General features: G+C 44.0%; 28 protein-coding genes and 3 long non-coding RNA genes across 93 annotated transcripts; 19 read left to right on the top strand and 12 right to left on the bottom strand.

Annotated features, from left to right (window-relative positions):
• The first annotated feature begins 16310 nt into the window (after positions 1 to 16310).
• On the top strand, positions 16311 to 17784 carry COX6A1 (cytochrome c oxidase subunit 6A1). The gene is made up of 3 exons (XM_074843891.1): positions 16311 to 16517; positions 16833 to 16972; positions 17514 to 17784. The coding sequence occupies exons 1-3, from the start codon at positions 16415 to 16417 to the stop codon at positions 17598 to 17600; spliced, it is 330 nt and encodes a 109-aa protein (XP_074699992.1). The 5' UTR covers positions 16311 to 16414; the 3' UTR covers positions 17601 to 17784.
• Positions 17785 to 19996: 2212 nt separating this feature from the next.
• Positions 19997 to 21346, bottom strand: TRIAP1 (TP53 regulated inhibitor of apoptosis 1). The gene is made up of 2 exons (XM_074844338.1): positions 21135 to 21346; positions 19997 to 20632 (listed from the first exon to the last, which is right to left on the bottom strand). The coding sequence occupies exons 1-2, from the start codon at positions 21279 to 21281 to the stop codon at positions 20549 to 20551; spliced, it is 231 nt and encodes a 76-aa protein (XP_074700439.1). The 5' UTR covers positions 21282 to 21346; the 3' UTR covers positions 19997 to 20548.
• A 33-nt stretch (positions 21347 to 21379) lies between these two features.
• On the top strand, positions 21380 to 23859 carry GATC (glutamyl-tRNA amidotransferase subunit C). The gene is made up of 4 exons (XM_074844389.1): positions 21380 to 21555; positions 21901 to 22067; positions 22464 to 22567; positions 22931 to 23859. The coding sequence occupies exons 1-4, from the start codon at positions 21403 to 21405 to the stop codon at positions 22984 to 22986; spliced, it is 480 nt and encodes a 159-aa protein (XP_074700490.1). The 5' UTR covers positions 21380 to 21402; the 3' UTR covers positions 22987 to 23859.
• Positions 23860 to 24991: 1132 nt separating this feature from the next.
• On the top strand, positions 24992 to 27656 carry LOC141931659 (uncharacterized). Its single transcript, XR_012625637.1, has 3 exons — positions 24992 to 25363; positions 26938 to 27039; positions 27234 to 27656. It is a non-coding gene; the product is annotated as an uncharacterized LOC141931659 (long non-coding RNA).
• Positions 27657 to 29387: 1731 nt separating this feature from the next.
• Positions 29388 to 31737, top strand: LOC141931689 (dynein light chain 1, cytoplasmic). Of its 2 annotated transcripts, none has more exons than XM_074844134.1 (3): positions 29388 to 29499; positions 30153 to 30290; positions 31350 to 31737. In XM_074844134.1, the coding sequence occupies exons 2-3, from the start codon at positions 30159 to 30161 to the stop codon at positions 31485 to 31487; spliced, it is 270 nt and encodes an 89-aa protein (XP_074700235.1). In that variant the 5' UTR covers positions 29388 to 29499; positions 30153 to 30158; the 3' UTR covers positions 31488 to 31737. The 2 variants fall into 2 exon arrangements, with proteins under 2 accessions (XP_074700235.1, XP_074700236.1); XM_074844135.1 differs by lacking the exon at positions 29388 to 29499 and adding an exon at positions 29500 to 29594.
• Positions 31738 to 32398: 661 nt separating this feature from the next.
• COQ5 (coenzyme Q5, methyltransferase) lies at positions 32399 to 39549 on the bottom strand. Its single transcript, XM_074844133.1, has 7 exons — positions 39355 to 39549; positions 38791 to 38940; positions 38100 to 38324; positions 35107 to 35213; positions 33416 to 33504; positions 33094 to 33205; positions 32399 to 32978 (listed from the first exon to the last, which is right to left on the bottom strand). Exons 1-7 carry the CDS (start codon positions 39506 to 39508, stop codon positions 32877 to 32879), a joined length of 939 nt encoding a protein of 312 aa, XP_074700234.1. The 5' UTR covers positions 39509 to 39549; the 3' UTR covers positions 32399 to 32876.
• Positions 39550 to 40846: 1297 nt separating this feature from the next.
• On the top strand, positions 40847 to 43730 carry LOC141931749 (dynein light chain 1, cytoplasmic-like). Its single transcript, XM_074844291.1, has 3 exons — positions 40847 to 40981; positions 41645 to 41782; positions 43119 to 43730. The coding sequence occupies exons 2-3, from the start codon at positions 41651 to 41653 to the stop codon at positions 43254 to 43256; spliced, it is 270 nt and encodes an 89-aa protein (XP_074700392.1). The 5' UTR covers positions 40847 to 40981; positions 41645 to 41650; the 3' UTR covers positions 43257 to 43730.
• Positions 43731 to 47215: 3485 nt separating this feature from the next.
• Positions 47216 to 49697, top strand: LOC141931705 (dynein light chain 1, cytoplasmic-like). The gene is made up of 2 exons (XM_074844198.1): positions 47216 to 47749; positions 49086 to 49697. Exons 1-2 carry the CDS (start codon positions 47618 to 47620, stop codon positions 49221 to 49223), a joined length of 270 nt encoding a protein of 89 aa, XP_074700299.1. The 5' UTR covers positions 47216 to 47617; the 3' UTR covers positions 49224 to 49697.
• Positions 49698 to 56432: 6735 nt separating this feature from the next.
• RNF10 (ring finger protein 10) lies at positions 56433 to 77756 on the top strand. Of its 2 annotated transcripts, none has more exons than XM_074844473.1 (17): positions 56433 to 56985; positions 63105 to 63307; positions 64289 to 64488; positions 65523 to 65613; positions 66652 to 66836; positions 66928 to 67064; positions 68634 to 68794; positions 69278 to 69406; positions 69564 to 69822; positions 70042 to 70175; positions 71230 to 71347; positions 71691 to 71792; positions 72299 to 72433; positions 73239 to 73336; positions 73562 to 73622; positions 73773 to 73931; positions 75366 to 77756. In XM_074844473.1, exons 1-17 carry the CDS (start codon positions 56823 to 56825, stop codon positions 75440 to 75442), a joined length of 2412 nt encoding a protein of 803 aa, XP_074700574.1. In that variant the 5' UTR covers positions 56433 to 56822; the 3' UTR covers positions 75443 to 77756. The 2 variants fall into 2 exon arrangements, with proteins under 2 accessions (XP_074700574.1, XP_074700575.1); XM_074844474.1 differs by lacking the exon at positions 56433 to 56985 and adding an exon at positions 59616 to 60172.
• Positions 77757 to 78094: 338 nt separating this feature from the next.
• Positions 78095 to 79633, bottom strand: POP5 (POP5 homolog, ribonuclease P/MRP subunit). Its single transcript, XM_074844475.1, has 5 exons — positions 79580 to 79633; positions 79372 to 79514; positions 79123 to 79272; positions 78531 to 78614; positions 78095 to 78355 (listed from the first exon to the last, which is right to left on the bottom strand). The coding sequence occupies exons 1-5, from the start codon at positions 79597 to 79599 to the stop codon at positions 78252 to 78254; spliced, it is 501 nt and encodes a 166-aa protein (XP_074700576.1). The 5' UTR covers positions 79600 to 79633; the 3' UTR covers positions 78095 to 78251.
• Positions 79634 to 99738: 20105 nt separating this feature from the next.
• LOC141931681 (uncharacterized) lies at positions 99739 to 102852 on the bottom strand. Its single transcript, XR_012625644.1, has 2 exons — positions 102083 to 102852; positions 99739 to 101630 (listed from the first exon to the last, which is right to left on the bottom strand). It is a non-coding gene; the product is annotated as an uncharacterized LOC141931681 (long non-coding RNA).
• A 5908-nt stretch (positions 102853 to 108760) lies between these two features.
• CABP1 (calcium binding protein 1) lies at positions 108761 to 136019 on the top strand. 5 transcript variants are annotated; one of them, XM_074844464.1, is made up of 8 exons: positions 109458 to 109635; positions 122088 to 122336; positions 127013 to 127189; positions 130834 to 130864; positions 131548 to 131691; positions 132960 to 133069; positions 133472 to 133619; positions 135399 to 136019. In XM_074844464.1, the coding sequence occupies exons 2-8, from the start codon at positions 122292 to 122294 to the stop codon at positions 135422 to 135424; spliced, it is 681 nt and encodes a 226-aa protein (XP_074700565.1). In that variant the 5' UTR covers positions 109458 to 109635; positions 122088 to 122291; the 3' UTR covers positions 135425 to 136019. The 5 variants fall into 5 exon arrangements, with proteins under 5 accessions (XP_074700564.1, XP_074700563.1, XP_074700565.1 ...); XM_074844465.1 differs by lacking the exon at positions 109458 to 109635 and adding an exon at positions 113995 to 114047; XM_074844462.1 differs by lacking the exon at positions 122088 to 122336 and having other exon boundaries at positions 108764 to 109635.
• Positions 136020 to 141635: 5616 nt separating this feature from the next.
• On the top strand, positions 141636 to 154598 carry MLEC (malectin). Its single transcript, XM_074844629.1, has 5 exons — positions 141636 to 141941; positions 145402 to 145580; positions 146960 to 147136; positions 147296 to 147353; positions 148545 to 154598. The coding sequence occupies exons 1-5, from the start codon at positions 141743 to 141745 to the stop codon at positions 148772 to 148774; spliced, it is 843 nt and encodes a 280-aa protein (XP_074700730.1). The 5' UTR covers positions 141636 to 141742; the 3' UTR covers positions 148775 to 154598.
• Positions 154599 to 155187: 589 nt separating this feature from the next.
• On the top strand, positions 155188 to 163432 carry UNC119B (unc-119 lipid binding chaperone B). 2 transcript variants are annotated; one of them, XM_074844631.1, is made up of 5 exons: positions 155188 to 155522; positions 157044 to 157157; positions 157669 to 157780; positions 158024 to 158196; positions 159109 to 163432. In XM_074844631.1, exons 1-5 carry the CDS (start codon positions 155357 to 155359, stop codon positions 159219 to 159221), a joined length of 678 nt encoding a protein of 225 aa, XP_074700732.1. In that variant the 5' UTR covers positions 155188 to 155356; the 3' UTR covers positions 159222 to 163432. The 2 variants fall into 2 exon arrangements, with proteins under 2 accessions (XP_074700732.1, XP_074700731.1); XM_074844630.1 differs by lacking the exon at positions 155188 to 155522 and adding an exon at positions 156198 to 156422.
• Positions 163433 to 163598: 166 nt separating this feature from the next.
• Positions 163599 to 171412, top strand: ACADS (acyl-CoA dehydrogenase short chain). Its single transcript, XM_074844481.1, has 10 exons — positions 163599 to 163689; positions 164019 to 164182; positions 165839 to 165988; positions 166178 to 166289; positions 166693 to 166844; positions 167108 to 167278; positions 168525 to 168662; positions 168913 to 169008; positions 169347 to 169403; positions 170032 to 171412. Exons 1-10 carry the CDS (start codon positions 163641 to 163643, stop codon positions 170182 to 170184), a joined length of 1242 nt encoding a protein of 413 aa, XP_074700582.1. The 5' UTR covers positions 163599 to 163640; the 3' UTR covers positions 170185 to 171412.
• A 5169-nt stretch (positions 171413 to 176581) lies between these two features.
• On the bottom strand, positions 176582 to 239057 carry SPPL3 (signal peptide peptidase like 3). Of its 4 annotated transcripts, none has more exons than XM_074844478.1 (11): positions 238739 to 239057; positions 201764 to 201841; positions 195230 to 195324; positions 192069 to 192188; positions 188643 to 188721; positions 187787 to 187899; positions 182475 to 182581; positions 181320 to 181483; positions 179852 to 180051; positions 178667 to 178776; positions 176582 to 177913 (listed from the first exon to the last, which is right to left on the bottom strand). In XM_074844478.1, exons 1-11 carry the CDS (start codon positions 238759 to 238761, stop codon positions 177842 to 177844), a joined length of 1161 nt encoding a protein of 386 aa, XP_074700579.1. In that variant the 5' UTR covers positions 238762 to 239057; the 3' UTR covers positions 176582 to 177841. The 4 variants fall into 4 exon arrangements, with proteins under 4 accessions (XP_074700579.1, XP_074700581.1, XP_074700577.1 ...); XM_074844480.1 differs by having other exon boundaries at positions 195236 to 195324; positions 238739 to 239056; XM_074844476.1 differs by lacking the exon at positions 238739 to 239057 and adding an exon at positions 238257 to 238366.
• Positions 239058 to 244478: 5421 nt separating this feature from the next.
• Positions 244479 to 269480, bottom strand: C18H12orf43 (chromosome 18 C12orf43 homolog). Of its 13 annotated transcripts, XR_012625700.1 has the most exons (11): positions 269315 to 269480; positions 268773 to 268818; positions 267849 to 267947; positions 267104 to 267177; positions 266692 to 266782; positions 265923 to 266291; positions 265156 to 265208; positions 258825 to 258906; positions 254222 to 254334; positions 252078 to 252267; positions 244479 to 246486 (listed from the first exon to the last, which is right to left on the bottom strand). XR_012625700.1 is itself a non-coding variant. In XM_074844707.1 (7 exons), the coding sequence occupies exons 1-6, from the start codon at positions 269442 to 269444 to the stop codon at positions 265946 to 265948; spliced, it is 786 nt and encodes a 261-aa protein (XP_074700808.1). In that variant the 5' UTR covers positions 269445 to 269480; the 3' UTR covers positions 244479 to 246486; positions 265923 to 265945. The 13 variants fall into 13 exon arrangements, 1 of the variants encoding a protein (XP_074700808.1); XR_012625694.1 differs by lacking the exon at positions 258825 to 258906 and having other exon boundaries at positions 244479 to 245734; positions 246354 to 246486; positions 265156 to 266291; XR_012625703.1 differs by lacking the exon at positions 258825 to 258906 and having other exon boundaries at positions 244479 to 245604; positions 246354 to 246486; positions 265156 to 266291.
• On the top strand, positions 247914 to 263824 carry HNF1A (HNF1 homeobox A). The gene is made up of 10 exons (XM_074844706.1): positions 247914 to 248514; positions 255410 to 255609; positions 256528 to 256714; positions 257010 to 257248; positions 258035 to 258192; positions 259832 to 260033; positions 261283 to 261474; positions 261754 to 261875; positions 262165 to 262306; positions 262874 to 263824. Exons 1-10 carry the CDS (start codon positions 248180 to 248182, stop codon positions 262999 to 263001), a joined length of 1905 nt encoding a protein of 634 aa, XP_074700807.1. The 5' UTR covers positions 247914 to 248179; the 3' UTR covers positions 263002 to 263824.
• A 4002-nt stretch (positions 269481 to 273482) lies between the features above and the next one.
• On the top strand, positions 273483 to 288525 carry RNF185 (ring finger protein 185). Of its 2 annotated transcripts, none has more exons than XM_074844658.1 (7): positions 273483 to 273567; positions 279092 to 279323; positions 280976 to 280994; positions 281650 to 281762; positions 282305 to 282359; positions 284332 to 284449; positions 285953 to 288525. In XM_074844658.1, the coding sequence occupies exons 2-7, from the start codon at positions 279142 to 279144 to the stop codon at positions 286048 to 286050; spliced, it is 585 nt and encodes a 194-aa protein (XP_074700759.1). In that variant the 5' UTR covers positions 273483 to 273567; positions 279092 to 279141; the 3' UTR covers positions 286051 to 288525. The 2 variants fall into 2 exon arrangements, with proteins under 2 accessions (XP_074700759.1, XP_074700760.1); XM_074844659.1 differs by lacking the exon at positions 273483 to 273567 and adding an exon at positions 273635 to 274041.
• Positions 275775 to 288751, bottom strand: LOC141931895 (uncharacterized). 2 transcript variants are annotated; one of them, XR_012625688.1, is made up of 3 exons: positions 288594 to 288751; positions 284299 to 284479; positions 275775 to 276181 (listed from the first exon to the last, which is right to left on the bottom strand). It is a non-coding gene; the product is annotated as an uncharacterized LOC141931895 (long non-coding RNA). The 2 variants fall into 2 exon arrangements; XR_012625687.1 differs by lacking the exon at positions 275775 to 276181 and adding an exon at positions 282391 to 282989.
• A 219-nt stretch (positions 288752 to 288970) lies between these two features.
• Positions 288971 to 321527, top strand: LIMK2 (LIM domain kinase 2). Its single transcript, XM_074844657.1, has 16 exons — positions 288971 to 289100; positions 291592 to 291691; positions 305537 to 305672; positions 306919 to 307028; positions 307271 to 307459; positions 307914 to 308019; positions 309384 to 309580; positions 310272 to 310458; positions 312905 to 312991; positions 313735 to 313866; positions 314126 to 314182; positions 314372 to 314437; positions 315244 to 315418; positions 316814 to 316869; positions 318757 to 318914; positions 319496 to 321527. Exons 1-16 carry the CDS (start codon positions 289085 to 289087, stop codon positions 319650 to 319652), a joined length of 1929 nt encoding a protein of 642 aa, XP_074700758.1. The 5' UTR covers positions 288971 to 289084; the 3' UTR covers positions 319653 to 321527.
• An 812-nt stretch (positions 321528 to 322339) lies between these two features.
• Positions 322340 to 329114, bottom strand: PIK3IP1 (phosphoinositide-3-kinase interacting protein 1). Its single transcript, XM_074844440.1, has 6 exons — positions 328927 to 329114; positions 328673 to 328753; positions 328438 to 328587; positions 326249 to 326434; positions 326034 to 326112; positions 322340 to 323971 (listed from the first exon to the last, which is right to left on the bottom strand). The coding sequence occupies exons 1-6, from the start codon at positions 329012 to 329014 to the stop codon at positions 323764 to 323766; spliced, it is 792 nt and encodes a 263-aa protein (XP_074700541.1). The 5' UTR covers positions 329015 to 329114; the 3' UTR covers positions 322340 to 323763.
• Positions 329115 to 335490: 6376 nt separating this feature from the next.
• PATZ1 (POZ/BTB and AT hook containing zinc finger 1) lies at positions 335491 to 359978 on the bottom strand. Of its 2 annotated transcripts, XM_074844326.1 has the most exons (6): positions 358696 to 359978; positions 356258 to 356321; positions 352863 to 352934; positions 350324 to 350495; positions 344468 to 344605; positions 335491 to 342569 (listed from the first exon to the last, which is right to left on the bottom strand). In XM_074844326.1, the coding sequence occupies exons 1-6, from the start codon at positions 359976 to 359978 to the stop codon at positions 342151 to 342153; spliced, it is 2148 nt and encodes a 715-aa protein (XP_074700427.1). In that variant the 3' UTR covers positions 335491 to 342150. The 2 variants fall into 2 exon arrangements, with proteins under 2 accessions (XP_074700427.1, XP_074700428.1); XM_074844327.1 differs by lacking the exon at positions 352863 to 352934.
• Positions 359979 to 369398: 9420 nt separating this feature from the next.
• On the top strand, positions 369399 to 374429 carry DRG1 (developmentally regulated GTP binding protein 1). Its single transcript, XM_074844312.1, has 9 exons — positions 369399 to 369536; positions 369741 to 369864; positions 370514 to 370689; positions 371096 to 371165; positions 371733 to 371902; positions 372660 to 372790; positions 372998 to 373165; positions 373688 to 373810; positions 374286 to 374429. Exons 1-9 carry the CDS (start codon positions 369495 to 369497, stop codon positions 374383 to 374385), a joined length of 1104 nt encoding a protein of 367 aa, XP_074700413.1. The 5' UTR covers positions 369399 to 369494; the 3' UTR covers positions 374386 to 374429.
• A 1264-nt stretch (positions 374430 to 375693) lies between these two features.
• Positions 375694 to 398400, bottom strand: EIF4ENIF1 (eukaryotic translation initiation factor 4E nuclear import factor 1). Of its 5 annotated transcripts, none has more exons than XM_074843798.1 (19): positions 398301 to 398400; positions 397629 to 397752; positions 394271 to 394344; positions 393349 to 393476; positions 392493 to 392788; positions 391598 to 391799; positions 390211 to 390386; positions 387494 to 387629; positions 386976 to 387155; positions 384646 to 384875; positions 383085 to 383156; positions 382520 to 382703; positions 381958 to 382037; positions 381438 to 381577; positions 381175 to 381259; positions 379998 to 380130; positions 378499 to 378843; positions 378111 to 378275; positions 375694 to 377572 (listed from the first exon to the last, which is right to left on the bottom strand). In XM_074843798.1, exons 2-19 carry the CDS (start codon positions 397722 to 397724, stop codon positions 377346 to 377348), a joined length of 2949 nt encoding a protein of 982 aa, XP_074699899.1. In that variant the 5' UTR covers positions 397725 to 397752; positions 398301 to 398400; the 3' UTR covers positions 375694 to 377345. The 5 variants fall into 5 exon arrangements, with proteins under 5 accessions (XP_074699899.1, XP_074699902.1, XP_074699901.1 ...); XM_074843801.1 differs by having other exon boundaries at positions 378499 to 378780; XM_074843800.1 differs by having other exon boundaries at positions 383085 to 383153.
• A 309-nt stretch (positions 398401 to 398709) lies between these two features.
• Positions 398710 to 431194, top strand: SFI1 (SFI1 centrin binding protein). Of its 15 annotated transcripts, none has more exons than XM_074844115.1 (31): positions 398710 to 398783; positions 401534 to 401617; positions 403678 to 403857; positions 404933 to 405004; positions 407241 to 407348; positions 407649 to 407743; positions 409297 to 409414; positions 409680 to 409782; positions 411146 to 411302; positions 412061 to 412222; positions 412668 to 412738; positions 413861 to 413953; positions 414307 to 414404; positions 418137 to 418218; positions 419114 to 419292; positions 419535 to 419610; positions 420367 to 420462; positions 420887 to 420963; positions 421621 to 421723; positions 422230 to 422326; positions 422991 to 423151; positions 423551 to 423625; positions 423912 to 423986; positions 424348 to 424596; positions 425254 to 425495; positions 426415 to 426510; positions 427649 to 427880; positions 428578 to 428719; positions 429511 to 429631; positions 430326 to 430428; positions 430958 to 431194. In XM_074844115.1, the coding sequence occupies exons 2-31, from the start codon at positions 401598 to 401600 to the stop codon at positions 431063 to 431065; spliced, it is 3591 nt and encodes a 1196-aa protein (XP_074700216.1). In that variant the 5' UTR covers positions 398710 to 398783; positions 401534 to 401597; the 3' UTR covers positions 431066 to 431194. The 15 variants fall into 15 exon arrangements, 13 of the variants coding, with proteins under 13 accessions (XP_074700216.1, XP_074700217.1, XP_074700223.1 ...); XM_074844116.1 differs by lacking the exon at positions 398710 to 398783 and adding an exon at positions 398870 to 398885; XM_074844117.1 differs by lacking the exon at positions 398710 to 398783 and adding an exon at positions 400388 to 400879.
• A 123-nt stretch (positions 431195 to 431317) lies between these two features.
• Positions 431318 to 460889, bottom strand: PISD (phosphatidylserine decarboxylase). 4 transcript variants are annotated; one of them, XM_074844127.1, is made up of 8 exons: positions 460823 to 460889; positions 457174 to 457268; positions 451916 to 452091; positions 437639 to 437875; positions 437393 to 437531; positions 436347 to 436493; positions 434422 to 434582; positions 431318 to 434104 (listed from the first exon to the last, which is right to left on the bottom strand). In XM_074844127.1, exons 1-8 carry the CDS (start codon positions 460870 to 460872, stop codon positions 433880 to 433882), a joined length of 1230 nt encoding a protein of 409 aa, XP_074700228.1. In that variant the 5' UTR covers positions 460873 to 460889; the 3' UTR covers positions 431318 to 433879. The 4 variants fall into 4 exon arrangements, with proteins under 4 accessions (XP_074700228.1, XP_074700227.1, XP_074700226.1 ...); XM_074844126.1 differs by lacking the exons at positions 451916 to 452091; positions 457174 to 457268; positions 460823 to 460889 and adding exons at positions 439951 to 440116; positions 442387 to 442803; positions 447155 to 447278; XM_074844125.1 differs by lacking the exons at positions 451916 to 452091; positions 457174 to 457268; positions 460823 to 460889 and adding exons at positions 439951 to 440116; positions 442387 to 445126.
• Positions 460890 to 463696: 2807 nt separating this feature from the next.
• Positions 463697 to 478165, top strand: LOC141931710 (serotransferrin-2-like). The gene is made up of 17 exons (XM_074844207.1): positions 463697 to 463752; positions 466203 to 466366; positions 467500 to 467599; positions 468662 to 468838; positions 469321 to 469483; positions 469589 to 469653; positions 470332 to 470489; positions 471580 to 471766; positions 471936 to 472084; positions 472308 to 472398; positions 472710 to 472778; positions 473073 to 473255; positions 473537 to 473693; positions 474442 to 474524; positions 475772 to 475956; positions 476346 to 476532; positions 477546 to 478165. Exons 1-17 carry the CDS (start codon positions 463701 to 463703, stop codon positions 477671 to 477673), a joined length of 2298 nt encoding a protein of 765 aa, XP_074700308.1. The 5' UTR covers positions 463697 to 463700; the 3' UTR covers positions 477674 to 478165.
• A 1402-nt stretch (positions 478166 to 479567) lies between these two features.
• Positions 479568 to 500262, bottom strand: PRR14L (proline rich 14 like). Of its 6 annotated transcripts, none has more exons than XM_074844711.1 (11): positions 500243 to 500259; positions 498879 to 499042; positions 498267 to 498770; positions 496683 to 496764; positions 495406 to 495471; positions 489720 to 494541; positions 486383 to 486451; positions 485458 to 485626; positions 485085 to 485191; positions 483998 to 484069; positions 479568 to 483302 (listed from the first exon to the last, which is right to left on the bottom strand). In XM_074844711.1, exons 2-11 carry the CDS (start codon positions 498909 to 498911, stop codon positions 483026 to 483028), a joined length of 6201 nt encoding a protein of 2066 aa, XP_074700812.1. In that variant the 5' UTR covers positions 498912 to 499042; positions 500243 to 500259; the 3' UTR covers positions 479568 to 483025. The 6 variants fall into 6 exon arrangements, with proteins under 6 accessions (XP_074700812.1, XP_074700810.1, XP_074700815.1 ...); XM_074844709.1 differs by lacking the exon at positions 500243 to 500259 and adding an exon at positions 500155 to 500223; XM_074844714.1 differs by lacking the exon at positions 500243 to 500259 and adding an exon at positions 500155 to 500223 and having other exon boundaries at positions 489720 to 493164.
• Positions 500263 to 500394: 132 nt separating this feature from the next.
• Positions 500395 to 548230, top strand: DEPDC5 (DEP domain containing 5, GATOR1 subcomplex subunit). Of its 10 annotated transcripts, none has more exons than XM_074844590.1 (43): positions 500395 to 500514; positions 501909 to 502026; positions 502747 to 502834; positions 503526 to 503572; positions 504056 to 504141; positions 504930 to 505013; positions 505540 to 505589; positions 506129 to 506198; positions 506545 to 506623; positions 507515 to 507576; positions 509007 to 509076; positions 509462 to 509534; positions 510277 to 510380; positions 510721 to 510795; positions 511664 to 511798; positions 512283 to 512344; positions 512451 to 512524; positions 513698 to 513767; positions 514267 to 514303; positions 515032 to 515152; positions 516215 to 516435; positions 517965 to 518168; positions 518672 to 518807; positions 520528 to 520625; positions 523972 to 524037; positions 525396 to 525552; positions 526707 to 526867; positions 527939 to 528056; positions 528231 to 528398; positions 529275 to 529494; positions 530359 to 530492; positions 531347 to 531455; positions 534319 to 534381; positions 535973 to 536124; positions 536904 to 536981; positions 537418 to 537550; positions 538409 to 538517; positions 538814 to 539038; positions 542929 to 543098; positions 544080 to 544251; positions 545338 to 545398; positions 546484 to 546566; positions 547426 to 548230. In XM_074844590.1, exons 2-43 carry the CDS (start codon positions 501969 to 501971, stop codon positions 547719 to 547721), a joined length of 4779 nt encoding a protein of 1592 aa, XP_074700691.1. In that variant the 5' UTR covers positions 500395 to 500514; positions 501909 to 501968; the 3' UTR covers positions 547722 to 548230. The 10 variants fall into 10 exon arrangements, with proteins under 10 accessions (XP_074700691.1, XP_074700689.1, XP_074700690.1 ...); XM_074844588.1 differs by having other exon boundaries at positions 525369 to 525552; XM_074844589.1 differs by having other exon boundaries at positions 516212 to 516435.
• Positions 548231 to 548373: 143 nt separating this feature from the next.
• On the top strand, positions 548374 to 561898 carry ANHX (anomalous homeobox). Of its 3 annotated transcripts, none has more exons than XM_074844597.1 (10): positions 548374 to 548578; positions 550154 to 550427; positions 551072 to 551196; positions 551394 to 551517; positions 552769 to 552955; positions 553437 to 553572; positions 553845 to 554146; positions 554852 to 554999; positions 558409 to 558496; positions 560383 to 561898. In XM_074844597.1, exons 1-10 carry the CDS (start codon positions 548541 to 548543, stop codon positions 560473 to 560475), a joined length of 1515 nt encoding a protein of 504 aa, XP_074700698.1. In that variant the 5' UTR covers positions 548374 to 548540; the 3' UTR covers positions 560476 to 561898. The 3 variants fall into 3 exon arrangements, with proteins under 3 accessions (XP_074700698.1, XP_074700697.1, XP_074700699.1); XM_074844596.1 differs by having other exon boundaries at positions 554849 to 554999; XM_074844598.1 differs by lacking the exon at positions 554852 to 554999.
• The last annotated feature ends 561 nt before the right edge of the window (positions 561899 to 562459 follow it).

Here is a 562459-nt window from a genome sequence, read left to right as displayed (position 1 = left end):
TCTGAAAGGCAGTTTGCAGAGAGAAAAGGAGAAAGAGAGAAGGAACCAGCTCTCAGACCCAACAATTTTGTTCTTAGTAAATTATTCAGAGTTTTTGAAAGTTGAGCTGGATTTCCATCTGCTAGCATTAAAGACCCAAAGAGAAGAAGAATTGAAGGATTCTCACAGCAGAACACAACAGTGCAGAGCATAGGGCTGGAAACGAGAAGCCAGCTGAGTAGTTCACTGTCCTCTGCCTGTCCCTGCCCTGTTTAGCTCCTGCCTTTGCATGTCTGGACTTCCAACAGGTCTTAGAGCTATGCAGAGTGACCCTCCACCAGAGTCCCACTGAGCTAGAGTCATGTGTTTGGGATATAACATTAGAAGAAAACCCCCAAATTCCATGAATGCTTTACAAATGCCAGCAGAATCAGACAATGAACAAGCAAAATAGTGATGGTCATGAGTACAGAAACAATATAGAGACCAGGTTCCATGGTCCCACACAAGTCATATATAACCTTTTCAAGACAAGTAATTTAAAGATGAATTCATTAATGATTAAACTGGTCTTTTGCTCCAGGGGCAGTTAGACAGTACAGACCATTGTACTATTAATGATGGCAGTCACTGGTAGTTGCAACCCCAAGGGTACACCTGATGCTATAGGGTAAACTTCTCACTTGCAAGTGTGGAGATAGTAAGTATCTTTTTCTGGAATCCTAGTAAGAAAAACTACTGTTCCTTCAGCCAAATACAGATTCATTTTAACAAAAAAAAAAAAAACCAACCAAATAAAACATTCCAACTTCTACAATGGATATCAGTAATCTTTCCTCTTTCCATAAATTGGAGATAGAACAAGCTTTAGAGCACTGGATAACATGACAACTGGCCCCAGGATGAGAGGTCTCTGGCCTTGGGTATTTGGCAGCTGTTTCCAGAGTTCTGCTTGATTTCAGATCAGAGAGATTTTGTGATGAATTCCTCCTCTGGTTACACCTATAATCTTTGTGTTGAGGGTGTGACTGACATCATAGTTTCAGTCTTTTATGTTTTCAGGCTCAAGTTTGCAAGGCCTCACACCAGGGGAATCGAGAGTCTGAATTTTCTGTGTAACTGTCTTTTTCTAGGAACTTCACAAGGTTGATCCAGGGTTTCAGGGAAGCCTTAGAAGTGGAGACACCAGGTTTAAAGGGACTTATGTGAGAGAGGAGAAGCCTAACATTTACATCTCACAGACCTTTTGGTCAATACATCAGGCCTCACTGAATTCTCCAACGCTTTATATCTTCTACTGTGTTTTTTGACATGCACAATTTTAATAGAAAGAACAGATTAAATCTACCAAAATATTAAATTGGCACTGGTAGAAATGTCTTAATTCCAGACTGCCTGAGTTTGCAAATGTATAAGGTGCAGAGCCATTGGAGACCACAGCCCTGGTACGAGGGTGTGGACTCCATGAAACAAAAGAGTCCTTCAAATTCAATAACAACAACTTTAAGTAATCTTTTGTGTTTGTAATGTGGTAGAGTCCAAGTTTATCACAGAGCTGCCAGAACATAAATCTGATACAAACTACTTTGGATTAGATAGCGCAGCAGAAAGAGCTTTTCTGGGGTATTGTGACAAGTTTTATGAACTTCTTAAAGAAACAGAACTTGGAAATACTAGCAGTGTTGTTAAGTTGTTGCCTCGTGGGCTTGAACACTCAGCACTAAGAAAAAGAAAAAAAAGCTAACAAATTCAGAAAATAGAGCAGTTCATGAAATTTGTATTATGACATGTTTGGTTTTTGATCAGAATTTTAAGTCAGTTGGACTTAAAGCTGTCTTGTGAATCCAGCATGCTCTACCTTCCTCAACCATGGGCTCTCTTCCCCCCGTTTTTACAAATCCCCAGAGTCCAGGATCACTTTACTACTCTTTCCTCTGAGGGTTTCTCTCATCTTTTAACACCGGTGTACAAGTACACAAGCAAAAAAGAGGTAAAAAGAACAAGAAATTTGCCATACATCAACTTCCAGAGACTACCTGCCTCTGCATGGTCCTTTCACACACAGGGACTGCCCAGTAGCCCCTGAGATGCACCACCACCACACCAGCACAGAGAGGAGCAGCCAGGCAGGCAGTTTCAGCTGCTCTGCAGGGACCAAGTTCACAGTCAGCAGCTTGTGTGGCTCTGCTCGGAGCTCTGTCCAGCCCTGGGCTCCACTCTAGCCTGCCTGAGTTAGTAACCAGTTTCTCTGGTTTTCAGCAAGTCATACATCGGCCAGAACCAGCCCACACGGTTTGAAACAACCTTTCCCATTCGCTGCCTTGGCCCCCCTTGCTCTCAGCAGCTCTGCCAGCATAGCTGCTCCGTGCAAGATGGCTGGCCTGCCCTCTCTTTCTCATTTCTTGAGGGCAGTTCGCTATCTACAGCTGTCCTTTTGAAGATTTTGCTCTCACACAGGGATTTACTCCATAAAGCACACTCCCCCCCTGCACACATGCCACCTTCCCAAACCTCTCCACTCCCCCTTCAATGCCTGAGGCATGTGCATGCCCCCAAGCAGGCTGTGTATGGGCTGCTGTGATCCCCAGATTTTTCTCTTCAGGAATATCTCATTCTACCCTATAATAGCATTTTAATGCCCCACCTACCTGCTTTCCCTGAGTAAATGGGTCCTCTAAATGTCACTATCAGGGTTTCTGTGCACACCTACAGTACTGCTGTAGTGGGGGACCCTCAACTCCCTCGTATCAGGGTTGCTGTGTGTCCCCATCTGTTTTCCTTCTAACTTCAGATCTTCATTCTCCTCCCGTTCTGCAGAGGTTGCATACAAGCCCTGTATTTATCTGGTGACAGATCTTTCAGTGTGCTCACATGATAACTTTTCTAGAGTGATAGACAGAGATGAGATAAAGGTATTGGTATGCGAGTGCTATCACCCAGTTGTTTCATCTACAGATGCAGTGGTATCCAAATTACTGCTGCTACTCTATTCTTCCCTTTTTGATTTCCTAGTATTTTCACAAATTAGTGGTGTTCTCTCTCCCAGTAATAAAAAGAAGTCTCTGAAATTTTTGCAATGGATCAGATGGAGAATTTAAAAGTTGACCTGTTCCATGAAGTCAGAGAGAAATGACATCCAGATGAGCATGCAACCTCACACGTTTAGCCTTAAACACTACAAAAATCAAATGGAACATTTCATCATTCCAGCCTTGAATTGAATGAACCACGGTGGGATAACCTTTAGCTGGTCTTGGGAAAAAGAAGGTTCATGTGAGGTTTTCTTGGTGACATCCCAAGTGACTTCCAAATCTTGGAATAAAAGGAAAGATGAATCCAATGGTTTGCGTTATTCCCAACCTCCAGACTGAAAGATGGTACTACACTGAAAAGTGACACTCAAAGAAAAAAAAAAGGTATTGTTCTGCATCTATTAAACTTCAGTGACTCTGAAAAACATCTTTCCTCTCATCAGCACAAATATTTTTCTAGCTTTCAGAATGCAGAGAAGGTTCTAAAAATCTAGCTGGGTTTCCGTGCATCAGCTGAGTCAGAAGGTGCCATTTCTACATGGCAGCTTTGCAAATATGATTAAAGCCTGAAGCACAATGCTGTGCTCCATGGGACATATCTGACCCACACACTGCCTTTTCAACTCTCTGCTTTTTCTAAATCATGTACATTATGAGTGAATAGGAAGAAAACGTGTAAACAAGAACAGAAAAGGTTGTTGCAAGTTCATTAATTCTGATCACTTAATAAGCTGTAAATTGAAGTGCATGAATTCCATTCTCTTGAACACCAGGATAAATTTGAAGAATCTCTATTGACTTAATTTACACTGATATGCATTAGAATAGTTTCTGGCACATTCAGAATCAAAATAATTATTACAGCAACATTCAAGACCAGAAAGCACCTAGTTCCCATTTAGATAATTAAATGAGGGCCAGACTTACAAAAGTAAAGAATTCACTGATTAAAAAAAGAATCTTAATTCTTTTTTAAAGGCAGTGCAGACAAACGGCCACGGGGCCCACGCAATTTAGGAGTGCAGGTCTGGCCCTAAGAAGCAGAGTGATACTGTACACCTAATAATGAAAACACAGTGCTGTGCAAAGGAGTGACTATTGTCCTTCTTACAGAAGAAAAAGATGAACTGTATACAAGGAGTCAGAACTATTTGATTAACTTTGTCAGGCCAGTATTCAGAGTGGCACTGATACATTTCAGAGATTTTTGCATACATGTCCCCTCGGAGGTCATGGGGAATCCAGGATATCTTTCTATGCAAAGACAAGCACTGCTTTGGAATTCTTTACTCTGTGACTAGGATGCTATCCATAAAATCTTAACTGGCTCTCTTTGAAGATAAAACACTTGGCCACTTCCAGAGACCAAAAAATCCCCAACATCTTCGTGAACACGTTAAATTTCTGAATGACAGAGAAATTTCAATGACAGAAAAGCATCACGGTGGGAGAAGGAACCTGAGAAGTCTCAAAAAAAAAAAAAAAAATCACTGGAGCTGCTCAGTTGCAATACCACGAAGTTGCCTCTGTCTTTGCTGCTGCTGGTTTGTCTGCAAGGAAGTCCCGAGAAAGCAGATCTAAAGTGATGCCCTTGAAACATGCAGCTATGACTGTCTGAAAATGATCCAGCGAAATGTCTAGAGAGCTCCTCCTGCCGGCTGCTTTCTTGGCAGTTCGAGCTCTTGCCAGTAGACCCGATTTTCGGTTTGTCTTTTCAGGAACTTGGAAATGAAGAGAGACAAAGCTAATGCCACATCTTTCCTATTTGTCATAGCAATAAATCAGCATGATGCCACAACGTCTCTCGTATCACTGCCCATTCCCTCTCCGAGTTCTCAGACAGACGGAGGTGCCAATTGCCAGGAGCGGGGCAGCGCAGCAGCCGCAGAGGAGCTCGGGGAGCACAGAGCAAAGGCTAGCCCGGCCGGCAGGGACAGGACCTGTGTAAAGGGGCACAGTGCCACAGTGACCACACAAGGAGAGTGGAGCAGGTCTGGTCAGAGTAACCACATTTAGGCAGGAGCCCAATGACCGTCAGACAAGCCCATAGAGATAAGTCAGGTCTGAGGCCAAGCTAGAAAGTCAAGTCAGAAAGTCAGGGTCAGGATCAGCAAGGTCCACAGCCAGGCACAGACACCCACCCCAGATGAGGACCAAGGACAAGGGCAGCTCTGTGCCGTGGCTCCCAAGGGAAGCAGGGAGGCCTCAGCAGGCTTCTCAGCTCTTCAGCACACGGCTCTTTTCACAGCACTCTGATCCCAGGTTACACTCCACCATATCAGGGCAGACCTTGAACACAGGCAGCCAAACCTGTAGGACAGGGGGAAGAGGTTGCAGAGTCAGCTGGTACACCCAGGGCCCTGACAACACGCTGCCCAGCACACTCAGTGAAGAACATAAAAATTATTTGAAGTGCTGACAAAAGAACCTGGCTACAAATATGCCATGGGGTTGGCAGTGCGAAAGATTGACAATCTGCACTTCAGCTGTTTCAGGGCCTGGTCAGGAATGACCTTTGTAGGGTGCTGTATGTGTGCTTTTGTTTTGCCAGTCTGTTGGGAAACACTTCTTTCTAAGCCAGAGTAAATTTAAGACTGCCACTGGTATGTAATGACAAAGCCCCTCCAAGTTTTTCACCTATAACTTAAAACAGAAAAACACAAATGTAAACTAATCCTGGCTTCCCATTAAAAAAAAAAAAATCCATCCACACTACGTACTCCTCTGTGACATTTCAACTGCTCTGTTCTTTGGTCAAGCTATGTTCCAAAAGAAGAAATCAGACAAAACATACTGAAATCTCATTTCCTACCTCCTCACTGGTGACATTTGCCATAGTCCTGCATTGGCTAGACCTCGCAGGTATGTGTGCCAGTCCAAACTCCCAACCCTGCCTGCATGAGGAGGTAAAACATTCTGAGGTTACAAAGCTCAAGCAGCAGGTAAGAACTATCTTCAAAAAAGGAGCTTGTCAAATCAACAGGGGGGAAGACTAACCCTTTGGAAAAGGGTGACCATGATTATCTTATTGAGCTACAACAGGAAAAATCAGACAGACACAGAAGAGAAGGGAAAATGTGAGGTGAGCATCCCAGTTCCCAGATGGGCTGACACTGATACACTGCTTAGATAAAGCTAGTTTGCCCTACAAAGGCTGCGTGGCTACAGCAGAGAGCAATGGTCTACTGGAAAAATAACATCTTTTATTGATAGTGATAAAAAAAAATCCAGCTTATATAAACTATTTTGGAAAAAAGTCACATTTACAATACGGACCTGTAATTTTGCTGAGATGCCAGGGATATATTATGTCTCCTTCTGTATAGAGTACTGAATATATACAGGACTGTTACTAAACGTGGTTCCTCTGCCAAGCAATTGTATTCCCATACTTTATATTTCCAGTGTGAAAACTCTAATGAAACACTTTAAACCAAAGCTGTTTCCTTGGAGCTGCCTCTGACCTTCTTTTCCTCCCCTCTCAGCCGAATCTCCCTGCCAGGATGAATTCAGACCTAATGTCTGCTCCTCCCACCAGGCTTTTGGATATGTGACAATCTCCTAGTCACTGGGAGCTGTGCCTGCTGGTGTCTATTGTCTTGTGTCCAGTTTGGGAGAGGGCTTTTAAGAAAAAGCCCAGAATGAAATTTATGAAGAGTCCAAGAATTTACAGGAATGGCCAACCATGTAGCAAGTTTCTGCACACATCTACCAGCAACTTGTGAGTTCCTGGCAATTAATTCACAAGGCTCCAGCACAGGAACGGTTCAAGGTCCAAGAAGAGGCTTTTGAAAGTTAAAAAAACAAATTGAAATGAGGGACCAATCTCAAAATACTGCAATGCTGTGCATCAGCTAGAGCTGTGGTAGGATACTGCCTACCAACCTGCCATGCAGAGCCTGTTACAGTCCCCAAGAGAGTCCTGACAGGCACAAAAAGGGGATGTATACTGACCAGCGATTTGCTGCTGGCTGTGCTCTGTGGAACACATCTGCTCCACCAGTTTGGTGGCGGGCACAGCATGGACATGCAGTCTGATCACAGCCAAGCAACTACATCATGACACTGAGGTCCCAGAGCAGTGAAAGGAGATAACGCAGGGCCCAAGAAAGGCACTGCTCATAGAGATGCTGAGTAGGGTGCATTGCCCAGGTAAAACAGGAGTGGGTGTGTGGGACAGGGGATATAGACTATCAGCCAGGTGCAGCAAAGTGCAGCTGATGCAAGGCCCTGGATAATCCAACAGTGATGCTCACGGTATGGTGGGGTACTACCAGAAGGAAAGCAAGTTATATGCCTTATTTACAATCAGTTGTAACACATGGGGACATAATATGCTCTTACCCCATGGTAATCTGTGTCTCACTTTGTATGATGTCATCTATACTGCCTGCCCTACATAGTTTAGGTACATGAAAAAATACACACCTTGGTAGAAAGTAAAACTGCTTTCTCTGTTAACATCTCCTGTAATCACACTGCAAACAGGGTGTAAAAACCTTTGCAGATATCTATCCATTTCCCACATTAAATCAGTACATTACTTGACAAATGCTTTCATTTAAAGACCAATTACCTGCTAGGAATTCACAACTAGGCTTGAGCCCTTTGTCTACAAACTCTTAACTTCTCTTCTCTAGCCCCCTGCCCCCGCTTCCATCAGTGTTCTGCAATTTGCCAGCCTCCTTTATGTCTCAGTTATGTCTGCACAATGTGAGGCAGGCAGACCCATGTGCCCACAAACAGAAAAGCTCCTCCAGCTCACAATAACTCAGCAGGCTTCTGTGATTTTCAGAGACTGCATTACTGTGTGCCCATGTCTGCTGTCAAATTACTGTCTGGACACAGGCTCCATGGCTAACCTCAGCCTTACCCCAAACATGAAACTGTCCCCAAGCCCTCAGAAACATTCATCTTCTCTTGCAGCTCTTCTTACACAAAGTGGTGTAAACCTGGCTGATGCTTCTAGGAAATAAAGAGCATGCTTACCCCTCCAAAAGCATATTATGATTTTATGTCCTCTTTCTGCAACCTACTGAGAGTGGCTGTGCTCCATATCATGCATTTAAGACACATCAAAACAGATTTGAAGGGTGGACAGTCCTTCTGAGGTTTCTAAAGGAAAATGGAGATAAAAGCCATAAAAACAATCCTTCACACATAGCAGAAGTTGAAAAATAAAATCTAAACCTAAGTTTCTCTTTAGTGCAAGTTCTGACAGTCCCAGGACTGTTCCAACTTCTAGCTGCTTGTCACAGCTATAACATAACAGCCATGAGTAAAAACCCTGAGCAGTTACTCCAACCTTAGCTGCCTTCCCCTTAAAACCCCTACCCTGCCCTACTCCATCTGAGGCTGTGAAAAGACAATAATAATAGGAAGCTGTTTGTAGAACTCCTACAAGGGAAACAGTTATTTCCACGTCCTGCCTTATTTTAAATGTGTCCATAGGAAAGATGGCATGCACAGATCACACACAAACCTGTAATTGAGGCAAGATTTTCTCAAGTCATAGATGTTATTGACTGTAATTGCTGTTGTCTGTTTCGACCTTCTCCTCGAGGTGTCTCCACCTCCCATTACAATGTCACAGCAAAAGAAGTTCCCTGGTGGTCTGCAAAGAAGCAAAAGAGCAAATGGCAAGACAGAACTGACATTTTTTATATAACATAAAATTAATTCTAAATAAACAATTCAGAGAAAGTAACATTGTTGCGTAAAAAGTAGACAAAGATATTTCATTGACAGTGCTACTAACAGTGTTTTGCTTATTTAAAGTACTCTGTACCCCAAATACTCAAAATATTTTAGAAAAAGGAATACACTACTGTTCTTCAGTGTTTTACAGAAAAAGTGAGGCATAAGGCATTCACAGGGCTTTGCCAAAGTAACTGACAATTTACCACCAGAATGAAGAATAGAATCCAGGCTTTTTAATCCCTGTTACTCGGTTATGTGCATTATTTTAAAGCAGTCCTTGGATTTACTCATTTTAGTGTAAGCTGGGTAAAAAGGAGCACTAAAGCAGAAACAAACATGTGTTCTACATCTTAAAACAAGATTTTCCTTGTGGAACAGCAATAAGGATACCCTGCAGCCTTAGGTTTTCTATGCAGCCATAAAGCCTTCATCCTCTTGACTGTGCTGGTAGCCAGGATAACCCCCAATCCATATTCTATGCCCAGTGCATGCTGCAGGAGGCAAAGATAACAAAGGCTGTGACAGAACTCCATCAGGGAAGTCCTTTTGGGCCCCATTTCCATCAGCTCATAAAAGAAACAGCCTGGACCCACATGCTGGGCTCTGCTAAGGCTACTCCAGGCTGCAGCTCTTCATTTGCAAAAGAAATGACCCATTCATTTCTCTGACCTCTGCAGACACTTCAGACTGCTGACCTCATCTGCCGATGGCCCCCACCACTACTGCGAGCTTCCTCAAACAGGTGCTCCAGGACTAAAACCTCTGCCTTCCCAGGCAAGCTGAGCTAACACAACTTCAAGAATCCTGTACCAGGGCTCCTGGGGGACTCTTTGTGCACAGGTTGGGAATGTTCAGCCCTAAAAGCATTTATTTCCTATCCAGAAAAGCAGAGGCCATATGAAAAGGAGGTACAGATGAGAGGATGTAAATTTAACTGAGTCAACTGAAGTTAAAAATTAGACTTGCTTGTGTGTGCGCGTGCACTTGATGGCACAGATCTCTTCCCTGCAACTACTGACAGCTGCACTTTGCAGCTGCACTTTGTTTTAGTGTGTGGTTGTACAAGCAGGTCCTGCAGTTCCTGTAGAGAACTGAGCGGCTTGTGAGAGGCTGCTCCGTCTCTGCAGTAATGTCCAGACAGGAAAGGTGACGGTGCTACCAGCAGCGGAATCCATGCACTTGCATTGCATTCCAGGAAAAAGACACATCTCCTCAGACAGGCTCATCACCCACATTTACCCTGGCATTCGCAGCCTCATTACCAACAGTATCACAATCCATATTGACTTTTGTTCTTAACAGCCCCATTCCAGAGAGAAGGTTACACTGTTTCACAGCTAAGGTCACAAAGGCATTCGGTGGCTGGACTGGGAATTCAGTGCTAGTTTTAACTCCAAGTTCAGAGTTCTGCCCACTGGATTAATCTCTAGACAGTAACATTTTTCTACTTGGCAGAGAGATGGGAGCCTTCAGGTCTCGAGGAATACTGAGGTCCTCAGATGGAGTCACAGATATACACAGCACAGATTAACATAATTTTTTCATTAGAAGTGGCATAAAAATAAAGCGAACTAGGTCAGTTCTTCCACTGGTCTCCAAAGAACACCCAATTATCAGAATGAACATAACCATCTTTGATAAGTAAGCCAGTTTGGAAGCTGAACTGTTTGTTCCAAGTGCCACATAGACACCAGCTCTTACTACTGGCAGAAGAGGCCTGTGAATCAGAGCCCGAAGTCTGATGCAAGAGAAACTTGGGCATCTCAAGCTGCTTTCCGCAGCAGAGAACAACCCTGTTAGTTTGAGAAAGTCCCCTGCCTGCTTTCTCTCTGAGTAATTAAGAGTGAAATCCTCCTCTCAGTGACCCCAATGCTCTCAGCCTAGGCTGATTTACACATGAAAGGAACCCTCTGAGGGGCTTTCTCCCTTTCACATTCACAACCAGGCAGGACCTATAAATAAAACCTTTCTGAAAACAGGAGCTTTCAAAATGGTCTGTGTATGTGCACAAATGTATATGAGAGAAAGGGAATGGATGTGTGCACTTGAGAATGCGTGTGTGTTTGCATGCATATGTGAAGAGTGGGTGAGAAGAATGTGCATTCATACACCAGCCCGCATGCAAACAAGTGTAGTCAGAAAAACATCTACATGGACTGTGCACAGGTAGTGGGAGCACTTACAGGAGCAACAGGACATGCCCAGGCTGGTTTCCAGCTAGCACGGTTTCAGGGGACGTTCACCCAAGTCAGCCGAGTCACTCTAGAGTTACACATGAAAAAAATGAGAGATTTAGATCCAATTGTGCATACGAGAGTACGCTTGTGATGCAATTTCCCTCTACAAAGCAGTAAAGTACCTGCAGAACAAAACACTAGGGGTTTATGTTGCTTTGGATATAACATGGGACGTAACAGAGAATCAGGTCTCGTGGCATGTGTTCCTATGGCTTTGACAGAACGTGAGATTTCTGAAAGACTGCATCTTCTCAGCTGCCCAGGAGAGAGAATAGTGGTGTATTTTTCAGAGCTGTCATTGTTCGAAAGTAATTTTTAGTTTGTTGGAACACAAAACCCCTCAAAGTTTGAAAAATAAACAATGGAACTGATACCATGAAAATGAAAGATCAGAAAGGTTATGACTGCCTTCACAGTAGCTTACAAACGCAACCATGCCTAGATATGAATCTGTACTTTCCCTCCCCCACTGTCGTGCTCACCCGTGTGTCTATGCAGTCAGGGTATTTCCCCTTCCATGAGGCCTAAGAAGGACCCTATGCAGCTTCCAGGAAACTGGCAGTTAGTGTGACCCTGCCCTAATATAAAACAGGTGACACAGAGCTGAGCCAAGCCAGGACAGACTGCAGGCTTTCATAAAGCAGGTACTGGTCTGTGAGTCTTTGCCCCTGTAAGAGGAGGCTTTTTAAGACCTAGCTACAACGTGATAATTTGAGAACTGCAAACTATTTTACTCCATTACTCCTGACCAGCTGAGCCATTTGCCTACTGAAACTGCGTCGGTGCTCTATGCTAATGCCAGCAGCCGGGCGATATGTGTGCGAGCACCACTGGAGCTGCACCACTGCTGGGTGCCAGGCAGGAGGGGTGCTGCACCCTGCACCGTTCTGACTTCATCACTGCTAATCGCAGCTCTTAGATCTCTCCCCTACCCAATTCTTATGCAAACATTTAGAAGAACCAGGCAGAGAAAGGCACAAAGCAGGAGACATAAGGAGTGCAAAGCCTCACAGAAGTGCACAAAGCGCAAAAATGTTTCTTCTGCCAGTTCAAAAAACTCTTCCCAGCCCCTTGCACTAGGCAGGAGTGCGTGAGCAGGGATGCAGAGCTCCCCTCCTACTGAGCTCGCAGCTAAAGCCCTCCCCCAGTTCCCAGGGTCTTCAAATGAAGATTTGCATAGTACTTCCAGATCATTCCCGAGAGAAGGGACAATGGCTCTCTCAACGCCCTCTTCCCCCCTCCCTCCTTCACTTACAAAGCTGATAAAGCCCTGGTGAAAAGGGGAACAAAGGATTTACAGATGGCAGAATATTGATTTCTGCAGTTCCAGGACTACAGGGAGAAGATGAAGAACCCCCCAGAAACTCTGTGAAGTTTGAGACACAGACGCTATCTCTGCAGCACGGACTTTGCGACAGTATCTGAGGGAGGAAACATTGCTCTTTGAGAGGGATAAGCAGGTCCCTGAAAACTTGAAAATGCACAGATGAGATTACAGTCTGAAATCCCAGCGAGCACATTTGTTGTTCCCAAACCTCCTAAACGGAGAGGCGATTCCAGTGAAAGCAGTTTGCCACCAGGCGGGCCAGTCCGGCATTGCTCTGAGAGCCCTCGGCCCCAGCTGACGGTATCGAAGGCTTTTATAAATTGCATCTCATCAGTGACTCACGCTGTTATCTGTGTCCTCTTCTCTCCGCTAGCCACCACTGCAGCTAGGAAAAAATAAGAAAAAGAAAGGTGAAAGATGAGTCTTTGGAAAGCGGCCTTTGATTCTGAATTACAATGGAATATCCCTGTCTCAAAAGTCACTCACTTTTAGGGCCATTATCTGAAGGCTAAAGCTTCCTGCCTCCACAAGCATTTCTGTGCTTAGCGCATATAAACCCAAGCTCTGTTTTGTGCTACAAACATTCTTTTCCAGCTTAGCAAGTCAACTCCACCTCTACTGAACACCAGTTTACTGCAATTGTTCAAATTTTGGTAAACTGAACAGCGATATGATCCAAAGTATTCAAATCAGGTGCTGCACGTCACTGCTGCAAACCCAACAGGAGACATTCACTGCGCAGCCAAGTCAGATTACAGAGTTCTGGCCTGACCTCCACCTGTCCCAGCACCACACTGAAAACAGCTTTCTCAAAGTAACTGGCTACCAAGCACTTTTTTTTTTTCTTTTTCAGAGCTAATTTTGTAGCATTTCTGCACTCAGAAGGCCCCCAGGATTGCTGGATCTTTTGGGAAAAAAAAAAAATGTATGTGTTGAAACTTCCTCAAAACATTGCCTTTAGGACCAGATTTTTTAAGGTGATAAGCTTTCTAAATCAAGCTATAGGCCCTCAAATAGGTCAGTTTTGGAAAAACTCATGTGAAGTCCTTTCTGCAAGGCAGTAGTGCATAGCAATGGGGGCAGGAAGGGGTTCCCACGGCACAGGTCAATAACCCAGACAGAGCTATTGAGCCAGTGGCAGAGCTGACAGTTCATTCACTGCTACTTTCCCCACACCTTTGTAAAAATCACATGCTGTTGAGATGACTGCAATCATCACAGTGCTAATAACCATTACACATTGCACAGTTAAACACATCTCGTACATCGTAACATTCTTCACAATACTCCTTTTAAAATATCTAGGTTTCTTCAAATACCTGCCTGTGTTCCCTCAGCTGGGATATTTTTTTCACATGCAATCTTCTATGTCTTCTAGCAGTCACTCTGAGCTTACACTACATTTACAGACATGAATCAGACCCATTACACTAAATACAGAGATTAATTGCAGCTGTTGGGAAGATAAAGCCTGAGAAAGTTCCATTTTAAATCAGCATAACTCAGACTGTAATGAAACTGCCACCATACTCAGGTTCACGACAGACCTGAGCCCCATTTTCAGTTTCTCTCCATGAGCCCCCTGGGGCTCAATGAATGGAAGAAGTGCTCACGAGGAACTTCTTTTAACCTGGGGCAGCTGTGCTAAGAGTCACCACTACTATGTGCTGCTGTCTGTGAGCATTTTCTTCTCTGAAGCGCATTTTCAAGACTGTCAGAGGAGCAAAGGTGTCAGGGAGAACTAGGGAGAAGCATACCTTGGCCACTCTCAACTCCTGCTGAACACTTGCATGTTGTCCTTTGAGGCTACTGCAGCAGCACAGTTCACAAATTCTTTTTATTTAGAGTACCTTTCTTCATCCTAGACAGAAGTTTGCTTCTTGTTTTGCAGATCCTTTCTTGTTTTCTCTCATTTGTGAACATCAGTGTCTGTTGCCTACTTCACGATTTTTGCTACAAACAAGAGTAGTTTTATGTAGTCCCTGCTATAAAAACACCACAATTTGCTTTAGAATACAGAATTTAATCTTGGCTTCATCACTTAAATATTATACAAAATAATTCTTGTATCTTCTGTTACCAAGAAAAGTCACATGTAAATTCCTTTTGAAAACTCAAATATTACACATTTCCTAAGCCTGAATCCAAAGGATGAAGGTGGAAAAAGGCAAAAATCTACCTCCAATGTGGACAAGAACTTCATGACATCAATGTTCCCAAGCTCATCCAGCAAAGCAGGTGTGTGTGCACACGGTGAGCTGCAGTGGTTTCAGGTCTGCACTGTACAAAATGCATCCCATCAATGAAGACAGAACACTTCTGTAGGTACACACAATGCCACCAGGGAATAATTTCTCCTTACAGTATGGAAGCAAGTTCTTAAAATGATTTATTAAATGAAATAATATGAAAACAAATTACTGGAAGAGGTAACTGTGATTTAAAAAATAAACAGAATAACAAAGAAATCAAAGTACTTATTAACAGTTTACACTGCAAAGATACAGTAAACAAACAACTGAGAAATATTTTTACGCCAAGGTATGTTTCACAACAGCTTTCCAAGATCCTAGCTATCTCAGCATTCCTATATGCTACACAGTAAGTTTGGACACAAGCCCTGCTCCCAATGAAAAAGGGGGAAGAAATCATACTCCCCAGCAGCAAACACATCTAATAACCATGCTGCAACAGCCACACCACATGCTCTGGTCTTGCCAACAGAAAAGCAACGAGTTTCGTGGGACCGAGGTGAAATGTGAGCCTGTACTACCCCTGGCCAGAGCAGCACCATGCAATAATATAATCCCAAACCAGGACAGAACTCTTGCACTTTCCTTTAGCTCCTCTTCATCTTTCATAGATGCCTGCTTCATATGACAGACAAACCTCCTTCCATGAACGAATATACCTCATTAGGAAGAGCATACAGTTGCTTCATCATCATCGGTCACAGACCACACCTTACCACTGTCCCTTCCTGAAAGCCCTGCTTCTCTGCTTTCCCACTCTCTTTCAGTCTCTACATCCACTACAGTCTTCTCATTTTACTGTGGGGTTTTAAGTGTTTGAAGATGTACTTTCCACCCACATTGTCTACTAAAGGTCAAACAGCCAACCACCAGGCTCTAGTAAACAATTATAACAAGCGAGGATCTAGATATTTGCAAATTAATTATGATGATTTTTTTTTTCTGGAGATCTTGTTTATTCAAGTGATGTTATTATTTCAGCAGAATCACCCCAGGAATCCACACCATTAAAAACAAAGCAGTGGTTACAAAACTGCATTTCATTAAAATCTTTTTACCATCATGACTGAAAGAGTTTTAATATCCCAGGGATGGGATTGGTCCCCAATGCGAAAAAGTCACATTAACAAACCTAACAGCCCTTCTCTGCTGGTGCATAAACTAAACTCAAATACAGCTGTGCAGGGACTTCACTGCCAGGAAATTCTACACAGGATACCAGGGCTGTCTCCTAGGCCACCTACACCAAACGTACCATCTCTGAAACTCACTGACGAACACCCACAGCAGGAGACATCCCTCCTAACTTTCTCTGTACACGATGCCATAGATCAGAGTGTTTCCTTCTGGAGATCTGTGTGGCCACAGGTCCCACCCAGCGTTGCCCTCCAACACCCCGCGGAAGCCAGCACACATCACTGCCAGCTGCCACAGCCACCCCACTGCCCCACACGCTGTGCCCCAGTCTGACAGCCCCTCCACAGCCCCCTCCAGGGCACCAGGCTCCTTCACCCCCCTTGGGGCTGCCCCAGCTCTAGCCCAGGCCCACCCGAGGAGCCCTTCGCTCCCCTCACGCCTGGGACGTCCCCACAACTCTAGAGCTGTCTGTCCGCCCACACACCTCCCTGACGGCCCCTCAGCACCAAAATGGCGCCATTCCCGCCCTTAAGGCCGCACCGCGGTGCCTACGGCCCCGCCCGTTCCCCGCCCCTCCCATGGCGCATGCGCAGCACGCGGCCCCGGCCCGCCACAGCTCAAGGTCAGGCTCGCGGGGGAGCGCTGTGCGCGTGCTCGGGGCTGGCGGGCGGCGGCGTGCGCAGCGGCTGTGTGTCCCCTGCCGGCTGCCGTCACTTCCGGTTCCGGCGGGCGCCCGCCGTAGCTGAGGGGATGGCGGTGCTCGGAAGGGTCTCCCGGCTGCTGCTCGGCGCCGCCACCCGGCGTTCCCTGCCGGGGCGGAGCATGTCGGCCGCGGCTCACGAAGGCGGCGGAGGTATCGGGGTTCTTGGGGGCGAGGGCGTAGCCGGGGCCCGCGGGTGGCGCACCGCTGCCCTTGACAGCCGCTGCCCTTTGCGGCGAGCGGGGCTGCGCCGCGGAACCGGCGGCAGCGCCCCCGGGAGAGCTGTGGCCTGACCGAGAGCCCAGGATCCCCACAAGAGAGGGGAGCTTTCTCACCTCGCGCTCTGGTGAGGGGTGTGGAGTGTTCATTAGTTCCTCGTTAATGCATTAATTGTATTTAACGTGCTCTCAGGTCACTAACACTAACAGAAATGGCGGTTGTTCTAATTCATATAATGCTTCCTACTAGCCCGCCTGTGGAAGACCTTGAGCTTTGTCGTGGCTCTGCCTGGCGTTGGCATTTGCATGCTGAACTGCTACTTGAAAGGACAGCATGAGCACGAGAGACCCGAGTTTATTCCTTACGCTCACCTCCGGATCAGGACCAAGGTACGTTCACCTGCTCTGCTTAAAGGCCCTTTTTTTTTTCAGTGACTGCAGAGCTTCATCTGAGATTACTACTGTGTCTCTTCCTTTCTTGTCCACTATGTGAGGTGCTGCATACATAGCCATAATCTTAACTCATGGCTCTGTTTCTGAGGCAGCAGAAGTTTCTCACAGCTCAGTTGAGGTACCCATGGGATTCTCAGGCCTTCCTACCCCCAAGTAATCTTGCTACTGTCTTGCTGAAAAACGTTTCAGTCCTAGAGCTGCTGTACTTACCTTAAACTAATACAGATTCTCAACACTGGGGTCCCATAGCGTAGCACTGTTGATGTTTAAGCAAGATCAAAGTTCTTGTTACCTAGAGATGGTGGCTCCCAGCTCAGGGAGACTGTTTTCTAACTCTTGCTTCCTACAGCCCAGGAACAGTTGCCAACTTCCTTAATTCATCAGCCCATCGTTTGAGTCCATATTGCTGTTGATTTCCTGTGCTGTATAGATTGTTCATTTAGCTGCCACTGGCTTATTTTCTTTCTTCTTTCAACAGCCTTTCCCCTGGGGTGACGGGAACAAAACTCTCTTCCACAACCCCCATGTTAATCCTCTCCCAACTGGTTATGAAGATGAAAACTAAGATTCTGACCACAGCCAGAACTTTGGCTCTTCCCATCTTGGACCAGAATGTTGTGTGGGAACCATCGTTTAGGGAACCATCATTTAAGAAACTCTACATTCCTTCAGTGATGAAGCTGAATGGCATTGTGACTGCTGTCTGTACTTGTGTAGAGGTCCTTTAAATAAACAACTCTGAACTTGAATTTAGGGTCTGACTCTTTTGTTAATCTGAGTCCTTAGAAGTTCTTTAGTTTAGAGTTTGCTTAAAACATCAAGGCTTCCCACAAGACACAGTGCCTGAATGTTAATACCTGCTTCCTGTTATCAGCTAGTGCTAACAACAGAAAAGCATTCAGCATAGGACATTACTCAATTTTGTATTCTTTATGTCTGGTTTAACTGATCATTATAAACCCACAGCTCACAGCCAGATGATCAGGCTAATAATGTAGATTAAAATTCAGGATATACTGAAGCAGATCCTCCGTAGTCAGCTATTGCAATATTTATTAACAGTCACGAGGGCAATTTTCTCTTAGACCCTTCTGGGCGAGGGAGTGGCAGCAAAGATGTTTAATTAAGCTTTTTGTGCCTTCACAATGTTAATCTTCAGCTCTCAAATTTTCTAGTAGATCAGCACGTATGTTGCTCACAACTCTGCTTTTCATAAAGCTGCAGTCTGGTTGTACAAAATCTCATACAGGTGTTACAAACAAAAACACAATCTTTGCTCCATTACATAGGTCTGTATAATGCATATTGTGTCAATCAGCAGCTGCTTAACCTAGAAGAGCTTAATTATCTTCCACAGTTAACAGCCAGTTCTAAAGCCCTGAGTCTGTTCCAGTACAATATTTTGAAGTTTTTCTTCTCTGCAAGTCAACTTACACATTCCTTCTGCAACTTCTCTATTTTTTTGCGTGGTATGAAAGAGAGCTATGTCTTAGCTGTCGTTAATACTGTTTTTCCCAAAAGGAAGAATGCAGCAGCTGACTTGGCATCTTGCTTCTGAAAGGAGTGATGGATGGCAAGTGAGAATCTCAAAGTGGGTGCTGCGGGACACCCTTACCCATGTTTCAATGCAATTTATTTCATCCACTTACTAGTAAAAAGACTGCTGAGATGAGCTTTTCTGTGTTAAAAGCACAGAACAAGGCACTGATGGGCACAGTTACTTTAAAGCTGACTGATAAAATCATACTACACTTACTCCTACATGTTGTACATGTCATTCCTTAAAAAAAAAAAAAGCAAGCTGCATACTTGACAGTCCCTAAAATGCTTTTTACAGTGCTCTTCAAAAGACCTTTCCCTTAGCTTACTATTTTTATATTTTGCTGAGCGACCCAGCACTTCAGGCATCAGCAGCTTTTTTTTTTAAGTGCTACATTGAATTGTGGTGGTGATGTTGCACTGTCTCATGCACCTGAGAACAGGAGTGTGGCTAACCCGGGCTACCTGACCGTGCTCCAGCTGATGTCTTCAGGCATCACTAAAGACATGGAGAACAATGGCCCCAGTCTGGGGCAGTTCCTGATCTTCTGCACAAGTCCCACACTACTCTCAGTGTCTGGGGTCATTACTCACAGGCTGTGGTGCAGACAAGCCAGCTATTACATTTGAGAACTGCACCTTTTTAAAAAAGTTTTTTAAAAAGTAAAACCTCTGAATGATCCTTCAGGTAGTGCTTAAAAGCAAAGAGAGTGAAGCTCACTTTTTTCCTCATGGTAATTGTCGGAGAATTAGCAAGTTGACTTATCTTTTGTCCCCAGGCCATAATATTTTTTACTCTTTCACCTCTGTTGGTGTAATGTGAGGCAACAGCTTTTCCCTCATCCCTGTATGAGGATCAACAGAAATCTCCTCACCTGCCACAGTGCTCACAGGGCCACTGGACGGGATGAATCCTGACCTCTTGCTTCTCTTCCAAACACCCTTTTTCTAGTTGCTGCAAGCATTTCTGCAGTTTACAAGCCAGCACAATTACTTTTCGTTTCCTTTCCTAGGTGTAAAGTACACACAGTGCAGGAGCAGCTTCCCGAGAAGGTGAGATCCCCAAGCGGCCGCTGGGGCTTTTAACATTATCAGCTGTCAAGCTCCAACCCAATGTTTCCCTCATTTAATACACGCTTTAACTACCACAAGCAAAAGCCTAACAGTGATCATGGCCAGCCTGGTGCTTTGTGGTAGGGTGGAAAAGGATGGCCAGGGCTGCGCTGCGGTTTTACTGCAGGAACACACAATCCTGCTCAAGGAGAGAGAATACAAGTTCAGGATTCTTTCAGTACCTCATAAAAGGCTGAAGAAGTAGCCTCTGCATTAGAAGTGACCTCTTTAGCTTCTGTTGCAGGCCACCGCCATCCCTCCTAGAGGTCACAGTCACATTCTACTGGAGTTATCTACTTGAACAAAATATAACTTGGTTGTATTTATTTTAGCTAAGTTATTGCAAGTCCAATAGAGTGCTTTTATACCATCTCTGTTGCTGATACAAAACAAAGCTTTAGCCCCTCAGCATTCAGGATCATATAAAACAAACTTCTTCCACCAAAGTTCAGCAGCATAGAAATGAAACAAAGTAAATCAACCTCCTTCATATTCTTTTTAAACACTTTCAAGTGTTATATAAATAAGCAAGAGAAATCTGTCACAAAGCAACTCCTATCTCAGCCCACCCTAATAAGCATTCTCCTGTTATAGAGTACATTCAACAGCAAGTTAGTTCAAATGGCTTTTCAAGCTGTTAGATGCTGAACCACCACCAAAATTCACTGAGAAGAAGGCAGTAGTTACCCCATGATCAAGTCTTTTTTTTTTTTTTTGTGGCTGTTTTTACAAGCAGAGAAAATTCCTCGCTTCCTAGAAATCAGCTTAACAAAGGTCTTATCCAGGTGGCATCTAGTCGTACACCTGGTGATGCTGCTTAGTCCAAAGGCTCATATTAGTGACTCCATCCAACAGCTGAGGTCAAGAGGAGTTTTCAGTTTTTCCTTTGCTTGGGCCCATGAACTCCAGGCCTTCAATGGGTATGTCCTTTTCCTTGATCGCTTTCTGAAAAGAAAAAGAAAAACTTAAACTTGACACATCTTTATAGTGCTAAGTGATGTAATCTTTGGTACAAAACGTGATCTAGAAAAAGTAGTCTTAAGAACGCTTTGGATAAAGCTTCAATATTAGAGATGCTTAAGTATGTACTGAGAACTCACACGGAACTACAATCCAGATTCTATCACATAAACGTGCTACAGCCTCTAAACCAGGAGGCTTAAGAGATTCTCACATTAACGAGAGAAATATAGTAAGAGACACCTGTAAAATATCATACGTCATGACCGAGAGAAACAGGAGACAAGAGACAATCCGGAGCAGCGCGGTGGGGTGCGCAGCTGCGGGCGGAGGCTCCCTCTGGGGCTACCAGGAGAGCGGCAAGAAGAGTTAAGTCCGGTGGGAGAACGCTTGGGGCGGAAAGCGAAGAGGCAGAACTAAGAGCGGCGTGAGGGTGCTCGTGTGCCACAGCAGCAGCCCCAGCAGCGCGGGTGGGCGCTGCACGCACCTGCACGCAGAGCTGGTAGCGCTTGAAGAGCTGCCCGCAGGGGTCCCCGGCGCTCTCGCCCTTGAGGAACTTCTCGGCGAACCAGCGGTTGAAGCACTGGTCGTACTCGCGCTTCAGCTCGGTGCAAGCCTCGCCCACGCTGTTCATCGCGGCGCCGGCGGCCGAGCGCCCGCCCGCGCCCTGTCCCCGCGCCGGGCCGCCCGCGCCGCCGCTCTGACGCGCTTCCGGCGCGGAGAAGTGACGTAGGCGGCGCCGCCGTTAGCGCGGAATGCGCGCGCTGGGCCTCGGCCGCTGGCTGCGGCCGGCGCCCGGTGTGGGGCGGCTGCCGCGGCGGGTCCCTCCTGACCGGACCGTGCTGAGGGCGCCCGCCGGGTCCCCTGCGCCGGTCCCAGCGGCGGGACGGCAGCGGCCGCCGGCCCAGGTAGGGCGGCTCGGCCGGAGCAGCGCCCGGAGCGGAGCGGGTGGGGCGAGCGCAGCCCCGCGACACGGCCCCGGGCCGTTCCTGCTGCCGGCCCCGGTCTGCCCGGGCCGAGCCACCGCAACGAGAGCCAGCTCCGGTTCGCCCTTCGCTGGGCGGGAGCGTACAAGGAGGAAAAGACATGATTTCGATTAATTTTCTGAGAAACTGCAAGAAATCAGCGTGTCCCAGCAGATGTAAATGCGGGGTTTTGCCGTGTAGCAAGTTTTTAGTTAAAAAAAAAAAAAAGTAGCACTGTATTAAACTTGCTCACCTTTGCCTTTTTTGTCCATATTTGTCTCTGTACAGCAAAAAGTGACAGTGGAAGTGCTGGATCACTTGGAACACCTGGCTTTGGTTGATTTCCGTGATTCAGAGGGCGTAGAGCGGCTGCAGAAAGCAATCCAGTTCGCTGATCAGCTTCATGAAGTAAACACCGATGGGGTAGAACCGATGGATTCAGTCCTGGAGGACAGGTATTAAATCACTGCAGCTCCCTTTTAACTGTTAATGTATCAAACTATTTGCTTTTGTAAGTTTTTTTTTTTTTTTTTTAACCCTGGGAATCACCCTGGCTATGCAAAGTCTTACCGTGGCTCTGTGTGGAAGGAAGATGTCACCAGCACCCATGATCTTTATGCATAAGCACAGCAAAGATGAACTCCAATTCCTTGTGTATCTTACTTGTCATGAAAGACATGCACACGCTGCTCCCCAGATACCTGACAGTGGCATTCTTAGTTGCTTCAAAATGTTCCAATACTTGTCTTACTGCTTACTTAAGACCAAAACCGGGTTTAGAGATAAGCCACACTTCCTACTTCATATTCATAGAACAGCTTAAAGACAGGTTAGTAATCTTTGTGCTTCAGGTGTCTGTATCTCAGAGAAGATGATGTTACAGAAGGCAACTGCACAGAAGAGCTGCTGAAAAATGCCAGAGAGAAAGTAGAGGAATACTTTGTAGCCCCACCAGGTATTGTCCTGCTTATAAAAACCTCTTAATCTTGCTTGAATCAACCTGAGGAATATAACCTGCCATAGCTGCATTTACTTTCGGAAATACTAGCTAGTAATAAGGAAGTACTGAAATAAATAACTGTAGCCATCTGTATAAAACAGTCTGCACTGTATTGGTCCAAAAGCAGCACAGAAGCTAATCTTACTCCAAAGTTACTACATATGTTGAGCAATTATTTACAGGAAGTCAGACAGGACTTACTTTCCTCACTTGCTCAGGAAATTTAAGCTGCCTGAACATACATAGGATAAACTGGAGAAGCACCCAGAAGGTAACTTACAGCTGGTCTCACACAACTTTCTTTTTGTTTTCTATCAGGTAACATCCCTTTACCAAAGCTAGAAGAACGAGAGACTTTTCTGAAGGGCTCTTAGCAGAAGTCCAGAAACCAAATGCCATTTCAGTATTTTACTTGGGGAAAACTTAGTTTTGTGGAGTCACAGCTGAAATAGCCTGGCATGTATTTTGATCAGAAGAGCACTTGCAAGATAATTTACAGAGGAAGGAAAGTGTAAAAAGTTTAGTAGTACTACTGAAATATTCAGTGTTTATGAAGCTGGAAGGCAGCATGACAGATGACCTTAGTGCTTTTATTTAGCAAAGTGAATTTGATGTTATTCTTTAAGATACTGAATGGCTTAAAGGCTTTAAAGACACCATTAAAAGGTAATGATTAAAACCCCCAGACCACTGTGTTTTTCCTCAACAAGTTTGTCAGGAAAACAAGAGGGGTTGGAAGGCTATATTTGCCTATTTCTCATCTTCAGATCGACTCTGGCTCTGACCTGCCAGAAGTAACAAAGTCTGATATGGAGGAGGAGTCTGTAACATTGCTGAGTATCTCTGTGACATATGAACAGAACTCAGATTTTCATTATGGAAGAAAAGGCACTTTGAGAAGATGATTCACTCAAATGTTTTTATTCTACTGAATATTTCCATTTGATCTCTGTGCTCCATGTCTGTATAGGTTACCTTCTGTTTCCCACTTCGTATTTTTATTCTCACAAATTACTGGAGTTGTACCTAATTTGAGAAAGTACTTTTCAAGCACAGAAATAGCTGCTCTAAAATAAAAAATATTTGCCATAAGTATTTCTGTCCACCAGATGTGTATCTATAGTGGCACCAGCAATATTTTCTGGATTAAATTGTTTTTCCACTTTGAAATACTGCAGTTGTTTGCATTATTTAAAACATCGTGTGTGGCTAAGCTTGTTGTAAATAAAGAAGGTAATTACTTGTGACCTTGGCATTCTTGTTTTGTTGGCCCAGTGAACTAAATGTATGCTGTCACCTTTATTTTTTGTTGGAACAGGCTTTAGAAATACAAGTACCCTGGTACTTTTCAGTGCCGCAGGCAGACGTTGCTAGCAGGAAGCTTGCAACAGCTTTACTAGAAGAAGCAGTGTGATTAGCAGATACCACTCTGGACACAGCTTGACCTTTAAGCTGTTTCTGGCTCTACAAACTCCTGCAAGTATCACCTCAGTATCACCGTTTTACTAGCTGTTACTTGTTTATAAGGATACTGAGCCTTTACTTTAGATCTCAGAGTTGTAGAAACCACTCCCCAGACTGTTATAATATCCTAGAAGTAAAATATCTTTGAGCACACAGCTCTAGACGCTTTTCTTGCTGCTCAGTTGTGGTTTTGGCTTCGAAAGTTTCCATCTTGAGGGAAACAATAGACAGAATTAGTGCAGGGATATTTCTGTTTCTTTGCAAGATGGTACGGAAAAGTACTAGAGTTAACTGTTGGGCTCAGCCTGTTACCCTCAAGTAACAGTCATGTACCGGTACCTCAAATTCCGCAAGGAAATGGCTGGGGTAAGCACCTCAGACATCAGCTCCCAGATGGGCTGTTTTGTCATAGAAAGCTCAGCCACAGTAAAGGAGTGGTTGCAAAGAAGTAGCAGAGCTCCAAGAACAACAGGAGCCCCCTGGACTCTGCCCTACTGGCTCAGAGGCCAGGAGACCATCAGAGGAAGAGGTGCTGTGCTGGGCAAATGGGGAAGACTGCTCTAGAGAACAATGTTCATTGTCCCTGTCTTGTCCTGGCAGAGAATGCTGAGGCTTCCTCACAGAACTGCCAACAGTCAGAGACAAGATAAGCCAAGGCTCATTGGGAGAAACTAGAGACCTGCTCAAAGAAGAATACTGCAGCAAACTAGAACAAAATAGTCCAGACCATTCACTTTCAGGGCATAAAGAATGCAGAAAAAGCTGAAAAACAAACTTTTCATCCTGCGTGGTGCCCTGTCCACATACAGATTTAAGAATCCATCATTATTTATTCCAATTGTACCTCTATGCACTAGAAGGGATCATGACATGCTGAGCCACAGTGGAATTTTCTTCGGAAGTGCTAGAAAAGACCCCTGATTTTATTGTAATAGGATATACTAATCACCAGTTCTGAGTCAGATCTGACGGCTCTTGAGAGCCTGACAGGAGAAAGGAAGTATGTTCCTCCATGGCTGCAGGCACATGCTTCCCTTGAGGACAGAAACTCACCTCATCAGATGGTAACTTGATGTCATCCAGCTTACACAGTGCATGTTCTGTATCTTTTTGCCAAGAAAAGCTATTACTCCCATTCCATCTTTCTGTACATCTGCATAATAAACACCAGCTTGGTGCATATGTCCCTTCAGGTCCTGGCAGCTGTCTGATAGAGGAAGTCCTGAGTATGGCCATAATAACTATTTCTCCTATGAACTGCATCTTCCACATCCCTGCAAACAACAGGTAATATAAATTAGAGATTAATGATACATGTGTTGTTTCTTAACATCTCAAAAGTCCACCAAGCATATTAGAAGTATCATAATTTGAAAAACACTGAAAAAATTACTAAAGAGTTTGAATAGTACTGGTCCTAGGTTCAGCTATTCGTGGTTTGCTCTTAATACCGCTGTGTACAAACTGCTTTGACAAGCTCCCTCTTGGGCCATTCATTCATTATGTGCCATGTATTTAATGGAAAACCTAGGCTGAGTGAAAAGGATTACAGCAGTCTCTGCTGGTATAGGAAATCACAGCTACTGGGTAGGACCCACTTTCACTCACTACCCTCAAAGGTTGCATGTTTGGTAAGCTTTGAACTGTTTTTTTTCTGGAACTGATTTTTTTTTCATATTTCTCTGGCAGGAAGTGAGACCAAACACTTGTTCCACTCTTACTTGTGCAGTTACTTCATTATTTGTTTAAGCTTCCATAATATACACACATACGTATACATATATATGTATATGCATAAAACATGTAATTATTACGATACTTGAATTCTTTCAAGGGTGTTGAATTAAAGCCTCTAACCCCACTAATCCAGTTTTCTGCAAAGCTGTAACAATGTATTAGTGCTTTAGTCTCAGGCTTTTCAAGATTCAGACCCTGCAAATGCTGAAGTTTTACAAATACACAGTCTCAGCCTAAAAGTCATTTATGATGCATATATAAATCATGACATGGAAAGACCTCAAGTCACACCATACAACAAGCATGTTAGCAGAGGATTCCCAGTTGGTGAAATCCCCACTTGTTCTATCCATTTTGGCCTCCTTTGACCATCAGAGAGAATAGGGACAATGTTATTTACATAGAAAAAGGAAGAGGAATTTGAGAGTGAACTGCATGGCTGTAGGAGCTTCCAACCCAATATATCGTCAAGTAACACTTTAAAAGCAACCACCAAACCAACAATTTGGACAAAGATGATCCCACATTCCCAATGCAGCACAGGCTAAGCTTAAAACTGCCAGTTCACTGCTGCTCCCTTACCCACACAGTCCAGTGGGAGAGCAGACTGCCTGATGCTTGTCCCATGCAGCCCAAACTGCATTTAAAGTGGAAAACACACATTTCCTTAATGAAGGGGTTTGTTGCAATTTCACCACAGCCTTGACTCAGACACCTGCAACCACCAAAACAGAAATCCTGGCAAAGGCCAGATGAGCTGCCTATGGGGCAAAATACATTAGTGCCTCTGCCTCCCTCGGCGTGTCTGATGTGGTGGGCGCTGCACCCCATGGGATGGCACAAAGCTCCACTGGGCCCTGGCTGCACCCTGAGGTGGGGACAAGACGCCCTTCATGGTGCCAGTTCACCTGCTTTCACCACAGGGCCTCGATGCGCAAGTGGGTCTGGATCTGGATCAGATCTTTAAGGCATTCTGGCCACAATGCAGTTTATAAACACTGGCAAGTGAATAAATATAGCTAAGGACTCATGTAATAAAATCACTACCTGTAAAATCCTTCTAACTGCAGTGAGACAAACATATATATTTGTGAAATAACTCATCTTTTCTCTGTGGTCAATAGATATGGCAAAAAGAGAAAAAAAAGTTGGTTAAACAAAACAACAAAAGAAGGCCGGATTCCGAGATGATGTAGATGTATCTAGTTTCCCTGGAGATCATGGAGGTAATTTGACTTACACCTGCTAAGGTTTTTCCACTACTATGTAGATCTGTAACATATAAAACTGAATTAGAAGACCTAGCATATAGATTCAGGTTTACAAAGAAAATTTCAAGGTGGAGATTTCTTCAGTTTTACAGACAAAAGAAAATGGAAGTTGTTTTATTGCTAATAATGATTATTTTATGTTTTGATAGTAACTAGGAGCTCCGGAAAAATCTCTATTTGATATAGTGATACAGTATGCAACGCAGCAAAAAAAGGCCTCAACTGAAAAGTGCTTACAGTCTAACCTCCATCTGCAAGAGGAATCTCGTGATATGCCTTATCCATTACCCAATTTTCCTCAGCACCTCCTCTACTCCAGCTGTCATCTCCTACATGTATTTGTTCTGCCTTCCCCTGCAGCTCTGTCCTGAGGGAAACTATACTTTTATATTCTTGATTAACAAGTAAGGCTCTAATGTTTCTCTTTAAAGCTGTATATCTCAGGCTTTAATGTTTCTCGTTAACGATGTGTATCTCACCCACACTGACATTTCCTGCAGTCGTCATCACATCTGTTCCTTCAGCTAACCATTACTTAATAAATGCATAGAAATTTGCCTGCAGCTACCAAACGCAGCCACCTCCTTAGAGATTCATGGGTGTTTCTGAAGTCCACTGTAAGCACTGGGAAGATTGTTAAATGTTCCCGTTCTGTCAGCACAAAACTGTGTAGTACTCAAAGAACCATTGCTAGTGCTGCAGATACTAAACCCAGTTCTGTAAATTAACTGCTGTGGCCCCCAGACTGTTCAGAGCTTCTTCAAATTGCTAGCACACAAGGTCTCTTATGCCCTTTAATCTGCTGCATTAAACCAGGTAAGTTCCCTTCATTTCATAACTTTCAGAGATGTCCCTCACACACGCTCCTGATGGCAAGACAGAAAGCAAAGCTGTGAATTGCATCTCTTCTAATTGGAATGCTAAAACCTAGAAGCTAAAGTCAGAAGTTATTTCTTAGATACTCTAGAGTGACAAAAGTACTACATTAACCAGTTTTAATATTTTGGGGACAGTATATTCTTCCGAGTTTGACTCAGAGCTTGCAAAAGCAAAAGGTTCCTTGTAGTTATGCTGCTTTTGCTATGAATGACACTGAGCAGGTAACTATAATGTACTAATATGAAAAATATATGCATTTCAAATGAGGCGGATGACTGCTCTTGAGTTTTTTTGTTTCTACAAGGAAATAGCAGTCCCACCTACCACTATTTGAAAATCTCTTTCAAGTCATCCTGTGCTGTTAGCTGTAGAAGTGGTTCAGACTACTGTTATTAACGGCTCACCAGCTATGGAAGACTCAACAGCAACTTTCTAGCTGCTGACAGAAGTATAAGCAGAAGTGTCCCAGGAGAGTGAAACTAACAAAACAGAGCATGGCCATCTCCCAAAACATCTTGCTTCTTTTAAAACAAAAAACCCCAAAATGACACCTCCCCCCAAAAAGTAATGAGTTGCAGAAATACTGAGGTCTGCAAAAGATGCTTTAAATGAGACTTAAGAAGTCTGATGAAATCAGTTCACTAAAAGAATAAAGTGTAGAGCTGACTTGATCACATTCAGTAAACATGGGTAAAAGATTTCTATCAGAGGTCACTTAGACTGAAAGACAAAGATAAATTGAAAACAGACACGTGACTAGGAAAGATGATCAAGTGCCATTTATAAGCTATGGAACTCCTTCCTGCAGCACGGGTGGGCTTTCCTCTCAGTAAAGACCATCTTACTGAAAGAGCTGTCCCAGTTCAAAGAGAAACAAGGGCCTGTTGCAGAGATTACTGGGTTAAATTCGGTGTCTCTGTGATCTGGGTTGGGGTAATAAAATGGCCTTTGAAGCCCACATATTAACTATGGAGAGGTGTTTTACCGAAACTGGTGGACACAGTCAAATGCACTGGAGACTGAGCGTACTTTAAGGAACCCGTTTTTTGCCCAAGGAACAGGTTTTTTGCCCGGGGTCACTAGACGATGCCAGAGACAAGCAGCACGGGAGCCAGGAGTGCAGGCTTTCCATACACAGCTGAAATCTACACTGACATCCCCAACAGCATGCGCTCTGTCGGACGTGCGGGCCGTGCTCTCCGGTACCTCGCCCGCAGCCTGCGGGGGGAAGCGGCGCTGCCCCAGAGGCCTCGCTCCGCCGAGCCCGGGGCGGCGCCCACGCGGCCGCCCGTCGCTGTGGGAACGGACGCGGGCGCAAGGCATGCCGGTCTGAAAGAAAACGCAAGAGTAAAACGCTACGCGAGCGCCTGACGGTGGCCAATGAACGCTCGGGGGGCGGGGACCAGTGACCAATGGCTGGCGGCCGACGCGCAGGGGGCGGGGTGGGCTTGGAAGCGGTCGCGGCGCGCACTGACCAGACGCAGCGCCGCTCCGCTCCGCTCCGCACAGGGCTGGTACCGCAGCGCCCGCCGAACGGTGAGGGGAGCGGCGGGGTGCGGGCAACTCCCGAGAGCGAGCGGGACTGGGGCCAGCCCAGGCACCGGCCGCCGTGCCTCAGCCATCCCGGTGCGGTGCGTGTCCCGGCGGCTCCCCCGTGCCGGGCCCTTCCGCGGCGGCCGTCTCCGCCTTTCCCACGCCCCCGGGAGCCGCAGGCCAGAGCCTTCCCCGCAGCCGCGCGGGGCTCCGGGCCCTTGGCGGGGGGCGCCGGGTCTCGTTCGCCTCCGCTCGGCAGGGAAAGGCCGTCGGGGCCGGGCGCTGGAGCGGCCGCGCCTCTCCCGCGGCTGCCGGCCTGCGGCGGGCGGCTGCCGAGCCGGAGCGGGGCTGGGCGGTGACGGGGTGTGCAGGCGCTCCGCCGCGGCGGTGCTTGTGTCGCTCCGGGCTGGAGGGGCTGGAGAGCGGGAGCGGGCCGGGGCCGGGCTTGTAAGGCCCCGCTGCTGTGGCTCTGAGCACGGGCTGTGCCTGCGCCTCCGGCCCCGCCGGCCCCGAGGCTGCCCAGCCGCGGGTGTGGGCACAGCGCGGGCCCTGGAGAGGGGCTGTGAGCGAGGATACCGGTGTGGCTGCTCGGCGGGGGACCCCGGCAGGCAGCTGCTCCTGCAGCTTTGAATGCTCTTGTTCTTTGCTCCATACAGGCAATCATGAGTGATCGAAAGGCAGTGATCAAGAATGCAGACATGTCTGAAGAGATGCAGCAAGACTCTGTGGAGTGTGCTACTCAGGCCCTGGAGAAGTACAACATCGAGAAGGACATTGCTGCTCACATAAAGAAGGTAAACGTTTGCTTGCAATGTTCTCTTGAAAGCTCTATGCACATGAAAAATGAAGCAGGCAGAATGCTGCTAGGCAAGTAGCTCTAGAGAAACAAGTTCTAGAGACACTAGATAATCGAGTTGGGCTTTCTCTGTAGGCTGGTGTCCTTATGTTCCTTTTCCCCACCCTTTATGTGGCCTTTTCTGGGTCCTTCTGCTTTTCTCTTGCAGCACCTTCTACTTAAGCCTTGGACAGCGAGTGGCAGCGGACTGTCCCTGGGGCTGATACAAAACGCAGGGGCTCTATGGAGTCTATTTGAGAAGTGGTGGTTTGCTGACCTTCTAATAAGTGGTTTTGGTTTCTTTTTCCCCACCACATATAAGACAAACTGTTCATGCTAACGCAGAACAGATGGTTCATAGCATAGTTTGTCAGATTTTCTGACTCAGCTTGATAGAGCTGCAAGTAGTTGAAGGGTTTGATTGAGCAGAACAGAAACTCCTGCATGGTCTCATAAAAAGTCTCTTCAGCTGACAGCTGTTACAAGCTGCAGTATATAACTATGGACTGCACGGTTTTACTCACGGTAGACTTGTACACACGACTTTATCTGAAAGCAGGCTCCTGACTACAGTGTGTAGGAAGAACATGGTCTCATGACTTGGTATCAAGGATGTGGCAAAGAATTTTCCATCGAGTCCTTTCAACATCCTTGTTGAAAACAGCTAATGGAAGTCGAAGTAATGGCTTAATCTGTAGAGATTCAGAACAAGCAGTGAAGTTACAGTTTGAGATCATGGTGTGACTTGTGGGGAGAAGTTCCTTCCTCAACATATGTGTTAAGCTTATTCCTGCTCAGCTTGGAAGCACTTTTTTTTTTTTTTTGGTCTGACTAAGCAGCAGATGAGTTATAAAGTGACAGATGATCCTTGCACTTAAGAGCATATGCTGTGCCTTAATTTGCCTTCTTCCAAAAGTGATACTTCTTAACAACTGACATATCATTGCAAAAAACCCCGTTAGGCAATATTAGTACAATTCTCATGAAAATGCTGAATTTCTAGTTCTCTCTTCTGTAGGAATTTGACAAGAAATACAATCCCACTTGGCACTGCATCGTGGGAAGGAACTTTGGCAGCTACGTGACTCATGAGACCAAGCACTTCATCTACTTCTACCTCGGCCAAGTCGCTATTCTTCTTTTCAAGTCTGGTTAGAACCATGGACTGTTACTGAAACTTGCACCTGGTTACAGGACTGCACACGAACTCCAAACAGCCTCCTACCTTCAGCCTTCCTGAGGAAACAGACCTTGATCTTCAGGTCTTTTGTTGTATTGTTAATGGTCAGGGATTTTGCTGTAGCAGCTGGTATTTTCATTGTGGCTATAAAAAATGCAGAAATGTCTTCCTTGTATTTATTTTCTTTCAAAAGATGGCTTCTTTGCTAATAAAACTGTTGGAACAAGTTTATCGTTTAAGAGTTTTCTCTACCCTTCTGCCCTCTATTGCTTGTATTATTGTCTTTATTCCATTGTGAATGAAGGAGGAACATCCTACCTCCATATCTCCCCCTAGATCCACAGCATCCAAAGCCTGAGCTAATCTAAATATGTCATCAGTCAGTAAGGAGAACAACAGGAGAGTTTCTCTGAGAGAAGAGAGACAGCTATTCAATTCTTGATAAGCATATTTTTAGTAACCTCCAGTGCAAGTTCTGGAGTTTGGCTACATGGTATTGCTTTTCTGATTTCAAGCGAAGGGGTGAGTTAAAAGCAAGAGTCTTCATCTCTCAGTTTCTAGAAGAGAGATATTTTCATACTAGTTCCTTACACAGCTGTCACTTTAGAATATAAATTCACCTTCTCTAGGTTTTTTTTGTACTCTATCCCTGTATCCTGCTACAGAAGCATCTGCTCCTCAACAGTTCAGTTCAAAGAACAGAAGGAAATGCACAGTATTTTTATGTGGATCATGCATTTGGCACTAACAAAAAGATTTCATATGGAGGTGAAAACATGTCATCTCATCTCACAATATAGTTATGTGGTCATTCTCCTTCAGGAAAAAATTCCTTTCTTAGAAAGGAAACCTTAAAAATGTTAAAATATTTATGTAAGTGAAAAAAGTTGATGCAGAGCTGTTTTATTTCACAAGCCTTCCATTTGCTCCTGAAAGCAGTAAAGGAATCATGGGAAAAATCTCTTAAAGTCCACAACAAAGATAATGACAGCTTAATAAAAATTAATAAATCCAAGTTACTTTGCACTGGTATGATATCCTCCTTGAAGCTTAGTGAAAAAAGGAGGCATCTTCTTTGAAGACTAGTCAGTCTGTTTCTGTATCCAGCACTGGTAACTGCAGTTGCTTCATCTGTTAGCACTGCTCAGTTTTGGCCATGTCCTTTATGTTGCACTTGAAGGGAAATGCAAGTGTAAGAAACGCTGCAAGAGCCCTCCCTCCGCAGGTTTCTCAGTGGAAAAAAGGTAGCTGATGCTCTTCTGGGTCTGATTGCTGAGCAAGTGTATGTTGCACAAGTTCTTAAAGTTCCACAGCTTTCATATTCCTCAGTAAAATTACACTTCCTGTGTTTGCTACATAGTAGACTCACAGTTTGAAACCTGAGTGAATGGCAACAATGCCTGAGTTTAAATTCTGATAATCCACTTTTAAAAAGCCTGCATCTTCTATCATTGCCTTCAATTCCTCCTGAAAAATAATAGTTCCATAGTTATAATAACCTGAAGGCCTATAACCCAGCTGCCTCTAAGATCAAGCTGGGACCATGTTTTGTGTGTTAGTGAATTCAGAGAAATTGTCTTACCTGAGGCGGGAAACGTCTGATGCTCTCCACGAGATACTGGTAAGACTTCCAGTCACCAGCAATAACCTCACCCAGAACAGGGATAACCTGGAAACTGTATAGATCGTAGAGCCTGCACAGACAGACAGCAAATACAGATTAATACAAACAAGTTTAAAACCAACCCCTCCAACACAGGTTGATCTCTGTACCACTACACTATGGAGTCTGTATATGATTTTAAAAGTGCACAATGAGGTGGCCTCAAAGTGTCTCCACCTCTTATTCTGGCTGAGTACAAATAAGAGCCGTGTGACATGGCATAGCATCACCATGTTCCTACCTGGAAAGAAGAGGGTTGCTGACATGACTAAATTCAAGGCAGAGAAATCTTCCTCCTGGTTTCAGCACACGATAGGCCTCCTCAAGTGCCTGAGATGAAGCAGATGTGATAAATTTGTTTCTGTAGAACAGCACCTGCCTATTACCATGCCATGTGATGGCAACTCAGTGATGAAGTGAGGGGAGTAAAGAGAATCCTGATTGGCAATCTCCAATATTTACTTGTGGAGAAGCATCCCACGACAAGTACAAAAAAAAACCTCAAATGAACAACAAAATCAAACCACAAACATGCTTGCTGTTATATAAATAGATTTATTCCAGGCTTTGTATTGAAACTATGATGTCAGGTTTGCAGTTTTTATTTTTCTTCCCTACTCTTAGCTGATGAATGTTTGCCAGCAGAGCTCTTGTAATTATAGACCAAACCCAAAGGGGAGAAGATGACTCAGCTACAAGAAGCTGAAAATGAAAAGAGGGCACAATAGATTTTTTTTTTTAGTCAAAAGAAAAGCTTTTACTCAACTGTGAGGCACACCCAAAGGATGAAAGAAGAAATGATACTGGGTTTTGGATGAGCAACGTGTGAGAACAGGGAGGAAGGACAGGGAAGAATAAAATCTTTGGCTACTTCGAAAATTCCATCCTATATCCAAAATAAAACACCTAAGCACCACCAAGAAAAAATTCTGCTTACAACTATGTTTTTTCATACAAAAGCACAGCAGAGCTGTATTCAAGAACCTCTGCAGGTTGTACATCTGCTTGGCTTCAACTGTCATGTTCCTAAGGGATAAAATATAAACAGTACACATATATGACAGGAGCTCTACAAAAGATTTGGAGGCTTGGATATGTTTTGCACCAGGTCTCCAGGGAGCTATGCTACCAGCCTGATGTATCCATGAAGGCAAAGAGCCTGTGCTTCGGAAGGGTGCAGGCAAAGGATCGTGAAAAGCCATCCACATTAAGACAAGTTCAAAGGCACACAGTTCAAGGTGGCTTGGATCCAAACACTACACCTTCCACAGAAGGAGCACTGCCAAGGTTATAACACACTCCTCCGAAACACAGACAACTAGTCCAGCTAGGCAGGTGATCTAACCTATCTTCACCCTCAAGACAACTAGTCCTTCTCGAAGCCAGATATTGTTTAGAACAAAGGGTACTACTTACCCTAATTAAAATCATACTCATTCTTCATGGGAAACTCTACTACCAGCCAGCTGCTTCCCACTCTGCCCTGGGAGCTCCGCTGGCTCAGGCAGGCAAACAGAATGGGGCAGGAAGCACTGGACCCACTGTGGCTGGGATACAGATCAGGCGCTTCAGGAAGATTTGAGACATGCAGCCTGCCTGCACCATGCATGTGTAGATCCAGTAGCGTCACAAGTCAGGAGAAGGTGGGGAATGACTGTAGCATTCAGCCCTTTTTGCCTTATTTGTGTGGCTTGCCAAGCTGGAAGGACTGCATGCAACTAGTAGAAATCTAACTTTTTATGACAAAGGTGGGGCATTGCATTCTTCATTCAGACAAGTTGCACACTACATGCCACTTATTTTAAATGCTTCAGGAGTAGACAAAGATGATCCTTTATCCAAAGGAATTCCTCCTTTGCTTCCTCCACTAGAATAAAAAAACCTCAGGTGAATCCTAAAGACCCCATGTCAGGATACACCACAGCAACTTACCAAATCAATACGAGTTACATTTCGGATTCCAAAGGCAATTGTGTAAACATCAAACTTATCATCATCAAAGGGCAACTCTTCAGCATTCCCAAGCACCCAGGACAAACCTGTAGTAAAAGACAAAGACACAGTATTGAACAGACCTTATAAAACTCAGACTGCCCCACAGAGACTAGAATTTATCTATTCCAGAAGGAATTATTATTAATAATAAAGTGATATTTAGAACTAATATTTCAATTTTGCATTTTTGTGTGAGGAAGGACACCTTGGTCTATACTCACAAACCTTTCAAGGCCTTGTACTATACAGCTGTCTTTCAAGCAAAGTAGTTAATGTTGCAGATCAGCCAAAACATTTTTCTGCATATATACATGTTGTGTTCACAGTGCCTTAGTCTGCCAAAAAGATTTCATTCAAATCTTGCATCGTAGTGGAAAGCAACTGGCTTTCCAGAAACTGGCTGCCATTTGTTTGTAGCAAAGTTGCAAAAAAAGAATCTCTGCTCAGAAAATAACTATAAACACTGATTAATGTCTTGCCATCCAACAATGGTCAAAACACTTAAAAACACTTTGCTAGAAAACTTCCATAGATTGAGGAACATGAAAAGCCACACTCCATCAGCACTATCAGTATGTGATTCTGTTGCAGCTGTGTTGCTTCCTAAAACCCCAGTGGATCAAAGCCATGTCTATCTGTGGAGCATGGGTGTCCAGGTTGTTTGTACCAAAAATAGGACTGCTCAATTTAGAATTAATAGTTCTTGAAGTCACTGTTTTTGGTGACTCAAATGTAAAACAAAAAAACTAATAGAAAAAAACAGGAGTCTTCTGCAACACAGATCAGCAGTTTCAAAGGGCAGTATGCTAGAAAGCAACATGGGAGGAGAGCAGAACAGCAGAAAACAACAGTTGTTGCCAGGAGACACTCAAATTTAATTTTTACAAAAAATATATATATATTTATAGTTATAGAATGTATTGTATGCAAAGCAGCACGCAACATTATTAAAGCAGCAATTTTTATTTAAATGTAGACAGTTTGAAAAAACACCCAAGAAGTGAGCATCAAAAAAATGTTTTGAGCAAAAAGGAAGACTGCCCCTTAGAATAACGCTGTGGTAAAATCACAGGCCACGAGTTTTTAAATGGATACCTAAAAGGGGCTGTTGGTGTCCAGCTAGAGGAACCGGGGCACATGCAGCACAGGCTTCCACTCCTGCTGGCCAAAATGTACAATCAGCAACTGTGCAACACGTGTTTCTTTTTGGCATGCACCACCCCCACTGTTGGTGAACGTACATAGGAATGCAGTGAAAGAAAACTCTGTCCCTTACAATTTTAAGAAAAAAAATAAAAATTGAGACCTCAAACAATCAACAGATAAGCAAGGTCAAAATTGAGATTACTACAATAGGGAGGAATCGCATGAAAAACAGACATATGAAATGGGTATGTGCTGAACAAGGGAGTGAAAAAGAGTAATAAGTCAGAATTGTGGCACGGTGGGGAATAAGGCAACCCAGGCAACAAGAAGACAGTTGGGCTTCTACAGCTACAATGTACAGGGGAAGAAAATTAAAACCTGTAAATATTCATTTTGAGAATTTGGTAAGTCACAAAAATACCTAAAATGTGCAGCCAATTAAAGAAAATGCTTTATTTATCGTAGCTGGAAGGCAGCATCTCCATTTCAGGTTCTAAACTACTGTCATAAAGCTTTTATACTTAAAATGTTGGTACAGTTCAGGTGTTCCCAAACTGATGCATAAAAATGGCTTTGGACCGGCTGGAAAGCTGCTCAGATAAGCACGATGCAAGCAACCTGCCAGAGCTGGAAGAACCAATGCTTTCACACTTCGTTTTTGTTTTACAGAAAAGGGAGAGGCAGGCAGGCAATGGCCTGGGGTAACCCACCAGCAGGGAGCAAGAGCAACTGAGAGAACTTAGGCCAGCAGCTTCTTTCAGCCCCTTTGTGCTACTGAGCTGTTCTGTATGTCCTTCAGCCTACACCATTTGCAGGCAGGAAATTCACTTGTACCTGCTTGGAGGCCTGTTCTTGCAAGGCCCCATCTTCACACCCACCCCCCCACCAGCAGTGCATGTTAGATGGTTCACTGGCTGCAGCTGTGACAGGAGTCCCAGTGGGGTGTGGGAGCAGCAGTGAAAGGACATGCAGGAGATCTCGTAACACACACACAGAGGCTGCCCAGGGCATTCCTAATGGTGGTACTCAGGCAAACAAAGTTTGGGAACCTCCTGGTATACTTTACATTGCTAAAATATTTGCCAAATATCCGTAAATTAAGAGAGGATAAACAACTATCATACAAACACTGAGCCACAAGCAGGACTTCTTTCTCTATGTCTTACTTCTTAAAATCAGGCTTTTCAATCAGGATTGGCGTAGTCCCCAACAAATTCTAGATATCAGTGAATTAATCCATTGACCTGCAAACTAACATTTAATATAATTCAGTTTCTCTGAGTATTATTAGTACATACGCTAACGGTGGAAAGTTTCATAGGTTCACAATATACTTTAGTTCTTGCGTTTTTTATTTGCTGTCTTGATTCTTAAAATACCTATTATAAGATCTTTAGTGTAATCATGCTAGGGCTGAGCTCTTTTGCATTATCTGCCTTAGTAAAATCAGATTCATTTGCACAGATATAAACAGCAGGTTTAGATTATCTGACCGATTTTGAAGGATAGCTGTGTATCAGACCTCATGGACACTTCCATAAATGTATTTCTGAATGTTCAAGTGTTATTCAAGAGGATCACTGTACATCTGAACAGCATACATACTACATACATGCTCACTGAAAAAGTAACTCAACGTTGGCAAATATGCACGCACAACAATAGTATACACCATGGCTATATAATATATATTGTAATCCTGAAGTGGTGATTACCTCGTGGCTATCACATGTCAAATTCTTGTTATCAGGCATATTACTGAAATGGTACAATGCATGACTCACCTTCAGAGTAGCCGAGATGCTGTGCTTTCTGCTTCCCAACTTTTAACATTTCTTTGTTAATGTCACAGACCACCACTTGGGAATCCCCTAGCAACTTAAATTTGTCTTCCTGATAACTCTCAGAAATTTCTTGCCACGATAAATTCTGATGGTTCTTAAGCTTCCGCTGGAGCTGGCGTTCTCGTGCAGAGCGAACATAATTAATAAATCGAAAAGCGATGTCACCTGCATTTGTTTTAAAAGAAAGATGCATGTTTTGGAACATTTCCTGACTCCAGGAAATTGGAACATAAGGCTTTGAACATCAAACGGAGTTAATTTTTATATATATATATTTATAAAAATAAACACCACACACACAGTAGAGAGTGTGTATGTGTATATATATATATATAAAATATAAAAAGGGAACACATTAAAAGCAAAGAGCCTAGGGCTTCCTACAAATGGAAAGTTTTCCAAAACATATCGTGGCAGTACTATTATAATTTCAGAGCCTTGGAGGAAAAGATTTCAAAACACAGGTTAGCTCTTAACCCTTCTCTGTGAAAATCAAGTAGATGCTTCAGTAGTTTTAAAGACAGGGAACTGAGAGGAAAAAAAACCCACTAGGCAACCTGAACCTGAGCAGACTCAAACAGTTTCAAAAACAGTGAGGCACTGTTATGAGGAACTCAGCAAAATTATTTACCTGTTCCTCCAGCAACATCAAGAAGAAGTGTTCCTGGGGAAGGGTTCATTTTATGCATGAGGATATCTTTCCACACTCGATGGATCCCTAGGGTCATTGAATCATTCATTACATCATACTTCTTGGCAACACTTTCGAAGACCTGATAAACTGCAAAGAAAGGACACGAGAATGAGATACAATCTACTTTAAAATGCTCCTGTGGAAGTAAAATGTGTCCTTTATTGCCTCGTGGAGGTCTGTCACCACGTGGAACTGAAAAGCACCACCTGAAAACTCCTTACAAAAAATATGATCGAATCCTACAGAGCCTGTTGCCTGACAAACGTCTCTTTGGAGAAATACAGCCACTTCCCGTAACCCTTCTGGAGCTGAGGGAAGAACTGAGTTGCCGTAACACCGATACTATTCACCGAGACTCCCGGTAACGGCCCAGCTCCAAACACATCTCCGGCACCCCTTCACCCCCAGGGCCGATGTGCCCCGGGAGGTTCCAGCCGGGCCCAGCCCGCGCTCCCCCGGGGCGCCGCTCGGCTCCACAGCAGACCCCGTCGCCGCCCTCACTTTTCTCCCTCCTCTCCGCCTCCGTCACGGTCTGGAAGCCGAAGTGCGTCTCCGGCCCCGCGGCGAGGCCCCGCACGGACCCGCAGAGCGCCCGCAGAGCCCCGCCACGGCCGGTGAGCAGCGCCCGGCACGGGCAGAGCCCCGCCGCCGCCATCTTGCAAGGGCACGACCTCCCCCCCGCCGCCGGGGCTCGGAGGCTCCGCCAACCGCAATACCGGCGTTGGGCGCGGCCGGGGCCGGCCCCGCGGGGGCGGGAGGCGGGACGGGACGTGGCGGACGGGCTCCGTGCTCGGCCCCGGCCCCGAGAAACGCGGGGTTCGAGGCCCGTGCCCCGTACGGGGCGTTCATCCCGGGGCTGTACAGCCCGGTACCACCGGCTGCTTCTGTGCACGGCTCAACCTGCCCCGGTAGAACATACAGGACGGCGGGGGAACTAACCCTAAAAACCCCAAACCCAACACACCCCACGCAGTGTATCTGAGTAATTTTGCAAATAATTTTCTCTAATCTCTTTAGATGTTAATTTTACAGTTTCCTGGCTAAAGTAAAGCCTCACGGGGAGTAGGAGGGAGGGTTGGTTGGTTTGTGGGTTCTGATGAACTGAGAGGAGTGAAAGGCTGCCTCTGATTCCTCTTAGGGACATTAGTACAAATTAGGGACCTTTTCTGCTATTTTTTTTGCAAAAGCTGCCCCGCTTATCACACTATTTGAATCATCCGGAAATTCTGTCAGCTTTGTAGATACAAAAAAGTTACTTAACGCCTTCTTGTGAGAGATTACATCCCACTGTTAATAAATCAGACCAGAGACGGCACTCCCTGAGTTGGTCTCCCTTGCCAAAATCTTGTGTTGAGACTTCTCAGCACCATCATCAGACCCTACCATGACTTTCTCATACCTTATCTGCAGAATTAAGCAAAACATAAAATTCTGATTTGTTGCCCTGTGTTCTCTGCAGCAGAATGCCTTGCAAAGCATCACATATGTTTTTTGGGTTTGTGGGTTTTTTTTGCCTGCCTCAGCTATAGGGAGAGACGATCTTTGCCTACCAGAGATGTGACCGAGAGCCTCTCACGCTGTAGTCACAGGCCGCTGTACAGACACCAGCAACCAGCCACGTTCAGGCTCAGCCGCGAGGAAAGAAAAGGGAAGGCCGAGCAGAGGCCGCGCACCGCCTGAGAGCAACCAGCCCAGGCATACCCGCGAGCAGCGTGCTGCGGCCGCGCCGTGCCCTGGGCTCGCCCCGGCGGAAGCTCTGGGAGATCCGGGGCTACCCCAAAGGTCTCGTTCCGAGCGAGCTCGGGGTGCGGCCTGCATCGCCACTGCCACCCGTCGCTATGGGAACGGGTGCAGGCGCGGGGCATGCCGGACTGAAATAAAACGCAAGAGTAAAACGCTACGAGAATGTCGGATCATGGCCAATGAGCGCTCGGGGGGGTGGTGGTAGTGACCAATGGCTGGCTGGCAGGGCGGAGGGGGTGGGGCTGGGCGAACTCGGAGGCGACGGCGGCGCGCGCGGGTCGGTTAAACAGACGCGGCAGCGGAGGAGCGAGTTGCGTGTGCGCGTTCCTCTGTGCCCCGCCCGCCCCGTTCCACGCAGCGCTGGTTCCGCGGCACCTGCCAAACGGTGAGGGGACCGGCGGGTGGGCCTCGAGCGCTGTGGTGGGGCAGCTCCCGAGGGGGGCCGGGCCTGACGTGGGCACCGGGAAGGTTGAGGCTGGGCAGCCGGTGCCTGGGAGCCCCAGCAGCTCCCCCGTGCCAGGCGCTTCCGTAGCAGCCGCCTCCGCCTTTCCCACGCCCCCGGGAGCCGCAGGCCAGAGCCTTCCCCGCAGCCGCGCGGGGCTCCGGGCCCCTGGCGGGGGGCGCCGGGTCTCGTTCGCCTCCGCTCGGCAGGGAAAGGCCGTCGGGGCCGGGCGCTGGAGCGGCCGCGCCTCTCCCGCGGCTGCCGGCCTGCGGCGGGCGGCTGCCGAGCCGGAGCGGGGCTGGGCGGTGACGGGGTGTGCAGGCGCTCCGCCGCGGCGGTGCTTGTGTCGCTCCGGGCTGGAGGGGCTGGAGAGCGGGAGCGGGCCGGGGCCGGGCTTGTAAGGCCCCGCTGCTGTGGCTCTGAGCACGGGCTGTGCCTGCGCCTCCGGCCCCGCCGGCCCCGAGGCTGCCCAGCCGCGGGTGTGGGCACAGCGCGGGCCCTGGAGAGGGGCTGTGAGCGAGGATACCGGTGTGGCTGCTCGGCGGGGGACCCCGGCAGGCAGCTGCTCCTGCAGCTTTGAATGCTCTTGTTCTTTGCTCCATACAGGCAATCATGAGTGATCGAAAGGCAGTGATCAAGAATGCAGACATGTCTGAAGAGATGCAGCAGGATGCTGTGGAGTGTGCTACTCAGGCCCTGGAGAAGTACAACATCGAGAAGGACATTGCTGCTCACATAAAGAAGGTAAACGTTTGCTTGCAATGTTCTCTTGAAAGCTCTATGCACATGAAAAATGAAGCAGGCAGAATGCTGCTAGGCAAGTAGCTCTAGAGAAACAAGTTCTAGAGACACTAGGTAATCGAGTTGGACTTTCTCTGTAGGCTGGTGTCCTTATGTTCCTTTTCCCCACCCTTTATGTGGCCTTTTCTGGGTCCTTCTGCTTTTCTCTTGCAGCACCTTCTACTTAAGCCTTTTCTGCTGCTGTCCCATTGTCCAGGTGAGCAGTGGCAGCAGACTGTCTCTGTGACTGATGAGCTGGTACAAAACACAGGGGCTCTATTGAGCTCTCGTACAGTCTTCCTCTGAGAGAAAGCCTGTTTTACATGGTCCTTAGTTTCAGTTTTATTGAACTTGATCTTAAGGATCTGTTTACAGTTCTGTCCAGCTGGGTCCAAAATTGCAGGGAAGAGTAGTTTTCTGCAAGTGTACTGTAGTCACACCTCTTCTTATGTAGTGACATAAGCAAAAAAGAAAAAAAAAGCACAAAAAAAATCCTGGTGGCACTGATTATCTGTTGTTTGCAATGTCTGTGTCCTCCTTTATGTAGGATTAACAATACTGAACATAGGAAAGATCTAGTTCTGATTATATTTCCTGCTTTGTCAGCTCAGGAGAATGGAGAAATCAAAGAGCGTCAATGGAAGTTAAACTGATCTGAGTGGAAGAGCTGTTTAAAAAGTAATTCAGCTAAGCAGAATGATGGCTTCCACTAGAGAAATATTGGTTTGCTATGCCCATAATACAGAAAGGCATTTTTTTCCCCAGATGTAGAAAGTATCCATGACAGTGTAAAAGAGAGTTTAGTCTAAAATTTTTCACATATTCTTTGTAGCAACTACTGGGAATTTGTAGAGGATATGTTTGAAATGTATAAAACATATTCTTTGTTGGTAGCACTACTGGTGTTACAGAGCATGTGGCAGAGAATTTTCCACTGAGTCCCTTTAACACCCATGTTGCAGATGAACAATGAAGTCTAAATTATGGCTTAATCTCTGTGGGTATAAAACTAGTGGTGAAGCTTTTACTTGAGGGCTGTAGTTTCAGATCATGGCATGAATTACGGGGTGAGAAAGACTACTTTCTCTGAACAAATGTTTTAAACTTACTACTGCTCGGATGGGAAGCACTGTGGCTTTTTTTGTGGATTTTTTTGACTGACTAAGCAGCAGGTGAACAATAAGATGTAAATAAGATAATGCTAGTACTTAACAGCATCTGCTCTTCCTCTAATTGCTTTGCTCAGAAGGTGAATACTCATTTAGAAGAGTTCTTAATTTCTGGTGATCTGCATTTGCAGGAGTTTGACAAGAAATACAATCCCACTTGGCACTGCATCGTGGGAAGGAACTTTGGCAGCTACGTGACTCATGAGACCAAGCACTTCATCTACTTCTACCTCGGCCAAGTCGCTATTCTTCTTTTCAAGTCTGGTTAGAACCATGGACTGTTACTGAAACTTGCATCTGGTTACAGGACTGTGTGCTGACTCCTCTGACTAGTTACTGCAGCCTTCCTGAGGACGCAGACCTTGATCTTCAAGGGCAATGGCAGGGATTATGCTATAGCAGATGATCTTACATTGTGGATATAAAAAGGAAAAATACCAAAAAAGTCTTCCTTGTATTTATTTTTTTTTTTCAGAAGGCTGCTTCTTTGCTAGTAGAGCTGTTGGAGCAGTTTTGCCTTTGAGAGTTTTATAGCCATCTCCAGTATTGCCCAATTACTGCTTGTGCTATGTAAGTACTGACAGTGTTTAGTTCTTTCTGTTCCAAACTTCTCTTATTTGTTTTTTGATTATTTTTCCCCCCTTGTTTTGCTGGATGTACTGCCCCAAAGCCCGAGCCGTTTCTTTTTCTGCCGATGCCTCGTGGAGAACCGCTTTGGAAAATAAAGGACGAGATCTCCCGCAGGCGCCAGGTCGTTCTTTCTGGCCGCTTTGTGCCGTCGGGGCGGGGGCGGTGGGTGGCTGGGCCCGGGCGAGGCCGCCGGTGCCGCTGCCCTGCGCGGGGCCGTCTGCCGAGGAGCGGGGCGGGGGGTCGGGCCCGGGGAGGCCGCGGGCGGCCCGAGCCCTTCCTGCTGCCCGGCCGGGGCTCGGTGCCGGGGTCGGGAGCGAGGAGAGGGCGCGCGGGGCCCGTGCGTGTGCCCGCGGCGGCCCGGGGGACTACAGCTCCCGGCGTGCTCGGCGGCGGCCGGGGACTACGCGTCCCGTCGTGCCCGCGGGTCCGCCCGGGACCGGCTCCATCCGGGTCCCGGACGCTGCTGTGGGCGACTCGTCGCCATTACGGGACGGCGCTTGCCCGCCAGCGTCGTCGTTGGTGCTGCAGCGCTCGCCGTACTGCCCTCCGCCGTGGTTAAGAGCAGCCACCCACCGTCCGGTCCCGCGGGGCGAAGGGTGTGCGGGACGGCTGCCGAGGGGGGCCGGGGTCGGCCCGGGGAAGCGGGAAGGCTGAGGCCGGGCAGCGGACGTCTCCTTTGGTAGGGAAAGGCCGTCGGGGCCGGGCGCTGGAGCGGCCGCGCCTCTCCCGCGGCTGCCGGCCTGCGGCGGGCGGCTGCCGAGCCGGAGCGGGGCTGGGTGGTGACGGGGTGTGCAGGCGCTCCGCCGCGGCGGTGCTTGTGTCGCTCCGGGCTGGAGGGGCTGGAGAGCGGGAGCGGGCCGGGGCCGGGCTTGTAAGGCCCCGCTGCTGTGGCTCTGAGCACGGGCTGTGCCTGCGCCTCCGGCCCCGCCGGCCCCGAGGCTGCCCAGCCGCGGGAGTGGGCACAGCGCGGGCCCTGGAGAGGGGCTGTGAGCGAGGATACCGGTGTGGCTGCTCGGCGGGGGACCCTGACAGGCAGCTGCTCCTGCAGCTTTGAATGCTCTTGTTCTTCGCTCCATACAAGCAATTATGAGTGATCAGATGGCTGTGATAAAGGATACAGACATGTCTGAAGAGATGCAGCAAGTCTCTGGAGTGTGCCATTTTGGCCACAGACAAATATAATGTTGAAAGAGAAATGACAGCCCTTACAAAGAGGGTAAATGTTTCATTGTAATACCCTTTTGTTGAACACTATCCACACTGGAAGTCAAGCAGGGTGGTGTTGCTACACTGTTTAGAAGAGCAAGTTCTGTGGACACAAAATAAATTGGAGTTTTCCCGTGGGCTGCTGTCCCTGTGTTCCTTTTCCCATGCTTTACATGTACCTTTTCTAGTTTTTGTTTTGCCATACATTCAATTTTTAATTGTTTTTTCACTATCATTGTCTAGCAGAATAGGAGAGGGTCTGCTGGCCTTTCCCAGTGTGACTGATTAGCTGGTAGCAAATGCAGCCCTTTGAAGTCTCCTGTGAATTTCCTCAGAAGGAATGCCTTTTTTTACCTAGTCCTTGACTTAGTTGTGTTCAAATTAGTCTTAAGGTTCTGTTTGTCAGATTTTCCTTGAGGCTCCTAGTTGGAACTGTGTTGAGGAGGTAATATATCCAGGGTTGTAATAGCTGATCAGAAATACTTGCGTGCTCTCGTGGGAAGCTTCCTCATTTGAGAGCTATTGGATATGACAGTATATAATGACTGACTGGAATGTTCTGCTTTTAGTAGAGCTGTGTATCTTGGTTTTTGAAATGTGTGGTAGGTTTCTGAGTATGATGGGAGAACATGATCACATGACCTGATACTTCAGCAGTATAGATTGAGAACAGGGTATGACTTCTGGGAGGGAATTGCAGTCCCTGGGCTTATTTGTGCTCAGCTAGGAAACGCTGTGGGCTTTTTTTCTTTGGGTGTGTGTAAGCAGCAGGTGAAGTATAAGAGGTAACACAGTCCTTATAGTTAAAAGCATATGCTGCTGCTTAATTGCCTTTTCAAAAAGTGATACTTGTTAAGAAGAGACACAATGTCAAAAAAATCTGTAGGAAGGAAATCTGGCAGCTGTGTGTCTCATGAGATCATGTACTTCATCTTCTTTCTCATGCATGGAGTAAATATTCTGTTTAAAGCTGGATAGAGCTGTGGATCGTTGTTCGGAGTTGCTTGTGCTTACAGGACTGCACACTAACGGGAGCAGCTTAGTGCCTTCAGCCTTCCTGAGGAAGCAGACCTTGGTCTTCAGGGGTAATAGGGATTTTTCTGGAGTGGTTAATGTGGTTTTTGTGTTTAGGGGAAAGAAAAAAAAAAAGCGCCTTGTATTTATTCTATTTCCAGGGTCAGCTTGCTATAAAAATGTTATGTGTGTTCTGTCTTTAAGAGTTTTACGGCTGTTTTCTCTTTTTCCCTAACATGGCTTGTGCTCCTCATTTCCCTGTGAACAACCACCTTTCAAAGGAATCTCTTCTCCCACTGAGAATATCCAAATGCTGAGCTAAACACACAAGTATGTCAGTAACGAGGAGCCCTGCGGTTAGAGAGGACTGTGCTCTGTCAGGGACATGGAGGAGTTAGAGCAAGCCCTTGGCCTGGCTCAAAGGCTTTGTTTGTCCAGTGGCTAACGCCCGGTGCCTGGATGTAGGTAAGGATGCACTGGTAGATGGGTGGAGCCTTGAAGACGAGCTCAGGGTCCTGCGTGTGTTTTCAGTAACCAAAGTCCCTGCGGTAGCAGCTTCCTTACTGAGAACCAGCTCAGAAGCTGCATCTCTGGGTTCAATCAAAGCTTGGCCAGAGAGCACCGGGGGGCGTTTAGCCAAGTCTCCTTCCTATTCGCTTGCAGCCTGCTCAGTACTACAACAGTTTTAGGAAGCGTTCAGGCTGTAGCCGGTCTCACTCGGTGTCCCCGCTTACCGGGGGCAGCCGCCGCGGCGGGGCCGTTGCGGGGGGGACGGCAGCAGGGGGCGCTGCGGGCGCGGCCCTGCCGCGGCGCGTTCCCGTCGCTATGGGAACGGGTGCAGGCGCGGGGCATGCTGGTCTGAAGAGGCACGCACCGCCGGGAGGAGCATGGTCCTGGCCAATGAGCGCTCGGGGGAGTGGTGGCGGTGACCAATGGCTGGCGGCCGGTGCGCAGGGGGCGGGGCTGGTGGCACTCGGAGGCGGCCGCGGCGCGCGCGGGTCGGTTAAACCGAGACGGCGGCGGAGCGGGCTGCGGTCCGCCCGGTCACGGCCCCTCCGCTCCGTTCCACACAGGCCTGGTCCTGCGGAACGGGGGGGGGACGTCGCCGGTGCGTGAGGGGAGGTTTGTGAAGGCCGGGCGAGGCCCCGTGAGGCCGCCTTGGGACAGTGCGGGTTCAGAGAGGGGCCGGCTCCCACCCAAGGACCGGGAATTCTAGTGCGTGTCCCGGCGGCTCCCCCGTGCCAGGGCCCTTCCGCGGCGGCCGCCTCCGCCTTTCCCGCGCCCCCGGGAGCCGCAGGCCGGAGCCGTCCCCGCATCCCCGCAGGGCTCCGGACCCTTGGCGGGGGGCGCCGGGTCTCGTTCGCCTCCGCTCGGCAGGGAAAGGCCGTCGGGGCCGGGCGCTGGAGCGGCCGCGCCTCTCCCGCGGCTGCCGGCCTGCGGCGGGCGGCTGCCGAGCCGGAGCGGGGCTGGGCGGTGACGGGGTGTGCAGGCGCTCCGCCGCGGCGGTGCTTGTGTCGCTCCGGGCTGGAGGGGCTGGAGAGCGGGAGCGGGCCGGGGCCGGGCTTGTAAGGCCCCGCTGCTGTGGCTCTGAGCACGGGCTGTGCCTGCGCCTCCGGCCCCGCCGGCCCCGAGGCTGCCCAGCCGCGGGTGTGGGCACAGCGCGGGCCCTGGAGAGGGGCTGTGAGCGAGGATACCGGTGTGGCTGCTCGGCGGGGGACCCCGGCAGGCAGCTGCTCCTGCAGCTTTGAATGCTCTTGTTCTTTGCTCCATACAGGCAATCATGAGTGATCGAAAGGCAGTGATCAAGAATGCAGACATGTCTGAAGAGATGCAGCAGGATGCTGTGGAGTGTGCTACTCAGGCCCTGGAGAAGTACAACATCGAGAAGGACATTGCTGCTCACATAAAGAAGGTAAACGTTTGCTTGCAATGTTCTCTTGAAAGCTCTATGCACATGAAAAATGAAGCAGGCAGAATGCTGCTAGGCAAGTAGCTCTAGAGAAACAAGTTCTAGAGACACTAGGTAATCGAGTTGGACTTTCTCTGTAGGCTGGTGTCCTTATGTTCCTTTTCCCCACCCTTTATGTGGCCTTTTCTGGGTCCTTCTGCTTTTCTCTTGCAGCACCTTCTACTTAAGCCTTTTCTGCTGCTGTCCCATTGTCCAGGTGAGCAGTGGCAGCAGACTGTCTCTGTGACTGATGAGCTGGTACAAAACACAGGGGCTCTATTGAGCTCTCGTACAGTCTTCCTCTGAGAGAAAGCCTGTTTTACATGGTCCTTAGTTTCAGTTTTATTGAACTTGATCTTAAGGATCTGTTTACAGTTCTGTCCAGCTGGGTCCAAAATTGCAGGGAAGAGTAGTTTTCTGCAAGTGTACTGTAGTCACACCTCTTCTTATGTAGTGACATAAGCAAAAAAGAAAAAAAAAGCACAAAAAAAATCCTGGTGGCACTGATTATCTGTTGTTTGCAATGTCTGTGTCCTCCTTTATGTAGGATTAACAATACTGAACATAGGAAAGATCTAGTTCTGATTATATTTCCTGCTTTGTCAGCTCAGGAGAATGGAGAAATCAAAGAGCGTCAATGGAAGTTAAACTGATCTGAGTGGAAGAGCTGTTTAAAAAGTAATTCAGCTAAGCAGAATGATGGCTTCCACTAGAGAAATATTGGTTTGCTATGCCCATAATACAGAAAGGCATTTTTTTCCCCAGATGTAGAAAGTATCCATGACAGTGTAAAAGAGAGTTTAGTCTAAAATTTTTCACATATTCTTTGTAGCAACTACTGGGAATTTGTAGAGGATATGTTTGAAATGTATAAAACATATTCTTTGTTGGTAGCACTACTGGTGTTACAGAGCATGTGGCAGAGAATTTTCCACTGAGTCCCTTTAACACCCATGTTGCAGATGAACAATGAAGTCTAAATTATGGCTTAATCTCTGTGGGTATAAAACTAGTGGTGAAGCTTTTACTTGAGGGCTGTAGTTTCAGATCATGGCATGAATTACGGGGTGAGAAAGACTACTTTCTCTGAACAAATGTTTTAAACTTACTACTGCTCGGATGGGAAGCACTGTGGCTTTTTTTGTGGATTTTTTTGACTGACTAAGCAGCAGGTGAACAATAAGATGTAAATAAGATAATGCTAGTACTTAACAGCATCTGCTCTTCCTCTAATTGCTTTGCTCAGAAGGTGAATACTCATTTAGAAGAGTTCTTAATTTCTGGTGATCTGCATTTGCAGGAGTTTGACAAGAAATACAATCCCACTTGGCACTGCATCGTGGGAAGGAACTTTGGCAGCTACGTGACTCATGAGACCAAGCACTTCATCTACTTCTACCTCGGCCAAGTCGCTATTCTTCTTTTCAAGTCTGGTTAGAACCATGGACTGTTACTGAAACTTGCATCTGGTTACAGGACTGTGTGCTGACTCCTCTGACTAGTTACTGCAGCCTTCCTGAGGACGCAGACCTTGATCTTCAAGGGCAATGGCAGGGATTATGCTATAGCAGATGATCTTACATTGTGGATATAAAAAGGAAAAATACCAAAAAAGTCTTCCTTGTATTTATTTTTTTTTTTCAGAAGGCTGCTTCTTTGCTAGTAGAGCTGTTGGAGCAGTTTTGCCTTTGAGAGTTTTATAGCCATCTCCAGTATTGCCCAATTACTGCTTGTGCTATGTAAGTACTGACAGTGTTTAGTTCTTTCTGTTCCAAACTTCTCTTATTTGTTTTTTGATTATTTTTCCCCCCTTGTTTTGCTGGATGTACTGCCCCAAAGCCCGAGCCGTTTCTTTTTCTGCCGATGCCTCGTGGAGAACCGCTTTGGAAAATAAAGGACGAGATCTCCCGCAGGCGCCAGGTCGTTCTTTCTGGCCGCTTTGTGCCGTCGGGGCGGGGGCGGTGGGTGGCTGGGCCCGGGCGAGGCCGCCGGTGCCGCTGCCCTGCGCGGGGCCGTCTGCCGAGGAGCGGGGCGGGGGGTCGGGCCCGGGGAGGCCGCGGGCGGCCCGAGCCCTTCCTGCTGCCCGGCCGGGGCTCGGTGCCGGGGTCGGGAGCGAGGAGAGGGCGCGCGGGGCCCGTGCGTGTGCCCGCGGCGGCCCGGGGGACTACAGCTCCCGGCGTGCTCGGCGGCGGCCGGGGACTACGCGTCCCGTCGTGCCCGCGGGTCCGCCCGGGACCGGCTCCATCCGGGTCCCGGACGCTGCTGTGGGCGACTCGTCGCCATTACGGGACGGCGCTTGCCCGCCAGCGTCGTCGTTGGTGCTGCAGCGCTCGCCGTACTGCCCTCCGCCGTGGTTAAGAGCAGCCACCCACCGTCCGGTCCCGCGGGGCGAAGGGTGTGCGGGACGGCTGCCGAGGGGGGCCGGGGTCGGCCCGGGGAAGCGGGAAGGCTGAGGCCGGGCAGCGGACGTCTCCTTTGGTAGGGAAAGGCCGTCGGGGCCGGGCGCTGGAGCGGCCGCGCCTCTCCCGCGGCTGCCGGCCTGCGGCGGGCGGCTGCCGAGCCGGAGCGGGGCTGGGTGGTGACGGGGTGTGCAGGCGCTCCGCCGCGGCGGTGCTTGTGTCGCTCCGGGCTGGAGGGGCTGGAGAGCGGGAGCGGGCCGGGGCCGGGCTTGTAAGGCCCCGCTGCTGTGGCTCTGAGCACGGGCTGTGCCTGCGCCTCCGGCCCCGCCGGCCCCGAGGCTGCCCAGCCGCGGGAGTGGGCACAGCGCGGGCCCTGGAGAGGGGCTGTGAGCGAGGATACCGGTGTGGCTGCTCGGCGGGGGACCCTGACAGGCAGCTGCTCCTGCAGCTTTGAATGCTCTTGTTCTTCGCTCCATACAAGCAATTATGAGTGATCAGATGGCTGTGATAAAGGATACAGACATGTCTGAAGAGATGCAGCAAGTCTCTGGAGTGTGCCATTTTGGCCACAGACAAATATAATGTTGAAAGAGAAATGACAGCCCTTACAAAGAGGGTAAATGTTTCATTGTAATACCCTTTTGTTGAACACTATCCACACTGGAAGTCAAGCAGGGTGGTGTTGCTACACTGTTTAGAAGAGCAAGTTCTGTGGACACAAAATAAATTGGAGTTTTCCCGTGGGCTGCTGTCCCTGTGTTCCTTTTCCCATGCTTTACATGTACCTTTTCTAGTTTTTGTTTTGCCATACATTCAATTTTTAATTGTTTTTTCACTATCATTGTCTAGCAGAATAGGAGAGGGTCTGCTGGCCTTTCCCAGTGTGACTGATTAGCTGGTAGCAAATGCAGCCCTTTGAAGTCTCCTGTGAATTTCCTCAGAAGGAATGCCTTTTTTTACCTAGTCCTTGACTTAGTTGTGTTCAAATTAGTCTTAAGGTTCTGTTTGTCAGATTTTCCTTGAGGCTCCTAGTTGGAACTGTGTTGAGGAGGTAATATATCCAGGGTTGTAATAGCTGATCAGAAATACTTGCGTGCTCTCGTGGGAAGCTTCCTCATTTGAGAGCTATTGGATATGACAGTATATAATGACTGACTGGAATGTTCTGCTTTTAGTAGAGCTGTGTATCTTGGTTTTTGAAATGTGTGGTAGGTTTCTGAGTATGATGGGAGAACATGATCACATGACCTGATACTTCAGCAGTATAGATTGAGAACAGGGTATGACTTCTGGGAGGGAATTGCAGTCCCTGGGCTTATTTGTGCTCAGCTAGGAAACGCTGTGGGCTTTTTTTCTTTGGGTGTGTGTAAGCAGCAGGTGAAGTATAAGAGGTAACACAGTCCTTATAGTTAAAAGCATATGCTGCTGCTTAATTGCCTTTTCAAAAAGTGATACTTGTTAAGAAGAGACACAATGTCAAAAAAATCTGTAGGAAGGAAATCTGGCAGCTGTGTGTCTCATGAGATCATGTACTTCATCTTCTTTCTCATGCATGGAGTAAATATTCTGTTTAAAGCTGGATAGAGCTGTGGATCGTTGTTCGGAGTTGCTTGTGCTTACAGGACTGCACACTAACGGGAGCAGCTTAGTGCCTTCAGCCTTCCTGAGGAAGCAGACCTTGGTCTTCAGGGGTAATAGGGATTTTTCTGGAGTGGTTAATGTGGTTTTTGTGTTTAGGGGAAAGAAAAAAAAAAAGCGCCTTGTATTTATTCTATTTCCAGGGTCAGCTTGCTATAAAAATGTTATGTGTGTTCTGTCTTTAAGAGTTTTACGGCTGTTTTCTCTTTTTCCCTAACATGGCTTGTGCTCCTCATTTCCCTGTGAACAACCACCTTTCAAAGGAATCTCTTCTCCCACTGAGAATATCCAAATGCTGAGCTAAACACACAAGTATGTCAGTAACGAGGAGCCCTGCGGTTAGAGAGGACTGTGCTCTGTCAGGGACATGGAGGAGTTAGAGCAAGCCCTTGGCCTGGCTCAAAGGCTTTGTTTGTCCAGTGGCTAACGCCCGGTGCCTGGATGTAGGTAAGGATGCACTGGTAGATGGGTGGAGCCTTGAAGACGAGCTCAGGGTCCTGCGTGTGTTTTCAGTAACCAAAGTCCCTGCGGTAGCAGCTTCCTTACTGAGAACCAGCTCAGAAGCTGCATCTCTGGGTTCAATCAAAGCTTGGCCAGAGAGCACCGGGGGGCGTTTAGCCAAGTCTCCTTCCTATTCGCTTGCAGCCTGCTCAGTACTACAACAGTTTTAGGAAGCGTTCAGGCTGTAGCCGGTCTCACTCGGTGTCCCCGCTTACCGGGGGCAGCCGCCGCGGCGGGGCCGTTGCGGGGGGGACGGCAGCAGGGGGCGCTGCGGGCGCGGCCCTGCCGCGGCGCGTTCCCGTCGCTATGGGAACGGGTGCAGGCGCGGGGCATGCTGGTCTGAAGAGGCACGCACCGCCGGGAGGAGCATGGTCCTGGCCAATGAGCGCTCGGGGGAGTGGTGGCGGTGACCAATGGCTGGCGGCCGGTGCGCAGGGGGCGGGGCTGGTGGCACTCGGAGGCGGCCGCGGCGCGCGCGGGTCGGTTAAACCGAGACGGCGGCGGAGCGGGCTGCGGTCCGCCCGGTCACGGCCCCTCCGCTCCGTTCCACACAGGCCTGGTCCTGCGGAACGGGGGGGGGACGTCGCCGGTGCGTGAGGGGAGGTTTGTGAAGGCCGGGCGAGGCCCCGTGAGGCCGCCTTGGGACAGTGCGGGTTCAGAGAGGGGCCGGCTCCCACCCAAGGACCGGGAATTCTAGTGCGTGTCCCGGCGGCTCCCCCGTGCCAGGGCCCTTCCGCGGCGGCCGCCTCCGCCTTTCCCGCGCCCCCGGGAGCCGCAGGCCGGAGCCGTCCCCGCATCCCCGCAGGGCTCCGGACCCTTGGCGGGGGGCGCCGGGTCTCGTTCGCCTCCGCTCGGCAGGGAAAGGCCGTCGGGGCCGGGCGCTGGAGCGGCCGCGCCTCTCCCGCGGCTGCCGGCCTGCGGCGGGCGGCTGCCGAGCCGGAGCGGGGCTGGGCGGTGACGGGGTGTGCAGGCGCTCCGCCGCGGCGGTGCTTGTGTCGCTCCGGGCTGGAGGGGCTGGAGAGCGGGAGCGGGCCGGGGCCGGGCTTGTAAGGCCCCGCTGCTGTGGCTCTGAGCACGGGCTGTGCCTGCGCCTCCGGCCCCGCCGGCCCCGAGGCTGCCCAGCCGCGGGAGTGGGCACAGCGCGGGCCCTGGAGACGGGCTGTGAGCGAGGATACCGGTGTGGCTGCTCGGCGGGGGACCCTGGCAGGCAGCTGCTCCTCCAGCTTTGAATGCTCTTCTTTTTTTATTACAGGTAATCACGGGTGATCAGATGGCTGTGACAAAGGATACAGACATGTCTGAAGAGATGCAGCAAGATGCTGTAGCGTGTGCCATTCAGTCTCCGGAGGAATGCAATGTTGAGCATAATATTGCAGCTCATACAAAGAGGATAAGTGTTCACTCATAATGTCTTCCTACTGAATGCTATATGGGCTTCAAAAGTCAAGCAAAAATATTGGTGGGTAAGTAGTTTTAGAGAATCAAGTTCTGTGGTCACTGCATAGTCCAGTCAGACTTTTTCTGCAGACCGGTGTCCTTATGTTCCTTTCTGTACCCCTTATATGCACTTTTTTGGTTCTTCCCCTTCTCTTTCACAATTCCTTCTGTTTTAAGTCCTTTCTTCCACTCTCCAAAGACAACACTTGAATAGTAATACCAAATTCCTAGTGGTCTGTTCTGCAGGAGTTTGACAGGAAATATAATCCTACCTGGCAGTGCACTGTAGGAAGGAATTTTGTGACTCATGAGACCAGTCAATTCATCTTCATCTGCCTGGGTCCTTTTACTGTTCTTCTCAAGGGTGCTTAGAGCCATGGACTGTTCTTCAAACTTTCATCTCATTGCTCAATTGTGTCATAATGCACAAAGCCTGGTGTCTTCAGCCGTCCTGAGGAAGCAGACCTTAGCCTTCAAGGGCACGGATTTTGCTAGCATGTTTTCATTGTAGTTAGGGGAAAATAGGAGAAAAAAAAAAAAAACACCCAAAAAAAACCCCTTGTATTTATTTTCTTTCTACAGCCAGCTTCTTTGCTAATAAAAGTGTTATGTTCTACCTTTAAAGGTTTTATGGCTATGTACCCTCTTTTTTTCTAGTATTGCTCATGCTGTTTCTTATTTCCCTGTGAACATGGATGACTAACTTTGTTAGAAACTTTCTTTTCTGAAATCCAAAACATTTCAACACTGGTAACCACCCTCATAATTTGGTCAGTCATTCTAAGAATAACAGACCTAAGCAGGGAGCAAACGGGAGTTAAAAGAATGGTTTGGGTTGGAGGGGACCTTAAAGATCTCATCTAGTTCCAACCCCCTGCCATGGGCAGGGACACCTTCCACTAGCCCAGGTTGTGCAAAGCCCCGTCCAACCTGGCCTTAAACACTGCCAGGGAGGGGGCAGCCACAGCTTCTCTGGGCAACCTGTGCCAGTGCCTCACCACCCTCACAGTAGAGCATTTATTTCTTATATCTAATCTAAATCTCCCCTCTTTCAGTTTAAAACCTTTACCCCTTGTTCTATCCCTACACCCCCTGATAAAGAGTCCCTTCCCATATTTCCTGTAGCACCCTTTAAGTACTGGAAGGCCACTATAAGGTCTCCCCAGAGCCTTTTCTCCTCTAGGCTGAACACCCCAACCCTCTCAACCTGTCCTCGTAAGGGAGGTGCTCCAGCCCCTCGATCATCTTTGTGGCCTCCTCTGGACCTGCTCAAGGGGGTCCCTGTCCTGTTGTGGGGTCCCCAGAGCTGGACACAGGACTCCAGGTGGGGTCTCACGAGAGTGGAGTAGAGGGGGAGAATCCCCTCCCTCGACCTGCTGGCCACACTTCTCTTGATGCAGCCCAGGACACGGTTGGCTTTCTGGGCTGTGAGCACACATTGCTGGCTCATAGGCAGTTTTTGACCCACCAATACCCCCAAGTCCTTCTCCGCAGGGCTGCTCTCCATCCACTCCTCGCCCAGCCTGTGTTTGTGCTTGGGATTGCCCCGACCCCTGTGCAGGACCCTGCACTTGGCCTTGTTGAACTCCATGAGGTTGGCACGGTCCCACCTCTCCAGCCTGTCCAGGTCCCTCTGGATGGCACATCCCTTCCCTCCAGCGTGTGACCGCACCACACAGCTCGGTGTCGTTGGCAAACTGGCTGAGGGTGCCTCGATCCCACTGTCCATGTCACCAACAAAAACAGCGCCAGTCCCAACACCAACCCCTGAGGAACGTCACTCGTCACTGCTCTCCACTTGGACATTGAGCCGCTGACCGCAACTCTTTGAGTGCGACCATCCAGCCAATTCCTGATCCACCGAGTGCTCCATCCGTCAAATCCATGTCTCCAATTTAGAGACAAGGATGTCATGTGGGACAGTGTCAAAAGCTTTGTACAAGTCCAGGTAGATGACGTCGGTTGCTCTTCCCTTACCCATCAGCGCTGTAACCCCGATGTAGAAGGCCACCAAATTTGTCAGGCATAATTTGCCTTTAGTGAAGCCACGTTGGCTTCACAACTTTCACAGTTGTTTGTGACAATTCAGTAGAAATACTTGGCTCTTTATATCCTTTCAGGCCTCTATGTTCACAAGCTTAACCCCTAGTTCTGTCAGCTCATACCTGCTTAAGAACTGACAGTGTTTAGTTCTTTCTGTTCCAAACTTCTCTTATTTGTTTTTTGATTATTTTTCCCCCCTTGTTTTGCTGGATGTACTGCCCCAAAGCCCGAGCCGTTTCTTTTTCTGCCGATGCCTCGTGGAGAACCGCTTTGGAAAATAAAGGACGAGATCTCCCGCAGGCGCCAGGTCGTTCTTTCTGGCCGCTTTGTGCCGTCGGGGCGGGGGCGGTGGGTGGCTGGGCCCGGGCGAGGCCGCCGGTGCCGCTGCCCTGCGCGGGGCCGTCTGCCGAGGAGCGGGGCGGGGGGTCGGGCCCGGGGAGGCCGCGGGCGGCCCGAGCCCTTCCTGCTGCCCGGCCGGGGCTCGGTGCCGGGGTCGGGAGCGAGGAGAGGGCGCGCGGGGCCCGTGCGTGTGCCCGCGGCGGCCCGGGGGACTACAGCTCCCGGCGTGCTCGGCGGCGGCCGGGGACTACGCGTCCCGTCGTGCCCGCGGGTCCGCCCGGGACCGGCTCCATCCGGGTCCCGGACGCTGCTGTGGGCGACTCGTCGCCATTACGGGGCAGCGGCGGCCGAGCCGGGGCCGGGTCGGCGCCGAGGAGCCGGTGGGTGCCTGGGTGGTGCCGACCACTCGGGCGGCAGGCAGCGCCGGGCCCCGCGGGGCTCCGTGAGCAGCTTCCTCCCCTCACCTCCCGGAGCCCCGCAGGCCCGGCCCGGCCTCCCGCGGCCCTCCCCGGTTCGAGCGGAGCAGCGAGAAGATGTCGCCATGAAGGAGGCCGAGTCCGCGCTGCGCCGCCCCCGCCGGTCGCCCCCGCGGGCCATGAGCCTGGGCCCCCGCCGGCTCCGCCAGCGCCCGTCGTGCCCCCCCGCTCAGGGCCGCCGCTCGCCCGCCGGGGCGCCCGTTGATGCTGCAGAGCCCGCCCGGCGCGGCCCCCGCCTCAGCCTCCGCCATGGACAAGAGCAGCCCCTGCGGCTCCGGTGCGCCCGGCTCCTCGGCCGGCAGCAAAGGGCAGCAGCCGCGATCCGCCTCGGCCGGGCCCGCCGCGGGGGAGTCTAAGCCCAAAGGCGGTAAGGGCCGGGGCCGGGGGGTGGGTGTCTGGCCGCGCACCGGCAGTGCCGGGGCTTTCCCGGGGGCGTTAGCCGTGGGCCCTCGGCGGCCTCCGGGTCTCGCTGGGGGGGTTTGAAGCGGTGGTGGCTCGGGAGGGAGGAACGGGGCGGCCGGGAGGCTGCGGGGCCGGCGGCCTTGTGCCGGGGGTGGGTTTGTGGTGAAGCCGAACCGCGCCTTGTCAGGTTGTTTGTCTCTCAGCCGGGTTTCCATACGCTCCGGTTTAGGTCACTGCTTGCTTTTGCTTTCTTTTTCCTTCCTCTTCCGGCTCTGTGCCCTGTTCGCTGAGCTGCTGTTCCTGCTCTTCTTCCTTGAAGGATTAATGCTTTATCTCCATTAGCATTGGAATAATCCGCTTGAGAGCCAAAGCTTTGCTTTTATAGTAAGAACATACATTTGCCAGTGTTTACTCTTAGCTTTATCCTGTACTCAGGTTGAGCGTGCTCTCACATCTTGCTTCCGTGGGTCTTGTATCGATACACAGCATTCCCCTGACCGGCTGTGTTTCAGTAACCTACTTTGGAGGAGCTCTGAGTTAGGTACATATTGTTTGTTCATCTGGCATTTAAACCAGTCTTAGACCTGTCGTTGCAAACGCCTAGTTTTGCTGACATGGCAGTTCATGAGGAGCCATTATGGTTCCTGTCATCTGTCTTTTCAAGGTAAGACCTAAGCCACCTCCAGTTCTCTAAACCTGTTTGGGAGCAGAGCGTTCCTGGCAACCTTGGATTTTTTTATAAAACCTATAAAAGGGGCAGTAGTGATTAAAATTAGTGCTTTTAGTCCTGGAAGTACTTGTGAGAGTATCTACAGGTTGCTGCAATGTTATCACTGTACTAATTTCCTTCCTCAGTGGTTTGTTTCAACTGTATTACTTCAGGTCTCTGCGAAAGCAGCAATATACTTCAGAGGATTAACAAAATGAGTAAGTTGAAGGAGTTGACTCCTTTTTGGACCTTCTAAATGCACTCAGATCCCAGGTAACCAAGTATTACCTGCTCTTCACCTGCATTTAACTGCTCTTCCATAGGGTAGACTGAAGTGAGTGACATGGGAGGTGGCTCACCCACAGCTCCCCAGGTTGTGGTGTAACTGTGTGATTATAGTTAAGTTTTAACTTTAAATTCAAATACATGAAAGTCTTTTTAGGAAGAACTTTTTAGGCAGTCATGTCCGAAGAACTCCCAACTGATTTGCAAAGTCTTTTGCATCAGCAACAGGATTTGATGTGAGAGTCTTATCCCAAGCCACTCTCGTTATTTTTCAGTCTCTTGTTTATTTTTTTCTCTCTCATGGGCGGACTGGTGGACCTGTGGGATATCACGTGCTAGGTAAGCAATGAGAGTTTTAGAACCAGGTCTTTGGCTTCTGATGGAATAACAAAGGATGTAACCTCTGCATGTATTGTGAGAGGCAGTGTGAAAGGCTAGCAGACGTGAGGTGTTCCTGTTGTGGAGAACTGGTGTCTGTCTTATCAAGAGATACCTCATCACTACAGCTTCTTTTTAGTGATGTGTGATGCCATATGGAGGATTGTTCACAGAATATAAACATCCTTCAGTAAGGATTTAAGATGGTCTGTCCTGTGGCTGGTATGGCCTCATGTAGAAGAAGCAATATCTGTAGTGAGGAAGGACGTACAAGGCCTTGGTCATTCCAGCCTAAAATAAAAGCGTTAAGTGATTTTTGTGGAATGCCACTTTCTACAGGCTTGAAACACTGTCACTAATGGCAGAGGAGCAGTGGGGAGAGAAGTCCTGATGTGCCATACTCTTCTACTCCAATACAGTAGACTAACTTTTAATTAAAAAAACCCCAAACTTTTCTGATTACCTCTTTTTTAATAGAACAGAAGAAAATTTTGGCTTGACGTGATTCCGCTTCTAAGATGCTTGTTTCCTAACCTCAGTGGAGGGCAAAGGGATATGGAATGAGTTGCTTCCTTTACAGTGCATCGAAGAGGCCTGGAAAAATTAGAATCTCTTCTAGTGGCAGTAGATGTATATTTGGGAATATCTTAACTGAAGGGTACTGAAAACTGAAAGAAGATTCCCTTGGTCAGTTTAAGGCAAACCACCACAGGATGCAGCTGTGTTAAATAGTGGCTGTGTTTTGGTAGCTGTTGCACACAAGACACTGGCATGTCACCACATGGGATAGTCATTCTAGGAATGGTATGGCCTCTGTGTAGCTGATGTGGTTCACCCTATTTTTCTCCTGTTTCAGGAAAGGTATAGGATGTGTTCCAAAAATCTTGCATCTCCTTTGAAATGGAAAGTATTTTTATGGACCATAGACCTTCCTCAGAATGTTGACCTTTAGTTACATACTTGACTTTTGCAGTGATGGGTCATTGGATTTAAGCTCTTGTCACTTAGATGCTTTCCAGAGTTACTTGCTGTGATCAAGTCCAGCTGAGGAAGTGGAGAAATGGGCATTTGTGAAACCTTGGGGTAGCTTCTCCTGTTTCTCTCGCAGCACGTCTTGAAATGAGCTAAATAGGATAGTGTAAGCTCTTGTGCTTGTGGAAGTTGGGATTCCAGCCATCTTCAACCTTGACCTTAGAAATTGAATTAAACTTGGAAGTTTCCAACAGAAAAGTTTCTTTGGGTTATATTAGTGTACCAACAAGAGTCACCTCTCATTAGGATGGAATGAAGTAGCTAAGGGGAAATAGGATTATTGGGTTTCTCTGCAGTCCTTGAGACCTGATGGACAACATTAGTTCTTGCAAATGTTCCTGGGCCGCCTTATTATGACAGTGTGAGCGTGCTTAGCTGGGGTGTGTGACTGCTCAGTCACCTCTTGCTCATTGGGATGTTTGCCTTAGCAGCAGCAGTAACTTCAGTGTGTTTTCATGAAATCACCCTGTGGCTTAAGTGTGATCCACCACTCAACCCCCTTATGCAATACAGTTGGCTTCAACACAGCTCAGCTGAAAACAAGAGGCAAACAAAGATGGAAGGAAACTGCAGTCCTCACCCCAGAAGCAAACCAGTACTGCAGCTCCAGGACCAAAGTGGTCACCTAGAGCTGCTTTTAGTCCTGTGAACTTGATCTCCTCTCTCTGGATCTTTGGAGACAGAGGTCCTCTAACAGAATGTGGCATCCAGCAGGAGAAACCACAGATGTCAGAGCTTGCTCCAAAAGGCAAGAACAGCTTTTTGCTAGTTTTATAAAATTATATGGACAGTATTTTTTATCAGTCTGTGTTCTCTTGAAGTGTGGATGGGTAGATATATTTATTATAAGCTAGATCTTGTGAGGATGGCAAAAGGACTAATTGAGGACCTGAATGAAGAGCAAGTACCTCACCAGCACTATCGCTCATTCCTAATTTGCCAAGAAAACAAGGAAAAAAGAAACTTCCAAATCCAAACCTATGCAACTTAAAACAGCTCTAACAAGAGAGGGTGGCAGCGAGAATCTTCCACTTTTCTCCCTGCATGAGTGTAGATAGCCCTGTCCTGCCCTGCTCTTCATGGGAACGCAAGGAGGGATGATACAAAGCAGAGAGCTTCCTGACGTGTGGCATGCTGGAAGGGTTGGAAGAAACAGCATTGCTTAGATTCAGGGTGAGGGAAAAGTGTTCCACTTCACAAATGCATACTCCAAACTCTTGGTTGTCTGTTGATGGATTTCATTTCTGATGGACCAGAATCCTCATGAGGGTAATTATTTGGAGTGAGGGTGGGGGGCAATGTGCATTAGTAAAATCAGGTGTGAAGCATTGTTAGACTGTCATGTAAGGTCCTTCATAAAAAAGGCACACGTGGAGAAGACTTTGCTAAAAAATGTGAGAGTCATTAATAGTGACTACCAAAGGCTTTAGGATTTGGTCTGAAAGGATGTTGTACTATGACAGGAATGTGTGTAAACTAGCAGTTTGACAGATTTGATGGTGACTAACTTAATTAAAACTATTAAGTAGTAGGAAGTTCTTGTCAGCTGCAGGAACAAGCTGTTCCTGGGCCTTGTAAAGACCCACTTTAGCCTGAACTTCTCCTCTTGAGTTGTTTCTTTTCCCCAGTTGGTGATTGCAGAGAAACTGCAAAGTTGCTATAGACACAATAGACATGTGCCTCTCTAGCAGGTTCTCTGAAATTGCAGATTTAAGAGGGTGGTTGAGCTCTAAAGTGACAAGCTCTGTTCCTGAACAACTCAAGTAGTTGTCCAAAACTCTTAAAAAAAAATTTTTGACCAGAAGCTCAGTGGTGTTGATTCCCTACAAACACTCTCAAAAAGGGTCTATCTAAATAATCATTCAGCCAGACTTGGTCACACCCTCAGTACTTGGCAGCTTCTGGTGTGTTTTTTTCCTGATAACGCTCAACCCATGTCTTTTTAGCCTGACATGCATTACAGCACTGCAAGCTATGCAAGTATGTGTTTGAGTTACACATCTGTGGTTCCAATTGAGTTTGTTTAATTCTGAATTAAAGGATCAGCCTTTTGAATAGCAGAGTAAATGACCAGTTCTGGTGACGAAGTTTGTCTGCAAAATAGCTCTGTTGCATCATGTGAAAGTGATGATAGTGTCCTTTTACTTCTATTGCTGTAGTAGCAGGCAAGAAACAGCAGACCACCACAAACCCCAGCCAAGCTGGTTTTATTACTTATTCTTAAGTAGTTGGATCCTCAGCGATGTACAACAACACACAGACCCCCTCTTTTGAGTCCACTGCCCCCCTCTTTTGAGGAGTGCAGGTGTGAGAGAAAACTAAAAATAGCACAAAAAGTGAGATTTTGTGTGAATGATCCCATTCCAGCTGCTTTAAATGCTCAGGTGGATTGAAAGTGGTGCTGGGGAAGGGGCGAACTGGAGGCACTGGTAATGACAACTACCCATATGAGTAACGAGATCCTGAATCACAGTGGCATGTTTGCCTGCCATGTAAGATTTATATTAAAGGGTGAGGAGGACTATGAAGTGGGAAATGGGAAATGAGTAGACTTTTAGAAAATGGATCTAGATACTTTGTGAGGTGTTACTGTTTGTGTAACGCTTGCTGAGTATCCAGAGTGACTTTGGAGCTGGCTGGTGTGGATAGACATCTCGCTGGGTTTGTGGAGTTTTGCTTCCAAGCTTATCAACATAACTCTTCTACAAATAAAACTTAGGGCGGTTGGTGGAAATGATAGGGTAAGTGACAAGGTAAGCAGTCTGTTGTGTCCTTGGGGCAACTCTGATCTTGTGTTAAGCCTATTAGAAATACCTTTATAGTGTTAATTTTCTCTTCTAGCAGTCTAATGAAGCAGCTGTTTAGACACAGGAAACCTCTTTCAAGAGCCTGAGTGATTTTTCTGCCCTTGTGAGCTTTATTTCGGCAGTATTTTGCTTTGTGTTTTCACCGCCGTGTTCTGTGTTAGGGTCAGTGGTGCGCTCGGTGCGCTTTCGGGCAAACAGTTCTTGTTGCATAGGTTGGTGGACTTAGTACTTAGATACTAGGTGTGTGCCCTGCAAGGCCAAAGCATTGGGTTTGTGCTTCAGGATCGATAAGCATTTGTTGGCTTTGTGAAAGAAAAGGGTATTTTAGAATAGAATTAGATCTGTTGGGGTCTTTTAAGTATCGGGGGGGTGGAACTGAGTGAAAACAGGGAATGGGGTCTTGCAAAGTGGGAAACCTCTAGACAAATGCAGCAGTATATTTATATAAGGGAACAATATATGATAAATAGTGTGTTTTCAGAAAATTGAAAGAAAAAACGGAACTAATTGCCAATTTTTGTAATGGGTCATGAAGATGTGGTGTTGGTGTTTATCACTTAATGTACCAGGCAACACGCTAACATCTGGTGATGGCAATTCCAAATCTGGATGAAGAAAACTCAGCCATTCTAATAAAAGATAAAACACAGCAAATACATTTCTTCTTTTATACTCTTTGACCAGTTCTTTGGGCAGTGATAGGAATGAAACAATTTGGGTTTCTGGGGGGTTTGCTGTCCTTTTAACCAGGGCCCAGGGCAGTGGCCGAGGTGAACATGGTGCTGTCTCTGAGGCAAAGCTGGCTGAGGTGCAGTACGTGTGGACAACTCTGAGGCTGCTGATCTGATTCTTGCTTGGTTTTTTTTCTTTCAGATGGAAAGAATGCGAGTGGATCCAAACAACGTTATAATCGTAAAAGAGAAACTTCATATTCAAAAAATGAGAACTTTTCCAGTCAGTCCCGTCGCTCCAATTCACAGAAAAGCAAAGCTTTTAACAAGATGCCCCCTCAAAGGGGAGGTAGCGGCGGAAGTGGCAAACTTTTTAGCTCTTGTAATGGTGGAAGACGAGATGAGGTGAGAATTGTAGTGCCATTCCTCCGAGGCCTTCTTTCTTGGGACCAGAGGATCACTCTGACCTGCCTAGATAGGTCTTCTGTGTTCAGCTCCAGGGCTGGGAAGGGAAAGAGCGGTAAGAGGTGCTAACATCGTTGAGATGCCACAGTGAGTGTGAGCAGAACAACTTGGCAACAACAGAAGAGGAGTGCTCTCTGCTCTGAGAGACTTGCAATAAAAAACACCATCTGAGGAATGGGTACCTAGGCAGGCCATGTACATACCTCATGAAACAGAGGTCCTTCGTGAAAATTTCAAGTGATACAATTTTTAGCTTTTAAGTGTGAGGTGATTGTGTCTAACCACTTCAGTGTACAAATTTGCATGTGATGGTGGTATTGGGAAAGTAATTGTATTAGCCTTGATGACATCAAGATGGAGTAAAACCAGACTCAGGCTTTTATGCTGATGTGGGTCTAAATACTGTAGACTATTCATGGGTTTTCATTGATACTCTGATTTTTCAGTTTTAGTGGATAAGCAGCACTGCTCACCTAAATTGCTGATTGTCAAAACTCACCTGCTGCCTCTGTTCTCATTCTGTGCTTCATTATATGAAAACTAACCAAAACAAGTATAACCTGTGCAGATAGTAATCAGGCTTGTGTTGCTGGCCATCTAAAAGAATATTGTCAGGATTCAAACAACTTTCTTCTGTTATTAACCTTGACTGCTAGGTTTTGCCAGCTTTTACTTATCCTTATGTGGGTTCTTTTTATGCTCTCATCATTTTGATCAGTGTGGGGTAAGACAACTCAGTTCTAACTTTCAGGTTCTCATGCACTTGTAACTGCACTACTTGATTTGCAGAACTGGAATGGGAGAAGGTGAGTGAGGGGATGCTGTGTATTCTGTATGTAATCACTGATGAGGCCTGGGTACCAACTTGTAGTGATGCTTTTGCAATTCTAGCAAGTTCTAACAAATGCTGTTGTCTCTTAGGTAGCAGAGGCTCAGCGGGCAGAGTTCAGCCCTGCCCAATTCTCTGGTCCCAAGAAGATTAATCTGAACCACTTACTGAACTTCACTTTTGAACCCCGTGGCCAAGCAGGCCATTTTGATGGGAATGGACATGGCAACTGGGGGAAAAGGAACAAGTGGGGCCATAAGCCTTTCAACAAGGAGCTCTTCCTACAGGCCAAGTGAGTGGAAGACCAGTAGGGCTCTTAGACTTCTGCAGAGACACTGAGCTGTAACGGATAATTAGCCGGGGAATGGTGTTTGACCTTGACTACTTGTGCTGACTTTTCCAGGGTGAAGTTACCTCTCTGTAGTGTTTTTAGTGATAATGACTATACTTGAAAGGGATAAAAATATATCAAGTTGTCGTCTTTACCTATTTACAAGGTATCTCATGGAGTGAGTCCTGTAACCACAAACCAGTTAGTCTTCTGCTCTAATTTTCTAGCATTGCTTGTGGAATATGACACTCCATTTGGGAAGACCTATGTAGTTCCCTTACAGAAGATGATAACTTTTTAAAAAAAATAATATGTTGAGATGGTAGGGGTAGCAGTTGCTGGATCAAAGCTAATCTGACTTTATAAGTCGCAGAAGCAATTACTCCTATGGGTCTTAGTTCTTAAACTGCTGATTATTTCACAGACCCCTAGGTATATAGTATAACCCAAATGATGATCGGTGTAGTAATCCAGCAGCAGAATTGCTTTTGACTGGAAATAATGGTTGCTTTCACCAGAATCTGAAGTGTGTTCAGGGCATAATGTATCTGATCCTGTTAAAGAGAATAAAAACTATTTTCAGCATTGATGCTTCTGATTCCCTGTTGTTTTGTGCCTTACTGTAGTGAATTCTATTTGCAGGAACCCCAATAGTTCTAGGTTTTGTGAATGTACTTTTTCCACTTGTGGATTCCCTGTTTTTTAATAGATCCCCGATGGAGCTGGCTGTTTCTTACATGTTTCTGGAAAACCACTCTGCCTGGCTCATTCTGTAGTTAGTATGTGATACTGTGTCTAACTGAAATCAGGCACACCTGTATTCTGGAAACCTGGCTGTGACTTGAACTCTTTTGGGTTTTGTTGGTAGAAGTTACTGACTGCGTCCAGCAGTTTTCTGCTGGACAAAGAAGAAGCTCAGAGAATCCTGTAGGATAGTTCTCAAAGAATTCTTAGAAACAACTGAGTGGATCATCTGTCTCTTTGCCTTTCCCCAGCTGCCAGTTTGTTGTCTCTGAAGAACAGGACTACACAGTCCACTTTGCTGATCCAGATACCTTGGTCAACTGGGACTTTGTGGAGCAAGTGGTCAGTTGTGATGGGCTAGATTTTTTTTTTTTTTTTTCCTTAAGAAGCTCAACCTGTCTTTATCTGCCTCTTATCTCTGTGATGTTACGTAAAACTCAGCTGTTTTTGAGTTGAGTCCTCTTCTGTCACTCCCACAATACTGGGAAAGATCTGTCATGGAATATATTATGAAATACTTTCATGACAGGAAAAGAGAAGTGCTAAAATCTATTAGGAAAATTAGCAGCTTCTTCTAGCTTTCGCAGATGGGAGCTCATCAAAAATAGTATCTGACATTCTGTAGACAGAGTCCTTGTGATCGAGATATTAACAGAAAACTTGGGCATGAGTCCATGGAAGAGGACTAGAGTGTAGAATTTTGAAAAATTATTCTGTGCATAGGTGGCCCATCTTGCCTAGCAACAAAATGGAAAATCTCTAGAGAACTGTGGTCAGAACTTCAGGTTGCCTCAAGTAGAAACTTACTATCTGCCAAGACTGGTTTTGGTGTGTGGTGTAGCTGGAGAGGAGGTAGGCTTACTTTTAACTGGTGCTACAAGAGAGCTGAAAAATCTAGGTGCTTGCTTAGTAGTTATGTCTCTGCAACATGCAGATGCTAACAAAGTGTCTGACAAAACTAGCATGTTCATGGAAATAGGTAAGTTTAACAGGGCTGCACAAGTCTGCTTGTGTAAGTGAGGCGACGGAGCTCATTTGTTGTCTTCTCAGTGTCTGAATTCAGATGATGAAGATGCTGCTAACTCTTAGGGATGATGAATACATGAGGGAAACCGTGAGAATAGTCACTTTTTTGATGTCATTAGAGTAGATAATATCATTAGAGTAGAAATACCAGGTGGGGGGCTTTGAAGGTTATTCCGTATGCAGTCTGAAGGTGTTACTTAGTTCACAGTGTGCTTAATTTCTTGGTAAATAAGCAGAGCCTAAAGAGCTGGAATATTAATATGCTAGAGTAGATCTTACAGGTGGCTTACTCTGTAGCACAGGAACTGATTTCCAAGTCTAAAACTTGTACTATTTTTTCGTATGCCATTTCAGCGAATTTGTAGCCATGAAGTGCCCTCTTGCCCAATATGTCTGTACCCACCAACCGCAGCAAAGATCACCCGCTGTGGGCATATCTTTTGTTGGGCATGTATCCTTCACTATCTCTCCTTGAGTGAAAAGACCTGGAGCAAATGTCCTATTTGTTATGGCTCTGTTCACAAGAAGGATCTCAAGAGGTGAGACTTGATTAAATGATGAGACTTTATTAAATGATGTATCTTTTTGAAACGTTATTTTTACCCTACTAACCTCCTTCTTACATTGCAGTGTTGTTGCTATGGAAACACGTCAATATGCAATTGGTGATACCATTACAATGCAACTTATGAGAAGAGAGAAAGGTGTTCTGATAGCACTGCCCAAATCTCAGTGGATGAATGTGGTGCAGCCTGTTTACATCGGAGGTGAGTGTATCTGAGTGGTTGGCATCCTGCTCCTGACTGTGACTAGGACTTGTGTAGAGAGGATTTACCATAGCAGTGCCATGCTGTCACCTTAAAATAAACCAGACTATAAAACATGGGTTTTAGCAGCTGAAAACCTTAATGACCACACACTAATAATAAGCTTTCTACCCACACTTTGGTTTTTCTAAGGCTTTAACTTGTGTGCTGTTTCCCTTCAAGTTAGTGCGTGGCAGACCCCTGCCTTCTCAGTCGTCAGTATTAGTTTGATGTGTGTTTTATATCATGCAGTCATTGGTGTGACTCTTGCTGCTCTTGTTGGCTCTTCAGTGTCCTTAACTTTTTTCCTCCTGGTTCCTCATTATACAGCTTAGCAAAAATAACTGTCTCTGTGTCTAAACTATTTCAAGGATGTAATCTTCCACAAGGTTTTCATCATCTTCACTTATCAACTAAAATCTGTGAATGATATGGGAAAATAATCAAAATTATTGCAAACCTATTCCAAACATCTGTTGCCTGACTTCTTCAGTTTTCTCCAGTCAAGTAATATGACTAACACATCATCATCTTATCTGTTAGTATCACAAAAATTTTGTGACTAAAGAAATAATTTTACTTAACATTGCTGTTTTGTGGGCTGTCTTGGCTCACTTCATTTTGCAGTCACATTTATGAAAGGCTGTGTGCATTTAAGCTGTCTGTAAAAAGTCAAGTCTTCTAACGCTTGATGGGTATCCAGCAGGCAGGGTGTGTGCTTACATGTTCCTTGGTATTTGAAAGTAAAGGACTTTAAATCCTGTTATAAAACAAACAAAAGAACAAATATGGGATTTGAGATCATCCTAAACCCAGGAAATTGAGCATTAACTTGGTGTTCTGTAGACAAGGTTGGACCCTTGGGAGCAGTGAATATATGGACTGTGCTAGTAATGTGATGCTGTGGTTGCTGTAAACTTTATAGTTAAGATAAGCTCTTTGGTAACAAAGAAGACTAGCTTCTGCTAAACTTGCAGTTCTTTAGTTTACTGTTTCTGCTGTGCTTCTTATAAAAAAAACCTCATAATAATGTTTTGTACGATCTTGAATACATGTAGATTTATGAATTAGTTTGAGCCAAAATAGAAGTTACTTTTGCAGAACTTTCCAGTTGCAGAATTTTTGAGTATATAGAGAAGAGGAAGAAGCCGCAGACAGCATTGTTTTGGGAAGTTTTGACCACCCAAGGCTTCTCAAAGGTGATGCTTCCACAGCAAAGAAGTTTGGACTTGATTTTTTTTTTTTTTTTTGATGTGTAGCAACTGAGTGGTGAAGTGTCAGGTTGAAAGTGGCAGATAAACTGCTGTGTGAGGGACATGTGTGTAGCGGAGCAGGTATGTGGCACCAGCTTGTGTCATCAATGGTGTAATGGTAATATGCAGAGTCTGTATCAAACTCTTGCTAAGTATTGTCCACTCTGGAGTGGATTAACTCACAAAACTGAGCAGTAACAAAACTTCAGAAGAAACAACAGTTCAAACTGGTGCCTCTACACACAGATATTAATGATTTGGTGCTCCTTCTGTTCAGATGACCAACACAGTCAGTATTCAAAGCTGCTTCTGGCATCCAGGGAGCAGGTCTTGCAGCTGGTGATTCTGGAGGAGAAAGCAGCATTACTAAAACAGTATGAGGAAGAAAAACACACCCCAGAGGCTTGCTTTATTGAGGCAGCTATCCAGGAACTGAAGGTGAGAACCTCTTTGGAGGCTTTTAGTAACTATTTTTGACAGTATACTGAGTGTTGAGCACCTACATTCTGCTGTGTAAGTGGTTGTGTGTGATTATTCTCCTGGTATCTGGCGTGATGTTCAAGACAACAGAACAGAATGCTTTTTACTGAATGGTATTTCTTCCATAAATGTAAGAGAGTTCTGCTTTCAAAGGAAGATGTTTCCCTTTCAGGCCCAACAATTTCTGGGATAACTTTTATTGGGCAGACATGAGCAAACCTGTAGAATGTCCCTTTTCAGAGCCTTTAGGCATCTTACAATGGGTGCACATTCCAATAACAAGAAGGAGAGGACCTCTCTTCGAGGGTCACTCTTTGTCACAGATGAATCGTAGATCTATGAAAACCTGAAGATACAGGACAAGGCTAAAAATAACTTTGGTGATAGTCTTTTTTGGCTTAAATAGGAAATTGAAACTTGTTCTCTTTGGATGACCTGTAGGAGCGAGAAACAGCACTCTCTGCTGACCAGGATAAAAACAATGGCATTGCTGGAATCAGTGCAGCTGTGGAAGAATTGGTCCTAGAAGACTCCAAGGCTGTGGAGCCTGCAGTTTCCCGAGAGAAGAAGGTGGGTGACAACTCCGCTCTGGCAGATCTTGTTAATACTTAATTCTGCCACTTTACACTGCAGTATATGGTGAACTGGTGCCAAAGATTTTTGCAGAGATGATAATCTTTTGAAGGTGGTGATGTGGGTACTAACTGTATGCTCTCTGCTGTGATAGTGTGGTGTGGAATATCTCTCTGCATTTGATGAGGAGCTTGTGGAGCCGTGCTCTGATCTGGCAAGTTCCTTTTCACCTCCTGTGGAAGCAGAAGAGGCAGTGCTGGATGAAGAGGAAGTACCAGAGGTGGACACTGTAGGGGAACCTGATATGAACACTACAGAAGAACCAAATCCAGCTGAAACAAGCTGCAGAGAATCTAAAGATACAATTAGCCGTGGACATCTTAGCAACTCTCCTTTTTACTATTTCTATCAAGGTCAGTGCAATGAAATCCTGGAACCATGGGGGCAGAGATTCCTTCTTTGGGATCCTTCTTGAGAAAGATGTTGGTCACTTCATTAGATGCAGCTAAACCCTGTGAAATAAGTCCCTCAGAAACTCAGAGGAGTTTTGTTACTGGAGAATGTACTGAGGTGGGGAGAAGGGTATTGAAAATTAACAGGCAAAGAACAAGTGATGATATCTTATCTTATAGCGGAGGATGGACAGTGTATGTATCTTCACCCTGTGAATGTTCGATGTCTTGTTCGGGAATATGGCAGCTTGGAGAAGAGTCCAGAGAAGATAACTGCAGCTGTAGTGGAAATAACTGGCTACTCAATGACAGAGGTAGTTACTTCATCTTTTTGTTAATTAAGAGCCCTTGTTTTAGCAGATTGATCATTGTAGCTGACAGATGAGATGTGTTCCTCTTCGGAAATAAGAAATAATAACTATGAATGGGTAGGCATGCTCATCAGTGAAGGGCATCTGTGTAAGGCGCAGTACCTTATGTTGCTTTAGATAAATAGGCTGCAGTCTAGTTTTTTTTCTTTCTAGAAGGTAGGAAAAGAATTGCAAGCTTAAGATTGGTTTGTTGTTCAAGCTGTCTTAAAACCAGTAAATTCTTATATAAGACAGTAGCTTGAACTAGACAGATTATCATCTTTCTCAAGTGGAACAAGTGTTCTGCCTCTGTGTGGAACTGAGCATCAAGGGTAGAGGTGGGATATTATGAAAATAAAGAGGATGGAAAGAAACTTCAGTGAGATAGAGTGAAAGTGCTTAAGGCACTGAAGTTATGGAAGAGAGGATGGGTCTTGAATTCCTCCTTTATCTCAGATAAAGACAACTGTAAGAATTGACATGTGCAGTAACGACTATACATAATTCTTAATTCATCTTTAAGAAGGGATATGCTCAAGAAAGAATGGATGCAGAGGTAGTAGGGAATTGTCTTCAAGTTTTTCAGGTCTGTGAGAAAAAATACAAACACCAGCTTGTTTCAGTCTAGCAAAGTGGTGGTCGTTGGTCCAGATAATTTAAGTGTAAAATGCAAATTGGGTCCAGTGCAAAAATAATTGCATCGGAAGACAGGTGTTGTAGAATTTTATTCCAGTGATGTGAGCGAGCAGAGAGGAGTAACAAGAAAATCAGTAAGCGAGCTGGAGTAACTGCATCCAAATCTGATTGTGATGCAATTGATGGAGATCTTGGAGCATTTGGTTCTGACCCAGGGTATCCTTCACATGTTTGTAGTTTATAAAGTGATTATTGTGTCACTGCTGGTATTTTTTTTCCCCATTTGATTTTTTTGAATGGTGGACATTCTGTCTCCATAAGTTCATCACCATGGCAGCCTCTAGACCTTGTTGTGATTATATATCTGCTCATTTTTTATCAGGATATAAGACAGCGTCATCGCTACCTCTGTCACTTGCCCCTCACCTGTGAGTTCAGCATTTGTGAACTGGCTCTGAAGCCACCCATCATCTCTAAGGAGACTTTAGAGTTGTTTTCAGGTTGGTACTACCTTTCTGGTAGGCTCTGTCATGTATCTGTGACGGTGAAGGGGAAGTTGTTCTTATCCCTTAACGGCAGAGAAAAGAACATACATAGCAGCTTTACTCCTCTTGCACCAACTGTCTGATGACTACTAGACAGAACAACCCCAATTCACTGTTTTATAGAGAACAATTATACAAAGAATAAAAAAGCTGACTGCTTGGAAGAGCATATGTTGTTTGTAAGCATATTGTGTTACTAACGTGTTATAACTGAATACGTCATTCTCAAAGCTGGAGAAAACATTGCCAAAGTATTGGTGTGGGTTTTTTGATATCCAATCCCGTGCATTGCTCCTAGATGACCTTGAAAAGAGGAAACGTCTACGGCAGAAGAAAGCTCGTGATGAACGACGACGTGAACGCAGAATTGAGATAGAAGAAAACAAGAAACAGGGCAAATGTAAGTTGTGATTGAGCATAACTGGTGGGTTTCCAGTCATCTTTAGTTGCTGAGCTGATTTCTTGAGCTATAGGATGAACTCTAAGCCCTTTAGTTTGTAGTGTGTACTTAGGAAAAGATTACGAGGTATTAGAAACAGTGCCTGTAGAGTGAAAAAACTATAAGCTGTTTTAGTCAGGATGTTAAATGATGTTACGCAATTGCTGCATACTTGCCCATTATGGGAGAGACAGAGGGCATTAGAGGGTGCAGCTGTCTCTATGGTGTGTACAGCTCTCAGGATTCTTAGTTTCTGTTTTTATAGTAATCACGATATAGAGTGAAGAATGAAGAAGGAAGAAAAATGCCTAGGAACTGCTTCCATCCAGCAGCAGGGCTTGTACTGGTCTCTAAAATAGAGGATGGAAAAAAAATTGAGTTGGCACCTCCTAGACTCCTGAAACAACTTGCATATTGACAGTCCTCCCCCACATTGTGTAGTGCTTTAATTTAAAACCTCTTTCTAGATCCAGAGGTCCATATTGCTTTAGAGAATCTGCAGCAGTTCCCTGCTTTTACTTCTTGCCACGGAGAAACTACCAGCATTGATCATCAGAGCTTCTGTCTGTCTCCTCTTGGCAGAAGCCCTGTGTTTCAGACAGGTGAGCATCTGGAAAAACACATCACATCTAGCTCTTGATCATTCTTTTGGAATCTACTGCTCAGGTCATCACTCTAAACTTTCTTAATACTGATCAAAGACTGCTTCTTTCCTAGATTGCCTATGAGATCATACACAAAAGGCTGACACAGCTAAGAAACATTCTGGTCCTTTCCTGCTTTTTACTACCTCTACTTCAGTGACAATATGAGATCTGCATTGTAGTTACCCCATCGTTTAAGTCTTTGTTGAGGCAGAAGAAAGGAAAAAAAAATTCCCCAAAAAGGGAAGAAAAGTGTGTATGCCCAGAAAATGCTACTGGCAATTTTTCTTTCTACCCTCTCCATTTTCACCACCACATTATACTGAAATAAAATGTGGTTGATGAGCTCTCAGTTAGGTTGTTGTCCAGTCATGCATTACCAAATATTTTATCTTGCAGTTCATAAAATATTAAGTAGAAACTATTCTTAAATATTTTTTCTCAAAAAAAAAATCAAACCAAACCAAAACACCCCACCAAAAAAAAAACCCAAACCAAAAACCCCATACAACACTCCAAAAAAAGTAAACAAAAACCCCAAAACAAACCAAAAAACCCCAATAAAAACCAAACTTAAATCTCCCTTAAATAAAAAGATTGAGGAATTTTGAGAGGTCCCACTGTGTGACTAATGGATGGAACTGATGAAGTAAAAATGGTTAATTACATAAGATAATAAGATTTTGTTTCATCGTGATGAGCAGCATAATGAGTGCCTTTGCCAAATGCAACTGGTTTTAATTATTTGCTGCTTTCTCTGTAGAGTCTATTCCAACTCCTCTGTCACCTGCTGCCAGCCAGGTCAGTCCATTGCTCTGTGGGAGTTTAGAAGAAGAGTCTCCCTTCCCTTCCTTTGCCCAGGTAAGCCATGTAGCAGAGTAAATCTTGTCAGAATTACTTGTGTCTTAGTTGGGGATTAGTCTGAGAACACAAATGCTTCCCCCACAAAAACAATGTGGGATAAATCTTGTGGAGACAACGCAGGGTTTGAGTCTTTCAGGGGATTCCAAGACTCTTGCTACTTAAGGGATATGCAGGATTGTTCTAGTACATGGAATTTAATCATGTCTTACAACTTTTTGATAGATGTTGAGAGTTGGAAAGGCAAAACCAGAAACATGGCCCAAACCTGCTCCAAAGACAAGAGGTAAGAAAATTTGGTATTACTACTTCAGATTCTTTAGTGTGCATCTAAATCTAAGATACAACTTCACGAGAAACATCTAGAGTGGGGGGCATTTGCACTGTGAAAGTTTTATACAGCCTTCTGCCTCTGAAGGCCCTTTTCTTCTTTCAGATGAGAACACTCTGGCACTCCCTGTGCCAGTGGATAGTGATGGAGAAAGTGACAGCTCTGACCGCATACCTGTGCCCAGCTTCCAGAATTCCTTCAGCCAAGCTATTGAGGCAGCCCTCCTGAAACTGGACAAACCGTCCACAGCTGATCATTTATCAGGTACAAGGTGGGGGGAAGGCATGAAAAATTTCTGAAGTGAAAAAATTGAGCATTTCCTCTTCTTCCTCTGGAAGAAGTGAGAGCAGCAATTTTGGGGACCAAAAATTGGCCACAGAACAGTTCTGAAAATTGTCAGGTTGTGGTTTCTGAACAGGTTGACTAGGGCTTCTGTTAGCTTAAAGCAGCTCTGTCGGTGGGAGCTGAGAAGACCTCCCAACTAGCAAAGAATCATGTTAGGACAAAGATGGCTTTTGACCATCTTGTTTGCCGTGTTTCTATTGGAACTTAATTTAAGCTTTATCTCAAGGAAGTTCAGGTTATGCACTTTTAAACTAAAAATACCTGAGCTGCTGAATTATCGCTTATGTGTGACCAAAATGTCGAGGTAACTGCTAGCTGAAATGTCAGATTAGGAGTCTGAAACAAATTGAGATGAACTTAAACCTCCAAGCCTGGTACTGGCAGATAAAACTCATTTATAATGCTCAGTTCTGATGTTTAGCTTTGGCTTCTATTTGGAGACTGCACTGAATGATGGATGGAGAGAGTTGGACAGGAGGGTCTGGGAGTTTCAGTGGAGTATCAGCTCCAGTTGTGTTTTTTGGACATGGATGAAAGCAGTACTTGTCTGAAAGGCAAACTGCTGCACACTTGCAGTCCTAGGATCTGCTGTTGCAACAGCAGCTTTAGAATATTAGGGATGTTTATAGGTGATTTATAGTAATTTTTTGGTTAAAATTAAATTACCTGGTGCTCAGTGAGTTGATAGGAAGTGTCACAGACCTTGTTGTGGTTTAACCCCAGCCAGCAATTAAGCACCACACAGCTGCTTGTTCACTTCCTGCCACCCCAGTGGCATGGAGAGAATTGGGGAAAAAAGTAAAAACTCGTGGGCCAAGATAAAGACAGTTTAGTAGGACAGGAAAGGAAGAGAAAAATAGTAAGGGAATATACAAAACAAGTGATGCACAATAGAATTGCTCACCACCTGCTGACTGATGCCCAGACGATCCCCGAGCTTTGGGGTCCCCTGGCCAATTTCCCCCAGTTTATATACTGGGCATGACATCACAGGGTATGGAATACCCCTTTGGCTCGTTCGGGTCAGCTCTCCTTGCTGTGTCCCCTCCTGGTTTCTTGTGCACTCCCAGCCTCTGCTGGCAGGGCAGTATGAGAAGCTTGAAACAGTCCTTGACTTAGTATAAACACTGCTTAGCAACAACTAAAACATCAGTGTGTTACCAACATTATTTTCATCCTAAATCCAAAACATAGCACTGTACCAGCTACTAGGAAGAAAATTAACTTTATTCCAGCTGAAACCAGGAGTCATTAAACCTGTAGAAGTCATTTAAGCTAGGGAAGACCATTTATCATTTGTGTGATGTTCCTGTTCCATGAGAAGAATGACAGTATCATTTTAATTCTTCACAGAGGAAAAGGGAGGCAAGAAAAGAAAGAAACAGAAGCAGAAGCTATTGTTCAGCACCTCTGTTGTTCACACAAAGTGATTCTGCTATTCAAGAGAAGTTTCCTCTCCTGGTTTTCTTTTCATTTTGCTTTGTTTTGCTGCTATAGTTTAAGTATTTAAATTTGAACAGACTAAACTTGTGTTTCCGGGGCTTCTAGGGGGTTCAGGAGGAAACCATGGTAGTATATGTTGAAGTAAGATCTTTTGATCCCAACTGCTTTATCAGTTTATACTGAAACAAAGTTTTGAAAGAAACAACCCAGAGACAAACCAGCCAAGGCTTCTAGTCTGTGCCGTGTTGGTTCTTTTGGCCTAATAAGGAGTATGAAAGGAGTATGTGTCACTGCCAGAATACTGCAATATTAACTAAGTGAAGAGGCAGCAAGCCTGTTTCCCTAGAAGTATTCATGGGCAGAAGTCCATCTCACTGTGGCAGTAGTGCTGTTTCAGTAAAGCTGTCAAACTGCTCTCTTGAGAAACTGGTTTCTGCTGCACTGAAATGGGCAAAAGAGCTTCCTGGCTTTAGGGTGTTAGCTGCTATATCCGTTCTTTTTCTAAAGAGCAAGAATTCCTCCTGTTCTCCTGGCTTGGAAAGATTTAAAGCTGAGGTGAGTGTAAAGCAGAACTTGGCTACTTGGTTTTGAAGTGACTGTTGATGATTTTGTGTATTTCAAAATGCGTACTGGCACTAGTGGTAGAAGGAACCTCCTAGCTTCTCTCAGTTGTTCAACTCTGTTTTAATGTGGGTGAGTGAGGCTGCTAACTTTTTGGGGTTTTTTTGCCAACCATGGGCTACACATTCTTTGTAACCTGATCATCTAGAATAAACACTCCACCCTAGGGCTCTTGGTAACTACCTGAATGTTTTGACAGTGGCTGCTCTTGAATTGGAAAAACAACTGATAGCTGGAGACTGTAGATAACTTTTATCCCCCAGCAAGAGACTGGGGTCCCTTGTACTGGGATAAAGGCCTGTATCCACTTGGTTCTGGGATGTAAGTTGATCTGCACTAAGCACCTCAGGCTATAAACATGCCTCTTCTTGGACCCCTCCCCGCTCTTTTTGGGTGGTCAGATTCTGCACTGCTTCTGGTTTGATTTGAGCTAATGAGTTAAGTGGTGTGGATTTTGTTGAATAAAATGAACTATAGGTGTAACGTATCAGACAAGGCCAACAGTTGCAATAAATCATATGCACACGCACTTACAGCACTGCACACTTCCTGAGCTGTAACTGAGCTGTCGTATCAGTGTGGAGCACAAGAACACCGAGTTGCACAGATTCAAATCTTACCGTCCTGCTGCCCCAGTTCATGCCAGGGAGCTGGTATAAAGTACCGCCTGACTTACAGGGCGAGGCTGACCGTGTCTTCTGTTATCTTTGGCCTCATTTGCACCGTGGTCAGCCTGCATTTGCACAGGCTTTATAAAAGTTGATGTGCTCTCTCCCTTCGACACAGTGATGACTGATCTGAGCAAGGAAGTGTGTGCGTGGAGACTTCCTGCAGTCAGGTACTCTCATACCACCGGTAAAGTCATCGGTCGTATCCCTGTTTAAAACGTTTGTCAATACATTGATGTTTGATTTCAAAGTGATAGGCTGCATATTATACCAGTGCTTCCTCAAGGCACTTAAGCATGTGTGCATGGGAAGCTAGTACCAAAGAGTATACTGCACAAAGCTCTGTATGTGGCTGTAAATTGGAGAGGAGAGGGAGAAGGGGGAGGTAAAGAATACTTCAACTGCTACAGGAGGATAGAGGAAACACCTGCAAAACATTCTTTGAAAGCAGCTTGACTTCACGCTTGGTCACAATTGACTACACTTGATGGAAAGACAGTACAGCTTGTCAAGAGAGTGCAAAGAAACTAAGACAAGATGCCTGAAAGTGGTAGCACATCTTGCTGTTTATGCTTTACGCGCACATTGGAAAAATACTGGTGAGGGCAGAGAAAGCAGCCAAGTAAGATTCAAGTATGCAGGTAACTGCCTTCACGGTACTATCATTTCCTATTTGTAATAGTCATTTAAAGCCATGGAACAGGAGTAACTATTTAGTGTCTAACCAGTATCTGTTGTGTTCTATTATCTCTACACATTTATAGCCAACTTTTCTTTGCATTGGGAAGAGAGACAGAATAGCTGGAGCTGGTGTAACTCACCTCCACCTCTCACAGGCACTAGAGCAAGGGAAGTGATGCGGGGAAGGCAGACCGTCCCTTCTGCAGGGGCAGTCTCCACAGGACAGCATCTTCAAGTTGTATCTTGTTTTCCTATGGATTCAAGAGATACCACCAGCAATGCTACTTTCCTGTAACTGATTGGTGTAAACTTAATAAATATCTAAGCAGTACTTGTACCTATGAGTTTTATAATGGGTCAGATGGAGTAGAGCCTTACAGCTCTACCTTGCATTCCCTGTTATCTCTGCTCCTGTGTACACAGCTGGTGCTTTTGTGACTCAAAACAATGGATAGCCCTATGGATAACAGGTGCATTTGAAGACAAGGTAAAAAACAGTAAGATGTTAATGCTTTTTCTGTACTGAAGGAGAATAACTACATTCCTTGGCCATGCCAACTGCCTAAAGCTCAGTTCTACCTCAGCATGAAGATCACATTGAGCTGCTACGCTCCTTAGGAGTGCAGGTGGCTGTGAAACAGGCAAGTAACCTACTTAAGTCAAACTGTATTATTTTTTTTTAAATTTATTTAAGAACACTCAGAATGGGGGAATGAAGTCTAAATACGAACAGATGCTTTTTCTGTCCCTTGCTTAACACTGAAGATAACTGGTAACATCTTGATTCCACAAGTACAGGACAGAGATGAACAGTAACAAGTAACATTCAGTCTGTCTCTGTGCCATCATCATCTTCCTCATCTCCGCTTTGAGACTGCTCTTCTGTAAGGGAACAGCTCAACAAGGACTTCTGTATACACTGTCTTTCCTCTGCAATAAAGAGCAACAGAGGGTCAGTACTTGATCTCTTCACATATGCTGGAATATCATCAGTTTCTAAGAAAGGAACATTTCTTAGTTCAAGAATTCAGAAGTAGCCCAGCATATCCTACAGAATCCCCAGGAAATGAGGCTGCATTTTAGGAGAGCGGCTGGAGGAACTCACCTTCATTTGTACAGTTTTGCAACAACATCAGCAGCTGTCTTCTATTATACTTAATTAGAAATTTCTGACATGTTCTTATGGTACCTGTAGGAGTCACAAAAATATGTAACAATCTACAAAACCAAGTGTTTCAGAGCTGCTAGTATATTTTCTGAACGTAAATGCCCCAGGCAACAACTTTATTAAGTGGCTGTAGACTTCATTCCTGCACTGTGGGGGTTAAGTGGTGGAATAATAATTTCTGACATGTAGTGCCCATTATTTGCCCTAAGTGGTTTAATTTTCAGGACATGGATGATACCATACTCTAAAATATATTTTAAAATAAGAAAATAATGTAACATAGTATTCACCGCTCTGGTTTTGTGTTAACTGTAATGAAGATTCAAGCAGAATTGATGAGGGTTTCAACAACGAACTGCTGGTGCCTGTTTCTTATTTAGATCTGCTGGAAGCTGCTAAATTAGTGACGCATAAGCTGTGTCTCTCGCACCCACAGCAGGGAGCTGCGGTTCTTCCATTTTAGCAGGCCTGGAAGGTACGATTAAGCTCTGCGGCCTCCCCCCTCCCTCCCTCCCCGGCACCGGCTGACCTCCGACGTGCAGGGTGTTGAGGAAGCAGGGGTACCGCAGGTTGCGGCTCTCCAGCTGCCTCACGAAGGGCAGCGCGGAGCAGAGCAGCCTGTACGAGTCCTTGCGGCACCGCAGCAGCACGGTCCCGGTGTAGGCGTTCAGGTACTTCACTGCGGGGACACACGCGCACCGGTGAGCCCACAGCCGCGGCCCTTCCCGGAGCAGCCTCCCCCCTCCCAGGACCCGGGGGCAGCGCGTCCCGCCGGCACCTGTGAAGGAGATGGAGCAGCAGGCCAGGCCGTAGTCCCCGTGCACCTTCCCGATGGCGTCCCTGACGGCGAGCCCCACCGCGCGGTCCTCGATGCACTGCCGGCACCGCGGGTCCTCCGAGACCACCTCGCACAGCACGTACCTGCGGGAGGGCGCGGCGTCAGCGGAGCGGGAGGGGGACGGGCCCGGACCCGGCTCCGGCCTCACCTGTTCTTGAAGCGAACCATGGCGGCGGTGGCGCCCGATTGGGACGGATGTTGCTCCTAGCCAATGGGCGAGGGTTCTCCGCGCACAGCAGCCAATCGTCGGCGTGCAGGGGCGGGGACAGAGCCGTGCCCATCCGCCGGCATGGCCCCACCTTCCTCCATCAGCCGGCTGCGCGCATGCGCGGTGCTGCTCCGCTCCGCGAGCCGCCGGCGGGGCTGTGGGGGCGGGGCTGTGGGGGCGGCCCGCGTGGCGACCCCGCCGCCTTCCCGTACCCTCCGCGCGGGGGCGCGCGCGGCTCGCGGCTGCGCGGGCCGGCCTGAGGGGGCGGCGGGCCCGCGTCTCCCTCGAGTTTGCTGAAGGTTGAGTCCTTTGGCTTTAGCCCGTTTCGCTGTGCTGCTTCTACCCACCTGGACTGAAGTGACCCCAGCCCGCTTTGTCTGGTGCCCAAAAGTCTTGAATGATGGAGACGGGACGTTCCGCGCTCACCCCCTTCTTCGTCCGGCTGGAGCCGCGGAAAGGTCCTGGGGAGGCGGGCGAGGACAGGCCCGGTGCTGCAGTCACCCTCCGGCTGTGGCAGGTGGTGGGGCCGCCATCTGCCTTCCGGGGCTGAGGGCTTTAGCAGAGAGTCCAGTGCCACCCCTGTACCCCTGGAAGGGCGCTCTGCCTTTGCTACCTCACGAAACTCTGCTCCAGTATTTACAGTTCCTCAGGCTCCAGGTATGGGGTGATCTGGGGTGTGTACTTTGAGGAGAATTGTGGAACAGAGCTACTTCTTACAATTATTTCTATAGTGATTTTCAAAGGTGTGATCTCTGACGTGACCTGAGGAAGCAGGGAGTGCTCTTTGAAAAGAAGAAACTGGGGAAAGGGGAGTGGGGGCATAAGGGAAAAGATGTGAGGTGGGAGAAAGAACCAGTTAGGGCAACGTATAATTCACAGGAGAAACACCAAGGTCCCTGGAGCCAAATCACACGGGAGCGCTGAGGCACTACAAATTAAGTGGGAACTCATTGCTAATTCAGAGTGGAAACATCTTCTTTAATGACCTTAATTCTAGACAACGAAAACAATGATAAACCCAGTGGAAATCCTGTCCTGGGTGATAAACTTCTGCCCTCTGAAATAGATGCCTATTCTGCTGCTCTGTCCCTTTCTCTATTAACTCCTCTGTCCTTCACCCATGATCACATTCTTGGGTCATGTTTTTTGGAGAACTCTAGAATATGAGTTGCCCAGGGATAAAAAAGCACAAAGTCTAGTCTGGACTTTCCAAGAGACCTTTTCTTTGGGGCTGTGATTAAAGGGACTGGGGAAGTTTGATGGTTTCTGAAGCTGATGCAGATAGAAGCATTTTCTCCGTGACAGAGACTGCATTGCATTGATCTTTGCCATATTGCTTTGTGTTTTAGTATCCAAACTGGGATCTAGCCGTCATCTGTTCCACTTGTCAATACAGTGAGCTCCTAGGTGATAAGCTAGTCTCACATTTTTGAACGATATCAAAGTCCATGAAGATTTCCATGTATTTTCTCTGTGGAGTGAGGTCCTGGCTTAGCCTTCCAGTGTGCCTGCCAAGGTGTATTTGCCTGCTGCCCCTGCCTTTCTGGTGGCAGCCCCCATCCTGCCGTCTGGGCTCAGGTTGTCCTGTGCTGCGGGTTGCTTTCATTCATGCCCTCCCTCATTTCCTTCTCTTTGCAGAGCCACGACTGGGTCTCTGACAAGCAGACCATGTGAGTTCACTCTGCCCTGTAATCCAATAGGACGTGTGCACTGTGCGTGCTACCGACTGGGCCCTATGTATAGCGAAGGCCTCTGGTTTTGGTCCAGAAGGCTGATTAGGAGAGACACAGTGCAAAGAGAGCGCAGTGTTGTGAGAGAGCCCTGTCCTGCTTCATTTCACGTAGGATATCGCCTTTAGTTCGCTGTTGTTGGTTTGGAGGATGCACAGAACAGCCCTGAGCCACCACAGCTCCCTGTGCAGTCACTGCCTGAGTTTGTACAAGCCATGTGAGTCCAGTCAGACATCACAGTATGCTGAGCTGACAGCACAAGGACTAGAAGGTTACAACATCTTCACATTTGTTTTCACACCTCCTCACTCCCATCCTCTGCCAGCTTTGCTGTATTGATTGCAGCATCAGTGATTCAAGAAACTGTCGCAAGTAATGGTGAGTTATACAGTCAAGGTGGGAAAGAACTGTCTCCTAAGAAAAGATCTGAGAGAGAAAAAATCAGAAAATGCTATTTAAATGGAAGAGTAGGTCAAGAGACCTGCCAAAAGAGAGAATGGATGTCTCTCCTGCAGACTTGAAGAGACAATGTGGCCTCAGGATAGCTTATCAAATAGAAATTATGGGGGACAGAGTACACAAGGACAGGGGGAAATAATGGGCACTGTCTATACACATTAGAGACGATTTGTAAAGCAGTTTGAGAACTTTGGATAGAAGACTCTTTACCAGCATAAGTGTTCATCAATGATTGTCCAATAAAGTAGTGATGCTAGGGAGTTGCAGGAGGAGTAAGGAGGTCTTGTTTTCCCAGCTCGTGTTTGTTACGTGTGGTACTGTGCATGTGGAGGGGTTATTCCCAATCAGACCAGGTTGGTTTTATTACCATTTTAGTTCACGATTTGACATTTTCTACAGGCTTGAAGATCTAGACCCTCATTTTGGATTTATATGGCATTTGTAATCTCCAGATTGCATGTTAGATTGCATTTGTATTGTATAGAATTAATTGCATTTAATAAGCTGCAGTAGACATTGTGATTAATATATATGTTTTATTGTATGTAGCCAGCTCTTAGAGTTTGTATGTATTTGCTATAATTAAAATTACCAGCAAATGTGTTCACTGAAAAAACATATATCCGTTAGTGAATCCTTGCACTCTTTTTAGGTAGGGTATTTCCATTTTATAGATAAGGAAACTGAGGTACAGGGGGATTAAACAGTTTGTTCATAGTAAAATGCTGTCAGTCTGGAGATACAGAGCAAGGACATAATGTGAGTAGAGGGAATCAGCGTATCAGTGAATACTGTGTTGGAGTATAGGTCTTGGATGTTGCTCATGCATAAGGTAGCCAACTAATTACGTTCTGGAGTAAAATTAGGATGCACTGGTGCTCCATCTTCATGATACCACAATTTGATCTTCCCTGCGTAGCCAAAACCATGATTTTTTGCTTCCCCCTGGAAGCACGGAACTGAATTTGCCATCAGGTGTGGTATCAGACTTGGGGGTGACAACTACATTTTGTTCCACTGTATGCACATTGCATCCCCGGATAACCCTGCAGTTGAAAATACAAAACAATCTGGGCAAAATTAAAACTGCATCTTAAATCCTCTGTCTGATGTTGCCTGAAGCTTTTTGTTCAGTTTATCTTCACAAGGTCACTGAGACAGAAGAGTGCATTCTCTGAGCATGTTGGCCTGGAGCCTTTCATGCAGATGCTTTCATTTAACATTTGGGGTGTTGTCCTCCTCCCTTCAGTCCCTTCCTTTTTGCTCCCCCATTTTCTACATCTCTCTACTCCCTCCTTTTGAGCTCAGGATCCCTCAGATCAATAACATAGGAATAGAAGCTGTCCTTTTTTATCACCTTTACATGTAATCACTAATCATAAGCTTTCTGGGCACCGAAGCTGTCATGGGCCAGAGACTGCTGGTCTGTCTGCCAGAGCTGCCACGCATGCTGCCTGCAGCACTGCCCTCATCTTTGCTGTCATCCTGCCACATGGAATATTTGTCTTGCAAAACCATGTGTTTGAAGCAAATTCTGTTTCTGCTTCTTTCAGTGGCTTGCAGTGTGATCTTGGACTACTCAAGATCAAAATAGTAAATTCACGTTTCTTTGATTATTATTTTTTTAATAGTCAAGAACAGGAAATTTCAGTTCAGATTAATAGTGACGGTGTGCTCTGAGAGACATCCCAAGTGTTGTAAGGTGAGCTTCCATTAAGATATCGGAAATTGGAAGCCACTTTGGAAGATTGAAGCCAAATTTTAAGATCTGATAAAGGGCGTAAGTGTCTATGAGTTTGGCATGTGCTGTCTAGAATGAACACAGAATTGGGAGCCTCTTCCTGTGCAGCAAAAAACAGTGTGTGAAGAGCAGTGCAAAAAGGTGGCGTGCCAAGTGAGAAGCTGGCCCTGAACTTCCCAGCTTCATTTTCTCCAGCTCTGCAATGGGAATAATTGCAAATGTTTTACTCATAGATACATGTTAAATATCAGTAAAATGTCCACGTGAATGTTGTTAATTATCAAGTATAGTAAAACTGCTTCTATCTATGAGATCTGTAGGCAGCACACTTTTCATTTGCAGCAAGCTGCTGCAAGAAGCAAACAGCTGTTTCCAAACTAGTTAATTAAAATAAGGCAAAACCTAGAATATTAGTTCAGATAGTTCGGGATTCTCTTTTCTCTTTCCTTTCAGCATTAGGAACACAGCGAACAGTAGGCCACGTAAATTACTATGTAATCTGCTGTGTAAAAAACCCATATTTAATACCTCCTTAACAGGGATGTTAAAATGGATTAATTATTCTTTGTTCTGGTCTCTGAAGATAAAGGGTAATTACTATTAATTATGTGTAATTGAAAAATTGCTCCTTCACAAAGAATCCCATAGCATCAGCGGGATTTTAACTTCTTGCTACCTATAGGGAGGCGTACAACATTCCATAATGTTATGGCAAAGACTGGCAGAAACTTAAGAATGGCCTCAGCGAGTCTTATTCACTTTCCAGCCCGTGCTTGAGATCAGTATTTTCAGAGATAACAGATCTCAGAGCACACCAGTGAGACAGGACTCAGTGTTTTGTTCTCTGCTGGATGACACTTAAACAGAAGACACAGTTCGTAAGGCTGGTTGTCATTGATGATGCTGTGAGACTTTTGCTCAGTAAATTTCCAGAAACCTGTGGAACAACCACAGGTAAACCAAAGGGAAAGTATTAGAAACAAACAAACAAACAATAGGGAGGACAACAACAAAACAAACCCTTGAGCTTGCCTATCTGGGAAGGAAGCTTTTGAAAAAAAACTAAAAAATAACCCATGACTCTTTAGTAACCAGTACATCACCCGTGGGTAAGCACAGACAGTAGAGGTGTCTGACAAAGAGTGGAGGCTATGTTGAGATATTTGAATTAAGGTGAAAAAGAAAAAAAAAATAGGATTTTTACAAGGGCAGAGCACTTTCAATTATATAAGATTAGTAGACTGGTTAGCCTGAGACCTGAAATTCCTAACTGCCCCACTGATTTCTGTTGTTAATTAAAAATCCTCAAAATATTTAGGTGCATAATTTCCTTTGATTTCAGTGGGAGTTGGGCACCTTTATATGCATGAAAGTCTAGCCCTTTCAGTTTCACATTGGCAAAATGAGGATAACCTTTTTCTACTTCAAGGGGTGCTACAAATCAATTATTGAGTTATAATGAACTTAAATAATATAATAATTGAGATAATAGAAGCTCTTAACAGCATAAACATAGCCTACCCTGACCACCTTCTTCACATCTGAGTTGTTGTAGAGGCTACTCTGAAACAGAAATGATGTTTCTAGTGTTGCTTGCCTTGCAGATCTTTGCTCTCTGCTTTTTCTTTCCCCTGAATTCCCATGTGCAGATTAAGCCAAGGTCCTCTTTTACAGTAAGATGTATCTGCTTATGTTGCCATATACTGAACAGTCCTTTCTCTACGTGGCTTTATGTTCAACTCCAGCAGCCTAGAGCAGCATAGGATCAGAGATTCCTCCCGCAGAGCACTTGTCTCCCTAATGAGGGAGGCAATGAAAAACATTTTCCAGTGCATCCATCACTCAACAGCTGTGGTGCTGAGGCGAGAGGACAGTCATCCTGGAACAACCTTATATAATCCATGCCTGCTGCCTGGCTCCGGCAGGGCAGCAGCAATGCGAGCAGGCGAGGAGGGGGGCTGTGGTGGAGCTGCTTGGTGGGGTACGGCCAGGGCTCCCCTTGGCTTGCAGGGTCTTGGCTTGTACCAGTGTCAGCTTGGTGCAAAGAGTATGTCAGTCACTGACTAGTTGGGGCACACGGGTCTCAACTCTTTGCCTGACTCACTCTGACAGAGACCTCCCCACCCATCTGTTTTTGCCTAGATCCAATTTTAGCTGTAGCATCCCACTGCCCACCAGCACAGTAGGTGAAAGCCCCTCAAAACCCAAGCAGGGTGCAGTGTATGAGTGCAGATTTGGGTGGGGAGAATCAACAGCAACTCTTTTTATTGTTGCTGTGCTGACTGGGGGTGCTCACAAAGACCAGTAAGTGCAAACAGATTTCCAGAGGCAGTGGCTGTTATAGATTGAAGAAGACAAAAAACACTGGGAGCATCTGACCTATTTTGGGAAGCTTGCTGGGACTTTTTGCTTTTATTCTGTCCAATTATTTTTTGTTTTCTAAAGATGTGCTTGCACCTGAGTCAAAGAGACTGTAAATATTTGTCACTTCTCCTAACTATGTGCACCATGAAGACAGAAGCAAACTAAAAAATATCTTGCTGCATTTGCTAGGCTGATTCCACCAGTCGTCCTGAGGGCATGGGGGTTTGAGCTGGCACTTAAGCTGACTTCTGCCTGCTGCTGCTTGGTCCCAAGCTAAAGCTCCTGGTGAAGCACATAGCAACCTTCTTGCAGTGCTTGATTGTATCTGCCACAGTGAGATGATTTGGGGGCAGTTGACCCAGGGCATGTCCCTCAGGCCACCTCAGTAAAATTCCATAGTGCTCATGCTGGAACTCAAGCAGTTGTTGCTATGTGACCTCCTCTGTCCCTGTTTCATACCTGTGATGCTTAAAAGATCATGTTTATCCTGCTGTAACATTAGTGACTTAATTAGAGCTGAATTTGGTCCTACTGTCTCTGAACATGAGCAGCTTCCATCCAGTCATCTAAAGGATCAGATCTAGTTTCTTCTCTCTCTCAGTACTGGTGGCATCTGGTTTCATTTTCCATCTTTCCTAAGGGAGCTCACTTTTCCCCACATTTCAGCATATGCCTGTTGTATGTCAGCACCCCAGGCTGCCTGGGTCTCTGTGTCAAGCCAGGTACCACTCTTCCAGCCAACAACGTACAAGATGGTGTAGAGACAGAACATGAGACGCATCAAGAATTGGTGTTGTGGACTGTGCATTGCTCAGAAGTAGTACCTGCTTATGGGTCAGGAAACTAAGCTGGAGCCAGTTAAGTGTGGGTTTTGGGTTTTTTCCCCTCTGTGTAGTATTTGTAGAGGTAGCAAGATTTTCACTGTGTAGTGTCACAGGAGCCAGTGTTTTGCACAACATGGCTCCTCTTTGTTGATACCGTAAGGGGCACCTAAGGGACTTCCTAGGGTAAATAGCAGGGTGGGGCACTGCTGATGAAATAGCAGGGCTATCGGAGGAGACAGTACTCCCAGCACTGGAACTTAGTGTCCAGCACTGTCTGCATGACATCCCCGTTTATTTCTAAATATGCTGACATGGGAAATTTTCTACATGTGATGGTTTGTCTCCAGGAGATGGATTGATTCTTTTAACTTGTTCAGACTCTTCTCCTTCATGACCCCACCCCAGCCACTTGGCTAAAACAAAACTCCCTCAGCTTTGTTTGTGCTCACAAAGGGACAGCTATTTAAGCAATAATTATGAAGTTCTTTTTTGTAAGATGTAGGATTTTAAAAAAGTGTAAGATGATGATTTTGAGTGTTTATTAGATTCCCCTAAAACATACATTCAACTTCAGCTCTCAACATTTTTATGTATATTGCTACATAGATAAACCTTGCTTGAAAAAGCATATACACTCTCTATTATTTCTCTGTTATTATAATGTTACCCAGTATTGTAAGATCAACATCTGTGAGTCATCACAGACATTAACAAAATAATTTTAAAATAATTTTATTTAATTAATCTACTTAAATTATACATACTGAGCTCTTTTATTTTTGGGACTTGCAGGGTGCAGGTGTTTCATGGGGGCAAGCAGCTTCATTAGTCTTTTAATTGTCTGTTAGTATCAGAGACTGATGGTGTCAGTTTATATTGAAGCTCATTTTTCAATAAAAATGCATCAGTTTATAACATAGATACAGACTCCTGCTCCCATTCATGTTCCCTCCTACTCTACCCCGTATTCTCCAACAGAAAGATACCACAGTGACAAACACAGAAAATTGAAGGACACACACTAAATTCTCAAGTTCAGTTCTTTAGTGTCTTTCACACATTATAGCTTTATAAAGGAGGTGATGTTTAGAGGACAGGGTGTAAGTAACTTTAGATTAAGTAATGGACTTAAGGACTTCATATCCAAACAGACCGTCTTTCTGGCTGTCAGTGCCGTGTAACCATGCCACCAATATCCAGTCTGATGTTTTCTTTATTATTATTCATAAGCTCCCATGCCGAACAGCAATCAAACTCTTCAGGCTGTGCTGTCTTGGGGATTATCACACTTGCAGGGCGGTTAAAGTCACTTCGCCTCAGAGTCTTCTGCCTCTGAAAAGTGCCCAAGGCTAATCACTGTGAAATGTGACGCCTGTCATGTCTTCTTGTTCAAGTATGTGCGGCAGGCCTGTCATTCACTAAAAGCCTTAACATCTGTTATTACATGGTAATCCTCACGCATCAGGCTTCCAAATAAGAAACTGGTGGAGCCCAGCAAGGTATGGCTCAGCCTTAGTTTGCATAATTCCCAGAATGCAAGGGAACTTGCTCTCCCTTCTGAAATCATTAATAAGCAATAAGAATATTATATAAGCTGGCATCTTTTTTTAAACCGTGATAATTTCAAATGCTATTATAATTAGGACGAAGATGAGAGTTTGAGCTGGGGGAGGGAACAGACAAAGGATTAAGCTGATCTCCACCATGACGTTAGAAGGTGGCTTTGTCTGTTATATCCTAGTTTGAGCAATAATGGATACGTTCTAGGCACATGAAGAGGCAAATAGACAATTAATTTAAAAGTATTAATCCTTTTTATCCTGAAATGTTATCTTTTGCCATAAATAGGATCACAGCTTTCCAGTCCACTTATGTTTTGACTGACTGTGTAGAAAAAGCCTGAGAAGTGATATGACTATCAACTCCATAGTGGGTCAGATAAAGTGGGCAAAAATGTTCTGTTGCTGAGAGTATCTTTGTTTAAGCCAGAGTGACTGCTAACTGGTTGTGACTACAGTGCTATCACATCGCAAGAGATGTGGCCTCTTGGGTAGCAGGTCCCAAGCCTTGACAGATCAGATGGGAAGAAAAGTTTAGTGTCTGATTAAGCAGGCAGGATTTGCTGGAGAAGGAAAACCAGGTTAAAATATGGTTTATAGATGTAACTAATAAGGCTGCTCTCTTTGGAATAGGGAAGATTTAAAAAGTCACTTGTCAAAATCATTTTCCCTGTAACGCTGCAGCAGCCCTCGGATATGAGCATGTTCCTGATGTTCCCCCTCGCTCACATGCACGAACACGGGGAGGCAGGCGGGAGGAGGCAGCTGCACTGACACACTATGGGGTTTGCAAGAACACGATGGCAATTTAGCAGAATGATTAAAAGATTGCAAACATTTATTAATAGCTTTGCTGCTGCAGCAGCTCTGCCGGAGAAGGCTTGCTTCCTCGGGGATGCTCTTCCTCCTTCCCGTTCCCTTCCAAAGCTCTAGAAATTGAAAAGTCAGGTTTGAACTCAGTTTCCATTTAAATCACAGCTACGCACAGTACTGCAGATCACTTTATCTCACTGTCCAGGGGAGAGGACAGGGGGCAAGTTGAGTGTGAGAAAGAAACAAGACAAGGTACGCAGAGCAAAAAGAAAGGATTTTTTTCTTTCCAGCTATTGCTTGGCCTTTCTTTTCTTCCCTGTGCTCCTCTCCCTTTCTCTCGTTGCTCTTTACCCACTCCTTCTCCTCTCCCTTGGGACAAAGCGACTTTCTGTTCAGTGCATTGACACTAGATTCAGATGTGGATCTACAGTGTCTTTTTGATACTGTATAACAAAATCAGCGAAAGACAGGTATAAAAGCAGTATTGGAGAGGATCTGCTGAAAGTTCCGTAGAGCAATCTAATTTCCTAACACAAGCACGATCAGTTCTTTTGTGATTCTCATGACTGTGTCATTGTCTCTTCAGACTTTTTAACATTTAACATTGGAGAAAGGGAGGAGGTGAAGGTTCAATACCAAAAAAAAAAAAGGGAAAAAAAGGAAAGGAAAGGGCAATTGGCTGACCAAGAAATCACCTTATAGTTCATGGCTGATCCTGCTCAACAGCAGTAAGCAGTGTAAATGAGATGGGCAATTCTGATGTTGAGTGCACAGTATCTGAGACATTTTTATCCCACAGACCAGATGATGGTGACTGACTGATATAAGTTTGCAACAGGAGGATATTTATCCTATGCATATGGTGACATCCTTCATATTCCTATCCACAGTGGAATAATCAGTTTCTTTCACTTTTTTTTTAAACTGGGTCCTAAGAGAAACTGAAATGTCTGGAGAGCCTAAAAGAAATAAAGTTTTTCTGCTAAGCAATAATGACAGCAGATTGTGTCCCTGTCGTTATCTAAAATCCTGCTTGTAACTGGATAGGACGACAGCACACCTCAGCATGGCTTTTCCCTTACAGCATGGCCAAGCAACTGGATGTGCCTTTGGGCATCAGCAGGTGACTACCTGTGCTTGACTTTTTAGTTCCATCAGGAGAATTTTTCTTTTACTCGTACACACAATTTAATCTTGCCACTTGGTAATTTAAGAAAAATCTCATTGTATAATGACTACATCTCTGCTTAATGCAGTAGAATAGGCAAAAGGAAAGCAAAGTGGATCCAGTGATCAGACAGGAGAAAAAATATGATGGTGGAAGGATGCAGGAAGGAAAATAGAGTTGAATTATAAGTCCTGCATTATTTTTACCTGAACCTGCTTTGGGTTGATTTGGCTTTTTTTGAACTGTTTCCCCTGTTCCTTGAAGTTTTCAGTTAAAGTATTTCCTTCATCAGCTTTCAAGTGTGGTGTCCAATTTGGAACTTGACTAGCATGAGTTTTTGTCTATTGCAACGGATGTTGCTTATGAAAAACATCTAACTATCTCTATTCACTTTGTATACCGTGCTCTTCATGGGATAACCTGGGAAACTACACAACCTGAGAGATAAGTGTAAGCCCCACAGAAAACTTCCTGCCTCAGGATGTTTAAGGAAAGTCTGTGTACATTTCTGGAGAGCTTGGCAGGCAGTCTCCAGGGCCTGCTTTTCTAGGGAATGAGTATAATACTTTGAATAATCCTAGTCTAAAAGGCTGAGAACCCACCTGATAGTTGATACCATGGATGCATTTGAGCTAATTGCTTCTTTACTTTTTGTCTTTAGGAGCTGGAATTCCCCGTGCTCGGAGTAGCCAAAGAATGCCATAGATGAGCATGAAACAGACCTGGATGTTGGAGAGGTACCTGGTCTCAGGTGAGAAAGGATATAGATAGGATCATGCAAACACCAGTTCAACAGAAGGAACTACTTTCAGAGATCCTTTCTCTCTCTCATTTCTTGTTTGACAATTGCAAATGTCAGGCCTTTCCAGGTAGCAGCAGTTACATTGCTTCAGCTGCCCTGTCAAAGTTCTCATCCTCTCCTAGCAGTAGCTACTTCATTTGCATTGGTTTCGGTATCTTTAATTTCTGAGTTCGTTGTGTGCGATAACAAGAGGATGTCTTACAGTCTTGGGACAATTAGGACACCTGTTGGAATTGGTTTGTTTGGTTTTCTTCATGTCCTGAAAGGCTGTTTTGGGATGCGTTGACCTTTACAAGTATTTAAAGCAAGAAATTGTATTTAATCAGTATTTCCCCTGCTCCCATCAGAACCTCAACCCTTACTAAGGCTCTTGCCTCCCATATACCTAATTTTCTTTTTACTATTTTCTTGCTCATTAATAAAAATATATATTGTAATTCTTAAGTATGGGAACCACCATCCTCTCTGCTGTGGAGTAGTCACTGTAGCCTTTGCCGTTGGCATTCCCTCCCGTTGTTAGGACAGATGCTCACTCTGGGTACACTGGCCATATCTCTTGAAGTAATTGGAATTGTATCTTTGCAAATGAGCAAAGAATTTGCTTTCTTATGTTTGAGATATCTCTCTATGTCCTGTATCTTGTACTGGCTACTACGTCTGCATCCAAGTGGCAAGTATCAGGACTACAGCTATGATTAAAATAACCTCAATTGAGATTCAGATACAACAAAGGACCAAAGTGTTAAGTTTCTGAATTGATAAATACAGTTATTACCAAGACTAAAAAATCCTAGAGTGCTAAGAAGTTCATGAAATTCCAGGAGTTCACCTGTTCTGTCCTTCTCCCATCATTATACGAAGATAAGGGTTTGACATTGTTACCAAGGGATTGACCTTTGCGATTTTCTTTCTTAGCCATTGTACAACACAGGAGCTGGGAACAGCACTCAGGTGCCACCCAGATACATCCTTGAGACACAATTAGTCTGCAGTTGTACAGCCTTTGTAAAGCTTGGATTCCACAGAGAGGCTGAGGAATATAGCGATCAATAGCAACGTGGCTAGATCTTTTCTAATGGCAAAATTTAGAGATGAGAGAAAAGATAGTGATGAGCCTGTCCCTTCTGCACAGTGAAAAGTAAGGAGGTGAAGATCTTTTCTTGTTACTCACTGATACAGGAACATTGCAAGAGAAAACAGATATTCTTTGTATCCTTGTTAGGAGACAGAGAAGAGGTAATAATGAAGAAAGGGAGGAGAGGTTGGAGGTGATAGCAGAAAGGAGAATTGTCCTTTTATGGGTGCTAGGTACTAGTAAATAACTTTCTAAGTGCTGAGAAGAAGGTAGAAAGCAGGACAGGTGTCTTTTAAAGGTTTAGGGTCTTATATGGAGTAAGTCCCTTCTGTTTAGAAAAAAAAAATCTTCAAAGATAAAATATTCCCAGACAACATGAATATAGAAATGATGAGGCTGCACATGATAAACTTATAAAATTCTGAAGTAGGTTGGCTTTAAGACTCTATCAGAACAATATCATTAACTTTTAACAGAATGTATTTTGTTGATCTGATGATGAATTAAAAACTGGAAGGAAAATGAAAAGGCAGCTCATGTAAAGCTGCATCACCCTCTGCCTCCATTGAGACAACACTGTATCACCTCTGCCGGTAGCAAAAAATCTGCCAGGCTTTGTCATCGCTTTGCATCACAGCATGACTCGAAAGCAAACATACCCTCTGCCGTCACACAGTACAGTGCCGGGGATCACTTGCAGAACTACAGTGGCCATGTAGATGGGGAATATTGCTCTTGTCAGAGCTACTGAATGCTGACAAACCGAGGGAACTGAAATATATTGCTGTTTATTCTGTTTGTGTGAATCTTCATCAACCTTACCAGTTTTCAGTTCCAATAACAGCTATGTGTGAATTTTATTTTTCAAGATTCTACTTGCAAAACCTGGCTTCAACTGAACTATAAGATATTCTTGATTGCCTATCCTGTTGTCCAGAGCTTGCCTTCTCACACAATGCTTGAGTGAGCCACAGGTCACAGCTATTAAAGTTAGCGTATGGAAAACATACCAGAATCACTTTGATCACTTTATCTTAAACTCTCCATTTGAAAGAAATGTAGCACTAGGAGATTTCCTCACTTCCTATCTCCAGATCTTGCTTTTTTAAATGACAGTAATACTGGCTTCCAGACCCTGCTTGTGTTCTTCTTTGGCATCAGCTCTGTATTCTCCTCCCTACCTGATAATTTTTCCTTCCTTTTAACCCAGTATTGGCTTAAATTATTTCCTCCACCATAAGTACTCACTACCAACCCCTCCAATCTCTGCTAATCACAGCAAATTGGTATGTTTATCTTGGCTAGGACTTGTCCTTTACTTGCTGACAAAGGTGTTTATCCTAAAGTTAATGAAACATCTATCTTTATTGTCTTAGGCTTAAGAAAGGACATGTTTCAGGAGAGCTCCATTTGCTTCTGAATAAAGCCCGTATGAACAAAGCAAATAATTGCTAGAATTCCTTTATTCTGGGCACCTGATGTCGTATGCAAGTTCAGAAAATCACACAGGGGAACACTGCTTTCCTGGAACAGGACTGGAGGAGATACAGCTGTCTATCCGCTCCGTGCATTGTCTTGTTTAGAAGAGGATGTGGGTCCTGGGTGAATTTCTCTCACAATGGAATAAGCAAATTTAAGTCTGCCTTCTCTCGTTAAAATTCTCATCTTCTTTTCTCATAGGAAATACAGAGGTGTGCCTAGTAGAGGTACCTAGAGGTGAGGCTTTGCCAGCTCACCTGCTTGTTCCTGTGTCTATTCACTGAACAATGTCACCAAATCTTGGTAAGAAGTTCTTTGTAAGTAGACTGAGAGGTTCACTTTCAGAGATCTGCTCAATCATTTCCATAACAAACTAATTAATAGGTTAGAAGCTCCAGCTGAAAACCAAGGTGGCATGGATAAGGGTGTGGACAGAGGGGGCTGAAGTGCCAGTGTCAGTTTCTAAGCACTCTTGATGGATTTTACATTATTCTTATTCACAAAGTGATGTGGCTTTCGGGTGCTTATGAGTAATGAGTGTAGAGCTAGTTTGTTTAGTGTCCCTGTCCCCCAAGGCCACTGCCCTTTGAGAGAGAACAGTGTGTACCACTGCTTTTGGCAGCCACGCTCCCAACCTGACGCAGTCGGTTTTGGGGGGGCCATGGAGCTGGCAGAGATGACTCATTCCGCCTCAGTGGCTCATTGAGGAGCTGCAGGGAGAAGCTATTTATAACCAGACCTTTCAGGTTCAGTGCAGCAGCATCTTCAGCAGGAGGAGGGGGACAGGAACAGGGATGGCACATAAGACTTCTCAGATACAGGTCAACCCCCACCCCAATATTGACCCTAAAGCCACATAGCCAGCAGCTGACTTCAGCCAGCCCTTTTTCCCAAGCCTTTTGCTCAGCTGTCTTGGGTGCTCTGGTCCTGGTGTAAGATTCTGCTGAAAACTCATCAGCTCCTCAAAGAGCAGGGACACAACTGTGAATATCATCAGTGTGAACAAAACACAAACTCTTTCTACTGTAGCTGCTAAGCTGACTCTTGCTGATTCTTTCTGACCCATGGCCATAGCATTATCACCTTATTTTTCCTTTGTCTCTGTCCATGTTTATCCCTGGCTTGCTCATTAAGGTGAGCTTTTTACATGGGTGTTTTCAAACAGTCTTTATGCTGCCAGCAAACCCCATTTAAACCTCCTGAGTTTTCTCTTACACGCAAGCTAACACTATAATTTATAAAACCGTAGTTGGTTTTCCAATCTTGCTGTGGACTCATATTGTCTTTAGGTGCTTCCATAACTCCGTATGTGAAAGAGAGATAATGACACCCCCCCGGCTTAAGCACAGTGTGATCTATAGCTATGAAACACCACCTAAGTGGTAGTATTATTACCAGAGAGAGTCACAGAACAATAGGAAAGCATATTACACAACAGTAGAGGACAGCATGTGTTAAAGAAAATATTTACTATGAACACATACATCTTTGTATCTGGGTAACTGTGGCCTTTATCTTGAAGCATGTTAGCATACATTAAAATTATTGAATTTTATGTTAAACTAAACTTCTTCAAGTTGTCTGTTCTCTTAAGTGGCTTTTGAATTCAAAGCCACACAGCACCAGGGATCCTGTTGCGTGAATGGTTACCTTGTTCTTGTTCTACTTCTGCCTTATTCTTAAACCAATTTGCGTGTCTGGAACTGGGCTGCGGTTAGATGGCTCCTTGGTTCCTGTCATTCTGTTGCTTCTTCCCATTGCTCAAATGTTGCATATTTGGCTCTTCATCTTCTCTTTTTCTTCTGTCTACTTTTTTCTTCCTACCCCTACTTCACTAAGTAGACAATTGGCTCCATAGTATACAACTCGTGTACAGTTTGATGAGTGTAAAGTCTCAGCACGTCGTTAAGGCCATTTGGTAGATCTGTGGGTTTCTTTGGTGTTCTCCCTTTTGGCTGGCCTGTGGCACTGTGCTATGGACCCGGAGGTGTACTGGCCTTTTTTACCGTGGGTTTTATTTATTATCTTCATACAGAAGTTGTACTATAAATAATTCTTGCCTTCAGTTTTGGCAACCAACTGAAGGGGAAGTCTACCCTGCATAAGCCAAACAGTTTTGTGATGATAATTTCTTTCTTAAAGCCCACTTATAAGACTGCAGAGATCTGTGAATGTGGGATGTACCTTATATGCTTCAGCTCATAAGATGGGCTGGAGGTGGCCTCTGCACAGTAGCCCCAACTCTCCCTGGCTGCCCCATTATTTTCCCGAATCTCAGTTTTGTTTTGGAAAAAGTAGACCTCTGGCTCTTATGGTTGCAAATAAGCCTCTGAACCATCAACAAAATGTAGCTGGTTCAGAGGTATTTGTGTCAGTATTGAGAGCAGGAGACCGTATTTCAGGGACATGGAGTGTCGTGTTTATTTTTTTTGAGTGGTAAGCTAAGATATGCAGTGAGTGTAACTATAATGTCAACTTTGCTCCTTATCGCTTTCTTCAGCAAATTTTACACAGTAGATAAAATGGTTCTCAGAGCTGTTGGTTTATCCTTTCAGCAGCTGCCTTGTCTTCCCTTTGGCACCTTAGGCACCCGTGAGTACCGTGTATGTAGTGCAGCTGGCTCCCCTGCATGTCTCACCACCTCCCCTTTGCCCAAGGCCTGCAACATTCTTGGCAGACCCCTGGGAGGGGATCCCGAGGATGGGCGCTATGGCCAGAGAGCACACAAGGAGATGTGTCCAGGTTTGGCTCCATGAACCAGAACTGAGAGGGCCAGGAGGGGAAACCAAGAGTGTGCATGCATGTCAGAGACTGAAAGGATTTACCTCCCTGCATTTCCAATTGCTTGTTTTCTATCTGGGGAAAATCCCTTTTGACAGCCCAGGCGGTGAGCTTCTAATTCCTGTCTCCGGCTCATTTTTCACTTCAATCCCTCAGCGAACGGATTTTAATGCTTGATGGATTCAAACGAAATTATTTCCGTTCCTGTGGCTTTGCAAAAGCCTCTAGGGTGTGTGTGTGTGCGCGCAGGGGAGGAGGGATGGGGCTTGTTTTCGTTACACTCCAGTAAGCCTCCTCTCCAAGGGAAACGTCTTTCGTTTCTTCATTTAGGGTTTTCTTGCTGATGATTCCTCTCATGCTGTCCTCCTGGCTTTTGGGTCACAGGAGGACCTGTAAAACATTTGCTGTTCCAAGGGGTACAGGATGCAATGTTCCAGATCAGTGTTTCTGCTGCAAGTGGGGATCCAATATGACTGGACTGTCCTTCCAGGAATAGCACCAGACTGGGGGGAAGAACTGTGGGAAAACTTTCATATTCCCCAGCTCTAGTGGGGGGTGAGACAACACCACAGGCTGAGAGATGGGGTTAGCAACTGAAGCGTTGTCTGGGTAATCAGCAGTCTTTAGCATTGACATCTTGTTTGAACGTGTGTACAATTCACCATGCTGCTATTGTAATGGACAAGCACTGCTTTTTATTACAATTTCAAGCCTCTCCTGCCAGCAGAAATCACTGTAGGGAACTGTGCAAGGGCTCTGCTTGCATAACATTCAGTAATCAGTCAGAATTTCAGCTACTCAGCCACCATGTGTTTCTGCTGGGCTTCTTCCACAGAGTTCCTGTGTCTGGGAAGCTAAACTATTTAAATGCTCAATATCTCACCCTTCTATCCAAGCCAAATCATCACCATAATAAAAATTAACAAAGCAGTTGTTCTATGATACGTGATTCTAATAAATACTTATAACCAGCATGCCTGAGATCCTCATTATTCTCTGAAGGATTTAAGAGTGTAGCATGAAGTTGACAATGTCTCTCAATGTATAAAACTACTGTTGTTAGGGTGTGCTAAGCCCACTTGGTGATACCATATCTAGATTAAGTTGTTTCAACTTATTATAACTGCTACCAAGCTGTCACTTGCTCAGGCAAGGAAAAAATCTTGTTCCTGGAGTTGGAAATGTATTGTGTGTTCCTCTTCAGCATATGCCTGTCTTCTAGGACAACCTGCTATGTCCACAGCCTCCTGTGAATACTTGTTTAGAGCTATTGATTTTCATCATAAATGTGTATTGTGTCATGCTTATAAAGCTGGTGGATCCAGGGACTACAGGGTGTAGCTTGCGAGTTTGTTCTATTATCTTACATTATTTCAAAACCACAGTTACTCTAACTTCAGCTTTTTTCAGTGTAAGTATTCTAATTCTCATTTTTTGTTTTGTTAAATACATTGTCTACAGATGAGAAGCCATGTTTTATTAGTGTGGTTTTCTAATATGTTGCATCAGAGACTATTAGCTTGCATTATAAATACTCAAAATTATACATAAAGCATATGTTGAAGTTTAAGTTGTAAATACAGTAATAACATTTCAGGAATTATTTACTTTATCTAGTTAATATATTCTTGCTTATAATTGTATATTTATTTCAACCTTGTCAATAATCCCCAAGCTTTTGAGCCAGGGACAGTAAATTGAAGTGTTAATGAACTTTGGAACTTCATTAATAAAATCATGCTAAGTCTGTTAGGTAGAAGAGGACACTAATATATGAACCAGTTGATACTGACTAGCCTGAAAGCTTCACTAATTGTTACAGTAATGGTATAGGCAAGTCTCCTTTTACATATCTTTAGATTTAAAAAAATAAATCTAATTGACATTTTCTGAAGGATCAATAAGAAATTGAATTAAATGTGAGTAAAAAGGGAGTTCTTAAATTTCTGTTTGGTCTTTCAGCTGGAAAATGTGGAGATTTTACTGCAGAAGTAACTGATTCATCAAACTTGTGCTTTGTAACCACAGAAAGGAAGTAGACAAATATTTGGAAAAAAATGTTTTTTAAATAGTTTCTTGTTTCAGCCAATGTTCTGGATTGCTTGTGTGGTATTAATAATGTTTATTAATATTTTGGCTGAACATTTTCCTAAGTCACCGGTGTTCGTTTTGCCAAAGGTGTGAGTTGTGAATGCAGCTGGATACCCATTGGATTTACTTCCTGCAGATCAAATTATCTAACGTTAAATACAGATTAGCATCTGACTGCATCAGTTTTATCAACAGCATTTGCCAGTAACAGATAACTTATTTTAATACTGGTTTCCACCACATTGTTGGAGTGAGGATAATGGAGACTGGAAGTTATCTGTAGTGACAATACAGTGTCAGTAGCACTGAGACAGCATCATGTTATTTTTTGTCTTTCAGTTGTCTCTTTTACTTAGTTGACAACTCTGAGACCAATAAGCCTTTCCTGCATTGGAAAGTCTTAGAGGTATGGCTGGCATCTTTCAGCTGAAAAATCAGTATCAAGCTTTTCTTTTTTTCTTTGCATTCCCACATGTGCTGCCACTTGCTCAAGTCTAGGGCTTGCTGTGCCTTTGGCACAGTAAACAATACTCTTAGCCACTACCCTTAAATGTTTTTCAGTCTCCTATTTACTCATATATCTAGTCTCTATAGTCCTTTAATGGTGACAGGCTTATCAGTGCAATCTCTTAATTTTACCTGGATATCCCTTGCTCTGTTGTTTTTTTTATTGCACATAAGACTGCTTCTAGCACCATACTCACTTTTGTGCCATTGTCCAATTTAATAAATGTTTCATTTCCTTTCAAGCTGATAGCATATTAATTTATCACTGCAACACTGAGCTTTTGTCCTATGTTTACCTGAGGTAGCAATGCAATGATCTTGTCTGTGTTGTGCAAGCTCTGCCGCTGCTTGCAAAGTTGATCCATGACATTTCTTGCGTCTTCTCCCATATGCCAAATATTTTGTTGGTCCATCCTGGTTGTCATAGTGTGTGTGTGATTCTACATTATTTCATCTTTGAGATTAATATGCTTTTCTCTCTCAGATGTCTTGCATGGTGTATTTTTTGTTCTCATTGTGCTTAGAACTGACTTGCACTTAATTCTGGACTGGATGATTCTTTGACCTTCTATCTGTCTTGAAAATTTTGAGGGAAAACCAATTCCCTAGTAAGAGGACAGACCATAATTTGAATTTTCAGCAAAAATCTCAGGAGACACACCCCTTAGTAATCTTTGAAAAGGTAAGAATCAGCCAGGCATGTGCATTTCTTTAGTTCCACTTTCCTTTTTTATATTTGCCAAAAAAACCCACATCTTTATGCTTCATTTTTATGTGAAGTACAGTATCCCATAATGTGTATGGATTTCTAAGGGGTTTTCACTGCAAGAATTGACTGGAACCTCTTAAACATTTCAAATGCATCAAAATTGAGTATTAAGAAAAATAAAGCTTCTGATTGTCTTCCTTTTTACTGGCATACACAGCTTTTAGATAAATATGGATTTCTAGAACATACACATGCAATTTAATATTTTCCCAATTGCCTTCTGTATTTCCAGACTTTCAGCTCTTCCGGGCATCTTGGTAGCTGCTTCTTTTCCATTCAAGTTACACTCTTTGGCATCTTTTTACTCCTGATACCATATGGCATTCCTTAATCCCTCTCCACCCAAACTGCTTTAAAAGTTACTGCTTATTAATGACACATTTCCAGCTGTCTCTACTTAACAGAATGAAGGCTTTTGCCATGTCCCTGTTTCTGAGCCTGGGCAACTGTACCACTTACAGTTACAGTTGCCAAGGCCATGGCTTGGGAGGGAACATGCTCAGGCACGGTACCTGCAGTAGAAGGCATGGTGTGGGAATGGTACATTGGCAGAGGGGATCAGTCCCCAGGTTCTTCGAAAAGCAGGCTGCCTCATAAGTAAGAAGTATATTCAAAATGCAGTCAATTCTATTTGCCTGATTACAGCATATTACAAAATGATCTTTCTGTAGAACAGAATTAAACTATCAGAGTAATTGTTCCCATAAGAATCACAAGGAAATGGCCTGGGCTCTTAAAGGAAATACCCTTTAGGGCACCTCCTGAAGAGATTGTTTTTTAAAAAAAGAACCAATCTCCAGAAAATAAATCTAATAAACCACAGTTTGTTTATGTAGCATTGAGCCCTGTGAGCTTTGGTGCTAATTCCTCTTGGCCAGCGCACAGGTGTAAGGAGCTGATGTCGCCGCTGAATGACAAATGCACTGAGTGCGAATTCTGTTCTCACATGCTCTTCCCAGGAAAGCCAGTCCAGCCACAGGGGTGTAAATGAGCAGATGCTTCTCCCCTCTTGTAGGGGCACCTGCTGTCACAGGGCACATTGCTGAGTGAGAGAAGCTCTAGGCTGCACCCCTAGTTTCTTGTCTTTTGTCACTGTGGATTACAGTCTCTGCACAAGTTGTTGCTGCTATTATTATCATTTGTTATTATTATTATGTGATACTGCAGATCTATTCCCCTCCCTCCAAGATGCTGTTTCTGCCAAAGCCTTTTCTGCCTTTGATCACAGCCAAAAAGATGGCTTTGACAGTCTATGTATTCCCCTAGCCCACTGCAAAGTCCTAATCCTTCTAATAGCTGGAGGTTTTCAGTTTAAGTCTTTTATTAATATTCCATCTTAATTGTAAAGCACTTCAGTGATATCCAAAAGCCTGTCTTACATAACAGCCTTATCCACACTTGAGTTCTTTAGAGCTGGAGTGTCAGGAAAAACCTCTGTTTGATCTGCCTAGTCTGTCATTAGTCCTCATGCCTTTAATGCACAAAGCCATTAGAAATTAACAATACATTTCAAATGTCTAAGCTCAGTCAATGTATATTTTTAAATATTTGATATTATTAGAAAGAGTATGGCTTGCTGTCATGTACAGATTTAAGCGATGTAGTTAGCAAAGTCTCTATAAAGTCTTCTAGAAGTCTTGTTTGCAGCTCTAAATCATCTGGAAAGTGAAAGAAGCTATAGGAAATGGAGATAATTAAGACGTTTCATAAAGTGCCAGCGTTGATAGAATCCTACTATTCATTAGGCTTTTCTCAGCTGGGTAACTAGATGAGAACACCCGGAAACTGGGAACTACTTGTTTCCTCACTGTGGATATCCCAGAAAGTCACTGAAAAGGAAGAAAGGAGAGATGTTTTTGCTTTTTGAAGTATGGTTCTTAAGATTTCAATTCATTGCAGATGATCGTTCCCTTTCCTCTTATACTGCTTCAGCTATTTCAGGTAATTGCCAGCTTTTCCCAATGTTTATATATTTTAGTAAAGACTAGGAGTGAGCCTTAAAACTAACAAACTGGCATGTTTTGAAAATGAACCTTCATGTTTACTTGTCTTGAGGACATTTTCTTCAGGAGACTGATTCAGCTCGGACACATATTGTTCAGACTGAACAAAGCTCAAAGAGTAAACAGAGACCCTTCCTAATAAACTAATGCAGGAAACAAACAGTTTTAATGGAGTTTGATGTTATTAATAAGCAGATAAAGGAGAGAAGTGAACTTGAGCTTCAGATAGCAAATATGAACCTCCCCTTAAATCCCACTTCAAAAGATAAAGAACATACCAGTATGTGTCTGTACGTTGCATTTAGAAGTCACATCCAAAAGCAGAAGATTTCCATTTTCTCCAGCTTCCATACATGCTGTGTTAAATAATTTGTAGAAGCCTGGAACACTTCCTACTTTGTATCTGAACAGAAATTCTTAAATCCAAAGACCTGAGGACACCTTTGGAAAGCAGGTGTTAGTCTGTGCTTCACATGCAAAGAAACTAAGGTATAGTGCAACAAAGCTCAAATCCCTGTAGGTACTCTTCACTGTGGGGGAAGATGTCAAAATTTAGTATTCAGCTATTCAAACAAAATCACAGGCAGTCAGAGTGGTCATTAGCACTCATTTTGACACCCAGCTCCCTGCTTATACACTAGTGTATGCTGCGTGCCTGAAAACCGCAGAGCTGATTTTTGCCACGGCGCGAGATAAAACTACTCATTCTGTATGAGTTAATTTGGTCCTTTAATAACTGTGAAATAGAAACACTTCTCTAGATGTTTAACAGGATTTGTTGGAAATTACTAAAAAACTACATTATTCAATAAAACTTGATAATTGTACTAATGAGATGTTGTTAGATCAACTACCAAAATGTAGCACCCCTCTGAAATGAAGCATAAAAAGCATTTTGCAGCTATCTTGTTTGTAGAATTGACAAATGGCTTTATCTGAAATTGAAGGGTAATTTAGGCAGAATGTAACTACCTAAGCTGTAATTTGTTCAGGACATCAGATCTGTTATTAAATTCTTGCCAAAAAAATATAATTTAGCTCTCCAAGATTAGGAATCCTTAGTGCCTTTGTTTAGTTTCTTGTGCCATGACACTGGTAGAAGCATCTTGCCCCCTCTCCCTCTGCAAGCCTGCCGACTCAGCAGGGAGGTGGGCATGCTTGCACAGTTTTGAGCAGCTCTGCTACTGAAACAAGGTGTCCTTCCTCCACTGGCCACATGTTCCTGACCTGCTTCTCTTGTGTCAATACTAGGGCTATAATTTTTCATCTGAAAGGGTCTACTGGCTGCTAATAGAAACCTGACCCATATTTTGTAACCAGAAAGGAAGCTGTACGAGTTGCAAGCCAGATGTGCCAAACCCCATCTCTCCCTGGAGCTATCTTCTACCAGAACTGTGCTGGTTATGTACCAGTACTAGTGTTCATTAAATAAAATATTTGAGAGAGAGCAGCTCTATGGAGAGAGAACAGCTGCCCTGGAGATAATGAGTGATTCACTCCAGCCGATCCCAAATGAATTTCAACTCACTGCAGTAATTTCACACTTTTGCCTGTTTGTGGTATAACTGAATTTGTGTTGTATAACTGAGTTGTTTCATGATGGTAGCTCACATTTTAGTTGGTGGTAGTGAAAGGGTCAAAAGATGAAAAGCAGCAGCTACTTTTATTCTGATTTCCCAGGTGCATCAATAGTGGCAGAATAAAATATGAGAACTGATGTATCATAATCTTGATACACCTTAATACCCTTCCCATTGGAAAGTAACTCTATCCCAAAATAAACACAAGAGGTTTCCTTTGCCAAGAGACTGGCCAGAGATCAGCCTGCCAGGCAATGAGCAAGCAATAGGAATCTATTCAGCCTTGTCCCCAAACTACTTCCAACCCAGACCGCAAGTATCTGGCCTTCAGTGCTGCTCTCTTTCCCTCCCATTCCCTGAACTAATTCTTTAGGCAGTTGATAAATGACATGTTTTGTTTGTTTGTTTGTTTTTAAACTGGCAAAGATTAAATGTTCCTAGTCAGAAAAATAATGCAGGCTTTCTACCTGATAATCAGGGATCCTTTTTAATGCAGCTGAAGAGTCCACCTGTCTCTCTGAAAAGCAGCGATAATCCTGTGTCCAGATCGTATTTCAGAAAGGGACCACTCCATCACATACGTAGTTTATTGTGCCTATAAAACATCTGCATGGGCTCATGAAAAGCTTTGCTCTTATCTAGGAGAGCTCAGGTCATCTGAAAGTGGAAAATTATGAAGTGATTTTATTTTTTCCTTCCTATATTAATTGCTGCTTTCAATGTAAGCCAAAGACAAGCCAAACAATTGAGCATTCCTTTGCTATTTACTATTTGGCACATTATCATTTTATGCCTTGAGACCGTGTCAAACAGAGAGGGACCACTGACACTGTTAAAACCACATCAATTTTGCTTCAGTGATTTTCAGAGGGTTTTTTTTTTTCCTAGAACCTGTACTCAGATCTCCACTTTAACATGTTTCCTGCCTGCCTTGTGGTTCACCTCCACTTGCACAGCTGTGTCTTCTACATAGATGTGACCGTGAAGTTGATTGTAGTTTGGCAACAGAGATGTCTGATACGAAAGAGGTGACATTTGCCAGCTGTGGGCACTAAAACTGCAAAGCTGAGCCAGCTATATCAGCTTAATTAATTGCATTCCTAGCTGTGTCAACTGGAGGACTGAGACTTAAAAAGGGTGTGTGGGAAGGAGGTAGGGTGAGGAGTAATTCCAGGAAAATTATTTACTTTTGTTACACGCCTGGAGTAGGGAAGGTTGGGTCTCTTCTCAGGAATCTGGCTGAAGTTAGACCACACATTCTAGCTCAGGGAGCCCAACCCTATCTGTCCCATTGAGCAGCAGAGTTTCCATTGCATCTTCTTTCATGTTATTATTTGGTTTAACAAGCTAAGAAAGGGTTGGGGCATCATCTCCATGTGAAGTGTCACCTCCTGCTCTGTCTGGCCTCTCACGTGCTAACAACATGGAGCTGTAGATTCAAGCTGAGGTCTGTGGCCTCACAGAGCATCGTAGTGAAAAGATTTTTTTCTTCCCTTTGGAAACACTTCCTCTCTTCCACACTGATGGTTGCTCTTACCTGTTTTTCTCACTACCAGCTCCGTAGGCACAGCCTGACCCTCTGGCAAGCCCTGTGTATTTACATTATAAAGTATAGGGAGCTTCACCTTTGTCCCTACACATTTCTTCTCCCCCTTATCTCTCTGTCACCTTGCTTTCCTCCACTGTGTTTTTCCTGTAGTTCATCCATACCTCTTGTGGACTGTTATATTTGTTCCATTGCCCTTCATCCTCCTTTCCCATTCCTGTAGGCTTGTTGCAGGATCACACTGTGGCCTTTCCCCCCCTCGATGCTATTTGACCATAGAAAACAGTGACTTCCAATCCACCTGCCAGTCTTGCCCTGACAAATACAAAGGGAAGTTGTCCGTTTGCAATCAGGATGCAAGTAACCAGGGTGGATTTGAGCACAAGGATTACAGCCAGAACAATAATGCCTTTGTAATGCTGTCGGGATTATTCCTCTCCCGTGGAGTAAAACTTGAAGAGAAATACCAAGTCTTCAAGCAAACAGAATCTCCAGCTGTCAGTGCTTTTGCTTCCTCTGGAGGCAGACACATGCCTGTCCAAATACAATATGCCGGAAGACCGATACTTGGCATCTTTACAACTATTGAAACATGACATGTTTCTGAAACCCTTTAAAAACGATAGATAGTAAATGGAAAGGAAAGGCCATAAATGAGGGCTAGACAGCTCCTCTCCTGTTACGGGACAGATTCCTGGTTAGTATCCTGATTCTCAACCCAATCCAGCTTAGATTTTGCTGTACGTTGGCAAATTAATTGTATGATATCAAGCTTACCCTAGATGATTATGTTCTTGCAAATGCAGGTGAGAGAAATAATACAGACTAAGAAACTAGTACCAAGAGAACTGCTGCAAAACATCACATTTTGTGCCTTCCTGTCAACAGCTCGCTGGAGACTTTTTTTTTCCCCACGGACAGTGCTCACTCATTTCACTCTCAAACTCCCTTTCTAGACTGCGGTCTTTAACTGAAATTGAAATACACTTTTCTGAGTTCAGGGCAAGCAATGCAGCCTCTGTTTGTTTAAACAGTATTCTCAATTTTTTCAGATATTCTCTCTACACAAGTGAAGCCAAAAAGAATTGACCGAACGCTTCCCCCCAAAACACTCATGCATTTGCTCACGTGCATGCTTTTTCATAGCACTTTTAGGGAAAGACAGGATTTTACAGATGCAGGCAGTGCCATATTTGTCATTGCCTGCTGGAATTGGATCCACCTTCCCCCACCAGCCCGAGGCTACTCACTTGCTCCAGAATCCCCCTGGTCTGGGGAGGGAGGTGCAGCTCCCCTCTGGCTTGGCCTCTGACTGAATCACTCGGACAGTTTTGACTTAGCTCCGTCTCCGGGAACAGCGAGCATGCACATTACATAATATAATCTTCATGTCTTCAGGATTCAGGCCTGTCCTCTTTTGTGCTGCCAGATGGAAGAGGAGCCACGCTCTCTCTGGAGAGATGTCCCTGCACATCTCGCCGCTCAGCCGTGCTGGAATTATGTGCTTCTCTCTGCAGCCCGGCACTGTTGTTCCCTGGCATTTGGCTCTGGAATAGCTAGCTCTTTAGTATGCAGTGGATGTTACGCAGCTACTGCGATCCCAAGATTAATTTGTCTAGAAAAGGAGATACATGAAGAACTTCCAAAACGAATTTGTGAGGAGGATGTACTCCAGATTCTCTCAATGGCCAGGGTTTTCTCCCAGCTGAAACCCAAACACAGGTGTTGTGAACAGCCAGGTTTCTGGTTTGTGCTCTCACTGTCCCATTTCATAGTTTTTTCAGCTGCTGCTGCTGTTTTGTTGCTTGGTTCTGTAACATGGCCCCTGCCTGCATTGTTATTGCTTCTGTTAGTCAAGCCGTTTCATGCCCTGATCCCTGAAGTGCTCTCCAAAGTGATGAATCACACCTGCACTAGTGAGTCCCTTCTCACTAATGAGGCATCCGCTCAGAATTCTGCAGTGCTCAGTTGATTGAGACAAGGAGCTACAACCCACCTGTAGACAGCAGTGCCACTACAGTCCTCAGGAATAGCTCAAAAGACCCCAAGGAGGGTGAGGGCAGCGTTAGTCAGGCTAGACAGGAATCTTATCTGCGTGAACTTCCTCACAGCAATGCATCGTCAGCACCAGCTGCAGCTCCAGAAATGGCAGCTTCTCTAGAAGCAGTGTTACATCCTGACAGAATTAACTTCCTTGGGACAGAGGGGTATTGAGAAACGTTCATTTCAGCCTCCTGCTACCTTTGAGCTTCCTGGCAGAAGGACCCCTGAAGTAGCCACGGCTCCAGCAGCGCAGCTGCAGTAGGGAAAGCCTGGGCTTGTGTTCATGCACTGATGGCATCAAAGAGGAGCAGCCTGTTCTGAAAAAAAACAAAAAAAAAACAAAACCAAAAAGGTCCTTGACTGTAATTAGGAGCTGAAACGACACTGCAGGTATGAATGGGAAATTGTTGCTCGACAAACGCCCCCACCACAAAGCCCTTCAAGAGCGCATTTAGCCACCAGGACAGCCAAGCGTCCAAAGCAGGAAAGGGACAGAGGGACCAGCCCCTTCTTTCTGCCATCCTGAGGATGGACGGAGGGCACCTCGTGCAGGAATTGCACGCAGCTGCTGCACAGCTGGTGCTGATAGCACAGCTAAGGGGACAGGGCACACGGAGCCAGGGCTGCAGTGGAATTCTTTTTCCGTGGCAGCTTTGCCGTGACCAGCGGCACGGGACAGCAGCACAGGCTGCAGCAGGACCCCGGGGGCTGCAGAGAGAAGTTGCACTTGGGTTGTTGCAGAGAAGACTGTGTCATCTCATAGTAACTGCTGTGCATGTGCCAGCAAGAGCAGAGCTAGCATGAGTAAGCTTATTATGCGATGATCACACCTTCATCTTTCTGGGTACATAAACTGCTGAGGTATCCAAGTCTAGCAGTGAGGCACAATCACTGTCTGAAGATGAGCAAGAAGGAACCGGGTCCTTTCCTCATTGGGAACATATGTCTGATTTGACACCATTATCTTTTACTGTTTTTAAACAGAACATCATTATTGAACCACCTGTTGCCACTTAATTACCTGTGGTTGATTACAAAGGCGTTAAGTAATCGGGTTTTTAGGTACAAAGTCCTTAATTTTTCTATCTTTTTATGATGTGCCTTACCAAAGCCTCCGCGTCCATTTCAAAGGCTGGATGAAAACTTCCCCCGGGGGCTATGTCGGACAGGCAGCGGCTGAGCGCCCAGCCTCCCTCCTCTCGTGAACTCTGGGGAATCGGGAATTCGGATCAAGACTTTGAATCCTCTCAGTTAGAAGGATAGGACCTATCGGTGCTCACCTAGAGGGCCGGTATCCACCGTGGTCCCGTTTGTGTAGGCTGAGCCCCCGGGCGGAGCGCTCAGATGGGCCCCGGCCCCCTCAGCGCGCTGCCTCCCAGTGCTGGAGCGGAGGCACCTTCCGGGAGGACGCGTGGCGGGGCACGGGGGTCCCCCGGCGGGGCAGGGGTGCTCGCCTTCCCGGCTCTGCCCCCAGAGGCACTACGCTCCTTCCCTGGGGGATGCGGGAGCCTCGGGGGTCAGGCCCCGGCCCCCGCCACCGCCCCCCCCACCTCAGGACGCCGCTCCCGCCCTCCCCGTCCGCGCTGCCGCCGCCGCCGGGGGCAATGCTCCCGCGGCTCCGGCCCGCCGCGCCGGGGGGCTGTGGCCCTGCGGCCGCCCCCCACTTCCCCGCCGGGCCTGGGGCCGCCGGGCCCTGCCCGCCCGCCGCGCTGCGGGAGCACCGCCCGCCGCCGCCGCCGCCGCCGCCCGCACCCCCTCGGCGGCGCCGCTTAGCCTGCCGGCGCGCCCCGGCCTGAGCCGGCCCCCGGCGGGGGGAGGCCCCGGCTCACCTGGAGAGGCGGCGGCGCGGGGAGGAGGGCGGGGGGGCAGCCCCGGCGGGGGGACGGTGCCCGCCAGCCCCCACCGGAGCGCCCCTTCCGCGGCCTTTGTCTGCGCTGTCACATGGGCCGCGGTGCGGGATTTAAGCGGGTCTCCGCAGGACATGCCGTGAGCGGCGCGCCGCAGCCCTGCCCGCAGCGGCAGCGCTCCGCCCGGCCGGGGATGCGGCTCTAGCGGCCCCGCGATGAGCGGCTCCTCCATGGCGAAGAGCGAGTCCCGCACTTCGCTGCTGAAGGCGGCGGGGAGCCGGAGGGCGGCGGACGCCCAGCCCCAGCCCCGCGGCAGCCGCGCCCGGGACGGCAGAGGACAGGGCGGGCAGGCGGGGAGGGAGCAGAGCCAGGAGCCGCTCCCCGGGGAGCCCAGTGCCCGCAGGCCGCTCTGCCACCCGGGCGCCCGGGAGGACGGAGCGAGGGGCGCGGGGAAGCTGTCACATGGACGGGGGGAGAGCCAGCCGGAGCCGGCGGAAGGAGGTCCAAGGAGAGGCAGCGGCAAGGAGCCGGTGCGGACAGCCAGGCACCACCACCTCCCGCCGCACACCAGCCACGGTCACCCCCAGGACCAGCATCAGCTTTCAGACAGGGATGGGGAGGAGGCAGAGGAGGACTTTTTCTTCAGTCACAGGCAGAGGTCCAGCAGAGAGTCCCTGAAGCTCTCGGAAGGCGCTTCACCTCTGTCCAAATCCAGCAGCAAGTACTCCACCAAGTCCAGCGGCAGCGATCGGTCGGTGGAAGCGGACCCCCTCTTCCACCAGCTGCACCCCATGCTCAGCTCGGTCTTTGGCCAGGTAAGGGGCAAGGCGCCTCTCGTCCCCCTCCCTCCCTGCCTGCCTGCCCTCCGCGCCCCCTCCTCCTGCCCGCTCACGGCCCTTCGGCTCCCCGTCCCGGAGCCCCCCGCGCCCCCGGGCACAGCCCGCAGCGGTAAATGCACTGCTTTCCTGGCCGCCCCTGCCGAACTTCTCCCGGCGCTGCGGCACCGCCGGGGCGCTGCGGGCCGGCACCGAGGAGGGCTCCGCGCCGGGGTGCGGGGGGGGGGGTGGGGTGGGGGCGCGGGTCGGAGCCGCCCGCAGCCCCCGGCCGCCCGCCCGCCCCGCCGGGCGCTGCGGAGGGCGCTCTCGGTGGTGCTGGCGGGGGAAGTGCCGGTGCTTTCCCTGTCGCCGGGGGAAGTTGTGGCTCTGCCTGCTGAGGGTGAGAGTCAGAGAAGCGGTTTTTTAAAATGTATTTACTTATTAGATTCCATCTCTCTGGCTCCCCGCCTTGCTTTGCTGTATTTGTTTACATCTCCTTATGGTGCATTTCTGTACAATCAGCATATGAATCATTTCTGATGGCAGAAGCTGTCAGGAGAAGGTAGTGGGGAGGACGACAAAAAAAAAATCCTGACCCAATTCCGAAGCCTTCCCAGTCACTATGTTAGGATGGAACAGATGCTTTTGGTGTTTGCAAGCTCTTTCGGTACAAAGCTGTCGCTTTTAGCTGCTTCTGGTAGTGAAATTACCCAACAGGGCTACCCTCTAAAAATGAAAAGGCAGAGGGAGACTGGCTCGAAAATTTCTTTTAGAGCCATTTAGGGATGTTTCTGGGAGATGTAATCTCCAGGAAGATTAATGTAACTGCAATCTCCCAGAAGCGCAATTATAGGTATAAGCCAGTAGCCTGGGCAGCTAAATTCCAACCTGGGAAGTGATTGATTAAACCAGAATTATGATTTGTGGGGTTTGTTGTCGTTGGGTCTTTTTTCTTTTTTTAAAGCGGGTTTGGGAGGCTTTGCAGGGTGCCCATTCAAATTAAGATTATGGAGAGAATGAGAAGAATTTTTGTAATTGGGTGGAAGGAGTTGATACACCCCTAACTGTTTAATCTGGTGTCACGAAGCGTTGTCTACTTCTGTTCATCTCGACTTCTCCAGAGAAAAATCAAAGCACATCTGTTCTCCTCAACAATTTTGCATCCTCACTGACAGTCTGCTCTTTATGAATGTTACGGTTGTGTTTAACTCAGAACGAGTATTATATCCCTGTGCCAATGGTGTCCCAGAAGTCCAGATTAAAATTTTATAGAGGCAATAAGGAAGGGCCTGGTGAACGGCTTGGTGCTCAAACCAGGTTACAAAAAGCAATATTCCAGCACCAGGCTTTGAAATCCGTGGGCTCAGCTCTGACTTGTGCTGTACCTGTAGTTCTGAGGAAAGTGAAGATGTATCTGAGAACAGATTTTAAGTCTCTGGAGCGCTATGTCCCCAAAGTGTCAGAAATACAAACAAATCCATGCCAGGGCTCCCACTCACAGAAACCTCTCTGGTTTTGAACTCAGTTCTTACCTGAACAGCATCTTTATTTTACCTGCTCTGCTGCTTGCATTCCAGTGTCATAAGACAATTCTGAAAGCTGTAAACTTAGCGAAATTTAATTGCAGTGTTGACCAATGCCCCGTACAGAAAAGAGACACATACAATTCAGGTTTTCATCTTTTCACTGGGTACATTGCACCAGTGCTTGTAAACAAACACCAACATCTTTCTTTTAGAGCATAATATTATTTATTCCCATTTCTCTCTGTGTTCGTCTCTTACTCACTTTGAAGTAACTATGAGACAACGACCATCTAGTGGAGATTTTAGGACTGGCTTTTAGGAGTGGGCTGTACAGGGGATTTGTGGATACAAGAAAGGGACTATGATGTAGGATACACAAAGAGCTGGTTACAGGAGGAGATATGTGAAGAGTTTTTGTAGTGATATCAAAATCCTGAGATGAATAAAGGCCCAAGGATAAGAACTGTGGAAATTCTGTCATGGAACTGAATGATGGAAATTTTGTTTCTGTGAGTGAAGAAACAAATGCTAAGCCTTGTGTAAAAATGTGAGTGATGTTTTGAGACAGGCAAGGACTTAAACCTTCAGGAGCCCAAGTTGCAGCCTGGGCTGAGTAGGGTCATAGGCACTGAAGTGTCCAGGATTGCAGTGAAAGGCTGCAGGTGCTGTAACACCAGTCTGCTCCACATTGTAATTAGAAGAGAGCAACAGCTCAGCAGGCAATTTATTTAATACAAGAACTTTTCTACAGCCCACACAGCCCACTGTGAAACAGTTAAAACAGTAATTTTGCAGTACATAGAAGGAGAGGAGCACAGTGATGCATATCTGCAGCAGCAGAGCACTGTGGTCCAGCAGCACCAGTATATCTTGTCCCAGCTCTACAGATGTGGAACATCATCACCCTGTTGTTCCACGGTGGTGCAGTGATGTGGTAGCAGATGCAGACGTGCAGTGGTACAATCAGATACGCAGAAAAGATTGCAGGGATGACTTCTCGGAGGATGTCATTATTGCAGTAACAGCAAAAAGGAGCAGCCCAGGACTACAGGGTTGTGTCTGAGGCAGACAGATTTGTGGCTGTGCAGAAAAAAAGACGGAGTGAAGGCAGAAGTGCTGTGTTTATATAACCAGCACAGCAATATAGTGCACTGTGGGTGTGTACTCCAGGAGAATGCTAAGATACTGCCAGGATACAGGATGCAGTGATATTTTATTAATTAGGTTTATGCTATATTAGTGCAGTAATGTTCTAATATAATAAAGCAATAATACTCTTTTAAGGCATTTTACCATTTTGTAATTGAGCGGTACATGAATTAACAAATGTAGGGTAGTGTAATGATGTATTAGTATAAGCCAGGATGTCATCTTGGTCTAATGACATGTTTGCACACCGGATCGGCGAGGCAGATGCAGAAAAACACTCTGCTGTGGAGTTACACCGGGTTAGCATGCAGCACTGCACAGCACCGGGTGCCTGGAGAACACAGCACTGACAATGCGGTGGTGCGGTAACGCAATCCTGTGGCAGCACAGAGATGTGATACTGGTGCCATGCGGTAGGAGTTTGGCAGTGCACGGGTGTGATAATTGTGTAGTGTTGTAGCCTGACAGAAGAGTTTAGCAGTCTAATGATGTAGTAATACAATATTCCAGATGGGAGCTATTCTGTACAGCAGTGATTACTTCTGGTGTGGTATTAGCAAAGGGCTGTGCTGATCTGACAGCACCATCCCATTGTACCAGAGGGCAGCGAGTGAGGTGTGACCACCATGCCGCAGTTTTGGAAGCATGACTGTGAGTTCGCACGAGGGCAACACCCCAGACTTACCTGTTGACAGAAGCACCGTGTGAGTATGGGCTGGTTATACGATGCATGTGGTAGTGGGACAGCAGTGGTTTAAGTGGCCCTGCAGCGGCGGTAGCTCAGTGCAGCGTGAGAGCAGTGCAGTGACTCAAGGGTGCAGCTGGCAAAGGATGTGTTTGTGATAATGCAGCAAAGTGGGAAAGTGGTGAGAAAAGGGAGCGTGGAGAGGATGTTTCATATAATTTTGGCCTGGTAGCAGGATAGTGTTGGAGTGGGCAAGTGGTAAAAGAGTGTCATGGAGCAAAAAGGGGCATGCTGTCACCCCTGCAGAGCAGGACAGCATGATGGCCCATGGCTAGAGGACACAGTTGAGCAACAGTGCAGTATTGAGCAGTTGCACGTCTGTAACAGCAGAGGAGCAGCGATGCCTCGGCAGCTGGGATGGTGGGGAGGTAGCAGCCTGGCAGCAGGACACAGTTTATTAATGTGACAACAGTAGCAACAGCAGCACAGAGACTGGGACAGCGCTGTGGTGGCAGCAGGGGCCGCGATGCAACAGTTCTGGGGCAGCAGTGATGCGGCAGTAGCACCTACGGTGGGTGCAGCGGCAGCTTGGCACCGGGCTCATGGCACAGCGCTGTGCGGGTACTGCGGCACAGAAACCCGCTGGTTCTCGTTGCTTCATTCCTCCCCTGCCACAGCGTTGGCCTACCTGGCACCTTTAAGAAGAGCTTTTTCCGGGCCTTTGGTATGCAATATTAATTTGCAAGCGATCCTGCCATGTGAGACCTGACTGTTTTCAGAGCCGTTTAGCTTTCACACCCTGCCTGCCTGTTAAATTTTTCAGTGAAGTGATTCCCCAACAGTTTTCTGTCAATTGCCTCTGGTAGCATGGGGATCAGAGGGGTCAAACAATGCCGTAGGGAATCATTAAATATTTACAGACTTCTGGTGTTGGCACTGTGGCCAAAGGGGCTTTTGTGTTTCTATTTGTACAGGGAGTTAAAAGCCTCTCCTATCTGCACCGTCTCCCATTCCTGCTTTAATGTCAGCGTCCACATTACCATTAAAATAGGGTAGGAATCTTTGTGCATTTCCTGTATCATTTTCCTTTTCTTGTCCTGCTCTGTCTTCCTTTACTCATGGGCTTTAGTTCTTCTTAACAGACCTTACAGCAAACCGGGATGGCAGAAGTGGCCCTGTTTTGGGGCAGGATGTGTGCCCGGGGTTGCTGGTGTGGGAAGCAGGACTCAAGTTTCTCCTCTAAACCAGCTGGGAGCGGGTAGGGAAGAAGTGCCTTGTCCAGCCTCTCACCCTTCTGGTCTCCTCATCTGCAGGGTGACCTTGTTCTCTCCAGTGCCTTCGGCTTCAGCTGATTCTAACAGGAGTTTTGCCCAAGAGCAGTTGCTGCATCAGGACCACGCTTGGAGCTCCGCCAGTGGAGAGCGGGGAGCCCCTGCCAGCCCAGCTAGGGGAGAGTGGTTGATGGCTCAGTAATGGAAGTTTTCGGTTGCCCCCATGTATTAGCAAGGGAGGCTGTGGTGCGTTGGGCTGTGCTGGAGCGGTGACGCCAGCGATGGAAACTTTGGGGTGTTGTGGTGTGGGATGGCAAAGGTGCAGGTGAAAGGCCTGGGCTGGCAGGTGCTCGCGTGCTGTGTCGTACTGTGCTGTAAGGTGGATGAAGCAGCGGCACGTCAGGGCTCAGGGCAAACCGAGAACAGTCTCTAACAGCTGCTCATTTACAGTGTTAAATCGGCACAGTAATTTGGGGGGAACAGACTTCTTCTGGCTCAAAACGACCAACCGCTGCAGTGATGCTGACCTCATTGCGCAGGCTTAGCTCACTGGCACGGGGCGTGGGTGCGCAGGTTAGGAGGCAACAAGAAAACCCAGAAGAAACACCGTATCCTCCCACGACTTCTCCTCTTCTTTTTACGGCACCTCTGAAGGCTTGTTCCGGCCCCGAAAGGGTCCCCAGAGGGCGCGGAGAGGAAAGGGTGTCCCGGGGCCGCTCCTGCGGCCGGCGGTAATACACCGAGCTGCTGCCGTGCCCGGCCGGGTGCTGGGGCGGCCGGGGCTCCCGGGGAGCGCCGCTGCGGGCGGCCGTTCACGCCCCTTCTCTCCGCCGCGGGGGACGGTCCCGTCCCGTCCCGTCCCGTCCCGTCCCGTCCCGTCCCGTCCCGTCCCGTCCCGTCCCGTCCCGTCCCGCGGCGCTCGGCGGCCCCAGGGCGCCCCCTGCTGCGGGCGGCGCTGCGCGGCCCGGCCGGCCCCTGCCCCGCCGGCGGGCCCGCCTCGGCACTGACCCGGGGCCTGCCCGTGCCGCCGGGCCTTGGCCTCTGCCCGGTCTCCGGGCCGCCCGGTGAGTGTGCCAGGCCCGGGGGGAGCCCCGTGGTCCCCGTCATGTCGGCGACAGCCGGCCCAGGCGTCCCGCTGATGCCAGGCGTGTATTGGCAGGGGTGCGGGCACCTGCCCTGCGTGTGTTGCCGCAGCCCATGTCCGCGCACGTAGCCTGACCTGAAGGGCCTTGTTATACATATCGTGTCTGTACACACGCAGCCTGTATGTGTGCAGCCACTGCTAAATCTTCAGTGTGGCCGTGCAACCACCTGTGTACATGCATACACATTCCTGTGCTTAAAACGATAGGCCTGAGTGCTGGCACACAGATATCCCTGACTGCTGGCACATGCCATACCTTCCAAGGTATGTCTCGGTTTTGATATGTGACAGACACAGAAAAGCATTGTTCCACTTAGAGCATATCCACTTAGCTCCCTGCACACACCCCCCCCCCCCCGCTTGAAGAAAAATTTATCACATTTATTGCTTGTAAAGAGCTTGAGGGATATGAGCCAGACATACAGAATCACCGAGGGGCAATGGATAAGCTTCCTGCCTGCAGTGGGTCTGCCAGCAAACATTAATCTTTGTCAGTGATTTACTTTTTAAACAAATCTGTTTTAAAAGGATATAGAAAGGCATCAAAATAAAACCAAGCTAAAAGAACATTCATTAAATATTCTGTTCATGAAATATACAGCAGCATGATCTAATGCACTGAAATACACAAACCTTCTGGTTAGATTTGCCTTATCTTTTGAGAAAAGAAAGTCTTTCCATAATAAATTAATCATCATTTAAATTAGTGCACTGTTCATTCCATCAGCCTATATCACCTTGATTTTTGTTTCATGCAATATCGGGTTTGAACAAAGTGTCAGGGAAGAGTTTAGCTTTAGATGTGTCTGGGCTGCAGGTTTGTCAGCTGAATTAGCTGTGGTTCTTTGTATCATCGCAGCTTCAGTAACTGTTTTTCCCTGATGAGTCCATGAGTGGTATTGATTTCCAATAACAAGCAGCTATATGGTGTGCATCCAGTAAAAGACGCCTGGCTAACTTTGGGCTCCCTTTCAATAATCTTCTGACATTCCTGTGACCTTAGAGAGCAACAGCAGTGCCCATGAACTTGAGTAATACTCCAATTTTAGTCAAATGCCCTGCTTAGAAATAGAGACAAACAGCTGTCCTAGCTTGTATGGTCATATTTAGTTTTTTAGTAGCTTTCTGCACCAGCATAAGACCATGAACTCAGTACTATCTATGAATGAAGTAATTAGCAATATTCTAATATTTCTTCCACCCATTCCTCCCCTGGAGTACTTTGCATCTTGCAACCATCTTTGGAAAGAATATACAGCATTGCTTCATCCCACACAGTTGAAATACATTCTCTGCTCTTGGAAGGAAACAGGCAACTGTGTAACGTTGTGAGGCATCATGTCACAACAGTTGAAGGCAGGAAGTAGAAAACCGCCAGCAACCCCCCTGCGTTCTGCTGAAATAACGCAAAAAGGGTTTAGGTAGTTTGTGACCAGCTGTGTTGAGATATAGCCGGAGATCTCATATTGGGATGTGCAGTTTCATCCTTCTGAAGGTGCTGTTCATCCTTCTGAAGGTGCTGTCAGATCCTTACTCAAAATAGAAGTGAGGCAGACCTCAGTTTTGTGGTGGCGTATCTCACGTAATACTGCCGGGTTGGTTTGGAGTATTTGGATAGTATTGGTTCCCAGACCTCTGCTCATCTGGTAATCAGCCACGCTTTCTGTAGCACCTCAGTGTGCCAGCCAAACACTGACCCCCTGTCCCTTTCCTTTTGAAAGAGGTGAGGGACCCAGGGCAGAATTAGCTGCTTTTGCAGTAGTCCCATTCAGACAGAGTGATTCACAAGTCTCATATTCCTGAGCAAAGAGAAGGAACCATGTAAGGTTTGTTTTAAACAATCTTTGTACTGCGTATACATGGCAAATTGTCGCAGCAGCTTCTGAGCTGTCAAGCTTGTACTTGTCTTTTTGTAGCCCATTGATGATCTTGAAAGCAGAAAATATCCACAACACATTGTGCTCTGGCCAACACATCTCCTGCTCAGGGACTTGGAAGTTGGGCTAGTACAAAATACATGGCCCAGATCTGCACGGAAGGTGTCAGGAGATGGCACGTTCCCATCTCTTTTCATCTAATGCAGAATAAAGCTAGCTAATTACAGGCAAAGCTGTTCTAAACAGAAGTTGACAGTCCAGGCTTTGTTACCTTGAGAGGGATGGAAAATATCCTTGGACTTTTTAATAACCTTTCTGTTGTCTGTGATTGAATATGGTCCAATTGCTCTAATGGAGGAGAATATTATGCACAGCATGAGTCAGCAACACTTTCTTCCTGGAACAGCTGACAGCAAAGAAAGTTCCTAAACTCTCTGCAGAAATATTCCTCCCCCTAGATGAGGATCTGGACTGCATCCACCAATACCTGCTGGTGCCTCCCCTCGAGATGGACCTGTACTTGTCTGACTGGAATATGGAACCATCCGAGGTTCATTCGAGGTTAGAAGACACAAGTCGATGTGCAGCAAAAGCACTCGGGAACCTGACGCAGAAGAAGAGAGGGAAGCCAGTCGCAGGAGTTGGAGTGCCAGTGCGTGTTCCAGCGGTCGGGACCTTTGAAATGAGGCCCTCGACAGCACTGGCAACGGGAGGATGTTAACAATTCCACATGCTTAGGCTCATCTGAGGTCATCCAGTAAACAAGACTGGGTTGTTTCTTCTAAAATACAGATCTATAGCCACCAGCTAAAGGGTGGTTGGGAGCAGATTTGAAAGCTACTAATCAATATATGCACTCTCCACTCTGTGATAGGAAAAGATAGATGAAAAATTCTTGCCCTGTGAGGATAAATTAAATAAGGTGGCATATTTTAAGATACTAAATCTTCAAAGCATGCAATGGGCTTTTAGGTGAAACTATGGACTTTAGTGAAAAGATGCTAGGAATGAATTTTCCATGCTTTACTATATACTTCCCTCAGAGATTAACCCCCCTACCTACTGACATTGCCCTGTTGCAGTGTTTGTGTTGTGTTGAGAACAACCATCTGATATAATGTTCCAGCAAGTGAAAGACCGTGCACTGAAAGAGGCCTGGCACCTGAACAGTTGCCCTGTACAAATCCATACGTCCACTGGAAATTTTTGCCAAGTGAAGCTACAGTTTGATAAGCAATCCCAAGTTTTGGATTGACTTTTGTTCTTTCTGTTGTGGCTGTTGGTATTTCCTGCCACTGGATAAAGTTTCTGGCAGCTACCAAGTGATTAGCTGTGGCGGAATCCAACATTTTCCTATGAAGTGAACATTTCTGCCAAAGGTGCCAGCCTGAAACACAGCACTGCTGCTTTTCAAAGAATCCAGACATATTAAACCACCTAAATCATTCCCTGTTCAATGCCAAGCCACCCAGTCTCCCCCCTGCTCTGTGCTCAGGTCGGTCAATGTGCCAAACACTCCTTTCCGGCGAGCTGAGACCTTGTCCTGTGCCAAACTGCATCCACTGAGGTCTCTGCTCTCCACCTTGGACCTCAGGGGAGAGAAAGGGATTCGGGCACACAGGCAAGACTCACATTTCACAAAGTTCCTGCTGATTTTTAGAAAGTTTACAACAGAGCCCCAGACCTTAAAAGAACAGTGTGATTGCCACAAAGAACAGTGTGGGAAAACCAGTATACATGCATGTGCAGCCCTCCCACACGCATACTGACTACCCCAGATATAGGCATACCCACAGATCAGCACCTACACACAAATGTTTTTGACACACTTATTCTCAGCATCCTGTTCTCTTACAGCAGCCTTAGTTGGAGGAAGGGAGAAAATATGTTCCTTCTAACCCAATCTTCTAATGACCTTTCTGCCAACTCCACTTTCCTGCCTATCTCTAAGCTGCCCGTGGTGGTGATGGGAACGAGATCCCAATGTAGAGAGTGATTTTCCTCCCCAGAGATCAGCAGGATCTGTCTGCTAGATTGTGATGTGCTGCCCAATTGCTCTTAAGAGGTTCAGGGTAATAAGGAGATAAGAAAATTGTTTACAATCGTGTCCCTTGGCCCCTTTCAGCTCTGCCAGAGTCTTGCAGAGTCGAAGGACTGTGACTGTGCCGCAAACCTGAGGGTCCCATCACCTCTTCCCTTCCTGGATTGTGAACTCCCTGCCATGCTTAGCAGCAGGTCTCAGCCCTCTCCCTCTGCCCTGCACATTTCCTACAGCTGCCTGCAACTGCAGTGAAGAAAAGCAGGAGGGCAGGCAAACGCGGCAGCATGCCGTTGTGGCTGGCTCTGGATGCTCTGGTACAAGCTAATATTTTGAGGGTGACCAGCTCAACTTTTGTTGAGAGGCATTTAGAGCTCTGTAAAACATGCTCAACAGCTGTCTTCCAAAGCTGTCCCATGGCAGTCTGGGTGCTGTGATGGATTGTCTTGGCAGGAGTTGCCTGACTCCCTTGCTTCGCTCCGTCTCTCCGGGAGGACGCAGGAGACGGACACTTCTCAATTGCAGGGCGTTCCTGGCCTCCACGCTGCCTGTCAGGCAGAGATTCATTAGCAGCAGGGAGGCGATTTTCTCTCTGCTCTGGAATTGGAGTCGTTTGTCTCGGAAAGGAGCCCAGGCGCCTCACTCGCTGTGTGGCAGCTTCTGCTCAAGGGAGACAAGCGCTTCGTCAATAAACAAGGAGCCTGGGGAATGGCTCCAGCTGACAGAGGACATTATTAACGACGGGTACTTTGGCCGAGTGTAGATCAGCCTCCCATTAGCTGCTTTAAGAGGAGAAAGGGAAATAGAGCTAAAGATGGCAGCCTTGAGAGGAGCTGGGACTTTGGGCATCCTCCTGCAAAGTCCCCTGCTGCGAGGCCCAGGGCTGGCAGAGCCCCCAAGGAGTGACTGTGTATTTCCCCAGCATCAGGGGTCTTCACTCTGTGACAGCTGGAGACAGGGCCAGCTCAGGAACAGTTTCACTTCCCAGCCCATCATGGGTGGGCTTTGCGATGAAGGTCTTCCAGACCAGAGCTTCCCATCCCCTCTGTCCCCCCCCTCAGTCTACCCTGGGTACAAGGGGTGTCTTCCAGTATCTGCTACAGCAGCTTCTTGCTTTGGAGGGCCTGTGAACGTTTGTGCAGCTCCTTCCCAGGCCATGCAGTGAAGAAGGCATCGAGGGGATCTGAGAGGAGGCTGTTCCACTGCCTTTGCACTTGGGAAGTGGTTAGTACAAGAAAGAGCAAGAAACACCATCCCGTGTGGCTGTGAACTTCTGACTGCAACTGGAACTGGAGAAGCTGTTGACTCTTGTCAAGGTTGGACTCCTAAACTCATCTCCGTGGGTGGAAGAAGCCTCTAAGCTCTAAAGCAACTGTTGATTCACCTTACAATCATACAATCTGCCACAGCACCATCAGGGTGGAAGCAGAGAAATCCCTGCTTTGTTGGGACACTGATAGTTCATCCTTCTCTGTCCCACAGCCCCAAAGTTGCCAGGAGAGTGATTCCTTGGCTCCTGCACAAAAAAGCGTGTGGTGCAAGTACTCAGCCCATGGGTTAGGTCTTTGTAGAGCCTTTTGTTTGGAACCACACTTGCAAATAAAGTTGTGAAATCTTTCAGCTGAACACCTGAGTGTCCAACCAGCCTGCTGCATAGACAGGGTATAGGATCAGTGTCTTCTTGGTCTTCACAGTTCTTGAAGGAGGTAGTTCTTCATGCCATGGCTTATCACTGTGGAGCTGCAGCTGTGGTGGCTTCATAGCTAAGGGTGCATTCACCATCCTGTTCAAATCCTGTTGCCTGGGTGTGATGGTGAGTTTTTTATGCAATTCAAATCTCTTTTCAGACCAAATGCTCTTATGCTCAGCCTGAGATCAGAGGAAAATGTATTGGGAGCTCACTCCTTTTCTTTCGGAGATTATTCCGTTACCACAACAGGCCTGAAGTCCAGAGTTCGTAGCTGGCTCTAGGTTTAGGAGCCTCTTATTTATTCCAGGACTTGGGTGCTTGGAAATGGAATGGATGGATCTGATGTCCAAATTCTTTGCTTCACATTTTCTAGCCTGGGGCTGTTCAGATTTAGAATCCAGGTGTCAGCCCATCTTTGGCAGACTTGTGCAGGTAAACCACCAGTTAATTTCTACTTGCAGAAAGCTGGAAAAACTTTACCACAAGACTGGCTCAAGGTCTCTCCCTTGTGGTTAAAAATTACTATCCTGGGGCTGAAAGCGTTGTAGGGTCCCTGAACCACTGCCTCCAGGCTTGCTTCCGCCGTGGCAGGAAAAGAATGAGGGACTTCTAGGTCTGCTGGTATTTATAAACTGAAACAGGTCCCACCCAGATAAATGGACCATTTCTGCTTCAAAACGAGCTCTGAACTCTGCTCCACGCCCCTAAGTGGATTGCCTTCTGGTCAGCCTAGCTCTCTGGTGATTGAAAAGCCCAGAGGAGTTAGAAGGGGGGTGGGTGGGGATGCGATATTCAGAGGCTGTGTGGACCCAAACTAGCTGGATTCACTGAACTCATCACTGAAATCACTTCTTGCAGTGCCTCTCTGTTTTAATTCTCCCTGAATCAGCCCTCTCCCATGAGTGAAACAATCTTGCCTGCAGATTGAGGGGGGTGGGAGGGATTTGAACATTAATCTGATGTAGATTATACATCCGCCTCCCTCTCTCTCCCCTTCTCACTCTCTCTCTCTCTCCCTCTCTTTCTGTCTGTTTCTCTCCCCTCCCTCTCCTTCCTGCTTCATCTCTTCAAGAAAGTGAACATAAAGTAAAAACACGGAGAGAGAGAGGCAGAGAGAGAAAAAGCTCCCTGAAGAGGGAAGCCCCGGCAGCCAGTAGCTGTTTGGATTTGCCTGGCGCTGCCTTTCTTGCTTTGCTCCCAAGGAATACCTTTAATGGGATCAATTGCTTCAGTTCCTTTATAACCAAGTCCACCGGAAAGGCAGACTCAACATATTATGGGCAACTGTGTGAAGTCTCCACTGAGAAACCTCTCAAAAAAGGTATGTTCCCTGAATCAAAGTGCATTGTGCATTTCCAGCCCTGCTTCCTGGGATGGGTGACGTCGTGGGCAGATGGGAATGGGAGGTGGGAGATACATAAAGATGTGTATGAAGGGTTCAGCTCTCTTCACCAGACTTTTTTTGTAAGAGCTGCTCATGGAAGTGCAGCCGTTAGAGCCCGGGATGCTGAGAGCCATAACGTGTGTAAATAAATGTGTGCATATGCATGCACATGAGTAGGCTTGTGTCCTGCTCCCTGTGTGTGTGTATAGCCGTCCTCTGGGTACGTGCAAGCTTGTGCTTGACAGTGTGCACAGTATGCTGGCACACATCTGTATGGGCATCTAAATGTATATGTTATGTGTGAGTTTGTGTGTGTGCATGTGCTTCTGTTGAGACATATCTGCATGAGTCTAGTCATGTGTGTTGTTTCTGTGGGGACATTTATTCGTGTACATGTGAATGGGCATGTGTCTACATATTTCTGTTGGTGTAAAAATATGCACAACTAATGAGCCCATCTGAAGTATGTGTGTGTCCTTAGCTCTTTATGTCTGTGTACACATCCTGAGGTACGTGAGCAGGCGTGCCATGTTTGTTGTGAGTGTATAGGGGGGAATTTGTGTGTGTTACACACGTATCCCTGCTTGTATGGCACTCTGTGTGTGTACACCTGTTCGTGGATGTCCTCACCGAAGTCTGTAGGTAGATATGCATGTGTTTTTATGCATATCCGTCCTTGCATATGTACACATCTAGTTGTGTTGGTATGTGTTTGGGTACAGAAGCATGTTTTTCTCTGTGATCTGTTTGTCCATGCCTCTGTCTGTGAGTGGATACACTGGGCCCTGGCTGTGTGTTCGTGCATCATGTTGCACGTCAGCACGGCCCATGCTTGGGCCCAGTTGGACTTCATCTGTGAGCTGCCATGTGTATCCCTTAGACTTCAACCTGCAGTCTGCTCTGTGCTGAGGCTTTACAGTGAACCCAGGACGAATTAGATTCAGGAACGATTCTGCTGTTAGGGACTAGATTGGAAGGGGAATGAAGTGCCCCAGAAATATTTCTCGTTTGACTGAGGAAGGTTTTGCAGCACTGTACCTGTTAGTCACGTGCTTCTCACTTAGCATTGCTGCAAATCTAATAACTCAGCAAAAAGCTATGCAATTCACTCCTTGTAAATGAAGAAGTCATGATAAACATCCCATATATTGCAATGAGGAGCTACCACAGTGGCGACCTTGCTGGCAGTGAAATGCCACTGTCATCAGGAAGCTCCACCCAGGAGACCTTGCCACCTGGGAAAACTCCTCTGGGAGGGAGCTGTTGGACAGAGGACCACCCTAGCAGGGAGTTTCTTCTGGCCAGAGATTTGCCTCTTCTGTGCAGAAGCACAGTTTGCTTGTTATCTCGACTGCTGTAAACAAAGCCAGTAATGGCACAGTGCTGCTGCGGGGGAGCTGGGATACACGAGGAGGGAATTCATCACCAAGCAGTTAGGCCATGTTGAGACCAGTCCCTAGGTCAGGGTGACCTTCAGGGAGAGGCAAAAGTAGTTGAGGTTCACCCAAATGTTGCACATATGAAAACACAACTTGGTTGCTTGTAGGTCGCCTCCAACTTGCAATAAAAGGAGTTGGCTGCAGCTGTGCTCAACATGATCAAGGCGATTGCAATTAAAGTCTGACGTGTGGCCAGGCTGCTTGAATCAAAATGGATTCAAGACCTTATAAGCTCTGTGTCGTCAGTCTTTTAGGTTATTTATGCTTTCATTCCTAAAAGCTGCTTCGAATAATTCACTTTGTGCCTAGTTAGAAGGCCTGGGATGGCAGGACTAAAGAGAGAGAGTTGCAAAGCTGAATTATAGAATTTCTCAGACGTTGCTCCAGCGTTAACTCCAGTGAGTTAAGGCCTCAGGCACTCATCCTGACAGGTCCTGGGGCTCTGCCATTCTTTTGATCACAACACACATGATTATAGTGGAGACTTTGCAGATCAGTCTTAACGTTGCACAACTTCACTTGGCTGTTTTATGATCCCAGTCTTTTTTCTCAGATTTTACCTTGGGCAAACTCATTTTGCTGAAATGGTAAAGAGGAGGGACTGTAGACAACATGTGTGAAAGCTGCTTTTGGGTGACAAGACTGACCTCTTGAATGCATGACATCAACCCTGGCACCGGCTGGCTTGGTCTGGGACTGGCTGACATGGGGGTACCTTGCCTGTTCAGGTGACAATGCTCAGGCTTTGTCTCCACGTCTGTTGTTGGCAGCTTCACTTTCCCGCTGTCCCAGTGTCCTCCCAGTGATCCCAGTAGCCAGCCTCTCAGAGGGGAAGGCACTGCAGTTGGGATGAAGAAGCCCCTCTGAGCTTGCCGCTCTGCAAAGTCCCTCTGACATGCAGGCAGGAAAATGAAGTGAATCCTGTTGTGTTTCTGTTGTGCAGAAAGAAAAAGCTTCGGCATCCAGGTCCCTCACTTTGCCACCCTCCACTATCCCTATGGCCATCTCTAAATCAGCCTGGTCTCTTCCATCTCCACAGTCTGCTGGTCTGACACATCCATGGGCTGGACTCTGCAGGAAGGGCAGTGGTCCTTTGCTCGGGGAAGGGACAGGGAAAGCCTGAGCTCCCCCGTCCTGTCCTTGCATTTTCCTTGTTGTGCACGCTGCTGTTTCCCCTGTAACGGGTGACTGACTTTGCTTTGCCCCATACCCATATCACAGTTCCCTTCCCAGCTCTGCTGGGATGTAGGAGGAATGTGGTGGAGGGAGCTTGTGGGGATACTTGTAGGAGAAACCTGGGGAGGCTGCTGGCAGTGGGAACATCAAATGCCATAAATCCTGCCTGCAGCGGCAGAGCAGGGCAGGGAGCCCCTGCTGGGGTCTCGCTAAGCCGTGCACCTTGTTGTCCTGTCACTGCGGCGGGTTGTCTGGTCAGGATCCTCGGTGGCTCTTGGCAACTGTTTCATCAAACTGGCAATCTCTATCCACACAGGAAAATAACAGGATGACCGTTCTGTGGTACTGCTCTGTGGCTTGGTAATAAACTCTATTGACTGGAAGGGTCAGCAAACAAGGATTAGGGGCTGTGGGGCCTTCAATCTTTCATGTGGCTTCACTGAAATTAAACACAGAACCGATGTGGGCTATTTTAAGCAATTCATATTATTTGGTATATTAAACTGAAAAATGTGTCAGGAAATAAAGCTGATAATTTTGAAAATACATTGCACTGATATCACGAAGCTGTGCAGTTCAACACAGATGCCTTGACATTTAGCTGAGCTAGTAGTATGTAATTTGTGGACGGATGCTCATCTTTCAGGTTTTTAAGGACAAGTGTCCTATGTGTCAGATTTAATCAGAGACAGATTCTTTCCTCATCCATTACTGCAATGAAAATGCTTTTCTGCTTCATTATTTTTTTTCTCCATGGCTTCCTTTTTGAGTTTTTGTTTTGATGCTTGATATTCACATGACAATATACATGAGCAGATTGGTGTAAGACTGTGTACAAAAAGGCGAACTACAAACCATGTGTGCAGTACAATAGCACATGGCAGACACAGCAAGTAGATACAATAGACTTGGACAAGTGTGAGTGGGTCGTGTGTGTGTATCTGGTCTTTTAGCCTGAAAAAGCACCTCCAGCTTTAAGGAAAGGGTTAATAGAGACAATGACAATTGACAGAGCTTCTCTGATCACCCCTGGGAACACCGGCTGTAAAAGTAGAATCATTCCTGAAGAGGAATCTGATGTATGATTAATGTTTATTCTATAAAACCAAGGGTCCTGTGGGTTGTGCTGGCTTTTTATAGCTGCATGGGAATATCAGGATAAGAGTTTTCTTGCAGAGCCAGGGAAATGCATTTCTATAAAAGGAAAGCAGTGCCTCCTTATAAAATCCAGTGCTGGATTCTGTTCTGGAGCCCTAGCTTAGCAGGACGTGTGCACTTAGGAAAATGTGCAAATGCAAACAGACAAAAATGTTGTGCCTGTGCCTGATCTCCACTTTGGGACTGTCAGTGATTACAAGAGGCCAGTGCAGTAACTGCCTGAGACCCTGAGGATGTAACTAATTAGATGTGGCATAGGGAGTATAAGCCTGCAGTTGGCAGAGCCACCTGATGCTGTAAATGGCCTTCTAATAATATTATAAAGCGTGTGATGCTGTGTTGCTGAAATGTAACGTGGAGCCTAGTGCAGTGTCTTTGTGCAGGCTCTGCCTGATCTCCTGGGGATGCCCTGGCCGACGCGGCTCTGCCAGCAGCTTCGCCCTGGGCACAGGCTGGCACACGTACTGTTAGGCTGGGGTGTGCTTCTCCTTTGCAGCTCATTCAAGGGATCGTCAACTCTGGGGCTGATAGTGGGAGTGTGGCCCTTTGGGCTGTGTCTGGGTAGATGTGAGCAGTGCTGAGAGTTTGATGCCGTTTCAAAGCGAAATTCTCCTGGTTGGTTGTACTTCTATCAGCTTTTGAAAGTGAACTCCTGGACTTACTGCTTCTGTACAAATCCTAATAGACCAGTGGGGGGGACGCAGTGTGGACCAGATGAAGGAAATCTAGCAATAATGTCCCTGCGATGCGGTTCAGTAAAACTTCAGAGGAACGGCTGGGCGAGATGGGGAGGTAACATCCTCTGTTGTGTTGTTTGCTTGCTGCTGGTTGGCTGGGAAGATCCGCCATGAGGAGAAGACGTGCTATAAGGCTGTCCAGACGAGTGAAGAGGGGCCGTCGGCTTGCGAGTACCAGGGTCCACTCATGGTGCTGGCCCAGAACTGCGCCGTCATGCACAACCTGCTGGGGCCAGCATGCATCTTCCTGAGGAAGGGCTTCGCAGAAAACAGGCAGCCTGTACGTAAGTTACACCCAGCCGGGCGAGACATGCACAAAGCCATGTGGACGTGAGCCGGGGATGCGGAGCTGCCCGCATGCTCTGTCTGCCTGGAGCTCTGTAACCCTCAGCCCTGGGTCTCGAGCATCCCGGCTCTGGCTCCAAGTGCAGATATAATCACGGGCAGATGTCTAACCTGAAGGATGTGCAGAGGTATCCCCTTGCCTAAGCACCAAGAAAGGAGGATTCTAAAAATGCAGCTATGGAAGATAGATCCAAGCCTACGCTCAAGTAGGCATAATCATATGGACTCAGGAGAAGGACTTAGGACTTCAGGACTTACATAATCATATGGACTCAGGAGGAGTCCAGTGTTCAAAGTTGTTATTCCAGCAAGACATCCACATCTCGTTCCCAGAGGCTCAGATTAGCATTTAAGGCCTAAATAGCCACTTAAATGCAAATCAGGGCATCCGTATTGGGAACAAGCTGTCCCACAGAGATGCCCGTGTTTGATACTGTTCGTGTCAGCTCACAGTGAGCACATTGGTACCAGCAGATACAAGGATGCATCTGCCTCCTCACAGATACCCAAACGCAATCTCTCACACACTATCATACCCAGCCTGACACTGCAGCAGTCCCAGCCAGATAAACCAGCCTGTCCTCATATTTGCAAATAGTGCCAGACCACCAAATGCTGGTGCCCATACACACGCAGAGACAAACAGCAAAGCCACATCTAGCCATTCAGGCACACCTATTTGTAACTATGTGTTCATATGCATCTCATGTATGCACTTATATACGAACAATAAAAATATGTGTTTGTGTGTAAATTCAGATGTATACACCTGGACATGCTAAATATACATAAATAGGCACCCCAGTATTGTATCTTTACAAGAAGTAAAACATATTGTTGCACATAAACATTTGATTCCTACAATAACATGAATTTAAAGGCATACACAAACATACGATTAAGACAGTTTTTATGGATATGTACGAGTGAATATGTGCATTGTCAGATATTCACCCAGTGTGTTCCATATTCTTGTGGTGTAACAAAGCTCACTGCAATTACCTGAGAGTCAGAGCTTTCTTGCCTCTGTAAGAAATCTGTCTTACTTGTGCGTTGATATGATTATCTACAGCTGTAGGAGACACCTAGATCTTTATTTCTGAAACCTCTTCTTCAACCAGCAACCCAAAAAAGAGCCATTATTTGTCGTTATTGATCAAAGGGCTTTTGTTCTTCCTAACCTTCAGCCACTAAGTGATCGCATATTCCTAGTGCCTGTTCTATAAAACACAAAACATAATATTCTCACAAAAGCACACTTGATGGCAAGCAGAGAGCTACCTGTCATAGCATATAGGTCCAGCTCCCTAGAGGAAGGGTCACAGCTGGACATCCTGCTTAGGCCATGGAGACTCACAGTACCCTAAGAAGTAACTACCCTGATGTAGAATAAGTGCATCTGATAAACAGCTTTACTTTTACTGGCTCTATAGACCAACAGGGTTTATTGTGCGTAGAAGAGAAATAAATGAGAGTAAGACCATTACATATAATGGACTCTCTGAGGGTCACCTCTGCTCATATCTAGGATCTAAACTCTCTGAACAGTCTTATTCCTCTTTCCGCATATTCTCAAAAAGCTACAGAGTGATTCAGCCCATTTCTTCCCAAGCAATTTTCCTCCTTTATCATTTTAGGGGATCTTCTTTCAAATTTAAAACAGAAAACCTCTTCATGATGTTAGTTATCGCTTGAGTCAGATTTTTGGAGGGACATAAACCCTCCCCCTCCTTTTGCATTCACAGTCTGTGGCTCTCTGATGGTAGAATCTGCATGTGCAAAGATATGCTCAGAGCCCTGCAAACGCAAATGCCTTGGTGTGCAAAATTAGAGCCGGTGCTGGAGCCCCCATGTCTGACATGCGTCAGTCATGTTGGTTGCAATGTAGTCTTCAGTGAGCAAGGAGGAGGATGGTCTTGTGTCGACTGTGCTGGAGGAAGGCCTGGGTCCTACCCCAGCCACTCTCACAAGACAGCAGTTACCGCGGGTGAGTCACGGCACCCTTGGCACCGTGGCGGTGGTAATCATACCCCTGCATCTGCTTCCGCGCCGAGCCGGCTGTCGGCACACAGCAGTATCTCCAGGGATTAATGTTTGTGAACTCTGGAATGAGGTGCACAAGGTGTTGGTACTGATCATGGGTGGGTTTCATCTGATATTTTATCTAAGGCAGGAGAGCAATAATGCCTCCTGCATCTGGTCTAAGGAGTTTGTATTGTTTTATTGCTTGGTGTTGATGAAAGCAGAACAAATGGGATGACATGTTTGAAAATACCAGGTCTGTGAAGGATGAAACGGCAGAGCCAGCATGCTCCAACAGTTCCATCCAGCACAGAGATGCCTCTGGGAAGGTTATGAGTGGCACGCTGGTCATTTCTCTGGCACAGCCCTCTTCTGCACAGACGTAAACCAGTGTGTGTCCTAGTTTGCTATGCTCTCTGAGCAGCTGCCATTAGAGCTTCCAGAGGAGCCTGTGGTTAAATAGCAAAGGGTCATCCTTCTCAAAATGATCAAGGGCACCATCTCCAGGGACATGTGGTGAGGCTGGAGGACACCTGGAAGGCAAGAGAAACTCCCCACAGTTGAGGGGGAAAGCCAAGAGTGAGACGACAAAAGAGATCGCATTTCTGTGTTTCCAAGTTCTCAGATGTTTTGGATTTTCCTGGGAGCCATGAGAGGAATTAGAAAAGGCATTTAAACCAGAAAGCAGTGCATTTCCATGCTCATCTCTTCTTCCTGGTGCAGTGTTGGAATTTTCCTATACTCTTTTATATCCTCCCCCTCTTCCAAGAAATTCAGATTGGATGTTTGAAGTTGCAGTGTTTCCTGAACATGGTGAATCCTCGTCCTGTTTTGTTTGTAGATGACCTTGATGATGTATATGTTGTGTGTCTGCCTTCATGCCTGGTTTCCAAATGTTTGTATATGGAGTTGAGGCTGGGGGGAAGGGGAGAGTTCCTACCTTTTTATGGGGACTGACTGTAGGAGATGGCACTGGGACGTTGGCTGTAAGAGAGCTTGTGGCTGTCGCTGTCCTGCTAGAAGGACGGGGATCAAGCAGTGATCCAAGGAGATGATGGTATAGACCTGCTGGTTACAGAGACTGCTTCCAGCTGTTTTGATCTGGCTGTGTCAGCAGGAGCTACCATAGGAGATACAATCAGAGCTACAGAGGAGATAATAACTGCTGCAGGGACAGTGTCTGCTCCAGGACTTGGTGCTGGGGAATGATGTAGGGGCTTCAGGAAGGTGCTCCTAGTACCATCAGGTGGGGAGGCCACACATATTGCTGTGCTGGCCCAGGTCTGTTCTGTTTTGGGGGACCACCTGTCATTCCCCTGTCCAGCAGATGAGAGGGAGAGGGGCTTCCGCAGAGAAGTGTGCAGGCTAACACCCCTCCCGTTGGGGAGGAGAGCTGGGAAGCTTTGCTAGGTAGATGGTATTAAACATGTCATCACCTTCTTGTTTCTTCTCTCACTTTCTGGCTTGTCCCAGAACTGTTTGCACCAACAAGTGCTATTCTGAGACTATGTTTGTGGCAAGCAAATAGCTTTAACATAGTATGTTCTCTTTTTGCAGGATAGAGAACTGCGTCCGGAAGAAATTGAAGGTAAAATTTGTCGCTCCTTCTGTGTCACCTTTCTCCCTGCCCAGTGAAAACCTACTGGCTGGCCCTTCCAGGTTGGCCCCCGTGGGTAAAATAAGTCGGGAAAAATCAAGGGAGATGATTACTGGAATAATTCCTGGAAACCCCAGCAAAAGAAATAATATGTAAAGCTGCAAGAGTGCTGACTGTGAAGGAATTTGCATCCATTTCAGCTTCTTCAGGGTGGGGGGATAAGTAAAGTAATGGGATATTGACTGCCAGGGAACTGCAGTCCACCCCAGCTCCCACAGAAAGTGTTGTAGAGCATGATAATGGTATGGCTTCAGGGAGCTGTTTTACCTGGTAATCCCTACTGTGAGGGCTATATATTAATATAGTGCAGGGGTAAAAGTCGGGAAAACTTGGTAGTTTCAGTTTCTTTAGGGAGTGCAGTTTAGCAATGATCAGTTTGTGACATTTGTAGTCCAACCAAGCTTTCCTGTAAGGAATGGGTCAGCAGTGCTGCTGATAGAAGAGCTTAATATTGCTCCAGTCATCACCTCTCTGCAGGGAGATCTGCTGGGAAAATACGGAGTATCTTAGGGAGCCTGGCCTCATAAAGTGCTGCTGATTCTGGGGAGGTTTCTTGGAAAAGGTATTTCAAGCTGTCACTGACAATATTATTCTTTTTGGATCCACTCCCACAGAATTAAGAGAAGCCTTTAAGGAGTTTGATAAAGACAAGGATGGGTTTATTAACTGCAGGGACCTGGGGAACTGCATGCGAACCATGGGCTACATGCCTACTGAGATGGAGCTAATAGAGCTCTCCCAGCAGATCAACATGAACCGTGAGTAATATCCACCTAGCTGTACCTCCCTGTTGCTGCTGTGCTCTGCATTGTTGCCTCAGGCTCCCTCAGTCTCCTGCTGTCTCTTTTCCTTTGGATTTTTCCCTCCTCTTTGGGTTTTCATTTTCATTCTCTGTCATCTCTCCTGTTTGTGGTCCCTAGAAGTTGATGCCTTTGTTTCTTGCTTATCAAAGGGACCATGTGGACTGTGCTGTGTGGGAACAGTGAGTGGAAGGGTTGTGCTTGGTGCTTACGCTGTCAGGTACAAAACTGCCCTTGATGTGGACAGTTTGACATCGGTGCACAGGTTGTGGGTGTTGTCATATTGAAGGTGTTGTCAGATGGCATCAGACTGAAGAAGGAGCCTGAGAAGATGGAGATGCTTTGGTCAGATGGGTGATGGATGGGCTGTTCACTCTGCGGTGGTTTGTGGATCTGCTGTGTGCCTGGGGATGGGCTGTGAGCGAGCTCTGCTGGCAGTGCCAGACAGGGGCATCTGCTGGAGTCATGGAAAAATGTGACAAATGCGTCCGATTCACTGTAGCTGTGTTTGTGCCCTTTGTCTTTGACCATCATTTTTTGTCACCTCTTGTCTGTGGCAGTGCAGGGTACTGCCTCAGCCAGGTGGGAAAAAGGACATTTAGTGCATGTTATTTCTGACACATGATGATGTAAAAAGGACAAATTACTTGGTCAAAGGAAGGAAAACAGTTGTGACATACACAACCAGTCACACACAAAAGCAGCTGATAACCCTGGCACACAAGTGCTTAGGAATTTGAGTGTTACTGCCAGCTTTCAGATAGGGGACAAACAAGAAAAAGAACTAATATGATGAATAAACAGTTGGAGATACATCAGCCACTGCTAATGGAGCAAGACTGCACCACTGCTGCAGGGCACTGCCTGGGCCATGCAGGAACATCATGCTGTGCCCTTGCCGTACCCTTTGGCACAGGCACAGCAGAGGGTTGCTGTAAGCACTAGAATGATCAAATCTCTAATACCTAGTACGTGATGCCATAAGGATATGACAGTCCATGGCAGCCTAGGCTGGAATAGCTTGGGCTCATTCCGCCTAGCCCACAATCCAGAAAACACAAAGACAGTGTAAAACTACCTCTGCTTTTCCTTCCACTGTCCTGCACCTTCTGTGCTTTGCTTCCTGGAGAACCAAGCCCTCTCTGGGACACACAGAAGTGCAAAGTGAGTGCTGGGCTTGGCTAACGTATGGAGTTCTTACACACAATCTTTCATCTTGTCCCAAGTGGGTGGCCATGTGGATTTTGAAGATTTTGTTGAGCTGATGGGACCAAAGCTGCTAGCAGAAACTGCAGACATGATTGGTGTAAAAGAGCTCCGCGATGCCTTCAGAGAGGTGAGTAATCCCCATCGTGTGCCCCCCAGAGAGGTGAGCAACAGGAGACAGGAAAGAGAGAAGACCCACTGGGGAAGAGAAGAGGAGGAGAGAGCAGCACAGTGGAAGACAGAGAAAGAGCCAAGCCAGGCATGAAACAAGGGAGGAGCAGAGAAAGTAAGATAAGGGAACCCTTGAGGCAAGGAAGAGGAAAGCTGATGCAGACACAGCAGTTACAAGGGATTTGTGAGGAGAAAAGACAGGCTGGATCCAAAAGTCACCCAAAAGAGGAAAAGGAGGGACACGAAAGGAATGCAGGAAGAATAGGGCACTCAGGAGCAGGACAATACAAAATCCAACCCAGAGCAAGATCCATTTCCATTAACTGTATTTCCTCTGCTGGTATTCTTCATGTACTTGCAGTTTGACACCAATGGTGATGGGGAGATCAGCACCAGTGAGCTGCGAGAAGCCATGAAGAAGCTTCTAGGGCAGCAGGTGGGCCATCGGGATATTGAAGAGATCATCCGGGACGTGGATCTGAATGGAGATGGGCGTGTTGATTTTGAAGGTGAGAAGGGATGAACTTTCTCTGTCCACCTGCTCTGGCGTGAGTCAGAGTTTCAGCTCAGAGGTGGAAATGGAAGGGAAGATTTGCATGCTCAGGGCCCAGGTATCTGAAGTATCGAGAAAAAATCAAACAAGACTTTTTTTTTCCTAGTCAGCTGAGGAAAATGGAGAACATTGGCCCACACAGGAAATCCCTCAGCTGAAATGTTCATTTGTGTATCATCTCTTGCTGCATCTCAGTTTCAATTGGGTCTGCATAACTCTAGCATGGTAAGAGATATGCCCTGAACAGAGCAGATTCTGGTGCACACATGCTGTGCCAGCCTTCTTTTTATGGGGCATTTTCCTTTGTATTAAATCTATTGCAAGAGCTGGGAGGAGGCTGGACTGGTTTGGAGAATGCGTTGCACCTTCCATTTCCTCTGGCTCACCTTGTTTATAGAGAATTTGTTTCTGTGCCTTTATGCCAGAAGATGGTCACGTGCCAGATGTGCTCACTAGGACTGCAGATATCTGATCTAGAGGTGTCATGTTAAATCCTAGAGATAATTAATTTCTTCTTCCACTTTTCATGCCAGAAGGACTTGGAAAAATAAGAGTGGTTAGGCTACTATCCTAACTGTTAGCTATGGCAGGAGCAATATTAATAGAGCTTAGGGTTTCTGGCAAGGGAAGCAGTTAATATCAGACAGCTAAGCGGATATAAGAGCTGGAAGGTGGGAGAGCATGGCAGGCTGCTTGTTTTCCTAGTGCAAATCCAGACGTCCCTTTGCAGGAAGGATGAAGCACAGGAACTACAGAATTAAAATAAAATTGATGTAATTTTTTTGTCTCAGAGGCATTCCTGGGTCTCCTACATGACAGGGAATCTCAGTCCTCAGGATTACTGAAGCTTCTGAGGACTTTGAAAATGCTAAAAAACTAGAAGTTCCTCCCCAGAAAGTATCTGGTAGCTGCAGTTGTTCTAATGCACTGGCTGATTACATGACACTAGCTCTCCTTGTTTCCCACAGCTAAATTATGTTAGACAGCTAAAATACATGAAATGCTATCCCAGTATCATTTTCTCTGTGAGTTACTGCTTTAGTTGTCGAAGGACAGCTCCATCAATGGAAAAGGAGAAGTCAAGGGGGCAATTTCCACTGCCCTCCTCTTTTCAGAGTTATTAGTTCCTCAGCAATTCAAGCGCAGAATAAAAACACATTTATATTTGGTGGCATTTACACTCAATTTAAACAACTGTAATTGACTTCACAAGGTACAGGGTGGTGAAGAAATAGATCCAGGGTATCCTTATAGTTAACCCGTATCTTTAAAAACAAGAAGTCCATCAAAGTAAACTTTCCTCTACAAAAATGCTGGTACCTACCAAAATACTAGTGCTTTCCCACACTGGTGTCTCTGTGAAGCTCCTTAAGAAATCATACTGTGTTCCCAAGACTATAAATCAAGGTTCCCTGAAGTTACAGTGAAGGGAGACAACACTTGCCATAGTGTCTCACAAGGAGTTGCTTGTGCAAATGAGACTGTACACTGGCTGAGGAGGAGTCCGAGGCAATGAACTGACCAAATGGTGGGATCATATCACCATATCTAACGCAAGGATTAAAGCCCATTTTGTGTGAGCTGTCCAGGGCCAGTCACGGAGCGGCACAGACCTGCTGGCAGTGTGTGGACTCTCGGTTTCACTCTGACTGCATGCGACCTCCGGGGAACAAGAGCTGCGTTGGGGGCCATGGGTGCCTGTTGCTTCAGGGCTGTCTTTTCTTGTTGGTTGCAGAGTTTGTTCGTATGATGTCCCGTTGAAGATTATTCTCAGCTAAAGAAGAATCAGCACCTTAGAGAGGGCAGAAGAGGACCTAGATGGAGCATCTAGCCCCGATGTTCCCACATGAAGGTTTATCGGCTGGCTGCAATTGGGACATTACAAGATGACCTGCTGCTCCTCCCTCATGGTGGTCCCCATGCCCCTCCACCCTTTCACACTGTGAAAGACTTGCAACTTCCTACAACTGGATCCATTCCTTGGAGATGATTGCAGGAAACTGCAGAGCCAGGACTTGCCATGATGCTTTCATGGGATATTTGCAACTTTAGACTCCTCCTCCCCAGCTTTATTCTCCCACCAGCTGCTGCAAAGCAAGAGCAGGAGAAATCCTCTTGGCTTGGTGGATGAGAGCAAAGCCATTGGGACTGGTGGCAGCCTCAGGGCGTGCTCTGCACTTCTTGGTTTCCCTTGGTGAACTGTGTCTGTGTTTGCTGTCTGTGTGTGTGTCTATCTGTGTGGAGTTATTTATGCTTCCCCAACACATATTTGCATCTCCTGTGGTTATGTTTACTGAGAGTAAATTCAAATACATGTCTTGCAGGGGGAAAGCGATAAATATGCACGCTGAAATGATGTGGAGCCTGGATGTCCCTGTGAGGGGTGGTGGCTGGGCTGAGGGAGAAGCACACCCTGGCATCTGCACCAGGGTCCAGAGGCAAGTCCTTGCCACAAGAGGGGGAGTCACTGCCAGCCACCAAGACTGCGGCAGGGCTCTGCCCTCCCTCCTGCTGTCCCCGTGGCCAAGGGTCCGGGAGGTGCCTCACAGTGAGGGCAATGTGGAGGGTCCCCACCCCTGCGTCCCCCCCACTTGCAAGGGGGCAAGTGAGAGCCCCTGTGGCATCATGGCAAGGAACAATGGGAGAAAGGGCACAGAGGGGAGCTGGGTGGGAGGGGGATAGGCAGCAATAGCCAACCCCCCCTTTTCAGACCATTTCAAACACAACTGTGAGTGTGTGCACAGTGGGGGCCATGCTGCAGGAGCTAAGCTGTAACACCGTCAGTGCCGGGGATTGCCTGGGAGCCTCCTTGTGTGGCAGTGCCCTGCTCTCCAGCTTGTTCACACTCAAAAATGTGTGTGTCTGCAGCAGTGACCACAACAGCAGCCTCCAGGCCCCACCAGCTGCTTCCAGACACATCAGGTGCTCATCCTCCTTCCTCTTTCCCCAAGACGCTCCCAACCTCACGCTCTCTTCGCCTACCCTGCCAGACCTACAGTTGTCCACTTTCTCTATGCAGAGGCCCAGTCACAAGTTGCCAGGACTAATTTCTAATTTCTGCTTGGCTTCAAAGGGCATCATCATTGCTGTGTGTTTCTCAGTATGACTGGGAGCTGTTTTCCTCTCAGTTGCCCCCTTACTCCAACTAGGCAGTTAAAGGACCAATATCCTCCTGCTCCCTCCACCTCAAATCTTTCACTTCCCAGGTTCCCTTTCAAATTCTCAGGGTCCACAAATCTGTGTCCCAAAGGAGGATTTTCTCTTCTGCTTCCCTGTTGCTGTGCCAACTAGCATAGCTGCAGCGATGGCTGATATCCCAGCAATGGAAAAACTATGTTTCTCCTTATATTTGTATGTGTGTGCACTCGTGTTTGCACAGGCATGTGCACTGGAAAAGGTTTGTGTGGGCACACTTAAAAGCAGGGAGTGCAGATAGGTACCTGGGAGTGCAGCAGTAGAAGAGTTTGTTTGCAAGTGGGCGTATGCAAACTATGTGTGTGTATCTATGGATCTGGAGCAGTCTTAGAGATGTGGGTGTGAGCCAAGAGATTAGAAAATGGATATTTAGAGATCTCCATATTTACTGGTACAGCAGCTGTATTGTGCTTAGGAGATGAGGGTGATAAACCGAACAGAGTCCACAGTCCTGGTAAGTTATATATGTACTTAGAATAATACTGTGAAGGGAGAGACCTGTGCAGGCTTGTGTCTGCCATAGGGATTGTCAATACACAAATGTGCTTCACTTACAGTGGAGCCCGTTGAGGAAGAAGCATGCTTGTGTACACAGAGCAAGAGGACAGCTGTGCTGCTTGACAGCAGAGTGACTGTGCCTGCCTGTGGGGACCGGTAACAGCTCAGGGCACATGCCTTGTGCCATAGTCAGCATGCACAAGCCTGATGGACAGTCAGTGGCAACAAGCGTGGTGACTGTCTCTGCTTGCTGCTTTCTGGGTCCTGCACTGAGCAGACATCTTTTGTCCGCAGCAGCAGATGGCAGGACAGGGTTTTAATTGTAAACCCGTTTCTAGAGGCAGCACTGATCAACAGCACAGCATCACGATGTCTGAGGATGTTCCCTATGAACTACTGCCATTTTCACTTAGGCGGGTCCCTGTGTTTGTACCATGGCAGAGCTGTGTTCGTCTTCCCAAGAAATGCAGGGACACTAGTGTTAGGGGAAGGGTGGCTGCGGGGCACCTTTGTGTCTCTGCAGAGTCAGTCCTGGAGCCACAGCTACTTCCGAGGAAAGCTGTGTCTCTGCTAAATTGTCCATAGCTCTTTTCTGCCAGGTCTCACCATGTTACAGTGAACAGGTCAGACAGGGCAGGTCTCCAAAGATTTGGGGTTTTTTCCTTCCAGCAGAAGCTCTTGCTGCAAGCCTGGTTTTACTTGCACAACAAACCCCAAATAATCCCACGGAGTTTTACTATTTTCTTGTGCAGACAGGGTCAGAGATTAAAGCTCCAATCTAGATAATCTCATTCCAGACATAAGCCTTTTGCTCTCATCTCCAGTCTGGTACCAGGGAGGCTTCCAAATAGCTCCACATGGCAGGGCAGACCAGTCCCCTCCAGGCACCTGAACCCCATAGCACCGTGTGGTTTGGGAGCTGGCCCAGGCAGTGGGGCTGGCTCACGTTGACTTCTTAGATGTCTCGTTAGCCGTGAGGTCTGCTTCTAGCCCACACATCTCCATTGCTCTTTTTGGACATCTGAAATTCAATCCCTTTTTCCTGCAGGAAATGGCTAATACCCAAAACACGTGCCCCACACCGCCTGTGAATGATCAGGGCTGTAGGTAGACCAGGCAGGACTGATTCAAGACCGAGAGTCATTTTGGCACAGCTGCCAGGGGACAGACAGAGATCAAGGGATTGAGAAGACAACCCTGAGCCTTTCACTTGTAGGTTACTGGTGTAAATCCAGCCTGCATCAAGGGACTGATGGCTCAGTGGATTAGTAACAGGATACAGAGCCTTTGACATCTGGGGCACAAGCTGGATCAAGTTGCTGGTGACCGCAAGGAATGATTCAGGGGCAGCAATGTAGGACATGGCGGACACAGGCCATCGCGGCACATCCGCCATCCTCTGCCAGCGGCTGTGGCCAGACTGTGAGCCAGGGTGAGTGCTCCTCCTGCACCCAGCCACTATCCCCCCTCACTTTGCTGCTGCTCAGTTAATCCCTCTTGTTTCATGATGGGCTGCTGATTCTTGGGAAATAATCATCCAGGCTAGTTATTAGGAAATGCTCTGACTGGGGAGGCAGAGGAGGTGTTGCAATGCTAAGTGCCTTGCCCTCTAAAAAGGCTGAGTCCTCAGGCAGAGGGGAGAAAGAGGGGTTTTCCCCTCTGTTGAGGAAGAAACTCTTCCTTTTCAAGGAAACTCTTCTCTTTTCAAGGAAGAGTTGCTGATATTTCACTGCGAGATGTGCAGGAGCCCCAGGAGCCCTTGGCAGGGACCCCAGGCCTGGCACAGCCATGGAAGCCCCTGGTGACACTCCCAGGGTGGGGGATGAGCTGGGTTAGCTCCCAGCTGCCCTTGGACACGTCTGGGACCAAAGAGGTCCCTTCAGTTGAGGGACCTGTCTTGGTCATACCTAAATGTTAGCTGGTAAATCCCTTCATGTCTGCATTCCTGCTCATGGGCATATTTGATCTGGGCTGAGCAGTTTGATGCTGGGTTTGTGATGAAGCCCCAGTCACTGGCTGCACGGCCCCTGTGCCCACCGAGGCAGCGAAGGTCCCATGGTGAGCCTCACGCTCCCCAGCTCACCAAGAGGCACAACAGGATTTCAGCCAGGCTCTGCCCAACCAACGCTTGGGCCGCCACTGCCATTTTGTGTGTGTGTGAGACCTGTGAAAGCCCTGCTGACCCGGGGGCCAATGGGGCCAGCTGCTTCAGCCCACCTGGGCCACACAAGGGGCTGTGTGTGGCCCTTGGTGGGACCTTTGCTGCTCTGGTGGGTCTCAGGACTGGAAATATGAGGCTTCACACCCACAGACATTGCTGTTTGTAACCTCAGCCCCGGCCGTCTCCTCAGCCTGCTGATGGTTCACAGGGTCCCTTTTCCCACTTCACTTTTGCAGCTCATGGCAGTAACGTGGTGACACAGAAAATGTTTAGGTGCTTTGAAGCTGTGCTTCTGATCCAAGTACATCACAGTTTAAGATGAGAAATCTTGAGAGATTAGGAAGGATCGTCTGTAATCAGTGCAAATGAGCTTTAACGAGGCCTCCCTTGGCCTCACCAACTGGACAGCATTGTTCTGGCCACGGCTGCTTGCACTCCTTTGCTAACCGAGCTTGAGGGACACCCAACAGGTCACAAACACAGCAGGGATACAGGAGATTAGTCTGGATTTGATCAGATGATGCCAGGGCTGGGGTCTGTAATGCTGAGACAATTTGCCAGCAACCAGCATGAGGTGGCTTAATCTGGAGAGGTGCTAAATGTGTGTGTTTTACACTACTTTTCTGGCTGCGGCTTCCTAAGCCACTTTGTCATTTCAGGAAGCCCTTCCTGGCAGCAGTGCTGGCGTGGGAGCTCAGCAGCACCATGTCTGCCCCAGCCCAATTATACCACGAGCCCGAGAGCCGCTGTGACAGCAGCAGGAACACGCTCTGGGGCCCACTCCAACCTGGGCAGAGCAGGTTAGGGAGCAGAGGGTGGGTGGTTGACCCCCTCCTCAACTGAGTTCACTTCTCCAAGGCTGTGTCCTGTTAAGAGGCCTCATAAGTGCATTACAAAAGCCACAAACCCATTTAATTCTCAGTCTGCAGCACCAAGTCTTTATTTCTAAAAGCAAATGCTTTGTGGAAGGCTCAAATTAATAAAATGTCATTGGGACTGAGGAGCAGCCGCCGCTAATGTGGTTGGCAACTGGAGCGCAGACATGAGGCCCAGCTGGTGTCTGAAGCTTTGAGGAACGCCAACATCATACAGAAAGGCAAACCCAGAGGCAAACATTATGTTATTTGCTCCCCCACCGTGTAGTGAGTGAGTTTCATCCCATCTCCATCTGTGATGTCTCACTCCAGCCCTCCCAAGTCCTCACCAAGGTCCTCCAGAAAAAAACTCCAGGATCATACTTTCTGGGGTAAAATGCAACACAGGCAGAAAAATCACTGGCAACGTAACGGTTAGATCCCCCACCTTCCTCTTTTATTGGCTGTTTTACTTTTCAAGCAGACTGTTGTGGTCCCAAGTGGTTGCATGCCACCCAGCTGTCTCACTCCTCGGGCGGGCCGGTACCTGCCTTTTCCCACAGTCTATGGCAGGGGCGAACGGGGGACCCAGCGCGTGTTGCTGAGGCAGAGAAGGGCTGTCGGGAGCGGCTGTTCCGAGTGCAGCGGACACCGAACGACCGGGAGGTAACGAGGAGCCGCCCCCGACGGCAGCTCCGCTCCCGGCCGCTTCCCCGCACGTGCCCGGGCCGTTCCGCAGCGCCCCCCTCCCGCGAGAGCCGGGCCGGTTCCGGGGCCGCTCCGGCCCGTCCTGTCGCAGCGCCGTCCGTTGCCCCGGCAACCCACCGGCCTCCCCGCTTCCCGCCGCCGTCCCACAATGCTTTGCGTTCCGGCCGCGCTGGAGCTCCCTGATTGGAGGGGCGGAGGGGGCGGGGCTCGTCCCTCAGGCGGCCGGCGCTGAGAGGAGCTCGCTGGGCTGCGTCCCCGCTCCGGAGGCGCCGCCGGGAGGCCTCGTCCCTCCCCGCCGCTCCTTCCCGGGGGAGCCGGTTCTACCGTCACTCCCCTCCCCGAGCGGGCGGTACCGGCTCTGGGCACTCCCGGCTCGCAGCGACTGACTCCCCGCTCCGCTCCCGCCGGACACGCCTCCCGCCGCAGCGCGCCGCCGTCCCCTCGCCTCTCAACCAAGCCTGCTCACCCGCTCCCGCCGCCCATTGGCCCGGCACCTTATGAATATGCAGATAAAGACCTGCGACGGTCTAATGGCAGGCGGGCAGGGAATTAATATTCGCGTTGCGGCTCGCGGATTGGCCGGCGTCCGCTCCACCCCGGCAGCGGGGTAGGCTGCCCCCTGGCGGCGGCAGGAAGGGGCGGGCGCGGCGCCGGGAGCCCGAGATGGTGGGCGCCGGAGCGCGCGGGGCGCCGCTGCTGCCGCCCTTGCTGCTGCTGCTGCTGCCGCCGCTGCTGCTGCGGGGCGCGGCGGGCGGCCTCGCCGACAGCGTCGTCTGGGCCGTTAACGCGGGCGGCGATGCCCATGTGGACGTGAACGGCATCCACTTCCGCAAGGACCCGCTCGAGGGCCGCGTGGGCCGAGGTGAGGGCGGGGGGACGCCGGTGCGGCGCGGGCGGCCCACCGGGGGTGTGAGGGGGGGAGGCGGTGAGGCTGCCCCCAGGGTCCCCGCAGGTCCGCTCCGCCCGGGGCGGCGAGGCCCGCCTCTGTCGGCGGGTGTCCGGGACTCGCGTCGCCCCGGCGCCGTCCCGCTTCCCCCGGCCCCGCCGTGGAGGGTCGGTGGGTCTCCCCGCAGGGCTGCGGTGGCCTGGGCAGGCCCGCGGGCCGGGGCTCCTCTTCGTCAGCCGCCCGGGCCCGGCGGTGCGGAGGGGGCGGCCGGCGGCCGGCGAGGGCCCGCGGGGAGCGCCGGCCCAGCCCCCGCACGGCACTTGTCACCCGTCGGGACCGCGGCCACCCCCGTCCCACCGCCGGGCCCGGCTGGGGGCTGCACACACCACCATCACCCCCCTCCCCCCATGTCCCCGCGGCGGAGCGGACCCTGGGCCCCGGTGGCGGCGGGATGAGCCCTGCGGGCTTCGGACTGGTTTTCCCGGCCTCGGGCTGCGGGGTTGTGTAATGCCGGAGGGGAGGTCGCTCCTCGCGGGCTGGAGTGCAATTTCGGCTGGAAAGGCGACGGGAGCGGTCAGGCTGCCAAACCGGCCGCATGCAGCCGCCTGGCTCCTTTTTTTCCATTTTCCACTGAAAGACCCCAGTTTCCACAGCACGATCTGCCAGTTTGAAGCCCAGCCTGCAGCGCTCTCTGCAAAGTGAGAACATGCTTTGCCTGCTCTGCGCAGCTGAATCGGTGGCGGTGCGGGGTGATGCCTCCACCAGCAGCCTGGTCCCGGTAGGGAGGAGAGTGCAGGCTGCTCGCTGGGGCCGGGCAGGAGGAAGGTGCAGCTGGCTGCTGTGCTCCACTGCTTCAGTCCTGGCAGGGTGTTCAAGAGCAGGGCAGGGTCAGAAGCAGAAGTAGAGGCAGATGGGATATGAGCAGCTGCTCTAGCTACTGAACCTGTAAAAGCTTCTATCTACCACTAAGGATAGGATGGAGAACTAATATTGCGCGTGGGTTACCTTTTCCTGCTTCCCCTGAAACCACTTGGATTGTGTGACTTCTGTGTGTTTCTGATAACTGGTGCACCAAAACTTAGTTGATTCACAAATTTATTGAAAAGTGAACTGTGCTGAGCTGCTCCTGCTGTCGGTTACAGGTGAGTGGTGGAGTGCAGAGAAGATGAGCTATTGGTTGACTTTTAAGTCTAACCTTCCCTGTTTCCATGTAGAATGGTGAGGATTATCCTGTGTTATACAGCTAGGCCTGCAATTGCTTACCCTGTGTGAGTGCCATCCCAAATGGAGAGCTGTTTGTGCACAATGGGTACAGGGGAGGTCACATTTAAATGTTAATAGGGTTTGTTAGGAGTTTTTCACCCCTGTGGAAGCTGGTACCCCAGTCACACAAAGTGCTCTGATTGCTGTAGGTCAGCTTCCCTTCACAGACCTCTCACATGTGACTTGAAGGAGAATGTCCTTGTGGACTTGAACAATTTATTTTTGAGTTCAAGAGAAAAAAGGGTCTTTTTCAAGCACACTATGGCATATTCTTCCTTTGGGGAAAGCCTGTGGTGTCTCCTCTGAACAGCAGGCAGTTCCAGTAATCCTGCTTCAGCCAGCGGTGCCAGGCACAGCAGAGGAGACTTTGAGCTTTCAGCTGCTTTTCCCTCAATGGCTTTTTATTGCACCATTGTTCGGTTTACTCTGGACTCCTCTCTGTGTTGATAGGCCTGTAATGGCTACAGCAGAAGTATGTGGCTGACTGGGAGGAAACAACCTAGGGATAGCGTTTCTGGGCTGTACTACCTCTGGGCAAATTAAAACCTTTTTTTTTTTTTTTTTTTTCCAAGCCTCAGTTCGGATTCTGTGCCCTAAGGGACAAAATGTGCTGATGGCAATTACAGAATAGCCAGGTGCCAAGCATAGTTGAGTCGCAGCTTAATGCCTACTGCTCATAGCTGAGCTACCTCTCAGCACACCCAGCGGGCTGTCAAATCAAGCTCGCTTCCACAGCTGTGTCAACAGACCTCTGATATGCAGGTGACAGGTCTTCCTCTCCAGTTACCTTCTTGGATATTAAAGGACTTTCTTCCTATGGAGGCTTTCCTCTAATAGGAGCTGATTTCTATGGAGTCCTTGGTTTGATATCACTGTAACCTGTAGCTGGCCAGAAATCTCTGTGTAGGAGGACAGGTTAAACTTTTCACCCTCTGTATTTCTGGTGATTAGAGCCTTCAGCCTTTGCGCTCAGGTTTGAGTGGTAAAGAGAAGCACAAGATTGCCTGAGCATAGCTCTGTGTGAAACGGGAGACTAAGAACTGGCATTAATTTCCTCTCGCTCGTTTGCATTGGCTCCATCTTTGGCAACGTGTGCAGGGTTAGTAGTTCTTGCTTTGTCTTGGCCAATGCAGTGTCTGTTCCCATGGAAATGGGGGTGGAAATGGCAAGTGTCAGCAGAGAACTTTGTCTGGATCAACTTCTGCCTGAAATGCCAGTGGGCAGGTGGTGTCCACAGTCTTCCCTCCTGCCCCCGCTTCACTGGGGGGTTGCTTGATGCTGAACTCTCAAGACACGCATCAGTTTGCATTTGTACAGTAACCCTGACACAATAAAATGCAAGTTGGGTTAAGGTCTTTTGAGGGCTGCTCTAGAGGCGGTGAAATAATGACTGAGAAGAGGCAAATTTTATGATTTCTGTTATTTTTCTCAGTTACTGTCCCATTTGGGAATGTTGTTTGGGCCCTTCTCAGGGGACTGTTGGGATGCCTGCAGACAGTGCCCAGTTCAGCTGGGTGGCTGTGAGAACAGCAGCTGATGGAGCTGCTGGTGCTCTTGAAACCCTTCTATTATCTTTCTTGCTTTCTTCCTGTCTTCAAGCTGGCAGGTATTGTGTGGCTGTGGTGAGAAGAAGGGTTTTTCTAAGATGTCTGATGCTTTTTACCCTTCTGCCATTCCCCAGATTTTCACCTGAGGAGTGATAGTGTCTCAAACCTGATGCCATCGACTGCTAACTTCAAATCTGTTGAATGAATGAGTTGAGTCAGTCCTACGCTGTTTTGTTTTTGTCCTCAGAGTTTGTAATTTGAAAGTGTTGTAAAAATGTTCTAGGTGTTTTTCCTCTTTGAAGCAGGAGTCAATGGCCAAGTTCTTTGGCCCTGTGCCCTGTTTGTGAAACAGACTCTTCTTTCTGAAATGGTGTGAGTGAGTTTACTGTGTCTTAGACTGCAGCAGGTCCAGACCTGTTTTTCTACAAAACCTGGGTTCTAGGGCTTTGGCTGCCTCTGCTTCTGCTCCAGTAGTGCCGCCTCCTGGTCAGAGCAAGGAGGAGGGACAGGTCTGACAAGTGCTAACCCCACTTAGGGGGGTAAGCACTTCAAGAGTATATAAAGTGTCTCTTCCACGTGCCTCAGAAACTAACCCTTCCTCTCACTGTTTTGGGCTTGAAACCCAGCTTCTGACTACGGTATGAAGCTGCCCATCTTGCGGTCCAATGCGGAAGATCAGATTCTGTACCAGACTGAGCGTTACAATGAGGAAACCTTTGGCTATGAAGTTCCCATCAAAGAGGAGGGTGACTACGTGCTGGTGTTGAAGTTTGCAGAGGTCTATTTTGCCCAGTCTCAACAGAAGGTAAGCAACAGCTCCTTGCATGTCATTTTGATTTGAGTTCCTGGCTAAGACTGTGCATGTCCAAGTTGCTTCTGCTGCTTTGCATGATGGAGAAAGGAGTAAAATAAGGCACTAATGGTTAATTTAGTTCCTAGAGCTCTCATGGGCTCTGAAACTTTGAGCTCTCATCCACATTTCAGATACACAGTTGGCCTGGAAAACTGCATTACAGAGTATTCAAACAAACGCGCGACTAAACATAACTAGCACTGGAGTTTTATGATCTGTTTAGGCTGTTCTGACTTTGAGAAGAAGTGTTTTTGCCAATTTTCCCTGAAGACTTGTTCCTGACCTGACATCATGCTTGTGCTGGAGGAAGTATTGCACAGATTGAATCAGGGAAGTGATCTGGGTTAAATAACCTACTTAAAACAATTTTTACAAATGAATAAGACTTGATACTGGTTCAAACTGATCCCAAAAGCACAGTGTTAAATTCAACCCTCTTTATTGCTCTTTAGAGAAGAACAGTCCTTGTCCACTTTTGAAATTCCTTATGTACAGACATGGAAGCAGAAGCACAAAGAACTCAAAGCCCTGTGATAAATTGGGAGAGAAGTGGTGTGTGTTTTAGTCTGGCTTTCCCCTGACTCCATCAGCTTCTTTAGAGCCCTGCTCCTTAAGCACTGTGCTGCCTTCCTGCCAGAGAAGTATTTCAGGGAACAGAACTGGTGGGGCTGGCTTACAGAATGGATGCAAAAAGCAGCCTCAGATTAAACTGAAGGACTGAGGCATCTTTGGTTCCTCTTCCTTCATGTGGTGCTGCTGGGATTCCCCAGATGCTGAGTGAAGTTTGAGTCATTACAGCCCCGAGGAGGACTTTCACTTTGAATTCACAGATGTGGTTAGCAGTTTAACATTTTATCTTCTTCAAACCCTGTATCCTTCACCAGCTTGGTTCCTCTTTGCTCTGCTGCAGGCTGTTAGTTAGAAATGGTTTAACTCCCTAGGGTGTGGTGTGTCGCAGCCACCCTGGGGTGCTGAGAGCAGGTCCTCAGCCAGTAGGTGGAAGGAAGGTTGTGAAAGAAAAGTATGAATAAACCAAAATAAAATTGTGCTGTCCTCAGTTCTGAACAGCAAATGCAGGGGTTATTTTAAAAGAAGGCGGCAGATTTCAGGGTATTTGAAAGCAATGTTAATGCTTCAGTGTCTTTACCTGGCTGCTTTTGGGCTCTGAATCCTTCCCAAGGGAGTGGAGCATGCGTGGTGGGACAGTGCATGCTGCAGTGCTTTCTGGTCCTGGGTGCGTAACGAGCAGAGACCTTTCCCGTTCTGTTCACCCTTCAACCATCACATGCCTGAATTTGTTCTGACACTCTGTCATCTCTTCCACTCTGAAGGTATTTGATGTTCGCTTGAATGGCCACGTGGTGGTGAAGGACTTGGACATTTTTGACAGAGTGGGACACAGCACAGCTCACGATGAGATCATTCCCATGAGTATCAAAAAGGGGAAACTGAGTGTCCAGGGAGAGGTTTCCACGTTCACAGGGAAGCTCCACATTGAGTTTGTAAAGGTAATAAGCTTTTCTGGGCAGAGCCCTGATCTTCCTTTTCCCCTTCTTCCCCAGCCATGTGGTGCAGCTGTGTGCTGGAAGAGGAGAGGTGGTGGTAGGTGGGGAGAGTATTTCTTGCCTCAAAGCTGCAGCACTGACTTTTTTCTTTTCTTTCTGTAGGGCTACTATGACAATCCAAAAATCTGTGCCCTATACATCCTGCAAGGAACAGTGGAAGGTAAGCACAGTTGTTGAGCCAGAAGGCTCTTCCTGCTTGGACAGCAGCCTGTTGCTTCTCAGACCATGAGATCATAGCTCTTGCTGACCCGCCTCTGGCAAAGCTGTTTCTCTCTCAGCAAGTTCCCACAGAGTGCAGTTGCAGGGTGAAATAGGTGTGTAGTGTCCTCCTGCTCCTCCAAGTGCACAAAGCTGTGTCATTTTTGGAATAAGAAAAATCTGTTTGATTTGGGACTTCCTGCATATGGGGTAGAGGAGAAGGGAACATGTCTGGTCAGTCTTAGCTTATAGCTGCAGATAAATTCCCTCTGGCCTTGGACGTTAGCAGCAGCCCTGCAGACAAGGAGTTTACAGAGATCTTTTAGCTAGTAGTTAAGTGTTTCTTACCTGGAGCTTAGTTTTGCCTTCTCATCTTGAGGACAAGGCAGTGTTTTTTCCCAGATATCAGTTCCTGTGGATAGCAGTGGGCAGTACTAGTCAAGTCCTTGCTCTTTCATCACTCTCTTTGTAAGTCTGTGCTGCAGTTGGAGCCCCTCTCGCTCCTGAACAGGGGAGGTTTAGGACCCCTCTCTGACCAAAGCATCAATTTGCTTTACTATTGATCAGGGATTGCCAAGTGCTGCTGAAGACTTGGTGCGTAACCTTGTGGCCAGGTGGCACCTTGCTGTGTGGGGGACAGTTCAGGCTCCAGGCTCAGAGGATTGGATCTGAGTGGGGTTGGGCCACGCTGCTCTGATAGGTCTGGGGTTGGGGGGTGCAGTGATTTGAGGTAAGACCATTTGTGGAAAGGGTTGTTCCTGTGTGCACCTCTTATCTGCTGGTCCCACAGGCAGCAGGTGCTTGTTCTTGACTAGATCTCACTGAGCAGCTGTGGTATCTGACTGTGTATGCTGTAAGTGTGCTTTTGTGCTGTAACTTCTCCTGTGTGACACGTAGATGGGGTAGGTGTTGGGGTTTTTTTTGTAGACTGGGTCTTTAGATGCTCTTGCATCACAGAGAAAAGAATAGTGGTGTAAGCCTCTCTGAGGGAGGATGCTCCTATTTCGTGGGGTGCTCTGGCTGTTGTGTTGGTGTGGTGTCAGGTGTCCTGTTGCCCGTGTTCATGCTGGATCGGGGAGAGGGGAAGGGAGTGATTCAGGTGATTTCCCAGGTTACATCCTGCCTCCTTGCATCCTTTTGTCTTGTCCAACAGATGTTCCAAAGCTGCAGCCGCACCCAGGTCTGGAGAAAAAAGAGGAAGATGATGATGAAGATGAATATGATGATGGCTCCAGTGTTAAAAAGCAGGCAAATAAGAACCGGGTTCAGTCAGGCCCACGCACACCAAACCCCTATGCCTCGGACAACAGCAGCCTCATGTTTCCTATATTGGTGGCCTTTGGTGTCTTCATTCCTACCCTCTTCTGCCTCTGCCGATTGTGAGAGCAAGCCCCACAGAGCATCAGCCAAGGGGCTGGGAGGGAAGGAGTTGGACCAAACACGGTTGCTTTCAATTTCTCCATATTGTTCATAATTTAAGGGAAAAAAAAAAAAAAAAGATTCATTTGGAATGAATAGCAGGTCCAGGTAAGAGGGAGCTTACCTTCCCCCTGCCAGCAAGCAGCGAGGCCCTCGCCTTCCCCTTCGCACCATGTGCAGCCTCTGATCCTCCCTGGGGCATCCAAGAGTAAACTGAGTCCTGGCTGTTGAAAGCTGATGCTACCAAGTTCTGGGCCACGTCCCACAGTGAGAGAAAGCCATGTGCTGCAAGATCTCTGCCTTTGCTGGGTGGAGTATGGTTCCTTAGCAGGGAAGCAGCTCTTAAAACCAGGCCTGGGTACATGTTTTGTCCGGGAGCGTGGAAGTGTTGTGGTGCCATTGGGTGAGTAACAACTGTGGAGGATGGAGCCTGGCTCAGCATCTCCCCGAATGTGTGCAACACGATGTATGGTACTCACCTGCACAAAGATACCGAGACTCCAGCTAGCCGCTCAGCCTCTGTGGAGACATTCCCCTCCTAAGACTGCAAGCTGCGCCAGGAGCAGAGGGATTTATCTGGCCTGATTTGCTGCACCAGTTGGGAGAGACTTTCCTAGTTTGGCAATTGTAACGTTAGATCCGTCGCAGAGGGATTCTGCTGTAGCCTGCAAGAGGCTGACGTTAGCGTCTGATCAGATGCACTAGTTTTCTGTATTGATTATGGCTTTTGTTTCCTTTAATATCCTTTTCTTTTCAAAGGTTTCATTTTAAGCCCAGTTCCTTGTTTTGCCCTTTCTAGCAAGTGACCTCTCCTTTGGAAGAAGCTGAGAATCAGGTGACCTAGAGAGGAGGTTCTGGACTTGTTCTTTGACCTTCCTAACGGTTAGCTCTCTGCCCGGTGACTGTGAACAGGCTGTGCTGTAGGACAGAGCAGAGCAACCTTGCGGGTGCTCCCTGTGGGGTCTCGTTCCCTTTTGCAGGGACCAGGCCTGCCTGCAGCGGTGGGAAGTGCAGTGCAGCTGGTCGGCGGCTTCGCTTAGCTCGGCCTTTTGCATATCAGGGCACTGTAGTGAAGGGGCAGGTGTCCAGCATTTCAGTACTGTAGAGCAAGGTGGCTTGTTGCCCTCCAGAGATCTGGAAGTGAGCAGAACACTGGAGACAAGGTCACCCGCTTCCCCCAGGGATATTTCTGCAAGAGGCTTCTGTTTCCACATACAGAGCCTGTGCCTGCCTGACAGAAGCTGAGCAGAGCAAAAGCCCTCGCTGTGCCTGCTGATCCAGAGCTGCAGGCTCCAGGGAGCTGCCTTCCCGTGGTCTTGGCCACTGACATGTTGAGCACTTCTGGCTAGTGGGAGATGTTCTGTGTGCTGGAGCAGGATCTGTCCCAGGCAGAGTTGAGTCCTTGCGGGTCAGCTTCAATGCTGGTGAGCTCTGGGCTCACAGACACTTTACCTCATGCTATTTTTGTTCTCAGAAGTGCACTCTCTTTACCCGGAGCAGTGGCACTGAGTGGTATCCTCCCTTGCTGCTGCTCCTCCTGGGCCTGAGTTTTCCTAGTGGTTGTTCTTGAGTTTGATCCCCTGCAGTGGCTCAGCCTTTCTTTGAGCTGAGGAGGGTCAGCAGAATTCCCTAGTTTCCAGAAAGGAAACTGGAGGAGCAGCCTTTCTGGTCTGCTGGGCCCAAGCAGCTGAATCCTTTGCTTCCTTCTAATCCTCAAGCTGTGATGTGAGCTGCCAGCTTGCTAGCTCCAGAACTGGAGCTGGGGGAGGTGTCAAAGCTCTGCTCTCTGCAGCAGTGGCACTGAACCTTGCCTTTCTGATCGCATACATCGCTGCTACAGGCCTGACCCTAGCTCTCTGTCTGTGAGCTAGAAAGCAAGTAGTAGGACCTTAATTACCTTCTCTCCAGTTGCACAAGTGGTAACAGCCAGTTTGGGAGAAGCAAGAGGGTCCCTGCCACATTGAAGAAGACAGGATTTAGAGAGAGCAGAGCTTAAGAACAAACGTTAGGATGAGAAGGAGGTAAGCTTGAAGTTGTCTGCTTCGTCTTCTAGCTGCTGTTAAAATCCTAGTACTTATAAAACTCTTATAAAATATGAGCTCTGTTTTGTTTGGTGACAGTGCCTGCAGAGATTCTCCAGTGTTTTGGGGATTGCTGTAACTGGAGCAAAGAGACATTTAGATCTTAATCAGTTTTGAGAAGCATGAACTGCGCTGATTTGTTAAGCAAAGAACCTGGGCTTGAAAGTAGCAAGCTTCTCTGTAAGGAGCTGTTCTCCTCCAGGCCTTTTAGGTTGCATTTTATTTGAGCATCCTTGAAGCAAGGAGTCGCTCGGCTTCTTGTGGCTCACCCAGTAATCTCTGCACCTTGCCTAGCATGAGAAAAGGGGCGTGCATTTAGGTGGGCAAAAGTCAGACACAAGTCTTCTAGGATAGTTTATCCCTGCCTCTCCTGGCAGCCAGGGCACCCATCTGGTGCCATCGGCTGCCCTAAAGCAAAGCTGTGCAGAGGGTGATCTGTTGTGTTCCAGTTGCTCAGTTCAAATTAATTTTTCTTACTTGAATAATAGTTCATCCTTCATGGCTTAGATTTAGTTGTTTTGGCTCTGGTTTTATGCATCTTTGTGACTACAAAGCTGGCATCTGGGTGGTTGGGGTGTTCCTGACCCTGTTATGGTGCTATGAGCGGTTTTCCTTGTTTGTCGGTCCATCCCCTCCTGACAGGTTTGCCTTGGAAGGAGCCTTCAAACAAAGCATGTGGGAACATGGGAGGATGGTGGGGGATAACCAGTCAGCACCTCACTGGGAATGGCATACTCAGGCTGGCTCCCCTTGCTAGCATCTGCAAGCCAGCCAGATGGGTGTAATGAGGTACCTCGTCCTGACCAGGGAAGGAAAAAGTTTGGGTTGGCTGTAGCTTTCCAGCACGGGTGTTTGAGGGAATATATAAGATGTTGTTTAACTGGACCAGTTAGAGGCAGGCCTGTTTGTGCTTTGTTGCCTCCCGCCAGCAGCAGGCAGATGAAGCACGGTCCCTGTGCAGCAGTGTGGCGAGCTGGGTCAGAACAGACCCTGGCTTGATTCGTGGAGCAGTTGTGTAGACGGAGGCAGATAAGGCAATTTTAATAAAGCTTTCACTTAATAAGGGGAAGATGACACCTTCAGTCATATTTTGGGCCTGGATCCAGCCTCGGGTAGTGGTTCCAAAGCCTATTTTAATTACACCCTCATCAGCCCCTCTCGTACCTTTAAGCCAGGACATTTTCCCCTTCTGTGTGTGTGACTAAAACAACAGCTCTGACCCTTTTGAGTATCCCAGGTGGCAGTAAGCAGAAAGCCAAATTAATTCCCTTCTCTTTTTGGTGCCTTTGTCTCGGACTTTGAATAAAAGTCTATTTGAAGAAGCTTCTTTTTTTTTTAAGGAGCTTCTGAGTTGTTTTTTCTTTTTCTCCAAGGGACAGGCATTCCCTGCCCTCGCGATCAGCTGGGGACTGTCTCACTGTCCCTGGATGCCAGCTCCAGAGGTCGCAGCTGAAGCAGAGAACTGTGAGCAAGTATCTTTGGCTCCAGCCCTTGAGGTCAATGAAAAAAAAAGCCTAGTATGGGATAGAAGAACTGGAAGAGCTCCTTCAGGTCTGGTCTTCCCCCCCAGAAATCTCCTGAAGGCAGGATGGAGAACTTCCAGACAGTCTGGTGCCTGCGTGTCTGTGCAGTTCGGAGCTGAGTGAGTCACGGCTGGGTCCTGGTAGTCATATGGTGCTCACAGCTTCTGGGTGCAGAGTGTGGCTTGGGGGGTCCTGCCCCCCAAACTCACTTGCTGAAAGCTTGCCCTGCACCATTTGGGTCTGAACAGGGAGCAGAGACCTGTGCTTTATCCCTTGGCCTTCCTTTAAGTTGAAATGGGATTGCAACAGCCAGGGAAATGTCTTGATATGGGAAGTCTGGTATGAACAGGCCTGTCTTTGATAGAAAACAGCAGGAGGAGGGAGAGGACCAGCAGAGCAGCTTCAGCCCTTGATGTGAGACAGGTTCCGAGCAGCTGCGAAGTACCAAGTGTTTCAGGCTCTGTTTGGTGCTCGAACGTGGGAGAGATCCGTCTGCTTCTTGCACTTATGTGGTGGGGAGGGAAATATCCTTGCTGAGAATCCAAGGGAAATGGGAGCTGGGCCAGCACTGAGCTAATTTACCTACTGACGCTTCTGCATCTCCACAACAAATGCCAAAGTCTAATACAATTCAAGGATGCTTTTTTTAACGTCAGCCTGGTTCCACCAGTCTGTCTTCACTGGCTAGTCCCAAATAGGCTCCGACAAGTATTCTCAACGGCACAAATACACCACCAGGCTGGAGCTGTGAAGGCTCAGAAACATGATTACACGAATAGGCCTCCTGTGCTGCACCCCTGCTTCATGCACTACCCAGCGGGGCTGGGGCACGTGCGTTTCACCTTGGATCCGAACGGATTTGTCCCAGGAGTATAGTAGCAACCGCATTGAAATGGTGCTGGGCTGGACGGGAGAGGTGAAGGCAGGTCCATGTCTTCCGGGACTCTGGCTTGCTCAGAGTTTATTGCTGTATATTAAATACTATTTTTGGAGATTGGGGGGAAGATGTGGGAGGGGGAGGGATGCGGTGGCACTGTCCCCAGTCTGATCAGTGGGATGCTACTGCAGGTTATTGATAGGTTTTGATTTTTTTTTTCCCAAAAAGTGCTTTATTTAAAAAAAAAAAAAAAAGAAAAAATAATCAACAAAACAGAAGTGCTTTCCTCCCTCCTAGAAACAGTGCTGGCTGATTAGAAAATGTGAATAATCTTTTGCAAACACCAAAAGTCTCTGCTAAAGAGTTTGTGTGATGGCATTTTCAAGGCAAGGGGTGAAGTACAGCTTGAACCAGTTTAACTGGGGAGAGTGTGAATGGAGGAAATGCAGGGTCTCTGCCCTGGGGTTGTTCCCAGTCACACTTAGTGGGGATGTGCTTGCCTGGGCTACCACGGCTGTTCTGTTACACTACAGCAGTTCCTCAGCTAGGGCGCTGGAGTGGAGCAGCATCTGGAAACTTGCTGACAAGTGGTGGCTTGAATTTCTTGTGGTTTCTATGAGGGCTTTGTGTATTTGGGGCTTTCCCACTCAAGAAGCAGCCAGGTTGGTAAAGCAGCCCTGGAGACTGAGAGCAGAGGCAGGATTTGTGCTCTGTGCCAGGAGGCAGTAGCCAGGCCTGCGAGATGCTGGGCAGGTGGCGGTGATGGCTGGTCCCGTTGTCGTAGCAGGTTTTAGCGCTGGCAGGTCATCCCACTGCTCCATAGTGCCCGGCTGCGTAGGCTGGGACGTGTGGAAGTGACCCGTGCCCTTGGCATTAAGGACGCGTCACAAACTGCTTGAAGCTGCAGGTCTAGGTTGTCTGTAAAGGCTAAAGCAGTGTGGGGAGAGATCTCCATCTGTACTTGTCACCAGTACAACGGGCTTTTAAGGAGGATTTTTTTATTTTACTGTCCATTGCTTTGTGTTATAACAACTTGCAGTGACATTTTTTTTTTTAGTTTATTTTGCAGCAAGCTTGAGCCCTGGGTGAAAAGCACAGATGTCTATTTCTGATTGCATTGGCTTTGCAGGGACTAGTTTGGGGGAAAAGATGGGTGTGGGGGTGGGTTATTTTATTTTTGGTACATGGTAGCGGTTTTATTTTTTAATTTCCCCATGATGTTTGGTTGAGGGAATGTTCTGAAATCTACTGTCTGGCAGTTTTAACCAGCAGTGTGTTAAAGGAAAATAAACAAAATTATATTGTCACTTGGATGAGGTGGTCCCTCTTTTCTAGTGGTGGGGGCAGAGGAGCCCCCTCCGCTTTAAGGCTCGCAGTGCGGGAGGCCAAGACTGCACTGCGGAGGGGACTGCAGGCTGCCGCCGAGATGCAGTTTAACATCCCACCACTGCTGCAGCCCAGAGCCTCCCCCTGCCGCTGCCTGCCTCGGGTATAGCTCCAGTATTCTCTTGCCAGTTGTTCTAGGTGATTAAGTGCAAGTTGAACCGTACAACATCCTCTTAAAAGTGCTGATGTGGACCTTGTTGCTTCCTGCTCAGATCAGGAACACCAGAGATGTAATCTACCTTTGGGGTTTTACAGGCTGCCCCAATTTCAGCTTGAAACTGCGTCAGAGGTGGTCAGAAGGGGCTGCAGCTGGAGCAGAGAGAAAGCGATACCTTCCTTCTCTGTGTGCCTGCTCTCAGGGGACAAGGGACCCTGGCCCATGCAGAGCAGCTGCCCTTCCAGACAGCCTGGGTCTTTGGTCATCTGTCCTTCCTGGGGCACAGGATGGAGGGACCAAACCCGATGCAGCGAGGAGGATTTGAGAGCACTGGCATGGGCAGGCTTGTTTGAAATAGCATTCAGTTGGCAGTAGCAGGCACGTGCTGCTTACAAGCAGCAGCAGACGTCACTAACCACTGTTCTAAATCTGTTTCCAGTCATCTTGAGCGTGTTGAGTGTTGGCTGGAGTCTGAAAGGAGGACGCAGATGTTTCTTGTTCTTGCCCCAGTTCCCTGAAGGGATGGAGGTGATTCTTAGCAGCTCTTCAGTGGCTCCAGCAGACTGGTGGGCAGCCCCTCTTTTGGGAAGAAATTCATCCTTTCCTCAGTGTGATGCTCCCGTGGCACCTCCCCACTCCCTCCTGCCAGGCTCAGGAGACTCGTCCGACATCTGCCACTGTCCCTCCGGTGTGTGCTCCTGGGGTCGCGGAGTGGGGGTGACAGGGGCAGGGCTGGCAGGCTGGCTGACCCGGGCAGAGCATGGCTGGGCACAGGCGCTCCTGGATGACCCTCCTCGGGGCACACGGTCCTGTCACTGTCCCTGCCCGGATCTGGGTCCCAGCTCCCCGGGGACAGCAGCTGGGGTGTCCCCAGGCCAGGGCAGCAGTGGGGTGTGCACTCCATGGCACCCCCGTGCTGAAGAGTGCTTGTCACCCTCCCTTAAAAGGACCAGGGCCCTCCGGGGGACACCCACTCTCTGTAATCAGACCGTGATTTAATTACCGGGAGACCCAGGTGCGCCCGCCGCGCAGAGGGGGGGTGACTCCCGGCTTCCTGGGTGCCGCAGCGGGGCGCGGGCTGGCGCCTCACGGTGCCGGGGGGCAGCGGGGAGGGGGAGCAGCTCGCGTGGGGCCGGTTTGGTGCGTTTCTTTACCTCGGGTAACTCCCACCTTCCCCCGCCCTTACCCGGCGCCGCCCCCGGGGCCGGGGACACCCTCGGGTGGGTGCTCGGGGCCGGGCACACGCGGAGGGCCCTGCTTAGCTTGGCGCCCCCCCCCCCCCCCCCGTTGCTAGGCAACGCCCGCGCCCTCTGACCCGCCGCGGCCCCGCCCCTCGCTCCCATAGCTACGGGGGGAGGCGGCGGCCATCTTGGCGGCGGCGGGGCGATGAGCGGCTCGAAGGCGAGGGCGGCGGCGGCGGGCCCGGAGAAGAAGCCGCCGCCAGGGACCGGGGGGCCGCTCAGCCGCCTGCGGGGACGGCGCGGCTCGGCCGACGCGGCGCCGAGGCCACCGTGGACCGAGTCCGAGTTGCTGGCGTTGGAGACCGTCCGGCCCGAGCACGTCCTGGGGCTGTGCCGGGTGACGGAGAGTGAGTGCGGGCCGGGGAGCGCGGGCGCCGGGCCCCGCGGCGGGGGCGCCTCGGGCCGGCAGCGCTCGGCCGGGGGCCGGCTGGTCCGCGGTTCCCGGGCGGGCGCCCCCTCGCCCCCCCGCCCCGCGCGGCTCCGTTCGCCGCGGCTCAGGGGGCTGCGCGGCCGGGGGCGCGGAGCCGGGCCGGGCCGTGCCCCTGCGGCGGCGGAGGGAGCGGCGGAGCCGGGGCGCCCTGGATTAGTGGTGCCAGCCGGGGCGCCGGCCTCGGAACCGGCTGAGGAGTGTGCGCCTTGGCCGGCGCCGGCGGCAGCAGCGCCGTGTGCTTTGTTACAACTTCCAGAAAGTTTGAGGTGTTCTTCGGGTTTTGTTGTTTGAGTTTTTTTCCTCTTGGGTTGCAGATCTCTGCTTTTCTGTCCCGATTCCTTCCCTTTCTTGCTCTGCTGTCTGGCACCTAGTGTGCCTTTGTTTCTCCTAGCTTCAATTTTGTCCTGCTTTCCTAAAGCTGCAAAACAACGTGCAGTATGTATCTTAACGGGCTGGGGCTAGCAAAAAAAAAGAAGTTCCTTTGGTAATTGCTCAGAGATCTTTTGAAATGGTACTATATGTTTTCTTTCTCTTCTAGATTATTTATGCAAACCCGAGGACAACATTTACAACATTGACTTCACCAGGTTTAAGATCCGAGACCTTGAAACTGGAACAGTGTTGTTTGAAATTGCAAAGCCATCTGCTTCAGGTATGTTATGCTAACATTGCGGGGAGGCGAGAGAGGCTCGCCAAGCTGAGAAGTTGCAGTGCAGGACCCATGCAAACCAAGGAGAAAGGTAACCTTTGATATGTCCTGGTGACTAAATTCTTCTGAAATTCCAGCAACTCTGAGTTTACCTCTGCTGAGAAACTTGTCATAAAAACATGAAGTGGTTATCAGGAGATGAGAGTACTATCAACTGCAAATCTTCCCTTGTTGGTTGGTTATGGTACCGAGTGTCTTTCATGTGCTTTGGCAATTGTGAGGGGGGATATCCTTTTAGATTGAGTGTGGTTTCAGCTCCGGAGCCACCAAGGCTGTGCCATCATAGCAGATCTTTCTTTATTATTTAGTGCCAGTATGAGTCTCAGACCAGTCATTAAACACCTTTATGTTCAGTGCCTGTGTAATAGGCAGCTTGTCCCAATACACCCGCTAGCCAGTATTACCTTATGTGTACGCTATTAGCAGGATAACTTTGAGCTGTTGTGTTTTCTAGAGCAAGATGACGAGGATGAAGATGACACCAGTGAACTGGACGCTAGTGCAGGCCGCTTTGTTCGTTACCAGTTCACCCCAGCATTCCTCCGTCTTCGGACTGTTGGTGCAACGTGAGTATGAGTTCACAGAAAGAAGGGAGAATCAGATGTTTATAAAGTGTCCCTTGACAATTTGTAACAAAACTGAGTCAAAGACTAGTGGGAACCCATCTTACACTACAGATGTCAAAGTCTCTCTCTCTCTCTGGAATGACCTGTTGGATTCTTGTGTAGCCTCGGGTCCAAGGCTCTGTCCTTCCAATGGGAAGAGAGGTATGTCGTCTTAGCTGGTTTTCTCCTACTTTTTGCATACAGAGTGGAATTCACAGTGGGAGAAAAGCCAGTGTCAAACTTTCGAATGATTGAGAGACATTACTTCCGAGATCGCTTGCTGAAGAACTTTGACTTTGATTTTGGCTTCTGCATCCCCAGTAGCAGAAACACATGTGAACACATTTATGAATTCCCTCAGCTCTCAGAAGACCTTAGTAAGTATCTCCTTTCGCACACTGAGTTGTGTTTTGTTTGTGTGTGTGCATATACTCCTTTTCTCCCTCTCTCTCCTTGTGAAAGAAGTTGTGACTGGGATGGAGTGGGACAGGAATAAATAGATACAGGTTCCTGGTTTAAGCTGTGTGTAATCTTGACTGAATTACAGATTTGTGCTGCAAATTCTCCTTCTTTGAAAACGAAAGCTGAAGGCAACCTGTGTTGTCAAGTCCCAGGCTGCAAGAACTGATCAGTCACAGGGCTGACATGCCTGATGCCTAACAGTGTAGCCCAGAAGATAACAAAACCCTGAAAAAGGGTTCTCTTGGTAGCCACGCATCTGTTTTCAGCACTTGCTTGTTAGGGCTTGAGCCTTCTGCTTTGGAACAGAGCTGGCTCTTCTCTGAGAGGTGTGGTTTTGAGCCTACTAAGATCTCTGCAAATATACATTGCACAGGATATGTTTGACCTCAGGGGGTGGACAGAGCAGGAGCACGTGGGCCCTTCTGTGGCTGCCTAGGTGCGGGAGGAGGCGCAGAGTTTGTACCCTGCCTGTGTACATGTGGGGAATGACGCCGCTTTTTCATTTGCAGGTTGCTACCTCCCTGCTTACAGACATGATTGCTGCTCTGCTGTAGTGGTGGCTCTGACAGTTTCTGAGGTCGTCTTGTGTGAGATTACTCAATCCCCTGTTGCTTTTGACAGCACTTGTCCTGTTATTAGGAAGAATAGGAGGGGGCAGGCCAGAGCTTTCGAAGCGTGCTCAGCAGAGCAGTTTGCTTCTCTTGCGTAGGGCAGAGCATCAGCCTGGTAAATCCGGCAGAGTGGCAGAGTTCTTTTTTCCTCTGAGTTTGTGCTGTCCAGTGGAGTGTGGCAGGCTTTTGAATGTAATTGAGCTTTCTCTTTCACAGTCCGTCTGATGGTTGAAAATCCATACGAGACCCGCTCAGACAGCTTTTACTTTGTGGACAACAAGTTGATTATGCACAACAAGGCCGACTATGCTTACAATGGAGGACAGTAATCATTCTGTTTCCACTGGATGCTGTGATGCTGTTCCAAATGTCCAGGAGTGGACTGGAGTTGCTGTCTCGTGCAACAAGGCTTCTTGCCAAACCTTTTCTCCTTGCATGAGGCTGAAAACATGAAGCAAAGACGACAGCTCATGAAAGTAAAGGAAATCTCCCTGCAAACACTTCTCTATCCAACACTCAACGTATCCTGCTTCTCATTCTCTGTTTCTGGATACCTTCTGGTACCTTGGTTAGGTCATGGATCAGAGGCACTATTAGAAAATTCTTGCTGTTACATTCTTTATAGTTGGGTTGCACCTTTAGTGCTTCTGATGTTTCACCTGTTGGGTGACCACCCTCTTTCAAGAGGTCAGGTTGTTTGGTCAAGCTATTTCTTAGCAGGAAAATTTTACCCTTTTAAGTAGCCAGTGATGCCTGAAGAGCAGATCTCTTCTTCAGTTGGTAGATCATCTCTTTAGTGCACAGTGGTTTAGTTTGTAGCATGGCTGACATTGCTTTTTAGGGTGCATCCCAGTGTTCTCCAGTGGGAAGGATAAAATAAGAGACCAATTCAGCTTCTAAGCAGTGCAGGAATCTTCCTTCTGCATCCAGGGGCCTGAGCTGCTCCTGAGAACAGTTTAATCTGTGTCTTGCCAGAGATTTCACTAGAGATACGAGGTAGGGGGGAAAAAGGGACTTTATCCAGGTTGGTCATCGAGTCAGTCTGATAGCATTTCTACTTGAGCTCTTGTGAGCAGATTGTTGCATTGTGGAGCTCAGGGGTCAACCTTAGAGCTGAAGTTAATACTATATTTACCATTTCTCCTGCTTCCCTTTGTGTAGGAATTTTGGCTCTTGCTACAGAATATATTGCTTTTTAGATCGACAGCACATTGTCAGTCTAGCTGGGGTGGAGGGGAGGTGTCAGTCTAGTGGGACTTAGAGGAAAAAGGAAGAATGTGGAAAATCACTTGAAAAATGTGTAGGAAGCCAAGCTTCCTAGGCTTCAATCTCTGTATACTTTTAAACCTGAACGATCTGTCAGAGGTGCTGGAGGGAGAGATGGTGGTGTTACCAGCTCATTTGAGGTATTAGTAGCTAAAAGCTTCCCGGGTCAGATCACTCAGTGTTACAGAGCGGGATTCTTACAAAGTGAGAATTTATGTGATTCTCTTTTTAATTGTTTGAGTTCCCATCACTGCTTTGCCTACTTAGCTGCTTATTTATGGTTTAGGAAGTTCTTCTGCCAAGGTAGTTACCGCCAGACCAGCGGATGTACTTCACAGTTTGGGATCTGGCGATAGGAAATAGCATCATGCAGTGGGAAGAGGAGACCTGTGTCTTCCCAGCAGCCATGCTGGGCCCCAACTCCTGACCGTGCAAAATCTCAGCTAGCAAAACCCTTTTCTGCCTATTTTGCTGTCTCTCAAGACTGGCGTTTTTTCTGTCCCCTCGCTGGGCTGGTCAGTTGTGTCTTTTGTACATGGAGACTAGGTTGTGTCTAGACTAGAGATGTTTGCTAGTATTAGTTAGTTCCATTTCTTCCTTGAAATCTAACTCCTTGGTGGATACAGTTGGTTACCTATTGTGTTAAGTAAGATTCAACATAGTTTATGTTTTAGCAGGATTAAGTGGGGTGGGCATCACAGCCTGGATCCTCTTAATGCATATAGCAATAGGAAACCACTGCCTTTACCTTGCAGATTAATGATGTTAACTTTGGCGTAGAAGATCAGCTGGCATCAGGGTAAGCAGTGAGAGTATGTGGGGTGGCAGCCATGAAAGAATCTCCAGCTCTTGGGAAGATATTTAATTATGATTAACCACAACAAATGACCTGTTCTGGGTGGAGCATTAATCATGAGCAACCACAACAAATGTCTTGGGAATGTGGAGGGGCAAGGTCTGCCTGATTGAAAGATGAAGAACAATTCTGCTACCATCAATCCCCTCCAGCATCTCCAAAGGCACTTAGGCAATCTTGTTTAGTTACTTCAGAATCAGTTAAAGCTGCTTGTAAGGTGGAGCTTGAGATGCCTCTCGCAGTGATTGTCTTCAGAAGGCCTCGTGCTGTGCCAGTGAGGTGGGAAACATTTGTTCTGCTGGAAGTTACTTGTGACAAGGCAGAACTGCCTGGAAGTGTGTTTTTCATCCTGAAGTGTTCTGAGATGCTCAGAATAGTATCTGAAGAGCCTGCTAGTTACTCCCTAGGAAATCTTAGCATATTGAGCTGAATTTGTATGTAGTATAAATCCAGGTGCCTTTAAATGTTACTTTTATCACATTTTCTGCATGAAGCAACCTCTTGCTTTTCTTATGAGTGTGATGATTCCCATCTGTTTTCTATGTCACTGCGTAAAGGTTCTTAAAAGGAAGGTGGACTGTTGCCAGAGCGAGCAGCAGAAATTACTGTGCAGGCAAATACCAACTTGTGTGAGCTGTTGGTAGGAGTCAGCGTGCAGCTCTGCGCGGTCGGGGTATTTGCAGGGGTGTGGGTGCCATCTAGCCGCTGCTTTTCAGAGTGCAACTGACGGCAGGAGAGCTCTGCCAAATGTAAATGAGGCATTTGATGCTGATAGGAAAGTGAATTCCTGTCTTTAGTCATTATCTCTGCCAGTTGTGATGACAAAAAAGCATTGAAGCAGTTGCTTTCCCATTGGAGAATGTATCAGCTATTCAGCAATAAGAAAAGGAAAACTGGAGGAAAACCAGAAGACTTGCAGGCAGCAGCAGCACCCCTCAGTTTCTTGCTGAATTTGCTTTGCCAAATTAGAAGGTCTTTGCCCAAAAAACATGCTGCAGAAAAAAGTCCCTACAAGCGGGCAATCCAGCACTGAAAAAGTTGATTGTAATCCAAAAAGTCAGGGATTTCCAAACTCCTGTCCCCACTTCAGCTGCTTCTCTAAGGTTCCTTTTCTCTTAGATGCTTTCTATAAAGGGTCTTATCTTTGTGGCAGGGACGATGTCTCTGGTAAACATGGTTTAACAGAGCATCTTCCTTCTGGATTGTGTGCTCTGATGCTTTAATGATGGGTCAAAGCTACTCATGCCAGTGAGCCTAGGAAGAAATTCCTGTGGGATCTCATTCTTGTCAGGTGGATGGTCTGTCCTAGCCAGGTGCTGAACGCAAGGGAGGTGTTTTCAGTATCGGTTGAAGTTTGAGGAAGGGAAAAGGTATCTGTGCAGACAGCTTCTCTCAGGTCATGTGCTGAGTTGGAAAGAGAAGAGTTGGGATCATACTGTGTTCTGTTCTCACAAAAAAAGGGACCAAACCCACAAACTCATGCTAAATCTTACCAGTATTTGTCCTCTTAGCACCAGGACCTCTTTTTCACGTTTTTGAGGCGAGTGCTTAGAATCCATGCAAGCAGGCTTCCTGCACAGACGTTTTCATGATTTACTGAGGAATACATTGCACCTTGTGAAGGAAGGTCGTCTCGTCTTGTACGGACTGGGTACTGCTGTCCTCCATTTTTGGTAGGAAGCATCTTTGTGTGTTTTCCTTAGGATTCTCAACGTCTCTTGCTGCAGAGAAGCAGCAGCCTCCCTTCTAGCGCTTGAGGATGTTTGTTCCACTTGTCCGAGGGTTCTGGAAGAATAAAACAAGCGTTTAGAAGTCAGAAACGCGTGAAGGATGTCACGGTGGTGAAGCAGTAAGGTCCAAACGTGGTAACTACTTCTCAGCTCTGTGTTTCATTACATCCTCCTCAACTGTTTCCCAATGTTTGTCCTCTGTCCTGCGCATCGAGGTACCGAGCCCTGTGCTGCCCCAGAGCGTGGCCGGTATCGGGTGTAGCCCTCGGACTCGACTGCTGCCCTCTCCCTGAAGCTCTGTGGTAAGGACAAGGCACAGGGACGGCTGCCTGGCAGGGTCACCACCTCTTCCTCAGCAGCAGAGGGAAAACCGAACACCAGCAAACACCATCTCCGTCTGCCTGGAGCTGCGTGCTGTTACAGGACATGTATTTGTATCTCTCACAGCGTGGCCTTTGGGCTGCTGGTGCGTCTCCTCCGCGCCATCCCCTTCGGGCACCCCAGCTGCGACCGCGGGGTTGGGGCCGTGGCAGCCGTGCTGGCCGTGCCCCTTCAGTCTCTGGGTCCCAGCACGATGCCGGCAGCCCCCCCGCCCGCCCTCCGCGGCGCCGTGCCCGCCTGACGATGTATTTGTATAAACGTTATTTTGTCACCAGCAATAGGAATAAAGAAACGTCCCGTTTTCGCAGCGGCGCTGCCCAGTCTGGGGGCCTGTGCTGGGCGGGGCCGTGCCGGGCGGGGCCAGGGGAGGGCCGTGCCGCGTGGGGCCGTGCCGGGCGGGGCCAGGGGAGGGTCGTGCCGGGCGGGGCCGTGCCGCCAGGGGGCGCTGTGCGCGCGGCCCGCGCCTGCGCTGTTTTCCCGCCCCCGGCGCTCCGCTGAGGCGACCGCTGCGGGACATGGCGGCGGCCTTGGCGGTCCTGGCCCGCGGCGGCCGGGCGCCCAGGGGTGAGGGCGCCCAGGGGTGAGGGCGCCGGGCTCGGCCTCACTCCGCCGCGGCTGCCGGGGCGGGGAGGCTGCGGGGCACGCGAGGGTGGGGGGCCGCGGCCTGCGCGGATGGCGGCGCCCCGGTGCCCTTCAGGGCCTGAGGCGGATTCCCTCAGCCGCGGCCGGGCGGAGCCGCCTTCCCGCTGAGCTCCCGGCCCGCTGTGCCCCGGCTGCGGTCCCGGATCCCGTTGCACCATTGTCGCGGGAAAAATGTACCTCCGGGGAGGGCCCCGGCGGTGTGGGCGAGTCCCGTCTGCGGCCGGGCCCTCAATTCCCTCCCTCCCTTTCAGCGCTGGCCTCCGGGTGCCTCCGCCGGCTGCACACGGTGTACCAGACGGTGGAACTGCCAGAAACCCACCAGATGCTGCGTCAGACGTGCCGGGACTTCGCAGAGAAGGAGCTGATGCCTCTCGCAGCTCAGCTGGATAAGGAGCACCGCTTCCCGGCCGAGCAGGTGCGTGCCGCGCCCGCCGGGGGTGGGCACCCCAGGGCCGGACTGGCTCCTTCAGAGCCTGACTTCCCTCTGCTGCTGCGGCAGGACCACCTGGGCCCGAAGCAAAATGTGCATTAATCTCGGGCTTAGTAGAAAATTGGAAGTTTAGACCAACTTCTGCAAAGTTCTTTGAGTGTGGAGGTTGTAATGCCTACAGGACGTTTTGAGCTCTACTTGCATTTCTGTGTATCTGGCTTTAGTACCGTTGAATTTTCAGTTCCCTTACTGCCTTTCCTGGGGGCTGTAATACAGCTGACTTACAAAATCAATGAAATACTTTTATAGACTGCACATAACCATAAAAATGGTTTATAGTGAGGAAGCGTAGATTACCTGAGTGCATTTTAGACAGTGAAAAGAAGTGATCAGGACATAGGAGATACATGTTGGTCATCCTCCGGGGCTGTGTAGAAATTGAGATTCCAGTCTATGATTTCTCCTGTGAAAAGCAGTACAGACACTGCAGTACGTTCTGTGCCATGTTGAGCAGACTAACTCACCTGGTTCATTGCAATGAAATATTGAGCTCCAGAAAAATATAGACTGTTATGTTAGCCAAAAGGCTCCAGGCAAGCATAGAGACACGCGAGTTTTGTCGTACACCCCTCTTTCTATTAAGGAACAAGGAAGATAGCCAGGAAAGTCATACTCATGCTAAGGAAGAAAATACTTTACTGTTCTTACCTGAGAATTTTACATTTGATTTTAAGTCTTTTCACTTGAATGGGTAGGGGAAAATTCAAAATGCAAACTTTATTAAGATAAAGCAACATACATAGAACTAGTTTCTGTCTTTTGTTCATCCTCTGGATCTGATGTGAAGGACTAGTGGTTTTGGTGCCCATACAGGAGGGAAAATATTTGTTTAAAGATTCCTCTTGATTTCTCTTCAGCAAGCAGAGGCTGGTAACATGCTTATTTCTGTAACACCAAAAGCTTGACATCTTAAATATAAAAACAGGGAAGTTTGGTTTTTCTCTTGTATGTTGCCAGATGTTAACAAGACCTTGAGTAAGACAGTCGGTGCTCTGAAGACTTATGGTGAAGAAGCCAGGGATCCAGCTAGGGAACTTGGGGTGGAATAATTCAGAATGTAACCAACAATTAAATTCTCTGGGAAGCAAGACATGGCTGTAATGGGAATGAAAAATCACTTTCTTGTAAACTGTTCTGTGAGTCATTCATTCTGTAAAATTCTTCCCTTGTGCAGTCCTAGGCTGAAGCTCAGCAGACTCAAAGGTAAAGGTCTAATGATTTTTATCAGCTTAGATTTCCCATTGAGAGCTTCCTACTGACAGGAGATATGCAAGGGGAAGAGCTTTGGTGGGAGGCTGGTGGGGTTGTATATCCCTATTTCACCTTCAGAAGGCTCCCTCCTTCCCGGTACTGAAGAGAGCTCTTTAAATAAGCCAGAGCCTCGTCTTAGGCATCAGTGACTGTGCAAGCTCTTGCTGAAGTCATCGGGACCTGGGGACACCTGTCAGCTTGTCCAGTCAGATTCCCATTTCACCAGGAGTTGTGTGTAGCCCTGCTATGTCTTTATCTCCATGTGTCCGCATGGATTTGCTGGGACACTGGTGGTGCAGAGGGTCTTACTTCCCTGTTCCCTGCATGCAGGTGAAGAAGATGGGTGGCTTAGGGCTGCTGGCTATGGACGTGCCGGAGGAGTACAAAGGAGCAGGCCTCGACTACCTGGCCTATTCCATTGCCTTGGAGGAGATCAGCAGGGGCTGCGCGTCCACGGGCGTCATCGTCAGCGTCAATAATGTAAGTATCTCGGGTTGTGTGGGAGGGACGGGCGTGGACCGAGGCTGGCGTTGGGGGTGATTGGTGTGGGGGAGAAATGGGATCTGTTCCTGTGGTGGGTTCTGGTGTGTTGGAGAGCACTTAGACATTAGGGAGTTCTGGATTGCTTGTACCTTCAAGAGGCATTAACTCAGCTCTCAATTCTTGAAGTCTCTGTATTTAGGACCAATACTCAAATTTGGCTCCGAAGAACAGAAGCACAAGTGGATTGCTCCCTTCACCAGTGGAGAGAAAATTGGGTGTTTTGCCCTTAGTGAACCAGGTGATGTGACTGTTACTGTTCCTGTTGCAAAGAACGTAGGGTAGCTTCTTTCTATACTCAGGTTTAGGATGGACTTTAGATCTGTGAGATGGTAACGGTTTGTAGAAAGGTGGTTTATAGTAATTCTGTGTAAATGTAGTCTCGGTGCCCAGGGTATTAACTGCCATCCCCATGGTCCATGCTGAAAGTTTTCATCCCCTCTGTGAGCAGAGCTCTGGAGATGGACATGTCTTAGACACACGGGCCTTTCCCCTTCCTGTTAGGGTCTGCTGGGAGGGACAGTGCTGACCCTACCGCAGCTCCAGTGGTGCTGTGAGCTGACAGGGGCTGTGGGCGGGGGGTGGGTTTGTGCCCCGGGCTGCCACTGATTTGCCTGAGTTCTGTTTGCTGGCGCCTTGCTCAGGAAACGGCAGCGATGCGGGTGCGGCATCCACGGTGGCACACCTGGATGGCGACGAGTGGGTTCTGAACGGCACCAAGGCCTGGATCACCAACGCCTGGGACGCCTCGGCCGCTGTGGTGTTTGCTACTACGGATAAATCCCTGAAGCACAAGGTGTGTTCATGTGGGTCAGTCAGGAAAAAGGGGTGGGAGTAAAGGAGCTGTGTAGGAGAAGCACTTTGAGAAGGCCCTGGGGACGCTGTATTTAGAGCAGTGCAGGCACTGAGCAGAGGAGGGGCTTTGTTCTGTCTCAGCTCTCCCCTCCCTTCTGCTTACCTAGACATGTGGCTTCTATGAAAAATGTTTGGAGGAAGCCTGCTGACAGCCAGGTAAGTGGGAAGTTGCCACTAATCCTAAGAGTTTGGGTCTTGTTGCAGGGTATTAGCGCATTCCTGGTTCCCATGCCAACTGCTGGGCTGTCACTGGGGAAGAAAGAAGACAAGCTGGGAATCCGAGCCTCTTCCACTGCCAATCTGATATTTGAGGACTGTCGGATACCCAAGGCCAACCTACTGGGGCAGGTGGGAATGGGCTTCAAAATCGCCATGGTAAGAGACGGATCGGGGTGCAGCTGTGGTGGTGTAAAGCTGTAGTTCCCAAGGTTACCATTTTCAAAACCATTTTCAGACTTAGAATCACTTTGGTGAGAACCACTAGCAGAAGCTGTTCTGTGTAACATTAACCAGTTGACCCCTCTTGCCAATGTGGGAGAAGTCATTCATAGAGCTTGATGAATCACTAATTTACTGTAGATCCTTGACAGCACTTTTATTGTAGAGTCAATGTGGCAGTTCTCGATGAAGGAACGCTGATGCCGCTGAGGTGGTGTGTCAGCAGGGGTGCTGTGTTTTAATTTTTCTCCTTTCCCAACCCTAGTCCTTCAGTTTGTACCTGTAGGTAAAGGGAAAACATGACATTTTCCCTAATACTGTGGGAGAGGAAAGCTGTCCTGGAGGCCCAGGACAACCTCTGGCTAGTGTCTAATGGTGGATGAAACCTGAGTTAGGGCAGGGGTGTGATGTGGAGCCAGGCAGCTGCGGAACAGCGTGTTCCCTGCAGTGAGGTGCTATCCCTTGGAAGCGTTCACTGCTCTCTGCAGGGGCAAAACACCACTTGTTGGCCTGACTTTCTGAAAAAGGCTGAGCGCCCTGCAGAACAGCCCATTCCATTATGTCCAAAACAAAAAGAACCCACCAGTCACCAGCCACTTTAAGATGCTCAGCCCAGCACTGAGAAGGTGAAGCCTTTTCTCATGGTGCTGTAAATTCTCCCTGTGTGTAGGGAGGCAGGGAAGCAGTGAAAAGCCCAATGGGCAGGTTTTGAGGTAAATCAGGTTATTGACTCAATTCAGTCATTTTGAAAAATGCTTCGGTGTGTGTACTAATGATGAGGGCAAAGAAGAAAACTGACCAGATTTCCTTTTGTTTTTTAGTTAAAGTAAAATGATCTGCGCAGTGAGCCAGGGGTCTAGCTGGAGGGTTCTTTTCAGCCCCTTCCAGAGCTCCTTATTGTGGTGTTTCCCTTATTTGGCACCCCCTCTTCTTTTTCCCCCGTTAATAAGCAGCAATCTCTCTCCTTTCTGCTTTCCTTCCTGTACCCCTGGCCTCTCTCTGCAGTGCCCAGGGCATATTACACCTCTCTCTTCCTGCTTAACCGGAATATTCTGCATCAAGGAGGTCTCTCCCCAGAGGATAGTCAGCCTACAGCAGCTTCCCAGCAAGATCAGAAATGCGAGTGTACGATTTTTGATCAAGTATGACTTGACTTAACACCTATATTTTGTGTCTTTCTCAGCAAGCTCTGGATGGAGGAAGGATTGGTATTGCCTCACAGGCGCTTGGAATAGCACAGGCAGCTCTGGACTGTGCGGTGGATTATGCTGAAAAGAGAACGGCCTTCGGGTCGCCCATCACAAAGCTCCAGGCGGTGCAGGTACGTGCTGGGTGGGCACAGCGGTGCTGGTGGAAGGTTGCTGCGGGCTCTCAGGCATGGCTTCAGGCACTTTGCCCTCTCTGGGATAAACAGGGTAATAATCAGTTTTCAGATACCTTTAGAATTGAGTGTTGGGTCAGAAGTGCTCTGTTTCTAGCAATAGTGGCCTCGGGGGTGGGAGGCTCCTGCTGCATGTTCTCGTTCAGGCAGAGGCCACCCCCCGGGACAAAGGCAGCGTTTGTCGTTGCAGTTCAAGCTAGCAGATATGGCTGTGGCCTTGGAGAGTGCACGCCTGCTGACCTGGAGAGCCGCTATGCTGAAGGACAACGGGAAGCCCTTCACAAAGGTACTGCCAGCCTTGCGTTCGTCTAGCAGCGACAGCACGGGGCACAGGCTCGAGGCAAGAAAAGCGCACGGTGATGTAGAGCGTCTGCGCTTGGCGCTCGCCCCGCCAGTGCTGCTGGTGTTTAACCCACCAGCAGACACCCGACTCTGCTCTCTCCTCAGGCGCCAGCTGAGCCCAGTCCTGGGTTTAGCCAAGGGGAGAGGGGTGGCTGCGCTCAGCTGGCACCAGTGGTCAGGCCTGTCTCTACACAGCTGGTCTGAGCGTTCCAGCTCCTCATGGAGGTGAGGTGGTCCTTCTTGTGACAGCTGCACCCTCAGTGATGTTTTCTTTCCCCAAAGGAGGCGGCGATGGCCAAACTGGCTGCGTCAGAAGCTGCAACGGCCATTGCTCATCAGGTAACTAGTTCAGTTGACATCTCTGGTGACACCACGCTGAAAGGGAGTTTGTGTTGCTGCACAAGTGCTTGGGGAAGGTGGGACAGAATTTACTAGATTTATTTAAAAAAAAAAAAACCAAACAAAAACAGATAAATGGACCCATATGGCTGAAGCTGTTTAGCACAGCTATCTTCCTTGGACAGGGAGGGCAGAGATTTTATGCTGCTCTGCAGCAGCTGTATTATTAAAGTCTTCTTGTGCCTCCTGCTGCCCAGGGCCCTGTCAAAGTTCTGGGAGAGAGCAGGGGTGCACCACTCAGGACTGGTACATTTGCAACATCGTGAGCAAATGGAGCAGGACCTCTGGTGTCTGCATTTATTTTCCCCTGTCCTTAATAAGTGTCTTAGCTGAACAGGGATCACTACCAGATCCCTCTGAAGCAATTCATTCTCTGCCTGGGACATCCCTATTGCTCTTGCCCAGCTCAAATCCTGTTTGTTCCTCTGACTGCAAAGGGGCTGCAGTCATCCCCATGTGTCCCCCGGTTACGCTTGCAGTGGGCTTAGCTCCTTTTAAGGTGGCTGTCTTCTGTAGAAAACAAATTCCTTGACCCTGCTTCCTTTCTAACGTGCTACCTTTGTTTCAGGCCATCCAGATCTTGGGCGGGATGGGCTACGTGACAGAGATGCCAGCAGAGCGCCATTACCGTGACGCTCGTATCACCGAAATCTATGAGGGGACCAGTGAGATCCAGAGACTGGTGATAGCAGGTCAATTGCTGAAGGCCTACCGTAGCTGAAACAGCCAACTAGAGCACGACACTGCCCCAGAGTGCCTTGTAACCGTGCACAACAGTGGTTGAGGCTCTCTCGAATGAGGCTAATGATTGAAGTGTTCCTCACCAATGAGTAACTGACCCTCTTGTTAAAATGTGCTGATTCTTCTCTGGACAAAGTACAGTGTGTGGAAGGCCCTGTCTACGTTTGTAAGTGATGGCTGGGAGTGCAGGAGGGAGGAGGCAGCTTGGCCCTGCAAGGGAGCATAGGTCTTCTCCTGAACTGGAGCCTTGGTTTGGTTTGGTTTGGTTTGGTTTGGTTTGGTTTGGTTTGGTAGCAGCAAAAGGACTTTGGTGTTCAGTAAGTCAGCAGCTCTCCTTGGGCGCTTCCCAGCCACTGCCTGTTCTGCAAAAACTTGTCACTACATAGTGGATGATCAGTGCCAACGCTGAAGGCACAGAGAGGTGATCTCTCTGCCTTGTTCCAGGCTGCCTCTTCTGCTCAGACCTTGATGAATTCCTGTGTGTGAGCTCCTGCTTGGACACAGCTGGTGCTGAGGTCCCAGGGGCAGCTCTGCGCTTTTCCCCACTTCCTTCCAGCAGGGCACAGGAGCTGCCCACACGCAGAGGGCTCTTCGTAGGGGTTGGCCGCTGTCTGTGTAGGTGTCCAAACAAAGGTCAGAAAGCAGCCCACGCTCTTGCCCAGCAGCACTCAGCAGCCTGCGCCCTCAGCCACTTACAGATGTAGGTGTAAAAGTAAAGGACAGAAAAGCTGCAATGCCCAAGACTGATTTTTTTTTTTTAAAAAAAAACCCACCAAAAACCAGTGCTCCCAAAGCTGCTTTAACTATACCAACGGCTACCCAACAGGAAAGTGCATGAAGTGGCAGTAACTGCCTTTAATCTCTACATGTTTTGGGCAACAAGGAGGAAATGAACATGGCACAGAAATCCTTACCAGGAAGCTTTAGCAGTAGCACATATCCTTACTCAGTTATCTTTGGCAAGAAAGTAACTTTTAGAAGAACCAACAGCCAACAGAAAAGCTCTAAACTCATGAGCTCTAAAGCTCTAAACATGGAGAGGATTAAGACTAGAGCCTGTGTGATCTGCCCCTTGGCTAAAAGACCAGTACACTAGAGATAAAGAGTTACTTACCTGTGGTGCCCTCTATTTGCGTGGAGAGAAACACAGCAGGATTCTATTACACATAAGAGAGCAGAGAAGACAAATAAAACCTGATTTTAAAGGACCAGCAGTCCCAACTTCCTTTTTTTTAATGCAAATGTGAATTTATTTAGAATATTGCAGTCACAAGACACAGGAGCATAAACCAGCAGCGCCTGCAGGCACCAGTTAGACACGGCTTTAAGGTGCAATACAAATAATCCCCTTGCAGGTCGCTAGAGGGCAACTGCGTCTTGGGGCAGTCTTCGATTTCTGTTTGCTGCTCCAAACCCAAGGATTAGCAGAAACAGCGCCAGACCTGGCCTTCAACGAGAGCATTTCTACTGGAAAACCGTGCTCGCTAAAGGTGGTGTAAATTATGGAGAGTTTCCAGGAGCGAGAGACACTTTTCTAGCGTGATTCCAGCCCCTGTCACCTCTGATGATTGCTGAAGGCTCATTTCTATGATTGTGTAGGAGGAAGTGACATTATTTCACACTTCTTGCCGCTGCCCAGATAGAACAGGAGCTGTAGGGCTGCTGGCTGCACGGGAGGACTTCAGGATGCACAGTTACTGTTCAGGGCTCGTCTTTGCTGACCTCGTGTGCTGAGCCCTGGCTGAACCCCCAGTGGCCCAGAGCAGTCAGTCAGTCACGCTTAGGCCATGTCTGTAGCAGTTTCTCCTCTCTCCATCTAGCTGCTTCTCCTAGATCTGCTCCTCCAGCATCACTCCTCCCTCACCTACCCACACCAAATGACAGCAGCTTCTCTTCCCTGGCACAGAGCACAGCTGCCCCTGTACAGCACCATGGCTGACCTAAGGGGCAGAACAGTGCTGAACAGCTCCGCACCAGGACCTACACCAGGACCTACACCAGTCCAGGTGTGCCAAATCCTGGGCACCTTCCGCAGAGAATACGGGGGGCAGCACCAAGGAACTGGCTGTTCTTGGGGGAGCACTGCTGCTGCGCCTCTGACCAGACAGAGCCTGCCGTGGGGAGAGCCTGGATCACACACCGCCTGCCTCATTAACAGGCTTCTTGCTAGTGCTGACTTGGTGTGAACTGCTGCCCCGAACTGCTGCCATAGTCTGGATCAAGTTACAGGGCACATCATCAAATGACAAAAAGGGTGGAGCCAGTCAAAATTCACTGGTCTAGGTACAGCGTGCCAGCCAGGTTCCTGAGCCTAGGAACAACTTAAAGATGCTCTATTAATAGAGTTTCCTTCTGTCATTACCTAAAAACATGCTTTAAGGGTGCAAAGGCTCTCAAACAAAAGTTTTCCACTACCTTCCCCGCTGCCACAGGTCCCGAGGGACTGGGTCACCTGTCACCCACCACTGCACAGCAGCGCTTTGGGGTAAACAGCACGGTTACGCACAAAGCCTGTCCCACAGCTCCGAGAGCAAAGAAAGAGCCGGCTTTTCTCAGAGCAAGATACTAAGAGCTTACTCCTTGCTGCTGCTGGCTGAGAGAATTTTGGCTGTACTGCGTGTGCGTTTGCTCCTCAGGGCTGTTACAGAATAGAACTGCTGAAAGTGCAAAACACAAACAAGTTCTGCAGCATTGAAGGGGGAGCTCTTCCTGAGAGCCGCCCCCAGACAGCGCTAACCTGGCCAGGCACGGGTAGGCCCAGGCTTCCCTTTGAGAAAAGGGTCTAGTTACAGGGGGTTTTATCAATTTACAAACCTTGCCAACACTGCAAAGTTGGGGCACTGAGATGGGGAAAATCAGGTCACGCATAAATTGGAGGCGGGGAAGGAGATAAACCACAGCCGCACTTCTCAAGAGCACTGTGGGGTTTGCCCCCGCGTGCTCCAAGCGTACGTGACACTGGTTAGGAGGCAGCAGGCACACTGCTGGGAAGGAAGCAGGGGGAGCCCGAGCCAGAATCCTTTGTTAGGAAACAGTTACGGTAACGAGGAGTTACTTCTCCCCTCCCCCCTACTTAGATTTGATATATTTTATATCCTAGATAAAGCCCACAGTCTCTTCGTGCCAGTTCCCAACAGACAAAAGGAAGAGACGAGGTGTTCTGGGCTGTCACAGTTCAATACAGGCAGGTGAGAAATACTTCACTCTTCCCGGGGAGCACAGACACCAGCCACATCCTTCTTGGCCCGACCCCCCCCAGGCGCGAGGAGCTGCCTGGAGCCTGGCTCCCCTCCTGAGCAGCTGCCTTCCTCGGAGCACAGCCGGCGGGGGCGCAGAGCCGGCGGGGGCTCGCCGCTCAACTTCACACAATTTCAAAAAAACCCAAAGTGCCATCTCAGCCTTCCAAGTTTAAGCAGTGTATAAAATGTTTTACAGCACTCAGCTGAAATTGCTGTAGTACTGCTTTCACATCAAAATAGTCTCCTCTACCAGTCTTTTCTGACAGTGTTATCTGTAAGAAAAATAGGACAGATTATTTTGATTTTAAATTAAAATTATCTTTTGCCTAAGTTGAGAGCCCTCATGACACACACAGACTTGGCAACAGCCACACACGCAGGTTAGGCTGGGGATATTGGAAAGCATGAAAAATACCAGATTTGAAAGACATCCTGAAGTAAAAAAGCAAAGTACTATAACAGTATAATAAAGAGTAACTGGAAGAAATGGAATAGAGGTAAGAAGCACGACAGTGTTGCAACTTGAAAAATGATTTACTACTGTTCAGCTAAAAATTAATTTCAAATTCTCCTCACTCACTACTTGTATAAAAAGAAAAATCGTTGGGAGCCCTCCCTCCACTTCTGCCAGGGAGGTCGATACGAAGCCGGGGAAGCCACCCGGCCGTCAGGGTGTATTTCCCAATTGCCTCAGTGACTTCCCCTTCTCACACAGAACAAACCCTACTCCCACGCTCAGGACAGGAAACATTCATCTCAGCAAAAGGTTTCTGAACTTCGCCCAATAGAAACTGCAGCGCTGGCCGCCCCGGTGTGCTCCCGAGCCTCACACGGAGCCCACGACTTCCCGCCTTGCTCCCAACAGGCCCATGCAGACACAGAGCGACCAGCTTCCATTTCTAACACGCTTCACCCATACTGGCTGGCCAGACGAGCCCAGGTCATTTCTGAACTCATAATGTTTGTAAGATTAAGTGTGATCTTAGGGAAATTTCAAAATGACAAACAGTAAAATTTCTAAGCTGACTATTCCCAAAGACGCAGCAGAAAATCGACTCCAGAACTCCTACCAGGTCTGCACATTACAATTCTGGTCCCTGTCCTGACACCTGTGCTATAAACATGCTCTGGTCTGTCACTTTTGCCAGTATCCTTTTACCTTCCTACAAGAAGGCTTATATTAGTCAAACAATTACTAAAATATTTTTTTCTGACAACTCTTCCAAAGGGCAGGTGGTTTGATGATCTCACTGCAGGACTTTGTGTCAAGCAGTTTATTAAGGATTTCAACAAAATGTTAAACCAAGAAGGCCTGAACAGCCATACCAGACCCCAGAGGGACAGGGAAGCCTGGGCCCTACACAGCCTCCAGAAATCCAAAGGACCCAAAGCAGCCTGTACAGTTCCATCCTCAAGCTGAAGACGCGTTGTCAGCCAGACTGAAGGAACAAGGACAAAAGGTGCGTCTGCGCAGAGAGGGCCCAGCAGCTGAGGAGCGAGGTAGGAATCTGCCTCTAATCCCCCAAATGTGAGGTTGCTCTGGATGGGAGAACTGTGGGACAAAGCTTTACAGCTTTAACTTACTCAGAAAACCCAGGAGAATGCTCTTCCCTCTGCAAACGTAATAGCTTTGTATTTAGAACAGTTGTGCCCCAGTTAACCTCTGCAACGCACCAAAACCCTTTTCCTGCCAGTGGCGGCTGCTGTTCCACAGCAGAGGGGCAGCAAACACTTTCCAGTCCAGTTTTTGTGCACCGGGCAGGAGCAGGCTTCTGCCGGGGAAGCTGGGCAGTCAGCTCAGTGCTGTGGGTTCAGAAACAAAGTGCTGCAGTTACAGCTCAGTCTCTTACCTTGGTGCAAGTCAGAAAGTCGCAGTGTGCAGGAGGGCAGTACAGCTTAAAAAGGAAGGCCAGGATTTTTCTGGAAAGCTAAATTAATTCTCTTCAAGCATTTGTCAATTAGCACTTCTAGAAATTTTTCCAGAATGATTTTTAAGTGTAGAAAATAACTCACAAGCATGCTTTCCTGGCACTGCAAAACAGTGAAAGACCTTTTATTTTAATTCCAAAAGGCAGGAGCGAACTCCTGAGAAGCCGAATGCACCCGAGATGTGCACTGCTATCGGGCGGGTGGAAGGGCTGGGAAGACAAAGCAGTAGCACACCGGATCTAAAGGTGTTATTCCACTGCTTGGAACCTCTGGGGGGAAAAAACCAAAAAAGTGTCTTTTTTCTCTCTCTGAATATCCTTATCAATATTTTATTCACCTTAAGTCTGAGGCGTGTAGCTGAAAACTGATGTCTTTCTTTTGTACCAAGCTGACTGCAAGTCTGGGACCTAACACCTGCTATGAACAGTACAAGCAGATTTTTAATTAAAAACTATTTACTTCATTAAAAAGTGACAGTTACCTGACGATGAGCATTGCAGGCACATGCTAGAGGAAATTTTTTCAACTAAGTGAAAGATGAACTGGGGAAAAAAAAAAATCAAGTCACAACATCCCCCCTGCTACACCCCACCTCCCACACTTGCTAAATCTTGGAGCCCCCCCGCCCCCCCAAAGGGCTCTGCTGCTTCTTACTGTTTCTTCAGACGTTTCGCCTCTCAGAGATGTGTAGGAGCCAGCTCCGAGGCTGCCGGCCCCGTCAGCCCCTCTGCCTGCGAGCACCCACAGACTTGCCTGCGAACAGAGGAAGATGTTAATTAATGACCATGCTCACACCTGGCTGGAGAAAATTTTCTACCATGCTAAATATGCTCTTCTGGTAACATCTGACAGAGCAGAAAGGACCAGACATTTCACCGAAGCTTCCTTACCTGCCGCAGCGAAACTGTACCCCAAACTAACGGTACTGTTCAGTCAGATTTGTCCTGAAACATTCCTGTTTTCCTTCCAGTCAACTAACAGTTACGAGCATCTATCAAACCAGCAAGAGCTACGAGCTTTCGGGAGAGTCCCCCAAACCCAATTTGGCAGAATATTTTAAAGGAAAAAAGTTCTAGTTACCTCAGGGAAGCCTTTCAGTCAATAAAATAACAGAACTGGAACTGCTGGTTTAAAATAAAATAAAATCCACAGTTTAACAGGCTACAGGTACAAAGCAGTCAACACACAAACTCCAACCAGTCACAACAGTAAAGGACAGTTTTCTTTTTCTTTTTTCCTTTTTTTTTTTTTTTTCTTTAAGGGGCAGGGGCATGGAAAAAATACAGCACACTAATAAAACAAAATGCAAAAAATACAAAAAAATAGAAAATAGAAAAAATGTATTTACAAGTGATACATTACTATGATCAGAAAGCACAAAGACAATTGCTGCTATAATACATGCACTGAGTCAAGAAGGAACTACTAAAAACCTGCAAGGGAGCTGTTTGTAAAAAAAGAAAATTAAAAAAAAAAAAGAAAAAAAGAAAAAAAGACACCCCCACCCCCTCCCCCCTCAAACGAACAGGGTTGGGTTGGAACTTTTTTCTTCCCTAGTTTGCTACATTGATCAAAATCAAATATCCCCTAAAGTCCGTGAGTACAATCGGTACAAATACTACACTTGTTTTTAAACTGCAGGTTCAGTTGTAGGAGGGGGGAAAAAAAAACAGCAGCTCATTGTAGATCCATATACAAGAAAGCCATAGTAAACTGCTCTACATGCTAAAAATTACAGCAAGCCCCTGTCTGCTACATAGCATGATCTTAGCAGGTTTTCCTTTTTATTTATTCATATATATATCTATATGTGTGTATATATATATGTATAAAAATCGTGCCCTTTTTCACTGCAACATGACATCTGGGTGGAAATGTAACTTGTTACAACAAATTTTTATATGTATACTGCAAGAAGTCACTCAATGTCTGTGGATTTAATAAGTAACCTCACACCACAGGAAATATTTAATAAATCAAAAAAACCCAATATTGTGACAGAAGACCTTCTGTCTCAGTTCATTTCAAAACCGAAGTCCAGCAGGAAACTGGTCCCAATGTCCACGAGGGGTTCTCTGAAGAAGCTTCAGTTTCTTAACCGTTTTTTTCTTTTAGTGTTCACAAGTTTTTGAACGACTTCAAGCCGTTTTCAGTTTCAAGTCTGTCTCTTCCTCTCTCACAAAGATAATAGTCTGGTACTAATTCATCCGAGTGAGGAAAAGAGGAAAGTGGCTGCAGTTGCACAAAGGGTCCCCAATTCCACAGCTGCAGGGAGATACGGAGTCACACGGAGCTCCAGGATCTTAGCTTTTTTTCCTTTTCCTCCTCTTAATACGAAGTCCTTTCATACAAGTCCTGTCATTGGTACCTTCCCAAGTACCAGCCAGTCCAGCTTTAGGAGACGACAAAGCCACAAGTTAAAGTGTAAAGGACCAAGGCAGAAGTTCAGGTCACTTTCTATCTGTTCCATCATACTTCCAGGAAACGGGAGCTGCTGGACTTGGAGTGGAAAGGCTCAGACCACATGCGACGTAGATCCCCCTAGGCAGGAAAACAGCAGAAGGACCATGCCCTCAGAAACTTTAAAGTCCACTTAGAATTCAGATTTTAAAATGCATATATAATTGCAAGCATGTCTTCAAGCAAATCTATTATTCACCTGTTCTGCAAATTACAATAAAGACAGTACAAAAAAAAAAAAAAAAAAAAATCATCATCTTTTCCCTGTCAGGCCAGAACATCTTATTTTGGTGGCAGATCTACCCAAAATGGGTTTCTGATGGGGAAGAAACATTTATGCAGGTGGAAAATTCTGCTCCTTCTTATGCTCCGCTCTGCAGAGTGCTAGATGTGTGTTTCAACAAAAGCCCCCGTAACAGGAAAGGCTACATTTTAAAATTTCTGTTCAGAACGGGTGACTGGAAAGAGGCAAACAAGGATCTGCCTCTCCAATCTCTGTTCGACCTTTGTGCACACATTCTTGCACGATCAGCTGGGTGAGGACAAATTCACTTATTTAATTCAAACAGCATTTAATACTTCAGAATTTAGTTAGTTTATAATTACTGGTACTTTATGTACATAAATTATCTTCTATTTCAGGAACTTCATCTCTCAGTTACTCCGCTCTCCAAAATGAAGATCAGCCCAAGAGCAGCAGTACCTTAGTTCTGGGCCAGGGCTGTTAAGGACACGCTCCCTCCTCGTGAGAGCCACTGCCCGGTGCGAGAACACTGAACCCGCTTCCAGCTGACCCCCAGAGCCTCCTGCTGCGAAACCATAATCCTGTCTTACCTTTAAATAGGCCATGGTGAGGAGTGGCAATAAAGTAAATGGTACCAAATAGAGTAGGGCAGGCTGGGCTGCCCGGTGAATACGAGAAGCTACTGTTGCAGTTAATAGACCTGTAAAAGAAAAAAGGGACTCAAATATCTTTAGGTTGCATATGGATGTTCTCATCATTTCATCCACACGCAGCTCCCTTCCCCACCATTTAAGAGACAGGCTGTGGAAAAGTTACTTATCTGTGCTTCACTTTCCCTGAACACAAGTGAAACAAACAAAACGGTGAAAAATTATTCTATTTTAATATTAGGCTGTGTTGAGCCACTTGCTCCAGTTTTGAATCTCAAAGACTAAGCTAAGAATAACTCAAACAAAACGCAACAAAAGGCGAAGGGAAGTTGAATGCACCACACTGAAGTGCTGCTCCAGAGCCGGGACCTCTTGAGACTGTCAGTCTGAGGCCCCTCACCCGAGAAACAGGGGGCTGAGAGGAAGGGTTGTACACACCAGGAATGATTTTCCTGGATATCTGCCGAAAGGGAATGCAGGGGGAAAGACAAGGAGGGGGAAGAGAAAGGCTGTTGGTAGGGAATGATCTTTTCATCCTCAGAAGGACTGCAGGAGGTCAGGATATGCACACACATGTCCTGACCTTACGGGAAAATCTATTTTATGTTAGGGAGGAGAGGGATGGCTACATCAAATTATAAACAGCATTCCAGTTGTGACTATTTACAATTTTCTGTATGTACTGAAGTGTCACAGGATCATAAGCGTTAACAGTAGAATACAAAACCACGGGAGTTATCTGGATGAATGACCTAGCTGTACTCTTGCGCAGCACAGTCCATCTAGAAACTCCTGTATTTTTCCCATAACCCAGGTATGAGCTACGACACCTTCTATGCTAGTAAAGCAAAGTACAAAAAGTTGCTAACAAAAATACAGTGATAATCTCTTTCATTCTCTAAATAAAATACAACCAAAAAAAAAAAACCTTAAAGGGAAGACTGTAGGAGGATTTTTCTCCCTAGACCACACCAACGAAACCCAAAGAGAGGAGGATTAAAAAAAGAACATAACCAAGCATTCTCTCAAAGCCTCTTTACACTTGCTTTCATCATCTTTTAAACCTACTACAATAATCCCACTTCTGCTCACTAAGCAGCTATCCATATTAAACTAATTACTCACCTACAAAATATCCAATAAGTGTGCAGTGAAAGTAAGAGACCTTCTGCATACGTCCAGAGATGTTCCCTGGTCCTGGGGTACCGCAGGAATCGCTGTTGGCTTGCTTTTTGTAGTTATCGTAACGCAGGACAAAGCAGAGCAGAAGACCTGGCATCACAATATCGCCGATCCCCAGCATAGAGAAGTGGCTGCCTGTGGAACTAGAGAGCAACTGAAATTGGGTTCATGCCCAGAACACAAGGGGACGAGCTCTAGACTCCTCCACTTTGGTTTTGAGCTTCATTTTGCACATTCCTTCTTTCTCAACAAACTTTTATGGAATAGAAGCTAAATGCTGGCGACTGAAGATTCTTCCCTCAGTGGTTTCACCACCACCTCAGCTCAGTTTTAAACATACCCATTTTGACAGTAATGACACGTTGCTCCAAAGCAGTTTATTTCTGCCAGTAGTGTTTAAGCTGCTTTTGCTCTTAACTCACTCAATGAAACAGATCCATTGACTCAGTATTTCAATCACCTCTTCCCTAGGCGTTGATGGGAGGTGCCAGCTGACCATTTTATCAAACTGTTTGATTAACATTGATAGGCAGGGCACCTTCATTCCCGTGTGAACAGATTGCCTCTAATACACGGCAGGAAGTCAATTCATGGACTTCTTGGATCTTTGGCCTCATTCAGACAAAACACACAGACAACTAGTCTCGCCAGATTCCCAGAAAGAGCCAATTGTTAAGTAGATTAAGAACTAAAATTGCCCATTATCTTAAATCCAAGATATTTTTCATGAAAACAAAGCCAAATTAAGTTATGACAAAATGAACAATTTTGGTTTTATCACTGCAGACAATCAACTCCAAACCTCTGCAATTTCAGTGTCCCAACATCTAAAGAAACAAGGATAGAGTAAATATGCCAACATAACCTACTGCGTAACGGCTGATGTACTGGAGCTTACTGCCTGATCAGGCCTATGCATCTTAAAAATCGGAGACATCAAGGAGCCCCAGCAGCAGAGAGATGTGGAATTATCTCCCTCCAACACAGCACTTACCTGGTAAGCCCTCCTTGCTTAGATCAGTTTCTAACTCTCTTCCCAATCACTTGCAATTATGCAGTAATCAAGACTATTCTGATGTTGTAATAAACCTCAGGTCTTTTGCTTTTAAGCAAAAGGTCAAAAATCCTATAATAGCAGTCATTAAACTCTAGAACTCGCACATATGTTGCAAGTGTATCCTGTGCTGAACAGGCCACCTTTTAACCTAATTAGGATCATTTCTGCATGCTATGAGTCAGCAAATGCAAAGCATCCAATCCTCACTACTTACTACATACCTTTCTTCTCACCAAGAGGGAGTGACTAAACAGGGAATTAAATTGGTATTTTCCAACTGAATTAGTGCTACTGCAGCGTACAGGGAGAGAAAATTTTTCTAATATAATACAGTAAAAGAAGTGCTGATTTTACCTTGGAAATACAAGTTTACCAGGCAGCGACAGACGGGGAACATCTCTACCCACATTTGGTCCGAGGTGAAGTTTCCGGGATAAAACATCAAGGGGATTATCAGCTGGTTGTGTGGCCACCTTCACCATAACATTGCTGTTAAAGATGTAGGCAGAAAAAAAGACCTACGGAGCAAGGAAATCATCAGAAATTACAAAGTGCAATTATATAACAACTCAAAGCTGCGTGTATTTTTGCTTTGCTTATTCAAGAAAGAATATTGTCCAAATTTTCCATATGTATATGTTGTATATATGATGATAAAAGGCAAAATGTATTTCAAAAATTCTGCTAAAGCTCTTTACGTTATTAATCCTCAAGAATAACTGGAATATACTCTCTAATATCAAGATAATGATCAATATCTTTGAGATCCTTTGGCAAAGGATCTGCCCAGACTACAAGTAGGTAGTCCAGGGCTACAAAGGCTGGTAACAGGATACTGAAACCATGAGAAAGCTTGAAAGCAGAGAAGAGGTAAGTGTGGTGCTCACTCATAAATGGAATGATGCCACACTTGTTTCAAACAGGCTCTTACGCTACAGCTCATCACACTGGGAAACTGACTGGCTGCCAGAGCTGTCAGCAAGAGCTTCCCAGGATCAGTGCTCGGTGTTATACAAAGGTAAAACAAAATCCTTTCAGTATTACAAAATATATTCTGTCAGGTTTCTTGGAAAAATGCAGTAAGATTTTATGCCAGCCTTACTGGCTATAAATCAGTTTGCATTCCTGTTTTGCACATTTCACTGCTAATAAGAAGTTGGCATGTGCGTACTGTGCAAGCGTGGAGAAGGCTTTGTGTTTACTTGGAAATGCTTGTTCTGATCTTCAGCCAGGCTTTCAAAATTTGAGGTCCAATTTATTTTTTTAAATAATATGGCAAAATTGAAATATTCTAATCATGTTTCTGCTTTTGTCAACTAATTAGTGAGGAAATCATTCTGTATCCTGCTGCAGACTTTAACATCTCAGAATGGAGCAATGAAGCTGATCTTCTGGCTTTGCCAGATTTCATCGAGTTCATACTAGTACAATTCATGTAAAAATGGCCCAAGGCCAATTACAAATCCAAAGGATAAAAACAGATTTAGCAGAACCAAACAAAACACTTACCCAAAAGACATCATAAATTAGTAACCCAGAGAGTAGCAAGCAGGAAACCTTCAGGCTCGGCAGCCGAACAAAGGCTATCATTGCAACACACAGGCCCATAGCCAGAGCTACAAAATGCAAGCACATAATTAGTTCATTAAAAATAGCAAAACAAACAAAAAAATAAAACCAAAACCAAGCCAATACCTCCCCCACAAAAAACACCCGAAAGCAGCCTCTGTTTGCACCTGTGCAGCACTGCATGCACTAGATGACTGTCTATTATTTTCAGATAGTGACATTCTCCTTACCAGAGTTAAGAAAAATCAAAATACATTCAGTAGCCAACTGTGAACATGCCCCCATGGAGGCAGAAATCCCTCTGCAGGCACAGCTGCCCATTCCACTCAACTTCCACTACCCGCCACAGAGAAATGTTTTCATGTCTTGTGTCCTAGAGACTCCATCTCCTCACAAAACACCGGCTACCCAGTTCAAAACAGAAGCAGCAACTCCGAATTCTTTGTGCCCCAAACATAAACTCTTCTTTTACACTTTTAGGAGGTTTTCTAGTAAATGCATAAAATAAATAAAATCCTTGACTCTTAATTCAGAAATAGCATGGTTACATGACATGTTAGAACATGATATGACAAAAACCCACTGAAACCAATCTTCTGCTTGGGCAAGGTTGTGTAAGACGTCCTAAACATGAACTATGAAATATTATTGTTTAGATATACAGGGATTTCCCAATAACAAAAATCTATGTGAAAGCCTACCTACCAACGGGGAAAAAAATATGGGCAAGTCTTTTCCTAGCCCTCCTCCCAAGGGTGAGTTTTCAGCGAGATCAACAAGCTGAATGACACACCGCAGCTCAGATATTAGTTCTGTTCCAAGGGGAATTTTGTCACGGTAGAAAACAAAGATGTTACGCTAAAAGAAAATCCCAGTCTTCACGTTCGTGTGATTTCCTGTTTCTTTAAGCCTAGCCTTAGCTATGAAAGATACTCCACCGACAATTGAATATATTTCAACTGGTTACAAGCAAATCCCTAAAGAGATCCTTAAAATAAAAAAAACTTTAAAAATAAATCAAGTTTCATCTATGGTATCAGTACATTTAGAAGGAATAATGGAGCCCTGTTGGGACCAGATTACGCTTAAGTATGCAGACATTTGTAAGCAAAATGTATTTGTCTAATGTGACACAGAATTTGTAAAAAGTTATAATCCTATTTTGACCAAGTGAAACTGCAGGGAAAATCGATTCATTACACAATATGGCCACCAGCACGACAACTTGACGAAGGCCAAAATTTACAATTTACCCTTTGGATTCTCATGCTGTAATTATGCAACTGTAAAACTACCTTATGCTTGCATTTCACCTCAAAGATGTGGAGTTCTTCCATCAACACACTAAGGAAACATTTCCATACAGATTCAAGGGAAAAAAGTGCCACCAAACACCTGCCAGCACGGTTGCCTGCAGTACCCAGGGGCTGCATCCCTGCAATGACTTTGCCAAACCCACCTTATCTTTTGAGAACTGACAAGCTTAGCGCAACACTAAGTGCGCTGGCTGCCAGTTTTAATGAAGTAATGGGATTACTCAGATAAAAATGTACCCTAAATCATGCTGCATAACTGTAACTAGCTATAAAATGTAAGCAAATTATTGAGGTTTAAAGAATTTGACACAGCAAAGCAGCAAGAAAAAGAACTGCATTCAGTAATTCAATATAGCCTTCAGTTACAGACTTCCTCTGGCAGAAGAGCAACTACAAGGGAACAGTCTGTCTTAAATCAAAGAGGTTTCTCTAAAGCCACTGTTAATAATAGCTCAAGCAAGCCTATATTTAGGAGAGGATTTCCAGGTTATAATTAACTAGAAGTGGAAATATTTTAACCAGCATAAAGTTTTATCTATTGTTCACACACTCTATTTCTCCATCGCCTAAACAAATGCAGGCACACCACAAGACACCTGCTTCAAACTAAGCAAATATGGGATAGAAAAAAAGTCCTTTAGATGACAGTGAAATACACATGCTAGTAATTATGCAGTTTTGCAACTGCTTTAAGAAATATTGGTAAATTTAAAAAACAGAAGCAAGAATGCCTGTGAGCAAGTCCGAGTAATGAAGGCCAAAGTGCAGTCAAACCACCTACAGGCTTCTCTAAATGGAAGCCAGCTTCCTTTCCAATGAAAAAAACCAGAAACCATATGAGAAACAAAGTCATCCATATCCAAGCTCATGAATGGTGTTGACAAACTATATATGCAGATCTCCACTGAAATATATTCCAAATTAGAGTGGGAGGGAGGGAGGGACGTGAAATAGCCACACGAAAGGTAGCTCTGGGATGGAAGTGCTGGGCAACGGGTTACCGAAGCTGAATAAAGAAGAACCAACTGAAAGAGTTAACCTTCAATTAACAGAACGAATTAACTTCAGAGTCCCTGCAAGCACACTCCTTATGGAATAAGGATATTCTGAGGATTAAGAATATTCTTGCATATGTGATTAGACTCTCTGGATACAGCGTTATTTTTCAGCTTTACTGCACCAGTGCACCCAGAGCAGACGAAACCACCGAGATGCAGGTGGTGTGGTGTGGTGTTTGATTTACAAAGCATTATGCAAGCTGGCAAGGCTTAAACGTCCTCACAGGCCACCAGTTGACCTTTGAAAGGAACAGGTACTGAAGTTCTAATCTGATCACGTTCCTATAAAACTCTGACAGTGTATTTTAAAGAGTGGGAATAAGAACATGTCATGAAGTCGCCTCTGCCCGATGGCCGCAGCAGTTAAGGTCTGCAGCAGTTCCCAGGGTATCCGTGACTGTTCAGTTCACTCTGTAGCTATAGATAGACACTGCATACATCTATAGCCTTCCCGTTGTACATCTCCAGCTATGTCCACTATTTAGGAAAGCTTTTAACCAGGCTTTACCAGGGGTCAGTGACCATCCTTGATGATTCTGCCATCAAACAACCCGCTCTGAGAAATAAGCACTTCAAGACCTATAAATGTACATCATCATGTGCCAGAACAACCCCCCGGAGACAGCATCTGCTCATTCTATCCTGCGAAATGTCCCTGGCTTTAGAAACCGTTCCACCAACTACTGCACAGACGGGGGAATTGTAGTATTTAAGCAATGAAGACTGTTCTGGCAGGAACTGCCATACCTCGATTTTGTAAGGACTGGAAATTACCATGAAGTATTTCCCCTCCTTTTCACTCAGCTCTGAAGCAGAAATACTCTCTCATAAAGACAGACTCACCTGCACAACAACAAACCATGCACACAAAAATCGAGGTGTACTGTTAAGAAACGCCTGCCTCACTTCTCCCTCCAGCCACCAGCCCAGGCGCTGCGAAGCACGTTCACAACATCTGTTTCATTTTCTGCCGACAGCGAAACAGAAGATCATCCCCGTGCAAGCGGGAGGAGGAGGTAGATCACAGCACATCCAGCAGCTGGCAGGCACTGGCTTAAAGACCAGCAAGTGCTCCACTTGCATATATTACCCAGCAGTACTTATTGGCCACGTTTCCCTCCAAACAAGATTAATTGGGGTCTGAAGTATTTGGTTACAGAGGAGCAAAGGGTAAAGGCAGAGATGATGTGATCCCACTTACAGCAGTATAGTATGAGGTGTAAAACTAGAGTCTGTTTCCCTGACGAAGGCCAGTAAGTGCTGTCCCCTGTTCAATGTCACTGACAAATACTGATTTAACTGGGTTTGAGCAAATGACAGAAGGCTTACCTATGTAAGTTCAAGCTCCCTTAATATAAACTACATAAAATACTCCAAAGCTAGACAGTATCAACACGATTCAGTAAATCATAAACAACCACCAAGAGAAATAAAACCCAGAAACCACTCTGCACCAGTAGTTCACTACTCTGCGGATTAATTACCTCAAAGCCCACTATTTCAGAGTGAAGTGCTCACAAAAATAGCTATTTTTAAGTAAATGCTTCTGTCAATATCTCAGTGTAGACATCTTTTCAGATTTTGTCAAAATCCACACTTGACACTCCATTTAGCTTTGCAGCTACTGCAGATCAAAAAATCACCCTTGATTTCATGGTGGGCTACTCTGCTTAACATAAAACAAACTTCATCTGCATTTTTTCCTTTAGTATCTGGGTACTTTAAAACGTATTCCCCAACATACAACAGGTGGAACTTTTAAATGCTGCAAAAAGCACGAATGAAACGTAACACATATATACAAAGGAAATAATCAAGGTGTCACGAGAGGTTTCAGGGCTAAGGACTTTCTGTTGCTGCTACCTCATTTAGGAGCTGGAAAGCTGATGCGATGTATGTTTTCTATTGCAACAAACCATTTCAAGGGCAGGTAATGTTGTCCCAGCTATTTTTCCTCAAGCAATCACAACCTCAGGGTGCCATTTCATGAGATGTCCTAAGCCAATTTAGCTGCCTGACACTGCTGAGAAGGGGAGGTCCTGCTCCTGGCTACCCCTTCATCCCTTTGCCATCATATCCACTCCGTCCTCTCAGATCCCATCATGCTGCCACTTACCTTTTGCCAAATTTAGCACATACCTGACTGCACAATAATCCAATTCATCTTACTGAAGCAGCAGAAAAATAGCCTGGCAAAAAAAAGAGTACGCTGCCATTCTAGTGAGCTGAATCAGTTTACCATGTGATTAAATGAGTGCCAGAGCTAGCACAAGAGATCTGGAAGGCAGGAGGGGAGGAGGAAAGCTCCTTTTTGGAACACTAAGCTGTGAATTCAGTTCAACCAGCATGGAGGAGAAAAAAAAAAAAAAAAAAAAAAAAAAAATCACACCTTCAAGCCAACTGGATGCCTGCCAGCTTCACCCATCTCACCATCCATGGCAAGCATCAAAGAGATCAAAGACAACCAGCTACTGTGAACTGTCTCACAACAAATTATTTGATCATCTGAACCAATGAACAACAAGACACACAGCCAAAAATAACCAGATTGTTAAGATCAAGTTATGATTCATAAACAACCACTGTCTCCACACATCTTTAACTAAAACTGGCAATTCACCCTACACCACACAGGTGCAGAATATCTTTCATGAGTGTACTGGCACTTCCTTGGAAGCTTTTACAAACCAGAAAAACAGGTGTCCCAAACACTACCCTGGCATGTTCCTGACAGCGGTTGTTTTCAGGGAGTCTACCACACAATATTACAACTCAGCAAGCCACTAATATTAGCAAATTTCACCAATCATCACCAGGTGACTGGATGTGTCAGAACAGGCACAAACCAGTAGTAAAATCCCTTAATTCACATACTCACCATCCATAAGGAGCCAGTGGCCAGTTAGGACCCAGATAAGGACAAGCATCACAGACAGAGAAAATGAGAGCAACTCAGCAGCAGTGAAACGCCCACAGCAGCCAAAGGAAATCCTAGGAACAACATATAAACATCAGCTAGAAGACTTTATGTTTCCATTTAAAGAACAGAAAATGGACGCTGTTGGAACAAGGCTCAACTGCTGATGAAAGATGCCAAGAACAACTGAAGGGAAGTTCCTTTGCCACAGTAGGTACCAAAACAGCAACAAAATAAAAGCTTCCCTCACATTCAAATAATGTGTGTAAAGCCTGAACTACAGAGACAGAAAAAACCCTGTAAATCTTGGCACCTCTCTTGAAATTGTTACCATGAATGCTCCTTCCTAGTTACCATCCAAGATAGTGCTTTTTGCAACATGAACTCCAGTCACAAGGTAAAAAACAAAATTAGTTTCAAAACATGACATTAACTTCTGTAATTTTCACTAGTGTAACTACAGTCTCTGAAAGAGCCAGCATTAAAATCCATAGTCCAATGTTAACAAACATTAAAATCCAATACCAAATCCCAAACTCTGAAATCTCAGCCAAAATTCTTAAAAACCACTGTTGGGAAATCTAGTCCCTGCAATGGTACCGCATTTCCCCAGCTGGCACGCACACATTGACTTGAAGAAATTGTGCTTCCTAGTTTCAAAGTGGAAACATGGTGTTGGCACAAAAAACATGCACAAACATCAGCCCTGAAGCCCTGAGGTTAATGCTTGTAACCAAAGACTCCGTTAAAGCAGTCTCATTAAAAGAAATAAATACAACATACAAGAAGAGGAGAAAAAGATTTCTCAAGTCCTTACTTGTTTTGAGGTGAACATGGCCGCGTTAAGTACTGGCACATCGGGAGCAGAAGGAAAGCAAAAGCTATTGTTGCAAGGACTGGAAAAAGAAGAAAAGGTAATATTAGTACATTCAGACCTAATTTCTACAGTACACAAACAAGCTTCTCCAATTTGAAAAAGCTCTTGCAACAATGTCCTATTATCATATGCTGCAGTATTATTACAGCAAGAGCAGCTACAGGCTCCAAGGTTTTCTGCAGAACTTCTGTTGTTAGTATGCTTTCAAACCTCAATCAAAATAAAAGCTCTCAAAGGAACGAAACACCCCATCCCCAAACCTTAAAAAAGAAGTCTGAAAGCTATTCATGATCATGTCAGAAAAAAAAAAAAAACAGTTTTCAAATAATCTACGAGTCAAAAAAAAAAAAGAACTTACTACAAACTGGTTGTGAGATTCTTTTAAAATTCTTCAACATATGACACAAAGGCAGAATAATAAAGGGTTTTTTTCCACTTTTTAACTCAGTCAGTTTTTTCCCCCTTCTCACTCAAAACCCTGTATTCATTACTGAAATACAGTACAACTTAAAGTAAGTTATATCCAATAGCTGGCAACTTAACTTTTTTAAAATATGAAGTGCTTTGCATTTTTGAAAATAGGACGATAAAAATAAATAAATATCCAAATAGACTATTTCCATAAACATTTTCTTTTTTAAGAAGCATACTTATCCCACCCATGCATTTGTGAAAACGTCTAGTAACTGCTGGTATTTATAATCATTTTTCCTTCCATTTTTTTTTAAAAATAATAGCAATGAATTTGTACTAAGGACTGTTTAAAATGCTGAAGAATGAGGGTGTGGAGACACAGACATGTCAGCAGCACGCATCCAAAACTGCTGTAGCAAGAACAGACTGAAATGAAAATGGAAGAGTTGCTCGACATTTTCTGCATGCTGCAAATCAAATCTCTGTGCTGTTTTCAGTCCTTTAAAAATTGGGGTGGTTTTTAAAAAGGGATTTTTTTTTTTATTCTCAAATTAAGATAATGAGAAAGAATCAAATATTCTCTTTAGTACACAGCTTAAACCAAATGGAGAAAAGAAATTGGTTTGGTTAAAACCACAACTTTCCTCTTCTCAATGCCCTCCTGGTGGGAGGAAGATTAAAAATTTAAAAAAAAAAAAAAAAAACACCACAAAACCAAACAACAGTCAATTCATTTATAAAAAAAAAAAAAATGTATGAAAACAGCACCATGGACACTCACAGTTCTATCAGTACTTCAGAGAGGAGAAAAAAAAAAGCAGAATAGGTAGGGAAAGCATGGAGAGCGTGGCAAGCTGCACACATTGAACCAGGAACCTTTTCAGAGGTGCATGGCAAAGAACGCTGCACAGCAAAACCCGTGCCCCTGTTGCCCCCAGTCCTGCAGGCCTTGCTCCTACCCCACCTCCACCACTGCCGGGACTGAGCCTTCCTCACCCCAAGCCACCCCTCACCACCCTCGGCATCTCCCCTTCCCCTTCGGCTCTTTGCAGCAGGGAGCCCTGCACCTCCTGTCCTGGTATCCCCAACCACTGCCACCCCAAAGCTGGGCTAGTTCAGAGAGTATAAAAATTAAAATGCAATCACAGTGATACACAGTGCCTTCTCAATCTCGTTCATGACTGTCCGGGCTTCCAGTCATAACTTTTCCCTCTAGTCTCAATACCTATTTATTCAATCGGCTTAACTCCTGTCTGCAGGCAACGCGCCAACTCTTCAGCTCTGGCCTCTGCTTAGCAGCTGGTCCTGGCCTTGGGCTGTTTGCTGCACCTACCCTGGCTCCCGACTCTTCCCTGATGGCAAATCTTTGCGGGAGGAAGATTTAAGAGGGGTTTAAGAAACCAGACATCCGTTACAGTTTAGAAATTCCCCCACATCAGCCTCTGAAGTCTACAAAAAGGGGATGTAAAATAGCACTACTTGAGCTTCAGGGGACAGAGGGACCAAGTCCCACAGTTCCAGCTGGAGGTTCCCAACTCCAGCAGGGTCCGCATCCTGCTCTATAGCCTCTAACAAAGCTTTGCATTTAGAAGTTCTGGGGCCAAAGTCCCCTGGGCTTAATGACGCTCCCCAATGCAAGACCAAGGAAAAGCACAAAAGTATCCTAAAACCAGGTTCAAGAATAAAGATACCCAAGTGCACTGATCCAAACAGACTCAATCCTCTTAAACCTGCAACAAGCCCCAGCTGACGCAATATCGTCTAATTACACACCACAAATGTTACAAATAAAGTTACAAATGTCAAGGTCATTCTGGAAATAAATGGACCAATAAGCTTGACAAATTAAATCTGTCTTTTGTCATAAGTCTTCCTTTACAATATCTTATTATATAGGTGTGTATATATATTCCCCTAATATCTAGCACATAGTAGAATTTATCTCATAATTTATTTTTAATAGGAAAGAACATACGTGTCATGGGTCAAAGTTATAAAAGCAGTATTCAGAAGACCTCTACAGAACTGTGCCTCCAGAATTAGAGATAGGAATCTCAGACTCATGTCAAGAGCAGAAATTTAGATTTCACTCATCAACATCAGTCCTTTTTAAAGGGCTGGAGAGGATGCATAGCTCAGGAGTTAAATCATGAGGGAAAAGCCTGCATTGCATATACGTGAAGTAGGAGAGGATGAGAGCTATTTAGGGGTTTAAAAGTCTTCACAGACCCTGTATGTGGACTGAGGAGTACAATTTTTAAAAGCTTATGCACATTTCAAGCAGTAGGAAGAATCTTGCTACCCTGAACAGCAGCTGGTCTCTTGAAAAACTGAAAAAAGATCAAAATGCCAAAATTTTCCAAAATTCGAAGCCCTGGTATTTACTTAAATGACAAAATGTAAATAATAATAAACAGGATCAGAGGACTTGCAATTTATTTGCAGACAACAGTTTCATTTTTGTTCTAAATTCAAGCGGTGCAAAAGAATAATACTCAAAATGCTAGTGAGACCAGAAATACCCTTGAAACAAAGAAAAACTGCGTAAAAGCAAAACGCAAAATTAAACTAGGAAAAGAAGTCTCTGGAGAGGAACTCCACAGTTATGCTATGATCCTATAAAGCACCTGAGTTATGAAATACCGTGTACAGTTCTGAGCACTGATTTATAAACAAGTGAACTTTATGTAAAATAATTCATCCAGCATCTTTCAAAACTCTGGCAATTTATAGTTCAGTAGGTTTAGCAAATCTCTAAGTGGAAAATACCTCTCAAATAATACTTGTCACTTTATTAATAGCTACAGAGACATGAAAATACAACTGTGAAACCTGATGAGGTTTTTTTTCAATGTACTATGACATGTATTATAATTCTTATCAACAATATTTAATTATATCAACACTTTCTGTTCTACTGCAATTCTTATAAAGAGAAGAAAACTTAGTCACCTGCTGTGCATATTGTAAAGACAACTTGAACTGAATCAAAGAAGAAGAACATAACTAGGAGAGACACAGACGCTCCGATGGGCAGGAACAGCGCCTGGGTAGAATCAATGGTTTGAATACCTGCAGAAGAAGGAAAGTGACATTTAACTTGGGCTATTTCTTACCACACATATATCGACAGCCTGTCCTCACCAACACAACTGAGGACTCTGACAATAAATTCCATTTCAATGCCAGTGAAACCGACATTTCCTCCGAGATCCTCATGCACTATCATAACCAAGCAGAGCAGTCTGTGCAAGAACACTCCAGCTAAACCGCACCATCGCAGTGGCTGGGTGTGTACAGCAACAGCCCTGCTTTGCAGAATCCAAGAACTGAAAGTTGAAAGAAAACGCATGAATTTTTTCTTGTGCCATAGATAGAATGAATAACAAGTTACAAAAATTAACATTATTTAGGGATTAGGAATCATACAGCAATTATAGATTTGCTTCATTTGACACTGAGCAACACAAACATGTTGAACAGAGCATATGAAAGTTTTATTTAACCTCTCAGCATGAGGTAAAAAGCCTGATCAACAGCAGAGCTGCAGACAGTGTTAGGCTGACCGAGCTTGTGAAAAGGGTGCCACAGCTTCAAATTCCACTTGGGTGAAGGCCACCATGCACTTAAATTGCATCACTGATTGCAATCACCAGATAACATCAAGCCTAACAATAAAGGGCAGTTTTCAAAAAACACTCAAGTCGTTTACCTGTTTATGAAACTACCAACTCTGTTCAGCATGCACTATATTTGCCTTTTATGCTAAAAATCCAACAAAAATTCATGCTCACATTTAATAGCTGCAAGCAATTTTAAACAATAGAGATGCTGAGGTATTTTACTCTGATTATTTCTCCCACCTCAACCATGCAGTGTGACTATTAGGGATATTAATAATGGGACAGGACTTTTTTTTACTATATTTTACCACGAGTTTTTAGAATTACTAACAAAATTGAGAAGATCAGGCTTGGAAAAGCCCACCTATCCCTGCAAATTCTAATACTAATACTTAACCAGCCTCTGGTAGCTGTATTTACATTTGATGATGAGTGGAGGGAGAAACAAGCTGTAAGTAGCAGCCCAATTAAAAATACAAGACATGCTTATACTTGTAGAGCATTGAAATAACAGGTAACATCTGAAGCAGTCACTTGATAACAGGTATCCAAAACATCTCTAATGAAAAACTAATACAAGACTCAGACCTAGATGAGATCTAAAACCAGCTTACCATCACTATGTTATCCCAAAATAATTAGACACTGCTGTATGAAGCAGGGTTTTACCAGTCCCAGGATTTTAAGAATAAGCTTTTAGGTTATCAAGCAGAACATCTGTACATATGTATGTATGCACGTATACATGCACATACAAGTAAATATACACACACATTGTTTGTGTGTGAGAGAACGTGCCTATTTTATTTTTTTCTGTTGAAGAGTGGCAAGTTGTCTAAATAACAGGTTCCCTACACAACTTGTAGATACCAATGTATCTGAGTACATCAAAAAACCTCAAACACACGTGAAATACACTCACTACAACTTAGTATCTGTCATAAGTATTTAACCATTTTCACAAAAGAAAAGCTGAACAATGAGCATGGAAGACATGACGCTTGCACTGTATGGTCATTCATTAGTTCAGGTCATGGATCTATTATTCCTAAAACATAAGTAGCACAATAAATTTTAAAATAAAAAGCAGAACAACTCAGTCATTTGGGATTTCTGTGTTACTGAGGTCTGGTACAAAGGGGTAAGCACAATACAGATAGTCCAGTGATGACAGTGCGAAGATACAGAAATTCCTGTGTTCTAATCTGTGATTTAGACCTAGTTCCTCCTGCTTTAAGAGTGAGCATTTATTCACATGCCCTTCAACTTCCCAAGGGAAAAAAACAAACAAAACAAAAACCCAGAAATGACATACTACAAACCACCTTGGCATACGGGAATTAGTGCCTGCAGTGTTAAATGTCCAAGTTCTTCATTTCATTTCTGATCATTTTGACAGCTAATCCCCTTAATGTGCTTATTCCCCAGCCCCAGTCTGTCTTCTCTTACTTCCCAGATGCCAAAAGCCTCAACTGTTCATTGCTGAATCACCAAGCACAGCAACCTCTTTGCTCAGTGTTGTCAACAGAAGCAGTGCTCTGACAACTATGTAAATTCCAAGAGTTTATATATTTTTTTAAAAAAAAGTCAAAAAAGCAGAAGACACATACAACATAACATATGTTATTTATTTCATAGTTTTTAAGCTATACTTGCTACTTTAAGCAAAGCAACCTTAGCATTCAGGGGTTTGTGCACAGGGCTGCTCACATATCTCACTCCTGTCTTCTAAACTTGCAGAATCTATTCATTCTAGAGCCTATTCTCAGAATATGGCCATATAACTTGCTGTAAGTTAAACTCAGGTGTGAATTTACAGCACATGGTGTACAACGCATTCCACTCTAACAGTTCATGTACATATTTTTACCTGAAAAACAGTGGATCTCAAATGGCCAAGCTGCCTGGAATCTATTTATAGATTACAGAGGGGACAATCACCATGTAGGAGCTGACATGTTAATCCCCACTCTGAATAGATTGTGTGTAGACACATATTTTGTTGTCCATTATAAATGAGTTGCCCAAAGCCATGTGAACTCTATACTTCAATTTCTCTATTGATAAAGCTGAATCATCCTTATGGACTTGTTAGCATACCATGAGATCTCTCACTGCTTACAGACTAGCTAATATGTCATAGTGATAAACTCCAGACAAAAAGAAATTACATTCCCTTCTCATAACTGTATGGTGGGTTTGTTTTTTTTAAAGTAAAGCTGTTTCCATTTCCAGTAAAACCTGACAAAAAATGCAGCATGCAATTTCTATGAATTATGGAAATATTACATTGATGTTTTAAACTTAGCTTCCATGGGCATGAACTAGATAACAGTATTAGTGCATAGCAAGATGGTAAATGCCTAGACAAAACAGCTCTGTTGTATCGGGTGAATCCACAACGCACACAGGTGAAACAGACGGACGGATGAAGCACAAGGAGATGCAGCACACTGAAGTGACAAAAGAAAGATAAGGAGTAAAGCTAACCCTTACTGTTATTGGTGCTGTTGCCATTAAAAGACCCAGCTGTGCTGCTATTGTCTTTCTCTTTGTCTTGATTCTCAAAGTCCATGTTAAGAGACCTGCAGAAAACAAAGCAAATTTAACAGACAAGTTTCAAACTCCTATTTAGGCTCATCAGCCTTGGGCTCGTTACCATTCTACCACAGCACTCACTCTCTGAAAAAGCCATTTAATGCTGGTTATTAGAAAAAACACCATACACACCAGAAAACTAAAAAAACCGACAGCTTACAGTTTCAGATGAGGCACCAAACCACACAGGTTCTAATAGTGAGACTAGTCCCCAATGTCTGAACCGGTAAGTGTTAACAACAAACCGCAACAAAGGTACATTTATCTGCATTACTGGGAATTATAGAACACGTGGAAATGCAACAAATGTTTCAATTCTCTGATGAATCTGAACTCTTTCCAAGTTCTCATTTTGACTCTTTTCATTCAAATTTAACTATCAGGTTTCATTTTTAAAACAGTATTATTTCCTTTCTCTAAATCTTGTTATGAATGATGACCAAAACTAGCTTGTAAGTAACTGTCTGTCCAACATAAGGTCTTACTTCATTGAAAAAGTTTCAGCAAAGACTAGAAAGTAACCAGATATATATTTTACATACACGCAGAACAGATGACTAGAGGAAGCTCTGAATAAACAGTACACATTGATACAATTTAATTAATCCATAAGAGCTGACAACGTTCCTCTATGTTCCCAGCTCAGCTGTAACCGATTCACCTTTTCATTTTGATACACACTTTAAAAGTTCTAAAGTAACACAGTATTCCACCCCTTCTGCCACAGTCCTTTACTTTGACGCAACTTCTAAATTATATTCTAATTTGACATAACTTTCTGAAACAGGGAAATTTCATTTAGAGTCTGTTTTGGCCAACAATTATTTTCTATTGTTAAATTCTACGTTGTTTTTAATAAAAATGCTAGCAATCAAGTTTACCATGATAGTTTCTCATTCCAATACATGCATGTTATCCATGATTTAGCTGCATATTTATTAAAATAAGCTACAGAGAACCACCAGAAGCACTGTACAGCTTCCACTGTGTAGCTCCTGACTTAAGTCTGCAGCAGCATCCACGTATTTCAAAAAAACTACCAGGTCAACGGGCATTAAACTCCTTTTCAAGTTTAGCTTAGCTGTCAGTAATTGTGCCATGCAAAGTAAACAAATTCTATTAATTTATCAGACAAGTTAAAAAATACATCACAATCTTCTATACAATTTTACAAGTTATTTCATTTTAGTGTATAGGTTACCTACTGCAATGCACAGGCAAGCAATTTTGTGCTGCTGTCATAAAACCTGAAATCAAGCACATATAGGTCTACAGTATCAAGACAGGTGTGGTGTATTAGAGGGGGTTGAGCCGTTTCACTGTATAAAACAAAAACAAGAAAAAGGCTCTTCCAGTATAAAACTGGTTTGCTGCTTCTGCTTCTATTATGTAAGTGCTCTCAAACAGTGGTACAAAATTAAAGCAGCTTTTGGGCTCAGGCAAACTATGAGGAAGCTTCAACCTCAGACATACAGTACTTCTACACAGATTATGGATCATCAACTAAAATGTTATCAAAAATACAAAGAGGCAACAGAGAACACTAAAATTCTAACAAATTAATCTTCTCTTCTTAGTTTGTTCTTCTCAAGATCTCTCTGCTCTGCATCTTGTTTCAGCTGCCTTTATCCTTCATTCACACTTCCTTTTTCCCCACTAATGCATTGTAGCCTCATAATTTTTCTCTCAAGCTATAAAAATTCAGGAGGAGGCTGACAACCTCTTGATCCAAGATTCAGCCAAACAAGATAACTCTTTTCTCAGTGCAGTGTTTCATTCCGCTCTGAATTAGCACAGTTTAGCAAGAACTTCACACCATCATTCTCCCAGTGGCATCGGGCAACTCTTAATTTAAGGGATTGCTATCAGCAAAGAAAACTGGAAATAAACTATTAGATCTACTACTCTCCTCTCATTGCAACAGTGTCAGCAATTATTATATTATTACCTATAAACATCCCTACTTCAAAAGTAAGCCTAAATTAGGAAATTACTTTCAATTAGCAATACAGCTGCTGATCCAAGACAACTTCTGAATAATCTCCAACTGTTTTATGATTCGTCTCTTCTCTCTGCTACAAATTATCACTAACATAATAAAGAAAAAGAGAAGTGATCACTAAACCATCCTCCAAGAAAACATAATCCAAGACATGTAAAAATTATATTTTATAACAAGATATACTCAAAACTACTGGACTGTAAAGAAATCACAAGCTGAGAAACCTTTGGTTTCTGCTGGGCTTCCAAAGGCAATACTCATCCAGGACCATGTTCATCAGGCAATAAACTACACAGTTGTTTCATCTGTGGGTCCTCACAGTTCAAGTTGGTAGGATTTCTAGCACAGTGTTTCAAAGCAAGCACAGCTCAGCCTCCCACAGGGAACCACTCAGTAGGGTTACACTAAGGCCAAAGAAATGAGTAAGCTGCTGGCACACTACTATCATAAAAGTTCAGATTCAACTATGGATCACTTCCACTGCAGTAATGCTTCAGGGAAACCCTGCAGGAGAATATTCTTATGAAACAATGGAGGAAATAGGAAAGCAAGTATGTATCTATAGAGTCACTTGCAGATGCAATATATTGGGAAGTTCCTTCTTCCTCTACTTAGTGAGGACAGGCACCCATCTTGACAGCTCTGGGGCGATGAGAATTGTGGATTGGAGCAATTTCAATTGCTCTAAATAAAAAATTACAATCAGAATCAGTCATTGACCTGAGACAGTTTAAATCAATCAAATCTCAATGCATATTATAGAGAGCGAGCCTAAAATATGTTGTGTGCTCTAACATTGCTACAGTTGCTTCTAAAACATTGCCGTGAGGTTAAACGACAAGCTCCAATGCAAGATCTGGAGCAGGAGTAAGAACAGGGGAAACAATAGCAGAAAGTGCACGTAAAAACGTTTTCATTGCCTATATGGAATAAGAATGCCTGAGTCCCACGTCTCTGATACGAACATCTCACCTTCAGCAGGTATTTCATGAGCACCCATTTGTGCACGCACACATGCAGACAACCTTTGCAGCACTCAGTGAGGTCTGTCCCAATCCCCGACTCCACCCTGCCAGCACTGCAGCTGTTGATGCTTATGAACTCCACAGACTTTTTCTTTAAGTTTTATTGTGAAATATGTATCCTGATTTCTGTAAATGTCAAGTCGTAAAGCCAACCATAAGGACACCGTTGGAACTACTTTCTATTTACACATGTACTTTAGGTACCCAAAGCCTAGAGAGAGAAGACAACAGTTTCATCCCATGCTTCTTCGTTTGGTTTAAAAGCAGATACTTGAACAGGTAGATTCTGGGTTAAATCTGGCTTTATATAAGATGAGAGACCATGTCTGGGTATGTGTCCTGGTTTAACCAGGATAGGGTTAAGTTTCCCCAGCAGTGGGGGGGAGCTCTAGCCGGGTTATTCAGATACCATGCGGACGTCACATCCTGGCAGGTCACATTTTCCTGGCACGGAACGCGGTGCACTCGTGGTTTTGTACATCGTGCTTCCCACTGCTGTATTTGGTAGCTATTTTGCTCTGTTAATTGCTATCACTATTACTGTTATTGTTATTGTTGTTGTTGGTTGTGTTGCTATTGCACTGTTGTATTAAACCTTTCCTTATTTCAGTCTTGGGGCTTTGTATTTCACTCCCTTTGTGGGGGAGGGGCAGCGGCCGCGTGGTCTCAGACCCCGGCAGGGGCTAAACCATCACAGTATGCGATAGAAGAAGATTTAGCTGCTTTCTGCCTGCAAAGTAACCCCAACATTTAAATCACAGAAAAACACTTGGACAAGAATACGTGGTTGTCTTGCAAGAACCCACAGAAAACAATCCATTTCAAGCTAAGCTCACCTCTAAAAAAACATAACTAATGCATATACTTGCATGCTCCAGTTTACAGCTTGTAACGGTTTAGAAGATTATACTTGCCCCTTCGGCAGTCAGTAATAAAGTATATCAAGTTCAAGGGCTGAGAGACAGTCAGAATGTGTATGGGAGAGATGTTCAGAAGGGCTTGAAGCCAAAACTCCTGAACCAACACTAATGTAGGAAGGAAACGCTTGTTCATCCACAGTAAGAGAAGCAGGAACTCAACTTGTAGTTCATTCTGGATGCGGACTTCACCCATGATCTATTAGACATGCTGAATATCTTGGGGGTTTGGAGTTCTTGTTTGTTTGTTTGTTTCAGTTTTGGACAAACACTGCTTGTATGAGTAAGGACAGTGGACCAAGGCTTTCCTTTGTTCCCCTGAAGCGTCTTGCATTAGATTTGATCCACCACGCACGTGGATTTTATCCTAATGACTCACCCACCCAATTCTTTCTGATCCTATTACTGCACTTCTGTTTAAGTCACTTGCCAGCAATACCACAATAACTCTATTTGCTTCTTTTCAGACTGAAAATCAGAAACAAAACCCACTTTCTGCAACATGAAGGTTAACTAAGGAGTGCTATTTGCTTTTTCTTATGACAGCTCCATTTGAGATGAAGCACTCAAATCTAGATGAAGACATCATTATTGTCATTTGAGAACAAGCACCCTAAGCTGAAACTTTCATTTTTCCAGTAAGTCACTTTTCTAAGAAAATCCACCCACTTTGCCAGAAGTTTTTATTTTACTACTTTAGGAATTTCCAGATGAACATAATTTTGCAACTTGCTACCACACTTGAATTTCTTAAATAACTTAACTGTATCTTAGACCCCTTTGTTAACACCTCTATACAATTTTCTGTAAAAAAAAATGCTTTTTTGCATCAGCTTACTTGCTGCCCAAACAGAATGGGAATTTGTCCAAGTTACCATCATAACTGTGGGTTTCAGCTCAGACATCTACTAAAGAAACTACATGTAGGAAATCAATTAGGAAATTAATTTTAAAACTGTGGGACCTTATCTTGGTCTGTAACACCTTGCATCTTGGGGTCTTCAGGATACATGCAAAGGAAGTGGACTAGAACAGGGCATTCCCTCAAATGATCTGTATCCACCACCACTGCACTACTTCATCCAGTCAGTTAGATTGTTCTGAAGTTTGCAGTCCTTGTTATGTGAGAAGTTTTAAATGTAAAACATAGGACAAGATGGTAAAACAGCATGTCTATATAGGAATAGAATGGCAAACAGCAGGGGAAAATTTTTAAGAGCAAGGAGCTCTGAGAAGGGCAGGCAATTTAAGTTCAAACACTCCTGCTGTTTTATATTGCATTATGTTTTCACAATTGAATTTTAATAAATGCTATGTCTTCTTGCAGCCAGATGCATAGTTCCTTCTTACACAACTGCATAAATTCAAATAGTTAAAAATTTAATTAGTCCCTCAACTATATGTTAGACTGACTCAAAACTTGAAGAAAAAATTAAACAAACTCAACCTTTTCTTTCTTTTTTATTTTCATCCTCTCTAGATTTTGTTTTCCTAAAGCCTTCTATTTTAATTCCATCAGCAGTGCTGTTACCTAATACGTGCTAGCAACAACAGACAGCTCTTACCAAAAACTGGCTCTTTCATTATATGATTTTATTAACTTATGATGGTGATTTAAAACCTCTTAAACTAACAGCTGCAACTTACATCATACGTATGACCATGGCTATCATCTCTTTCAGGAATACTCATAGCAGTTCAGAGACATAGTGAATGTGTGGCCTTTTATCATAGACTTTTAAATTGTTCTTCAAGAAACAGAATGAAAAATATGCTGTACTTAAGTTTGAAAAAAATAATACTTTCACGCTGTGATTAATTATTTTTTCTTAATATGTCAGTATGAACCTCATTCCTTCAGTGCCACTACAATAAAACAAACTGTAATACAAGATGCAAGTCTAACAGGGACAACTATGTTTTCTCTAAACTATATGCGTCTTTTAAAATGGGACAAATTTGATTTTTGAAGATTCAAAGTTATCCTGCAACAATTCTCACACACTTTGCTGGAATTCAACACTGATGGTGTTTCCTACTTTCCTATTACACTGTTCCTCACACTCAAGTAAATAGCACTAGGACTTGGAAATCTTTGTTTTACAAGGCTTGTTTGCAATCACAATAAGAACATGCTGAACCAACCAACACTGAAATGTTACATATAAAATTCTACTATTGATAACATTACATTCCTCTTGACAATCCTTTATACCTTTAATATACCTTTACAGTCTTCAAGGACTAACTTTTAAGTTACCTTGTATGTGCATGTAACTTGACATACAATTATGTCTTTCAGAAACCCCAACTAGCTACTTTTTTCTTCCTTTTCCATTTCCTTTTCAGAACCAAGAAATATTTCCTTTACATTAGCCATCAGTTGGACAAAGATACAATGAAACAAAAGGCATAAACTGTACTCAGTCACTTGCCATATTTTTATTTGAAAATTTCTGCAGAGTCTTAAGAAAAATCTTACCTGAAACTCCCGTAGACTATGAGAAGAATAGAAATCAGGAAGGTAGACACTTGACTGGAATCCACAAGGGAATATGCCCTGGAATTGGGAAAAAGAAGGCAGGTGTGTCATCACAAGTGTCCATTTCTCCAGTGCCATTTGCTAATTCTTTTTCTTATTATAATACAAATAGAGAATTGAATGACAAATCTTTACGGCAGCACTCTCCGAAGTTCTCATATCATCTAGGAATATAAAACCCGTAGCTTGTAAATTATCTTTTTATATTCAAGACTGCAGCAAGCAAAAGCTGTACAACAACCAAAGGACAATTCAAAAGCCTACGGTAACTTGTTCTGAACTCACCACATTCAGATTTTTTTTCCCCTCAAACACATTAAAATTGCTTCAATTGCAACTAATGCAACCTTCCATGTAAATAACACTATCCTAGTTTCTGTAAGACTTCTTACGTCTTAACTGGTAATAGTTAAGTTGCAATGTGGTAGTCAAGGTTCACTTAGTCCGGGGGAAAAAAAAAAAAAGAAAAAAAAAAGAAAAAAACCAGACAAACCTCACAACAAGCTGTAATATGCATTTATTAAACCACAAATTACTTCCCTATTACATCTTGCAGACCACTTCATACAGGATTCCCAATAGAAATTTCAGCAGGAGACTTAAAAACTTTAGTTCCTGATACAGCAGACCTTTGTGCTCTAAAGCACAGAAATATAAATATTAATATTTGCCGATTTTTTTTCCTATCCTTGACAGACCAAACCCTACTCTGTAGTTTACACTGAAACTTCTTCGAATCTGGACAATGGGACAGAGGCAGCCTCAGCAAGTTCCCAGACGACAGCTGGGGAGAGCAGGATTTATATACTAGAGGACAGTATACGTTTAAGGGAGACCTTGAGGAATGGACCAACAAGAACACAACAGCTCGCAAGGCAAGAGAAATGATCACTCCCTCTGCTTAGCCCTTGTGAAGCTGTATCTTTAGTATTGCGTACAGTTTTGGGGGCCCCAAAAAAGACAAACACTGGCACTCTAGAGTAAGCCAAGCAGAGGGCCACCATGCTGGCTGGGGTACAATGCATGAGGAGAGGCTCTAGGAGAGACACTACAGCTCCCAACGGTTTTTCAACAACTTGTGCTAAAGTAATGGAAGAGTATAATGCCCAATGTTAACTGCATTAGTCTTATGCCACAAAAAAAAAAAAAAACAAACCACCAACCACCCAAAAACTAAACATTTCTGAAAACCAACCAAAAAGCCTAATTTCAGCAAGACTATGGATATGGAACAAAGATAATTGAATTACATGATAGCTCCAAATTAAATATCACTAAGCAAATAAAAACTAAAGCTACAAGACAGTTAAAGAATCACTCATCCCGTTCCCAATTTAAAAGCAATTTAGAGAAAATTACCAAGCCACTAGACACACTTTAAAATACTTTTTAAAAAATATAAACACAAATGTGAACCATCTACTACCGAAATTCAATATTAAACATCACTGAAAAAGACTGCCTCTTTGAGATGAAATTATATACTTGTCGAATAAGCTTTTAAAGAATGATAAACTAATTTTATTAATTACTATAAATAACTTTAACATTACCCCGCACTGAAAGTGAAAAACAGATGTCTTATTTGCTCATAAAGCTGGCCCACACATAAAGACGATCCTAAGCTTTGTATTTTTTTTTTAATTTCAGTCACGTCTGACCTTTAGTTTCCAGGCTGTGGTACAGAGGTCTTAAAAGCATCGATGAAGATCAATATACTGAATTGCAAATACGTGCAATATGTAACTAAGCACTTCCAATCAGTGTATATATAAATGCTGTTCAGGTTATATACAGTATCATTCATAGCATGTTATTTTTAGCCAATGATTACAGCTAAGCAGACACCAAGAAGAAATGGCTTAAGGATGAGCACATTAGTTTTATGACCTGTTACTAGCTTCAATTTCAGAGAGAACCATTCCCTCACCAACCCTGAGTGAAGGGAAAGGGAAACCATATCCTGTTTGGATTTGAGGATAAATAGTGGAATTCATCTATTAAAAGAACCTTCAGGAACTCCAAATTTGTAAGAAAAGCAAAATGACTGAACGGAATTTCAACTGGGATTAAACACATCCAGGGTTATGCACTAAACTTTATTAACTGATGTTCATAAAATTACATCTTCATAAATTGGCAACTACTTTTGAGATGAACAATATTTTCTACATAATTCATCATTCGTTGGCAACTTTGGAAGCTATGATAATTAAAATACCATTTCATCATAATTACTAAACATTAGTCAAAACAAGGCTGTAAATGTTAGAAAGATTTATAAAACAGATAAAATAAGGATGATACACGCATCATGGATCAGCCCTGTGCACAATCCATTGAGTTTTGTATTAAAAACTAAGGGCGCTTTGGTACAATGAAAGAAATTGTATACATGCAAACTCATTCTAAACAATGATCTAATATACCATAACCCTACTGATAGGCTGCAGTGATGATTAGACAGCTATCCGCCGATTCTATGCAAGGGAGAAACAAGAATTAAAGTCCTTTCATCCTGCACAAGAAAAGTGCAATAATATAATTATAAACTCATCGCAGAGCAGTGATGATTCCTGACTTCTCCGCACAGAGATCTTCTAAGCAGGACATCCTAAAAACTCAGTGTTGCTATTGCAATTATGGTGTGGGAGAACTCGTGTTCACTGATACCCCAGCTAACAGGGCCAAGGAGACATATTCACACTTTCCTTCTTCCTGAGGCACTTGGAAAAGAGCAATGCAAAGCACACACAGTATGACAAGTCTAAGAGTAACCACACGGTGGGAATCAAGCGAGTGGCGCAGGCATGTCCACATTCCATCCAAAGTTTCCAACACAAGTAGCCCACAAGCAAACTTGAAGAATAATTTTATAATGCTAAAGTGAATCTCATCATAATAAAATCCAGCATTTTTTTAACATCTAATTTCCCTATATTATATAAAGTATTGCACAAAACCTGGAAACAGAACTGCTTCCTAAAATTCTAATCACAGACTAAAACCCTTGATCCCAAATAAACACTTTCTAATGCATTAATCTAGACTAAATAAGCAAATGACAGCATCACAAGAAAGAATCAAGAAGTAAGATTACTTCAAAGTTTTTAATATTATTCAAAATGCCAGACAGTGATCTGCAAATCCATTCGTATTTTTAACTGAAATTTAAATGATCTTCTATAGGTCCAGAGTCCATATACATATAATTGGATTCTCCTATAAGCATATTTCAAGCATGGAAGTTTGCATACTCCCACAGCCAGACGTGGCATCAGTGCTATGTTCTTCTCAAATAGGATCAGCCAAAACCAAAACAACCCCCCCCCCGTTTATGAAGTTTTTCAGAAATTGGAGTAGACTTTGTGCAATCAGATTTAACCAGCCTTCCACTGCACATATAAAAATGAAACCATCCTCCTTCTACAAGGTATTTTTGTAAAATTAAGTATTTAATCTCAGAACAAGTAGTGGAAACACATGCATGGAAAATGCCTGTAACAAGCACGTGCATAGTTGTCCCTTGACTTAAATACTGATTTCAGAAGCAGTTCTTCATACTTACTACACAACAATTCATGAAGAAAAGATTGCTTTCCTTCATTCTTATTCTGAAAATTAATACTGGATAAGGCCATGCTCATGGCTGCTGTCTTTTGAAGGATTTACTTTAGTGCAGTTCATCTACATGCCCCATTACAAGAACAACTACCAACCCATTTCTAAACTCTAGTATATATGCAGAACATTGCTCAAAACACAAAGACACCATTGGTTTTCCCAGGGAAGTACATTTTTTAGGATTCTTACATTACCACACCTGAAATTCAACATCCACGTAAGGACGTTGTTTTAGAAGTAAGTTATTTAATCAGGCTATCAGACAGATTCTTGCTAACTCAGTCAAGTAACAAATAACTATTTATAGTTATCAGACGATAACATTAGACCCATATATTAGACCCAAGCACTTTACAAAACCAAACACACTGATGGCTTACTTTTCTCTCTAAGCTCCTTTTCTCAGCCAGCTAGTGAGAGGTAACTTCCCAAATGCCTTCTCTACAACTTGAGAGCTCACTCTGAACCTGCATCTTTACATGGCTGAGATCAATTTTAGCAAATTCTCTGCCATTAGGCATCTATTTCTGGCAGCTTCATGGGCAAGTGCTTACAACACAGAGCCTGCTAAGGCATGCCAAGACAGAGACACAGCAAGCACTGTTCTATAACATATTCTGTGTGTCAGCCCTACAGCTATACAGTGAAAGTATTGTCCAGACAACAATCCAAGCAGCGAGCTCTCCAGCCTGGCACAGACTGCTCCATAGACCTTTACCTACAGAACAATTCCAGGGATGCCCAGCCATTGCGACACACCACCACGTCCACGCGTCCCAAACAGTAACCATGCAAAATACGCCACAGCAGTTACAGCTGGCGTTCCAAGCAGCACTCTCCCTTCTTCTGGGAAAAAATGAATAACTTCTGTATTCCCAAGGGAACAGAGACCCCCTTCATTCCCAGCTAGAGAAGATGGTAACCAGCTCATAAAGTTGCAGCAACAACAGTAATAGCGTTACATTAGACACACTTGCGAGCTCTCTTTTCTCTGTATCGGTAGCCGTGGGTCAAGCTCTCTTTTCCCCTGTTGCCCCAGGTCCAAGCTCACCCATCTTTGTGAACATTCACCCTACAGGGTCTCTGCCATCTGCCTGCTTAGGAATTTCTTATAAACCCCCCCCTCTTTAGCCCCACTGTTTTGTTTTCCTATTACGTACTTACTTTTTAAATTTCTCCGTTTCTGTTATTTCTTTTGCACTTCCACTCAAGAAAATCACCCAGCTAATGCAAGCACTGGTTCTCATGTTTCAGCTCTTCCTTATCACCAGAAGATAAGCAGTTTCTTGATTAGAGTCTCAACAGTCCTTGTAAACCAGCAGAAGGAGTCCTTTAAGCAAAGCCTGGTACTTCTTTTTGCCCTCTGTGTTGAGCGATAAGTATCTGCAACTCACTTTGTTCAATGAATACCCAGAGAAAGACAGAACTAGGAACCAACTGTGTCTCCTGATGTCAGCACAGAGTATTACCCTCTATATAACCTACTTGTCATGGGCCAGTCTGACGTGACCACAAGCCAACACTGCCATTACAAAAGCAACTTCTTCTCACGTTTTACCAGTCGCCTATTCTCTTTCTTCATCCTGTGCCAGCACAACCATTTGCAAAACCACATGGAAAACCAGATCAGGGGATTTGTCTGCTTGAATAATAATGGAGAATGAATGGGAAGGTTTCTCAAGTGATTCAGATTCCTGATCTGGCATGTTTCTGGACATAAAATCAAACACGAAAGACTTTTCGGTGGCAGCATTGGCTTAAGTACTCCAGAACTACCGCCCAAGCGATCAGAGAAGGTTTATGTAATTGAAATAAAAACCTCTTTCTGTTTGCACAAGATGCCTATTAAATATATGATCAAAGAAATTCAGCCCCTCGATGTTTCAGTAGCAAATATCACTCCCCTGACTTCCAGGTACAAGACAAATTATTGTGAAGAATTCTGCCGAGGGGGAATGAGAAGCCTGTGCACTGAAGTTTCCATAGCAATGCACGGCTGAAGGCCTTGGACATGAATCATTCTCATACAAAAGCTGTTACAACAGCAGCAAGATAAACTTTCCCTGCATTTACTGTACATATACGAGAATGCAAACAATAAAGCAACAAATAAATCACATCAGCTTGAAAAGTGCAGTAGGTGAGCTAACTTCACATGAAGAGAGAAGATTGCATTTCATCGGGTATTTTTCTTTATCAGTGATCATAATATCCAAGCACTTTCAAGATTAAGGAAAATAAAACTATAAAAGGAAGGTAAGCTAGTGTAAGGGCAGATTAAAATAGAAGAGCTTTTACTTTGTTTAGTGGAACCAAATCTGCAACTTGCAGACATTTACCACAGAGTCACAGAAATTCACACTGACAGGAATGTAAGGAGATCATTGAATTCACTGAGTTATAATTTGATCTTACTTTGGAGAATCAATCAGTCATGACACATGTCTACCTCATCTGCTGTTTAGAACACTCACTGGTGAAATTAGAAAACTTTTCCTGACACCTAATATAAGTCTTTCTGACTACAATTTTAGTCCATACTTTTTTTCCTATACAAGAAGTCCTTCAAAACTCATGGGGAGCTTCTCATACCAGACACAACTGGGGTAAAGTGGACCCATACATGAATTCACTTGCATATTTCAGTTGCTGAAAGATGTGGCTGCTTGAGAAGTGACCACACAAAACTTCAAATATTCTTCAGCCCACATTAAAAGCCGTGACTATTTATTCAATCAATATGGTACTCTTCACCTACACTTCAAATATCACTTTTATTATCAAATGTCCACTGTCTCCTCACAAGGTAAGTGACAATAATCCATGCCCACCAAAACATGTATCCAACTTTTCCAATTTCCATCCTCTTCAAAAGAAAACTCCTCACAGGTAGGTACCAGCATTGGAAGGGTGACAACAAAGCATCTCCCTCCCTGCCCTATTACTCACTGTTCATTTTCAGAACTTGCTGAATGCATGCATTCAGTTTGAGGGTCTCATTTCAGCAGTCAATTCTTTCAAAGGGAAACAGAAAAAGAAGAAAAAACCAAAACCCAAAACCCAACAATCAACTTCTGCTGGAGATCTGGTGTTAAATGTTAAAATCAAGGATGGAAAAAGTTCCCACCTCCCCCTCTTCCAAGGGTTTCATATATTTCAAAAGTTTTTTGTGTTTATTACATCAGTGATTGCTATAGCAATAGAAAAACAGAAAGTCAAGAAATACTAGTTGGTAAATTCAAGGCAAGTTGGAGAATATTTTGCAATTCACTTCCCCTGCCCCACCCCTGGTTTTTGGAGCTATTAGCTGTAGGCAGAAATCAACATTCACCTTCATACTGCTGCAATGACCCTATGCATCTATTTTCTTTTGATCATGGAAGACTACGCCACTCACGAGGAAAATGTTTTTCTGAATTTATGTGTCTCTTTATATTTCCCAAGCATTCTACTAACTATTTTATTCCTTAAAAGAAGTATGAGAGAATACAGTGATCAGGGCAATTTATTGCTAAAAGCAATTAATTTTTGATGCTACAGTGCAAGGCATTTGTGAGCTACCACTGTAGCATCATTTATGATATTAAGACGAGCAATCAAAAACAAGAACTCTAGAGCACAGCCCTAGGGTACATGAAAGAAGAGCACCACCATATACACAACGATCAATTACAGTTAATTGCACAAATATTCATTTTGATTGGGGGGAGGACTCACTCTGTAAGTAAAACCAATACTACTTTTTTCCTTTACTGGATTCCAGGTCAAGGGTATAACTAAAAAGCCTCTTTCAACTGCCTTACATGTGCAAGATATATACATATTTAAGAGCCTCCATTAGGCTTACTGCCAAACCAAAGTTAAATCTGAGTGTAACAGTTAAAGGTGTAATTTTAAGCGTGAAGTCATGGCACCCACAGCTGTAAACATATCTCAACACTATTCCATTCTTTAGTGTGATTCATAGGAAAAACAAGCAAATTGCTATGGCTTTACTTACGTTAAAGGAATAGCTTGTTTTCTAAAGTAAGTTTACAATTTCATCTCATTGTCACGTGCAGATAAGGTCTGCTAAGTCTGAGTAATTTATGGAAACATGGATCATATTGAAAAAAAAAAAAACCTAAAGCAAGTCTGAAGTGAAAAAAAAGAGAGTAATTTGAGATATCCCACTAAAACCAGATTTTCCTATGCAGAGTTGGTTAGGGCTCAGGCAGGCATTTCAAAGTTGTAACTGGAGAATAATTCTGCTGTTTATCAGACACAGGGCTCAGAACAACGTTTTCACACTATTAGACACCAATTTATTTTTTTTTTTTGGCACACCCAACTAAAAAAGCCAAATCTCTCTTCTACCCTTTCCAGAAAGCTGCTTTCCTAAAACTCTCACCCTAAAACCAAATGCCAAGCTCCTAACTAAATTGTTAAGACAAAACACTCCTCTGAGCTCACTTTGGGAGGAAACTGAAGTATACAGCCAATAAGACATCAGGAGAGTCATCCTTGCAAAGAAACATTTTCTGTTAAAAACATTAGCTGAGCTACCCTTTGGTTCACCCAACTGTTTGCCAACAGAACAAAGATTCACATGTTTCACAGTGTTTAAGAATTACAGTAGCTGGAAGATTTTCAGATTTCACATTCAGCTTGGAGCATTCACTTCCCTGTAGGAATGGGAGCACAACTTCCAGTCCCTGCACAGAAAAATAAGAATACCCTACTCATTCAAAGAAGCATTATTTCCAACCAACACAGAACAGCATCCCTGTACCTCAAAAGCATCCTCAGCTCCTGATCTCCCCAGCACTCTGGTGGAATCACACTAAACAGGATACTTGGGAGCAAAATTTGCAATCAGTATTAATAGAGAAAAATTACATCTTCAAATAAGTTGTACTGGACACACATATCTGTTTAAGTAGCCAGAACCAGAACAAATATCCAAAAACTTATTGAATGTCTTTGACATTGCTGCAAGAGAAAATACAGGCTTTTGTATTTCATACTACCCATTTGTAGGCTGAATGGGAGCCTGGATACATAATCTTACCTACACACAAAACTAAATTTACTTTTTTGAGGTTCACTGGTTTATTGAGGAGGGTTGGTTGGTTGATTTGGTTTGGGTTGGGATTTTTTCTCTAAAACAGACAAACAGAAATAAGACCTGGGAACCTCTCCTCCTTTCTTCCTTCCTCAAAGAAAGAACAAGATGTCATGAAAAACAGAGTAAGCTTTTACTGACAAATGTATGTCACCACCAGCCAAGGGATCGTCTCCAGCAGCAGATTTTGAAACTGTAGCACAAGTATATACACAACTGCAAACATTTTTTGAAAATTTGAACAAAACTTCCATACAATAATGTCTGCAATAAAGATCCACATGGAAGAAAAGTTAGTAGGTATCATTTCAATGAGTTAAACTGAACACTTTTGATATAAAAACACAGAGCCCATTAGTAGTGAATGTTTTACTCAATTTTGTATTTTGTGTCATGTTTATTTTGATTGAGTTATTTCAGACCAGCTAACTCATCCCAGAACACTAGCATCCTACTATAGCCCCAGAAAACTGCTGAGACAAGGTACAGCCCTGGTTTTACTTTTTAAAACAATTATTACTTTTGTCTCTTCTTGATAATTAAATCTAAAGGACTCCAGCTTAAGATGGGATTTACCTATGTTGTTTTCAAAATCAAAAGTCTGAGGCAAGAAAGACTTAACAAGCCAGCCCTACACTGTAAATTGTAGCCACCTTAAGTTAGCTCACCTCTGACTTCAGTGGCATTAACAGAGCTCTGCCAACAAAACCTCCTTTTTCAAACACTTGCCATTACAATTAGCTTGGGTTTTGCTAGTAAAACTTACTTTATTCATGGGCAGGAAAAGAAGAAAGAGGTGGAAAAACTACCCCAGCAAACCAGCAAGCTGACCTGGCAAATTATCGTTTCTGTGAAGTGAGTTTTCATTCAGGCCAGCAGTTGCACAATTACTAGGTATGACGCAAAGACGAAAGGAGTCAAACATGTGGCCGGGGACAAGGTGGGACTAAAAATCTTTCAGGAGCAGCTTACAGTCAGGTCTGATTAAGCACGCTGTAAAACACACATCTGTAATGCAAGCTTTACTGGAGCTAATGTAAATAAAACAAAACTAACCTTTCTATTTCCCTCTAACTAACCTTCTACACAGAACTTAGCACTGGTTTAATTAAGTTAGTTTTCAAAACAGACCACAGGTACAGTAGTTGCCACAATCTATATGATGACATTTTATAATATTTTGTGCTATTTCAGTCCTTCCAGATTTGTTTTCACTACTAAACTCTACGGTTGCAGCATGCAAGCATCATCCATCTCTTGAAAACTCTAATATAAAGTTATCTGTCCCCACAAGCCCTTTGAGCACCCAAACACTTCTATAACCCCCAGCTCTACAGATACCTTTGCTACAGCTCCCTGGTCCTACCACAGTATAACATCTTGAAGCACTGGCCATCCATTAATGAGACTGTCAAGTAAACCCCAGCACCAATACATGTAAGGGTATTCCATGAGGTACAAGTAGCAGCCACACTGTATTCGCAAGGACCAAACTATTAGTATGTTTCATGAGAATAAGAAAAAGAAATAAGACTCATTTGCTGAACTAAGTAAAGCAATTGTCTTGTCTGTAATTGTCTTCACAGTTCATCAATTTATAGACTTCAGTATACTGCAGAGGATAGATTCAAGTTTTGCTGTGGTACTATATAAACTGTCAAACAAAAATATGAATATAATGGTCTGTGGAAGAATTAAGATCAGCAAATATTTGAACAAGATGTAAATATATAACTATGAAAATATACGTAAATATATGTATGAGACATCTGACAAAGCAAGAAGGTTGCGGCCTAGCCCCAAGAACAACCTGACCACATAGGAAGACTTTCCTCAGCTGGAAAACTGTTTCCAGCTTCCACAAATAATCAAAAGGAGAATTGGAAGGAGGGAGAAGAGAGGAGGTCAAACCAAGATCTGTTACGCACAATCTTTTCTTGCCAGAGCCACAAGCATATTTCTTCATGTAAATTTTCAGATTCCAACAGACCAGTGAACTCTGCAAAGGTCAGCCCAATATTTAGCCTACCCCAAAGCTTTGATGAAACAGCTCTTCTATCTAAATTACCACTTTCAACTGTATGAATTTTCCAAAAATAGCCCTTTTTACATCAGAAAAAAAGGCAAATCAAGGGTGTGGTAACTGTAATTTAAGTCTACAACCACTGTGCAAGATGTCTACAGTTTTATGCTAGACAGTCTCATTATGATCCAAACAACATTGTGCTTTCAGGAAGGGCCATTTGGAAATGTCAGTGGTTATCCCTGGCACAGGAAAGTTTTCTGCAATTTTGACAGCTAAAACCTTTTTGGGTTATAAAGGTATCAATTTATATCCCAGTCATATACACAACTCAGAGTTATCAATCACTTGGTAGTACAGTTCTGCATTAGACAGAAGACTGCTTAGTGCTAGGTTTCATTTTATGGCACTTATTCTAGTTACAGGAAGACGATAACTTCCCCAAAGTCTTCATCTTAGGCTCCCATCTATTTTTTGATCTCTGTGAGCCTTTTTCCACTTAACAGAAAAGCTCATTAACAATGACTATAATCACCTAAAGCATGCGGAGCTCCCTACTTCCAGTTTACAATAAAATACATTTACTGCTTGAAGAACGAGCACAAGTCTCTTCTGCACAAGAATCCCCCATTCAATAACAAAGCCTGATCCAAGCTATATAGTGAGAAATCTACAACCTAACGGTTACTGCTGCCAGCCACAGTACAGTCAGAACAAGCTCAACGTGGGCTCAGTGTGGGTATTTTGCTCTTACAGGAGCAGGAAGACCTGTTCCGAGCAGGGTTAGAACCACTGCAGTGAAAATGCTGACAAGCAATTTATATCATGACTCAACATTGTTAACACAGCTACTACAGCACACGTTATTACCTTCAGCTAACAGCATCTCAGAGGAGCCTAAGCTGTAACTAAAAGTTGTCTAAACTGATAAAACGTGGGAGTTGTCATTATTTGGAATTAAATATTTGTCCCTGTCTTCACTGCTGTTCCATCCGGACAAGGAAGACAGTGGTGAGCAAGTACCTTATCTCTGCCTCACAAGTAGGAGATTCGTATTTACTTTGCAAGCTAGTGCCAAACAATTAATGTACACCTCTGACAATAGTATGTCCTGTAAAAGTCTCACACACACAAAAAATTGTCACTAAAAAAAAACCCCAACCCAAACACCAAACCCAACCTTCCCTTCCACAAACAAGCTCAAAAAATTGGTCATACAGGACTAGCCTTATTGTGAGTACTTGAAAACTGTGCCACTCAGACTTTAAGTTTTCCTAAATTAAGAAAAGTGGGGGATAATAAGACTTCAGCTCTACACTTGTTCATCTCAAGAACAACAAAAAGCTTCTCGGGTCTGTGGTAGACTGAAAGCTCTACAATAGATTCAGATTACTTTGGCAGACACACACACACAAAAGTCAAACACCTGAGATGAATCAATCTCTTCAAAATAGATAAAAAAAAGCCATACTGATATAAGCAGAAAGTATCATCGTTATTCCTGATAATACAAGAAAAAAGTGCTAGTGAGGAAAAGTGAGCTTCAAGTGGATCAAGGAACTACCAGCAGTTGAACCCAGAAAATTTAAGGTATGTTTAACTTCTTTATTGAAGCAAAAGCACTGATTGAAAACAACACCCCTTCTACTTTTCAATATGTATTAAAAGCAAGGAGCTTAAAACATTAAAAAACAAAAACAAACAAACCCAAACCTTACATGTAGTTAGAATGAGTATCTTGAAGTGAAATCTCACACCAGGTTTTCTGTAATATTGTAATGATAATATTTCACAGTTGCCGCACTTCATTTGCGGGGGAATAATGCACTGCTGTTCACAAAAGCAGCATTGTAAATCTAAAAAAAAATCAAACATCAACATATTTTGCTTTTTGAAAAGCAACTTCTTAAAAAGATTAAACTCCTATAGACAGGCAAAAAAATTCAAGCATCATTAGGATCTACATTACCAGTATGTCAAACAGCAGCTTTTTGCTGCTGAATGGATCCCACCCAGAGAGAATGCACAAAGCCGTATTTGAGCACACGATCACCATGATTAGTTCATTTACAACTGAGGCGGTGGAGGGAAGAAATTAAGCTTAAAACTGGGATTTTGTTCCTGTTCCGATGCAAGTCATTGACTCCCTATTAACTCAAGGTAAAATTCTCACACCCACAAGTACAGGACACACTCCACAAAGTCTCACAGAATCATCTAGGTTGGAAAAGACCTTGAAGATCATCCAGTCCAACCACTAACCTAACATTGACAGTTCCCAACTACACCAGATCCCTCAGCACTATGTCAACTCTACTCTTAAACACCTCCAGGGATGGGGACTCCACCACCTCCGTGGGCAGCCCACTCCAACGCCCAACAACCCCTTCTGGAAAGAAATGCTTCCTAATATCCAGTCTAAACCTTCCCTGGCGCAGCTTGAGGTCATTCCCTCTTCTCCTATCACTTGTTACTTGGTTCAAGAGACTCATCCCCAGCTCTCTGCAACCTCCTTTCAGGGAGATGTAGAGGGCCATGAGGTCTCCCCTCAGCCTCCTCTTCTCCAGACTAAACAACCCCAGTTCCCTCAGCCGCTCCTCGTAAGACCTGTGCTCCAGACCCTGCACCAGCTCTGTTGCCCTTCTCTGGGCACGCTCGAGTCATTCAATGGCCTTTTTGGAGTGAGGGGCCCAAAACTGAACACAGTCATCGAGGTTGGGCCTCACGAGTGCTGAGTACAGGGGTAAGATCCCTTCCCTGTCCCTGCTGGCCACACTATTTCTGATACAAGCCAGGACACCACTGGCCTTCTTGGCCACCTGGGCACACTGCTGGCTCATGTTCATCCGGCTGTCAATCCACACCCCCAGGTCCCTCTCTGACTGGCAGCTCTCCAGCCACTCCTCCCCAAGCCTGTAGCACTGCTGGGGGTCTCTTAATCAAAGGGAAAGAATGGCTATTTTACTTGGTACAGAAGACAGAAACAAGTGAATCGGAGAGCTACACACATTTATTACAGGAAGAAAATTTCTGAGCGTAAAGCACCAAAATGACACACTACAAAGAAATACATACAGTCAATGCAGCGTGTTTCCAAGGTACCTGTGCCAAAGGCTCGGTGACTCAGGGTAGCATGAAGCTAGCAAACAGAACTTCAGCTTAAATTGTTAGTATGGCACTAAAGGCGTATAAACAGACTCTAATGCAATTAACTTGTTAAAATGGCATATGATTTGGTACAGAAGTCAATTAAGGCTTTACCTTATGAGTATTATGATTTTCCCATACTACTGAGCCTAATACTAGTATTTTGGAGAGACACTTCTGTAGTCACATTTTTCCTGAGGTGCTCTCTCCATTTCTCTTCTTTTTAATCCTACTTTGTAAGGGCATATAATAAATACAACACAGGAAGGAGAGAGGACTATTAAAGGGGGAAGGCAGGAACTGGTATTTAAGTGTGAATTTAGCTTTAGTGTGAGTAGAATTATTAGCCTGTCACTGGAAGGTGTGCAGAAAAGAGTTTCTATGATGAGTAGGAGAGATAAGAACTGAGTTTATTTAGCCTAGAAAAATACACAGTAAGGGGAGAAGCCATCAGACAGGCAAAAGGAAACACCAAATGGGGGAACTATTGAGATTAAAATGACCTAAAACTGTGTTACTAGCAATAGGGGAATTCACATTCTTTCCCAACACCAAACGGTAAACTGATCCCGTCGAACAACTTTTTTCCCCTCAAATCCAAGTCCATTTTCAGATTAACATCTCCATAATCACATGAACATTAGCAACAACACAAGAGATGGCAGTTCTTCCACTTTCATGCATTGTGCTTTTGGGGGGGAAACCAAAACCCAAGCAACGCAAAAACCAAAAATGGACCCATTCCAAATGTATTACCCAGTATGCCTTTTCAGTCCTGAGAAACAAGAAAAAGAAGGAGAACGTGTCCTACTGCTCTTTTGTACTCACTTATTCTAAACAGTAGAGGCTTAATGAAACGATAATGTTCAGACAGATTATTAGAGGCATCCCACATGCTGAGCCTCTGAACATTGCCATGCTTATTAACAGCAAACTTTCGTAACAGCAGCTGTCATGTCTTCAATATTGCACCACGTAAACTTTTTGGACAAATTGAAGTATATGAGGCTTCATGTAAAGGACCAAGTGAAATTTATATTCGATCAGTATCAAGTTACGCCCACCTAAAAGTTTAACTAGTTTTATCAGAGATGCTATCATTTCATTATGTCCCATTCTTCTACAAACACAGAATTGAAACGTACACACCAAATCCGGTGTCAGACAATACAGAGGGTAAGTCTGTAATATTTCTGCAAGCCCAGGGGTAACTAGGTTCAAAAGCTACTAGAAATCCCAAACGAAACCAAAACCATTCTTTTTACCAGACAAAATGTTTGCCTTTTAAAAAGCAAACTTCTATGTAAAGGCACCAAGACAACATTACACAGGAAAGTAAGTTCTCTCCTATTCACAGGTCACCATTAATTTGCAACGGTCATCCTAATCCGTAGCAAAAGGACCCAAGATGGTAACTTCTGTTCACATCTCCTTCTTAGTGTAACATTGATTCTATTTCATTAATTCGAGTTGTACTCATTTAATGGGTGTTGTATGCTAGAAAAACTGGAACACATCAGAGCACTTCTAAAAACGTTTTTACTTAGGTATTCATTAAATGTTACAGCAGAGTCAGATTAAATCTTCAGCAACACAACTCTAACCTAGACAGAAGTCCAACCCAACACTGCCAGGAGCAGCCACATCAGATTTTACTAAAAATCATGATACTTCCAACCACATGGATAGAAAGGAAAACTCATAAATACAAGTTCTATTTTTTCCATCTTTAAAAGAATTGCTTTGAAAAATGCAAACTGACACTTCTGGATGAATCCTGAAACCCAATGAAACAACAGTCTCTAATTTTTACATTAACTTAAAATAATTTCCCTAAGGATTAGGGAATTAATAGCTCAATATTTTTAGGAAAAATACAGAATCGCTGGGCTTGATAGGGATGTCCATGTACCAGCAGGCTCAGAATGACTTAATATATGCCTGGCATCTAGGAGCTACTACAAAACAAACACCATGTGGTTTTGAAGATGTGCTGCTGATGCTATAGTAGAAGACTCAGCTTTCCAGGAAATTTTACATTCTGGAAGCCTAAATGCTGATCCTTCAGGATGTATTTTGATTCACATTTTCATGCAATATATGTAGTAAATAACAAAATAGAAATTAAAGTGAGTAACCAGATTTAAGCATTTCAAATAAACTTAAGTCTTTTCAACTCAGTCTCATGCTATTATCATGCATACAAGTAAAATCAAACAGTATTTGTGGCGAGGAACAACCTCTTATTAGACCAGCTAATATACAACTGGAGAGACATAACCTTTTCAATACATAAACACGACAGGTTTTGAAATCCTCAAGGGGTACATAAAACACCTACATATCAGTTAGTTTAAAAAATTGCCTCTTACCACAAATATATTTACTATCATATCAACAATATTAGAAAATTGGTATAGTAACTAACTAAAATTTGAAAATCTTTTTTCCTGCTTGAGGGGGAAAAAAAAGCATAGAGCTAAAAGATACTCAAAATCTATTAAGAAAATTAAAAGGGAATGTCACAGTTCTCTAAGCAGCACCTGGAAACTGGTAAGGGGGAAAAACACCCCTCAGCTGCAAAAGCAATTTTTTAACAATCAATATTGCTGAAATTTGGAATTTCAAAACACGTTAGCATATTTGCTAAGACTTTTGTTCTAGACATTCAAGTTTCAAGCTAGGCAGCCAGGATACATTTTTAAAGCAGTATTCTGTATAATCAAGGGTGTAAGACAGCTCATATAAAACAGAAGTCTAGCTCTCTACGAAGTTATTTCAGTTAAACATATTTAATTCATTTAACTTTCACAACCTTCTTGAGGTTTTTTCCCCATACACATACAACGTATATGGAAATGCCTTAAAACCATTTCGTACAATCTAAGTTTTCTTCCCCAGATCCTATATTGTACCTGTAACATTTTTGTATTTTCTGAATCCAGAAAACTGTTTAACACCAACAGAGAACAATTTTCTATTAATCAACCTATCTCAATCAAAAACCTACTTTTTTCCAGCCAGAATGCAAAAACCCAGAGTCTTAGAAACATTACAAATTTATTTCTTATATCCCCCATAACCATTCTTTCCTTTCTAATGCAGCAGCTCTGCTTCGTTTCATCCCTGTTCTGGATTCCCATGTCTCAAAGCCACCTACAAAAATACTACAGAGGTAAATCCTCCCAATATCCTTCTGTAATCCTCAGAGTTACTTTAAGCAACAGACCAGTCTGAAAATATCAGAGTCCCCTGGGAAGCCAGAGATTAAATGCTGTTGTGCTGTATTTATATTTCTGCTGATATTTCTTGCTCAGGAACAAAATGCTTTCCTGGAAAAGGTTTTGCAGTGAACATCCAGATGTTTAACCTTCCTAAAAATAACCGAATTCACCCTTGGAACGCTCTTTTAATCCCAGAGTACCCTACAGGCAACAGCACTCACATCAAAACTAGAAGATAAACTCAACTCCAACAAAAGTTAAACTCAGAAAAACATAGTAGCAAGATGACAAAGCTGACTCAAACATATTAACATTTCTTGTTGATTATTAGTTTAAGTATTATACATAAGCCACCTGCTAAATTTAGGCATAATTCACATTCAGTTTGTCACTTCGTTTTTATTCCTGTAACTCAAAACTATATGCTATTTTGAGTCCATAATAATATTAAAATCCTATTTCACTTTCACAGCATTATTCAGATTTGAATGTACAGAGTGATGAACAAAGTAAACCCGATAATTTTAAAATATCGCTTAATCATCCTTAATATTTTATTTGAAAACTACTTTTGCATAAGTAGCAAAGCACAGTGAGGATGTAGCTACCATAAATTTTAAACTGTTTTTAAAGTACTGTTTCATGACTGATTGGTGTTTGGGGGACTTTTTAAGATTTTATGCATGAGCAACCGCATCTTGTGGTTTTGAAATACAAAAAGAGAAAATTATCTTAATCAATGTGTAAGTGATTAACTTTCATCAGCCATGCCTAAAGTTGCAAATCAAATACTACAATTAGAGACAGAAAAGTAAATTACATACATTTCATTCACAGACATCAATTCCAAAAGTTTACAGAAACAAAACATAGAATGCAGAAGAAATATGCTGCTGCTTCTGGACATTCAAAAAGTAATTTTAATATTTGAAGTTTATAACTAACACCTAGCTGGAATAAACTCATGTTCTGTGTGTCAAATTATTACAAAAAAATAATAATAAAAATCAGCTCTGCTCAAATTCATCCCAAACTAGGAAAAAAAACCCCAAAACAAAACACACCACTCTGGAAAGTGTGATTTCAGTCTACATACAAGTACTGATACCTACCATACAGCCATTTAACTGTCACTTTTGCATAGCTACTAGTGTGTGAAAATACCAAAAGCCTCTGTATGAAAAAGAGGAAGGAGCGTTGGAATTTATCTCTATTAAATATTATTCTTCCCCAGATTTCAACAGTGAAGATCCAGGCATCTGCTTGAGGCTTACATCAGCGATCCCAGATCTTCCAGACCAGATTTCTGTGAAGCCCAGCAAATGAAGGCTAGAACGATGCTGTTCCAGGCATGGACTAAGGCGTGGCTAGAGGAGCTTCCCCAAGTGCAGGCACAAGCCACAGCTGAAGTCCCATGTCACTATATCTGGAAAGAAGCACACACACACGCAAAACTTCTCCTTTAGGCTTCTCTGCCTACCACGCTGGAAACGAGCAGAGGCTGAAGACAAGAACTCTTCTTTATTCAGGACTTCACACTGGTTTGTCCAAGTGTTTTCCTGTGATCTCTCCAGAAATTACCATAACAGTACAACTCTTGGAAAGCACATTTTCAACTCCAAACTAGTTCTAAAAATTAACTAAACACATACAGAGCCATGCTCAGGACACACATCTTATGGCAAGGCTCACATTTATTTGTGATACTGCAGGAGATGTTTAGGAGATTGCATTTGTGCAAATCAGAGGGGTTTGCAGACAGCAACTAGTACTTACTGACACCTCAGTGGATGAATGACACTTCCCTTTTTTTCAGTTGTCATGCTCTCTACAAATTTGTTTGAGATGTTCGGTTAAATGGCGCATAGCAAATGGATGCAGAGGTTATTTGAGTCCTCCTACCTCGGGCATCTGAAGCACTTCATTTACAAGACCATGCTCCCTACGCAGTCAGTAGAGACAAGCATGCTTCTACTGAGGATTTGCAATCATCCTCTGGCCTCTCCATTCAGTTCAGGTATTTATGCAGTCCTAAATTTGAAGTTTAAAATTAAGATTATGTGAATAATCACCCCATAATTTCTGAAGCATATGAGTCAGAATTCAATTAATCTATGTAAATTTTAATAGTCGGTATGTTATTTCTCTGATTAATAACTTACCATGAAGGTAAGAAACATATGGATCGACACTAGTATGATTTTGGAAAACTACATACAATCCAAAATAGTTTTCACCCAATTTAGCTCATAATGAAGCTAGTCTTCATTCTTTTCTCTTTCAACAGCTCTCACTTATTATGTTCACCTAAGCAACCCCGTGGGAAACCACAGACATTACTAAATATTAGGAACTCTGTGGAAGGCAAATGCTGGATTTGACCAGGAATGTGATGACAAAGAGTTTGCCCTAGGCTTCTTTCATGTTTTAGAAAGCCAATTTGCTTATCAATTCCTTTTAGGGGGGGAGAATGACATAGATTCCAGAGACGTAATCATCTATATGAAATCTTGTTTCACAAAACAGAAAGTACAAACCACAATGTCCGCTTTCCCGGGAATAAAGGAGGATAAATATCTAATCACATAGGTCCTTGACAAAGGAAAACAGTATCTTCTATTAAGAAAGACTAGAAAAGCTCTTCCTCTTTTAACACTAGGCATCTCATTTTCTCCTGCAGTGGGTGTGCAACGGCAGCACTACCCAGTTACAGACATGGCGCCGTATGAACTGCCACAATGGAGACATCTTTCACTCTCTAACATCACTGGCAATGTTGATGATTTTCATCTTTTTGCATTAAACAAGAATTACTAGTAACTTTTGCTGAAGATAGGAAAGAGTATACAAATTATCCACCATAATTCAGACAAGACAGAACTGAATCCATATTACTTACAACAGGAGGAAAAGAAAAGAAGCAGAAGTAGCATATCTGGCTTGCGATATGCAGTCACAACACAGAATTACCATTAGTTTTGGAGTCTCCACTATTACATGGGGACAACAAAGACACTACCATCACTTTTCTTCAGTTTTTATATATTTCCCAGGTGTTTAACACATACCTTAATTAGGTCTCCTAATTTCTTTGAACTCCAACCAATACTGAAAGAGTCTTCTGGATTTATTACCTATTTCCCAGACTCTGCAACGGATTCCAATTCATTTCACAATTACAAAGATGACTCCCTTTGGTTTCTGAGATCTGCGTAATAAACTCTGCTAAGCATGAAACTACCAGTCATCAGTTACTTTTAGAACTCACAGAATCACAGAATCATCTAGGTTGGAAAAGACCTTGAAGATCACCTAGTCCAACCATTAACCTCACACTGACCGTTCCCAACTACACCAGATCCCTCAGCGCTGGGTCAACCCTACTCTTAAACACCTCCAGGGATGGGGACTCCACCACCTCCCTGGGCAGCCCACTCCAACGCCCAACAACCCCTTCTGGAAAGAAATGCTTCCTAATATCCAGTCTAAACCTTCCCTGGCGCAGCTTGAGGTCATTCCCTCTTCTCCTATCACTTGTTACTTGGTTCAAGAGACTCATCCCCAGCTCTCTGCAACCTCCTTTCAGGGAGTTGTAGAGGGCCATGAGGTCTCCCCTCAGCCTCCTCTTCTCCAGACTAAACAACCCCAGTTCCCTCAGCCGCTCCTCGTAAGACCTGTGCTCCAGACCCTGCACCAGCTCTGTTGCCCTTCTCTGGACACACTCGAGTCATTCAATGGCCTTTTTGGAGTGAGGGGCCCAAAACTGAACCCACTCATCGAGGTGCAGCCTCACCAGTGCCGAGTACAGGGGTAAGATTCCTTCCCTGTCCCTGCTGGCCACGCTACTTCTGATACAAGCCAGGATACCACTGGCCTTCTTGGCCACCTGGGCACACTGCTGGCTCATGTTCATCCGGCTGTCAATCCACACCCCCAGGTCCCTCTCTGACTGGCAGCTCTCCAGCCACTCCTCCCCAAGCCTGTAGTGCCGCTGGGGGTTGTTGTGGCCAAAGTGCAGCACCCGGCATTTGGCCTTATTGAAACTCCTCCAGTTGGCCTCAGCCCATCGCTCCAACCTGTCCAGATCTCTCTGCAGAGCCTCCCTACCTTCGAGCCGATCAACACTCCCATCCAACTTGGTGTCATCTGCAAACTTACTGAGGGTGCACTCGATCTCCTTGTCTAGATCATCAATAAAGATGTTAAACAGGAGTGGTCCCAAAACTGAGCCCTGGGGGACACCACTCACGGCCTTCCCAGTTTCAGGCTCTCAGCACTAAACAGAGGGGTCTCTCTGAATGTGTTTCTCTCTAGTAAAACACAAATCTAGCTTGGGGCACAATGCTTCTCCTAACCACATCCCTCCATATGCACCAGACAAAACAAGGCTCTTCGAAATATGTGGCTCTTCCCTTCTACCTTCAGTAGATAGGTAACGTGAACCAGAAAGTTCTATTTTTTCATTTGTAAACTGTGAGCTAAGCAACAACTGTTCTATAAATTTATAAGACAAATAAACTGTGAGCATCAGTAGGCAATATTCTTTCCCTGCCCATCTTTCTGTGCAATTCTAAGTGTCTTAATTAGCAGCATGAATTATTTGCCATGGTAGTAGGGAAATAATCAAAGCACAGAATGATGATTTCCCTGAAAGTTCAAGTGGAAGACACTGGCTAGAGATACACCACCTGAGACATTATTAGCAAAAGACAAACACGTCCAAGCCCAGACTATTGCACAAGTGAAAAATTCCTTTATAAAACAATACAACTATATGAATGCTATGATGTTCCTCATGGTGAGCTATGAGAAATGTAAGCAATTGAGGTTGGAAACGTCCTAGCACATCTGTGACAGTTACCTAACTTAATGTTCAGGCAATTGTCACAGGCAAGTTGTAGCAAAACAGTAGTGTCTGTAGCATCTGATTACAGACTTCCGATGCCACACCATAAGCCATTCAATAGAAATTATTTTCTTTCAAGCAGTTAAACAATTATGAATTCCTAAAGGAAACAAAAAAACCCAGTCCAAGTGAATGCCCCTAAATACAGAAGCTCTTCCTAAAGTTTGTGTATACAGGCTATTTAATTTAAAATAGAGTTTAGCGCTTCTAGAGTCAATCATTCTTTCTCCAGAACAGTTTGGAATAGTTGAGTGACACTACAAAAGACAGTTCAAGTTTCTGGCACCTTAAAATATCTAGAACAGCAGAAATATTTCTCTTTATAATTAATAAATAAACCAAACAATGTGAAGTGTCAGAATAAACAAATAAGCCACAAAAAGCATCACAGAATTGCCCAGAGCTAACTGTCCATACAGACAAGTTTAATGACTAGTTACATGGAATTTCTTTTTAAGAAGAGTCCTTTAACTGTTAATATTGGGGGTTTTTTTTGCTAATACTAATTATCTGTACCACTGCTTGTATGTTGTAAGAGACAAGCACTTTACAGTAACGAGTCCAAGAAGTGATATAACAGAAATACTTTCATCTCCAGCATACACAATGCAAAGCTGCTATTTAGACAAAATGCTGGCCTAATGGCTACAGCCCAAATTGAACAGAAAACCTAAATTCAGGAGCACACTCTGGCTCATAACTCCCATTTTGACTATAGAGATGGAATATGTCTTAGTGTGAAAATTACACTTGGTACAGAACACAATGGCTTGTTAATAAGCAAAGCAGGTAACCGATTACCTTGCCATTAAACTCTGCTGAGATCACAGACTTCCAATTCTCTCTTAACATCATGAAAACAACAGCACAGATCTTAAACCCGACCAATGCAGTTACATAAAGGGTTTCTCAGCCGCTCTCTTCACATTTTCTACTTCAGAGAGAGATTTTGTAACTTTCCAGCGGGGAAAGCATAGCTTGGCTAGGCAGCAAGGAGGTTTTGTAGCTGATTTAAACAGAGCAACACCTCAAGAGGAATTAGGAACCACAGGGCAGCAGAAATACAGCATGCTCCTTGAACCTTACCCAGCACACCTTCACATTCATGTGAGCTTTCCTCCTGGGAAGAGAGGAACCCAACACAGGTTAGTCACTTCCCTAATTGCAAAATCAAAAGCAAGTTCTGGTACCTCTCTGGTACATTCATACCATAATAAAAAGATTTGAAATAATTACTTTTGTGATGAAAATTGCAAATGGTATTACAGAGTTTTGCAGGACTTTTATTACCATTTGGGCTTATGTTCCCCACTTGCCTTCTATCAGAAATGGGGGGTGGCATACCTTTAAGTTTAATAACACAAGATCTAAAAAAAAAAAAAAAAAAGTTCGGTTGCAAACATGCAAAAAATTTAACTGAGAAGCCCCCCCATCAAGAAAACATCCACTTAGCATGGATTTCTAAAAAATACCTCAACATATTATATACCCAAGACACTTTTAGTTACAAAACATCTACCACTCAAAGCAACCTTTGTTTCCAAAATAAGACTACTATGAATTTCTATTAGTTGGGCATTTTGCAGAGTCACTATCTTCAGGTGTCCACAACCTTAAGAAAACCTGAATACTTGCTTGATTTTAGTGTTGAATAGCTTGCATGGAAAAAATATGGGGCATCACTCCCCTGATAAGGCATCATACTTTCTAAGAATCATGAATTCACATCACTCCTACAACTATTTTAAAACTATTTCCTTTGTTCCTCTCTCTTGCACAAATGGCCAGCAAAAGAATTAATAAGCCAGAGAAATGGAGGATAAATTGGATCTCTTCAGATGACTGGGAGCATTATTCAGTGTCCAGAGGGGTCAGGAGATTCTGTTATCTCACTTCAACAAACAGGTCTGAATTCTGAAAGACTGGCACTGCAGCCTTTCCAAATTAGTCATATAGCTCCTATTAATAAATTGCCATGGAGTTCTGTAATCCTGCTCATCCAAAGCTATCCATTTCCTATGCGGTACCAAGATACAGGATATTCAACTGCAAGGTTCCTATTAGCATGGAAAAATTCCATTACAACAAACTTCCAATAGCTGAACTATAAACAGTAAATTCAAGGCTATTATTAGTAACAAGGGATAACAAATTTTCGCACTTTACAATAATGAAACTATACTAGTATTTTCCAGAACTGAAGCAAAAAGTTATTTGAACAAGATTCCAGACAATTGAATCTTTAACATAAGAAAACACAGCCTGTCTTCAGCCTCATCCCAGACACCGTCAGTCATCCAAGGCCAGAAATGGCATTTTTCTGAATAAGGTTGTTCAAGATAAATACTCTACATGACTAATAGCCCAACTTCACCTTCTGCCTCTTGTTCCTCTTATAGCCATATTACCCAAGTATCAGACATCCGCTGAAGCCTGATCCAGGGCTAAGCTACATCGAATTGCAACTGAGCCAAGGCACAACATCCCAGCCATATTTATTAACATTCAAGCATATGCAGAATATTATGGTTGTCACAGTGCCAGCAAGCAGTTAAAAAAGGGCAATGACAAAAGAAAACAGATTAATTATGTGGCCGAAAGAGAGGACTCTCACAATATGCAGAGAAATTCCTGTACATCTGTTAACCTGCAATATTCTGCAAGAGAAATCTCAGCGTGAAGGGCAGAGCCCCACAGCAACACTGCTGTGCTGAGACTGTCCTTCAGCCCATTCAGGCAAGTGCAGATTTTGCACGGCCACAGTGGTCAGACTCCTGCCAAGGTGTCTTAATTGTGTGAGCCAAAGTGACTGTTCAGTTTGCTACACCAAGAGCTAACCAGGTAGCCCTCAGCTGAAAAGCACGAATAATCCAGCACTAGAGACACGACAAGCTGTGTTGCCTTTGAGGACCTAATAAAAAAACTTTACCTTGAAAATCTTACTGTAAAGCACTGTAAGACAAAGAGGTGTTCATTTTGGCAGCTTTGCTTGGACAGGAAACAAATATTTAAGTATTTTTGCTCAGTGTGTTAAGACAGTAAATCTTAACAAATCTGTACTCTGACTTCTTACGGGATGCAGAGAGGCAGATAACAGACTAAACCAAAAAAGTTCAGACCAAAGTAAGTATCTCCACTTGAAGCAACACAGCAAAAGTACAGCAGGTTTCCTAACAAGCACACAAAGGAATACCACTACTCAATGTTATTATCTGATCTGATCCAGAAGCCAAGCTGATCCTCTTCTATGTATAGTTTCACTCAAGACACATATATTATACTGGACAGTCCATCTTGAGTGGCCTAACTCACTCTCAAAGTATTACCCCTAAAACATTCTGTGCATATTGCTGCTTAACTTCTTTGCCTTGTGGCCAGCTCCATCCTTTATCACCAGGCTCTCACTCTAGCCCTGCTCCTCGCCTTGCATGGGCATCCCAAGGTTCTAATCAAAGCTTCACTCCAGGAGAGCAAACTGCCCCAGACCACTATAAAGTCTGTGCCCAGTTCTGGACTTTGTAACTGTCAACACATCTAGATCCAGCAGTACAGATATTCTTCCACTAATCTTGTTCTAACCATCTGGAGTATAATACTTACTGGAGTCAAGGCCTAATAAAAGAGGTGTTTATTCACATTCATAAGGTTTCCTTCTGTAAGTGATAGGGCTGATCATGCAGAGCAGAACTTGGATAGCAGAATGTGCTGCGAATCCCACCTCTTTGGTAAGTCACTGCCTCCTCATAAAGGAAATGTAACAACTGAAGCTCCACAGTGGTTCAGAGACTGAGAAAGTGCAAGAATACTTGTACTAGAACCATACAACTTGTTTATCTGTGAGATATGGGCGTTTTAGCAATGAATGCTACAAAAAAGCTTAACATGTACATATGCAGGCACTACTGGGAAGAATTCATTCAATTAAATCCTAGAATAGGTCCCAGGAAGATACCCTAGCAGGGAGCCCAGGGTCTCTATCTTTTCCAACAACTAGGTATCATCACTTTGTAGTTTACATAGATTCAAACATGCAGCTGGCCAAACTGATGGAAGAACACTCACCTAAAATGTACAGACACTATGAAGGCCTCTCAGGTATGGAGGATATTGACCTGAATGCTGCATTGCTTCCTAGACAAAACGCATCTTTCCATCCCAGTATAAAAAATATTTTTTCTTATTTTGAAGTTTAACTTCTACAGCAATTCCCATAATTAAGTTACAAATATGCAGAATACCTTGATTCTCTCTTTTTAAAGATACCAAATGTAGTAGGCTCTCTAATCAGAAAAAAGGCTTTGTTTTTATCACTAAGTCAGAAAAGTGGATGTTATCTCATCTATATTGACTCTACTGTTGACTTAAAAAAACAGAACAAACCCACACCTCATACCTCTGACACTTAGGCCAGTATTTTATTGATTATGTGCTTGGAAATCCAAACTCTTTTTAGCAATGTATTCTGAAGTCAGATCAAAAAATAAAACTAACAACTAATGGTTTAATCAAAGCTTTTAACAATCAGGCCTTACAATCAACAAGCCAAAACCAAAGTCAAATTGATCAATATGACCTTGTCAATATGACCAGAAAGAGCAGCTCAGTGCTACTGATGAGTTGACTTACCCACACATACAGGATAACGATATATACTTCATCACAACATGCCTGAGTAGAATTAAATACTATTTTCATAAAAATTACATAAAAGAATGAGTTAACACCATCAGAACCAAACTATGAATCTTCAGTGACAATCTTGAAAGTACATTCCTCTATGAGTCAAAGCTATAGAGTAGCCAGTCTGTCTAGCCAGATTTAAGCAGCTTTCATCATGCCAGGTCTGTATCAAGACAAATTAATGTTGTCAGATGATAGCTGGTGAGATTCTGAGGCAAACGTGACTATTCACAACTGCACAAAGTGAAGAGAGGGGATTCAGCTGGCATGAAAATACAAAATAGAGCCCATCAAAACAGGCACACCTCCAATTAAGAGAGGCAAACTCGAAAAAAGGTCTTGACACTAACAAATGTGGCCACTTTACAGATAAACACCACTGCATACATGAGCAAAGTTATGTCCTGTGATAGACCGGACAGGGCCTGATCTCTGCCTTATAACCTGTGTACAAGAGAAGCACGGTACATTCATACACTTGAGTGTCAGGCTTAAGGTAGCAGTTTCAGTTCCAGGTGCAAAAAACAGGCACAGAAGAACAGACAGAGACTGTTTTCAACAAAATTCTAGCCCAAATATCTAAAAACCTTTGTTTGTGACAACAAAAAGTAGGAACGTTCTTTAGAGAGGGTGCTTTGGGAATCTTATGAAACTTCTTACAGTAAAGCACCCTGCAGAGAAGTATTTCTGTTTTATGGCAGACTTTTTTCATCTTTTGATTTAGCTTTAAGGTAGCTCTTTTTTATGTTCAATCTGCAAAAACATAAAAAAAATAAAGAGAAAGATAACTAGCTGGAAAAGTAACATTGGGGTTCTTGTAAGGCACTTTAGTATGATAAAGAGGTTCTTTCTGTTCTGTACCATCTGTAACGGCTTACAGCTGCATCTGCTTTAGAAGCAGTCAAGTTAGCAGAAAATTAAAAAAACCCCAAAACTCCAGCTCTTCACTATTTAGCTTTAAAGTTTCCTTTTTCGAGAGAAAAAAAAAAGCAGCTCTTTAAACTATTTTCAACATAAAGCTTAATTAGATTCTACTCTTCATCTTCAAAACCCTGCAGAGATCATAATATTCCCCATGAGAGCTTTTAGCCCTTTGTGATAACTTCTCAGAGCAGCTATTCAAGTGAAGGTATAGGATCAGCCACCTCAAGAAAGGAGTTCACAAAGCAGATAATCTTTCCTCCAGCAAACAGACCATCAATCTGAACTCGTAAAAAGGACTAGAATGACCTTGCGCCATCAAACCTGGAAAGCAACACGCAGACATAACTCACCTCATCAGTCTCCAATACAGGCTACAGAAATCCATACAATCCAGCTCCGTTTCCTCTGTTTGCCGCCTGCTATTTCACCAACCTCACCTTTAGCTAACAGTCACCTGGAAAATGGACTTCCCACTGACTAAATAAGTCAAAGTCATGCTACACCTATTTTATCTTGCCAAATGGGTCTGACACAGATGATGGTGAGATAAATCACAATTGTAGCCTTGAAAGTGGTAAATTTATATTAGTAAAAACAATCCTTTGTGTAACAACATACCACTGAGCTTTGGTCTCATACGTCCAACGTATCTATACCAACAGCTGGTTAATCCTAATTACAATGATTATTCAGAATTCATTGTTGAATTTCTACCCACTACAAAATTTTCCAAATAAATTTAAATCAAGTTTTAAATTGGAGCTAGCTATCCAACAGAAGGGATGGCAGATTGCTAACTGCCACAGACACCAGAACTAACACTGCAGCAGAGAGCACCATAACTCAGCTGCTGTGTTCACCTCTGTCCTGCTAATTGCACTACCACAGAGCTCAAACATTTTGCAATGCTAGTTCTTGCCCAAGCTATGCTATCTCAAGTGGAATAAGCTGAACGTATTAATCCACATAACTACTGAAATTTAAATAAATCCTGAGGATATACACTTGCTACTAGTTTAACCTGTGTGGAGAACCACCCTGCAAAACTACCTGTACATCACTGCTGTAGAGTCAGGTGCACCAAATTTGCATGCTGAGATCACTTGATTTTTTGTACCACCTGAAACTAGGCTGCACCACAAATCCATCTGTACAGTGCTTTTGCTATTCTAGCATGAAGTTGCTATTCACTGTACTACTGTCATGAAAAAATAGTGGAAGCAAGAAGTTCCCAAACTTCTGTGATTCAGTGGAACACTATCAGTTCTTAACATTTCTATTGATCTCTGTAAACTTCTGACAAACTTCTGACAAAAGTTATTTAAAATTATGTATCATTGCAAATTTATTAGAAGTAATCAGATGAACAAAAGGACTTTTTAAAGATACCACTGTCCCAAACCAGCAGAGTCCATATGAATGAAGAAATAAATATGGGCTTTCGAGACAGAAAATGGCAAGCAGAAAAACACTGACCAGGTAGGACTAATCAGTAACACCAGAGGACTGGAGGGTGCTTGGCTTTACAAGCCAGTAGTTCACACTGCACAGTCTATTTTTTTTCTTTTAGCAGACAGACTGAAGAATAATCTAGATTGACACTTATTCCTGCAGGTAAGGTTACCAAGTCATGCCTAAAGTTAAAGACTCTGTGTGTGAACAGAGGGTGGAAGCCCCTGGATCTCCTCCTGCTTCCCCTACACTACCTCTGTCACGGAGATCCCTGCAGAAATGAGGCTAAGGTGTAAATATGGAAGAGAATAATTTCACAGTCTTCAGCTACATGCCCGTGCTGCATGGGAAAATACTTTCTTGGGTCAAAAGCCTATGAACTTAGCTACAGGAAGTAAAGGAAGAACATCCAAAGCTGACAGACACAGAAAATACTGAAGGAAGGAGGAGATAAGAAATGAAAGTCAAACACCATAATTCTTTCAGATTCCACTAGTTAGGGGAAATGCTACCATATATAAACTGTAAGATATGATTACATCTCTCTAACTTCTACATGAGCAACTTCTGTACTAAGAGAGTCATCTTAAGCACAAGACTGTGCCATAGAGAATAATTTTCTTAGTGTGTTCTCCTCTACTTCAGGACATGGCTGTGATAATTTTAAAGAACCTCTGTCCTGACATCCTGAAAAAAAACTCTCTCTATCCTTAAACCCTGTCCCCACACAAGTGAAGTATAAGGATAGTCTCATTTAATATATTTATTATTTTGAATCCTTGTTGTCATAGGATATTAAAAATGTTCTGGTTTAACTGATTAGTTATCAGTTACAGAGCATCCTTCCAAAAAGTCAGCAGAACATTCTGACTTTCTGACACCCCTGTCTATATCATGCCACTTAATGTGACATACAGATACAGAGGTTATCCAAGGGAATTTGGGACCTCAGGCTTAGACCTGGCCCTAAAAAGAAATACTCAACAGAATCTAATAACAAAGATGACAGCACAACAACTACACAATTTATCAGTTCCAGTACAACGTCATCACAGTGGTTCTGCCGGACAGACACACTAAATGTGTCATGAGAGTGGAGTTTCTGTAGGGATGGCACGTGAGAGAAGAGCCCTGGTTTGGCAGATCGGAGTATTTCAAGCAGAGGCCCCACTTGTAAAAGATGTAGGAGAAAAGATCAACATTAGCATCCTTGGAAGAATTACAGAGGGAGAAAGGGGATCAGTAAGTGTTGCAATGACACATATGCCTCATTAATCTTATTAAATCACCACCGTTCAAAGTCAGTTTGATTGCCTGGATCCAGTTCAGCTAGCACACTAGCTTGTGTTTCACTCCACTCAACCCACATAATTGGCTGAATCGTTTCAAATTTTAATCTTAATCAGTTATGCTAAAGCAATGTAGCACCAAAAAGAAAATGTGCACAACGATTTTTTTCCTACCAATTTCAGCCTTGGTTCTTTCTGGAAACTTTACTCAGACTGTCACCAGAATAAAATCAGACTGTTTTACTAAATGGCTTGTGTCAATTATTTGCTTTCAGAGCATATTATAATGCTTAGAGCCATCATAAAATGTCAAAGGGCAATAAAGATGGTGGCACTTATGCCAGAGATTTTGATACATCACATTACCAAAATAATGAAATAAAATAGCTGAAATACTAAAAAAGACCAGAATCCGTTTTGCTCTTCTTCCAAATTTTAGGAAATCAAAATCACTGCATTTTAAAAAGCATGACATGTATTTCAAAGTTCTTCTTGTAGGAAGGTTTCAAAAGTACACATTTTTTGGCAATGTGTTTCAGTGACAAACGATTATTGACAGAGATTTAAGCAACTGAATCTAGTACTTAAAACTGTGGTATTCACCAAAACACAACTCATCTCAGAAGAAGTTAATATTCTCAGTTTGACCTGTCTGGTGGTCCCCACACAATTCCTCAAATTCCAACAGCATCAGGTTGCTTAACTCATACCAAAATCCCAAAGTGCACAAAACAGGGTATTACTTTATTGGATCACACCTTCAACAGAAGAAAGAAGAGGTTCATCGAACCTGACACAAACCACAAGAAAAGCCAGTGATAATGGTAGATCCACACACCTAACAGCTCATTTACCTATGACACAGGACATCATATTCAGATTTTCTTCTGTTTGTGGGAATTCAACCTTTCATCTCTAGAAAAGCAGCCTCAACTACCCCCACAGACTATAGCCCCTTCAGTCTTCCAAACTACATTTTTATCAAGGCAGGAAGTGGAACAGAGGTCCCCACCAATCCCAAATTAGTACTTTGATCACTAAGGCAGAAGGGCATGCCTGCTTCCTGGCCCAGCAAATATTTACAGTATTCTATATTAAGTGAAAGAGATTTAAATGGACATAGAAAGCTCAACCTCTGAATAACACATAGTTTGGCGATGAGAGCACTCCCCTGGAAGGTGAGAGATGCAAGGTCAGAAACCCTGCGGGATGGAACTGATCTCCTATATCCTGGCCAAGTTCTCTAATCACTGGGTAAAAGCAAGGAACCATTAACTTCTGCTGCCACAATATCCTGAAAAGGCTAAAGGCAGAACTGACAGAAATCTTAATTGAAATAGGTGCTGCACACCAGCACCAAGAAAACATTGATTTATGTTCTTCACTATAAATTTTTCTTAAAGAATTAATATATTAGTAAATACAGCCTTTACATTGAAGCAGGAACATTTTTTTCCCTTTGCTAATCAGAGACATTATATATATGTACATTCAAGTAACTGTAAACTTCAACTAATACCATGCTCTTTGCCTTATTTGTCTTTCAGTCCAGCGTTGTAGACAGAGTCCCTGCCTACATGACATACAGTCTGAGATAGCAAAAGCTAGAGGGAGAATAACAAACAAGTGAAGTGAGACTGGTACTGAAAGACAAACATATTAACTCTAAACCTGATATTATCAAATTTACTGAGGTTTAAGTCACTTTTCTGATGCCAGACACTCACACACATTCATACAACGACATTCTTGTCCTCAGGAGGCTTCTAACAACCGTTAAAATGGAGTGTGGTCAGTAATTTCAGTTCCTGACAAATGTAAGATTAAAGGCCAAACTCCAGGTTTGTATGCCAAGCTTTCACGACAGATTTTAGACAGTATGCACAACAGAATTTCATATATATGCTTTGCAACCTGTCACCTAGAAAGTGCAATACTTTAAAAATTCAGGTGAATTATTTGGTTTGTTTGTTGTAAACTGCCTCCCATCCTCAACACACCTGAATTAGTCAGTTAAGGTCTCCCAACCTAAACTGAGCAAAGCAAGTAAAAAATCTTGAATGCAAAAAATGATTTTACTAGTACTTGACAAGTTCTGTCAACAAGCTGTAGCTCCTCTTACTCCCTGCCCTCCCACATACACATCTAACCCAGCCAACTAAGACTTAAAAGCACTATCTCAGTCTTCTGGAAGACACTGTATTTTAATTCACGGCAGTAGCATGTTAAATGCTTAAATGTAATTAAAGCGAATTCTCAGACCTCTGAATCTAGAAAGACTTTTAACACCAACCAGTTTGAATTCTCCCAGAAGCAAAGATGGCATCATACATTTACACTTATTCCAAAATTCAGTAGCTTTATTGATTACTCTGACACATCGTTAGACTTAATTTCCACACCCTTTGCATTACGTAAAGAAGTTTCTAAATATATCACCATTTCACTCATCAAACATTTGATGGCTAATACAAGAATCATTCCACTGATTAAAACATTTAAGAGGGAGTTCAGTTGTTTTTAAGATTAGTGACTCAATACAGCCGCTTCTTTTTTTGTTCTTAGCTTACCCTCCCAGTCTGCCTCCTAATCATCACCCTGACAGGACACGCACACACTGCAATCCATATTACTCTTATACAACACTCTGGGAAAGGAAAAATTTATTTGGTTTTGGTGTAGAAATCTCCTTCTCCTTCTCTCTTCACATATGAAGGAAGCTGTGAAAATCTTTTGTGCATTCAAAGGGCAAAAAAAAAGAACAAAGCAATCACTATTGCCAGACTGGGCAACAGTAAAAAGGGAGGGGGTGTTACATCAGGCCTTGAAAAACACTAAACACCTACTAACTGAAGATAAAACAAGAGATGCATGCTGCTGTGGCTTCTAAATAGGATCCAGTGCAAAAAATCCTACCACATGGTGCTAGAAATTAAGGAAAGACCAAGTATTTCACAAAGTAATGATCTAGGTCCTGCTGCTTCCATACTCATCTGTTGTAATACTTCCAATAGCTTGATGCCTGTAGATAAAATCCTTGGCATTTACTAACCATGCGTACACTGATGATGGGCAAACGTCTCTTCACATATTTGTTCCCTCCTCTGTTGCGTAGCAGGAACTTTTGTCACTACTCAGTCCCATTTCCTCGCTGGAATACAGACAGGAAGCAAAGGTATTCTACAACCTCTGTCCTCTCCCAATCCATTCCACTTGCAGGAGATAAATTTCAGCTCTCATTTAATCTAGAAAATCACGTGCAACCCTGCGATGCAGCAGTTGCATTTCTCTGTGGCTTGCAGATTTGAGTAATGGCAGTATCATACATAGCTCTCATAACTTCCTTCTATTATTGGAGGTACTTGACAAAGAAAGTTTCTCTACTCACTACTGACAAGTATTTTATTCAAATACCCTTTCTCTTAAAAAAAGTGCATATCCTTTGAAAGAGCATTTCCATCTGGCACTTAACCCACATTTCACATTAAAATTAGTTTTTCCAGGATGACAGTATTCAGTTTCACCAGCAAAATTCTCAGTAGATCTTCCTTTCAGGGATAACACACCTATATGTGAAATACTGGGTCAGCAAGACTACTGAAGACATTAAAAAAAAAAGAGTTAAATAAAACTACAGATGGTTATAGGTGTGGACATCACTGAAGAAAAAAAAAAGGAGAAGAAGTTGTTGCAAGAAATAACTCACAAGAGTAGTGACAAAAGATAAGTTATGTATTTAAAATTATGAAAGGGATGAGGAAAAAGCGTAAGTACCTCCTGCTTATAATATCTTAATAAAAGAAAGTAATTGCAATCAATTTCATTTGGTAATTTAAAGAAAAATATAGTATTTTACAAAACAATAAATATAGCAAAATGAGAATTAGTTCTCATCCCTTCAAAACAACATGATTAATAGAGACGTCAATCACTCAAAAAAGCCCTATTTTGCGTAAGTACTTGACAGTGTTAATGTCCAGTAATCACAGCATGCAAGTACATTTTTTCAAGGTATTTCTAACACATCTTTTTTTTAAAATCAAACCCAAAATAAACCTTTATCATATCTTACGAAGCTACAGTGATTCTGTGATGCATGTTGATAGTTATGCACAAAAAGAGGCGTAATCAAGACTTAAGTCCTGGACAAATGGGAAGCACTACCGCAGCCAGGAACCAACTTACATCTATACAAAGATAGGTATGTGAAAGGATTTTTCTTATTGACAAATTATGTATTTTCAGATGTGAAATAAAGTATCTGCACAGCAGTTACACACTACACCGGAAAAACACAGAAAGCACTCATTCTGAGAAAGCAGCCTTTGCAACACAGAAAAAGGACCGAGTCCGGCAAATGGACAGGATGAGATCTGCCAACTTCAAAACTGTCCAACTGCACTAATTGCTGGGCACAATTCCGTGCAACTCTTCTGTACAGAAGTACCAGTTTCCTCAGTTGAAAACACGTGCATTTTTCCTAAAAGCACTAAAGCACTAGCCAATTTTATGCTGAGCTGCATTACCATAATTAAAAATAAACAAACAGAAGATTGTTGCTAGAAGTGTAAGTAATTAAACATGCATCTACAGAGTAGAGTGCACAAGTTCTAGAACAGGACTCCTTAGTCTGAAACTGGATTTTTGCTCTTTCCATAGCTCCCAAACAATGCTGATCACGGGTCAAAATGCAAAGTGACAGAAACCTCAAAAAAACGAGGACACATGAGTGAATACAGACACAAAAGTACAGTGTTTTGAGATGTAAGCCTCATATCCTTGTTCTGTTACAACCTCGATACTGTAAGAAAGAACCACCATTCTTGTGATCCACCTAGCACACAGTGAAGAACAACTTAAATCCCAACTTCATTCCCCTAAAATACGCAACCAAAAGAAGAGTTAATCCTCCTCCCAGCCACTGTTAAAAACCTTCCCTTTAGAATACTACTATGGCAAAGACAGTCATTCAAAAAAGCAAGGGAGTTAAAGATCAAAATAATGTAGAATTGATGTTTTGTTTCATTTAGTTTTCTAAAGAAAGCTGACAAATCCTGGAATAGTTTACAACTTGTAATTTCATTCTGCGATTAAAACACACTAAGACAATAGTTCACTAGACACATCTAATTAAACTACATTAAACTGCCTAAATCTGTACCGACATTCGTTTACTGTAACAAAACATAGTTAATCCTTTAAGTCAAAGAAGTTGTCTTTTTGCTGTTGTTTTAAAGCAGAGCAGACCACTGCCTGAACTGAGCTCATGAAACAAAATAAGAACATCTAAAAAGCAAAAGACCAATATGTATAATGGTTCTTGACAGAGAAGTGACAGAATATGGGAGAAGGGGCTGCCAAAGGCTCAACATGTGGCAGAACAGAAATCCACACTGGGTTCCAAGTTTTGAAAAAGTAAAGGGAAGGATTTACAGAACCATTCAGAATAGGAATATTCCTTGCATATTCAATCCCTTCTCCACATTCAGCACACACCAAGGTCAAAAGCTGAGATTTAGCTCCCTTTTTAATAAGGATATGGTAACTTTTTTCCAAGAAAACCAACTCTGGATGATATCACTGGAATGAATTTAAAATGCAGTAAGAGTATCACAATTAAATTACTGCAGTGGTCAGGGCAATAGAGCTGATGCACAGGTAAATTATTTGAGATATTCCGGTTGTGATCCGTGACAATACAAAAAAACAAAACTACATGATGAAACCAAACCCCGTCTCTTTCATCCACTGCCAGCTAGGCCCGAGACAGTGTCAGGACACAGAAAAAAATGCCCTCTCATTTGCTATACTTCATGTCTTCCCACAGGAACTGGTCTCTTCCTCCCCATTCTATTTCCTGTACCCAGAACAAGCCTATTGTCACTAGGTGAAAACACACACACATGCCACTGACTTACCAGCCAGCCTACACTGACATAAATCTCCCTTTGGGCAGAGAGATTACCTGCAGCCTCCCCGACGCGAGAGCAGGTACTGTCCCTGCTCCAGGCCCGGAGGATCGCTGTGCACCAGCTCTAGCCATGCAGAGATCCAGCTCACCTAAGGAGACCTCCGGGACAGAGGATGACAGCCACACTAATGCTCACAGCGATCCTCTCCCACTCCCCGGCTGTCAGCGGGGGGGAATCCTCACAGCCCAGCCACCCCATCCCCTCGCTCGCACGACGTCCCTCCTCCCTTCCCCCTAATCCCTCCTACTCAGCCGCGCTTAAACCTCAGGCCCCAGCCCCTCCACCGGCAGCTCCCTTTATGCCCCAGCCCCCCCTCCGCCGCAGCCCGCCACCGGCAGTCCCGCGGCGGACGGCGCGGCGCCGGCTCCCCGCACACCCCCCACAGCCGCGCCCCCCGCCCCGCTCGGGACCCCATCCCCGCGGCGGGGAGCCGCTCGTCCCCGGGCCGGCCGGAAGGAGGCCGGGTCGGAACACCCCCTGCGGTCGGCCCAGCCCGGCCCTCGCCGGGGCCGCTCCCCACCACCCCCGCGGCCCGCAGCGCCGGCGGCCGGCCTCAGCCCCGCGGCTCACCAGGAGTAGGTCTGCTCCGCCATGGCTGCGGCTGGGCGGCCGGCCGGCTGGGCTGTGCGGGGCGGCCAGGCCCCGGGCTCCTCCTCCGCCTCCTCCTCCGCCTCCTCCTCCGCCTCGCAGGCTCCGGGGCTCAGTGGCGGCCCCGCTGCGGCTCCCGGCCCAACATGGCGGCGGCTGTGAGGAGGGAGGGGAGCGAAGGGGGGGTCCCCGCCCGGGCGGGGAGGGGATGGCGGAGAGGGCGATGGTGGTGGCGGGGAGGGCGGAGGCTCAGCAACCGCGACGCAGGGCCGCGCTGGGGCGCCGGCTGGGCCTCATGGCCGGCGAGGCGGCGGCGGCGGCGAGGGGCGGGGCGGGGGCGGGGAGGCGGCGGGCACCGGGGCGGCCAGGCCAGGCCGCGCCGCGTCCCCGCGCTCGCGCACGGCGGGGGCGGGGCCGGGCGGCGCGCGGGGTCACGTGCCCACAACACCCTCACGTGCCGCCACCGGCCGCGCGCAGGCGCCGTGGGGGAGGGAGGAGAAGGAGGAGGCGGCGGCGGCGGCGGCGGCGGTAGTAGTGGGGGGCCGGTTGCTGGTTGTCGGGCCCGGCCGCGCCTCGCGCCGCTGCTCAGGCTCAGCCCCGCGGGCGGACTGCGGGAGCCCCGCCGCTCCCCGCGGTGTGTGTATGGGGCGGGGGTGTGCCTGGCGTCCGGAGGAGGGAGCGGGCGGGAGAGCCGGAGCTTCCTCCACCAGAAAAGCCGAGCTGCGGGTGGGTTTTGAGGCTGGGGGCTTCGCCGAGCTTCCGGCGGGGGAGCGGGACTCCCGACCCCGCATTTCCCGCAGCCGGAGGGGCAGCGCCCCGCAACCCACCGCGCCGGGCGGGCACGGCCGCGGCTTGGCCCGCTGCGGGGCCGGGGGTCAGCGGAGGCGCTTTTGTTTAAAATAACGTGCCCGTGCGGAGGGGCTGCTGCCGCGGGCAGGACCCCGCCTGGGGAAGCCGAGCGGGGGCCGAGCGGTGCGAGCACAGGCTCCCCTGGGCTGCTGGGGGCCGAGGAGGGCGAGCGGGGCTCGCTCGGCTCCGTCCTCAGTGACCGGGTTGGGGGTGGGCTGCGCCCCGGGGCACCCCTGCCAAGCCGGGACACCGGCTGCTCTGGCCGCTGCTGTGGCGCAGCCGTGTCGCCCTGCCAGCTCGCAGCAGGACGTGACTCCCCAGGAACGACTCTGAACTGCTGGTGTGGTGGGTGGGAGTTGGGTGGTAAATGCAAAGTTCAAGATAATTCACAAATTGTGTTTAAATCACAGTGTGTTTCTGGAGTTTGCTCTATCTTTGAATTTGTTATCTTTTAAACAAAGTAAAACAAATGCTCAAAATTAATTTTAAGGAAGGAAAATAACATTCAAGATACTTTGACCAACTAAGAATCAGACACTTCATGTTATCACCAGCCCTATATTAAAACTGCGAGTCCCAGGCAGAGGAACTTGGCAGCCGTTGATGCCGGTCTTGTCTCCCTCAACCCTGGTTTCTCTAGTGCTGCTGCCAAATCGTCAATCCTTGATTATGTTTCTGCCAAATGCAGAACTAGTGTCTTATCTTAGGTTTGCTCACTTGAGTAATCCTTATCTCCTGTTATTTCACTTGCAGCGATTTGTGCAAGTGGGGCTCTGCAGAGTTTAGAGCAATTGTTCCAGTCCAGCTGTGCAGCCTCATTCATTGTTCCTTTTTGTGTGGGAGGGAGAAGAGCCAGTTTTAACTTACAGTTGGAGGTGATGTAACTGCATTAAATATAAATAGAAGAACAATGCCCGGGTCTGGTAAAAATAGGTATTTGTTTAAAAAAAAAAAAAAAGCATAGAGAAATTCTATGCCTTAATACAGTTTTGCTAAAATCTTCAAAAATTAATGGGACATTGGAACATTCTCATTGCAGCTACAGAGATGACAGATGCCTCTAAAACAGCATTTGGAGCCCACTCTAGTTTATTTCTATTAGGATTGAATATTTCCATTTTGTCCATCTTGTTTATTCTCTTAAATGGAAAAAAATTTAGGCTGGTATGCAGTTGTGACTCAGGATCAAAATTAAGGAATGGCTCGTTTCTTCTCAGTTCTGTTCCTAGTTGTCGGTGTAATCTTGGGTGGCTCAATTCATCTCTGCTAGCTCCGTTCCTCCATCAATAAAGAGGAAACTGCAACATGTTCCAACCCCCTGATGTTTTGGGGCACTGCAGAAGGAAGATGCTCCATTTGCAGCGCAGACTGACTTGGTCTCGGTGGAGGGAATGCCTGGGATTCTTGTGCTTCAGTTAAACAGTGCTTTCAGTAAGATGGCACTGGACTTTGAAGGCCTCTCCCTGCTGTATGCCTGTATCTTTATGCATTGAAAACAAGTGATTAGGGTTGTTGTCACACCTCAGCATCCAAATCCTTTCTGCTTTTCACAGCCCTTTGGCCTTGTGGACAGGAATGACCTTAGAGCTCCTGACATAATCAGCACTCTACCCACTTATTAAAATCTCCTTGAGAATCAGATTTATCAGCTGTGAGGTGGAAACACTCAAAGTATGGTGAGTGACTAGCTTACTGGGATCCCTGCTGGGGTGAGTCATGGCAGCTGGGTATACTGGAAGGGTGAGACTGTGAGTAATTTCCTCTCATCCAGCTCAGGCTGGGCTACCTTGAAAAACTTTCTCCCCTGTTTGACCACAGAGCTCTTTGCCCTCCCAACTTACACCCCATGCACAGTACTTGTGCCTGTCTCAGGAGGTATAGAAAGCTTTGGTGGATATATGCAAGGAGAGAGGAGTGAATCATGCTCAAAATCTTCAGGTGTGGGGTACACAGCCTAGTCAGTTTTGGTGGAAATTCTGGTGTTCTCACATACACACATCCCATGTTAAAAAAGTGCTCAGGCTCTGGGTAGGACTTGCACAGTGGAGAAGTTCCCTGTCTTTATTCTTCCTCAGCACAGCAGAAAAATCTACAGTAACAATAAGAAAACAGACAAATAATTTTGAATCCTCACTCTGCTGTGGTGTAACCCCAGTGTCTCTGGGATGCCTGTTTATGCTCTCCTTTTCAGTGATTATGATAGAGTAAATGCAAGAGGAAAAGAGAACCTCTCCATCCTTTTGAATCAATGCAGGGAAAGATAAATCAGTGCTTCAGCCTTCTCTTGGCACTAAAGAGCCTCTTTTTTTTTTTTCCCTGAGCATAGGAGGTAAAACTGATATTGGTATCTATGAGACAATATCCCTGCTTTGTGTCCTTATTGAAATAGCTTCCAATTTCTCAGTCTTGCAAAATTTCCAGTGCATTAATTTGGCACAAATGATTTATAGTTGATGAGCAATTAAAGTATAATTTTTTTCAGCATCTCAGGCTTTGTGACTAGACTACTAAATGATTTCACAGGCTTGCTCTATCATTACAGGATAGCGGTGGGATGAATTCACAGGAGAAATTTATTCCTCCTTGCAGACCCAGCATCTGCTCTTACTGCAAATTGGAGCACTGCTTGCATTCCCCAGATAATTTTCTCAGCATATCTTTTCTACAGTCTTTATTTGGACCTACAAGAGAGCTTTACTCTGTATTTCAGTGACAGTTTACTCTGACATTACAAAGTCGTTCCAAAATACCTGTTCTGGCTGGAACCTTTGATGTAGACTGATGCATTACTTGGACCTGTCTAGGTATTTCAAAACTAGCAGCCAACAAAAGTAAGGTTTTTTTTTTTTCTTTTTATGTTTGGAAGGGTAGCTCCCAGAGGTAAGTGTGGTGGAGAAAAATCAGATTAAAGTACTGGCTACAAAGAGTCCTCACCTCCAAGTTGCTTAAATGTCATTAGATGACATTTAGCTAACCATGTCTTGATTCTGCTATAATGGAGGTGGAAACAGAACCAGAGTAGCTTCATGTAGACACGTCACCTTTCAGGAAAGGACATGACAGGTACAGTTGTCAACCTGCTTGGTTTTAGTAGGAACAAATAGCCTGGAAATGAGCAGAAAGGGAAGGCCAAAAAAAAAAAATATCAAGAGATCCAGTTTTGACAGTATAGGTAGGCTATTCTGTTTGTAAGATCCTTGTGGGATTCCCCTCGATAAAAATAAGGAAACCGTGCACTGACCAGTACGTGCGTCTCTATTCTCTTCACTACCACCTAGTGGGAAACTGCCTCATTAACTGAACTCCAGAGCTGCTCCTGCTCTCCAATCTCATCCTCACCTCGATGGTAGAAACAGTAAGTGATAGGGGAACAGATGGATGACTGGGAAGAAGGACGCGGTCCTGTTTCCCCATTCAGGAAGAGGAAGGGGGGCGGGAGCACGCCTATAATTTAACCCCATTACGCCCTATGGCATTCTCACACAATGCTCTGCATCCAGGTCAGTTCTTAATGGTTGTTACACCTTAGCCTCAGTTTAACTGAGACTCCCAAAGCTTAACAAATGTCTTTGGAGATAAAGAGTAAAACGTTTCTTCTTCTGAATGCAACTGAATCCTGCAAACATGGTAAGGAGAAACTTGGGAAGTTACCCCAGTGTCACAGTCAAAAGGTAGCCTTGTACCCTGCTTTCTCTGAAAGCTTAGGTTGTTCTGTTTCTGATTCTACTACTGAAAATATGGAAGGAGGCACCAATGAAGAAAAAAACAGCTTTCCTCTGTGAAATCACATTTTCGATTATAGTCACATATTTACAACAAAGACTACTAAATAAAACGTAAATGGGGTATATATTTGGAACATTAAACCCATGTATTCAAGTGAGTCCTTTCCCACTGAGATACTCAGGGTTTGCACAAATAGCTGAAATCCAACCCTGCTAAAACAACATATAAATGACAATTATCTCAGATTTTTCACACTCCTGTGTGCTATTTGGGACTAAGCTCCCAATGCACAAATAATAATCAGTTTTGGTACTTGTGTAGCTTTCTCTTCCCCAACCAGAGAAATAAGGGTGAACATTATAATAATAGTTCTCACATTTCAAGGAAGGGATGATGTTACTGTCATTCAGGCCAATAAAGCATTTAGCAGTCTCAGCAGGAAGAACAGTAAAATGGTAAAGAATTATTAAAAGAACCATTTCTCTGTGTTTCTTTTGCCAATGGCAATTTTATCACTATATTCAGGGAACTATACAGGCTCCCTCTGCTAGCACTTCTATCATAAATATATTAAGGGTTTTTTTCCTTCTCTGTGTGCTCCTCGAAGCCACATTACATTGGCTTTATCCCAGCAAATTATTGTATTTTTCATCATGTACACTTAACAATGGATATAATTCATGAAATGAAAACAAAGGTAAAAACAATGTTGATACAAGTCAGGCTTCGGGAGTCTATTCTGCCTTCCATTCTGTTCACAGGACTCTGCTGTTCATTACTTTGGTTTTGTCCTTGTGTAATAAGCAGAATACAGACCAGTAAGTCTAAAATAAGAATCATGTTCCTATTTATACTTTCATGCAGTCGTTCTCAGTGTTAAGTAATCCACTTAATTAGTAATTCAACTTCTTTGTTACATGTAGGGGAGAAGGGATTACATTGGAACTGTTAATCAAGACAGGCTATTATTTACCAATAAAATAGACATCCTTGCCTGGAAGGATATTGGAGAATGACAGGAATCCAGTTTTATGAGATAGCTTTCACACAGTGTTATCAGACTGTCTGCTACTTCAGGAGAGAAGAAAATAATTTTTAAAAATGCATAGAAGTTGTATTTAAGTGTAAGTAGGACAATGCAAAGTAGTTGAACATGTTTAAATAATATTTATTAAATTTGCCATTAAAATAAAATAGAAATCAGACTTCTTGTGATTACTAATTGATATATTCCTCCAATCTGCATCCAAACTGATTTGTTAATGTAACATTGTTCCTGTGCCTGCTATTAAGCTGACCAGTTTAATGTTGTAAAGCTGCTTACATCTTGTCAATGAACCACTGAATTTGAGGGGTCTCAACTACCATATTAGTTACACCTAAGGAAAAACAAGCAATTCTGCAGGAAAAAAAAAACAACACAAAAACAGATACCGCAAACATGAGAAAAACAAGGAGGTATCTCTCAGTGTCTTCAAACTTCAAAAGTTTCCTCTATCACAATTACCAAGATCCCATTAGCCAGGGTGACCTGAGAATCAAGTCATGGCCCAGGAAATTGTTGCAATTAAGGAAATCAACATATACTAAGCATTGATAATAGATGAAAATGGGGTATAGCAAAACCAATACCTTTTTTTTCAGGTATTTATCCTCAAGGCAAAATCCCTGAATACAATTCAGTTACAGGAGAATGTTGTCTGGATTATGGCACTCTCCAATTTAGCTCTTCCTTTACTACTAAAACTATAATCTAGCTAGTCTTCGCAACTTCCACCCTTGACCTCTGCTATTCTTATTATCTCACAACTGCATATTGCAGCACTTGTGATAATCTGAGAAATACGGTATTGCAATCCTTAGTGCCAGGGTATAAAATAGGGGTGCTGGCTAATCTGCAGCAGGAGTCTCCTTCCTGCTTCCCAAATGTTGTCTGACTGCTAGCAATTTATAACATTCAAGAAACACTGAAAAGCTTGCTGGCTTTCCTGCACTGAAGAATCTAAAATACTTAATGGAGTGCTGAACCATTCGTTAGCACAGTCTGGCAGGTTACAGTGAATGTAAAGTTGACAGTGCAGGAGTTTACTTCTTGTGTTATTAATTGTCCAGGCTCCTAGAGTTTAAAATGGACAGTTCTAATAGACCAAAGGAAAAAAGCCCTTCAGGATAAAGTGATAGAGAATATTTACCTCTTCCTCAGTGTCTGAAAGGTTTCCATAACCAGTTAAGGATTTTCCACATGGCATCCAGTTATAGCATTCAGTGAGGTCCTAACATACAAACAGATGTTCATTTCTGGTTTTATAGACTTCGAAGTTCACGGGTTTCAAGACAGGCTATTTTAAAAGCCCCTGCAGCTGAAGGTCTTCAAGGCAAGCAGAAGCAGCAGCAACAGGACTTCTAGGTGCATAAGGAATTTGTGAAACCACACAATACAGACAGATAATTTGTTGCTATGTTTTCTTCTCTTTACAGTTTCCCTTGACAAATACTGCTGTTCTTTGTCTAAACTTAATGGTTTGCGTCCCCATCCCCCCTCAAGCATTCAACAGGTGTGTATATATATATACACTTATAGAACATAGATAGGATGATCTTTTAAACAAGAACAGTGGTAATATCTGCCATCTTAGTTTAGGTAAAAGAAATTGCAATGCCAAAGACAGACAGAAATAAGTAACACAGTATGACAGAATCTTCTCTGTCACATATCGCAGGAGGCCCACAGTCTTTTGTCTCTCTTTGCAAAGTCCTTGAATTATAAAGACAAACTGTGTCATGGCTGGATACTGTAATTACAATTGACAATTACAGTTATCAGCCAGTATTGTTGTCATGTCTACCGGGGGGGGGGGGGAAATTAGGAAAACTGTAATAAAAAACATAGAAATTGTATTAAAACATTGACAGAACAATGCCAAAAAAGTTCACCATTCTTTAAATAATCTAAGAATATGAAAAAAATCTTTAGAAACTAAAGATGTCATTTTACATTCATGTTCACATGAAAATTTCTTACATTAAACATTTTTACATGGACTCCAAGTTGTTACTTCTTTTTAGCCATGCAAAGAGAGTCTTCTGTATCCATATGAGCTTCTTCAACTTGCTGCAGTGAGGACACCTGGTACTCTGGGTGCAGACGACATCCTCTGAAACAAAAGCTAACAGTTAACAACAGTCCTGGCTGAAAGAGTCAGCCCAGCAGCCCCACCACAGCTTGCTGTGCCTGGCAGGAGGAGGGCGTCCAGTCTGCAAAGGAGCTCCATCCTTCAGCTGCTGACTTAGCGTGTTCTCACAGGAGCCTGGAGAGCGCAGCTAATGGTGCCCACAAATGGAAAATGGGGCCCAAGGTCACTCTGCAGCATTGTCTTGGGACATTACCCAGTTTGGGGACAGTCCTACAAGGCTCCTCTTAGTTTAGGCTTGATGAGAGTGTATAGAGACAGGAAGCTGCCCGTAGGAAACCTCTGCTGAGACGACAGTTTTAAATCCTTCTCCTGTTGATCACACAAGGCATCATTTGCATGAGATGCTCGTGCATCAAGTCCACATGTGCACATAAAGTTATTTTCTACTTTAGCCAAAGTAGATAGATTGATTCATATATTTTCAGACCAGAAAAGACAATTTAGTCATAAGGACTCCCTGAGAACTGCACTAAGTGACTCCAGCTGAGCCAGCAAGTGTGTTTGAGGAAGTCACCCAACAGGTGGGAGCAGAACCTTAGAGCAGGGCTGGTATCAAGAAGGGATGGAGGAGATGATAGATGGGAACGACAAGCCTGCCCAGAGCACTTCTCAGAAGAAGCAGGGCAATTGATCATAGGGCAGGGACTTTCAGCATGAACCAACGCCCAGGGCTACTCCTTATCATATGCTTGAATCACAAGCTCAGTGGGGCAAGCCCTGTAATCCCCCGAATTATGTCAGTACACTGCTCCTGCTCATCAGTTAAGCAATAAATATAGCAAGTTATAATGGAGGCACTAGTATTTGCATATCAAGATACCCAGCAAGCCAAAGCCAGAATTGAAAAAGTAATGTAACACTTGATGCTCTACCACAGAAGTCAGCTAGAGCTCCAGAATGTCCTCTGAGTCTCAGGAACATTCATCTAGATCCAGTGGTCACACTTCTCTGCTGGGGGGTTGCACAAAGGCTGGTGAAGCTGCCAGTGTGGCTTTCTCTCAGCCCAAAGCCTTTGGCAGGGGTTGAGACTGGCTGAACCTCACCACTGCCAGATCTCCGAGCAGGCTCTGTGATCTTCTGACAGCAGCACCTTCTCCTGAACCACGCGCAGCCAAACGCACCTCTTCCTTTTGGGCACTCCACCTCCTTCCTACTCTAAAACTACTGGGGCCAGAAATAAGTCACACTTTTCCATCCTCATTTTCCTAGTTTTCTTTCCATAGCTTACTTTTCCATGCTACAGACCTTCTATCCCCTCATTCTACTCTCCTTCTCCCTTCTGCTTCCCTCCCTTTCCCCCTCCCCCTGCTTTCTCTCCCTCTGCACTTTGTGAACTGCTGCTGCAGTGCTGAAGTCCAAAGTTCAGTAACTTGCTAAGCACACAGATAAATATGAACCTTGGAGAATTTACATTGCTCCAATGTAAACAGATAGCCAAGGGTCCCTTTATCAGCACTGGCTCAGGACAGTCGTGGGGGGTCTGAAGTGGCTCAATTTTGTATTTTGTTTTTTTTTTTGGGGGGGCGTAAAGGCGGGAGGCTGTGCTGTGCCCACTCTCCTGACAGTCGAGCGTGTTACCTCAGGAACATGGTGTAGGGAAGCTGGAAGCAGGATAACCTGAAATTCAAATCCAAGAGACACCAGCCTGAAGACCATGGTCTCGAAGCTGAGTCATCTCCAAGCGGAGCTGCTGGGAGCACTGCTGGAGTCGGGGCTAACCAAGGAGACCCTGATCAAGGCGCTGAGCGAAGTGGAACCCTACGTGCTCCAGAGTGAAAGTCAACGCGCTATCAATGCCCTCCAGACAGAGAAAGGGGAACCCTGTCCCGACATCCCCAACCTCCCCAACGGAATGGGGGAGTCCAGGTTATCGGAAGATGAAACCTCTGATGACGGGGAGGAATTTACCCCTCCAATAATGAAGGAGCTGGAAAACTTGAGCCCTGAGGAGGCTGCTCACCAGAAGGCTGTGGTGGACAGACTATTACAGTAAGGACAGATTTGCTGCTCTTCTTTGCTGCTTTCTTGCACTCTCCCTCTAAATCTCTTTTCCTTTCCCCTTCTGCTCAGTGTCCCTGGAATTCACAGTTAATCTAGCTGCACAGAGACAGTCTTCATCCATGCCAGGACTTACAGCCCCCAAACACCCCCAAATTCTTTATAAATGCTCAAACTTTCCTTTCATCTCACTTAAAATGCGCGAGAGCCATGGAGCCTGAGTACATGTTTGTTGTGCTTATATCACGAGGCTTTAGAATAGTCTGAAGCCTGTATAACTTGCATCTCTCCAACTGAATGTTAGTTTTTAGGATTTAAATTTTTAATAGGATTCACATTTTCAGTCATTAGAAAAACAAAAAAAATAAAGAAAAAATCTGGTCACTCTTAACTGGTGCTATATTTGCTTGAGGATGTATGGTGAAGTTGTAATATTTCCCTGCTATATTTAAGGAAATTAATATTGTTAATTTCACTGGGTTTTTCTATAGATTATTGGCCAAAGACAAACCAAGAGAACGTGTTCTTGTCATTCTTGCGAGTGCAAAGTTCTCCTGACTTCAGTGGGGATTTTTCTTGTAGAAAGATCATACGCCAAATACATGTAGAAGTTAAAACCTGGGCAGAACACTCTGCTTCTACCATCCACTGCCTGTCACAACTGCAAGTACAATAAGCAATAAGCCTCATGACAGACTCAGAGAAACATTCACCAGGATTCTCATTTGGGATTCTTGCTGAGATATAACTCCCCTGGGCAATCTAAGAGGTCTGTCCAAGCAAGGACCAGGTTCATCCAACCAATCTATTAAAACAGAACCAGATTCTTGCCCGTCTGTTTTGGGGGTATTTTGAAATTACAAGCTGATACAAGACAAAAAGATGTAGCAACATCCTGCACATAAAATCTTCACTAAAACTAAAATCCATCTAGAGAATTCCTCAGACTTTCTGATCACTCCCTTTCATGTGCAAAGGAAATTAACTTAAAATGTAACAACAAGAAGCAAATATCAAATCCCACCACAAAAGGCCTGAGCTAGAAAAACAGCATGACAAGGGTTAGCATTCACTGTAAATACTTAGAAGAAAGCTCTCTGGCAGATTGAGAGTCAATGACTCTGCAGTACCCAACAGAGGAAAATTCACTGGATCAGCTCTTACCTGGGTGGGGAAAGCATTCCCAGTAATTCAGTCTTCTTTCTGGCCCAGGCTGTCGCTCATCTCTTCCCCACTTCCCACTCTGTCACATCTTTTAGTCTCCTCTGTTCCCTTCACCTCTCCCATTTCTTTTATGTATTTCCCTTCTCACTTTTGTCTCTGCTGCTATTCCTCCCATTTTGTTGTCTTCTTGGATAATTCTCTCTCTCCCTTCCACTCTTTTTCTTCCCCTCATCCTTGTCTCCTTCTCATCTTCCTGAGTCTGCGTACAGGTCTTGGGGTAGTTTGAGCCCAGTGGCACCGGGCGGGCCCTGGCTAGTTACTAATTATCCAATGGCTTTATTATTTCTTTTGTCTTATAAATTTATAGATGAAAAGACCCTGATAAGCTTTTTGATCATTAACTTCTGATGGTTTATCAGGTATCTCTCCACAAAGCAAGCCATGGAAGTTGGAGAAGAGCACCTAGCTTTGTCCCATTTTCCGTAATGAATGGGTGAAGCAGGACTGAAGTGCCATCCACTGTGATCTAAGAACAGACACACAGATGGAGGGAATTCCTTCCTGCCACCCTCACTTCAGCATGAATTCTGGTTTCCAATCCTCCCTGCCTTTCTAGGAGCTTGCTGCCAGTCTTTCTTGAGCTTACAACCAGCCTCAGCACAAATGTATAACCTCTCTTGTAAGCCTGCAATATTAATGTTTTCCGATGAACAGTCTCACATCTCTCTTGACAGTCAGCTGAGCAGCATTCCCATTCACAAATGGGAACTGAGGTACAGAGAGATTCTATCACCTAAAACCCTAAGACAGCACAGAAAGGACTGGACAAGAACAAGGATCTCCTAAACCTCATATCGAGTCTTAATTGCAAAGCTTTATTCTGCAACATCAGAGTTTTCTTTCATCAGTCCCCCATACCACAGGAGAGAGCAATTCACTTCTGTTGAGGACAGTATGAGGGGACCAGAAGCCCCAGTTTCAGTAAAAAAATTATGAGTAAACTTATGGAGAAATATAATAGATCAAAATTAGTCAAGGTAAAATAAAAATAGTAGGAAGTCTATATTGACATGTTTCAAATTTCTGGTCAAAGATTTTAAAAAGCAGCTGTATGTCTGAGAATCTATTCAAAGCATCTGAACCAGTATCAGGGTTTGATAATATATAAGCAGTTGTAACCTACTAATAAACTTTTTTGGTTTTAAGAACAAACCTTTCCATTAATAGATGCCTAAAGGCATCTTAAAATTGTATTATAAGTATTGTAAGACAGGGCAGAACAGTCTATTATAGAAATCACTCCCAGCAATAGATAAAAGGCAGGCAGGCAAGAATCTCCATGCCCAGGGATTCCCAGTAAAACTTCAATGCTTGCAAAGCTATTTCAGCATCTACACAATGATTTCAAATCCAGAAACTAGATGGAGGCACTTCTGCCTTTAGGCAAAAGCTTCTTTGGGCATTATTAACAACTCCTGGTCTAATGCTGTAGACCACATTTTAACAGAAAGATTGACTTGTGGGCAGCTACTAGCGATACAAGAAAGTCTTTGCAGGACCTGCAGCCATTGCTTATAAAGTGGAATCAGGAAAGTGTCTGTTGCTAGGCTTTCCAGGAGCTGAAAAGGTAAAAAATGACAGAACCAAGAGACCAAGTATGTCCTCACAGGACCACTAAAGTTGAAACCACAGTTTGGAAAGCACTAGTCAAAGCTGAGTAAACCAGGATGTAGAGAAAATATACCCACACAACTAGGTATACCTGTGGCATTGATCAGATTTTTGTCCCTACAGAAAAAAAAAGCTAAAAGGCAGTTCAGACAAAGGCTTCTCTAGTGAGGAATTAACACCGCTTCATTTTGTCCTTTAATCTGTTTCACTGATCTTCCATAGATTTACAGTTTGAATAACAACATTCTTTCCCGATCACTCCACACAGAAAACAAATTGCATCTATGATAAAGAATAAATAACTCAGTAGGGAGATGGAGCTGCGTGGAGTAGTTTCCAGATATTCCCCAGAGTAGAGAGGCTACCTTGGGGGAAGGGACAGATCATACTACCACATGTACAGCAAATGGAGATAGGTACAGCAACAATTCACCTGTAGGGCAAGGGGTGAAATTCCACTAGGAAAGAGAGAAATTGAGATAAGCAATAGATTTCCCCTGGAGGCAGGGATAAAAGCATGTTTTCCATGAGGAAAAAAGAAAACAAAGATAAAATGATAAAGGTTCAGTCTTTTCCCCATGTAAGCAGTGTCTTAGAATGGCTCTAGCTGGGGAATCTGGAGATGAAGCTGCCACACCCCTTTCATTTCCACATATAAACCAAGATGAGGCAAACCAGGCCAAGTTCAATAGAAAGGAACCCTGCCAGGATGGTCTTACCTTCCCTGCTCTCTGCCTAGCCCGGCTCCAGGCTGTGCACTGACATCAGTGAGGGTTGTCTAGCAGGCTCCAGAGAAAAGGGCCAGAGAATGGTCCTGAGTACTTCACAGCTCTGAACCTCTCTTTAAGCAAGGTCTGGTCCAAAGCAGCAATTCAGAACCCACCTCAGGGGAATGAAGGCTTCTCCTTCCTGAGAACAAGAAAGAAGAAAAGGAGAGACACAGAGAATGAGGAAGAGGAGAGGAAAGAAACAAGGGGAAAAGAAAAGTCAGGAAGAGTGAAGGAGGGAGAAGGTCCCCTGAATGTTACATCTCCAGCTCTCTGGAATGGGTTTTCTTTAATGCTAACAACTTGATATTTACTTTCCATTTAAATTTGAGATGTTGCTATAAATTATCAACCAGCCTCTTGTTCCCTTTGAGTTTATAACTAACTACCTGGGTTACTTATTGTTCAGGTAACAAAAGGGAGGTGAAAACGCCCTTAAAAAGTGACCTCAGAACTAAGAAAATGGGAAGCTGGCACGGGGAGAGGACCCAGGCCCCTGTGGTTGAGATGAGCCAGGAAGAGGGGCTATGCTCAGACAGCAATAGGCAACTGACAGCAGGAGAGCAAGACTTAGAAGTAAGAACTGTGTGAGAAGAATTTAGAGACAGAGATTAGACCTTGGAGAACAAGAAAGGAATGGGGAGACAGCTTCCATCTGGGAAGAAAGGGAAGCTAAAGAGCAGAAAACAGTCTTGGAGATAGAGAAGGAAAGCCTGAGCAAGGCAGACCCGTTTCCACAGTTCTGACTCACACTGAAGTAATTGAGACTTTAGTGCAGCTACAAACAGGAGAACTAGGTTTAGGGTGAAATCCTACCCTCTGACAGTCAATGACAGTCTTGCTGTCAGTGAAAGAGCAAAGGTTTCAACTTGTGATGTCTTAGTCAATGGTGAAGGCTCTGCAGGTGAAACTATGTATTTCGGCAATGGTTCATGCCAGGGTTCACCTGACCAACTGCCATCGCTTGTTCTGTGATGGAGCCTTGGGCCTAAAGGAATTGCTGCACCGATATTACCGCCGGTGCTTCGACAATGTACAGAGTAGCTAGGACTTCATATAACTGTCCTATGAAATCATACTGTACTAAGATCCCCCTGCACTGTTTTGCCTCACAAAGCTCCCTGCTTTGTCACAGAAGACAACAGAAAAACCACAGGGCTTTAACCACAGCGAGAAGAGACTCACAGATACTTCCTGCTTTATTCCTACCACAAAGAAGTGAGAATCTTGACAGGGGAGACAAAAGTGACTCATGATTGGGGTGCAGGAAGGAAATCAACATGTAACAGAGGTTTCCATCAGTGATAACACAGCCCTTCCTCTTCCCATCTGAGCCAGAACTCAAATCTAAGATGAGAGGTCAGAGCGTTTTCTCCTTTGTATAGGGACTTGTATAACAAATATAGGGTGCAGGTGCTGGCCAGACTATCACAGATACAAAGGGAGGAGACTGGTCCTTGGTTTGGACAGCAGGAGAAGAAAAAAGAAAAACACACCGAGGAAAGCAAAGCTTTCATAAGTTCAACCCAATTTGAGGCTTTTGAAAGACAAAGATGGTTAAGAAGCTAGAAAATAGAAGCCTCTATATAGCAAGCATCCCATCATAAAAGAGGAACAAATGTTCCTATTTTAAGAAAGCAGGTTCTTCAGAAAGCTATAACTGACACTGATTCTGTCACACTTTAACTGCAGCAGAGCTTGCTCCTTGGACTATCCAGCCACTGGGAGAGAGGCAGCAGGGGAACAGAGATAAGGGTGTTTGTACTGGGAGAACAGGTGTGGACTTTGTCCTCCTTATCACTTCGCAGCCTCTGGTAACCTCCCGAGTCAACAAAGCAATGAACAGTGCAGTTGTTACCTGTTGCTCAGACCCATGTGTTCTTGTGACACTTTCTGCACAACCCTAGGTACCTTTTTCCCCACCATTGCTCCTTTGGCTGGATGTGACACCAGTGTATTTCTACAGCATGCAAACCATTTCCACCAGACATTTCACACAGAAAGCACAGAAGGATGCTCTTTGTTAAAAGTGAACCAGAGGCTTTTCTGTAGAGAGGCTGCTGTGGTGCTTGGATCTAGACTGCCTGGTTTCATACCTTTATTTTTACTGTGATTTTCAGCTCTCATGAAATCAATACACACTATGAAGTCACAGTCACGTTTTCTCTATTTTCCTTAGGAACTTTCATGGATATTCTAATTGGAGATCCTAAAAACCAGAGATTCACATTCATTATGAAATCCCAAATCAGATTAACTTCTCAAGTTTTGTGAGTAGGTCTCAAATAGGTCTATTCCCTCAGCTGTTACCCCTAAGGAGGGTGGTGATAAGAGGAATTAGTGGTTTGCCTGTTGTTCTTTATTGCATTTAGAAGCTTTGAGTGGATCTAGATATGAATCAGTGTGTTTGAATAACATGTAGCAGATGTGCAAGAACATAATTCTGGATGGCTTGGTGTATACATATGCATACATAGCTGTCACATCACAGTATAATGACAGCCTGTTTTCATTTCCTGAATCATTGCAAGGCAACCCAGTCTGGACCAGAATCAGGACATCAGCTAGGTTCAGCCTAATATCACAACGAATCTTTTCTGGAAAATTAAGTAGACCTACCCAAAGCACCTATGCCTTAAAGAAAGGGGGAATAGAGAAGAAAACTTATGTACAGAAAAGGAAGAGAGAGGTCAACTCTGAAAACAAGAGAGATCTGTAGTCATAAAACATCCAAGTGAAAACTGAAATGCATCATCACTTCCCTCCTCATACCATTTCTCACTAGCAGCAAAAATGCTTTACAGTCACATTACTTTCCAGCAGAAAGGTCCATTCCTTGCTCACATCACTGGTCAGCACCTTGTCATTTACAGATGACAACTGCCTAGACAGAAGAGCCCAAAACCTTGTATACAAATGAGCACAGACAGCAAAGAGTATGGCCACGCACTGGGAAATTCCCTTGCTAACCAGAGTCCCCTTCTAAGGGGATCAAAGTGCCCACAGAGAACAATTTAAAGGAAGCTAGTGCTGTATCTTCTGCACTTCATTTCTAATACCGTGCAGTTTTTACCCGGAATGCAAAGTCAAAACTGAACAAGGTACCAGAGAGGAACAGCCTTCCCTTATGCAGCCAGCTAACACTGGCCTCCCCAAATGCAATGGTGATGACTGACATGCAAGGCGCACCTCAGGAGGTACTAGTGCACTTCCTTAGAACCCAGGTCTGCTGAGTGCAGCTGTTTGATCTCTCTCTCCTGAGAAGTGTTTTCTGCTCCTTCCAGAGAGGATCCCTGGCGAGTAGCAAAGATGGTGAAATCTTACCTCCAACAGCACAACATCCCTCAGCGGGAGGTGGTGGATACTACTGGTCTGAACCAATCTCACCTCTCACAACACCTCAACAAGGGCACTCCCATGAAGACCCAAAAAAGGGCAGCCCTCTACACCTGGTATGTCCGCAAGCAGCGAGAGGTGGCTCAGCGTAAGTATGGCAACAACTGTTCTCCTGTCTCAATTTCATAAAGGCCTCTGTTCTCCCTTGCTAATCCTCACTCCCTATTTTTATCAAGGAAAAATGGAAGGAAAAGCCACTTTCACTGGAAGCTTAGAGAAGTCTAGTTCAGTATTCAGTGGTGAGGTGAACCAAAGAGTACATGAAAAAACATTCCCTTGTGAAGCAGCCTGCAGTCACCCACCATTTGGCTAGAGAGAAGCAAATTAACACTCTCCATTTGCATTTAGAGTTCCGCACCCATCCTCAGACTAAAGTAGTGTAGTGGACAGATGACAGACAGAACTTCTGCCTGAGAATGACACTTTTGCAATTTCACCTAAAGCAACAGTTCCTCTAGCTGCAAAAAGCATTAGGTTACTGTACTCAGTGCAAAAAAAACCCCACTGTGGGCTATCACCTCATGTGAAAAACCACTGTGGACTAATTGCCTCACACCTTCTAAGCCCCTTCATCACAGATACCCACTGGGAACCCATCCCTGCAGCATGCACTTCTACATTCATGAGCCTGTCTGGAATCTGTCTTTACTTGATTTTGTATTGGTGGGTTACAACTCAAAAGAGACATTTGGCCTTTGGATGGTTTTGGAAAGTAGGACTCCAGTCATGCTTAAACTCAGCTGCATTTGCTTTCACTACTCCAAGGTGGGAGCCGAGACACAATGCATGCAAGAGAAAGGACAGGTAAATATGGCCCTGCTAGGAAGATCTTACCAGTTTTAGCAGATCATGGAACTTTATTTCCACCATATTTAGATTCAGCCCTCCATCTTGTATGAGATATTCTCTAAAGGTAATCTGCATTGGGCCCACTAGGCACCCAAACAGACCAAACTATTGGAAATGCTTCCAGAAAGCAAATTCCCTTGCCCCTTTGTGCCTGCAGAATTCACACATGCTGGCCAGGGTATCCTGGCAGAGGAGCCCATGGGAGATGACCTGCCCACCAAGAAGGGAAGAAGAAACCGCTTTAAGTGGGGTCCTGCCTCACAACAGATCCTGTTCCAAGCCTATGAGAGACAGAAAAACCCCAGCAAAGAAGAGAGAGAGGCACTGGTAGAAGAATGCAACAGGTAAAGATGGGTGTCTGGCTTTGAGGAAGAGGGGCACAGCAGGGCCTCCATGTTCTTGGTGTTTGCTAGCACCTACGAGAGGATGTCACTGCTGACACCAGCCATGTTTGAATGAAATGCCACAGCTGAGCATTCACTGTCCACAAAGGATCAGTAATGTCTCATGTCTTGCTATACCTGGCAGGATCCTTCCACACAGTGTGCCAGACCACAGCCACTTTGGGGCTGAGAACTTACTCTGTCTCTCTGACTAAGCCTGGCTCAGCTAAGCTCTCCTTGTGCTTTCCCTCAACAGAGCAGAGTGTATTCAGAGAGGTGTTTCCCCATCTCAGGCCCAAGGACTGGGCTCAAACCTGGTGACAGAGGTCAGAGTTTACAACTGGTTTGCCAATCGCAGGAAGGAGGAGGCTTTCCGGCACAAGCTGGCCATGGACACCTTCAGCGGACCACAGCCCACCTCTGCTCCCCCTCTAACTCCTCACAACTCCTCCTCCCTCCAGCCACCATCTGCTCTCTCACCCAGCAAAGTTCATGGTAAGGAGCAACCAGAGGGAGATCTGAAAGAGGCATGGGTGAGCCTACCCAAACTCAGTCACCAAAACTATCTCCCAAGTCCACCCCTTTAGGAGGTGAATCTACAGACAGAAAAAGCAGACTTGCTACAAGGGAAGAGCACCAGAGAGACCATATCTGAATGAGGAGAGTGGTTAGAGTAACAAGGGTGACAAAGTTCAGTAACAAAACTTTCAGCCAAATCTCCTCACTTACTCTTTGCCATCCTGCACTCCCTCACGGCTGGCAGGCAGCAATCCCCTTTCAAGGAGTCATCCACTGACTGCCATCACAAGTCAGTTCTGTATCCTTTCACTCATGTGTGTGCCAGCTACTCCTTTCAATACATATCAGCACCATCAGACATCTTGACTGAGTTTTAAGGCATCAGGAAAAGTCATTCTCCATCCAAAAGAGCAGACCTTTTTCAGCTCTGTAGGCCATCTGGGAAGAGATGACCTCACTGAGATTGTCTCCTCCCTATACCCATATCCAAAAGGGAGGTTTCTAGCGAACCCTGCTTGCTCCCTGCAGCACACAGAGCCATACCTTAAAGTCAGTATTTAAGGAAGCAGCTGCACCAAGTTACAGAGGAAAGCCAGGGCAGGGTGGCGAGAACGCCTGTTCTCCTGGTTCCCCTACTACCCACCTTGTCTCTGTCTCAAACATCTAAAGGCAAGTGCCTGCAAAGGAAACTGAATTTAGTGCTTACCAAAGTTACTCAGTTTCTCATTTCTGACAACCAGTTTCCCTCCTGTTGCGATGCAGGAGTGAGGTACAACCAGCAGCCAGCCAGCGAGGCAGAGTCCTCCAGCAGCAACCACCATGGGAACAGCTCCATGGTGACCACCCAAACCATCCTGCATCAGGTTTCTCCCCCTGGACTGGAGCCCAGCCAGAACCTACTGAGCACAGACACTAAGCTGGTAAGTGTTGTATACTTAAGTTCTGGTGACTGGAGGACATCAGGTCCTCTGCCTGTGGTGACAACATGGACTATTCAGAAGCAGTTTATTCTAGAATACTCTTAAAACCAGCTTCTTATAGAGAAGCCACTTTGCACTGACCATGTAACACAAGCAGTCTCAAGTGCCCTCTAGACTGCTGGTGATTGCAGGTATTAGATCAAAACAGTCTATTCTGAGAAAACAGAGCTCAAGGTATGACATGACTTCCTTCTTCCCAGGAAACCCCGTTCTCTCCTCCTTTCCCCAGCAAGATTCTCATCTCCAACTCTCATTTGAGCTTACACATCAAGATATTTGATCAGACACCAATGGGATTAACAGAACAGAGACCCATACTCAGATCTATATTACCTGTAAAAATTAAGCCCAACAGTCTGTACACGGCACATACCATTGAGACATGTACTGCATATCTAGATTGTGGCAATCTGCCTTCTCAAAGTAAATTTCCTTTTGAGATTTGACTACACCTTTTCCCACATAATTAACAATGAAGCATTAGAACTACATGACTGATCATTTTCAGTTTGCACATGTTCCCTTGCTTACAGGGAATGAGTTGGTAGAAGTTTGCATTAGTGCATACTGACCTGAGGCAAAGTTAAGTTCACTAGAAACGAATATGATTTAAATCTTGTCAGTCACTCACTTTGCTGGCTTTCTGGTCTCTTCCTGAAGAAAAAAAAAAGTCTTTCATGAGATGCTGAAAGTCTTCTATAGCTGTCTTATAAATTTATAAATCAAAGTGATTTGTCCCACGTTAAACCTGTTGGTGCTTACTCTTACTAAAGATTCCTTACAGCTTTTTGTCTGAAGGGAGGAAAAAAAAAGTATAATATAAAGCACTGAACTTTCTCCATCAGCCAGATGATTAGAATGCTTTTTTGCTGTTCCACAGTACTTCAGCCACAGGTCTCTAAAGGGCCTTGCAAACTCAAAATCCCATTAGAGCATAGACACAGGTTATATGGTTCATTTTAGAAGCTGAGAAAACAGTCAAGTTATTACATTTCTCTGACTCAAGGACAGACTGAATCAGCAAGACACACGAGCACAGAACAGTTCTGTTCTATCTAACAGGTACTTTTCCTCACTAACAGCAGGGAACTGCCATGTAACGCACCCTGGAGAACATGCTGTATGAGAAAAAAGTCTAAGGAAGCTTTTCAGCAACTCCTTTAAAATCTGAATCCAAAAACTCACTGGCCACCAAAAGACACTTGCTGGGAGAAAGGAAAGTTACAGGCATTTCTCAGAAGAAGAGACGAACAAGAAAAGAGGAACTCCTGGATTCTGTGCTGGTTTCCCTATAGAGAATGCAGTGGGACTAATCTCATTCTTGTTTGTAAAACCCTTACGATTTCTTAAATGTGAAAGAACTAAATCAGCAAGGATTTACTCTTAGTATTTCAACAGCTGACCTTTGCTAGTTAATTGATGAGCACAGGGAAACTGCAGACAAGCAAATGTGAAGTCCTTCTAGTTACCAAGGGGTCAGAGCAGGCAGGAAGAGGGAGAAGGACATTTGTCACAGGTTTGGGACTCGCCATGCTCCACCTGCTGCAGATGGCATTTTCATGGTCCTTCTTTCACACAGGTCTCAGCTCCTGGAGGAACTCTCCCTCCTGTCAGCACCCTGACTGCCTTGCACAGCCTAGAGCAAAATCCACATCCACTGAGCCAGCAAACTCAGAACCTTATCATGGCATCGCTGCCAGGCGTTATGGCAATTGGAGCTGGTGAGACCTCATCCCTGGCACCAGCATTCACCAACACAGGTGCCTCCACCCTGGTGATAGGTGAGTAGTGTTCTGTAATGGCTCTGCTTATCAGGATTCAGATGAGGAGCTACCTGTAATTTTTAGAATTACCTTCCTCATTTTCAGAGACAGAAGCACTAAGTTGGCAGCGATGCTCACCTGGGGAAATTGTCACAAACACTAAGGATCTTCAGCAGCACTACTTGAAAGTACTAATGGAATTAAGGGACACATGTTCCTTATTCATGTTCACACAAATCCACATCTTAAGCAAGGGACTTTTGCAATCTATTCCTATGCCAATATTTTGTTTTGCTGCTCTGCATCTTCCCAAATATCAATGTAATACTTCTTTAAAACCATGAAAATTGAAGCATGTTCACAGTGCTTAAAAGACAAAACATCCTGTTCTATTTCCTGCAAACAGCAGCATATGCCTTTGGAATCCACAGCAATAATTACTATTTTTTTAAAATATATTTTTCACTTTGACATCTTTTCTGGACTTGTAGAGATTTCTTTTCATTCCATGACTAGTCTACTGCCAAAGTGCATCTCATTAGGTAAAGGAAAATAAAATGTATACTCTCCTCTTACATTTTCTTCCCAGAAAGAAAGAGGCCTTATTTTGTTCCATGGTGACAGCTGTGAACTGATTTCCATTTCCTCATTTATACCCAAGATTATGATACAGATTCTAATTCTGTGCAAACCAAAATAAATTGCTGATTTATAGGAACAGGGTCTGGACAGTTGTGAGAAATCAGTAGTACCTTCTACCTCTTCCTCCCTGGTCCAAATTCCATAATTTGGCAGCCCAAGCAAAATGAGCTTGAAGTCCATTCCATGTGGCTGGACAGCTATAGCATAGTTCCCTCTGTTGCCAACAGCTTCGTAAGAAAAGAATAAAATGAACTGGACACTGAGATGATGCTCTGAGTTTACCTCTGAGCAAGGCCTTCCCAGTGGAACTCTGTATCAGGTTATCACTAAACTGGAAGGTGATCTATACCGGCACACAAGGATGTGTGCAGGAACACACTGGAAGTCAGAGGTGGTTTTATGGTACCTGTCTGCACTATACATTTTGCACACTTCCACTTTGTTTTCACAGGCATGAACTCTATTCTTAATCACAGATAACAAATAGAACACCTGAAAAGCAGGATCCAAAAATCACCCTGCAACAACAAGCCTGCCATGATGATTATTTCAGATGGCCTTATTGCAGAGTGTCACACTTCTCCCATAGTGTGTGACACTACTGTCATCAGTCCTTGTTTTTCAGGCCTGGCCTCAACCCAGCCCCAGAGCGTACCTGTAATAAACAGCATGGGGAGCAGCCTCACTACCCTGCAGCCCGTCCAGTTCTCCCAGCAACTGCACCCATCCTACCAGCAGCCCCTCATGCAGCAAGTCCAGAGCCACATCAACCAGAGCCCCTTCATGGCTACCATGGCCCAGATACAGAACCCTCATGGTAAGAACATGGACTCATTTGCTCAAGCAAACCAACCAACCAACCCACTCTGTTCTGGAGCATTTGCTGGGTCCTTGGGCTTGCAGCACTATTTTCCTCTTCTATTATTGTTGCTCTAATTATGAAATTATTTTTCTATTGCATTCATCTCCCTGTCCCTCCACTCCCACCATTTCAGAGACAGACAACAGGTCCACATGCATGAGGAGAACAGCTCAGCCAAACTAGTCTCAGGCAAAGCTCCAGCATCCACATGATCTTGTTTTCTTTCATGCACAGCTCTCTACGGCCCCAAGTCTGAAGTGGCCCAATACACACATACAGGCCTCTTACCACAAACCATGGTGATAACAGATACAGCCAATCTCAGCGCCCTGACTAACCTGACACCAACTAAACAGGTAACACCTTTAGCACATGCCTTTGTTCCCCCACCTTAGAACTGCACCAGTCTGCAGGGAGCTCCTTGCTTGTCAAAGAGTTTTTGGGGGTGTGATCTATGCCATCCCAGCAGGATGATCTTCCTTATCTCGTCACCTTGCTGGTACCAGCTGCAATACTGGAGGCATTAGAGCAAGCTCTTCACTACATCATTAAGGAGGATTTAATCTCCTTGGAAACAGCACCTGCTCACTCTTCTCTGTTAGAAGGGATGTAGAAACCAGGCACTGGTAACTTTCTTTTCTCTAGGCATTCACATCTGACTCAGAGACTCACACAGAGTCTGGGATGCACACGCCAGTGTCACAGGCACCAACGATACATTTACAGAACCAAGACACAACCATCCAGCACCTTCAGCCAGGCCCTCGCCTCACCTCAAGCCCTGCTGGTAAGAGCAGCAGCCACTATTATCTTAAACCACATATTGCCTAGTTTCTGTCGCCAACACTGTAAAATTCAGTTAGAAAGTGATAACTGGGACTCACTATTCTCTAAGGGGGCTCTACCAGTGTCTGGGGGGGGTTGAAAGACAAGGAAAAGATTCAGTGCACAGCCTGTATAAGGCCAGAATGTGGAAATGGGACCCTTCTTCAGAATCCAGAGAGTAAAATAACCTTAAAAATATTGACAAAATCAGTATCCACAAGTATCCAGTCCTCTGGGCAGTTTTCAGGGCAGAAAAGCCCAAGACTCCCTCACAAAGAGACTCCAGTTGGAACTTCCCAGTTCTAAGAGAAGAACTAGGACATTCACAATCAACTAGAATCCTCAGAACTGAAATCTCTGAAGGTTGCAGCCCTCAGTGTTTTCAGACTAGCTGTGAACCTAAGCTAGGTATATAATGGCACATGAAACAGAAGAAGGACTTATGCCCCTATGCCAGGAGAGGTCAGTCATGCTAGAAATGTGTGTGCAGTGAAAATTTGTACTTAACTTCTGCCTGTGCCTTTGACAGTGTCCTCCAGCAGCCTGGTGCTGTACCAAAGCTCTGACTCTGCCAACAGCCACAGTCAGCTGCTGCCATCCACTCACAATGTCATCGAGACCTTCATCTCCACGCAGATGGCATCCTCCACTCAGTAATCAAGACAACTAGCTCAAGGGTGACTGCCATGACCAACCTGTCAGGTGCAACTCCAACTGTGTTTGCCAGCACTGTCACCACTGCCTTCCCCAGGAAGGAAAGGCTGCTGTGCTCAGCCGGCCTCCAGCCCCTACTGCCTCAAACAAATCCCTTACTCAGCTGCCTCCGTGAGAAAAGATGTCTCAGGCTCAAGACAGAAGCCATGGAAAGGTGATACTGGCACTGCTAAAAATCTACTGTCCCACAAAAAACCAAACCAACCCAAACGCCAGGAGCCAGCCTAGAATGACCAGGCATCCTTTTATGGCTGTCCAAGAAGGAATCCCATCAAGATAGGGATCTGAATACAATATGGCAAAAATGCCAGGGCGTGGATGGGACTTTCATTCTGCTCAGCCTTCATCAAGCTGGGCCTGTACAAACCTGCCAACACCAGACTAAGCCATGCAGGAAAGAGTAAAGCTAAGCTGCCAAAGAAGGGACACCACCTTTAAAACACTCACCTCCTTTGCTGTAAAGAAGCACCAGATGGAACTATGAGAAATGATGTTATCTTGGAGGCAAGAGTGAGAGAACCTGGTTCCTGACTTTGCAACAAAAATCACCAAGAAATGGATTACAGAAACAGCTTGGCACAAACCTGTCAGTATGGGATCACTGACTACAAGCTACAAATCCTCTAATTAACTACAAAAATATGAAACATTCTCAGTTAAAAATGACCTGCTCTAAAATCATGCTATCCTAGTGGAAATGGCTTGGTTATTTTTGATATAGCTCTGCTTTGTTTTAAATGCAGAAATTAAAGTTTAACAGCAGCAAGGAGATTCCAGTTCTCTGCATTAACCATGTGGATTCTCATCTTGTGAGTCTTGCTGAATGAGCTGGGGCATGGCATGCTGCCTGACACCGCACAGCACCTGGGAGGCTCCCATGCTCCACACAAAGGAGCAGTTCCTTCAGGTGTTCTCTAGAAAGATGTCAGCTTGGACTTATTTTACAGAATGCAGTTCATTCTTAGCTTCCCTGTAGGCTGGCTTCTGTAGTTCTTGATATGCAAATAGTTACCCTGGGGTCTAAGAGTCTTACTTGCACTAAGTGAAGGTTTTTAGCCCTAAGGATCTACTTATATAATTCCTCTTCTAATTATTTCTCTATTTACCCTCAGTGTTCCCATCACTGATATGTCACTAGCCAGACATGAAAAAAGCCCCAATTAACAAGTTTTTGTCTTTGTGACCAAAACAGAGCTATTCTTTCAACTGTGAAATGGATGAAAGTCCTTGACACTAGAGTGTGTTCAAAACTTTTAAAAGATTAAGATACAAGGGAGAATTAATAAAGAAAAAGCCCAACAGTGAACTGTTCAGTGACCATATCTGGAAATTTCAAAGTTGCAGATGTCCATTACAGTTTTTATTGTTAAGAGCTTCCTCTAGATACCATCAACCATCAGAGACTAATTTCAGTAACCAGATTCTCCAAGGAATTTTATCCTAGAATTGTTTCCTAATCTCCCATGTGTATCAGCTGCAAAAACATATAACTTCCAGTTATCATAAAAATAATCATCATAAAGCAAAGTCAAAAGGTAATGTTTAGACCACTATGCATATGAAACCCCAGGTGCTAGCTTCACTATATTTAACTGCCCATAAGACAAGTAACTTCTGCTGGCACATTCAGTTAGATTATAAGACAATTTTCTACTTAGCTTTTCCATTTTTGGATGCCAACTGTGGTTTATTGATTAGAAAACAGCAAAGATCTTACAGTAGGAAAGAAAATATCTTGGGTTTTCCCACGCTCAAAAAGTAACAGTTCATTATTTTGGTTTCTCTAATCTGGCTTTCTGGTCTCCTGAATAGGGCAAATAAATTAGAGCTACTGAAACTCGATAATCTTAAAAACAGAAGAAGACTATTTATCCAATAAAAGGTCATTTCCTGAAATACTGGGACTGAAGTATAAACGGACTAAGAGCCATACAGAAAACTACCAAAACCCACTGTATTTCAAAGAGACTAAAGTCATAATCAACCTAAATCAGGAGTGAAGCACAGCAAATTTAAGTTAGGCTTAAATCCTTCCTGTAGCAATTTCATAGCATTGATCACCAAGCAACTAAAGAGCCACCTTCAGCCATCTATTACCTGTGCTGGGGGAGCCATGTGAATGCAGCAAGAGAGCCACTGTTGTACAAAACCTGCCAAATTAAATAAGTCTAATAGTGTAGTAGAATTTAATAACAACAAATGCCATGAGAAAACTATACATGAAAATAAATTTCAATGGACACAACCTAAACAGAACTACCTGTTTATAACATCCCTGAAATAAGCTCACCGCACACACTGTTTACATGCGGGGGCCCTGGAGAGGTGCAGATTACAGAGGGATTAGTAACATGGCAGGTTTCAACAACAGATTGTTATGATGATGACACGAAAAAAAAAAAATGAGGGCCCTGATATCTGACAGGATGCTTTTGATAAATGAGTCTCCCACAGCCTGGAGCTATTCTTAGTAGGCATCTAGGAGGAGGCAAAGAGAAAAAGGAGTTGATCACCTGTTGCCATGTAAACCAAATTCAATTCATCTTATACTTTCTCCAGGACACAAGATTTGGCTTCATGATGTGAAGGACGGACCAGGAGGGATGCAGTTATGATTACATTCCTCCGTCACGCAAGTCTGTGTGCAGTATTTAATCCTTTTACGCTAGGTCTGCATAAGCAGCAGCACAGTGTGCTAGGAGAACAATGTTCCCTTCCCCGAGGGATGCCAACAACATAGGAAGTCACTTAATTAGACTCTCAGACCACTGAGCTTTTAGAACAGCTTTGCCAATTAATTTTCCCTTATCTGCTGCCACTCTTGTTCTTTTTTTTTTCTAGCATCCTTCATCCATCATAATCACCTGCCATTTGCAGAGCAAAGTCTTCATTCTCTTTTTTTCTTCTTTTTCTTCTTCACAACTCCTGGTAACACTGAGTTCTGTGTACGATTGCTGTCCTGTCTCTCATGCTGTCCATTTACAGACACCAACTGTGGCAAATCTTTGCAGATCTGGTCACACTCTGCTGGGTCTATTATTTTCTCTTGAATATTGTTCTCTCCCCTAATTTTCTTTTTCTTCTTTTTTTTCTGGCTGTGCTCTACATAACCCTGACTCTGATCTCGGCTGGAATCCTGGGCCAGTACAGGAATAGCACTTTGCTTCAGAATGTCTGCAGCTGACACAGCAGCCTCCTGGTACCTTTGCCACTCTTGGTCACTGTCCATGTCACTGGAAAGGTAACAAAAGGAAAAGAAGTTATGTTACATTTTTGCCTTGAATTCACCCAAAGCACAAACAGGAGAGCAATCTAAGATGAGAACACCTGATAAACACCCAGTGGCTCTGGGACTCCAATACCTAGAGTTAGCATTTAACCAGCTTGAAGACCAAGGTGTTTTTTACACATTCTAGAAGGGGAAGGAACATCTCATCTCCCATAAACATTTCTAGTTCCCTGGCACTAAAAAAAAAAGAAACAAACAAAAAATCTGATCTAGTCAAATATAGGAGTCATAAATACACACTACTTAAGCTCCTCAGCTTCTTATTCCCTTGTGAGAGTCACAGCTGCCTCTGAAATGTGGGATTCAGTAATACTTCAGTAGCAAAGCAGCTGACAACACCTCACCTGGAGCTAGATGGCTGTCTCCTCCTTGCTGCAGGGCAAGGCTCTGATTTCCCACAGTCTCCTGGGACAGAAGAAGAGAAGAGGCGAAAACCTAAAATACATAAAGGAGAATTTTAGCCACAACATAAAACAGAAGTGAACAATCAACAGCAATTTCTCTGGGAAGCCTCACTGCTGTTATTGTATTGCTATAGAGCTTGACAGCAATTATTTGGGACTCTCTGGAAGGACTTAGGGCACAGAGATCACAGCTCCAAAGTAACAGCCTTCACAGATGCTAAAAGAAATTCTGTTACAAAGGCTTATTTAGTTAGTTGTGTGTACAACTGGCAACGGACAGGATCCATCCCACTTGTCATCATTTAACTAACAACGTTCCAAAACAGCCACAACGGCCATGACAAGAACTCACCATCATCCACAGAGTCAGACTGTTGCACAGAAGTTTGTGAAGGTCCTGATGAGTCCTTCAAGACAGTGATGAAACTAAACAGAAAACCCCCGTCAGATCTCAGGCAGGTTTGTGCAAACTGAGATAAAGTTGGGTATTTCTAGGAAACAAGACTATAGGGAGATGTTACATAGCTCCTTACTTTTTTCTTAGTGAAGCTGTCTCACCTCCCTGCTCTCAGAGCAGACCATGACTTCTCTCCTTAGCAATGCATGCCACAAGAATGACTTAAAAACAGCTAAAGCCAACTCAACACCAGGAATTCTAGTTCTCCAGGGCCATATTTACACAATAAAGACAAACAGAGGCAGCCCAGTCAGAGGCATACTGCCAGCACAACCCTGAATCAGTACTGGTTTGGGTTGTAAGAATAAATGAAAGCTTCTCATGCCAGCTTTTAAATTATGAAAGTGCTAAGGCACCCAGATACTACTTTTTCCTCCCCACAACACATTCACCACAGAGGCAAATGGAGACAGGCAGTGCTGCACAGGGAGTCTTCATCAGAGGGGCACGGCACATGGGCCAGGTTAGCTCACAGAATATTGGAACTTAGCAATAAATACAGGAATGAAGGAGACAAGTGAAACATCTTCTCCTCTGTTTCCAGGTTGCACTCAGATTTTGAATTTCCTGGGTTTAGCACACGAAAGCATCAGTGTAGTTGACCCACAGAACAAACATTTTTAGTATTGCATGCCAATACCTGTCTAACATTGCTCCTAGTTTCTTTGCAACATGTGCTCTGAACTCTGGTGTTGTCTGTAGCTCATTTCCATCCTCATCATGACTGTTCACCTCACGCCTGTTTAAAATAAGAATAATGATTATCTCTTTCCAGGCCAATAACATCTGGTGCTCTCACCCAAACAGCAGATAAGGGACTATAAAACCCCCTAGCCTCTAGTAATCAATTCATACTTGATAGGGAAGACTGCTAAGAAAGATGGAAGATAGCTCAGTAGTCACAGTTCCGTTCCCGACAGAGCTATACATTATTTAGACATCTCCATCATAGTGAGTAATTGGATGACTTTTCTCATTGAAGTAGCCTACAAAAGCAAATAAATGATGTCAGGACAGCCATTCCCTTGCATGTAGTTCCCATGTATGTTGCCACAATTCATGCAAAACCTGACCCAGAAGATGATTTTATTAATTTGTCTGGCTGCCAACCTTTGAAACTGAGCCTACAGAAGTGCTGTATCACCTCCATTGCTAGGCTCATAATTCAGGTGTTGCTTTCCATCTGATGAGCATTTTCATTTGCAATTACAACGTTTTTTGAAGAGAAATAATTTTTTTTTTATACATAACCGTACTAATTCCTTCATGAGACACTTGCAGAGTTGGGAGCTTTCTGACACTTGGAACTAGTGCTGTAACTGACAGCAGTAATAAGTTTTCAACTTCTATATTCCACTGCTACTTAGAGGGATAAGACATTTACTTGAAACACCTATGAGATTTTTCAGATTTAAGCATCATTTCAGATTATGGTTGGACTAACTCCTAAAACAGAATAGGCCCTTCCAGTCAGAAGTATCACAAGTGATTAAGTAAAACAAATACAACATACATTTGTTTTTTCTTCAGTGAAACATAAGTCTGAAATCAGAAGAAAAAATACCTTAGGCTAGGCTGAGTGAGCTGTAACCGTTCCTTTTTAAAGCCACCTACCAAAGGAAGAAGTAAAGGCAAGTTTAAAAGACCTGTGACCAATACTTCTTTAATCCCCCTTCCGGCACATGTGATTTTATAGTATAAAGAATCATGCCTGAAAAACAATCCACGCCCACCTTCGGGGGAAAACAGTTACGAGGGGAAAGGGAAACTTCCCGTCGGCCTGGCTGCAGCAGACAACGTGCCCGGGAAGGGGCTCTGGCCCCGGCGGGAGGCCGGGCATCGCCGTAGCACCGCCGGCAGCGCCGGGCCGAGCCCCCCTCCCATAGCCCCACCTCGGCTCCCCTGGGCGCCGGCGACTCCCGAAGCGGCCCGGCTCTGACACCGGCACCGCGGCAGAGAGGTTCTGCCGCCTGACCACCGCTCCCCCGGGACAGCCCGGGGCAGGAGGAGCTGCGGAAGGGCTCGGCCCAGACTGCGGGGAGGGAAGAGCAGGACACGCCGCCACTATGGCGGGAGAGAAGAGCCTAGCTGGCCGCCAACCCTCACCGCCATGCGTCTCCGCCCGCACCGCCGCCTGCGCGGCGCAGTCCCAGGCGGCCTCCCGGAACCGCGCTGCTGCCTCGCCGCTGCTGTCCGAGTCTGTGTCGAGGTCCGAGCTCCCTCTGGGCGCCGCCATCTTGAAGGCGCGGCAGCCGCGGGGGACGCTGGGCGCTGTAGTGGGGCCGGCCGCGGAGCATGCTGGGGGCTGCAGTCCAGCGGGGCAGCCTCCCACAAGATGTCCGCGGCGGGGCCGCCCCCGGGGGCCGCCATGGGCATTGACGAAGGCGGTGTCTTCACTTCTTCGTGAAAGAGGCCGGGTGAAGGCTGCGCTAACGGGAAAAGCAGGGGAGCGGGCGGGGCGGCAGCGGCGTGCTGTGGGCTGCAGGCCAGGTCTTCCCAAAACACAAGAAAGCCTGGGAACGAGCGTATAAATGGAAGGAACCACGAGGAACTGAGTGTCGTACACAGAATTGTGAGATACCGTGAAAAATAAATATTTATGCTGGATATTTGTACCAGCCTCCAGAGGAGAGCAGGGCAGACGGTGCTGCTAGGTGTTGGTGCCAGTGCTGCCCGTGCTGAGAAACCCCAGGAGGGCAGTGAGGGGACCGGGGCGGCCCAACTGCTGTTTCCCACTGCCTGTTCTTTGGGTTTGTGCTACCTGGAACAGCGGTGCCCACCGGTGGGAAATTGTTGAAAGTAAACATGGCTTGTTTGAGCATCCATCTGTTGGTGGACAGCCTCCTTTCACGTGTGCTGTACAGGAAAATATCTTGACATTTCTCAGATGTAACAACTCACACAAATTAAGAGTGAAAAATACCAGTGATACCAGAAAGCCCATACTGCTTTTGTGTTTGTAGAGAAAGAGAGAATACTTGGCATTAAAGGATAAGGATGTGAAAGGAGCAAGCGACTGTAATAAAATTCTCAGCATTTTATCACATTTTGTGAGATGGTAATTTCACTACTTCAGAAATACTGACAGCACTCAAATTAAGTTTTTGATAGAGAGTCAGACGTTCTTATGTTGTAGACAGCTCAAAAATCTTCTACCTCGAAAGCATGAGATAGGATGGGATCCATCTGCTGTAGGAAGTTATCTTTCAAAAGCAGGTAAGAAACTAGACACACAAGATTCATTAAGATATGTAAACTGTATCAGGCAAAAAGCATCTAATATCTCCACCTCTGGCAGGGGAAAGAAAACATGCATCTCCTCTGCCTGTGCCTTTTGCAGCTGCTTTGTCCATAAATATGGAATGACAAGTTCCAAGGATAACAAATTGACCTCTAAAAAGGCATTAAAACTTTAACTCAAAAAACCTGAAGATTGCATGGGAGATGTTCTATTAATGCTCTTAACCAACATGCCTTGGTGGATCTTTCATCTTGACTTAACAATACTCTTCTGGCCATTTCCTTCTAACTGGCTGTTAGACACATGGGGGTTTCTATAACAGATTGTGACCATGTTTCGGCTCGATTATTTGCCTTCACAGATGTCAAGCACCAGATGCTTCAAAGCATGTTTAACTCAAGCAGATCAGGCACATTGCAGTGTGCTTATGGGCCTACTCTTTGAAATATGGCAGTTTCCAGAGATACGATCCAGAAAAAAACCAGATGGATGCATGTCACATACCAGAAATAGCTGTATAGTCTCCCACCTTTCTGGTGTGGTATTGAAAACAGAAAAGTGAAATGAGCAGAAGCTCTTGGAAATGGCTGTTGCTGAACAAAGGCAAAAGGCCACAGACAGATAGGAACTCTTTTGCATGGAAATTTCAAGGAAGGAAGAGTATTCCCAGACATGATTTAATACTGAATTAAGATACCATTGGGTTTAAAATACAAGTAACCAGGGAGAATTGATGAGAAAAATACTGATAAAGAGGTTCAAGGACTTGGATTTGTGATACATGTAAGACACTCATAATTAAGAATTTTAGGAGGGGATTATGTGTACCATAAATATCAACATTATATTTGACAATCTTGTGACTTAGATCATGAAAAAGTGAATAAATCAAAGTGATTTATTGTCATGCACACCATGAGAATGAACTGGCAACCAGGGCACAAGGGTTTTCTAACTCTAAGCAATTACTGGCTACCAGCTACAATGAAGAATGATACACATATCACCATTAGAATATACATAAATATAAATGATATTTCTATTCTCATTGTGCACATGGTATATAGCTCTTTGAAAGCTGAATTCCTAGCTTTGATAAGGAAAGCGTTCCCTTGCATCACTTATTATCACCATTCAACGTAATTATTCTTCGCCAAGGGGAGTAAATCTGAATATCCCATGTATATTCTCCAGCTGACCTACTGTATTATACAAGGCTGTTCCCCTCCTGTTAACCTTAGCTGTAAACAAGATTAACATTTTCATTCTCTTCTTGTATACCACCCTTTCCATTCACCCAATCTTATTCATTGCCTGCCTCTGCATCTTTTCCGTTTTAAGAAGAAAACACTTGCTATAAGTGGAACAGGGGTACTGTAAACAAGTCATTATAGAAATGCATAATAATATTCCATTCTTCTGAGACTTAAAACATAAATAAAATGTCAAAATTATCACTGGGCAGTGAAAATATTCACTGGCTATGTTGTCTGTGGCAGTAACTGTGTTTCTTTTCAGGTTGCTTTAGTTCTCATATGACACCCAAACAACAAAGACTGTTCTGAGCGTTATTCCCATGATTATTACACCAAAATAAACCTCTTTTTACTTTTTATACTGAAATTCTTTTGACTCTAGACATACACGGTGACTAGTCCAAGCTGGTCCAAACTTCACAAGCTCATCCTTGTTTTAACCAGCCTCTGAAGAATACCATTTATACCTTTGGGGCCTTGTTAACTTCTTACTAATCAGATACTACTACACTGAGATGCCAAATTTTTGCTTGAATACTGAAGCTGTGCCAAACTGTGTTGCTTTACTGTCTTGTTGAAAATGAGATCACCTGCTTTGTCAGAGAAATTTTCACAGACAGCAAATACACTGCTAGTGTGGGTAGGACAGCTTTACAACCTGTGTTCTAATGCCATGAGTACTCTAATTTTCAGATATTATCTCCATCTTCCTCTCAACTACAAATTTTCCAGTATGATATGTTAACATGTATGGTAATTCCAGCTGGGCTGCTGGATGACCATTTTGACACGGGTCTTGCCAAGCCAACATGCTACTGAAAGCAACACGATACAGCTGTGGTTTTATATTGCTGAACACTAGAGTTGGGTAGTCTCAGGCCACCAGCCAGTAGACAGGCCTCTGACAACATCCTCAGTCTCCTTCTGATAGGCTCCCTTGGCACCAACCTCCCTCCACTTCTTACCTTAACTACTCCCTTGTAAGAGTTGCTTTTAGGGGGAGACCTTGGTTTAGGAATCACCCATTCTCCACTGTGTAAAACAGCAAGTAATTTTGTGCTGTTTTCTGCCTTGGTGTCCTGAGAACTGGTGGGGTGTTCTCAGAGCAGGGACAAAACCCTTCAGAGATGCCTTCTTGGTGACCTCTCTCAGCTCTGACCCTCTCCTTCACACACCAGGCCCCCTCTTCTCCCTCCCTTTGTCTCTGTGGTTCCTCACAGATGTGTAAATACCTTTATAAAGCTCTCTATTCCCATCCTGGAGATGCTCCTCTGCTCGGACCTTAGCACTCTGCACACACATTTGAACAATTTGTTTCCCTCAAAGCTGCCGCCTTCCTTCCTTCCCTGCTTGGCCCGAACATTCGCTGCTGTTGGCGATATGTAGTTTTTGCTCTTTTAGAGGCAGGCGTTTGGACACAGCCCCCGCAACACCTCACCATGAGCAGGCAGCAAAACTGCAAGAGAAACAGCGCGCAGGCAGGGGTTGTGGTGGTGGTGACTGAGCAGGGGCTGAACGCACCGGAGCGGTTCCCTCGCTGAGGTAACAACCGGCCCGGGGTCCGCTTCGGGGGCCCGGCGGAAGGGCGGGCAGCCCGGCAGCGCTAACCGCCCCCCGCGACACCCCGCACCCGGCCCGCGGCACCGCTGCTCCGTTTCCCAGCAGCCGCCCGGTGGGGCAACCCGGGGGCGCGGGGCAACCCGGGGCAGCCCCGGGCGGGCGGAACGCGGCCTCGCGGCCCGGCGCGGCAGCGGGGAGGCCGGTCCCTTCCGTCAGGGCCGGGCTTCCGGGCGGTCAGGTGACGGCGGCCGCTGGCAGGGGAGCGGCTCGGGGCTGCTGCGGGGGAGCAGCGAGACCCGCCGGTGAGCCGAGCGGATCCCGGCTTAGGGGCGGAGGGGCGGGGGGGAGCCGAGGCCGGGCGGCGGCTTTGAGGCGCGAAGGGAGCGGGAGCGGGGCCGAGCCGTGCCCGGGGGCCGCTGGAAGGCCGGAGCCGCCTGAGCCCGTTTGAGACGAGCGAGGCGGGGGCGGGCGGAGCGGGACGAGGGGCGCCGCGGGAGCCCCGGCCTTCGCCAGCCCGGCTCCGGCCCTGGTCCCGCAGCCCCGGTGCCCGCCCAGCGCCCCGGCGGGCCCGGCGTGTGCCGCCCTCGCTGCCGGAGCTCCGGCCCGGGGTTCGCCGCCGCCGCGGCGCGCAGGGCCCGGCGCCGCCTGCGAGGGTTTTCCTCCGAAATCCCCGGGTTCAGCGGCCTTGCCGGTGCCTGGCCCCGCGCTCTGAGGCAGAGCTGAAACCCTCTGCGAGGAGAAGCGCCCGTTCGCGGTAGATAAATGTCCGGCTCTAGGTATGGCCGCAAAGCGATAGCTTCTGCTACGTGTCTTTTCTTTTTTTTTTTTTTGTCCTGTTGGGAATGGCTTATTACTTCATAACCCACATCATAACTATTTTGTTTGATTTTTACATTTTGCTGCTAACCTGGTTAGCCCATTTAGAGGCCATTTAATATTTTACATAACACTCCAAACCAGGAAAATGCTCAGGCAGTATTACCCAACTGGTTATATCAATTTTCTTTCTTTTTTTTTCCTTTGGACTTAATGAGTAAGAAGATAAAATATTTGTTTAAAGAATTGTGCAATGTTTTCTTGGAGTCTATATTACACTTTTATGGAATGTTTTTTAAAAAAAGAATTACTTTCAGGACTTGCTTTCTTGGATAGTTTGTAACACTGTCTTGCATTTCTGAGGTATACTGAATCTGTAGAGTTGCCAAAACTGCCTCTCAGCAGGGCTCTTATCCTGGAAGCAGCAACTGTAACACAGACATACCTTGCAGAATCCCAATTAATGAAATGAGGCCAAGCAAGGGCACGTTGGTCTGTCAGGCAAATGGCTGATTTTGCAAGACCTAGTGGTCATGTAAACTTGTATGTTGGGACCACTGCATGGTAATCCTAAAAAGTGGGTACATGATGCTGTACATGTTACAGGAAGTGAAAAGATGAACTCAGAAAATGTTTCTGAGGTGTTAAAATGTAACATGTTTGGGGGACAGAATAGAGTAAAAAGGTAGTGAGAGATAAATGTGTATTTAATGATTGACAGTAGGACTTCAGTCATGTATTTGCTAAGAACATCTAAAAATGGCTGTCAAGAAGTAAATGGACTTCTAGGCACTGTCAACAATTATCAGCTAAAGTTACCTGTTAGTTTAACTTAAAGTCCAGGCAATTCTAATAGGTTAAGAATCAGATTTCTGTTAAACTTATGAGTGGGTATATTTATGTAAAGTCTGAGTAATATTTTTAAATTTAGATAGATTTTCTAATGTTACTATTCCTTTTATAAAATTTGTCATATGTGTCTGAAAATGACATTGTCACTGTAGTGATAAGAAAAATAACCTGACAAGTTTTCCTTTTGATTTAAACAGCAAGAAGTTCAGAAAGTAAATCAGAACTTGTTTCTGAAACAAACTAGATTTGGATTGTTTCAATTTTAGTAATCCTAGATAAAATAAGATTCGTTAGGAAAGATATATGGAAAAGTGTTTTTCTAGTGGAATTTTACATCCAACAATACTCTTTTTATTTCATTGTTATGTATTAGATATTGCAAAGAGGAATAAACTTTGGGTTTTACTAATAAACTGGGCAGAGTCCTATATCCTCACCAGAAATTTTTCTCATTGCTCATGAAAGAGGGTTAAAAAGTAAATACTTCAAACATCCTAATGTTGTAGTGCTGTGAACATGTGTTCTACAGTTGTTTCATACAGGTGACATGAGCTTCTAATCTGTACTCGCTCTCCGTCTTTCTCAAGTTGAATTATTGTTCACCTGCTGTTTTCCAGTGGATTTTTTTTTTTTTTGTATGGTTTAATTTACGGTGGAAACTCTCCCAGTCTGTTTTGAAGTGTCTCTTGTATTTTTAGAGTCAGGTCAGTGTACTTTGGCAAATGCAGTCATTTTTCATTTGCTGAGTTCAGAAACATGATCTTCTACAGTAGCCATTGGGCTCACATTTTCCTGGTGTGCAGTTTCTCCCACTAGATTTATAGATTTAGTTTTTAAAGTATTTAAGTAATTGAGTAAAATTTATTTCTTATTGCCTGTGAGATTTATACACAGTATTTATACACCGTACATAGACCTTAGCAGTTTCCTGCACTTACTTTTTTCATAGACCTCCTGTGCTCTCAGTTGTCACGAAACTTTCAGGTCCCAGTGTGCCATCTGCTTCTTGGAGGACCAGTTTCACCAGCTCTTTCAGCCATGCTTATTCTTTACGCAACTCAGTGGGATTTGTGCTGGATCCCTAAACATGTATATTCAATTCCATCTCTTCTTCACGCTCCACCAGACTTTTTTTTATTTAGGAAAACTACTTGAAAATGGGTTCTTTGTTTCTTAACCATTCATCTGTTGCCACTCTTGATTCTTGGATGTAGTAAATGTCAGTGATTCAGTCATTTTCAGAACATCCTGTTGGGATATCATAGGGGTCATGATTTAAAGGAAAAAAGCAGCTAATATAGATGGCTTTTAAGTAACAAAGATACTGTTTTCCTGTAAATATCTAAAGAGCAAAGAAGCAAGAAAGAAAAAAGAGGAAATCTTTGAATGCTTGCAGTTAACTGATTTTTATATCCTTTCTCTTGTTTTGTTTGCTACTCATCATGTGTCTGGGGTTGATTTGGAGACCTGATCTAAAGGACAAGGGTTTAACAAACTTGGACTGGCATCTCTGAATTCTGTTTAGTTAACCTCAAAGGTCATGTTATAGCCCAGTGTACTCACAGTCTTCCTTCTGAACTCTACATCAAAATGAAAATGGGGTTTGTTTGGCCTGTTGTGTTGATTGTTTCTTTTTTTAGTTTGTAGTTTGGGGATTTTTTTTCCCCCTAAAAGGTTTTGTCTTGGAGTTTAAGTAGTTCAAGTGACATTTCAACAATTTTGAGCTTGTTCTACACTCAGAATGAGTTGAATTTGCAGTTGAACTTCAGGATTCACTTGTGCGTTCACAGGTGATACAATACATGATTATCAAATGTAAGTTTAGTCATTGGATGCTGTTTCATGCTTGCTTCTTTGTATATGGGCAGTGTGATTTGCAGATCAACAGACTCCAACAGCGCTTGTTATAGACCTATTATGTTAAACAGTATTCCACGGACAAGAGCAAATGTTTGAGAAGGCTTTTCAGAATAAGATTGATTATTTTTATTGTTGTGTTTTGTTATGGTTTTTGATATTTTAAATTGGTTATATCCTAATAGTTCATCAGGCCCAATCAGCCTATGGAGAAATAATTAGGAGAGGGTCCCAGTACAGACTAAGGAATGACCTTCTTCTGGGAGAGTAGATTCAGTGCCTGTTGTGTTATATCATTTTGATCTTTCTTCTGTCTCAACCATCTTTATTCCATTACATTACTGATATTCCTATTGATTTCTCTATCATCCTTCTTCATAACCTAAAGATTGATTTATTTTTCATAGTTACTAAAAGCTAAGGGTTTTTTAATTAGGTGTTTGTGAAGATACAGATTTTATCTTTTTGATGAGTTTCCAGACTTCTGATGTTAAATATATGGAAAAAAAGCACCTTTTTCCCCCATTGGTTTTAGGGACACAAATTCATTTCTTTGCCTCTTCTACGTGTTTTCTTTGTGTTGTATGCCAAGACGTAAGAGCCAGACATTTCTTGTGCCCATTCCACACAATGATGCTAGCGTTTTTTACAGTGTGTTGAAGGTCTTAGTTTTAAGGAGATTTTCTTGATGTTAATTCCCAGCAAATATTTATAGGTCTAAGTTGGTAAGGTTTAAGCATTAAACTACTGAGCAAGATAGTCTGAAGAATCTGGTAGTAAGGATGTGTGAAAAATCCAGGCGTCTTTAACGTGTAGTTTGTGGGCTGGCAGCACTTCCATCTGTCTTGAACTAACATTAATTTTAATTTTGTACAATGAACTGGATTGCTGCTGAGAGTAAATGAAGTCATGGTGTGAAATGCTAAGAGTCAGCAGTGCTGAAAGCAATGTATGTTAAAGTACAGCATCTGTGAATACAAAGCTGCCCTTCTGGGACACTGTGCAAAATGATGTAACTGAGTGAAAAAGCTCTGCAAAAATATATTTTACTTGCTGTAATTGAGTGTCTTCACGGCAATACCTTCATGAGGCTTGAGTATGATGCTTTCATGACCATGCAGTGGGATTGTATTGTATGAAAAAAGCTGTTGACAATAACAGCTAGAGATACTGAGGTTTTATTTTGCTGCCCTGCACCTGTGCTTCAGCACTGCTACAAAGAGGGAACCACTAAGGAAAGTCTTTAATGCTTGTGGGGTAAGTTTGCAAATAAATTAGCTTCTGAAATATTCAGGTTGCCCTTTTAAAATGCTTAACTGTTTGCAAAAAGTTCAGACAATCACCTGTTTCTTTCTGACAATCTTATCTATGTATTCATATCCCTGCAGCAGCAACATGATGTCAGTGTTTCATGAAAAGCACAGTGGAATATTTTAAGCAGTTTTGTTTTGGTGAATTAATTTCTGTAACTTCTGAAACTTTTTTAGTTCTTGGATTAAAAATCTTGTACTGGTAAAAGTGTTTGTTTCTGAAAACGTAAATGCCTTATGCTGAGTTTTAGGTACTGTGGAATTTGCATATCAAGGAATTAGACTGTGGAGGTGGTTGTTACTGAAATAAAATAAATGGTGTTCTTTGATAAATATGATTATATTAATGAGAGGTGAAAGCATGTAAGTAAAATTAAAATTTTTAGTACTTCTGCATTACTACTAGATTATAAATGTCTCACTGAAAGTACTAGAGATGTTTGATAGTCATATCAACACACTGCTGTGATAGCAGCAATATACTGCTGATGAGACAAATCAAGTACTGTCACCTTTGCTTGCCATTATTTATCATTAATATTCCAAATTAATGAACATTGAACTTAAAACTATGCATTAAGTCAGTCTGTCCAAACTGTATGTTGCTTCATGATTAAAACCTATTTCAGACTGCACTCACAGTTATGACTTGCATTGAATTTCTGGAAGAGCATGTATGACTAGGTGAGCCCATTCTTCTCATAGCAAATGGTATTTATGAGAAAATACGATGGGTTTGTTTTGGCTGTGGATCTCAGTTGCTTATCAGTAACTTTAAAATACAGGTCACATATCAGCCAGGTCCTACTACAGGACTTTAAAGTAGCTTAGTTTCTAAAAAAAGATCCCTCTTGGCTATGTTAAACTAAAACCATCAACAACAGGATTGAAGTGCTTCTTAGGTAAATCACTACCAGTTTGGAACAGGACAAGAATGCGATGCCAAGAAGCTGTTTGATGGTTTGGGTTTTTTTCCCTTTCTCACTGCTAGGATTCCAGCAGGAGAATTTTCTTGACCTTGTGTCTGGGTAGTTCTTGAGGATGGCAAGCAAAGGACCCACGACTTCTGCATCAACAAAGAACTCCAGTACTGGAGGGACCAGTGGCAGCAGTAGCAGTAACGGTGCTGGGGACAATGCTAATCAGGACAATACTTTTGAATGTAACATCTGTTTAGACACTGCCAAGGATGCAGTTATCAGCTTGTGTGGACATCTCTTCTGGTAAGTACTCAGACCCCCACAGATAAACCAGAACACCGTCTATCTCTGGTCACATAAAAGCCTATGATTTTTATAGTTCTAGATGTCAAATAAAATGCCTTTTATATAAAATGAGTAGGGACTATGGTTTTGCTTTAGGCGCAGTTTGATTTTGCTCCTCCACTGTTCCTTTTGGCTCATGTGCCAGGGAGTGGGTTTTTTGTGTTTTAAACTTCCTATGCTTCTAGATTATTTTGTAAAAGCAAAAAAACGAGTGGCCCCCACATAGACAGTTCAGTGTTCATTGATTCTGCTTGGTTATGTGTGTTATTTTATGTGTGCTGTCTGGTCTAGCATAGATACCTTGTTCAGACCTAAATTCCTTTCTAACCTGTGTGTACCTAAACCTGCATCTGAAACTAGGTTCTGGAGGACAAATTGTAGTTTTCATACTTCCTACAAGCTTGCCCGTTTTTCCCTTTGAAACCATAAAAAAAATAAAATTAGATAACAAGCTTTTACATGTGGGCTATTTCTCTTTTCCCATGGTATTGCAGTTGTAATACTAACTTTTCAGTTCTTTGATCTGACTTGGGAATGTACTGCACAAATATAGTAAGCATGCAGCATTTCTTATTTAGGTAACTTGGTCTAGAATATACTCTTTCTTGAATGTTAAAAAGTTATTAAGGATTGACATGGCCAAATGGTTGGGGTTGTTTGGGTTTTTGGTTTGTTTTACATGGTAGGCTAAATTATGCTATTTTATAAAAAGAGGCCTAAAAGAACTTTTTTTTTCTGTGTATATGTATGTAACATCTGAAAGTCCAGGTTTTTATTCTAGGAGGAGATGGAAAATCGCTTGCTGATGGCATGTTAAAATTAAATTAGATTAAATTATTCCACAAAAGGATTTGGAAGAATGGAACCTTAAAAATTAGCATGTATCTTGTCTGAATAGTGTTGTCAAGAACACTGTGAAAGCAGATGGCTGTTTAGCAGTTTTATCTCATAGCTTGCTTGTTTGTCTTTGACCTTATTTAAGTTGCCATGTTAATTGAATCTTAAGAGTAGTTCTGTATAATGGGAATTTCTCTGCCCTGAGCAACCGGGTCTGATCTCAATAGCTGACCCTGCTGAGCATCAAGTTGGACTACAGGCCACCCAAGGTACCATCCAGCCCGAGTTATTCCATGATTGTGTGAATGTGGCCGATGTTTTATCTAAATGTTTCTTGCATGACTTCTTTTAAGATCCTGAAGTATCACTACTGACACCTTCCTCATTTGCATCTTAGCTCAGGGATATCTTTTCATGGTATCAGAAGAGAAAATCTGTACAGTAAACACTAAGATTAATTAAGCTTCTGTATAGGCCTTTGGTATGGATGAGGACCCAAGAATCAAAGGTGATATGCAGAGAATCACGTTAGCAACTTAGTTAGATTGCATAACCTGAAAAGATCAGTGGAGATTGGGCTTGGGCTGTGCTTTCAAAAGTTATTTTAATGGGAGGTTATGGAACTGGCCCGTCTGGATTCCAGGATTCTGTTGTCTCCAAGCTGCGCTATCTGGGTACACTTTATACATTTGTTGGATAGAGCTGTCAGTAACTAATTCTATTTTCCCCTCTTTTTCTGCTCTGTGAACAAATTGTCCTGGGAATGCTCACAGTTGGCCTTGTTTACACCAGGTAAGACAGGTTTTCTTTTACTTTGTCTTTCATCAGCTCCTGTTACTCAATAAAGCCCTTGGTTCTCTGGAGTATCCCCCTCTTTTCAAATGCACTTCTTTCTCTCCAGGGCAACCGCAATGTGCTAATGCAACTTCATGCGCAACACCTTGCAATCTGCTCTTTCGGCATAAAGGAAACTTAGCTTCTGTTCCACTTGCCTCCCACTTTTGAGTTTCTTAAACACCGAGCATTCCCAGTTTTGGTAGGAGAGTTACTGTAGGCAGTTACTGTAGGGGTTTAGTTTGCAGGCTTAAGTGTTGAGTGTATTTCTCTGCATATGTAGTGTTTTACATTGTGGTACAATTATAGAAAAGATAAATGAAAGGAGGGTATCTACACTAGCCTTTGGCCTACGCAGGACTGTTGGTACTGTTTTTCTTCATATTTTACTCCAGTGCAGTTCTGAATGTGTACACATCAGCAAGTGGATTATACCAGAAAAACAGCCAAAATGCCAACTCCACTCTGGAGAGTACTTGGCCCTTATTAAAATGTTTTGCTCCATGGCTTTCTGAGAAATTGCTAAAGTTTCTCTGCCTGGCTACAAATGAGGTTTGCATGTTGTTGTTTTCATGGTCTTGTACTAGTTTTCTTATAATTTCCTTTCTTTTAGTGGCTAGAGACCAGGCCAAACAGACAAGTGTGTCCTGTATGCAAAGCAGGAATCAGTCGAGATAAAGTTATTCCTCTGTATGGAAGAGGTAGCACTGGGCAACAGGACCCCAGGTAAGAAACCTAAACCCAACCATTTTTCTGTGAAAACTAAAGATGAAACTTTAGTTTAAGGTCTTAAGAGGAAAATACCACAGTGCTGAATTCACAGTTTGAAATACTTTGTCAAAGGACAGATAGAACTGACATTTCTGCCAAATATTTCTGGCTTTTTCAGGACGTGGGTTTACACATCTTATTTCTTGTTCAACTGGCAATTTATTTTAATTGGAATTGGGTGTTAATTATCAGTTATAAGTGGCAGGTTGCAATGAATGTTACCTGACTGGAGAAGCTTATGTAAAATGTTCGTGTCCTCAGTTTCTAGCCTTTGCAATGGGACTTTGTTATTCAGAAGTGCAGTACCTTAATTCAGCAATGTGATGCTGAAGGTTTATAAACTGGATGGTCTACTCACTCCCACACTACCTCCAGCTCTGCTGCAGCACAGCCCTCTGAGAGCGTGCTCTGTGTTTGTTCTGTCTTGTTAGCCAGGCTATTGCAGATACGATTGTCATGTATGCTTGCACTTGAGCTAATTTCACTACTTCCTGCAGAGAGAAAACTCCGCCACGACCCCAAGGACAGAGACCTGAACCAGAGAACAGAGGGGTAAGTGAAAAAACAAGCTCGAGCAGCTAGGTTGTTTTTATTGATGGTGGTATTTATTCATCCTGGAGGACATAATGTGTGCATGAGATCCTGTGTGAGGATCCTATAGCTTACATTTCTTGCTTATCCCCAGTAGGTGAATGAATAATTGATAGCTGCAGTGTGGCAGAAAACTCCATTCCTATAGTACTCTCCAGCATCCCAAAGAATGGGCTAACTTGAACGGTGAAACATGAAAACAGCCCTTTGTGGCATCACTGGAAATGCTCTTCATACTTGATTGTTCTCCATATATAAATACAAGGAACACTTTGGTTTGAAAATTCTTTGTGGAAGTATATTTCCATCAAACTATACTTGTCATGGAAATATAAAACCATGTGTGAACTTACTTTTTGGCATTGACGCCTGCTTCTAGCATTTCCATGAGATGTTACTGTACCATGGCATTACAAGTGAAAGAACGTAGATGTCTGTTGGATACATGTTCATTTGAAGAAGGATCTGTGGTTTTGTTGAGGAGATTACATAGAGTGAATGTAAACAGCAGCTGGCATAGGTTGAACAGACGTGGGAGTAGCCAGTAGGACAGACCACAGCATTCTTTAGCACAGTGGCAGTGAGCATGACCTGATGAAACAATTGCATATTTCCATGTAACTCAGCCTAGAGTCCTCAGAGAGCATTTGTATACCTAATGCTTCAAGAAAACAACTCTGCTGGGTGTCATTAAGGAACATTTCTGTATTGAATGTATCGCAGCTCAGTTGTTCTCTCTTGCTAGGGAGTTGCCTTGTTATTAAATCAGCTGCTATACCTTGTTTGAACCTTTTACCTGATGCTGTCATAAGTCAGAGGAATCTGGTATCAAGACATAGTAGTGATGCTGCCCTCCTGTTCCTTACTGGTGCAGGACCTGCCACACAGAGCACTTTGCTGTGCCTGATAGTTAATGGCAAAATGTTTGAGAAAACTCATAGTAAAAAGACTAACTCCTCAAATCAAGGATCAACCCAGAAACGTCTGGCTTTTATTATATGAGTGAAACCATCTTTGTCCTCCCACTGTTTGGAGGTGGTAGACCAGAGGGTTTTTCAGAATTGGTGTCACTGTTTTAATTCTGTGATCAGAGGACAGTTTGCTGGATTACAGAACATGGTGACTGTGAGCTCTCCACAGTTTTCAAACATGACTCAACTACTTAGATTCATATACAGTTGGTTCTCGAGTGGTGCACTGCTTTTATACAGTAGAATTCATCTTGATTCCGAAGACTTATCTTTTGACTTGATGTGGTATTTTGGTCTGGATCCCATAGGGGTCAATGTTGTTGCATTGTAACTCTTCCTTTTTTCCTCCTTATGTCTTGCATTCCTGTCCCAGATGACTTTATCTGCCACCTTAATTAGAGTCCCCCTGGTAATTTTGTTTTTTTGTTACTACTCTTCTCTGTAATGCTCTATGCATCTCACTGGCAATTTATCACTTTACTGAATGTTTAAATGATGCATATGTATCATGAAAATCAATGCAGATTATTTTTTTACAATGCCTTTCTTATATGGCTAATAGCTATTAACACAGAATTATTAATACATTTTTAAGACATTCTAAATAGAATTGGTAATTTTGATATATTGTCAGATCTGTACTATTTTAAGCTAAGAAACGTTACAGAAATGCTTTTGTTCATTTGTGGCCTTCAAGCAAGAACAGCAGTTCCTAGATTTCATTTTCTCAAACTTTTGGGTTGCTCTGGCAAGTTTGCTACTGTGTGAAACATTTTAAAATCAGGAGACCTAAGGAGGTATTTAACAATAGTGTGGCAGTCTGAAAGTTGCCAGACAGCATGATAGTCCTGCAGCCCTATGAAAGCCAGTGAGCGGGAATGTCTGCACGTTTACAAAATATTCTGAAATAGGCTTTAAATGATCGGTACCTTTTTTCTCTTCTGTTGCTTTGTTCTCTGCAGGGGTTCCAGGGCTTTGGATTTGGGGATGGTGGCTTCCAAATGTCATTTGGAATTGGGGCGTTTCCCTTTGGTATATTTGCAACAGCATTCAACATAAACGACGGGCGACCTCCTCCAGGTACCATGCATCCTATCTTCTCCAAGAGTCCTGTGACAAACAGATGTTTTACAAACTCCCTTGTAACTTTTAAACAAATAGCCTGCTAAATGACTAAACTTCCTGAACAGTAAAGTAAATCAGTGTTGTAAACAGAAACACAAAATGAGGGAAAACACCCAGTAGGGAAAATAGTCTATGGCTTGCAGGTTTTGTACGAGTGCTTACATAAGAAGCAAGTTTGTCACTTCCATATGATTTGCTGAAGGCCCTCCTGAGAGGACAGTAGAACTGGAGAGGGACAGTGGCACTGGGGACTTCTCCCCTTTAATTCAAATGTCTCCTCTGGTACTCCAGAGGACTCCCTTTGAAAAATGAGACAAATTGGATTAGAGTTTCTAGTAATAATAAAAAGGAGACAATAGGGGTGTATGAAGGAGGCCCATGTTTTGAAAACAGCAGAGAAGGAAAAATTTAAACTGGTGCTCTGTACCACAAAATAATGACAGCAAAGATTGTTCCTTTTTCAGAAATTTAAAAGTAACTTCCTGGTGAAATGATTTCACTGTTTTTAATTAAGAAAAAAACATTGGGTTACTCCCAAGGAGTGGTCTTAGTCTCTACAAATTAAGTAATCCCCAGAAAACCTCCTCCCCATCTGCACTGTAGACAAACTGAGTTGACCTGTTTTGAACAAGAAAACCTACTGCCCAGGATTTTCTGGACTTCCTCTGTGAAAGGTTGTGCCTGGCAAATCATCTACACCACGTCACATGAGAAACAGAAACACATTCTTCATGTCACACCTGTGTTGCCAGGGACCTGTGCTGTCCTTGGGTCAAATTAACTTGGCTATTTAACTATACTTCAGTGTCCACTGAAAATTTGTGTGGAGGTGTGACTGAGCTAAGGAGTATGTAAATATATGCTGTTGTAACAGCCATCATTTAAGTAACTCCTCTATCTGCTTTTCATCTGTGTATTCAATACAGCAGTTCCAGAAAGGCATGGCTTGAGCTTTAGAGCTCGTGGGCTTTTCATTAGTTCTCTTGGTCAAGGCTACGCATGCAGCTTTGACTGTTTTACCATTTCCTTAGTCAGAGATATTTCACCTTGATGGGGAGGAGCACTCAGGTAGAGGTGGTAAAGTTCCTTAGGATGGAAACAGTGAACTTAGCTCAGCAGTCAACAGTGAACTAAGCAGTGAACTTGGCTCAGCACTGCCCCCAGAAGTACTCCGAGCAGGCCTAGCACTAGTACTCTAGCACTTGGAGCTGCCTGCTGCTATTAGTCATGAGCAGGTTTACTGCGAGTCCTGCTTCAGGGAGCTGCTGCTTGTCTTCCTTCTGATCTTCCAGTATGAGTGGCCAGTCTGAGGGTGGGAAATAGCAACAGTTTCTCACGAAGTAGATTCTTTGCATGTCTTTCAATTTATGAATGTACTATGTTTAGAATATATGTGATTCTGGAGAAGAGGAAGGAGCTGAACTGTTTTGGTTTTTTTTTTTACTTCCTGTTTTCCAGCTGTTCCAGGGACTCCTCAATATGTGGATGAGCAGTTTCTATCCCGCCTCTTCCTGTTTGTGGCTCTGGTGATAATGTTCTGGCTGTTGATTGCATAAATCTTTTCCATTATTCTGTATATTCATGGCGAACAAGGCCACTGAAACAGTTACAAACTGCATCCCCATCTCATTTTAAACCTCTTGGTGTCTGGTTCCTTAGCTAACTATGGGCTTCAGGAATTGGTGGTACCACAGCACAATGAGGAATCTCACATCTTGCACCGGAGTTGGAAATTAAATATTGGTTTAAAAGCGTATTTCAGCTCAGCTTCATGTACAACAGGTTCCTGCCACAAACCATGGGTCTAGCTTTGAGCTCCACTCCTAAAAGGAGCGCTGCTTTGAAATCCTGCGCCCATCGGTGACACCAGGTTTATGGGAAACAGTTGCCCCAAGGTAGACTGGGCAGGTAAGGAAACTTCTGCAGTGTGATCAGTATCTCATGCTTGGCAACCACGATGGATCTGCCAGAGTTGTGGATGTTATTTAATGTCTTCACATCAACATCCAACCTTCTTCAGGAAATCATCTGCAGCACTGCTGAGACTCTTTGGGCACAGCATGTAATGCAAATGGAACCAGGTTTGGAGACTGGTTTCTTTTTCTTGCTGTTATTTCCTGGTGTGATGGAAAACCTCTCCTGAAGCGGTTCTAATGGCTGTTAGAAGAAGGGATACAAATTTATGCTGCAATTTTTTTAAAGCCTGTTTGCTGGAGCCAGACACTGGAAGATTCTCTCGCCGTGGACCTGGGTGGGGTTGCCGAACAGTACGACACACCTGTCTGCCTCACCCAGCCCAGTTCCTTACTGACAAAACAGTGTTGTCTTCCTTGGTTCTGCACAGCAGCCTGTGGCTGCACTCATGGATAATCCCCTCACAACCTTGTCACTGTAGCTGCGTTTATTCTCCCCAGGGCTTTGAGACTTTCTCTGCAAGGTCATGTACTCCAAATAAAATCCTATTACAGATCTGAGATCAGCTTGTTTGGGGAGAGGAACAAAAGGCATCTTTACATGAGTTTTGAGGTTAAACTTATACTGTAAAATTATACAGGAGGAAAAATGAGATCCTGCCTTTGCTAGCATATGCCACAGTAGGGAATATTTGGAAGAGCTTCTCTCTACAGGTGCATACAGCTACTCCATGCCACAGCAGAATGGCTATAGTGTAAGAGTCTCTGCAGTATCTACCAAAGAAATTAATTTGAAGTGCTGGAGGAGACCACAACCATTTTTGTGCTGAGGGAAAAATATTTCAGAAGGTGAGCACTCTGTAGCTGTTTTGGAATCCTGTTGGGTATACAGCTTTAAAGAGTATTCCTGATGTATTTGTGTAGATTTCTTCAGAACAGCAGATATGAGAGATTCCCTAGCAAGATGAAGAGTTTTCATATTTCTCTGACTTGGCAATTTCTTTTTTTTTCTCTTAATTGTTTTTAGATTATTTTGATTCAGGTCGCTGATAGTCACGATGATTTTCTGCAAGATGAATATTGTGACTTCCCTGGCAATAGACAGACAACTGACAAAACAAATCAACTCACAGAAACTTTGTTTCAGTAGCTAGGGTTTTCTAGTGTATGGATAAGGTTCCTGGGCAGGGCACCTTAATTAATTGTTGTAGAAGCTTATTTATGTAATTATAAACTGTTCACTTTGAGTGTCAAGACAGAAGGTGACTGAAGTTTAACTTGCCTACCTCCAAAATTCCGTCTGGCAAGTAGAATGTTGCAAAGCTTCTGCAGTGTTTTGCCACATCTAGTCAAATTTTATACCTGACGCAATGATAATCTGGCAGGATATATTGCTCAACTATAAATAGTTGAAGTGGTGCTTCAACTTTTGTTGCATGGCACTTTTGATTAGCTACTTCTGCATATGGTTCTTCTCAAGAGCGTACGTTGGTAACTAGGACCCTTTCTAGGAGAAAGGCTATTTATTGCATTCCTGTCAGCAACCGGCTGTAGTACCATGTCGCAGCTTTGACTTCCTTTCATGAGCAGGCAGCACCACCTGCTGTTGAAAAGGGAAAGTTCATGTGGTAGTAAAAGGGATAGTTTTCCTTCTCCTTTTCGTATTGAGAAACTCGATGTTAAGAGCGAAGGTTATCCAGGGAGGAGTAGGGTATCCCTTTAAAGCCTTTTTCCGATAAAGACGACAGAAAAGTGACTGTAATAGGTTCAAAAGAGGTATTGAAACTGATTTAACTAACATGTTTTAAAATACAGAATTTTCATGGCTTGGGGGTTTTTTCCATCTAATGGTGAGATGTAATGGATTTAGACAGGTGGCTGCAGAAACATGACTGAGAGCCCCCATTTTCTGGCAATCAAAGAATGAACTAGTCTAAAAGTGTTAACGCTTTTGTTTCTACCTTTTTCTTGGTGTGCTTTTTGTACCGTACCATTTCCCCCCCTTGTACTCAGACTGCACACAGCCCATAATGGCTTGTTTAGTGCATTACCATTACTGTTCACTAATTTTCACTGTTGTGAAAGTGATTTAGAATTAAAAAAATGGTTTTACATTGACCGGAGTGCGCCGCCATTCCTTTGTGCTTCGCGGACGGATGGAGGTGAGGCGTTTGCCCGAGCCCTACCTCCAGGATAAGGAGCCCGTTGCTGGTCCGTTCCTCAGAAAACGGGAGGGGCAGCGCTCACTTCTCCCGCCCCGGGAGCGCTCGGCGGGGGGCAGCGGCCGGGGCAGGCCCGGCGCAGGCCTAGGCCCCGCGGGGAGGGAGGCCCCGCGACGGGAGCTGCCGCGCCCGCCACGGCACGTGGGGGGCGGGACCGGAGGCGTGGCCGCACCATCATTGGTGTTCGCCGCGGAAGGGGCGGGAGGGTTGCCGCGGAGTAGCGCGGCGATTGGCTGGTGGCTGCGAGGGGGGCGGAGCGCCGATTGGCCTGCGGCGAGGAAAAGGGCGGGGCGATGAGCTGCTGGCGGGGCGGGGCGTTGTGATAGCGGTGAGGGGTGGGGGGGCGCGCGCGGGAGCGCGCTCCCGGACCAGGTGTGGAGTGACCTACCGCGCGCTCCGTAGAGGCTGACGTCAGGCGCGGGCGAGCCCCGGGGCGGCGGCGAGGCCGGCGCGGGATGGAGGGGCCGCCAGGTGAGGCTGCCGGGCCGGGCCGCGCCGGTGCCGCCCGCCCTCCGTGACAGTGGGGCGGGGGCGCGTACGCGAGGCCGTGGCTCTCCGCCGGCCGGGCGGCGTTATGCGGGCGTCGGTCTGTCCGTCCATCGGCGGGGTGGCAGGTGCGGGGCGTGGGGGGGGCCGTGCCCGGGCTCCGGCGCAGCGAGCTCCGCGGGGAGGTGCGGAGATGGAGGTGGCTTCCAGGGCTGCGCCGCGCCTTCCTGCCCCGAGGGCGGCTTGCTGCCGGGCACGGCATCCGTTAACGCCGCTGCCTGCTGGGGCCGGTCGCCCTCGCCCTGTCGCTGGTGGTGTCCCGCGGTGCGCAAGGTCCCGCCTTCCCCGCCGAGGCTGGGCCGCCTTCCCCCCGCGGGGGCTGCCCGGTGCCCGCCGGCGCTGCTGCTGGAGGAGCTGCTGCTTTTCCCCGCAGGCCGCCTCTGTAACATTCCTCCTGTCCTGGGGGACTGGACAGACCTGCTACACTGATCATGTCCGCTTGCTTTTCCTTCACACTATTTCCTGCACTGTTTTTTTCATTTCCGTCACTTCTCAGGGATACTTAAGCAATTTCGCTTGAATATAGGACTATTCATTTCCGTTTGTGAGCTAATCAGCCTTTCTGGGAACACTTAAACAGATGTAGCACCGCAGCTACATCTGAGGTGACTACTACCTGGAGTTCAGAAGCTAACGGGTAGAGCTCGAGTATGATTATTGTGGACGAGTATGTGTTGCTTTTAGTCAGCAGTGCTGTAGTCATGAGTCTTTAAATTCCTTTAAATAGGATCCACTGCCTGTATTCACCTTTGCACCTTGTGCTCTTGGCACTAAACAGGAGGAGATGGAGCTGCAGGGTGGCTGGTTTGCGGACTTTTTTGGTCTGTGCAGTGGCAGCAACTCCAGAAGTTCAGCTGCCTTCAAGGGCTTGCGCTGCTTGGAGAGGAGAGTGGCGGCTGCCTGTGCCTTGAGACAGGCAAACGTGGCTTTGCCTTTTATTGCCAAGCCTGCTTGGTGTGCTGAAAAGCAGGGTGCTTTATAGAAGAACATGGGTAGTGCAAGCTTTTCTCAGCGTTTCTCCTAACACTTCCTCTGTTGTGCAGCTCTGAGGTCAGGTGCAGTTCTTGGTGTTCCAGACAGCAGGAGGGTGCAGCCAGGCTCCCAGCTGTGGAGCTTATGCTTAGTTAGGAACTGAAGTAGCAACTTATTCCAAGTGTCCCATTTGAATGAATCCTATCTAGCACTATTCTCTGTGTGGAGACCTTTACGGGTACTGTCAGCCTGCTGGTGAGGGTGGTGCTTCCTTGTGGTTGAGCAACAAGTTTTTTCTCTGAATTAGTGTTTATGTGAAGCATGCAAGGAGATCTTCACCTTGGTTATTTTTAAACGTTGTCGTTGACCTACACAATGGGGCAAAAGTGCATAGAAGGCTGATGGCTTCTGTTTTGTGTAACTTCAAGGAACTTGACCTTGGTATCAACTTGCCTGAGCAACTACTGAGTTTTAACGTTCTTTGGAAAATGGAAGTCCGTGGTTAGTGGTTTTCCTTCTCTAAGTGCACTTCTTTCCTTATGCAACCTTACTGCGAGTAAACTTTTGGTAGCAGGAAGAAGCAGGTTTGACATCTGCCCAGCTATGTGACATGTTTCTTGTGCCATCCTGCACTCATCCAGATCCTTGACTCTTTCTTTAATATGCCCACACAGCTGTTTGGATTTTGGATACCATTTATCTGTGTGCCAAATGCTCTTTGTGCGCAAGTTTTCATACCATTTTTCCAGCTTGCCTGCATCTAAATAACTGGCTCTCTCTGAGGCTTTATGGTAGTTCTAGCAGAAGCTATTATAAGTGCTTTCTGAAAGGCCAACAGACTAGTAGCATCAACCCTTCTTCCAAAGTCTGACAGTAGTGTGGTGTTGGCTGTACAGTCTTTACAGGAATATTCATTCAAGTGTGTAATTCCTTCCTGGTAGTCAAGTTATTCTCTACTGAATAAAGTTTGCCTTTCCTTTCTTTCAGTTCTGGGAAATCCAGTTAATTATATAAATGAGTGCAAACGTTATGTGCCGAGGCAGTGGCATGGGGAAAATAGTAGTATGGCTTCCTGGCCTAGCTTGGTTCTCTGTGGGAATTATTACACTAGACTAATCTGCCTTCTGGAAATCTCTTCTCTGAAAACTAGAATAGTTGTAATGGAGCTGTTTTCTGTAAAAAATTATATTGCTTTCTTCTACAGAATGTGAAGGAGCAGATGGTGATGTTATATCTGGAGAAAACCAAAATATAGATGTCAGATTTCAGCTTGGGAACTCCACTCTCTGGGGTTACAGACTGCCTGGTATTGGCTTAACTTTCAGTGTGTGAAGGCTTTCCTGTCACTTATATAATTTAAGGTTGTTCTTTATTAGGGATGCAGCAATCCTTGTTTTCTCTGATGTAAAATGGTTGTTGTATGTCACTTCTTTCCTGCATGCAGGTGAAGAAGTCTGGAGATGTCTAGGATGCGGGGACAGCATTGCTGCTGGTCAGCGTCTCTACAAGACTGTTAATGAAGCTTGGCATATTTCCTGTTTCCGGTACGTAAAATTTTAGCCTGTTAAACTCTCCTTGTGTTGTTCAACTGACTTGGAAACTGGTGGATAAGTACTAATATTAACAGGGAGTTCTTGCTGTCATCTCTGTGCCTGTTCCGGGGTCTCTCGGCGAGAGATTGATCACATGCTCTTGTTTGCAGCCGTACTTTGGTGCTTGCAGTAGCACTCTGCAACTGACTTTTAGTCCCAACAGCAGTCTGACACTGCCTGGCAAAGTGTTGCCATGCTGACGCAAACGCATACAGGAATACAGATAAAGTACAAATGAAAGCTCTGATTTACTGGTGGTGGCAGAAGCCATGGGTTGCATATTTGTCTTCAGCTGCATTCCAAAATAGTGCCCAGGCAATTTGGATAGCCTGTTGCTTTTTCTGTATGTGGCAGGTACAAAGGAGATATCAGGGTGTTGGGGAAAACTGCTGATATCGGGGAGGGAGATCTTGCCTTTTGCTTTCTCTCCTTTTCAGAAAATTAAGACATACAAACTTATGAAATCTGTCAGATAATGTTGCTATCGGCAAGGGCAAAAAGATCTCTGATGTGCTGTTCTTCCTGTAATGCGTCTCATTGGTGTTTCATGAATACTCAGTCCAGTTTTCGTGCTCCAGAATCACATTTCTGAAGGGGCCTATATTTTTTAGAGGAGTTGAGTACCTGCAGCTTCTGCTGGCTTCTGTGTTGGCTTCAATCTGGAGAGGCTAATGTTTTGGATACTGTCAAAGCAAATGAGGGAAAAGGAAGCCAAAGCGTGGCTTTGGAGGAATGTTTGCTGTGCCAAGATAGGCATCTACTGTCCTGGTTTAAAAAACAAAAAACACTCAACAAAATACCCCAACTTTTTTGAAGTGAGGACTATGGTTATTGGTATATTTAAAAAAAAAAAAAAAGGCATATCATGCTGCCAAAGCAGTGCTAGCTTTGTTGATTTGGAAAATGCTGTTAGTTACAATGACATGTTGATAATCACAATTCAGCTTTATATCACTACAAAACCCAGTCTTTTGTATTTCTGTTGGTTTGAGTATTCATGTTTATCTATATTGAGTCAGCTTGTCTTAATCCTGGTTTTCTCTTCTCCCTAAAGAACTACTATCCCGTTGTTGATCTTCCCTAGATTCTGCCAGTAGCCAAAGCTGTGTGTGCTAGTAACTCCGTCTTCTTGCCTTTGAATGTATTTCTGTTGTGGGTCTTGATTTGCAGATGTCTTGGTGCTTCTTGCTACTGGGGCTGTTGAGGTAGATAACGGCTGAGCTGGAGGCAAGTCCTGCCCTTAGGACACTTTACAGAGAATTTGATATCATAGTTTATATTGTATAATGGAAGTTTGGTGGGGCTTGGTTTTTTTGGTTTTATACAATTGAAGATGCCAGCTTTTCTCCTGAGATGTGTAATTACTTTTTGCATTTGCTGTGCTTCTCTTACGTTCTGTGCTTTTGGCTAGCTCTAGCACCCAGCTAAACTGCTATGCTGAATGAACAATTGGAACCTGCAGTAAAGGAAGCTGCCCTTCCCTTTTTCCTAGTTCCAGGGTAGGACTGTACATGAAAACAAATTTCAAGTTTGCACTCTGTTCCCCCTTTTCTTCTGTTATCCCTAATCCATGCTGAGCAGCAGTCTTGTGCTTGATATCCCAAAGCCAAACTTTAAAAAGCCTCTAAGGGTAGGAGCCTTTGGCAGCTGGTAGCTGTGAGTTCCGGCAGCTCTTGTGGAGTGTTTTTTACAGTCTTCCTGTGGATTAGCTGACTCCCTGGCCTGGCACATAATTTCTCTAATGCTGATTGGCACTGCTCCAGGCTCGTTAGCTCTGTTTATTCTTGGTCAGGCTAGGCTGCTGATCATGCTTGGCACCGACTGTAGCTGACGTACATGCATGTCTCTGAGGATTTAAGTTTTTTGTCACTTCCCTCCTTCCTCAAACTGCCTGTACAGGAGCTTTGTCTCTGAAACCTGTATTTTCTCTGGTGTGGCTGGAGGGAAAACAAATCCCTATTCGTGTATCTTGGATATTTGAAACTGTTCTTTGGCCAGCTGGTCCTTAGGCTTGAATCCGATGGGTTGGATCTGGCTGAGGAAGTTTCTTAGATGTTTCTGTCACGATGTCTGTTGTGAATTAACTCTGAATGTACTTTTGTGCCTTTGAATTCTGTTGAGATAGCATACACTTTCAAAGGTCATTGCTTTTCACTGATACACAATTCCACTGGATTTGGAACTTAACACTGCACAGAACTTCAAACATTGCACCAAGAAAGGGAAAAGAGAGAAGTGGCAAGGTATCTTTTTCTTAGGTCTAGATTCATTTTTACCTAAGGGGATTACTGGAAGAACTTTTCTTACCTGTTCTTATTGCTTTCAGTCCAACTTTTTTCCCTATTACTACTTTGAATTAGACCTTTGAATAAAGTATTGATACCTGGTATTTTGATGTCCATTTTTGGTGTTTTGCGTTTTTTGTTTTTTTTTTTTCCCACAGATACTAAGACGAATTAAGTTAAAAGACACTTCCCTCTTTCTGTAGGGATAGTCCGTATTTGAATTGGAGTAGGATGGGATGAGAAGACCCAGATATAGCCGCATGGTTTAATCTTAAGGACACAGTATTTGTTAAAAATCCAGTTTTGATTATTTGAAGACCATGAATTTGGATCAAGCCTGTTGAATACATCCAGGTAGAAAATGGATCCATATGAAGAAAATTGTTGGAAATGGTGAGGAATTCCTTCTGTAGCAGGGTGCTTAAGAACTTTTTAGGAAGGAAGACAGCTGAGGTTCAGTTCCTTCCTAACCATGAAATAACAGAGGATGTATATTACTATGGTCTATAAAATAAATCTAATTTAAGTAGCCAAGCAACACAGGCTTGCTGCAGAAATCTCAAACAAAGCCAAACCCACCAAATCAAAGAAAAACTGTTCACAGTGTATCTTCAACAAAAGTTACTGAAGGTGATGGATTACTGCTGATTTTACAGTTACAGATTTTAAAATACACTGTTTAGTTTATACCAAAACCAGTTAATTAAAAGCTGAAAAATCATCAGGAGTTTGAAGAGCGGAAAAGCTCATCTTCCTTTTTCTGGAAGAGGAAAGGAAAGCGGAGAAATTTTATATGAATCTAAAATTTTTCATTAGTAGGTCTAAAGCACTGGAGGTGATGGTGACCATTATTCAGGTGACTATTAATTCAGTTTGGACAAATATTTCCTTTTTGCTTAATACCCCAGATTTTTATGCATATGTAATGCAGCTTGACCTCAGGAAAAATTCTCATGGCTTTCTATATATATATTTTTAAATCATATGGAATAGTTTGATGCTAACTTAACAATATAGACAACTGTAAGACTAAAAAGTTTTTGATATCTGGCTAGATATATATTACATCTTTTCATACTGATCGGGGATTACATTATTATATTTAAGTAATTGTAAGCAGTAAGTTGACTTTCCAGTAAAAGATACTGGCTAAAATTAAATAATCTTAAAATCATTAAGAAACTGTTTACACTTGTAAAAAAACCTAAAGTAATAAACCAAAATTTCTTTGTTTAAATCACAATAAAAATTGCCTTATTACCTAGAGTTAAATCAACTCACCTGGCAGATTGTTCAGGGTTCAGGTGCTTGCACTCTTTTTGATGCATTACTCCATTTCAAGTTCTGTTAACCTTTACTGGAGCTAGAAACTGAAACACAGGGAGTGTTGTAACCAGCAGAAGGCTGTTTTCTCTAAATGAATACTTTGAAAAAATGGAACAGTTTTGGCAGAGTGCAGAAGAACTCCTGGCTCTGTCTGCTACTGGTATTCTGAAGTGAATTTGAAACAAATTCTCCTTCTGACTGTTTCTCAGTAGCAGAACAAGGTTAGAAGTAGATTCCTCCCACAATCCGTCGTCACCCGCCTGTTGTGCACTCTCTGCAGTGTGACAGTTGTCCATGGTCAGAAAACAGAACTGGATTTAGCTATCCATGCATTGAGGGGATGCCCTAAGCTCCAGGCTGCTGAACAGAAAGAGAACCCACTATTAATTTGCTAACTCTAGTGATTTGATTGTCTTACAAAGATGTGATTTTTCTATACTGAATAGCATATTTTGTGTGCTATAGAAATATTTGTTGCTCAGCAAAACTTAGTGAATCACTGCGATTCGTTTTACATTTGGGGGCAAGGGAAGGCAAGCTGGGCAAACTTGTGTTAAGAGTGTATATAGTTAAACCTGTTTTGGGTGTTGCAGGATAAACTGGATGACTTCTGAGGGTATTTTCTAAATCTGTTTTCTGTGTTCTTGGGATATCTACTAAACTTCAAACTTACGTTTGAAGCAAGTAATTTCTAAGGCTTAAGAATGATCAAGAAACTGGTCACCTAACAATCTCCCATCACTGTAGGTTTTTTGGTCTCCCAGGCTATGTCTACTAGCACTTAATTATCCTTAGTGTTAGAAGCTTCTGTCTACTATCTTCAGAAATACCTCTTGTTGCAATTTAAATCAATTTTTTCTAGTCATGTTCACAATGGGTGTGGAAAACAAGCTTTTCCCCCTTCTGTTATTCGTGTACCTTTTCCTGTCTGAAGGCAGCAATCCTGTCTCACATCAGTCTCTCCTAGACTGAAGAAGCCCTGGATCTAGTGTTTTCTCATAGACTGTGTTTCCTAAACTTTGGATCACTTCTGTTGGTTCAAACTGTTTGGCACAGGCCTTCATTTTCCAAAAGCTGCTTCCTCCCCACAGACAACAGGACAAATAGATCGACAGGATATGAAGTTCAAATGTACAAATGTTGACAAATAAAGATGTAAGCAAAGGTGTGTATGAAGATGAATTTGAAAGGTGGGGATGTTTGATGCTTTGAATCTTCCTTTAGCTTTTCAGCTGTAAACAGAGTCAAGTTTATACACACAGGAGCTGAATTTGAGAGCAGGGAAGAGATCAGTAGTAACAAAAGACAGCTGAATTATGGTAAAAGCAGGAAGACAAGAATCTCCTGTTCTTCCCTGTCTTCTCCAGTTTCTGGCAGTTACAGAAAGCTAATGATAGGGCCTCAGAGGTGAGAGCCCTTCTGCACTAATCCTGCAGACTCCCGGGAATGTCTCTCTGTGGGTGCCTCTATCAGCATTGAAATGGCTCACTCTCAGATTGAGGGAGAAATAGTTGCTAAGCACCTGTTTGTACACAGATCAACCATGACTCTTCAAGAGTTTAAAAATCCAAAGGAAAGATGAAGCACTTTGCAGGTAGAAGCGGTCACATTCCTCAGGGGAATCTATCAGCTACCTGACATTGATGACAACCCTTTATATTTAAGGAGGAGTTGGGCATTCCAGTCCGAACTTTTTTTAGTTGACTTGTCCTTTAGGGCATTGTTATCGGAGCATTATTATATCAAGGTAATTAGAATTACTCACACAGCCCAGTATGTGGTAGGCTTTCCACATGAGTGAGACAGGATCCTTCCCTGAGGAGTTTAGCGGTCTGCACAGACAAAAGCAGCAAGTTAGGAAGTGAGTGAAGGTGCAGTGGTGTAAGTGCCAGTCTTACTGCTGTTACGTGCTGCATTTACAGGTCAGAACTCCTTCCAAAACCATATATAATCTATAAATTTCAGTTGGTTGAATTTCTTTGGTTTGCTTCTCAGCCTACACATATTCAGGAGGTCTACAGCCATTAGCCAAGTATGGTGGAGATAAAAATTCTGTCTCCATCCTAATGATGTGCTTAGTGATGTTGGATACCGAGAACGCATCACTGTGTTGGTCTGAAGTTCTGCTGCTGCTTAGAAGTAAGATGCAGTGATGGAGATGAGCTTTGCTTCACTGTTCGGTTTAGTTTACTCAAGAGCTGTGTGCAAGAGCTTTCACTCAGAGGTGCGTGCATATCAAGACAGTATTAGTTTCAGGAGCTGATGTCAGGAGCTGACTCTGTCTTTCAACAGCAGCAAAGCACGTGTTACATTTAAGTGCCTTGGAAATACGATGAGGTGTTGGGATTGTACTGAAGTATTTGGAATGCCTCCAAGCTGCACCCATGCTGAAACAAAGACTTGCTGCAGACTCTTCAGGCATCAGACAGATGCCTCTTCCCCAGCTTATACCAGTCCCACACATATCAAAGTGCCTGTCTGTACCAGAATAAATTTGTGTATCTTGGGGCTGGTAGATATGCCGAGCAATACATCTGTCTGTAGGCATGCTACTGGACAGCATGAACTCGGTGGCAAAGAGGGTGTCTAGATGTGCAGCCTAACCCCAGCTGTTTTGAGATATTAATCACTTGCATATCACAATAGCTATGTGATGTATTTCTGTGGGGATAAAACTGTAATGGCTGCAACTCAATTTGCAATAATGTTAAGTCATTGTTGAGATTTTTAATTTGTTCTTTTTTACTTGCTAGTTATATTTGTCAGGCTTCTTTCTGGTGAAAATTACAATTCTAAACCATAGTAAGGAAAGCAACACCCTGTGATGGCTACGTGTTTGTGGTGGAAATGCTGTCAGCATTTGCAAGAGGGTAGATGCTGATATCTGACTTCAGTTGGTGAAAAAGAAATTTGCTTCATGCATTTTGGCCCTCAGAGATGGTATCAGTAAAATTACATAGAAAAGGCCCCCCCCCACACACCTGTTTATCAGCATTTTTGAAGTACAGTCATTCTGGCAGGAATTCAGATCTAGAATGTATGAACACATTAACACCTTTTCCAGAGCCCTTTTATCAGAGCTATTGTGTTCTCAAATAGGTCGCAGAGACAATAAACAAGGCAAGAAGTAACAAGAGAATTCTGTGTAGGAAAAAGTAACTTACTGCTGGGGCTTGCTGCAGAAGTAAAATCATTTTGATAAGATGTTTCCTGTTTAAATAGACGTTTGACTATGTGTCCTTTGGCTTTAAGGAAGTCTCAAACAAAATCCCTTCCCAGTTTCTTAGCTGTCTGGGTGGTTTTTATTACTTTGAAGTTAGGCTTTATCTGCTGGCTTCATTCACAGACTAGCTGGCTGCTTATCACATCTGTGGATCAAATCTTCAAAGGTATTGTCTGAAGAGTTGGGATTTATGAGGTCACGTGGAATCCCCCTTGGAGGGAGTTCAGCCCCTGGCAGCAGAATTGTGGGGAAAAGCTTTTGTCTGTAGGTGTTACTGGGCAGGGGAGGGGCTCTGGGATGCACTGGAGGTATGTCTGCGTTGTGGGGTGGTGCTGATAGCCAGGGAAGCGTTGGATTGTGAGCGCTGGCCCATTTTCAGCACGCAACATATAGAGAATGTGGGAGACCAGAGCGCATTCCTAGACACAGACTCACCGTGTTACTGCTTCCAGTAGAGCTGTGTGAAATGTCAGAAGGAATTAGACCCGTGCTGGAACTGACAACCACATCGGGCTCTGCAGCACTAGGCTTCACTGCACTTCTACAGCCAGGCCTAGCAACTGCACTGAATGGGTGAAAATGATGATTTTTTTTTTTTTTTCCCCAGAAAGGTGACTGCTTATTAAAAGTAAAAAAATTTAAACCAAGAAAAACCAACCTAAAAGGCTGTCTGGCTTTCTGCTTGCTTCAACAGCAAGCAGCAGCTGTCAAATCTGCAGCCAGCACTGCCTCGTCCCAGCCCTAGGCGTCCCTTGAACAATATGCCAGCAGAGACGAGCATCTCCAGTAAAAGCACATTTGAGCACTCTTGCCTCTGGAACATAGCATGATTTTCAGGCTGTGTTCAGGCATGCCAGGCTTTGCTGACTGTACAGAAATGGGAGGGCTCAGTGCAGCAGCCTATGTTTGTTGCATTTCTGAGTGTCTTGCAAACAGCTTTAGCTGATTAGGTCACTAGAGATCATGCTTGGCTTCAGAGCAAGCAAAGTGATATAACTACACGTGCTGAAGCAGGAGAGAGTGCTGGTTTATGCCTCTCAGCTTCCATTCAGGAGATGAAGATTAGGTTAAAGGATTGAAAGGACCTCTGTTAAAACAGTGTTGGAAAGAAAGTTATTTTTCCTTGGGTGAAGCACACTGTGAGTTACCTCCTGCGAGAGGATGAACAGGTTGTAGGTACTCTGAAGGTAGTATAGCCCCACTCACTGTGAGGGATTTAGGCAAGTATGTAGTAAATGTTAATTGGATGTGTTTGCAGATGTGGCTAGTTGTCTTCATCGGACTCTGCCTTCTTTGACTTCTCTGTCAGAATGTGCCACTGCTGCAAAGAGTAGTTTCGCGTTTATGCACTTGGCTCTTACTTTGGCAAAAGCTGCTATCTTTCAGCACTTACTAAGGCAGCCCCTCTTTGGATCAAAGCCCCACCCCTTGTGAAGAAGTAGAGCTTATTCAGGCTCTGTAGCCACACGCTGTCCTCCTGCAATGGCTCCTCCTCCTCTCCCACCCTTGGGTGGAACCAGAGAAGGGAAAACTTGACAATAGTTAGCAGGCGGCAGAGCTCGCAAGAACTATTGCAGAAGCATGTCCAACTAGCCGGGCTAGCAGTTATTCTGTCCTTCCCAAGGGAGCCGCTGCTGCTGGGTGCAGGACAAGATGGTTATAGCCATGGGAGCCAGGAAAAATCTGAAAAGGAATGAGCAGCCGAGAGACCTGGCATTCCTTGGGCAGCTTCAAAGAGAGGTGAAGTATCTGAATCAGCGCAAGATTAAATGAGCACTGGCTGCTGCCATGTTGGCAGAACAGAGCTGTTCAGAGGCAGTTGGACAAGTTTGTGGCTGAGCCGGTTTATCCAGTGTTGAAGATGGGAAGTTACTTGTCTGCCCCAGCTTACTTCGCTCCCAAGGATCCCTTTCGGTAAGTCTTGAGCAGGATTAGCAGTGGACCTCCAAAGTGGCCTTTTCCCCCCTGCAATGCTATCCTAAGCAGTTAGTGTGTGAGGCGTGAAGAATAAAGTCCAGTGCTTGTGTACAGGGAACAGCTGGCCTGAAACTGGCATCCTGTCTTGCTTTGAGGAGGCGACGGGGAAGATTGTTACTACCAGTCTCTTTGCAGCTCTCTGGTACGAGGGGACGGCACCTGTGTCGTGAGGCAGTGCCTGTGTAGCCCAGGCAAGCAGCTGTCTTCAGAGCAACACTGCATAGGCCACTTTACCCCATACCCTGGGCTTTGTTCCTCTGCCAGAGGAATGAGATTACTATGGCTGCTGCTGCTTATGGCTCCTCCAGAGCTACTTGTGCTTGGGCATAGCACAGGGTGAGGTGAGGTGCTGCTCTTGGGAGTTCAAGAAGGAGATTTAATCTGCAGCGAGGCAGTGCATAATCTTGTTTGAGAAAAGAAATCAAGTACTTTGCAGGTAACTAGGGACAAGCAGCACACTTCTCTTAGGTGGAAAGGATTATTTTCCTGTGATATTTTGGTTTACATTAACAACCATTCTTGGTCCAGTTGAACAAATGAGGCTTGAGAAAGGCGATAGCTACTGAATAAGGCTTTGATTTGCATTACATCTCCGTAGTGAAAACTGTTAGTGGGGCTGAACACAGCCAGGATGGTGACTGACGCTGATGTGCTGATAAGGTGAATGCATGGGGAAAGGCACAGCTTGCAGTTTCATTGTCTCCCTCCTATCCCCTCCTCTCGGATTTGCTCATTATTGATCCTGTTCCTGCAAACACTTTTGTACTGATTTGGGAGTAAGGAGCCTTTTGTTAAAACAGTCTAGGATAGGAGTAAATACTGCTGCACAGTTGCTAAGCTGCTTTAGGCAACTTTCTGAAACAGCATCTGCTTTCAGAAGAAGGAAAGTGAGCAGGCATTCATTATTTGTAATATGTGTAGTGCATCATGGTAAGCCACGGATACACCTTCTCCTAAGTGTGTAGAAACGGTTTTGCATCTTCAGAGCTTAAACATTCTGTCTTCTAGTACTTAGTCTGTTTTCTAGCATCTGTTCTTCCGTGTCTAGTGTCTCTTATGTAGCCAGTGCACACACTTCTGCTAAATCTGGGTGGGAAGCCTTTGGGTTACCTGCGGACTGGGGTTATATTTTATTCTGCAGCTTTCTGTCTGTGTGACTGTCCTCTCCCCCACTCTGCCTGCAGAATTGGAACCACAGCTCTTTCGAGCTTGTCTAGCGTTAACTGATCTAGCCTGACAGTGTGTGTGAGGGGTGCATTTTATTAATGAGCCCTTCTCAAAGGGATCTGTCTCTTTAGTGCCAGGGAAGTCTTTGCTTCCATGAAGGTATTGGCTTTCATTTAGATGTAAAAGAGATGCCACATGAATTGAATCTCCCATCTCGCTGAAAACCAGGCTGGTTACCTGTTGTGACCTGATCCTCCTACCCACCCCCACCACCACCAAGTAGCCATCAAGCAGCGATTTGTGAACTCTTTCTGCACCTGCTCTGCTACAGAGCAGCTGAAGCTGAACATTGCACCCAGATGCTGCCTGGAGTTCCTGGAGGATGGCTATGGGTGGCAGATTAATTTATTCTTTATAGCTAAGGCTGGGAAGCAAAGAATCATAATGTATGGGACTGTATAATCAGAGCAGGGTTCTGCAGCTCTGAAAATGGTGTCTGGGCAGCATGAGGAAACGTGTCAAGTATGGCTGTTACCAGTCCTCCAAGAAACTTGATTACCAGGCTTTGTTACTCTGTAATAAGAATAGCAAATCATCTAGGAGAAGATTAGCGGTTTCTAATCTATAAAAGACAGAGGAGCACGAAATCTTCCTTTCTTTTGGTTGTGGTAACTGACAAAGATTAGCTTGCTTAATACCTCTAGAAGTAATTGTATTCCTGTCTCAGCTGATGTGAGCCCTGGCAAAGGCAATGCTGCAATGCCACGCACTCTAGTGAGGAGGGAAAGGAAGGAGTGGTAACTCTTGTATCTTCTGTGATAAAATTCTGACATATCTCTTCCATGAGAGTCACGTGGAACAATCATGTGATGCCTTTATCATTTGGGTGAAGGCAGTTGAAACAGGTCTTGAAACTATACCTGTGTGCTGTCAGCCAGTTCTCCACACCTGGCAACTCTAAAGGTTTTTCTATGTTACAAAATGCATGGTAAATACAGAAGGTGCTGCTTGGCAATATGGGCCTCTTGCTGGCACTGATTAACGAAGTAGCCAGTTGGAGGCATTACCAGCATCCAGCCTCTCTGGGGCTGGTTGCCCTGGGTGGGGCTCTGAGCCTTAAGCTGCAAACTTGTCCTGCCCAGATTTGTTTAATTGCATAGCAAAGAACTGACTGCTTGCTGGCTCCACCCCCTCACCTTCATTTTGCTATGGGTGTGTTGCAAATTAGATACCAGTGCTTGTTTCCGGATGGAAGCAAACTAATCAAAATGCTCTAAGGTTGGAATCGAACCATGAAGAAATAGAGAAAGGTAAAGGGAAGACAAGTGCGTGTTATCTTTTGGAGCCTATCTAAACAGAATTGCAGTTGTGTTGCTGTTGCAGAAATTTTAGATTTTCTTAGGGAGAAAAAGGAGTGGTTGAAGGTTAAATTGAAGAGGGGTGAGGAAGGGAAGGTGTTGTGCTTAAAAATAAAAAATAAATCAACCAACCACCTGCTTGGAGAGAACTTAGACAGAAAGCCACGTCTTGAAGTCCTGGTGGTGCAGTCTCTAGTATTGCTGTCTGCATCCCAAGTGCAGGTCTGGTCACAGCTCCCTGTTTGAAGATGTAATCACTCCTGGAGCATGCACTGGTACAGGCATGCACACAGAAGTCGGCGAAGTCTGAGAGATCCGATTTGCCCATGCTGAGCCAGATGTTCCTGCCACAAGGTGATAGAAATCTTTGCTGTTAGTCTCCACTTGCTCTTTCTCCCTCCCACTCACCTACTTGATCATTCAGCGTGGGTATTTACGGGAAATGAAAGCCAAAGGCTAGTGGTTGAAGGCAAAATGCATTGCAATGCCCTCTAGGTCTCTTGCATACCATGAGCAGGGTGTAACCATGACAGTGCCCCAAGGCTGAGGCTGTAACGATGCATGTACCATGTATAGCAGTGTTAAGTTACTGCTCCCCCTGCCTCAGACAAAATTGGCAGGGCCTGTTGCACGTGCTGGAGTTCTTTTCCATCGCTGAGGCAGGGGAGGAAGGATTTGGAGCTCCTCAGCTGGGAGAACAAACACTATAAAAGCCAAATACATCAGAAGGAGCAATTTTCCTGAGGGTAGGGTACGGCACTAAATACCTCATGAGGTGTGCTTTCCCCTAAAACCATAGGCTGCTTACAAGCAGCTTCACCTTGTTCCTTTGCAGTCTCTTGAGATGGAGCAAATAACTCTCTCCATGTTGGAGCACGACCAGCTTCGCATATCATCACGCTCATTACAAGCTGGTGGAGTTTACAAGGAATGTCTTTGGCACAAATAAGCTTTCAGGAAACTTGTGAAAGGTAAAGTCAACAGTAGTCCTCTTAGACCTGGGAGCACATAAAAAGTGTCCCTCCACTGCCACTAGCTGAATTCAATGCATTGGGTGCTATAGAGAGCCCTGTTGTCCAGGAGGGCATGTGCCCACCTAAGCCCCCACCCCAGTGCCATGGGTTCCCCTCCAGTGTAGTAACTGAGACAATTGTTGGGGTAAGGAGCAGAAGATGCTGTTCCTTCCACCTTTGGGAAAGCATTGTACTGACAACACTGGTCCTTGGGGTGTTTCTTTGAACCAGTTATTGGTGACTAACCCACCTTGGATTCTGCACTCAGAAATGGCCAATACCAGACTAATTTTCCTTTTAAAGTCTGAGAACATGCTGCCCAGGGCTAATGGAACAATCTTTAGTGATGCAACTGCTGTCTGTGCCTTATCTCTCCATTAAGTCACACCTCCACGTTGCAGAAGTTAAACTCCCTTGCCCAGTGCATCCTGCTGAGGCAGGATTATTTAGTGTTCAGGAAGTCTGAAGATTGGGGTTCTGCTTGTGATTTGCTAAAATGGTATCTGCAATAGAACTGCTGCATCTTTTTCCTTAGATTTTTTTGGGGGGGGGAGGGGAGTTGTTTGTTTGTTTATTCGTTTCTTGGGGGGGTGTGGATAGAGGATTAATAATGGTTCCTTGTTGAAATGGGAGCTGACACTGATGCTCCCTTCATTGATTTTGAGACTCCCTTCATTACATTAAATATTTTCATTTGGGGTTTTTTTGGTTGGTTGCTTGCGGGGTTTTTTTCTCATGCGCTGTCATCAGCAGGAGGAAAGGGAGAGCAATTGGTGGGGAGAGATGGGGGACTTACATCACAGTTAATTGGTGGATGCAGTAAGTATGTGGAGCTCAAAGGATGAGCTGCTTTGAAAGCTCTCCCTCAAATGGACTGCAGTTGACCTTTTGGGAGAGGTCTACTTACAGAAGAATAGAAAGACTTTCCACAAATGTCAGTGCAAAACTGGCTTTGTGTTGCATAGGGAAGTGGATCCTGCCCCTCTGTCCCCCTTCCTAAACTGGCTGAGGAGATGGCTGCTGTGAAGCAAGATGGTGTGATACTACAGAAACACTAAGTAGAAACATAGCAGAGCTGTCTGTGTGCTGGGCAGCTCTGCAGCTGGAAGCTTGCCTCCGGGCAGAGGGAGCAAGCAGAGGAGCAAAATTTCTAAGGCAGAATTTATAAACCTACTGTTGTGTTTTACTAAATAGATGGGATTTGTTTTAACCTTTGGAAGCTTGTCTTTTCCTTTGCATTGGTCGATACCACTTCTGCTTACAGACCTTGGCTTTGGTGCTAATTTTCAGTTGAAACAGCATTGGGAAACGGAGTTGTTCAGTACATCTGTAACTAGAAGAGCTGGTGGTAAACTGCTGCTGAATGTTTTCTCCATGCAGGAGAGGATCTTTTTAATTGATTTGTGACTTGATGCCAACTGGAACTTTGTTCCTTTGTTTCCTTCAAGGTGCTCTGAATGTCAGGATCCCCTCACTAACTGGTACTATGAGAAAGATGGGAAGCTGTACTGTCACAAAGACTACTGGGGGAAGTTTGGGGAATCTTGCCATGGCTGCTCTCTGCTGATGACTGGACCTGTGATGGTAAGGACTCTGAAGGACTCCTGCCTGGAGGCAGGACATGCCCACCTCCAACTCCTCAAACTTGGTTGGGAGTTGCCCTAGCTATTCAGATAACCAAATAAACTGAAGTCTCCTTACTACTCTAATCTCTAATCAGAGATTAGAAATGAGGCTTGTGTGTGCATCTTCTAGAACTGGGGTAGCTCTTAAAGGAGGGAGTTGTGAGGATCTGAAGCATATGAACAAAGAAGGTGCTGAACTGCACAGGCATGAGAAGTAGAACGGTAATTAAGGGGACATCTGTTCAGTTTCTGTAGCACAGTGCCTCAGTGTCTCCATGGGGTGATTTTCCACTGCACTGCAAAGTCAAACCTCTCAGCTCAGGGTAAGCAGCAGGTTCTGGCTTTGGGGAAGGTTGCCATCCAAGTCCCACCTGGACTGTGGCCAGAGTGGTTTTCTGGCTGACGGTGTCTTGAAGTGGTGTTAGCCCCAATTGCTTTGAAGCATTGAACTCTGCCTGCACAACATGGGGCTTACCTAAGTGTTCCCTTCCTTGCCACAACCTTGCAAATATTTAACCTTTAAAACTGTCAAGAATTAAACATAACCATTATTTTTCTAGGGCCTAAATAAAAGCAGCATCATACTCAGTAATATGATTGCTACCTCAAAGGGAAGTACTGAGAAAAGTGCAGACAATTTCTCATTGCCTGCAGAAGTCTTTGCAAAATACTGTCAATAAGGGAAGTTCTTGTAAGGAAAATAGAAAAACAGATTAGTGAATAAAAATATTCTTTAAAGGTATTTTGTTGTTTCAGTCTGAGCTCGTTTTTTTTTTTCTGTCAGCTGGCTGGTAAAGTATCTGAATTTGTGCATTGCTTGTCTGCCAAAAAAAAAAAAAACCACCCTTTCAGCTTTATTAATTCAGGCGTAACGTTAGTTATCTTGCCAAGAGCAACTGAACAGGAGGGTTTAATATCTTGTTTACAAGTCTGCAGCAGACTATCAACTATTTTTGATAGTTGAGCAGCTGCCAAATATAGCAGAGGTTCCTGGGACACAAGCTTTGCTTTGCATGTTGACATGTTTGTTTCGGAGAAGTTTTGCAAATGATGGGGTTCAGGAAAGGTAGAATGGGCTAATACAACTCTCCAGTAAAAAACTGCTACTTGACTTTGAGATCTGAACGAACATGATAATTAGAGAGGAAAGCTGCATGTGCTGGTGGATTTTGGCCCTACTAAGCTACTCCCTTTTCTGTCTGTAGGTGGCTGGCGAATACAAGTATCACCCTGAGTGCTTTGCTTGTATGAGCTGCAAAGTGATCATTGAGGATGGGGACACTTACGCACTGGTGCAACATTCCACTCTCTACTGGTAAGACTGAGCTGCCCGCCTTGCCAGAGTTGCTCCCTGCTGTATGTGTAAGCCATGTTTAGCTGGCTCAGCGTGGTTCAGCTGAATGCTAGGAATGCCAGGAAGCTGCTGAGGGAGGGAGGGAGGAAGGAATGGTGTAAGCACTAAAAACTATAGCTTATGGTCAATAAGAGAACTTAGAAGCGTGAGTTTGGCAGGCAGGCACAGGACACTGCCATAATGACTTTCTTCACTTCTTTTAGTGGAAAATGCCATAACCAGATTGTGCTGACACCGATGATAGAAAAACACTCCACTGAGTCTCTGCGTGAGCAGCTGCCTTACACGCTGACCCTCATCTCCATGCCAGCAGCTACTGATGGCAAGAGGGGGTTCTCTGTGTCTGTTGAAGGTGGCTGCTCCAGCTATGCCACTGGTGTCCAGGTGAAAGAGTGAGTATGACAAGGTTGTGTGCAAGGTACTTGTCTGTGCAGAGGGAGCTGGTAAAAATTCTGCAGCGCTCCTGTCCTGCCAGTTGCTTTAACTGCTAAGGGGTTCTGTCTTGGCACAACAGGGACGTGTTGGCTAATAGCCATTTGTGTTCGGTCTCCATTTCGCTCTTGTGACGACCTTAATTGATAACTTTATTTCTCAGTGCTATGTCCTTCACTGAACACAAATCATTTGGTGAATTGTAATGGACTAACAATTTTTACCATTGGGCAAATGAACAGCTCTCCCCAAACCAGCTCAGACCTAAGCACTTGGTCTAATGGTACCTCCCTGTGTTGGTAGATTAGCATTGTTTTATTTCAGAATACCAATATGAGGGAAGCATTAGAGATCAAATATTTTTTATAATTTTGGCTAAACTGACTTCCCACACACTATAATTCCCATGTTTAGAGTTAACAGGATGCACATCAGCCCAGATGTCCGAAACGCCATCCACCCTGCAGATCGTATCCTGGAGATTAATGGAGCTCCTATTCGTACATTACAGGTGGAGGAGGTGGGTAAAGTTCTGTTCTGAAGCCTCCTTCTCCTCTGCCTTCCTACAGCTTTTCTGCTTCTCAGCACTGTTCTCCTGCTCTACCTCCAGTGTGTGTACACCCATAGTACTCATGCTGACAGTAGGAATAAAAATGAAGACAAGCTTTGCTACCCCTTCTGGCTGAAAAGGAAAATGTAATGGATGGAAATGCAATTAGGGTGCAGTTCTGATTTTGTGGCATTCAAACATGAAGGGAGGTAATAAGAAAAGTGTAGGGCTGTGACATCTCAGAGGACAGAGAGACTGTGAAGACTGTTCATGTGTTGCTAGTGAAGTCCACTGTCCGGATCCTTTTAGAGGCAACTGCTAATAGACAAAGGTTCAGCTGATCCTAGGGATGAGTTTCCCATTGCAAAAAAAGTATTTCATGTCTGTATTTGCAATTAAATGCTTTATGCAGATATCAGGTGATGCTGCAAGAGTATAGCGAGACCACCATTACTTTCACTATGCAATGGTTTTATTTATGGTTGGTACTGAAGAGAACAGTAGGAGCACGGTAGACATGTCTCAGATAAATCTTTTGCAAAGCTGTTTTTTGCAGCACTGTTCAGGATGGAAGCTTGTGTGGTTTTTGAACACTTCTCAGAAATAGAAGAGAAAAAGTGTTTCATAGAATACCAGGTTGGAAGGGACCTCAAGGATCATCTGGTCCAACCTTTCTTGGCAAAAGCATGATCTAGACAAGCTGGCCCAGCCCCTGTCCAGCTGAATCTTAAAGGTGTCCATTGTTGGGGAATCCACCACTTCCCTGGGGAGATTATTCCAGTGGCTGATTGTTCTCATTGTGAACAATTTTCCTCTTGTGTCTAATTGGAATCTCCCCAGGAGTAACTTGTACCCATTACCCCTTGTTTTTTCTATGTAGCTCCATGTAAAAAGGGAGTCTCCATCATCTCTGTAGCCACCCTTTAAATACTGAAATGTGGTGATAAGGTTTCCCCTAAGCCTTCTCTTCTCAAGGTTGAACAAACCCAATTCTCTCAGCCTTTCCTCACGTGGCAGGCTTCCCGGTCCTTTGATCATCTTTGTTGTGTTATCCCCTTCTCTGGACCCTCTCCAGCCTGTCCACATCTTTTTTGATTAGGTCACTTGTAGCTGACCAGAAAGAAGAGGATTTGGCTAGCATAAGGAACTTCTGTGTTGCTAGCTTGATTTGTCTGGTAGACAGCTGTGGTGTGCGCAACTAAACCACAACTATGGAGTGATCTCACTGAACTCTCTACTCTGATTCCTGAGAGGCATTCTGCTGTGTCTCCTCTATCTCCTGTCATTTGTGTTCCTTCTTTCTACCGTCATCCTGTCCTTTGGTTTGTTTTCAGGTGGAGGAATTGATTCGCAAGACAAGCCAGACGCTTCAGCTGCTGATAGAGCACGACCCTGTCTCACAGCGCTTAGACAGGCTTCGTCTGGACTCCCGACTTCCCACCCATATAAAGCCGCCCATTTCCCCACGCTCCCTCTCTCCATTGGACATCAAGGAGAATCTGGAAGGAACGCTCCGACGGCGCTCCCTCAGGTACAGACTTGGAGGCGCTGCCTCTGACCTAGCTTGCCTTTGCCCTGTGCTGCCTGTGCCTAGGCCTTGCGATTGCAAAGGACTGCAGAGACATGACTCATCTCTGAGATGAGCCTTGGTATAAACCACTGGAGAGCTTTAGATTCTCTCTCCATTCCCTGTCAGGATGGCAAACTTTCCTTAATAAAAAAAAGGAGCTCAACTTTTAACATAGAAAAGCTATTAAGTTTTACAGTTAGAAAATGTAAAAGTCAGATTTTTACCAGCCTTAAATGGCTGGAGAAGAATGTGTCCTTAAGGGGGGGAATATGGCTGAGATCTGGGACTTGGGAAGAATCTTGTCATCCTAGACTGGGGCACTCAGTCGCTCATTTAGTCATTTATGAGTGTTTTAACCTTTGTTTAGAGATAGCAAGTGCTGTGTCTTCAGAGCTTCCTCCTCCTGTTCACAGAGCCCCACCTCTGACAGTGCAGGACTAGGAGATGTGTTGTTGTTATGCAGCTCTGGCTTGGAAGCTGCTCTAGGTTTGTAAACAGCTTCCACCAGTGCTGAGAGAGCATCTGGCTTTTGAGATATGAAGAGCACTAAAGCCCATCCAGAAACGGATCCCTTAGGAGCTAATGATGGGATATGCTGGACCAAAAGTTTCTTACCAGCTTCCCTGATTTTCCCGTCTCCTTTGTTTTCCAGGCGAAGTAACAGCATTTCTAAGTCTCCTGGCCCCAGTTCTCCAAAGGAACCACTCCTTCTGAGCCGTGACATCAGTCGTTCTGAATCCCTACGTTCCTCTTCTAGCTGCTCCCAGCAAATCTTCCGGCCCTGTGACCTGATCCATGGCGAAGTACTGGGAAAAGGATTTTTTGGACAAGCAATCAAGGTGAGGGAGGTCCCCAAACATTCATCATTTACGCTGATTACAGCAATGTTTGCTTATCTCAGGATCCTTCACCCTGCTGATAGCAATCAGTCTTGGAACTCACCTGGTTTGCTCAGTGAGATCCATTTCTCTGTTTCATTCCCTCACCGTGAGTGTCTCTGGCTGCAGGTGGTTTTGACTTTGTCCCCTTGGAATGTCAACCTTGGCCATACATACTCATCTCCTGAGTGAGGTTTAGAGCTCCAGGGTGCCGGTGTCACAGCAACCACCTGGGTGAGGTGGGGAGAGTGGGGAACAAGCAACACTATTTCTTATGAGCATCTTATGAAGAGGCGCATTCAACTCCCCAGTACAGCATTTCTCACCCACCTTTAGTGTAGCATGCTTGGGGGTTTGCCAGGCTGATGTGGTGACTGTCTCTGAAACCCCAGCAGAGCCTAAATGGCTTGTCAGTGTGGTGGTAGTGGTCAGGTCTTTCATGACTCTCACAATTAAAATCTTCATTAATAGCAGTTCTCTTGTATTTAAGTTCTCTGATCTTGACTGGGGGTGCTTCAGCAGCTCCTGTCCTGGCATCCCCGACAGCATCAGGGGGCAGCTTCCTCTGCCTTACTAAGGTGCTGTGAGCTCCTCGGTGCTCGGATTGCTGTTCACCATGTTATGGGACTTCTTTCCTTACACCTGAATAAACATCAGGCATCCAGTCACCATACTCATCTCATGCTTCCATGGGAGGTAGTGAGCCAGTACTACAAATCCAATACTTTTGATCCATACTAATGAGCATATTTCTCTTCTCCTCTGCTCATAGAGAAATAACAGGTCCAGGTAAGCAGAACCTTTCCTCTTTCGCATGCTTTTGTCATCTGCGTCCCCACAGTTAATGGCACAAAGGCATTTATTTTCTGCTCAAATTACATGATAGCCATCCTGTTCTGGTGCATGCTCTGGGAGTTAAAATTGCCCTCTTGGAGTTTCATGATGACACTTGTTTCAGTTTTTCTGGTATGTCAGCTTAAGAATTCCACTTAGCCTTGTCTTGTCTTCGTCTCTTCACTTCCCTTTATCTTTGGGTGTTAGATGTCCCTGGCTTTCATGTCCCTGGCTGAAATGTGTAGTGTTCCCTGGCTCGCTACTTGTATATGGATGCTTGATTTCAGATGGGAGCAGAAGAATATTGTACTTTTGCTTCTGTTGTGTTATTCCATGCGTTTGTATTCCACTTATCAGGCTTGCTATGTCCCATGGTTCTAAACAGAACTAGTATGCCACAGTGTTTGCAAGAGCTCATAAGCTTCCTAAATATTATAACTGGGTCTTGTCTTCTGGATTGCAGTTCTGGAGGTTTTCTGAAAGGGTTTTTATTTTAAAGGGTATGAGGCAAAAAAGTGACACCTTTCTTGAGCTTCAGATTGACTGGTTTTGATGCAACAAGTACTGTATCTGGTCTCAATAGTTCCATTCTGTTCCCAGAGAGGAGTTAGTAGTTTAGTGACCTGGAGATCTTAGGGAGAATGAACTGTCCAAGTTAAGCAACTGAAAGGAAGAGGATTTCCAGGAAAACAAGCTCATCAGAATTTGGACCCTTTCTACTTACTCATGTATCCCATGCAAGCAAGGCAGAGCTGGTTAAAAGAAACCTCTAGAACAAACAAAATGCCAGGAACTAGTTGGATACAAGCAAACAGCTCTTGAGGAACTGGAAATGCTTTCCATGTTGAGAGCCAGGAAATATATTACCTGATGTTTATGGTGGATTTCTGTGCATTTGTCACAATTCTGGGACATTCCTTGCAGGTGCAATACACTGCTCCCAAGGAGCATGGTGAAGTAACTGCTTCCTACCATAACTGAACAGCCTGTGCATCCTGGTGCTGCTTGCACATGAGTGGTAAGCTCATCAGAAAGCATCGGGCTTCAGAGTCCCCATAAAACCAAAGCACATAGTAATGTGGTTTTGGATTGTTTGGTTTGGTTTCTGTTGCAAGTGAACATTAATTCCTTCACTGATACAGAGTGTAGTTGTTAGGTGCTGTGTACAAAATGTGAGCATCACGCTGGGCAAGTACTTTCTGTAAGGGAACTTGAGGCACGCACAAGCACGGAACCGATGCATTCAGAGGCTTTGACAGCCTGTATGCGTGCTCAGCCCTGTGCTACCTAAAGTGGAGACTTCAGCTCTGGTTCTTGGGATGCTGTTGATCTCTTGGTACGATCCTATATCAGCTTTAGGTAGTTTCTGTTTCACGTACAGAATCTTTTGCTGAATTCTGAAATGAGACATTTTATGCAGCTGTCTGCAGATTCCTGGGCTCTGAATTTTCTCCGATCTATATTCCTGTCTGGTTGGAGGGGAATGTTACCCTCTCTTTCAGAAGAGTTGCCAGAGCATTGGAGCTGTGTATTCTTGAACCTTTCCTGTAGTTGCGGTTTCTGTTTCCACCAGGTGACCCACAAAGCAACAGGAAAGGTGATGGTGATGAAGGAGCTGATTCGCTGTGATGAGGAAACACAGAAGACTTTCTTGACAGAGGTAGGAGCAAGATTTCAAAAGTTTCTGAGCCAGTAGTGTGGTGGAATTCTCTTCCATCTTCTCCAGAGAGAGAGTGATCATGCCAGCAACCTGGCAGGAATCAAGGCGCTGAGGAGGGAAACATCACAGAGGAAAAAGCTGACATGAGCTGAATGTTTGCTGCAGTGAAGTGTGACTCACTCACTCTGAGCAATAGACATAGATTCGGCTCCCAGTTCATTAATTTTTCAATGATAAAAAGCAGCCTGAGTCTGAGGCAAATTGAGCTGTGCAATACATAAAGGATTTATCCCTTGAGCGTTGTGCATAAATACAAATTATGAGGGCCAGTGTCTGTAAGATATTTAAGACTCCTGCTGTATTTAAGCTAAACTCTTTTCTTGGTGGCTGCCTACCGTGTTTTTCGAAGTCAGATTTAGCTTAAAGGCAGCTCCCTGAACACCTGACACTGCTATTCCGGCCCTGACTCACGCAGCACAGACCCAGATAGCTGCCCTGGGCAGCTCCTGTCTCTTAAAAATAAGCCAGACTCAAGGGTGCTCTCCTTAAAGACTAAGATCAGGTTAATTGCACGGCATGAAAATGAAGAGGTAACAGTTAATTTGACTGCCTTAAGGTTGGGTTTTGAGTGTACTCTGTGATCCCTGGAGGGGACCTCCAGCATTGGAGTGCTTGTCACACCGAGCGGATCTGTGCAGACCTGTTCCATTCTCTCCTTTGGGGTGGGATGTCTCTGCTTCCAGGTGAAAGTGATGCGCAGCCTGGATCACCCCAATGTCCTGAAGTTCATTGGTGTACTGTACAAGGACAAGAAGCTGAATCTCCTCACTGAGTACATTGAGGGGGGCACCCTGAAGGACTTCCTCCGCAATGCGGTGAGTATGGAAGCCTGGTAGGCCTCTACTCAGTGAGGCTGACGGTGTGTTGTTGGTTGTACCAGCCTTATGGTGCTTGTTGTTAGTCTTCTCCTTCGGAGCTGACTTCTTAGCTGTGGGTGGCCTGAGGCAGGAAGCACCTTCTTCTGGGGGCTGTATCGTCTTTCACTGACTGCTGTAAGAGCCCCTGTTGCGGAGGAATTACTGTCACCAGCTGGCTGGTAAGACAGTCCCTGACCTTTGAGGACTTGTCTTTCAGGACCCGTTTCCCTGGCAGCAGAAGGTCAGCTTTGCCAAAGGAATTGCCTCTGGAATGGTGAGTCGGGCTGTGTCCCTTCGTCCCAGAGCAAACCCCCAGGGTCAGGGTTAGTGGCTTCAGCAGGGTGGTCTAGGAGGGGTGGTGGATGCTGCCTGACTACCAGCATCTGGTTGTCAAGGACTGTAAATGTGAAGGGACATACTCACCTGGGAACCCCTAACACCAAGTTTTCTCCCTCTGTTCCAGGCTTACTTGCACTCCATGTGCATCATTCACAGAGACCTGAATTCACACAATTGCCTAATCAAGTTGGTGAGCAACACCTCTGTTCCCCACAGCATGCTGCTCCTCCTTGTCATCTTCCTCCCTTGGTTTTCTCCACACGATATTCCCTCTTTTGTCAGAGTGGAACTGATTTCAGAGAGGCTTTTAGTGCCCTAAACAAGGGCGCTTCATCTTCAGTAGGATTTTTCCAGACTGATCTAGCTTTCACTGTTTCTTCATTCTGTTCTCTTACCACCTTTCCTGTGGTAGCATCTCCTATTATTCACAGTCACATTATGAGAATTAGTACAGCTCTGTTCCTTATCTCAACTATGAAATGTTCTCTACAGCTGCTTCTGTTCTTTTAACCACTTGATGGCTTTTTTTATTGGCACTCAGGATTCAGACAAGTGTGCGGGGGCGTGTATGTGTGTGCTCTCTCTTTTTGAAATGCTAGGTCACAAGATTTTTGTGTAGCTTCATTGCCCTTGTTCACTTGGCTGGAATATGAGATAAGCATGTGGGCTTCAAACGACCCAGGATGAATGTCTAAGTTAATTCTTGGCCAGGTAGAATAGGAGGGTCTGAAAGGGAAAGTCCAGGTTTGCCCTGGCAGGTGTAGACAAATTGATGGGATTCGTGTTAGCCACCACACAGAAAATAAGACGAGGAAATGATGAGTTGGGATCGTGAATTGGGTGTCTTACACCCATCTAGACAGCTTGCTACAGTCATCTGGCTGCAGGAAACCTTGATAGTTGCCCTTACAGTGCATAGCCAACAGGAGTTGCAGCCTCTTTGCTCCTGAAAGGAGCTGAGAGGAATCAGTAGCTTGTACTAAATCCCTTGTGTAGGATAAGACGGTGGTGGTGGCTGACTTCGGTCTGTCTCGGCTGATTGTGGAGGAAAGAAAAAAGCCCACTTTGGAGAAGCCATCTGCTAAGAAACGAACCCTACGCAAGAGTGACAGGAAGAAGCGCTACACGGTGGTTGGCAACCCGTACTGGATGGCCCCAGAGATGCTGAATGGTAAGATACTGATACCAGGGCGCAGGTGAGGAGACAGCCTGTGACAGGGTCTAGGGATGATAGGATTACTGAAAGCTTCTGGGCCCTAGTAACAACCAAACCTACTAGAGCCTGTGGTTTTAGCCCTGCTAATATGCAAGCTTATTTATACACACAGGTACCCTAGCTGCACTTCTCTTGCAGTACCTGACCTGATAAGCCTTTGTACCAGCCGAGGTAACGTCTCTGGCTTGACAGCAGGATTCTTCAGGAGGGCAGCTGACCTAAACTTGCTATGATCCAGATAACAGGGAAGACAAAAGAAGCCTGAAATAAGACTGAACCTGAGATCAATTTCTGTTATAGCCTCGTGCTTTGGAACTGCCCCTTGAGACAGAGAATCATTAAACTCCAGGATGAGGCTTATGTGTGCTGTTGGGTAGATCCAAGAAGCCATTTGCTGCCAGATTTGCTGAGGCCTCAGGACTGGGGTGGGAGTTGTCAAAGTGCAGGGAAATCTGGTTTTTGGCAGCAGCCCTCAGTTGCATTAAGGATGAACTATGTCCCCTGTAGGAGTTGAGGTAAGGGTGAAAATACAGTGGGTACAATTTTCTCCTAATGAGCAGGTTTGTCTGACCAGGTTGGGCAGTTTGGCCAGCTGTGATATCAGTGTTGTCCAACAAGCCCACCAGTGAAGGGAGGACTGGGCTCCTCTCTCCCAGCTCAAGTCTTCTCCATGTTGCTTTCTTGTGTGCTGTTCTGTTTTCCTTCTCTCAAGGCCTGCAGGCCCTACTGGAGTCAGGCTGCTTCTCAGAGCCTGTCTCCGACCTGGCATTTGTCAGAGAACAGCAAGAGCGTAGTCTGACATCACCTCTGAAAGCAAGGCTGTTTACCAGATACTGGCTTGGGAGGGGCGTGTCTGTAAGCAGAGAATGGCGTGCTGGAGCCAGTCTGCTTTCCCAGATTCAAAGTGCTGCCAGTGTGTAATTTATTATCTCTGCAGTCACTGCAGCAGGGACTGGGCACTCGCTGGCTGCTGGGGAGGCTGAATACTGACTCGGTGCACTGTAGAGATGCACTAGAACAGCAGTCGATGGGAATGGGCAGAAGTTTTCCGTAGTTATCCTTAGCATTTGCTCAGATCCCTGATACACAAGGCTTCCCTCTGTTGTCCTGTAATTCCCCTGTAGAAGAAAGAAGCAGCGTTAAAGTATGTGATGGCAATGTATAGGAAGATTGCAGTTGGTTTCCATATCTTGGAGCAACGGACCCTGCTTAGATTTAAGCCTTGCTTTGTCTCCTGTTTTGGGGCCTTCCAGGAAATAGGCTTAGTTAAGCTTTGGACTGGCAGCTCCTGGAATAGCTGGATGGGGAACTGCCTCTCATGGAGCTGAGCATGTCTTGTGTTTCCTGCAGGACAGAGCTATGATGAGACAGTGGACATCTTTTCATTTGGGATTGTTCTCTGTGAGGTAAGACCAGGACATTATATGGCATCTTTAATGGACTTCTTCCCCACTGCCATCTCCTTGCACATGCTGTATCAGCCAGTTCTCCGTGTCCGAGTGTGCAGTCTGTGACCTAACTGCACAGTGAATTAGGCTGGGAGTACAAGCTTACCCTGCCTCTATTCCCTCAAGGAAGGTAACTGTCTTTAACTTTTTGGTCTCAGAGAGTTTATTCCTGGACTGAAAGAAATACAGAGGTTCATCCTGGACTGAGAGAAGCTGTAAAAAATCTATCAAGTTCTGATTGAGCCCTGGTATCCATTCGAAAGTAGGCATATTCCCTAAAACTGTGATACTTTTTTCTACTGCCTCATTAAAAGAAAAGTCAGCTGTATAATCTCAGCAAATTCAGGGCCTCCACTGGGGATGGCACTTCACTTCAAAGAAGGGGAAGCTGAAACCTCTTTTCAGGTCGATTAATGAAGCTCGCACCCTGAAGTCTGTTGGCTTAGATTCTTTGAGCCAATGCAGAGTCTTACTGTTGTATCAGGCTTTTCTGTCTGGAGAGGACCACTGAAAAGCTGCAAGGTATTTTCAGTTTAAAAGGTGTGTAAGACAGTGGAAATACAGATAAAAGGTGGGGTGTTATGTGTACGGATAACACAGCAGTTACAGGAACACCAGGGGAGACCAGCACAGTTTCATCTTCAGTGTTTGGATGAAGGGGACAAAGAAAATATCTGTGCATAAATCTTTGTGGTCTCATCTGGAGCTCTGTTTACACTGGGCCCTCCTCTCAGAGAATGTTGTGGTTGTGAGTGATAGATTTAGGAACTTGAAAAATCTGTGTGCAGGATTAAAACAATTGTTTCATCTAGAAAAAAGACAAAGGGGTAGTAGCATATGAACATTTTCCTTGTCACCAAAATAAAGATGCTAAAAAAAGGAAGATACACACTCAAACAGATAAGGAAATAACCCTGCCAAAATACATAATGGGCGTTCCACTGTCTAGTTACAGGATGTGGTTGTCCTGCTGAGTTATTGGCATAGAAAAGCCTGGGTGGTTATAAATAACACCCTTTTTGTGATACCCGATGAGGCTTTAAACCTAATACTCTTCCCCATGTGAGAGTTTGTATTGACATTGACCTTGTCTGAGTCCAGGTCACCCCACAGCTCTCCGCTGTGGGTTCCTTCCCTCTTATGACACTTTGAGTGCCCTAGTGCTGGAGGTGGTGAGCGCTGGAACTGCCAAGTGCTGGGGCAGGGCTTCTCTCTGTTCACCCAGCCCTTTCCTCTCCCTGCAACCTCCTGGGCATGGGTGATGGTTGTTCTGCTCTGACCCTCCTGCTGTGGGTGGGGTTGAATCTGCCAGGAACAGAGCAACTCAGAATTTGTGGTGCTGTTGACTTCACAGCATCGTTTAGGACAGGCTCTATAGACAGGGGAGCTTTGCTGGTGGTGTGGTAAGATTGTGTGAGAGGGGAGAGATGAGATGGTGACGCAGGTTGTGTTGATTACCTGCGCTCAGGAGGGCCTGCATCATCCCCAGCAGCGTACAGCACAGTAGCTGACCCAGCAGAGAGACACTGTCAAGCTCTCTGGGAGGTGCACATGGTCCTGTATCTTCTAGCAGAGACCCTGGGGAGAAAGAGAAGGCATCTGGGCCTTCCCTCACAACAGCAGCCACGTTGCCAGGTCCTGAAAAAGCTTCATGTGAAGTTTGTGTGCTGTGCCTTGCCTCACTCTTTTGCGCAATTAGCCCAACTGGAAAGCAGGAACAGTGTTTCTGCTCTTTCCATTTCACCCTGATACTTTGAAGGAGCCCCTGCCTGATGCTGAAGTTCCCTATCTTTTAAAACTCTGGAACTGTTGCTGTACTTAAGTGCTCCTCCCATTTTTCCCTAGATCATAGGCCAGGTTTATGCTGACCCGGACTGTCTCCCACGCACATTGGATTTTGGCCTTAATGTCAAGCTGTTCTGGGAGAAGTTTGTTCCTGCTGACTGTCCTCCAGCCTTTTTCCCTCTGGCTGCTATTTGCTGCAGACTGGAACCAGAGAGCAGGTAGGTTTGGGGTCTGCAGGACTCCTCTTTGTAAGCCTGGAGGATGTGTCTGTATTCCCTTAGTGGAAGGATTGCTGCACAGAGGGTGGAAGAGGGCTGTATTCCAGCCTTCTGTGGGAATGCTCAACGGCTTCCACGTGAGGAGAGGCTAAAGACTCATCAGCTTGGGAGACAGACTGCTGTATATAGTGGAGGTCTCTGAAACAATTTCCGAGACGCAGAGGGTAAAGGAGGAGTGATTGTTCAGGGTTTCTCATGTACAAAAAGTAGGGGCAGACCTTGGCAGCAGCTCTGGAAGGCGAATACTTTGTTTGATTTCAGTTGTGAAACTTGTAGCTTCAAACCAGTGTTGATGCCAGGTGGGCTCCAAAAGAGCCGGACCTCCGTGGCTATCAGCTGTAAAAACAGGTAGCCCAGACAGATGGGATCTTTGCTGTTGCAGAAGCTGAATGGGGAGGGATCATGTCCCTGCTCACACCTCTGTGCATGAGACAGGGGCACGGATGGACAGCTGGTTCAGCCTTGCCAGATGCTGTTCTGCTTCCTCCTTCCCACTCACATTTCCTCACTGCTGCTTCTAGGCCCCCTTTTTCCAAGCTGGAAGACTCCTTTGAGGCTCTCTCTCTTTACCTGGGAGAACTTGCCATCCCCCTTCCATCTGAGCTGGAGGAGCTGGACCACAACGTGAGTGTGCAGTATGGACTGAACCGTGACAAGCTACCTGAAAACACAACCTAGTCAGCTCATCCTGCTGCCTGCACCACTTCTGTTGGAGCTGAGATGCGGGACAGGGAGGGAGATGCACTTCAGCCACTTCCAGGGCATTAATGGGGCACCACGCTGTGCGTTTGCTGCATTGCCTCTCTCTCCCCACCCAACACCCCTCCTCTTGGACATCCCGATTCACTGTGGATTTCTGGTGTGTTTCAGAAGCAAAAAGGGCTGTTTCCTGCCAACTGCACCTAGGAAAGCTGCTCAACACTATTTTTCTGGCTTGAGAAATGTTTCTCTGGCCTTTTCAGGCTTCTTTACTGTGGTGCCTTAGAACTTGGCTGCAAGCTGTGAAGCCACCCTGGCCTGACTGCCAGGGAGGGAATTGCTGTAGGAAACTCCTGGGCAAGGACCAGCAGCACTTCTGGACCTGCTTCTCCCACCGAACGCCCTGCTCAGAAAGCCGGGGAAATTGGACATCCAGCAAAAGGCCCCACCAGGACAGTGTGTGTGTGTATGTTTGTGCGTGTGTTTTCCAGATCAACCCACTGAGATTTTGGCCTCCAATGTGCATCAGGGGAGGGAGTGAAAAGCCCCAGGAACTGGGCAGATCTCCTGAAATACCTTGTCTGTGGGGAAGTGTGTATGAATTTTTGTTTTGGTTTGGTTTTGTGGGTTTTCTCCTCCTCTGTCTCTGAATACCTCCAAAAGCCTGCCTAGAAACACTAAGACTGAGCTCTGCTTGCCCCTCCTGATGGTGAACAAGGCAGGCAGCAGATGAGCCACTTGAGCATCTTCAGACCCTGAGCCAGCACAGTGAGTTTGCCTGCCCGAGAACCTTAACCCAGGTGAAAGTATTTGAACCTGAATGTGTAGAACTGCACTAGGCACTGGCTGTGGACATCCCTGGAGTGCTGAAGCTGCTCGAGCTCTCAGCCTGTGGACATGATGTGACAGAAGGGGTGGCAGAAGGTGCTCTTCAGAAAGCCAAAGGTCTGAAGTGGCTCAGACTTTGTACGTGGACAATGATGAAGGGGGATGTGCCCAAGGTTACTTAAAGGATGGACTTGTCATGAACAAAAAAGTGTTGGAGAAGGTCCCATCCTCCCAGGAGTGGCAGCTGGAGAACTAGTAATTCAGTTGCCATTACCTCATCCTTTCCTGCAGGCTGTGCAAGTTGCTCCCTTTGAAGGTCCTTCTTGCAGCTGCTGCTGCAGCACCTGAGCTGATTCTCCAAGCAGAAACTTTCCTCAGGGTCATTCCCTGCTTTTGGGGAGAAAAAAAGGGCTTGGAGTCACTGGGAGGTGGGTGGGGGTGTATTTTCTTCCAGCACTTCTCTTCTTCCTCCCTCGGTGGGAGAGGGAAGAAAGCTACTGCTGTAGTAGCTCACGTGGTTGGCAGAACTGAACAAAAAGCTGGCTCAAGTCCTGCTCATAAGTTTCACAAACATCTTGGTTTAACTGGATTTTTAGTGTGCTCCTTTCTCCCCCCCTCCCTTCGGTATTGAACGGTGGGGAATGGGTGTTAGTCTTTGCTGTTACTTTGATTTTCTCCCCCTACCCATGAGTTTAAAGTATTATGTAAAGTAACATGGGACCAGCCACCACCTGACAAAAGGTGTATGTGGAGGGGGCTGTTTTTAGTCTGTGTAGTGGTGTTTTAGAAACACTGGGGACTCCCTTTGCTGTGAGTCAGTGGAGGAGCCTCTCTAAACTGGGTCCAGTGGATTCAGGATTGTTAATAGGATTTGCCCTTTCTTTCCCCCTCCTAGGCTGGTTTGTGAGGGGACACCTGAAGGGGGGAGTCCTGGGTGATGTGTGGGTGGGGTTTATGAACTGTGATTTGCACAGCTCCACGTTCTAACTAAATTAAAAAGCAGTAAATGTATGCTATGAAAACCAAGATTCTGTTGTCTCTGTTACATAAAGCAGGAAGCTGTAACTTTCTCAGGTTTCTATTGTTGTCACAAAATGGCAACATCAAAACGGCACCTGAGGTATCATCTAGAACTCCCTTTCTTGAGCTAAAGGGCTCTGCCACATCTGCAGAACTACAACAAGGCCATGCAAGTGCTCTATCATACTATTTACCTGGAGTGGTGGAAATGGAAGTTGTCAAGTTTTGGTGGTTGGAGGGGTTTTTTTAAGGTGAACAGGCATCAGCAGAACATGGAGCCTCTCTCCATTTTCCTTTTCTGATCCAGGGATAAAAATACAGCTTGTTCCTGGAAACCTCTTACTGAAATATGTAGTTCAAGGGGGATTTGTCAAGGCAACAACTGAACGAAAACATGAACTATGTCAGTGCCTCCTGTAACCTGCTGTGCTCTGTCTCCATCGTGCTTTCCAGGGCAGGGCCCCGAGGGATGGAGCTGCTGCCGAGCGGCACCAAAGCAGAACTGACCTGCGTCAGCACGGGAAGGGGCTGTAACCCCCAGCGTCGTCCCAGGGGCCGCCCTGCTTAGTCAGCACCGCTCCCACGCCCACAGCTGCTTTTCAGGAACAGCCTCCCAGCCCCAGCCGAGGTGCTGGCAGCAGGGAGACAAGCTCCATGGCCCCTGTCAGGGCTGGTGAGTGGAGGCACTGCTTGTAGGGATTTACCTCTGGGCTTGGAGAACTGAAGTGGCATCTCCCCTTCTCAATTTGAAGTCTGCAACAAGCGGGATGCTGCTCTGGCAGGAGGAATGTACAGATGAGCCACAGTCCACACAGGTCTACAGAGCATTTTTCAGAGCTTTAATACAAGGTAGCACAATCTGCACCTTCTCATAATGAGGTATTTAAAACATTTTACAAAGAAATGGTATTCAAAGGCATTTAAAAATAAAACATTTCCCTTTTCTGAATCAAACATTAACACTAAAACCCCTGCTGCCAAGTGCTGCTCCCTGTTAGGCCCACAGCTATAAAGCAGATGGCTAGAAAACTTACTTGAATGGCTTGAATCCCCCAAGTCGGGGATGGATGTTTCCCTGAACTGGCCTTGTCTTGGTGCCATCTGGGAGACACTGCAGCAACCATCCCTTCCAAACCCCCTGAAATGCTAATAAAAGTTGTTACAAAACCTCTGTATTAGGGCCGGGCTCTGTAAGCAAGGAAAGTAGTCTTGCTGCACAAGCTGAGTGTGTGTGAAGGGGGCTGGGCCAGGAACCATACCGTAACTTGGGGATCTTGCAAGAGCAGCTGCCCTGTCCTGCCCTTAGAGTGAGAGCTGCTGCGTTGTGGTCAGGGTGACCTCCGCAGCTGGCTTGGCCACGCTGCCCACAGCTGGCTCTGTAGAAAGCCAAGGGAATTTGGAAGAGGATGTTATATATCCTCAGTGCTCACCCTGCTGTAGGTATCCGAAGGGCAGTTTGTTTTCTTCACAACTATCTTAACGCTGGCCTTTGGTCTCCTGATCTGTGTAAGTGAGCAGGAGGCACGGACCACCTGGACACCTACAACTGTGGCTGTGCATGTAGCACCACAGGGGAATGGAGATGTGGCCTCAGCCCTGGAAGACCTGGATTTATTAAGAGCTTGAGAAGAGCTTTTCCAAATTGACACTGGGGCTAAACATACTGCTCCTGGCCAAAGCCATCGCTCAAATAAAGTCATCCTTGGAAAAAAACCTGATCCAGTAGCAGGATTCTGGACAGTCTCTCCAGCTCTCAGCCACTAAAGCAAAAAGGCAGGAACTATAATCAGAGTGTAATTACCTAGCTAAGTCTGACGTGAAGCTCCCCTCAGTCCCTGCAGTACTGCTCCCTCCTGGGGTTCCAGGCTGAAACTTAAGTAACAGTGCACACCGTTAAATAGGAAAGGAACGGAAAAAGAGGAAGCCGAGACCACGCTCCGGGCTATGGGATCTGTGGCCAGTTGTGAGCCTGGCCCATCTTCCCCCCCAGCTCCTTGGCACACCATGGAGATAGGTGGGAGGAAGCAGCAGGGTCCACCACACCAGTCCCCAGCTGGTCATGCGCTGAATGGTGCCCCTCGAACAGATCATGATGAATAGCCCATTGTTCTGTCCCTCTGCATCATCTTCATCTGGCTTTCATCAAAAAGAAAACAAATTAGAAATGAACACACGCAACCCCTGCACTCACAGTAGGAAGCTGGAGGCTTTGCTCAGCCTGTATCGCTCCTGCCCGAGCTGCTCAGGCACCAGGAGTACCCGCCTGCCCCATGAGCGGGCCGCTGCCGTCGTGCGTGTCCTCCACAGGCGTCTGGTTGGTGTGCACCACAATTGTGTTCTCGTCCACAAGCTCACAGGCAGGATTGGTGAACGCTGAGAGTGGGAGTGTGATGCGCTGCATTTCACGCTCATAAACTTTCTGTTCATGCTTTTCCTTTAGGTCTTTCCCCCTAGATTAAGAAAAACCAAAACATATATGTGATGTGCATGGGGTGAGCGCCACTGCTTGGAGTTAATCTCAATAAAGGTGATACAGTAGAAAAGAAGGGACTCTGCTCTTAACAAACAGATGTTTCAGCTACATACAAAGGGCCAGAAACACTTACTGTAAGCAGAGGACCCCATCTGAGCATCTTTAAAAGACAAGCAGCCAACTGAAGCCTGTCCCTCCCTCATAAACTGGCTTATTCACTGGCATTGCTACTGCTAAATGATGCCTGTAAAGCCAGGCTTCTCCTGCAAACCATGGAGCTGACAAAGGTTTCCTTACACCTTACAGTCCCACAGCACTGCCTGGGGCAGGCCCAGAGGAGCAGTGAGACAGCGCAGAGCCCACTCCTGTGGAGAAGAGCTTCTGTCACCTGCTTCATCTGACAGGAACAAATACCAGAGGTGGTGACGGATTCTGCCTTTTGTTGCAGCAAACCAAGCTCTGTAGCAAATCAAGCCATTCCTGAAAGTATTAGAGCTTATTTCAGAGCTGGCCCTGCCTTCTGCTGCTGCAGCTAACAGCTTAATACCACAACCGGCTCCCCAAACCTACTTCAGTCTTCAGCCTGTTGCTAAGGGAGGCGACACCTCTGTAATTTGTACTGAGGAAGAACTGCCTTGCTTTAAAAATGGATGACATTAATAGCATGTTGTCTCCAGAAAAGCTATGTATACCAAAAGCTACTAAACCCATTAAAGGTTTCTCACCACACCTACCCAAACCTGCCAGCTTGCACATGCAATTTTGAGAGCAAGGCAGGAGAGAGCGACAGTAAACCTGCGCTGCAGCCCTGCTGTGAGCTCTCTGGGATTGCAGAAGCAAAGCTGCATTTGCACAAAGTGCAACATTGGTCTGTTGCTTCCTCCTGCTCAAGACAGGAGTGAGGTGGGACAGGCACCACTCACTCCTCCTGGGGCTCGTGATCCCAACCAGGCAGAGCTGCTGGGGTTTCCTGTCAGCACATAAGCATTTTGGCTGCTTTTCAAAGCTGCCTACAAGCGTGCAGCAGTGGCTGTCGTTCCTGGCAGCACACGAGACAGCATTCTCTGAAGTGACACCTCAAATCAGATTCCTCGACAAGCAGCGCTCTGTGTTTTGCCCCTTATGTAACACTCCTCCCTCTGTTTTTTTTCTGTCGGCATTTATTATAAACACTTACATAAGGACATGTCCCAGCTTGGGAAAGGGCTCCTTCTGCTTGCTTGTGTCAGACTGCTGTCAAACAGCCAAAATACAGAACAAACCCTCCCAGAGGAGGGAGCCTGGGCCTTCATTTGCTGCAGCGACATTCACTGCTGTTTGTTCATCCTGCCCTGTCTCTTACAACTAAGCTGCTTGCTATTACCACTAACCTCAAAAAATGCTGAGCGACAGAAACGTTTCTGTCCAACACCATGAAATGGCCGAACAAGTCATAACTTAAGGGTGAATCAAAACAGACCTTAAGAGTATACAGGAGCTTTGGTAAAATTAACTTTGTCTGATAAAAAAAAGTCCTACCTGATATTCAGTTTCATAGGATATAATGCATGAGTGGCAGAGAATTTGCCAATTGTTTTTCTTCTAAAGCTAGCTAGGCTAGAGAAACCAGGGGAACAGGTGGCCTGCTGGAAGGATTGTTCTTTTTCCGATCACAAAAGAAACTTTCTGTGAGGGCACCCGGGATTTCCTCTCTCCAGCTCTTACTTAAAATTCAGCTCCCCTGGATGCATCTGAGAAAGCCACACCAAGGTGCATGTGCACACACAAAACCAAAAAATATAGAAGGTCATTTGAAACTTTAAATGGGACAGAATACCACACTGATGGGTGAAATGGAGAAGCATGGGATTAACTCTTACACAGTTCTCTCCTCAGTGCAACAAGTGAAACTCTTGCACAATGTGCTGTATCAAAACACAGGCTTCTATCTGCCTTTTCATGGGGATCTGGTTGGGTCTGCAGGTGCTCAGACATTCCTGCTCTATGTACGTTGCTTCATGCCTACACCAGCTTTTAGACAAAGGAGAACAGCCACTGACCTCTTATAGATGTATCCCAGGACAATGCCGGCTCCGATGGCGATGATTATCACCATCATGATCAGCCCCAGCACATACCCTGTGAAGAGAGAAAGGAAAGGGGGTAAAATCAAGAGGCAGTAGATCCAGCTATAGCATTGCTTTCAGAGCCTCAAAACAAATCTGTCCTGCCAGAATTACAGGAATGGATCCCTCACATGATCCTGGGTTTGTACCTAGGGTCCCTAAGTCCTTCTTGTCTTTGGAGTTCATCTGCACTCTCTGACTGATCCCAATGACGGGCTGCACAGCGGCTGCCTCGCTCCGGGAGGGCAAGGTATCGGCTGGTTCAAACACCTGGTCGACCTCCTGAGAAGTACCAACTTCTGCTGTAGGGACTGGGGCTGTGGCAGCTGTGGCATCTGTTGAGAGGAGAAAAGAGACATTAAAAATACCAATTCAAAACAACGCGAGCCTTGTGAGTGGGACAGATTTAGACTGGTCTCACTGAACCGCCTTCGAAGTATGCTGACACACACTCGTCCTCTCTTAAGTTGCTGCCAGAAATCCTACCAAGGCAGACAAGAAGCGTACTCCTCCCCCCACTTTCCTTTGACATGAACCTATTGAAGTAAGAGTGCAAGGCACCACCACAGATGAGACAGAAGTCAGACAGCAAAACGAAACCCAGGTTTCAGGGCATGAGTCCAGGAGATGCACGATGACTTCATTTGGTGTACAGATCGATATACAGGCTGCAGCTTCAATCATGCTGAACAGACATGAACGAGATTATGAGACTCTCCATCCCAAAACTCCCAGGAGTCTACTTATCTCTCTTCTGCCTCAATCTTCCTGACACAGGAAGGTTTGACAGAAGGAGACTCCAGCAGGTGTGAAAACAACCTGGGGACATTCTTCTTACCCAGCCCCTCTTTGCAGCCGTGTTTCAAACTCCTTTTATGTGATGGACAGGCTAAGTCGGAGCAACACTTTGGGGAGCACAGCCACTGACTAGTGTAAGTACAGCAAGCTCCTCCTCAGCCAGAGCCCAAACAAAGGTGTGTAAGGATGGACACTCATAGCACAGACTCCTTCCCAACACTGTGGATTTTTTATCAACAGCATTGAAAGATTTTCAAGGTAGCTCCTTCTTCCATGACACAGGTAAAATGGAAGCTGTAGCACAGTAAAAGCTATGACAGTGGAAAGTAGGTATCTATTACCTGTCCTAAACAAAAACCCCCCACTTTTTGGAAATACTATGCACAGTATGCATCCACACCTGAAAACTCTCTCCACCTGGATCTCACCCCACAGCTGGGAGCAACTCCATGTGGATTTTCTGTCTGCAGCCATTTTGAGTCCTCAGTGGAATGTGAAATGGAAGTACAGAAGGGGAGTTAGAGATAGGAATTCAGGGTCTCCTGCACTGCACAGTGACTTTACATCAGGTCAGCCAGACAAGCTGAACTAAGGGGAGCTGCAGGACATGACTACAATAAAAAGGTGTTCACTCTGAAACACAAAAATAGCCAACCCCCTTAAACATGCAAACGGTGTACTGGCTGAAAGGCCGGGTAACTCTCCTGATCCCAAAGCTGCAGGACTGTTTTGAGTAAGGGTCTTGGCAGGAGAACATTTATTTTGCTTTATCTTTAGGGAAAAGCAGGCAAAAAAACAAAGTGAAGAAAACAAAGTGTATGTGTGGGGGGGCATGTTTACATGCAAGGATAACAACCCCGAGGGACAGTGGTGTGCATAACTCTTGAGGGGCTCAGAAATAAGCAAACAGTTCAAAAAACCCAAGTGGTTACTTTGGTGTCAGTCTATACCAACATCTCCTCTCCCTTAGACTGGCTTCAGCTACAGTTCTTCTCTTGGCAAACTGTTTCCCCCCCAACTACCCAGGATGAATGCAGTGTTTGGGGTTTTCTGTTCCTTACTCTCCTCCCTTCAATTCTCATTTTCTCCAAGTTCTTTCCCCCCACCTGTACCCAAATTCACCCTGGCGCTCGTTCAGCAGCAAGACACTTGTTCAGACAGAGTAACGTGCCCCAGCAATGGTCTGCCAACAGCTCTGCAGTGCCCAGATGCCCGGACCTCCGCCTTCTGCAGCACGGCTGAGAGCCCTACAGGGACTAGTGAAATGGGGGGGGCACACGCCGCAGGCTTTGCACAAGCCATTTCTGGCCCCCGTGGGAACGCTCCAGGGGCGGAGCAAGGCACAGCTGGGAGGCAGATGTGCTCGCACAGGGGAGGGCTGGGGGGGAGCCCCGGGTACACGCCGTTCCCGGGGGTGGGGGCGGCGGGTGCTGCCATAGGCCGGGGCTGTTTGTGCGCTGGGAGGGGGGGGACCCCACCCTGGTGACGAACGCAGCCCCCGGCGGCAGGAGGGGGGCCGGGGAGGGCAATGCCCCGGGACCGGAGGCGGGGGGGCGGCGGGGTCCGCTCCTCCCCGCGCCCGGGGCGATGTCGCAGGGTCTCCGCTCGGGGACCCCGGCGGCGCCTCGGCCATAGCACCAGGGCGCGGCGGCGCCGTCCGGGTTCCCGCAGCTGCTGCGGTCCTCGGCGGCTGCGGGGGGGTGGGGGGTGGGCAGCGGGCCGTCAGCGCCCCGCTCCCCCGGCGCCCCCCGCTCCCGCGCCGGCCCCGGGCCCACCTGCCGGCAGCGCGGCCCCGGGGCCGCCCCGCACCGCCCGCCGGCTTCCGCGGTAGGACGCGCCGTTGCCGCGGGGGCACGCTGCGGGGAGACGCGGCCGAGCCGGGAGGGCGGGCCGGGCAGCCCCCCACATTCCCCCCCCCTCCCCCGCCGGGCCGCCCCCCAGCGCGTCCCCCCCCCCCCACTCCCCCCACCCCCCCGAGACCGGCCTTTGTCCCCCACAACAAAGCCGGGCCGGGCCCCCCGGCACTCACCCTCTGCGCCCCGGGCGGCCGCCAGCAGCAGCGAGCCCAGCAGCACAGCGCCCAGCGCCGCCGCCCGCCGCGGGCCCCCGCGCAGCATCCTCGGCGCGGATGGCGAGGAGCCGCCGCCAGCCCGGCCGCGCAGCTCGGCTCCGCTCGGCGCCGCGGCGAGACCTGCCCCGGCTCTCCCCTCCCCGGTAAACAACCGCCGGGCTGCGCTTCACACCCCCCCCACACACACACACCACCACCCCCCCGCCCCGCAGCCGCCGCCGGGTCCTAACGCTGCCGCCGCCCGCCCCCGGGCGGGTCCCGGCCCCGCCGGGGAGCCCCGGGAGGGAAAGGGGCGGCCGCGGCGGGGCTGGGCTGGGCTCGGGGCAGCCGGGAACCTGCCCCGGCTCTGTGGGTCGGCAGAGGGGCCGGAGCGCCGGGAGCGGGCGCGGCGATGGGGGCTCGGCTCGGCGGGGGCCGTTTGGGTCGGGAGGAGCCGGGGGACGCGTCCCGGGCCCGTCCCCTCCCGCCGCAGGGCCAGGAGAGGAGAGTCCCGGCACGGAACGGGGCTTGAACCGCGGACTGCGGCAGGGAAAGCGTTTGTCTTCAGGGACCTAAAATCGCTGCCTCCCCTAGAGAGCCACCACGCAGGGCTCAATTCTCCTGCCCTGCTTCTCCCTGTGGGTTCCCTGAGCTCCCCAGAAGAGAGACGGGGCGTGGGGGTCCCCACTGCTACCCCAGGTTAAAGGTTTACACTCTCACCTCTGCTAATCGATGGCTTTCCTTTGACTCCACGTACGCTATAAGCTGCGCCTGCTTGTAGAAAAGCAAGATAAACAGCCTGAAAACGCTTTAGAGTAATTATATCGCAGGCATCCAGCCACCGTGATAAAGCCTCTCTGCAGGCATTTCAGATGGGTTAGAACAGACGCTTCTGTTTCCAAACAGGCAGAGGTATTCAGATGCTGCCGTGCCGGTGACTGTACACAAGCATCTGGAGTCATCGGCAAAGTTTCTGTTTTACACCAGTGAAAAACAAGCAGCTGACTACTTGGTGCTGTTCGACAGCGAGCTCTCGAAGGTGGCCTGGGCCAACTGATGGGTTTGTAGCCAAGGCTCAGGCCTGCAGCACAAGGTGCTATTTCTGGGTTTCCCACAGAGTTCTGTCTGACCTTGGCCAATCTGCCTGCTTCACTTCTTTGCGTTTTCCCTCCTGTTCTGTGACATGAGGTACAATCAAACCTTCCTTCTCAGAAGAGGACAGGGAAGTTCCCTTCTTTTAAAATGCTTTGAAATCACATGGAAACCATTGAATGCATGAAAAGTATTTCTATGCCAGGAAGCTGCGTGTTGTATTCTGTGTGTGATGAATATCTTTTTGGGGCAGCACTGGCTGGAGCAGCCGTCCTTCCCTTCCACTCCCAGATGTTTCCATCCTGGCAGCACTCTCAATCAGGCTGCTACAGGTACTTGTGTGACTAGCAGGCTTAAGGCACTGATCCAAGACAACTTTTGCCCTCTTCTGACCAGGTCACGCACACTTTAACCCTTTACAGCCAGGTCGCCTGCTGCATCCAGTCCACCCACACTGGAGTCACAAAAAAGCAGATGTACCAGCATGACAGAGGGGTAATGAGGAAAACAGGTCAATTAAGCAGCACTACCACCGAACACGAAACCATAAGCCTTAGTGTGTGATTCACACTTTAACAATATGATTTACCACTACACTAAACTTAGTTTAATAATGTCAGATAAAAAAACTGCAGCCAGGTTGTAAAAAAAACCAACCAGTCTGTGTCAGTCCTGACCAACATCACCAGCTATGATGTCTGCTTTATGGTGTTACGCTCATTGTCTGCACAGACACTCGGTTACTACATTCCTTATTCTCTCCAGTTACTCTCTGTGAAAGCAAGGCTAACTGGAGTAAGCAAGAATTTTTAATAAGGGCTATTGAATCAGGCCTTCTGCTTGTAATAGCTCTTCAAAAGAGATTTCATGGGACAAATTCCATTCAGTCAGAAGCTACAGGGCCACACATGCATCCAGAGGCACATCCTGTCTAAAAGAGTTTGCAGAGGGCTACCAACCTGTACAATTAATTTCTTTTAGCTCATTTCACAAGACTAACTAACACTTCCATGCCATCTTGCACAGAAAGCACCTCCTCCTGTATGTACTGATCCAAGAACTGCGGGTTGGGCAGTAATCTCTGTGGAAACAAACCTCAGACCTTCCCAGCTCTTTCTCCTGTTATGTAACAAGATAAATTTGCACTTCTCGTTACACCCAGCCAAGTTCCAGCAAACAATTTTGAGTTTCTAGTCCACAGAAGGACAATGGGAAATCTGGGAGAAATGCAAAAAAAGATAATTTTAATGGTAAAGATCAAAGTCTTTTCCACGACTGACTTCTAAGCATAATTTTTTCTCTTTCATCTCTAGCTTTCTCCAGGATGAGGGAAGATTTATGCCTGGCAGTTTAATAGGATGCCAGGTGGCAGCTGTCAAAGGCAGACTCAATTGCTCTTTCTGCTGTTTGGAAATGGGTTTGCTCTTCTTGCTATCCTTTTAGAGATTAACCTGACATTACTTACTAGGACTTGATTTTAAAGTTACTACCCAAACTGTAAGTAAGCTAATAGCTCTGCAACCACATCCTCACATAGTTTACATGTAGAAATCTGTAGGTATATACACATACATGTACCACAACACATCCACAAACACTTCACAGGAGAATATATACACTATTTTTAGGGATGAGGATGTTAAGCATCCTCCCTAAACTCAGTGTGAACCAGTTTCAGCTGTGAGCTGGTACCTTTCAGCTGTTTACTTGATACAGGTTCCAGAATGAACAATGTCTGCTTTTTCTCTCTTCTGTCTGTCAACTGCTCCGTCTTATTTGTTCTACTTTTTCACCTGTGGAAAAATTCAAAGTGTATGGACTTTTCTTAAAGAAGAAAAATAAAAGGATGCTAACACATAGCACAGCATGCTGTGCAAAGGGAGGCAACTACAGATGTATAGCTCTGGAAGGACTCTGCAAGAAACCATCAAACCCACCCTCCTTCTCTGGCCACAGCCAAGTATGTTCAGATCTTCCTGGGCAAAAGTTCATCTAACCTCCTATGAAAGAACAAACACGCTTTATTACTTAATCTCACTACATGAGATACTGGGGGGGAGTAAGCAAAATCAGTTTTCTAATCTAAGTATTCTTTCCTAGCCAAATTAACATGGATTGCTTAAAATGGGAGAAGTTCACATTTCCTGCCTTGTAACAAAGCATGTGTCATGTTCCCATAACTTCCCCTTTCTTCTTTCTAGGCAAACCAAGATAATTCTTACAATTTTTTCTCAAAACTGGTTTTTCTAAACCATTTTCTGCTTCCTTCATAAACTGCGATACCCGAGAATGACGATAGTACATTCTGAGGCCTCATCCACCATAAACAGGATATTAGAGCAATTTGTGCTAAAGGTTAAAAAACTGTAAGCACCAAATGTTGCTAAACACTATTAAGTATTTGCAACTCCAACAAAAGCAGGTCTTTTTACTCCTTTGTTGTCTCTGTCTGGATCATGAAAACAACTGTGGGTCTCACCTGTAAAAAGCCTTCTGTAAGCGATGATGTAGGAGTCAGAAACAAATACATTTTATTCCTAACCTAGAAACAATCTGAACAAAAAAAAAAAAAAAAAAAAATCAGGGCTGCAACAAAAGGATCAGATGTTGAGTTTATGAAACTGAGCCGAGTATAACCAAAAATCAAGACAGAGACAGTCACTACAAAGGAGTCAGTGTGGAGCGATAGAAATATCTGACTGCGCTGTTGCATCCCCCTGCTGACATGTTCAAGGAGAGGCTTTCCCCTCCCCCTTCAATCTGACAGCATGAGCTATTGCTAAGTAAATGCCAGTCCCAGCCTCCAAGGACTAACAAGGAAGTCTGCAGAAGCAAAACAACCATATGTGATATTTGAACTGGTTCAGACTGGTTCAGAGAGTTTGCTCTACGAACTCAACGTGCCTTCTCAGATGAGCTGTCTGTGTGGGCTGCAATAAAAGGATAGAGGCCTCAGGAGGGCAATCTGGGTCCTATTGTTTACTGGGGGAGAAGCACTGCAGCTACACTTTTCTAGCATTAAGAGATTAGCACTAAATACTCTTGGCAATCACTGACTTAAGAAATTTCACGCACTGAGTCCTCTCTAACAGCAACACTTCTTTGTCCTTTTTGTCACAAACTGCCCAGTCAGTGCCTTTCCACAGTTCCCTCGGTGGTTTTAATGGGCCCGACTGCCCACAGACATTTGTTCCCACTGGCCCATTGTGGCTGTTGCAAAGGTCTCAGCTTGGCCCATGGCCCTTAGCTGGAGCATTCTGAAATCAGTATCTGGGTCACAGACACTGCTTTTACCTGCGATCCAATGGGTGTGTCTTCAAGCAAAATACCATCAAACTGTAGCAATAGTTAGGAATAAGGTACAGCTGTCTAAAGTAATGTTTCAGCCCCCAGCTGCACTGTTTTGTTTTGTTTTGTTTTTCTACAGACACAGGCTGCTATTGACAAAAAACAGAGCATGAATTTTTAAGGGTGGAGGAAGGGAAGCTATTTTGGAAGATACTGTGATCCACTCAGAGAACACATAGGTCTTTGAGTCAAGAACAGGAGCTTTAAGTTCTTTTACTGATTTGTTGTTTGACCTTAGGCAAGTTTCTGCCTCAGTTTCCCATGTTAATACTACTTCTGTCACAGAGGCAGAAAGGATTATATGTCTGCAAAGTGCTTTGAAAGCTTCAGACATGCAATACACAGCTTATGAAATGGTATTCAAGGGGAAGGAATCATGAAGAGGGATATGCACGGAAAGTCTTAAGATGTTCTCAAGTTCTACATATGTAGTGTAGACTTAAAAGTACAAATAAGCATTAATGCAGGAAGAAAAATCGGGGAATGTGTTGTTTTTTTAAGGTATAAAACTACCTTTGTAGCTTTCTTGTTTCTTAATTCACTGTTGTGCACAGCAGTATCTAGCAAAGCGAAGCAGTCAGATAAGCCAATATTCATTCATTAGAAAATGCCAATCTAAAAATAATGGTTTACCTGCACATGAGAAACATGAAAAAGGCAGCACCATAACGTGGAGATTTGAGTCAAAGGGAATAAAGATGTATGTTCTGATATCTGTTCAAATTAACTTCCAGTGAATTGGACTGGAATAAATATCCTTCTACCAATCTTTCACTCACAGTAGAAGCTGATTTCAGTCAAACAGAAGTGATAGCGCAAAACTGCTGTTCAAACTGATAATCATGGAATATCATCAGAGTTGGATTCCACTGTGGAGAACATGAGGTTACAAAGTTGCACTTAAATATGCAAAACTTGCAGTTCCTGCGGAAAATAACGTCAAGTCTAAATAGCACAACCACTCATTATAAGCAAGTAACCCAAATCCCATGCCAACAGAAACTCAGTAAGGTTATAAACTTGTACACATAAAAAAACCCCCAAACATATTTTCTTATCTGTCTAGGGTTTTGGGGCTAGGATGGGAGTCATCAACATAAGAGCAGAGACCCATTTTGTAATGGGTCTCTTTGTAATTCAACATGTGAGCAGAGAAGCAGAGACCAAACCCTTCAGTAGAGCTACTAGTGTTTCCTAAAAGCCAGCATTCAGAGACATATACAATGCAGAGCTCTCACCTCTGGATTTTATTTTCTTAGCTGACCCAAAAGCAGATAAAACCATTGGCACACAGGTCTTGTGAAAGACCTCTCTCTCCACAGGTGTTTGCCTGAAGGCGCAGGGAGGGGTTGTTTATTTTGGGAAGTTGCCCTTTCTTTCCTGTGTAGAAAGGCAAACCTTTTTCTCTTTGGGTTGCACACATGCCATAGGCATGCAGAGATGGCCTTTTTCATGACTCTTACATATGCACGTGGACTTTTTTACATCTATTTACAAAAGTAAAGACTCTGTTCCTTATGCATGTTTACAGAATAGGGCAAACCTCTGTTGTTATTTTGGTCCTGAGTTTGCCATTCTTTAGAAAGTTAGGGCTCAAACCAGTAACACCACAAGGAGGCAAAAAGACCAGGAAGGAACAAAGGTTTGGTAAAGTTTCACCTCATACTTCACTTATTTCTTTAGAATATAATGGTGTTGATTTAGAAGACAGTGCATTTGACTAATGACCTAGCACCTGAGGTAGGCAGGCCAGAAGCAAAAATATATTTATATATCCTGTCTTATTTGTATTTTCATTGGCTTCCAGGTATTCAGTGAGGACAATACCGAATTTCACAGATACTTGTTACTCCATCCACTTATGCTAAAAGAATGTAAGAAATCTCATCGCACAGTGCCAGCGAAAGGATTTTCTACTCAAAATAAGGCCATCCTGATACACAATGTTGCAACCTGCCCACCACGCTATGGTTATTCATATAGAGCTGAGGAACTGTCTCTGAAAAGGAAGATTTTGAGATTCGAGAAATGCAGGCTGTTTCTCTGTGCACTCATGGTCTCTACTCTCCAACTCCAGGAAATGAATGCATGCAGCCTGCAGAGTTTAATTCTCTTTTGGTTTATTACTATTTAAAAATCAGTTTTTGTATCCCCTTCTACAGAGGCTTCACCTTCCAACAGAACATACAAAAAATACACACAATAGAAAAAAAAAGATAGGTAGGTAAGTTGCTTTATACAAACAGGTCCCTAAGAACCCAAAAAGGCTAAAACAGGCTCGGTTTCAATAGAAGCAGGCCCATAAATAGGCAAGAGACTTCATTCAAGTAGGGAAAGAGTCATCCATCCTTACCTAAGATCCTTTCATGCTCACACTGAAGAAAATGGGAGGATTCCCAGCAACTTCAGTAGAAGCAGGATTGGGATTCATCAGAGCCAATGGCAAACTTTTCTGCTCCTTCCCTTCCAAGGCACTGTCTCTTCCATACAGTGTGCAGCCAGGGAAAAATGCCAGTTTTCCTGGCCCATCCCACACTCATGTTTCAGTTGTTCACTCTACAGGACATCTGAGAACAGCCTTTTATTTTCTCTCTTACACTGTGTATTTGCACTAATTGCAGCAAACTTTCAGATTACAACAGTACTGAAGAGAAATTCTGAGCCCAAGAGCAAGGCTTGGTTGATTCTTTAAGAGCCAGCAGTCAGTCTGACAGCTTTGCAGAGGGCATGTAAAAATTGCCTGGAAAAGGCACCAGTTTGTAGACACAGCAGCCAAAAAGCTGTTAGCAAGCATGAGACTGATGTATTATAAAAGCATGTTCCCAAGCTCACTACATGACTGCAAGAAGCTCTAGAGCATCTATGGCTGCCAGTGGTTGGCTGAAGTGACCCCATGGTCCACATGGAACCCAGGAGCTGGGAGGGAGTCACTGGAACATCAGTGAGACACCAGTTACCTCCTTCCTTCAGCACATCTCAGCTCAGAGCCCTTCCAGGTCTCCAAAACTGCAGTACAAGTAGAGAGGCCACCCAGCTCAATCACATAAACCCTGAGAGCAGATCAAGAGTGCTAGGCAGGCTTTAAATTAATTTAAATATTTCACCTTTCAGGAAAAACGTGGCCAAATGTTTAACTTTCCATTACACCTGAAGTCAGTGAGGCCAAACGTCTGTAGTAGAGTTCAGCAGCAAAATTCTGCAGCACAATTTGGGATGTCAATCAAATCTTGAAACAGTCTTACCCAAGGTCATCATCATCTCATTTTATAGATGGGAACAAAACACAGGAAGAGGCTAGAAATGACACAAGGTGTTAATTCTTTACAAACAGCCATTCATTAGCTGCTACCACAGAGCAAACAGCTGTGGTTTTTCACTAACATGCTTTAACCATTCCAGCCATCACCACAACCCCTTACAGCCAGGGTTCCTGCTTCTGTTCTGCACCACTTTGCAGTTACATCACATCGCTATTTTCAAGTTTTGTGTTGTTTTTTTTTTCTTTTTAGCCAAATAATAGTTCTCTGGTTTGTTTTATAGCTAACGCAGTTATGTGCAGAGCTGTACACATCTGAGTTAAGTACCACACTGGCACAGGAATGTGTGGAGGGTGAAGGTGTCGAGGGAGCAGGCAAGAAGACATGATGCCAATGCTGCTGCTGCTGACTCTGCGACAGTGAACGTGGCCTCGGGCTGCAGCTGGGGAGCACAGCAGATGGGGCTGAAAGCCAAATCTGTTCCCAAAGGCTCATTCACAACAGCTGAAGGATCTTGGTTTGAAAGTGATGTTCAGGGTAGTGGGACTCTCTCAGGAGACATGGGAATCTTCCAGGATCTTTTTTCCCTTTTAAGTTTTCCTATTGATTTTCCCTCTTTGCTCATTTGTTTTGTCTCTTGGTGTGGAACTGAGAGCATAAGCTCAGAGATTCACTGTGAGTTTATGTTCTATTCAATTACAACTCAGGTACTGTGCCCAGGCAAAAGGTGAATGGTACACAGCTGGCTTAATTTACATTAAAATATTCATAATGCTGTTAAGGTATATTCATAATGCTAAAAAAGCCAACACATTCCATGGTTTTGTTTGGCACTTGCTCTCAGAGTTTCTGCCATGCTGAACAATTGAAAATATCTGATTATTTTTGTGGGTGATAAAGAAAAGCCTTTCCCATTTAATTACTTAAAATTTTGGTAACTGTTTTTTTACTTTGTCCATTTATCTCTCATGAAACCCAAAGAGAGCTCTTGCTCTCCTTTCATTCTTCCAACACTGAAGTCTGGAGTTCCTTTGAAGTTTACTTTGGCATCTACTTCCTCAAGCAAGCACCTTAAAAAAAAATTAAAGCTGAAAGTGGTACCCCACTCCAGACTCAAGACATAAGTTCAGATATTGATTTCTAGGAACAAAGATTTAGTGAAAAAACAAGACACTAAAGTTACAACAGAGCCTACAAAAAAATCTAGGTTAGCTTTCATACTATCAATTCAATTAGTTGAGTTAGATAGACATTCAGTTACACAGCTCTTCTATTCAAGTCATTCCTTACTGCTGACAGCAGTTGAGGGAGGAACAATAATTTCAGGGAATACGTGGGAAATAACAAATATTCCCTAAGTCACTGGCACTCAAACAGGTCTAAAATTGTGACTGGGCATTTGCAATTATTCAAAAGATTGGTAGGAAGACCAACTCCACACCATCTTATAGTTCTAGGCTTTAAAAAACAAACAAAACAATCATCCCCCCCAACATATAATACTTTGCCCTACTATAGTTAAGGCACTGGATTGAGAGAAGGAAAAATCTGTGTTCAATTTCTGGTTCTGCTATCAATTTCCCACGTCATCATGGGCAAATCACTTAAGATTGAAAGCTCACACGCACCACATTACCATGCATCAGGTGAGCCGCACTGTTAGGTCTGTTTGCACACATCTAACACATGACAAATGCAAGGTAATGTCATTTCATTTAACTCAGTATGGAATAAATTCACATTAAATTGCTTTACCTTGCATTTGTTGTGGATTAACAGTACATAAAGATAAATTCAGGCAACAAAAGAAGCCTGGTAAGTCTGTGCCCCTACATTCAACACAACATTTAAGCATGCATGCAAGTGGTTTTTTAGTCCTTCATCTTTATTTCATTCGTTCACCTCTAAGCATCTATTCCTTTCTTGTCTGTCTTTAGTGTTTAGATTATAAATGGTTGAAGATGTTTTCATCCTACCTAATACACAAGGGTCAGAGCCTCAGTTGAGGGGTTTAGGGACTCCTATAATACAAAGAAATACTACACCTCTGATTATCTAAATTTGCATGAACTGAAGTTCCCTTCTTGGCAGGAAATTGCATCGACTCAAACACTGGATTGCAGTCCCACCAAAGAAGATAAGGAAAGGAGGGCTGGCCCCAAATGAGAGCTATCACATATACACTGATATGCCAATTAAAAATGTAACAAACAAGCGAGGTTGCAGTTCAGGGCATGTAAAGTACTTGCCTTTGAACTCTGAACTTAGGAGGCTGAGTTTTCTGTTTGGATCTGCCTTCTGTTCTATGAGAAGCAGACACTTCCCAAAGCACAGAATATAAAGAATTTGCATGTAGATTAAATTACTATCCAGAACAATATGCCCCCAAAGAAGCAAAAAGCTCTGAAAACACACCACTGCTAAAGATCTGCCCAACCTACTGCTGGCACCAGTCTGCACCAGTCTCTTGTGTTGGTGCAAATCTCTCCCATTTACACTAGGATGATCTAGAACTGTAATTTCAGGATTGTTAGCTTCCTGCCCTAATTGTTTCCCTGTCCACTAGACTGAGAAGTAAGTAGCTTTCATTCAATGTATTCATGACAACTTAGTAAGCATTTTCTTTGACAAGCAAAATGCACAGTTAGTGTTTTAGAAGGCTTTCTTTTTAGTTCAAGGCTTTTCATTTATCAGGTCAAATTCTGTAGCATTCAAAAGTAAATTTGGATACACATGGCCAAAACTCAACCCACTAGTAACACTAAAGTCAGTGGAGCTAAATGTAGGATGAAAATATCCTCTATTCTGTCTTTTGGAGTTGAATTTTATGACTAGTGCACCCTCTTTGAGTGCATACAGGAACATTAAGGACACAGACTTCTAATATTTTTCAGAATACAGCCTCAATTCAACAAAAATTTTTCTGGTAGCTTAAATACAAGCTATTAGTAAATCAGAGTGACAGCAGTTGCATTTGCTAACCCCAATGAATTGTTATGCTGACTGGAAAGCCTGGTCTATCTTGACTTGCTTGGCAGCTTACAAGGTTGTCTCAACAAGGTCTAGATTTGTAAGGTATTTTAAAATGTTTTGTTACTTTTTTGAAATGTCCTGTTTCTACTTGTCAACTAAACTTATCAGTACAGCAATGCAATTCCATGAAACTTTAGTTTGAAGGTGGGTTCTTTTGGATTTTGGGGGGTTTTGTCCCCTTTTAAATGAGACTCATACCTATTCCAGGGATTCTGGGGGAAGATGAATGGAGAAGAACATGTCCTTCAGTCTCCCAACTCAGATTAATAGCAAAACATCAAGTCCACTGCAACATGCTCTCAATTTAGAAAGTGCTGGTGCTATAAAGAGAAAGCCATTGATTATTCATCCTTGGTTTATAATACTCAAGAGCAAGTACAAAAAAGTAGCTTCTTACAAGAGAGAAGCTAGGGCTTCTAAGTCTGTAGAATTTAGAATGTCATTCCAAAATCCATTTATTTACAAAGGCTCTATAATTCTAACACAAAAACAAACCAGGAATGTGTCTTATTTCAGTTATGTATTAGCTGCAGGGTTTGGATTAGGAGCACCTGGGCAACGCCAAGTTGCGGTGCAACAGCAGTTTGTGGCCAAGTTCACATTTAATACAGACATATCTCCTGCAGGGGATGTAGGTCCTGGTCTGAGGTGGTCTATCCTGCTCCAGCACTGTATTAATGATGGAGACAGCTACTGTTTCTTAGAATGCAAGTTTGGTGTGGGACTTAGGTTCTTCAGAGTGGCTTTTCTAGAAACATTCAGTACATATAGCACCTTAGTTTACCAAATCACTGCTTAAATCTTTGCTGATTAACCCTCACAACAATTGTGATGTAGAGAAAACTTTTCACAGATGGGAAATGAAGGAATAAATTCAGGGAGCTGTCCTATGTGACCTTGAGGATCAACAGCAGAACCATAATTATAACTCAGAGTATTCCTAACTCCTAACCCTGTGTTAAACAACATTTATACCTGGATTTGGTACAAAAGACCTTGACAAGTTACATGGGAGGAAAGGGAGGGTCAAGAAAGGACATTATTTCTGCACAAGTGATATTTTCAGATTAAATGGAACCTCCAACAGCCTAGAGCCCAGCTTCTTTGCATTTTATAATCAATTCTTTTTCAGAGATATGCTGTTTGCAATTCCCATCTCTTATAGCAGAAACCCTTCTTCTTTTGGAAAAGAAAGGAGTAAGACTGGCTTTTGCAAACCTGACTAGAGGCAGATCAGGAGAGCACGACCGTAGCCAAAAAGCCCAGCTCACTGAGAATACAGTACAGTGTAGAGTGGGATTAATGTCTTATTTACTGGTTCTCATTTGCACACCTTTTGGACAGGTGGCTAAATTGCTCAAAAACCAGACAAAACGAGGGGATGCAAAGTAACATACTAACTTCTTTAATAGAGTCCAATCCAATTAAATCAAAATCACTCTGTGAACCCCTGGGTTTATTCACACTAAACAAGTCAGTGGTACAAAGTGTTAACCCGATAGCTGATCGTGTTTATACCCTAGGTCCCCACATGAAAAATGAGCACCAGTCAACCAGACTGCAATGGTATTTTTCCTTCCTTTTTTTTTTTTCTTTTTTTTTTTTAATAAAACTATTTCTTTCATAGACTTAAAACAATCAACTAGCCAAGTTATTAATTATGGTACATCTAAAAAAAAATTAATACTAACCCTAATGTGACTGCTGTTTAAGAGTGCTCTGTGTATCGCCTTAGACTGGCTTTTCAGTAGCAATTCACTACAACAGGTCCTAAAATAATAATAATAATAGAGAATTAAAAACCTGACAGCAAGTTTAATGGTTAAAAGTAACAAAAACAACCTGTTCTGAATGGTGGTTTTTCCTCAGCAGTTTAGTCCTGCTGCAGCACTCACAGCCTCACAAATGGCAGAAGGGGTTCAAATTCTCACCTTCTTTAAATTTTTCTGTTTTTAAAAGGACAACTGCATTGTAACCTGCTAGGTACCACGGGGCATTTGACTTAATGTTATATTCAATAATGGGTCTGCTTTAAAAACTTACTGTTTTTCAGGGGTAGGTTAGGGAAGGTGGGGAATAGAGAGAAAACAAAAGCATAGCTCCCTGTAGCTGCAGCTCCCCAGGTGCCTTGGTCACTAGGACTGTCTAATTCTCAGATCAGTGCTGACAACTTTTGTCTATTCTAGAAGATCTTGTCAAAACACCAGCAGCAGCCTCTAAAGCTCCATTTGGTGTTTTAGGACATCTCCTATTCAAGGTCACCATCTTCTGTAATTTATCAGCTAAGAAGCATTTTCTCCCTCTCCCCAGTGAAGGTTTAAAGGTGGGGTAGGGCATGAGACAAAGAGGGAAGCTAAAATGAATAAAAAAAATTCTCAGCTATAGAACCAAATTTCATTATTTCCTCTTTCGTTCACAGCATCTTATCATTATAGCCAGACTGCTGCTTTGCTTTGTTAAGATCAAGCTGATCTCATTTCCCCTCTGGCCCCATTGGTTGCTGGTCGACCTCTGGATCCACGAGGGATGATGCAAATGCTGACTGGACGATCTGAAACCCAAATGACTCCAGGAGAGACATGTTCTGTTGGGGTGAAAAGGGGGATCCTAGAGCAGGACCGAGGTCCCCCAGTGGGCCACCAAGGGCCCTGACGTGAACTTTCTGTATGTGTTTGTTCAGATAAGACTTTGATCTGAAAAAGCTGCCACATTCAGGGCAAGGGTACTTCTTCTCTCCTTCCGTCTCCATTTTGTTTTTGCTGACTGCCATGTCACACGAGAAGGACCCATTGGTGCTCTGTTTCTCAGGAGTCTTGAGGTCACTGGTGTCAGAGAGGTCTCCGTATGAATCAGAACTCTCAATCGGGTCCGAATGTGAACATTTCTGGCCTTCTACGGGAAAAAGAAAAGAGAGAAGTTTTCAGACACTTATCCCCCAGAAGAAGTATTTAACATGCATTAAAATAGATTATATTGGTTACCACCTGATTTCATTAATGCCTGTCATGAGAGAATGATACACACTTAACATCGCAGTCCCTCATATTCTAAAGCCCTTGATCATAGGCCCTCTTTACAAACCACCAGGCTGCTACCAGAGCAACATCCAGGTTTTTATTATGGATTTGTCGTGATACTGAATGCAACCATAATGGGTCTCTGGTTTATATGATTCTTTTTTGAATCCCACAGATGTCTCACAACATTTATACCTCAGGCATTACAAAAGGATGGACCTAATGATGAGTTTTTAACTGTACAATCCATTCCCACACTTCTGAAATATTGTTGATACTTGGGGGAGAGCCTACAAACCTAATAAAGTACAACAGGCTGCAGCAAGATGTGAAGAAACCTGGAAATACTCAGCAAAACAGCAGTGAGCTACTGCAATTTCAGAAGCGCAATTCCATTTAGTCTTGAGGAACTCTTTTTTACAAGTTAAGTGCAAGGCTGTTAGAAGTGAACTTCACAATCTAAAATTGTTCCATCTTTAACTGCTGTAGTGCGAAACAGGAGAGAGGTTAGGGACACTATTTTAAGTCATTTGGATACATATCCTGGCAAAGCCATTGGTATGTTTGGAGTGTTCCCCATTCTCCTCTGGCAGTATGCCAAGAAAGTTTGTCCACACTCTTTGCTCAGCACATATGAATGAGCGTGGGAAACCCAGACGTACTCCCTAAACAAGTCTCTGAATACAAATAAGCTGTATCTACTATTAACTCTAAAAGACCAAAGAACCACTTGGCACAACCCAAAAGACAGATTTGCTCTGGACTCAGCATTACAAACCAAACAGGATATGCATGAAATCAATACACCACTGAGCTGGAGTAAATCTCTTGTTAAGTCAGCACACCACCTAAAACCAAAGGGCTTCTGTAGTAACTCTATCAGGACTCCAACAGAAAAAAATTACACAACTGTAGCTTTCCACTGGCACAGACTTTGTTTAACCCAGCCTGCTGTGCTCTCCTGGGCAAGAAAAAACATAACTTTCTGGGACAACCATGGTTTTGAAGAATTTTCTGATGTTTCAGCTTCACCAGGAATACTGACAGCTCAAACCAAGAAGTGAAAAGCAACCTGTTCTACACAGATTAACACACAACTTTACATATTCAGAAGTTAAATACTCTTTAGCTATTCTTAGAATAACATATTTTTTCCATTTTTTCCCCAGAAGTTAAATGCAGGTTAAAAACCAAAAAAAGTAACAGGACTATTATCACCCTCTACCTCTCCTCCCCAACAACAGCATTAAAAAGTGTAAGTTTAATTACAGATAGTTGCATGGCTCCTAATCAACCTGAGGATGAATACTGCTTTCACCGCTCAGGAAATCTTTATGAATTGCATTCTGCAGCTCCCCCATCCTTCCCCAGAAATCAGAAACATGGTTTGACTGACGCGAGATTCAAGTATAGAGGGACTAAGGAACCGTCAAGGATCTGCACCCCTCAGGCAAAATTCAAATACTGACTGCTGCTAGGAAGATGGTCAAGATGAACTAACGTGGCTTTTTCAACCTCTAAAATCAAAGAAGCTGCCAAAAATTCATGTACCCTCCTTGCATGTCCATCTCCTTCCCCCAGACTTGTTAAATAGGCTATCCAAGGACAGATATTACATACTATGTGATGCTACGTAATTTCTCTGCATCTCCCTAAGCTTCTCTCCAGCATTTTCCCTGTCCTTCCTCCCTCCCCTTTCTCATGCCCAGCCCAGCACCCCACAACACAAAGTTCTGCACAGAGCAGCAAGGTGCAGAGCAGCGAGTCTCTTGCCTTTGATGCCATAGGTCCTGACGCAGTGGAACGCTGCTCCCCCATTCGGGATGGACTCCTGGTGCCTGGAGACCTGGGGAAGGGGAACACCGTGGTGGGTTTTAACATGGACCTTTAAGTAGGAGGCAGAGGAGAAACCTAAACAAGATAAAAGGAGATGAGATCCTGCCACCAGCAAAGACACACATCTGCCTTCCCTGTTCTTTTAATCTTTCTCATGCTCCTACTCCCTATTACAAAGTTGCCATTACACTAGCTTGATTTCTGGTTACCTACAACATGCTTACGTAGGATTCCTAGACATCATAAGGCAATGAATGCAATGCATACATTTCATTAGACTTCATTTGTTTTTTGGAAGTCATGATGAAAGAACAGCCTCCTTGAGAAACAAATTTTATGTAAGCAAACCTAGCAGGTGACGTGAAACTTTCTGTAAAAGAAGGCAGAAAAGACATGATACAAAAAGGCACCCATGTCTCTTCACCATTTTTGTGCTGGTTTATGTATTTTAATTTAAAATGCCTTCATCATCTGATGATACTTTGGAAGATAGTTCAAATCAGTTTAGTTTATGCTGTTAAGATTTGAAGGGACGCCATTTCGTAACACCCTCCTTTGATATTTAGTATGCTTTCCTCTTGGGTTTCTAGCATTTATAGTGACTTGTAGAAGGCAGAAAGCTGAGTTTTTAAGGTACACAATTTTGTTCTATAGTAATTTTTGAAGAACATTTCCTCTGTTCAGCTCATCCTGAGTTTTAAAAAACATCCTAAAACTCCTCACATTTTTTCTGCAGTTAACAAAAACCCCTAAATTTCAATATTTCTCTTAGCTCTGATCTGTAAGCCCAAACCACTGAAATTAAAAACATATTTCATACAACTGATTTCTGAACAAAACAGTTATTTACATTTGTGCATGTGCTTTTTAAAATTGTTTTTGAAGTCTCACAAATATGGCATTTTCCTTTAATGCAATAAGTTATCTCACATATATTTTGGAATGTTTTTAAATTCAGATTTTAGTAAGATTTGCATTTAGTACTAGTACATTTGGATCATGTATTAGGCACAAGGAGGACAGAGTTTTAAAAACTTCCTATAAAGGTAAGGCTATCAACAACCACCCTGATTTTTTATTAAATTTTGAACAGAATATTATAGCACTTCCATGTTAGAAACATTTTTCTTTAACTGAGAACACAACACAAGTTTCACCATCACAGACACAGAGTTCCAGGTTCCCTTCCTGGACAGAGAAAACCCAAGACCTAGATTTTTTTAAATCAATACAGCGTTTACAGCACAAGTCCTTGCAAGAGAATTTCATACCAATGCTTCACTTTAAATATGAATATACTACTGTAAAGCCATTTTTATCATGATATAACTGCATTTACATTTGATGATATATAATAATATATTAGGAAGGATGCAAAACCAATACTGGCACACCTCTGTGGGGTGGATTTTCTGACAGTTGTTAGTTTCAGGTGCTGAATTTAATAATGAATGTGGCTTTACACTAGAATTTGCTGTGCCTACCCAACAGAATATCACTCTACCCAGACCCTTCTTAGAAGCCAGGATCAAAGAGTGTTCAGGGGTTATTAAGAATTATATATACAGGACCTGCAGAGCAAAGCAGAACTCCGCAGCAACCTGCTGAAGGGGAAAAAGGGCAGGTTGCTGAGAATGAAGAGATAGTTACTGTAGACCCCTGAGTTGAAGATGAAAGTACAGAAAAGTAGCTACATCACAATTGAAGAAACCAAGAATGTACAACTCTCAAAATACAATGGGGCAGAATCACCTAGACCAAGTCATCCAGGCAATTAATGTAAGGATATTATCCTCCGAAATAATGCAAGACACCCTCAGACACAAAATGCTGTACTGAATATCTCACTGGGTCACAAAAGAATATATTTTTCCAAATACCAAAAGTTCACTGTAGACATGGAAAGAACCAGTGCTTGACTGGTAAAGGACACAATGTACAGATATAATGGTGATACTTTCAACTACAAGGTAGTTCCCTTATTTCATACATGTGTCTAATAGCCACATGCCAGCTGAGATGAGTCTTCTTATGTAGCAGTGCATTAAAATCTCACTGCCAACCATTAAAAAAGGATTACATACAGGTATTCAGGGTTTTTCTATACCACAATTAACACAGGAAAATCTGAAGTTGTAATCTCTGCTATACAATATTTTTTCTGAACTCTGCAATTCTATTTGTAGAGTACATTGTTTTATATAATGAAAACTGCCTGCAAAGTGTATTAGCTCCCCTTTATGCACTTGGCAGATGAACATGTGAGTCATCAACTTCCATCAAAGCAGTAAGAATGCCAACCACTTCATAGGAAACTGTTTAAAGTGAGATCTTTTTTCTTTGTTGTTTTTATCCTAATTTTTTTACTGAAGCACTTAGCACTGGCCCTTTTTTTTTTTTTTCCCCCACCAGACCTTAATTATGAATGCCTGTCCTAGGAAGATGGGAGATTCATAGACAATAATCCTTTACTTTTAAAAATCTCTTTAAAAACAAAGTCAGGCTAATGCAGAGGATAAAGTGGCAGTATTTTTTAAAGGAGGAATGTATTTATTGCTTTACCCATACACATCTCTCAGCTTTGCAGAGCAGATTATTTCTTCATACCAGAAGAATGAACATTTAAAACATGCATAGAGAGGAAATGATCTGCTTTATGTAAACGGGACCTACCCCTTGATCTCTTAGACAACATCTATAAGGAGACAGACTATAGAAATAATTGCAGGATGCTCCTTTTTCAAAAATTCTAATTTGGATTTAGCTGAAACATGCAGAAAGTGTGTCTTGCTTTAATCAACTCTGTATCCACCATGAAATATACCAGAATTCTATCTTATTGTAAGAAAAATTCCATCTAACTTGGAATATTTACCTTTCTCCTAATTTGATTTCTGTGAAACAAACAATGTGTGTCTGAAACAGAAAATGAATCTTCTGAGTTGCATATGTTATTACAAAGTACCACTTCTAGACTTGACAAAGTCATTACTCTCTTAAATTCTTTGAAAAAGCCCACACAAGCAAATGAAGTTCATAAGGACAGTAATACAAAGATTATGTAACAACAAAGCAGGAACAGGTCTTTTTTACTTAAACTGATTAAAGAGAATTTGCTTAAAAAGTGAGGATTGAGGATTAGTTTTCATAAGCACATTTTAGATGAATTCTTTTAAAAAAACAAACAAACAGAAAATCCCAGAACACCACCACATTGCACAGCTTCCCTGATTTAACAAGATTTAATTGCTTCCCTAATTATTCTAAACATAAAGACCCTAAGTAAGAAAATAACCCAGAAAAAACATCAAGTCACAGATGGTAATTTTTGGACATTACACTGTCATTTTGTAAAATAAATAAAATCAGCAAATGGGTACACGCATGACATTGTGAACCAGTGGCTACTGCCTTCAGCCAGGTACTGAGTTCCCCATCTCCTAAATCCTTTAAACCTTTAAAAGAACATGAGACACTTGATTAAGTTCCACGGAAAAGCCTTCAGTCTGATGGGATAAATTGAGGGATTCTAAGCTCTGTCTTTAACACCAGGATATGTTCAGCTGTGTACGAGTCACCTTTTCATCCACTTTTTTTTTGGTGGGACAACATCCAAAACTCCCTCTACAAGCAGCTTGAGCATTCTTGTTTGACAATTACTACATGCAGAGCTTGACAATTACTATATCCAGAACTAGCTAAATTCCAATTTAAAAAATACACCAGCACATTAGCTGAGGGAAGACTAAAACAAAATCCCATTGCACAAGCACCACAGCCACAGCACAACTGCCATCAGGGGAATGGTGCATAGCTTCTGACTGCACCAATACCTATCAAATAGATGTTTCTAATCCAGAAATTTTCCACTATACTTTTATCTTGACAGGCTCTACAATTTAAATTATATTTATTTAAAACAATAAACATTATCATTTGATGCTAGAACACTTTGGATTAAAAATTCTGCTGTCATGGATCATAAATCTATAATCAAATTTCACAGTTTATAACAATAAATTAATAACTCAGTTGTTTGACAAATTCAATCTGTAACTTCCCTTTCCTATGAATTTTAACACTGGGTAGATATTTAACCATAATTCACCAGATTAATTATGTTTTCTAAGTGCTGATGTAAACTCAAATTCACAACAGACTCTGACATCACATGAAATAAACTGTAAGAATAATGTAGTTGCTTAAAGTTTTCTGTACAACAGGTTCCCTATCCTTCTACAGAGAAGTGTCTATTTTATTTTAAATTTCCACTGTACATTCAAACCTGTAAAATGTGAATAAACCATTTAGTCATTTCATTGTTTGAATGCCAGATCTATCTTTGTCACACAGGCTGAATTTCGACAGAGCTGCAGTGACATCCAGTGGTAGTTAAGTTGAAACTCAAGCTTATGAATCTGAAACAAGACAATTCCTCCCAACCTGTAAGAGTTTCAACTGAAGTTGAGCAGGATAGCACCTGGATCTTGGATAGCATCTTCCATGTTGTTACCACAGAAAGAATTGGGATAAACTTAAGCAGTTTTTCAGAAGACAGGCCTTCAGCTGAAACGGAGGCCAAGCTTAATTTCGTACCATCCACCTGGAGCTTCAGAATCTGAAGATTTTCAACCCAGATGCCTTTGCCACTCAAACTGTTAACATCACTTTCAGGACCTAACAGACTGTTCAACTACTGGAAATGCCTCCCTTGCAATTTAATGTCACTCATTACTCATCAACTTGTAGTCATCCAAAAGCTCCCTGTACAGTCCTCACATTAAATACAGAACAGCTTTATTCTCTCAAAAGATTTCACCTCTCTTAAATTAGAAAATGGAACACACATTATAAAAAAACAACTCATCAGAAAAAAAAACAAGATTCCAAAACACAGCAGCAACCTCTTCCTACACTTACTAGGTATGTATGCCTGTGTGAGCCAACAATATATTTTGAAGTTGTGTATCAATCATTCAAAATTATTTTTCCAGCTTGCCTTACATCCCACAAAGCCTAAATTTACAATTCTCTCCAATTGAAGAGTACCACAAACAGACGGAAAAGCTTCAAAAGCTCTTAACCATATGGTTTAGTTTCACATAGTCCTGCAAGAAGCAGGGAGTTGGACTTGATGATCTTTATGGGTCCCTTCCAACTCGAGATATCCTGTGATTCTATGAAAAGCGTATTTGTACAAATAAAGGTAAAACATTTCTAGCACTCTTTACAAAATTTGTTTTAGAAATGTACATTAATACAAAGCAATTTCTTGGGTTAAGAGGGAGAAGCAGCTTGACTTTACTGCTGCACCAGGAGGTTAAGCAAGACTGATAACATAATGTAGATTTTTTTTTTTTTTAATGTACAGTGTAAAATTTTCAACTTGGTGTGTACTTCAGAAATTCTTCTTGCAAACTGATCGCAAGGACTCAAGTCTAACCAGCTATAGAAAAAAAAAGGTGTATGGTGAGTAGTGGCAAGGCAACGTATCATGGTTATTTTATAGGGATCTGGCTACTTAGCAAATGAAATTCCTAAAACTGTCTACAGTTTGCTTCAATTTGCTTCAGATTTAAACTGAGTTTCTTCAGGAACTATCAGCCACGTAAAAAGGCCAGACCTATAGCTCCATCAGTTTCAAGGTTAAGCATTCAGTAATAAGAACAAAGAATATATACACATATATGGTATAACCTCCTCCTGTTGCAGACAGAGTTACGTAGCCTTACAGCTTCCCTCAAGCGTTGTCCCATTCCACTGAAATAAAAAAAAAAAAAGTTTCTTCATTACCTCGGTTACAGATAGTGCAGAAATTGCTTGGTCCTTCACTATGTTTCTTCAAATGATCTGCCATATATGCTGCTCGCAAGTACTTCCCACACACCTGACATGGAACTTTGTCTTCATGACATGCTAGGTGTGAGCGCAGCCGGTCACGAGTGGCAAAGGAAGCATTACAAGTCTGCAGGTATAATGAGAACCATGTGACTCATCAACTCTGCTAAAAGCACTGATATTGTTGAATATATTTAGTATTCTTTAGAGTAAGTACCTTAGATCCTGTGCAAACACACAAACGACGTGATGCACAAGCCATTTTCCCACAAATAAAAAATTCAGATTACCAACATACTGCACAAGATGTGATGTTACTACTTGAAAGAATTAAGAAAGCAAGGAAACAGCTCTAGCATACTATAGAGAGTAAAACTTAAGATAGAGTTGTAAGGCCTTAGCTCCTCTCAGAGGATGAAGATACAAAAAACTTAACAAAAGAAATAGCACAAACCACTCCATTTACAGTAATTTCTGCCATTTCACTGGGCCGTTACACTTCAGACCACCGAAAATGTCCTCTCTGTCATGTTCCTAAGTTTTACTCTTTGATCTGATCAATCTAACTTCAGTACACAGAATCCCTTTGGAGTATGAAGACATACAAACAAAGCATCAGAGAATTGGCTGGGATGAGAATATGACGGAAGACAGTAAAAGAGCCATCCTGGTATTCACAGTAGCAGTGCAGACAAATTGTAGAAGTGAAGCCTCAGAACTGAGCAGGTATCAAAATAACTGCATGACACTGTAATCTGTTTATAACTTACCCCTGATCAAGGTATCATATTACACTTACTACCATGAAACAAGCTTGATTTGGCATAAGATAATATTGATTCTACTTGCCCACTTCCCAGACATAATCCATCTAAGATGAGTAAAGGCTCCCTCCCATTTTTATTCCCATAGCAATTGGCAGGCATGCAGACTATGTATATAACCTGTTACAACAGCCTGCCAGTTCTGAAAGGCTTGCTCTCGCTCTAACATGCGAAGGAAAATAAATCACCAGCAATACACTGTACAAGTTACTAAAGATATAGTCTGAAACCACTGCTCACAAGTGCCAGAGGAAAAACAAAAGCAAACATACGTTAGAATGACCAGACCAAGCGGGCAACAGTGACATTCAAGAGTGTATAGTCTTTCATTTATACCACCTTTATATAAAACAATGCAGCGTTAAGATGTATAACCAGAACCCCCTAAGAGATAATATGAGGCTATTAAGTGACTTGGGAACTGGATATATTCTGTCTTTTCAAGTATCAGTGTGTAATTAAACAACTGTTTCAATAGAGACAGCCTTGTTAAAATAACAATCCTAACAAAATTCCAAAATTATAACTTTAAACAGGTGAAATTGATAATACAGAAGAGGATAACCCATATAATTTTATATAATTTAGTTAATCAAGAGCTTAATCAAAAAAACATTGAAGGCAGCTGAAAAGTACCTATCAATTTCAACAGGCTTTACACTCATTCGATCCTTTGAGATGCTTAAGTATGGTAAACTCCCATAGAGCCGAGGCTACTCTGCAGCAAGCAAAAGACTTAGCACCTCAGAGGATCAGGACTTAATGAACTTTAAAAGACAACAGTAAAATTATCTGGATTTCTGTGATATGCACAGTTTAACTAAACTCGCCAGACAAAGATTCATAAATTACAGGTAGCGAAGATTAAGAGGCAAGTTCCTGAACATGAAAGATTTCTCTTCATTTGAAATCTCAGTACACAGCGCTGAGCAAAACAGGTGCAGCTTTCACTTACTAAAATGTTCTTAGAGGTAAACACTCATTTAAGGCAGGATTCCAGCACTGATAGTAATCAATCTGTTGGATATCAACTAAAGATATATAACTAGACAATCAAGGATGACAGCCAAGAGATCCATCATCAATAAGTCTAAAATATTGAGCCACAGTAAGCGTCCATACAAAAGCATTGGGAGTGCATTAGTTGATGAAGCAGACCAGAGACAAATCACATAAATACAGGGATGCCAGAAGTAAAACCGTATCTGTCCCATATTGAACTTATCAAGTTGAAAGCTTAGGGAAAGGCAATTTGATCATTTCTGTGTTTGATTTCTCACTCTTGCTGCTGAGTTGTGCAAAGTTCACCTTTGGATAAGCTATATAGTAAATATATCTGCGAAGAAGCTTAAAAAAAAAAAAAAAATTAAGTCCAGTGGAGAAAGCAAGAACCAGTTTAGCTGAATCATAACAATGGGAGACAGGACTAGGTTTAAAGAAAACCCCAAAGTTAATATTCAAATAGTTAATATTTATAAAAGGTATAGAGCAAAAAAAAAAAAGTTTTATTTTACAAAAGATGTGAAGTACTAAATGAGTGCTAAGTATTTATCATTAATTGTTAATCATAGAAGAAAACTCTCCAGTGCTTTCCTATCAAACATTGCACAGGTATATAAATAGATCAAAAAGAATATATAAAGTTTAAAAAAACATTGTTTAAGAAATACCTCTTGAAGGTTCAACTTTTCTATGGATGTGGATGTCTCTGAGCTTATTCCATGGTGGCTGCCATTTTCCTGCTAATAGGCAGGAAGTAAGAGAAATTAGGACAGGAAGAAACTCATTCTGCATTGAAATCAATGGGAAAAGCACTGGACTGGGGATGCCAATTTTAGGTTTACTTAAATAAATAGATTTTTTTTTTTGTCAAAAGTTGTGCTTTAACTTAACCTGCATTTTTGTCTTTTTTTTTTTTTTAATTTAAATTTCCAGAAGAACAACCTGTCTCTTGTCTCTGAGAAGGAGCAAACTTCTGTATTCTCCCCTTGTTCTTTCACGTCCACAGATTTTCAGATCACCACTTCCTCCCAAACTTCAGCCTAACTTTCATACCATTCACACTCAAAAAGACAACAACCCAGCTTCACCTCTTCCCATGACAAGTTAGTAAACTGAACTATTCCATTATGGCCAGAAAACTGACTTACCCCTTCTCCTACATCCAGAACAACTGTTAGGTTAAAAAAAAATAAAGAAAAAAAATGACCACTGTAACAATCCAGGCAAAAAGATCCAGAGTGTCATTTGGTGTCTTGTCTGGACACCAGAGCAACTTCTTGGATCTGATTCCTCATCTGCCTTGGCTCTGTGGAGGCCTTCCCTATTCTGAGTCTATGTTAACAATAATGAAAAAGCTGGAATTAGGTCTTTGTCTGGCACCAGGTGCTACAGGTGCTGGAACTTAGGATAGTTTAAAAGATCTGTGAAGCACAATTGTTATTTTAGGGGAATGAGTGCAGGATTACATGGTGAGCTCTGAAAATTACAACTGCTGCAGTGATGCTCAGCTTACAATTGTCCTGCTTCCCATAGTTTCATTTTATTTATTCTGAAGTTGGGCTGACACCTTCACACTTTTGTTCTGGTAACCCAAAATGTACCATGATGTCACATCAACAAAATATTAGATATCCACTGGTTTGCAAAGATATGTGAGGGTTCAGGTAAACGCCCAGTGGATTTTGTTTAAATCGTAAAGAGCACCACTTCCAAGAATGCATCATGGTAGAGGATTCTGGAAAGCTTTTCTGTTTACTGACAGAATACTTCTCTTTTGCAATAAACATAAACAAAGCATGACAATAACAGGAATTTTCAACAGGAACTCAACAGATTCAAAAAGGATGCTCAATGCTGTTCAGGCTGCTCTCATGGGGAGCTAATTTGCCAAACAAAATCAATGGAAAAAGAGAATGGAAAATGATGAAACAACATGCCAATATTACACTATTTTCCTTCTTAGTGGCCAGATTCTGTGTTTAGATACATGTCATGGAACAGAAGTGTTACTGGTTATGAAATAATCACAAGGAGAACTTTATCAATTTATACATCAATTTTCAGATTTGAAACAAATTTTCAGTGTGATAGCATCCCTTCTGTGGTTTGTACCATGTGTATCAGATCTGTGCATATTTAAGAAGACTTTCTACATCTGACAGGATATTATGAAATATTTTTGCAAAGACACACAACAGTTATTTCAACAAGTTTTCTACACCTTAAGATCATGAAAAATTAACTTAACTATGATTTAAACAAAGCAGTCAAAAAAATCAAAAACAAACCAAGCCTGAATGACAACCTCAACTCTGGCCTGATGCTTGTAACCTATAGCCTATACCTTTTAACTGAAATGAACGGTGCATACAGTATTATGGCACTTTAAACAATACACAATGAGAAAGACTGCTCTTAGAAATTGTTATCACAAAATACATCTGTGGAAGGAGATGGAGTTGAGCTTGGCTGTACAACCTTAGCTTCCATCTTTCTTTACTTTCTAGCTCTTAGTGTATCCTCTGATTCATACTTACAGAGTTTATATTTAATATTCTTAAATCAACCAGAAAACTATAATAAAATTGGCAAAGGACAATTCATGTCTATCAACGTTATTCATAAACTGTGTTTGTTCAGTAACCCTGATATCAACTGGCAAAAGACTGATGAGTTTCTGTTTATGTTGGGACCTAAACATTGGTTTTCATACTTGCATACAAATACATGCTTATGGAAAAATTTTGTAGTTGTCCTCAGTTCATCCACCCAGACCCCTTGCTATCCCCAAATTCCGAGGTCTTTTTATGAGTGGAATTTTCCAATTTATATAAATCTATAACCCCTAAATCATCTTAAGAATCTTAAGCCAATCTAAGGATTTATACAGGGTATGCAGTTAAACCAATGTGAAGGCTCTATGGCTTGATTTTCAAAGGTGCTGGGCTCCCACAGATCATATGGAGGTCAACAGAAATCTTTAGCTGGCTCTATATGTCTGACAAACTGTTCACTGGATTATTAAAGTTGAAGAATGTTTCAAAACTGTCACAATTTGGTGGAAACATAGGAGAGGTGTATCAAGAGATGGGAAAAAAATGCAGATCAGGAGGCAGCAGTCATGAAGGATTGACTAGGTTCATAAAATGTGGTTAAAAATTTCAGAAGAAAAAAATCCTCTAAACTTCACTGTCTTCAAAGAAAATTAAAATTATCTTGCTCCAACTTTCTTTAAATAAATAATTAAATAAATCTTTCTTCAGAGACCAAGCATGGAGACTGTTAGCCCAACAACTGTTTTAGAAGTTTGCCCAACAGCTATGTGAAGACAGTATGTGATAGTGGAAGTTTTTTCTCAACTTTGAATTAATACTTCCGGGCACCTTTTAAATCTCTCTACAGATGAATTACAAAATATCTTTCTTGATTTGATCTTTCAAACTCTAATGAATAACTTATTAACTGTAAAAAAACTATATACAACATTATGACATTGTATTACAAAGACTACTGTGATGCTGTTATCTATATTCCCCCTGGGTTAAAAAAAAGCTTCCAATTTTGCTCAGTGCAATGTTCTGAAGGCTATGTGATAAAAAAATAGAAAGAGCATCTTTGCAAGTTATGATAATTTACCAATTTTATTTAAATTATTCTAAAAAAATGAAGTCAGCATTGGAGCCTCCTGCTGGCAACAACTGCAATAAAAAAAAAAAAAAAAAGGGGGGGGGAGGGGGCCAAAGGGAATCATTTGTGATGTTGACTGTGAGCCCAGGGAAAGGTGGCTGGGTAAGAGATCCAGGGTGAGACTGGGAAAGAGCAGTAGGGAAGAACATCTGGTAGAAGGCGAGGAAGGCAGGAGGACCAAAGCTGTAGATGACACAAGGGGCTGGGGGACAGGAGGGATGTAAAGCAGCTGTCACTGTTGAACACTGTTATTTACGAACGTTTATCCCAGTTCATACATACATGGCATTTTTACTGATACTTCATGATTGTCTGCACACATAAATGCAATGCCAAATATTACTCATACATCAGTCTAAACCCCTCCAGCTCCTACCTGACACTTGTGAGGTCTCTCTGAGGTATGCACCTGTTTGATGTGTCCATTCAAGTGGTCTGGCCTTAAAAGAAAATACACATAAGAACACTTAAAATAAATACTAAAAATAAACTTACAATATTAACCAAAAAAAAAAAAAAATATCCCAGTGGTGGATCTATTACAAATGTAGTGATATTTAACTTCCAAAGAACCAGATCACCAACTGGGACACTACCTTGGTAAGTACTCTCTCCAACTTGCTAAAAAGGCAGCTTTTCCTCAGGAAGAAATTATGACTGAACGATCAGAGAAAACAGAAAATACAAGCTACAATTTTCAAGCCTGCATGTCCCCTTCCAAAATCCTATTTAGATCTTGACAGTCAGGGCACTTTGATTTACAGTTGCTGAGTATTTGAAAGTCAGACCCTTTTGGTTCATGTCACAAACACAGACGTAAGAAGCCAACTTTAAGCACCTCTGTGCAAAAAGACTGACTCTAAACTCAGTTGCTGTGACACATTTTCCAGCAGCAAGATGAAAAAATACTGTCCTAACTCACAACTTGGTGGGGAGACTGCATTAATACAAATAAAGTGCTCTGAAGGTCCCAACTAGAAGGTGCAATGGAAGAGCAAATTATTACTGAAAAAAAGTTCGACCATTCTTCACAATCGGTAAAGCCTACTTTGAAGAAGAGAGAACTGAATAGCTGCAGATTTTCCTGGTGGGAGTTTCTCCTAGCGGGAAGAAAGCTTTTCATTGTATGAGGCCAAAACTGCTTGGAAACAAGTTCTCCACCCTCTCCTCCCCCAACTTCCCAGCTGCGCCAATGGGAGGGCACGGGATGGAATTCACGCACTGCAGACAGAAAATAGCCTGAACTTTGTAGTCAGGCTGTTAAACCTGATGCTCCAGCAAGTGGGCTGGGGCGGTGTAACCGGAAAGACTGGTTGGGGTCCCTCTGGGTCCCCCAAGCCTAGCAACCCCTCCTGCTGCGCTGCTGAATGAGGGGAAGGACACTCAAAAGAGACATCACGCTTCCAGCTTCCTTCGGCTGCTCCTACGACTGAATACTGCAACTTAAAGAAAGAGTCTCTACTTTTCATTCATACTTTGGTTTTACAAAGATATGCAGACAGTTTTGTTGTTTACTTCTATAACAATATTCCTGCCTGTTCACATTAACTTCGTGGGAAAAAAAAAAATCGAACTCAACATGTATCTTGCACTTTCCCTTGTTGACAACAACCTTTCATACAGCAACAGCAGAAATCTGTATGTGTGAATAAAAATAATAAAAATTGGCAGACGATCCCAGGTAGCGCTATAATAAGAAAAATACTTTCACTTCTAGCCACAGATGAAATTTTCATTTTATGACTTTCCATCACTAAATCTGCAGTCCCTAATTATTGCCGATTTAAAAAAAAAAAAAAAAAAAAGAGTCTACATTTTCTTAACCTATTTCAGTAACAAAGAGTCCCTCTATCAACAAGGGATCTAGCAGGGGCACAATTCCTACGTTTACATAGCCTGGTAGCCTTTTGATTAGTTTTCCTATCTCGATTCCTTCCCTCCTGTTAGAGCAAAGCAACTGCTGTAGAAAATCGACTGCTGCTACAAAAGTAACACAATGTACGCATCCCCCTCCCCCCACTACTTCTAGTCTCAAAGCGAGCATCAAACTTCCAAAAAAGTTTGAAATTCATTAACTCAGACTATAAGATACCACTAACACGACTACGTGTATCAAACTACTTATTAAATTAACTCCCACAAACAGCGACAACAAGAAATCAGCAACATTAAATGCACAGATCTTACGTATGTTGCAGGGCAGAAACAGGATCCCCTTCAGAAGGATGTAAACCCAAAGGACACAAAGATCATGTATTAAAAGATACTTGATGCTGCAGCCTTTGAAATCTCACCTCTTCCTTCACATTTGGGTGATAAAAAACATTACGAACTAAGAGAAATGAAGGGAAGTTAAGAAAAAGAAAATTTAAAATGGATACGAGAAAAATAATAATCTTGAGATGTATTAATATTTTGCACTTCAACAGCACCTTCAAACTACCTACAAATCAGTAGTCTCCAGACACTTATGTGAGGTAGGTAATTATTTCACTACCCATTTCACGGAAGAGTCATCTGAGGGAGAGACTGATTTGCCCAAGGACACGCATACACCAAGCCTGGGACAAAGCTGGGAATGTTACCCAGAAGCCAGCTGACTCCCAGTTCTAGGTCTTAATTACTTTTAAACCCTTTCAAGAGACTGTAGAGTACCGTCCCAGCGGAAACGATGGAAGTCTCATTTCTCCAGACATTTTAAAGTGGGACAGTCAAACTACCCTAAGTACAAATTGCTCCTGTTTCCCAAGGGATAGGAAAGACAACTTCCTAGGTCTCCGTTTGTGTCTAAGGTCCTTCTAAGCACTCTCTTACCTGGAAAAGCCTTTTCCACAGCTCTGGCAGATGTAGGGCTTTCCCACAGAGCCATCGTGAGATCGAACGTGATAGGACATCCTGTCTTTCCGCTTGAACCGTAAGCCACACACCGGACAAGAGTAAGGCTTCTCGCCAGAGTGTGACAGCTTGTGCCGATTCAGGTGGTACACGTCCCGAAAAATCTTGCCACAGATCTCACAGGCCACCTGTTTCCTCGTCCTGCTTCTTTTTCGGGGTGCATCGGGGTCATCCTGACCGGGGACACCGTTTTCACCCAGTCTTGGGGGTGGGATGTCTATGTAGCCCAGCTGCAAGCTTGTCACCCCGTGTTGAGCCTCATGCTGACGAAGACGATTAGCATCCGTAAACACTTTCCCACAGAGGCCGCAAGGCAGGATACCGGCCTCCCGCAGGCCTCCTGGGGTACCAAACATCATGGAGTCCAAGAGATTGGCTTTGCGGGGACGCCCTCGGCCCCGCTTGGTGCTTAAAGTGGGGGCACTAGCAGCAACGTTCTGGAAGGGCGAGGCGAGCAGCGGTGGGGACAGAGGTCCTGCCACCATGGGCAGGCGGTCCACGCCCTGCAGCACAGGTAGGGAGGACTGCGCGGCAGTGAGCGCAGCCCGCGTGGCCTCGTCTTCAGGCATGCCAGCGATGCCGTTGCCATTGGGTGCCAAAGCGGCACCGTTGGTCATGTCAAGAGGGAAGCCGAGGTCGGCAGCCCCCGGACGGAAGAGCATGATGTCGGGGCGTGCGGGGGGCACGAGGATCTGCACGTTGGACTGCTTGATGACCTCCTGGCAGATGTCGATCACGGAGCGCATCAGCAGGAACTTGGCGGCCGTCATGAGCTCCGGGAAGCTCTCCAGCCGCACCACGATGCGCGACGTGTAGGCGAAGTCCAGGATGTCTCCGAACACCTTGGAGCTGATGGTGTGCATCTCCAGCTCCCGCCCGCCCCCGGGGGCCCCGCCGGCCGCCGCGGGGGCCCCGCCGGCCGCCGCCGCCGCCTCCGCCGCGCCCCCCTCCGCGCCGCCACCTGCCCCGTCGCCCAGCTGCGCGCTGAACACCGACTCGAAGTACTCGCTGCAAGCGGCCAGCACCGCCCGGTGCGCCGGGAAGCTCTCGTCGCCCACGCGCAGGAGCACGTCGCAGAAGCGGCCGCCGTTCTTGCGCTGCTGGTTGAGGCTGTGCAGCATGTCGGCGCTGTGCCGGCTCACCTGGTACGTGTAGCAGCCCGACGAGGGGCCGCAGGCGGCGGCCTCGCTCACCCGCTCCATGGGGCTGCGCCGCCCCGCTGGCGCCCGCAGGGGGCGCGCGCTCTCAGGCCGCCCGGCGGCGCGCGCCGCCTCCTCCTCCTCCTCCTCCTCCTCCTCCTTCTCCTCCTCCTCCTCCTCCTCCCCGCCCCTGGCCGGGCCGGCGGCGGTGCGCGCTGCGCTCCCTGCACAGCGCGAGGGGATGGCAGGAGGGAGGAGGAGGAGGAGGAGGAGGAGGAGGAGAAGGAGGGGGGGGGCGAGACAAAAGGCTCGGGCGGCGGAGGGGCGCGCGCCGCGCGGGGCCGCCGCGGCCGCCGGGCGCGCGAGCTCCGCCCGGGCCCGGCCGCCACGAGGCGCTGCGGCCGCCGAGGCCGCCGCGGGAAGGGGCTGTGCGCGGCGCGGCTGCAGCGAGCCGGGAGGGAGGGGGGCTCCGGCGGCTGCGGCTCCGGGCTGCCGGCTCCGTCCGTCCCTGTGTGTTTGGAGCGGAGGAAAGATGGCAGCGGCTGCACTTCCTCTTGCACTTTCACCCCTGGGGGGAGGAGAAGGAGGGGGCGATACCACCCCCCCTACAAAAATCCAGCGGGGGCCCCCCGGCTGCTGCTCCCCGACCAAGCGCCGCCGCCGCCGGCTCCGGTCCGGGCCCCGCCCGCTTCGCTGCACCCGCACCGCCGGCGCCGCAAACTTTCCTCTCTTCTTCGGCCGAGAAGACCCCCACCCTATTCATAGAGACCCCCCCTCCAGCCACTCGGGCTCCCCCCCTGCCCCCCCGCTTCCTGCCCCCCTCCCTCCCCGCATCCGCCAATGCAAGAGCAGCCAGAGCCAGCAGGCCGGCCCCCACCCCGCCCGCCCGCGGGGGCTGGGGGCTGCAGTCTCCCCCTTCCCCAGCACCGATCCGCCAATGCCGAGCCGGCAACGAGGCCCCCGCCCGCGGCACACGGGGGCGGCGGGGCTGCGCTCGCCCCCTCCCCCAAATATCCGGGCTGCAGCTCGCCCCCCAGGCCCCCCTCCCGCCGGGGAGAGGAGGAGGGGCCGGCGGGGGGTGGGGGGGCTGCAGGCAACCTCCCCCCCCTCCCCTCCCCAGGCACGAATCGTCCAATGCAAACCCTCCCGGAGCTGCAGAGGCGCAGAGCGGCCCCCACCTCCTCGCCTCGCCTGAGGAGCGCCGAGCCCAGAGGGGCCAGGGGCTTGCAGAGCCGAGCGGCCTCCCCCCGGTCTTTCATTGCATTTCTCACACCCCCCCTCCTCCCCGGACTAGGATCAACTCTCAGCCTGACTGAAAGAGCGAGGCGCCGGCATTGTGGGGGAGGGAAGGGGTACAGCGGGAATTCTTCCAGTGCAAAAATGCCCTCCCCTCGGGAGCGGGCGGGAGAAACGGCCCCCGCGGGCCGGGGGCTGCGGGAGGCACGGGCGGTGCCACAACCCCCGGCGCCCGCCTCCATGTTGGGGGAAAACTCTGGTGCCCCGCTGAGCCTCGCGCTGCCCGGGGCTTCCCACGGCTGCCGGTACCCCGCGGGCTCCCGGGGCCTCGGCGACACCTCGAAAGGCGCTGCCGTCACGCACCGGCGGGGTTGCTTGGACTGTCCTAGTGCTGAATCTGCCCTGTGTGCTCGAGGTCTCCCTACGAAGAGCTTCTATTTCAACATGAGCATCATTACTCATTTTCTGCTGAAATCTCTTGTCTGTCTCAGGGCAGAAATTTTCTCTACTTTTGAAGAAATATCCCCCCCCTCGCTCCCCAATACACGCTCTCAAAACAGAGTTCTTTGTTTTGTTAAAGACAACACTTTTTAAAGTGTTCAAGGGTACTTTTTTGCATTTGTAACATCAAGCCCAGTTAAGAATCCTTGGATGACCTATTCACGGTCCAGTATCGTCACTGAAACTATTCTGTGGAAAATACTGAACTGAGCGCATGCGAGGGCATCACAAACTACAGAGCCTTCCAAGAGCTCGAACCCAGCACTTGAATTAAATAGTGGTGGAACTGAAAAAGCATTCTGGGTACTGATGTGCAAATGAGCACACCAAGCTTCCAACTTCCAAAATGCAATATTACATTAACACTTAAGGCCACGCAGTGCCCTCAGCCCGTATGCTGGATTTCTCCTGCTTTTGGTAGGAACTGTTTGTCTACACCGCAGGCAAAACATTACCAGTAGCTTTTTATTACCGCATCGTGTACACACACATCCTGATACGAACATATATTTTTAGAAATTTGAGGTTGTTTGAGCGGTAGCAATGCTGATGAACCCAGCTCAAATGCACAGTACTATACAGATAACAGAGTGCTCACATTCTGTAAGTCTGTCTGTGTGCCACAGACACGGGAGTTGTACTTGCTGCAGCGAGGAGAATGATTACATTTAAACACGCTAGCCCGGCTGCATGCACACACGCAGAGCAGTTAAAGAATCTGGGATTTGCTTATCTTTCCTAGTGGCTTTGGTCAGTTCTGCACTTTTCCCTCCAGTGGTTTATTAATTTGCTTTCTTTTCGTCCCCAGCCTCCTGACATGGTTCCTGCTTCCTATTTCAGTTCCCTCCTTGCCTGTTCTTTGTCTCTCCTCCAGGCAGGGGGAGGGGGGGTCCTGCCGCTCTCACTGCACTTTCCTCAGAACTTTCTCCAGTTGCCATGGAATGTTCTGGTTTCAGCTTCCAGCCCTCCTGTTTAAAAGGCACCATCCAACACACCCTGCCTGCTTCTTTAGGTAAAAGCTAAGTATTCACCCCAAAAGCATGGCTGTTTCTCGGCAAATGACCCATGCACGCTTGCCCTGAGGACGCCAGATCAGCATGCTTGGAGCTCATACTCCGAGGAGCTGCTGGATGCTCATTAAAGATGATCGCCAGCACCTTGCACTCCCAAGGAAATTGCAAGGAGACTGACCAACACAGCCATTCACCTCAGCTCCTCAGCACTCTGACGTGGTAACCGCTGCATCTCATGTTAGTACTTCCACTCGTGTTGTACTGGACTCCCCCACCTTATGGCTTCACCGCCACACTTAAGGGACCACTTCTCCTAACTTTTTCTGGTCTTAAATTCACCCTGTCTCAGAATATGAGACTATCAAAGTAGTCATTCAACTCACGTTTGTGGCAATGTAGCCAAATTTATTCTATTTGCAAATAAGCAGTTTGTGCCACACCAAGACAAAATTTGGCTCATCGGTGCAAACAGACTTGGAAGATGAAGTTCCCTAAATTTAATGTGATGATCAGATGTCATTTCCCAATACTCATCTATGTAAGTGTACAGGTATGATTACCTGGGAACTCATTTATCATCACTCACTGTCTTGAAGACAAAGCTCCAGATTATATGAAAGGATTTTAAATTTGCATTTAAAAATCTACGTTTTCAGTATACAGAATTTCCTCCCCTTTTCACGTATTTCCTAATCTATTTTCTCTGACATATTCTGCAGCAGGATCTGCTGAACTTCTGAATTCATCTCTCTTAAATAAAGGCATTTTCCTCAGCTACTTTATTCAGCTTCTCACTATTTCCTGTCTCACTTCTGCTCATGGGAATTCCTGAGCTGTCCCTAAATGTTTTGCAGCTGTCTGGTGTCTGCTGAAGCACTTTGATTGGTATTTCAATAGTATTAAAAATCCTCTTTTGCTCTGAACATGTGTGTACCATTTGGGACTGTACATGTACATTGCTCACTTCACTGCAGATCAATTGCTACTGGCCTTACTCAGAAGTGCAGACCTTAAACTGGTCTTAAATACAGGAGGTAACAAAAGACTGTTACAGTCAAATCTATTCCAACATATTTGGGTATATGTTAATTAGACTTGAGTCATACCTATTTGTTCAACATTCTCAACTCATGAATCTGTGTAGGTCTTGAGGCTACTGAAATTTTTCAGAATAGTCTGTTATTACACTCTTTAAGGAGGTTAGTCACTATTTCACATGGATTATAACATTAGCAGAGACACTTCTGCATAGAACTTGTGCCAGCTAATTCAGTCATATGAACCATTTCCTTTTTCTGTGTGTTCCACAGCAATACATAACATTGCGCATTTCATGGCACACTTGCCATTTCAGTGAGTAGCTGTCAGGTTTTCTGAGCTTTCACTGGAATTTTAATTAACTGCGACTGATCTAACAAGCAATTAATTCAGCATTCATTACTTGTTAGGTTGATTATTACTTAAATTTAGTTTTTAAAAGCTTGCTCGATTTTTTATTGGGAATCATCCCATGAGAATGCTAACCCTAGCAGCAGGGATTCTCAGACTTGGAGACAGCACAGTTTCCTCCATAATCCAGACGTGGGTTAGTGATTTGTCAGCTTTCTCCCCTACAAGCAGACGAAAAACTCTCTTTAAAAATACCTCGCATTCTCACAAAAACGACAGCAATTGCTCATGGGGAGGCATACGATGCTGTGAGAAGCATGCAGAGTTATTTTTAAGAGGGAAAACTGAACCGTTTGCTTTTCTTTTTCATACTCTCCTCACTGCACTCCTGTGCGGTGTAGCCCATGCGTTGCACGGCAGTCCATGACAAAGTCTGGGGAGCTGATGCTAAACTACAGAACTTTCTGTTGTTAAACTAATTTAACACAGTTTCTGAAGCCAACCTTTGATACTTAATCTCCCTTTTGTTCCCTTCATTTCTTCACTCTGACCAGTTTAACTTATTCTAGACTGCCTGGAACCAAAGCAACCTGAGCCATTCAAAACAAGATTGCTACATTAAGGATCTGGTCAAAATGGGAACACAACCTAGGATACCATCTAATCGACTCCCCATGAATTAGGCATCAATGCCTAGCTAAGCAAACTTGACAGACAACTTTCTGATGTAAAACATACATTACAATACAATCCTAAATACGCAAAGCAAGTAGCAAGTGTTTGGTATTTAGCTAAACTACCACGCTGTCCTGAGAAGCACAACTTTGCCATAAATACCAAGTAAACCAGCATAAAAAGAAGTTAATCCAGGAAGACAACTAAGAATGGATTCATCTGTATTTCTTACAACATTCAAAAGATACACAACTTTCTGCCTATTGCCTCAAGAATCAATTAAGATGTGAATTGCATCAACTTCCTGAGTCACTTCACCTCAGGCAATCAGTATTATGGTTTCACTGAAGACTCAGTACTACAGATGTCAAAAATCTTACCTTTTGATAGCAGGTTCTTGGAAATCTCTTTCCTCCAAACGGGTATGAGGCTGGCCCTTAGCTCATTATAACCACCTTAAAAGGGTTTGTCTCCTCTTCAGCATGAGCAGTTCTTCACTGAAGTACAGTAATAGGGTTAATTAGCAGCCCATTCTCCAATCAAAGTACAATTAATGAAGGGGGGGAATGTAAATTTGCAAAATTGTAAAAACTGCAAAAGAAAAAAAAGACAGAAAAATCACCTTAAAATTAACAGATTCTCTATATGCCTCAACTTGCAGTTACCCTTTTTTCATGAGGGAAAACCCCTGGTTACAGTCTCATACTCATAATTCTTAAAACCGTAAGTACTCAGGTCGAGGTTATGATTTGATACAGATTGTTTTTCACTGGGCTGGTGATAATTTCCGAGAGGATATGAAATTTCAAGAGCCTTGTTTCACCTGCAATCATGATTTAATTTCCTCCCTGTCACCTCCCTCCCAGTTTTTTAAATCCTGCAGAAATCCCCACCACTAAGCTAGAAATGTAGTCCCTAGTAAGTCCACAAACACACATGTAGCATTAGCGCAGCTGTTTGCCAGTATATTCGACAGCTTCTGTCATAAGGTGAATTACCAAAACCAAAAGTGCTGTACTACTACAGTGGCTCTTCAGCTAAAACAGCCTCCTCGGTGCACTGTGAATAGACTTGATATCCACAAGTATTGGAGTTACTCATTCGAACAAAAAGGAGGAAAAGAAAAAAAGGAATAAAAAAAGAACTAAGCGAGCATGTACTGCTTATTTTTAAGAAGGGTCTTTATGTGATTTCCATGAAGCATAGACTACACAATTTATCACAGTTTTTACCATGTATTTTACAACAGTAAATTTTACATGGTTATCCAAAAGACTTGCAAGCCTCTTCTCAACATACATAGTTTGCATCTCATGTAAGTAAAACTCTTCCTCAAGCTAAAAAAAAGCTGTTTTGGAAAGAATTTCAGAATTTGGCCCATAATTAAGCGGCTTATTTAAAATTGGTAGTTTGACAGAAAACACGCTAAATGCATTAACTGCTCAGCTCTCCTACTGAAGTGATCTACAGTTATTATAATCGCAGGGCAGTGCTATGGAAACGTGAAAGTTTCAATCATTCTGCGGCAACTGCACATTCCTGTTGTGCAAAAATAAAACTGAGGCACAAGTAAAGGAAATGACTTGCTCAAAATCAATGAGTCAGCAGGACTGGAGTGTGTAGAATATGGATTTCTGAAACTGATTTTTGCTACAGCCCTCCATCATTCAGATCTTGCTAATGAGGTATGTGCCATTTCAGTCACATTCCTGTCATTGTAGCTTGATGAAACAAACATTCCTGTTTTTTCCCAATCACTGATTCCATACTGTGTCATGCTTCTTAATTGTTTGATGAGACAGCCTTTATTTCAGATGCAGTCTTCCTGCATTTTCTAAACACCCTATAGTATATTGCTTTCCTTACCTTATTAAAAATATTATTCAAAAAGTACTTACGTTATATACTTTCATTTTATCAGTTAGTAATTCATATGACTACTTGATAATTTGGGGTTTTTTACTCCATATCTGAACCTTTACCCTGTGTTGTCTGACACAGTAGGCAGTTGGCCACCTGAGACTGACTCTGCCACTGTTGTGCAAATTACAACTTCTGGAAATACACCCCCTCTTGCACTTCATCTAGATTTCCTAAATTGAATTCTCTCAATTTAAAAACCATACAAATATATTTTAATAAAAAAATGGCAATTCACATGCTCCATCTTCCATCAGCGCCCACTATAAAGCTCAATTAACCTTTGAGTAGATCTCAGTCTCTTGAATCTCCTTTCATTTTCTCTCAGGTTCCATTGGGGGCTTTTTCCTCTTCTGACACTATATCCAATTTTCTGTGAATATTTTCCTTGATTTTTCCCTTCTCTGACTGACTTTTTTTTTTAAATAAACTTTTATGATTTGCACTCCATTTTCTAGTTTTGACTGCTGTCCTCAGAGGGCATCATTTATCCATTCCCAATTACCCACCTTTCAGTCATTTTCCCAGTTGTCACACCTAACTTCCCATGGTCATAACCACCCTGTTCTCCAAGTGCCACATCACATAAAACACCTTTATATTAAAAAATTCACAACAGTCATCACAGTAAATAAAAATAATTTCACTCTATTCACAACCTGGAACCAAACTCTATCGAACAAGCCTTTCTAAAGCCTAAAAGAGGGTGCTGTTATAAACCGCTATATGCTATGCGTATCTGTTATGAACTACTTTTAATATTCTAACCAATTAGAAAGTGTTCATTTGACTAGAAAAAAATCAGAGAAATTATCTTTGTTAATTAAACTCTTACCCAGTTCAGGTAATTAAGGACAATCCTCAACACTGAAAGTTTTTAGGTGCCTGAACTCCTTATGGGACCTTTGCTTGAGTAACTTTCTGGAAAAAAAAGGATTTAAGAGCATATACTGAGCAGTTGTGCGTTAAGAACACTATGAATACCTAAACCAGGAAAACAAAAACCACCCAGTAACTAAATTTTCACACCATGTATTTTACTGAATCTCTGTTCATTCAGCCCACACTTGGAAAAATAGTTTTTAGTTAGACACTATATATAGGATTTAGGGTGAGTTTGTAAGAACGACTGTTACTGTTGCTAGAGCCAGTTCTGATGTTAGCCACCATCGACTGCAAAAATAGAGGTGGTCTTAAACTCTTGACTGAGCATCCAGAAGTTGCATTTTTCTCAGCGTTTTTCCTTTTACTAAAAGGGACCACAATCGTGGACTGATTGTATGGCTGAATTCAGCTGAGGCATAACCAAGTCCAATTCCATCTGAAGTAAGTAGGAAAAAATTTGTACCAGGACCAAATCTGCTATGTCCAATGTTGAAAATGGAGATTGTTTGTAAGGAATAATTAGAAAACTGTCAACAAAAACACAGTGGTTAGCTGCATTTATATTTACTCTAGGTTTAGCTGAGCTAACACTACCAGGAATAATAATCCCATTTTATTTGAGATTCTATTTTAGTAAACTCTGTATAAGCTTATATTGACAGTTCCTACTGTAAGAGTTTATGACATTAAGGGCTGCTTTTTTGATTAAGGATATGCAGTGGCAGAAAGAGATAGCAAACAGCAGTGTGGTTTCCATTGCACCAGCGCTCTCCTTTTTTGTTTTCTTTTTACTGTAAGTCAAAGAAGACTTAATGATCCATAACAGTTGTATTACCAAAAGTTATAAGGTTAGTTACATTTTGACAATTGTACGATACTCCAAATCCTGTCTGAAGACTTGGCAGGTGGTTCTGCAAGTGTCACTTCTACAGTATGGGCCCGGGAGAGTCTGTTTTTGTTTAAAAAACATGTTCAGTTTTATGTCATAAACTTTGCAATAAGTTGAGACAGAAGAACCTTCCTGGAAACTGAGTATGGAGAAAAAGGTTTCTATAAATGATTCAAATTCAGACAAAATATGGCAGGGAAACAAACTTGGACTCTAAAAATCCTGAAAACTTATAAAAAATGTATTTCCTTTAAAAAGACTTTTCATTCCAAATCCAACTGTTTGGCTTCTTGGGATACTGTCAAAAGCTAGAGATACTAGGCTCTCTAAAGTTTGAAGGGGCCATTAAAAAAAAATATCCTTTATCTATTTAATTAGCTGGCATTCAATGGAGAGTTACAGATGTCCCTGGGGCAGAGCGGTATGGCCTGTGCTCAGCTGAGAGGAGCCCAAAGCTTCCACAGGGAAGTCCGAAGGTCCGGAAGGTTCTCCTGGGAGCCGTGTGGCAGCTCCCCCCGGTTCGGCGGGGCTGCGCGACACCTGCGCGCACGCGCACACCGGCGGCGAGCAGCGCTGCTGCGGGCAGGGCCGGGCAGCGGCTCATCCCCGCCCAGACGGGAGCGCCGGGCCCAGTTTAACCCCCTCAGGGGCCGCGCGTGCCGCCGGCTCCCCCAGGCCCTGCCCCGCCGCGCGCCCGTTTGCTCTCCCGCAGCCCTGGTTGCCGCTCGCACGGGCGTGTCCCCCCGCCCCCGCGCCTCCCACCGGCTCTCCCGCACCCCCGGCTCACGCCGGTCCCTGCACACCCCTCCCGGCGCCGCAGCCCGCCTCGCCCCGGGGCCCGCCGCTGTGAGGCGGCGCGAGGGCGGCGGCGGCCGCGCAGGGGGCGCTGCGGCGCCGCCGGCCGTTTCCCGCCTGTGGTTGAGGCGCGCGCCCGCGGCTTCTCGCGAGCGCTGGCGCCGTCTCCCGCGAGAGGCCGCTGTGCGCCTGCGCGCTGTCGGGGCCGGGCCGGGCCGGGGGTGAGGAGGGGCGATCCCCCGGTGCTGCCGGCAGGGTCCGAGACTCGCCGCCAAGATGAGCGGCACGCTGGCCAAGATCGCGGAGATCGAGGCTGAGGTAACGCGCCGGCCTTCCGCCGGCCGCGGATGGGCCAGGCACGAGGCGCTAGACGGGGCGGCCGCGGGGATCCGGGAGGGGGGGGGCGGGGGCGGCCGCGCTGCCCCTCCGTGAGGGGCTGACAGGGCCCTGCCGGCGCCGTTGGAGGTGCGGCCCGGCGGAGCCTCTCCCAGGGTGTGAGTCCTCGGTTCCGTGCTCTTGCAGATGGCCCGGACGCAGAAGAACAAGGCCACGGCTCACCACCTGGGGCTGCTGAAGGCCCGCTTGGCCAAGCTACGCCGGGAGCTCATCACCCCCAAGGGAGGCGGCGGGGGCGGCCCCGGGGAAGGTGCGTTGTGCTGCGGGAAGGCTCCGGCCGCTCCTCCCTGCCGAAGTGCGGCGTGTGTGACGGAAATCGACCTAACGGGGGAGGCTCTTGGCTGCTTAAATCGTGTCAGACCGTCTGCTGAATAAAGCGGAGCAACCTTCTCTTCCCTCTTGTCCTTCCCGGTACAGGACCTCAGCCGTGGTTTGTGGCTTTCTAAGGGCTTTAAGGTAGAGCCCTCGTTGAAACGTAAATGAAAGGGTTTCTGCATTTTGGCTAACGTGTATTTGCAGAAGTCTTAGGGGTTTTACATGAAGAAGCGTCTTGCATCAGCCACTTAATTTTATATACAAAGGTGCGAATTGTCTAAGCTGCAGTACTTAAAGGGAATGCTCCACCTACACTCAAGTCAGGTTGGGAAGCCACTGGGAAGCCTTGCAGCCCACGCTTTATTGACAGGTACATGCCATGGAGCGTTATACAGACAAAGTGGTGCAAGGCAATATAGAGTATGAACTCTGTGCTTCATACTCTCATCCTCCTTGTAGGGAAGCTTACCTGGCTTTCACTCTGGTAATATTAAAAGTAATAGCGGGACTGCTGTCCAGAACCTTAGAAGATAGAAAATGTCAATCTCAATCTTTAAATAAATATTTTTGCTCCTTATTTGCAGGTTTTGATGTTGCAAAGACAGGTGATGCCCGAATTGGGTTTGTGGGTTTTCCATCAGTGGGGAAATCTACACTTCTAAGCAATCTTGCTGGTGTATACTCTGAAGTGGCAGCATATGAATTCACTACACTAACTACTGTGCCGGGAGTCATTAGGTACAAAGGAGCAAAGATACAGGTGAGATCTTCTTGTGTCTGTGAGGATAAGATGGTATATGCAGTGGTGTTACGGCTGAGTGGTCTAGCCTCACATTAGCAGGCTAGAAGTGACATGCAGAAACGGGTGAGAATATATTGGAAATGTTTCCATGAGGTACCAATTTCACCCTGCTTTTCACTTTGGTCTGGGGAGAAGTTCCTGTGGTAGTTCTTATATTCTCTCTGAGATGGTCTGTTGCATTGTACCAGTAGGGCACGTGGGATAATACAGTATATAGGCATCAAAGGGGAAACAATTTTGCCATATTCTGTTCAGATTTGCAGTAGAGTCAGCTGGTGTAGGAGAAAGGTAAAAGTAGGATTTATTTTCTCCATGAAGAAAAATATTTTTCTCATGAGTGACTTTCCTTCCTCTGAACGAATAGCTGCTTGATCTCCCAGGAATTATCGAAGGTGCCAAGGATGGTAAAGGCAGAGGACGGCAAGTCATTGCCGGTGAGTATATTAGAGCTGGAGGCAGCATCCTATCACTGGTTCACTTAGTACAGCTGATGAGAGTGAAGGGTTGAATCACCGTTTCTGATGTCTTTAAAAAGCTGAATTGTGTGTTGGTATTGAGCTGCCTGCTGTGAAGCAGTAGCTGTTCTCATTTTGTTCTGTTTTCAGTTCTGGTTTTACGCATTTGCTGAGTTCGTGCTCTGTGTTGGCACTGCAGTGGAAGTACATTACCAATTTTGAAGGCAGATGCGATCCCATAATAAACAAGGCTGCTGTCTTCATTTCTTTACCTAGCTTATTGTCATCAATCTGGGGTCTGAATGTGGACAGGAAGGAGGATTCTTCCAGCCTCTGTGATTCTTACAGCGTGTAAGGATCTGTCTATCAGTGATGCTTGGCCAGCACTACAAACTGCAGTCTTATACTGGAATTTAAAGATAAGCAATGTGCTGGCCTTCAGGGGTTTAATATTGTCATCAGTCCTCTGAGCCATATTTTGTGGTGTTTTGTCTCAGATTGTGAGTGTACTTTTTTGACAGATGACTTCCTTTTTCTGATTCTTAGTTGCTCGAACCTGTAATCTCATTCTGATTGTTCTGGATGTGCTGAAACCCCTTGGTCACAAGAAAATCATTGAGAATGAACTGGAGGGATTTGGAATTCGTCTGAATAGTAAGCCCCCCAATATCGGCTTTAAAAAAAAGGATAAAGGAGGCATTAACCTTACAGCCACAGTAAGTTGGACGTTGTCTTTAACCAAATTTTTTTAAAAAAATTGCTTGAAGAAAGAGGCATTTGCAGTTAATGGTATGCCTGGGACCGTCCCTGTGCTGTGACTTCTTTAGAAGCTGATCTGCTGCACTGTGCTGTGGTCAGTTACTTTTCTTGGAGGCTATCCATGCCTGTCCCGGGAGCCTGAGCCCCTCCTCGCCCCCACGGCAGAGGCGTGGTTGCTTTCCAACAGTTACAAGTTCCGAGGCCCAAAGGAAACTCTGCAAAAACTGCATCTTGCTTGGTGGCTACAGCACTCATCTGGAGAAGATTGCTGAGTTCCAGGCGTTGCAACCTGGACTACTCCTCATTTCCCATTTCCCACTGAATCTTTAAAAGCGTAGAAACAGCCAGAGATACCAAAAACCAGAACTGTGCTCTGGGATCCGAGTACCTAACGTGTAGCTGCCTGGGCACTGAACTAGTAGATACATGGGTGTGCATTGCAACTGGGCCCAGACTGACAGGAAACTACTTTGGAAATGTCTGATTGCTGCTCTCACTGGGGCATTAATATAAATAAGGCTGGTATGACTTAAATCTTTTTTTTGCTCTCCTGAGATGAACTGTGATACAATCGTAGTCAAGTTCAATAACTGACAATGCAGCTATTACTTTTAGTAATCTATATGCAGTGATTGCTAGGTGATAGCATTATTAATTGTAATACTTGATTTGACTGTAAACTCTTGCATTCCTACATGTTATGTCTACATTCAGTGTCCTCAGAGTGAGTTGGATACTGAAACAGTGAAGAGCATCTTAGCAGAGTATAAAATTCACAATGCTGATGTGACACTGCGCAGCGACGCCACTGCTGATGACCTGATTGACGTTGTTGAAGGAAACAGGTACTGTTGGGACATACTGTTGGCATACCTGCAGTTTATATTAAAGAAAAGAATTGTCTCTCAGGTTCACTTCCCACAGAAGCTAAGCTAGCAATGTGGTATCAACATAGGGATATCCTTTTACAAAAATGCAGTTTTTTTCTTTCCAACGAAGGTAGCAGTGTACTGCTGCCAGGCTGCTGTAATGGTATTTCCTTCTTTTTGCAGGGTTTACATCCCATGCATTTACGTCCTAAATAAAATTGACCAAATTTCCATTGAGGAGTTAGATATTATTTACAAAGTACCCCACTGTGTACCAATATCTGCTCATCATCGCTGGAACTTTGATGATCTGCTGGAGAAAATTTGGGACTACTTGAAGCTAGTACGAATGTGAGTCCCACTTGCCGCCTTCTGTGGAGTTAAGTGTAATGCTGAGACTGAAGTATGTCTCACAAATGGATGAAGATCATTTTATAATGGTTTTCTATTAGTTTAGAACTCTAGCTTTCACATGATGATGGCTTTTGTCACTGAGGTATGTTTACTCTGTAAAGTTTTTTTTCCAAATATATGTTGAGTTTTTTACAGAAAAAAATCACAAGTCAGAACCATAATACTGTTCTTTTCCACCAACGATTCCTGTTTCATCTTCTTTTAAGCAACTGTAGAAATCTCAGTAGTGATAAACCTTTGCAATTACAAGGGAGAACCTGCTGCAGCCACTGGCTACCCAGGTGCATTTTCAGATTAAGAACACCAGACAATTTACAGAGTATCTGTTGTCACCACTGAAGTAGTGGAACTTGGCACAAGTGCCCAGGAGGACAGTGCAAATGACCTATGAAATTTCATGATGGGTTGAAAGAGAAGGGGAGGTTTTGGTATTGACTCACTGTTCCACCTGCGTTACAGCTACACCAAACCTAAAGGGCAGCTCCCAGACTACACCTCTCCTGTGGTACTACCTTACTGCAAGACCACAGTGGAGGATTTTTGCATGAAGATCCACAAAAATCTCATTAAAGACTTTAAATAGTAAGTATTATTGTAAAAGGATAATTTATAGAGAGTAGAAAATATTCTGCCTCCTGGTACATTCTTTCATTCTCTTGTCAACCAGAAGGGGAAACAGATTTGATTTTTTTTTGATGTTGAATGGAATAGATCTGCCTATGACAATTGGTACTTAGTGTATTTGATGTTCCTATGCTCTTTCCTGGCTAAATTTCCTCTTATGAGGAAAACGTTTTTCTTTACATTCGAAAGCAGCGCTAGATGCAGCAGTACAGGCCCTTGTCCTGTATGCACAAGTATTTTGGATGACTTCACACTTTGTTTTGATCTGCTTGTACTCCAGTTCACACGGGCCACTCATCCAGGTACTTGCAGAATGAAAATAGCCCTTAAGCATTGCTTTCTGTATTAGCTTTGTGACGGAAATAGCTGTTGGTCTGTTATTTGCATATTATACTTCTAAACCTTTTACATTTGATTTTTCTTCTCCTTTCAGTGCACTGGTCTGGGGTTCATCTGTTAAACACAACCCTCAAAAAGTTGGTAAAGACCATACTCTTGAAGATGAGGATGTTATTCAGATTGTGAAGAAATAAAGTTCTCACAGTTTGTCACTGTGTCTGCAATTTGTTATCAGTTGTAAGTGGTAAAGAACAGGTCACTTCTATCAAATCTATAACAAATGGGTGTTGTTTTTTTATGGTAGTACCTTACTGCATGGCAGAACTGATGTTTCTGGCCAATTTGTACTGCTGTGTCCCATTCTGACAGAACTTACTTAACAGGAGTTTCTCATCTGTAACTTTCATGAGGGCAAAATCTTACAATGAAGCTTTGATAACCTGGGATGAATTTCTGCTGCATGTGCATGTCTTTCCAAATTGGAAAAGTTCACACGTCAGGAATTATTTTGTTCTAAGTTAGAACAAAACATGAAAAGCAGAGGCTGGAGAGCTATATCTTACCAAACAGTGCTAGAGGACAGAGTTCTAGCTGTAGCTGCCTTAATCTGAAATGTTTGAATACTTCAAGGCTATTAATAGCCCTGGAGTTGTGGGAAAGAGTAGGTTCTGCTCAGGAGCAGTCACTTTTTTGGTTTATACCAGTGGAAGTAAAGTAGAGGCTTGTGTTTCACTGTGTTAAAAGCCTCCAGGTACTAAGTTTTCTTAAAAGATTGTCCTGCTTAACTTAGAAGCTGCACCAGAGAAGCAGGCTACTCTAAAAGCAGTGGTTCTATTGCTTTTTAGTAGAAATGAATAAAAGTTAGAGCTCCAATAAGCTTTTTGTTCCTATCAAATGCATTAGCCTCTAGCATTTGCCCTCCTACAAAAAAGAAGTAAGGGTGTTTACTCAGATGTGTCAGAAAAGCTCCCTCATGTTATTGCACATACAAAAAGTAGTACAGTGATTTCAGACACCCATTCAAGCACTAAATCCTTGCACTAGTGGTTGCTACTCAGCCTGGTAAGAAAGCATTCAAGCCTTGATTCTAGTCCAAGCTTTTTCCCTAATATTGCTTCTAAGCTTAGCAGTAGATTCCTGCATAAGTGAGCTGAACTACTGCAACAGTGCTGGGGTTGTCAGCCCTGCTGGAAGGGGGCAGAGTGGAAGCTGAGAGCTGAACTGCCTTCACCCTTCCTAGTACATGGGAATCTCACTCCTTATGTTCAACCCTGGCTGTACAAGAACATTTCAATGCAGCAATCCATTGCACGTTTTCAGTGAGGGCAGTTACCTTCAAAGTAGACTGTTCCTCTCCCCCAATCTTAATTAAGATAAATGAAGGTTGAAATTTTCTGCAGATTCAGCTCAAGCCCTAGGTTTCACTTACACACAAGAACAATGCTAAAAGTTAATCAATATAGCAACATTATAGCTTGGTTCAAGAGCAGTTGATAGAGACAGCTGGTAGAATCAACTTTATTTACAGAATGTTACTGGGAAAGTGTCAAGTTAAAAAAGTATGAAAACAATCTTACAAGGACAAGCTGGTGATTGCATGTTTTACACAGATTGTTTTAGGAACAACCACTAGAAGTATGGGTGACCCCCAACAGATTCCACACTGGAAGTTTCAGCTTGCTATTTCTGTACAACATTGTCTCTGCTAGACTGAAACAAACCCACCACAGCATGCTGGCAATTGTTAAGAATATAGTCAAGTGATTTTTTTTTTTTTCCTGCTGCTGGTTTTGCATTCAGTGAGACCTAAGAAAGAGCAAGTCCGTGAGAATTCTGGTTTTGCTTTCACTTTTTTTAAAAGCACAATGGCCTAAGCTAGATAGAGGACATGACAGCAGTACTAGACTCAACACAAGTGATAAAGTGAGGTGAGGAACCATGCAGTAGAAGGATGGAAGAGAACACTTAACTGTTCAGGAAAGTGAAACAGGCTTAAAAGGAACACAGTATTTTAAAACCAAATATACACAGTAAGATCACAAAACCACCCCATCCTCCCCCTTTCAAGCCACAGAACAGGACTCTGAAGGCAAGTTTCACAGTAACTGCATCAGCAGATGCACACTAGGTTGAGGACAGTTCTTGGGACTCCCTTCACATAAACAGAACTGAAGGCAGCATAGAACGTACCACAGCTATCACTGAGGAGTTGAAGGGTGAGGATTCAAAGGCTCCATTTTGATGACCTTCAGTAACAGGTTTGAAAGATTAAAATAAGGAAAACACTGCAGCTAAACAAGGACCAGCACCAGCCCTCTTGAAAGAACTATGACCAGTCTCTGCCTATGGCAGACCAAAGAGGCGGCTTTATCATTACTGTACCAGGTCCCATCCTCAAGGCTGTTTGAAGACTAAATTCTCTCACGTGGTGGCAAGAGTCATACACACAAGGAATCAGACCGTTGTTATACAGACAGCAAGATGTGGGCTTTTTACTTTGACACTTTAGCTACACTGAGTGCACAGTACGTGACAGAAGAATGTGAGAGGGAGACCTACAGGAGATGAGCAGCAAGAAAAGGCAAAGCAACTTTATCCTGTTCACTCACACTTGGGATATGCAACTTTAATCTTAAAGAAAGTCCCACACGTACAATGGAGAAAGATCCAAACCATAGGCACAACTAAAGCTCAACTGTTATCAGCTACTCTTATGTACAGCTGTATAGATTCAAAAAGGCTATTCTATGTGTATATGTACAAAAGATTGTTTATACACAAGTCTGTACACAAGGGTCTATACATTTAGTTTTCTGCAGGAAGAATCCATAGCTGCTACCTCTACACTAGAGAATATCAGCACTTCATTCACATATCTTACAAAAAGAAAAAAAATAGACACTTCCAGGATTAAACTGGCTTTGTCTTGCATCTAAATTTCTTCAGGCTTCACTATTCAAGCCATAATGGATCCTTTAGTCTTGATGCAGACATGAGACCAGGACAGGTGCCATGTGCTTTAGTCTCTCAAAAAGAAATTTTGCACAGAGTGCTAAAAATAAAAGCCCCAAAAAACAAACAGAGGTGAAGTCCTGACTATGGACATTATTATCCAGTCTAAAGAATCACAAGTGTTCCACCCAGTGGTCACTGTTCACTGCCGGTATTCCAGTTCATCTACGCTGATGACTTTGGATGGCATGGAAGGGAGAGGCTGCTGCAAGACATCTGAACCAAACCATTTTGCCAGGCCAATGGGAGAGCCACTTCTCTGGCTGGGGCGATGGTCAAGCTGTGTGTGCCCGTGAGATAATCCAGTCCGAGGCAGCACATTTTGAGGGGTTGTTTGTGCACCAGCGGGTGATCCCTGTGCTCCAGTGCCTGCGAAATGTAGAGCTATTAGAGGTGGAGCAATATGTTGAGCCAACATTGAGATTTGCCCTAGAGCAATCACCTGATAAGGCATGTGAGCTGAATGTGGCTTTTCCTCATTCTATTAGCCCTGGGAAATCCAGGCCCCACATGTTTATTCTCTTGCTAGTACTCCCATAAACCGCCTGACACCGCCAGTTCTGGACACATTCGGGTTTTAACTGGAAGACCAGCATCAAACAGCATTTTGAGACAGGTGGGTGGCCTCTCGTCCAGCGAGGACTGCACACACGATGCAAAAGGCAGTTCTGTTGATAGCAACATACACCTCCAAACTGAATGCTTCACTTGGACTTTCTTCTGGTGTAAGAGCCTGCAGTGGCCAAAACTGCTCTGATACCCCACAAGATTAGTGATTATGAATATCTAAATTACCAAAATAGCTTCCTGTTAACACAGTATACTGAAACAGGCCAACAAGCATAGTACCTGGAGCAGGCTAGTCAAGGTTCTGAAATTCACACTCTTGTTTTACATTTTAGCCTACCTGATCGTTGTAGCTGCTGTTGCATCATCGCTAGCTGCAAAGGTGTCCCAGAGCGTGGATTTAAGATGTGATGGCTTGCTGTTGGAAGCGGATAAAAAGGTTGGCCAAGGATGGGAGCAGATATTCCCTGCAAGTGAGACAGGTCCACTCCAGGAGGAAGCATACCTGTTGAATAAGAGTGAGGAAACTTCTTAACTGATAAGCATAAGGAACTTAAAGCCAAACATTTATATATTTAGATGGGTTGGAATTTATTGCCTCTTTTTAAAGATAAGTTTTGATGTAATAAATATTACCAGTAACGAGTATCGATTTGTGCTGTTCCTAACACAAAAGTCACTCTTACAGAGAACATGCATTAACTTAAGGGAAAAAAAGTATAGATTACCTGCTTGGAGCAGAGGAAGATGTTGTGGATGAACCCCCTGTGCCAGCATTCTCTGGACCAATCCTGGATGCAGTTGATGAGCAGGTCGCACAATTGGTACATGGGGAACAAGGGGTACTTGATGAACGGGACGAAGAAAAGGGCCTCCTGGTACTGGGGAGGCCATTGTAGGAGTCTTTCTACCAGTTGATTTAGGCCTGTAGTCTTGCTCTTTGGTGCAACGATTTGCTTGGGTAAGAGGTGTGGAACATGCAGAGCGTTGCAGTGCAGGTAGTTTGGTACCTAAGGTGGGCAAAGTTTCTTGATCTGCATTCTCCACAGAACTAGACAGTAGGTTATCTGTAGCTAGAATTGAATACAACTATTATAGTCCACCGCTAGAGATTACACCTAAGGAAAATTAAAGCTAATGACTGGATTTGATAGCTAGATCCCAGGACTAGCTGAACTTAAGCATCTGTCTTTCCTGGACGCTTTTGGCCAAATTATTTCAAGAGAGAGAGTATGTTCCACAGAAATCCCTTGTCAGCAAGCTTAAACTAGGTCAGAATCAGCAGTAACTCTACCTTTAATTCTTATTCTTCCTCTTTGTTACAAGTTTTGAACTGGCAGCATGAATGAGTCAATCCCAAAGGTGACAGGAGGTACAGGGGATCCTCCCTAGACAATATTATAATTTGGAGTTGTGCCAGAAATGTAGACCAAAGTGGTTTTTTAGTTTAGTTGTGTCTGGGGGTTAGCAGCAGCCTTCCACATCCGACATCTTCTTAACAAGATTTGGAACACCAAAGCACCTCAAGAAGCTATTTCCACAGCCCACCTAGATCAGTTAGACAAGGCCTAAAATATCTTAGAATCATCTGCTACCAGTTGAGGCAGCAGTAATAACTGGAGTGCTAAAAGGAAAAAAAGTCAGTTGTATAACAGGAACTTCAAGTACCTCTGCAGTTACCAGTATCGAAGGACAATGTCACAGCCATTAGGCATGTTAGTCTTACTGGGTCAGGCAACTGGTATAGAGCATTTCCTTTCAATAGCCACTTACATCAGTTAGGGTGGCAAAATGCTTCCTTGATCTGCTACACTTAAGAGAGCTTAATTGGTCTCAGCTTTGATTGTTCAGTTGAGATGTCTCAGAGGGCTCTGAGTTGCTTGTATTCAATTACTGGTGTAGAGAGATATGGAAGCATTACCATTAACATGCTTGTTCATCAAGACCAGATGCAAACAGGTTTGGTCCAGGCCTCTTAGTGTTACTATTGCTCACAAACTGACAGATAAAGAAAAAATTGATTTTAAACCCAACACTGCTGGAAGACTGCACTTGGAAATGTATCCTCTCCACAGCTCTAACCCTTTCTCTCATTATAGGCTCACTTCTACACCCTCATCTCCATGAATCGGGAATGTCTACAGTTAGCCTGGGCATATTATGTGCTGAAGCTCTTTGACTGTATTCCAGATCTTTTGTGTGTGTTATTTTAGAGCCATTACAATACCTTCATTTGGCCTCTGATTTTCATCTTTACCATCACCAACTTTCATTTTCCCAGAAACTGGCTCCTCTTTGCTTTTCTCCTTGCTCTCATACATCTTGCGAATCACCGAGGTAGGTGTAAAAGAAGGAGACAGCTGCAGAGAACATAGTAAGCAGTAATACCTTACTCAGTGCTCATTAACTAGGCCACACTATCTTAGTAGTGGGTGGACACCAACTCTAGCACATACTTTCCATTTAAAGCTCTTTTCAATCAGCCACTGTGTGCCCATGATTTTGCTTCACCTCGTTTCATAGCTTTATTCTATAGTTTAAGCACTTCTCTTTAGCTTTTGCAGAAGTCCAATACCTTTATTAAAATCAGCACATGTTTTTAAAGTCAAATGTACCTTAACAGACTTGAAACAAAACAGATGAGCTGTACTTTAAATTACAGCCATTTCCTCTTTGCTATTGGTTCAGGACAGCAGCTCAACAGGAGTTCCTACATAGCTGCCTTACCTGTATTAACTCAGGGCTGGTGAATCTGCAGCTCATTTCTGTTTTTCCCCCAAAGTTACAAAACATCTGTGGAAGCCCCCTATTTGGTATACAGAAGAACTTGTTTGATTTAGCAGCTATAGTCTGTTAGTCCTGAGCTGCAAGCAAGTACTTGACTGATTAATTGGAAGATTTAGATCAAAGCAACATTCTACATAGTACTGAAGGCAGTGAGGCAACAGCTTCGTTTTGAAATTTTGTTTATTTTCAAAGTGGCCCTGAAGCTCCTAGGTAATATTTCAACTTACTGACACTTAGGTCAGTCACTTCATACCCAAAGACCAGTGTTCTCTAAAGTGGCTAACGGCTTTCAGCACTTGTCTGCTGAAAACTTAAGTAGCAAAATATTAGGGCCTGAGTTTTCATAGTTATCTTCCTTTGGTTTCAGAAGACCAGTTCAAGGTAATATTAATGGTGCTTCTTCAGTTTTAGATAAGATAAGGCTGTTTTCCAAAGTGAAGACACTCAGTTAAGTATGAAGTGTAATTCATTCTTGTATCACGTGGCCACCTGTATAACATGAACATGATTAACTCCTCTGTGGCCTCCCTTTCTCCCAGCAATTACAATTGCTATTATTTAGATACTGCAGACACTTTTACAGCTTTTCCTACAATCACTACATATTAGGTACTGACCATGCTAGTAATGGATGCTGTAGGGGCTGGAGAAGGTGCATTCCCTCTGTGTCCTGGTGCAGGCGATTTAGTCACTCGCTGCTGCCTGTTAACAGACAGGAAGTTAGTGAGAAGCAGCTCTAACTCTTGGCACAGAATGAAAGGCAGGATTGCCAAGAACCAGTAAAAGCTTGAGTGACTAGTACTAATATCTAGTGAAAGACAATACTCACATTAAAAATCAGTTGACAGCGTACCCCTTAAATCTGCAGTCAGATACTCACCTGTTTCTGTAGCCGTCTCTGCTTTTGTCCATCTGTGGTTTACCAAAGCCATGCTGATAGAAGTTGGCTGCCTGTACAGCTAAGTCATGGGGTAAGGCTAGTCCCTCCAGTGCAGCTTGCTGTATTTCCAAGGGACTCATCTGAAGCAGAGTTGTATAAGAAACACACAAATCAAAGCTTGTATTTGGTTGTTTGTTTTTTTTTTTCAGATACTGAAGATTTACTGCTACAGCTACTAATGTCTTCCCAAAGTGTCTGCCCACTAACAGCCACCTGTTTTACTGACAGACAATAGAAGTTTCAAAAAGTCTTGTACTTGAAGTACTCTAAGATGGGTCCAATTGCAATGAGGTTTTGAGACTGCACTAAAAATCACACTTTGCATCCTCACACTCAGAGTGAACTTGATTAAGCACAGAGATCTGAATGCAACAGCTAAGGATGTGTTCCCATAAGTTAGTTCTAGACCACATAATATAAAGAGATGAATACACATTAAGCAAAAAGCATTTCATCTAACCTGTGCAGCAACTGGACTCATGGGCTTCCTTACCCCTGGAAATGGATCACCAAGCAACTGCTGAGAACCTTGTCCAAAACCTAAAGAACATTTAACAGTTGTATTTGAAAATACTAACAGTTTCTTTCAACAAATACAATACACCTCTCCAAGTTAAACAATTCTACATGAATGAAGGATTCCCAGTGAAGACTCCCAGCTCATCCCTTAAGTCTATGCAGAGCTATGTCTCTTCCTTGTCACTAGGCTAGAGAGCTACAGGGAGGCTACTGGTAGTGTTTTGCAACACAAATGGCAAAGTAGTCCCTGAAAATTTGCTTCTTATACAATAGCTGAGCACATCACTGCACATCAGAATTTACTGTGAGATCTAGCTGATCCAGACATCTACATTTTTTGGAGATTAACATCAGAGACTAGTAAAACAAGACAGCATCTTGCACTCAAGAGGCAGACACCGACCTAGCTGCCCACCAAGTGCCAGGAAGTTTTTATTATTCTGTAAAGCACTCCTTAAACACAAGTAATGAAAAACACCCCCATGTTTTGAAACCGGTCTCACCAATGGGTGAAGATATTCTATGGCGCAGGTAATCTGCGGAAGCAGCTCGAGTTGGAAACACAGGTGGAATAGGGGGAGAAGGTGCTCTTTGTGTCAGCAAAGAGGCTGCAGGTTCCAAGCCACCCATCAGGCCACTTAAGACATTTGATGAAGCAGGTCTAGTAATGGGTGGACCAAGAAGTTCCTAAGGATAAGTAATGAAAGAATGTTCAGAATATGATCAATTCATAGAAATGAGCTCATTTTACTGCACTACAGGTTACACTATTTGTAGCAAGTTAAAGAGACAAGGTGGACTTGTGCAACAAGACTCACCAATTCTGGATTGGCCTTAGAAGTAGGCACTTAGCCAGGTTTTTCATTTTCAGGTTGGAATCATGGGAAATAGCATGACAAGATACATTTCTAAGTAAACTAAACTAGTGACTAAGTTCTCTTTCCTCTCCATAGTCATGTCTGACTGCTGATCCCCTAATTGCCTTAAACATCTTATTTTCAAGTAATTCTTGTTTTCCCATTAGGGATATGCTTTTAAGTACTTCCCCCCCACTCCCATAAGAAGTACCTGCAGAATATTCTTTGATAGAGGCTGGCCTGGCATCTCTGGAGGTGACATTAAGTGGCTCTCAAGGCTCTGCTAAAGAAACAAAAACTTTATAAATTAGATGTAGATACAAGCAGCAGCAAACTCATTAAGAGACAACCCTCACTTGTCTCAGTGTCAGAAGTAATTTCATCTGTTCTGTTAGAACCATAGTTTATGCATCAGCCAAGTAAAATTCCAACAAAGTGAAGGACTGAGGTGACTCAAAGATCTTCCCTAGCTAGGAAAATACTAGTGCTAGATTACATACAGGTAGCTCAGTGTGCCTTATTGAAGTCTAAGATATGAGTTTATATAATTGTGTGAACTGGAGTTGAAACATTGGGCCAAGCGGTCAAGTGAAAATATGCAAACTGAAAAGTGTTCGTATACTAGAGAAATTATTTAAAATATTCTTCTATGCATCAAAATTACACGTCAATGCAAAGAGACAGCCAGAAGTGAAAGTCTTTATTTAAGTGTGAAATTGGTCTGCAAATTCTTCACAGAGCAAATTTATGTTCTTCACTATCTTTTAGTGAAGTGGGATGAGGCTAAAAGTCCTTGGGTATAGTTCGGCAGGAAAGATGCTTGCTTTAGACTTACTCAGTTTTTAGAAGTGTTTTATGGTGCCAGAAGTAGTTATTGATAGCTTCTGGGTCAAGCATACAATTTGGGCAGTTAGTGGCAAGATGAAATTTCATACCAAGATCTCTCCCAGTCTAAAGCTTAGTATTATCTGTTGTTTAATATTAATCTTTTAGCTAACAAATCTATAATTTTGTCTTCATACAAATAATTTTAAAATCAAAGTTTAAAATATTAGATTGTGCACTGATATACCTCTGTTAAAACAAAAGTCACTAAAGCAAGACATCTGAGCTTCAGGTAAGTGTTAGCTGTACCCATACTACAAGCATTTTAGCAGAGATGACTTAGCAGCACTAAGACAACTGTCAAACTAACCCTAGGTGAGTCTTCCATAAAGAGCGGACTGATCATGTCTGTTATATAGACAGTACTTTTTCTACAGATGTATTTGTTTTTATTAAATAAGGTTCAGACAGGATGAGTTCAAGTGTAGGAGAATCTTAGTCACTAATCAAAGCATCCTCTATAGTAGGATAGATATAGATATAGAAGATCCAGCTTTTTCATCATACAATATCTTTTTGGGAGCAAATACTTATAGTCTTCCAGTCCAGATATTAATCAGTTGGCTTAGATATTCACATAGGTCCACTTTTAAGGTGTCCATTATTAGACTTCTCACATAGTATTAAGAGTTTTGGAGAAACTTAACATGAAATCAACCCTGTGAACTCTGAACTGAAAAAAGCCCCACTTTTAATCACTTAGGCTAGGAAAAAATGACCAAAGCACTTCCCTTACCTTTCCCTCCAAGCAACAATATTCTAAATGTAAGCCTATATTTATTACCATGCTGCTGTATCCAGTCATGACTCACACGTTATCAGAAGGGTCACGAGCTCATAACCCATGTTTTAACACAGTTCAGAAGAGCCAGGCGTCTGCTACTTACATTGACTTTGAGCTGCGAAGGCAGAGTCCCACTTGCTTTCATGCTGCTGACTAGTTTGTTAAATGCAGTCATATCTCCATCTTTCTTGATCTGTCTGGAGCCAGTGACATTCAACGCTTCCTCCATTTGCTCAGCCATAAATGGAGTAGCAATTTTCCCCTCCTGATCCACTTTCAGGCCTTTTAGCCCAGCTTCAACTTCTTCCACTGAAAGTACCACTCCTGAATGTGCTGAGAAATACAGAAGAAATACTGGTAAACCATGGTTCTCTGTTTACAAGTGAGTTAATTCTTGTGCAGGTGTTGAATACAACTTGTTTGAAAAAAGGAACAGCCAAAAACTTATCTTCTGATATTCATATTATCTGTCAAGCCACGTCTGACTTGTGTTTATGCTGATATTCTAAATATCTAAATTAGGAGTATCGCCATGCACAACTACAGGCATGTAAGACTCAACAAGAACTTGTTTAGGTTTTAACAGATAAGTTCTCACTGGGTTTCGTTTACCCTGCAAGACATGTTGTTACTACATTTTACAGCTTCACCTGCTTTTAATAGAGAATATTAATTTGACAACTGAGTTCATTCTTCTTCAGTTAGGAAAAGTTCCATTTATCTTAAACTCCAAGGGACCAGATGGTCTTACAATCACAGTGTAAGCAATGTCAACTTGTCTGAAGCTATAAGTAGAGAGAATACATACCTGGAAAACTTATATACTTTGGAGACTCACACACTTAAGTTTGGTGTGCATAAAGTTTGAAGTAGATTTTTTGCTCAGAAATTAAAGCCACCATAGAAAGATTTCACTGGCATAACCAGAATAAAGTACAAGTGTTATTAAGCTGCACTTTTCCCTGTGTATGCATATATAAATATCTATCAGTGCCTGACATGACATCAAGGCTAGACATGCTTTATGGACCAGCTAACACACATCACAAGGTATGACACCTTAAGAGAAAAGGCAGAAGAGACAGAAGCATGCCATGGGTTGCTGTAGCAGATGTTGGCCCAAAGAAATAAGATTTACTGGAAATTTGGGCAAGAAGGTGGAGAAAAGAAACAACGATGCAGACATGCAGTATGGAACATGAGGAAAAATATGATGCTGGTGGAGAGGAATTGAACTGAAAACTCCCCAATACTTGAAGAACTGTATAGCAATTTATGGGAATACAGAACCCATATCAGGTACTTTTGAGTGAATGGAAGCTTCCCCACAATTTTTTGTTCCTTCATCCTTGGTTTGTGAGGATCAAAGTTTAAAAAGCTTTTAGTAGGAAAGTCAGACTAAGCAGAACACAGAAAAGAATTGTAGTTCTATTTAAGTCAAATTAAGAAAAAGTTCTCCATATGTTAGCCGACAGTCCCTACTCCCAGACTGGATGCTTAAGAATATCTGCAGTGCTTGGATGCTTTCCTTCCTAGCTACTTAACAGAAATTACTTTTTGTTCAGTCCAGTTTGCATGGCAATACATGCTGCTTGCCAAAGAAAAACCAATTCATAATTAGACCTTGAGATTTCAAAGAACACATGCATTTTGTAGCCTCCATGCATGCTATGGGCCCAAACATGCAAATCCCTACCTTGGAGGTGCTCTTGAACATTAAAGTCAGCCCTGAACTCTGCTTAGAACAGCTGATGCCAGCAAAAGTGAATTCTAACAGACTAAGTTCCCAGGAATCCTGTGATTCTAGCCAAGTTAGCATATCCAAGACAAATCTGTTCCTATGCTGTAGCTCTATGTTAACCATTTAATTAATGCACTGAACAGTGAGCACAGACCACTGTGCTTCAAGTGCTAGCAACAGTCTTGAGAAGTTCAAGTTTACAGTATGCACTTGAAAAAACTGACATCCTCAAGCCACTGTTCATCTTTTTAGGAACTGATACTTAATGGATCAGTGTGATCCATTATAGATGCTTGCAAGAATGACTTACACTAAGTTTTTGGTAAAGCCAGAGTGTAAATGCCACCGTTTCAGAGCTGACATTACCAGTCTCCAGTATGAAAAACTTAATGTAAATGCCATGGACGAAGCTGGGAACTCAGGTCAAGACTTGCATCACCTTAACTTATGATTATTACTGGCCAGTAAAGTGGTCTGATAGAATCCTGATGTCATCCTGTGATTAGGATGAAAAGAATCAGTGATGATATTGACACAACTGAGATCTGTTGAATGTTGGGTTTTCAGGAGCGTCAGTAAACCTATAATACTTCCTACTCCTGGACTTGGCAGTTGATGTTTCCAGAATACCAAGCCTCTTGCCTTGAGATACTGCATCACAAGAACTCAACAATATCTGAAGAGGCACTTACTGCTCTCTCTAAGCTTTTCCTTGTTGGCTGAAAGACTTGAGAGAAGAGGTTTTAAGTCCACTTTGGCTTTCTGTAGCATTTCTAGGATGTCCACTTTGTTTTCAGAGTGGTCTTCCAATGGAATGGGAGCAAAGTAGTTTCCAGAGTTCTGGCCAGGGGAGAGAATGGCTTGCTCTAGACCTGAAACAGCAAAACCAGGAGCACTGCGACATCAGTTTACCAACCCAATGTCTCAAGATGAACATACACTGGTAACCAACTTCAATATGTCACTGAAAAGTTATGCCTCACACCCCTTGCCCAAGATCAGCTGGAAAGTCATCAGGAAGCATGACAAGAACATTTATAAAAAAAGAGAACTTATAGCTGCTTAGTCTAAGAGCTTCCAAAAGAATGCCAGGTGCTTAAACTGTGGGAGAATTCACTACCCTAAAGCTTTATCTGCCACGTTCTTATTGAATGAGTAGGAAGGAATATGGAAGGAGGCTACCTGACCCTACGTTGTTCTGTGGTCTTACCTGCTAGCCTCTCCAGTTCCTCATGTGGTGTAGATCTCAAGCTGCTTGACCGACTTCCAGAACGACTAGGATTAGAAAACCACCTGCTGAACCTGCTGGCAGACACTGAACCTTCCCCCAGCACATCCTCTATCATCTAGATGGAGGGGGCAGGAAAAAAAGATAATCTTAACAGAAGCATGAACAGCAACATCTTTGAGAAGCTTTACTGTGCAACCAAGATGCTTCTACTACAGAGAACTAGATGCTGCTCCCAGAGTTTAGAAGCTTTAAACTGCTTTTTTCCTTCCAATATGGCAGCATTTGTGTAGTCAGTTAGCATAACCCATCATACATCTTACTTATACCAAATATTTGTTCAGGGTAAAACTGTAACTGAAACAGCATAATCAGAGCATCCAAAGACCGTTAAAATTTTAAAGCGGATGTGCCAAAAAAGTTAGAAGCATTTGCCACAAGAATTAAAACAAACTCTAACCACTAGTAATTCTGACAGTCAGATGGCTCAGGGCTGGTCCCTGTCACTGTACGGAAGGAGCACGCTGATGCGTTGGGTTTTCTGCAATCATGACTCAATGCCATTCCAGACTGGCCAAGGATAGTGCCTGGAATGAAGTACAAAGACCACTCCTTGACTTGGGAGCATCCCACTAGGGCTGGGGGAGAAGGCCACTAGCTAAAGGCTGCTTGTTTGCACTTCACATGCTGAACCACTCTGGCAGTAAGAGGAGGGTTGTGTTCAAGTCAGTGGAGTCTGCGTCATCAGCGAAGTACTGGCAGCTACTGCCTTCTCCCTCCAGGCAGAGCTGAGGTCACTAAGCAGTACTTCATAGAGTCAGCCTGTCAGAAGTCACTACAGTTTATAGGAACTGTTTAGTTCTTCGCTAATCATTCCAAATATTTAAAAAACAGCACATTATAAAATGTAACTGAAACTAAAGCTCTTCCTATCTTGCAAGACAGCATACAGTAAAAAGCCTGCTCAATAGGCACAGATGCAGTTTCACCATGCAGCACACTTACTTTAAGATAAAAGAAAGAACAGCTTCCTTCTGCCAGAGAAGCTGTTTTCTCTGAAATAAGGGGCACTCAACACTATTTACAACAGCAAAACCAAGTCAGTATTGATCCATTTGGTTTTGAGTGTTTGAGTCTTACACGTTGAAGAATTATGACAGTTATGTCAGGAAGTGTACAAATCTACTCTAACACTTGTCACAGACATATCATCAAACCAGAAAAATAATATTAGGATATGCTCTGGCTAGTTTGAAACCTCACTTTTTTGACAAATTATAACATCTGCCCACTAAAGTTCCATCAGCAGATATTTTATGACTTGGGACTCCTTTTGAAAGAAGTCACCATCTTGCAGATATGCTGAAAATCAGAATGTCAAGTCTAAAAACACATCATTTACATCTTCTATATGGAGAACAAGCTCTCCACTTGGTATTTGTTAAATTACTGTCACCATATGCTGAATCTTTTTTAATACAAGGAGCTTTTCCACATTAAAGACTAGGCCAGGACTATTTTTTTAAACCTTAACATTTCTAAACTGTATATCAGATCTGTTTCTTTGCTGTCAGAACATGATTTTTATTTTTTTTATACACATTTACTTTTCTACAACACTAAACCTTCTTCTCCCCTCAAATTCTATCAGTTATACCTTTTATAATCAAGAACAGCTTTTCTTCCTAGTGATGGAGAGGTCAGAGTAGAAACATCAGCAGTTTATGAATTAGGCCCATGCTTAGTACTTATTGAACCTGCTTACCCCTTCTTGTGATGAAGAGGAAAAAGCATGCTAAGATACAGACCACTTACAACTTTCAGACTAAAAACAGTGACCACCACCCATCCACTATTACCTCTAGAGATCAGATATCCAAGAACTGCACACAACCAACAGAAGTACCAGAATCCCCATCAAATCATGGCTGCAGGTAAAAATCTACTACTGGAAGAAACTTGTGGTGCAAGTGTCATTTTTTTTTTCTGCATAGTCTTGTTACTGGCTCCTAGGTATCAGTAGCATCCCACATATGACTTGGGCTACACAGAGTATCTACTAGTCACATCAATAACAGTGTTTAACACGCTTTTGACTGAATTAGTAGGCTATGTTTTTCCAGCTTAGTAATAGTCCTAAGTAATGAATTAACCACTATAGAGAGGTTTAAGTAATCAGGATTCAAACCCTCTCAGACATACACCCTTTCAGCCACATTACTGATATTGATAACAATGCAACTATATCTCAGAGTATTCATCAGGTGCCTCCAGGCTTACTGCCTTCCAGGAAGCTTGCACAAAACATCCATTTGCTGTGATTCCCAGGCTACGCTGCCAAAGGTTGCTTTCAGCTATACTAAATTTGTACAGTGGATCTTCTTTGAACATATCTGTAATACTTCCAAAGAAGATCCATCCAGGATGCTGATTTTTAGTCTTCAAGTAATGATCAAAAGAAAGGAAAAATAATCAGCTAGTTTGACTCGTACACTTTCTTTTGAGATCAAGCCAGTCCCAGGGATAACACTTTAGAAGTAACATCCTAAGTCTCCAAAGCTAAATCTCTGTAAACTCATCTTAGAGTTACACACTGTAGAAAGCAACTTTCACAAAGCAAGAAGCTTTAGCTTTCACTGAATGCAGCAGCAATGCTTCTCATGAATATAGTCAGCCTTAGAAAAACCCAAACACCTCACCGAAGCCAGGCCAGGAACACTTTTATCCAAGTTAAAGAACTCATTGAAGTCAAACTCTCCTGGAGCTGGTTCTTGTAAAACAGGTTCCCTAGGAACTTCTTGATCAGCTGGCGTTTCATTGGCAAGGACAGTTTGCACTTCATCCTCTTCTGCCACTCCACCGTTGCATTCTATCCCTTAAAAAGAAAATCAAGTGATTGCTGAGACTTGACTATTTCCTGGGGGAACAGTGCCTAACAGTCAATGCATTTGCCTAGGAATTAGAAGCATAGGCCCAAAGTAATCTAGCCACCTCTGTGACAGTTCATCAGTTTTATTATGCTGGCTGGAGTCTGCCGCAACAGAAAGTAGCACCCACTAGAACTCCTAGCATGTAATTAAAACTGCTTCAAGAAAATAAGAACTGCCATTGAATCATGAGTAAACAACTGCATCCCAATCAACCCAGGCAGCACACAGAACAGATGTTAGGTCACACCAAGTGGATACAGCTGTTAAAGTTAACAGCGGCTGCTGTTTTTCCATCAAGAATCCTTTGGCAGCTCCTGCCTTCTTCCTAGGTGCCCCAGAGAACAGACTCTCTGAAAGCTGGTACTTGACATGAGTTCTTAATATTGCCAACATATGACAAACATTGCTCCTACTGCTCCAGCAGGAGCAAAGCACATGTCATTTTAAAGACTCAACAAGCTTGCATGGGTGCAGCAAAAAAGTTGTGACATGACTACAAACCTATTAGGCTTGAAACTGTACTATGTTTCATTCAAGTGAATTCACAACTAAACTTGAAGAGTTCAGGTTTATGCTGTTCACCTGTGGAATTTCTAGCATTAAGAAGTCATCTTCTCTCTTGCCTCAGAAGTTTATACTACAGCTTTTGCAGTGGTAATAATTGTAGAGTTGAAGTCCAATGACTGCAGACAAATTCAGATAGTCTTCAAATTCAGCTTAAAGCTATATTACTGGCAGCTGTATGTCAAACTCAGTGTTCCCAATGTTAGTATCACTATAAGGAAAAAATGTTTCAAGTACCTCAGAGCATTAGCTTCGTTGAAACCAAGCCTTTGGCACCCAGCAGGATATAAAAATGGACAAGACCCTTTTAATAACCTACAGAATCCTGGTATCATTCAACATCCATACAAGGTTTTTTTCCCAGCCTCTCAGTCCTGCCTTTCTTTCAGAAAAATAGTATTTTATCTCTTAAAGGTATTTGCCATATGAAAGATCAATCATGGGCCTTACATTTTGTGCTTCAGGATGACCAAAAGCTATGCAAGTTTGAAATAAAGGCTGGTAAACTGCATTACTCTGTCACCATCACCTCTATACCCAGCAATATGTGACCCTAGCAGACAAACAAAGCTTTTGTCAAATTTGCCATTACCTTCTTTTAGTGAGGCCGTACGTCGTCTTGTACGTTTTCTTCCTTTGTGATCTTCCTCCAAAATTTTATCATCAAAGCCTGTGAGCTCAATGGTTTCAGACTGACTTGTAGGACCAGCGGAGAACCACTCAGGTTCCTCTTCAGTGTAAGAGTCATTCCTCCTTCGCTCCCCAAAGACACGTTTGCTGTCACCAAATTCCCTCTGGAGTGGGACATTAAAAACATTAACCATAAAATACTGTTTCATAAGCTCTCCCCCTGACCTCCAAAGCAAATGACAACCTTTTCACAAGTTCTAGTTTTGTGTTTTGTTTTGGGTTTTTTGTTGTTTGGGGTTTTTTTGGGTTTTGTTTTTTTAAGGTTTATATGCACACTCTGCATGCTCAGCCAGTTTTTAAATTTTAAGCTTCACAGTTGAATTTCTGCTTCATTACACAGAAGGCTATTGGTCTGCAAGTGCCTGTATAAACTCAGTTTTGTATCCTAAAGAGGTAGTCTACTGGTTCCTCCTTTTTAAAAAAAAAAAAGGCATGAAAGCATGGAAAGCACTTTGTCTGCCAAGGTTAAAGACAACACTCACTGACAATTGCTAGGTCAAGAACTACAAATTAACTATTGGACTTCTCAATATCCTTCTCTTAAGTCTACCACAAGCAACATTTGTAAGATACACAGTATTAGACGCATCCCAGTTGAGCTGTCTGAAGGATTGAAAACTAAGTTTTTGAAGCACTGAGTGCTCACCCTTTACACCATAAGGGTGCTTTTAAGAAGAAATGGCTTACTTGCCCAAAACACTTAACTGCTGCATGCAATTAACCTGCCCCTGCTGCTTTTAGCGCAAAGCATCCAAAAACTCTGATTTAATACGCAATCAGGAAAAGAAAGAACAAACCCTGAAGCGTTTATCTTTGTAGTCCCTCTCACGATCCCGGTCTCTTGCATCTCTAGAATCACGTATGTCTTTTTCACCACCCCTGTGGTCTTTATCAAAGTTACGAGAAGAGATAATTCTTCCACTGCCAATCCTACGGCCACCAATAACACGGACACCATCATTCTCTTTTTCTAGCGGGCTCCCTGCTCGACGTGAGCTAATCGCCGCAGTTACATGACAGCCGCCTCCAAAGCTTCGCCTCTGTGGACTTAAGACTACATCCAAGTCATCTTCTTTCACTCGTTCTCTTGGATCTACAAGTCAAAGACCACACAAAAAGCACTGAATTTAACGTATTGGTAAATACAAGCTAGTTATCTGTACAACAGCCTTCTGTTCCATAGCCTTGCTGCTATCCCAGAGCTTTTTGAAGGAAAACACTCACAAATCATTTTTGCAAAGCTAATCTAGATGAGACCACAGGAAGTGCAGAGGAAAAGAGGAAATTAAATTTACAGTTGGATATTGAGGAATCATTGCAGTCTCCTAGGAAGTACCCGCTCTCCAACTATAGACCTTCTAAGTACTCAGTCTTGAATTGTAGGGAATTATCCTCTGCACTTGCATTATTACATATGTAGTTACTATTCTATAGCAAGAATAGTAGGATATAACAACTGACTGCTACCTAAATTTGTTCTTAGCTAAGTTACCCAAATACCAGAAAGAGACTACAGTCAGAGGAACCACGATTTCCTTCAGTCAAACAAATTTCAGAGAGACTTTGTTTAGTCTAATTTTATTATCCCAAAGGAAAGGTTTTACCAACAGCCTATGTTCAGTTTTGAGTCCTGTGCTGTAAGAACACACTTACCTACTATCCTACGCATAAGAGAAGTCCGATCTGAATCCAAATCCTTTTTAAAGCTTTCCACTGGTGACGTTCTTCCTGAACTTGGATATAAAGATGCATGCCACTTCTCTGGATCCCAGACACCATCACTATGAAAACAAAATTGCAGGATTTTTTGCTACTTGTAGTCTAATAAGTAATTCATAGTACCGCTGCTGAAAACCTAGAATTCACTCACTAGCAATCTGCACAAGTGAAACGTCTTTCGTACCCAACTTGTAAACCTTTGCCTTACTATACTTCATTACCTCATACATGGTATTCCAGATCCCTTCTGCAACAGCAAGGAGGTGTAATACCCAGTATCAGATTATAAAAGGGACAATGTATGGACATGTTGTTCCACTAGTTATTGGTGAAATTTGCCTGGCACACTGAAACATAGCTCAAAGTAGATCATATGCCGCTGCCCTTAAGCGTTCAAAAAGTTTTACCTCAATCTCATACTTACTTGTACAATAAATTAATCTGAATAGTAAAGATACTGCTGCTTAGCAAACTTACAAACACAAGCCAAGAACACTCGTGCCTTCATTCTTACATGAGCTACACTGTCAACATGGGAGAGTAATCCATCAAGCAAGTCAGCTTGTTGCAACATGACCTAGTCTGTGCTATACAGCCACCTATATTCTTGGTAGTTTTTCCTGCAAGCCTGTAAGACTTGTGTTGCGTGAAGTTATTTTCTGCTGGATCTCATGTTATAATCTTTGTTCAAAGCATAAAATTTCTAACTAGAGCATTAAGCCTTTACTAGCAGATTTGTATTTCTGAAAACAGTCATACACTACACTCTTGGAGCATGCAAATCTTCCATCAACATAAGTGCACTTTATTAATTTAAACTTTTATTTTGAAATAGTTTGTGTAATCAATAGAATACCTGTCATATTTTTCAGAAAGACAAGAAGGTCTCTGCTTAGAGTAGGGACGCTCTTTAATATCCAGCAGTTCCTCCTAGAAAAAGCAAGAAATTAGTTCCAGTTCTCACACAGATAAGAGTAAAAGTAACCCAAAATATCTGTTCCAGACTGCCTGTTCAATTTAGTGTTTTGACAATGCAAGTTTCCCAGTATGTTTAATTTTCCTGTGAAATACTATAGTGACAAGTTGACATTAGACAACAAGTTTATTTTTCAGTTCTTCTAGCAGTGGCCAGTGAGCAAACACTTATTTGAAGCACTAAGGCTTACCAGGTCAGGTTCAGTCCTCATTAACACTTCAAAGGCTGTTCACATCATACCTGTTTACCTACTGGCTTCCCTGGACCATTCAACTTTTAAGCAGACGGGCATCATTGATACTGGAGCTAGTCAGTTCAAGATGGAATCAAAATCACTGTTTAATGCTATGTAAGAGTCAGCAGGTAGAAGCAGCATTACCACAACACCAGTTACTAATGTAGATCTAGAAATTCCAGACAAGCTTGCCATTTCCGACCATCACCAATTCCAAGGTATCTAAGTGTATGTTTGTTATACAATTATCCACTCTACCCAACACCAAAACAATGCTGAATGATTACTTCACTTTTCCCACTTTTTACGGCCTTCAAATACAGTCCTTACTCTATTATTTCACACCCCAAGCAGACAGTCATTTGAGGCAGAAATAAGTCAGTCTACAGCCTCACTGCAGTCTGCTAGATTTAAAAATCATTATTAATGGTGTGATCATCAGCACTTTGAAACATCATTAACTTGGCTGCAGTCAAGATGCGCATTTCTAATTAAACTTATTCATTCTCCCTAGATTACCTTTCTTCAATCTGCCTCACTCCCAACTGTACTGAATTGATTCAGAGCTGTGCAGAAATCAGTGGGCAGCTGGAAGGATAAAGAAAGCCTAACAGCAGACATCACACATCAGCCAAACTGAAGAAGGAAAACTCTCTACCTTTTTCCCAAGAATACAGTATCCTCTAGAGCTTTTATATTATCCCCATGTGATTAAAATCAGTTCATAAGCTATGCAAGCTTAATACTTGAAAGTTTCCAGATGGCAGCTTGGTAGCCAGACAAAACCTTAATGTGCATACACATACATATCCAAGCATCACCCTGTACTAGCCTTCAGCAAAAAGGGAGGGAGACTGGCCTCTGCCCGCAGCTTCCCAAAACAAACCTTGATCTATGAGGAATATCAGTGCTGTAATACTATCGTAAGTCTGATGCAGATATCACAAGTATTAACTGCACTGTCCATCACCAGACATGAAATCGTCTGTTTTGTTGGCCACGAGAGGGAGTCCAGAGACTCTCAGTCAGATCCTATTGCAATTCTTCCATTGAAGTGAGGAAAATTTGAACTGTTTCTTGGCTTTCACTCATTAGCTGTCCACCCTTGGAGCAACAGCTTCCAAAGAACTAGAAAAGGCACAGCTTGGACTATATAACACTCTCATAATAGAGGAGATTAACACTGGCACTTCCAGAGTGTGTTTTTGGGGTTGTGTGGTAGGGTTTTTTTAATTCACACACTAGTACTTTTAAGTGGGTGGGGGAAAAGCATGTTTATCTGTTAAACAGGTTTATTTGAACAGTTTAGAAATATTCATAGTATGAGCCAATTGTTTTCCTACCAGTAGTAAGTGAATATGAACTGTTAAAGGAAATCAGTCCCTTTCTAAATGAGCAGCACATGTCCCAAAACAGTGTTCCTCCAATCTCTAATTAGCAGGAAAATGGATCATGTGAAAAATGCCTTACAATGCTGATTACATGAGCACCTTAAACCAGCTATATTTAAGATGCTACTTGTAAAAAAACATATTATGCAAGATATTTTAACACAGATTGATTTCTGGTGTTTCTTGACTTTAGACTCCTTGGAAACCAACAGATAAACAAGACTAGATGTCTTCTGGCACTAGTTCTGCAACTTTATCCTGATCAGAAACTATAAGTACTGAATTAACAAAACTGAAGCTACAAATTCATCAGTTTCAGCATACTGCTACTACCAGCACTAGCTGAATACTGCCTAAAAAAGCAAGCAGAATTTGAAGCTGCATTCAGTTACTACTCAAGAGGATCTGGGCAAGACTGAACAAGTATAGATACCACTTTTTCAGCAGCAGTTAAAGACAGCTCCTCTCCTTCACTTTACAGTTAATCCAACAACAAGGTCTGAACCATAGTATACTTTACATCTTAGAAAGTTAAGTGCACTTATTTTCTAAGAAGTTAGAGAGAATTAGAAAGCCATACTACTCCCATGTAAGTTTTGCCAGTCCTGAAGTACTTGGTTTATTGTTTATGTCTAGTTAAAATAGGCTAGACCTACTATCTCAAAAGAACAGAGTCACCATGATAATTTTTTTTTCTTTTAAAAAACAACCTACTAGGAACCTAACAGTTCAGAATTCCTCAAGTAAGATAACACAGTCAGCAACAGTACACTGTCTCACCCTGTTACACACTTCAGGCCATTTGTTGCAAAGTATCTTAATAAATTTCCACAAAGCAGTGACCAGCTGTTCCCACAGCTTGCAGCGATGGGAAAATCAGCCACCATTAAAGACTCTCTCTAAAAGCATGTTTCAGCAGTGGTACCAAAACCCCGAATAAGATTTGAACCTTAAATCCCACAGCATATCAAATTCACTTAGTATCGAAAGAATCTTTATTTGCAAGTTATTTAGTTATCGTTCTTCCACTCATGCATATATTTAGGTATCACAGCTAAACAAAAGCACCTGCATTAAAGTTTTAACACTAAGCATTGGTCGGAGTTGTTAAGTTCTTAGGCTTCCAGCAGCCAAATATGAGCAATTCCAAGAATACAAAATGCATCTTGGTAAACACGTTAAAGCTCCTGATAAAATCTGGTGTGCTGTATGTTCCAAGGAAGTAGCACCTACTATAAGAAAATATTTTGGTCAACTTCTTAAAGGAACATTGCTGGAAGTAGAACTAGAACTATCAAGCCCAAGTGCTTGAGGAAGCTGGTAGAACAACATACTTCAGTCTCCACCATAATCTCTCTAGCACATGCTGTGAGGTGCTCAGATATTAAAATAAGGTGGTGGGAATCAAAGGTATATCAAGGACAGGACTGCACAGCTACACGACATTTAATAAGTTGCTCATTTCAAACCATCTTGCAAATCCTAATCCAGGCAAAGTCTTCTCAGCCTTCACTTCACTGCTTCCCTCTCACAGAAGCCTCCACCTCCCAACTCTACTTCTGTGACCAATAGCTCCAAGCCGAACTTTAAGGGGAAAGGGAAGAGAGCTAACCTTTGTGTAACGATGTGGGTATTTTGTTGCAATTCTGTTCAACTCCAGGAAAGCGTCACCATTTTCAGTTTCAGTTATGCCTCCTCTTTTATCCATGATTACTTCAAAGCCTTTGATCACGGACCTAATTAAAACAAACCCAAGCCATCAGATTTCGAGACATACATTTCTAGCGGATGCATTTTCCTCCCAGCCTAAGACTATTTAGCTCTTAGATACACGAGATGAGGCGCACATTCCCTAACAGTGCCTTTTTTCTACCTGTAGCTTCCCCCCCGCTCCGGCCAAGCAGCTCTCGCCGAAACACTGAGCCCTCTCCCGCAGCCCCGCCAGACCTGCCCCACGCCCCGGGACCGGAGCCCAGCCCCTAAGCAGCTTTAGCACAACAAAGATCCCTCCGTGGGCACGACCGGGAGAGAAGGTGGCGAGCGTCAGGGCCGGGGGGAGCGAGGCCGCCGGGACACACACACCACACACCGCCCCCCCCGCGGCGTCCGGAGGAGACGGGCGCCACTCGCGTGGCGGCGGGGGCAGCGTGGCCCAGGCCCCGTCCCAAAGCACCGGAGCCGAGGGGGGAGAACGGCGGCGGGGCAGGTGACTCAGCGGATCCTCACCTGCGCCGGCGGCCCCGCCACCGCCGCCCCGGCCCTGCACCCAGGCGGTCGTACTCACCGCGCCGGCGGCGGGTCTCCCGACGGCGCTCCGCTCCGCTGAAGGCCTTACCGCCGCCCGCGGCGTTTCCTACTCCCGGCCACCGGCTCCGCTTCGCCCCTGCCCGCCCCCCCCCGGCGGCGCCCTGCGCCGCGCTCGCCCCCCGTAGGCGCCACACGCGCACCGGGCCGGCGCCGTCCCCCGCCCGCCTCCGCTCGCGCGGCTCCGGCCCCCTCCGCGCTGGCTCGCGCGCCCTCTCCCTATTCGCCCGACTCTGTCTCTCCTCAGCCGCCGTAACCGGGGCCTTCCGCTACCCACCCCGCACCCATTTAATGGCCCGCGCGCAGGCGCGGCGGCGGGCGCGCGCACCGGGGCTCCCCCGCGCGGCGCCTGACTGGGAAAGGTCGGGCGGCGGCGGCGGGGCCGCGCTCCCCCGCTGCTTGGCGGCGCGTCCCCGCCGCGGGTTTGCCCGCCGAACCGTCGTCTCACCTTGCGAGCCCTGCGGTGGGTGAGGAACGGCTCGGGGCGCCGCAAGGGCCCGCAGGCACTCTCGGCGGGCAGCCCTGCGGGGGAGGCGGCCGCCGGGAGCAGCGGCGGCGGGACGTGGTGCGCGCCATGTGCCGGGCGCGGGGCACCGGGCGGCGGCGGGGCCGGGGCCCATCCCTCGGCGGGCAGGGGACGCGCCGCAGGGCCGCGGCTGCGGGGAAGGCGCGGGGCGGCAGAAGGGCGGGAAGCGGCGGGCCGAGCGCGGCCCCCTCAGCGCCGCGGGCCGAGCCCGACACCGGCGGCGATGGCGGGCGGCGCGGCTGACGGCTTCCTTAGCGCGTTCGTCGGGCTCTCCCCCCCTCCTCGTACCACACGTTTGCACGGAGCATTTTACGGGCTCAGGGAAGTCTCCCCATCAGCGCCCGCCTACAGCCCGGCGCCTTCGTGTTCCCGCCGTGCGGGGCCCGACCCGCGGGAGGCTGAGGGGAGCTCTGACAGGGCCCCCCCGCCGCCCGAGCGTGGCGGCAGCGGTGCTGAGGTACCAGCAGGAGCGTAAGCCTAAAATCCCGGTGCCCCACACACGCTGCCCTGGCAGGTTGTATATCCTTTAAAACACCCTTTATCAGTCTTCTGTCAAAAGTGAAATTCGGCGTTTCCACGAGGCAGCAGGGTGTAAACTCGGGTAGTGAGCAGAGTAGCTTATTTGGAGGCACCCACCGCATCCTTTAGTTGTTCTAATAAGGAGCAGAAATTGATTTCAACATCAGTTTAAGGAAATTATTTAGTGACAAGCTCACTTGCTCCGTTTGCCTGTGGCACTGCTGGGGAGGGGTGTCCCCAGCACCCGCATCCCTGCTGCAGCACAGAAAGGCCACAGAGGCCCCGGTTTTCCAAATACCTCGGTGGAGAGGTCTGTGTTGGAGCAAGGAAGAACTTGCAGGACCTGGTGAATAAAACGTTTTCTTCCCTGATCTCTAGCGAAGTTGAGTACCAGTATTAAAAACTGGTTACCCGTGGAATGAAACAAACATTTGTCATTTTTTTTCGTAAATGGCAAAGTGCTGTATTATAAAAGATAGCATTGTAACTGTTAGGAAGTTACTCCTAGCGAGTCTGTTTTTCAAACAAATACACGGTGAGACTCGAAAGCCACCAGTGGGCCGGGAGCCTCCAGCTGAGGGAGATGCTGTAGGTGCTGAGCGGGCCTGAGCGCTGTGGTGTTTCGCTGCAGCTGTTGTACACATCGCTATTGCGAGCTGAAATACTATTTTGTGGGTTCCTAAAGGCACGTCTTTTGTATGACAGTGATTACTGGACACAGCAGAAAAGCCCGGTGGCACAGAAATGGCAAAATACGTGTTTTCCGCCACCCACAGTGCAGCGCGGGCAGCAGCTCAGTGCCGTGGCACACTTGGCCGCTCTCCCGCTGCTCGGGCCCGCGGTTTACGCCTCAAGTCGGTCACGATTTGTCCTGGCCCTTACCGGCGCGGGGCCGCGCTCCTCCGCGCCGCCGGGGGGCGCTGCCGCGGCACCGCCGAGGGGGGGGGGGCGAGCGGCGCTCCGGCCCCTCTCTGTGGTGGTGGGCGGGGCTGATGCCGGTCCCGCTGTGGGGGCGGGCAGGGAGTTCCGCGGGGCTGGGCCTCCCCGGCTCCTCCCGCCACCCCCCGGGGCTGCCGCTCGCCCCCCGTGGAGGCGGGTTGTGAAGCAGCCGGCGCTGTGCAGGCGTTGCCGGAGCGGGGGTGTCTCGGTTAGGGAGGGCAGAGCGCCCGGGCTCCCGCTGCTGCCCGCCGGCTTCCGTGTGGCGCCACCCCGAGCCTCCTGGGGTGCCGGTGTCCCGTGGGGCGCTGCCTTTGCCCAGCCGTTACCGCAGCCGGCCGGTCCCGAGGGGGAGGCTGTGCCGCTTTGGCTGCGGGTCCTGGCGTTTTCAGGGGGGCGGTAGGACCCGCGCGTTGGGGGGCTCGGGCGGCAGCACCGCGGCCACGGCCTCCCGCGCCTCGGGGCGGGGCTCTAGAGCAGCGTCGTGTGGTTCTGGAGTGTGTCCATAAACACAAAACGCGTTCGGATTGTAATTCTCTGCCGAAAGAAATGTCGCAGGCAAACTCTGATTGACTGCAGTAAGGTTTTGTTTGTGGTTGGGTTTTTTTTTTTTTTTTTTGTTACACCTTAAACCTTGCTTATAGAAAGGTCCACTCAGGATCTCACACTTACAAGGAGATTGCTGGTTGTAAGTCCAGGTGCTTTCACAGAGTCTTACTCTCCCTAAGACCTGGGGCAGGTGGAAGGTTCAGTGCATATGGAAGTTCTCCCTGGATGAAATTCATTGTTGTCTTCATTTCTGTGTGCTTGTGAAGGGAGAGGAGCTTAGTAGTTTAAAAAAAAAAAAAAAAGTGAAAAGGAGTCAGTCTGATTAGGTACTGATTTTGTCACCCTTGATTATTAATTTATTTCTAAATAGGGCAACAATAATTTAGGGTAATCTTTTTATAGCATCTTCCTAGCATGGCTAGGCATGCTTGCTGTTTTAGGATCCAAATGGTTATGGCTTTATTACTAATGGATTATGTCAGCACAGTATCCTTCAGGTCATCAAGACTGAGTGTACAGACACATGCTTTTCATGTTAAACATCTAGAATTGCATTGTACTACTTGTATGCATGTCGAGTGAGTGGAATTCCTGTCATTGTTAAGATACAGACTGCATTTAGCATAGATCCTTTTAATGGATTCATCACAAGTAACAGGAACCAATTTATGCTTTGTCCAAAGCCAGTGTACAACACTGCAGCGCAGAGAGTGCGTTTGTTTACTGCACACTTGGAACTGTAGCAAAATGGAGAAATTCAGAAGCAGGTAAGCAATAATAAGATGCTACATTGTTAAAGATGTCAGCTGTATTTTTTTTTAGTTATGGGATCTTAGGCATTCCATGGGACAGAAAAAAGTTGAGTTATTCTCATGACAGCTTATTCTCTCGAATGTTATTAACCAGAAGGTGTTTCTCTTAAAAACAAAAAACAACACACACCCCACCCCCAAACCCATCATGAAACACAACTTTATGTGGGTTTACATTATCATAACATTCAAATATAAAAATGATGTTCTTGAGCTTGAGGTAGTTGACTGGAACGTATTATATTTGGATATAGTTGTTGGCCCAACCACAGATTTATTCGGTGGTGTTAGTCACTTCTCTTATGCTTCCCATGCTTTTATTTTCTAACTTCACAAGGGAGACATGATCCTTCTTTGAGTCCTTTTTTTTTTGTGGTTACTTGCCACAAATTCTCATAGACAGGGACTGTCATCACTAAATATGTGTAGCACGTATTGTAAAGTGTTACAAATTTAGGAATAACGTGTTAAAAATTACTTATGTTGGAAAATCATTAAGTATTCACATGCCTTAGACTTTAATACAAAACTTTTACACGTTCTACCCGAGCTTGATTTTCTGACTACTTTGTGTTACATTGTCATTGCCTACGGTCAGACCAGGTTTACCTTTGGAGCAGATTAGATGGTTTTAAAGGGGATTGGGCCTAATAGATGTGTATAGGAACTTGTGCTGAAAGCTATTTTGCATAAATTTAAAAGTGCCTGAAACTCTGTTCTTCAAAAGTGCATACAGTTGCCTTAACTGCACATCTTGACATGAACAGAATTCTTTCATCTGCCAGATGGTCCCCATGTCTGTCAGAATACATTCAAATAATATTTTATAGAAGAACAAGAATTTACTTCTCTCACAAAATATATGTCTTGTTTTCTTCCATTAGCTTTGTTTTAGCTCTTCACAGCTTGTTGGAACAAGCCAAAAATACTGTATTTCCTCCTATGAGGTGGGGGTTTTTGGTGTGTGTGCATTTGGGTTTTGGTTTTGTTGTTCCCCCCTGCCCCAGTGATCTGTTGTTAATACTGTGAGTGGTTATTCAGCTGAACTCCTGAAACTTACTACTATGGATTGTTCCAGTAACTTGGTGAAATCAACATTTTTTTCTGGCCGCAGCCATGTTTTTCCTAGCTCAATTCAGGTGATTATTAGGGTCAGTCTTCAGACTATCCTCTTCTGTTGTCTGTTAGGGAGTTCAAGAATGTGTTTGTGGTTCTAATGTGCAAATTTTCAGGGTGGTGGCAGTATTTGTTTTGGGAAAGAAGCTTTAATACAACTGGTTCAGCAAGTTTTATCTGGTTAGATTTTTTTATCGTTCTTGTTTTCAGAAAATCACTGAAATACAAAATACTTAGAATTCATAAAAACATACTAGTTATTTTTCAGATTAGAAGTACATGTGAAAGTAAACTGTATGATGGAAAAATATGCCTAATTTTGTTTTTTTAATGATGAATGTGTAAAAACAGGAAGGGATTTTTAGTTTTTTTAAAGACTAAACACATTTAATTAAAATATGAACAAAACTAGGAGAGAGTTCCTTGTAAAAGAACTGTGTATGTAAGTGCATTTCATGATAAAACAGGAAATTCTTACTTCAGTTCCCTAGTCCTCAAGACAATTTTTCAGCAATGGACAGAATACCTTGATATGCTTGAGAATAAAAGGCAGAAAACCACATTCAGACCTTCTCTGTAAAGGCACACTGCATGCACACACATGGGAGGGGAAGCACAAATGCATTTTAGTGCTTTTTTCATTTAAACTTTAGAGAAGGGAGTTGTCTGTGGCATGATTGCACTGAAATGTGTCTTTCTGCTTGTCTTGAGGAAGCAACGTTAAAATTCCATAGTTAAAAATGCATGATAAGGAGACAATAAATGTGTTTTAATGTTTTGTAGTTGTCAACTTCTATATGTGATTGTATACCTTTGTTATAGATTAATTTATTGAAATAATGCCACTTCTTTGCAGTTAATGGAGTTGCACACAAAAATATTTCTTCTTTCCTTTTAAGTTCAAAATCTCTGAAGATGCATGAAACCCGACAGCTACCTAGGCATCAGATGCATGCAACTGGGCAATCTGTTGCTCCCCAGTCTGCCATACATCAGTTTCAGGATAGAGGTCATGACAATCTGGATCAAGTTGGGTATACCTGGCATCAGAGAAGAAGGTTAAAAGAATTCCGAATCAGGTGATAAGTACATAACATAATTTTCACTGAATGGGGCAGGAGGATCAGTCCTGAAGAAGTCTGGTTTTAGTAGTACAAGTGTGGGCTAAGGCAAAGTTTTTTTTATTCACAGGCATGTCAGACAGTTCTGAAGATGTCTTGTGGTAACTTGATGACGTGCACAGTCAGATTTCATACATTTTTGATGTTCTAGTGTACAATTTTAAAATGGCTATTTAATAATATGCTTTGATAGGGGACTGCCAGGTGTAATGATTTAGTCTTGCCCTCCTCTTGTGTTTCTTCCTTCGTTTGTTGAAGGAATCTTGACAAAGGTGGGATGGTAATTGTTTAGAGATTAAAAGCCTAGTATTTGTTGAGCAAGTGGAGCTGATCTAGCAACTTAGACTTGCTGAAAGAGGGAGGCCCTGTTCGGCCCTGTTCATGGCTGTGTGCTTTAATTAATTACCTTGTGATGTCATTGGTGCTTATTTGGGCCCTCTGTGTGCCAATTAACTCTTAAATCCCTTTGAAAAAAAAAGGGGGGGGCAAGGGTGATAGAATAACAATCACAGATTAGTGAGTTGAACTGGTGCTAGGAGAAGCTTGTTGAGAAGTAGAACTGTAGGGGGGGAGGTAGGAGGAAGGAGGATCTGCTGGTTTCAGGCAGGGGTACACATTAGATTAATTCAATTATTCTGGCAACAAGTCTGACTGAGCTGGTTGGCTTTAGGGGAAACAGTGATGTTACAGCTCCTAAATCACAAAAAGGCTCCCCAGTTAAACAGCAACCTGCTCATTACTATCGCTGGGTGTGAGTGGGCTGCTTGGAAGACATTTCAGCTGCCTAGGTTTCCTAAAGAAGTATGTCCCAATTAAGTCTTGCAATGATGCTTGGGCCTCTATTTATGCTTGGTGAATAGTCCTGTTAAAGGTACTGATTTCGGGGTGTAAATATTTTGTAAATGCATTGATCTCTGAAAACCAGACCCTTAGTTTTATTACTGAAACTAGCATAAAAGTTCCTATTTTTACTGCTGCATGGGAGTTAACAGAGGAAGAGTACAAAGGCAACTAACCTTTCCTTATATTCCAGGTATCTAGCAAGGAAATTCTTTGATCTGTGGGCAAAAAAGACATTTGGACAAGTTGTCCCTTCCAAAGCCAGGTAGATAAAATTACAGAAACCAACGGTGGGGTGTTTTGTGGGTTTGTTCTTTTCTTTTTCTCTTTTTTTCTTTATGGATTAGTGCTGTACCATTAGGCTAAGAGAGTACTGGCTGCCAAAAAAATGTTTGGATGTCTTTTGAGATCACTTGAAGGTTTCCTTTGAAGACCCTTCTTGCTCCCACTTTGTTTTTAATAATCATGGTTAAACTTTGCTAATTAAAGTCATAGGAATTGTGGTTGTCTTGATGAAGTTGAACTGTATGTGCATATAACTGATGGGGTATGATTGTGAGACCTCCTTTAAATTAATGATTTTTCAAAGTTATGACTAGAGATAGATCCTGAAATTCAGTTCATTTTACTGTTTGTGCTATTGTTCTTAATGTATATCTATATATGCTTTGTATCTGTCTGACTTCGAAATACCTGTGGCAGATGATTTGATTCTGTTAGTGTTCTGTCAGCTACTGAAAACCAACACTTTGATACTCTTTCTTGTTTTGCTTTAATTTGCATGTTCATTCTTGTTTGACCACACCCTTGGGAACTGAAGCAGTTCCCAGTGGAAAGACCTGCATTTGTTACCGTCAGAGTAAGATCAGGCCCTTAGTTATCCAATTTCATTGTACTGTATCAAATATATTCTGACTGTGTCTGCCTCAGCTGGTAAACGGAAATTGTCCTGTGAACCTTACTATTCTTGCTATCCCATATACTGAATTTGCACTACTTTGACTGGTGTAAGTTCAGGACAGTGATTTTTTTTTTTTTTTTTTTAGGAGGATGAGTGGAAACACATTTTATAAAGTTCAGCAAGGAAAATAAACAATAATTAATTGCCTTTTTAGACATAAGTTCTCCATAGCTTTTATTTGCAATGTTCTGTTAATGCACCAAGTCCAAAAAAATAATGTATAGCTCATTTCTTTTTTCTTTTTCTTTTTTTTTTTTTCTTTTCTGCTTGAGTGCTTGGAATGACTTAGCAACTTGGCTTGGGGTAGGTAGTTATGAATTGCAACTTGTGACAGGATTCGTATGTGTTTCACTGAGGGGCCTCTAGGTATTCTAGACTTAATCCTGTTGTTATTATAGACATGACCAATTACATTAAACTAGTGGGATAGTTGTGATCAAAGGTTGTGGTCTGAGCTTGTGGGTTTTTTGTTTGTTAGCTTGTTTTCATGGGTCCTTCTGTTTTCCTTCTCTCTATCACAAATACAAAGAGATGAGAAATTTTTTGAAAGTATTTGTACTCAAGATGATGAGAGTTTCTGATTCTTAGACTGCTGTCCAGGTCATCTTGACCACATGGAAAAATGTTTGAGAGAATATTTTAAAGTTTAAAAAAAAAAAAAAAAGAAATTTCTTGAAGTAGTAGATTATGACCATTATTTTTAGTTAGGTGATCAAAAGCCTATCTCCCTCACGCAGACCCTCCTATATTTGAATTTTTAGTTCTTCACAATTCAGTTGAAATGTAGCTTCACTTCTTACCTGGTTAGGTATGTGTTAGTTAAATTTGGGTATAAAGGCAGAGACTGTTCTACTGAGGTTGAAGAATTTGAAGATCATATGTGACTTGTGAATCCATTTTGTTCATGGCTTACCATCTGTTGGAAGGAGAAGGTACATGAGCAGATGAACAACTTCGTTTTCAGTATAGATGATGTGTAACTATTTGAAGGAGTTCATAAGCCTGTTTAAATGTTCTTTGGGAAGATTTTAAATTTGGGATGACTTAAGATCAACATGCTATTTCTAAGAACAATGGAAATATTGAAGCATTATAAAATCTGAAGTAACTTTTGTATTTCTATACATAAAATATTTTGTGTTAAAATAACAAAGAACAAAATTAGCATGGAAAATATATGTATCGTTATCAACTGTGCTGGTTGTTTGAGTAAAACACAGAACTGAGGATAAAAGATGCGAGTTATTTGTAGGTCTGAAGTCAACTGGCATTCTGATATTTGGCAAGTCATTAACATCTGTCTTTCCTTGATTTAATGTGAAGTATTTACAGTCAGTAAGCTGATTGCTTCTTGTCATACTTTACAGAGTCTTGGAATAAAATGTCACAATAGGGTCATGTTTTTTAAATGCAATTAGATGCTGTTAGGCTAATCAGACAAGACTGGAAAAGAAGTAGCATAATCTTCATTAAAACTAATTTGCGGTCCAGCTGGAAACCTGTATGAAGTTTCCCATGTCCAAATCTTTCAACTGTTTAGATGCTTTTATGACCAGAAGATTCTTCAAAAAACTTTTGGAGAGTGGAAGGAGTGGTGGACTGTTTGCAGAGAAAGGGAGCTCAGCCTCGGAGCAGACAGCCATTACAGGTTTGTGAAATGACTTCCTATGGTGTGTGTATAGCAGTATGGGAAATTCTCCTCAGGTTCTGAAGGAGTTATTAGTACCAATATGCAAGTTATATCAACAGTACCTCTAGGTCAAGAACAATGTCTCAATTGCTTATTTTCATATTTTTCTTCCCTCTTTTTTTTTTTTGTTGCTGTTGTCTTAGGATGAAGTCTAAATTTCCTATCCAATATATCTTTAGAGTGCAACTGAACTTGAAAAAATCCTACTTCTAGACATTGGAAGCTGTTTCACTGAATGGTGCTTTCTTCATTTTTCAGGCATTCACTCCATAATTTGATGTTCAAGGCTTGGAGAGCCTATGTATGCCAGCAACAAGGAGAGAGGAACAAATATTATGTTGCAGAGTCTCATGGTGAGTGAAGTGATGGTAACTACCTTTATTTGGGGACATATTGAGATGGGAGTTTCTAGGGGAAATATGTACAGAATCTCTGTCCCTTGTACATGTTTGCAGAGTGACCTCCCTCACCTCATGGAAGTGTAATGCTTTTAGGTACAGATGGTTGTGTCTAAAGCTGGCAGGGAGGTTCTGTCTGATGCACTACTGTGTAGCTATATAGTTATTTAGGGATGCCAGTGAATAAGCTTAAGGGCCTCTCCATCTGCTCTGGATTTCATTGTTTGTTTTGAGGGGGGGTGATTTGGTTTTTTGGTTTTGTGTTTTGTTTTTTTGTGGTGTGTTTTTTTTTTTTTAATTTATCACAATATGTCTAGGTATTTTTTGATGAACTGTGTTACTGAAATTCTCTATCATCTGTGGCTACAGAAATTAGATAATAATTCCTTGTGGTATTAACTGCACATGTTTTATCAGTATTCACTGTTCCTTCCAGCTTGTGTCTTGCAATTGAAAAGAAGCCCAAGCTTTTGAAGTGCCCCCTGTCTTATTGTGTAGATTCTTTGTTCTGCCATGGATTTGTCCTGCTGATGAAGTTGCCTACCTTGGTTGCAACTTTCTTTAGTTTCAGGGAGTAGCCCTTTCCCTGAAGGGAGGATGACCCTCTTTTGAAGATGATACTGTGGTTTTGTTCTGTGCTGATTTGCAAAAGAAGTTAACTGGTCCCTTTGCATATGAATGTAGCCTCAGAATATTATATGGACAGGCACCTTTGTAAACAAACTGATAGGCTGTCTAGATTTCCTTTCTTACTGAGTGAGGCCAGTGTACTTACAGAAGCAGCTGTGTGTTACTTGGTGAAAAAGATAGAAAGGTGACCTGTTTTAAGGTAGCTTAATATTTGATTCACCAGATCACAAGGAAATAAAAAAATGTGGTTTTTTTTTAGTATAAGCGTGAAGTGGCATAAAATCAATGATGTTTTTTCTAATAACTTCAGTAATGTCAGTTCTGACAAGCCAGACTGTTGTGAGGAGAAAGTGCAGTGCACTGCATAAAGTGGTAAACTGGAATTTGTGACACCACTTCTGTTTTTAGCTGTGTGACCAGCCTGCTAAATAAACTTGACTTGTTTCTGGTTGATTTCTCTGCTTGTCATAGAGAGTAACTCTTGAAAAGCTACTGATGAACCTGATGAACTTTTTTTAAAACAAACCAAAGAAAATCCTGTAATTCTTACCCAATAAGGTTGTTACGCTGAATGTTGTTATACAATTATATACCCCGTAAGCACTGAAGACAAAGCAATGCCATTGTCTGATAATTCACGCTGCTCTGAACAAGTGGCATGATGCTGTCAGCGTTTCAGAGATTCTTGCCCGTGTGACACCCTCAGCCAGGGTGGTCGGTCGCGGCTCTGGTGGCTGTTGTTTCAGGGTTTCCCACGAGGTGTCACTGCGGGTTGCGAGGGGACGGGAGGTCGGGGACCAGTGGTGTTGTAGAGTGGTTAAAAAATGCCAGATTCTTGCATGAATTTAAGATGCTGTCATTTTTTTTGTTGTGCACAGCAAAGAAGCAAAAATTGCTCAGGACCTGGCAGCACTGGCTGGTTTATGTTGATGTTCAAAGGACAAAACATGCGATGCACTCTGTGGCACTGGCATTCAGGGAAAGAAGCTGCTTGCGGTGAGGCAGAGAGGCCCTGACCATAAGGCCACGGTTTTCACATGTGTTCTGTTACTCTTTTTGTGAAGTGACTTTGTTACATTTTAGATTCCACCCCCACCCCCTTGGTGTGTCTGTTTGTCTGTCTCTAAATTCTTCTGGTATGCCCATAGGCTGTGAATTTAAAAGATTATTGTTCATGCCTTTGTCCAGTGAGAGGAAGGTGATTTCTTGCAGCAAACTACGGAACCTGTGTTTGGACATGTCTGTAACATTGTTTTGACAGCATATCGTGGGCAGTGTGGAGAAGACGGCACTACCAGAACTGCACTGGACGTAAAATGAGTATTTTGGCTCTGCAGCATTGGGCCCAGAGCCTGCAGTCTCGAGTAAGTCCTGGGAGCTTCAGCTACTACAATTTCGAATGTTTGAGTTGCACACATGTGTGATTAATGTTGCAGATTAACAAAAATAGGCCTTATACTCATTTGCTTTGCAAATTGCAGTACTTATGATGGAAGAATATACTAGAAAATGGGGAAATGGAATGAAGCTGCGTCAGGGAAAGTTCAGATTGGACATTAGGAAAAGGTTCTTCACTGAGAGGGTGGTCATATTCCACCTGGGAAGTGGTTACAGCATCAAGCCTGACAGAGTTCAAGGAGCATTTGGATCATTCTCTTAGTCATATGGTTTAGTTTTAGGCAGTCCTGTGAGGAGCAAAGAGTTGGACTTGGTGATCCTTGTGGGTCCCTTCCAACTTGAGATATTCTATGAAGAAGGTCAAAACAATTTTTTTATAAGAAGAATTTCTATACAAGAAATCTAGACAAAGCAAACTGGATCCATGTCTTGTATTTGCTAGGAAGCAGACTGTCCAAAGCAATTATTACTGTCTTATACAATGCTTGATGATAGTGAAAGTATCAGAGTTCTCTCCACCAGAGAAACTAGCCACAGGTGGTAAATAAGAGGTAAAAGAAAACAGGTGCATGAGTTTGCAGGTGTGGCATTTTGAGCAGGTCATGAAGGGTAGTTGCATCCAGCTCTCTAGAATGCTGAACTCCACAGAGGTCCAATCTGCTGTCCCGTTAGGAGGCAAGATCTCACTGGTCAGCTGTTTGACAGCACCTTGCCTCTTTGTAAGATAACATTTCTTATGTCCTAATGAATTTCTGTGAGCATGTTTAACTCTTATTTTGGGGTAAGACAATACAGTCCAGCATTTCATGTTCTCGAGAGGCTGTCGGCTCCTTCAGTAAATTGCTCATCTTGGCTGAAGTGAAAACAGCATGGTTTTCTTTCTTTCACTGGAACTATGGCTTTTTGTCCATTTGATTATAAGATGGCAACACTTGCCTGTTTGAGGGCAGTATTCTACTAAGGAGATAAACTTGTGACTTGGGAAGTCTTATCATATCTCAAGATGTCTTTCTCTTTTATATGAAAATACTCTGAAAGAAAGTCCAAAAAGTATTATTTTGGCCTTTCAATGGAAAAAGTGCAGAAGTATCAAAAAAGAAAAAAAGGTTGATATTGGCATTCTTTGTTGATTGACCTTTTCTATGCTGACATTCCTTTGGTGTTTGTTTGTTGTTTCCCATCCCCCTGCCCCTTGTGGGGAGGAACCACATTGCTCATGGCTTTCACCTTTAGATTTTACATGGAATTTCCTATTGCCTGTGTGTTCTTCCTCTTCTCTTCTTTGTTCTACTTCCCTAATCTGCCCTCCCTCCTCAATTGTTCTGTCAGGCTTGGTTGCAGTGGCGAGAGCTGTATTTACACAGCCAGAATGACAAGCAGAAGGAGGCTAGGGCAGTTACTCACCATCAGCATTGGGTGTTGAAGAGATGCATGGAAGCATGGCTGGGATATTTAAACCTCCACAGAGCAAAGAAACTTCAGAATGGTGAGTGAAGATGGTGAGTTAGGACAGAACAGGGCTCAGCCCCTTTGCTTTAGGGCACAGTGATGTTTTTTTCTATTCTAGGAGATGCTGTAATATTCCCAACAGATGATAAGATGCAACTCGGACTGTACACTGCTACAGGCCTGGCTAACTAAGGTTATATATGAACTGTTGGGAAGATCATCTGCTTTCCATGTGATTTAAAAGAAAATGCTTTACAATTCCCCTGATGAAAACTTGCACATTGCGTGTTATATTCTGAGATATCTGTGAGAAGGACATATTCAGCACTGTTATCAATCACTCTGTAGGTGGATTTTCTTGATAATCAGACAAATCACAACTCAAACAGGATGGTAAAGATTATTACACCAGTTCTTTTGTTTTCTCCCTTGAAGTCACTGGAATGAGTTCAGACATTTGTGTGAGTTGCCCCTTGGTTGGTGGTAGTGGAAAAGAATCCAGCTTGGATATCTGGGAACCAGTCATAGGAGTATGTTGAAATGTAAGCAGGCTTGTGTATGTTGAACAAGTGATGCAGTGTCTTAACTTCCTCTCCTTAAGTCAGTACAGTATGTTACTGCTTTAAAACTGCCTTTGTGATCAGTAAGAATGTACTCCATAGCTGAGTGTTACTGTGAATTCTTACTGCCATTTTTCAGTGTTAGAGCTTCTGTCACTTCATGTGATGGCCTCATCTGATACAAATGAGCCCAGGATGGAACAAGTCATGAGTAATCTGTGTGTTTGTTTTCTAGAGCTGGCCCAAGAGCATCACCAAAGCAGAATAGTCCAGCAGTATTTCTCTGATTGGCGGCTGTCATGGGAGTGCAGGAGAAGAATGCATGCTCACAGAAAGGATATTGAAAAACTAGCAGCAAGGATTGCCTTATGGAGAGTCTTTGCACACTGGAAGCATTGTATCCAACCTGTATTTAGTCCCTAGCAGGGACAGGTTAAAAACATCCCTGTGGGGGGAAGATCTGGTTAATAAGCAGGAATGTTGTGCAGTAGCGTGGGTGACAGCAAGCATGCTATCATTAGAAAGATGTATGTAAGGCCATACTAACAATAAATAAAACTGTTGTAATTACAGTATGTTAGCCTGTTGACAGCTAAGAGCCTGCAGAAGATAATTTAAGACTGGGGAGGAGGTCCTTACTTAACAGTAAATTAGAAGTGTATTGTGATAAGCCAGCAAAATCTAAAAACTTGACTGTAATCAAAACTTGCACAGGTAGCAGTGCTGGAAATTCAAATATTGAAGCACATTTAGATGGAGATCTAGTGCCCCTCTGTGGGAGAAGGTTGTGTATGTATCAGGATGGTTGTTTCTGTGTAAAAGATACTTTAACTCAGTGACAGATGTTGTACTGTGTGTGGAAGAGACTCGACAGTGCAGACTGGCTGAAAAACACTACAAGTATCATCTGTTGGTAAGAGCACTGTTACGTGTCAGGTGGCAGAGGCTGTGGAGAGAATTCAAATACTTCTGACTGGCAGTGTGCCTTTAGTACTAACAGGGGTGTGTGGGTGTTTAGTGTGGGATGCACCATTTTCTGCCATGGTGAGTTGGGATCGGGCATCAGGTTTCTAAATTCCAACTGTTCTGAAATCTGCCAGTTGAATCCAAATGGGGAAACGGTGTTTCTCTCTAAAATAGTTATTCTTCCAGTTGGGAAACTGGTGAAGTAGCAGATTAATCTTGATGGTATTGAGCTACCATGCTCCTTGGCCATCTCAGCATGAAATTGCATTTTCCCCTTGATTTTTTTTTCTTCTTCTCACCAATTTTCTTCTACCCCGAAAGTTTCTATCTGCTTACACTGTTTTGCTACAAGAATTATTTTTTCCCCTCTGTAGTAATGCATACATACTTTTTTACATGAGTCCAAATTGCATATGCAGGTAGTTAAGTGTAGTTTTGGTTTGTTCTGTTTTTTTTAAAAAGAATAATTTCTTGGAGGCTGTCTGAAAGGTGAACACAAGCGAGGCTCCAGCATTTTTGGAACTGAATTATTTTTAAGTGTGGAGCAGTACCGATCATCAAAGGAATGGCAATAAACCTGCTTGGATCATAGATTGAAAACATTAATGGCTATAAGAGCATTTTAAGGCAGGATGCTATTTAAGGCATAATGCTAATTACCACCTTAATTGCTGAATCAAGATATTGTGGGATTGTAGACCAAAAGAACTTGTGCAGAGGAGACCTAAAAGGGAAGTGGATCTTTTCTGGTTTTGATAAGGAGCAAGTTATGGGTCTTGAGCTGAAGGAGGAGATAGCTTGAAAAAGACTTGGGTAGTGGTGTTGATAGCTGATTAAGGAGTTATATGTCTTGCAGTAAAACCCTGGGAAAGGGAAGGAAATTTTAGTTTAGTTGGAGAACTGACAATTTGTGAGAGGAAATTGATGCATGGCTTGGATGACAAGTTTATAAATCTCAGCTATTGCAAGGAGTAGCATCATAGATTGTCTGTAAGGAGCAGCCAGTTCTAAACTTGTCAGTGCTTGCTGATTTGGATTACGTGAAAGTTGTGTACATTTCTTGTTACAGAAACTTGGGTTTAAGGGCCTTTGTCAGAATGTCATGAACACTCGTCTTCAGCAAATGAGAAAAAATCTGGCATACCGTCAGCATCAAGTTACAGTGAGTTTAACTTATTTCTTTGTTCTTGTGTTAGTTTTGCTCGAGCTGTCCACTTTCACCAACAAAATACTTCTTTTTTTGTTCCTAAATACTAATAGCCACAGAAAATCTACTGTGTAAATCAGCTGTCAGTCTTAGATATGTTATTTTAGTTTCCTGTTTTTCTATATTTCTGGTGACTTTTACCAGAAAAATTCATAGCAGGTTATAAAACAAGTTTGGTATATGAAGCAGTGAAGGAGGCAACCATTGCAGCATGCAGTTCCAGTAGGACATCTAATAATTTATTTTTTTGCATTCTTCTCCTCCCTCGATATTTATGTTTTTTCTATGTCTTTGTTGTTTTGTTTCAGGTGCTGCAGAAGTTCTGGAACTGTTGGAAGTCCCGTTTGGAAGAGAAGGAGGAACAGCAGCAGCAGGCCTTAACATCAGTGGCTCATGCCCATTATAGGTACACAGAGAAATATTGATATAAATTTGTACAAATGTGGGATTTGTGGGCCTTTGGTTATCTTTTAAATCTGGCAATACTTTTGGGGGCATGACCATCCTGATGCCAATTGCTCTTGTATTTTCTATGAATAATGGACAATTTACATTTCCTGTGTTGCTGTGAAATGTGAGAGGGAGATTGATTAAGCCTAGCTCTGAGGCTTGTTTAGATTTAAGAGCTGGATGTTTTACTAGTAAGAGCAGTAGGTTGCAGCATGAGCATGGACAAAGCTCAAAACGGTTGCTGCTGCTTTACTTTGGGGAGGAGCAGGGGGAGTTGATGGCTCATGTATACTACCTCTGCTGCTGGAGGTACTCTAAGAGTGAAGGTAAGTAGAATTTTGTAGAATTTATTTAGTCCTAGGAATAAGTCAACATTAACAAAGCAGCCAGAAGGCTTTTAAATTTGACCTGTGGAGTTTGGTGGGGAGTACATTTTTGTTATGACAGAGTTGAAAGGGTATATATTTGATTCTTATACTTCCTCTGTTTATTGGTGCTTAATGCCGCTTTCAGTTGGTTCCAAAATTGCAGGACGTGCAAACTTTGTTGCCTTAGAACTTTCTTGAATTTTTTGGGTGAAACTTAGCAGGGGAGAATGAGACCTCTACAAGATAGGTCTGTGCTGCTCAGTACAGCATGCCGTACTCTACAGTGCTCGGATCCTGGGGCTGGAGTTGAAATTGAAAACACTTCAACCACAATGTTATGGTGCTGCTCTCAAACAAATGAAAACTGTTGAGATGTCACCATGTTAGTATATTAGTGCAACGAGCCACATATTGTTGCTTGTTTCAAATGAGGTGCAGGGTAATAAGGGAAGGAAGGGAAGCTTCATTCTGCCGTGCAAGCTTATGTGTGATATTCTTTATCAGCTTAGCACAGCCTGCATTGGAAAAGATATTTTAGTTTACTACAGCTCAGAGAACTACCTTGTGGTCTAACCAGTATGTTCCACTCAATACAATTTATATCTCATTTCTTTTAATCCTCCCAGCAGAGTTTAAGTATTAAATTTTTCTTGGTTAAGAGAGGCTAATACTACAAGAGTGACTGATATATTTGGTACTGAGTTAGAGTTTATTCTTGGTTTTTTTTCAGGGCATAATTACTGCACAAATGTCTCAAATTGCCTGATGGATTGGTATCAGGGTCACTTTGTTTCTGCTCAGAGGTCACTGAAGAAATAAGAATAGTACTCTGGTTACCTGTCTTACAGTCAGTTGCAGTATGTGCAGTTGGATTCAGTGTGAAACAAAGAAGATGTGCCTATAAGCTTTAATTTTGGCTCCAAGACCAGTGTGAAACTCATAAGAAAAGAACCTGGACTCAAAATGATGATACTGGTTATTTTCACAGGTGCAGTCGCACCAAAATAAATCCTTTACAACTTCTGGAGTTGTCCTAATTTAAGTTTGCAATGTGCAATTGAGTGAAATTACTGGGAATCTTTCTTCTTTAGAGGTACTTGTCATTTCTGCTTTCTGTTAAAGTAAATGGATGGTATGGGTTCTCATCACCCTTTAAAATTCAACTACTAGCCTTTGTCTCAGAGTAATGATATATCTTACTAACTACTTCTACTGTCATATTATGGAGGCATAGACATGCACAAAAGTTAGAAGAGTGTGTACTTGTTCACTGTTGAAATCAGAGACGGGGGAATATTGATTGAGAGAGGAAAAAAGAGTATTTGTCTCTTTGGAGGTGCCTTAAAGGCCTTGCCTGGGCTTCTATTCTTACCCATGGATTCAGTGCTGACTCTTCAGGTAGAGTTATGGTTTATGACGCTATTAAAACCTTCCCATTTTCTGTATTAAATACTAACAAAAACCAGTGCCTTTGTTGGGAAAGGGTATGCTTGGAAATATGGTATTACAATAAGTTCCCTCCTGGGACACTTTTTTTCCTGTCTAAATTGAGAGAGAAAAAAAGTGGGTTTTGACATTGAATCTTCTTTCCTAGTAGACTTGGGACCTTGCACCTCTCATTGGCAGAGGATGGTCCCAGCCTGTGCTCTAGATTGACGCCTTTCTGTCATCAGAAGCCTGGCTTCACAGTTGAAAAGCAAGCTGCAGAAAGCCTGGTTTGCCTTGGATATTGCCTTGCTTTCTGGGAGATTCACAAATAGGTTTGGAGGGCAGGCTGAGTAATGAGGGCAGCTGCATTTCTGCAAGCAATTAAGAGTTTTTCCGACTGGTGTGAAAGTGCAGCTGTGGTGCATCAGCTTATCCTCTGGAGACAGAGAGAAAAGGCTCAAAGACTCAGGAGGTTAAGCTCAGTGAGAGGAGTTGCAGCATGCAACTGCTGCAGTGTAACTTACGGCTCTCACCAGGGAAGGGATGAACAGATGGTTCGAAAGCTCTCATTGATTCTGTAGCCATACCTTGATTTCATGGGTCAGGAATGTTTTTGTGTGCAACCTTTTCTCTTTAGAAGGAGTATAAATGAAGTCCCATTTCCTGAACACAAAAGAACAAATTATAAGTGCGTTCCTTGTTCAGAGGTCCAGGGCTGCTTTCCAGCCAGACCTAAGCAAACCTTCCATGGGAGCCTGTCAGAACACAGCTTCCCTGTTGGTCTCTGATGCACATACGTGCTGTCTCACAAGTCGGTGCCCCAGTTGCTGTGTCTGGTGATCAGACCTAGGAGATACCCCAGAAGAGCTGTCAGCTGAGGCTTGTGACTGTCTTCAGATCAAAGACATTCTTGCTGGCAACTACCAGTACCCTCCAGGAAGACTTACTTAACTCATGTTGTTTACCAACCTATAAACTTGTAATGAGCTGTAACAGCTACCTACCAAAAATTACCTGGTAAGAATCCAAAATATCTTTTAGGCCTCTTTAGACTAGAGAAGAGCTGAGACTTGCTGACAATCTAATTAGTACGCCCACATGACTGAGGTCTGGGAGTAACTGATGTAGTTTGAACTGCGTGCTGTTTCCACTAGGCTGTAGCTCAGACTTCTGGGCTAGGATGCTTCTACCATATGCTTATTCTGCAAGAGAGATGTATAGTGCTCAATCACAAACACTTATTAATTGCTTTTTTGGGATATTATTTGATAATGATTCTTGTGCATCCCTGTGGAGGAGGCAGACTAGCAAGTATTATCTTCATCTAGAGAGAAAGAAGCTTTGATAATGAGAGCAACTAACCTGACCTTGTTCATAAAAGGCAGCATTGGTAGAATCCCTTCAGTGTTGAGATCAGACCATGCTGCTCTTTATTATAGTACAATGTTTGTTTGTTTTGTTTTTAAATAAAAGAGTAAGATTTTCAAAATGTTTCCAAGGGAGGAGGGAGTGGGCTGTATTTACAGTGGAGAAGAAATAAGAGTATTATTTAATTTTTTTCTTTGTGTGTGTTTTAGAAATAAAATTAATTGGTCAGATGTCAGAACAGTCTTTTGAATGATCTGAATGAAAGCAGGGAGTTCTGATAACTTCAGAAAATTCATTAATCTTGTCTCATGTATTCTAGGTAAGATTTCAGGGGATAAATTGTCTGTTTTTTAACCCAGAGAATAATGAGGACATAGAGCTGCCTGATTTCCAAAGAAGGCTTGCATGATTTGGAAAATCAAGTAACTGTTTAAGTGGTAGATTGGTTGGTCTTTTGACATTCATAAAATCAATGTCCTTTCTGAAGGAATTCTCTGCTGACATTGTCCCTTTTTTTCTTGCAGGAGGGTGTTGATGAGACAGGTATTTGACACGTGGTTGCTGAATGCCTGCAAGCAGCAAGAATACAGAAGGGGAGAAAAGAGGGTAAATGTAACTCTCTTAGCTGGCCTTGCTTAGGAAATAAGAGTGGATGATTTCTTAGTCACTGTCTGTGAACATGAGTTAGCATGAGATGGACTTGGATGTTGTAAATTCCCTTTTTCCTTGTGGGAGATTAAGTCAGGGGAAACAGATTATAACCAATATTTACTAATCACCTTTTTAAAGTTAAGCTGTTTATTAATAATAGAATCAAGCTGTTATTATTAGAGGATAATTAGTCACACTTAACCTACTCCCTCACCCAGTAAATGTGTGCTCTCTCTCTCACACTCTGTCCAACCTGGTTGAAACAATAATAGTAATAAAGAGCCAACCCCAACCTATTTAAGAAGTGCTGTGTTGTACTGCCAAACTAGTTGCTTCTGAGTACGTGTCCATAGAGTCCCTTAAGGTGTCCTTCATTTCTTAAGATGTATGTATAATCCTGTAGTCTTTATATATAGCTGCCACTGCTGCCTTTTATGTGGTCTGAGTTATACAATTCATAGTTGATGGTAGCATGTGTGGGTACCCTTGTGCAGATATGGCTGATTCTTGGTGTTCTCTGATTATCGGTCCTTGCAAATCCAACAGGACTGGTTTCTGGAGCTTATCGGTTCTTGGGAGTCTTTCACATGCTGCTTATCAGCTTGTATTTTTCCTCTCTTTGGCTTGCTGTTTTCTGGTAACAGTTTCTCCATCTGCATGTATATAGGTACCTGCAGAACATGTTCACATAAACTCACAGCAAAGGGGCTTTGATGTGTTTGTTGCTGTTCAATGTGAGAAGAGGAAAACAAACATTGGACAGTTCTGTGCATGTCATCTTTAAGGAATTGTCTTCTGTTGTTTGTAACTGGCCTGTCATGAATACATTGCCACCTTCTTTCCATTACAGGCTGTACTTCATTTTGAAAGGCAACTATTGCGTTGTTTCTGGTGCTTCTGGCGTAGAAGAACAGCTGCACTTTTGGAGGAGCAAGAGAGCTTGGTTCGTGCAAGAGATCACTACAGTAACCTGCTGCTGCTAAAGACTTTCTGTCTGTGGAAGCAAAATACTCAGGAGAGAAAAACAGAGTAAGAATTTTTTTTTTAAAAAGGGAGAATTATTTGGATTGGCCGTGTGGTGGCCTACTTTTAACAAAGCAGCATTTAATTCACAATGATTCTGACTCCTTATGTGTGCTTTGGAATCTACTAGTTTGTCTTTCAGTAAATGACTTACTGAAAATAGCAAGTGTGGACTCAAGTCTGTGCTAGAGGGGTTCAGTAACATGGATTGCATTATAGGAAAAATAGTTAAATTATTTTTCTTATAGGAGGCTCAAGGAGATGCAAGCCTTAAGATTTCACTATTCAAAGTGTCTGCAATGGACTTGGAACAAGTGGAGAGAGGTGAGAGTTAACAGATGGGGAAGAGCTTGAATCCTTTTTGTTACGTTCAGATTGCTTGTATCCATATGGCTAGAAATTAAATTGTGTATTTTAAACATTAGTCGTTCCTAAGCTCTCCTCCCTTTCCAGGATAAAACCAGTTCAGTGTGGGCGGAATAGGAATTGGGTAGGGAGGAGAGGGAGTTCTTTGACTTCTTGCTCACTTTTAGTGAGTTTAGGAGATTTACCTGGGAAAGTAAGCAGAGTTAACATGATAAAATTGTCCCTAGCCAGTACTGTGTATGTCCTTCTCACCGCTTTACTTAACTTAGAAGTTTGCAGCAAGGCCATGGTGTATGGTCTGTGGTCATGCAGAAGTCATAGCAGGCCCTGTCAGGCGGCCCTTCACTTTTATGCTGGGCCTTTTCCTTACCATGATGTGAGGTACCAAATGTGCCTTGCAGCGTGTCTCAAGAATCTGTGAGAAATTTTAGACTTGACGCTAGTCTGTTGGTCCAGAACCTTTAACTTGAGTGATTACATTGGTCTTCAAGAGGATTCCTAAAAAGAGCAGAAAAAAAAAAGCCTCAAATAGGCCTTCTGGAGGAATAGCAGAGTGCAGCACCAGTTCGAGTGAAAACTTATTACAGCAAGATAAAGGATTGATGTTTCCCCAGAAACTGGGAATGGTCCTTTTCCCTCTGCTCTCTGCCACTGCCTGTTTTCCCTCCATTGCGTGTCCATATCTTTTTTCTTTTTTTTTTTCCCCCCTTATAGTACGTGGGACATCAGCGTGAGAAATGGAGGAAGCTGGTGCAAGCAGACATGCACTATCAGCACACATTACTGAGCAAGACCTTGGCAGCCTGGAAGGTAGGAGGGAATGTCCTGTTCTTTGAGGGACTTCTGTGCGTGTGCTGAAGTGTTTCAGTGAGAATGGCAGAGGTGTCACACTGTTTCACTCTAGGCACTTACACACCAAGCATGCAAGGTACAATGGAGGCTATTGTAGATACGGTTGTACAAGCTCTAGCACTGCTTTTTGGAGCAAAAGAACCAATGTAATCTTGTGGCTTTGGTGCAGGGTAGATAATAGCTAGTATTAGTTAGCATGTAATAATGACTGTTCATCTTGGAAAAGCATTTGATTTCAGTGGCTTGTAACCTGATTTTTTTCCCCTATACTCTACTGCTGCTACTGCTCTCCTAAGCTGCTACTGAGAGTATCCAGGTGTCTCATCTCCTCAGAGATGTTGGCAGTTGAGGGAAATTTTACCTCTCTGTGCTTTTCTTGCAGAGTTACCAACTTAATGTACAGTGCATTCTATACCAAGTAGCTGAAAAGGAGAAACAGCGCACTAGACTACTGCTGCGGTAAGCCAGTGTTTCCTTGTGCAGCATGAGAGAGAAGTGACTACACCGCAGTCAAATTATTCTTTCACTGCCACCTTTGTAAATTTTTGAGTGTTCAGTGCTGGGAATTGACTTTGCTGTGCATTGCTATTTCTGTGCAGGTCATCTATCTAAAAGAAGTCAACATCTTCCTGGATTGCCATCTGTTTTGCTTGAATGTTTTTTTTTTGGTCTCTGTTTAGTCCCATGAGAGACAGCAGACAGCAAACTGTATCATTCCCTGCAGTGCATGGATTCTGACTGCTATGATATTAAAGCAGCCTGGAAGATGTAGAGGCTGTCTTACATTATAGTGAGGAGAATAATTAAAGATAGCATCACTTAGTTAAAACTAAAGCAACCAGTACAATCTCATTTGTTTTAATGCTATACAGCTTGAGTCACTTGCAGAGCCTGACTGACTCAGCTTAAGATACTAGATTTATGGGTGTGTTCTGTTTTTCCACTGCCTTCTCTTCAGCAGAGAGCTGAAGGGGCAGAAGCTGGTTTTCAAGACTGAGTTTATAAAGGCAGCTGGTTTTAGTTCCCCTGTGAGTGGGAAAGTGCCAAGTGAACAAGTGAGAATAATTCTTAATCGTTTTTGTTTGATTTTTAATTTTCTGTATATTTTACCTTCAGACAGCTGCTGTGTACATGGAGAGAAAATGCCCTTGCTCTTATACATGAAGCTAAGGCAGCTACTCGGGCAGATGAGCACTACAGGAGAGCAATCCTGTCAAAGGTAGGGTCTGTATAGCAGATACCAAGGTCTAAGTGCAGATGCTAGTTTGGGCAAGGGTCAGGTAATGCAGTTAGAAGGACCAGAAACTGAATCCAAGAGCCACTACTGAGAGAGGTCTAAAAAGTTGGAGTTCCCTCTTATTTTTACAGGTATCTCTGAAACTTGTCTCTGAGTGAGCTCATGGTTTTTTCCTCTTTCTTTCTTTCTCCCATTTCCTAGAAAGAAGGGAAAACCGGTAGTATGATAGAGCATAGTAGCATTACCTGGTGGGGGCAGGAGCAGACGGAGAGGCAGAAAAGAACAATGCCTTGAAAAATGCCAGGGGGACCCTCTGAAATACTGCTGTATTTAATTTGTAGGAAATCTGCAATGTCTTGCTGAGCCTTATGTGAAAGGTGAGGTGGAGATGGTTATGGTGTCAGCATTGTGGAGTACATTGCTTCCCCTTCCAAAGACCATTGCAATGCCAGTCTGTATCCTGTCTCTTGTTTGCATTGTATCTTTAGGTGTTGCTACAGTGGAGCCACGCTGCCTCACTACGAGTGTATTGCCGTAAGCAGAAGGTGACAGCTGTGATGGAAGCCAGAAAACGTTTGGATATAGGTGAGCTGATGGAGATATTAAACTCTCAAAAGGCTGAGTTATCTGTGTATGATCCTTTGAAAGACATGGCTTAGTAGGGCAGTCTTTTGTGTCATCTGTACAGATGAAATGACTGGATGGTCTATTAAGCCTACAAAGGATGTCCCCATAGAATGGGGAATGACTTGGGACTCCAGTGATCTGTTGAAGGCTGCTTGTGTGACTTTTGCTTCTCTATTGTTTCCCTGTCTATATAAGGGATGGTAACACTTCCTTCCTCAAAGAAATTTCCCATTGCTAATTTTGAGAAGCTCAGATGTCTCTGTTTTGAGGGCAGTGCAAGTAATCTTACCAATTACTGCTTCAATCTTTGTCTAGAAAATAATATAAAAAGGCCCTCAAACTCTGCAAGCATTTTCATGGTACTAGCCATGTTCTTGACATGAAGACTCTGAAGTACAGAGGGCAAATTATTTCATAAAGAATGTCAGTGCAGCCAGGAAGACTCACAAGTCACAGCTCACTGTCCATTACCTGAAGTGTTTCACAATCCTTCCTAGTGCTGAATACTGTCAGCGCTGAGTATTGTCAGTGTGTTAAGTATTGCTAAAACAGCTGATCCCCTGATACTCTGACATTAATAGTCTCCTTTTGGTATGTGAATTAATTTATCTTCTCCTAACAGTGCGTTTACAGACCCTGTTTCTTCACTGGAAGGAATTAACTAGGGAGTGTCTGATGCTGAGGGCTCAGCAGCACAGGGCAGTACAGCACCACCAGCAGCACCTACTCCAGAAGTACCTGGTGAAGTGGAAGAAATATCATCAGCAGTGCCTTGGGAAAACGGTGAGAAGGATCTGCAGCCTCCCCAGCCAGTGAGCCAGGGGGTGAAGTTACAGGTGTGGAGGAGCAGGCCATGTCCCCTGGTAAAGGGAATGTAGTCTTGGCTGATGAGGAGCAAGACAGCCTGTGTCTTGCCTGAAGAAGTTTTGATAGAACTAATAGACTTAACAGATAACAAGCTGGGCTTGCCATGTGTGGGATCATTGACTGTTGATGAAATCCTTGCCTGGGCACATAGATATTTGCAAATGCACTGTAGGGCACTTAAATATTGAGGGTGGCCTCAACAGAACAAAGGGAGGGTGATAAAGGCTGTTTGGTACCTGTTCTGCTCTAGTAGCATTTGGCTCAGATAAGTGGGGTTTGTCTGCAAGTGACTCACTGTTTTGGTTGCCTTAACAGCTGCTACAGAGACAGGCAGATCAGCTAATGACTCATAAACTTTGCTCTGCTTCCTTCTCTTGCTGGAAGACACGGGTAAGGAATTGTCCTCTGGGTAGGTATCTAGCTCCTTGCTGATCCTTATCCCTTCTTCTCCTTCATACGCCATTTACCCATGAGGACAAAAAAAATTATTTAAACATTTTCTGGATTTTTGGTTCTGTTGGCGCAAGACACCTTGATGTAAACTGGGTGAACTGAGCAGGTTATTCTGCTATGGTTCCACCAGCATGTCCTGTTTGGTTGATGCTCTAGCTAGTGCTTCTGGTGTGGGATGTGTAAAGTCCTAACCTGGGTGATGTGCAATTTTTTTCCCTGATAGCTGTTGCAGCAGCGGTGGGAAAAGCAGAAGGCAGTGCAAGCCTTGTGGCACTGGTCTCTTTCATTGCAGAGAAAGGTAAGGGTGGGGGGGGTCGGGGCAGATGAGTAGTGGATTTGCAGATGTGCAGGTCATATGCAGATTTAACTGCAGTCAGCAGAATGCACGTTGAATATCTGTTTCCTTTAATCTTTGGGGTGATATATGCTATTCTAGGATGATGGAAAACTCCCTAAATCCTCTTACCCGATTAAAAAATTTGCACGGGTTTTTCCCCATCCAGTCTCAGCTGACTTAAATCTCTGACCCTTTGTCCTTGTGGTAGTGTCCTGCTGTTGCTGTAGCTCTGCCTGTTACTATCCAGTGGAAGGGGAAGTGTTCCTGTCTGCCCGGGGCTGGTCTTTGTAACACTCACAGCTATCTGCTGGTCATGTTGTAGGTATTTGATGCTTGGCTCAGATTTGCCAAAGGGCAACAGCAGAAGAAAGATCTCACTGAAAAAGCCGCAGGAGTTTACCACACTGCTCTTCTGAGAGAAGGTGTAACCCGGGTCTCGAGATACACTGCTGACATGAAACAGTTGCCGGGACAGCTCCAAGCCCAGCACCAGCTGAAGGTGAAAGAGAAAGTGATTGTCCAGATACGTCCAGGACTGGTCTGCTCTGATCTACTCTGTGTGTGTGTGTGTGTGTATGTATCTTGGAGCTCTTGTTTGGATCTGACATACACTTTTGCCTGTGGTTCAAAGCAGAACACCCTGTCCTTTCACTCAGCTGAGACTTGAGCACTTCAGACTTAGTTGTTAATTGGGAACCTTTCTTAATGAAGCTATGTCAAAACTGTCCAATTCCTGCCATAAACAACATTGCTGCATGAAGCCTTTGCATGTGGCTAGGGTCTGGTCTCTAAATTCTGTGCTAGAATGAAGCATTAGAGGCTGCGTCTAATCCCATCTTAGCTTTACCACCACTTATACCTTCAAATGTGGGCTTGTGTCACTTCTGCCTTTGAGTATCAGCCCAGCCCTGTGTGTAGAAAGGAAGATAGGAATGTCTGTATTGATTGCTCTCTTCCTGCTCCTGGGCAGCTTTCCCAGCTCTTCTTCAGGTTTTCAAGACACTGGTTGTTCATTTGCTAATGTGCAGCCTGCCTTACTGCAGAACTACCCAGCTAATTCTCTTTACCCAAATGTTACCGCAGTGGACCTGCTAATTTAGCTTAGAGAGCTGGTATGGCTGTGATGTCTTCAGACATCTCGGTTCTTTCTGCGGTGGTGTTCTCCCTGGGTGGCATGCTGCTGCTTCCTACTCTCAGCCATCAGATGTTCTACTATTTGTGTTGGCAGGCAGCCTACAACCTTCACCAGTCAGTGTATCGTTGTGCCATGCTGTGGAAGCAGAAGGCTCTTTCCAAGAAATTAAATAAGCCTTGTTCTTTTTTGCCACCTCTGAAGAAACAAGTGACATCTAAAAGACCTGGTGTTAGCCCTGAGACAAGAGGACATTCAGCAGAGGAAGAGCCACGGCCTTCAAAATGCAGTCATCTACCATTTCACCTTGTTGATGGGGACTCAATTCTCAGTGATCTGTGAGTGTACAGTTCTAGTCCCTCCTGCATTTCTCTGGCATATATGTAGCTTTGATACATGTAGTCTGTTGGGGTGTCTCTCATTTTTGTATTTCCAAGTTTTCACACTGATAACTGTTAGTTCAGTGCAGTTTCTCTAAGTCTCTGACCCTGCATCATACAGCTGGCGTGGCAGTGTTACACAAGAGCTGCTGCATAATGCATACATCAGCCCACAAATAATGAAAGGATTTGGGAGACTCTACTTCATATCAGTGACAGGTAGAATCAGCTCAGCTATGTACTTTCCACTATGCATTTCTCAATATACAATTATGAATTCATGGCACATTGGTCATTTGTCATAGGAAAAGTTACACAGGGAAACATTTGAAAGATGTATGTGATGGGACTTTTACCATTGTGAGAGTTTATCTTGTCCAAGTGACCTAGAGCTGTCACTGAAGTCGTGTCGAAGGTCTGATGAAATGATAAACGTCAAGATTCTGGCTGTGTAGAAGCTGAACTTTCTCTTCCCCTTTTCTTGCCCCTGGGGAAGCTATTCCTTAAAAAATTCTTACTGATCTTGGGGCAATTGCAAGGAAGAATCTTCCATGGAGCTTCTCAGTCCAGGACAGGAGCCTGACAGGGAAATAAGGTGATAGGTTCACGTTTCTTTAAGCTAGTATATGCTGCCAAAAGTAGTAGTTCTGCCTTGTTCAGTTCAGTCCCTTCCACCGCTCCTCATGTTGGCACAATCATTCATATGGTGAACCAGATTGCAACAGTAATACAGGTCGAAATTTAATCTTTAAAAGTTATTATTGCATGCAAGGATGAGTCATGGAATAGGACTTTTTCTTTAGCTGCAATGCCAGCCTATGCTGATTTAAAATAATCACGAATATGGGGCATTATTGGTTCTGTTTGTTCTTTTCAGAAGTGCTATTCGACGAGCAAGGTTACCACCACGGAGGCCTGACTTCCTTCTGGAATCTTTAGAGAGCAAGGAACTGCTGGGACCTGCTTTTACTAGGTGGAAAATCTGTTTTTAAAAGTAAAGAAAAAGAGGGTGACAGTGGGCCTTATGCTATGCTTGTCCTCTCCACTCCCCTTACCTTCACAGTACAGAACATTCAGTAGTTATAGGACTGTGCAGTGCTTTATACTACCAAAAGGCCATAGTGACCTTAAAATCTTTAGGTTTCTTATACAAAGCAGACAAGAATAATGGAACTTTCAAGTTAATTAAATGGCAACCAAGGCCTTTGTTTCATTAGTGAGAGATTTTGAGGGAAAGATAAGGCACATCACTTATTTCGAAAATCAATGAGCTTAGTTAATAAGTAAAGTTTCCTTTTCTGTTAGCCTTGCCACATAAACTCGGAATTTTGTGTTGTGCAGGATTCTTTTTGGCTCATAGGTCATATTTGCTCCACAACAGGTTTGGGTCTGGATTTAACTGATCTACTGAGGGAATCATTAATGATTCTGGTAATGTAGAGCCAGAACTGAATATTTCTCTGTCTTGACTGAATCAACTTTGTTGCTCTATTTTTACTTTCCCCAAAAAGTCTGTGCTACTGAAATTGTTCAACTAAGCAGTGGTTTCACTGTCTTGAGTGTTCTGCACTTGTTTTGGTTACGGTATCATGTCTTAGCCCTGAAAGTGAGGGAGCTGAAACTGCTCTTGGTATAGAAGCTGAAATTGCTTTTAAGCAGATGTACGTTGTTCTGTAATTAGCTCTAGAGGAGGGAAATATCTATCAGTTTCCTGTCAAAACCTGTCTGAGATTCCTGCTTCTGCTCCCCTCTTCCTCTTGTCCCCAAACCAAAATAAGGCAGGGTTTTGTTAATGGGTTGAATTCACAGCTGTAAAGAAATTGTTTCAGCCTGGATTAATGTGGAGGATTTGAAGCAGGGCAGGTAGGAGTAATGGAAACCTTAACTGCTTTTGGTGCTTTTTTTGGGTGTTTTTTTTAAACCACTGTGGTGTTTTGTTTTTTGTGTGGTTTTTTTTTTTTTAAATTGCGGTTTCCCCTGCATCATAAAGCAGCTAACTGGAAAGCTGCATGCAAGGGAGTAACAAGATTCTCCCTATTTTTTGCACTGACTGCAAAGGACAAGACCAACAGTTTGCCATGTACAGGGAACTCATCCTTCTTCCTTTGCAGATCAGAGGCACCCTTTCAGCAACCAGCTGTGAACAAATGTTCTGCGCAGACTGGGAACTTAATGCTAACACCTCAAATGGAAGAAAGTGCCTGTAAATGTCTATCTCAAATGGGCAATACCACTCATTTCTATCCACCTCTCACACGTGCTGCTGTCCCGTCTGTACCACTGTGGACACAGGATGTGTGCTGTGCTGTTCAGAGGCCAGAGGTGAAAGCTGGAGCAGAAATGGTGAGTGTATTGCTGAAGGAAAAATCAGTATGCTCACAGGGCTACTGTCAACATGCATGCTGCTTATTGCTGGTTTTTCCCGTGGCTTCTCTGGACTGCCCATCTGGTTGTCGAGCTCTTTTTTTTTCTTATCCTAGCTGTCATCTTAAAAGCTGACCAAACTGGCTCTGAATGCCCAAGAACTGTTTACCACCAGTCTGAAGCAGTATTTCACTAGCTGACCAATCCACAAGCGTGTTGTACCGTAATTCATGCCTTTTTTCCTGGTCTTGTGTCCTTCCTAGCTGGGTGCTTTTCCTAGCAATTGACTCGAGAGTGCTGCTCCTTCAAAGAGTTACAGCAGTTACAGTTTGCCAACCAGATTTCAGGGATTTAGGAGTAACTCAGTTTAGTAGCAGTGGCTGTGGCTGAGAGTCTCAAAAATTAAAATTTACTTCATCTGCAAGTGGGTGCTTGCATTTTAAACTCCTCTGTTCCACACGGAATGGGAGGTGTTAATCTTGATGAAATATATCCATGCTGGAAATGAGAGAGCCCATTTCTTAAACTCTGCTGTTTCTGGTATTTTGAGAGGGGCTCAGCAACTACAGGGCGGGTATCTGAGAGTGGGAGTAGGGCTTAGCAGGTCAGGTGCCTCCTACTTGTAGGGCTTACTCAAGAAAACCCTGTGAGGAAAACAGTTATTCTGTCCTTGTAGAGAGATCAGCCTGTGAGTGCTCACAAAGGAGCCCGTTCCCAAGACTCTCAGCAGGACTCTGTGGAGAAGTTGCGACCAAACTTGCAGCCACATCTGCTGTCACCTGAAGATTTGGTGGGAAAATGGAGTCACCAAACTGCAGGTAGGTCGTCAGATCTAAACTGTAGCAGCTGTGTGTCCTCCTCCAGTTTATGCAAGACTGCAAGTCAACTCCACAACATGTACAAGAGGCAAGGCAGTCTTGTAAGCCTGCATCACAGGAGGTGAAGAGTATCAGCCATTCCTTTTCAGGATGGTAAGTTTTGTGGATCCTGCTGAATCAGGGGCGCTAAAGCCCTGTTCTAGGGATTGAAGGATGGGAAATGCTAGGGGTCAGCTGCTTTTAGTGAGAATGTGCTTGAGTGCTGAGATATGCACGTGCACAAGGCTGAATATACAGCAGAACTCATTTCAGGAGGGAAGAATTCACCCAGGAAGGTTCTCTTTAAGTTTTCCCCATACTTACAGTATGGTCGTAAAGGGGACAGATGGTGTCTAAGCACCTCTCAAGTGTGGTCGTTTTAATGACATAAAGGCATGAAATTTGTGTTCCATGGGACTAGATTTACTACTTCGTTCTAAAGTAGATGTAAACCACTTAATCATGAATAGGCCAAAATAGCATTTGTAGTACTAAACCATTCACTAGAGCATTTCTCATCTTTTTTTGGTGTTTAAACTGAGCCTTGAGAGCATGTAATGCTGTCAGGACTCCTGCTCTCTCGCTGTACCTGATCTTTTGGGTGAATAAGTACATGTCACAGGGGTGACAAAACATGTGAAAAGGACTCGGGAAGGTTCCATGTTTCCTGTCTACTAACCTGACTTTCCTTGATAAGAAACAGTGAAAGTCTGTTCCTCTTTCATTGCTTGTGCCTTGTATCTTCCATTCAGCTGAAGGGGAAGAAAGGGAGCACGGGTCCAGAGAACTGGTATTCCAGAGAAAGCTGGAAGTTGAACTCCAACACATCCAACAGCAGATGCAGTACTACTTCAGCAGGAAGCAAGAACTCAGGTATGTTGGAAAGCCCCTTTAGCCAGCCTTTCTTCATGCTGTCAACTCCATATTGCTTTTTTTTGTACGCATCTACTTTGAAAATAACCGGTCTGTTCACAGCAGAGCTATGAATGAAACAGGGAAAAGTTCTAGAGGTTTTTGTTTTCTGCTTTTAAGAGTTCACTCCAGGTGGGAGAGAGTAAATGTGCAACTTCTTTTGTAGTCAGCAAGTAGTTTAATACCTTTGGCAGCTGTTGGAGAAAGCATGACAAAGGTACCATTGGGTATAATCTGAAGGTAGTACAAATGAACTGGGCAGAGGAGCTGAAATTTAGTTTTTAGTTCTTTTATCATGAGGAGTGAAGCCTTAGCTTTTCCAACTGTCAATTAAGAAAAAAATATGGCTGGTATTTGATAACTTCTCTATGAGAACAAGAACACATTTACAAAAATGCCTAAGAAAATGGGGCTTGGAGGGGATTCGACTGTCAGGAAAGGAAGTAGGAACTAGAAGTAGGAAATGGAGACAACAGTTTTCAGACAAATTTCTCTGCCTTCCATTGTCCTTTCCTTTTTATTTTCCTTTTTTTTTTAAAGACTTACCATTCACTGGTTTGAGACAGAAAATTGGGTCTTATTGCAAGTCTAAGTTGGTTTAAGACTGTTGAACTCCTAATTGGGATAAAAGAATCCTTCTAATCCATTTTATCAGGTCCTGTCAACAGCAGGCACAGATTCTACAGAAGTGGCTAGAAAGGAGCACACAACCAGGGGACCAAGATGGTGTACAAGCAGTTCAGGAAGAATTGGATCAGGTGTGTAAACAGCAAACAAACTGAAGTTCCTGAAGTGATTATCTCTATGCTATGTACTTAGCCTAAAGACTGATGGCAATTGTGAGGAATTGTATAAGATGGTGTTGTTAAAATGCCAAGAGAAGGGAAACATAATCAGAAGTGGGCTGACGAGCAGAACAGACTGCTGTGGGAGAAGCATCTTCCTCTTTTTTCAGAAATGTAACTCCAGCTCCAGTAGACCTTTCTAGGGCTATTTTGAAGGTACATAGCAAGCTTTAGTAGATTCGATCTCACATTTTTTTCTATGATTTCTCAGGACTGTGTAGCTACACCACAACAGACTGCATCTGCATTGCTGTCAGCTCCCAGGTTCATACGGCTGTGTTACCCCTCAAGCTAGTAGCCAATACTTGGCTGTTCCAGAGTGACAAGAACCATTAAGTGGGATAATATAAAGGCTGCTAGAGCTCATTCACTCTTCCTCTGTCAAACAGGCTAAATGCTGTCTTGCTGTACAAACAACTTATGCAATTGTCTTCACTTTCAGTTGCAGGTGAGGATCAACACTCTTACCAAAGCACAGCTAAAGGAGAGACATCATGTGCAGAAGCTGGTTGCCCGCCTGCGTGATATCCAGATTGCTCTGGATATATAATGCATCTGCACCAGTATTCCAGCTCCTGGGTAGGACTTTTTGCCCCTTTCATAGTAGGGAAGGATGGAAGAGATGTATATAATCCCTTATTCTATGTATGTGGCACTTCTATAAATTAAGTTTAAAATATTTTTTGCTTGGGTTTTTTTTGTTACTACAGCTGGTTAAAAACCAAACAAAACAGGAGCTAAACACACCTCATGCTGCACTCAAAATACCTAGTTTAGGTTACTCTGACATTTCAGAAAGATAAGCAACACTGATAAGACTCTTTATTTCAAAGTGTTTGCAATTAAATGAGTTCATGTCAGTAAGTCATACACTTTGACATACAAAAATACCGTGCTACTGATACAGTTGAATTAAATGGATTCTCCATGCAGGAGAAATTCACAGCATTATCAGTACCCTCTAGGAACTTTGCTTTCACTTCCAGGGCTTGTTGCTGACCACTGTGTAAGAAGTAATGTTTGTTAATCAGCTAGCTCTGCACAGTATTAAGACCACCATGAAAAGAGTCACTTGCATGCTGAATCCTCTCCTCCTTAGATTTCTAATAAAGCAAACATCAGGTAACCCATCCTCCATTACTAGGCTAACAGTAACCTTCAGATACTGTGGATGACGATGCTGAGTAGGAAGAAATTAAAGCTTAAAGTTGCTTTGGCTGTGTCTGGATGCCATGGGCCACAGTGGAATAGGGGGAAAAGATTCAGTTGTCTCTTCCCTCATCCACTGGAACAGATTTGTTTTCTACTGTTAACGTGACACTGAAGTGTAGTCAAGCAGCTAGTCCTAGCTTTATCCTCTTGGGGTTGATGTTTGCCTTAGTCTTTTCTCACTCCTAATGGTTTAAAAAAGTGCACATTTCTAGAACCTGTATAAGTTAATATACTGCTGCAGGAGTAAACTTGCTAATGCCAAGAAGTTTAACAAGATAGGTGGCTGAGAGCCACTTCAAGCTTTCAAACTCCTCCCTGTGTAAAGTGAGGAAACATTGACTCTCGGAGCCAAATGAATTTTCTCCTGCTTGTCACCCAAACAGCCACCATTATCTGAGGCATGGCTGGGCTACATCACTTAGAGGCAGTTTATCATCCCTTCTTTCCTGATGACAAGCTAAGCATACAGGACTTGGCAAACTGGACATTTGTACAACAAAATTATATTCTATTTTCTGCAGTGCATACAAAGAAGATAGGTAATTAGGAAATCAGAGCTGGTCAAAGCCTATCATCTTCTTGAAGTAGCAGAAAAGTAGCTCAAGCAAGGAACTAATGAGAAATCTGTCAGAGAGCAGAAAGGCAGGTTTCATAAGCATGTCCACTCCAACAAGCTCTGGCTAGTAAAGTCAGTTCTAAATGAGTGCCTGGACTTGAAACAGTTTATTCTCTAAAAACAAATTATACATTGTTTTAAAATTCAATTCCTCTTCTTCACTTTGGCACCAGTTTCTGCCAGTGCCATACAGTGCCACATTCAATGAATCCAAGGTGTTAGATTTTAACTCTTCCTGACAAAGAGACTCTAAAGTTTTGCTGTAGGATGAAGCTTCAGCATAGAGCTTTCAGCCCCCAGCACATTCCTAGAGTTAAGTATGAGGGCAGAAGTCAGAGCCAGTGTGGGGTTTTTTTTTATATTTTGAGTAAGATGAAATAGTTGCCAGTTCATTATAGGAGGGCCAGGTTGGCACCTGGGAGGCAACTTGGGATTGCTTCAAAGAGCTGTAATATTTTTATACACAGTCAGTGCATAGGGCATCTCACTCCGTGCAATAAAAATTGGTCCTCAAGTATCTGAAACTGTTCTGTAAATAGAGGAATTAATTCTTCAAGAATTTAGTGACAAAGCAACAATGAAGATACATAGCAGAAAGTAAAAACGTATTTTGGCTGCCATCTCATTGCATCACACAAGAAAAACCACCCCTACATTTTCTAACCCCTTAATCCAAGAGGTGAAGTAACTGTCTCTCATACAGACAAAATCTTTAAGGCCTGGAATATCAAAATAAAACCATGGATTAGGACACACAGCTTTGTCAGCTTTTTTTTTTAAAAAAAAATCCAAAGATGTTTCATTGTATGGAATGTAGACACAGTGTTTTCAGGTTTAAAATACAGTGCAAAGTCAATTTTTAAAGGGACAATGTCAGGTAAAATAATTAAAGTTGTCAAACAGTAGAAAACCTGGATGAGTGTAATTTATTGTATTGATGCTGTCTGCTGTACATTTTGCTTTGGACTGTGAAGCCACTTGCTCGTTTGGCATGCTGTGCATTCACAGGCTGCCTTTATGTAAGAACTTCAGCGGAGCGTCTTAGAATAAAATAAATATGAGAACACATTCTTTACTCAAGGTCTGAAAAAGAGATATTGCAGATATAAGGTACAAGGTCTGACTCAGCCTGTCAATGCCCCTTTAAATACAGCTAATCTCTACCTTCACCCTTCTCCCCATTGCACCTGCACAGCCTAGGAAGGCTTAAAAGGGACTTAACAGGCTCTAAGAACATAATTATCCTGTGGCACATTGAGGGGAGAAAATGAAAGACTACAGGCACAGGGTGGGACTGAAACCTCCACGGTCAACATCTTTAAAGGCAGCTGTACCTGATACATATGTGGTCATTCAATTCTCTTTCTGCATTCAGCAGCACATTAACTGTAGACCAAATACTCTCAAGTTTAACAGAGCAATGACATCTTCTGTTTTCCTCACCCAGGTCCTGCTGAGTGATGCATACTTAAGTGAAACGCTCAGTGGTGTGAGAAGAGTCCCTTTGTATAGAAAACCTTCTTGCTGAGCGAGTTTCTATAGAGAGCCCAGTGCTTCTCCAAAGCGGATTTTCTGTCCGGCTTTGAGGTGGAATTTGAAGTCCTTGGGTGCCTCAAAGATGAGTACAATCGTAGAGCCTAAGTTAAATTCCCCTAAATGTTCCCCTTTCCTCATGGGGATTCCCTCCTTGTTGTTGTTGGATATGAAGCTGAAGTCGTAGTAGGAACCTTTAGAGTAAGATGGACTGTTGGTACGCAAGTCCTGTACAGAGAAGGAAGAAACTGTTACTTGAGGATTTCTGTTCTCTGTATGTACTAGCACAGCTGTAGGCTGTGGCTATCCAGGCATCTTCAATGGAAGAACTTACTTACAATTCAAAAGTACAATAGGAATATTTAAAAAAAAATAGTCTATACTGGAGATGCCTCCCTTTAAATCAGTCTTAGAACATCAGTACTGTGAAACACCTTAATCTCAGAGTAATAAGATTCTTAATTTTTTAAAAATTTTCTTTTATTGTACTGTACCAACCTCAACCATCAAAACCAGAAGGTTGCCCCTCCTACTATCTTGCTCACCTGGTCAAAGTAGATGCGGATAGAGCCCACGTTTGTTGCTCCTACAGCTGTTAAGGAGAAAAAGCCATGTTTCCAGTCACCTGTAAGGACAACCCGTTCATTGTGGCAGAACAGTTCCTTGATCCAGCGAGCAACTCCAGGATTCACAGACATCAGAGAACCTGCAATAGTGAGAAAATCTTCAAGCTGTCTGGTTCGTAGCAGTATTGTAATGCTAAGTGGTATTTTCAGTATAAGTGTAGCTGATTCACTAAACAATTCTGTCACTTATTTGTAGGAAGAGAGGCAAATGCTAGGCAGAGCGAATGATAGATAAGGCTGTAGTAAAAACAAAGGGGTCACAGAAAGATGTAATCTTTAGTCTTCTGTCCAGAAAGATCAACACTCTTGGGCAGGGCTTGCATTACTTTGCATTCTTCCTAGCAGAACCACAGGGCAACTAAAGGCCACGCTCATCCTTCATTATAAGGCTTGAATGCAACCTGGAGCACCATTTACAGTTCTCTGATAGAGCAAAGGGTTTAAATTTTCATACCTGGCCGACCAGTACCCCCCTCAGCTTTCACTTACTCCCATCTACAGCTTCAACTTGGCTGTGTGTTTCCAGGCAGCCAAAGCCTGCCACTGAAGTAGGGAGCAAAATCTGGGGTGGGAGTCTCTTTCAAAATATCTGCCATTGTTGAAGCCTGTTCTAGCATCAGTCATACCTACTCCTCTCTCACCCAACGGAGGTGGCAGGAACTCATTTCCACACTACCTGATGCTATTCTTCTACCAAAGATGTAACCAACCGACTTCACACTAGTGTCACCTACAAATTCACATGACAACTACTGTTAATTGTCATCTGATAGGCCCTTAAGAGAGATCAGGGTAAGGCCAAAGGCAGAGCTAGTCCCTAGCCTCAGCCTTGATAGGCAGAACTGAAAGAAGCCTTCTAATAAACACGTAAGATCCATCTAACAAAACGCTACAGGCTACAAAAAGGAAGCTAAAGAAACTTTTGACAGCTCAGAAACAGGTTTCACTGGTTAACTATCCAGTGCATGAGAGCAGCCCCTTCCCGTTCTCTTTGGTAAAAATCCGTAAAAGCAGTTACCTGAGACTGTGGCTGAAAACCAAGTAGCTATGTAGCTACAGCTCACCAGGAAATACTAATTATGTGAATCACTTTAAAAAAGTTTACTACAGAAGAACCTCAAAAATTTAAATCTTTACATAGTCCTTGAAGTAATTTAGTAAGGTATATTAACTACACATATTTTTAGCTATAAAATGCATCTGCTTTGCTGCACTGTAATCCAATAGTAGCATTTCACTAATACCCCTTTGTTTCAATCAAGGCCTAGCTTCAACCTGGCACTTGACAGGTTTCTCAAACCTTGTGGCACTGTCTTTCTCTCATGGTGTTTGAATCCAAATCCAAGTACTTAGGTTTTCGGTAGATACTAAGTAGTAAAACATTTTTGTTATCTGCTGAACTGGAGTATGATGATTTGCAAAGAGGACAAAAAGATCTGATCCCAGCTCCAGTAGCATAATTGTTTAGTTGCATCTTCTTTGCTAAGCACAGGGAGAGATCATATTTTAGGGTACTGTTTGGTCTGATAGCAGAACTATCCATTTCAGGTGCAATCTGAACAAACCATGTTTGGGAACAAGTCAGGTCAGTACACGTCAACAGTTATTTCAAAGAACTAAACCAGCCTGAAGACAGTATTACTTTTTTCACCATTGATAATGTGATTTGTTCTGGTAAACTATACTACTATAAAATTCATTCCCGTTTGTGACAAATCACTTTTCTACCATTATCTATCATGCGACTGGACAACTGCTGCAGCGGTGCGTCTCGTTCAGCAGTGCCACAGCGATGCTTCCCTCCATAGCTGCTCTGCATTCGTCTTCTAGGAACAGAAGCCTACCTGGGAAATGACGTCGGTGTGACACTCTCCAGTCAGTGGGTGAGTGGAAGCAGTGATAATCCCCTGGGGCAAGGTAGATTACACAATGGTAGAGCTCATTCCCCTCCTTTGTGACTAATTGTTGCTGAAAAGAGTTACCAGGTGAGGCTGCAAAGAAATCATGGGAAGAAAGGGGTTAAAAACATTCTTCATGCACTCATCTACCCTAGCCCAGCAGCCTACAGAGAACCAGTGGTAACAGCAGAGGACTAAATGCACATGTATTGTCGAGACTACAAAAAGATACACTTCATCCAGAAATCCAGTATTTCAGTGTTCTTTTCCCTTTACAACAAAATTAGATGCTGTATTGTTCTAATCATCTTCGAAGTTCTTTAATTTTTGAGTTTGCCCTTCCCTAAACAGAAGAGCAGAAACTGAAATCCACTGAAACAGAGTTTTTATTAAAGCTACCTTTTTAAGAACAGTTCTTCTCACAGCAACCCTTTTAAGAACAGAATTTGTGAAGACTCCCTATTATAAAATACAGTAGTTGCATTTGTGTTTATGTTGAAAATAACCCTCCTGTTTGCAGAACTCAGTCTCATCAGTCCCCCTGCCAGTTTAGCAAAATGTGTTGCTTTCATCAAAACTCAAGGCCTTGGAGACTGCTTGAGGTGCAGCAGTCAGTAGTGCTTGAGCATAAATCTTGTTACAGAGGAGTGTTTTTGCTAAGCAGGTGCTTGGGCACATTTCGGTCTGGCAGCAGGAGTGCTACAGCCTCTTTATAGTGGCAGATCTTGGAGTCAATTGCAGGAACCAAGCAATTAAATTCAGATAATCAGAATGAGCCAGGCAAGACACTATAAAGCCCCGGTGAAAAAGAGAAGAACTAGAAGAGTGACATGTTTATCCCCAAATAAAACAAAACAAAAATCTTTTTTGCCTGCTTTTGTTCCTGACAATGTGAGAAAGAGATTAAAAAAAAAAAAAATCTCTTTTCCTGTGATCTCTGAGAACACTGAAAGGGCAGAGTGGAATAAATGCAGAACTGATGCAGAACTCACCCTGTCTAAAACGCAATTCCTCTGTGGAGATGCGAGGTCCCAAGAAAGATTCCAGAGAATAAGTAACCCCTTTTACTTGCTCCACTTCACAGTTTTTTACCTGTCCAAAATTAAGGATCTTGCCATCAGAGGGACTAATCTACAGCGAAGAGAAAAAAATGAAACACATCAGGAATTCATTCATTCCTATTCCTTTGGGGGGCAGGGGGAGCGGGTAGTGTAAAGCCTTCATTTCCTTCTACTCACCACGCTGTGCGCACAGCAGACTGGCCGTGCTTGTGGTTTCAGCTTCCTGCGGAAGAATTCGCTGAGGTTTCTGTAGTGATGCAGATCTTCAACTGCTGCCTCCTTCATGTTCACTCCAAAGGTCCAGATGTACAGGCTGTAGACAGGCTTCCGCAGCCATGTAGGCAGCTCCACTTGGTTCAGGCGACCCCAGGCTCGTGAGAGCAGGCGAGTTGGTACCGATTTGTACAGAGCAACCTAGAGAAAGAAGAATTGCACCACGTCGTTCAGGTCTTCGCACTGAACTGGCTTTCTCTTACTCCTCCCCATAAAACAGAAAGGATCAAACTGTTCTGCTAACCACTCCTTGAGTTCAGTGGGTTACACCACACACAAAGTAGCCTTTAAGTCAGCAAAAAATTAACACTGCACTTCATCCTCAGTCCCTCCGCTCTGATGAGAGCAGATGAGGGACAGGATGAAACTTACTATAACCTTACACTGAAGCCAGAACCTCCACTCCCCCGCAGGCTGAAGCTCCACACTCAAGTTACTGGAAACTGCCCAATGTGAGGCTTACAGAAAAAAAGACATGTTTCACATATTCTAGAACACTCATCAGAAGGGTTTAACATTACCACTATATTCATTTTTGTGAATAACCAAATGAAAACTGACTGAAAAATAATTCTCAGTGTTTGATAATGTGCTTCTCAGCTGCATCTACCAATGAGGGTGTTTTCCACATCCCAGTATTGTACTGCTCTAACCATACCAGTACAACTGAAGAAACACCCCTGTGGCTGCAGCTACACCGCTATAAACTTATGCCAACCTTACTCGCAACAATGGAGTTGCTAATCACAAGAGTATAAAGTGCCTTTATTCCTGTAGAAATATACTTTTGAACTTACACCAAAGCTTAATTTTTAGTAGCAAGAAAAACAAATGAAAGAATGTTGCTAAGAGGTATATGCTGCTGATGTAACTGGACAAATGACAGTGTCTTCCTGTCGGTAATTCCAGCAGATAACTCTTCCAGGGTTTGTGATACTCGGTATCAGCCAAAAAGCTCATATGACCATGATGTAATCGGGGGAGTGAGAGTGTGTGGACTAAAGGAACTGAATCCTCTGAAACCAGTTTTGCAAAGGAAGTAGTGATCTGCTGAATCTGGTAGGATTTTTTTTGAACAGTACAGCTCAGCTACATTTAACTCCCAACAAGAAGTTGAGGTTTTGTTTTGTTTTTTTTCTTTTTCTTAGTGAGAGTCATCATTTATTCTCAATATTAATCATATCCTTCACAATTAAGTCTTGCAAAATACAGCCATAAACAGAAGCACACTCTGGCTGAGAGCCTGTCTATCATATCAAATACAGTGAATTAAGATTTCACTCAGAAATCACCATCCTGCATCACATTAAAATACAGTGATATTTCAGAAAGAAAACACCAACCTAATCTTCAGATAAAAACTTCTAAATGAACAGCACCCCAGGTTATATAAACTGAAGCAGTGAAAGAAAAAAATGCTTTGCCATTTTATTTGACATGCCTTACACAGCGTTAATTTCTACACTCAATTTTGCTCAGTTTTCCACCAACACTGAGAATATGCAGATACAAGTGTAAAATCACAAAAATCAAAAGTGCTATTTCCTAGTAGCCCCTTCTCTTCAGAGGAGCCTGGTTTTCAAGTTGATGGAATCAAACAGAACAGCTGTTCAACAAAATAGTCTTTAAGAATGGCAATTTGTTGCAATTTTCAATCAAAACATGTGTGGTTGTTGCATTCTGAAATTGTATGATTTGTGGGGAGAATAACCATATGCAAGGCATCCTACACCCTGCTCTCTCCCTGTGTCAGAGCAGAGATTTGCATATCATTTGGACAGGCTGGATTACAAATGCTCAAAGAACTTGAGGAGCAAACCCTCTCTGCAAAAATGACAGAAAGCAAGAGACCACTCCAGTGGGGCCAGGAAAGGGAACTTGAGAAGAGATTCAGTCTGCCTTATCCTAGCCCTGATACTCTGAGGTGACTGAATTAATTCAAAAGTTTCTGTTGATTTCCCTGGGTAGGCCCCTGACTGCTAGAGGACAAAGAGATTCTCTGCTACCAAAAAAATCACTTGTCTGTGAAGCAACTGGTCAACACAACTATGAACTGTAAAAACTAAAGGGAAACATGAATTGCATCTCTCTGCTTTCATACTAGTGATCATCAGCCTCTGCTATATTAATGATCTCTCCACCCAGCTGCTGCCAGCTCCCTTCGGTATAAAACAGCTAATGGACACGAAGCGCAACAGAGACCTGCTCACACTTACCCTGCTCATAGGCCTCCATCCCACTCTGGTCAAGGGTTTAAGAGCACCGAAAGGCAGAAGGTAATAGAGAATAGTCAGAGGCCAAGAACGGAGTTTCAGAGCAGGCCTAGACATACAGCTTAGCTGGCCCAACCTTCGCCTCAGGGCCAGCTGGGGAAATTGCAACCTGAAAGATTACATACACAACATAAGAGGGTCAGCCATCTCAGCTTCAGAACCACCAGCTTCTGATAGCTGGGGGTGACTTATTCCTGCCAATCTTTATTTAAACATTGCTTTACTCCTTTATTTTGATCAGTTCTTCCCCTTCCCAAAATAGAAGACCAGTTTATCTCAAAAGAAAGAAGAAAAATCTTCTGTCCAAAAAATTGTGTTCACTCTCACACATCACATGTTATAAATGACACCCTCAAAAATTAAAGACAAGATCACTTGCAGGTGAGATCTGAAAACAAAGTCACAGCTGGTTCATCCAACTAAGAACATAACATGATAGTCTATGGCGGAAATAACAAAGAGCAAAGGTTCTTCTTCCATATATCAGAAGATTACATCCCCAGGAAATGGTTCTTGTGACTGTTCCAGCTGTTGGACAGCCGAAGTGGACAGCAAACAATATTCTGAAAGCTAGAAATCTGGGATGCTGGGACTTTAATAAGAACTCTATGCAGGGACAATTTTAAGGAAAGAACAGATACTCTGAGGAAAGAAATCTTTCAAACCTAATAAATTGAGGTTCCTCAGAGGGTTCATGTGTTGAAGGTATCTTGACTAGACTGTGCCTCAAGTTGATTTTGTATCACAAAAGATGTTGGAGTCAAATTTACACAGACCTGTTGGTCATTTGCTAACTTCAGGAAACAAGCACTTACTTGAGAAACAACAGGAGTGGCACTCCTGAGTTCATTAATACAATTTACAAATAACTTGACTCCAAAAGACATCTTTCCAAGTCTTAAAACCTTCACTGGGTACCCTGGTTCTGAACAGAGAACATGTGGCCAAAGCCGATACTGCTAGGGCTGCAAGATAATCTGGTCTCCATAGCCCAATAACCAACTCCTTCGCCTCATAACCAACTGCATCTATGACTTTTTGTCATGTGGATGACCTGATTGAGAGGAAACTCATTTTGCACAAATGGCCACGGGGACAAGTTAAACTTGTAACTCTCAGAGGGAAAAGCTGCTCAGCTTATTAGCAGAGGACCTGATAGGCCTCAGTTCAGACTCCTGCGGGAGTCCTGGATGAGAGACCCTTCAGGTCCCTGTTTATTCTTTGGCTTCTACTCACAAAGAAACCATTGGCATTTCCAAGGTCACATTATCAAATGAAAGTCTGCCTACCTGAGGGCAAAATATTCAGATCTTCTAGGCAGACTTACATCCTGGCTAAAAGATGGTTCTCCACACACTGCTGAAGGCAGTATGCCTGTAACCAGGATACAGCTATGGGCACACACAAACTGGAAGTGGTATGCTCTGGCTGCTCTGAACAGCTTGCTCTCTCACTGACTTTATGATATGAAGGATGAACTATAAAATACTGTGCATGTCTTTCCAAGATGGAAAGAAGCTGGGAAATTAAAAGGAAATTTTCTTGCCAACATACTATTTTCAAAACTTGGATCAGAATGAAAATACCATGCAGGCAGGTACAACTGTCACCACTTTGGGATGCAAGATGGTGCTTTCGGCTCAGAGACTTTTTTAATGCAGTGAACACAACTTCTTTCCCCCCAAGAATTAATAAATAAAAACCAGAGAATGATCTTTGCATCACAGCGCAAGGGGGGAAAAAAAACCCCACCCCCCTGAGGAGATAAAGTGCTGTCTCAGCAGAGGTAAAGCCGGCTTTCTTCTCAGCAGGAGGTGGGACTGACTCGACAGGGGAATAGGAAGGACATGGGAATCGGAAGGGACACTTCACATCCTTCCTCCCACCCTTACCACCCGCCAGCCTGCGGTCTGCTCGAGGGCTGGCGGGGCTGGGAGCCGGGTTGCCAGCACGGAGTGCGGAGGCTGCCAGCACCGAGCGAGCACGGAGGTCCCGCTCCCCCTCCCGCCGCTCTCCCCCCCCTTCACTGCAGTCACTCCTGGACCAATCCCTGCAGAGCTGCATCCTGGCAGCTCGCTCCGGAGCCCTCAGGCTTCTTGCTGCCTTGGCCTGGTTTCAGAACAGTCCCTCACTAATTTTTCCATTCTCCTAGTGATGGAGAGTAGAGAGGAAAGGAATGAAAGCCTCCTCATTCCCCTTGTCATATAACAGCATGCCCTTCTCTGCCAACTCAGTGCATAAGGAGCTTTATAGTAATTAGGCCAAAGAAAAGCTTTGCAGATGGCTGTCGCTCCTTCTGCCCAGCCACCCTCCCATCCTCCCTCCCTCGTTTCTCCCTTCAGTCACCATTCCTGCAAAGCAGAAAATACTGGACAGTACCTGAAACGAGTTCTCCTATTTGGTGTACCACCGGCAGAGCCAGCCCGGCCTGAACTCTCCAGTTGTAGCTGCTGGTCCCTGGCACAGCTGCTGCTGCTGCCGCCGTTCCCTGAACGCGGCCTCCGGACATGAATTTTAACTTTGTGGAGGTTGTAGCAAGAGGGTGGAGGGTTAGATAAAGCTTTATAGCATCTCACCATTTCCCTGTGTGCAGATCTGGTCCCTGCAGGGTGTTTGACTGACACATCGTCAGGGTGACGGTTGTTGCAAGGCTCAGTCTTTTTCTCTACCTCTCTTTCCTTTGCTTGCTCCGGCACAGGAGAGAGGACACGGCGTCACAGTTCCTAATTCCCCCGCTGGTTTGTCTCTGGATTCCCCCTCTGTTTCCCACTTGAATCTCTGCTACGAGGGTTGCAGCTATTGCAAACAAACAGGCATTGTGTCATATTTCAACATCCCACTATAAAGCCGACTCTGCACAAGATAAAAACGAGCTGTCCATATAAGCAGTCCTTGCTCCTTGCTAGTCAGGGTGGCCATTGAAACTCAAATCTCCAAAAAACACCCCGCGGTCCCAGGCTGCTGGGCAGCGATGCACTACAGTCAGCTGAGCAGCCAGCTGGCCTCGCACAGTAACCCCAGAGCCTGTCTGAATCCGAGGCTGGGAGGAGGATGGGGCGGAGAAGAGGAGGAGATAACTCCCAGCTTCAATTCTGCAGTGCAGCAGCTGCCGCTGAAAGAGTTCTGGACTGCTGGGCACCAAAAATCCTTTCCTGCTCTCCATGTCCAGCTTGGAAAGAAGAAAACAGAAAGGAAAGGAACGTCCTTCTATTTTATAACCCTGGCCAGACACAAACATCCATCTCCTGAAGTCTCTTTCCATCTCAAGACTCACGTAGGGAGCAGGTAAAGGACATTCTTCTACAAATACCCAGATACATAAGCCAGGTTTAGGGTCAGCTTGAGAATCGTGTTAACGTGTCTATTATGTGACTCTCAGTGCTGTCACAGGTTTTACTCTTGCAGAGCCAAAATACAAAACATGAGTAAAGGAAGCTGGTTTGGTTTTGTTTTTTTAAAGACAAAAGGCTGCAGTATTTCTATCTGAGCATTTTGAGTATACATAGGGAGAAACTTCCCTCTCTGACCCGGCAGATCACAATCTCAAACAGATTTTCTGCATCTGGATTGTTAAGGGAGCTTGAAACCAGACCCCTGGTTCAGAAAGTGGAAGTCTGTTAGCTACCTCTCACCTCAAGATTAAACCAAATACCCAGAACAATTTAGGGGCTAACTCTCTAGTGGCTACCCATTTCACTTATGTTTTCTGTTAAAGTCTGGGTTTTTTTTTAAAAAAAAAAAAAAAAAAGAATTCCTTGTTTCCAAAGCTCTCTGAACACCATGAAAGCCGTATGCCTAATAGAGTAGGATCAAAAAGAGCACTGGTGCTCTGATGTGAGGGAGAAAGCTGTATTGTATTAGGGATAAGGCAGAAGTGGGAGGGCCAGAAGGAAAAGCTGGAATTAACTAGCTAATGGCATCCCACTCAGGCCTCAAAATGAAAATATTCTAGCAAGAATTGTGTATTTTGATTGGCCTTCAACTCCAAATATTACAGATATTCCCTAGAAACACCTCTTAAGTTCCTGCATTAGAGTATTTTTTTCAGGAAGAAAACTGCCATATGGTATTCTGTATCTCAGGAAGTTCCAAGACCTGTGTGCATGTTGTTGTTTAAGCTGAATTTTAACAATTTTGTATTAAAAAAACCAAAAGCAGTTAATTGGAAAGAGGTAAATTTAAGATCAGTTAAAAGCACTGAAACATACTCCTTCCTCCCTGAGCCCTGTGCCAACTTTTTTTGTTTTCCTATTTAAAATAGCATTCAGTCTTTCTCTGGCTGGCACAAGCAACTCCTACACAACAAAAATGAAGCCATCTGTACAGCTAAACGATGAAAGCAGTTACCCAAAATCCCATCAAAATTCAAAAGAAAAGCAACAAGGAGCAGAGGGGAGCTATTTCTCTTGATTTACCAGGAACGTTAGAAATTACTGCCCTTAAATAATAATTTTAAATAGAAACAAGCTAAATTGACAACATCATTTCAAAAGGCACTTCATCAGACCAAGATGAAAATCATTTCACGCTGAACACGCATCTTCACGAAACTGTGGAGTTGGTTGGCCGGGTTGGTTGGGCGCTGGTGAGGCCAGGCAGGAGCGGGCAGGGTTCCCCAGCGCAGCCTGCCCTTCGCCCGGGCGGCTCCGTGCCCCGCTCCCACGGCCAGGCTGGCACCCGGCTGGCACCCCGCTCCCGGGCTGGGCTCCTCCTCGGAGACCTTCACCTACGCATGACTTTGCAGAAAGACAGCAGAGCAAACAGAAGTCTTATCTACATTTTCTTCAGTGCTCTTCCCTGAAGGATAAGGGAGGTAAACCCACAAGCCCTCTCAGTAGAAATTCAATCTTATCCCCCAAAACATTTTCAACTATTATATTCTAGATTGAACAAGCCTGATTCGGTGAAAGCATGGAACAACTTAAATAGCTCACCTGCTCCCTAAAAACACATGGACATTAAGATGTTCTACAGCCCAATGCAGTGGGAACTACCACCCTTCAGTTCAAAAAAATGTGGTGCAAGAGATTCCTTGAGGTAGAAGGGGGAAATATTGGTGTTAAAAGCTTTTTTTCTTCTACCTTTTCAAAAAACTGAGTTCCAATGAGTAAGAAGACCTGTGTTTTTTCTCAAGTTCTGTTCTACTGACCTGATTACATTCACTAAGATGCAAATACCTGAGTCCTGCTTAGTCTGTGGTAAGCTGCCATCCCTGTTGCAGCTGCCCCAGAAGCAACGTATAATTCCTACAGTGTAAGGAGGCTGAAATGAAAAATCCACCCTGAGTTTACCCACTTTCCACGGGGAAAGGAACAAGAACTGGTGATCAACCAGCTCATGACAGAGGGACTCATATAATGGCATCTCAATAGCTGGGCTTCTTGGGGTGCAGGCAGTGCCACAAAGCCTGTGTTATCAACTTAGACAAGAACCTTATGATTGTTGGTTTGTAGGAGGTTGGACATCAGTACCAAACTCTCCCACCTGCCTGAACCCACCCAGAATCCACATTAGGTAAATAAAATAAGCAGTTCCCAGCAGGTATAGATCCCTAGAGAATTATTATCTAATAGAGAACTGCTAATCTGCCAGCCACGCAACACCACTCTGCTCTGTCAGCTCAATTAAGTGTCAAATCCAGTGACCCTGCTTAATTGTCATTACTACCTCAAGCCCTTCCCTCAAGTTTTAAAAAAACAATACAGCGAGGCATTTGCAAGAAAGACTAATATGCAACTGAACCTTCAAACCTGCAGTCTCAGTTTTAAATCGTAAGCATGAATCATTAGGCTTGGAATGCGCTAGTGAGTGCTCAAAGCCCTCTGGTCACACTTTCTACATTTGGTAACAGAACTACTGTTTAAAAAATGCACCGTATGCATCCAGCTGAGGTATTCCACTGAAGAGCCAGCAAAAATAAGGTCTTGAAATCAGGGGAGAGGTACTGGGTGACCGTTCATTAAAGGTTCCATTCCTCTCCCAGCAGCATCTGTTTAGTTTCAGACACGTAATACCCCTGCTCCCACCCAACCTTCTCCGGAGCCAGCCCAGCAAGAGAAAGCCTCGAAGCTCCCCACCCACCCAGGAGCCGCTCAGCTCTGCGGGCACAGCGGAACTGCGCTCCCGGTGCTGGGGACCCCCGAGCGCAGCGCCCGCAGAGCTCTGCCCCCCCCGCCCGGCCGCGCCGCTCTCCGCAGGTCCGGGGGGTGCTGGCCAAGGAGCCGCACTGCCCTCGGCATCCTCCCTGAATTTCTAAAGTTCTTTACTTTTCATAGGAAGACACCTTTCTATATGTTTTTTTCTTTATTAAGATAAAACTTCTGATGGTTTCCCCCTAATTTTACATCGTGGTTTTAGCTGCATTCTATAAATGGGGGGGGGGGGGGAGAAAGAGTGGTGTTTTCGGCTAGCCATAAAAGGTTGGGTGGTTTTTTTAGACTTAAACCTGAATTCTGTGCAAAAAGCCTGTTGCACATTCTCAAAGATCTCTTCTGTGAAGCAAGGAAAAAAAGTTTTATTTACTTTCGCAAAGTGACATGAAAACTGATGACACCCAAAACACACTGTATTATTTTAGTATTTTGCGGTAACATTTTCCATTTCACGTTTAAAAAAACCCCGTATTTTAGCTGAAGGTATCTGCAGAACAAGCCCTCTGTTCTGTGAGGGGTCGGTAACGGCAGCGTTAACCGCGTTCCATCCTCCCAGCCGAGCCGGGCCCGCCGGCCGCGGAACAAAGCCCCGGCGGCTCCTCCGCCCCCCCCCCGCGGGTGCTGCGCGCAGGGAGCTCACGGCGGGACTCTGAACTCCGATAACGCCGGTCCGAGAGGCTGGTTTTGTTTAAATCTACTAAGCGATTACTCATGAGAGAGCCGAGACTTTGGAACATCTCTCGTGAAACTTCCAGCAAGCCAAGGACCAACGACTCCTCGCCCCCGGCCCCCCCAGCCCTTACCTGAGGGCGCCCTGCGCGCCCGCCTCCTCGCCCTCGCCCACCGGGACGCGGTGCCGACCCGCCCTTCGAGGCAGTTTTCAGACACGTGAATAAAGCAGCGGGTTGCACCCCCCCCGCCGGCCAAGCCCCGCTCGTGCAGCGCCGGGCTGGCGGGCTCCTCCGCACCCCCCCCCCCGCCAGGCCCTCACCTACCTCCCGGCGGTGGCACGGCCCGCCCGAGCAAGGGGACACCGCCGGCCCCGCGGCCGCTCCCGCTCGCTCCCCGCCGCTCCCGGTGCCGGTCCTCGCCTTAAGGAAGCGGCGCGGGGCGGGCGGCCCTCCCCCCCTCGCCTCCCAGCCACTGGCGCTCCAAGGCGGCGGCTGCCTTCCCGCAGGGCCCCGGCCCCTTCGGAGGAGGAGCCAGGGCACGAGAAACGAAAAGGAAGAGAAACCGGAGGGGACCGGAACACGGCGGCAACGTTGTCTCGCCCAGCCGCGGCCCGGCAGCCCCCCGGGGCGGGGAGGGGAGGGGGGTGGTGCTGTCCCGCAGCCCCCCGGGCCGGGCCTGGGCCGCTCGGCGGGAGAAGGGCTCGGCCTAGGGAGGCACGGCCCAACTTGCCGGGGGACTGCGCTGCCCACGGGGGTGTCTGGGTGCGGTAACGGAGCCCGACACACGCGTTTTCGGCCACAGCAAGGAAGTGCACTGCAGCCTCCTTGCTGCTCCTGAAACCCCGGAGAAACTGCTCCCTCATCCCAGCACGATGCTCAGAAAGGTGTATGGTATGAGAGAGAACGGACTGACATAGTCAAAGCGCCGTCTCGCCGCTCAGATTAAATGCTGATTGTACTCACTTCAAGTTTCCAGGACAGCTGAGAAACACATTTACACCGTTACACCCTTCACACGTTCTGATCTTGTTGAAATTCCACCGCTTTTAACATTTTGTGACCATCTGTCACATGCATTGGCCCATTCTACAAGAATTTTTTTTGTAATTGCATGTTTGCTCAAACAAAACTCCAAACATCAGGACATGGGAGCAACAATGAAGAATAGGAAACAAACCCAACTGGAGATCATGCTTCATTCTTCCAAAATTGGATTAAAGAAATAGTAATCAGAGATTTTTCCATTATTAGCTCTTTTCTGAACTTGATACACACCTCTTAGCATAACACTCTCTGTCTCCTCTGGGCCAAGAAAAGCACCTTCTGTATTGTACTGCCAAAATAGCATCCAGTATCCTCTGTTACACAAATACAAGCCGTTTTCAATATCAATAGGAAAGACTGTGTTGTTCTTACCTCTGAGAATCAAGATCCTAAACCTATACTCAAGCAGTTCCCCACTGTATTAAGCTGTTTTTAAAAACTGTGGCCCATGACAATAAGCTGAGGTTTGAACAGGACAGAACCGTGTATTAATCTGTCATCGATAGCAGATGTCACTGCAGCTCACTTCCTTTAAAGGTTCACTGTTTTTCCTGGTGCACGTCACCCCAACACACACTGCTTTTTGCTTACACAAACCAGAACAAACTGTGGAAGCAAAGGACAGCTACAAGAAGTTCCTCTCTCTAGAGAAATACTCGTGTTCGTCTGGTCTCCCTTCATCCAAACTCAACCTTTGGCCAAGGTTTCCCATAGGAATTCTTGGATGCTATAGCAACGCTGCCCCAGTGCCCAGGTGAGAAGGGGCGAAATGCCCCTCGTTAGCATATGAATGGCTGCTGTGCATGCAGATCCCAGCCAGGAAACGTCTGTGCCGGCAAGGATTTGAACAATAAGCTTCCATCCATCTGATAAATATCTACCTGTCTCCCTCCAAGCTCTCTGCTTTACCTCATCTAATTAAATGAAAGCTGATCCTCACTGGTATTCACAGCAGGAGACACACTAAGGCGTTAATCAGCTCAAGCTATTAGCTACATAATGTCTCTAAGAAAATCATAGGAAGAAAAGATCTATGCTAAAGAAACAATAGTTTTGTCTTTCCCTATGAGAAAACTTAAGGGACACTTGTCTTAAACCAGATTAATCCCTCCCCCCATTCTTTATGGAGCTTGAGCAAAGCAAAACCATATAGGTGGATACTCAATTTTTAAGTCAATCAAAACCTGCACGCTTCTGTGACGATACCGGTATCTACCTCTGCAATGGGGAGAGATTCCCTGCCTGCATCGCATGATGCTGATCACCTATTTCATACCTCTCTTCTGCTCAGAAGCAGGGGGATCTGCCTCACACACGGAGCCCTCGGGTGGAAGATGGCACATGTTCGCACACGAACACGAGGTTGGTATTGTGCAGTCAGAACTGTGTAGCAGCAGGCTCGGCAGTGAGGGCACGTGCAGCAGTTTCTTGTTCTATATTCCTCTTTCAAAGCCCATTCAATCGAACTTGGTCACTTTGGGCCTATGCAAAGGCTCATTCTGCTCTAAAAACAAGACTACGCCCCTCTTTTCCACACTCCTAAGTGTGCTTCCAGGGATGCAAAAACCAGAATAATGACAAATGATAGGTCAGCAAAACCCACTCCACTTTCCAACAAAAAGGAACAATGCAGCTCTTATTTTTCTTGAATCCTTCATTGTTTGGAATATTTCTTGCAATGTCTGAACAAAGTTTCTCCTTTTCCTCCTAACTGTCAAGCTTCCTTTCCCTCCCACAGAAGCATTCAACAGAACTTAAGCAAATCAGGAAGGACTAGGAAAGACCTCGCTAGTGTCTACTACTAGTATCTGCGGCATTTGGAGCCCTGCTTATCAGTTTGAAATTCTTTGTGTGATTCCCCACTGCAAAAACCAAATCCTTTAAAACTCTTTCATCAAAAGCAATACTTGTAGCTTCACCAAATAATAACCATCAAATAATAACAAACCAGCATATCAGTATACTGAAAGAAAGCAAATTTAACAAGGGAATTACCCTATTTCACACCTAAAAGTATGAACAATAAGCAAAAAAAAATTGGTTTTGAGTATCAAAACTGAATTGACATTGTCTTATTAAATAAATACTCCATGGACACTTACCAGTTCTTTTATCTTTAATCAGAACATAAAACCTGTTCAAAATAAGCCTCAACGGGAAAAGAACATATAGAAGACATTTACAGACAGACTCCTCAGGAGCTATCACAGCCTAAACTGTCTGGATCATGTCTGACTTGGGTCACTAGTGAAAATGAATTTAGGGATTGCAGCCCAGTCCCCCACAGGCATGTGGCCAAACCCCTCACAAACCGGCTGTGTGCTCAGGAATGCAAAGAAAGGGGATGCTAAAGGTCATACTGAAGCATCTTACACAAACCTACAATCCCAGAATTTTTAACTCCTTACCTTCAGAAATGGCACTGAAGCAGGCACTCACCTGGCTGTTCCGAAGAACACCATGTATACTTTACCCCGTCTAACATGGAGTTGTACAATATATTTAGTATTTTAAAGGAGATACAGCAGCTACAGGAAGTTATGAAGTATGTCTTACTTCAATGGTGCAATGGATATTTGACTTATGAATCTGATACACATACTGTAATTCCACAATAATTTCTAAACTCCTTAGAATCCAGAAGGAAAAGGCAAAAATCCCTCAGGATGAGCAAGATCCATTACAGACCTAGGTGTTACCTATGAAAAAAAGGTCTTGCAGGTAAAACAGGTAGATTTTTATTAACTAGGTATTAATTCTGTCTCAGCTTCCTTGTAAAGTATATAAAGCATGAAAGCATAGAGGAAGTAACTAAAGTGCCAAAGTAGCACAGATCAAGCAGCTAGTGAGAAGATAAGCCCTACAACTTCTGCACAAGCTGTACCCATAGCTAGAGCTACTAGGACAAAAAAAAAAAACCCTCAGCACTGAATGTTTTTTCTAATTTTATAATATGTAATTTTAGTCTTGTCTACTTTGATTTCTGTATTTAACTGTGTAAATTGCATAATGTGCTTAATCTGGTACCTTGCAACGCAAGGTGGGGAAAATGAGAAAATGCATCGCACTACACAGAGCCACAGCCCCATCACTTACTGCAGACACATGCCTTACGCTCCCTCAGGAGTGCAAGTGGGCAGTAGGTTGAAGATGAGTCTGCATCGTGCCTTGGCAGTGATGAAGGCCAGCAGCATAGAGGAGCAGAAGCCAAGGGAAAGCCATTCCCTTTTGCTTTGTACCTGTTAGACCACATCTGGAATACTGCGTCCAGTTTTCTTAGGATCAGGGAAGACACTGATAGACTTGAGCATGTTCAGTGAAAGGCCAGCAGCGTGGTCAAAGGGTTGCAGCATGTGGCCTGTGAGGATGGGCTAAGGGTATAGAACTAGTTTAGCCTGGAGAAAACTTAGGAGGGAGCTACAACAGCCTTCCAACATCCAAGAAGAGGTTACTGAGAAGGTGGAACCAGGCTTTTTACTGAGGGAGTTGGAGAGACACACCCATAAATTGAAACAGAGGAGGTTCTAACTGGATGTAAGGAAAATATTTTTCACTACAAGGATAATTAAGCAGTGGAACAGGCTGCCCAGAGACACAGTGGAATCTGTCCTTGGAAATTTTTAAGACCCAAGTGGACAAAGCCCTGAGTAACCTGGTCTGAATTCAGTGTTGGCCCTCCTTTAAGCAGGAGGGTGGACTACATGACTTCGATCTGAATGATTCAATGCCTACCAAACATCTTTATATTCAAAATACATAATACAATCACTTGATTAACTCTACCTCCAATTTGACAAGTATTTCTAAAAAAAATCAAGTGTCAGCCTTACTAAAAGATGGAGGAGACGCCAGCAGTTCCTAATGCATCATTACATTGACTTCAGCCAAAATTATATTACTTAAGTGACAGAAACTTTAGCTCCATGATTTGTCAAAAATGCATTGGCAGTAGAGGACAAATGAAACATTCCCGTGTTGGAATGAAAGCAAAGGAGCTTTGCAGCACATTTGGCAGAAGCAAAATTGCCCCAAGTTTCTTACCTCCCACTCACTTGCAAGCTTCACAGGCACCTCTATGCCCCTCTTCTCCAGCTGTTCCAACTTGTAATCCTCATATTTTTTGTATCCTGCGTATCCCCCACCTGTAGCTACCAGAACATGGAAGGGGCGCAGGCGAAAGACTTGCCCTAATGGAGCAGTATGAAGCTTCTTCCTGTCTGTAATGAAAAAAAAAACAACCCAGACTTCAGGAAAGAGAACAACTACACGGTAAAGAAAAAGCTGTTATGTGCTTAGGCAATGAAAATGTAATCAGGAATGTGTGACACAGAAGTTATGTATAGATGCTCCTAAGTACTCCAGTTACTGCAGCTTACCAGTTACTGAAACTCAGCTGACGAACACTAACTGGCCATCTGTGTTTTTAACCTCATCCCCTACCCCCCCACCCCACATCCCTTCAACATTCTTCCCCCAAAAACATATAAAATGAGCTCCCTGAAAACACCACGGAGAAATATATGAAATGAGCTGCCTGAAAGCACTCTTATGCTTTCCAACTATGAAATCTTCTTTGTTGTTACTATGCAGAATAACCAGTTGCTGGGGAACAATCTGTAGTACTGTGGAGCTTCATGCTTCTCAGCCATTAAAGCTTTCATTATAGTTAGGGAATCCCTAAATTGTACAGCTAACTGGAAGAGGGAAGGAAATGACGACCTGCTTTAGTGTAGGTCTGGTAAACAGGATAATAGCCACATTTCTGCTGTAATACAGGTCACCACACGAAAAAAAAAAAAAAAAAAGACACCTAGTATTAGTCAGTCTGAAGGTTCTCAGCAATGAGCATAAGTCACTACCGGACAGAGAAAATGCCCAAAGGAACCAACTCTCGAATACTGATTGGTGTCATTTCCACAACAATCATTAACATGGATGAGCCAGAATCAAAAACAATGGGCTATCTCTTGTTCCATCAGTATCAGGTTTAGGGTTTGACTATGAAAGGATACATTAACAGCATAACAAAGAATTCAGTAAACACCAAATCTATTTCTAGATTGCATTGAGACAAAGCATAATTGCTTAGCAGTCTGGGAAGCTTTAGTTCTAAGTAGTAGCCGATTAGCATTCTGCTATTCTTCATCCATGTTGCTGCAAAAAGATGCCCAATAAAAGTAATTCTTGCTCACGTTTTGTTTTACCAAAATAATGCTTTTGCTCATTTCTTTCCTACATATGTGATTTAAAACATTGTTTGAATTACATGTCCCAAAATACATCATAATATGAAAACAGCTTTATTCTTACTGAAAAAAATTATAGTATTTTCTGTGGGAAAAGAAAAAAACAACCAATAAACAAGGCAGGAACTACAGTTACAGTTAAGATTCTAGAAAATATTCTGCCCTCAAGAACAATGCTCAATAAAGGCAGGGATCATTTAGAACAGCTACATGTTTATAAAGAAAGACTTCTATTTATTTTGAATTTACAAAGACTCTACAACCTTTCAACTTTGCATCACTATTTCAACAGAACCGTCTGTACAGAGACCAACATACTCTTTAGCCCTAAAGCCTTTAACTCTCTTCCCACCACATCTTTGGTTCTAAGTTCGCAAAGCTGCTCAGCTATTTCACCAGAGCTTAGCAAATTCCCAAACCCCTCAGCGGGAACAGCTCTTTCTGGTTTGTATCCAGGGAGAGGTTGTTTCCACCTCAAGAGCCTGTACTGATTACACCAATATGAATGTTTCTCTTCCTGGGCTAGAGACCAAACCATTTGATGTTCCACAAGACACAGCAAACACAATTTAATTTGTTGATAAATGATTTGGAGAGTTGACTTTTCCCCATCTCCAGCATTAAACAGCACTTCTGTAACTGGTATCCAACACGTGATCATTGGCAAAGGCATCTAACACACCATTATTAAGCTTTTTTTACCCTGACAAAATAAAATTCCACAACTTCCAGACATGAAAGAAATTCACACAAGTTTACAAATTCCAAGATAAAAAGATTAGTTACTGATTTTGGCAACAAAACCAGGTTCAGGCAGTTGGCCCTGTTTGGAGATTTCAGCTGAACATCATGTTCTCTAATGATACTAATGATGCAGCTTTCTGGCAAGCAGCACGAGAATGTGAGGAAAGCTCATGTCTTGGCACATGAGCCCACAGAAACAAGTCCAGGACAAAAGGAAAAAGGTGTAGGACTTTCAACATATACTAATAACATGTTTTTAGATCTTTGAACCCTAAATTTGAACTCCTTATAGTTAAGGCTAACCTGTTTCAGATTTCTCTTAAACATTGAGTATATTCAGCAAATGAGAATAAAAAGAAAGTAACAATTTCCTCCTCTGGAACTGATGAAGACAACTCATTCCCTCAGAAACATTAAAAAATCCAGGATGAGAAAGCAGACTGCATAACTGAAGGCATGCTCTAGTCTATGCAATCAGATGCAATGATATAAATATTGCTTTGTTACTCTGACCTACTTACAAATTTCTTCTAGGAAAGGATACAAACACTTAGAGGAGGCCTTTATAAGGGGTAGTGATAAAACTAAAGAAGAGTTATCTTCTCTTCCTAATCATTTGCAAGTCATCTAGATTTAAACCCAAATCCAAATCTGAAATATCAATTGATTAGAAAATGGCTGGCTAAAAAGTTAATTGGTTCAAAACTCAAAGCTAACTTCAAATTACTTTTTCCTCCACGCGATCAACAATTTTGCATTATGCACCTCAGCTTCCTAGATATTTTTTTCTGCAGTGACTAACTTTGATTTCTAGACAACAGAGTTGTTGTTTCTATTTATCTGTGTATGCATATTTTTCAACAACGAAATATCCATATATGACATTCCAGATGAAGGATTTGGACAGGCAAGTTAACCCAAAGAAATGGTTATAGAAAATGGGATCAAGACCTCAGCTAGCAAGGAAACAAAAATTTAAGACTGTATGCAGTTGTTATACTAATATATGACAATGCATATGCTACAGCTCTACAAACAGGTATTTTTTTAAAATATATACAAACAATAATATTTGATCTTCACAGCATTACCCAGCTAGAGTAATTCCAAGTGCAAGCACCACTTTAATCAGGTCTTAAACATTTCATGTATACTACTTTGATTTCCTGATTTATTAAGATTACAAGTACAAATCGAAATATAAAAGGATATTTAAACCTTTTCTTTCTTACAAGCCTGTTAAACTGCTGAAGTCTGAATTCCTCAGACTTCTCAAGGTGAATAGCTGAGAAGAGCTGCACTACAAAGCAGGTAATACAGCTGAACATTTTCAACAAACTTCCACCTGGTTTGTGCTGTTACTTTCTTATTATCCATTATATATTAAGCTTGAAGTTGCCCTTCTCAGTCACTTCACATCTAACATTATTTGACTGGCTTTAATGTTGATGACGAGTATCATTTTAGCTGTCAGGCTCATTATTAATGACTGCTATTACAAAGATCTCTCAACCAACATCCAGGCAGACTCTTTCACATTATCATTGTGACACTGTCCAGCAAAAGAAAGATAGAAGCATCCCTGGCCTGCTGTGCTGCCCTGCTAGAAATGCACTAGAGCAACAGAACACTTAAAAAATGTTGGAGGACATGCAAAACCATTAAACTGATGTAAAAAAAGTTTCACGTTTCAAAACCAGGAAGAATGATACAATGTAGGTGTGGGAAGTACAGGGACTACTGGCTCAGCAAGTTCTTCAAAGTGTTTTTTTTTAATGTAAAAAACACTGTCCTAACATGAATCTCTCTGCTGAATTGTATTGTGTCTTTTAAAAAGTAATTTTTCAACTGTAGACTCCTCAGAAGTTAATTAAGAAAAATAAACCTACTGTTAATGGGTTTTCGTTAGCTGTACAGACATCATCTTCACAAGAAAAATTTCAGATGTTTTGAAAAGTTTAAAAGCTACATGTAAAGAGATTCTATTATATATGTTCTTCCCCAGAGTCCTTCTTCCTCTAGCACTTGTTATTAGTATCACAGCCTGATTATTTTTGCTTTGCAAAATATTCTACTTTCTTCAGTTGCTGAGAGTAGGGAGTGCAGAGAAACATGAAGTCCCTCATTTCACACACAGCTGACCTGAGGAAGCCAAGAAAGTGCCACTGTTGTTACATGACTAGCTTCTAGTTTACAGTATGTTGTTAAGGTGTACAAAAATGCTTGCAGGGAAAAAACTTGATTCATTAGTGTGCCAAGATGGCTCTAATATGAGAAAGGTGCATTTTGTATTGTATTTACATACAGTGAGGCATGTATTAAGGATGCAGAGCTGCCCAGCTATTGTAATGTTTAAACATATTAATAGCAAACCTGACAAAAAACATATATTGCCAAGGAAGATGGACAAAAATCCCAACATGAATTTTCCTTAGGAAAAATAAAATAAGTAGAAACATAGAAGCCATTCACTTTAATACCCTAGCTCCTTTTCTGTTGGCCCTGTTACAGTGTCCCAGTGAAAAGGACGATTGTCAAACTATCAAAGGAGCTTAAAAAAGGCAGATAACCTCCCTCAAAGGGGGTACATGAAAAGAGACCACTAGGGCAGCAGATGTCACAATGATAAAGCAAGCTGGTTACTTTCTCATAAACACATACAGGTATAGCACAGGGTTAGAGCAAACAAAAATAATGAGAAAAAAAAACAGAAAATAAACAATTGCATGGCCTATTAATATGCCCCAACAGAGGGGCCAACATTCCCCCAGATGGGATCAGCTCTGCCTTTCCAGTTTTAGCCAATACTTCTCTGGATACTATAGCATCTAAACTGCCGTCCAGATTTGTGTCTCTGCAAGGCTCCTCATACCTCTAAAATCATTGTGGAACAGATGGCACTTCCAAAAGGACAGAGAAGCAGCTTCCAACCACAGCTAGGGAAGCTATTTGTCTAAAATGCTCCTCTTGTTAAATGAAATTATTTGGGTTTTTTTTTAAATTTATTTTTATTGCTACAACATTTGCTATCCAAGTATTCCAAAACAGCTGAGAAACAATAACACCTTGTAAGGAATCTGATGAAATAGGTAAATAGACTTTTTTTACTATCTGGAAAACGTAACACCAAAGAAGTAAAGCATAATTTGTCTATGGAAATGCCATGAATCAAATAGGTCTCTGATGCTGGTACTCCCACTTCTGCTTTAATCTCAAGAACTTCATATTCACCAATATGTGACCGTAATTTGCCTGACTTTGAGTAACCCTGAATTTAAACACGCTGAGTAGATACAAGCCTTCACTTACCATTGAAAAATGTCCTAGAAGGTGGCTGCTTCCACAGGACTCCAGTTCTAAGACACAGGTTCTCGTGTATAAGGAAGTTATAACTAGTCAGCAAACTGCAAATAAAACAAACAAGAAGCAGCTGCTTAAGTACAAATGTAAGCAGTTCAATGTAGTGACAATCTTCTCTTCAGAAGCTGAACAACAGAGGGACAAGTTTCCTTGAAATATCATAAAATTTCCACTGAGCCTATTCCCTTCTGGCCTACTCCTTCCCTAAAAAAACAAAAAACCCAATCCAACTGCTCCTAAAGATATTTAATGTTGTATCTATTTTATCTTTTCTTTTTCTTAACAAATATTGACACAAGTTCCTCTTGAGCTTAATTCTATTGTAACGATGATACTCTTTGGAGTATTGTATGTGCTGATCTTGGCAATAGCCCTTTTTTGGGCAACTAGTTATGTTGTCATTATGTCATCTTGGCCTGTTTGGAGTTCTAAAATGTTTGCGATGGTGAATACAACCTAAGTCTTTTTTAAAAGCAAGCTAATATAATCTAATTTCATCTTGGTTTATGCACTGCCCTGGCCTACATGTTTAGTAACTTTTTACTTTTTCTTTTTTTTTAAATAAGTGATTCTAGAACAGATGAGAGTTACTACTCTCTAAATCTGCTTCCAATTTAACATAGACCACTTTTATTCAACAGCATGCAAACAACTCCTTTAAGGTCACTATATTACTTGTATTTTGCCGGGGAAAACAAAAATGTTTAAAACAGGATTGTTTTACCTACAAGGAAAGTAGGTAGCACAAACACTGTTATCTTCTGTAACAACACAGCTAACATGTATTTACTTCCATCCAAAGGTAATGTTTATAATGGGCAAAGTTGAATTCAGCCATGCTGATCAAAACAAACTCTGCTTGCAAATGTAGCAGTAAATTTTGTAATGATTGTTTTAGCATTTAGTATTATTCCATCTTCACCAGGCTGCTACACAGGTGTGTCATTTAGGGAACCTCCTACAACAGCAACTGTCTTAAGAGACACTTATAAATTCAGTTTACGTATTTCCTTCCTCACCACGCTGGTGGGAGGAGTATATAGAAAGAAAAGTTATGGACTCTATGAAGAAGTAATGTCATTTATTAGACCAACTGGTATAGCTGGAAAAGTACAAAGGCTGCCAGGCACAGAAGCTCTTCTTTAGAATTTGTCTTACCACTTTGTGCACTGGTGAACTGTGAGTGGTTCCGCCACTCTGAAAACACATTAAAATACCTGTAACTGTCCAACACAGGGAAAAGGTTCAACCAGGATTTTTCATCTGTTTAATACAAAATATTTCATTTCATGTTTCTAATAAATCTGAGAAGAATCCATCCAATTGTACAAGAACTATTTCTGTTCAAAGTCTGTAAATAAGCACATTTAGTCCTTGATGTCATGGCAACACCACATCCTGCTGTTAGTCAGGTTCCCAGGCCCAAGCCAGGGCAGGTGAGGGGCAGTGCTCTCACACCAACAGGCTCAGCTCAGGCCCTTTGGAAGAACCAGGTCTGGCAGGTCTTGGGCAACCCACTCATTCCCAGGATGCAAATGCCACAGCTGGGATGTCTTCATTTGGCCCTCTGACCTTTCATCTCCTCTTAATCAGATACACATCGAGTACAGAATTACTTCATTAGCTTACAAGCTATTGCATCATTTAGGACGATTCAATCAGAGGAAATGATTATTAAGAATTTTAAGAATTCATTTCAGGTGTCTACTGAGTTACATATAGACATTATCTCTTTATTTAGAAGAAGAATCTACAAATAACAGATTTCTTGTCTAGAAATCACATAGTGATACTAGTAAACACTTGCTAACAGTATTTTAATGTCAGCCAAGGATAAATAGCTATAGTTTTCACTTATCCCCATAACATGGTATCAGTAATATTTCACTCTGCCCTTCAGCTTCCTGGTCTCTATTAAAACCACTGTATTAACCCAAAGGTGACAGGACAGTCCCTCACCAAAACATAGATTCCTGTAACCAGATGCTAAACATGCCACACTGCTGCATCATCTCCCAGGATATTATTTCCTTAGCAAGACAGAAAAAACATCCCACGCTGCTGCAGAACCTGTATGTTTTACAAAGCTACATGCTGTAATTTTATCATGAACAATGAGGTCAGCTGATCCGCATGGGTCATACACCAGACCTACACTTATTTGCAGTATTACAAGGCCTGCTTTACAACATTTTAAAACATCTGGGATAAAAGGAGTGCTTGCCCATCAGTAAGCTGGGAGCCTGTGGGGTCCGTCTAAAGGATTAAAAAAATCTAAGAACAGTTAGCATTAGACTTAAATTTACCAGAAAACTTTTAGAACCCTACAAAATCAGGGGGAAAAAAAATATTAAAAGTCAGGTACAGCCTAAAGCACTAGTATTCTCAAAACATGTATTAGTCTTGATACATAATAACCCCCCCAAAAAAAAAGCACAGCCAGAACAAAACTTGCTGGCTTCACAGAAGCATCTAGGAGCTGTTCATGTTGCCAAGGTAGGGCAGGGCACACCGAGACTTGGTACTTCAGCAGACAGATCATCAGAGAGGAAGGACGCAACAATTAACCGCAGACCCTAGGCTCTTACCAAAATTGGTTTTGGTGTCCAACATAGGAAAACCAGTCTCCTCCTTACTCTGAAATCTGTCTGAAAATGGGTAAAGGTGACAAGACTAAATAGTTTACTGTCAGCCTTCCCTTCCCTGCTCCTGACAGCCTGACCTTGATGGGTACAAGTGTATAGGAGAGCGTTGGCCTCCTGCCTCTGCCACCCGACTGGAGGTTGTTGGAGCAGGAACTGCCAGGATCCCACATTAACTTCAGCCCCTCGGTGACTTCAGCCATCGTGGGGCGAGGGACAACACTCCGCTGCCGGGCACTGAGGCCGGACGGTAACAGTGCACTCTGCACACGAGGTGTTTTCTCTAGGTTTTGAGAGAGAAGGTGGAGTAAGGGGACTGTGTGTTCTGTTTAAGAACGCAGAATTACGTCCTAGAAACGGTATTCTTCAAACTGTTGCATTGCTATGGAAAGCATAAGCTTTAAGAGCGTATCTCCTGTAAAGGCCTGCTGGGTCCCCTGAGAGGTGCTTCTCCTCCCAGCCAGTCCTTCCCTGGGGCATTACATAACCTTTAGGGGCTGTAGCTGCCCCCATCTACCAGTTTCTGCTAAATACTTACGCAGTGACAACTACAGACTATGAAACTGGGTTAAAATTATACAAGGCCACACGCTTTTCTTTCTTAAAACGTGTAAAACCTTCATCATTCTTTCCAGTTTGGAGAACGAGGACAAGACTCCTCACACATGCCCCGGCAACAGGGCCGAGTCACCAGAAACAACCGCGTTTTCACCCCGGCCGGGAAATGTCAGCGAGCGAGGCAGCAGGAGAGGAGGGGGCGGCTGCGGCCCCCGACCGGGGGAGGCCGGGCCACCGCCCGGCTCCGCCTCACGCCCCCCACCCCCGGGGTGCCGGCTGTTAGACAGCGGCTTTGCCCGCAGCTCCGCTGGGGCCTGACAGCCCCAGCCCCAGCGCCCTCGCCGCCGGGCAGCCCGGTGCGGTGCATTGCGGTGCTGTCCCGCCTGCCGCGCCCGTACCTGCTCCGCCACAGCACGGCCACGCCGCCTCGCGCCACGGCCGCCGCCATCTTCCCTCGCCGCCGCCGCCGGCGCCTCTGCTGCGTCCCGCGCGTGAGGGCGGGAGACGGCCGGGGGGCGGGGCCAGGCGGCGGCGGGCGGGGTCGGCGCGGCTGAGGGAGGGTGGTGTGAGGGGGCCGGTACCTGAGGGGAATGCGGTGTGTAGGGACGGGACCGCTCCTCAAGGGAGATAGGGAATGGGGACACGGGTACGAGGCTGTTCCCCAAAGGGGGATGTGGTATGTGGTGAGGGCTGTTCTCTGGGAGAACGTGGTGGGGGGACAGGGCCACCCCTGAGGGGACATGATGTGGGCACAGGGCCGTTTCCCCGGGGATGTAGTGTGGGGACGGGGTGGTCCCTGAGGGATGGGGACAAGGCAGCTCCACAAAGCGGGTATGGTATCAGGACAAAGCTGTTGCCCAAAGCGAGGTATGGTTTGAGGAGAAGACTGCTTCTTGGGCAGCTGAGGATGAGACGGTTGGGGTTCAGCTGCTTCTCAGTGTTGCTGTTGAGGGGCAGGTAAGTCCTTGACCACAGATATGGCAGCACCAGGGGTGTCAGGGCAGGGATTTTACAGAAGGGGGACATAACACGGGACAGATGCAATGCTGTTCCTGCAAGTGAGCTGTCAGCCAGGTAGTGCAGTAACATCTATTCCTACTCTGGTGTCCCTTGCCTAGATCCTAGCAGCACCGAGGGGATTTCATAGAGATTATTTGGTTTCCACCCTTTTAGATGCATCCCTAGGTAGATGCATAGATGGTACATTACTGGGAAGTAGCTTGCTACCATTTTCTGACAGTGGTAGGGAAGTAGTTTCATAGGGTTAATCAGTAGGAAAAGAATTCCAGAGTCCCGTTGACGTGTCTCTGCATCCTCAGTGGTTTAGGACACCGTCCTCTTGGCAGACCTGATTACTTTACATTTGTAATTAATGGTTGTTTTCCCCACCACGCCTAAATGAAGTCTACAACATCTTCACGTCATTCTGCTTTTTTCGCAGCAGCACAGTATCTGTAAAGTATCTTCGAAGTGTACAGGAAAGCCTTTTATTTTTAAATATGTAAAACTTGAGCGGAGATCCAGATGCAGCCCTCATGTAATAGTAATTCTACTAGCTGACTGAGTTGCTGGGATGTACATAATGGCAGGATTGACAGGAAGTAAAACCTGAAAGAAGGTGGGATTTGATCCTGTTAGGCGCTTTGCTAGGGGCATTGCGAGAGCCCTTAGCTTTGATGTGTAACTGCACCCTGCTGGTGGGCCTGACGGACACGTTTCCCCAGAAGTGATTCAGCAGTGATTCAGAGGTTAAGGTGTAGTTAAATGAAACACACTTGTTTGTAGTGTATATTAATTGACATCGACTGAACTGATTAATGATCTGTCCTGATCTAATCTTTCTCCCTGCAATTAAAAGGAAATATGTGTACCTTTAACTATTTTAAAATTACTTTTCTCATGTCTTTTGTTCTTACATTTCTGGAAGTTTTTTTAACATCTGATAATATATTGTATCAAAAGATTATACAGACTGCTCTCACTGGGGAATAAAACATACTTCCCAAGGGGTACCGAGCTGTGCTAGACCAGTGCAGGTGAGCCAAGTCGAAGGGTGGATTAATACCACAGTTGTTCTCTTAGCAAGTAAGAGAAGGGAGATCTTACAGCTTGAGAACATTTTTTCAGGGAGTGCAGCAAGGAGTGAGAAATGTAACTCCTGCGACTGGATTAGTGGGGAACGTAACACCTCAACAGATGCTGCAGATCTAGTGAGGGAACTTACGAAACACAGAGACAAGCAATGGAATCCGTGTATGTGAATGTGAAAGAAGCAAGTGGGGAATAAGGACGTGAATCCCTAGGGAAGAGTACATAAGGCAACAAAAGAAATCTGGGAGAAGTATTGGCAAAAATACATAAGGCAGAGAAAGTACCAAGAAAATCCAGAAGATGAAGAATGAAAACAAAACTAGGAAAAAGACTTTCTTTCTCCAGGACTCTTGGAATAGTTAATTCTTTCCTGAACAGGAAAGATGAAGCCATATTAGCAGTATTTTATGCATCATCAGATCAGTTCAGTATGCACACTTCTGCTTTTATATATATATGCATATGTGTATATATATAAGTATGTATTTTTTTTTCCCTGCTGTAGAATTAATGATGTTAATCATGGCTGCTGTAAAGTACTTAAGAGGTAATGCTCCAGGCTAAGTGTTAGAAAACAGGGAAATAAGCCAGTTTGGATGAGACTGCTGTGCTAGAATGGAATGAAGAGAGTCAAGAAAGTCAACAGCGTCACAGTTGTGTTCTGAATTCTTAGGGAGGCATAGAGATTACTTTTTGTTTTAAATTACTCAGTAGATAAACCATTATTAGGTGAAAAAGAATACAGTAAGAAGGACCCTTCAACATTCTGTAGAGAGATATGTTCAGTAGTTTGGACAACTCACGTAGCTTTTGTCTTTTTTATAAGATAGATGTAAGTCTTACCTATCTCCCGAAGGCATTTTGGTGCCTCTTGAAACAGAAGCACAATTTCTTTCAAAAGCAGAGGCTTACATTTCTTCCTATGTCTGTTCATAACAATGCAGAAGACGCACGGCTGTTTTCCATCTGTGGATAGGAGTAGGACACTGTCCCTTTCTCCTCTGCGTTCAAGGATATACCATCCTCTGACAGTTTGGTTTTTTTTCTTAAATCTTGGTTTATCCTTGTTGATGCCTAAACCCCCTTTGTTATCTTCCAGAAGCTTTGGTCATCACTGTGGAATTCCTGGTATGAGAAGGCAGAGCGTCAGGGTAGAGAGAGGATCCTTGCTGAACTGCTGTAATCATGAAGACAATGATTTTAATTGTCCTAATCATCTTCACTTTGCTGTCTTCAGGTAAGGCTGATGCAGAGAGGGAAAGAGAAAGGTGACCTCTGGATGGGTTATCAGGATACAAACTCTAATATATGCTTTGGGTTTGTTTTCTTCTGCAAAAAGTTGCAACTAGAACTGTGCCTGTGATTTCCATTTGCCTGTATTTTTCGTGTTTGATCATTGACAGATGGTGACCCTGTTAGTTTTGAAGCAGCTTGATGTTTCTTAGTAATTCAGTGAAAGTTTGTTTCCTTTGAATAGTTGAGATCTGTGTACTCATTAATGCTGTCAAAATGAATCAGTGTATTTCAAGCTGTTCCCCTCTAAAACCACAATGGGTTCTTTTTGGAAATGTGCTGCATTAACATTAAAACAAGTGGAGTACTAATGTCTGATGCTATGCTCAAAGAAATAAAACTTCAGTGTTTTAATTGTAAGCATTATTTATTCCAGGCAATATTTTTGTTTAATATTAATAGATCACCAGACAGCCAAATGCTCAAACGTCTGGAAATGACAATGTTAGAGATGGTGTAGTGTTTTCTGTGCATTCAGTCCTGGTTTTCATTACATGGTATAAGATTCTCTCGAGTTACATAACTGCATGCTGGTTTTATATATAATAAACACTTCTTTTCTCCTTAAATGTACAGTGGCTTCTTGAGGTGCATATGATGATATATTTTAGAGTACAAGGCATTTATTAGGAAGAATATAAAATAAGTCATAGTACATCCAAGATGGAATAACTGGAGCCTAAAGCAAAAGAGGAAATTTTGTTGACATGTCTGAACTCCCTTAAGATGTAGCTTTATAGTCGGTTTAAACCAAGTAAACCCCGACTCCTGCTGGAAAAGGAGGTTTCACCGTCTCCTCCACTTCTAATTGCATCCTCCTAACCTCTTCTTTCTGCTGACACTGTTCTGGGGCTTTTTTTAGTTGGTTACCTAGTTTTCTGCTGGAAAAAGACCTGACAACTGAATAGTTCAGTTCTGCACAGTGTTCCTGTGCAGGTTATTTAATCTCTTTGTTTGGCAATCGGAAATGAAGATAATTCTTACTAACTTCTTGCTTGAAAGAAGTAGGATTTTGAGGATTTTGTTGTTAATGTTTATTCAATACTCTCGTCAACATAGTACATGATTCTTCATTGTCAATAACCAGATCGTCCCTAGTTTCTGTCTTTCATAGTGGGTGTTTTCATGGAAGAGAAACCCCTCCATCTTGAGGGAAATCCAGCAAGTTACTTGTAATTGCTGAAGAAATAGATAGTACATTGTTTAAAAACAGAAGAGGGTCCAAGTCACAGAATTGCCATCATAATTTCAAATAGTCCCAGATCCTCACCTCCTGAACTGAAGGGTTTGGCTTACTCTATTATAAAGTACCATTTAATTATTAATTTCTTCCAACTTAAAATTTTCACACTTCTCCTCTGATCTAAGGTTTTCTGACGGTGGAGCTCTGATGTGGGTCTTATTATTTAAAATCAAGTAGTGTTTGTCTGGAAAGAAGATGGGAAGGAACTACTATTCTAACAAAGCATGTAACTCAGTGCTGTGAGACACCTGGGACTTGGAATATGAGTTATTGTCTGTTTAAAAAACAACAATCCCCTCTCTAAAGACTAAATTCAACAAAGCTAAAACATCTTGATCCCCTATCAACATCTTCCCTCCATATTTCTTGTTCTTTTGCAGGCTTAATTCTGAGTTTCTAGAACTTTGTAACAGAAATATTAAGATTGGTATGGATAAATTCTGCACGGGAATATGTGTGTGTGAAAGCACCAGAGGAAAGAGCAGATCAAAGGTTAAAAGAATGGCCTGTATTGATAACCAAGGACACAATTAACAGCAATAAACCCGATAAACCCTGGGGAATGCATTGTTTCATCAAGATTAGAAGGTCTGTGCTCTGCTAAGGTCACATCACAATTGATTTGTTAGGAGAAAAACTGCAGCCTGATAACAGGGAGATGGTAGCAAGGTTATCCTATGCTCTAAGTGCCATTCCCCTTCTGGCTATCCCAACAGGAAGAAAGACCATAGCCTAAGGATGTCCTTGCCTTTGTTTCCTCATTTTGGGTGGCAACCTTGCCTAAAATTCACGGAGGGTGAAGCAAGGAAGATTCTGAGGCAAAAGATAATGCGTAAGAATGGTTGGTTCTTGAAAAATCTACCTAAAAGCGAGTTTGTTGCTGCCAGTGAAGAGGAAGCAAAGCGACATAGTAAAGATTCAACAGCAAACATTCATTGTCCTCCACGTTGGGTAAAAGTGATCTTGGTCAGGCTGCTTGGGCTCATCTCTTGGGGGCCTGTAAGTATGTGGGTATGTGAGTGTGAGTGAGCAGAATCAATTTACTTGTGAGGTTAAAAAAAGTAAAATAACCTCCCTTTTCCATAAGGTCTTAAACTGAGAGGTTTTTTTCACTAAATCCTACAAATCTTGACTTCTTTTTGATCCTACAGGGAAGAAATTCCGATGGTGCACCCTTTCTGACCTAGAACAGAGAAAGTGTGCTGAACTGTCCAAAGCACTTATGGCTGTGCTTCCCCTTGCTACTGTCAATTCGTTCGCTAGGATTTCTTGCATCAGAGCCCACAATACATATGACTGCATTGATAAAATCAGGGTGAGTTCACAGAGATTTTTAAAACCGATTTTGAGTCCAATCCTCTTTTGAAGAGCTAACTGGTAAACAGAATCCATAGGAGAATAAAATGATACTGAAGTGATGGTATTGCATATATGACACACATATACACAGTACCTTGAGAGGCAAGAATTAAACCCCGTGAGCATTCTACTAGATGTACTATTTTACCCCAGCTAATGTTCTTTCAATCTCCAGGAAATAAGTAAAAAGCTGCTTGAAAATAAATGGACAAAACCAAACTGCTAAGTTAAAACTTGCTCAGAGCATTCCCCTTGCTCGTGGGTTTTGGTCCTACTCCGACTATAATGAATATTTTCTCTTCCCTTTCTTCCCTGCTAGTTTTAGCCCCTAGTCAGTCTTTTCTGAAGTAAGGAGCAAAGCCTTTTTTCATATATTTAATTTGAATAAAATTAGATATCAAACCTTTTGTAAGTGTAAGCTCTTATAATTGTCCATTTCTGAAATGAAATTGTCATAATGCTATATGATTTGAAAAAAAATCACCCATGAAAAAGGAAGATAAGCATTTGCCATGTAATAATTTCATTAACATACCTAAAACTTGATTGGAATAGAGAATTTCAGTTTCCATTTTCATTCAGTCCCAGCTGCCTTCAATGGAGTCCAAATCTGACCTGGAAAACAAAACAAAGAAAACCTTTCTTGTTGGTTCAGGGAATAATTTATTTTGTGTTTTCATTCAGTCCTGCAACCCTTGTTAATAAATTTCAGTTCCACTTTCTGGGTTATGGAAAGATTATAGCCAGGAGAACTCTGAGAAGGATTTGGGGTCTTGGGGGAGCAGTAGGAGGAAATAGGGGTTGCCTTTTCTCTTCAGTCGGCATCAGAATTGAGTTTTTGGAATGCAAGACCCAAAAAAGAGGTGAGAAAGGATGCTACTGGAAAAGAACTGGTATTTTTTGAATGTAACTCAGCCTTCATTGGTAACGTTTCACCATGCTTAGTAGCAGGGATTCATTTAAAAACAAAGCAAATGCTTGTAAAAATCACTGGTTACTACTTCTCAGGCAGAAACTCTGTTCTTGAAGCTGCTCTGTTTGTTTCCCTGTAAGCACATTTATTTTGAGGGTTTTGCTGTTGTTTTTAAGGTGAATAAAGCAGATGCTGCCTCCTTGGATGCTGGAGATGTTTACTCTGCTGTAAAGCTCTATGGTTTGACAGTGGTGGCAAAGGAGATCTATGATCAAGGTAGGTTCATAAAGCAAAAGAATAAACTGTACTTCTGATTTGGCTAATAAATTGCTGTGCAGTGAAAGGCACAGCTCAAGAATTCTTGACAAAAAGTCTGTATGTTTTCATCAACTTCATAAGAGTATGGAGGTGACTAACAACTGTTTCTAAAATACTTAAGTGATGATGAATAAAATACCAGTGGTACTTTGTATCTAGTAGCCTTTCTGCCTGTGGTAATGTCACTATGACAAATTGTCTGCATCTACTGCTACCTGCAGCACAAGTGTACTGGAGTTCTACAGCCTGCAAGAAGGGCTTTATCCTATCGGTGTCAATTCTTATACCATGCTCTTTGCTAGTGTAACTGAATATTTACTAGCAGTTCTTTAAGAGATTAACTTCTCTCATTAATTAATTCTCTCCTTCTCACCCTAAAGAGACACAAATATAAGGTGAAGAATCTTGTTATGGTAAGATTCCTCTTCATTCCTGGAAGACCTGAACAGTCTGTGCAATGAATGATTTATAAGGCAAGAATAAATAAATCTGAGCCAAAATCAAGCATACAGTAGAAAATACTTGTGCGACAGGAATCTGAGAAGGAAGCCAAATTAGCAGATAAATGTAGGAAGAGACTAATAAGGGACAGTATGGGAACAGAGGTGAATTTTGTTTTGGCTGAAGAACCATGAAATCCTAGTGGAATTGATATGTTTCAGGTGGAAAGTATGTTCTGAGGATATGGCATAGGAGTTCTTTCCATTACAATACCTAAACAGTGTGATACAAACGTTCAAAATTCTTAAGCAGCAATTGCATTGCATGACAGAGCTGGATGATCCTGTAAGCCTCTTCCACCAGATTTTTACATTCTTGCTTTGCACATCACTTGCATCACTCAGTCTGACAAGGTGCCATGTAGCCAGTATATAGTAAAGCATAAGTGCCTATTTTTCGTGCACCTAAGAGTTTTTTTTCCTTAGCCATGTTCACAGAAGCAGTTGAACTCCTGTACACAGATGGAAGCGGTAGAATAGGGATTTAGTTATTTCTGTTACATATTTTGTGCTATTGCAGGAAATTGCGTGTTTGCTGTGGCCATTGCCAGACGAGGAACTCTGGATATCCAGAGGCTACGAGGTGCACACAGCTGCCACAATGGAGCCAGATGGACATCAGGCTGGAATATTCCACTTGGCTTTCTCCTTGCAAGAAATGATCTTTCCTGGGATGAGGCGCAGCCTCTGAGCCAAGGTGGGTAATAGGAGCCGTAGGGCTGTGTTTCTGCCCTCAGCAAAAGTGAGTGAAATGCAAGCAGATGTAGGATGAACAGAGCTGTGTGGAAGCTGAAGGGCTTTGCGATTGAGATATCCTCCTGGAGTGTTTTTGCTACTGGCTCTTAGCTCTTGTCAGAACTTTTCTAGTGACCTCAAAGCAGCAGAATTGTTACCAAAAGAGGAAATCTTTTGTTTTGTATGCAACAGGGAACAATTCTTTTCAATATCTAACCAGCACAAAGATGGTTTTAAACAAGTGAAATTTGATCACTCTGTTTCCAGCAAATGTTTCAAATTTGACAATTAGACAATGAAACCACATTTGCTGATTTATCTTTTTTTTTTTTTTTTTAAGCACCACAGTCCTAGTTATGTTAATGATATGTTTGGCCCCTTTTCCTTCTTCCATTTTTTCCCATTTGACTTTTTTTCTTTCTTCCCCCCCCCCCCCCCCCGCAGTAATCAGTGAGTATTTCAATGCAAGTTGCATCCCTGGGGTTGGTGTTGCTGCTCCTCGACTGTGTGCTCTCTGCCAAGGACAAAAATCCTATGTCAGAGACAAGAACCACTTCTGTGAGACAAGTGGTAACGAACCCTTCTATGACTCTGAGGGAGCCTTCAGGTGAGCTCTGTGACACTGGTACTGAATTCACCTGGGGGAAAAAGAACTTTCAAGGGAGGAAAAGCCAAGTGACATGTTAATAGGCTGGCATTTGTCTTCCTGCAGGTGCTTGAAGAATGGAGTGGCAGATGTTGCCTTTTTAGATCATTTAACAATTATGGGTGCCACAGGTAATCCTAAAAACTCAGATTCCTTTTAACCTCTGGCTATGCCCTTTCCTGCATAGGAGTTTGGGGGATATGCCTATATTTTTGTTGTTTCCAGGGAAAATTCAATCCCTGCAAGCAGTTCAGTGTTATTTCTTGTCTCTCTATGCAAGTCAGAAGGAAACAGAAGAGGAAAGACTAAGTGAGCAATAATTGCTCACAGGAGATTTAGAATGGGAGAAGACAGATGTTTTTATACAGGTGATTTCTCAAGCCTAAAGTCTCTGAGGTAGCTGTCAGTATTTGCATTGCCTGAGTTACAAGATTCCTTTTAAAATTCAGTGTATTGAGGTGCTAGAACGCGCAGTTCCTGTACACCTGTTTTGTATTTTTAAACTCAGTCAAGCTCTGTACTGATGTTTTTGAAGGTGGTTAGCAGTAGTATTTGCAGGTAAGTATTTTTAAACAAACATATTTACAGGGGTACAACTTAAAGAGTATTTTGGAATACCTCTGGCTGAGATCCCTCTCTTTGTTAAGAGAAGAATATATCAAAGACAACTTTCTCAAGTGTGCTTGCTACACTGTGCTGCCTGCATAATCTTTTGAGCAACCTTCTCCGAAAAATGTTTTACCTTCCATCTCTGCCTGCTGCCAAGTCATGTCTCACTTCATAGATTCATGAGTGTCCTCTTGTTTCAGAGTCAGAACAACAGGAATATGAACTCTTATGTCCTGATGGGACTACAGCTGAGCTGGCTGAATACAGCACCTGTAACTTGGGCAAGGGACCTGGCCGTGGCATCGTCACCCGCCACAACTTCCAGAAGATCACCAACAAATTTCTTAACATGGTCCAAGTGAGTGGACATTGTAAATTGTGTATCTCCAGACACAGGTTTTAATTCCATCTTTGGATATTACCACCCAGTTTGCCTTTTTTCTTGAGAAATTTATAGTTAGTGTGAACAAAGCACTAAAAATTGGTTGTTCTGGGCAAGGATCCTGCATTGGCTTCTGGAAGAAGGTTCTACTTTTCTCTAAAGTGTTCCTCTGTGGAAGGTTGGGAATAAGTAAATAAAGAAGGGGAAGATGCCATAACACCCAAGCTGGAAAATGGCTGATGATGTTCATCCTGCCCTGGAACTTACATGAATTCTTATGTAGCTGAGGGAGACGCATAAGTTCAGGCAGCGTTCACCTTTGTTCCTCTCTTTTTCTCAACTTATAAATAGTATCTGTTACCTTGACATCCAGGACTCTATTTTAAGCTGAACTGGAAATGCATATTTAAGTGCAAATTTAAAGAATCTATGAAGCCATCTGGCCCTTAAAATAGTCCAGTAGCCAGTGAATAATTCAACCCAGTGGGCTGGGTTGTGCTGTCCCGCGGACTCTGGTAGATAGCAGTTGTACAAATCTCTACTGAGAGATCTTCCTGTGCCTTTGTCTGTGCACTTATGAACACATACCTCAGCTGTGTTCCCCCATACATAGCAGTGGCTGTGCAGCAGTGTTCCTAGTACACTTCTCAGTGCTTGCTTCTCTTCCAGTATCATCAGGCAGAACAGAGGTACTTTGCACGTGGTATTTCCCAATCATAAAGCACAAGATATCCTGTACCCCTTTACTGTGCTGATCTTTATCACAAGTGGTTCTCACTCAGCTATACTCCCTCAGTTGCCTTTCCAGGGTAGGAGACATTGAGCAGAGCCCAGTAAATTGGAATAACTAAGATAGGTAAAAAATCTTCAAAAAAGTGAATCCTATAATGCTTTTAAGGACTGGAACCATCCACTCACTGCAGTGCCTGTGGGCTTTGTCCCAGTGTGATGGAACCCTGAGTGTTATGTTACAAACCATTGATATGAAGGGAGGGAAGGATGAGGCTGCCTATTACTGGAAGGATGAGCAGATTTATTGCCATTAAAAGTGTTGTTCTTGTCCTAGCGCCTCTTTGGGCGAAAAGGAAAGGAAAGAGCCAGGTTTGAACTCTTCACTTCAGCGCCCTTTGGGGGAAAGAACCTGCTGTTCCGGGATGCCACTCAGCACCTGCAGCTTCTTGAGGAGCAGCTAGAGATTGCCTATGTCCTTGGTCTGGATTATGTAGCTCTCCTTAAGGGACTAGGCCACGAAGGTGAGGAGCCATTTAGAGGACTGTAGGTAAGCAAAGGGAAGAAAAAGTTCTCTTTCTATGTAATTCCTCCCTGCCAGGCACAAGTGCATAGACCTAAATGTCCCCTTACAAAGAACAGATTGGCACATAGGTGACATGATCTCACTGTGCTCCTTCCTTCCAATTTCAGGGAGCTCTTTGGACAACAGTGTTGTGCGCTGGTGCTGCATCAGTGATGCTGAGCTTCACAAATGTGAGGAGTGGGCACTGAGCATCAAATCCGACCCATTGGTCTGTGTCCAAACAACTTCCATGACCAAATGCATTGAAATGATCAAGGTAGGAGACTCCCTCTGGTCAGAGTATATGGTAAGACCACAGAGGGTGTGTATGTCCTTGTCTGAGCTGAACAAGAGGAAAACCAGCTTGTACACGAGAGGAACCAGTGGGAATGAGAGCAAATTTATGCAGGGGAATTTCCAACCAGTGGGAAAGTACAGCTGCTTGGTTACACAATTAATGCGAATCCTGTTTTTGTTATCTTCTATAATGCTGTTGGCAGAGTAGTGAGGCTGATGCAGTCACCCTGGATGCAACACACGTCTACATTGCAGGGAGGTGTGGATTGGTGCCTGTGGCTGTAGAATGTTATGGTAAGTTCTCACGTGACCTTAGCAAGAAGGGGGGGAATCAAAAAAGTACCGTTGAAGAATGTAGTTAAATTTCCACAGTTTTTGGTGTTTTGTGATAGAAGGAGGAATCAATATATATGTCCAAATACTCTTCCCAGCTCTTCCACTGATTTGCTCTAGCATTTGGTCTGGCTGTTTGTTATATCTCTTCTGTAAAAGGGACAGAGATGCTGACCTGGATCAAGAGGATTGCGAGGCTTTTGATGGGGTGCTGCCATGTAATAGGAATGACAGCAGTTGCAGGATCCTTAACCATTGTCTCTCCTCTCCAGGGAGGGATTGTGCCCCGGCTGCTGAGAGCTTGGAAGAAACAGGGAAACTAATTCATGTTAAGCGCAAAGGTAACAGGACAACTTTGAGAAGGCAAAAGATTTAGATTTTCCTGAGATTGCCTCCAGGATTTATGTAGGAATGTATTTGCATTTGTTTGGGAAAGAACTTGCTGTGCATGTTCAGTAGGAGCTTTATAGATAATGCCTGGCAGCTAGGACAAGAGCTTTGTGGCTAAGCAAAGAGTGCAGATCCTGTACTGTAACTGAACATATCATGACAGGATGAGGGAGGGAAGAGGGGGCTGTACCTCTCTGGAATACTTAATTGCCTTGGTATAACTGGTTGTTGTCATTGTTTTACAGCACTGCCACCTGTTTATGCTGTTGCCCTAGCTAAGAAAAACGCCAAACAGATTAACATCCATAACCTCAGGGGAAGGCGATCCTGCCACAGTCACCTGTATAGTCCTGGAGGATGGTTACTTCTTTCTAGATACACAGTGGGAGCTCTGGAGAATGATACTGAGAACTGTGACATTGACTCTGGTAAGGGCTGCTCTGGGTTATCTGTTGACTAGGCCATGGAGATCTGAAGCCCCAAATTTGGGAGTAAAATGGATGGGCCCATGAGGATTTGACCAGCAAGTGATGATTGCTGTCTCAGAGGGTACTGAAGCAGCTCTTCCTCCTACCTGACTATGAGCAATTCTTGACACTAGCCCTCTTCTTGATAGCTATTAGGATGGAATTCCATGCCTGTCTTTTCCTATGTGTGAAGAGGCTTTGAAATACTTTACCTTAATCTCACCTCGGTTTTCTTTACTCAGTTTATCAGAATTACTTTTGGAAGGGGTGCATGCCAGGAGCAGATGGAAACCTGTGCAAGGTGTGCGTTGGAGACAGTGAGGTGGAAGGGGCTCGAGTATCTAGCAGATGTGCTGCAAGTCACAACGAACGTTACTATGGCAATATGGGAGCACTCAGGTAAGCTTTTTGTCAGAGTCAGAAATGCAGAGCAATAGCCAGAATTGGTTTATTACTTTGCTGATGGTTTTCTTTGGAATTTGGGTTTTTTTGTTAAGCAACTGTCTGTATAAACTTTTGCTAGCATGTGTTTTGGTTTTGTTGCAGTTGCTATGGGATGTTCACCTGATTGATGATTTAAACCAGTTATGAAACCCTTTCCAGAGCAAGACAATGCTCCCAAATATATAAGGCTTAGAGTATTGATACAGACTCATTAAAGGGAAGGGATGAAGGTAGTTAGAAGGTCAGAGAGCAGAGGTGATGTGGTAAGAAGCAGTGTAGGGTACAGGAGGTAATTAAATAGACTGGAGATACTAAAAAAAATAGCTGAAGACAGGCAGAGAAGAATACTGCCTCTGTCTTCAACAAGGTGAAAGCACTCTTATAAAATATATATACGTAATGCATTTAGTTGAATTACATTCTCTTTCCTGGCTAGGCACAGGTGAGTCTGCATGGACATTGTGCCACAGCTTTGACTTGAGAGCTGCTTTAAGAGATGAAAGGGATTGTCTTATCAAATACATGAACACTGTCCACTGAGATCTATACTGACATCACTAACTTGTTCCATATAACAACCAAGTAATTACAGACAAGAGGGATACTTCCAGCTACTCCTGTTTTAGCTTCAGATGACCGTCCAAATGTCAGCCATCCTGTAGTGGCTGTGTCTGATACCTTCTTGTTTTTTTTCCTGCACTAGGTGCCTAGTTGGCAATCCCAGTGGAAGAAGCTTTGGAGATGTAGCTTTCCTGGAACACTCTAACCTACTCCAGAACATAGAGAGTGAGATGCAGATATTCTCTTTTCCTTTGAGAATGTTCATTAGTGTCAGTTACTTCCTACACAGTGACCATCACTCCCAAGGATCAGCTCTTACAGGTTTAATCTAGGTCCATGAAGTTGTGTTTGTGACTGGAAAACTGCAAGAACCTTCCCGCATGTAGGTGTTCCAGTCAAGCTCAAAATTGAGATACTGTTCAGTTTTGGAGAGGAAAGAGGAATTGCACTGAGTGCAAAGACCAATGTGTGTGCTGGGGGGGTAATCATCCTTGGAGACTGCACTAATTTTTGGAAAGCTCACAGCTTTAAAAAGCAAGTGACTTCCCACCAGACCTTCTCCCATAGGCAGCCATAGTGCATGTACCCGTTGTTTTTAATCAGAGTTTCAAGAATAAAAATAGCAGATAAGGGCGATGCTGTGGGCTGCTTGTGCTGGGAGATGTTCTATGGCTTCTTCATGACACGACAGCTTCCTCATGTTGTTTCACAGGCATTTCTGGAATAAGCAGTCCAAATAGTTTAATAGGTAAAAGTACTACAAATTATTTTGCCTTTCACACTTTCTGAAACAACATTGTTAGTACACTGTGAAATGTTTAATTTCCCCTGGGAAATACTGATCTTTGCAACAGTCTAGCAATTGGATTTTGGTGATGAAAATGGTTTTGGGTACAGTAGCTTAAATCTCCTCAGTCTCTTAAATTATACCTACTGCTGTAACAGCCAAAATATGCTGCCTTTTCATAGAGTTGAAGAGAAAGGGAACCCCTATTTTGTTCAGCCTGATAAAGCACACTGAAATTCTAATTTAGGCAATTTCACTGACAGAAGAGACTTTTCTAAGAGAGGAACCTCTAAAATCAAGTGGAGGTATAAGAGCTTGGAAACGCAGAGGAATTCATGAAGCAATAAGCAATTGGTTTGCGGGAGCAAAGGACATGCAGGCTGAATTGTTTTCAGAAAGCAGTCTGATTACAGATGAAAATGAGGCATGATAAGCTGTTTGCATGCCTTGATATTACTAGTTTTTAGTTGATAGGTGCAGTTTAAGTTCACTGACTGTTTTCTCAGTGAAAACACTACCCTGCTTCTTAAGCATTCCTAATAAACGCTGACATAGCATGCTGCATTTGTTTTGAACATATTAACTAAACTTCTTCCTCTCAATTTTTAACATTTTGCATGAGATTCACCATGTCTTCTGCTTTCATTTTTTAAAAGGATTTGTTTTCACTTCATCTTCTTTTCAGATTTGGACAGCTCTGGTTGGGCAAAAGGTTACACCCCTCTTGACTTTGAACTCTTGTGTCCGGACGGAACACGTGCTGCAGTCACAGAATGGGCAGGCTGTAACCTTGGCCCGATTCCCCCCAGCACCGTCATGACTCGACCAGTCACTGTCACCAAAATCTATGACTTTCTAATGAAATCCCAGGTAAGACAGGTAACAGGGAAAAAGCTAGCGTGTTATCACTTGTTATGTACGACTGCTAAAAACCCTTTCAAGATCAAAAGCTTTATATACTAAGTACGTAAAGTGCCTTCAGGTCCAATATGAAAGAATTAAGAATGTGCGTAGGAGATTGAGAAATAATTAGTTGGATTCTCTAAAGGGGCATTTTGGCACCAGCTGCCATTCTGTAGTGGTCATACTTTTGCTGAGAAATAAGCTGCTGCACAACTGCATCTTTTTGTATGAATAAGGACAGTGCTAAGTGAAAGGAGAACCTTTTTTCTGCTAGATGTTTCTATAAAACTGAGGGTCACCAACTTAACCTTTCTATTTATGATCCAAGCTGTGAAACTTATTTATTTTCTGTTTAGGAATCTCTGGGAAGCAAACTGGATTCTGAGTTCCACCTTTTCCAGTCGTGGAAGTATGGTGGAAGCGATCTGCTTTTCAAAGATACTACTCAGTACCTTGTTCATGCAAGTCACATGAGCTATCAGGAGATTCTTGGAGTGTCTTTCTTTCAGCTGGCAGAATCAGTGTTTAATTGCACACCTGCAGGTAACATCAAGTTCTTTGAGTTAGAGAAAAATGCAAAGCAGGAAGCCTTCTGTGCATAGCTATTGCCCTGTTGTTTAGACTGAAAGGAGAAGTACCTTCTACATAATCCTGTTAGCAACAATTTTCCAAGGAGTACTGTGTTTGGAGCTCCTTTAGAGCCTCTTAGAACTCCTATCCAAAAGCACTGAAACTGGAGCTCTGCAGGAAGAGAATAAACAATATATCTCAGAGCAAATATGAGGTTATTGAAATAGGACTGGTTTATTCCCACTCTGAGATTTTCCCCTTCAATTCCAAATATTAGTTCTGGGGAAAGGGAATGTTGTATTCATTTGGATATGCCAAACTTATGCCAAAGATAAGAAATTTTGTATTTAATTCTTGAATTAACCTCAAAATAAGTTAAATAATTTCCTTTTTAAAAAGAGCGCACTATAGAACTCAAGATCAAAACCTTTATAAACTTAAGGGATAGCTTTTTCATTATTTTCCACAGAAAGCTGTATGAAGTATGCATTTAGCTATCACTAAAACTGTCTATGAGCCAGGGTCAAGCTGTTTTGGGATCTGAAAATTCAGATTGAAGTAAATGAAGAGTCCAAGTTGTTAAAGAACTGCAATTCAGAAAGGGAATTTTACCTCTATTCTACTGTTTTAGTGAATAGTACCTGAAGAATTTGTTATTTTTAAAGCTGAAAGCATCTTTAAGTGTATACTTTCTTACTGGTTTGTAGGCATCTTAGACTTCTGCAAACAGGATATCTGTGCATCCTCATCAAATGACAGCTAATACAGAGGCTTTCCACGACACATACATCACCACCAATGTTGAAAACAAGGAAGTATGAGTATGCAAGTCCAACCCATCCAAACCAATCAGCAAGGAGACAGTCACCTCTAGAAATGTATGCTGAATACTCTCGTCTTTTTTTTTTTTTTTTTTTTAAAAAAAGCAGATTTTATGTTTATGATAATGTAATACTACTTATATGTCACACCTTTCTTGTTTGGAGCATGGCATCATGTGGAACAGCACAGGCCAGTCTGCATAACCCACAGCACAGAACTAGGATCAGCAGTTCTGTACAACTACTATGGAGAAATCAGCATTTTTGTGGAAATAGCAGGGCCAATACCATGAGCTAAAATACAGACTGTCATGAGTGTCACAGGTTAGTTGGTAGCAGTTTGCCTTGCTTGTTTCCATGCAAAAAAAAAAAATATCAGCTGACATTTTGGTAGTTGCAGCATTGTCCTCCTATATCCATGATTTTGGTTGCAGCTAGGTAGGCCTTGCTGAATACACATATATGCTATAGGTTGTATATATAATTGCTATCTGAATCGGTAGTCTTTTCTGCTTTTAACTGGGAAGAATGTATTTGCTTTTTTAACCAAGGATTTATACTAGTAAATCAAAATATTTTTATCTCACAAATTAATGTATTAAGGCATCTAATAGCCAGCAGAACTGGATGCTTGCAACCTTAAGGTGAAGGAAAGCAATGGATATTCATCCTTGTCAAAACCTTCAACCATTACTTTATAGTACTTTGGCACTTTGAATCTATGATTCTGTGAAGTGTTGAAAGATGATTTATCAATTAAACAGCATTGGTTTTACAAGCAGAAACTGCCTGAACATGACATGAAGTGTTTTGAACAGAATGTATCATGTATTAATGTTTTACTGTTAGTGGATGAAGTTTTAGGGTGGATGGCTCTTCATGGGTAGGGCTCATTTCAGTTTGCAAGAGTGTTATCACCTCCTGCTCCCATGCACCCTGAACCAGGCAAGGATAAGATTTTTAATTTAAAAAAGTGATTTAAAAATCCTTTACCCAAAACTTTCTGGTCCTTGCTACATATATTGCAGCTGTATTTACCTCTGCTAGCAATAAATGAGATGCAAATAGTGAAAACAGGCAAGCTGCAATAGAGAAAAAGTCAATGTATCTACTAAATAAGGGAAAAAACATTAAAAAAGCCCTCCACCAAAACCAGCAAAGAAAGACAGCAGTATTCAGTTGTAAAAAACCTGGTTTTAAACAGTTCCTTCCATGCCTAGATTATCTTTCCTGTTGTTTAATTTACTCTCTCCTCCCCCTATTCACTTCCTGAGAGAGAGAAAAAAATTTGCAGTCTGCCCAGTAGCAAGGGTTTTGGATTCAGTGCATCTTAGCTGAGACTGTTCTCCATCTCATTTGTCCCACTGTTTGACACTAATCAACCACCAGAGAAAGGATGCAAGTTCAAACTCATATACCTCTCAGAGGAAAGGGGGAGAGCTAAACGGTGAATGAAGCAAGTCCCAGTATGGTAACAGAACAAATTCCTCATATGCTGCGGTGTAGGCAGCAAGCTGTAGCCCTGAAGCAGCGGGGGAAGAGCAGGATGCTTGTTTAGATCTGTGAGGGGCTCCCTTCCTTTCTTTACTGGAGCTTACACGCCATCTGCGGGACCCACGTTAACACTGCACTTCAGTCGGAAAAGGGCTTAGGAGAACAGTAATGAAATGCATCTGCCAGCTCGGTTTTGGCAAGAGCAGCATGCAGCTGAACAGCAATAAATTCAAATCTGGTTTATACACAAGATTTCAGGGGTTGGAGGGGTGGGGTGTTGTTTCCTGGCATAAATGCTTAATAGGCCTTTTTGGTGTTCCAGTGCTTCAGCTTTGGTTTAAAGCATCAGCCTGATGCTTTAAACCTGAACCAGCGCCCTGCTTCAGCTTTGAATCTCTCCGTTCTGAACGTAGCTGGCTGGTTCCTACTACTCTGCTACTTCAGGAGATGGATGCTGTCTGAATGCTATGAATAGTAGCCGGGACCAGGCTTAAAATCCCTCAGGTCTGTTTCTGTTAAAGTATGGCTACGGATGAATGAACACTGGAATTGCTGCTCCCTGCCCATCAACAGCCCACCCAGTTACTTAATGGTGTTAATCTCTTTGGAGATTTGACCTCTTCCCCCCACATATGCAAGACAGATGTATCATGCATATTTACTGATACAAGCCTAAAGAAGGCCTTAAAAAACTGAAAGGTTCTCAGAAAAATTTATTTCCATAAATTAAAAACACACACAAAAGAAACAGTAAAAGTTTAGATTCACACAATATTGAACAGAAACAAAATGCCACGAGCACGATGGAGGCTAATGGCACAAGTGTACAAATCCTCTATCTGTTAACATTATATCATCATATAGACTTTTAATCCACAGTTACCATCCATATTCTAGAAGAGCACCTGGAACATAATACAAAGGCCCACCTCAAACCAAATACAATGAATGAGAACTGCTTGCAGAAACTAATATCCAGCAAGCATCAGAACTCAAGTGTATGCAGCCACAAGGCCAGCCAGGCAAATGCTGTAACATACATTAAATAGCCTTAGCCCTTAGCTGCTCCAGTCATAGTATGATTAAAATAAGTTTGTTGTTGGTTTAGTTGTTTTGGTTTGTTTTTTTTTTTTTTGTTGTTTGGCTTTTTTTTTTTTTTTTAAGAAAGTGATCTTTCTACCTCCCATAATCAGCAAGTTTAGCAAAGAGCTGCCTGGCTCTGTAAAACTTGTGACTAAGAGACAGTACATGGCAAAAGCTTTGCAATTCTTCTCAAGCTGCTGTAGTCATCATTCTGTGAGCAGTATGTACAATGTCTTTCCATGATGATACCAAAAAAAAAATCCTCACTGGCGTGGATTCACTTTATAAAAAGGCAAGTGTACATATCCTTCAGCTAGGAATGTATGCAAGACCTAAAAATATGCATCCTCTATACTTTTTTCTTTCAATTATCTGAGACAGAAGCAGCTCAGAGGGGCAAATACATAGCTTTTGCACAGTCATCACTCCCAGTGTACAAGCAGCAGCCACAAGGAACAAGGCTGTTCCACGAGTGCTGTAAACAGGAACAGAGGTGGGAAAGGAAAACAGAAAAAGTGCACAAGCATGACTGACATCTGTATGCTGGAGGGGGAAAAGAGATGCTTTGTTAATTAGCTAACATCTCTATCATCATACAAAGACTAAACCAAAACAGAATAATGCTGTATATTTGGGTTTCCACCAACTAAGGTGTGGGACAAGCTAGGCAACTGCAACACCATTTTGTAACTCCTCCAATTATTGTAAACAAAAGAGAATGGAGTGTTTTCTTTGCTCTGCTCTCTCTGCTGTAGCTGTTAAAAAATGCTTTGAAATAACATTTCTTAGCAATCAGAAACAAGACAGAGCAGGGAAGCAGACAAAAACAAATAAAGCAGAAAAAGCTCCACAACCCAAAGGAAAAACCCAACACATTCCATGTTTTGAAGCACATTAGAGGTCTGAACTTTGCCTGGACCCAAGTTTCCTCCCTCACCACCCATATCCTTGTTTCGTTAAGAGCCCCGTAAGGTTACAGCTCAATTGTGTCACAGCACTAGAAGCCTCCCATATTAATAGAAGGTGAAAGAATGCTGTGTAATAATCCCATCCTATAGCATAAAACTGTAAAAATATATATATCTCACTCCAACCAGTCAATTATGCTAATAAACCAGTATAGGGGAAGTTTCAAACATTTTTTAAAAGGCAGTCAACCTTTATTGTTTAGGGATTTCTTTTTATAAAAATAAAGAGGATCAGTTAAAATGTTCTGCAGCAGCCCAAATAGGTTAACCAGACCTTGCTGCTGAAATAGTATGCTGGTATGTTCAAAGTTTGCCTGCCTTGTTATTTTACCCTCAAAACTCAAACACCACTAACTTTAAGTGTGCACTCCTCACTTTTCTTCAGTCTTCCTGATTAAAGAGAATTAATTAGCCTCCAAAACAGGAATGTAAACTTCTAGGAATTCCAGCACATAAGCTGGGAGCAAAACAAGCCCAGACTACATTTCTTTTACAACTCAGGCACACACAGTGTAATAATCCTCTTCCATTTCTCTACTTTCAAAGCTCTGGGATTCAACAGATTGCTTGTTAATTTTTAGTCTTCTGTTCGGTCAGTAACAGAAGTGGCAGAGCAACAAATGATGGTATTTTCAGTCCTGCATTTATTGGGACTTTACTAAAAATACCCACCCCCAGATATTTGCTCATTTTGAAGGTAAATAGAAACTCTATTATATGGGTAGGGAAATAAGAAAGTGCAAGTTTCATGTGAAAGAAAGAACAGACTAATTAAATTTGAGCATCCCAGCAGTGATAGCTTTGCCTGAATAACTTCTATAGGCACTAAAGGACAGAAATTACCTGAACTGCAGCTAGCATTCATTTTGAATTATGCTTCAAGTAAGTTTAACAGAAGTTATCCCAGAAGGGAGCTCTCTTCCTTCAAAAGGTATAGCTGAGAAATTGCCCAGTGCTGCATCAGATAATTACAAATGACCTTACACAACGAAAAAAAAAAATTTCGACATGCTAGGAGGCTCTTTGTACAACACTAGCTATCATGTACAACAGTGCTGTACAGAGAACATCTAATTATGAGCTACACGAATTGTAAATTTAAAATGGTAAAAAAACCCTCAAGATGCAAAAAACCCCTATTTTCTTGTTGGCATTAAAATCAAACAGTATTTTTAATGGAATTAAAAATCACTTAAAAATGAGTCTCAAAGATTTTGCTGGTGTTCCTGCATGCAGCAGCTCAGCTTAGTTAAAAAAAACCCCTCTACTTACGTATCCTGCGGCTTAACATCCTCATGGGCTAACTGCCTTTTCCTCTGGAAAAGAGGTTGGCATCAGCCAAGTAGATAATAACTCTACTATTTGGGAAAAATTAGTACTGGGCACAACTTTTTCTTAAAATATTACCTGGTTTTGAGCTCAATCATGTTAAAAGGGGTCCTCATGCAGCAAATAAAGAAACATATACAAAGTGCAAGTTATTTAAAGTCTAGTTATGTGGGGCTTCTGCTGCCTGAAGCCAGGAAGGGCACAGAAACTCAGAAGGAACCTTCTAAGTAAACAGAAGGAAGAAACAATTGAAAGCAAACCCAGGCAGCTACTTCTAATTGTTAAAAAATTAGTGGTATATCAAGAATGTGTTTGCTAGAATTCACCTTGATCGAACACTGTATCTCTTCTGTCAGGTTGTTCAAAATAGCCATTACAGTAACAACAGTAGACTCAAATGTGCAAATGATCTTGAGTACAGAGTTCTAGCATCACTGAAGGTGCACTACTTCCTCCTTCACACTCCTACTCTACCTCCAAAAGGTGTTTAAACATAATTAAACATTAGCAGTAATTTCCAGAGGTTGTGGAAGGAATGGTAAATTGTATGTGGCTGTTACACTCAAACAAGGACCTAAAAGAATCCCTCCAACAGCTTTTAAGAAAAAAAAAAAAATTAAAATAGCACCTTAAAGAGGACCACAGCCAAAAACTGATCATCAGATATAAGAACAGAGTGGTAGAACAATGTATGAGAAGTCAGTAGATTTCTCCCAATGGGACTAAAATACTGAAAGAGCTGACTGGACCATTTTCAGCTCATTAGCTCCCTCAGATGCTAGAGGCCTGCTCCTGCTCAGCCTCCTTTGCAAAAAAGGCTTCAAGGTCCATTAGCTTCTGACTCAGAAGAGCATCTAACTCTGCACTCTGTAGTGCAGCTTTTTTTGCTCGGGTGAAACTACCCACTGCTTTGATTTTGCTTCGTGTCTTCCTTTTCCGGGGAAGAGTAAAGTCCTGAAACTCTAGAATCCGCTTTCTCTTCTGCTGGCTGACAGAGATCAAGCGTCCATTTTTCTCCTTGGGCTCTTCAAAGATTGTTTCCAAGCTCCTGGTAAAAGCAAAGGATGGAACTCATGAATACTCAAGAAGCAGTTACCACCTTACAAGGACAGGGAGACTGGTGGATTTCATAACCTGAGTAAACACAATTCCAAGTTTTACACTCTTAAAGTCCCTCCACAGCTCTTGTAACGTATACTTATCTACAGCTTACACCTCCTACAACTGCATGTTACTGTTACCTAAATAATTTGTTATTGATGCATAGACAGTTGGGTTGGATCTTTTTCTATCTGTGTTTCAGTTCAAGAGCACATTTACAGAATCTTGATTTTATAGAACAAATAAATTTGAACATTAAAAAGATGTAGCAGTCTTGATAATCATGCTATACTTGATGACAGGCAGTTATTCTTAGTATTTTAAAGAATATTTAGTTGCCTTTGAATTTTGAAAGAGTACTGTACTTGGATAGAGGCTGGAATGAATGAGTAGATGAAAAAAAAAAAAACCACAAATCCATACTTAAACAGCTGCAAATTCTTAGTTCATATTCCATTTCACTGCTTCCCATCCAAGGAGTAAAAGATACTATTTTTGAATTAACTTTTTATACCACTTTAAACTAGAGCAATTTTAAAAATCTATCTTCCTCTTAACTTTCAGACACCTTTAACCTCCTCTCTCTCTCTCTGCCTAAGTAGTTTACATTTATCTTAGTTTTCATTAGGAAGCAGAACCAACCTGGCTGGAGGAGGGGACTTATAGTTCTTGTTTGTGTAAATTTCTTCTAAACTAAATTCTTTCTTCTTAAGCCTGAAAAAGTAATGAACAAATCAATCAAGAAAGAAGAATTTCAAAACTACGTCTCTTCACAAGCAGATTTACAAGAAATAAATATGGTTTGTGTTCTATGCCTAAATGCTAACTAATTATGCCTTAACTTATGGGGGATAGGGAGGAATGAAAAATGAAGTTGTTAAGTATCTAATTTCACAGAGTGTTTTTATAAGGTCTGGGTCAAGACTTGCCATTTCTGCAGAGGTCAATGCTCCTTCTAGCATTCTATGATGTTTTGAAATACTGATAAAGAAGGGAAATCCCTTCCCAGGTCACTTTTTTGTGGAAGGTAGGACAAGACTGATGGTTTAGCAGATTAACATTTCATCTCTTGAGACTGATTTTAAAAGTTAGCTATTGACAATTAGCAAGTTGACCTCTGAAGAAATGCATTCCTTTGTCAAAGCTGGCACTTCTGTTTAAGACAGAAGTGAACAAAATACTAGATGACTAATTGGAAAAGCTTTATCAATATCTGGCACTGTGATTACCCACATTTACACTGAACTAATGTTTCCCTAAGATCATATACACCGAACAAAGAAGGGACTGTTAAGAACTCCAACATAATCTGCATCAGCAGAACTTCCTAATAGATCACTTCATCTCACTGTGCATTACAGAATGACTTATTTTCAATGTATGTTTATCAATACAAACTTCTTTCTTCTTTAGAAAAATCATTCCATTGCAACTTAGTCTTCCACATTTTGCTGAAAAACAGGCAGTAGTTCATATCCCATAGTCCTTTGTTTATCCCTTCTCACTTGAAAAAAAGTTATGTTTAAAGATCAGTTTCTTTCTTCAGTCTTTTCTACAGCTGATACATCTGTGTCAGTCTTTTCTTATAAAGGAAGAATCAGACATCACTCAACTGGGAGTGTATAAAACAGTGGTGGTAAGAAAAGCATTTATTGTAGCAATTACATTATTCTGCAGGGAACGTAAGCAACAGAAGCTAGTATGAGTCCACGTAAAAGATACTGCTCACCTTTTTGGTTTGGGTAGTCCCATTGGAGTAAGGTTAGGGTCTGGCTTAGGAACAGTTTTCCTGATTCGGATCTGCGAGACCTTCTTTGGCCTCTTTTCCGGCTCAGTCTGAAGAAAGAAAAAAATTAAAATGAAGGAAATAATGACCACACTACTCAACAGAATTCACTTTTATGTTGAGTATACATTATCAATAAATATTCCTCTTTTGCCACCTTTTTTCTGCTTGAATAAAAGAAAGCAGCAGCACAGACTAGGACTAGCAGCCTGTATTCTCTCTGTCTTTAACAGTAACTAGGTAATATTCAACAGCAGCAGCTTCAACTTCTGGGGAACCAAGAGTGTGAGATATCTAAAATCTAAAATGAACTCACTTTTTTCAGTTCTGTGTCATCTCGGGATCCAAGACAGGCTGGAACAGAAGCATCAGCTTCATCAAGGGCATGGACCTGGAGCTCAGATGCTGAAAGCCTGGGGGGAGATGGCAATGATTCTGGAAGCGAGCAAGACTTTGGTAACGGAAGAGGGAATGAAGTTGCCAGACTGTAACAGAAGAAGAAGGGAACGCATGTAGACTAACACCCAATTTATGCTGCAACAGCATTCCATGCTCTCAGGTGACGTTCCTAAATCACAATATGGCACAAAAAACCAATGCAGTTCACAGAAATTGCCCAAATAAGTGAATGCTTTCTCTGGCACATACATACAGTCAAAAACTGCTGCAGCTCACATTGATACTGAAACCAACCGAACTGCCAGTGTATTTAAACATGTAATTTTAAACTCACTCTTTTCCTTTTCGCATAGTTAAACAGTTTACAGCTCTATTTAGTATCTACTGATAGAAAATGATTAATCCTCCTTTTCTGCCAGCAAATTTATTTCACACAACTATTAATTTAATACTTTTTGTTTACAGATAAATTTAAAACATAGCTTTTATAACTGCTACCCCAACACTGAAAAAGAATAGAAGGACGTTTCAGCACCTAATGTCCAGTCACTCAGACAGAAGGAACATACATCCAAGTAAGAAAACAAGCTTCTATAGCTTCACATTTTGATTTCGTAAGTGGCAAAACGTGATTGAAAGTAACAGAATTACTCTGTGCAATGATCTACACGGTGTTTGCATTAATGGTCCTCCACTTCTCTGTTATGTGATCCAGCCAGTTTACTTCACTAACACTTTTATCAGAAAGCTATTCTTGGAGTGAACTGCTGAAAGCCAAAATGACATAAGCAAAGCTTATGATCCCACTACTCAGAATAAATATCAAAGTCCAAGAGACTCACCATATCTCATGACCTGCAGTCTGTAGTGCTTCCAAACACTGTACAGGTAAGTGCGGTAACATGCCATTGCTGGTTCAAAAGAAGAATGGAAAAAAAAAAAAAAGACAGAAATTAAGTCTACACTATAAAAAAGATGAGGGAAAAGTTATTAGTATAAACTGGACTGTAAGACAAAAAATGCTAATATCAGAAATGAGAATGAAAGACTAAAACGATACAAGAGCAAGCCACATCTGCCATTTATTCCACTAAATTTCACTGACAGATTGTTAGGGAAATAGTCCTACTTTCACTTAAAAATGGTAGTGATGAGAAAAGGAAATAAAAGTAAAGAAAGAGATGGAGACAGTATTAGTCTGAAAGTAGTAATTATTTCTACAAAAGCCTATATTCCTCATTCAAAAACTCCAGTTTTTAAAATGAAAGTAACCAAAACCCTTGAAGGATTTGGCTACTAAATAAAGAAGTGCATAGTGGCAACAGTAACAAGGAAGGATTTTCGTAAGATTAACTCCCTGTTGTCTCTAATTGCCACAATCTTACTTGAATATTCTGAATCAATTAGAATAACCAATGGCCTTTCCATAAGGGCTAGTAATTACCATCATTCTATGGCATAAAAGTCAGCACAGCAGCTCTAAGTCCTTTCATATTAATCTTTAGCTTTGTGCCCACGCTATTAATAGTAGGAAAAAAAAAATCAGTTGGGACAGCTTTTATTATATTAAACAGCAAATCTTGTACTTGCTGTTCTCCCAAACTAACAGCTAAATGTACTTCACTGTTCTAAAGCAGTTACAGCCAGACTGGAATGCTACAAAATAAATGAAAACCAACCACGCTGGCAGCACAGGGAAGTCCAAATATAAGGAAGTCAGAAAGACCCATTTCTTGTCTTTGTCATTTAAGAACAGAACTAAAACATTTTGTTTCAATGTTCCACTCACTGTCCCAACACTACTGGAACCTGTACCCATAGTGCATCAGAGTCCTCCATGCTAGAGGCAGAGCTGACTGTTTTATGCAATAGTAATAAATTACAGGGAGAGAAAAAACCCACTTTGGAAATTATGAATCCAAATGAGCTTTAATTAGAAAAAAAGATTTCACTTAAAGAATGCTTTATTACTGGCAGTGGAAGTGACAGAGGAGGAGAACTATCCTAGTTCCTTGTTTTCCTGGTTATTGAAAACCCTAACTATGAATTAAATAACTGAAAGAGGACAAATCTCTTCCAGAAGAAAATGGCCTGCAGAGAACTTGGAGCCACTTTTTAATTTTTCTGATTTTTAACCATCTTAAAACAGGCAAAGATTTGTCATACTGCACCAAACATACATCTTGTATTCTTGTATTTATATACCAAATGTTTATTTCAGAGATTTTTTCTTTTTTTGAGTACACATAAATTTAAGAAAGGTTTATTGAATTATCCTTTTGTCACTGTTCCTGTTAATACCTTTAAAAAAAGAATTATTAGTGGATAAGAACAGGCTGTCAATCTTCAGCAAAATGGCATCTAAAATGGTGTTAAATATTTAAAATATTTCATATTCATTTTTGCTTAACCGTTTTATGAATAGAAGTTATTTGCTGCACTTCTTTAAACTCCTACAAACATTCTTTTCAACTCACAGCATGCTACAGTAGCTTCACTCTACAGAAAGTCTGAGTGGGGCAGAAGAATTAAGACTGCCTCATGCACTTAAGGTATTTCAGAGAAAAAACAGAGTTTTAGACTATTTTAACTTTGGGTTATTTTTCACTTGAAGTGATAATGTTTGATCTGGCTTCTCTCCCTCTGTGATAAAGATAATTCATAGCAATACATTCAGTTTTCAAATGACCCTTTACATCAAGGAATTAAATCCTTTTATACTTTAGCTAACTGGGTATGTTGTAACAAGCTGCCTAGGAGTAGAGTATGGGAGAAAACATGAGAGCATAAGTCAGCCCTGATCTCCCAGTCCAAGGATAAAATATACTCAACAATACAAAATAATAAATTCACCTCATACACAGAAGTTTTAAAAAGGTGTTCATTTTGTTTTTAAAGAATGTCTTTTTTTTTTTTTTTTTTAAGTTTAGTGCTCAAACTGTAGTTTACTGGTATTACTTCCAGAGTACTAATCTGTACACCAGAAAATTCATCCTGATGTATTGATTTACATGGAATGAAAAAGAACGCAGGTCCAATAGAACGTGCTGCAAAGTTGTCTCTAGGCAACTTCATTCTCTTAGCGCAGACAATTCCCAGAATGGAGTAGACTCACACTTTTGGTAGACATTAGAATTTATACTAACAAGTGATAAACTTTTAGATACGTTATCCATTTATACAAAGCAAAATGCAGCATTAGTTATCTGGCAAGGTTTTTGGTTATACATACGTCAAGCTATGATGTGAGATAAGCCAAATTTAACAGGTCTCTAGAGACTGCCTTATTAAAGAATTAATCAAATGGACTTTTCTACAGTGCTCGTGAGCCTTTAACTCTGTCCAGGAATCTCAAGACTATAAAATCGGGCTTAACTGCTCCATGGCACTGAGGCTTAAAGGGCAAAGTCTTTGCAAAAGAGCATGCAGAAATCCTGTAACAGAGCTAGGAACCTCTCATCTCATTCTGTTTCTTAGTAAAAAGATCTCAAATGGCAATAGCAAAGTTAAATTAAATATGCAGAGTAGATTGCAGTCCTCTTCCCACTCATATTGAGAATGACACACACAAATTCATTACCAACCTGAACTGGAGCTACACTTGCTTGTGCCAACAATACATTGGGCACATACTATCAAAAGGCATAGCATACATAAAGAGGTTTCAATTAGCACAGAACAGTCATCGAACACACTTAAAAATTTAACTGAATGCCAACCCCCGCCCCTTAGGATTCTTCCTAATCTGATATTGAGCATTTTACAGTGGTTCCAAGCGGCACCTGTGGCTCAGACCTCTGAAAAAAACTTTCCTACCTCAGAAATCCAGTTGTTCTGTAGTCACTCTGAATAGACCTAACGAAGTAGCTCACCTTTCTGCATTATATATTCTGATGCATGGTGTGTATATTTTGCAAGGGAGAAGAAAATAGAGTTAGCCATTCTGCCAAAACAGGATAGTAATAAGGAAGTGAACGCAAATATATTTAAATCCAGCTAACAGACTGTTCCGTAGGGAAGAATACTTCATATTGAGCCATTTTTGGAGCAGAATGTGTAGATTTGGAACAGGGGAAACTGACCCTCCAATGCAAGCTGCAATTACCCTCTCCCTCCCGAAAAGGAGCAAGTACATACCCTATACATATTTAATCTCAGAAATAAGTTGATGGGTTTTACCTGTTCTCGATGCCCACACTTGGCTGCCACTTGCAGTGATTGGAATGGAGAGGAGTGATTTCGGAGGGACAGGCAGGACCATGCTGACTCCATATGGATAGTACCCTGCCCAGTGAGTATGGCAATGAAGAGACGAGGCCATCCGATACACAAGTTGGATACCTTGCCCCTTTCAAACCCTGTGCGAATTGTGATATAAATAGTCTCTGGATGGTAGGAATATGACTGGTTAAGTTCCTTCTTCTTGTCCAAATCCTGTAACATCCAGGGGAAGAAAGTGCTAACACTGTATGAAGGCCAAGCATGGAGCAACCTCCTCTCCTTTCAGCTGCAGCATTTCTTCTGCGGTCAGGATGAAGGGCAACAGTCCTTGGGGTTGTTACAGAGAGAGAGGAATGCAGCTCACCCCTTAGACTGGAATCTTCCTTAAAAGCTGTTGTACCTGAACAGCTCTGAGACAGCAGAAAAGAGAAAGTCCACTCTGAAGGCGGTGCTGGCATTTCTTCCCAAGCACCCGGTCTGTGATGTACAGAGTGCTGGGATGTAATCCCTGTGAGGTCTGACACAGGACTGGAGTCCAATTTTATGTGAAAAGAAATTGGGAAAACTGGGGTATCCAAGAAAGAGGTTGGAGGCTTGTGGCTCAAGTCTGAAAAAAGTATTTTGGTAGATTCTACAGAATAAAGTGCCAAAGGCTGAAAGCTGAACATCTTGGTGCACCAACTGTCAGCCCAGCGTGAGTGTAAGTTTCTGTTAATGCAAGAAAAGGCTTCCAATAGATTTTTAGATCTACGTTGGCTATACCTCTCACCCACTGGAAGAATTTCAGAAGAATATGGCAGAGGTTCTAAGTTATGGATGCTTTTGGCAGGTGCCAGGAGTTTGCTAGCCATTGCAGACAGCTTGCTCAACAATGCCGGTTCTTTGGTACGTTTTCTAAGTTTCAAGCTGTTCAACAAACTGCACCTCTTGGCCCTCTGCCTTGGCATATGCACAAATCTCATGGCTGTTTCCGTTTCCATTGTTGGTGGTTTACATGCAAAGTACAGAGATTTGAGAAGTGTGTTTTCCTGCTTAGGCAATATTTCTGGGACAATCTCAAAAAAAGGTGAACTTCTAATTTTTTTGCCTTTTCTTACTGTTTTTAGCTGATATGATGTGGGAACTTTTTTGCACGCCCTTCCAGGCTGTCTTTTTAATGGAAGAGGTCCTCTTAGTTTATTTATAATTCCAAAGGCACCAGGGATTCCATCATATCCTAAATTAAGGTTCAGGTTTTCCATTTCTGAATCCTGAGTCTTCAAAAACTGTGAATTAATAATATCTGTGGTAATCTTTGGCCTTTTGACTTCTTGTAAAGTGCTACATAGTTTATTTTCACTGCTTCTGACAGCAAAAATCTCCTCTGAAAGACCTTCAATCCTCGTATTTCTTGATGTCACCAACTCATCTGAAGAGCTGCGTAAGAGTTCAGAACTGTGCAACATACTTAGTTGCAGTGTGATTTTTTCTTTCTCTTGATATTCTGACTTCTGTTCTTGTGCCTTGTCTGACAGATGTACTTCCATCTTCTCATACTTGTTCTTTCGTTTAAGTACCTGACGTTTCTCTATTTGATCAAGTCTCTCATTTTCCTTGCAAACTGAATGAGTTGGTATAGTGTCCTGGCCTTCTGTAATCTCCTTATCTTTGCTCTGTGCATTTAATTTGTAAGGCACACATACTTCACTGCAAACCATGCAGTTTGGGGACGAATCTTTGCAGCTGTTTGATAGTATATTCACACGTGGATCAGATGTGGGTGTGGTATTATACTGCAATTCTGGTGAAGTTTCTGCATCAGATGCAGCTTCAGCTTGACAATCATGCAGAGTTTCTGAAAGTAGACTGGTAGCTGCTAAGTTTGTGAGCTTTATATATTTTTTTCTTTCTTTTAAAAGATTATTTAGGTTAGATTTTGGGATTTCTTCCAAAACATTTCCATTATTTTCAGTACTGAGAGGGACTCTTTTGCTACCAGATTCTTTCGAATCTTCTAACGAGGCCCATAGACAATCTTCTCCATCAAGGAAAGAATCTATGGGCAACTTTCTTCTAGGGGCTACTTCTCTTCCCATCTTCTCTTCTACACATGCATTCTTAAACTTCTCTCCACAGTGAGAACTTTTTGGTGAGGTCACATCCACGTCCTTCACAGTTAGCATGCTATGCCCCTCATCTCTCAGACGTTCTTCGCTGTGTGCACGAACGCTTGAGCTTTTTGCACCATTCAGAAAGCCAGTTGATGTTTCCTTCTCTGAAGATAGAACCTCAGCATCGCTGGCTCTTCTCTTAACAGACATGGTTACAGAAAGAGGTTTTGTCACTTTGCTAAAAACTTCAGTTGAAGACAAATCACAATTTTCTATTTGTGTATTCTCAGATGACATACACAGCTTTTCTCTCTCAGGCAGAGAGATTCCCAAGTTCAGAGCTGATGATGTTTCTGAATCCACCCGAGTCTCATCAAAAGATTCTTGGATATCAAACTTGCCGAAATGGGATGGACCAATACCCTTTTGAGCATCAGTTTCTTTACCAGGCTCATATATTAACTGCAGACAAGAGTTATTGAAGATAGATTTTATTCTCAGACTTTTTTTGTTTTCTGTCTCTGAAAGCACATTGGTATTTTCTGGCTTATATGACAGACTCCCATGAATTGATGAGAAGGGCAAAAATTGGGCACTAGCTGTATTTTCCTGATCCTCCATCAACAACTTCATCTTTGGCAAAGATTGCTGCATTTTGTTTCCTGCAAACACTAGCTCTGCTTTCTCTTTTGCACATTTGATAAAGCAAGCATGCTGCGAGCAGTGTGATTTGCTATCAGAAAAGCTTTCTTCAGGAGTTCCTTTATCTTCTCTTTCACATCTGTTCTTGTGTTCTTTTAGTCTGATTGTCTTCTCTTCAATTAGATCACTGATGAAGCCCACGTATCTTGAACAGTCTTCATTTCTCACACCATTTAAAGAGTCCAAATCCACTACATTCTCTTTTAGAATTCCTTGAACACTGTCTTCTCTTGCATATTTATGAGCTAATGCAGGCAGGTCGTCACCTGTTTTTAACAGTGTCTCTTCACTTTGACTAGAGCCAACTGATATTTTGGTTTCTTCTGCAGAAGTAGCCATAGTTTGTAAGCCAGCATTTGGTTGGTTGTTTAAACTTTCTAAATGTTGCTTGTTGCTTGGATCTGGGCCATCAAACTCGCTCAGACATGCAAGACACTGATTTTCCATTGGATGAATGGTCTTTTCTGTTTGGCTAGCATGTCGTGTTTGAATATTCATGTTGTTGAGTAACGGACATGTATCACAGATTGAAGCACTACACTTGGAGGGATCAGCTGCAAGTGAGGACACTTCTTTCTTCTCAGATGTGCCTAGTTCTCTCTTCTTTGGGCCTAATGGAGAGTTGCAAAATCCAAAATTATGAACACAGGTTTTTTTGTTCAAGTAGCTGGCTAATAGCTGTTCACTAGTCTTATTTCTCTGATTGCCTTCCAAAGCCTTTGAAGAATCCACAGTTCTTATTTTATCAAGTTCCTCTGTCTGGAGAGCACACATGCCGATTTGTTCTTTTGCCTCATCTCTGTCACAAACAATTTCACTGCCATCTGTTACTTTACAGAGATCAAATTGTTTCACAACCTCCATATTCTTATTTGAAATCTCATCTCTCACCAGGGTAGCAATAGACTTCTCTGCAGTATAAGCTGAGCAAAACATGTTTTTTGCTGTGGAAATGTCATTTATCCCATGCAGATCTACACCTCTGTTGCCCCAGTCATCTTCATGAAGAAGACATCCACATGCTAAAGGGAAGTGTGCTTCTGGAAAGATTGTTGCCTTTTTACTGTTATAGCCAGCTGAAGCTTCTCCTTCCAAATTAACATTTTCTTCAATCTTCTTATCAACCTCAGCATTAAAAGAATAACTGTTTGGGAGAACATCATCTACACAAGTGCTCCCTGATAAAATACAGGAAGTACTGGCAACCGTACACTGGTCTTTTATACTCCAATTATTACAATTCTTTGTGTCTTTGTGTTCATTTTCTAAACCAGTGACCATACTCTCTATATTTCCTGTTAAAGACTTCATGTTCTTTTGGGAAATTTTGCTTGTCAGATTAAGGTTATCAAAAGTCCTGGAACTTACCGAAGACTTGAATTTGTCTTCATGAAGTACAATTTCAGCAACTTGTTCCCCCGTTGTTCCAGAAGCACCAATTGATTCTTTTCCAGACAGATTATCCTGAGCCTCGTTCCTGCTTGAAATTTTATTGGCAGTACAAGGAAGACATTCATTATGATGAGATTCTCTTGATTTTTGTGCAACAGGAGGTAGAGTTACATTTAGTGTATAAATCAAATTAGTTTCTTTGCCAGTGGACAAACTGTCATTACTGTTAGCTTCTGTAGCCTCAACAAAACTGTCAGCCAACTCTTCTGGTGTTGTATTACTCTCAGACTCCTTTTCAAGCAGTTGTGTCTCAGACGAGTCTTTTTCTAGGTTGGTACTAAGATCCAGATAGGTGTTGCTACTGGGAGGAGAAATTTTACTGGAGGTCTTATAAAAGAGTCTGTCTGTCTGTCCAATTTCATGGGAAGCGATGGTGCTCATTTCCATCAATAGACTATTTTCTTTTATATCATCCTTGCATAGATCACTGACAGAGGATTGCCACAGGTCTTTTTTCAACTTATCACCTTCTGATGGGATCATTTTAAGTTTTTCTTTTGAGAACTCCTCAGGAGATGAAGCAACAGAACTAAAAACTGAAGAATGACAATGCTCAGAATTAGCACCCTCTTGAGCTTCAGGCCAGTTATGAACTTCAACGTTATCTCCCACAGCAATTTTTCTCCGAACTTCAGCAGCCTCTTCAAGTTCAGAGCTGTATGATTTACCTATACTACCACTTACTTCCCTATGATCAGTTTTAACACTAGGTAATCCTTTGCTCCTTACCACTGAGATCTGCTGTACTGGTACAGATGTGGAGGTTCGATTTTCTACAAACTCAGTTCCACAATCATAATGAGTCTGACTTTCAATTTTGGGGGTTTCATTGATAATTTCAAGGACTGCAGTACTATTGTTTTCTAGTGGCATATTTCTAAAGTCCAAATAACAGTTGCTTTTCAGAACCGAATATAAAACTTCAGAACTTTTTGTGGAGAGTGTTCTACAGCTTTCTGCTGATGACAACCTACGAGGTTCATTATGTTTAGGTACAGGACCACTACCAAAGTCATGAGCATTGTTTTCTTCATCCTGCTGATAAGTCTGGCAATTAGCAAGTGATGTACTGAATTCATTAACAGGATTTCGTCTGGGTAACTTTTCATCTCTAGTCTCCAACATAGATACAACATTACCCCCTGTTCTCAACGGCATGGCAGTATGGGCTTTCGAGTCATTATATTCATTTGTTTCTTGTGGATGCTCTGTGGCTGATTCAACCTCCATGACTTTTAAAGGCTCTAAAAAATCTAACACGCTGGTTTCTGAAACCCCAGCTCTGGCCATGACTGTGTCTACGTCTGGGCACTCAGTGCTCTCAGGTGGAAGACCTTTACTCACTCTGGCATTCCTGTATCCTCCTTTACTAAATATCCTAGTCCCATCAGCCTTCATACCTTGTACTTCTTCAGTGAGCTTTGGCAGAGTTTCAGCTGTCACCTGAACATTTGCTTGGTTTTCTTCTGCATAAGAAAAAATAAAGCAAGTCAGAACCATATACTAAATTTAGAAGGCATTCAGCTTATTAAGTTTCTTTTAGTATTGTATGCAATATTGCGTATAGTGTTGGTTACCAAAATATTTTTAAAAGTGAGAATTGATGCCAACAAATTCTACTACAAGCCTTTAGAAGAAAAAAACTACCCCCCCACAAACCTATATTAACAAATGCAATCCTTTTCAATACAGACATTCCCCATGAGCAGCAGGCATCTAAAGACCTGTATTTTTCAGATTCCTCTAATACCGAGCTAGATGCAATGCAGGTCCTACGACTCAATGCTTACGAAGTCATGGCTAACACCATAATGCTTATTTGTACCATAAAAGCTCAACATAGCTGGGTACTTTATCTGCTCTGTCCTAGAAATATGGCTGTGCATTGAGCAGCCATTTCCATTTCTTCTTCCTTGAAGGCATTTTTGTCAGCAAGTCATCCACAGGGAGGCAACGCATATCTCATTCTGTCCAAGCAATTATGATTATTAATAAGCTTTTTTTGTAAAATCACAAAGAAGGTGCTAATTAAAAAAAATACCGTTACTGTAGAATATCTTCTTATTCAAAACTTTACAAGGAACATACTCATTCAGACTTCTGCAGACCTTTTTTATATTTTCTACTAAGGACAAAGACTAGATGGCATTCCTCAACTATGAGCAAGTTTTGGTCATGAGAGCATGGACGGAGAAAGAAAATAATTACTAGACGCAGGCAAAGTGACCAAAGTATTTGGAGCTAGAAGGTTACGGATCATAATAAAATTAAGAATTAATTTTGTTGTCTCTTCCTTTGGATTCTGCACTTTTATTTTTTAAAACATTAGGAAATTAATGAGTCCTACTTTTTCACTGCTCTCATATAATTCAGCTTTGAAACAAAAGGAAATGCAAAACATCTGCTATCAACAACACCTTCTGCTTTAGGGTAAATAAGTATTTGAATTAAATAACTAAAACATGTCTTGTACATAAAAGGTCTTCAGGAAAGTACACATGCTGTCAGGAAAAAGCAGAGGATTAAGTCTTCATATTTTTCCAGCTACGCAGGGTAATAGTTTCTACTGTAAAGCAAAATAAATAAGCTATTCCACAATCACTCAATTTTAAACCAACAAAAGGTAACCTGTAAGAGAAGCAGGGGGTACGCAGGGATGTACAACTAAAATATGCACCTGTGTTCTTCAGAGATCCCGCTATTTCAGTGCGACAGGGTCTCAAAGACTTCACCTCATGCTGGTTTAAGCAAGGGTCCTCCTGAAACAAGACAGAAGTATCAGTGGAAATTGGTCTGTTTTCTGAAATATTTTGTGTTTCAGGGACTGTACGTGCTCAGCTAGGTCAGTTCTAAGTAAGAAAACCACCAAGAAACCTCAGAAGATATCAGCCCTTGGAGAAGCAGCCTTGCATTGCAAGCGGTTCACACGAGCACTTGTCATTCCCTTCCGATCCCACCAATCACTACCACCTCACCATTAAACAATGATGCATCAAGATTTGTATTTAGCAGCAACAAAGTCTTGCGATGCAAACAGCTAAAATGTAAGTGGCTGAAAATGCAAATTGTCGCAAATTTGAACCAGAGTTGATAAGCTAGCCTCCAAGTCTACCTCACACCCCCAAGCCATTACTGTATACCTCTGATAAGATGCATACATTTTCTGATCTTTATTAGAACTTGCCTTCTACCACTCCTTCCCTTGGCGCTAAAACACAAACCCAGCAACAGACGACTTAGACCTACTTGCAAAAAAAACCCCAAGCCAAACCAAAACAAGACCCCACAACCAAACTACCTGTATTTTGAAATAGGTGAAAATTCATCTTGGAAAACTGTATGACTGTGGAAAATTTAATTTTCACAAACTTTCAAATTAATCAGATACAAAAATCCAGAGTTAAAAATCAGGAAGTATTTTAGTATTATGCCACATCCAGTCATTAGTGTAAAACACGCACCCAATCCTGATATTTCCTGGCTGATATGTGTTCAGTCAAGATGCTTTTTTTCTCCCCTATGTTCTTTTGGTGTGGGTGAAAACTATTTACAAACTAAAGAAAACTGATCAAGAAAGTCACCAAAAATCTCAGTTTTTAAATAGTTTTGAGATTCTTCAGTTTTTAAAGAATATTCTTTTGCACATTTTTCAGCAGCCTTTGCCTAGAAATAACATTTTTATCATCAGTGTTTTCTAGAGGGGAGGAAAAAAAAAAGCCATGACCATGCAAGTCTCTTGTTTTGAAAGAAGAAACAGTGATTTCCTCTCTAATTACAAACAATAATTCTAAAAATGAAGAATAACCTTTATTTTTAGATTAAAAACTGAAATACTAAACTGGAGTCCCCTGTAGCATTATAATACTATTACCAGACTGAAATAACTATTATTTAGTGGTTAGTACCTTGACTGGGGATGACAGTACCGGTAGAATATGCTGTACCCACAAAACATGGATAGTGGGCATGGAACTTTTTGGTTTTCTTCTCCTTTTTAGTCAGTTTTGTTCTTTGTTCTGTAACATACCTGCCTTACACCATTCCAACAGTAAGAAAGCTAAAAGTTCAATATTTTAAAATACTGCTGGTCTACTGAAGTATAGTCTAATTTTTCACTGGACCCATGATAATCCAAATAATGACACACATGCCAGAAGACACAAATAAGAAACAGGAAAGCACACGGACAAAGTCCTCTGCCTAGTCACTCTATCCCTAAATTTAAAGTATCATGCAGGGATGAATTTTTGCATTTGCTTACGTGTTTTGACCAACTTTCCCCAGGAGCTAAAGCACAGCATTCAGCATGATACTCCTCAGCATCTTGTGCCTCTTCATCTTCTTTCCAGTATCCATCACTAGACCAGTCTAGTTTCCTAAAGTCTATTTTTCTGTTTTTTTCATTTTCTTCAAGGTCTCCAGCCTTTAGTAATTCTTCAGTGAGGGATTCCGCTGGCCAATGAGAAATCACCTGGAGCATATCACCCAAATCCTCTGTCTTCTGGCAAAAGTTTTCTACTCCAGAAGTCCTATGATGCTCAGCTGACAGACTGTCACTGTGTGCTAATGTTGATACGTTGGATTTTGCATCTAATCCCACGTTAGGCTCCGATACAGCCATAAGTTCATCAGAGATGCTCTCTGGCAGTCCAGTGTCCAATTCCTCTGTTACAGCAGACACAGAAGAATTAAGGAGAGATTCCACCCCAGATGATAGCATCAGGGCAGTTAGAGATTGGTTGTCCTGAGCTTGCCACAATTTACCCTAAAAATAAAAGCAATGTTAGATCAACGTAAATAGAAGTAATCTCCAGATTAAAAGGAAAAGCTTCATTCTTCAAGATTCAAGCATATGTTTAAGAAAGATACTTACAAAAATTTTTTTAAGAAAGGAGCCGAGAAACATTTTGAGTATCTAAGCAAATGCTTCATTAACAAGAGCTGAGAGTATGGACAAATATATTCCTAAACCTCACTTTCACATTCAAACGTCTTCCTGGAGATATAACCTCATCTTCTGGAAAACCTGAAAAGAGACTATAAAGCAAGTCGCTGGGGCTTGTATCAGACATCTACTCCTTATCTAAACCTAAGGCATCATTTATTTTCCTGTGATTTGCTTAAGTTTCTAATATTTGGAAAAAAACCCCAACTTTTCTTCATGTTTTCTGCCTCAAAGGCACGCTAAGACATCATCCATCATACACTGTGCCTGCAGCTTCTCTCATACAAGCACCCGACAGGCGTGTACGCAGGATGCCTTGTGCCAGCGCTGCTTTTCCGCACAGCCCCGGTGCCGGGATCCTCTTCAGCCCAGACGGGCGGGCCCGGGTCCCTGCTGGGGCAGCGGGGGCCCGCGGGGCAGGGTGGTTTCGACTGCTCGGACACAAGCTCTGTGACGAAAACGCTGCAGTCTACCCGCTCCTGAAGGCGCCCGCACCAACAGGAAGGGGCTAAGCTGGGTTTTTACAGAGCACCAGCTACTCGGTTTACAGGAACACGGGCTTATTCGTCGAGCGCTGATCCCCCCGCTCCCTAAGCGCACCCAGCCTGTGGGGACAACGGGCTTCACTTGCGCCAGCCTCACGGGGATACGCGAGGACCCTTGTCTTTAGGAGGCGACCACCCTCCCCGCGACACCGACTGACTGCAGCTTCGGCGCGGGGCCCTGCGCTGCGGGAGCGGCGGCTGCGGGCAGGGCCGGGGCCGCGCCTTTGTTCGGAGCGTCGCCGCCGCGCGGGCAGGCGCAGCCCCGGAGCCCTCTCCTCCTTCGCGGGCACCAGCCCCCGCTTCGACCCTGCACAGCGAGATCCGCTCGGCCCGGCCCCGGTGGTCAGCACCCGCCCCGAGGCAGCACACCGGAGGAGGCCGCCGCTCTCGGTAATTATGCAACCGCCGGTGCCTCCCCCGGGGTGGGCAGGGAGCGGGCTCGGCGCCGCAGAGCCCCCACCGCGCCCGGGCAGGGCGGACACCGCTGGCAGCCCCTCGCCCCCCGCCCCGCCTCGGGGGCCGCTGCCCACTCCCAACCGGCGGCGGGCGGAAGAGGCGGGCCCGCGCCGGAGACCCCCCGCGCCGGAGACCCCCCGCTCCGCAGCCCAACAGCAGTAGCGGTCCGCGCCCCACAGAGCCCCGCAGTCTACTCCCGTTACCTCAGCGGCAGCGGCCGCCGGCCCCGCTGCTTCCCGCACCGCCGTGCCGTGCCCCGCCGCGCCGCCCACCCTCTCCCTCCCCACTCACATCACTTCCTCATCCGGGCCCGCTGCCCGCCCGCCCAGCCCCGCCGGCCGTTGTTATGGCTCCGCCCGCCGTGACGCACCGGGTCGGCCCGGCCCTCTCCGCTCCTTCCCTCCCCGGCTCTGTGGCGCGTCACGTGACGCGCGCGTGCCGGCCCGGCGGCCCCGGATGCGGAAGTGGCGAGCGCTTGCCCGACGGGCTGGGGGGTGGTGTCGGTGTCTCGTCGGGACGGTGCCGCTGCGGCCGGCTGCCGGCGGGGGACACGGCACCGGGAGGTCAGGGCTCCGCGCTCGCCCCGCGGCTGCTGGAAGGGGTGGGGCCGCGCCCCGGCCTGCCGCGGGAGGCCGGCCCTGGCGCCGCTGCTGGGGGGCTGGTTGCTCCCGCGGCGGCCGGAGGGGCGAGCGGTGAGGCGTCCGAGCTCCCTCCGCGCCCGGGCTGCGCGCCGCCCCCCGCTCCCCTTTCCCTGGGGCTCTGCCGGGGGCCGCCGCGCTGCTCGCTCTGCGGTACCGCCCCCCCCCCCTCCGCCCGCCCCGAGGGCCGCGGCCCCCGCCGCTGCCAGACCGCCCCGAGAGCTGCTCCGGGGGAGAGCCCCAGGCGCCTCGCTTCGCTCCTCTAACTCATTTTGCGAATGTGCGCCTGAAGAAGCCCAGGCGTTCCGCGGCCGGGTCCATGACTGCAGGCGGGAGAGCTGCCGGTAGAGGCATCGGGTTTATCCGCGCTCCCTTCCACCCTGTGGGGCAGGACCCGCCGGCCCCGCGTACCTGTGGCGGCCCCGGGGCGAGGCCTGACCCACCCGCTGCGGCCGCGTGTCTGGTTCTTCCAGACCCCCATCAATTCCAAGTTCGAAGGGTTTATACAGTTTAACAAACTTTGGATGTCTGGGTTTTTTCCCACCATGCCTTTGTAGCTCAGTAATTGAATCGACTTTCTGAAAAGCACATCTGCAAGCTCAATACTTTAGTCTATTTGAAAGGCATACTTTTAAGTTCCTCTGTTTTGATTTGGTGTAAGAGGAAGAACTAGAAGAGCTTTTAATAATGTGGCTGTAGTTTTATGAATAAAATCTTATTCCCACTGATAATTTCCAGTTTAAATGCACTTCTAAAAAGAGTAAATTGTAAAAGTAAAGCTCCTCCTTTGAAATATGCTTTATTTTAAATGAAAGTGACAGGAGGAAAAAAAAATGCGGTGGTTGGTGTAGTTAAGACAAAATAACAAACCAGTGCGTCAAACTTTGATGTACCGCTGTAGCGCTGCCCTCTGCTGGGTACAGCTCCGTGGCGTCAGTGGGAGGTCACCTGCTTGAGGATTCCAGCGTCTTTGAGACGTGGAAAACGATGTGTGAAAGAGATGGAGTGGCAAAACCAGATGATATAGTTGGCAAGGGGTGTAAGTCTGGGTATTATTTTAATGCGTTTAACACACGGTTCAGAAATTGTCCTTGAAATATAACAGATATGACTTTAGAGAGCGGTACTAGCTCTCTGTCAGGAGTGCTGGTAGAAGAGGTCGTTACTACTAGTTTGATGTTTATTAAGCTTTGTAACGTGCCTGCCTTTCAGGTGTGGCGTTCTTGGCTATGTGGTGGAACGACATTGTTCATGCACAGAGCGGAAAGAATGGTTTTGCGATGACAAGAGATCTGTGTTTGCTTCCATTTCCATATTAGATATGCAAGATGTCTTCAACTGTTTTTACGCAAAGCACCTGAGAAGAACTGGAATTCAAGATGAGAACCAACAAGGTGTACAAGCTCGTCATACATAAGAAGGGTTTTGGAGGCAGTGGTCAGTATCTCTTGGTTCATAACAGTGAGATCAGCACTCTCTTACTTAATTGAAAGCAATTAACTGATTTATTGATCTTTTAAACAAAACAATGAATATGGAACTTTGAGGTATTACCAGCCGGAGTTTGAAAAGCTCTTTTTTAACAGCAAGATACAGCAGAATAAAATTGCATTAGTAGGAACAGAACAAGATTTCACCTGTAAAATAAAATGCTTTATTCTATCTCTTCCCCTTTTATTGCATTACTTTTCTTTTAACCTTGTATTTCAGCCACCCTAGTGACAGACACGTCAGTGACTTATGACTGTGTGTAGATGTGTTTCTGTGTACTAAGAACAATATCATTTATTTGATTGCTCCCTACTTCTAGACTTACAACATGTTAGTAAATGTTGTTAAGGTTCTATAGCTATCTACTTTCCTGCTAGTGTCATATGAAAAATATGAAAAATGTTTCTGCTTGCCTAACTGAGGCACATTCTTTTGCTGAACAAATCTTCTATGAAAGTTCTGTAATTTGAAAGACAAGTTTTTGCCCACAACAGTGGCCAGACTGAAGAAGCTGGACAGGGCACTGTCATGTAGTGGATATAATGCATTGGTGATGTGTTAATCCTGGGCTAGTGTATTTATGTAGAGTAAGCTATTTTGTATGAACATCTGTGTCTGGTATATATCTGTTCATTGCAGTTTTCCTCATGCACTTCTGTCTTGTAGATGATGAACTGGTGGTGAATCCTAAAGTATTTCTTCAAATCAAGCTGGGAGATGTTGTGGAAATTGCACATCCCAATGATGAATACAGGTGAATTCTCTTACTGGTATCAGCCAGGTGTGGTTACAGCACTGAAAGGACATGTTCATGTGCAGTGGCTTCTAGAGTGAGAGACTCTTAGAGCTGATATAACTTTGCTTCAGGATGCTGCATTTTTTTTTCTGCCTGAAGAAAAGTCAAGGGCATAACTGTAGCAGGAGCTCTTCCTTAAAGTTTATGTAATTCTTTGTGTTTGGTGTTAGTTTGCTGACCTTTCATAGGGTAAAGTAGCACCTGAGTATAGTATCTACAATGTCTTTATCCTCTTTGTAGAGTTGCTGTTACCTAGTGATTATTCTTCCATCCTATAGTATATCCTAGGCAAAATCAAAACTTCCTGGTCAGCTCTAAAAACATAAACCTTCTTATATGAAGTGGTTCATCCCGCAGCCTGTATCTGAAAAGTAGCAGTATACTTGTATGAGGTTCTGAGAAGTTCCTGTGTGACTGACTTTGCCCTTCACAGTATCATCTTTACCTAAAGAGTACCTTATGATGGGTGTAAAGAACAGGACAGGGTGACAGGCAGAGAGGATGATGTATGAAGCTTTCTACAAAATATTAATGTTTCTCTTCAGCTTATCCCATGCTCCATGTTACTAAATAGTTTTGAGAGAGTGATTTACCAGAGGAGACTGTTGGTATCTCAACTTGTCTACCTTTTTTCTGTTTTGCATTCTAGTCCCCTGCTTCTACAAGTGAAGTCACTTAAGGAAGATTTGCAGAAAGGTAAAACTCTGGACACATAGTAAAATCATAGACAAAGATTATGTGATTGGGCTGTACCTGTGATTGACTAATGCATATATTTTAACTTTGTAAGAAAATCAATGCTTTGTCTCTTTAGGAATGGAAGGATTATAATTTTATCAGAAAATGAATAACCAATTTTAAATCTGCTTTTAGTTGAGTAATGTAGGGTATAGTTTAAACAAAATTGTCTTTTTAGCAGTAAATTTTTGTTTCTGCGTTCTCTGACTAGCTTTATATCTTTTCTTCTTATGGGAATTAATTCAGCCTAAACTTTGACTTTATCTTGCCTGCTTTGATTTTAGTGACTCTTAAATTGGGCCATAGCTACGAGAAGTTGTCTTTTGCTGAGGCCCCAAATGTTTCATGACAGTCTCACTGTATTGTTTTTGTACTTGTAAACCACTTGAAACCTTTTGGGGATGTTCACTTCTCTATTGTCCTTTCTCATTTTTGTGGCAGAAACTATAAGTGTGGATCAGACAGTTGCACAAGTGTTCCGGCTGCGACCATACCAGGATGTCCATGTTAATGTTGTTGACCCAAAGGTGTGTGACTTTGCAACTTTTTTCCATCTGTCCCTTCACTTAGCTCAAATCAGAGCCCTGTGAATTTCCATCTACAGTAGTACTGGAAAAAAAGGCATTTATTTTTTATTGAAAGGTATTCTTTCCTAAGAAAATGAGGCTTGGGCAATTGAACTATTTGTTTTTTTGATACATGTCTCTTTCTTCTCTCCCCACCATCCCTGCTCTCTTTTTGAACTCTGTGGACCAGCTTCAACACAGCTTGATAGAAATTTAGAAATTTCACATATCTTTAAATTCCATAAATTCAGGATAACCAGGCAGAGTAAAGAGGAACAGCAAGTGACCTAGGCAGAAGAAGAGCCATGGCATGGATTTGCATTATTTGACACCAGAGAGCCTTGTAAGAGAGGCATCTCTTGTAAATGACCCAACTGTCAAAAGAGCTTCACTCAGAGCTTACATTCAGCAGAAGAGAAAAATCAGCAGGAAATGAGGCTTCCTTAATGTCATGAACAATGGAAATAATTTGCTTTACTTGTGCTTCCAATTTGCACTGAGACTTGTAGCACTTGGGCTTTTTCTGGTCACGTTGTGCAGCGTCTTTCAGCTCAGAGTAGTTGCAGGTACACACACAACTTTGGCAGTTATTCCGATGGAACTTTCCTTTTATCTTGCATCTGTTAGGAGTATTAACTTACTTTAGAACAGCCCTCTCCCTAACATTTAGTTCTTACAAGAACAGATTGAAGGGCACTACTTGGAAACAACCAGTAAAATCTAAGCACTGTTTTTCTTCCATTTCCCAGGAGGTGACCTTGGACTTGGTGGAGCTGACCTTTAAAGATCAGTATATTGGGCGTGGGGATATGTGGCGACTGAAGAAAAGTTTGGTAAGGCCTCCAATGTCCTTATGTGTAGGGTGGAGGAGGTTATGGATCTTTTCTTTTGCTTGCTGTCAAAGAAAATAAGTGTTTACAAAATATAGAAAACTGAGGACAAGACCATATCAGCACCTCCTGAGGAACTTATGCTGTAAGTGGTACATCAGAGTCAGAGAAGTGGATGTAAATGTGTTGCAGAAAAAAATAATCCTCTCACTTCCTACTTCATTGCTGTAACATTAATTACTGCCTTGGGCCCTGAAAATGCTGTTGAGAGGTTGTTTCTTTTTTCTTATGTTCTGAATTTTAATGATTTATTACATTTGGAAGGAATTGAATCCAAATGTTTTTCAAGTAGAAGTACGCTGAAGTATCCCCTCTCTGATGGCACCACTTAATAAGCAACTATTAGAATACTTTGTTTCTGCATCTCTGAAGTGCAGTTTTTGGCTTTTCTAAGTGCAGTGAATTAGTAAATTGGTCTGCTTATTCTGAGCCTACTGTTCTTTTAACACCTGTAACTATTCTTTCTTAGGTCAGCACATGTGCATATGTCACCCAGAAAGTTGAATTTGCGGGTATCAGGTCAGTGCCTCCTCTGAGGGCTTACTGTTAGTTATGACTTTAGAGTAATGAGACCATAGTATCCAGTTGGAGAATCTTCTCTGAAAAATCCATTACGTTTTATTGTTCTTTTACTCTTCTGTGGATTTCTGTCTGCACCATGAGGTGGGGGAAGGCTTCTATCTGATTTGGGGTGGAAGAAACTAATAGTAGGACAGCCAGCCACACTTGTTGCTTCTGATGAATACCAAATAATTTTCCTTTCACCTCTTAAGATAATATTTCCCCTGCCCTTCCCAAGATGTATTAATAGTTCAGATGAGAATCACTTCAGTTGCTGTTGAGATGACAAAGGGACAAGGAAATGTGCAGATGCAGAGGGAAATGGCTGTTTGACATCTTTTGGATTAAAGATCAGGTTTTAACCAAATAAACTACTCCTGTCTTCAAAGTCATCCTTGAATGCAGATTTTGGTACATCCCTTATTTGCTCAGATATTGATTCTCTAATCTTCATATTCACTCTGCTTAGCAAGTATTCTGCACTCCTTTTCTTCCAGGGCGCAGGCAGGTGAACTGTGGGTAAAGAGTGAGAAAGTCACTTGTGGATACATCAGTGAGGACACGCGGGTAAGATTTCAGGGAGCAGGGAAAAGGAGGTTTTTCCCTTCCTTTGCTTGCTGGGGTTCTTGTAATTCTGTCTTACTTGCAGGTTTGTATGGATCATTTTAATTTGCTGTGTTGTAAGGTGAAGAATGGCAATAAATTCAGGAGAATGAATGATTAGTAAACTTCAACTCTTCTGCGCTGGCAGCGCTAGGAGTTACTTGGGCTGTTGAAATGCCAACTTGTTAGAGGGGAAATTCCCTATGATGCAGTGGGCACAGTCATATAAGTTGCTCTGTAGTTAATTTTTCCATTTGGGCCTTTTACTGAATATACCTTGTTTTAAATAAGATCTTTCATTCCTTTGCAGGTGGTGTTCCGTTCCACTTCTGCCATGGTTTATATTTTTATCCAGATGAGCTGTGAAATGTGGGATTTTGATATTTATGGTATGTAGGTAACTGACCTGTCTGATTGTGAATGTGGATGGCAGCAGCTATCCTTTCTGCCACTACTAGAGAGCTAAAATATCCTGCCTTTGGCCTAGGCAGTGCTCTGAAGTGTGCTATGATGCCTTCTTAGATCTTTACTTGCAGTGCCATGCTTTTCTGTGTCCTGGGTATTCCATAATCTTCCTGTCCCTGCTGTAGGGCCTGGGTACCATTATCTCAGTGATGAAATCAAGGGGCCAACTCGACTATGAACCTTGGAAAGGTTTTCTGTGGATATGAACGTTTGGTGTTGAGCGCAGGTGAAAGCCTGTGGGAGTGCTGAAACCAGTAATGCGTGGAAGTCCTGTGCAAAGAGGACCTTGATGTTTTAGATTTCTCTTGACTTTGGCTTAGTGAGGAAGCAAAAACCCTGCCTTAGCCCAGGTAGAATCAGCTAGAAGTATTGAAACTTTAGGCATTAAGAATGAGTCACTTCTCTGTGTCATTGTCCTGGTTTTTTTCTGGCTTAATTCTTTCGCAAACCTCTTACCACTTCCTTTGACCATGTGTTAAGGCATATGTAAGTGGGCAACTATTCAAAACTGAGCAGGGGATCAGTTGTGCATACTATGCCTGAAAGATAGTACAGATGCTTTCCCAGCATGCTGCGAATGTGTTGGAAAACTGAATTTAAAGGTCAGATCCTTTTGACAGTAAGTCTTGTTTACATCCTCTGAAACATAGTCATGCCTTTTAATCTTTGTCATCTTTGCTTTAGTGATACTAGCATTCACTATGCATACAGCTGCTCTGATTCTAATGAAATTGTCCTAGAATGTCAGGGTCAAATATACCCCATAGTTGAAGTAACTGCTGTTATTTGATGCTTTGGAGATGTTTACTTTGCAGGGGACCTATATTTTGAGAAAGCTGTGAACGGTTTCCTTGCTGACCTCTTCACAAAATGGAAGGTAAGTAGCTAATTGAGTTCATCCTGTTCTGAAAGAACAAGTCAATGCCATCGTAATGAGCCCGTTGATGCACCAGTTTGAGGAAGACCCAGGTTGAGTCAGGCAGTGCTAAGATTTGGAGGGCTATGAGAGGTGGCTCCTGGGTGTCAAAAGAGTCATTACTGCAGGTCTACATTAAATCATATATGTGCTGATTGACCCCAATACTGATCTGTTGTGTTTGCTGTGTTTGTATCATACGATTTGTTTGTGTTGAGGCTCTGACTGAACTAAAGTCACTAAATGTGTAACATGGTTGGTTGTGTTTGTGCAGTAATGCACAAGTCTGTTTTACACAATTTTATTTGTTCCAGGACTCAGTTCCGAATATTTCCCTGGTGCAGTGTGTAATCTGTTTAGTGCTGCTATCTTTTAGCATGGAGGGGTTCCAGTTTGTAGTATATGGGCTGATGATGATGTGCAAGGTTCTTGAAAGTGAATTGCTTCAAAAATAAAGCCTCACTACCTCTTATGGCTGAACAACCCAGAGCTGTCTCCTGTCTCAGTGCATGATCTGGCTCAGAGCCAGGTACAACTGCTGCTAGCAGTCCTGCAGCAGGCTTCCGCGGACGAGAGAACCGTATCAGTACTCAAAAAAAAGGCATATATAAAATCTGCAACCTAAATTGGAGGAGTAGCTAGACAAGGCAAAAGAGTCAGAAATCCTAGATGTGTAACATCTATGCATAGTACTGCCCGTGATGGTCCCAAATGAAGGAGAGCAGGAGCATGCCCAACAGATTGGGCTCATTTTCATTGTGCTTTTTGTCCATTGGAGAGTTGTTAGGAGCCCTGCATGACATGTCTGTAAAATGCCTGGTTTGCTTTTAGTACTACCATACCGTGTTAGATATGAGCCTGAGTGATGCTGGGGCTCCTGGGGCTTTTCAAGCTTCTCCTTTCGAGGGGATGGCCAGTGTGCTCTTTACAGCTTAATTCCATTGCATGCATCAGCACTGTAACTGTTTAGTGAAGTTTTAATTTTTTATTTCGCTGGAATTGTTAGGGGCATCTCTCTAAGCAGTAACAAATAAGAATATCAAATTGCCATGAGTATGTACAGACAAATTGAGTCAGTTGTCTGTATTTTTTAAACAAAAATCTTGTATCTTGGCAACTACAGAGAGGCATTTCTTTAGAGACTAGTGGAGAGTGCTCCTGTTAAATGTGATACAGCCTTAGAAGCACAGAATCTACAGGACAGACCATTATGTTATATCAGAGGCGTATGCAGCACTCATGCAGATATATTAATACAGCAGTGTACCTTTTTCTAGTCACCTTTGGTCCTAGGTGTGAGGGGAAAGAGGATGTTACTATATGTGTATATACAGTTTTCTACTGAATGTGACCCTTAAGGTTTTCTTTTTTCATCTGTTCTTCCTGGACAGGAGAAGAATTGCAGCCATGAAGTGACAGTGGTTCTGTTTTCTAGAACATTTTATGAAGCAAAATCTATAGGTATGTAAATATTGTATTTTCATGTTTCTATTTTAAAACCTATCTCCTTCTCTCTTGAAAGTTGATCACAGTCTGCCAGTGACTTTTTCCCCTAATTTTTTACGCCCATGTCCGAAGTATTCCCTACCAAGCACAGTGGATACACAGCCATTCTTATGGAAGTACTGCAGTCAAAGCCTTACATAGAAGAATATACTGCAAATTTTCCTCGTCATATTCAAGCTGTCATATTGTTTTAAAATCAATTTTAATATTGTGTAGGAGATCTGATATTTCTCAAAGTTGTTTGTTTTTTTTTAAAGGGAAATAACAGCTCCTTACTAGAAAAGATGAGTCATTTCTATACGAGAGCATAGGATAATACGTGCTTTTCCTTCTGTTTCAGATGAGTTTCCTGAAATGCATCGTGCATCAATTCGGCAGGATCATGAGGGAAGATTTTATGAAGATTTTTACAAGTATGTCTTCCCCCCACTTCTTTTACCTCTTGTCTCCCAGTGTATGTGCAACCCATGTGCAGAAGATCATGTTATTAACTGTAGGACCTTGCAAGGAATTAAGATTGTGAAAAGCGTCTATGTCTGAAACTGGCAGCAAATTGATGAGTAGTCCCCACTCCATCTGTGAGTGCACACCCATATTTGCTAAGTCAGTCTTCCACATACGTGTGAACATTGTGTTGGCTGTGCTCTACTGGAATTGTCAGTGAACTTAAAAGTTCTGCAGTGTTGGAAGTAGTTTTTGCATAAGGCTTGGCTTTTTTTCAGATCTTTCTTTACCTTCTTGAGTAGTTGAAGAATAGACGGTACCATTACTGAAACAACAAGTGTTCCCAGTTAGGTACTGGACCTCTTTGGCTGATGTTCACAACAGATGAAGCTGTCAAAGCTGTCATTTAATTCTGAACTTGGACTTGTTAACGATCTTACTGCTTTGCAGAACAGTGATGCTATTTAACATATAATGTTGATCAACCATTTAGAAGCGAGAGATTATTCTGGCCGGGCACGTGTCCAGCTTTGTGTGTACATCTACACCTTAGTGATTGCTACAAGTATTCAGTAGTTCTAATGTGCTGCCTAGCAGAGGGGAGAAACACTCACCTTTTTGTGCATTCCTTTCTCTATAGTTTGTTTATCCCTTCTCAGTTCCTTTTCATAGCTTCTTTTCATGATGCTCATTAAGTTGTGCTCTTTCTAGAGTTGTAGTTCAAAATGAGAGACGAGAAGAGTGGACCTCATTGCTAGTGACCATTAAAAAGCTTTTCATCCAGTATCCTGTGTTGGTACGACTAGAGCAAGCAGGTACAAGAATCCTCCTTTCCCATGCTTTTACCCTTTTCTCTCTCTTTTTTTTAACCCTTAAAGTTGTCTGTAAACTCTAGTTTCAGTTGGATTCTGGCATTGTACTACTTAATGCTCCCCTGGCTGGGCTGTTTTGCTTGGGTCTTTCTGTCAGACATACCGATACCAATTTTGCCTGTATTTGTTGGAGTGATAGGATTTACTACAAATGCAGAGTGGGGATTTTTGTGTTTGTTTGGGGGTTTTTGAGGTTGGGTTTGTTGTTTTTTTTTTTTTCCAAAAGCTAATTTATATAGAAATGATAATTTTTTTCTTTTTTTCCTTCTGAACACTTGTCCAGAGGGCTTTCCTCCAGGTTATAATTCTACCTCGGCACAAGGGAACTACCTGGAGGCCATAAATCTTTCGTTCAATGGTAAGTTATGAACAATGGATAAAAATGTACAGGGGAAGAACCATTAAAGCAATGACCAGTAAACTGGTGTGGACTTCTGTTGCCGGTTCCTTAACACTGGGAAGAGGAGGGGACTATTAGATGATTAAGTTATCATTTTCAGCCTCAGAACAAATTGTCTTGTGTGTCTCTGGAAAACCAGGGGCGCTCAAATAACTTGAGTATTGGGTATTTCAGGCTTCAGGAACCATTTACAGGGCCTTGTTAGGGTAAAACATTTTCTTCTAGCTGTGTATCTGTATGAGAACCTCTTGGAATAGAAGTTGGAGTTTTAAATTATAGAAGCATTTCAAAATCAGGTTAGCTCAAATTGTGATTTAGGTGAAGCTGATCCATCTTTTTTAGCAGGAAGATAGATTTGATGGGCTGAAAGGGCTCTCCAAAAATCTACTTTTTGTGATTCTGTACATCAGGTGTTGTTCTGTCACCTTAATGGCTGTCTTGTTACTCCCATGGGTGGGAGCATGGGATGTTATTTAAAATTATTAGTAATGGACTTTACCTTGTTGGGGGTTTTTTGGTTGGTTTGTTGTTTTTTGTGGGGTTTTTTTGGTGATATTATAAAGGAAACACTAAGCATATGAGAAAAAGATTCCTTTTTATGTATCTAGTTCCCATCTTCTCTTTTGCCTTAACTCTTCTCTCTCCTGTAGCTTTATTAACATTTATTGGTTGGACAAGGCTATGTACAAGCCCTCTCATGCTTGCATGTGCTTTTTGGAAACCTGTTTAATACCACTGTTAATAGAGAGTCACCTCCCTTGCTCTGAAAAAAAAGCCCATCCAGCATCTTTTTTCTTTTAAAGTATTCCCTAATTCTTTCTCTTAGTGTTTGACAAGCATTACATAAACCGGAACTTTGATCGGACTGGCCAGATGTCTGTGGTTATCACACCTGGTGTGGGTGTATTTGAAGTTGATCGGCTCCTTATGATTCTAACCAAGCAGCGGATGATAGACAATGGTAAGTAACTAGTGATGCTGTGCAATCTTTATGAAGGCAAACAGGTATAGTTGGAAAAGCTCTAGCCATTTCTTGCTATGAAAAGGTATCTATTGTAACTTGTGTACTCTGGGAAGAGGGGTTACAGCTGGAAGACTTGTGTCTCCACACTTTGTGTTGAAATGGACAGATTTTTAGAGAATTTACAGGCATTTAATTTCTTTTGTTTGTGATAGAGAAGTTCATCTGTCCATGCAGACCTTTCCCTTAAAGGATAATCTTGCATGACTTGCATTAGTTTAGAAGAAATGTTTCTTCTATCCCCACTGGTACTGTTGTTTGTTACCATACCACAGCACTATTAACTACCATTTTCAGTATAATTACATCTTACAATCTGATATGAATACAGATTGGGCCTTCAGCTCAAATCGATGATCTGTTTTGGCTTGGCATATCAGTCCTGCTTGGTAGATAGCTGAACTCTGCTGTTCTTTGTTTACAGGGATAGGTGTGGACTTGGTATGCATGGGAGAACAACCATTGCATGCTGTACCACTCTTTAAGGTAATGCATACTTCTTTTCCCTTCTCTCTGCTTCTACTAGAAATGTTACTCATTTTGTGACTAGCTAGACACAGCTAGTTGCTATGCTGTTGAATTACTCTTACAGCTCCATAATCGCTGTGGACCCGGTGATTCCAGATTGGGTGATGACTACAATATTCCACACTGGATAAACCATAGGTAGGTGAACTCTCTCAGCCTTTGCTAAACACTTCTGCTTTGCTTTCCTCTTTATAATCTGTTGAATTCTCTTTCTTCTTTCATTGTTAATTTCCTCTGCTCTCCTTGTGAAACAAAGACGTATATTACAATAGTCTTGCAGAACTAGAACTGTTCTTGCAGAACTCCGGGTGTTAATGCAACATACCAGAGATGATAGGCAATTTGCAGAGGAACAGGTCTTGATCTTAAGCTCTTTTTCCAGCTAACTTAGTTCTAGCCTTTAGTTATGTTCAAAAGGAAGTCAGGAAGCTAAACAAAAAATACAGTCGCTTCAACTGGATTAGTTATTAGTGAAAGAAAATACATTCCAAATGAACAGTTACGGGTAGAGAAAATGTAGATAACATGGATAGTTGTTGCAGGAAGCACTGAGGCTCAGTGTTACAGTGCTTCACTCCAAGATGTGGTAGGTTTCCTTTCTGCTTTCTGTTAAACATTCTGTGCCATAATACTCTCTCTTCTTTCCCTACACATAGAGATCAGGGCCCAGGATGAAAACTACCTCCTCAGTCCTTGTTCTGCTGTAGGAGTATTTATTTTTCTCTCTTTTAATACCTCATTCTATCTGCATGCATTAACTGACTGTCCTGGCCAATTACCATTCATAGGTTGCTTGTACCCAGTATTTTCAAGTGGCTGGAAGGCATCTAATCTTTGCCATAGATGAAAAAGGTGTTTGAAGGCTTATAATAAGACGGAATTTAAAAGATTCAGATGACAAGAAGCAGATCTTAATGAATAAGGAGGTCTGTAGTTTTCAAGCAGCTGATGTGAGTCATTACTGTCATGTAAATTAGGGAGAGAGTTGTGTAAACTGCACAGTACTGTATAGGCAATGAGAGCAGGTACCTTTCCGGAGAAGAGGAAGTGAAGTGGGGAATGCAGGTGTAAGCATGTGAACAAGTGGTCTAGACTGAGGCTGTATGGGAATCAAAGGCTGGGCTTTAAGGAAAGAGTAGCTTCTCTCTATTTAACCATCCGGCAGCGTTTTCCATATGTTGTCTTATGCAGAAAAAAGTATCCCGCTTTTCTCTGTCTAATAGTTAGCTCAAATTCATGGCTGTTTGCTGTAGCTAACCAACTGTGTTCAGTTCTTAGAAGACAGCTGTGCCACCCTATTTTTCCTTTCAGTTTCTACACATCCAAAAGCCAGCTCCTGTGTAACAGCTTCACTCCACGGATCAAGCTGGCAGGAAGAAAAGTAGGTGTCTTTCTGATTTATCTTTTCTTCTTACTAGCTTGTCAGATACCTTTCTCAGCCAAGCATCAGAATCTTTCTAGTAAGTGTTCCAACAGCTGTAACTAAGTTTCTGTGTTAAAGTACAGTGAAGGCAAAGCTGTAATGATTGTTGAAGGGATTGTGAATGAGTTTGTAGGTCTTTCCTTTCTAGGGTGAAACTAGGTGAGAAATGTTTTAGCTACCATAAAAATTAGAGTTTCATTCTATAACAAAGAACTCCATGGAAAGGAAGAAAGGTGTTGAAAAAGATGTGTTTTTTACGCAGGTCTGTGACCGAGTATCAGTATTTAATACTTCTGAAGTGCCTCGCTGAGTCAGCAGGATAAACTTTAAATCTGATGCTTGATCACACTGGGGGATATTTCCTTAGAACATGCTGACTGTCTCCCTTCTCTTTGTCTTTTCTCTTGGTCTCTCTTTCTTTTTTTTGGTCACTTCATACTTCCTTTGGACCCTCCAGCCACTGACCGAGAAAGCAAAAAATAACCGAGATGCCTGTGAGTAATTCTGTTCTGGAATGATCTATCCCACTGACACCCAAACTAACAAACAGCTGTAGTAGGACAATGACACTTCAGCAAAAACACTACTGATGAGATGCGGGAAGGGACAATTGTTGCAGAAAACCATCAAAACCACGTAGTTGTTATCCAGGAAGTTAATGTGCGTGTGTCAGTTGCCTTGGCAGATAACTGCTGTGGAGGGGGGAGTGTCTGTCCTGGCTACTTGTCACCTGGCCAGAGGAACAGATGGTATCAGACTGGTGTGTTAGCAGTACTGTTCATGGGAGTAGGACAGGAGGACATTCACTGGCTTGGGATGTTGTCAGTGCTATGACCACAGAATTGCAGTGGGAGAAGCCTGCATTCTTCTAATACCACCTTGTTTCAGGAAGGTGTACATTCTATAATTAACGCTGTCCATTCTGCCAAAGATGCTTTAAACTGTGCAGTTCCCTCATGAGGGAACTTGAGGCATCTGTTCATACAAGGATTGATTTGTTGATTACTTGGATAGATGGGGGTAAGATACTGGACCCTCAGCAACCCTGAGTCATGGGTACCAACTTGGATAATAGAGCTGCTCCATCTGTTCTGCTCATGAGACTTTTGTGTGTGATTTCTTTTGGAATAGATACTTTTCTTAGTGGTGAAAGTTGGATACTTTCAACTTGCAGATCTTGAACATTCTTGACAGAGATTCCAGTGCTATATTTCTATTTCAGCATTAGGGGCTCCAAAGGATGCAGAGAATGCCCTGCCTATCCAGGTAGATTATGATGGCTATGATGCCCAGGTATTCAGACTGCCGGGCCCATCCAGAGCCCAGCGCTGTACCACTTTCAGGTAAGAGACTTGTGAGTGTACTAGTTCTAGAGTAGCCATGTTATGGTGTATTTCTTGATGTATAAAATGTTTTGAGAAGCATAAGGAGAATTAAGCTCCCCATGCCCACATTTGAACAGAAAGCTTTATCTGTAGCTAGTATTTGTGGCTCATTGTCCAGTATTTTACTTCTAAGATAGCGTGTGGGATCTAGGTAAAGGCATAAGCATACTTTTTCCTTATATCTTTAATCTGAAGTAGAATGAAGCTAGTCTCCCTTGCTAAGTTCTTAGCAGATTTTGCAACTGGGTAAGAAAGTACTTGTACAATAGACTTGCCAGAGTTGTAGAACTAGCATTAGTTTGATGCACTGCTTCATAACTGGTGCTGAATGTAGAGTGGTGGGGAATCTTCCCTGAAAATTAAGCCTTTCTGAAAGAGAGAAGAAACAGAGAAGTTGAGTGCGGATTCTCAAATATTCCATGGCCTTTCATCTGAGAAGAAAGTCTCAGTTCTCAGGTTCTGGCCAAATTAACTGAACAGCCTACAAATTTTAGTGCTTTTTCAGGAATATGGGATTAATGAACTAGTTTTGAAGTATTTTTTTGTTTTCCTTCTTTCAGTAGTATTGCCTGAATCTGAGGAAGCTGTGCATGCGGACTTGCTTATTAATATGAGCAGCTTGTAGAAATTGATGTTGGAAGATGCCAGTACAGTTTAATGTAGTTAATAATTCCAAGTAGTTTTGCTGGAGCTATGTGTTCCTTGCATGTAGATGCAGGTCTAGTATCTTCTAGACCACATCTGTATTACCAGCTTGGTGTGGTGTCTGTAGAATTGCAAAAAGAGTCAAGCATGCTCTTTTCACTGCCATTGTGCTGAAAGCATTTTAATGTTTTGTTCTTCTGTTGCGTGATGCACAAAAGTATATAGTACCCACATAGTAAAAAAACAGTGATAGCTTCCCTGTAGTCCTCTTCTTGAGTTTACCTATTGAGTTTCTTACATGACTTGGGCGTCAAGCCCGTGGATAACCCAGGAATTAATCTCTTATCACTGGACATATCTGTTTATTTTCAGCAGGTCTGTGAGGGAGAGAGAAAGTCGTACCAGAAAGAGCTCTAGTTCCTATGACGTCTCCTGCAGCCCCTCTCTGCAGAGCCGCACGCTGCCCCCAGAGGAGGTGAGGAGCCAGGCTTCTGATGACAGCTCACTGGGCAAGATCTCCAACATCCTGATGATCCCACGACCTCACCTGCACCAGTGTGAAGTCAGCAGCTCTTTGGGCTATACCAGCACCAGAGGTCAGCCGAAGGCAGATGGGAAAGTACTTTAGGTGTGAGAGGGGAGAGAGGAGATGGAAGTTTGTGTTGGCCTCTGCAAGGCCAGCACAGGGGAGGTGGTGCTTGCATTAGCTTTCATGGTGCACCTTTTCCACAGCTCCAGCTATGGCTGGGTGTGCGTTCTCCCTTTGTTATCCGTGTCCAATTCCATTGCTTTTTTTATTGGCTTGTCCTAAATAGAAGTGTCCTGACACTGTTTTGCTCTTTTCCCTTGTCTATTGCCGTCTTTAATATTTGACTATTCTCCTGTGTCTTCCTGCAAATGTGGACGTACACAAGTAACTTTTAATTATCCAGGTCACCTATAATCTGTCAAATGAGAACTGGCCTTAGTAGTGAGCCCTGGGGGTCCCTGCTTATAACTTCTCTCGATGGGGATTTGTTGTCATTAAGAGTCGCTTTCTGGATCCTTCCTTCTGACAGTGTACTGCTGAGCTATCTTGGTGTGTTAGTAGTACTGGCAGTCTCCTTTTTTCCTTCCAATTCAATTTTGTTCTCAGACAGTATGTGGTATCTTCCACAAACCTAACTCATTTCTGGGTAAATTGTATTCCTCATGCAATTGCTTGATCTGTAAAATTCTGCCCCTGAAGGCTCTATGTTTTTTTTTCCATGTCATGCTGTGTGACACCTGATACCATATTTATCCTGTTACAGGAATTGGATTTACTGATGTGGAACTGCTGTCACACAGTGTACCTCACATTACGTTTACCTTCCATGTTTTCCCCTGCTGTCTGTTAATATACACTGGGGTTTTTTGGTATTTCTATTACTCTGTTAGAAGGATAGTCTTGTGACCCAGCTGAAGGTGTGCAACTGGATGGAGATGTGTGTGGAGTAGGACTGGCAGGGAGAGAAGAGTCAGAGAAATTGTCCTTTTTCACATGTTCTAGTTGGCAGTGTAGAGTGGTAAATGAGACCCTTCCTTCTCTTTCGGATTTGTTGAACAGAGTAATTGCTACTTGGTCATCTGGTTTATTTCTCTCTCCAGTTTCTAAATAACTGCACTTTTGTCCTACACTGAATAGCAATGGCTAACAGCTAGCTTGCTGAGATTGTGTCCCCTGTCTTCTGGAAGCAATCCCTTATTTCAGTGGTCAAATCTGAATGTTAACAACAAAGGCATATGTTGCTCAGTTGTAGTTTCTGCAATGTCTTTGGTACTTGTCCTGAAGTTTCTGGTGTGTCAGTCTCCGGATTTCTCAGGAATTCTCAAAGTTCTGATTAATTCTTCATAGTTGACTTAGCATGTGGTTTCTTTATGACTTCATTTAGTATAAAGTGACACAGAATACAGCAATGCTGTAATGGCAGATGAAATAGTACTTTTTCTTGTCTGGATTCTTGTTGTAATTTGCGGACTGGATTGAAATCACTTTCAGCTTCTCTCCCTGCCTACTCCTCAGCTCTCCATATCCCAAGACAATTCATTCTCTTTTGCTTGGGTTCTGTGTGATCCCACGCTGACTTTAAGTTGTGTTTTCTAGATGTCCTTGAGAACATGCTGGAGTCTCAGCAACGTGACTCCAGTGCCCCTGGGAGGTTCCATGTTGGCAGCGCAGAGTCCATGCTGCACATTCGGCCTGGGGGATACACACCCCAGCGAGCACTGATAAACCCGTTTGCCCCATCCCGCATGCCCATGAAGCTTACATCTAACAGGCGGCGCTGGATGCACACTTTTCCTGTGGGTAAGTGTTTCATAGCATATTAGATTGCTGTTACTTTTTCCTTGTCCAAACATTAACATAAGAGAACCAGTGTGAACTGTGGTGTCTTGAAGTACTCTGCACTGTAACAGAGGCTGAACTAAGTGTATAGTCTTGATAAATCAGAGATCCTCTCTTTGAAAATATTACCATCTGTTGGCAAACTTGCAGCATCAGGTACTGTGGGAACATTCTTACAGGTGATAGTGTCTGTTGAAGTGAATCATAACTATAATTTGGGTTGACTTTCAGATGCTGAATTGTTCTGTTTGTTTAGCACCTTGTAAGTAGGCCCTCCAGAATGTTTAAAAGAGTATTCTGCTTCTCCAGAGAACGTGCCAGAGGTTCAAGTCTGAAGATTTCGTAAACATGCTTTCTTAATTTCCATTGGTTAGCATTGCCTGTGTTGTTGACAAAAGGAGGGTACGAGCAACTGAGGAATCAGTGCAGCTGTGGTGATTAATGATCAAACTGTAACTGTGTAGGTCCATCAGGAGAAGCTATCCAGATCCATCATCAAACCCGTCAGAATATGGCGGAAATGCAGGGCAACGGGCAACAGGATCTGACACATTCCTCTGCTGAGCTGCTGGAGCTGGCTTACCATGAGGCAACTGGCAGGTGAGGTCCTTAGGATCAGTCTGTGTAGACTTCGCATGAACATCCCTTCTCCTTAAAATTTTATATAAGTTACAGCCAGGCAGTTATAGGCTGTGATCTTTAAGGTTAATAATACGTTGTGTCAATGCCACATATGCAGAATATACTTTTGTTTCAGATATAAAGCTCTTTTGGCAAGGCTGGAGATGGTTTACCTGCCCTAATTTGGGGTAGGTGGTAGTTTATCACAGAGGGTTTGCAGTGCATGACCAGTACAATGCATCATTCATGGAATTGTTCAGAATTGCCTTATAAAAGCCTGTGTCTTTAATTCTTGACTTACTATCCCAATAGCTGTCACCTTCATCCCAGAGTAGAACATTATTTTAGCACAGGGCATAGCTTTGCCTCACAGTAAGTGTCGAGAGTGCTATCCATTCACTCCTGTCTTCCCCATGCTGGTAAGAAGTATGGCCATCGTAAACATCAGGGATGGACTGCAAATGAAAGGACCTGTGTTCATAAACTAGTTTTCTTCTAAAAAGCAAGCTTTGGTCAGTGTTGGGAGCTTATATTGATTGTTGGCTCTGAGAAGCGAAAAAGATCCCAGTGTTACTGGATGTAGCATGGTTGTGGGGAGGCTGTTTTTAGAGAGCTAAATCAGATCGTTCACTTCACCTAGGCCATTTTTCAAGCTGCACAGTTGTTCTCCAGTCTCCAGATACTGTCTTACCTGTTTTTATCTGATTATTCTTGTGTTGAAAAGATTCTGTCTGTGTTTTTCACTCATCATTAAATGTTGTTTACCAAAACCATTTTAGTAGCTTAGGCAACTTCAGAATTGCCAATAAGTTTGTTTCTTTCATCATTAACTTTGGTATCTTTCCTGCTGTGTGCTTCTTTCCTCTTGCATGCTTCTAGAAATTCATGTTACATACTGTTTCTGAATGTCCAGGGTGAGTAAGGACACTGATGGTATTCTCTGCTTTTTTAATTTTCAGGGTTTTTTTTCCTGCTATCTTCGTCAGTCCTTCAGGAAATTGCACTGCCTAATTATTATTTCATATTCTGTTTTTTCTTCCTTTTCTAGGGAAATTGTTGTTCTATCTTATACTTTGTATTGTCCTTTAGAATACTCTAATCTCTTTGTGTTGCATAATTTTAATATTACGTCATCTTCACCAACTTTGTTCCCTGGTTCGACTTTAAAAAAAAGAAAAAAATTGCCTTTTTATTACTTCACAAGTACATTCTAGTGTGCTAAATTATCTTGTCATTAATGCCAATCTCTTGTGTCATATTCTTGATAATTCTTTTTCTGGATCTCTCTGTCATCTCTGTGGGTGACATACTCATCCAAAGCAATTTGCTCAGTCTGGAATGTTGGTTTTATAGACCATGAAATCAGATCTGTAAATAACTAGCTAAGTTTTGTTTCTCTCCTGGGAGGTGTATGAGTAACTGGTTCTCCACTGTCCTGTAAAGATAATGCGTTGGTTATTGCTAGAGGCAAAGAATAAACAGTATGGACAGATATGGAATATTGTTACAACCTTCTCCGTGCTGCTTTTGTGCCTGTTACCGTGTCTGCAAACATCATTAAGAGCCTGGTTTCACTGTTGTCTCAGCTGAGGCAGCAGCCTGATCACTTGTTATGTGTTGTATCAGCTCTATGTTAAAAGCGAGGAATGGCATGAGTGAGGGAAGTTTGTGTAATAAAGGTTATTTTGTTTTTCTGCAGACATATCAGCTCTCGGCATCCGGGTGACAGTGCCTCTTTCCTGAGCTTCAGCGGAACAGAAGAGTACTCTAATGGGCTGGCTGGCAGCAACGGTGCAGGTAACAAAGCAGTGATAGAGCATGGAGTTGGGAGAGGAGGCCCTTCCTTATTAGCAGTGACAAAGTAGTAGAGCCACAAGTCATGGAAGGTGGGTGGACCAGGCATTACAAAGTAGAAAGAATCAATAATAGAAAAACAGTTTTCAACTCTGAGTGATCTGTTAATGCTCTTACTTGGACTTCTTGGTGTGTGGTAGTTTTCTGGTTGGTTTGTTGGGTTTTTTTGGTTTTGTTTAATGGGTCTCTACTTTCTAGGTATTAGAAACTTTACTACAGAAAGACGCTCATTGTTTACATATGATAAGCTCCCAGGCAGTTGCTTTGTTCTATAATAACAAAGCACTGATGTTCAGATGCAAAAAATAATTAAATATGCACTGGTGGTCTTCAGAACACTTTTTTTCTGGGTGGGGTTGCCTTAAAGTGTCACCCTTTGGATTAAGAAACTTGTTTGAATATATATATTTTACATATACAAGCTGATGGAAAGAATAAAGTTTGATGGTTTCTAGGTTCTGAGACAAACTTTAAAAAAGCTGGTTTATTGTGTGTGGTAAATTCTGGGATTAGGTGTTTTCTAGCATTTCTTGTCATTATCTAGAAAAGACATTTTCTCCAGATTATAAGCATTTTGAACGTGGTGCTGCTTATACTAAATGGTATTCACACGGCCCAAAGTATTTCATCACATTTTTGAGAGAAGACACATGTCTGTACTTTCACTTCAAGATTAGCACTCTCTTTCTTACCTTACCCAGACACCTGAATTGGTGGAAATCTTCAACATTTCTTTTGAATCCTGTAAGTGGAACAACATGCCACACTAAGCATTCTGTTGTGTTGTCTGTTTTTTGCAACCTACCTTCTGATTTTATGGATGTGCTTTTTAGATAGGCACATGGAAAAAAAATTTGATCTTTTGGACTATAGCTTCAAGACTTCTGTTCTTTTTTCAAAACCAATTTAAAGTTTTTAAAAAAAATTAAAAATCACCTTTCTGAATTACATTTGGATGAAAACAATTGCTTTCCCCTATGCTCATACCTTGAAGAGCCATAAAGAAGTTAGCAGACTTAATTTTCTTGTGTCTCTCTTGTCTTGTGTTCACGTAGATGCATTGAAAGTGATTTTGTTCTGTTGTTTCCTTCTGTGAATTTCATCTTGAATACATTTCATTTTCTTGCTTTCCTTTTTTTTTTGGTCTGCCTTCCAGATAGACTTTGTTTGTTCTTGCAATTGCTAAACTGCATTTCAGCTGCTGGATACAATTTGCACAACGTAGATGCAGAGTATATCCTGGCAATAAGCATGCTTGCATTTTATAGAAGTCTCTTGCGCCTGTAGATTGGATATAAATCACGTATGTGGTGAAAGTTAATCTGTCTGTCTTTGTGAAAGTCGTTATGAGCACCTTCCCTGACTAAACGCCCTCAGCCATCTGTAGCTGCCACACTGTGATTTGACTTATATTTCTCTCTTATGGTTTGAGTCACCTATGAAATAAACCAGTTATTTTTTTTTTAATTTCCCAAAATATGATTTCTCAGTGCGTCTGGTTCTCCTCTGCTGCCCACAGCATGCTTTGCTGCAACATGGGCTTCACAGTGAAAAATTACACCATTTATTTACATTGACATTTAGTATGTTGTCTCTGTTGTCCAGCAGATGGTAGATGATAGTTCAGAGCGAATAAATCTTGTTGCAATTCCGTAACTAGATGGCAGATGGCATCAGCGGAGTTGGTGAAAGATGAATGCCAATTTGAGCCAGCTCCTCTACTGTTTTACTGGCATCATGATGGAAGCAGATAACCATCCTTTCTGTTAGTAAATGCTATTTAGAGTAACAGCTATGATGTTGGTATCAATTTCCTGGATAAATCTACATAAGCTAGTTTTATAAAAATGGCTCCTTTTAAATCTTTGGAGGCTTCCTGAAATTTATATGTTGATAAATGCCTTTTAAGACAGCAGTTTTTCTTGTCTCCTTAGCTGCTTGTTTCTCCTCATGTGCCACAACAGTTGTTTATACAGCTACGTGGTGAACCAGCTCAGGGAACTGATCCAAATGAAGAGTAACTGGGATTTCTCTTTGCTGTATGGATTGTTTCACTGTAACTACACAAATATTGATGCAAATACAGCAGACAGATGTGAAATGGGGACTAGGAAGAATTGGTCAAGGGGTACCATAGCATCATGTCGGCTTAGTGTTCACTGCGCTCTAGTTTTAGATTCTCGGTTTTTCAGGTTCATAGGCTGCTTAAATGAATTTATTTGACAGGGAGAAAAATCATAGTGTCTTAAGTCCTAATTAAAACTAAGTATAAATTTTCATTAGTCTTAAGTCCTTTATTAGTCTTTATTTTGGTTAGCATAAACTGAATAAACTGAATTTTGCTCAAAAATGTATTATCTCTTCAATAGCTATCATTTTATCTCCTTTCACAATGAATAAAATCTTCCTTACTATTCTTTCTTAGTGAAGTATGGACCAAAGTATATCTTACAGGTTGAAACGTAATGGAAATTGCTGCCTTTTCAGAACATGGTAGTTTTAAACAGTCCGTAATTAATATATTGGACCTATTTAGGGGTACTAAAGGCTTAATTAATACTTTTCAAATTTTTAGCCTGACGGGGATAGAGGTAGTTTGTATTTGCTGAATCAAGATCACCTGTTTCGTTTCCTTCCCACCTCCTGGCAGAGAGGTGAAATGTGTACTGGTAGTTTATGCCTAAAAATGTTGAAATTGGAGTAAATCTGTATCATGATTTTCATAAATTATTTAGACTCTTTAGAGTCTTAGATAATTAGAATCTTATATATGGGTTCTCCCACCAGGTGAAAGTCTGTTATAGTTTCCTTTCTTGCTGCTCCTGTGTTTTATTAAATTCTTACTCTTAACTTATCCGTTGTTCATAAAATGAGAAAACCAATAAAATGATTCTGGGTTTGGGTACTGAATGGATTTAAAAGTACTTAGCAGCTGAGACCTTGAGATTAGCAAGCTAAACGATTACAGGTAACTCTTCTTTTTTTGTTATTTGCTTTTTTATGGCATCTACTTTTCAAGATGTATTTCACCATTTTGGATAGGTTGTTTTTGCTTGTTTTTTAGCTACTGAACACTTCTAATTAGATGTTCGAATTTCACCCAAGATATCTTTTTTTTTGTCATTAGTTGTCCTTGTGTATTTTTCTGCTGTGCAGAACCCTGAGTTCTTTCCAAAGAAGGAAATGCCTTATTCTTAAAACATTTGCATGCTTTTGATTTATTTTTATTTGAAATGAAAGTGAAATGCATAACTGCTTGAAATAAAATACATATTTATTTCTTTTGTAGGGATGAACCTCAAAACTCAGAACAAGGATTCCTTGGAAGATGCTGTCTCTAACTCTCCAGATCCAAGTAAGCAGGAGAAAGGTTTGGAAAAGAGTTTGTATAGGTGGGAAGTTGGGGAGGGCAAGGCCATGTACATATATAGAAGCATCGAGAGGTAGTAGACAAGAAACTGAGGAGCCTACTTGGCTTTTGGCAGTAGTTCATTTTGCCCTGCAGTAATTTGCAGGATCTCCCTGTACTGTGTGTCTCGCTGTGATTGCAGTTCTATATCTCTTAAGAATATGTGAAACTGGTTGTCATATTACATCTGAAATTCTTTCCTTACCAGACACTATTACGCAAAAAGTTAAAGGTGCTGAATTCTTATCTGCCTCGCAATATGAAAAGTTTGCTTGGCACCAGCTAATCAAAGCAGAAGTAGTACTGTCAGTTTCTGAATTTGGTACCATTTACTGAGAAATGTCTGTCTTCATCTAACACAGAAACAAGTGTGTGACTGCTTAAGAAAACATTTTCTTTATAGCGGTCTGTCCTGTATTACTTTCTTGTGCAACATTCCTGCCATTAATGTTTATATTTTTATAGTAAAATAACATTCTGTCTATAAGATCTCTATGACAAGAAGTTAAGAATTAGTAGTTGGCCAAGTGCCTTGGTATAGGTCGTTTGAGGCAGGTTAGAATGTAGTGCAGTAGTGAACTGATGACTTGATATAATTTAGTTAGCTTTTACTTTTTAATGTCTAGTTTTAGATCTTTGTAATCTCAAAACTGCAACATAACTCTAGAAAAGGGTGTGGGGAAGGATTGCTTTCCAAGTTACTATTTTTCTGATCTTCCCACCTCTCTGGATCTGTCTTCTGTTTTTCTAACTGTAGAAATACTCCCTTTTCTGCTGTTGTACTATTCCAGAAAGAGGCTGGTCTGTCATTGTTTCCCTCCTCATCCCCAGCTCCTTCTGCAGTTATCTAGGATGCAAAGCTGGTCTTTCACACTTGGAAAGTTGATCTGTTTTATTAATAATGAGTCACTGCACCTGACTTGCTGTAATTTCGGAAGAGTGGTGACTATGTCAGCTCTAGCTTTCAATCAGCAGAAAATTAAATGTATTAACTTTGAATGCTATTTGCATGATGGGATTGAATTAGCATGTGCACTGCATTGTTTAACAAACTCTGTCTCTTTCTCTCCCTCCCTTCTTCCCGTCCTTATTTTCTTTTCCCTTCCCATTTCACCCCTTTTTTGTCCCTGTTGACTTTATGCCAACTCTGTTTTTGTCCCTCATTCTTTCTAACTTTCCTCTTCACACATTTCTTTCATCTTCTTCTGCACCCTATTTTTTCATGGGTGACCATATATGCCCCCATTGTCTGCCCCCCCAATGATACAACGAGGCAGTTCTGACGCTGTCTGCTCCCCCCGTAGTGCCAGGCTTCTGTTGTACAGTTGGAGTGGACTGGAAATCTCTCACTACTCCGGCATGTCTCCCTCTTACCACGGACTACTTCCCCGACCGCCAGAGCCTGCAGAATGATTACACTGAGGGTTGCTATGACCTCCTCCCAGAAGCTGACATTGACAGGTTTGGCCAGCACCTTCTCTGTAAAGTACCTTGCATTGAATCAAAATGCTTAAGGCGCAGTTGATGGAAGAGGAACACTGTGGAGACTGTACAGGAGAAAGATGAATTGCTAACATAGTTAGCAGCAGAATACTTAGATTTTTCTCTTTTCCGTGGCAACTTTGGACCTTTTCTGATGTTACCATCTGACAGTATTGTGTTGTTTAGATTTTATGTTAGAAAATGTTTGCATACAAAATTTTACATCTCTTTTTTCTTTCGTGCTTCAATCAAAACCAACCTCAAGCTATCATCTTTGTTAACCTATTTTCTAGCATGTATTTTGGAAACAGTAAATGAGCAAATGTGTGTGTACACACAGGGTTTAAGATACCCTCAGTTTCAGGGATATTTAGTTTAAAGAATCTTGGTAGAAAATAGTGTTGGTGAGATAAATAGAACTTATCAACCTGTCTTGGAGGTCTCTGGTAACTGTTCTATGATAGGTTGGTTTGGTTTTTTTCTGAAGTTGTCTCATCTTTTTAAACATTTTTCAAACTTTCCACAACTTGTAAGGCATCAGAAAGACCTGTTCATGTTGCTGCTTTGTGAACCAAATAAAAATATTAGGGTGATTGAAATACATAGGAAATAGAAGGATTAATAAAGAAACACTAAAAGAAATGTCAAATATCCCTTTATATCAGGAAGGTGAAGTTCAGAGCAGAAGTAGTTATAATAAGATGCCATAGTGATGTGTCTCTTAGTCTCTCTCTGCTTTAGACTTTCCGCTGTGGGAGAGGGTGGAGCATTGCCTGCACACCTGCAGTTCTGAGCTCTGCTGAACATTTACAAACTGCACTGAGATTATCTGCAAAATGCTGTAAAAGTGATCATTGGTGAATTTATTGGAACTGTTGTAAACAAATTTGTTACTAGTTGCAAAATTGCTTTCAAAGACATTAATAAATATTGCCAGACAGCTAATCATCACCTGTGTAAAGCAGAAGGGTACCCATTTTTCTCTCCTGTTGCTGCAGGTTGGGTTTCACAGGCAGAGGGCTCCACTTGCCCAGAGCCCAGTGCAGGCAGAAATCCTCAATTAGGAAATGCAGTGCTAAGAATAGGTGTGTGGTCAGCTCCCTTATTCTAGTCTCCTTAACCTTTGTGTTCAGGAGAGATGAGGAAGGAGTGCAGATGACAGCCCAACAGGTGTTTGAGGAGTTTATTTGTCAGCGTCTCATGCAAGGCTATCAAATTATTGTGCAATCCAAACCACAGAAACCAGCCACAACTGTGCCACCCCCGCTCAGCAGCAGCCCTCTTTACAGTCGAGGTGAGTGACTTTGTATTGACAATTCAGCCTTTTGTCTTTCTCTCCTTCTGCCAGTCCTAGTAACCTCTATGAATCGGGCATATATGCTCATTGAAACCCTCTGTTCTTTTTTCTTTCTCTGTTTTTTTTTGGTTGTTATATGAATATCTTTGTTGGGAGAGAGCCTGGTCTGGGGCAGCACAAACAACTCAGCTGCACCATGATGGGACAGGTGCAGGATTTTTGAACTGTAATAAGAAACTGGCCTCATATTCATGATGATGAGCCCAAAGGAAATATGGCTTGAGTCCTGTTTGGGTGAATACATCTTAAACACAATTCACATGGTGGCTGCAGGGCAGGCACATCTTGAGAAGATGAAGACCGAAAGTTCCCAAATATATGTATCTACAAGCAGTTTCCTAACTCTAGAATAGCTGTGAAGGTCCCAGGTAGACAGGTAGAGCTTCATTGTCCTGAAACCAGGAGTTGGCTAAACCTAGTTAAACCCCATAGGACTGGAGTGGGTTAAGAGGGTTTCATATTCCTTTGAGAGAATCTGACTTGCTGTTTGACTGCTGACTTTTTTTCTGGATATTCTCTAGACAAGTCAGCATGATACAGTGTTCATAGAGCAGGGAATACATGTGAATAGGATATGGTGGTTGTTCATTGGTTTGGGAATGAGCAGCAAGGCTCCTTTGGTAAAGTGCTGAGCTTAGTGGTTAGTTCCAGGAATGAAGCACGGAGAGGAAGCGAAAGTGGAGCCCAGCTTTACCATCATTCCCACCAATTTCTCAACACTTCATATTGTCTGTTCTCTAGTTGTCCTGACTGGAAAAGGTCTATATTGGTGGTGTATGAATTGTGAATGCCTTTCTTCTTCGGTTGTGATATAGCAAATCTTGACTGTAAGAACAAAAGGCTCATTGTGCATATGTTCCTTAAAAAGGTGGCCTGAAAGGTGGCTTGTAGTTTCTCTTGAGTTCAGAAGTCCAATTCTGGAGTCTCTTTCTATAGGTACAGTTTGTTGACAAAGTTCTGACTATTGCAGTAAGCTGAAAGAGGGTGTGTGTTGCTTTTTGCAATTAGGTCTTGTATCAAGAAATCGCCCTGAGGAAGAAGATCAGTACTGGCTGAGTATGGGCCGTACTTTCCACAAAGTAACATTAAAAGACAAAATAATTACTGTGACTCGATACCTGCCAAAGTGAGTATCTCTCTGGTTGAGCCATTTGCTATCAATGTTCAGATGAACATGCTTTTGCGGCTGCCTGTACTTGCTTGAAAGAACATACTGTAGAACCTTCTTTCTCTTTAGGAGAAGAAAGAGAAGCACTGCTATTGATGATGCTGAGATTAATGTTCGCGTTTTCTCTTTTAGGTATCCGTATGAATCTGCTCAGATAAACTACACCTACAGCTTGTGCCCCTCACACTCTGACTCTGAATTTGTCTCTTGCTGGGTAGAATTTTCCCATGAGAGACTCGAAGAGTACAAATGGAATTACTTGGATCAGTATATCTGCTCTGCTGGCTCTGAGGATTTTAGGTGAGATCTCCTTTTTGCATCCAGACTGTTCTGTGTTCTAATTGCCTCTTTTCCTTTTTGACCTAAAACTTCTTCAACAAGTTTAACCCACAAATGCTCAGCACTCCAGGGAGAGTAACTGGCCTGCTTTCACTTGTATGGTGCTAGCAGCTGTTGCCTTGTAGGAATCTTACTCTGTGTTGCTGTTGCATTATCTGACCTTTGATACAAAGTCTTGATCACAAAATTCATCATGAACTTTTTTTTTTCCCTCTGCTACAAATGCAAAGAAATATGATGGCATTTTGTACCACACAGATGCTTTTCTTGGCTTCTTACTCATTTCTGGATCTGACTCAAAACTTCTGTTTAGTTTGAATCTGCTTGAGACTTGCTTGAGTCCTAGACTTAGCTTGACTGTAGTCCTACTCCTAAGCGATGTAGAGCAGGGCTTCTTATTACCAGTGTGGAATATCTCCACTAGTATCAATAGCCTTTTTGATACAAAACCAGTCTTTCTTTATCTTTGTTTCTTTTCAGGTCTCAATCAAAGTGCCTCCTACTCTAATGTGTACCTTTAAGATTCCTTTTTCCTTGCTTATTTTTACAGAAAAAACCTTTGTAGCCTATCTTGTACAGAAAAGAAAACATATAATACCATTACTCTGAAAATAGCCTTGTTTTCTCTTCTGCACATCAATGTTCTAGTACTTGCCAGTGATATTCATATCGCTGACCATTCCTTTGCATATCTGCTCTTTTTCACTCAGGGATAGCAGAATGAGATTGTAACTATCCTTGCTGAAATTTACAGCAGATAGATATGTATTTTACTTACTGTAAAATCCTTCATAGGAAACTGTGCTGAACTCTATCCTGTCTTCCATGTTCGTTCAGCCTTATTGAGTCACTGAAATTTTGGAGGACCCGCTTTCTGCTTCTGCCTGCCTGCATCAGTGCCACGAAGCGCATTATGGAAGGAGAAGTGCACTGTGATGTGTACGGTGACAAGCCCCGTTCTGATGAGGAGGAGTGGCAGCTCCTAGATGGATTCATTCGCTTTGTGGAGGGTTTGAACCGCATTCGTCGACGCCATCGATCTGATCGAATGATTCGAGTGAGTCAGCTTTTAGTTGGGTGAGAAGCTGAGTTTGAGTTTTATCTGAACCATCGAGTGACTCTGAGACAATCCCAAGCAAGTTGGGGGTATATGTGTATCTGTGTGGCTAATCCATACATAAAGCACAGTGCTGACCAACGTACTGTTTCAAATTTCAAATAGTATGGCCTTGTTAACACCTTGCTATTCTTGAACTAATTAAATTTACCTGGAATAAGTATCCCATGCTGCTGTGGCTGGAATCAGAATCAGAAGAGTTAGCTCATTCAATGAGAAGCCAAGCTCTCATGCATGACGTTGCCATGCCTTAGCCTGTTGGTGCTCTATTTTTTTCCTCAGGTGGTCTTCTCTTACCACAAGCCTGATGCCACCTCTTTGCATATGTGCATTGCTTTGTGCAGTAGATATGGTTAGCCTGGACACATTATTGCACCTTGTGATGCAGAGAATTGCTAAAAAGGGATCTGTGAAGTAGTTAAGCTGGTAACTTCTAGCTGGGTAGGCTTTGTGCTGCAGACTTAGGGTTGTGAAAAGAGAACGATATGGGTGAACTTCTGGTGAACAGTAGTTTCAGGAGAGTGCTGAGAAACTGGTTAGTGTGTATCAAATTCTCTTCCAGTTCATACGCTGAATAGGGTAATTTTTGTCAGAGCAAATCCACCTTTTCCAGAATAACATCCATCTTATTTTGAGAATAGCATCCACATAAGACACTAGGCTGTTCCTTTTCTTGTGTAGCTATGGTTTAACTCCCTTTTTAAAGTGTACCTAATAAAGCTCTGCTGACATGAGGTGTTGTGTTCTTGCTTACTAGTTAAGCCTAGCTTGCCTAAGTCTCTGCTTCCATTTTTCATTTGTTAGAAAGGGTCTGCCATGAAAGGCTTGCAGATTGCTGGTCCAATTCCCACCCACTCTCTGGAGCAGTCTGGGCCTCCCATTGGAAAGAAAGGAACCTCAGCGCTCTCAGCTCTGCTGCAGATGGAAGCCAGTCAGAAGTGAGTCTCTACAACTAGGCTGTGTCAAGAGCACTAGAACATCTTTTCTACATATTCCACCTGGGCTGACTAAAGCATATTTGGGGAATTTTGCCTTGAAAAAAGGGATGTGGAATCCTGCTGCTTTAGTATCCTTGGGACAGTGCTGGGGAAATACTGGGTTATTTCCAGTGACTTCCTTGTATTCTGTTTCCATTAATAGAATGAATACCAAACACTAGAAGAGAATGTGGAGACTAGAGAAGTGAATGTCCAGTGATTTAGAAGGAGCATCTTTTTAAGTAGCATCTCAGTCTGTTACACATCAGATTTGTCATCTATTTGTGATTGGCTAGTACAGTTGTATCCACATAAGAAGAGCTTAACTGGGACATAAGTGTACACAAGTACACAACACCAGTTGAGTGGTGTCAGTATAAACACTGGGTAGCAAATATAGCCTAAAGAAAATAGCTTGTCTGCACTGCTAACGTCTATTAAAATACCTGTGAAACTTCTGAGGTCCTTTTTCAGTATTGATCTAGAATGGTTCAAAGAAACTCAGAGTATTAATATCAGATATGCTGTAAACACAATTTAAAACATTGTTGCTGTTAAATACATAAGTGATTTTTATGTTTTTTTAATAATAAGGTATTATTATACATGCATAATAAAACAGAGTAAGTTCAAGGGTCCATATTGTTTATGTGGGGTAAAAAGTACTTACAGAACATTGGACTGACTGTGCTTCAGAGTGTGAGAAAGCAAATGTCTGAAAATACAGTAGTACCCTTGTGCACCAGTTGCCTTCGGGGAGAAGCTGACACAGAGTTATGTTTGAACAAACTCTGGATTTCTTCCTTTTGTTTTAGGACACTGGGGGAGCAGCAAGCTGCAATGCTTTCTGGGAAGAGCTCTGGGCAACCTTCGGAGAGTGGAAGCATTGCTATCACACCCACCTATATGGACAGCCCTCGTAAGGTAAAGACTTTCTGGTCTTTCTTTAGCTCCTATTTTTACATAAGAATTTCTCAAATAGTAGAAGATTATTTCTCTAAGCAAATAGCTAAATTATATCACATCTTACTCTCTAATCCAGCAAGGACTGGTCTTGTACTGGGGATGCCCTTAAGTCTTTGTGTGCAAGGGCATAAGAAGAGGTTGGGGCACAACTATCCACCATCCTTTAGCACTGTGAAAATGAGATGGAATCCCTGGGATGCTATCTTATTGTGTTTTGCTAATTTAAGTGGTATTTGTTAATTGCTCCATTTCCTTTTCTGAAATAGCACATTTCATTTCAGTCAGGGTTTGATTTTTAGATTCAGTAGTATAGTGCTGACTGCATCTATATGAAGGCTGTCCTTAAGAGCAAAATCAAGCTCTAGACCGTGACTGTGTGAAGCTTCAGTGGAATTTTAGCAGCAGGAACTCCAGTCACTTGCATCTGCTTAGAGGAGAGGATGTGTTCCTGAGTAGTGATTTAGATGTCGTTCCTTCACTGGCTGGACTCCAGGCTGGAGAAAACTGTCTTCCTGGAGCTCTCTTGAGACACTTAAAGAAAAGACTGTGCTATCCCGCAGCCTTCCTGTCAACTGCCCTGTGAGTGCCAGGAGAGCAGAAACTCTACCTCCAAGTCCAACCAGAATATTTGATCATTTTTCTGTATTCTGGCATGAAGGTCTTTCAACACAAGTAACCCAAGGAGCTGAAGGAAGATATAACACTTAAGTGTGACCTGTCTTTGGGTTCAACAGTTGGAAGTATTGCAAAGAAAAAGTTCTCAGATTCCCCACTATCAACTTGCCTATTTCTTTCAGTATTTTTCTCTTAGCATCTAGTGTTTTCACATCCACCCTTTTCTGCCACCACCAGGGACAAGTGTTGTATTAGTCTAGAGACCTGGATGTTGCTAGTTGAAGTGATAGAGTAACTGCAACCATCTTAGTAATAAACACCTATTTGTAGAATGAGAGTGTTTCTAAAACACAGATGAGATTCTGGAGCAGGTCATGATAGGCTTGGAAAAACTGGGTGCAGAAGTTGACTTGAGGCATGTTTGCAAACTTCCAGATCATAACTCAGGCTTTGCACTCTCCTCTTCTACCATTCTGGAAAATCAACTTCATCAAACTTCCCTCTTTAAATACAGAAATGGTAAATATCCCTTTCTGCCAGTAAAACTAGTGAAAATTCCACGTAGGACACAGGACAGAAGAATGTTGTGTCCAGTTGTTCTGTGTGGTAGAGAGAAAAAGGCAGAACTGGCTTCTATATAGCAATGGCACCCTAGTGTGTTGGAAACAAAGTAGCAGACTCTGTGCTACCAGCAAAGGCTAATAAGCAAATGCGATCTTGTTTAGTTTTAAAAGTAACTGTATTCAAAAGCCTCTCTGGAGGGCTAACTGGAGAATCTGGAAGAGTGCATTATCAACTGAAAGCCTTTCACACTGCAGCAGTGAACACTCCTATAAATATTTACACATAGGGACTGGGAAAGAAGCAATTGGGATCTCCAAATTGATGGCTCATGCTTGTTGGAAAGGTGCCAGTGCACAGGTAGCCTTATCAGGCAACTTTATGCTCGCTTGGAAACATCAGCAAGTGTGTGCCTTATGTTTCCAGGACAGCACAAGCCCATGGGCTCACCAGCATGGGTATGTCTATTGGCTGTCCCGACACTTGCAGCCAAAGTACTGACAAATTGTCACAGCTGTGTGCTCTGTCAGCAGCCAAGGGAGCAAGTGCTTTTCTAGGATGCTATTCAGTGCTGGAGTTATTCCAAAACAAAACTGAGCCACTGGCTCCACCTTTACTCTGGTTCAGAGTAGAACTGACGAGCCACTTCAATCAGTTACTGGGCAATGCAGTGTGATTTTAACACAGTGAGTTAGCTTGATGCATAATCTGTTTGGGAAGTCTTTGCCCTTAGGGATACAGGGTGCTTGGCTCTGCTTGTGCACCGTGTAAATTGCCAGCCATATAACCCTGGCGTTGATTCTTTCCAGAAAATGTTTTATATGTACGTATCAGGCTGAGCATCATCTTAACTGCAGGCTAGACAAACTGTTTTGCCTAGGGAACGGAATAAAGAATTGCAAATAGGGAATGAAAATCTAGTTGAGTTCCACTGCATTGTCTTATGTGATAAGAGAATCTTGACACATCTTTGAATAACAGCCGGGGATAAATTCATCCAGGGTTTGCAAGTAGGTGGGGAACATAGCATAGGCAGTATCTGTTTAATTTTGCATGAAGTATTAAACACAGTGTTGGAAGGATCGTTGTGATGAATTTTTCTTCCCTTTCCTTTGCGCCATACCAGATCTGCATTTGAGAGGAAGAGTGTGCTTCCTGAAAAGAGCTTCTTTGCCTCTCCCTCTTTATCATTTGAATGACTGACAGACTAGGAAAAAAGCTGTCCTCCTTTGGATATTTGTCATTACACATGCAGTTCTACAGGTTTCCATATCACTATTCAGCTTTGCATTTGGGATGGAAACCCACGTACTTTAGAGCTCAAGTCTTTCTCCTGTGAAGTGTGGAGGGAAGGCTGTAGTTTCAGTTGGCTTCTGCTCAGTGTGGTTTTCAAAACTTTGGAAAAGCATCTGTGCTAAGGAAGAGCAATGTCTTGTTACAGAGAGAGAAAATAAAGGTATGTGTGTGAGTAACTCCTGATGCTCTGCATTCTGCTGCATCTGATGATCTGGGTCTGTTTGGGATTTGCATTCTCTTCATACTTTCTCTCTGTGGTCATTTCATACTTGCACAACCTTGTATTTGCTTTTCTTCAACTCCTTGTTGCTGTTGCCATTAATGGGCCTGCTTCCTCTGATGCCTTCAGGATGGGGCCTTCTTTATGGATTTTGTTCGCAGCCCACGTACAGCTTCAACCTTCTACTCACAGGTTAGTTTTGAATGGGGTCTTGTCATCTCTGGCTTTTGGACTGAGGTGATGGAGAGCATTTGTTGTCCTGAGCTTGCCACGTGGGGAACCTGTGTTAGTTTCCAGATCTGCTCGTTGAGAGGGAGATGCAAACATTAGCAGGACAGAGTGGCTGGTGGTGGTGGATGTGACTGTTTCCTTCCACCATTCAGTGTTTGTGATGTGCTTTGGATGTTCATGTGCCCTGCCTTACTGTCCTTTGCAGTACTGTCTTGTCAACTACTGAAGCTTCTTCTCTTTTTGTGTTTCACTAAGTACTTGTTTTCCATCTTCCCTTGCTAAACAAAATGGCAACAGCTTACTCGTCTCGTTCTTGGCTAAATTTCTTCTGTGGCGTTTGACTGACAGGTGGCTCTGGGGAGATCCAAGTCAAATTGTGTCCTTGGATCCTTAAACAACTAAGGGCTGAAAATATTGGTGTCGTTTTGGTTTAAAAGAGTCATGGTGACAGAAGTTGTTTGTACACTTAACACCAGTTAGGAGCTAGCAATAACACAGTGTGTCCATAGAAAATACTGCTGGTTGAAGTGAGCTCTGAGGAGGGGGTAGATGTAGCTGGCTGTGGGGACTGTAGATTCCGTGTTGGAGCATCTGCCGGTTTTGGCTGCCCAAAAAGGGACATCTGCTATTGCAGAGTGAGAGATCTTTGGGGTGTGAGAAACGGCATAAATAAAGGGCTCTGGTCTGGCTATCAGACCCAAGTCAAACTACCAGCTTTGTGATTTTCAGCTGTGCATGTGCTGTGGATTCATCATGGCAGATCAGCCCTCATATTTACACCAGCAGTTACTGAGTTACTCTGCTGTTCGTGTTCCTCTCCCCCACCTCTCTAAGCTTTTATATAATATGCCTTTCCTAAACCATACGTGTTAATGACAGATGGCGATTACAGCCTGTACTTTGCTGAATCTTTCAGCATTCATGTTCTTTCTGAAATGATTTTATGTTAATTTTGTGAACTATTCAGTCTACCGTTGGAATAGTGCAAGTGTTCTGCGGGAGGAAAGTGTTCTTGTTGTCTTGGCAACATAGGTGTGGGTGGGTGCCAACCAGCCTCCTGATACTACCCTAAGAAAGGAAGGAAGATGAGCTGATTTTGTGCATTATGAAACTTGAATTCCGTGTGGTATATTTGCATATTTTTGTCTGAGAGTTAGAAAAAATAGTTTCAACCCTTAACTGCTTACTACTTTCCCATAGTGATTAAGGTTCCTGTTCTGTCCGTTGCATGTTTATAGTCACAGTTATTCACTCAAGTTGAAAATGTCAGGTTGGGACTGGTGTTGCTGGTTTGCCAGTGGTTCTCTCAAGGCAGTTGTTGCTGGGTTGGTGATCCTCATCTTTACTGGGGTCTGAATTTCATGTTTGTCAGTAGATCTGTAGTGATAACAAAAGACTGTATTTATCCTTTCTGCATATGTTTGTGCTTGCCTTATAGTATTGCTTGTTAACTAACTTGAGCTGAGGTACAGATAACGGCGGGAAGGGGGAAAATGGGAAACAGATTACATCATAAATTTCATAAAAATGTTGCTGTGCTTACTCCTTGCAGGTCTCTATAGATCAGTCAGTTCCTGCATCCTCAGATGGCAGCACATTGATAAACACGGGGCAGTTACCTGATAGGGGCAACACGCAGACCTTGGGAAGTTCCCAGAATGTTGCGGACCAAGGATATGCTACAGCTGGGGCTGCAGAGGGCAGGTAAGAAAAGCACAGCAGTGCTATACCGCAGTTCTGTTCAGTTACATTCCCCTTGCTGGTGTCAAGGAATGGGCACTTAAACAGGAACCTGAGAACAAGATGGGCTGTGTCTGTCAGCACTAGGAGGCACTTGTCACAAGACCTTACTGCAGCATTTCCACATGCAGAAAGAGTGGTAGTAAAATAAGCCTTGCAACCCAGTTTTCCAGAATTAAATGAACACAAGGCCTGATTTTCCCCACCCACAAAAAGAGCTTCATTCTTCAAGAAAGGAAGAATGAAGGAATTCTATTTCTGAAATCTCTTAGCAGAAAACCAGGCTTTGAATTGACATCTCTCTTCTGTCTGTTTTAGCAAAGGGGGGCCCTGCAGGTCTAATTGGATCGAGTAGGTTGATGAAATCCAAGAGGTTCTAACCTGGAGGCGAGACACTGTGGAGGAAGCAACATTAAAAATAAACTATATTAGCACCTGTTTCCTGTGGTTGTATATTAGAGTAAAAAAAAAAAAAAAGCCAACCTCAAAATGTTCGCTTTCAATTTCTCCTGAGTACAGCTGTATGTAATATATTGTGCATTGGGTCAATATATAGGAATCACCTGACGACCTCAGGGGGGAAATGCAGGTATGATGCTTTTAGTTGTCCTTGAAATGAAAAAGGTAATAAATGTGGCAAAGTCATTGCTGAGAAGAGGAGAGAGCGTTTTTCTTAAATGTACATACTTGAACAAATCTGGCAGCTTCCTTGATTTTTGAACATGCTTCTGTTTATTTCCCAGCTCTCAGCAGTGTTCAGCAAGCACTCTGACTTCCTCCTCCACCTTGATAGAGATTCTCGAAGCCATGAAACACCCCACGTAAGTTTTTAATATAAATATGCCTAACGTCTGTCTGGATGTTTTATAAGAGAACATGAGGCATGGAGTCAGTCAAAGGAGAGCCCCTTGTCAGCTGTGGAAGAGTTTTAAGCTTCCTTTTGTTAATTCAGTTCCAATCTCTCCAACAAGGAACTTTATAGAAATTGAGGTACGAGTATTGCTGCAGAGGCTTCAATTATTAGGATCTCAGAATCTTGTCAAAGTAAGAATTCTCAGTAAGACACTAAAGTGCTGTCAGTGTCAGCTTCTCATCTTGTTATCAGGAGCTAATGATATGTCACTCTGGGGGGCATCATGCATTTCTTGTCCTGTATCTTTATCCCCCTTTTTTTTTCCCAGCAGTGATTTTTGTCTTTGTAACTTAAAAGAACTGTCAATCAGTCCTTGTTAACATGTGTGACTTGCTGTGATTCAGCACAGGGATCCAGCTGCTCTCTGAACAGAAGGGCCTCTCTCCATACTGTTTTATCAGTGCAGAAGTTGTACACTGGCTGGTGAATAATGTGGAAGGTGTGCAAACCCAAGCCATGGCGATTGACATAATGCAGGTAGGAGAACTATGAAGGGGTATATGGAGGGCCAGAAGTACCTCACTGTGAAAAAAGAGTTAGAGAGGGAAGTGTAGCAATAATTTCTGTTTCTTCTTAAAATCCTGTTATTGATAGGTATTGAAAACAGTGTTCAACAGAATATGAGGTAATGATGACGTTTTTTGGATTCCCTATCACAAAGCAGCAACATATTCTTCTGTAGTAATATATATTATTTTTCCACTTATATATGATGATAAGTCTGCATATAATCTCCAATTAACTAGTAGTTATAAGGTAGAGTTTCTGCTTTCCATTGTGCTAGATTTATGAGGCATTACAGTGTGACTTTGTTTTAGTTTTGGGTTTTCTTCTGATAATCAGTTAATGAAGTTGTAATAAGAACAGTGTATGACCTCTCTTCTATGGATGCTGAAGTATACACACTTTATGCAAGACACATTGTGTTCATGAGGTTTTTTTCTTTCTTATCGAACTGTGTCAGGGGCAGAAGGTTGGAAATGTTTTGGAGTTCATTCCTCTGCTGAGATCCCACCTCAATTAACAGAGGACCTAGAATGTTTCCAACCTCTTACCTTCCTATAAATCCATCTATAAAACCAGAGTAGGGTAAGGGAGGAAGACAGACATCTGCGGAAAGGTCAAATGCAATTTCTCAGGGAGATAAGAACTTGCTACATTTGCTGAATATCAAGAGATAACATTGCTGATATTCTCGTTAGGCACATATCTGGGCAAAAAGATGTCAACAAAAAGAAAATTATTTCCTAACATTCTCTAGCAACCTTTTTATGTGACCAGAAGAGTGACTTCTCCTTTTTTATCGTGTTTGCTCTGTTCTCTTTTTTTGTTCAGAAAATGCTAGAAGAGCAGCTTATTGTCCATGCATCTGGAGAAGCCTTACGAACCTTTATTTATGGCTTTTATTTTTACAAGATTGTTGTGGACAAAGAACCAGACCGAGGTTAGCATTGTGTTATTACAAGAACTTTCCTCATTATCCCTTTGCATAATCACTAGCTGTACTTGATTCTTAAGGGTGCTGCAGCAGAAATACATTTTTGGGAGCAACCAAAAACACTGCTGTAAAGAGAGTCAAAGAAATTCAGCCTTTTTGGTTTAAAAAAAAAAATAAAATAATTGCAGACGACATAACCTTATTTTTTTCCTTCCTCTTTTTCAGAAAGAACTACATCTCTTTCTTGATCTTGAGCACTTGTTTCTAACTGTAATCTGTCCTCCCCCTTGCTTTTTGCTCAGTGGGCATGCAGCAGCCTGCGATGTGGCACACAGCTGCCATGGATGACTTCTCGGCCTTCCAGAGGAAATGGTTTGAGGTGGCGTTTGTGGCAGAAGAGCTCCTGCACTCGGAAATCCCAGCGTTTTTCCTGCCCTGGCTGCCCAGCCGCCCAGCCTCCTATGCAAGTAGGCACAGTTCCTTTAGCCGCAGTTTCGGAGGACGGAGCCAGGCAGCTGCACTATTAGGTAGATGCACAGCACAGGTGACAGCTGGGGAAGTTCAAGGGGATAGTTTGAAAGGGGAAGAACAGCCAGCCAAGGGTATGATCTCACGTGGACCAGCAATAAAGCTGCAAATTTCATGCTGGCCTTACATGTGTCTTGCATGTGGACTTATTGTCATATGCTGGAGGTATGTTTCACTGGCTGAGCAGGCAATTTTTCCTTCTGAGTACTGGAATACCATAAAAAGTATTCTTTAAATATTCCTTGTTCCTGAACCTCCCCCCTGCCATCCTCTAGAATTCAGAGAGGAAAATACTGACTTTGTCTCCTTGCAGATCCAGAGAGACTCTTCACAACCTGTGATGAGCATGGAGGGATAAGTTGTGAGAACAGCAGAGCAACCAAACTGTACTTAAAATTACATGTCTAATTGCTGCTTAAGGGCAAAAGCCACAGTGAGATCCAGACCTGTTAGAGGTTTTCTCTGATGTGCTGGAGGCTTCTTGGCTAGTCTGAACCATGTATAGCCAGGATGCTTATATTAAAGTCTGGGAAGCCCAGCCACAGATGATCCCTGCAGTGTGGAAGCAGTAGGGTTTGCCTAGGGAAGATCTTGCTGCTGGGCAGGATACCATTATAATATCTAAAGTTCTGTAATGTGTGAAGTATAACGCTGAATACCACTAACAGCCCGTGAAACATACTGGCTGCATGATTGACTGTGTTGCTTTGTCAGCTTTTTGTTGCATTTCCAGGCCAGCCTGAGTCACTTGCTTTTGTTCCTCTTTCCCTGTTTAAAATTATGAGAAAAATCATTGCTATGGAACTGCAACTTCAGATTTATTTAGATGCATCTTTTAAAGGCCTATCAGTTAAGGATAAAAAGAAAATTCTGCTGTTCTCCTGTTTTGTGTATTTGACCTTCTGAAGATAAGTGATTTACTGCTTGTGTAGTATCTCTTAAACCTGAAGTTACAGTAATCCTTGTGTATTTCTGAAAGCCTTGTTTGAAGAGGGACAGCATCAGAAATGGGAAAGCATTAAGGATAGGAAGCCTGAACTAATGGTTAATTCCCTGAAGTCAACATATGCAGGATATTTTTCCCTGTCACACGATAAATCTGTTGCCTTGGCTAGTATCCAAGCTCATTAGCTCAATGATTGGCCAGAGCTGAAGCCTGAACGTAGGCTGGCATGAAAGTATTGTGAAGGCTGGAAGTGCTTGGGCCAGATCCTGTTCCTGCATTGATCTCTTACTTTTTAGCCCAAGAAAACCACTTCAGTTTTCTCTGTCTGTCCTGTTCTGTGAGATGAGAAGACTGAGACTCAGTAAGCTTGCACCTGGGGAACCAGGCAAAGAAAGAAGGGTGCTTTAGTGCCCCTCTCACCTTTTCTTTAATGCCAGTCAGGAAAGAGTGTATTCCCTCAGTGTGTGATGTAGTTACACACCTGTGTAGCCGTCCTTTTTCATTTCAGTTGGAGTTATGTCTGTTCTGATATTTAACTAATTTGCAGTCATTGGCTGAATGAAAAATGCCTCCAGATTGCTCACATGCAGTCTGGTTATTCCAGGAATAATTGTTTCTTGGAGAATCCAGTGTGGAACTTCTTTCTTACAAGGGAACTGGTTTGATTGATGTTTCTATGCTGTCCCTGTTCTAAACAGTATTCCAAAAAAAACTTTACCAGTTCATCTGAGGCAAGGAGCTTTACTAAACCCAGATGACCTCTGGTCCACGTGACTTCATTTGTTCCTCTCTTGGCTTTGATTTGGTTGTGGTTTTTATTTCTTCCCCTCCCCACCTTCCCTAAATGTCAGGCTGTGACATAAAACTGCATGCAAGCATTGGGAGCTCTGGAACAAGCTCCATGTATCTCTAAAATCTTTATCCCTCCCAATTCCCCTACCACTTGCCCAGTGATTATCCCCTTTCCCTTCCCAGTGGAAGTCTGATCTGTGATATAGCTAATCTTGTCCCTTTTGATTTATAGCAATGCATGCACTAGCAATTGTAGTCATCTATGTAGTGTAGTCTGTGACTGGAGAATAACCTGCCTGCTCCTCTCCGATTTACTCAATAAATCATTAGTTAAATACTCAATGGTACAAGACAATTGGGAAGCAGGTGAGTCCTCTTAAAATCAGATCTACGGAAGCCAGAGTTTATTCTATTAAAACTAAGTTGGTTTTCATCTGGATTCTGAATTCAGACACATGGATATTTCTCATCAGTTTCTAAGGTCCTTTTGATTAGCTCACCTGGTTGGACTGTGTTCCTGAATTACAGCAGCAGACAAGGTGGAGAGAGAAGCTCCAGCCCTAATGGGGAGTCTGCAGTATCTGGAAAAAGGAACAGTCTAAGGGAGCAGGGAGCTCATTCTTCACAGTGTGCTGGTTTGGGCACATTGGACTGTGGTGTTATCACTGACCTCTTAGCTAATGACCAACATCTACCTGACTGAGCTGCTTTCGCTTTACAGCTTTTGGGATGTTGTTTTCCAACATACTTTGTTACAAAGCTGGCACCATAACCTTTTAACCACAAGCATTGTATTCACAGTGATATTCCACTGAAAAGGAGCAAGAAAAAGAAAGTCACAAGGTGTTGGTCTGTCTCACAATACCAGACCAACTCAGAAATTGCAGATGATACATTTCCCAAAGACAAAAGTGGATCTTATTTACAAAACAAAACTGGGTGATGTTCTTCCATTTTTCTTGGGTTTTTTCTTGCTGCAGTAATAGCAATATAAAGGATTTTCTTGTAACTTTGAAAACTGTCTCCAGCTAACTTGCAGTAGAAGTGAAGGTGGGAACTTTCTATCCTTCTTGAGGAAGAACTTCAACCATTTTTTTAAAATGCCATTAAGCCATTAAATTACAAGATCGTTTAAAAGCTGACCATATAAAAGGGTGCACATCTTCCTCTACTTAAGCAATAAATAACAACATCCATTCCTCATGCATGCAATAAAAAAAAGGGCAAAGGTTTTTCAATAGTATTATTGCAGCCCTTTGTTTTTTGACAATTTTTAACATTATAGAAATGTCAGATTACGTATTTGCCTAAAGAAAAGTTGAAAGTGACAACGTGGTTCATAGCAGGACTTTGGTCTCAAAGTCAAGAGATCTGGGTTCTGTCTCTGGCCTTGTAGTCTGCTGTATGACACCAGCCAGGTCACTTCCACTTTCTGTGCTTCTCTTCCTCTCTGGCCTCATATCTGAGATTTTCTTTCACCGGGATGCTGGGGTGTAGGGCACAAAGGGAGCTGGATCTTGGGCACTATCCCAGCACTTACTGCAGAGCAATAGAAGGTATCGCAGTGATCGTAACGCTGCTGCGTGAATCTTGGCTGACTTTTCATGCTTTTACAAAATGTGTTGGATGTGCAGTTTTGGCAATGCGGTAATATGGGGTTAAAGAAACAAGAAGTTTAACTTCTGATCTCCTTTAGCTGTGGAAAGTCCTGGAATGCTCCTGCCCTGTGTAACAGCACCCTGTTGTGATTTCAGGTGGGGGCATATAGAAATATTAAAACCAATTCGGAATGTCTTGGGTATGAAGGAGCTGATGTTTCCTAGCCATATTTAATCATGGCACCAGCTGCTTATTGATTAGCTGCTTGATTCTTGGTTCTGTCTCTTTATTGCAGCTGAAATGTCTTTTGACTGCTTGGGAAGGTAATTCTGTGGCACAGACCCCTGATAGGAGTAATGCTTCAGGTTTTTGTCTTTTGTGACCTGGATGAGCAGCATTCTGGGACTCTTCTGCTACCCCAAAAATTGGGAAGGAGTAGGAGGACAAATTAATTTCAAATAGCTTGTCTTGTTTCTGCTGTTCTCTTCATCCTGTCTTCCACCCTCTCTTTAATACATATTTTAAATATGCCCCTATTCCTTGACTGCATAGCTGCCACAGTGCCTGAGCAACGGACAGTGACGCTTGATGTGGATGTGAATAACCGCACTGACCGCTTGGAGTGGTGCAGTTGTTATTACCATGGCAATTTCTCCCTGAATGCTGCCTTTGAAATCAAGTTACACTGGATGGCAGTGACTGCAGCTGTTCTTTTTGAGATGGTAAGAGTCCTTGTGTTCTGGGTGGCCGCAGCCATGCCCGTCTGGCCTCTGTATCCCTTAGGCTACTGGGGACATTGTCATGGGAAGTATTAGGAGAGAGACAGTGGGCTGGATCTGCCCTTATTTCCATAAGTCATTTTACTGGTGGTTGTTAGCATTGCTGCATCTGGGCATCATTTATCATGCTATCTATAGTCATTTTGTCTGCAGGATAGTGTTTTGCTTTTAGTGGGTTTCATGCACACTATGCAGAGATCAGCACAGGTCAAGGTGATAAATTTAAGTCTCCCTTAGGCAAATTTTAAGCCCTGATCTGGGTCTTTGGAAAAGAATCTGTTTCACATTGCATTCCTTCTATCCCCAAACCTGAAAATCTCATTGGAAGTTTAAATCTCCGTGGAATTGCTTTCATGACAGGGCTTTTCCAGGCAATGTGTTCTTCCTGTCCAACAATGCTTTTTTGCTTTTTAGCTTTTTTTTTTTTTAAAAAAACTTGCTGAAAATATTTTGAATTGAAAATGCAAGTGGTTTGTGTCACTCTTCAATTTTTGGATTATTTTTTTGTTTTCCCTTTTGTAGCTTCTGTAAAACTTAGATTATTTAACACCAGGTTTTTCCCCACCCAGCCAGATAGCACTAGGTGGTTAGTTTTGCTTTTATTTAAAATCTATTGCACTATTCCAGTAAAGCAGCAGTGCTTAGCCACTGATGATAAGTAGGCTGAATCAGTTCCTGAAAAATGTCCTATTTTAAAGTGCTTTCTGATTGATGTGGCACTTCAAAAAGGAAAGCCTGATGTCTTGTGCTTGTACTGCTTTGCTTACAAGGATGCTTGTGTGCTTGCCATGCAAAGCAAGCTGAGCCTATGGAGAGTTGAGCATGTCTGATCTATTCTCAGGGAATGAGTTGCTCCTATGCACGTAAGTGTCCTTCTTCAGTTTGACATATGTCGTATGATTCATTGTTTGAATCTTTTCTTAGGTTCAGGGTTGGCATCGGAAAGCTACATCCTGTGGTTTCTTGCTAGTTCCAGTCTTGGAAGGCCCATTTGCGTTGCCCAGTTACTTATACGGAGACCCACTTCGAGCTCAGTTGTTCATCCCACTCAATGTTAGCTGCTTGTTGAAGGAGGGTAGTGAGCATTTGTTTGATGGTAAGAAATATTCTTTGTTTTATCCCTTGGTATACTTTTCTGCAAGCAGATCCCTTCTGACATGTAGCTGACATGAAGAACCTCATTTACCAGACATGCATTAGCTGGATGAAGGGCCTGTTTTCCCATTTCAGCAGCTGCCCTCAGGAGGGTGGTGCTGGGAGGAAGCTGTGCTGACAGGCTGATCAGTGTGCAACAGGGTATGAACTTGCTGACAAGAAGTACCATGGCACAGGAAAGGTTGTCTCCCCGGTGATCTTTGTTGCCATGATGTTGCATACCCTTATAGAGCCTGCATCAAGTAGTTACTCTGTTTGGCATGATGTTACACTGTAAGAGGCTGTTTTGCTGGTAGACCCTGCCCACAGCTGCTCTGCATTTGTATCCTGCATTTGTTTATTCTCCCCCTCAGTGAGATTAGCCTTTCACGACTGCCATACTCCTTTTTTTTTGTTGTTGCCATGGTTACATTCACGGTAAGAGTGTTTGCACATGAGATTAAGAGCTAGAAACTGCAATCTCTTCTTCTGCAATATGACCTCGCCCATTTGAGTGATGCTGTTGTAGTAAGTCTCAGGTGGAAACTCAAAGATCTCCATGCAGAGAGGTGCAAAATTGCATCCTGAGAAGGGACAATTAGCAGACGACTCTGTTTTAAAATAATAAAGGTGATAGTTTTCTTTATTTTCATTAAACCTTGACCCAGGTGTAAATGTAAAACAATCAGTGACAATTCCATATATGGGTCACCATAGCCCCACTGACTTTGAACTTAGTATTTTCAGAACACTCTGGTGATAAACAGTAGCCCACTCTCCTTTCTTGCCCCCACACACCCCATTATGTTCCTCTCCATCTCAAGAGACACAAAAGCTAAATTCAGGGATGAATCTGCTACTGGAGTGTACAAGACATGTTTCTAATAAGATGGCATTCAAGGAACAGCGGACAGAAAGAAATATGACTAAAAGAAATGGCTAGAAAAGAACAAAGTGCACAGGGGTCTTCTGAGGAAAACTGAATTCTTGAAAAAGAAGGAAATAAAGTGGCTTTACTAGGTAATTGTTACCTTTTTGTTTGTTTCAGGCTTCGAACCAGAAACATACTGGGACCGTATGCATCTCCTTCAGGAAGCAATAGCACACAGGTATGTACGGAGCAGAATGACTGAAAGGTTCATATCTGCCTGGATGATGTAGGATGAAGACCTGTGCTGAACAGTCACTCCTGAATCGCATGGGTTCTGTGCTGTCTGCCTGTCTTGAAGTCTGCTTGCAGATTATTAGACTAAAATATAACTAGAATGCCTGGAGGTGGTTCTGTGGCTGCAAGGGGCAGGTAGTGTTTCTGCCTGTCATTCATTAGCAAACCATACTTTCCTCCTAGGGAGGGTGTTGCCTTTGGAAGGTGCCCTGGTATTCTAAGTTAGAAGCAGATAGACTGTAAACAGATTTCTTTCTGAGAAGGGACAGTTATTTCCTTCATGTGTACTTAACGCAGTCTTGAACTGGATGACAACCAATGATTGACAGTAGGCAGGAGGCTGGAATGTGAGGTGTACATAGGAGGTTGTGCCCAGTTTAAAACAGAATTGTTGGAAACTGAATACTATCTAGCCTTACCCCTTTGTGTGCTTGAGCTGCCAGCTTGTTTTGTGGTGTTGCTGCCAAGGTCTTTTTCATGACAGAGAGACTGCCTTTTGTAATAGACTTTAGCTTGGAAATAAGCTTTCATTAACTTAGAAAGCAGGAGAGGAAAAAGTATTCTACAAACAGCAAAGAACTGTCAGGTGAGCTGCTTGAAGTTCTGGGTGGAATATTGGCCAGCATGAGAAGATTTATCTTACAGCTTGAAACATACTTGAGGAATGTCTGTCTTGAATCTTGCTCTTCCCTCATTCATGTGCAGCTGCTCCATTTTGTCAGACGGCTCAGTGCCCTCCCAGACTGAGCTACTGGTGCTCTTGTTTCCAGCACGAGTTAGGACAGAGATCAGTGTGGAGTTACAAGCTTTCACACTGTGCCTAGGAGTGGAGAATGTTTGGAGAAGCTCAGCTCTCTTCACCCCTTTTTCCCTTGTCTTCAGGCCATAAGAGTAGGGAACCTTTGTGATAGGGGAAGGTTTTCCCTGGTCCCCCTGCCTTGGGGTGAAGGAATCCTAGCTGGAGTGGCTCTTTTTTTTTTTTTTTTTCTTTTTTTCTTTCTTAAAATCCCCTGGTGTTTGTTTCTCCAGATTTGGATTTGTGCAAGATAAATACTCGGCCTCTGCATTCAACTTCCCAGCTGAGAACAAGCCCCAGTATATCCATGTCACAGGTGAGCAATATTTGGCAGGCACTGGGGCAAGGAGAAGGCTATTATGAACAAAAGAACCATTTTACATACAGTTTGTGTTTTGTGTCAGTGACGTTGGTCCTCATTATGTCTCTAGTCAGATGACAAGTAGGTGTATCGGCCAACACAAACCAGAAAACTGGAGAGGCAGTATGAAAAGCACAAAGTGTTTCTGCTAATCAGTGGCATTGGTTTGAAATCTTGCTTTATAGTGTTTCTGAAACTTTTCTTTCCAGGAGATGGAGAAATAAAAAATATTATTCCAAGTGCAGTGTAAATAAATGTGTATCTAGAGGCTAGAAGGAGGAAAAGATGTTGGGACAAGTCAGTGCTCTGTTCTCATGCTTAAGGTCAGTTGTAGATGCATCTTTACCCATACACACTGTGTGGGAGATAGATAAAGCATTTAGGATCCACTTGCTCTCATTCTTCATAAATGTTGGTGATCTATCAGCACTTCATGGCATATTACAGTAAAATAATAGTATGTTCAGACAGGTTGCTGAGACATGAAGACAGTGACAGGAAGAGGGCTTTTGGAAAATTGCATAAGAGAATGGAAACTGATGTAAAGTTAGAAAGATGGATCAGAACCTACATCTTTGCTTCATTTGCTTCTACCAAGAGAAGGGCAAGACTAAGTGTGCTCTCTCCCAGTGCTGTAATTTGCAGGAAGAAGTAGCATGTAAAAGCGAAGGAGGAAAAGTGTATCGCTTTTTATCTTGCTAAAAGGCAATTAAATGAAACTCAGTCCAGTTTCCCTTTCAGAATTTAATGACTCAGCTACCAGCTGTAGGGACTTAGGTCTGCCTAAGACTAAAGTCCTGTCTGTTTCCTCCAGGGACCGTGTTTTTGCAGCTACCATACTCCAAGCGGAAATTTTCTTGTGGGCAGCAGCGACGCCGACGCAACTCCACTAGCTCCACCAACCAGAACATGTTTTGTGAAGAGCGCATTGGCTACAACTGGGCCTACAACACCATGCTGACGAAAACGTGGAGGTCCAGTGCCACTGGAGATGAGAAGTTTGCTGATCGGTTGCTGAAAGACTTTACAGACTTTTGCTGGAACAAAGATAGCCGGCTCGTTTTGTTCTGGACAGATTGTCTAGATAAGATGCATGCTAGTGCTCCATGAAATAGGGTTGGATCTCTTAGGGAGACAGCTAGAAGCTTTACCTTGTGGCAAGGAAGTAGAGGTGAAGGATGACTGGAAAAGGGCCTCTGTGTTGGATTCATCTTGAGGCTCCAAGAGGACGTGATCAATATTGCTGTTGATATTCAACAGAATTTGATTAAGCTCTTGGAAAAAGAATCTGAGCTCTGGGCTTGCCAATAGCTATCACCTGACCTCAGCTGTTTCAAGTAGCTGCAGTTCTTGATTGCCAAAACTTCAGTTAGAGCAGAGGTGAAGGAGGGAGAGTGCAGATGGTTTTCAAGGGCGGTTAGGTTCGGCACAGAGTGTGATGGTAGCAGCTTACCATCGCTGGAAAGGGTTGGTGCCATTTGGGTCTGATGTGCCTGACAGCAGCCTGCCTCTTTCCCTTTTGAGGTGTACCTGATTGTGTGAATATGTAAGATAAAATGTGAGACACACTTGTTAAATTTCATACATGTAAATAAGTAAAAATGCAGAAAATCAAGTAATCTGATGTTTTAACTCCAGACAGCAATACAGAACTGGGGAGTAAAGGAGAATAATTGCCAAAAGGAAATACTGCTTATGTCCAGCATGATAATGAAATGCTCAAGGTTCAATGGTGGGGCTTTGTCCTTTAAGCATCCAAAACTTTCTATCTCCAGCTCAGGATCTAGAACAGTGTCATGCAGCAGGAGCAAGAAGCCAGTTAGTGTCCCACAAGGCCCGTATCCAAGCCTGAGGAGAAATCGAGGGCAACTGAACACAAGATGCGGCTGATTGGAGGAACATGGATAATTATGAGCAGATTTTTAGGATATGTCTGCATGCAGCAAGACAAAGATGCCTACCCTCAAGTACGTAGCCTTTGTCTTTGCAGAGAAAGCTCACCTGCAGCACCTGGACTTGGCACGAGCGTTATTTCGGTGCGGACGCAGGGTGGGTGCACGAGCAGCGCCCGGTAGCGCTGTGTGTCCTCGCTTGACGGGGGTCAGCAGAGGGCTGACACCTTCACAGTGGTGTTCGCAGCCGGTTCAAGGAGTATCATAGCTGCTTCAGCTGTATCCCCTAAGCTGAGTCAGGATGACTCACCTGTTTTTAGCCAGTACCCACCTAGAAGAGGGGGGCTGAGCTGCAGGCCTCTTCTTTCAGTTCATCACTGCCTGTCTCATCCCCACTAACATCCTAAGAACTACTCTCTACTATGAAAGCAACTCGCTGCCATCCCTTCTACACCGTTTTACTATGAAAGCAGCTGTGCACGCAGCAGTTGCTTTCTGAAAGCGGTTTAAGGGAGGCGGGGGGTGGAGTGCAGGGGCAGCCCTGCAGCACCCCCGCCTGTGCAGGGCTGGGGCAGCGCGCAGCGGCTCCGCACCTGCACACCGGGGCCGCTTTGAACGCCGCAAAGCTCTTCTCCCCCCGCAGGAGCCTGCGGGCGAGGCTGAGGGTTGTGCCGGCCGCAGGACTGGGCTGGCGGCCGTGCGGGGCAGAGCCGGCTCCGCGCAGGGTCCCGCGGAACGCGCAGGGTCCCGCGGAGCGCGCAGCCCAGCGCGGCCTTTCCCTGCGCTGCGGCGGGAGAGGTACCGGGGTGGGGGGGCAGGCACCGGGGTGGGGGGGGCAGGTACCGCGACCTCGCCGCGGGAGGCCGGGGCGGGCTGTGGAGTGCCCCGGGCTGTGCTCCCGCGGCCTCGGGAGGGGACGGGGCTGCCGGGGTGTCCCTGCTCCTCAACCTCGCAGGTATTTGAGAGCTTTTCCCCCTTTTGTCCGGCGGGGCTGGAGCTGGCCCAGGGGTGGGGTATCGCGCCGGTTTCTTTTCCCCACGAAAATGGGCGAAAAACTGCTGCGACGGTCATTTGAGTCACACTTTGCTGTAACTGCCGTCCGCCCCGGGCCTGCGCCGGGCCATTTTGGAGAGAAACCTCATTAATTTCACCTGGATGTCCCTGGGCTTAGTGTTGTAGTTTTAACCTGTAAGCAGTGGATGTAAAGCTTCATATCGTGATTTGGCTATGGGGGTCCCTGATTTGAACGGGAGGGAGGGTCTGGAGCCACGGCGGAGGTGGGGGGGGGTGTGTGTTTGGGCCACTCTGCAGTGCCCCAGTGTGCCCAGCCACGCACACAGACCGAACTGGGAAATACTGGGGCCAGCCCAGAGTGCAGTACCCCACAGCAGCCCTCCTCCTTCAGCCTCCGAATTTGGGGGCAAGTTTAATGTCTTTCTGAGCTCAGTTTTCTCAACTACAAACCTAGTGTGGCTTTAGCCTTTCAGGGCTGCTTTAGGCCTAGTTTTATTTTAAGTGTTTTTTGGTCCTCAGGCTGCTTTTAACAGCACAGTTATTTTCTTTCCTTTAAAAAAATTAAAAAGCATATCATAGAAGCTAAAAATAGGAGATAATAGCTTTTATCTAACCACAACTTTGTGCATTGCATAGAAAAGTCTTCCAACAGGACGTCAGGATGAAGCAGTTCATGGCCATGTTAAAGAGGAATAAAAACAAGGATCCCCCACCCGCCAAGCTGCTGGATCTAGCAGCACAGCTTTGCCAGGACCTCCAGACCTCATCTCCTATTCTGGAGAAGCTGGTTGGGGCCATGATGGGATGCAAACACAAGATGTATTTTCTCACTAACATCCATGTTGTCCGAGCTTGTGTGCTCGTTCATGTCCGTAATGGGCAGCATGACACAGCCTGCAGACTCCTGGAGGTAGGGATGTGTTCTTTGTTTTTCATGGAGACAAAAAGCAATATTAGAAAAACAGTAGGTAGAGCTGTTATTGGAGGGGTACCCAAACTGCAGCACGGGGAGTGTTTCCAGCTGGCATACAGCAGTGGAAGGTGATATGTGTATTGATTGACCTGAAGCACAGGATAAAGCCTCTCTACAGGCAGTTATTATTAATGAGCCAAGGGGAAGAAGGTGATTGGGTGATTATGGGGTTGGTTGTAGATTGTGAAAGCAGGATTTCTGTTCTCTAGTGTGGTGGTTCTTGGAGTTTGTGAAAAACTTAGGGCTCAGGATATAAAAGCCTGGGGGAGGCCAAGTTTAGAGGGCTTGGCAAGGATGGTAAGATAGGAGGAAGGCTGAATGGCACCTCTCAAGGCGAGGGATTTTGGCCTCTAGATCTGGTAATGTGGCCCTTTTCACCAGGGGAAAAGAAGGAATTAGGCAGGCAGCTCCCTGTGTACATTAGAGAAGGTACAGCAAGCCATATACCTGGAAAATGCTACCATCTTTGTCAAATCAGGAGGAATCTCTGAGTAAGTTTCTAGTTGTTGAGGGTTTTCTCCTTTATAGGAAGCCTGACTGACTACCTGGAAAGAGATTGCTTACATACTGTTTTGTTTTAGTATTGCAAGGCAGAAGAGAAGGAGCAGCTGGTGCAACTTTGGCATGAGATTCACTACCGGAGGGTTATGGAGAAACACCACACAGATTTTCTGACACCGCTGCAGAAATTCCGTTGCAGGAAGAGGTACCATGGCATGGGGGAACTGACATTTTTTTCTCTGCTGTAGTTAGCAGGTGCAGGGGTAGAGATGCAGAGGCTCTGTTTGCATCTTAAGATGGCTGCTTCTTGGATCTAGGTTTTTCTTGGCGTTTTGAGCACTTGTAGCAATGTGAATGACTCTTTTTGCATCCCTTTTAAATCCTGTTTTCTCCTGTGTACAGGAATCCTCCACCTATTTCCCTTTGTCCTGAAGGTTTGAAGAGTCGAAACTATTCAGATGAAGTACGCCAGCAACTGCACAGGTTTGCTGCAGAGGTGACAACAAATCCAGACAAGAAACAGCGGGTAGGGATATGCTATTTCCAATCAAGCCTTCTTGTCACAGAAAAGCAGAACTCTGCAATCTATAACTAGTTTCATTCTAAATCCTTGTTTTCAGAAGCCCCAGTGGGGCTAGGATTCCCCATATTTGATCTTTCCCAAAATGTTTCCTTAAAAAATCATCAGAGTCATGCTAAGTAATTTTATTTGCTTTGGACAAAAAGATCAGGGAAAATAAACTCCTCACTGGGCTTTTAACAGTTCTAATTTTGTAGTGATTGAGCATAGGCAGCGAAACAACCATCACTCATAAGAGTTATATTACAGTGATAAATAGCTCTGACTTGACTGAGTTATAGCCTGTATAAAATTGCACTTGGCTTACCAGAATATATTTTGTACTGACTTATCACATTAAATTCACAGAATTTGAAAACACAGTGGGCTGTGTTGATGTGTGCATGTATCCACCGTATTTGGACAGGGACAAATTTGTAATGAAAGTGATATGTGAATTAATTCAGTAATCCTTGTTGATTGCTACCTTGCAAGGTGAAGGCTTCAAATTTTAAAGTCTGCCTCTGTGGTGCTCAATTTTTCCAACACCCTTCTCATGAGGCAGGGTGGCCTGGTGAATAGTTCTGCAGTGTGAACATGGTTTATTTTTTACCCTTTTCACAAAGCAGAAACAACTTCCAAATTTTCATTTTAAAAAAACAATCTGAATTGGGAGCATAATGAAGTTGCATAATTAAGTCCGAAAAGGTCAGGATGCAATGATCACTTATGCATTAATTTCCCAAAACATTCTTCACTTATGTGATCTCATTATTTAACAGTTTAATACAGCAGAAATTTTTCTGTGAACGTGATACAGATGTTTATACTGCTAACAGTTTGCAAAAACTATTTAATGTGGTAAATGCATTAATGCATTAATTAGTGTAATGTTAGTGATGTGAAGCTGTCATTCTGGGGGAAGAGCATGCTTTGGTGAGGTTTTACATTTAAATAGAGCAACAGAAAATAACGGTATATGGTTTCCTTCAGCAAACAAATTGACTAGGGGAGCAGGGTGGAATGTGTGTTTTCCAGCAACTGTTTTGAGTTTATAAATCAGTCTCCTCATAGACTTATCTGAGACCTAGTGAACAAATGTCTCTGGGTTTGAAAGCTCTTTTGCTGGGCTGCTTTTAGAACTGAAGGGAAAAGCCTGATTATTTGGATGTGGTTTATTCTTTTTCCTTTGATCTCTCTTTACACCTGGGTTTGCAGGAGGAATTAGCTCGGCACATGAACTTGCAGCCAACTCAGGTCTATAACTGGTTTGCAAACTATCGTCGACGTCAAAAATCCTGCCTCCCTCATACGGAAAAGCTCAACAACTCATGGCCTGAGAGGGCTTTGACTTACCACACAAAGGAGCAGCGAGATAACGGATCCTATGCTGCGCAAACTGCAGGTTTGTCTCTTCCTAATGGGCTTAGGATGCAGTCTAGAAAGCTGGAAAACAATTTTAAATTCCCTCAGCAGGGAAGGCTATTCTTCTCCAGAACAGCACTTATATGCTGATGGATCAAGTGGACATTGGAGGACTCTGCTTCACTGGAGTGCCTCATTGTTTGGCTAAAGGCTGTCACTCTGTAGAAGGAGCAAATATTGATAAGGCCTGTGTAAGGACAGGTGAAAAGAGATGCCCATCTCAGAAGGGGCACCAAATGGAAGCAAATACATGGGAGGCAGCAGGTTTTAGCTCTCAGATTCTGGGATCAGGGCAGTACTCCAGTAAAACTGAGTATGTCCATGCCCCTTCATAGAATCTTGACCAAACTTCAGTCATGGGGAATAAGACAGGCTTGCTGCATTTGGCAAATTAACTTGTTTCATTGTTTTTTTGGAGTGACTGTTAGTGTTCTTTCACCTGTCTGGCCTGCACCTTTCAGATGGATCTTGTGTAGGCATTGGCTCTGAGCAAATGGAGATAACCCTCATGCCCTGTGACCCTGGGTGGGAGCAGTCAGCTGCAGATCTGGATAATAAGCCTCCTGAGGGAATGTATTTAAAGATGCTGGAATCCAGGTGATGTATGAAAAAGTCTTTACAGTGACAGTTTAGAGATGAAGCAACCTTTAAAATTGTTCGTGGATCTGACTTTCATGTCAGTTCCCAGGGGACATACTGAAGAGTCTTGACTCCATAGATAGGAACGCTCCATGCCCAGCATCAGGCAGGCAGAGCATCTAGCAGTTAATCTCCCAGCTGTCAAGGGCAGGATTCAAAGCTTCAGCTGGGGGGTCCCTCCTCTTTGCAAAACAGTGTGTCTGGCTAATTTATTTTCTCCATCATTACAGCTTTATGCAGAGCAGTCAGCTGTATGAAGCAAGGGCAAGCAAGGCTTTGTTGACCACTGGCAATACTGAACAGCTTGTAGCTTTTTGCACCGAGACTATGCTGGAACCAGGAGCCTGCTTTAACTCTGCTGTCCTGCAGCCCGGAGCAGTAGCAAGCAGTGCTGATGCCAGCCCCCGGCAGGATAACTTTGTCCTGTGCTCTTGCGGGCCCCTTACCTTCCCAGATGAGCAGCTGGCCATGTGGCAGGCCCCTTGCAGCACCAGAGGAGTCTCTGGCTCCATGTGGACCCCAAGTATGGAAGGTTAGTAAAACTGCACCCAGATTGTTGACCTTAAGAGTTTTCAAGCTTCTCTTCCCTTTGTTGTAAAGACTCTTGCTCACTTATGTGGCTTTCCAATGTCATGACAAATGGGAGCAGGGCTTATCTTGAGCTCTGGAGTTCTGCTCCCATAGTAGCTCAGTGAGAAAACCTGTTGATTTAAGGAGTTGAAACACACATTCCTACCTACTCTGTTGCTTAAACTGTAACTGTTTCCATAGGATGGTACTTTTCCAGCAAGGTGGATTCCTTTTAGCATTTCCATTGGAAGAGTCCCTTTGGGGATTGCCTGCTGACTGTCAGTTTGCAAACTTCTGGGTTTTTAAATGCCTGTCATTCTTAAAAGATTGCCTGAGCAGAAGCTGCGAACTTCTTAACTGTGAAATGGTGCTCATCTTTAGCAACACATTCTTACTTCCCTTTCTCCTTCCTGCTATTCTTCCTCTCTCCCTGTTTCCTTCCTGTCTGGTCTTGTTCAGCATTCCCACCATCTCTTTTCTTCTCCCTGTTCTTCAGAATAGCTTGATAGGATATGTAAGTGATGTCCACCTGCTTTTGCTGTAAATCTAACAGAACAGAAAGTGCTGTGACTGGTGAATGTGGAGCAAGGAGGGGAGGAATATCTGGGTCAGAGGTTGGGGTCATGTTATCTGTAATTGTCTCTAATATGAGCATTTATTTCAGCAGGTATCAGAGCTCCCTTGAGCAGAGTCCCTCAAGGTGGCTGTATTGAGGCCAGTTCAGGAAGAATCATTCAGCAGTCAGATTTAGAGGTTGAAAGCTTCATCTTTAGAGAAGAACAGCTAGGGACCCTGGAATCTATTCTTCCCCACAGGTAAAGGGAGCGGAAAGCACAGGGCTTCTTAAAGGCAGGAGTAACAGTGATGCTGTGGGTTAGCCTTGTCCTGATCCCCCTGTTGAAGAGGGTTACAGAAAGAGTGTAGTGACGCATCTCATTCCAGGGGCCTGATTCTCCTTGTGTCCATCATATTTTGCAGATATTTGTATCTGTGCACTGGAAATGGGAAATGCTGTATGAGTGTATATGTATTTTACAGTGGTGGCACAAATGAGATTCAGGACCAGTCTCATCAGAAAAGATAGGAACCTCTCTCTTTAAAGCAGGTTTAGCTTCTGAGCTATTTGCCTGTTTTTCTTTTTGGCAGAAAATCATAACCTATACTGATCCAGTGAGAGCTGATTCTGTGGGATGGGTTGGTAGGGCCCATAATTAATCCTAAAATAGTTTTTGTAGCTTCATAACCTCATGACACGATTATTCCATAGTGCAAGCTTTCCAAATTGGAAGAAAGACAGGCACTGTTCTGTCTTTCTGTTTTCCACCTGCAACAAATGTTTCAGACTGCAGGTTTTCTCTGGGACTTGAGATAAATTCACAGAATGCAAACCAACAAAAATCTGTGCCATCTTCCATATGTTATACAACTTCTATAATGTTACAGAAAAATAAACACTGCCAAACAGACATTATGAGGTTCCTTGAATTTACTGATCTGCAAGACAGAGCAGGAGCAGTAGCCCCATTTCATAACCCTTCTGCTTGACACTGTCCAGCATTTGTGCTAGCATGACACTGTCAATAATATTTCAAAGAGGTAGGTAGAAGCAGTTTTATTCCCACTTTATAGATGAGGAAGCAGAGGCACGGAGAGGCTTTGTGGCTTGTCAAGCAACAAGGGAAGGCAGTGATTCACTGGAGATAGAGATCGGTGGGGTTTTCCCTCCCAGTTCCCTGCTAAAAACACTTCTGCCATTTACCCCTGTTTCCCAGTTGGCTTGGGGCCTACAGATGTTCACACTCATGTCAGATGCCTCCCTCTGAATTGCTGGGGAGAACACAGGTCTGGGCATTGTAAACCCACCTCAGTCTGTGTTTTAGGATTCGCAGTTTTAAACAGTGGCGAAAGATCAGTGAGGCTTGCTGGCAATATTTTGGCTGGATTTAAAATTGCAAGTTCTGACTCTAGAGTGAGCTCATGTTTATTTTTAAAATATGTTCCACCAGTAGAAGAAATCTATGGTGAATGTCTCCTTGTTGGGTATGTCAGTTGTGCCAGGAATCCACACACCCTTTATCGTATTCCTGGCAGGGGCAGGGCTTGCTGCTTCGTTGACACCTTCTGGTGAAGATATAGTTATTTGAACTGTACTCATAAACCCTGTTTAGTGGCCTGGTCCAGCTCCCCCCAAAACCTTGAACTCTCCAAAACACCATGAATGCTATGGAACATCAATCTCTTTAGAAATGAGCATTGCTTAAGCTGCAATTTCTCTCCAGAGAGCCAGGAGACCTTGCGTGGGTAGTCTTAGGTAAGATCACTGCTCAGTCAATGGCAATGAATGAGGATCATCTTGTTATCAGGCTGAGCCCTCTAACAGAGCTACTGGATTAGAAAGAAGTGTTGTCACTGGAGTCATCTTTAGGAATAATGTTGCTATGAGCATCTCTCATCTGGGCGTTCATGAAGGAATCAACAGCTTAAACTGTAAGGCAAATGAGTGTTGCTGTCCTGGAAAGACGGGGCAGTGAAGGTATCCCTGCTTTACAGATGAGAGTAAAGCACAGAGAAGGAAATTATTTAGCCAAGGTCACCCACCTGGAGTGGACTTAGTGTTATGCTCTCACTGCCTTGCCACCACCTGTGGCTCCCTCCTCATAAGTGCAGGGGTAGAGCTACAAGTCAGCCAAAGGATCCTTAAACTGCTTGTCTCATTTTAAAATGTGCTCACCTGGAAAGGACTTGGTCTGAAAGCTTATTAGAACAATTCCTGGTGATTTCTTTCATGGGCTTTTTACAGTCGGTCCTACACACTTGGGCTGTATCCAAACCTCTTATGATCTACAGGGCTGTGAGGTGGGAGTGGGAGGGGGAACCAGGCTGGAAGCTGACTGTCTCCATCTGCTCCTGCTGCCTGACAGGAGAGTTTGCTCCAGCTAGCGAACTGGAAGTCCCTGTGGGACACCAAACAGATGCTCGCCTTTACAGATAGTGGTGGTGTATCCTCTTCAATCCTCGAGTTGGGACAGGCGGAATGTAGCTCAGCTAATGGTTCATGCAGTTCTCGTGCCTCCCATTTCAAACAGAAAAGCACACTGAACTCTGTGAAGCAAGACAGACTGCATTTATGAGCCAGCATATTGATTTAGAAAACACCAGTGCCGAGATGTTCATTGCAGTTTACCACTTCTGCCTGCATTTTTGGGATTCCAGCTCTGAGTGCTAGGAATCCTCCTGCTGTTAGGCTCTCCCCTCTTGAAAACCCAGCACCCCAACACTGGCAGGTAGCGAGTTCAAAATGCACAAAAGGGAGCTACTTTTTGGCATGTTGCACAATTAGATCACAGAATTTGTTGCTAAGGGCATTGTGCGTGTCAATGTAAGTGGGCTATGAAAAAGGATGAGGAAAATTCTTGGGGGGTCAGGGGGTTGAGTCCATTTGTCATTAGTACGTGTAATTGCCTGAATGCAGCCTCCAGCATAGAAGTCCAAAGACTGATTGCTGGAACCTGGGGGTCATTCCAAGGAAGGACAATTTGACACTTGCCCAGTTGCTTCTACTTTTTTCCTACGCTCTTATTAGTTGACACTTCTGGTCTGGGCCTGTATGGCCATTCATACCCAGGGCTATTCCTGGGGGTGGTACGGGCAGTGTTGTTGGATTATAGATGCTTTTGAGTTGGTGATGAAGGGAGAGAACTTCCCATCCTCAAGTACCCAGTGTCTCCTACTTGACCCAGTGTCTGCACACTGTGACCTCTTTCAAGAGGTTAGCCGAGCCCCCAGGGGAGGTGTGGATGGGGAAGCCATGTCCCCAGACTCTCCACTGGCGGCCTTGAAAAGCTATAGTAGCCAATGTTATGGCTATGTCTAAAGCCACCTGTTTATCTGTTTTGACTCTTACGGTCTGTGTTTTTAAAGTATGTTCCAGGAAAGAGACAGTTTGGTAGACATCTCCTTGTTTATGGAGAGTGCTCTGGGGGCATAAGGAAAGTTGCAAATCAAGATGTCATTCCTGTATACTGCTCCTGGTCAGGCTAGTCCTCCCACTGCAGAATCTGTATTGTCAGGCCATAACAATTTGGAGAAATGGGGCAGGTTTGTAGACAACAGAACTCTGTTGAATGAATAGTCTTGCCAGCAGCCCCTCTTGTCCTGCTGCAAAACATTACAGTAAGTAGTGAATAGGGCATAAATACATTTGTATATCATATTTTCTTCCAGTTCCTGTCAGACTGTGTTTGGCAAGCCTCAGTGCCCACCTGTTTCTGCACCCTGCATGGCAGAAAGCCAAGCCCTGGGACAAAGCCAGGTAAGAGAACACACCTGATGTTCAGAGAAAGGAGCTTAGCCCTATATACACTATCCAGCTGTAGCTCTCACACAGGAGATGGGAAATCTCACATCGTATTTAACATGAAAGATGTCTGATCTAAGCATACCTTTTGGAATCCAGTTCAGAGCAAGCTGGGCATTCCCTGGGTAGCACCCAGCAGATGCTAGAAAGAGAGGTGTTTTTGTTGTTTATTCCGCTTGGATTGTTTGTCAGATCCTGATTTTACTAAACGTGTCATTGAAATGATGGCCAAAGCAACCTGTGCAGATTGAAAGTGTCATTTAAATTTTGAACAATGGAGGGCTCACCTAGCATTACCAAAAGATGACAGGAAGATGGCTGCTTGAGGGTCCTCCCCTCTGAGGGGTTCTGCAGAATTTGAGTACTCTCTCAGACCTCTTAAAATCGTTCATGTAATTTTCATTTCCAAGTCTGTGTTATTGCTGAGAAGGGATTTTGTGCTGTTCCAAGATGGCTGATAGCAGCGTACAGAGCAGTATTATTATAGGACATGATAAAAGAAGGTACTTCCATGATCTGCATGCCGCCTTATGGTGATTTTAAGGCAGTAGAGAACAGAAGTTAGAAATGGGGTGCTTTCAAGGGGATGGGAGCACATCTCTGAATTAAACGTTCCCTAAAAATAGGACCCAAGAAAGCCCTCTCTAAACTGTACCTTGAGCTATTTTTTGGCTTCACATGCATTGGTCTACCAATCAGTTAGCATCCATTTCTGTTTCCCTTGCAGTGTAAGCTGCTGGAGAAAACCTTTTAAAAAGAGATTTTGAAAAGCAGGAGACCATATCTGCTGGCCTCATTATAGGAAGCGGCTGCAGCTCTGAGGGCAGTAACAGAACCTCTTTTGAGCCTTTGAAAGCATCAATATAAAGATCTGTATCTTGGAAAGTGGCCTTTTTACCAGCAATAATGTGAGCCAGATGAGTAGGAAAGCTTTGGGCATTAATAATGAATGAGCCTTTTCTAAGATTTCCAGAGCATGCAGTCTCTGTAGCTAGATTTTTCGTCTTGCTATTTTGCATTCTTGCACTGATTTTGCAATGGTGTAGAAACATGACACTCGGTGCAATGTGGGCTGGGGAGCAAGATACTCTGTGATGCCTGTAGATGTCAAAAGGGGGCTTCTTCAAATCTTTGTAATAATTATTCAGCTCAGGGTTTCAGAAAAGCAATTTTTGCACATTTCTGTGTGCTGTAGGAAAAGGAAGAGCTTGAACGGGTAAATGATTTTACAGCATTCTACAGACTTCCTGGACACTGTTTCTTGCTGAATCAACTTGCCTTGAGCTTGTTGTGGGAATATGCAGATGTTCCTATGTCTGAACCACAGGGGTGCGAATGTACACTTCCTTTTGTCCACACATGAATTTCAATTTGCTTTTCATAGGTCACACATCCCATCAGAGTCAAAATGAGAGTAAAACAAAACAAGAAAACAAACAAACAAACGTTAATCCATTTTTGTGTAATTTCTCCCCAAACAGAGCTCCCTTGTTCAGGTGATGACTCCCTTCTTAATTATTTCATCCTGGTCTTACCCACTGTCATGTACTGGCTTTTGTAGGAGCCAATGCCTTAGGCAAAGGGAAGGGAGTTGCTCTTCTCTGAATTACTAAGAGTTGAACTGTGCACTGATTGTGCTCGTCATTTTTACACCCGTGTCCTGAACGTAGAAGGGAACAAGGGCTTTGTCACTTCATGCACACAGCCCTCGCCACTGACATTCCCTCCCGCCAAAGTCTTGTGCTACTGTATGTTTGCCCAAAGGAGCTCTTCCACTGTGAGCAACAGCATCATTAAAGATCGTATGTTGTGAAGCTTTGATTCCTTCCTGTGTCTTTCAGGTTCTGGAGGATCCAGTTGGTGACCCATTAACCAATGACACGTTCTGGGGAGCATGGCTGCTCTTTGAATTCTCAGCTGGGGGACGAATGTGACCTGCCTGCAGAGATGCTCGATGTGGTCTGCACTTCCCCAGGAAACACCCCAACCTTTCCTGTTTGTTTTTTTTAAATGAATGAGGGGTTTAACATGGAGATGAATAGAGAGAATGAGGTAGAATGATTAAGGTTTTTTTCTAATGGATGCAAAGTTTGTTTTAGTTACAGTTTTATTAAGAATTTTGCAAAGTTTAGAAGAAACAAAAGGTGCATTTTGGATTGTAGGTTTTTACTGGAACAGTCTGAAGCTGCACTGTAGATGCTAAAAATACCAAGTCACTGGTTCTGTGGCAGTTACATATTTCTACCCATAGCACTGGTCAGATCTGAGTCCTTAATTACATCATGAAGGTAAATGAAGCTCCCGTACTCAAAACCAGCAAATTTAGTTACATTGCCTAGCAGTGGATATTGGATAACTTTTTCTCAGGCCTGGAAAATAAGGTCTCAGTGAAGTGCTGGGAAAATACTGCTATTTCTCATCTCTGTATTTCTGTTGTACTACTAGGTGTAACTTCCAGAGTGTTCCATGCTCTGTAGTGCCGCAGATAACACAAACTGGAGCATGGCAGAATTTTCAGTGCTAAAGTCAATGGTCTTGTGGGACTGGGGGAGGGCATACCAGTGTTGTCAATATGTAATACTACCTGCAACTCAGATTGCCCAGGAAAGAAGGATGAACGGAGGAGGTGGGAACTGCTGAACCCTCTTGATCCATTTTCAGTCCCCAGATCGGGATGGACTGAAACTGCCAAGGCAATTCTGTCACCCTTCGGGTGGTCTGCGGCAGTCTGACACCAGGCAGCGGCAGGCGAGCACATCCTATTCAGACGAGCACCCTGCAATGCAGCGTGAGTAGTGCAGGCTCTGTTTCCTACACGCCGTAGTAAGTGTAGGACTAATACTGTATTTGCCTGAAGGCTGCTTACTCCACAGGGGTAAGCTGTTTCACTGAGGCTCTCCTGGGGAGCTTGCACAACTGCTCCTTTTGCCCAGTACTTTTCTTAACCCAGCCTCAAGGCTGCCTGTTACACTGCTCACGCTGCTCACGGATCAGGAGCCTCGTTTCCTTTCTTTCTCTAGACTAAAAAGCAGAATTGTGTATTAGAGCGGTGGGGCATGAAGTAACAAAGCAGACCCTTGCTGCGGGTTTAAAACTACTGCTGCAAGTCACCAGGCAGTCTTCTGGGTATTTTCCCTTAGTATTGCTTCTGTTTTTAAAATTTGTATTGCAAAAGGGACGATCATTGCCAGAACTCCAGCCTGGAGATACACGAAGTAGATGCCTCCAGTACCTTTTGTAATAAAGTTAGCAAATAAAGGTTATGAATGACTTTCTTCAGGGTTCATTTGTCAAGATAAGGGTGTGAAGTGATAATTCACACATGGTATTTAATTACGTATTAAAACCCTAGCACCGGCTGTCCTGTGTACACTTGTGCGTGTTGAGACCCTGGCACTTCCTTTATTTTGGTGGATCTCACTTGAAATGCCATTTTCTTGTTGCTGGAGGTTTTGTGTTTACAACAGCGGTGCGTGGAAGGGCTGTGCGCACGTTTTCGTTTATTTCCTTCGAAAACGGGGCCTTGGCTGAATCCAAGCTGGTGTGCGGGGAGGAAAAGTGCCGGGCGACCGCAGCGCACCCCGCGAGGGCCCGCTCCCGGCCCGCCCCTCCCTCTCGGCCGCGGCAGGCGCAGCTCCCGCCGCCATGGCGGCCCGCGCCGCCCTCCTCCTTCCTCCCCATTGGTCCGCCGCGCCGGTAGCAACAGCGACAAATATATCCTGGCGCCCTCTGATTGGCTGCCGCCCCCCGCCCGAGCCATAGCAACAGCGGAGCGGGCGCGCGGCGACCGTTGGCGGCCGGCGCGGGGCGGGGAGGGGCCGCGCGCGCGGCCACCGGGGCTGAGGGGAGCCCGGGGGCTGCGCGGGAGCGGGGAGAGCAGAGACCCCGCCGCCGCCGGACCCGCACCCCCGCACCGCT

The sequence above is a fragment of the Strix aluco genome, chromosome 18 (assembly GCF_031877795.1).
Source record: "Strix aluco isolate bStrAlu1 chromosome 18, bStrAlu1.hap1, whole genome shotgun sequence".
Lineage (NCBI taxonomy): Eukaryota > Metazoa > Chordata > Aves > Strigiformes > Strigidae > Strix > Strix aluco.
This window is presented reverse-complemented; position numbering and strand designations above follow the sequence as displayed.

Coding starts and splice junctions, on each gene's coding strand:
- GATC (XM_074844389.1), top strand. CDS start 21,403: ATGCGCGCGCTGGGCCTCGGCCGCTGGCTGCGGCCGGCGCCCGGTGTG. Junction 21,556..21,900: donor GGCAGCGGCCGCCGGCCCAG/GTAGGGCGGCTC, acceptor GTCTCTGTACAG/CAAAAAGTGACAGTGGAAGT. Junction 22,568..22,930: donor ATACTTTGTAGCCCCACCAG/GTATTGTCCTGC, acceptor GTTTTCTATCAG/GTAACATCCCTTTACCAAAG.
- ACADS (XM_074844481.1), top strand. CDS start 163,641: ATGGCGGCGGCCTTGGCGGTCCTGGCCCGCGGCGGCCGGGCGCCCAGG. Junction 166,845..167,107: donor ATAAATCCCTGAAGCACAAG/GTGTGTTCATGT, acceptor GTCTTGTTGCAG/GGTATTAGCGCATTCCTGGT. Junction 167,279..168,524: donor TGGGCTTCAAAATCGCCATG/GTAAGAGACGGA, acceptor TGTCTTTCTCAG/CAAGCTCTGGATGGAGGAAG.
- PIK3IP1 (XM_074844440.1), bottom strand. CDS start 329,014: ATGCTGCGCGGGGGCCCGCGGCGGGCGGCGGCGCTGGGCGCTGTGCTG. Junction 326,435..328,437: donor CCGCCGCCCCCCCGCCTCCG/GTCCCGGGGCAT, acceptor TCCTCTCAACAG/ATGCCACAGCTGCCACAGCC. Junction 323,972..326,033: donor CTGGGATACATCTATAAGAG/GTCAGTGGCTGT, acceptor TTCTTAATCTAG/GGGGAAAGACCTAAAGGAAA.
- DRG1 (XM_074844312.1), top strand. CDS start 369,495: ATGAGCGGCACGCTGGCCAAGATCGCGGAGATCGAGGCTGAG. Junction 370,690..371,095: donor ACAAAGGAGCAAAGATACAG/GTGAGATCTTCT, acceptor CTGAACGAATAG/CTGCTTGATCTCCCAGGAAT. Junction 373,811..374,285: donor CTCATTAAAGACTTTAAATA/GTAAGTATTATT, acceptor TTCTCCTTTCAG/TGCACTGGTCTGGGGTTCAT.
- CABP1 (XM_074844462.1), top strand. CDS start 109,036: ATGAGCGGCTCCTCCATGGCGAAGAGCGAGTCCCGCACTTCGCTGCTG. Junction 127,190..130,833: donor TCGCAGAAAACAGGCAGCCT/GTACGTAAGTTA, acceptor CTCTTTTTGCAG/GATAGAGAACTGCGTCCGGA. Junction 133,070..133,471: donor TCCGCGATGCCTTCAGAGAG/GTGAGTAATCCC, acceptor ATGTACTTGCAG/TTTGACACCAATGGTGATGG.
- PISD (XM_074844126.1), bottom strand. CDS start 442,586: ATGGTGAGATGCTATAAAGCTTTATCTAACCCTCCACCCTCTTGCTAC. Junction 440,117..442,386: donor AATAGGAGAACTCGTTTCAG/GTACTGTCCAGT, acceptor GTAATCTTTCAG/GTTGCAATTTCCCCAGCTGG. Junction 436,494..437,392: donor GGAATTGCGTTTTAGACAGG/GTGAGTTCTGCA, acceptor ATTTCTTTGCAG/CCTCACCTGGTAACTCTTTT.
- MLEC (XM_074844629.1), top strand. CDS start 141,743: ATGGTGGGCGCCGGAGCGCGCGGGGCGCCGCTGCTGCCGCCCTTGCTG. Junction 145,581..146,959: donor TTGCCCAGTCTCAACAGAAG/GTAAGCAACAGC, acceptor TCCACTCTGAAG/GTATTTGATGTTCGCTTGAA. Junction 147,354..148,544: donor CCTGCAAGGAACAGTGGAAG/GTAAGCACAGTT, acceptor CTTGTCCAACAG/ATGTTCCAAAGCTGCAGCCG.
- PRR14L (XM_074844711.1), bottom strand. CDS start 498,911: ATGTTTCTCGGCTCCTTTCTTAAAAAAATTTTT. Junction 494,542..495,405: donor GCTCACTGAAGAAGTACAAG/GTATGAAGGCTG, acceptor GTCATTCTTCAG/TTTTTAGTTCTGTTGCTTCA. Junction 484,070..485,084: donor GGACTACCCAAACCAAAAAG/GTGAGCAGTATC, acceptor TTACTTTTTCAG/GCTTAAGAAGAAAGAATTTA.
- POP5 (XM_074844475.1), bottom strand. CDS start 79,599: ATGGTTCGCTTCAAGAACAG. Junction 79,515..79,579: donor ATGGTTCGCTTCAAGAACAG/GTGAGGCCGGAG, acceptor GCCCTCCCGCAG/GTACGTGCTGTGCGAGGTGG. Junction 79,273..79,371: donor CTGCTCCATCTCCTTCACAG/GTGCCGGCGGGA, acceptor GTGTCCCCGCAG/TGAAGTACCTGAACGCCTAC.
- RNF185 (XM_074844658.1), top strand. CDS start 279,142: ATGGCAAGCAAAGGACCCACGACTTCTGCATCAACAAAGAACTCCAGT. Junction 281,763..282,304: donor ACTGGGCAACAGGACCCCAG/GTAAGAAACCTA, acceptor TACTTCCTGCAG/AGAGAAAACTCCGCCACGAC. Junction 282,360..284,331: donor CTGAACCAGAGAACAGAGGG/GTAAGTGAAAAA, acceptor TGTTCTCTGCAG/GGGTTCCAGGGCTTTGGATT.
- LOC141931710 (XM_074844207.1), top strand. CDS start 463,701: ATGAAGACAATGATTTTAATTGTCCTAATCATCTTCACTTTGCTGTCT. Junction 470,490..471,579: donor AATTTCTTAACATGGTCCAA/GTGAGTGGACAT, acceptor TTCTTGTCCTAG/CGCCTCTTTGGGCGAAAAGG. Junction 475,957..476,345: donor ACTTTCTAATGAAATCCCAG/GTAAGACAGGTA, acceptor TTTTCTGTTTAG/GAATCTCTGGGAAGCAAACT.
- COQ5 (XM_074844133.1), bottom strand. CDS start 39,508: ATGGCGGCGGCGGGGCTCTGCCCGTGCCGGGCGCTGCTCACCGGCCGT. Junction 38,941..39,354: donor GGCGGAGAGGAGGGAGAAAA/GTGAGGGCGGCG, acceptor CTTTCTTTGCAG/TTTATCAGGTCTTCGAAAGT. Junction 33,206..33,415: donor AGCAACCCTCTTCTTTCCAG/GTAGGAACATGG, acceptor CTGTCTGTGCAG/GCTCTACGATCTATACAGTT.
- LOC141931689 (XM_074844134.1), top strand. CDS start 30,159: ATGAGTGATCGAAAGGCAGTGATCAAGAATGCAGACATGTCTGAAGAG. Junction 30,291..31,349: donor TTGCTGCTCACATAAAGAAG/GTAAACGTTTGC, acceptor TCTCTTCTGTAG/GAATTTGACAAGAAATACAA.
- C18H12orf43 (XM_074844707.1), bottom strand. CDS start 269,444: ATGGCGGCGCCCAGAGGGAGCTCGGACCTCGACACAGACTCGGACAGC. Junction 268,819..269,314: donor GCGGGCGGAGACGCATGGCG/GTGAGGGTTGGC, acceptor TTCCTTTGGTAG/GTGGCTTTAAAAAGGAACGG. Junction 267,948..268,772: donor CTCACTCAGCCTAGCCTAAG/GTATTTTTTCTT, acceptor TATTTTAAACAG/GCGTGAGGTGAACAGTCATG.
- COX6A1 (XM_074843891.1), top strand. CDS start 16,415: ATGGCGGTGCTCGGAAGGGTCTCCCGGCTGCTGCTCGGCGCCGCCACC. Junction 16,518..16,832: donor GGCTCACGAAGGCGGCGGAG/GTATCGGGGTTC, acceptor GCTTCCTACTAG/CCCGCCTGTGGAAGACCTTG. Junction 16,973..17,513: donor ACCTCCGGATCAGGACCAAG/GTACGTTCACCT, acceptor TTCTTTCAACAG/CCTTTCCCCTGGGGTGACGG.
- SPPL3 (XM_074844476.1), bottom strand. CDS start 238,366: ATGGGGTGGCTGGGCTGTGAGGATTCCCCCCCGCTGACAGCCGGGGAG. Junction 188,722..192,068: donor CTTTACAATATGCACAGCAG/GTGACTAAGTTT, acceptor TTCTTTTTCCAG/TCCTTGCAACAATAGCTTTT. Junction 182,582..187,786: donor CCACTGGCTCCTTATGGATG/GTGAGTATGTGA, acceptor TGCATTTTGTAG/CTCTGGCTATGGGCCTGTGT.
- UNC119B (XM_074844630.1), top strand. CDS start 156,221: ATGAGCGGCTCGAAGGCGAGGGCGGCGGCGGCGGGCCCGGAGAAGAAG. Junction 157,158..157,668: donor TGCAAAGCCATCTGCTTCAG/GTATGTTATGCT, acceptor TGTGTTTTCTAG/AGCAAGATGACGAGGATGAA. Junction 158,197..159,108: donor TCAGCTCTCAGAAGACCTTA/GTAAGTATCTCC, acceptor TCTCTTTCACAG/TCCGTCTGATGGTTGAAAAT.
- SFI1 (XM_074844112.1), top strand. CDS start 401,487: ATGGATTCATCACAAGTAACAGGAACCAATTTATGCTTTGTCCAAAGC. Junction 422,327..422,990: donor CAGAAAACGTTTGGATATAG/GTGAGCTGATGG, acceptor TTCTCCTAACAG/TGCGTTTACAGACCCTGTTT. Junction 428,720..429,510: donor ATGGAGTCACCAAACTGCAG/GTAGGTCGTCAG, acceptor TCTTCCATTCAG/CTGAAGGGGAAGAAAGGGAG.
- LIMK2 (XM_074844657.1), top strand. Junction 305,673..306,918: donor TGATGACTGGACCTGTGATG/GTAAGGACTCTG, acceptor TTCTGTCTGTAG/GTGGCTGGCGAATACAAGTA. Junction 307,460..307,913: donor ACTGGTGTCCAGGTGAAAGA/GTGAGTATGACA, acceptor TCCCATGTTTAG/AGTTAACAGGATGCACATCA.
- LOC141931705 (XM_074844198.1), top strand. CDS start 47,618: ATGAGTGATCGAAAGGCAGTGATCAAGAATGCAGACATGTCTGAAGAG. Junction 47,750..49,085: donor TTGCTGCTCACATAAAGAAG/GTAAACGTTTGC, acceptor CTGCATTTGCAG/GAGTTTGACAAGAAATACAA.
- TRIAP1 (XM_074844338.1), bottom strand. CDS start 21,281: ATGAACAGCGTGGGCGAGGCTTGCACCGAGCTGAAGCGCGAGTACGAC. Junction 20,633..21,134: donor GCTACCAGCTCTGCGTGCAG/GTGCGTGCAGCG, acceptor TTTTCTTTTCAG/AAAGCGATCAAGGAAAAGGA.
- DEPDC5 (XM_074844585.1), top strand. CDS start 501,969: ATGAGAACCAACAAGGTGTACAAGCTCGTCATACATAAGAAGGGTTTT. Junction 511,799..512,282: donor GCAGCGGATGATAGACAATG/GTAAGTAACTAG, acceptor CTTTGTTTACAG/GGATAGGTGTGGACTTGGTA. Junction 538,518..538,813: donor GGACAAAGAACCAGACCGAG/GTTAGCATTGTG, acceptor CTTTTTGCTCAG/TGGGCATGCAGCAGCCTGCG.
- HNF1A (XM_074844706.1), top strand. CDS start 248,180: ATGGTCTCGAAGCTGAGTCATCTCCAAGCGGAGCTGCTGGGAGCACTG. Junction 248,515..255,409: donor GTGGTGGACAGACTATTACA/GTAAGGACAGAT, acceptor TGCTCCTTCCAG/AGAGGATCCCTGGCGAGTAG. Junction 261,475..261,753: donor CCAGATACAGAACCCTCATG/GTAAGAACATGG, acceptor TTTCATGCACAG/CTCTCTACGGCCCCAAGTCT.
- PATZ1 (XM_074844326.1), bottom strand. CDS start 359,978: ATGGAGCGGGTGAGCGAGGCCGCCGCCTGCGGCCCCTCGTCGGGCTGC. Junction 356,322..358,695: donor TGTGGAAAAGGCTTTTCCAG/GTAAGAGAGTGC, acceptor TTTTCTTTTAAG/GCCAGACCACTTGAATGGAC. Junction 342,570..344,467: donor CAGGACCTATGGCATCAAAG/GCAAGAGACTCG, acceptor TTTTTCCCGTAG/AAGGCCAGAAATGTTCACAT.
- EIF4ENIF1 (XM_074843798.1), bottom strand. CDS start 397,724: ATGGATAAAAGAGGAGGCATAACTGAAACTGAAAATGGTGACGCTTTC. Junction 392,789..393,348: donor TCTTATGCGTAGGATAGTAG/GTAAGTGTGTTC, acceptor TTTGACTTGTAG/ATCCAAGAGAACGAGTGAAA. Junction 377,573..378,110: donor ACAGCAGCTACAACGATCAG/GTAGGCTAAAAT, acceptor TACATTTCGCAG/GCACTGGAGCACAGGGATCA.
- LOC141931749 (XM_074844291.1), top strand. CDS start 41,651: ATGAGTGATCGAAAGGCAGTGATCAAGAATGCAGACATGTCTGAAGAG. Junction 41,783..43,118: donor TTGCTGCTCACATAAAGAAG/GTAAACGTTTGC, acceptor CTGCATTTGCAG/GAGTTTGACAAGAAATACAA.
- ANHX (XM_074844596.1), top strand. CDS start 548,541: ATGTCTGCATGCAGCAAGACAAAGATGCCTACCCTCAA. Junction 552,956..553,436: donor CTATGCTGCGCAAACTGCAG/GTTTGTCTCTTC, acceptor TGCACCTTTCAG/ATGGATCTTGTGTAGGCATT. Junction 553,573..553,844: donor TTAAAGATGCTGGAATCCAG/GTGATGTATGAA, acceptor CCATCATTACAG/CTTTATGCAGAGCAGTCAGC.
- RNF10 (XM_074844473.1), top strand. CDS start 56,823: ATGCTGCAGAGCCCGCCCGGCGCGGCCCCCGCCTCAGCCTCCGCCATG. Junction 66,837..66,927: donor CACAAGAAGGATCTCAAGAG/GTGAGACTTGAT, acceptor CTTACATTGCAG/TGTTGTTGCTATGGAAACAC. Junction 73,623..73,772: donor ACCTGCTCCAAAGACAAGAG/GTAAGAAAATTT, acceptor TTCTTCTTTCAG/ATGAGAACACTCTGGCACTC.